General features: G+C 40.3%; 3 protein-coding genes across 4 annotated transcripts in view; 1 reads left to right on the forward strand and 2 right to left on the reverse strand.

The window, feature by feature from the left end:
- The window catches only part of LOC149311390 (uncharacterized), a 156,076-nt gene extending 47,264 nt beyond the window's left edge, over positions 1 to 108,812 (forward strand). The window contains exons 2-38 of one of the 2 annotated variants that reach the window (XM_089528558.1): positions 184 to 257; positions 3,169 to 3,246; positions 3,618 to 3,750; positions 12,921 to 13,317; positions 27,367 to 27,450; positions 28,037 to 28,057; positions 34,246 to 34,320; positions 34,827 to 34,862; positions 35,506 to 35,568; positions 37,591 to 37,644; positions 37,849 to 37,884; positions 42,687 to 42,710; positions 42,941 to 42,994; positions 44,495 to 44,548; positions 45,910 to 45,942; positions 46,048 to 46,104; positions 47,408 to 47,461; positions 47,833 to 47,886; positions 49,264 to 49,317; positions 55,697 to 55,750; positions 56,680 to 56,733; positions 57,173 to 57,226; positions 57,407 to 57,460; positions 59,697 to 59,750; positions 60,966 to 61,010; positions 63,282 to 63,335; positions 63,460 to 63,513; positions 75,452 to 75,505; positions 76,570 to 76,641; positions 84,797 to 84,832; positions 84,933 to 84,977; positions 86,892 to 86,924; positions 93,049 to 93,195; positions 96,269 to 96,323; positions 99,246 to 99,434; positions 104,802 to 104,879; positions 107,823 to 108,812. In XM_089528558.1, coding sequence (XP_089384684.1) covers positions 184 to 257; positions 3,169 to 3,246; positions 3,618 to 3,750; positions 12,921 to 13,317; positions 27,367 to 27,450; positions 28,037 to 28,057; positions 34,246 to 34,320; positions 34,827 to 34,862; positions 35,506 to 35,568; positions 37,591 to 37,644; positions 37,849 to 37,884; positions 42,687 to 42,710; positions 42,941 to 42,994; positions 44,495 to 44,548; positions 45,910 to 45,942; positions 46,048 to 46,104; positions 47,408 to 47,461; positions 47,833 to 47,886; positions 49,264 to 49,317; positions 55,697 to 55,750; positions 56,680 to 56,733; positions 57,173 to 57,226; positions 57,407 to 57,460; positions 59,697 to 59,750; positions 60,966 to 61,010; positions 63,282 to 63,335; positions 63,460 to 63,513; positions 75,452 to 75,505; positions 76,570 to 76,641; positions 84,797 to 84,832; positions 84,933 to 84,977; positions 86,892 to 86,924; positions 93,049 to 93,195; positions 96,269 to 96,323; positions 99,246 to 99,434; positions 104,802 to 104,879; positions 107,823 to 108,007 — 2,752 coding nt within the window. In that variant the 3' untranslated portion in view covers positions 108,008 to 108,812. Of the gene's footprint in view, positions 1 to 183; positions 258 to 3,168; positions 3,247 to 3,617; positions 3,751 to 12,920; positions 13,318 to 27,366; positions 27,451 to 27,804; positions 27,995 to 28,036; positions 28,058 to 34,245; positions 34,321 to 34,826; positions 34,863 to 35,505; positions 35,569 to 37,590; positions 37,645 to 37,848; positions 37,885 to 42,686; positions 42,711 to 42,940; positions 42,995 to 44,494; positions 44,549 to 45,909; positions 45,943 to 46,047; positions 46,105 to 47,407; positions 47,462 to 47,832; positions 47,887 to 49,263; positions 49,318 to 55,696; positions 55,751 to 56,679; positions 56,734 to 57,172; positions 57,227 to 57,406; positions 57,461 to 59,696; positions 59,751 to 60,965; positions 61,011 to 63,281; positions 63,336 to 63,459; positions 63,514 to 75,451; positions 75,506 to 76,569; positions 76,642 to 84,796; positions 84,833 to 84,932; positions 84,978 to 86,891; positions 86,925 to 93,048; positions 93,196 to 96,268; positions 96,324 to 99,245; positions 99,435 to 104,801; positions 104,880 to 107,822 lie in introns of those variants that run through there. The other variant, XM_089528559.1, reaches the window with a different exon arrangement.
- An 11,769-nt stretch (positions 108,813 to 120,581) lies between these two features.
- On the reverse strand, positions 120,582 to 415,008 carry COL19A1 (collagen type XIX alpha 1 chain). The gene is made up of 48 exons (XM_089530985.1): positions 414,982 to 415,008; positions 401,447 to 401,573; positions 380,628 to 380,702; positions 380,034 to 380,133; positions 333,006 to 333,129; positions 331,490 to 331,765; positions 327,731 to 327,811; positions 325,759 to 325,884; positions 322,807 to 322,860; positions 301,424 to 301,477; positions 297,063 to 297,116; positions 294,296 to 294,340; positions 276,610 to 276,663; positions 268,411 to 268,464; positions 266,825 to 266,860; positions 261,177 to 261,230; positions 242,411 to 242,464; positions 221,694 to 221,747; positions 214,998 to 215,042; positions 213,928 to 213,963; positions 200,496 to 200,549; positions 189,584 to 189,637; positions 187,873 to 187,962; positions 187,008 to 187,052; positions 186,841 to 186,918; positions 182,494 to 182,529; positions 182,339 to 182,392; positions 182,207 to 182,260; positions 180,339 to 180,380; positions 176,178 to 176,231; positions 174,546 to 174,599; positions 170,472 to 170,525; positions 166,802 to 166,855; positions 162,254 to 162,298; positions 161,616 to 161,666; positions 161,485 to 161,529; positions 158,893 to 158,919; positions 152,027 to 152,080; positions 146,497 to 146,541; positions 142,596 to 142,640; positions 142,442 to 142,504; positions 140,682 to 140,717; positions 140,497 to 140,541; positions 135,922 to 136,092; positions 134,514 to 134,580; positions 132,792 to 132,920; positions 121,622 to 121,699; positions 120,582 to 120,902 (listed from the first exon to the last, which is right to left on the reverse strand). The coding sequence occupies exons 2-48, from the start codon at positions 401,535 to 401,537 to the stop codon at positions 120,784 to 120,786; spliced, it is 3,210 nt and encodes a 1,069-aa protein (XP_089387111.1). The 5' UTR covers positions 401,538 to 401,573; positions 414,982 to 415,008; the 3' UTR covers positions 120,582 to 120,783.
- Positions 211,864 to 213,134, reverse strand: LOC149311392 (uncharacterized). The gene is made up of 3 exons (XM_089528560.1): positions 212,802 to 213,134; positions 212,579 to 212,689; positions 211,864 to 212,488 (listed from the first exon to the last, which is right to left on the reverse strand). Exons 1-3 carry the CDS (start codon positions 213,093 to 213,095, stop codon positions 211,946 to 211,948), a joined length of 948 nt encoding a protein of 315 aa, XP_089384686.1. The 5' UTR covers positions 213,096 to 213,134; the 3' UTR covers positions 211,864 to 211,945.
- Positions 415,009 to 418,599: the final 3,591 nt, after the last annotated feature.

The raw sequence follows: 418,599 nt of genomic DNA on the forward strand, positions 1-418,599 counted from the left end.
TGGTTGCACTTGGGCTGAAAAATGCAAACTTGAAATTTTAAAGAGCTTTGCTTGCCAACTGCACTAGTAAAGCCTTAAGTCACACATTTATGTATTTAATATGCATTACTCCGAGATGAAAGTGGATGACATTGTAATTAGGTGGTATACGTTCATGTTTCAGCTGCCTTTCTTTCCTTACAGGCAATATCGATTTTTCTGTCACCTGTGCTGTTTTCTGGGGTTTCTGACATCAACTACTATTCAACAGCAGACAAGTAAGAGTCGTCTTTGTCACACTTAGTAAAGACTTTGAAAGTCAGAACAGTTCTGCCATATTTAACTATATGTAAAAGCCCAAAGCCATGGGATTAGGTTACTGTGTGTGCATGATGAATGAGGATATGAGAAGGAGACAGAAAAAGAAGTGATGCTTCAGAAAAACTGGGCCATCTGATGACTAGCATTCTTAAATTACCTCTTATATTTGGAACTTTGTTTTAGTTTATAAGCTGTCTAAGAGGGAAGGAGAGGACAAAGAAGTATTACATTTCTGAAAGTGGAGATTATGGAACAGATGTGGTCGTGTGCTTTATTAGTCTAATAAACCTGAGTTCCTGGGAACCTTAGGATTCTGTGAGACGTCACTAGAAGTTCTACAAGAGATTTAAAAATTAACTTGTTTTATGCTGTAGATATAATAATTTTTATGTAGCGGTTCTCTGAGACCTGAAAATTATTTCAAGAGTTCTTTCAGGGTAAAAAGGCTGAGAAAGTTGGTCTACTATTTTCAGAATATGCTCTTTGGTTACATAGAGCAGCCTAGGGAAGACTTCTGAATATCCTAAGGGAAAAAAAAGAAAGAAAAGAGATAACCCTAACTCAAAGCAGGAATGTTTATTAATCTCATTATTAATATGATTGTGCCATCAATGTTATATGTTAAATCATAACCCTAGGACAATGAGTTGTCAGCTGTGTAGAAGAAACTGTACAGGACATAGACAATAAATACTAACCTGTAACAGAAAATTAAATTCCCCAAACTTAGAGCAAGCTTAGCTCTTGGGATAGGAGAGACAATAGACGCATTTCACCATTAAGGCTTAGGAAATGCAAATCTGTAAAATGTCAGTTCTTCAAATAGACAAGAAGCTCTGTGTAGACTGGAGAAGTGTCTCCTTTCGAACTGTGAAAGTCTTTCTTCCAGCCACTTGAGACATTTTCTAGCTTGACTAGAAACGTTGCTCAGTGGAGCCCCAAAGCTAACTCAAACCAATATTTAATTTTCCTTTTTGGTTCTTTAAGGAGTGGTTTTGATGGTACGTAAATGGGTGGAGGTCCCCCCCTCCCTAGTGCTCACAGTGGGAATTTAGTAGAAAGAGTGGCTATTTCAGAGAGTGAAATGGCTGTTTGTTCATGCAAGAAGCTCTCTTTCATGTTGGAATGCCTCCCCACACTTACCCTCACCTTAGAGGCCTTGTGGTGTGATCAAACATGGGGCCGGAAGGAGTGGGAACATCTGAAATACGAAAGGAAAGGGGAATGAAGCCAAGGGCATGGGTTCTCAACTTCTGGTTGAGCTTGAGCAGACTTGATGCTTGTTTGTTTTGAATTAAGTGTAGGTGCACTGTTGACTTAGCTAACTAGCTAGCTGGAAATTTTTTTGGGCTGCCCAAACCACAGCCAGCTCTGCACTGTAGCAGCCTTTATACTGCAAACCCATGTCAGGGGAAGACAGCTGATCTATAGAAAATTTGGGGATGTAAACGTTCAAGTAGTTTCCAATTTATGGCAACCCTAAGGCAAACCTGTCATGAGGTTTTCTTAGGGGGATTTGTTCAGAGAGGGTTCGCTATTGCCTTCCCCTGAGGCTGAGAGAGTGTTACTTGCCCAAGGTCACCCAGTGGGTTTCATGGCTGAGTGGGGAATTGAATCCTGGTCTCCAGAATTATAGTCCAACATTCAAACCACTACACTATGAACAATTTTACAGAAATTAATGTTTTACTCAAAGAACCAGGGATATCAGAGTGGGGGAATTATTCCACTATTTGAAGCCCTCCCTTCAGCCACCATCTTGGGGGGAGAGAGGCAGGCGAGCTCCAACTGCCTGCCTGAAGAAGACAAGCCCTCCCTTCAGCCACCATCTTGGGGAGAGAGAGGCAGGCTGGCCCAACTGCCTGCCTGAAGAAGACAAGCCCTCCCTTCAGCCACCATCTTGGGGAGAGAGAGGCAGGCTGACCCAACTGCCTGCCTGAAGAAGACAAGCCCTCCCTTCAGCCACCATCTTGGGGAGAGAGAGGCAGGCTGGCTCCAACTGCCTGCCTGAAGAAGACAAGCCCTCCCTTGTATTGTTTTTAAATTGTATGGGTGGGTTTTTGTATTGTTGGGCTATGTATTGGTTTTGATGGTGTTTTTGTAAACCGCTGTGATCTACAAGGAATAGCGGTCTAGAAATAAAATTTCATTCATTCATTCATTTGGCATACAGAATCAATGAGCTGGATCCAAATGTAATAATAATTAAGAGCAGAATCACTGGAATTACCAGGACTGCCATCCTGCAATTATATGCAGAAAAAAACAACCCAATTACAGTTTTTTCAGCAAGAAAACAGCATTTTTTGTGCAGAAATTAACATATCTCCATTGGAATATTATTTTTTGCACAGAAAATGCTTTTACTTGCACAGAAAATGCTGTTTTCTGCATGAAACAACCACATACAAATTTTGCACAGAAGAAGTCCTGAATTGTGAAGATTCTTATTAGTCTAGGCTTCTTCTCATTAGGGTTTCTTGACACTTAAACAAAATGTTTTTCAGCCATTTTTTAAAAAAAGTATTTTCAAATATTCTTTCCAACTCTATTAGAAATAGAAATGGGGAGAACAGATGTCCTTAACTGCCTTCTGTTTCTCAAGAAAGTTAACAGCATACCTACCCCAGCTGGCCATGATGGATAAGATGCAGAGCTGCCTTTGAATTTTGTCTTGATTTTCCTTCTTGTAGCTTTTAAAATCCATTTGTGCTCCTGATCCTTTTTGCACCCTGATCCTATACACATTTACTTGAAATTAAATGCCATTGATTTTTGGGATGCACACCTCCAAGGAGGTGGCTCAAAGTTCACACACCATCCAAGAACATAGTGGACAGAGATAACTGTGTGTACTGTTCTATATAGGATTTCCAGTAACATTCAGTTCCAGCCCGAATGCTGATCTCTGCCCTGCATCTAGAATTGGCCAAGATGATTTACCAGGCAAGTATATGTTTCTTTCAAACAAACAATTTCAGAGCGTCTTTTAAGATGCCTGCCTCTTTCCTTCTTTCTTTTGGTAGACATCAGATCTCCTTGAAAAAAGACATTACACATAACATTTGTTTGTTTATTAAAATGATTCTGTCCCTTTTGCAATGATGACCTGCATGATAATTCAAAGTATATCCTCCCCCCACCCAAAAGCAAGAAGACAAGTTATTTAAAAATAAAATAAAACAGCAGACAAAATGAATTTAAAGACAACAAAGTTAATGCTGAAAGAGAGGACTAAGAGGAAATATGTAGTTGTTTGACTTGGTTACCTGTTTTTCTGTTTTAAAAAATTGAAATGCGTTTATTTGTTTTTACAGGCTATGATCTGATTTCACAGTTCCAGCTTGATAAAGCTGCTTCCAGAGGCATTATCCAGCGTGTGGTGGGTTCCACAACTTTACAAGTGGCTTACAAATTAGGCACAAATGTAGACTTCAGGATTCCTACTAGGTAATAAGTGCTGTTGTTTTTGTTGTATTATTTCTTTCAAACATATGTCTAAATGGACAACTGTCTTCTTAGTTTCCTGGACAGCCATTTTGAATGAGGTAAACTGTGCTCTCCATTCCAAGAATCCCTTCTTTGGCCTCTAGCCTATGAAGTCACCTAGGTTATGTTTATACCAACTCTTTTTCATTTGATTTAATCACCATCTATAGTATTCAGTTAAGAGGTTATGCTTTGGGGTTTGCCCTTTTTCAGTTAGCCCTCTTGTCTATCATTTCATCATTGTGTCGAGGGTGAGGCTGCCATTTTGTTGGCTAGTCCCAACTAAGATAGACTCATTCAATCAACTGCTGAATGGTGAGTCAACATATACATAAATCTAACAGATGGATTGGGTTTGTTGAATGCTGAGTCAACATATAGACAACTCTAACTGATTCCATTGAATCTATTTTGTCCTGTATTGGTTTCAGCAAATGACCAGAGCCTCAAGAAGGGACTTCAGGAAAATATAGATCCAAGACACACACATAGAGAAGTGTGGGTCACCAACATGGAGGTTGAGACAACAAAGTTGGTTCAGTCTAGGTCATACACAGTCAAATGATAAATGCAGGCAACAGTCAAAAGGCGATCCAAGAGTGTAGTCAGCAAACAGAATATGGTCAAAAGCATGAACAGGAGCAGAGAATGTTGCTTCTACTAGGAATTCATTTGTCAGCAACAATTTCCTAAGGGAGGTACCAGGATATTTATGGACTAGAAGCTTCCTGCAGATGCTGTTTGATTGCTGAGCATTTTAAATATAAATGCTCAGAGTATTTCCACCCCTCTTTCCCTCGATGATGCTCTGCTGGGCCCTATACCATCAGGTTTGTATCTCCATCCATGTCTTTGTCACACTATGGCTGCTGAGGGGCCTCACCATTGGTCTCTGGAATTGGCATACCTCCCTGTTGCTCTGTCTCTCTATACACGTATTCACTGTCAGTGCCAGAGTCTGCACTAGGGTCCTGGAGGCAGGGCATTACATGTTTTAGTCAGGACTAAAAGAGAATTTATGCCTGAGTTCATATATTTGTGCCAGTCACTGAAAGGCTGTTGTGTCAGTTGTCCATATCCATATATGAAATAGCTCAGACAAGTTAAGCACAAGAGACAAAAGTCATATCACTCCATGATGCCTCTTTCATAATACCTTCCTGTGAAAGAAATCCATGCATTCATAGGTGAAGAACTGCGTGACCATTCACTGAGAGATAAAGTATCTGGAATGTCAAAGAGATTCTCACTGTGATCTCACTCAGAGATTAGGTGAGTGGATCTTAGAAACTCAGACAGCAGGTAGTACCCATCATATGGGCTATCTTAGGCTTGTCTGGACTGACATCACATGGCAGCATTTTCCAGGTGAATCATAGAATCATAGAATAATAGAGTTGGAAAAGACTGCAAGGGCCATCCAGTCCAACCCCCTGCCATGCAGGAAATCCAAATCAAAGCATCAGACAGCCTCTAGTGATATCATTTAGCAGTATGATTTAAGTACCAATTGTAGTTGCTCTCTATTGTTCACATAATAATTAATTTGTTTTAATCGTGTTTGTTTTAATCGTGTTTTAATCGTTGTCCAACCCCCTGCCATGCAGGAAATCCAAATCAAAGCATCAGACAGCCTCTAGTGATATCATTTAGCAGTATGATTTAAGTACCAATTGTAGTTGCTCTCTATTGTTCACATAATAATTAATTTGTTTTAATCGTGTTTGGAAATCTTAGCTGAAGGAAATGTTCCCTTAACAAGGTGAAATGGGGGGATTATTCCATCTCACGTAGGGTGACAAGGAACATTTGATCTAGTGTTCTTGCTTCTAACCAGAAGGCAGAGCAAAGGGTGACCACAGGTGCTACCATGACTCTGAGGGAAGGAGGAAACTAACTAACAGTCTCAATCAGACTGGCATCAAAGGCTGGGACAGGGGTGGAGTGGGGGTGTGGCATCCGCATGACACATGCCCTGACTCTGCCCCCATGCCAATGTGAGGCTGCGTGCCCCACCACATGGTGGGTGGCATCATGGTGCTCCTCTGGTGCTGTGTCCAGATGATGCAGTGCCAAAGGAGCACCAAAAAGCCATGGTGCCAGCAGCTATGGTGCCCTTTCCATGGTGTAAAAAAGAGCCACTTTTTGCAGCTCTTTTTTGTGCTGTGGAAAGGCCAAATCAGGGCTGCGGCATGTAGTTGCTGCAGCCCCAATCCAGCAAAGATAGAGGCAGTCTGTTCAGCCCCTAGGTCAATATATAAACCTCCTGGAGAGCCTTTGCAAGTTGGAGCACCCAATAGATTAAGTCTTGTAAATTACAGCACACTTTAATGGCTAAAACTGGAGATTTGCACACAGTCCTTTCCTCTTGCTTGGTGCCCGCCAAAACTGGAGAACATGCACCCTCGTCTCTCACCTGGAGATGGTCATAGCCCTGAAATCTGGCAACCCTAACAAGGAAGGACATATTGCTATAGAATATTTTCTCGTTCAATACATGTAAAATGTTTTGGAATTTTAAAACCTTTCTGTCACAGTGAGAAAACTGTGTTGGCTGGGAATAGGCTGAGGTATAGCAGCTCAGTGAAGCAAAGCAAACTATATGTTTATAGACAAGCACACAAAACAGAAGTGGGTGTTGAGTCTGCTAGCAAATAGCTCACCCTAGATGATACTGGAGCATATTTTATACACCTTGCTGAGCCAGATTGTGAGTAATACAGCTCTCCCAGAATCCTGCTAATAAAGCCCGTTATACCTCACTGCCCTACATTATCATTCATTCATATATGAAGCATGTAATTATCTTTTAATATTAGTCTGGAGCACAACAGCAGCCAGCTATTATGCAGGAAATGGGGCTAGCTTTCCTGTAATTTGTCTGGGTATGCATGAAAAGACTCTGTCTCTCTTCTTAAAGCTAATGCTTAAAAGCAATGGTTGTACCACCTGCCACCTAGTGGCTCCAGGGAGTCACAGTGGTGCTGTTCACCAAAGCTGGTGCTGAAAGAACCATTTAGTTATTCCCCTGCAGAGCTATCTGTCTGTATGGGGTTATTTGGATGGTGAAATAATCATGGTAGAATGTGGGTTGAACCTTTGTTGCTCACACGCATTTCAAATGCACTTGAGTACAGCCCACCCTTCACTATCGTGAGCTTGCCATCCGTGGATTTAAACATCTGCGGATGGCAAGCCCCTTTGCTCCTAATGGCTGTGCATGCATGCAGCTCTGCTGCCTTTGAAAACCTCAGGACTTGAGGTCCTGTGTTTGTTTTTTAAAGCTGTGTGTGTGTGTGTGTGTGTGTCTGGAATGGAACCCCTGCAGATACTACGGGCCAACTGTACATGTTTTTTTGGGGAGGCAGCTATCAAAAAACCCACTTAGCCCAGGATAATTGATCTCAAGTTTTTTCCCCTGAGTTTTCCTAAAAGATTCACATTGTTGGCTGTGTGAATAACTGGTGCAAATAGACCCGGGATAAACCAGGATACAACTCTGCATGCCTTGAACATGTTTTGAATACATCTGCATCATCAACTCCATCTTTATTCGCAGTGCTGGCAGGTGTGAGCAACAGAACATGCATAGATGAGCATAGATGTGGTTCCGATAAAAACAAATAGTGTGAAAAACAAAACTGGAATGTGTGAGATTATTTGCGTAGTTGCACTAAAAACAACAACACTTGAATAACCCTGGTATGTGCCGTCAAGTTGCTTATGGTGTTACAGCAATTCCCCATAGTTATTCCTGTAGGGCTTTCTCAAACAAGGAATACTAAGAGGTGATTTTTGCCAGTTCCTCTTTCTGAAATATGTCCTTCAGCACCTGGTATTTATTGGTGGTCTCCCATCTAAGTACTAATCAGGGCTGATCCTGCTTAGCTTCCAAGATCAGACAGGGTCTGGTGCTATCAGAATATTTAGGCTCCTAACAGAGCTATATGCAAACTTTCTGTCTCCATCAATCTTTTTTTTTTGTTCCATAAAAGGATCGTGGTGTTTCAGTAGTGCTGATGTTTTAAAAGTGGCAGCCTTATGCTAATGCAGGTGTCTTAATTTCACTGGCCTAAGTATTGAAGGATGGGCCCAATACTCTAAAGACATCAGATCCTGGCTGATCTTGAAAACTAAGCAGGGTCCCTTTTGCTTAAGACTTGTATGGGAGACCACCAATGAATACCACTGTCTTCCACTGTGTCCAAAAGAATTGTTCACCATGATCTGGGTTTTTAAAAATCATATTAAACATGAAGAGACATGAATTATTGTATCCTGTCCAAATTGTTGCTGTTGTTGCTCTTGCTGGGTTAGGACTTTGCTAGGGATTTTTGCAAGGGTGTGTGTGTGTATGTGTAATTATACAGGAACCTTTAATTTTTTCCCAGTGTTGCCAAAAACAATACAAAATAGCAATAAGAAAAGATATAAATCTCATTCCTTTCCATTTTGGAGATTATTGGATGCCTCCTTTCTTTGTACTTATTAGCATGATAAAAAGCATTTGATTAAAAATGTTCCATAAGATCAAAAGATAGATGATTATCTTGTGCAGACTTACATGTTGAACACACATTTCGTAAATATGTGTAGGGCTACACTGCAAAGGGATGGAGTCACTCTATTGCACTGAAATGATTGAGACTCTGTATGTCCTCATATGCTCTTCTTTTTGATAGTGGAATGTTTGCTGCTATGGACTTAGTTTCAGAACACTAGATGGCCATTGCATCCTTGGATGCCCAGTCAGTAAGAGCAGAGTCATGTTATCCAAATAATTTAGTAGTCTGGCTCTTGATTGTTGCTAGATTTTCCCTTTCAGAGTAGAAAGGAAATGTCCAATGTTGAAAAAAAATGCTTTGCTTGTTAATGCTTAATTTGGCTGGATGTGTCTGCTCATGCCAAAGCAAAAGGGATGCCCCAATTGAGCTGTACCTTGTTGGGGCCTAAGTAGTTTTGCAAGCAATTTATTTTTGTTCAGGAATACAGATTTCCTAGTAGGAAAAAAGTGCTGAAAGATGACTGGGTTTAGTTTTTAAAACTGCATATTTTTGTCAGTAAAAAGTAAAACCACCCTGCTTTAACTGTGGATATACTTATCTGTGTCTTTTGCTCTTCAAGCAGTACTAAAATGAAGTAAAACCCAACTATGGAGTTTATCACACTGGGACTAATTTTGGCATTAAAGAGCAATTAAAAAGCATTTAAAGCATCCCACAAATAAAGCGAAAAAGGCAAGTAATTGCGCAAATGATTATCACATGCAATTTTGCAAATACAGTGATATCGGAAATGCATTGTCACTGAAATCCCGAAAGTAAGAAGATGCGCATTAATGCTTCTTTGTGACCACTCAAATGGCAGATTTTGTGTGACATCATGTGAAATTGTTTCACATAATTACGTGATTTTTCCAGGATATTCATGGGATAAACTCTTCATCTCCTTTGTGCAATAAACTCCATTGTGTGAATGCATTTTAACTGGTGCAAGAGAACTTTCTCCTCCTGTCTTCCTCCTCTAGCCCTCTGTAACCCTTCTCCCATCTGTTCTGAAGGGCCTTTCAGTCCACTAAAGCAGATGTACACAAGTAGGGACATTTAGAGGAACTAAGGAAAATATAAGTGTAGTCCAGGATGATTCCAGAGCTAGAAGGGAGACCTTGTATTATTTAAGCATAACCTTTAGTTTCCTCATGTATTACTAAGGTTAATGAACTGTATTTTATGTCTGATCACTTACTATGATATTTTATGATGTTGATACTGTTGTAAATTGTACGATGTTTTGTACCCTTGTTGTAACCCGCTTTGATCTCTTTTTGGAAAAGCGGGCTATAAATAAACAGTATTATTATTATTATTATTATTATTATTACTTTGCTACTACATAATAGAAAAATTCTAGTGAGTAACAAAGATGTGTCCTAAGGTAGAAACATGCTAGCCTGCATATATTCTTCTTCTTCTTTTTGGCAAGGTTTTTTAATGAGTTGCAGTAAATTTCAATTATTCATCAGTGACTTCAATTTGCATATCTCCAAGGAAACCCTAGAAACTAATAAAAACCTGGAGATTATCTGTTTTGTTTCAGCAATTCTCCCTGTTTCCAATAAATAACACAAGGCAGGCTCTTTATCACTTTTTTCAGCAAGAACATGCATACAGCATGAATGATGTTTCATTAATCAAAAGAATGAAGCGTGATTTCTCAGGAAATGAAAATAAGAGCTTTTTCACACAACTTGTTCAGTGTATGAAGCCTGCCAGGATTAGCTTCCAGTTGAGTCCTGTGTGGAAAGGCCACAGGGTTCATACCAGAATGACTTGTGGCATAGCTTGAAAAAAACCCAAACACTTTCTTATTGTAGCAGCAGAAAAGACACTGTTCTGATTTAGGGATACAAGCTTTAGGAAGGTGCACATGGTAATGTAACCATATATTGACACAGCTACAAGTCTGCAGAGCTGAGGAAGGGAGTTACTACTGCCATGCGGTGAAAAGGGTATATGAAGATGCTCCAAAGTAGGGGCAGGAATTGGTCTGGTTTCCCACCCCTCCCAGCCTACATGATAGCAGGGTATGATCATGCTCCTGACCTCACAGCTATAATTAGGTTTGCCATATTCCAGTCCCTCATATCTGGGCATCTAATTTACATATTATGTAAATTATTATAATTATACATGTTATTAATTTGTATTATGCAGATTCAACACATTAATTATAGCACTTTCCCCACCATTATGTTTCAACTTAAGTACCAGTACCAGCTAAGAGCTCTTTTTTTCTTCTTTCCCCCCTCTAGCTGGTAAAGGGACTCTCTTTACTCTCTTGAGGCTGTTTGGAAGTGAAGTTCTACCATGTTGCCCAAGCTACCATTACAATCACTACACAACAGAAGGTTATCTCTGCTTGCCTCCTTTCCTTTCCTGCCTTCTGGCTCTGCTGGTAAAGGGGAGAGAGGATTGAAGAATAAGGTGGCAGTGCTATGACTGTGCAGTAGCAACTGGAGCCTGCATGGTGGGATAAGGCTCCTACCAATGCCAGTCTTCTTACTTCTTCCTTCTTCATTGCCACTGCCACATTTTAACCTACCAATCAGCCTGAGATGAAAGAAAAATCTGAGATTTACTGCTTCAATTGGCTCAGCCAGCTGGGACATTTTTAGCCCCTTCAACCTGGGACTGTCCAGGTTTTCCTGAACAAATGGCAACCCTAGCTGTGATGTTTCCTTCCACCCCACAATTTTCCTGACTGCACTGCAAGCTGGAGCTTTTCACCAGACTGCAATCAGGGCTCCGGCTTTGCTCTGTCCATGTCTTCCTTATGTGGGTAAAGCAAAGCAAAGCAAAGCTGTGTACAGACCCAAGGGCTTGCTGCAGGAGCATTCCTATAATTTCTGTTTGTGTTGGAAAGGAAAGCCTGTCCTGTGCTTTTCCCCCATGGAGGAAGATGCTCCTGGTTGTTTCTACTTACTGAAGGTCAGAGGTGACCTCAGGGATTTCCCCACATGTCTTTTAAGAAGATAGAGAGTGTATGGGGTGTCTTTATGTGTATCTGATGGATACTTCATGCTATTCACCCTGGTCTCTGCTAAGAGATAATAGAGAGAATTCCCCTGTTCCTGCTCTGTTCCCAGTCCGGAGGATGATCTTGTGGGGAATTCACAAGGAGGTGGGAGTTAGGAGAGGGGAGGGATTTGAGGAGGGGATATCCTCTTGATCCTTCATGGGCCGAATGTTTGGTGTGCAAGGTCTAATTAATATAAATAAATAAAACTGAGTTATTTATTTTTATCAGAGGGATTTGTACACCACTTTTTAGGTCCATGCACTCCCACGTGGCATGCATTAAAAAAAGATGCAATATCTAGACAATACCAGAGGAAGAAAGCTGACATACATAGTTTTCCATGTGCATAAGCCTCATTTTTAAAGAAAAAACCCTCTTTAAACCTTGCTTAAATGATTGAGTAGACCAGGAATATGGTTAGAATGCATCTTCAGAACTACCTTATTAGTTAAAGCTTTGATCATTTCAGATCCTTAGCCTATATGTTTCACCCTTTTCCACAACTCACTTTCAGCAGCTTCCTGAAAGCTTTATTGTTACACTCATGGCTTAGCCTTACTGAAAGGATGAAGTACTAAGGCAGAAAATTAACCAAAGTAACCACTAGTCACTCTCAGCCCGGTGAACATCAAAGCAGTACTGAGTTTGGTCCATGGCTTAACAGGCAGCAATTCTACAGAATACAGGACAGCTCTAAATGAAATCCCAGTCCCACCATCGCGAGAGGCATATTGGGAGAGACATAAGAGGCAGGCTCTCTCAATGGATTTTCCCAGGCTCACTACCCAGCTGGGCTAGGCTGGCCCCCTCTCTTTTGTTCTTCTGTCAGCAGACGAAGACTTTTTTCATGGTGTAGTGGTTTGAACATTGGACTACAGCTCTGGAGAACAGGGTTCGAATTCCCACTGGGGTTAATCACATGGAAACCCACTGGGTGACTTTGGGCAAGTAATACTCTCAGCCCCAGAGGATGGCAAAGGCAAACCCACTCTGAACAAGTCTTGTCTAGAAAATGCTTTGATAGGTTCACCTTAGAATTGCCATAAGTTGGAAGTGACTTGAAGGCATACAACAATAGCAACAAAAGCTTTGGCAATTAAACTGGTTTGTTGCTGAAGAAAAAATTGATTTGGTAGGTTCTATTCTTTTATTGACATCTTCCCCATTATGTTTTTTAATTATTTAAATTTATTTAAATTTATTTTATTTTATCATTGTTAGCCATTTTGAATGCCATTCTCTGGTAGGAAGGCAGTATTGATCAACACTGTTTTAGTATTGCTTTGGTTCAGGGCACTGTTATTGGTCAAAATGGAGGCCTTCCTGTGGGTTGTTTGTGATATAGGAAGACATAATATAGAATAATAATTACTCTAACTGGCAAGAAAGCTGAGCTGATGTCTCAGATGGGGACAAGCCTACTAGCAGGCTGACAGTGCTTTGAGAGAGTGGACATCCATGTTCTCTCCAAGTGAGGATTTGTGCCAGTGCTAAATCAAACCAGCTGGTAAACACTAACAACAGGAAATCTCCTTTATTTCCATCCTGTACAGATCTTTGTACCCAAATGGATTACCTGGTGAATATTCCATTTTAACTACTTTTCGGATGACCGGAAATACACTTCAGAAATACTGGAGCATTTGGCAGGTTCTGGACTCTTCTGGAAATGAACAAGTTGGAGTGAGGTTTAATGGGCCGGCCAAATCTGTTGAGTACTCATATAAAGGAACTGATGGAAGTCTCCAGACTGCAACATTTTTGGATTTGCCATATCTATTTGATTCCCAATGGCATAAAGTTATGGTTGGCATAGAAAGGAGCTCTGTTGCTCTTTATATTGATTGCACTTTGATCCAGACTTTGCCCATCACACCAAGAGGAAAGATCAGCGTTGATGGCTTTACCACACTTGGAAAACTGAAAAGTAATCCTCAGATTTCAGTTCCGGTAAGTTTAAACATTTAGCTTTATCAAGAAAGAGTTCTTTGTCTAATTTGGGGCGGAGACATCACAATATATTTTGTTCCAAACAAAGAAATAAATATTGCACCTGCGATTTGGATGCTGTAGGGAAAAATATTACTACTTAGCAAGCTTTAAGTGCCTAAATCTCATTAAAACTAGAAATCTGTCTTTAGTGAACTTCATACGAACTCAGCACATACCGAGAGGAAGGAGGAAAACAATTTGGAAAGCAAGAGATTATTTAATAAATCAGACTAAAATGGATGCTGGATCTCATGAAAATTTAAACACGAGTCTTACCTCAACCCTTTACAAGTCCCAATTAAAAATCATCAAACCATTACACATTAGAGGGGAACATGACCATTTTTGAACTGCATTATTGTTAAGCAGCATATCAAAATTAATTGTGTTGTCAGTGGAATAAAAAAATCTTGCTGATTTATACAAGTTGGTCACCAAGAACAGTATTCTATTCTATTCTGTTTTATTTTGGCCTGTTAGCCTAATTCACCCCAGTATTTGAAAGTGGAAATAGCATTTCTCTGGTATAAAAGGTACAGTCTTCCTTCTAGAAAGCTTCAGTTTATTCTTAGGCCCTTGCTTCTTTGTCTCTATAAAAAGGAAACTTTTGAAGAATAAAAACACTGTTTGTTTAAAATACATGCTGTGGTAGACCAAGAGATTTGGAGTCTTTGGGCATAGTCCAGATGCCTTGCTTATGACATCCTAACTCATTTGTAATAACTCCTTTCTATGAGAAAATGGTTCTGTTTGTGGTAATGTCTAAAAACCTTTCCTCTGTGCCTTTCTGCCAACAAGACTGGGTTTCAGGAATCTGTGACACTGTGTGATGAGCTTCATTATTTTTGGAAACCAATTGTATTTGGTGTGAAGTAGCTAAAGGAAGTGTGAAGTACCATCTATGATGGACAGGAAATCATTTGTAGCTATCACACTTTGGCGAGCCTAGATATACTTGTGTAATCCATCTTACTGCTTTCTGATAATGTAATGCAATAGGGCTTTGTTCCAGAGAAATAGATTGAAGGTATTAGAATCATAGAGTTGTAAGAGACCACGAGGGCCATCCAAGCCAACCCCCTGCCATGCAGGAAATCACAATCAAAGCATCCCCAACAGATGGCCATCCAGCCTCTGTTTAAAGACCTCCAAGGAAGGAGACTCCACCACTCTCCGAGGGAGTGTGTTCCATGGTGGAATCTCTTTTCCTGGAGCTTGCATCCATTGTTCTGTGTTCTAGTCTCTGTTAGGAAAAGTGCGGAGACATGGTTAGGTGGTGCTTTTGAAAGGTCTGTTCTTTAATTGTTAATGATTAGTTTACCTCATGCTCACTACACTTGCAAGGTAGTTCATTTGGATGACCAGGTTTTATATGTTCTGGAAGTCAGAAACAGGTTATTGTTTTTCTCCCTGAAGCACCATCATCTGTCTCCATGAGAGGTACAATAAGGCCTTATGAAGAATTAGCTGAAACCATCAGGGGCTAACTACATATGCTGTGCAGCTGTGTATTCCCCCACACTCCATATTTGGGTTGATGGTTGTTTTTCTTTCATGAAAAGTAAAAACAGGAGGAAGAATAAGAACGGGGGAGGGGGAGTGGTCTGACTACCACAGCAATCACCTATCACATCTCCTGCAGCTGGTCATTGAGAAATACACACTTTTGTCTGCAGGTCGAATTGCTCAGAGATGAGGCTCTAAATCCATCTCTGAATCACTACTGTGATTTCAGCTTCTAGTGATGTATTGTGGGCAATGTACTGTCAGACCTTTAATTCTCTACCCAGTGGTGGCTGATGGCTTCATAGAATCACAGAATCTTAGAGTTGGAAGGGGTGAAGAATGTCATTTATTCCATCGCCTGCCATGTTAGAATACACAACTGAAGCTCCTTTGAAAAATATCCATCCAACTCCTGTTTAAGACCCCCAAAGAAGGAGACTCCATCACCCTATGAGATAGAAAGATACATCGTTATTGAATAAGTCTCCAGACCATTTCAAATAAAACAAACAAATACACACACACAATGATAAAAAGAAAAAAAATACAGTTTAAACATACATTAAAAATAAAATTTGAATATGCTTACCCCTCCTGTAATTTGCACAACAGTCTATCTTTTCTACTTCTTGCTTCCATAAAATAATTGTTTTCACTGCAAACAAGGCAACCCTAATAGTTATAAAAGGATCATGTCCTTGCAATAGCAGAGACAGCTTGCTTTCATCATCCCTTTCCCTTAAATTTCTGATGATGGGAGCTAGATATTGTTCTCTAATACCATTATATAATGGACAATGCAGCAGATAATGTGAAAGATCTTCAACTTTAGGTGCCGCACATATACAGTCTATCAAGAAAAGGGATACCCTGGTTTCTTCCTTGAATCACCCTTGAATCCATTTGTTCAAAGCAGAGGTTGACAAAAGCCTTCCAGTGTTCTCTTTTCATAGGGAAAAACAGATATTATTCTTCCTGGAAAAGTGTTTTGGCCCTTGATAGCCATTTCAAGGATTTTACTGATGCCAGAGTTGCTAGATCCAATTGAACTCTAATGTTGAGCACTCTTTGTTTAAATGTGCTGCAGGCATTTGTATTGATCTTTCTAATAGCTGTTACACTGAAGCCCACACTGGAGAGCCTTTTTGAAAAGTTGAAAAACTAGGAGTTTGATGTAAGATTATTCTCCTGTTCAGTTAAACATAACTTGTGTAGCCTATCATCACACATTTGTATTAACTTGATCCACCCTATGAGGTAGTCTGTTTCATTGTGGAATGCTTCTCAAGTAAAGATGTTCTTCCTAGTGTTCCAGTGGAATCTCCTTTCTTATAATTTGAATCCATTGGTTTGTGTTCTGGTCTCTGGAAAAGCAAAAAACAAGCTGACACCATCTTCAACATGACATTCCTCAGAGACTTAAAGATGACTTTCATATCACCTGCCAGTCTTCTCTTCTCCAAGCTAAAGGTACTCCAAGTCATTCCCAATTAAGGCTTGGTTTCCAGACCTTTGATTATCTTGGTTGTCCTTCTCTGGACATGTTCTGGCTTGTCAGTGTATGTAGAGTGGTAAATCCATGTGAATTACTGAACCTAATTTGAAAATAAGTTTCAGCATTGTTGGCTGCATCCGCACTGCAGAAATAATCCAGTTTGACACACCTTTAACTGCCAAGACACAGTGCTATGGAATCCTGGGAATTGTTGTTTGTTGTAGCACCAGAGCTCTCTGACAGAGAAGACTAAATGTCTCACAAAACTACAGATCCCAGAATTCCATAACATTGAGCCAGTTGAAGCGATATCAGACTGGATTATTTCTGCAGTGGCGTTGCAGCCTTTGATAGCTCCTTTAGAGTTTGGACTAAAACCTGGTGCAGACCAACCATCCCGTTGACTTTGGAAACAAACTGCCACTGCTTCTGTCCCAACTGTGCTGTCTAGTGCATGTGTGTGTATGCATGTGTAAATATGGAGTCCTTAACTGGTTTCATGAATGCACATGACTTTACATTCATTTGTCTGAAACACAGATATGCACCTCCAGCATCATATGACAAATTCCTTCATTTTTTTTAAAAAAAGAAACCAAAGCAGTTTGCAGTACCATCTCAATGTAGAGGAAGGGATCCATTGGGCTAATGCAAACACCAGCCACTGAATTAAATTAGCCTGTATTAGCATATGATGTGGTAAATTCCCTAAGATCCATGTAGCACATATGCGTAAACCTGATTACAGAGGTCATAAAAGGAGACAGTTTAGTCTGGGAGTCTGAGTGTTAGACTAAGAGGATTATCACACGGAGGCACTTATGTGGGTGAAACATTGCTGAACTGTTGCAAAAGCACAAAGGTGGGATCGCCCATCGTGCTTCTAAAATGTAATTGAGGCTTCCTGCTTTCCTTCCATTGATGAAGCATTCGCGGAGAAGCCATTTTTTTAATAACGGGATAGCTTGTTAGTAAAAAAATGGCTTCTCCTGGCTTCACAAACACTTTGTCGATGGAAGGAAAGCGGGAAGCCTCAATTACATTTTAGAAGCGCTATGGATAATCCCACCTTTGCGCTTCTGAAACAGTTCTGCAATGGTTCACCCATGTAAATGCCTCCAAATGATAATCCCCAGGCCTAAGACTTCTGGAGACTAGATTTTGAATCATTGCTCAGCTATGGAAATTTAGTGGCTGATCTTGAACAAATCACACTCTCTCGGTTGCCAAGAAAGGCAAAGGCAATCCTCCTGTGCACAAACCTTTTCAAGAAAGCCCTTGTGATAGGTTCACCTTAGGGTCGCCATAAGTCAGAAATGACGTGAAGGGACACAACAACAATAACAACATAGGTAATCAATGCTGTTCACCAGAAGCCAGATAATGAATTGACTGAGAGGTATTAGCAACAGATGAATCTTATTATTGAAAGCAGGAAAGACAATACAACTTGAACGAACTGGGGTCTGGCAAAAAGGCAATATAAATGCAAGAATGTTCAAGTATGAACCAGACAGTTAACAGCGAAAAATGTTTTAAAGTAAGCCTATTTGGATATTCATAAGAAAGGGTATATTTCATAAATTACATTAGGTGTGTGGCTTAAAATATACTCCTGCTACTAGTGTGCTCTGTATGTTTGTTTAGTCATGGAATAGTGAGCTAGTGTTTATTAGTGAACACAGACAGAAGCCAGTTTCAGCCATTGGTCCTACTTCTGCCATATCTCCCTTTTAGCTTTGGACCTGACATTTTGCAGAGAGAAGGATTGTCTATAACAGAATTTGGAAAAGTTATTTTTAGGACTACAGCTCTCAGAAACCCCTAGCTAGCATTGCTCATGGCACAGGGCAATGAACTTAATGGTTTCTGCTGAACCCTTTTTTTTTTTTTTAAAAAAGCATCAGGATTAATTTATTTTAGCTGAATTAGAATCCTTCATCAAGTAAAGGAAAAAGGCAATTCTTACTATGCACATAGAATAGCCCCACGTCTGCAGTTCATACATGACTTAGGCACTTCACAGAGCGCCCAAAAAGGGCGCTCTGCTGGCACCACTGGTTGCTGCGTCCGGGAACCGCAGTGGACAAACCGTGCGATTCCCAGATGCAGCAAAAAGAATGGGCACTGCCATTTTGTAGGCGCTCAGCACGTACTAGGGTTAGGGGCGTCCAGAAAGGATGCCCCTTTCTAACCCTAGTATGCGCCGAGCGCATACTTTCTGCCCGTGCGGAACGGGCCTTAGTTGAAGCAATTGACTACACCTCATTGAATGGGATTTTAAAAATGTCCTGACTCTTATCGCTCTGATATTTAAGAGTGTGCTTTTAAATCTTCTTTAACAGTGGTCTAGTAGCAAATTTTAAAGTTTGTTCTTGTTATTTGACATCAAGTTGATTTTGATTTATGGTGACTCTATGAATGAGAGACCTACAAGAGCCCCTATCATCAACTGCCTTGCTGAGGTCTTGCAAACCCAAATCGGTGGCTTCTTTGATTGAATTTGATTTAATCCACCTGTAGAACAGTCTCCTTCTTTTGCTACTGTCTTCTGTCTTACCAAATATTACTGTCTTTTCCAGTGAATCACGTCATCTCATGATGTGTCCAAAGTCGAGCAGCCTCAGCTTAATCATCTTGGCTTTTAGTGAGAGTTCAGGCTTGATTTGCTCTAGGACTCATTCATTTTTCTTTTTAGCAATCCATGGTAGAACTCTTCTCCAACACCACATTTCAAATGAGTTGATTTTCTTCCTGTCAGTTTTCTTCACTGTTCACTCAATCTGCCGTCAACATAGCTACACATACAAGAAAAGCCCCAAAACACAAACAGCTACCTTCTTGACCCATATCAACAATCTGCTTTTCTCAGTTTGCTTCACCATTGGAGCATCTCTTTCGTTAGACGAATGGAATTTTGTTGCTATGCAACACCAAACCACCTCAAGTATTTTGCCTTATAACAGGGATAATGTATATTGTCCCCATCACCTTAAAACAAAAATACAATGAGGATCACAGAAATGTTCAAAGGGGGCAGGGAATTTTGAGAAGCTGGCAAATGACATCTTTGTTCTTTGCTAATTAAAAGGGATAGGTTTAAAGAAAGCCCTAGTCCTTGACTTCACTACATTACTGTTAGTACCTATTGGAAGAAACTATGAGTAGTACACCTCTGTCTCAGTTGTTTTCCACTTAGATGTACCAGGGCACAGCTCTCCCTGTAATGTCATTGAAACAATCACTTAGGACTGGTGCAAGGAGTGTGACCCTTGTTGTCAAGGGAATGTGTCATCAGTACTTGTGCAGAACTCAGTTACCAAACATGGAAAGAGTTACTTCCTGCTTAGTACACAATACTAGCTAGACCTGTTATTCACTCTTGGCATAGCATTCCAGGAGATAGGAACATGAGATCGCAAGGTTTTCTATGAGAATCTGTTAGCATCCTCACCACTCAGTCTACTTGAGTGATATGGTGGAGTAAGCTTTCTGTGCTTAAAGCTTATAGAAGTGGGAGAGAAGCTTGCTTTTATAATAATAATAATAATAATAATAATAATAATATGATGTTTTATTTATAAACCGCTATTCCAAATAGATCATAGCGGTGTACAAGAAAATTATAAAACAGTACAAGAAAAATCTACAATTAAGATACACTGTATCTTCAGGCCAGCCCCTGATGACGCTGGGCCAGCCTGTTCTCTCCCTCAACGGCCGAAAGATGACAGTTATGGAGGGAGGGCACTCTGTCTTCAGGCCAGCCCCTTTTATTTTATGCTTTTATTCAATATAGATTCCTTTGTTTAAATGTTCACCATATAAATCTTGTGTCTGGGACTCCAACATTGGGCCTCAACCTAGGGCAGAGGGGAATCATATACCAGCTGGGGTGGCTTTGCCAGTCTGTGAAGTAACATCTTGATACTGTACATCTCAGGGACTTCAGTGTATTATCTATCAGCTGTGAGTAATTCTAGCTTCCACCAACCATGAACATGTGTATGCTTTTCTCCACATCAAAACAGATGCTGCCTCCATTAATCACCAATTTATCTTCATTTACAGCACTGACATTGTCTCATCTTCATCACCCTTGATCAGACTCCAGTCCCCAGTCCTATACAGTTGGGCTGTCCATCTTGTCTTAAGCTTTGCTGCTCCATTAATATTTGTCTTGTCTGTCTGCAGATCAAGGAAATTGCTCATGCGTTATTACATTTTGATTAATCTTATACACGGAATGATATTAATAGAAATAAACTGGAATGCAGCCAAGTACTTTGGCTTAAATGATTTGTTGACCATAGCAATTACTTGCCACAGGCTTCTGAGGACTTTGCTCACAGATATTGGCTGGCAGCCTTTTTGTTATATCTACTCTGCCTTTTTTTAAAAAAGCATTCTCTTATAGAGAATCCTTCTTATTCATTCTTTCAGGTTAATCAAACAACATACTATCTCTTGCAGAATAAATAGACTGGTACTTTCAAATGCTGCTTCCCGTTCATGAAATGTACTGACTAGCTCACTTGTAAACATGGGCCTCCATCACAGAGATCACAAATCTCTTTACATAAATGAAGGAAACTGATTACAAGAGCATCATTCATAGAAATAGAAGATGAACTCATCAGAATTACCCACCAGGTGGCAATATAATCAATAAAGCCCACAAGCTCTCTGAAGAGGAAATGTAAAAGGTGGGGGAAAGTATTTAATATTCCTATGGTAAGCATTTGGGGAAGAGGAGCAGGGACGTATTTGCATTCTGCATATGGTACTTTCCTGTGAGGGACAAACTTGGCCTTTTGGTTTGAGTGTTGGACTGGGACTCTGGAGACCAGGGTTTGATTCCCAGTTCAACCATGAAACCCACTGGGCGACCTTGAACAAGTCACATGCTCTCAGCCTCAGAGGATGGGAATGGAAAACCTCCTCTGAACCAATCTTGCCAAGAAAACCCCATGACAGGTTCACCTTAGGGTCACCCTAAGTCAGAAATGACTTGAAGGTACACAACAATAACAACAGTAGCAACAACAATGAAAACTGCAGGCATTGTGAGGAACTGAAATTAGTCCTGATGCCCAGTGGTATCCATGTGCTGTGAAAAGAAGAAGAAGAAGAAGAAGAAGAAGAGAGAGAGAGAGAGAGAGACTCATGCTTTTCAGGTGGTCCTTCTTTGGGAACACATTTCATTCATATCTAAGAAATGGCAAAGTGGTTGCGTACATTTTGCATTCAGAGCCAACGGTTTTTGATATTATGAGGAAGCAGCAAAGGAATAATGAACAAACTTTGGAAACTAGCAAATTTTCCTCCCTTTGGGTTTGATGAGCTGTCTCCTCATCCCTAGTCTGCAGATCTTGCTGTAGAGAAGACAGGCATATGTCCCCTTGTCATGTTGCCCAGAAGTACAAAAAAGTAGTTTTTGTGGGGGTTTTGGGCTATGTGACCATGTTCTAGAAGAATTTGTTTCTGACATTCACCAGCATCTGTGACTGGCATCTTCAGAGAATGCTGGCATGGAAGTGAGTGGGGTATACTATGTGACCCTGGGTTGGGAGGAGTGATTTCCATGTTAATCTGTGTATTGTTTTGTTGTTGAATAGCAAGGCTTCAGGGTGGGAGGATATGCAGGGTCACACAGTGTGTGTGTGTGTGTGTGTGTGTGTGTGTGTGTGTATCCCACTCGCTTCCATGCCAGCATTCTCTGAAGATGCCAGCCACAGATGCTGGCAAAACATCAGAAACAAGCTCTTCTAGAATATGACCACATAGCCCGAAAAACCCACAAAAAAACTATGGATGTCAGCCATGAAAGCCTTCAACTTCACATTAAAAAAGAAGTACATTCAGTACTGCATAATGGTAGGGCATATATAAGAATTCCTGTCCTTTTCCTATGGGGAGATTGTGGTGATCCATTGAATTGATACTTCCATTCCCATTAACCTTCCATTACCTGGCATTAATACCCATGCTCCTCTTCTTTTAAAACATATGGCAGTATAACCATGATTTAAATTAACCAAGACTGGTTGTTAAACAGGACTGGAAAGGTAACACAGCTTTTGAAGTTGCTTTCAAAATGTTAGTTAAAAGCAAAAGCAAATTATAGCCTAATTACAGGCACTAGATCTTGTCTGAACTTGGAAGCTAAGTAGGCTCCACTCTGGTTAATACTTGGATGGGAGACCTCCAATGAGTACCAGGTGTTGTAGACTAAGGTGCGATCCAGACCAGTGCTTTGCGCCGGCCTGGCCATGTACTAGGGTTGCCTGGGGGCAGAGCGTCTGCCCACCCTGCAACCCTACTACGTGGCGGCACCATAATCGTAGTGGCCTCCCATCTACATGGGGGCCACCCTGATTACGTCACACACGCGCCAAATCCAAAGGGTGTGGTGCGTGTGTGATGTCTCTGCGCCGCTCCAGGCCACTTATGGTGGCCTGGTTGCAGCACAAGAAGGAGCTCTGAAACAGAGCTCCTTATGGGCTTCTCTGTGGTCCGGAAAAACTCCAGATTGGGGCTGCAGGGCTGCCAGTGAGGCTGCCCTGCCCCCAACCCGGAGCTAAAAGGGGCGGGTGCAAGCCGCCCCAAAGGGGTGGTATGTACCGTGCCTAAATGAAGGAACTGGCAAAATCACCTCAGATTATCCCTTGCCTAATAAAACCTTGGGAAAAATTCATGAGGTTGCCATAACTTGACAGGTGATATGAAGGCACACAGAGTTAATAATAGCCTCATTGAAAGCAAGCAGAGGGGCTGATGCCTGAGTTAGACATTGCTGATGAGCATAGAAAGGGAGCACCAATCTCACTAATTTGATCCTTCAACAAACAATAGTCAGGAGTAGGTTGAAATGTGTTTACATGTTGTAGGGTCCACCATACTGTGGCTGGTTTGGCCAACAAGTGAAAAGACATTAATAGAATTAAGACAGTGATAGGCATAATAAACTAATATATGCTAAATTGCTTATACCACATAATTATAATCTGACAGTACAGTCGTGGAAAACAAAGATGTGCATTGGTTTGGCTGCTTGTCAGTCTGAAGATTTTTAAGAATAGAACCGAGAATTTCAAATGAGATATGATGCTATAAAAGAAAATTAGATGCAATGTATATTCCTGATCCTAAATACACAAATAAATTGAAATAAAATCTGTCCATTTCAATGGCAGTTGAAAATAATTGGAAATCAGATCATATATGTGTAAAATGCAATCAGAATGTGAAGGGAATATAATACTGGAGAAGCAAATAAAGACAAAAGCCTTGAAATTTGGAAAGTCCAGAACATGGAGAGAAAATGAAAACAGAATCAAATTAACTATAAGATGCAGCAGACAAAAATTTCTGAACTGTTTCTGAGACAGGTAAATATATGTTGGAGAATGAAGGCAATTTTTCATATCCATTTAAAGGAGTTCAGACTTCAAAGTCTGATTGATTATATGAATAATGTAGATATAAATGTGCCAGTACTATTTAGGAACCAAGACAAAATATGACAGTTCTCACAATGACTCAAAAGAAACAATATAGGCCTAGTACACACAGACAGCAAAACACTGCCCCCTTTGCTGTGCAGCTGTGCAGCAGCATCCACATGTGGTTGCACAGATGCACAATCAAAAAGGAGCTGCTGTAGGCGGCTATTTTTTTTGCGCTGCTTCTACTGACAGGTATCTGTGGACAGGTGCGTGCACCTGTGACGTCACTAGGGCTGGGCGTGTCCGGACGCCCAGCCCTATCAAGTCCTAATATAGCTGCAACGTGCCCATCTGTACCGGGCCATAGTATTCCCAGAAATAGCACTGTGATCTGGTAGAAAGAGGAGGATGGATAATTTAGTAACCTAAATTAGCCTTTCTTTCAAAAGAAAGAATATGGATTTTCAATGGCGTATTTTACTGATCAGATAATATGTACTACAGTAAAGTACTGATGTACCATGCAGAAAAGTATGTTAATGACAGAAACTGGAAATCTCATTTTTTGAACTACCATTCCCAGAAGCTTTCAACAGACATCCAAATAAAACATTTGTAGACCTCCAGGTGGAGGGAAGCAGAAAGAGAGGAAGGCCTCTATTAAGGAGGTCACAGGTATGAGCTTACAGGAACTAAGCAGAGCAGTGAAGGACAGGGAGTCTTGGAGATGTTTCATCTACAGGGTTGTCATGGGTCAAGATTGACTCTATGGCAGTTAACAACATGATTTTATAGGAACATTTGTGTGTGCATGTGTGCATGCGCGCACACACACACATAAACATATTGGGGAGAGGTGTTACAAAAGTAACTCTCTTTCTCAGAATATTTCTAGTGTACACAGGAGCCAATACTGTGGAATTCTCTGTGGCATTCCATTCTTTCACCTGCTTCTTTTTATTTGATCTGGGAGACAAAGAATGAATGTGTAGATTTTTCTTATTGTGAGCTGCATATGATAACTTGAATTTGACTGAAAACCAGTAAGGGCCTGTTGATAAAGACTTTATGAGTTATGGGTTCAAATCCAAATTCTTCTTCACTGAAGATTTCTGTACAGAAGTTGGATGGCTATCTGTCAGGGATGATTTAGTTGTGGATTTACCACATCAGTAAGAATAGAATCATAAAATTATATAGTTGGAAAAGACCACAAGGGCCATCCAGTCCAACTCCCTTCTTTGCATCTAGATTACCATTAAGGTACCTTCCAATGCTGCAAATCTATGACAATTTGATACCATTTTAAGTGCTGTAACTCCATCCTATGGAAACCTGAGTTGTTTTGAAAGAACTTTAGTTTTCTTTCCAAAGAGTGCTGGTGCCTAGAAAACTACAAATCCCAGGATTCTGTGGGATGGAGCCATGGCAGTTAAAGTGGTGTCAAACTGCATTATTTCTATAGTGCTGATGCACCCTATCATTCTGTGAACCAGTAGCTTTTAGAAAGATCTTTTCAGAAGGAAATATGTTGTCTCTGTACAGCTGTCACACTCTATACAGCTGCCTATGGTTTGTCAAATGAATAAAGTTATGAATTGCCTTTGATGTTATATGTCTACATTTTGTCCTTTCATTAGATATTCCAACAGAAAAAGACTAGCTGTTAGGCATTTTCTTTAAAGATTATGGTGCGTTACAGACGCGCCGAAGGGGTATATTAGGGTTAGGAAGGGGCGTGTTAGGGTTGAGAAGGGGCCTCCCTTCCGGACTCCCCTCAACCCTAATACGGACCGAGTCCGTACAAAATGGCAGTGCCCGTCCACACGGGGGCTGCCATTTTGACATTGCAGATGCGTAGCATCCAGACGTCGTGTGGCGGAAGTGACGCCGCGAGTGCGCGACTAGCGCTTCATGGCGCTACTTCCAGGTCGCAGAAAGAAGTGCCATTTCGGCACTTCTTTCTTGCTGTGCCCGGGAACCGCGCGGTTTGGCCACTATGGTTCCTGGACGTAGCAAACGGCGGCGGCGGCAGAGCACCCTTCTTGGGCGCTCTGTAATACGCCTTAGCTTCTCCAGTTTTTCTCCCCATTAAACATGATACGTGGCTCACATAGGTCAGTTTTCTCTCAGGATTTTTTCAGAGGTTATATTCCTACTTCTTTTGTCCATTTTATGATATGCTCCTCTGCATGTTCATATAATCAGGAAGAGTGATACTATAATTTTCTGTTTTCCTAAAACCCACTATGACCTGCAGGGGTACAGATTGTTCATCCTTCCAGGTGTTGTTGGACTGCAAATCACAGCTGCCCTAGCAGCATAGCTAATGGTGGGGAATGCTGAGTGTTGCAGTCCAGAAAACTGGAGCATGATTCCCACCCCTGATATAAGCAAACACTCTTTTGGTCTTTTAGATATTCAACATATCCCTCTAGTCTTCTAGAAGGTATACATTTCTAATGGCCTCATTACATTTAGGAGGGCTAGACATAGACAGTAAATTTGATCTTTGTACTAGCTGATCTTTGTATTTTGGTAGCAGCAGCATGGCATAGTGGTTTGAGTGGACCATGACTCTGGAGACCAGAATTCAATTTCCAGCTTGGCCATAAAACCCACTGGGTGACCATGGGCAAATCACCTCAAGGGAAAGCAAAAAGAAGCTTCCTCTAAACAAAGCATGCCAAGAAAACACCATGATAGGCTCACTTGAGCATTACCCTAAGTCAGAAATGGCTTGAAGTTCCAAGCTTGTGCACGCGTATGCATGCACACACACACACACACTATATGGTATAGTCTAGAGTTTGTTTAAATTTAGAGTTTTTGTTATTAATTGCTGTTCAATAAGTTTCAACTAACAGCAACGTTATGAACTCAAGATCTCCAAGGCACCCTGTAACTAACAGTCCTGTTAAAATCTAGCAAACCTGGGGCTGTGGCTTCCTTGAGTGTGCCCACCAGCAATGCAGTCACCCTCTTGCCCAACTGCTTTCCACTTTGCCAAGCTTTAGTATCTTTGCTAATGAGTCATGTCGTTGCATGATATGTCCAAACTACGATAACTTCAGTTTAGCATTTTGGTTTCTAGGGAGAGTTCAGGTTTGATTTGCTCATGTATGTCTTTTTGGCCATCTATATTGTCTGTAGAACTGTCTTCTCATGTCACATTTCAAATGATTCTCTTCCTGTCAGCTTTCATCACTGTCCAGTTTGCACAAATATATATAAAAACTGGATATACTATGACATATGCTCAGAGGTCTGGATGCAATTTCTGGCTTATCCATGGAATCACCACATGGCCTTTTGCTCTCTTGCTAATCTCAGCTTTCTGTCCACAGTATGGGAACAAAGATCACCTCCCCCCAAAATCTGTGAGGTTTGGTGAGACAAAGAACTGCTGTTATCCTAAAGAAAGGGACAAACTTAAAACAAATACGCAGAGATTATAAAGATGACATGGTTATTTTAGCATGATTCTATTGCCAAAGTGCTACTAGAAGGTGGCTATCTACCAGTTAAACAAGTGTCTTCTGTCTCTTTTGTCCTTAGTTTGAGATCCAGTGGATGCTGATTCATTGTGATCCTCAACGACCTCAGAGAGAAACATGCGGTGAACTTACAGCCAGGAGCTCGGTAAGAAAATAACTGAAGATCAGTGTTTAACACTTTCAATTTCTGTGGGGTAAAAATCCAAAATTTCTTAATGTATTTCCTTCCCAAAGCTATCAATAGAGGGTCTGGAAAGAAAACATATACAGAGTGGAATAAGAGCTTTCCTTGTCTGCGTGTTCTAGCCTTAGTACAGTATATGTGTGAATATAGATAGTACTTGGAGGTGCATAGTACTATCTGCAGGGCAAAGGGTTAAAAAATAGCTGGTGTTATTCAATCCCTCCTTTTCCAGCCATCAGGTTTCCTCCAATCTCTGCTACCCTCCTCCACAGCCATTCATTAGCAAAATAACTGTGTGCCTATGCCAGGCACTGATTTTCCTAAGGCTTTTTGGCAGAGTCCTGGGGTGTATGTGTGGATTTTTGCATCCTAAAATTCATCTGTGACAATCCTTCTATCCATTGATCAATCTAGAGAAGGGTCTATGGCTAGCTCTGCTCCAGGCAAGAAGTTTTCCTGCCTCCTAGGGTTTTTCCTGCAAGCCATTTGCCTTTGCCTAGCTCAAGTAAGTTTTGCCTGACTTTTCTCTTGTGTTTTTTTTTTCCAGATAAGCCAGACAATCATCAAGGTAAGTCTGAATGTCAGGGTTACTCAATGAGTGTTAGAGAGGGGTCAAAGTGGTTCTGTATCCTTCTCACTGTTTTTTTTTTTACTCTTTTCTTACCTATTTTGTTGATAGTGTGCACACTTATAATGTGGAAGATTGTGTCAGAAAACATATCAGAAGCTGCTGTTGAACTTCTCAGGACCATCCAGCCATGACTACTGTTGGAAATGAAATGCTTAACTTAAGGTGTATCTGCACTGCTCAGTTATAGCAGTCTCATACCATTTTAATTGGCATAGCTCAGTATTAAGGACTCCTGAGATGTGTAGTTTGGAGATGTCTTTAGAATTTGTAACTAAAGAGCTCTAGTACTGTCTACAGAGAATTCTAAGGACCTCACCAGACTACAGATCCAAGGATTCCATAAGATGTAACCGTGGTAGCTGACATCAAACTGATATAACTATGTAGTGCAGATACACCCTTAAATGGATATTTGGTAGTTCTCATGTTCTTTATTTTGGTTAAGCCTAGTTTGCAAGGATGCCATTTTGTCAGATCAGAGGTGGAAGGTGGATATGATCCACATTGTTGAAGTGACCTCATTTCAGGGGTGTATGTATCTCTGATCTATGTGGTGGGGTGGACCCAGACTTAGCTGATCTTGAGAGTAAATAAATTGAAATCATTTAAATTAGTCTTGGTAGTTTCATCAAGTCTGCTCTTAAATATGATTATATCTGGATCCATCCCATTGATTCTGTATGCCAAATATTGGAATAGTTCCCCAACTCTAAATCTGATATCCCTGGTTCTTTGAGAAAAACTTTTAGTTTTGTAAAATTTTTCAAAGTGTAGTGATTTGAGTGCTAGACTAGGGCTCTCTGAGACCAGGGTTCAAATCCCTGCTCGTCCATGGAAACCCAATTGATCTTGGGCAAGTTTTTCATCTCTCTGCCTCAGAGGAAGGCAATGACAACCCCTTCCTGAACAAATCTTGCCAATAAAAACCCTTCTTTAGGAGCCTAAGGGCTTTCCTTAGGGCTGCCATAATTCAGAAACAATGTGGAGGCAAAGAACAACAACAAAAATTATTCTAATCAACTCAAAGCCCTCTTTTATTGTGGTCACATACTTAAAAGATTAATTAACACACTTTAACTATCTCTTAAGTAATCCTGTTGTTATAACTGTTGGGGTGGCAAAAGCTGGACTTTTAAATATATTTTATGCGTGCAGTGGGGATTCTTGTACACATTAGTGATTTTGTATCACCAAGAGTATAACCAACTATCACCAAGAGGTGATAGTTATTTTCTGTTAACTAATAGCCAATATGGCATAGTGGTTTGAGTGTTGGACTATGATTCTGGAGACCAGGGTTTGATTACCACTTTGGCCATGGAAACCACTGGGTGATCTTGGACAAATCGCATGCTTTCAAAAGTCTCAGGAAAAGGCAATAGCAAACCTCCTCTACAAATCATACCAAGAAAACCTCATGATAGGTTCACTTTAGGGCTGCCATAAGTCCAAAAAGACTTGAAGGCACACAACACAACATACAGTGTGCATCTACACTGTAAAAATAATGCCGGTTGACACTACTATGGAATCCTGTGATTTGTAATTTAACGAGGTCTACAGGCCATGGTAGTTAAAGTGATGTCAAACTACAGTCTAGATGTACTCACAGTGGTCCATAGTGTATGATATTAAGATAAGTGAGTGGAAGGAAATTCATAGGAGAGTGAATTTATATAGCCTTTCCAGAGGGACATCTGAATAATGTGGAATGGAGAGTGGAGGCTATTATAGGGAAAAAGGAACAGGAAACCTCTCTCTGATTAATTTCATTCCACTTGCTACTTATCTTGGGATCCCAGCCCACTAGGCTGAGGTGCAGAGCCCTATGAAGGTGCTGTGCTTCACTATAATGCACATCTAGTGTTTGGTGGAATTATTCTATATGGCTGGGTGTGAGTGTGTTGCAGTATAAAGCAGCCTCACACATACTCATGCACTGTAATAAGCAGATAAAATGGAAAACTTTTGGGGATTCAACCCCCCAAAATGTCCAGAAAAATAAAGTCCAAATCATAAACCATGCTAATCTGTTGCTATGCTCCTAACCAAGTGTTCCACAGAACCCTAATTTTTGGTGTGACTTGAACTTCTATAATATGGAGCCTTCTCTACCACATACAAGGGGAGGAAAAAGAATTATTCATGGTTTTTACACAGAAAATAAAAAATGTACTGTGATGCCCTGGAGACAAACATTTATTTTGGCGAGCAACAGCTTTTGCTACACACTATGATTGCTACACTTCTTCAATCTGAAGAAAAAACCATCTTTTAAAATGCTGGCTGTGTGAATTGTGACTAAGAGTAGAGTTCCCACACCCTGAAACTGACTGGCAAATAGGTGCCACTGAAAATGCTTTCAGTGTCTGTGTAGTTCACCTTCTCTGTGAGGTGTGAGGCTAGAGAAAGGGGCCTCATGGAGGCTGACTTCACACAAAGCACCTATTGTGAAGCTAACTTTGCTTGGCGGTTGGAATTTAGTCATAAAAAAAGAGAAAACAGTAGATTGTGTTGTAGAATTTGAGTGCCCGCCTCAAAATTATTTCTGAAAAATGTAATTTGTATGGCTTGCAAAAATGTAGTGTATTTGGATGGAGTTCACAGTGGCTTTTTTAAAAAGAAAATTCTTAGTGCAAAAAGGGTCATAGTGGGTTGTTTTTAAATATTTCACTGTATATGTCTCTCACAAGACACATCTGGATATAATGATGGTCCCAATTGGTTGGTGCTATGGAATCCTGCCATTTGTAGTTTTGTGAGATATTTAGCCTTCTCTTTCAGAGAGTGCTGGTGCCACAACAAACTACAAATCCCAGGATGCCAAAGGATGGAACCCTGATAGTTAAGGTGGTGTCAAACTACATTAATTTTGCAGCACTGCAGCAGCTATAGATGGGGTGAAATGGCCTCCTTCTCCCAAAGATGTGGGGATATTTAACTCTGTCCTTCTCAGCTGCACCACTAAGGTTGGACTAAAGCTGGTTGCAAGTCCAGAGCTCTGTAATGCAGAGAGAACTTACAGAACAGCTTTTGTGCCTGCAGAGCAAAACTTCAGTTGTGCTTAGCACCTTCATTTCTACAGAGGGTTTATAAGTCTTCATGTGGTTCCTGGAGCCCCTCAAGGGGGCCAGTCACACTTACATTTTTTTACACTGAGAGATTCACATCTGTGAATCGATTCAAAATTGATTCACCATTCCCACTACATTTTAAGGCAACAAATCTCTCCATGGCATTTAAATCTGGTCTGATGTTCCCATTCACCACCATTCTGGATCAAAATGGTGGTGCCCCCATTTCTGAATGGTGGCTGCATGATCTTAATTGATCCAATAGCTTACTCACACTATCAGAGATATGGATCATTGCAGTTATTAAACAAAGAACAGCTAAAGGATCTGGTGCCAAATGCACCAGTTTAAATGGCCTTTTTGGTTGCCCCCTGCAAACTGCACCAAGTAGAATCAGTGCAATAACCCGGTTTCTAGACTGGGTTATTTCTTAATGTGAATGGGCCCAAGGGAAATCAAGATGCCTGGTGCAAAAGAAGCCACATCGTTTGCAGGATGCCAGAACTGTTCTGCAAGTTTAAAATGGAAGAGAAGCATAACTGGCTCTGCCAGTGCCTGGTGAAATGTGAATGGAAGGGAGAGAAAGAGGAGAGAGAGAGAATATTGAGAAAGAGAGAAGAGGAGAGAGAGAAAAAGAGAGATACTGGGAAGCAAAACTGGGTGGAAGACTGAAGAAAGAGAAAAAAGGATGTCATGGACAGAGGCAGAAAGGTTCTTACCACAGCACACTGTTACAGCTCTATATTTTACTTTAACTGCAATGGCAACATCTTGTGAAATCCTGGTTTTTGTAGTTTGTTAAGAGAAAGAGAGCAAGAGAGCCCATCAGCAGAGAGCAAAACTAGGGCTTGAATCCAATTACTAGTTTCAACTACAGTTGATGCAGCAAATCGGTAAAGATTTGGTATAGTAGTTTGAATGTTGGTGTATGATTCCAAGAGGCCAAGCTTTGAATTCCCAGTCAGTGATGGAAACCCTCTGGGTGTTGTTATTTGTTGTTGCTGCTGTGATGTGCCTTCAGATCAACTCCAGTGGGCAGTAACCCTATCCAGGGTTTTCTTGGCAAGATTTATTTAGGGCAGTTTTGCCTTTGGCTTTCCCTGAGACTGAGAAAGTATGACTTGCCCAAGGTCATCCAATGACTTTCTATTGCTGAGTGAGGATTCAAACCCTGGTGTTCCAGAGTCCTACTCCAATACTCCAAACACTGCACCATGCTTACTCCTTGCTGTTCTTACCCACCCAGAGTAAGCAGCGAAGGAAAGAGAGCAGACTTCTCCATTCACTACAGCTGTAAGTATGCTGCTGGAGAGTTAACAAAAGATTCCTGATCTAAGGTTGCTGCCAGAATTAATTCATTTTGACACTCCTATTCATTTTTACATGGTCCTCTCAATCACTTTGCTCAGAAATGGCAACTTATGTTGCTTGTTAACTGTTCTTGTTCTCCTCCTTGATCGATGGGAAGAGGAGTGTAAAAAATAGGATGCGTCAACTGCGTCCTTTCCTGGAAGTGAGGGATCTAGATACTGTGGTACATGTGATGGTAACCTCCCGACTCGATTTCTGCAATGCACTCTACATCGGGCTACCCTTGTGCTTAGTTCAGAAACTTCAATTAGTGCAGAACATGGCAGCCAGCTTGGTTTTTGGTAAAGGTAGAAACGATCACGTAACATTTATTTTAAAATTGCTCCACTGGCTGCCTATTAGTTTCCGGGCGCAGTACAAGGTGTTGGTTATGACCTTTAAAGTCCTAAATGGCTTGGGTCCAACCTATCTTTGGGACTGCCTCATTCTGTATAATCCACCCCGCACACTCAGGTCCTCTGGGAAGAATTTATTACAACCTATAAAAACTAGGCTGTCTGCAACTACCCAGAGGACCTTCTCGGCAACCACTCTCGGATTATGGAATTGCCTGCTGGAGGAGATCTGTCATATTATCAGATTAAACAACTTTAAAAAGGCTGTTAAGAAAGATCTCTTCCGGCAGGCCTTTCCCAAATAGATAACCGACTACCAAATTGGAACCCTCTGAATCCGCTATAGCCACTGTCTGATTTGTTTATTTTAAGGTATGTGTTAAAATTGTTAATTGTTTAATTGTTATTTTAAGGGAGGGTGGGATATGGGGATTCAGGATTGTACAATTTTAACTTGTAAGCCGCCCCAGTTGTCTCTGACAGAGAGGGGGGTATAAATTAAAAAAATATATATTTTATTTGTTAGTTAAAACACGTCAGTTAAAATACACATCAATTTTAAAAGACAAATAAGATATATACAACATATTAAAACAATCCACATTTAAAATTAATTATTTAAAATTCACAATTTAAAAATCATCTGGGTAGACCTCCTGGAAGAGATTAGTTTTCAATGCTGTTTTAAATTCAGACATTGTATTCAGCTGACAAATCTCTTCCGGCAGGTCATTTCACAGTCCAGGGGCGGCTGCAGAGGAATTCCTCTGGCTGTTAGTTGCCAACCTAGTCCTGGCTGACCAGAGTAAATATCTGCCAGTGGACCTGAGCATATAGGGTGGATTATATGGGAGGAGGTGATGTTGTAGGTAAACTGGATCCAAACTATGTAGGGCGTTAAAGGAAATAACCAACACTTTGTACCTGGCCCAGAAACTAGTTGGCAGCCAGTGAAGTGATTTTAATACTGGTGCAATGTGACCACTCTTGGATGTCCCAGTAATCAAATCTGGGCTGAACTAGCTGAAGTTTCTAAACTTGATACAGAGGTTGCCCAATATACAGTGCATTGAAGAAGTTCAGTCTTGAGGTTTCCAGCATGTGCACTACCATCCTTAGGTCTTCCAACTCTTAGTGGCGGCATAGTTGGTGCATCAGCCGAAGATGGTAATAACCAAGTTGTTTTTGAGGACAACAATCCTATGCTGGCTGGAAGATTCTGAGAGTTGCCTTGCCAAAATGTAATTTGCTTGGCTCCCAACCTTTTCCCTTTCCTCTGCATGACATGATTTCTGCGCTCACTGCCTTCATTCTTTAAAGTGTTATTTTTTTATTTCCCTGCCAGAGAGGCCCCCCAGGAGCACAAGGCCCCCCCGGCCCCCCAGGCCCACCTGGAGTTCCTGGCATTGATGGCATAGATGTAAGTATACCTTGCACATGGCCTCGACTGTACAGCAAAGCCTAGCCAGCCAGTGAGGAATTCTTCCCCATGATCATACAATGGCATTGCTGTCCTTTCTGAGTATATTTAACATGAGACACTTGGGTTTGGCAGCTCTCTATGATGCCCTGTTAAATGGCAGTAAAATTATTTACTGCCCTTCTGTGCCAAGAATCCTAGCTGTGCATTCCAAGTCACATCTTTCAGGGGCTACTAGGGGCATGGATCATACTTTATTTTCAGCATAAATGGCACGACATATAATATGATTCTTCTCATTTGCAATAAAGTCTTATGTGAGATTAGCATTTGTAATCTGCAAATTAAATTACTGTAATTTAGGAATAATCCTATCTACTAGAGATCCCAGCAATTAGGATTTCTTCTGTTAATATATGTGTTAATCCTTTCTATGTGGAATTGTGAATGTCATCGCAAGACTTAAAATGTATTCTATTTTACTATTTCTTGCTCCATTCCACTAGGGAGACAGAGGACCTAATGGACCACCAGGCCCTCCGGTAAGTAGCTGATACTGCTTTGCATGTTTTGTTTTGTTTTAGTTTAGGGCTTTATCACACCATGATGTATAGTACGAACAAACTTTGCTAATTCCATTATTGCTTTGTTTCTATCTTATGACAGTGTGTTTCTCTCATGGGCATATTGCTGGACTCCTGTTATCAAAACAGCATATTCAATTCACAGCACGAAACTGAATTCCCGTGATGCCGCTTCCCATCAACCATTTTTTGAGTGTGCAATAATTCAGTTCTCCACAATAGCAATATCTCAATCATTCCATGATGCCAGTAGTTGTGTTTTTCCATTTTTCCCTTGCAAAATGAGAAAGCTGCTTAACATGTGTGCACATGTGTGAAATGATGTGGAAGACATTGGGTGGGGCTATGGTCAGTTGTGTGGCAATTTGAGAAAGCCTTATTATGCCACTTTTATTCCAGAGCTTTTGCAAGTGTGTGATATCACCCAGTCTTAAAACAGTACGTTTCAGTCTACTGGAACAGTGCTATTTCAACAGGTTTTTTTGTGCTATATATCATCATGTGATAACACCCTTAGTTCAATGAAATGCATAGCTACAACTGCATCTTCCCTGCATACATCCACAGTCTCCATTTGTCTGTGTTCAATTCATCCCTGCAGGGTCCAGATGGTGAGCCAGGTAAAACAGGGGTCCCTGGATTGCCAGGAGTACCAGGAGCTGATGTGAGTAGACTTTTACTTCTCCTAAATGAAACAGAATCTCTGTCCATGAGGTGTGCCTCTGGTATGACTGCAGTGTAGGCAACTTGTCATCATAACATGATCCCCAGACGGATATTTCCAAATCATGAAAACCCTCCCAAGAGAGGCCTCATTCCTCCCAGAACTCCTTGCAGCAAACATATATGTATTTTACTGAGTGCTGAAACTTTCTTGCTTGCTTGGGGAGGGGCATAAGAAAAGGAAAAGAAATGTCAAAATGGAAAGGAAACATCTGTCAAAGAAAGGTTACAGAAACTGGCCCATGCCATGCTGGAAGGCAATGACTGGACATTGGTTTGGGATAATTCAGCAGCTGGCACTGGCTCTGATCTACACTTGCAGAATGAACAGCGATGTTGGAATGGATTCTCCATCTCCTTGCAGCTCCAGATCTTTTCTGGTGAGATCAGGAACTCTCCAGAGCAGATTTGGGGAGCACATCAGCAGTGCTGAGCAGAGGAGATGGAGGGCAAGCGGAGGTGTTAAAATCTCTTCATCGGCTGCTGATTAGCTTCTGGGCACAATACAAGGTGTTGGTTATTACCTTTAAAGCACTACATGGCTCAGGCCCAAGTTATGCCTCTCCATACATAATCCGCCCCGCACTCTTAGAACCTCTGGAAAGAATACATTAGAACACCATAGGACTAGATTGATAACAACTTCCTATAACAACTTCGCAGCTCCTCAGTTGTGTAACAGCATGCCGGAAGAGATCCATCTCATTACTACCCTAGATGCCTTTAAAAAGGCACTCAAGACGGATCTCTTCCAGTGAGTGTACCCACCCGATCTTATATAAGGATTATCAGATTGAAATGCTCCACCCCTGACTATGACAGTATGAAGTTTATCGCATGGGGGAAAAAACGTTCCCCGATGCGTTCTAACGAGCACGAGCGCGGGCGCGCACGGAGCGTGATGGGAACCCGATGGGTCCCAGAACACTAGTTTACCGCACGGCGGAACGCCGCCACCACCGCCGCCGGGTGTTCCCATTGAGTTCCCAATGTGTTCCAGGAGGCGCCATTCTGGGAACGCTTTTGAAACTGTTCCCAGAAATGGCACCCTCTGGAACACATTGGGAACCCGATGGAAACGCCCGGCAGCGACGGTGGCGTTCCGCCGTGCGGTAAACTAGCGTTCTGGGACCCATTGGGTTCCCATCACGCTCCATGTGCGCCCGCACCCATGCTTGTTAGAACGCATCGGGGAACGTTTTTTCCCCCATGCGATAAACTTCTCTGACTATTGGATGATTAGATGATGATTTGTTATTTTATTGAGTGTATCTATGTTTTGTACTGTATTTTACTGATGTAATTCCGCCTCAATCTGCAGGGAGAGGCGGGAAATATAAATAAATAATTTATTTATTATTTATTTATTAAATATGACTTTAAAATAAACAGATTTTAAGTGATCATTTATCAAATCACTACCTTTCAGACTAATTAAAAGCAAGAAAATTGAACTGCTGTACCATTTATTATTAAAACTAAGCCAGTTCTGAGAAGTGGTGTGTTGTTTTATTCTCTTTTTAAAAGCCATTCAATTAATTCCTGTGTGTCTTTAGCGATGACTGTGACCACAGTCCAGAGTCCTGAATGTTTAAGTTGGTATTCATTTGTGGTCTGGTCTCTGGTTCAAAGAGGCACAACAGAAAATCCAGATATTAGACAAATGTTGGTTTCAGATAAGTTTGAATCTAGAAAGTATTTTACAACTTGTTTTTCCCAATATTATTCATGAACCTCCCTTAGGGTTGGATTCAAAGTATTACATTTGATTGAACAACTGGTGGAATCATTCTATTAGATTAAGGAAAGCTTTGGATCCAACTCTAGGAATAATTTTGTTCTCTTTTGCTTTAGTATTACTGTAACATTTGACTGATCTAGTTTTAGCATTTTAGAAGCAGTTATTTCCAATGAACTAAATGCCATTTTTATCGCACTAAAATGTTTTACTGTATTTCTCAAGGGATTGACAGGCCCTAATGGATCACCAGGGTCAGCTGGCCCAAAGGGACAAAAGGTAAAAGTCTTATATCCATTCTTAGACCTCCCTCCCTCTGTTCCTCATCCTCAGGGCTGTTTGCTACCTCAAATAAGATAAAATGCTAGTCATTGATTCAGGATTCTATTCAAAAGTCTCTCCTCATCCCCAACAAAAGTTTATATTGTTCACGCATTAGTGTTTTTTGAGTCTGTAAAATAATATAAAATTTATATCTTGCAGGGTGAACCAGGGTTGCCTGGAGGTCGTGGACTTCCTGTAAGTGAGAGATTTTTCTTCAGTATCTATGTAAAAATCAATACCATGGACTGCTGTTTGTTACAACTGTAAAAAATGGGGGGGGGGGGGAGACACCTTTCTTTTATAATTGCTCAAAGAGTTAATCAGTTTGAAAGAGCCGAAGAGCAAAATAAATAAATAAATAAAATAGGACTCAAATCTTCAAATCAACAGGGAACAGATTTAATTTTTCATAGTTTTCCTACACTTTGTAACTCAATATTAAGGGTTGGCCTTTAAAAGCAAATCTTTTTAATGGTTTTAAAAATGTTGCTTAGACTGACTAAGGCAAAAATCCAAAGGGCCATGGATGGAGTTGGGAGCTGCAGTGGACGATTTCTCTTCCTTTTAGGCGGGATACAGACGGGCAAAAAGGGGTGTGTTCATGACGACATGAAGGTAGAGCCTTCAGACGGCCCTTACCTGAATGCTGCCATGAACACGCTGCCCGCACGCCCCAAGCGGGAAGAAGCGGCATTAAAAAGGTGCTGCTTTTCCCCGCTTCTTTTCTGTATGATGCGCAGCTGCGCAGCTCCGTCTGTAAGCTGCTGCACCGGTACGCCAGAATTGTTACGCTGCTAATTTAAGTTGCCCATTTAAAAGCTCCGTGTCTGCTGCGTCACATAATGAGTCGGGGTCCTGGAACATGCGCAGTTTGCAGTCAGGCTTTAATTGCAGCATCAGCTGCCATGCAGGTGTGGAAGCTGCAGCATAGCTGCAGCGCATTTTAAGACTCGTAACCCTAACCCTAACCCTAGAGCAACATGTACGCATGCGCTGCTAGAATCGGGGAAAGTTTGGAATTTAAAGTGAACCCCTACACACATTCCTGTGCCATTTTCTCCTAACAATAAAACCCCTAAAACTTTAAATATTTACATATGTACAAGGGAGGTGATGGGGGATGGCAGGGGGACAGCGGTGGCAGCGGCGACAGCTGTGGCTGTGCATTGCAGATTCAGCAAGAGCGCGGGGACCAAAGGAGAGGAGGCATCCATGATGCTGGTGACATTGGCAACGTGCAAGCGGACAAGGATGCCAACACCAGCTGATCACCAGCTGGCAGGAGACCACTATTGTTCTTGGGCAGGGCGAGGGAAAAAGTTTTAAAGGGGCCTGGGCACTTTAAATGTGCACATAAGCTTTCTGCCGCCGCTGCTGAGTGCCGCAGCTGCGCAGCTGTGCATCCGCCAGCCGGCAAAAGGAAAAAAAAAAGCCCCGTTTTTGGCCGCCCGTGCAGAAGCTGCCTCTCTCTTTGCAGCGTCCTCCGAGGTGGCGGTTTGGAAACTGCGGGTCAGAAACGGCCCCAGGTGAGGCGTCTTCACTACCCCCCATGTGGAAGCCCCATCACCTGAGCCACGCCCCCGGGGCGGGCGGTCTGGAGGCTCCGTATTCAGCAGAATACACTTCCAAGACGTCTTCCCCTGCCCGTCTGTATCCCGCCTTACTTTCTTTTCTTGCCACAGACTCTCATGTTCGTCATAAAAGTTGCTCCCACAGGTTTCTTCCAAGGGGACATTCAACTCAGTGTCGAAGGCTGCACCATACCATCCTACATTTCACAGATGCAAACGGGGACACACATGGCCGGGGAACTTTAGAGGGTGGTTAAGATGGCAAATATTATTGGAGGCTGCATCCACACTGCAGAAATAATCCATTTTGACACACTTTAAGTACCTTGGTTCTATGCTATGGAATTCTGGTATTTGTAGATTTGTGGGAATTTAGTCTTTTCTATCAGAGCACACTGGTGCCACAACAAGTTACAATTCCCAGAATTCCATACCATTGAGCCATGACAATTAAAGTGGTGTCAAACTGGATTATTTCCACAGTGCAGATGAAGTCAATGGGGAAGAATAAACATGTCAGGAAAGACTGCGGCAGTTTGCTTTTGCCTGAGTCTACAGGGAAGAGCAATGTTCCACCCCTCCTCTCCTCTCCCCAAGTTAATGGGTGGCAACTAAGAGCCTGTACACTTTGTGCCGGCCTGCAGGTGAACTAGGGCTGAGCGTCCACACGCTCCAAGCCTTAGTTTTGCTGCCTGGATGCCATCTTGGGGTGCACCATGATGACGTCTCTTGGGTGCAGTGCCAATGGCACCCCTTTGGGGACACAAAAAGAACCCACCAAGAAGCGGGTTCTGTTTGGTCCTTCCAGAGACAACAGAGTCTGGTTGCCATGGCCTCCTTATGAGGCAAAAACAGGTGTCGTGGAGCCACTCGTCTGCACAGCCCCTAAGAGTACTGTTTTGAACTCAGTTTGCAGCAGTTGAAGTAAGCTGAGGACAAAGGAAGGGAGTGAAAAGAGAGAGAGAGGAAGAGAGAGAAAATGAGACATTTTGAAAGCAGCTGAACAAGGAGAATGACAGGATCAATCAGGACTGTCCTTACCAAACTGGAACAGTTTGGGGTTATGCTGCACTTCACGATTAAAATTGGCAAACCCTTCCCCTGCATGTGGAAACATTGTGCACATACAGGGAGAGAGAGAGAATGGGAGAGAGAGGGAAGGAGAAGGAAAAAGAATTCTTGGGGCACTACCTCTATATTCCTTTATTAATATGGAATATTATTGACCAGGTTGAATTCTGGCAAGGGGGAACAATGTGAAAGCTAGTGGTTGCAGAAGTAGGGAAACTCAGATCTAAATCCCTAACTGGTCATTCAGTAGCTCTCAGATTGCCATACTTCACAAGATTCTGATGATTATTTTTATTGCTGTTGTCACCACCACAACCAGTATTGTTATTATTACTATTAAAAGGTAAAGGTAGTCCCTTGACATGAATGTCTAGTTGTAACCGACCGTAGGGGCCGGTGCTCATCTCTGTTTCTAAGCCGAAGAGCCAGTGTTGTCTGAAGACTGCTCTGGTGGTCAGGTGGCCAGCATGACTGCACCGAACACTGTTACCTTCCCTATGTATCTGCTTGCATTTGCATGGTTTCAAATTGCTAGGTTGGCAGAAGCTGGGACTAGTGACAGGAGCTCACCCCATCATGGCCTTGAACTGCCTACCTGCCGATCATGCAATCAACAGAGTCAGCATCTTAACCATTTGAGCCACTGCATCCCCATTATTACTATTACTATTATTTAACAAAATAATACTTTCAAGATGGTTTGCAAGAAATGATTCAAACCATGAGATATTAGAAGAGAACAAACATTTATTTTTTTTAAAGGAGACAGAAACAACCTAGATAACTACAGGCAAGTCTTAGCTTACTTGGGCATAACTTTTCCAAGTGGTACAGCAACATTTCATTTCTAGATCACTGTTTGCCTTCAAATATTAGGGATATGTGAAGCTAAACTCAAATAGGAAAGCATGTAATTGCTGTGACGCAAATGTTAAAGAAAGCCGTTAACAGTAGTACTTACATACAGTGTTCTTTATCCATAATGACAGGAAATTGCTATAGTCTTGAGAAGCTGCAAAGCTAAGATGACTGATAAGAAGGTTCTTGCAGATGCTGGTTTCCCAGTGGAGTGATTTAGCTGAGCATGTGGTGAATGATTGCTCAGAATAACTTGCAATAGCTGGCAATTTTAGCCAACTGAATAGGGAAAAGTCACCTTGATGTTTTCTTTTCTCTCACAACAATGTTAAATACACATAGAAAAAAGATGCAGCATAACTCTGAGGCATTTAAAAGATTGCTGAGTCTATAAACTATTTCACCTGCAATATTTTAGGACAAGGCAAGATAACTCCTCTCAAAGCACAGCATGCTGCCCCCTTTCATGGTGTTGGTAGGTAGCTCAAGCCACCCTGGATATGATAAGAAAACATGACAGAAATGATAGCTATTTGCAAAGAGCCACAGTGGTTACATAGTGGCAGCGCTTACAAGGGACAAATTGGTATTGCAGATGGGAGGAAAAACCCATGGTGTGATGAAACTAGGACTGACTCTCAACATGATCTTGATGGTAGCTTGTCCATCAAGCATTCTTTTGGGCTGACACAAATCTACACCTCTGATATATGAAATCAGCCTGTTAGAGGGACGTGTACAGAACTGAGATGTATGTAGCAGAGCCCAGCCAATTGGCCATCCAACCTCTGTTTAACAATGGTGGGGTACAGACCACCCAGAAGAGGCGCTGCAGCATACATATTGCGTGGTGCAGCTGTGCAGCAGAAAAAGAGCTCAAAAAAGTGGCTCCTTTTTGCTGTGCCGCAAAGTACCTTATACGTCGCAGCTGCGCAGCTGCACATATGGAAGCTGCGCAGCTGTGACATAATGGTTACACGCGCCGTGTGTAAAGCGCTGCGTAACGGCGGTGCGTGCACGACATGCTAGGGTTGCGGGGCATGTGCATGCACCGCCCCAAGGCAACCCTAGCACGTCGTGGACGCACCGCAAAGGGCCCGTCTGGAGAAGGCCAATTTGAGTCCTGATGAAGGTGAGTTCACCACCTTTCAAGGGACTTTATTCTCATGCTAAACAGTTCTTAATGTCAAAAATTTTTTTCTAATATTTAGAGGGAAAAAATGCTTGAATTCTTATACTCTCACTATAAATTGCTCCATGACATACATCATCTGTTAGAAAGGTAATCAGTTAAAGCTGCTTGAAGTACTCAGCTTTTTCAAATATCCAGAAAATTGAAAACAATACTTTTATATTCCACAGGGTTTTTTTTAAAATTAATCATTTTGATACTTGTTCCTGCATTTTAAATGCTCTTGTTGGTATGCAATGCAGTCTGAAAAAGAAAAATATAGTAAACAAAAATAAATAAATAAAACATTTATTTTCCCCCCTCAGGGAAAAGGGATTCCTGGATCTCGAGTAAGTAGAATTAACTCAAATATCAATAATTAATTGCACAACGAATCAGTGTTCCAGTGAAATGTGATGTGTTTAATCTTGTTATTATGTGTCTAATTGTTTGCGTATTTAAAGTAAAGTGTCAGTAGACCAAATAGCTTTATGGGACAGCTCTTCTGTTTAATAAAGCATTGATCCCTTGGACCAGCGCACTTTGCCCAATAAGATGACATGTCATTTTTTCAATGTAGGGGCCTCCTGGTATAGCAGGACTTCCTGGAGAAGTGGGCAGAGTCGGGCCTCCTGTGAGTAACTTGTTGCCTATTCCAATAAACCACTAAGCTATATTTACCTACCACACTGTTTAACAAATGTTTTGTGTGCCTAAGCCTGGATGTTTGGAAGATGCTATAGGAAGGGCACAGTTTGATGGCCTCCACAGTCAGAGGCCAGATTTGATTGGACTGGTGCAAAGGGCACAAGGCTATATCTTGTGAAGGGTCAGAAACAGAGGTTTCTTGTGATTCTGCCCCCCCTTTACAAGCCCTCTTTGAAAGTTTGCAGTCTTGCACGAAACACACACATGGGTTCATGAAAGCAGTCCTTTCTATACCAAGAGCTGCATGGTTTTCAGGAAAGGCTGAACAGGAGGAGCTGTGTAGCTTCTGGAAAATGGTGCAGTTTTCTGGGGAAGATGCATGACCTTTGTGGAAAAGTTGCAGTTTTTCATTATTGTGGGGGGTGGAGGGGATGAATTCCTAAGTGTCTTGAAGTAATGGGATGAAAAACTACTTCAGTGTTCTCAACATCTGTAAAGACCTGGAGAAATTGAGATTTAATGTTTCTACTACCCCAAAGGCACCAGATCTAGGAAGCTAAGCAGGGTCAGCCCTGGGTAGTACCTAGCTGAGAGATCACCAAAGAATACCAGTTACTGTAGGCTATATTTCAGAAGAAGTAACTGATAAAACCATCCCTGAGGATTCCTTTCGTAAAAAAAAATGCTCTGAGGTCACCATAAACTGACACGCAACTTGAAGGACATATATGCACTACACTACAATCCTGAATGTCTGCTGAGTAGTAAATTCCACTGAATTCATTGGCACTTATTCACATGAAGTTTGTACAGAATTGCAATGTGTGACTGGCAATGCCAGTAATTCTCTTTAGTAAATGATTTCCACTTTAAATGGCTTCTATCTTATCTAAGCAACTTTTGTTCTAGGAATAAAGCTCCTTATTTTGAAGTGATTTTTTTAAATGAAAGAAACAAAGGAAACAAAAGGATATAGCTTTTTTTCTATCATTCACAGCTTTTTCATATTATACACAATCCTAAATTTCTTTAACTTTGACTGTAACCTACAGAGTTATTAGTCATTGTTATGATTACTTTGCCCTTAGGTACAAGAGGCTAGTACATATTTATTGTTCATTAGTCTTTGTATTGGTTTTTGTTTATTCATAAGTCTTTGTTTATTCATCCTCATATGCATAAACACAAAATGCGAAAAAATGTGTGTAGAAACCCTTTGCAAAAAGATCCTCGAATGCTAAAAAAAATTAAATATAAAATAAAAATTTTAAATTTAAAAATTTAGAAAGTTCACAGCAATTGGCAGTTTTTGTTTTTTTGGATGGGCTGTCTTGGGTGTCTAACTGGTGAAGACAAGAAGCATGGCTGAATGTTCTTTATATCCTTAGTTCAGTCATATGCACTAATCCCATTCTGGGAGAAAGGTGGGATATAAATCCTTGAAATAAATAAAATAAATAAGTAACAACACCTTTAAACTGTTTAGGGTGATCCTGGAAGAAGAGGCCCTCCAGGAGTACCAGGACCTCCAGGACCTAGGGTAAGTTTGCTAGGTTAATTCCAGTTTTAGTAAAATAATGGCTGTTTTAAAGTTTTTTTTCTCTTCTCCCAGCTATTTTAAACTGTCTTTAGCTGTGAAGTGGTGGTACAGTAGATACTTATTGCTGGACATTTTCTCTAGTCCGTATCAGTTATCTTGGTACAGAACTAATTCTTTAAGCCTTTTAATAAACGGGTACCTATTTCAAGTTGACTATGGTGTCCTTTTTGCTTGAACCAATAGCAAAATCTGAGATAGCTCACAGATGTCAAGCATGAAAAAATACACTCCAATATTGCGGAGCCATTTCCAAGGATTCTCAACAAATGGCATGATTTAACATGGGAAGATTCTTCAACATCTTCTTCCCCCTGCCCACCTCAAATATTGGCTGGCATCCTGTTCAGTGATTATGATGCTTTAAGTCTGACTTACAACATCACAATTCACTTTTACAGTTGGTGGGCCATTTCTGTGTTGCTGGAGTGTGTTTTTGTGTGCGGGAGTGATGAACTTTGAAATGACAATTTTTTCAGTGAGGGTACACACCTCAAAAAGTATTTTTTTTGCAAGGAGGGGGGAGACATAGCTATGAATGAATGAATTTATTACAGCACATGGCCAGCACCACCATAGCTATGTCTCTCATTTTCCTGCATGGCATGGGGTTGGACTGGATGGCCCTTGTGGTCTCTTCCAATTCTACGATTCTATGATTGTAGGATCTCAGCTATCATTTTTTCCTCCAACACTCTTGAAGGATGCTTTCTCTATGCTTTCTGTAAAGCTGGAACATAAAGATCTTCTCACTGTCTCAGTAGAGTAACAGTCCATATAAACTCCAAATTAATAATAAGTTCACTTCATACTTGGTTGTCCTCTTTTTAATGCCACAGCTTAAAAAAATTGTCCAAACTGTTTTAGACGGCCATATTCTAGGTGCATACTTGTTTGTGAGGTTTGTGCACGATATCACTTCATTGTGAGAAAGAAACACCATTATGAAGACCTGGCTTCATTTAAATAATGTGCATTTGACAAAGATATTATTGCATGTGAAAAGATGATAACTTTGTGCGTAAATATGTATTATCCAGGAGAGAGAGAGAGAGAGAGAGAGAGAGAGAGAGAGAGAGAGAGGATGTGGTTTGGAGGGATGAGAGAGAACTGGACCATCATGACACTGAGGTCCAAATAGAACAAGTTTTTTAGTCCTCTCCCCTTCTTCAGAAGAAAATAGAGATATTTTCCTGGGGCAGGTAAAACAGTGTAGATGGGTAAAAAGAGCATGGTTATGGGCTCTACGGGACTGTTCTGATCTTGCTTTTTGTTCTTTTTCCTGTCATGTTAATTGACCTTAGGGAACAGTTGGGCTTCATGATGGAGATCCACTGGTAAGATATTTTACTACTACTACTCTTCTTCTTCTTCTTGGAGAAAAAATATTTTGCTTTAGAAGTTTGTCATCTTATTAACTTAGCTGATGGCTTCTTTTTCAGTGTCCCAATGCTTGTCTACCAGGCCGACCAGGACACGCTGGGCTAATGGGCATGAAGGTAGGAGAAAACAGGCCTGCTTAAATATGTTGTAAGTTGACTGGCTATCACACCACTTGGAAGTTTTCCACACTTGCTGTGTGGCTTGTATACCTCTGTGAACCCATATTGTGCAAAGATGTAGCTTGTGAAACTATGAAAAGATTTTCTCTCTGTGTGTGTGTGGTATTTCCCTTTCCTTCTATAATAACAGAATTAAGAATTTGTACTAGTGCAGGTTGTGGCTCAGATAGTAGGGTCTTGGAAAAGGAGTTTGAACATCAAAAGGCATTAGAGAAACAAAACAAAACAAAACGTGGTATTAGCAAGCTATATTTTTTGTGCAGAAAGTTAAGAAATTTATGAATTTCCTCAGGTTAAATTAGTGTTAAACTGGAGAATAACTGAAAAGAGACTGCTCAATGACTTCTAAGTCTTTGCTAACCCTTAAGATATCTATTCTAATCCTTGCAATGAGGCAAGGTGGGCAGCTTAGGAGGATCCAGGAGCCATTTTTTCTTCTGGAACCATCATGAGCTACAGCAGTCCTGGAAATGCACAAAAACATTGAAAAATCCAGATTGGAAGTGTCTGGAATGCCATCTGGATTTTAAAAAAAACCTTTAACTAATCAGCCCCCCCCCCCAAGTTTTCTATTAATTATGAAACCTTTGCTACTAGAAGCCTCCAGGTATGGAAAAAAACCATTTTATGATTATAAAAAAATCACTTGAGGGGACTGAGGGGCAATGGTAAGGGGCGCGAAAGCTGTCCTTTGTCCACTCCTGTAGTAGAGTGATGTCACCATTTCCTTCTAGTTCTGTAAGAAACACTAAGCATGCACAACTGGAAGAACACCCTGCATATTACTTCTGTGTTTATCTCCACTTTCCTCCTTTTCCTGGTTGTTTCTCTTGTGTTGATTTTTATATGGTAAATTCCTCAGGGCAGGAGTCTCTCCTATTTTACTCTGTAAAGCTGCATGGTCCTGTATGAACAAATCAACAAACAACCTCAGTAGTTTCTTGTTTGGCTTGAAAAGAATCATGGGAGGCGGGAGGCTCTGGAAGGGGATTATAATTCAAGAGTTGTAAACTGTGTTTTTCACAGCACCCTCCAAGTTACAAACATGTATATTTTCACAGCACTTCTTTGTCCAATACATGCCATAATGTAAAGTAATTATGTCTGTTTGACGCCTTGGTTTGGACAGTAGCCAAGTTAGCCAAGCAGATATCTTTATACAGAATTAATCAGTAGGCAGTCTTGGCTGTGTACTTCATTTTCAAATAATTATGCTCTGGGATTTGGTCTTATGTTTTAGGGTCACAAGGGAGTAAAAGGAGAATCTGGTGAACCAGGAAAACAAGGCCACAGGGTAAGAAGAAACTGACAGCTAAAGTTATAATTATTTTGAAAGCAAATGGTTGGTAGAGAAGTAATGCTCAATGTTGTTAATGCTTTTAAAAAAGAAATAATAGCTCCCCTGTTAAAGTTAATTTCCATTATTTCCATAGTTGCTCAGCCCAGCTCCCAATATCTCTCTGAATTGTAGTCTTCTACTTGAGTCCTTCACAGCTCATTTGAAAGTAAAGGCTGCTCCAAACAAGATAGTTCATTACATCTGTGCCTGTGCAAATGTGAAGTGGCAAATACATACAGAATAATAGGAGTTTACCAATAAATACTTCATGTTACCTCTTCCAGATTTTGAATTGTTATTAACTGTTTTGCTTTATGCTTATTTAGGGAGAAGAAGGTGATCAAGGAGGAATTGGTGATGTTGGCACTCAAGGCCCTCCAGTAAAGTATTTCTTCTGAATTAATTTGTTAGTTGTTTTCCATTCATTATAGTCAGTGAACGTGTCCAGGTATAAGAAATTGTATGTCCATCCATCTGTTCAAGGTCCCGGTCTGGCTATAGATGGTCATGGCTAACATGCCACTGAAACAAATGTGAGCTATCATTCATGACCTACCTTAAGCCCAGCCACTTTCTATGGAGCTTATTTACAATTCACCCCCTTCTTCCTCACCCCCATGAGTCGCATATTCACCTTGCTGGCAGTGATTTCAAGAGAGTAAACTACAACTTTCTCCTCCTCCTCCTCTTAAAAATCCTTTTGAAAGATATAACTTTGAAGCAGAGCCAGCATAATCTAGTAGTTTGAGTGTTGTACTAGCACAGTGGATTTGAATCCCTGCTCACCCATGGAAAACCACTGTTTGGCTTTAGGCAGGTCACACTCTCTCAGCCTCAGAGGGCAGCCTCAACCCTGAACTATTGTTGCCAAGAAGCCCTGTGATAGGTTCGCTTTAGAGTCACCATAAATCAGAAATGACTTGAACTCACACAACAAGAAGTAGATGATCGAGCAGCTAACACAGAGACCATAGAGTGGTCTGATAAAATCCCATACATTTTGCCCTCCAGATGGGAGAAGAAAGAACATGATTGTCATTCATAATAGGAATGGAGTGTCTGAAGAATGGATTGAAGGGGAAGGGAGATTATAGGAACACTGGTCTTGTGCAGTCTGTTTTCTGATTCCATCCATAGAATCATAGAATCATAGAGTTGGAAGAGACCACAAGGGCCATCCAGTCCAACCCCCTCCAACAACTTGATTTAGTGTTATTGTCTCCAACTGATACTTTAAAACAATATGGTATAGGTCACAACTTAATTATTTGTTACAATTTATTTTACATGCAAGATCTTACTGAAGCTTCACAGAGCTTGTAAGGCTGAATCCAGTAGTCTTCATGAACAAATGGGATGACATCCACTATCTGAATGGAGTCAGCTCTCTGTCTGCTCAAGAAGACTGAGGAACCCTCTGGGGCATATTTCATAGGGGGCGGGGAGGGCGTCTGAGGCACAGTGAGTAAGAAAAGATCCTGTTGCACAAGCAGAAGTCTGCTTGCTTAACTTTGGGTAAGACCCATAATTTTTCCTAGTTAAGGCCTTTGGATTTTATTAATAGTAAACTTTTATTAAAATTTGTTTGTCTGAAAACAGGAAACCTGTTATTTCTTAAAAAGCAAGAGCTGAAAAAGTCATGAAGACATGCATAACCCAACGAAATATTTGTTTTGAAAAATAGCAGAGAGAAAGAGAGGGAGAGAGAAGTGGTAAATTGGATGAATAAATTACATGCTTGCATTTTTGCATTTCAGGGATCTCAAGGGTTAAGAGGTATAACAGGCATAATGGGACCCCAAGGTGATAAAGTAAGTAATAACAATGGAACATTTCTCACTGAAAAACATTTATTAGTCTTTGGGTTTGAATACATTACTGTGGAGTACAGCTGTATGCTGATAAAAACCAAATATTATTGAGCTATTGGGGGAATTTTTATCTCATCATTCCAATACAGTAAAGTCAGTTTATGGTTTTCAAAACCAACACAAAATAAGAATAAATAATAACCGAAGAATAAGGAGACAACAGCAGCAGGGTTAAAATGGAGAAGACATATGCAAATGTTGGGAGTAGGCTAGCTGTTTGGCTAAACAAAACAGTCCTTGGTGACATAAATCTCACTGGCCAGCTGTTTGGGATATGGGAAGTTATAGTGGATACAGTCCATCTCCTTAATCCCTACAGTTCTGGTTATGTTAATTTTATGTTCACAAGTCTCAAGCATTTAGCCATATAAATAATATATAATGCCTGTTTACATACATAGAGTACAGCTAGGCACATGATTGTGGAAACACTCTGGCCAAGATAGGGGACAGCTGATCAATAAAAGATGTTAAAAACAGTGGAAGGAGATCACTTGCCTTGGGGACTTTTTTTTTCCTCACTTGACACTATTGTGGATTTTATTCCAAAAATCCAACTTCTTGTCCATTGACAGTGTATTGCAGATGATCATTAAATGTTCCTCTGAGAGGATGAGTCCTCACCTGTTGATTGTTAAACATAAGACGACCTGCCCCCTTATTTTTGGTCACCATACCTGTCAATTTCCCTGTTATCTTTCTGAGTCAGAGCAACAATCAGCTTGCTTTATTTCTCTCTAAACAAAGCCAGAGTCTTCTACACTCTGCCCCACAAGAAGGAAAAGAAAGCTACTCAACCAATTCACACCTTGTTGGGAAGAATGTGCAAGACACTTTACAGAAAAAATGACTCAGGTCCTTTTTCACTTGGATGCTGTAGTTGGTACAGGTTCAGTGGATGGAACCTTAACATCTGCTTTTAATAATAATAATATAATAATAAAATTTTATTTCTATACCGCCCTTCTAGAAATCAGGGCGGTGTACAACAAAGCAATCCATACAATCAAACATATTAAAATACATTAAAAACATTACAATAAAAACAAGCAAACTCATGCCAGCTCAACCAGCTGACGAAGGAGGGGTGAGAGAGTATACTGGGGGGTAGAGTCAGGGGTAGGCCCGCTCGAAAAGATATGTCTTCAACCTCTTCTTAAATTGGGCCAGGGAGGTGGCCGAGCGGAGCTCGGCGGGCAGCGAGTTCCAGAGGTTGGGAGCCGAGGTGGTAAAGGCCCTCCTGGTGGTAGTAACTAATCTGACCTCTGGAGCTCTTAATAATTGCTGCCCAGTTGATCTGAGTGTGCGGGGCAGATTGTACAGAGAGAGGTGGTCCTCCAAGTACCCTGGGCCCAAGCCATTTAGGGCTTTATAGGTAATAACCAACACCTTGTATTGCGCCCGGAAGCGAATAGGCAGCCAATGAAGGTCTTTAAGCACAGGTGTTATGTGACTGGCCCTGGATGTACCAGTGACCAGTCATGCTGCCATATTCTGCACTAATTGCAGCTTCCGGGTATGGTACAAGGGTTGCCCCATGTAGAGCGCGTTGCAGAAGTCCAATCGAGAGGTTACCAGAGCGTGTACTACAGTTTCAAGGTCCCTCTGGTCCAGGTAGGGACGCAGCTGGCGTATCAGCCGAAGCTGATAACAGGTGCTCCTGACCGTCGCATCCACCTGAGATGTAAGATGGAGCGACGAGTCAATAAGCACCCCCAGACTGCGTACTGAGTCCTGCATTATCAAATATGTTTCAATTTGTGCACATGAGGATGTGGACAGGATCCTTGGAGAAGTGAGCGCCATTATGGATGAACTGGACCCTTGCCCTTCCCAGCCTCTGAAAGCAGCCAGACTTGTATTGTATCGTTCTTGCAATTGTTGTACATTGCTGTGATCGAATGGAATAGTGGTATATAAATAAATTTTATTTATTATTATTATTATTATAAGGATTGGAGGAGTACTCTAGTTTTAATTTTTGTATTTTTAAAATTTTTATTGTTTAATGCAGTGATTCTCAAACCTTGGTCCTCCAGGTGTTCTGGACTTCAAGTCCCAGAAGCCATCACCAGATTAGTCAATAGTTAGGAATTCTGGCAGATGAAGTCCAAAACATTTGGAGGACCAAAGTTGGGGAACTATTGGTTTAATGTATGATTTTAAAAATTGTGATATTTTAATTGTGTTTTAATTTTATTAATTTTTAAAAGCTAAGTTTTTTATTGTTTGTGGGTCACCATTTTTAAAATCATACATTATTAAACCACTGGTTCCCTAATCTTGTGTCCCAAACTGGGAGAAAGTGGTCTATAAATGCAGTGATGATGACTGGCAGCCTGTATGTTAGTCCCAACTACAATAGACCAATTGTTGAATGGTAAATTAACATGTAGGTAAATCCCATTGATTCAATGGGTCTACTCTAGTCAGGACAAGCAACAAGATTTTAGCTAATATTTATTTATTTTTATTTGTTATGTTTGTATTTTTGCCTTTTCTTCTGTGAGCTCAAGACAGCATGTGGCTTATCTCCTTAAACATTCAGTGCAACTCATACCAGATCAGGGTATCTCAGGTGCACTGCTTTGCCTATGGAATCCAGTCATCCTCTCAAGTTATCAGTATTCTTTATAATACCATGCAAAATCTGACTGAAAATAAATTTTAGTCCATTACCATCATGGGTCTGTTTGGTGAGGGTATGGGAGAGACTAATTAGACTATTATATACTATATACACTACTGATACACAAGCTGAGCAACGTTGTTGTAATCACAATATATTACAAAGAGAGAAACTTTTGTTTCCTTGTCCATTCCGTTTGTGACAGATATGAGAGTGAATCAGCAAAACTGACAAGGTAACAAGGGTTTCTTTCTTGTAATATATTATGATAACAACATAGTTTTCATATGTAAGACTGCAGTTGTTCTGTTATTTACATATCATAGGCAATGGAAGTTAAGCAGTTTTAAATCCCCTTTTGTCTATTTGGAAGAATCAAGTAGAACTTGGAAAAGCTACTTTTGTAAACCACAATTTTCAGATTAAGGGTGCAAAAACATAATTTTTTCCAGGCTCAGTAGTCAATATATGTTTATATGTTCTAACTTAGCCTGGATCATAATCATAGTGAATTATTCAAAAATGAACATAAAGAAGTCAAGAAGGAGGGAATGTCCTTTCCCATTCCATCAGTTTCAACTTCTGCTTAGCATTTGAATAAACTAACAAATGAGAGTCTAGAATAAATAGAAGCTATCAAATTCTAAGGTTAATTCAGAATACAAGTATACTGTTGTCCATCTCCACACACACTAGTAGGCAGATACAGAAATTGTTAATAAGTCAAAACAGAGTAAAATCTGTATTACTGTTCTAGTTTATTGTTTATTATACCTTTCAAAAATCACTTCTGTATAGTGAATAGATATATAATAGATGTATGCTTATATTCTTGCTAAATTTTTAGAAGACTGAGTATTACAGTTTCAGAAATTTTTCCAAAAGATAACATATCTCCAATTCTACATTTTGTTGCCTAGATAGCAAAACACCAAAGAGATATAGTGTGATGAGCAAGCTATCTTTTAATGTCTGAAGATAAAAGTATATAGCTCTTATTTTATGCTATGTGTACAGGTCCTTTATTGTCTGAACTAAAGACAGTGCCTGTAATATCTTTTACATTTTTAATGTTCTTCAGTAGGTTCAGCTTCAACTCCCTGAATCTTTTATTGATCAAGAATAAAATCCTTGCCATTTATTAATGCAGTTCCATCAGATTAAATGTGCATAAGATTTCTTAGAAGCACAACTTCTTGATAGCTTTAAATTTTCTCTTGACAGTACCGATGTTTCTTTCATTACTTCTTGTAATGTACGAATTTGTGATTTTTATTTTACATCAGTTCTACAAAATACAGTATGTTTTGGATCAATTCACTGTGATTTTGTAGAACAGTGCTCTTGTGTGCTATGTGCAGGGCACAGTGAATTAGTCAAAGATAGCAGTTCTTAGCAATAAAATACATTTACATGAATGAATGTATTGCTGCCCAGTAATGAAGACATGAATGTTGAATGATAGTTTTCCAAGGGAAATATTTTGCATAATATATTAATTTGCAACTCTTATTCATATGTGCGATTCCAAAACAAGGCAAAGAGTTCAATACAGCACTTTTAATACTAAGGCATTCTGCAGACTTTACTATTGCAAGGTGATTGTTACTCTTCCCTAGCTGGCTCTTAGGGTGCATTGGTAACTTTTGACATACATCGTTATTTTCATTGTGGCAAATGTGTGTAATGGGGTTGTCCACACAGGAAAAATTAAATGTCTTCCCACTGTCCTCTTAGGGAGTCTGGATGACACAGGGACCAGTCCCTAGTCCGAACAAATCTGGCCAATTCAGCACTGAACCCACTGTATATTCCCCTTAAAATGTTTTTTAAAAACTCGTCTTTTGTTCTGGAGCTTCCCAAAAGATCTAGAATCCTCTGTTGCAACACCAGGTGGCTATTAACCATGCATCCGACTATGCTGCCTGGGTGCAAGTTGCTTGCTCTGAGGTCAGGTTGACATGCCCAGCCATATAATCAATGCTGGCAGCCTTGTTCTGCCCTCAGAGTGAGTGACTCACACCAGTGGTGGCAGCACTGGGTGGCACAGCAGGATGCACCTATGAACAGTCACTAGGTATTGCAACAGAGGGCTCCAGGTAATAGGCCGGGAACACCAAGGGAGCTTTGAGACCAGACTATTCCAGGCTGCTCCCAGAATATTCTGGCCTGTGCAGACTCAGCCTATGTCAAACAGAGCATCTTTAAATCCAGACATGGGAGAGGAAACTGTATCACCAATAGTCTTCCCTGTCTTTCCAGCAATTTTCTTCAGATGTAAAGGACTGGAGCATCTGAGTGCATAGCTGACATCTTTTCTATTTGCCTTCAATAGGCTTTAATACAGGGGTAGGCAACCTTTTTGAGCCAGGGGCCAGGTTGCTGTCCCTCAGACAACTGGGGGGCCGAAGCCGGGGGGTGGAGCTTCACCTTCCGGGGTAGAGCCGCATGCCGGGGGTGGGGCTTCCACTCTCCAGGGGCGGAGCTGCATGCTGGGGGTGGAGCTTCCACCCTCCAGGGGAGGAGCCACATGCCAGGGGTGGAGCTTCCACTCTATGGGGCGGAGCTTCCACCGAAGCATCATCATCATTATCACCACCTCCACTACTATCATTGTTACAGCAGACCTTTCAGCAATAAATGCACCAAAAATACACAGAAATGCACTTTGGAAAGTCACACTCCTCCTCCTCTTTCTCCTCTTCCTGCTCTTTCTCATTGAGAGGGGATTTTGCACAAAGAACACCCAGGGCAAGTAGTAATAATAATAAATAATACTAAGAATAAAGTTACAAGCAAGTAAATTACTACAATGCAACTGAAAATAAACTGCAGCAAGCATGCACACAATTTCAACCCAGAAAAGCCACAAGGTGCTCAGAGGGGATTTTGCAGAAAGAACACCCAGGGGAAGTAGTAGTACTACTACTACTAATAATACTAATAAACTTACAAACAAGGAAGTTACTACAATGCAACTGAAAATAAACTGCAGCGAGTATGCACACAGTTTCAACCCAGAAAAGCCACAGGGTGTTGAGAGGGAAGTTTGCAGAAAGAACACCCAGCTAACCCCCTCCCCCAATGAACCGACCTCTGGCCTTGCTGTGGCTGCAGCTGCTGCTCTGGCTCCCTTTCTCCCTCACTCTGCACTCCTTCTGCTTCCTCCTCCTCCTTTCCCTGCTCTTAGGAAGGAGGAGGAGGAGGGCAGAGAGCGAGGTGGAGCCTGCTGCAGGCCTACTGCAGCTCCTGGAGCCCTGTTGGAGTGCTCCAGCGGCTGCACCAGGCCTCCTACATGGGCGCCGCCATTTTGTTTTTCAAAATGGCGGCCGAAAACTCGTGTGACCTTTGACATCCTGAGGTCACACGAGACTTCGGCCGCCATTTTGAAAAACAAAATGGCGCTGGAGCGGCGAAAAACAGGGGAAATCAGCGGCAATCGGCGGCAGGACTGCTCGGGGGCTGCTTGGAAGGCCTTGGCGGGCCGGATCCGGCCCGCGGGCCGCAGGTTGCCTACCCCTGCTTTAATACATGTGCAGAATACTTTTAGATTATTTTTTAAAAATGTATTTTACAATATGAAGTTCAAGAAAGAATACAAACATAAAACAAAAATATTGTGCAATATTGTTGTATTGTAGTATGCTTTTAGAGCTTATGTCCTAGTCTGACTTTTCCCCTTCATTGCAGGGTACTCGGGGTCTAGATGGTGATCCTGGTCCACAAGGTCTTCCTGGGGCTCCTGTAAGTTTACCTGTTTCTCAGCAAGATGATTAGACTATAGTTAACTGCAGTGTAGAATCCCCCAGCTGCTCTGTCCCTGGTCACCATTCCAGTTTTCAACTTTTATAATCCTGGTGATTCATCCCACTTTTGTTGACTGAAGCTCATGCATACATTAAAACATCTCATATTTTGAGTTTCTTTTATCCTGTTCAATATTTGATGTAAATTTACTGGTCATTACTTGCGGTGGCTTGGAAATTTCGTAGGATTTGTATGCCAACACTGTATAGTTCTTCCTGCAAAAAACGTGTATACAGTATATTATAATATACACATACATATATGCATACACATGGATTTTGGACATTTTTGGATTTTGAAATACCTGTATTTGCATATATGTATATAATGGAATATTTTGGAGATGGGATCCAAGTCTAAACACCAAATTCATTTGTTTCATATACATCTCTCACACATAACCTGAAGGTAATTTTATACAACATTTTAAATAATTTTGTGCATGAAACCAAGTTTGTGTACATTGTGAACCATCAAAAAGCAAAGGTGCCAATACTGTCTTAGCCATCCATGAAAAAAATTTGGGGTTTTGGAGTATTTCGGATTTTAGATTTCCAGATAAGTGAGACTCAACCTGTAGCATGCAGTTAATTCCATTTTTTCTACAAAGTAGATATCTTGGCTTGTTATTTTGAAGCTGATGTCATGATATAATATGATATGATGTACAAATCTGTGATGTTACTTTGCCTTTAGTAATCACTCACATAACTTTATTTGATAGTTACAAAGAATTGGGTTGTTTTTTTTAAAAAATTAAAATTAAATGTTTATTATGTAAAGCAACAAAACACTTAAGAAAAAGAACAAAAGACTCCGGGAATTATGTTTGGATTTTGCTGATTAATGTTTCTGGTTTTTTGCAGGGTGATCAAGGACAAAGAGGTGCCCTGGGAGAGATGGGTCCCAAAGGAGAGAGAGTGAGTTTCTTTCTGAGTTCTAATAATTAAGCAAGCAATAATGTAACATCAATACCATGAGATTGCTGGCTCAAGCCTATGCATGTTTGCAAGGAAGCAAACTGTACTCTGTTCAGTGGGGCTCACTCTTAAGCAGTTCTTCAGAGCATTATAGCATGCATCATATAATGGCCTAAATCCTGTTGATGGACTCAATTAGAGTATGCCCATTAAATAAATTATATTTGCCAATGTTTGATTTACCATTTAATAATGGATTCTGTGTACTACCCTAGTTGGGACTAACAGGATTTTATCCAATGTGTATTAAAGGGTGTAGAAGTCAAACAGGAATAAATTACCTTAATTTTTATAAACTGGCTCAAGTTATTTGGGAAGGCACATGCCCCTTGCTTTTTTCAGAAGTGTATCAACTTACTTCCTCCCACTTTCATTTTAGGGTCCTCAAGGTGTTAGAGGAATTACTGGTCTCCCTGGGCCTAAAGGAGAACATGTATGTATAGTGAGATAATTGTTATTATCAATACTACTACTAATATTTTGTATTACTGTCATGTTTATTTGTCTTGCAAAGGTAGAGAAATAAATGCATTTTACTTAATACCAATGTGTTACTTAATGTTCTGAAATAAATACATTTTATTTAATACCAATGTGCTATTTCTTTTTCAAGGGTTTACCTGGTGTCAATGGCCGTGATGGGATCCCTGCCATGCCAGGATCGAAGGTACTTAAAAGTTAATATAACATGAGGTTTAATTTTTATTGTTTTAAATTAACATACTGTATATCATAGAGAAATAGCATCTGGAACAAATGCTTATTAGAGTAATGTGGATTTTCACTTGTCAGTAGCTGTATTAGATAATGCACAAGTATGTGCTTTCAAGTTGCCTGTTTACTTTATGATGACCCCATGAATTTCATACAGTTTTCTTAAGCAAGGAATGCTCAGAGGTGGTTTTGCCGGTTCCTTCCGCTGAAATATAGCCTGCAGCATCTGATATTCTTTAGCAGTCCCCAATCCAAGTACTAACCAGAGCTAATACTGCTTAGCTTCCAAGATCAGACAAGATCTAGTACCTTAGGTTGTTCAGGCTGATAATGGAACCTCCGTATTTAAAGATAGCAAGTATTTCTGGTGTCACCAAAAAGTGAGAATGGCACAAGTGCTACTGATCTCACTGAAGTCATCTTCTCTTGCCTTCTATCATCCATGATAAGTTGAGAGTTCGAACTGCCTTGTAAATGGGGGGAAGACTGGGAAAGGTTATATATATATATATATATATATATATATATATATATATAATAACTTCCAGTATATCCCAGCAGAACACCGAGTTAGGATGATTCTGGTTGGAGAGCTGTACCCCAAACTGCTCCAAGCTGTAGTTCAGAGGCTGTATTCACTTGAATTGAGACAGTATGGTGTAGTGGTTTGAGCATTGGATTAGGAATCTGCGAGACCTGGGCCTGAATACCGACTCAGCCATGGAAACCTATTGGGTGCCCTTTGGGCAAGTCACATACTCTCAGCCTCAGAGGAAGGTAAAAGTAACCCCCCTGTGAACAAACCTTGCCAAGAAACCCCCATGATAGGTTCATCCAAGGTTTGCCATAAGTCAGAAACACCTTGAAGGCACACAAAAACAACAACCTGTACCTGAATAACAGATCGCAGGGGTAAATGATGGAACTATTACCTTTGTATACTGTTTGTAAATTTCTCAGAAATATGTGGCCAGAAACATGTTGGAAACAACATGGAGGGCAAATGGGTTTGAATTGCACAAACAGTTTATGAAGCAAGAGCAAGTCTAAACCACAGCTTGTATATTTAAGTATTTAGACTAGAATTCCCAGAGCCCCTGCTGGTACTAGCCACTGAAGCAGCATGTGTGTATCTATGTTCCTGAATTCTTAGACCCTCTTGATTAAGTTTCATCTATTGTCATAAATCAAACCTTACTTAGCAGTAAGTACAGGCCAAAATTAAAATAGGCTAAACTTTTTGGCCACAGGTAGGTTTTAATCAATCAATTAATTATTAATATTATTAATATTAATTCTCCTTCTCTGCCAGGCCCTTCCCCAGGAGAAGGCTGAGCAGTGGAGGAACCTTGAAGTTGTTTCATATCCTCGCAGGCCATCTGAAATTCTTTGGTGGGCCACATGTTGTACAGGCCTGTTATAAATGCACATTATCATCATTATCACCAAAACCACAACAGCAATAACACTAACTTTATTCCAACACTGTATCTACACTGTAGCCTAATGATAGTGATGATCTGATGTTGGAGGCAAAAAAATCTTCTACTTCTTGATTTATTGCAAAGTGGGAACCACTGGTAATTGTTGAACTGTAATTTCCACCATTGGCTATGCTGTCTAGGGCTCCATTGGAATCCAACATCTGGAGGCCATATGATTCCCACTCTTAATTTATTGCATTGATATATCACCCAAAGCCAAACATCTCTGGACAGTTCACAAAATTGAGCTAAAACCAAAACAGTATACCCTACCCAACTCTCATTTTAAAAAGATTGTTACATAAAAAAAACAAAGTAATAAAATCTAAATGAATATGAACAATTAAAAAAAGAAAGAAGGGACTGAAAATCTTGAGGAAATAAATATGTCTTTATTTGGCATTGAAGAAATTACACTGTTGGTGCTAGATGAGTTTCCCTGGAGAAGGCATTTCTCAGGAAGAATGCCATCACTGAAAAGGTCCTCTACTCCATTTTTTGTTTCCATTAATATACCCCCCTTTTCTTCTCAGAACACAGTGCTTACTCCTGATCAGTCCATTTACATTTATATTCTTTAATCTCTCCATCCCTCCCCCTTTTTATGTTAAGTGTTCATGTAGCAGTTTTTTTTCCTATACGGGAAAAAAAGAAGATTGTATAACAACAATTTTCATTCAGTTAATGTAAATATTTTTCTTTCAGGGTGAACCAGGAAAACCAGGCCCTCCAGGTGATGTAGGACGTCAGGGGATTCCAGTAAGTGTCTTCTGCATTTAAAATGTACAATATAGTTAATTTTCTAGGTAATGTTGGAACCATGTGGTCACTGAGTGAGCCTACATTCTCTGTAATGAAAGAAATACAGTATGAGCTTGTGCATAATAGTGTGAGACAGGAGAAACCTTTGGGAACTTGGATATTTAGGATGATGTACTATTTCCCCATTTTAATTGTGGGCAATGCCAGCATACAGGGGCATGGTAGTTTAGAGATTAAGACACTGACTCTGATGATTGCAAGGTCAGCAGATCAGCAGTTCGAGACCCAAATGCCATGTGATGGAATGAGTTCCTGTCACTAGTTCCAGCTTTTGTCAACCTAGCAGTTCAAATGCATTTAAAAGTGCAAATAGATAAATAGGTAGCACTTTGGTGGGAAGGTAACAGTGTTCCATGGACTTCAGCATTTAGTCATTCTGGACACATGACCACGGAGTTGTCTTTGACAAGGCTGGCTCCCTCAGTTTAGCAACAGAGATGAGCACCATCCCCTAAAGTCAGCTACAACTAGACAATCTTGTCAAAGAAGAAAACTTTACCATTACCATTACTTTTAATGACAGCATGGCGTAGTGATTCAGACTGTGACTCTGGAGACTAGGGTCGAATTCCCCCTTTGGCCATAAAACCCACTGGGTGACTTGGGTAAGTCACATGCTCTCGGGGGAAGGCAATGATAAACCTTCGCTGAACAAGTCTTGCCAATAGATAGGTTCATTTTAGGGTTGCTGTAAGTTTGAAATGACTTGAAGGCACACAATGGCAACCACAAATTCCTAATTGTTCTCATAATGCTAGTGGGATCCAGTGATTTTTTAATGCATATTTGTATAGCATTCTTTTTTTTAAAAAAAATAATCCCCAAAGCTGGAAAACTAGTTTTAAACAAACAAACAAGCTTCATTTATATACCGCTTCATACCACCTAAGCAGTGTCTAAGTGGTTTACAACTGTATGCTATTTGCCCCCAACAATCTGGGTACTCATTTTAGCGACCTTGGAGGGATGCAAGCCTGAGTCAAGCTTGAGACCTTTTGCTGGTCTTGAACTTGCAACCTTGTGGTTTTAAGTGAGTGGCTGCAGTACAGGCATTTAACCACTGCGCCACCAGGGCTCATTTTAGTATTTATAATATGAAACATTTTCAAATTTAAAGTGTCTACAAATTACATTATTATTTTATTTATTTAGGGTTTGCCTGGCACTCCTGGAGCAAAAGGTGTTTCTGGTGAAAAGGTAAAAATTTCCAGGCAGTTATTGATTTTGCATTCCACCCTTTCTGCCAAAGATATCACGAAACCATTTGTGAAGTTACTGTCTTGTAGTTCGAAACATCCCAGTTACTTTTTTCTGTCTTTGGCTTGCTGCCTATGGAATTCAGGGAGCTGAAGCTCAAAAAAGTAACATTTCTTAGCTTTGTAGGTTGAGGAGCAGGAGAAGATATGGAAGCAAGAGAGTATTAGGATGCGTATTTGAGAAAACTGTATTTATTGCTGAATAGAAGTGATGACAGAATATGTAAAACAAAAATGTAGAAGTTGGCAGTTTCATTGGCCTCTTTAAGAGCAAATTCAGTAAACTGTATCATGAGTCACGGAATATGTAATAGATGTGAAAGAATGGATCATTTTGTCCTAAAACAAAGAGAGCTATGTAGGGATAACAACGATTTTTTAAAATATTGTCATTGTATGGATGTTTCCAAGGATATTGTTGGAAAGAAAGTGTGTGAATTATTACAAATGAACAGTGATGGAGGAAGGGAAGAAACAGAATAGATTCCTGTGGTTGTTCTTAGCTATTGCACATATTTATTTATTTAGAGTTTTTATCCTTCAGCCAACAAGGCCCCTAGAGTAGCTTACACATTGTTAATTTGACAGTTTCCTGTCCACAGGCTTACCATCTAAATAAGTCTGGTGGGGTAGTCATGCTGGCCATACAACAAAGTCCAACAGGATCCAAGATGCACAAAATAGTGATACCATTTTTGTCCTGCCAAAATACACAAAATATACATTGTCAGCTTTCAAAGTTCCATTGCTTCTTCATCAGGCAAACATATTTTAAAAATTGGGACTTCATTTGGCATGTTTTACTTAACAGTATCAAACATTTTCCTAGTGCAACAGGATGGAGGCTTCCTGAGAAATTCAGTGTTTTCTGCCTAATAAAGGAGGCTGGTCACCTCACAAGGACAGAAACAACCTGGATATCAACGGAAGTATCTTCTTTTGTGTTGCCTATGGGGTTTACATTATATTTCCTGGACTTTATGATTCTTTGTTTCCCAAAACCCACTTAGCCATAAGGAAGAATGGCTGCCTACATGAATATCTCTTCATACTATTGTAACTGTGGATAACAACAACATGCTTTCAGAATGTAGATCTGTGACTCTAACATCATCTCACAAACACACACATACAGTACACATTAATTATCCTGTATGATTTTAAAAACTTTTGCCTATTGAAGAAACCAGTAGAGCTTTGAAAGCTTGCAGTACGTATTTTGTGCATTTTGGTTGGCTTAAAAATTGTATCATTGTTTTCTGGATTTTTGAAGTTATTGTACATCTAAATAAGGACACACAAAGAATAGGGGATAGCGGTGGGAATAGGGGAAAAGGGATTAAGATTGGTAGATTGTGGCTGCTTCTCTCTCCTTCATAGTCCAGAGCATTGGCAGTTGGAGCACTGAGGGAAGAATTCTTACCAGCCACTGGGGTCATGGCATAATGAACCTTACTGCCTTTCTCTGAATGAGGGAACTATCAGGAGATGGCCATGTAGTGGGAGTTTCAGGAATTATTGTCTAATAAGAACTTCCAAAATGTAGGTACATATCCAGTGGCATCACTAGGGTTGGCATCACTCACTGCGGTAACTTGTGATGTCACTCTTTCATTGACCCCCTCCCATACCACACTGTATAGAATCCTTAATAATGTATTTTATACTAATGTTATTCATAAATTGTAATTCCCATATATCACTGAATGAAATTGTAATGGTTGTGACATAAAACAGCTATCAACATTAAAATTATACCTTTAAATTATAATTTCATACACACAAATTCTATTTACAGATACATAGTTCCATGTTGTTAAACTGAAAATTTGGTAAGATTTGATATTTATAAAGAAAATTTAAAAAGAATTTTTAAAATTATAAATTATCTTTTTTAAAAAAACAAAATTTTAATTAAAAAAATCCCTGTGGCCTCTCGTTTCTCTTCCCACTGAGTGTTGCTTCAGTTACACCATCTCTTCTATGTTTTAAAGGGATGCAGGTGAACATCATAAGCCAAAAGGCAGATATTTGGGGAGCAGTGGTGTCACCTCCTTTTGGGTGTCACCTGGTGTGGTCCGCACCCCCCTCCTAGTGACACCCCTCCAGAGGTCTATATATAAAAATGAAACATAGTGAGAAAAAGCATCCAAATATGTTTTAGCTTGACTGACACTTGTTTTAATTTGATTAATTCTTTTTTTCCCAACAGGGTAATGCAGGTGCTCCTGGGATACCTGGCGTGATGGGGAATTCGGGTAAACCTGTAAGATAGTTTCTGTCTCAATTTCTCTTTTTTTTAAAAAAACAACAACCAACCCTAACATGTTTAATTTTTGGAGCAGAATCAAGTTTTTGATCATGTTCTGTTCTTGTAATCCTGTCTCCAGGGAGAACAAGGACCCCAGGGTGAAGAAGGACCAATTGGACCCAGAGGTCCACCTGTAAGTTTCTTTGATGTTCATTTAGTTGCTTAACTGGATTTTCAGATACAAGCCTTGGATGGAGAAAACAATGTCTCTTCAAATAGTATTTGTGTTGCTTGTTTGTTAGGTAAATCTCTGTAGCAGTTTCTTTCAGCCTTGAATAAATTATGCATGTCTGCAAGGTATGCTTATTATAACACAAGTAATATTAATCAGTTCTGAAAACTTGCAGCTAGAACTGCATATGATGAATTGAACACAAGTCCTGAAATCTACACCAAGTAGAGTTTTCATGGTCATTAACAAGTCTATAGACTTCCCTCCCCCCACGAAGTACCATAGTTTATTGGTGAGTCAAGGCTGAATTTCAGCTACACTGCTGCAGGCCGAGTCAGTTGGTATGCCTGCTGTTTGCACCTTCATATCTCTGGAAATCAGGGTGAGTGGAGTACAGCCCACAGGCTTCATTTGAAGACCCAAGCCTCTTTTAATTTTTAAAAAGAAAAAAATTCCTCTTAAAATGCCCGTGTCCCTTTCTAGGTTTAATGGTGGGGGTTTTTTGGTCATATTTTTCTCCCTACCTTGGCTGTTTCAGGCTGGGGCAGGGTACTTTTATCAGAATAGAAAGTGACTTCCAGTTTACTCCCTGATTTACTTCCTAGGTACTATTTGTACCTACAGGATGCAGGGGATAATTTTGCATTTCAAAATGTAAGTAAAAATAAATAAGCCAACAAATAGGAGTAGTGTGCGTGTATACATGTATACGTATGTGTATGTATGTATGTCTGTGTGTGTCTTCCAACATTTAGTGAGGAACCCTTGGACTTCAGGTAGTTGCCTATCACACTATAAATATTTGTGAGTTAACTAAAATTTGCAGGATCCTTTGATAGCTCCAGCAAAAACCCCACAAATAACCCTTACTTCAGGTCAAAGATAGCCATTATTACCTGATAGGATAAATCAGGATCTAATCAGGGAGAAGAGGTTGGTTTTTTGTTATCAGCTTATTTGGCTAGAGAAATTTCCAATTGATTCTTCAGAAGCACTCTTAACCCAGGGGTTTTAGTAAAACAAAGATAAAATACTAAGAAAAAAAAGGGAGAGCTAACAAAAATGTTGACTAAGGTTTTCTTTACAGAAAATAATAGCTTCCCAGTAAATTTTAGTCCCTCAAATGTACTACTTCATGAAGTGTTAGATATTCTCTGTGGTAAAAATGGATTAGGTTGTTTGAGCTCTAATGTTTGTCAAGGTTAGAAAGAGAAAAGGATAATCTACAACCTACATTTTTCACCCAAATGGTAATTTCTTTTTTCCAGCTTTCAGGAATCACAGAGAGCTGTAGTATATATGGCCATTATAACCTCTTGATATTGCTCAGAGTAAGAGAGATAGTGTTGTGACATCTGCATATAATGCAGAGTATATCATCTAAATACTGTGATGTCATCGTGACAGCTCAGTTTTTTGGCAGCATTGCTCAAAATCATGGTCAGTTTATTAGAGGATAAAATAGAACATAAAACGGCTTCAGTTTTCAGAAACCTGCCATTTTCTGTGTTAATAAAGCTATGGAAAGATTCACTGAGTATGGAATGAACTGTATAGAACTATACTACAAAAACACAAAAGGTAAGATCCATTGCAGCACCAGTAGATTGAAAAGCCCCACAGAAATAGGGTGGAGAAAGAAAGACGAGTTGTCTAGTTGGTGCAGAGACAGGACTGGTAGCTCATAAAGGGCAGAGTTGTTCTTGGGTGTCCAACCAGTACCCAACTGGCTGATCAGCTGACCTTGCTGCACCATCTGGTTCTGTACAATGGCAGGAACTGCTTTGGCAAGGAAAATTAGGATGCCGCCTTGGGTGACTGTGGAAAATGCACATCTGCTTGAACAGCCAAGAATTGCCCAAGCATTGTACCAGTATTGGATCAAAGCCCATGTTTCTCATGAGTACACATTTCCATGATTTTTTTAAGATTTTTTTTTAGTGTTACATGAAATAGTTGCCTCATTATGTTTACAAATGATGAATTATTCTATGAAATTGAATTGTAATGCTAAATGATACATTGCTGTAACCTTTAATTGTTCCATGGCGTAGCCAAAGCCATTTGCTATAGGTAGTGGCTTTCTATAGTGGTAATGAGGATATATGGAAAGTGTGAGGCACCTGAAGTCTGTAGGCTGTGTTCAGCCCCCAGACCCTGACAGAGCAGCCAAAGCGCCTCCACTCTAAAAATCAGTAAATCACCACTTTTGCAGAGGGGATCAAATGCGCACAAAGAGTAAAGGACTAAAGCCAAAGTCAAAAGTTAATTTTGGTTCCAGTTTTCCAGTTACTGCTGGCTGATGTTTAGGAATGGTGGGTTGCTGCCTGCTATGCATGGGTGTGTGTGTCAAAATTGACTCCGACCCCCTTCATAGTTGGCCATCTCTGAGGTACAGGGATGACAGAAGCTCATGATCTCCTTCTGTCTGGGTTACCTATTTTCTCTCTTGCCATTCCTGTAACCTTCTCTAGAATCCATAAAACTAAGGGAGCAATCTTACCCTGTTAGTTGGAGGACGTTAAGATGGGTGCAAGTGCCTCATCCCCAGTGAGACAGCACATCTACTTTGAGAAAGTTCCATAGGCATGGTTTTTCCGCTGATGGTGTTTCAATTGGTGCTAGTGCCTATTGATGGTAGAGTGTTCTGGGGGAAGATTAGAGGTTGCTTGGCTTTACTAAATTGACAGCCTCCTCACTCCTTTGAATGCCCCAGGATTAGGCCCAAGGACGAAGTTATCTCAAAGGTGGCTTATTTAACACAGTTAATGTGGAAGGGAGTTTCTAAAAACTGAAGATCAGTCATATATTTACAAAATCTCTTCCCCACTCTTGTCCCAGCTCTTCCAGAGGGTGTTGGATTCTCCCTGCCCCATTAAGGGTTGCTCTCCCATCCTTTCCTCCTTCTTTTCCCATCTCTTCATAATATATACTGTATAATCAAATATATGACATTTAAACCACAACAGAAAACAATAAAGTTGGATAAGACATCAATAAAATGCCAATAAAACTGGAGCAATAAAATGTCCTAGCATACTGAGTCAGATGCTGGGGTGGATAGAAATGTTTTTTCCTCTTGTTGAAAGGTCATGAGTAAAGGTGCCAAGTATGGAAGGTATTGCATAGCTGGGGATAAAGAGTAAATAAATAAACAAAGGTCCTATTTTCCTTTAGCCCACTTGGCAGATCTTAGTAAGTGGGGGGAGAGAGACTCACCAAATGATCTTAAGACACACAAGGTTCAATTGGAATTGGGCAGTCCTTGAGGTAGACATACATTTTTCCAGTGCTTCTTCCTCATTTTTCAGGATATTTCTCCCCTCTCTATCAAATCCTAGGATTAAATGTTTTTCTAATAAATTGGCTTTATGGTTGTACTATTGAGGCTTGAATTCTAATGCAGCCACCACACGAGTACTAATAGCATAACAGCTTTACAAAAAGGCTTATATTATCTTACTTCTTGATAAGTACAGGCCTGCAGCAGGGATTCTTCTAATTTCAAATAAAGAAAAGGGTATGTGAAAGGCTATGATAAAGTTAAATCTGGCTCCAACCCATTGAGATAATGTTTTGAGGGACAGGAATTGTTGCTCCCACCCTTCTGAAAAACTCATGCAGATTTTGGTAAATATTAAATTTTGGACTAGACTTCCCAGAATCCCCAAGCAAGCATGGAGCTATTTCAGTTGGGGAATTAGGGAATTGTAATTTCCCCAAGCTTTGGCATGGAGCGATCCATAAAGAAGTAGGTATTGTAGAGAACCAATGAGCTTTGTAAGGATATATTCACTCATTTCCCCCTTTCCTCTTAAGCTCTTTCTGGTAACAAAACTGTTTAATATTTCTTCAGATATGCTCTAATTTATCTACAGGAATCACCAATTAATGGAGGCTTTGTGTGTGCAAGACTCATTTTGATATAATTGCTCTCCAGCCCTCCCCATTCTCTATTTATGTCTGCAAGTATCTTTTTTTGGAGGTTAATTAAAGTACTGAGTAGTTTTCTAACCAGATAATGCAAGATAATCTTCTAAACTATGTTTTTAATCCCATAAATGCAAGTAGGATTTTATAAAACCATCAGCCCATAGAAAACAGGTCTGTCAAACTGTGTTAATTTTCAGAACCCCAATTGCAAATGCTGGGCACAAGGTATTGAGATTAAACTCTGGTTCTTTCCCCCCACATTGTCTATTCATCCAGCAACAAATAGCCACCTAGGCATCTAATTGGAAGTTGGAAAAGTTACTGCAGTTTCCAGATTCCTCAAGCTATCTAATGGCCATACTAGGGGATGTTTTGTTCCCCAAAAGTAATTTTTCCATCTCTAATAAATATTTTTCATGTTATGTATAAGTTGATGGAAGTGCAAAACATTTCACAATTCTGTTTAAGCATACTTTTAGTGAAAAATGTTGTGGATTTTTTTTTTAAAAAAGAGGCTATCCAGCTTCCAGATCGGTCTCAGCCATTTCTGTTTGGAAGAAAGTTCTTGTTTAAATGAAATATATTCCCAAGTAAGAACAATACAACTCATGGGACCAGTATCACAGTTTCACTTACCCCCATCTGAAAAAAAAATGTTCTCTAGGCATTTTCTAGGGACTACAGTCCAATTCTATGGTATGCTTCTAGTGGAAGTTGTTGTTATTATCATCATCATTATTATTATACTTTATTTATATACCATTGTCAATTTACACAGTTGACCATAGAGTCATGCTGGTGTACCTCGTAATGCTTAGAGAGGTGTTCTCCTTAGGAATTCCTGGGTCCTCCAGCCCAATTGTGCCCAGCTTCTGCCAGAAATCATTCATTTCAATAAGGTTTACAGTTTCATTTCATTCATTTCAATTACCCACAGTTTTGCATTTCCATGGAAAGTCCAGGAATGTATCCCCCATGGATACAAGGGCCATACTGTAAATTAATGTAAGGTTGAAGTCTTGAGGCCCAATCCTTTGCAGATTTATTCAAAATTAGGTCCTATTGAGTTTGATAAATCCAGGTTAGAGTACGGAAGGTTAAAGATTTAGACTGGATGTGTTTCTTTGACAGAAATGGTAACATGATACACCTGCTCTTCATTAATTTGATGTGGCCTCATTGACTGCAATAGGTTTGTCAGGGTAATTACATGATCTGCTGTTCAAGAAGGGGAAAAGAAAATGAATAAGACTGAACCTCTGAACTAGTGCAGCATTACAAATGAGGGTGTTACAATTTACAATTGAACACAATGTACTGGTAGAGCACCTGAGGACAGCAGAATAGCCCTAGACAGTTCTGCAATTCATCGTCTTGCAGAAGGCAAGCGTGGGTTTTGAAGTTGTTGGAGATGTTGGAACAGCACCACTGGGCATAGTTCTACTTATGTTGACAAGAACATCGATCCTCATTGCTACTGCTATTGCAAATTAAGAGTTTTCTTTTGAAAACATGAGTGCCAAATTATCCTCTGATAATCATGTTCTACCAGCAAAAAGACAGCAGTCATCACTGTTGAATATTTCCATTACTTCTCATCTTGATGATCATGGATCACAGAAAGTAGAAGATAGATTAAAGATAGTGCTGGGATTTTTCATCTGTGAGTTAAACTGAGATCACTTAATAGATTGGGAACTGTTCATCACAAGTCTCGGTGACCTCTGCTCTGCATATCCGCTCACGGCTAGGGGAAATCTTTGAGCGTGCTTCAGAATATAGGGTGGGTGGAGGCTCAAGTTGATGAAAAACACACACACACCTGAAAAGATTTAAGGCCTATGCTAGTGATGGCGAATTTTTGAAGGTCTTTGTGCCAGGGGCGGGGCTTTGGTCTCCAGGGACAAGAACCGTGTGTCAGGGGGCAGGGCTTCTGTCCCTGGAGGTGGGGCTTCCGTTCTCCACAGGTGGGGCTTCTGGGGTGGGACCTCTCCCCCACCCTTTCCCCAGCTTCCAGCTGTCTCTGAGAGACAGCTAGAAGCCAGAGAAGGCTCAGAAGGGGGAACGATGGAAGCACACAGTTACTCCTCCTACTCATGCCCTTCCCCAGGCCTCCAGCTATCTCTGAAAGACAGCTGGAGGGCTGAGAAAGGCAAGTGGGGAGGAAGGGGGCTGGGCACTCTCCTTGTCCTCACGGACCTTGCCTTCCCTCCAAGTGACTCTCTGGAGATGTTTTGGGGGCAGAAAGGGTAAGGTTTTTTAAAAAGTTTTTATTAACTTTTCTTTAACATATATACAATATAACATATAACTTATATCCTTCTTCCCCTACTCCCCTTCCCCCTCCCGTACGGCTTGAAAGGTTGGTAATTTGTACGTTGTTTATATTTAATACATAACATTCCTTATGTGGGATTTAATTACATTATTAACTTCTTTGTACTCCATGTTCCCCTTAACTTTCTCCAACAAGATATCCCAACCCCTGTTCCATGCTTAGTCTTTCCTTTCCCCACTATATCTTAATCTTCTATCCCTAATAATTTCAAACAGCAGGGCAGAAAGGGTAAGTGGGGAGGAAGGGGGCTGGCTACTCATCCTCCCCTCGTCCCTATGGACCTTGCCTGCCCTCCAAGTGCCTCTCTGGAGACACTTGAAGGCCAGGAAAGGTCTTTGGGGAGTAGTAACCGGCATGCGCCGGTTGCTCCTCTTTCCCTGCCTTTTTCCTGGTCTCCAACTGTCTGGGAGAGACTTGTAGAGGGCTAGGAGGAAGAGCCAGAGGCGCATGCCTCTGGGTTCTTTTCCCCAGCACCATTTTCTGGCTTCTAGTTTCTCGGAGAGACAGCTGGAGGCCAAGAAAAGGCAGAGAGGAGGAGGAATGGGTATGTGCATGCCTGTTCGTCCTTCTCCCAGCTCGTGCCTGGCGAAATGGTGTTGTGTGACACCTATGGCACACATCCCATAGGTTCGCCATCACAGTGTGAATAGCATGCCAAGACAAGGGCCCACATGGCAAACGCCAGGCCTTCATAGACAATGGGATACCAATAATCTTGCAGTAGTACAAGTTCATCTGCAGGAGTCACCATTTGCAGGCACCTCTAACATTAGGCTGTCTATCATTTTATTTGCAAATTAAGATGAATTAGATTGTCATCTATGTAAATGTGTATTTCCTTACAGTAAAATAGGTTGATTGTCTTGGGGGAAACAAATCTCTTCTTCTGTTTTTAAAAGTAACACATCTGAAGTATGAGCCTTTCCTCTTTTTAAACTGATAATAATATTTCTTTTTCCATTTTTAAAAGGAAACGTAAAGGATATGGTTTGTTCTCCTTTATAAAAATATTACAATAGGCTTTTCATTGCATAATGCTATAACGTGTCTTACTTTAGTTCCTAATTCTTTGGCTAGTTGAGTGCAATATTTACCTTAAACACATTATGGAAATAGTTTTATATTACTATCACACTTCATTTGTGGTTTAAAACTTTTTTTAAAAAACTTGCCATTGTGTTAAATTGGTCTATGGTATCAGTTTATGAATTTCAAAGTGTCAGACATGATCAGGATAATGTAGTTTGATAGGACCTGTAGTGATCGAAAGCAGATGCTGTGTATTGAGTTGGACACAATGGCCCATTGTGCTTAGCTCTGCTGATCATGATTTGCAGCAGGTCTAAAGCAATTCTCTGATCTGCTGCTACTTACTTTTGTTCTTTTCATTTTAAACTGTGAATGCAGACAACTGAATCCATTACTTCTGTAACACATGTGAGGTCTCTCCCTAAAAAAGCAACTTGGGGCACACCCAGACTAAAGAAAAAGACCAGAAAGTCCCAGATTTTGTTTCTGTTCTTTCTCAGAATGGAAATAAGATTCAAAATTCACTATATATTAACTTTACAATCTCAAGACCAAATGTGTGAATTGTATCTTATTTTATGGCCTTCTCGGGGATTTCTGACCAGAATCCATATCTAGACTAGACCCAGTACCATGCAGCTGGTCAAACACAATGTTCAGTAGACTGAAATGATGATTCAGATCCCCAACAACATACAAAATTAACAAATCCTTGAGTTTGGTTGAGTTCACATGAGCATGGTAATGCAGCACATCTCTTTGCAAGAAAAACACATGTCTCTCTGTGTGTGTTTACTCACTGAAGCTGCATGAAAACCTTTAACACTTGGAGAACATATGTTTCAGTCAGAAATCAGTGGCTAAATTCTGATGTAATGTGAAAGCACAAATTGATGCTGCTGAATGAAACTGCTGAAACAGAGCTAGGGTTCAACGGTTGAGATCCTGGTAACTATGCCAGTGTAACTATACTGATGGGGGTGATGGGAGGACAGCAGCAAGCCAAAGGTGCAGCAGAAGGAAAGGAAAAATATTAAGTCATTTTTGGGCAGGGAAAGCTGCCAGCCTACCTTGTGGCATGGGGCAGTGAGGAGTCCTCATATTCAAGGTTCTCTGGGAAACCTGACTTCCACAGTTTTCTGGACCACAGGACAATTAATTCTTCATGCCAAATCATCTTCCTCTGAAGATACCCCCTGCCAAAGCCAGGCATTGCAGAAATAAACATTCTTGGAGCTGGAAGCCTTCCTCTGCTGCTACCATCATTGGCTACCTTGCCAGCTGCATGATCCTGGGAAAAAAAGGCAACTGTTCATGTAACTGACATTATGTGAGTAGTGCATACAACTGGAATCTGGTTGCACAATCAGTCCTCTTTATGAGGACTGTGATTTTCTCTCTGGTTTGCGTCCAACAGTCTTTTGCCATTACATCTAAACCAATATATTATGGTTTGTGCTTGCACTGGGGTAAATGCAAACCATGATCTAGGATAGTGACAAGCTATTGTTTAACGCAAAATAGGAAAGAATCACAAGTTACAAGAGAGAGAGAGAGAGAGAGAGAAGCATGCACAACTGCAGCTTGTTTCAGGTTGGTTTGGTCCATGCTAAACCAATGTATTGATAGCATAATGTAGACTGCATAATGCACAACATTACAAAAGGAGATTTCCTTCTTTATTTCAGTACTATTGAAACACCAGAAGATTTCAGAATACTGCAATTGGTTTAAAGAACCTGGTATTGTCTGAGTATCTTTATTTCCCCACACAAAATAATTTGAATGAAAATTTATTCTTTCAATTTTACACTACCCAGATATAGCCCCTCTGGGTTGTGTATCACATGGCTGTGATCCTAGAAGCACTTACTTGGTAGTAAACTTTGCTTTTTAAAAAACAAACCAACAAACCATAGTAGAACCTACTTCAAAGCAAGCACATATGGAATTAAATGGATTTCAGCGTTATTCTAATTTTGATCAGTTTCGCATGATTCTGGAGTCCAGAGATATGTGTAGTAATGTTACATGAGTTGCTAAATGCAGTTAAACTATGGAGAAGATTAATGAATTTTCCAGGTCACAATATTTTGTGTGTGTATGTCATTTGGGAAAGTCTTTTCTCATGCAAAAAGAATAATTTTCTAAAAGCAGCAATAGGAAATGTATCTCAGTTCTGAATTCTTGTCATCCTTTCCTCCAGGATATCTAATTCTTTTTCAATAAGGTTCCAAGCTATGCCTTGTATGAAAAGTGATTTCAGGCAATTTTGAGATATGGTATAAAATGTATTTTTTGGGTAGGCTTTTGTGTAGGCTCATTGTTCCATTGTGAATTCTGTTTTCTTACCAGGACATGTAGTAAAAGTGTGAACTGAGATTATCTATTGTGTTTTATGCCAATTCAGTTCTTATCCTGCCTTATTTTCATCTGATTGTGTAACTGTTCGTGTAACTGGCTGATAAATTATCTTTAAAAATGATACAATTAAGTATTAATAAGCATATTATTGGTTTGTTAAATGCTGTATGGGCTTTTTTGTTCATAAAGTTCCCAAATGCTGCAGTTAAAGTCTCAGTGTGAGGAATATTTTACTGTATTTAGAAACAAATTCAGCAAGATATCCTGGTGAGGAAATGCAGATTTTGCACTCAAAAGAGTTCTGTGATCTTCTGAAATTTTGAGAACCACAATTTATTTGCGATAGAAGAAGCAGACTGACCAACAACCATTTAAGTAAAATGAAGAGCCAGGCTACATTCAAGGATGAATAGTAAAGAAAAATGTCTTTTAATCTGTATCTCTGTTAAGGATCCCAAATAGAAACTCACTGAATAGTGTCTGTCCAGTAGCTGTTCCCAACGTCAACTAGAAAACACAGTAGTTTGACATATCAACTATCTTGATTCTTACATAGCATGTGGAGAAGTGTCGTATCCAGAGCATGGAAAAAATACTTTTTTGGTCTACAACTCCAGAATCCCAGAATGATGACCTGGGGGAAACTAGAAGTTGTGGCCTCAAAAGTAACCTTTTCAGGGTCTAGGCAGTCAGAGGTGGTAGGGATTTTTAGTGCTGTTATGGAAACTCAATGCAATGGTGTATATCCATGTTCAAATTACTATTGATGCCCAATCAGAACAACATACTGATCCCCTCCACTCATTCAGTAATTTTCAGAGTCAGGTAAAATAGCCATTAGAAAGTAGCAGAACAGGATGGTGAGACACGCATTACCACTATCTCTCCATCAGTCCCAAAGTCTCCCAAGTCTCTTGATTCTGCGTGTCTCATTTTAAGAAGCATATAGACAAGTTGGAGCAGGTTCGGAGAAGGGCACTAAGGATGATGAGGAATGAAGAACATCAGGATAGGCAGGAGGAGCTGGACTTGTTCAGCTTGGTGAAGAGAAGACTCAGAGGTGATATGATTTCACTCTGTAAATAGGCTGTGATGGAGAGGATGGGTAGACCTATTCTCTGTTGCCCTAGTGGGTAGGGTCTAATGCTCTGAAGCTACAGGAAGATGGATTTTGATTGAACATTACAAGGAATTTCTTGACAATAAGAGCAGTTTGACAGTGGAACCAATTGCCCAGAGAAGTGGTGGGGTCCCTTTCTCTGGACATCTTCAAAAAGAGGCTGAGTTGCTACTTTCTGGGGGTGCTCTAGCTTGAGATCCTGCATTGAGCAGGGCGTTAGACTCAGTGGCCCATGAGCGTCCCCTGAACTCTATGGGGATTATCACACCCAAGCTTAAACTCCAGCAAAACACTCCAGAAGTGTGAAGGTGTGATAACTGATCGTGCTTCTGAAGCGTCACTGAAGCGTACCCTCTCCTCTCCCATACTCAAAGCATTCACAGAGCAGCCATTTTTTCATAAGGGAAGTTCTTCCTATTGAAGAAATGGCTGCTCCGCAAATGCTTTGCTGATGGGAGAGACGAGGGGATGCTTCAGTGTTGCATTTTGCCGGCGTTTAACCTGTAGTAAACTTTTCATGTCATAATCCCACTGTTTTGTATGAATCCTATAAACACAAACAGTACATCAGACTAATTTGGGTTCAAAATGGTTTGGTTTATCTGTCTATCTATCTATTAGAGTGATTAACCAACCCTCCTTAATATGTTAGCAAAATATTTTGGTTTCTCCCTTTTTTTAGTTTCTGAGAACTGTATGTATGTATAGAATTAAAAGATATAGCTGTGTTAGACTATAGAATCAGTATGTAGAGAGATCTTGTAGCACCTTTGAGAATAACTGAAAGAAAGAAGTTGGCAGCATCAGCTTCCGTAGCCTTAAGTCTACTTCTTCAGATGCATGTATATGTATGTGTTTGTGTTTATTTCTTTTATAGAATAGGTGGGCTGGATTTTAATGATAAAGTCCAATTATAGTTTTAAAAGCTATGTTCTTTAATCCAGGACTTTGCTTTTAGGGTTTAGGGTTCTTACTGTGCCTTTTGCTTTTGTTTTCCTGTTAGGAGAATGTTAGAATCAACATTTAAAAGTAAAAAAATAAATAAACGGCAGTTAATACTGCTTTCAGAAAAAAAGTTCCTATATTTTTAGTAATGTCTTTTTCCTTCATAAAAGGGTAGCCGAGGTGAGCCAGGTCCATCTGGTCCTCCGGGTCCACCAGGTAAAATGGTGAGTAGCCAATCTCAATTTCTACCCAGTTTATATGTTTATTTTTCCAAGAACCTATGGCTCCTCTCCAGATGAGTAGCAGCCTATTCATTTATGCAAGATGGAAGCATGAATAGATTCATTGTTGGCTTTCCTTGTTTCATCATGTGCCACTACTAAAATTGCATTTTGTTATTTCAGTTCCATAGAGCTCCATTGGGAGCACTTTAGGCATTTTTAGGCATTACTGTTTAGAAGGGGGAAGGGGGGAGCATTACTTTGTGTACTGCCTTAAGAGATGTTAGCTGTTGTTTGTGTTATTAATCAACAAAAGTAGAAGAAGGAATGCTAAAAGCCATTTTCCTCACTTTTTTGCTAGCAGCTACCTGATGTTAATAACTAGTGAACATAAATGCCTTCTTTGAAATGAGTTGAACATCATTTGCATGGTCTGTGCTACAAAAGAAGTCTCAATATTTGGGGCCTGAAAGAGTTCTCTGTTAGGAAGGAATGAGGAATGCTCACACCACAGGGCTGATGGACTACATCTCTTACCCTGGCCTTCCCCCTGTAATCCACACTCCTTTTTAGAAGGTGGATTAGAAGTCTCAAAAATGCTGTTTCATGAGAACCAATTTTTTTTTGCACAGAAAATAATATTTACATGTATGAATATTATTTTCCAGACAAAAGATATGTTTCCTTTACAGAAAAATGCTGTTTTCTGCACAAAAATATCACACACAATTTTTTTTCTTGAATAAGTCCCAAACTGTGAAAAGTTTCTTGCAGCAGGAAGAAAACCATAAAAAAAATTGGTCATTACTTCCTTTGAGAATGAAATTAGTAAAGTACCACATACCTAAAGCTCGCCTAAGGTTACCCATTGAGTTTCCATGGCTGAATGAGGATTCAAACTGTTCCCCAGAATCTTAGTCTGACATTCAAACCACTACACCACACTGTCTCCCTGCTACTCATTATAGGAAAGGTATAACAGGAGCTGTCTGTCTTTATCAGCTATCACTTTTTTTCAGTCAAAAATAACCTTAAGATCCTGCCATGTTTGATTTTTTCCCCCTTAGGGTGCTGATGGTGACCTCGGCCTCCCAGGTTTACCTGGACCACCAGGATTGCCTGGTCCAAGAGGTGACAGGGTAAGCATCCTCTTTTTGTCAAAAGGAATTACTTTCTTATAAATATTTCCATGAAGGAGAGGTTTCCAAATACTTGCTTCACACCAAATAGTTGAATCTACCTAAGGGAAAAAAAGAAAAAAAAAAAAAAGAAAAGAAAACTAACCAAGTAACTATTGTGTGTAGCTTTCTGTTTTAGGGACCCTGAAAGTTATGTAAAAAATAAAATTCCCTCCCATACTTAATTTTTTTTAAATCTTAAAAATCTTTACTGAAAAGTTTGTAACACTTATGTAATTTACAGTATGCCCCCTTTTCCATCCTTGTACATCTGAACACCCCCCCCCAAAAAAAAAAAGAAAAGAAAAGAAAAGAAAGAAAGAAAGAAAGAAAGAAAGAAAAGGAAAGGAAAGAAAAGAAAATTAGGATGCTTGATTTAACTGTCCAGTCTAACAGGAGAATCCTTTCATCTTGTTTTTGCCCATTTTCATCTTAACAAATTAATAAATCCTTTGGACTCTAGTCCTTTTTCTTCCATACTGTATACTCCAGTCCTTTTTCGTCCATATTGCTACCATTTGGTTTGTTGTTGAGATTTTTCATGGTTATTTCTGTGCGGACACTAGCCTGTTTTCCTTTGCTTGTGTGCCACAGAAGTCTCTTCTTCCCTTATGACTCCAGCCTTCAAAAGAGATGCTTGTCTCCACCTCCTGCTCATGCCCAGATAATTTTAGATGACTGCTTTCAAAGTCACAGTAGCTGGTTGCTTAATAAGTCATGTCTGGAAGGCTCTTAGGCCTGCCTCAATAATCAAAGGAATATCTTATCTCTGGGAAGACTTCTCAGCTTGGGCTGTTGCTTTCTTAAAACTTTTTGTTAGGTCTGTCCTGGGGGTATATTTGATTCTCTGACCAGCAACATTCAGTGTTATGGCTTTGCTTTTCTGCTTTGTTGGCAAAGTGCTTTGGAATTTCAAAGGAATCATTTCCAAAGAGTTAGAACAGGTTTATTCCCAAGGGAGGACAAATAGTAAGTGGTCTTTGTCCTTTGCCTCATGCTGGTGGAGAACACTTTTGTGCAGCTGTAATATCTGCAGTACTAGTATAGGCTTATTTCTGTTTAAAGTACACTCATCCCCTTGCTGCTTTGACTTCTGAAAATTTGATTTGTCATGGATTTATTAATATGTTCTCTGTGCAAGTATCTAGGGTCTCCAGTGCAACTCTATGGTCAACTTTAACAAAAAGTCACACTGAAGGACCTAGAGATTCCTAGAGAGAACACTCCACTAGGCATTTGTAGCTCCTCCAGTGCAATTCTATGGTCAGTGTCTGGCAGATGTTCACCAAAGAGTTGCACTGGAGGACCTAGAGATTCCTAGAGAGGTGTTCTCTCAGGTAAAAACAGAGTGTTTTTGTGGTTTTTCCACATTCATGGAAATGTGAATGTTAGGGAAATTCACATTGCCCCTAGCCCCAGAAAATGTGGAGGGACGTGTATAGAAACTTATTTCTAATTTTGAGATGCTTATCTATCCATGTGCCTTCCCAAAACGAATAGAGAACATTAATGGGAATTATTCCTGCAGGATTCTGGCACTGAATCAGAGGCTTAGAATTCTTCTGGAGAACACTTGCATGCAATGTTTATTTCACTGAATGAAAATATTTCTGATTGAAATGGAAGGGCATAATCCTTTGCTCTTTTGAGCAAAGAGAACAGCATCGCTGGAGAGCTGCATGGAAAAGTGTAACTGCTGCATCAAGACCCTTTAGAAAGTTACTTTTTAGACTGCCACTCCCACAGCGCCAAAGTCAGCATGCCAGTGAGGTTCTAATCTTGCCTTTGGAAGGTCTGGAAGGTGTGATCTGAAAAAAGGAGCATTTATAAATCTGGTCCACCCCCATTTCAGCTTACTTTGTCCAAGGACTTCTTCTAGTCACTTGCACGAGAGTGAGCCACATGAGGAATCTGCTCCTATGAGTGGCTTATGCCTTATGTTATTACCACATTGTGCCTGATGCATTTTATCTGGAATACAGGAACAAGAACAGCTGGTGTGTGTGCGTACAAGGGGAGATAGCACTTTAATATACTCCTGTCTATAAGTACACTCCATACCCCTCTGTTCCTGTGGGGGTGTACTTTAATGTTTTTTCATTAGGGCCTGCTTCAGACATGACTTGTTAACGTTGAAACACTTTCAGATTGACATGGTTGCTATCACAGCCCCTTCTAAGCATCCATGAAGCTATATGAATACTTGATGCCCCCTTCCCACACAGGTCCATAAGACTGTGTGGTGGTGTCTGTGCCAGCACTCTGCTGCTCTGATCCATTGCAGCTTCAAAAATTTAGAGAACAACAAGTCTCTTCCTAAAACAACAGAGACCTGAGGAAAGGTCAGAATCCTGGTAGAGGACAAAGATGCTGATTCAGGCCTCAGTCGTTTTGTGCAGGGTTGGGTACTGTGTTACCCTCTTGAGGTCATCAGCCTCCAGCCTCCAGTGTTCCTAACTTTTGGGTACACATTGCATAATTCCCATCATGCTATTGTTAGTCCCAACTAAAGTAGAGCCACTGAATCAATGTTGACTTGGAAAGTCAACATTTATGTGATTTCCATTTCTCTTGTTGAGACTAATCATAATATTCAGTTCTCAGAGTCCATTGACTGCACATCAAGACCAACAACTGCTATTCTATAGCTGAATCTGGAACAAGGGCAGCACTGGTCTACAGAAAATGCCAGAGGTTTATCAGCACTGAAGCCTTGTAATACAATCTTCCACCCTCTACACCATTCCCATGCTCCCCCACATGCGTGTTGATGCAAACATGAGTTGATGCACAGAGTAAACTTGGAAGCCTTGTGTGAAGATAATCAACTGGCAAGCTGTTGGAGCATGCCAGGAAAACAGCTGCCAGATAAAAGGCACACCGAAGCCTGGCTTATCTCCGAAGAGGCAGTTTGTTTATTTGTTGCAAAGACACACGCGAGAACAATTACCAACACCATCCACCAACTACAAACCCCAAACAAAACTGTACAAATGGACATCTGGGTTTATATACACATTTGCCATGCTGCCACCTTGCCCAGCCCTTTCCCATACTAGTTCCTGTGCATCTTGGAATATATTACCCTTTGCAAAGATGAAACAGTATATTTACATATTGATACGTGCTCTCTGGCACACACTGTGACCTTGGACATCACCTGCTGGTTTGAGTTCCAGCTGCAGCCAATTCTAGTCTTCTGCAAAGTAAATGACCATTTCCAAGTTTGTTACATCTGAACATTTTCATACACTCTATACTTTAACATCTACCTCCATGCCATTCCCACCTCCCCCACATGCAATCCCATACAACTGCACCAGACCCCCCCACACTCCCATCCCCAGCGCTGCCCTGCACACTCCCTCCCGCACAACCTTGGATGGTGTGGCATGGGACTAGGAAGCATTGACCTTCCCTGGAAGACCTTCCTCCTGGAAGACCCAGCCCCCACCCCCGCACTGAGTAACATTCGGTGAAGGGATGCCACTGTTCTGAGAGATGGGGTTTCAAGTTGTTCTGATCTATTTAGGGGATCCTTCCCAGGATTTCCCCAATCTTTTGAGAAGTCATTGGAGTCCCGTGGCAAAGGTAGCTGTGAAAGATCAGAGGATAGGGGTGAAGAATGTTTCATCTATTACCATCATCACTACTGAGACAATACTGGGATCATTGTGCATACACAACTAATAGGCATAAAGTTGAGAATAGTGTCTGCTTTTTCTAGCAATCCTGCCTGAATTTCTTGTATTGCAGTGAAAAGGCAACCCAAGCCTCCAGGTCAGGGTAGGCAACCTGCGGCCCGCGGGCCGGATGCGGCCCGGCGAGGCCTTGGGACCGACCCCAGCCTGGTCCTGCCACCGATTGCCGCCGGGGCCTTTGGGGGGCAATTGTCTATAGAAGCCTCAGAAGCATGCATTTATATTAACATTTTTTAAAAAATCAGCAAATTTTTTCACGTGTCCTCCATTTTTTCAAAAAAAGTGTCTTCCATTTGAAAATTTTGTCCTACATTTGTCCTGGTTTATTTATATATTAATTATTTTTTTAAATTATTTAATTATTTATTTTTTGACTTCGGCCCCCCAGTTGTCTGAGGGACAGCAACCCGGCCCCCGGCTCAAAAAGATTGCCTACCTCTGCTCCAGGTGGTATGAAGTACTGAATATTTTTATTTGGCTTGCTTCTGTTGCTATTTCTGCCCTAAATTTATTACTTATTGCTGTTCAGCAGGTGTACTGCTGTGCATGAAATCAAGAGACATAGGAAGTATAGATGAAATAATACTGGAGGAGCATCTGTATCTTTAATACTCCAAAAAGCTTTGAAACACTCCTTCACTTTGTAACACAACTATGCACACATATATATAGAGAGAGGGGGGAGGGGATAGGGAATAGGTGTGTCAAAGACAAGGGAAGTAGATTAATAGAGAGAAAACTCACATATTAAACAGAAACACCTGACCGTTTCATACCAACACTCTGATTTGTAACATACTTATTCAGAATTAACTTACAGTATTTTAATCAGTAGAGTATGGCATTATGTTTAGATGTGCAGCCTTAGTTAAAATTCTAATTTAAGATTATGTTCATTGTTTGATTTAGTGTTAGCCTTTCAACACTGTTAAAATGCAAGCATTTATTGTAATACAAAAACAGAACATTAATGGAAGCCTTTCTGCTCTGCATTATAGAAACAGAACTTTCATGGATAGAAGGCCTTGCCTTTAATAATAGCAAGACAGAGTGGGACATAGTGATCTGCGGAGGAATTGATTTTGCTGGGCCCAAGGGGAGGGAGACATAGTAAGAGGGCATGGCACATAGTGCTGTGGCATTGAGCTTGAGGAGATGGAGCCACAGGTTTTATTAGGCTCTATCTGTCCCTCTGCTTCCATTTTTGATCTGGTGCAGTGTAAGTGTTGCTGTTCGCTTCTGGGCCAGGCAGGATCTTCCCCCTCTTTTCCATTGACTTTTGTCTGCTCTACACTATGTCTTAGGGAACTGCCAGTTGGCTTGATGGGTTTGAAAACAGGTGTTCACTTGGCAAGTTTTGTGTGTGTGTTGGGGGGGGGGGGGAGTACGATTACTGTTAACACCCATGGCATCCATTTTGGTGAAGGGATAGCTTCTGGAGTGGGCTCTTTAGGTCATGGGACTAAGGGGTTGAGGAAGCACACTACCCTTAGGGCTGGCACAGGAGCTGTACCTTTGCTTTAAGTTTTCTGACGTAGAGGAGGAATTCCTGGGTTTGCCTTCCATTAGGGCTGCCAGGGAATAACCCAGGTATTAGGGTTCTCCTTGGGACTCTGGTGTTCCCTTGGGGGAAGCTGAGGAGGGTGTCTAATAGAGACCTTCTGCCTCAGTTGTTCCCTCACCAGGTTGCTTATCACAGAGTTTAAATTAGTTAAATAGTTTAATAGGTCAATAAAGTGGTCCTTAGTCGACCCAGGTTCTTGTGCTTGGTCTCTTTGTGGTCATTCCCACTACCATTAGCTCAGAACCATGATTCAGGGTATATGTCCCTAGTTCCCATTGGAAATCGATTCTGATCCTCATTGGATCGATTCCAGGGAAAATAAAATGGTGCAAACTCTAAAAACCCAGGGGGGTTTTGGTAGCAGTTATTTTGAGGTTCTTTTGAAAAGAATAGGTTCTGAAGCAATTCCCAGAGTAGGAACACCAGATCAGAATCAATTCTTTTTCTGAGGGAGGGACAAATGGCAGAGTGGTGTTTGCCACCCCTCCCCAAAGATGTGACCTCCCAGTGCTGTCTTTTTGTGGTTTCCTTTTTTAATTTTTAAAAAAGTAATCAAAAAATCATCAGAATGGTTCAGCAAATGCTCACACACACACATGTGTCCCCGGTCCACCTCCTCTGCCTCCCGGGTCCCTTCTGTGAAGAGGAACCAATTAAATATTCCAGCCTCTGAGGGCTGGTAGTGGACGCTGCCGTCTCCTCCTCCTCCTCCTCCTCCTCCTCCTCCATTAGGGAGTCCCCTGGGGAGAAACAGCCCCAAAATATATATTGGGCAGGAGCAATCCAATGAGCAACATTGAGTTTCAGCAGGCAGCTTGGGCAGGGTCCCAGCAGTGGCCGGAGTGCAGGCACACTCCCAGAGGCAAGCACTGCCTTGAATGGCTCGGGTGAGCGGGGTCAGCGGAGGAGGAGGGCCACGGAGGGGCTCCAGGGCACAGGTGAAGGGCTTCAGCTTCGAAGGGGCCCCACAAGGCAGAGGAGGAGGGGGCTGCCGTGATGACAGACACAGGATTTTAATGTGGCGCAAATGGGAACGACAATTGGAAAAATCCAAAAACGTTTCCACAAAGTTTCCATAGTGAGAATGAGGGACCTTTTGGAATCGATTGACATAGTGGGGCGGAGTGGAATTGGAACGTGGGTTATTCCGCCAGTGGGAATGAGCCCTTTGTTTCCATTGTGGATCAGCAAATTTAGCAGGGAAAGCTACAGTCAATACTGAATAGGAAATGATGAGAAAGCTTTATCCACTGACTAAGGCAGGTGACATTCACAGATACCACATTTCATTAGCTGTATCTTGAGAAGTCAGGAAACCAATCCAGATGACATAAATACCATCAACCCTCCACCTCTATGGATAAATAAAAAATAAATAAAAAGAGAAACCTTGATTTTGCCACTTTATATAAGTCAATGGAGCCACAGTTGCCTGGGAAGGCTGCCCAGAACAATTGCCACATGGCATATGTGATTGTCCAAACCAGGCTCCTGTGCCGCCTTGTCTCTGTAGAGTTTGGGAATTTGGGAAACAATTAGCACTGAGCCTGCAGCCTTCTGCTCTCACTATTACTACTGATGCATTTTTGTCTGTTTCCCACCTCTGCTGCTGCCAGCTTCACCTTTATCTCTGTTGATGTAGGTTGTGGTACTACAGTACCCAATGACCTCAGCCTGCATTCTTAGTTCTGTGTGAGGTTCTTTGTGGAATCTCTTCAAATGACTTTAGAGCTAGAGATTTCCTGACTTTTCTGTCTGGATGTAATTTGAAGTCTGAAAGGGAATGTGGAATCACAGCAGGAAGCAGTTCTTCAAATCTTAGTATTGCTAAACAGAGGAGCTTGTTGTTGTTATTAGCTGCATTCGAGTCAATCTTGATTCATGGTCACCCTGTGAATGAGACATCTCCAAACTCCCTTACAAAGAAGCACAATGACATTAATCTCAAGCTTTGCTCCTTCCATGACACCACCAATGCCTTTTCTGTTTCTGTTAAATTAAAGTTGAAGTCTGTAATTCATTTATGGCAGCGATGCAAATTGAAATAGTTAGCTTAGATGTAAGCATAGAGGGCAGCAGAAGCAGCAGCGGTCACTAGGTTCACTAGCAGCCACAAGCTTCTCTGACTAAAACATGGGATTTGCTCAGGTAGCAGGGCATTTCCCCATTACTGTTAAGTTTATACTTGTTTCTTCCATTCTTGTTAAATTTATTTAACTTGTTTTTTCTTGGGTATTCTTGATGTTCTCTAAGAAAATACTGAAAACTAGTCACATTTCATAATTAGCCAAAAGAACAAGAAAATCAGTTATCCCTATAGTATGCTGTTGACATCATTATATCAGCTCAAACCAGTCATTGCGCCAAGCTTTCACCCACCCAGTAAGAGCTTCCAGTGTCATTGCAACAGAGAGAAGACAGCTGCAGATTCACAAAGGGGCCCAGAGTTAGAACTGTCTTTTCTCTTGAATTGAATGGGGATGATGTTTTCATATATGCTGCCCATCTGCATTAGAAGATAGTGAGGACATGAATCTTGGTGAAGACATTCTACATATGTGTTTCCATTAGAGATTCCAAATTGATTGATTGATTCAGAAAGCAAGAAATACATGGGCTGAAAATAAATGATGCTCTTATTCATATCATAAAGCACTGATTAAGGTTTTAATAAATTAAAATTTAAACAGTGCTGTGAGATGTGGAATGACAGCATTCTTTCTTTTGAGACCATACAGTATATTGCTTGCTTTCTGAATCTGAGCTTATGACTTGCTGTTTAGGCTGTTTTACTATTTATACCCTCATTGATGCTTAGTTTTTGAATATATTATTTTTAATTTTCACATAGGGTTCAGTTGGTGAACCAGGGCCTAAAGGAGAGCAGGTGAGTATACATATTCACATTCTCTTTTAGATGCCCAACATTGCAAATTGCTCTGAAGTGTCTGATGCCTATATATAATATGTCTCTTATTACTATACAGGGTGCTGCTGGTGGAGAAGGAGAGTCTGGACAAAGAGGCGACCTTGTAAGAACACACTCAAATTTAAAACTAAGAAACTAAATGTTGTTTCTGGTAACATGAGCAAATAGCTTATGGAAGGTTTGGCTATAAATGATGTCATTTCACATGACTGAAGTGGAGACATTTGAGTAATTTTACAAAATGTCAGATAAAATTCTAAAATTTGGTTCATGTCTTTTGCTGTTCTATAGGAAATGAATATTTACAAAACAGATGGGTCAATGTTCAGCTACTTTGCACCAGTCTTCTCCAAAGTGTGCTAATTCTTCTAGAATTTGTAGGGCTGGTGTACTTGTGAAAGTACACATTTCTGCCTTCAACTCTTTCTGCCCTCAGCAATATGATGTCACTGTACCATATCAGAAGCTGGGCATATCCACCATCAGAGTGGCCATTTATATGCAGCAGCAGATTGCTAATTAAGAACAAATGCCTTCAAATGCTGCAGTATTTTAAATCACCATCTCACTTGCTTACTGGATTTGTTAGCTGGTTTGAAAATGTTGTCAGTGAGCAAAAGTGAGTTTACCAAGTGTTTTCTTGCACTTGTGAATCGATATGCTAACCTAGAGAAATTTTTGCAGCCTTTGTGTTTTTTTTCCTGTTGTATGTTGGCTTATAAGTTATGTTTTCAGGAGGTTAGTGAAGTTCCTATGTCAACAGTTGTTCCTTAAATTCTGTGTTGACATGGTGGTTGGAATGTCACTGTGCTTTTCACATTTGGTTCCCACATTAGCAATCACAAATCTTTTTTTCTTGAAAAAAATTTCTTAGCTGAAAATTTACTTATGTTTAGCTGAAGGTTTGTATCAGTAATTTCAAAGTGGAAAATTTTACATTAGGTTTTTAGTATCCTATTTATTGTGGAAGCTGCTAAATAAGAGCACAAAAACTGTTCACATATCATGGTAAGTCATGGTTTGTATTAACTATGGTTTCTTGCTTAAGCCCCAAATTGTCAAGCAGACAAACAGACAAACTATGGCTTTTCTTGCTTATTTCTGATTTCTTTGTAGTTTGTTTCTCTCTTGCTTCTTTTGTCAAGTGCTTTTTAACAAGAGGGTACTTCTGTTCCAGAATGAACAGCAGGGTAAAAAAAGCCAGGAAAAAACACAGTTTAGATGTTACAAGCTGTGGTTTAAATGAGCCAGAGTCTATAAACTAGCAACAAACCGTGGATTCAGTTTATGATTTGTGGCTCTTAACAAACTGCAGTTTGTTAGCGTATGTGCATTTTCATGTCACAATCCAGATTTCCCCAAACCATCCAATGGCATGACACATGAATGCACTTCTTATAAGATGAAATGCTCCAGAGATTAATTTTGAATATAACAAATAAATGTTTTACTACAACAGACATGAACAAGTGTAGCAAGAGACAGTTTTTGACATCCATGCACCTGTAGTGGGCTATACAACTACATTTTGACCTTAAAAAATAGCTCGTAGCAGACATTTGCTTCTAGTTTTCACCTCTGCCTTTTCAACTAGTTTTTGTCAATTTTATGCTGTTGGGTTGGTTGAACAATGGTGAAAGCACCACACCAGGCAGCGTAATGTTGGTGTGTTTTGTGTGGGCCTTGGAAGGGCCCACAAAAATGGTCGGAGCTGCTTGCAGCTTGCATTTCCTCCACCCCTGTTCTATAGAGAGCAGCACTTTTAGGATATTCTTATCACAGACAAAATCTCTTTCAGCCTTTTAATGCTTTTAAATTGATTTTGAATTAGTGATTGCAACTTCCCATCATTTGACATTTTTTTTTCTTTTGACCTATCTTTAAATATATTGAGAGGTCATCATTCCTTGAATAGCAGTATCATTTGTAAACATTTAGAGAACAATGCAAAAGCCATTATATTTAAAACTGCACATGCAACATTATCATGCTAACATAATTCATCTTGTTTTCTTAGGGTGACATGGGTTTGCCAGGCCCTAAAGGATCTGTAAGTATGATGAACTGCGTTGTTACAGAAAATCAAAAGCATAATATATCAGCAGAACATTCAAACTAGGGGGAGGGATGTTTGGTTTCACAAATGGGGTTTAAATATTCAGTTCCTCAAGCAAGGAAGTTAGAGCAAATGTGATCCATCATTCAGGATTTTTTTATTTTAGAGCTGCAGATTACTAGAGGGGTTTTCACAGTGAGAAATGTGACCTCCTAGTGTGTAGAAAATGGAAGGTTTGTGAGTTTGGGTGAAGAAATAAATTAATGAGTTAGTGTAGGAAAGAAATGCAGACTTCACAACAGACCAATAGAGCAGACTCTGTGAACTGAATTTTTATGCAAGTTATACATTGGGCTGAGCATCTTTTATGCACATCACATAGGACAGATTCTAAGGCTGCAGACTTATCAGCACACTCATAGGGGCACATCCCATTGTATTGTCAAGGTTATTGCTCTGTAGACTTGTATAAAATTGTACTGTAAAGCTAAGTGCAAAAGGTGACCTACCTAGGATCCTATTAAACATAAAAACAGCTAGTAGTTCACCTTTCTTCCATACCCAAAAGTAAGGATGAGGGACCTGGTACAGATTGGTATCCTTACACAGTCATGATTTAAACTGGGACCTTTGCACCAACAGTTTGCATTTCCAAGAAATTATCCATTTCTTTTAATATATTGTTTTTGGTAATGTAAACTGAAGGCATGGAGGAGGGGACAGCTGGGATTGTATCGGGAGACAAAGAGTGAAATTTTCCTTTTCCTCCCATAGGGCAACCCTGATTTGGATTAGATCTCCTGCACATTTTGATAATGGATAGCTATGTCTTTAAAGTAATATGTAGTTTGACCCCTTTGGTACCTCACTTAAAAAAAAAGTATGAAGAGGAAGGAAAAGTTGTAGCTGTAGCTGCAACTGGGGTTATTTCATAGCTTTCATACATACCGAGTCATAGATCAGCAGTGGTTTTAGTTGGGTAATCCTACTTCACTAATGTCTGAAAGAGGAAGATATGGTTAACAACTTCTGAATGTGTTTATGTTGTGTTAATACCTTGGCTTGTTTGGAAGCCATTAAGCAGAGTTTTCTCTTTTGGGTCGTGCAGGAAACTGTAGTGATTGAAGACTTATCAGCTTTTATTCTCTTCCTTGCATGTTGGGAAGAGTCAAGAAGCTTTTATGCAGAAAAACAAGATTTGTACATATATTATTTAAAGTTGAGATATAATCACATGGGCAAGAGTTTCTAGGATTATTTCCTTTCTCCTATGTACTTGATTCAGTGTCCTAGTCACATTTTACTGCCTGAGACAATTCACCCCTATGTGAATTGCATGCATGCATCAAGTTCATCTGGGATTCTCGAGTGTGACCTATGGTTAATATCATGTTGCCATAGTAATAAAACACCAAGGAGGACATACTTGAAAAAGTGCAACAACCAAAAGCTACATCAACAAATTGGTTTCCAGTAGTCGGCAAAAGTGATTGTTGCTGAACTATTCCGCTGACTGCTTTTCAGAGAGAAAACTTTTGTTAACTTTATATCACATTTTTTCCACAGCTAATCATCAGTGGCATGCAGGCTTCTTTGTAGCATGCAGTGCATGGATGGGTAGTTCTTTGTATCAAATACTGTTGTTTTTTGAGGAAGAGTCCCAGCTATCTGGCTAAATGGAAATAAATATTTACAAGGTTTTATCTCTTGCCAACACCTGCAAGGCAGAGCAGAGGTGTAACACTAGTTTTGTCTTGGGTCTCCATCAGGACATAAATGCTGTGTAGTCATTTTGAAGTGGAATTTTATTTTCCTTATTTCTCAATTAGAATGTCCATACACCTGAAAGAAGAAGACATGCAGCAGCTCCATATTAACATATGTGTTAATATGTTGCTGCCCTGACCTCTATGAAAATGGAGTCTGCCAATCCATTAAATGCTGACAAGGGAGATTATCGCACTGTGTTCTGAGAACGTTCCTATCATCACGTGATGAGAACATTCCTGGAACAGATATTACTGCATTAGTAAACTAGAACGTGATCAGAACGTGATCAGAACTGCATTTTACCGCACAGCGATTCCTGAAACCGTTCCGAGAACATATTCCACCAAGGCCGCCTCCGTCTCCTGATTGGCTGAAAGAATGACAGGCAGGGAGGCAGGGAAGCAGGCAGGCGAGCGACTGCAGTGAGGGAAGGGGGGTGTGTGAGAGAGAGAGGGGGGAAAGGAGGAGGGAGGGAAGGGAGGGAAGAAGGAGGGATCGGGAGGAAGGCAGGGAGAAAGAGAAATGGGGAGAGATGAGCCTTGCAAGTTACATCCCAAACCTCCTTTGCAAGGCTGGGAAGAAGGAGGAGCTCCATGCAGGTCTCTTCAAGCCGAAGAAAAGCAAGTTGCCAGGGAGGGGACTGGGCCAAGGGCAGAGCCCCGGCAGCCATAGCAGCTCTTTAAACCGGTTAGAAAAGAAGAGTCCTCTGCTGTCATCCCAATTCCCCATTTTGGCTGCTTGTCAGCCTTTTGCCTCCTGTGTGTGTGCGCATGTAATGTGTGCCTTCATAGAATCATAGAATCATAGAGTTGGAAGAGACCACAAGGGCCATCCAGTCCAACCCCATTCTGCCATGCAGGAAATCACAATCAAAGCATCCCCAACAGATGGCCATCCAGCCTCTGCTTAAAGACCTCCAAGGAAGGAGACTCCACTACACTCTGAGGAAAGAGTGCGTTCCACTGTCGAACAGCCCTTACTCTCAGGAAGTTCCTCCTAATATTGAAGTGGGATCTCTTTTCCTGGAGCTTGCATCCATTGCTCCGGGTCCTAGTCTCTGGAGCAGCAGAAAACAAGCTTGCTCCCTCATCAATGTGACATCCCTTCAAATATTTAAACAGGGCTATCATATCACCTCTTAATCTTCTCTTCTCCAGGCTAAACATCCCCAGCTCCTTAAGTTGTTCCTTGTAGGGCATGGTTTCCAGACCTTTCACCATTTTAGTCGCCCTCCTTTGGACACGCTCCTTTTTGAATTGTGGTGCCCAGAACTGGACACAATATTCCAGGTGGGGCCTGTGAGCTTCCCTCCCCGCTTTAATTCTTGTCTGGCTCTTTGCTATGGAATTCTGGGAGTTGTTTGCTTGCTTTTGTGTGTTGCTCCAAACAGAGGAGCTTTTGTGGGTTCCTTCCTGGAGGGAAGGAGGAGAAGGTCCTGGGCATCCCTGCCATCCTTGCCTCCTGCAGGCTGCCAGCACAGGAGCCCCGCTGGACATGACACTAGAGGCCCCGCAGAAGCAGCCAGACCCTCTCCCTCTTGCTCTCTGCTCTGGCTCCCCTGTTTCCCTCTCTCTTTCTCTCTCTTTCCCTTCTTTCCTCTTCTCTCACTTGTCCCAACTTTCCTCCCTTCCCTCCCTCCTTCTTTCCCCCCTCACACACACACACCTTCCCTCACTGCAGTCGCTCGCCTGCCTGCCTCCCTCCCTGCCTGTCATTCTTTCAGCCAATCAGGAGACGGAGGAATGAGAGAACGGATTTGAGAACAGATAAGAATATCGCACACACCTCGGTTGGAACGTTCTCATCACGTTTCAGCTCTCTGGGAACACATTCATATCTGTACCCTCCTGGAACACATTTGGAACACATTTAAACGTTCTGAGAACCCGATTGGAACACATACGTGCGGTATACTCAAATGCGTTCCGTTCTCATCACGTGATGAGAACGGTCTCAGAACGCAGTGTGATAATCTCCAAGGTCTCATACAATGCAGGAAATGACGTTCCAGGAGGAGAAATAGGATAATAGGAAGATTTGCAAATAAAAGTTCATTGTTAACTTTTTTTAGCTTATAATTTTTTCATAAAATGTTTGCAACATCCTTACCATTTTAAAAAAGCATGTATATTTCAGATATAAATGTGCCATGACTAGAAACATTGGGTCCCACAGTTTTCTGTTGCACTGAGAAGAGAAATAGTTGTGATTAGTTTTTTCCCTAGTGATTTCAAGGCAGTAGTTTCCAAACTCCCATATTACCAATTTCTAGCTTATCTAATATTTATTTCCTTTGCTGTTATATTTATAGAACACAAAAACAGGAGCTTAAAAGCTCTTGCAGTTTATGGCCTTCTTGGTGTTTAAGCTGTTTTTAAATATTTAATATATTCATAAGATTTGTACAAAGGCAAAAAAATATAGAATTGCTTCAGGGACTTGTATTACTTAAGTAATGTATCACTGTGGAGGTGCCTGTGGGGATGAGGAAAAACAAAATACCATTTGCTATGCAGCAGCCTCTTCCCTACTTATTTACTCACTGTAATGCATAAATATGGTCCTCTGAGAAAAGAACTTAGCCTCCTCAACTAAAGCAAAGGAAAATCCAAGCCTCACACGAGAAGTGGAGAGTGTGATCACTGGGTCCTTCTCTCCAATAAAAATTCTCTTCATGCTATGAGGGAGAAACTCATTGGGAATGTTGTAGTGTCATGGCAGCCATTTTAGCAGAAGGCGTATTGCCAATGCCACCTTCTGGCTGCCATTCCACATCCACTTAGCTAGGGATATATTTTTGCACTGAGCTTGCAAACATTACCTGAGCAGGAGTGAGAATGAACAGTAGGAGTCAAAGGCTATTTTGTATGAAATTGTGGGAGAGACAAAACAGAATGTGGCTATTGGGTTGAAGCTGATTAGTTTTCTGAGCTGTTTGAAGGGTTGTGTATGTGTGTGTGTGTTTGCATTTTATTGGCTTGCATCTGAATGCTCAGCTTCTAACACATGGTTCTGGGTTGTGGCAACAAGATGACTGAAGAACCAAGCCACTCATGTGGTTGAGCATAAAGTTATCATCAACCACCTCTATAGATGCTCTCATAATGACCAGGAGTATGTGAACAGGAACTATGGCCCCATACAGACAGGCCAAAATTAAGCTGCTTCAAGTCACTTTGGAGATATGCTGTTTAAACGATGCATACATCTAAGAGTCTGGAAGCCATGCCAAAGCCACAATCCAGTCCTAAGGACTGGAACACAGCTTTGGCACATCTTCCTGACTCTTAGGACGCATGCATCATTTAAACAGCATACCTCCAAAGTGACGCCTATGTTGGCTGCACAAGGAGGTTTTTGATGAGTTGGGATTTAAAAGGGGCCATGCATAGGAAATGGAAAGAGGGGCATGTAGAGAATGTAGAATGAGAGAATGTAGAAAAGAATATGGTAATTATTAAGAATCAGTATGGGTTTCTAAAAAGAAAGTCATTGCAGACCAATCTTATTTCTTCTTTTGATATAGTTACAAATTTGGTAGATCATGGGAATGCTATATATTGATTTCTATTTAACAAGGTTCCCTGTGGTAATTCTATAGACAAACTGGTCAAATGTGGGATAGTCTGTGCTACTATTAAGTTGATTTGTAATTGCTTAACAGACCAACTGAAAGGTATTAACCAATGGTCCCTCTCCATACTGGAGAGAGGTGATAAATGAAAGTGTGGTATTGCTAGATTCTGTACTGGGCCTGGTGTTTTTCAAGTCCCTTTAAATGACTTAGCTTCTGGATTAGAAGGGATGGTAATCAAATTTGAAGATGACTGGGAGAGGTAGCTAATAACCTAGAAGACAAAAATCAGGATTCAAGATTATAAACAGAGTTTGGAGAACTACAGCAAAGCAATGTGAATATCAACAGGAATAAATCTGAAGTTCTACATTTTGGCAGTGAAAAAAATCACATATACAAATACATAATGGGTGACACTTGGCTTAGCAGTAGTACAGTACATGTGAAAAAGGTCTAGGGATCTTCGCTGGCCACAACATAAATTTGAGCTAACAGTGTCATGTGTTGGCAGAAAAAGCCAATGCAATTTTTGGATGTATGAATAGAAAAATAGCGTTCAGACTGAAAAAGAGTATTGCTCTTCATTGGTTCTGCAATGACCTCACCTCGATTATTGTGTTCAGTTCTGGATTGCATTTCAGACAATGTGGAAACCTGGGCATATTGTATGAAGCAGGCTATTACTATACATGGAAGACCTAGAACAATATTGGAAGAGTAGTTTGTTCTGCTCCACCCCAAGTAAATATGTTTTACTTTGTGCCATTTTAGGCTGGGAATCCTGGAGAACCTGGATCACGTGGACCTGAAGGAAGTCGTGGTTTGCCTGGCATGGAAGGATTGCGGGGCCCACCTGGTCCTCGTGGTTTACAAGGTCAACAAGGTGCTCCAGGTCTGCCTGGTAGCCAGGGTCCAGCTGTAAGTAGTAGTTTCTTTATACCTAAATATGTGTGTCATGGCCAGGTGGATTATTGTACTGGAAATGAAAATACAGATGGGAGGACACTTTTCACATTTCTTGTGCTGACACAAAGTTAAGATGCCTTTTTCTGTGGAGTGAAAGGCTCCTTTATTTATTTATCCTTTGTTCTGGATGCTTAAACGTTGATCCTACAGAGTTTTTTAGTTCAACATCTTGGAGTTAACATTTTATTTATTTAAATATTTTTATCTCTCCCCATATCCAAGGATCTCAGGGAAGCATACATACAATAAAAATCAACGTGAACACTTTAAAACAATTGAAATAATTGAGAATAACTTAGGCCTCAGTCACACTCACCTTTTTGTATTAGGGTTCTCTCGGCAATGCCCCACCATATCGATTAGGGTCATAGTTCCTACTATGTTTATCCTGATTGAATTGCTCCTTGCAATTCACACTGCAAGGGACTTAGCGGTGGCAGCAGCAATGGGAGGTGAGGAAAAGGAGGAAGAAGAGAGAAACGGCAGTGGCAGTGAGCGGCGGAGGAAAAGTCCAAAGAGGAGGGAGGTGCCGGTGGCAGCAGCAAGGGGACAAGGAGGAAGGAGGAAGATTGGGGAAGAAGAGAAGAGGAAGCAGCAGCAGTCAGGGGCCAGGAGGAAGAGGAGGAAGGAGAAAGATCGGGGGGGGGGGGAGGAGGAGGCAAGCGGTGGTGGCAGTGAGCGGGCAAGGAAGAGGAAAGAGAAGGATGAGGAGGGAGGAAGAGGAGGAAGAGGCAGCGGTGCAGCAGTGGTGTGGGAGGAGAGAGGAGGAAAAGAGAGGAGGAGGAGAGAAGAAGAGGTCGCGCTGTGGCAGCAGCCACACTCTCTCAACCTCAGAGAATGGCCATGGCAAACCTCTGAAGACATTTGCCAATGGGAAGAGAAGAAAGAGGGAGGAGGGAGGAAAGGAGTGGCAGCACGGTGGTGGCAGCAGCGGGAAGAGGAAGATGAGGAAGGATGGAGGGAGGAGCATGCAGTGGTGCGGATCTGGATCGGTAGTTCCCACTACCAAAGATCCAGATCATTGTGCTGCCTTGAAAAAACGCACGGGGTGACCTGGTCCCAATTGCACCATGTCAAATGGGGTTTTTGGCAGCCCCCTCACAAACTGAACGAAGTGCGGTCAGGGGCAGTGTGAACACCTATGAAATACCCCAGGTTACACACAACTATAAAACCATTTAACATGTAAAACAGGATACACCAGGCCTGTACAACTTGGCCGTAGGTAGGGACTAAAATTAATATAGGCTAAATTTCTTTGGGTCACAGATAGGTTTTAATTAAATAATTATTAATTAATTTTATTAATAATCTAATTATAAATAATTAATATTAATTCTGTCCTCCTCCTCCTCTGCCCAGACCTCTCCTTGGGAGAAGGCCAAGTGATGGAGGAGCCTTGACGGGTGAATGATTGCTCCTCTTCCTCCTCCACTGCCTGGCCTTTTCAGAAGAAAGCAAAGTGGAGGAGGAGCCTTGTAGGGCAAGTGTTTGCCCATCCTCCTCCTCCACCCATCCTTCTCCTTGAGAGAAAGCCAAGCAGCGGAGGAGCCTTGCAGGATGAGTCTTCAAGCTGGGCTTGAAGTTGTTCCACATATTCGTGGGCTGCCTGAAATCCTTTGGTGGGCCGCATGTGGCCCCCGGGCTGTATGTTGTGCAGGCCTAGGATACACTAAAATAGTTTAAACCACTTAAAACCACTGATGTGCAGATTTGGATGTGATCAGTCATGCCTCCAAAGCTTTAGTCAACAGCCATGTTTTTGCTTGGTTTGAGAATGACAGCAGCATTGGTGCCAGTCAGGCTTCTAAGAGGAGGTCATTTCATAATGGCGATGCCACATAGCGACTTCATCCATGTCCTTTCACAGCATATTGGTCTGACTGATGAAACCCACTGTAGCTAAAGCAGCGTCTTATAAAAAGAAAGTGGTGCCAAGAGATCGTGTGTTGTCCAAAGCCTGCTTATCCTTTTCTGTCCCAAAGCATTCTTGTACCAGAGATCTTGAGCCCTTTCACACTACACATAGTAGCACTGCATTTCATTTTCATTAGCATGGTAATATTCTCTGAAATCTGGGGGTCTGCAGTTTGATAAAGCACTAGATTCAGAAATGACTTGAATGCACATAAACTCCAAATTCCAGAATTCCATAGGACAGAACCATGTCAGTTAAAGTAGAATAATAGGACTACAATTGCCTAGTGTAAATGCCCCCCCCCCCCTACGTGTAGGGGCATTCTGATTCCCTTGAATAGTGCAACTGACAAGTCCTCTCCTTGCTAAGCACCCCCATAACTGGCTCTGAGGAAGCCCAGAAACTGTTCCAAATCAGTTTTCATAAGGACCTGGGAGTCAGCAAAACCTTATTTCGTCTAGACAGCATAGTCTGTATAAAGTTTGAGGATGGATATTGGGTTGGGAAATTTCATTTCCTATGTCCAGCCTTTGAAAAGTTACTTTTATTTAACTTTATTAAAATCAATTCATTCCTGTTGCTCATTATAGTGTTTTAATTTTTTTTAAATTAAAGCATCTTGTTGACTTACTCATTGCTTTTTGGGGTTTTCCCCCCTGCTATTTTATTAAAAACCCAAAATTTTAAGTTTAATAATAATAATAATAGATGAAATGTGAAAAAATCTGGTCAAAATCCTTCTAAACATGTCTTTTGAAAGTAACTTTAAAAGTAACTAAAATGTTAGTTGATTCAGTGAATCTAGTCTAGTTGTGACTTGCAGTTAGATTCAGGCCTAAGTTAGTTGCAGCTCATTACTTGTTACTTCCAGCCTCTGCTCTGTATATATTTAGTGGGTTGTGTTTTATTCCCAAGATCCTGTTTTGTTTGCTGCAGTCAAAATATGAACTTGGCTATTTTTGTCTTGGATTCTGATACATGTCCTGAAGAGATCAAGCTATTGTAACAGTACTGAAGATTCTACATTCTGGCCATTCTCACCTCAAGTCTGTAATTAATAATCCAATGAAATTTTGATTGAATTGTTTAATAATTTATCTGTTTCAGGGCAGAGAGCCAACTGATGCCCATATTAAGCAGGTTTGCATGAGAGTAATGCAAGGTAAATACTGATTCTACACATTAAAAAAATGTCTGAATGTGAATGTTCACATTGATAACTACAACTAAATGCTAAAGCTCTCATGAGCCATGAGCTGGCATGCATTTAGAAAGTGAACTGTACTTGGCTTGTCTACTTTTTCCTCCTTGTGTCCAATCTTGCATTTTTTTTAAAAAAACCCCTCTCTTTTAATTTTTGGTGCAAAAGAATTTGCATAATTTATTAGAGTGTTCCTTTCAGAAAAAGAGCATTTCAAAAGAATGGATCAATGCCTATTACAAGAAAGAAATTCTTGGGAGTAATGTTTGCCTCATCTCCTGGCATCAAGACTTTGGGGCACAACACTTGCTAGTAAATGGGGCAAGGAGAGATGGACATTTCTTTGTGATATTTCCCTCTTGTAATATTTAGTTTGTTTGGCCACACATAAAACCACCCAGGCTTCATGGAAGATGCAATTACATGACTAAGGATGTGTCTATATGTTGCAAATAGAACAGTCTCACCTAGTTCTCACAGAGAGCCATCAAAATGATGTACCTTTTCATCACCTCAGGGCTTTAATCCAGAAGGAAAAAGTGGGGATTAATTCCAGTTTTGAGCAGAAAATCTGGATATTTACATGTGTGTGAGTGCCCTCCATAGTGACGTAGGTGTGAGACCAGGAGGAGGAGTTCAGAAATAGATGCGTTTGCATGCATGGGTGGTGGAGAAAATAAAATCTGAAGCAGCCGTTGCTGTGTAGCTGGACATACTTGATTTATTGGTCTGGGCTGTGTTTGAAAGGGACATACGTACCTTTTCATCACCACCTACCAAACTCACCTCAATGGTGTAGACAAGTTTGTGGTTGCTGTGGAATGGGGTATCCCAAAGGTAAACTAGATTTTCCCATCAGTGTTGATGTGCCTTACATTAATTTCTGTTGTAAGGAAAATATATGGAGCTTGGAATAGAATGGTCGTTTGTTCTTTCATTTTTTGAGAGCTTTCCAGATGTCATTGTAGCTTGCGATCATAGGACTCACTAAGTATGGAAAGGCCATAGCTGAGTGGTAGTACATATGGCTTGGGTGCTACCCAAACCATATGTCCTTGGGTCCCACATTTAATTTCCAAAAGCTCCAGATAGGGCCGAGAAAACTCCTTACTGAAACTCTGAAGAGCCACTGTTAGTTATAAACAGTGGGCTAGATGGACCAAAGACATTTCCCCATGTTCTCAATAGTTTTCAATAAGCTTAGGAAGAAAGCTGCTATGCCCAGAGTTGCTCAGATGGTGTAGCTGTAGTATTCAGTTGTATGCGATCATTACCTGTTCTTAAGTGAGAGAACTCCCATTTTCAATACTATTTTAATCAACACAGGTATTGCTAATACATAGTATATATTTTAGTACATTTAGTAATATATTTAATGTACCTTGCAGAGGTGCATGAGATGCTTTACATTTAGAATCAGGTTGTAAATGTTTGTGCTTAAACGTTATAAATGCTTAGTGTCAAACTATGTCAAATGCAGAAATTCAAAGGCTAGGACTTGGCCCTAGAACAGCTGACTTGATCATAAAATACAATCAGAGCTTGAGAAAGTGACTTTCTTGGATTATTACTCTCAGAAAACCCTCATGCTAACTTTTCTAACCTCAGGATAAAAATATGCCAGTTTTGTTAGTGGGCAGCCAGTGGGAATAACGTTGCTTCATTTCTCGATACCCATAAACATTTTGGTAGCAGTGGGATTCTTCTTGCATATTTCAGTATATTTCTCATTTGGAATGTATTGTGTGGTGGAAAATATATATACCTGCTGATGGCTGCTGCTGAAATCTGTTGGGATGTTTTACTGTTGTGTTTCAGCAGTTTAAGAGGTTTTATTACTCTCTCTGATTTCATTTGAGGTCTTCTCAATGCGACCACTATTTTGTAAACTGCCCAACAGGGTGCAACTTTAGCTTTGACTTCAGATTTACCTTCACTTGCAAGATCAATCTCTCCTCCTCCCTTTATCACTTTAAAGTGCTCCTATAGGAAAATGTATTGCAAATACCTGAGTCCGATTCACACAGTAGAATTTTAGCACTGTGATTACATTTTAGCTGCCATAGTTCCATCCTATGGAATCCTGGGACTGATAGTCTGGTGAGACACTGGAGGTCTCAAGCACAAACCCTAAATGCTCGTCCCTAAAATCCCAATCTCATGATTGCATAGGACAGAATCATGACAGCTAAAGTGGAATAATAATGCTATATTTCTGTAATGTGAATGGCTCCCTGGTATTGCTGTTACATGGGTATCGGTGGCAAATGCATGCAAATTGTAGTCCTTCTCACCTTCAATCATGGAAATATTCTACTCACAGTTTGTAGGAAATCTATAAACTAGAGTAAGGCAATATCCAATTCAGTGTTTGGAACATCTATAAAGTTTGCTGAATCTCAAAATGAGAAACAAATCTTTTAAGACTGAAAATTTAAAAGTTCTCATTTAATTTGTTTTGAAAAGAGAATATCTATCATTGGTCCAAAACACACTACAGAAATAATCCAGTTTGAGACCACTTTAATTGCCCTGGCTCAATGCTAGGGAATCCTGGGAACTGTAGCTTATTGTGGCACCAGAGCTCTCTGACAGAGAAGGCTTAAATGCTCAAAAACTACATTTCCCAGAATTCCCTAGCACTGAGCCAGTTAAAGTGGTCCCAAACTGGATTATTTCTTCATTGAGTTTGGACCTTGGTCCTTATTGTTGCATAGATGGCTTGGAAAATATATTGCCAGTTGTGTGGAGGGGGAGAGTGATGAGTTTTTATAGAAGCGAAGATTAATTGCTTGGTAATTGAATGTTATAATAATTGAAAACTTAACCTGTGGTTTACTATTTCATTATTATTATTATTATTATTAATCCCCTGTTTAATAGAACAACTGGCTCAATTGGCTGCCAGCCTTCGGCGACCAGAATTTGGTGCCCCAGGTCTCCCAGGACGCCCTGGACCACCTGGTTCCCCCGGACCTCCTGGAGAAAATGGCTTCCCAGGCCAAATGGGATCCCGAGGTCTGCCTGGCCTTAAGGGGCCTCCTGGTGACATTGGACTGAAAGGCCCCAAAGGTAAGGTGTATTGAAAAACATAGCAGAATCAAAATGTTTCAGCTTCTGGATTCTTCAGTCACTAAAGATGAAACCGAGCTGCATCCAAAGTGGTAATTTAGAACATTTTATTATTGGCATTCTTTTTTTAAACTCTTATATGCTTTGAGTTGACAGCTAGTTATTTTGTCTTGTAAAAACATAGCATACTATGGATAGCTCTTAAACATGATGGTACACTTGAAAGAAGATAGCTGGCTCCAAACTTGATGCAAGTTGTTTAAGTGTGTGTGTGTTTGGCTCCAAACTTGATGCAAGTTGTTTAAGTGTGTGTGTGTGTATGTGTGTGTGTGTTTGTGTGTGTGTGATTTAAAAGCAACCTAACAGCACTTCTCTCAAGTTTGTCCTGGGTTCCCTGAAGGATGCAGTTGATCACTAATACACACACACACACACACACACACACACACACACACACTATTTGTTGAATATATTTATTTACTGATGTATATTTTAACCATTCACACACTCATACATTAGAGAGAATTGGAGCTACTTCATAAAAACTCCCATCTAAATCAATAAAACTTACTTCAGAGCAAACATTCACAGGATTGCACAGCACAGTTTTAGGCTTGTGTATGTAGCATATCAATGGCCCTCCAGATCTTGTTGGACATCAGCCCCCATTATTTTTCATCACCTTAAGCTGATTGCTGGGGCTGCTGGGTCTTGGGGTCCAACATACCTGGAGTGCTGATTGATGGGGTAATCGGGGGGTATAGAGTGATGTTCCATCAGTATCCTAATGACATTCAGCCATTTTTCTTTATCTCTTGATCCAGGTGTTGAAATTGTGCCTGGATGAGATAATGGTCCAACAAACTGAATTTAAGCCAAGATGAAGGCATTGAGCGTAGATAGTTTTGGGGTCTGGAACATTAGTATGTTTTGTACAGGGACACCAGCTCAAAAAGGAGCACATTTGCAGTTTGTGGCTTCTCCAGTAGCCAGCTCTGCATTTTCCTGACAGAGTGCAGTTTAGCATATTGCTGTAAACTGCCTTAAAGTGACTTGAGCTATGTCATGACATAGAGTGATACCTAAATCCCGATTAAACAGTTTAGATCACTGGCTCAACATGATGATAGATTGGTTTGGTTGTGAACTTGTGTTCAGTGGATTGACTCTTGCACTCTGGAGAAAAGAGATGGTTGAAAGGGGACCAGTCAAGGAAGTGGAAATTAACAAACCAGACAAAAGCAACCCACTTTCTTACAACCTAACAAGACCATTACTTTGCTGCACAGTAATCAACAACTGAGAGTACACTACATCTAAATGCAGGGCAATAGTAAATGGATGTGCAGAATGAAAAAGGATGGTATGTCAACAGCAGCCAATTAGCCTGGTAAAAATGGGAAAATGCAAAGTCTCATATCTGCAGCTCAAAGCTACAAAAAGCAGGCACCGGTGATGCAGCACAAAACCTCACTTAGCAGCCAACTTGCATTAAGATATGGCATACAAAGAGTTATGGTTTTGCAGTATCACAAAATGATGTTGTTAACAGCAGAATTACTGCCAATGACTATTCTGTCTCCCTCTGGGCAATTCTCCAAACCAGGCTGCAGGAAACAAATTCTCACAGAGGTAGGAAAGCTGCTCCAAGGAATGTGTCCAGATCCAATTAGGACAATCTTCCTCACACACACTGTGAACAAGGGAGGAAGGAGGAGGCACTGTGAATAGCATAGAGACTTCAGTTTCATTTTCTACAAAAGCAACCATGACCTGACACCTAATGGTTTGAGTGTGTGTGTTGTGTGCCTTCAAATCATTTTTGACTTATGGTGACACTAAAGTGAACCCACCATGGGGTTTTCTTGGCAAGATTTCTTCAGAGGAGGTTTGTCTTTGCCATTCTCTGAGGCTGAGAGGCTGCAATTTGCCCAAGGTCATCTAGTGGGTTTTCCTGGCCAAGCAGGTATTCAGACCCTGCTCTCCATAGTCCAATACGCAAAACACCACACCATGCTGGCTCCTCACCTATTGGTTAGGCCCAACAGAAGTAAACCCAATAAATCAATTGCTGACTAGTGAATTAACATACAGATAAATCCCACTGATTAAATGAGTCTACCATAACTTAGTCCAATATTTCCAAAAGTGAGAAGAAAATACTCTGTTTATACTATAGAAATTATCCAAATGCTTTTTCTGGCTCTGGTCATTGCAGTCTTGGTGATCTATAAAGTCAGCTGTTTTAGAACAAGCACTACTCATGTATTGCTACTGGCTATTCCTGTTATTGTGAAATGCACATAGACAGACAGTGAGCAGTAGTCAGATTTACTTTCTACCAAGACAGGTGTATGATTTACTCTGTACAGTATTGTGATGGAGAAAGCAAATAAAGAGAAAGCTCAATAAAGGGAAGAATCAATGGGATATTGAAAGCTAGCTAGTGGCATGGTACAGACTGGCCTTTTGCGCCGTGCTGGCACTGATTTTAGGGTTAGGGCACATGTTGGTGACGTTGCAGCTGTGCAGCAAAAAGGAGTTGCTTCTAAGTGCTCCTTTTTTGCTGTGCAGTGGTACCACACCATTTGGTTGCTGTGGTAACGCTGTGCAGCAAAGAGAGGCAGCCCCAGCCCCCCTTTTGCAGGTGGTATGTACCATGCCAGTGAAAGGCTATGGCTAGATTCTAGCCGCTAGAAGATAGGTCTCCATTAGTTTAATATTTTATCCATCTTTGGATAATTTCTATGGTCACATACCTCCACTTGTGGATAAACAGATATTTTATAGAGGGAAACAGTTATTATGAATGAGACTTTATATGTCTGTAATCACAGGCCCGGTACTGATTAGAAGAAAGGGGCAGCCAGAGGCTGTCCCTTTCTCCTCCGGATCGTTGCCACAGCAACCGCACGGCCGCAACAACGATCCGCTGCAAAAAGGAGCTCTGAAATGGAGTTCATTCTCACGCCGCTGCCAAGGTGCCATTTGCACTCTGGGGCGCCGTGCCGTTTGGATGCATCACACAAGACATGTCATTGGTATGCACGCTGTGTAAATGCTCATACACCAAAATGGTGTGTGTACCAGGCCTTAGTCACAAGGAAAGTATACATCTATAGGTTGAGTCTTCTTTATCTAAAATGCTTGGACCCAAAGATATTTTGTATTTCAGGGGTTTTCTTTTTAATTTTTGGAGATGGGACCCAAGTCTAAACGCAGGATTCATTTATGTTTCATATACACCTTATAATATAGCCTGAGGGTAATTTTATACACCATATTTAAAATAATTTTGTGCATGAAACAATGTTTGTGTACATTGAACCATCAAAATGCAAAGGTGTCAATATCTTAGCCTCTCATGAAACAAGTGTTGGCTTTTGGAATATCTTGGAGTTTGGAATTCTGAATAAGGGAGACTAATCCTGTATGACAATGGATATAGCTGCCAGCCTGCGGAATTTAGCAGGATGAATGACCCTTAAAAGAGATATGCACTGATTTGAATTTCTCCGTATTACCTGGGCTATATAGCTCATTCTTCATGCCAAGATTTTAAATTACAGTACTCTGAGTACAGAATGTTTCTTTTCTGCACACTGTTGCCTGGATGCAGGAATGGGCTGGATGAAGGCCAATAAGCAGAAAGTGAGCATGAGCAAGATGGAACCACTGCAGATAGATGGGTCTGGGAACCTGGATATGAAGGCGGTTCCCTTGGAAGAGTGGGTGCATTTTCTAAGAGTGGGATGTCTATATCCAGCTTTGTCACTTGAGGTCTGGGTAGTTTCAGTGCTTTTCTCTAGCTTTTGTTGGTTATCCAGCTGTAGCCATGTCAGAACAGGAATGGTCTGGTAACAATGATCCATGCTCTGGTCATCTCCTGCTTGAATTACTGTACCATGTTATATATGAGGTTGCTTTTGAAAATTATTTGGAAGTTTCAGTTGGTGCAAATAACAGCTGGCAGAATTTTGACAGACGTGGGCAGTTTTCTGCAATCACATCAATGTAAAGAAAAATTCCCTGGCCACCAGTTTTGCCTTTAGACTAATTTTTTAAGGTGCAGATGCCTCTTCCTGTTCATTTTGTTCATGCTTTAAAGTCTTCTGATGAGACCATTCTCCTTGGTTAGATGCATATAGTTTGAGAATCAAAGAAAAGGCTTTCTCAACAGTAATGCTCTAGCCAGGGCAATAGTGGGTCTGTGCAGCTGACCCACAGTGAGTGTTTAGACAGTTTCTGGAGGGTGATCCAGTTGGGTTGAGGGCTGTACAAAATGCAAAAATGACAACAAAATTGGGGGGAGGGACTTTGCTTTTGAAAAACTGTTATTTTTTTTAAAAAAAATAATGAATGTAGGAAGAGTCTGCTCCCTAATTAAAAGTTGAATTTGCCTCTTTGAAATTGATTCTTGTTTGTCAGGAAAAAGGCAGAATTTTTAAAGATGGAGCAATGGAATGGGGATGTGAGGCTTTCTAAGATCCTGAATTCTAATGATTTTTTATTTTACTGTGAATGATATATTCTTCTATATGTAAAGAGATCTTGTAGCACCTTTGAGACTAACTGAAAGAAAGAAGTTGGCAGCAACAGCTTTTGTAGATTTTCATACCAGCAAAACGCAAGTAAAACGTCAGGGAAGTGCATGTGTATGGAAGTCTGATGCACTTCCCAAACAACAGGGAATTGTCCCCTCATCTCCAGTGTTCCTGAATCATTCAGAAAGCAGCCATTTCCCATTAATGCAAAGTTTCCATTCACAGGAAATTGCTGCTCCGCGAATGATTCAAGGACTCTGGAGGCGAGGGGGCGATTCCCTGTTTGGGAAGTGCATCAGGCTTTCAAACATGGGCACTTCCCTGACGTTTTACCGGCATTTTACCAGTGCTTACCCCATAGTAAGCACTAGTATGAAAATCTTCATAGTCTACCTCCTCAGTAGACTTAGGTCTATGAAAGCTTATGCTGCCAAATTCTTTCTTTCAGTTAATCTCAAAGGTGCTAAAAGATCTCTCTACTGTATATACTGATTCTACAGACTAAAATGGCTATATCTTTTATATTCTTCTATAAACAGCTCTACAACAATTTTGTGTAGAGTGGAAAATGTTTGAGTTATTGTAAATTTAGGTTCTCTCCTTGGCACCTGCACTTGAAGCCTTTTCACAGAGGTCAAACAGGTATTATAAATTCTTGCAAAGTTAGTTGCTTTAAGGATTTCTTCCCTGCTGCTTCATTAATGTATTTGTCCAGTGACTCAGCTAGTTGTACTCAACCCCCAAATCCTAGCTTGGATGAAGGGCAGTATGTATGTGCTTTAAGTAAGCAATTGCAAAATAATGTTCTTTTGGTCTCTTTTAGGTGAAACGGGTGAAAAGGGGGAGAGAGGACTCCCAGGTCAAGGACCCAAAGGCTTACCTGGAACAACAGGACTTCCAGGTAAATGCTGTAGACATAGTCTCTAAGAAAGAAATTTGCAGTTGTGCATGAAAAACAGAAGAAAAAAAATTAATTTCAATAACAACCCTGGAAATTTAGGTGGTTGCTAGGAATGGAATATTTTGCAAATAGTAAACTTATAGTTTTACATATATACATATATAACTTGCACACTCTCTGGTTCCTTGGTTTATTTCTCCCTTCTCTTTTGCAAAGCTCAGCCTTCAAGCTTTGTGGTAGTAGCACTGCCTTCCTTTTAAGATTGCCAGCCCAGCTCCAGGATGATGGCTAGCAGCCCCATAGGTTTATAAAAACAGATTTTTCCTACTGTTTCCTTCCCTCTGCCACATCTTCAAAACATTTATGGGCACCTGAAAGTTTTCTTAAAAGTAAAAAGTCAACTTGAAAGTCAAGCAGCTGTGGAAGAAAGTTCTTAGAAGGGTTTAGACCCAAATAGGGTCTTCTTTATACACTGTGAAAGTTCTCTTGTTGGAAAGCTTAGGTGCTCCTTTCTTCCCATGTCAGAGCCACTCCCTTGCATGCCTCAGGGATGGGATGGCTGTGGGTATTCCCCTTATCTGTGTCCCAGCTAGCCTCAGAGACAGCAGTGCCAACTTACTATATACCAAAAATGGGAAATGGAGGCAATGTGGGTGAGAAAAGCTCCCATCCCATAGGTACGGGGGGATTGTTCCTCTTCCCAGGGGCATTTTGTTTTCTTAGCAGGATCTAAGTACAAGAAAGTTGTGTGTGCATGGATATATGCATGGGGACAGGAGCAAGTCCTAGCCATTGAGGGTCCCAGGGACACTCCCCAATTGATAATACAGTTTTGTATTCAACAGTCCCAGCACTGCTCTCATTTGTATGGAATGAGAAAATGGTATGAGATCAGAGTCAAGCATGGGTGTGTCACATAAGGACACAAACCCCTCTTTGTCACACCCCCTGAAATTCCATCTTGCACTACAGGTTGGAAACTCCTGCCCTAAAGTCAAGCATACAATGAGTAAATTTAAGAAAGCAAATGGTTTTCCCTCTCAACACTTGAATATATAACATGGCATAGAGTTTGCAAATTCATAAAAGTTTATTTGGGTTGCATAGTACTTTTCATTTGTAAACAAACTTACTTTATATTTATTGGTAAATCAATATGAGGCACAGCAGTCTTTACATATAAATGCAGCACAAGTGCCCTCTTGTGGTTATTGTGGCACAAACCAGTTGAAATATTTAAAGCTGGTCTGCAATTTCTAAAGCTGTGACAGGCAAAGTTTGGCCATGAGTTACTTGCATCCCCCAAGGCTGGTTCTGAGGCCCCAAGGGCCCAGTCCTCAAATGTATTTTTCTTTCAAAAATGCACTTCAAATTCCTAGGTAGTGTGTTTGTGGAAAGGGTGGGGGTTAATTTCACCATGTTTTTATTCACCTTTCTTAAAAACCAGAAAGTAAACTGGAAGTTGATGGCTGGAATCCTCTATGGGATTTATGGATGTGTAAGCTCCATAGTTATGATGCTACACAGTGAATCCCAGCCTGACATTCCGCCCCATCTCCACTTACTAGGAAGCAGCCACTGTGATGGTGTGTGTGTGTGTGTGTGTGTGTGTTATTCTCCCGATTCTTGGAGAAACAGCTGGCTGGCATTTTCACCTCCTCCCATGAGCGGTCTCTAATGTGACAGGCAGAGGCAGTGTCCCTTTCATATTTTTCTCTTATGCTGGGGTTCAGTTGCACAAGAGGGTCATGGCTACTCCACAGTAAGTAGAGTTTGGAGGACTTTCAAGGTCCCTTTGTTGTTGTTAGCTACCCTTAAGTTGATTCCAGCTCACAGTGACCCTGTGGATGAGACATCTCCAAGACTTCCTAGCCTCCACTGCTCTGCTCAGGCCCTGCAAATCCATGCCTGTGACCCCCTTGATTGAGTCCATCCATCTGGCATGCTGTCTTCCCCTCCTTCTTCTACCCTCTACCTTTCATAGCATTATTGTTTTTCCTAGTTTTCTCATTATGTGGCCAAAGTACAACAACCTCAGTTTGATCGTCTTGACTTCCAAGGAGATTTCTGGCTTCATTTGTTCCAGAATCCATTTGTTTTTCTTTTTGGCTGTCCACGCTCATCAATACATAACAGCCACAAGTGTGTAACTCTAGGTTATGCATCTGTAACTGCCATAAGAGATTTTGGCTGACAATTTTAGACATGGGAGCATTTCTAGTTTTAAAAATAAGCAAATAAGTAAATTGGGAGGAGGGTGTGTAGAGTGTTGCCTTCAAAGATCTCACAGGGGAGCCACTACAGCTTTACAAACCCTGACTGTGGCTCCCCTTGTCTAAGTAAAAGCACATTTATGTAAGGAAGGTGCATAGTACAGTATATGCTTTGCACTGGTGTTTCTAATTTAATCGGCAGCATTGGCAAAGCTCTAGGTAGCATCTTTGGCCAACAGGGCCTTGGGAGGAATTGCTGCTTTCAGTCAGTCTGGAAAGCGAACTGTATCCAACAGAGTCACTGGACCAGTGGAACATCCAGTGCACTAGTGGATATACATTATTTAAAATGTTAACAACAGGACAGACTTCAGTCCTAGTTGTTTGTTGCAACAACTGTTATGCAAGAGATAGCATAGGTAGCCTGTCTCTTGGGTTGTCACTTGCACATCTGTTAAATCCAACACAGCTATGGAAGTGATTTTTTAAAACACCATTTTGTACTAGGGCAGTTCTGAGCACAGTGGACCAATGATTTGACCAGGAACGAGGCAGCTTCCCATGTTTGTGTTAACTGCCTTCATTTATGTTGATAGCAGAGAAGGGAAAACGTGAACCATGAGTTCACAAGATCAGCTTAAGCCCATCCGATTGCAGCTCTGAAGAGTGATGAATATAGATGCACATGCTGAATTCTCATGACTGCTGTATCCCCTCTCTATCTCTGTAGGAGAGCCAGGCAAGGCCAGCTATGGCACAGACGGACGAGATGGCGACCGAGGCCCACCTGGAGCAGCTGGCCTACCTGGCGTTCCGGGTCCTCCTGGTCCTCCAGGTCCTCCTGGTTACTGTGAGCCATCAGCCTGCACTATGCAAGCTGGACTGAGAGAAGGCAAGAATGTGAAAGGGCCATGAGAAGTGCCAACATTTAGGGAATTCATGGAAACAACAGACTATCTGCACATTCATCTGGCAACAGAGAAAAAAAAGAACAGAGGAGAAGCTTCCAGTAACAACACAGAGAATCCTATCAAAGACTTGACAGACTTAAAACGCACTGGTTGTCACTTTCTTCAGCTTGTACAAACAGCACATGGCAACCAGATTTTTCTTCTTTAATGGTGCTTATAAAGTGATACCAGTTGGCTTTTTCTTATTGTGGTGAGAGACAATTGTCTATTGACTTGTTCCCAAATACTAATCTTAACCTGTCATCTATTCATATTGTACTGTAATACAGCATCCAAGAGAATGTCATAATTTGGTTATGATGTTTAATATCATTTGTAAAGTAAGTTGCATTTGTCTTTTTCCCACACAGATGTTAAAGTTAGTTGCTCTTACCTGTCAGTGTGATTTCAGTTGTACAGAAACAGCTGCCACATAAAAACAGGATGAGAAAACTGGGTAAATGGGGGGACACTAGGTAATATAACATGTAAAAGAACCTTTATATATAGGGGGTTTCTGCTCCACAATGTACTGAATTCTGTTTAACGTGTTAGCATCATCAGCATTACCTTGTGGTCCATCTACCTGAAATCAGAGGTCAAAAAGCCACTGGAAAGGGAATTTTAATCTTTGGTAACATCTAAGATTTATAGATGAGTTTATTTATTTAAAAGATCTTGTGTCATGTCTCTGGTTGTATAAAAATTGAAATAAATAACATTTTAAAACCTTTTGCTTTTTTTGGTCTAATGGTGAATAAAAAAACAAACAAATGGGGAGCTTTACTAGACTCTCTTCCTGGAATGATTCCATTACATTTTTGGTTAGAGTTTCATTTCTCATTGAAATACAAGTGCATTGTATGGAATTGTCTACTGTGTAAATTTATTTTACATATATACATATACTTTGATTTGTCATTGTGTAAGGCAAAAATAAAAGTGCCCTTATCTTAATCATCACCACTTTCCCTGATCTATGTTGCTATTAGTATAGTACCTATAGTTCTGGAAAATGTAGCTTTCGTTATATTTGGCTGAACATTTCAAGTTACTAGGGCTTTATTCCTTTCTAGGTGAGCTCCATGCCTTTCCTCGCACTGTTTTATTTATTGGAGACAAAAAAAAATAAATTCATTTTTTCCACACCTAGTATAGATGTGGAATAATTGCAGCGCCTGATTTTTTACTTTGTTGTTTTGTGACTTCATGTTGTCTCTGACTCATGGCAATGCCAAGGCAAATTTATCACAGGGGTTTCTTGGCAAGATGTTTTCAGAGACACCTTGCCTTGGTCTTCCGCTGAGTCTGAAAGAGTATGACCTGCCCAAGGTGGTTTTCATGGAAGAGCGGGGATTCAAACCCTGGTCTGCAGAGTCCCCAACCATTGCTGTTACTTTATCCCGATGCTGAGAAGTCTTCACAGCGCTTTGCTTTCAAAATTATTACTTTCCATAACTAATGGAAGATGATAATAGCAGAACAGATACAGCAGATTAATGGCAGCTACAGCAAATTTGCAAGATGAAAGATTTGTGAGAGGCTCCACTTATGGAAGGTGCAATGCCTAATCTGGGGAGATTCCCCTTCCTCCTATACCATACTCTGTCCCAGCAGCCTAGTTGTATAATCCAAAAGATGCATTCAGTGCTATGTGCTATTCCATTTTTTAAATATTCTGAACCACATCCTAGTAGTCTTGCTGCCATTTTAGTCTGTTGATACCCATCATCTCTTCCATAAATTTTCACTTGTCTATTGTCCAATACTGATGCTTATGGAACCCCATAGAGTCCCTTTTCATGCTGTGATAACCTCAAAAATCAATGAGAAAGTTATCTCATACTCAGCAGTCAATTGCCTTAGTTGTATTTCTTTCTTGCAAATGGATTGGTGTATCTGGTCAATAAACCATTCATTGCTTTCAGATTTAAATTTCAGGTTTTCATCTTGGAGTTCAAGCTGTGGAAGTTGTATCACTGAAATTTATTTATTTTTTATTATATGAAAAGCTACAATCCGCTAGCTGAATGCAACAAAATCTTACTCATTGTAATCTGATCACATTCTTAATGGTCTTCATTTTAGCAAAATGAGAAAGTGTTTGAGGAAACTAGCTTTCAAGTAGCTGCCCAGAGAGAAAAAAAATCAAGATTCCTGTTATTTCTGTTTCTCCCATCTTAAGAAATATAATTGTGAGCCTTTTTGAAAATCAAGATTTTGTTATACGGGATGTGCAAGCTAGTTCTTTCAAGACCTTTGAAGGCTTCATCTCTACTAGATGTTTCCACTCTCCCAAAATGTATTTGTACATAACTGCATTATGGCTTCATGGATGACATCCTTGGAAGGGACTTTTCTGCCATAGTCTCACAGGAAGGATGATATTTTCCTAAAGCAGTCCTAGGTTCCTTGCAGAGTTTTGCGAAGTCTAGTGAGATCTCAATAGTTTCCCATGTTTCACTACTTTTATGGCATAAGGCAAGTCACACTCTCTCAGCCTCAAGAGGATGAAAGTGGCAAATCCCCTCTGAAAAAAACTTGCCAAGTAAACTTTATAATAGTTTCACTTTAGGGTCACCATAAGTCAAAAATCTCTTGAAGGCACACAACAATAAAAATGCTTTATGACTGGAAGGAAATTTGAAGACTCCTCAGCGATTAATTCAATGCTCACAGCATTCTGTTGGCTGTATTCCAACACAATCCTAACCCATTCTGTTACTGTTACAGTACTGAGCATGGGTTTCCCAGGTTTACATTCTCTCTGCAAGAATGTGATCAGAAACTTCTGCTTATGTTTAAGATGGCCACCATTAATTAAGCACTTCCCCTGAACCCTAATTAGGGCAAACAACAAGTCAGCTTCATAAACAATGCCTTGAAGTTTGTTTGAATCCACCATTGGTCTGCAAGCTGCAGTTAATCGAGTACAGGAACAGAACTTTCTAAAGTCTTCCAGGGTGCAGGAAAAGATGGAAGGGCTGGAGTGCTTGGTTCCTCAAAACTCAAAATAGTGGTTTTGAGTGGGGATGCATTCCACTTTTTCCAGTAGCTGGATGCATAGTTACAGGTTGTCATAAGCCACCCTCTGGAAACTGAGGAATCCAACACAGAGAAGTTGGATTACAAGGAGTTTCTGACTCCAGATGTGTCCCTCCCAGAATCTGAGAAGGTGCTGGATGAAGCAAAAATTAAGCAAGACTTGACAGGCACCCTCCCACTATTTGAAATCTGGTGACGAAAGAAGGAAAACTGCATAGGAACCATTGTTTTAAGAGAAGATGTAGACTAATCAACCACCTGGAGTCCAGGGGCAGCCATCTGTGAATCCCTCAGCAGCTGCTTCAGCCATCAGTCTCTCAGATTTCGGGAGGGAGTTATCTGGAGTGAGACATTCAACTCCAATTCAGATTCCTCAGATTCCAGAGGGTGAGTTATGACACAGGCATCTCCAGGAGTTTTTCTACAGCTGCCTATTGCAGTGTGTTCAGTCACAGAGAAAGAGCTGTATATGTCCACACTCATCCCCCCCTCCCACTTTCTAGCAACATTAAAATGACTGTTGGGAGGTGGAGATGTACTGCTTAAACAGCAGGTTTTAGGGTGGCTCTTGGTCGTTGCATGTATGAAAGACACTTGCAATCTGAACAAGACCCTAAAAGTGTATTGTGATAACATGTGTCAAATATACTGCATTGTAATTTATGAACAAGTTGCCATGATGAGACTAGGACTAGGAATAAAAGCAATTTTACATGCATGCTTCCATCACTTAACTTTTATTTTATCCAGGGCAATAGCATATAAATAATAACATAATCTGACAAGAGAATGAAAACTGATTTACCAAATCTTAACAAAAAGTGTTACAAATTCCATCAGAAGTTTAAATTCCATCAGAATTTGATAAAATTTTGGAATAACCACCAATCTGTGTGGTTTTAAAGTAAAATATAACAATGTGTTAACGTTATGAATGCACAAGAAACATACCTGATATTATCAGGATCAATTCAATTCATTTCCAAATGCATTTTAAACTAAAAGAACCAAGTAGATAATAACTAGCTTAGCTTGTGCTTAGCTGAATTTCCCCTTTATAGGCAAGAAGAAAGCAAAACCTTATGAACAGGCATGGGGAGACTAGTGATACACAAATGTTATTACAAATAAAATTCAACAATAAAATAAGGTGTCATCAACTTTTCCAAACAGATGACAAAATATTAACAAAGAAAAATAAAATAAGTACATAATTTAAATGCTTTTGCTCGAACTCACATCACAAGCCAGCACAGAAGTAATGTGTACTTAAGTCCATTCAGATTAATGGACCATGCTTAACTCTGCTAGACTGTGGCATTCATAGTGGCTCTCTTTGTAAATTCTCTACACTTATTTGGTCTTTTAAAATATAGCATCTTTCCTTGCAACTTACATTTCATTCAAAGTATTTTCCAACTAATTTAAAAAACTACAAGCATCATCATGACAAACCGAAGTTCTATTAATAGTTATCAGATGTGGTAAAAATTTGCGTTGCCTACCCAAAAAAGATTTATTGTCGAAAAACAATTGCATACAACAATAAAATGGGGAAAATATTTAAGACAAGGGAAAAATCAAACTTGCTACACTAAGGCTTATAATAACCCTAAAAGCAAGTACATTTTTATACAAAAATATTGATATTTAAATGTTAATATCAAAGATAAATAGGATACAGATTTCACATCATTTAGAAACATTTTTATTAATGTCATAATGAAATAGACTTACTGCAGCCATAAAGAAATGGAGTACAAGGCGGGAAGAAAAAAGGCTCAGTAGAATCCCTATGAGGTTCCCCTCCTGTTTGCAAAAAGCTGTGTGCACAGGGAGGGCTAGATCAGGCTGATGGCTTTGTTACTTGACCTATAAGCTACATTATATACAAGCTACATTATTTGTTGTGACTAGGTCACATTTATCCTGGAAGATAAATCAACACAATGAGAATTATCCAACCAAAGTTAAACACTGTCCGGTCCCATAGATTCCATGGGGAGATGTAAGCATGTGCTTAAACATCTTCAGCTGAAAACAATGAGCCTTGACATAATACCTTGCCTGAATTGTTCCCTAGGTTAAACAAAATTTAAGACAAGAAAAGAAAAAAAGAAAAATATATTAAATTTAAGGACAAAAAATGGAAACTTGGTACAAGGCTAATTTCTATATAGCGCACTGTTTCCCGCCTTATATACATTTGTAGAATTCAACTACTATTAAATCATGCGCACAAAAAAAGTGTGCTTCATGCCACCAAGTGGACTAAAGGAGGTATAGAACAAACCCCAGAGAATTTTGCAAGATTATGACATTAACTATACTACAGTAGCTGAATTATTTCTTTTTAAAGACAAAGCAAAATAATTCTATGTATGTTATATTCATTAAAGAAAATTCTGAAATAAAATTAAATGCTCTGGACTAAGTCCAACGTAAGACCCATTTAAATTCAGTGGGATTTTAGTTTCTGACAAGTCACATTCATTTCAATGGGCCTCCTCATTTCAGTGGGCCTCCACTCTAACTTTGATTATTGTTGGGTATAGCCCTTATTTGAAATATAATGATGATATTTCATTGTATTTGATGGACTATTTTACTGGCAGAACAGAATGCTTTACAGTAGCTTCTCTTAAAAAAAAAAGCTACCTTCAAGGAGCATAAAGCGACAAGATTGTGTAAATGTGAAGCAAAAGTATGCAAGGCCATACACTCACCTATAATTCCTATTTTGGGTAATGGCCAACAGGCAACATGAGTAGGCATGAAGACATATAGATAAGAAAGAAAATATTATGGAGTTTGGAGAAAACACATTGAAGCACAATTAAAAATGTTATGAAACTTTTAGAAGTACTATCTTCATGCAATGCATCTTGACCACTGGCCATGTCCCACTAGCTGCTTTTCTGAATTTCAGTGGTACACCTGATCCATGAGATCAGGATTAGGTTGACTCTGGTACCTCCTTCCTTTTCCTTCATGGTCTAGAATTGGAATTGCCTGATTGTGACGTCTCACAGAGACAGAACTGTACAATTTGATTGTTGTCACAGACAGAAAACATGTCAGGCCAAGAGGCTTCTAAATAATATGGCCTTTGTGACAAATAGGACATGATCCTACATCACATGGGCAGAGCATAACACTCTGTCTGCACATTGCTGTTGGGCTATGCCTTCTGTCCCCTGTGAAGGACCACTTTCTAGCACTGATCAATGACACCATGAGGGAGGCAGGAGGCTTCTGGATAGTGTCCCTTTATGATTTAGCAGCCATGGTGAAAAGCAGATGCTATTCTCCTGGATCGGGAGTAAATATGCTTGTGTCTTCTGGACATCTGTTCCCTAGACCTGGCTGTGGAATTTCAAATGGATGCTACCTGGTCATACCCTGCCCTCCCGTGGCCACTAAATGGCTGCAGAGGTGAAGGGGGTATTCTATGAGGAAAAAGAAGCCATATGAGGAAATATTGAATATCTCCTTCCACAATGTTTCCAAAATTACATACATTGTCATAACCCGAGTTTATGTCCATGTATGCCACCAACAGGATTCTCTGTAATATTCCAGTCCTAATATTCAAGATAGCATGGGTATCACTAGGGTTGGTGCCACCCCCGTGTGGCAACTTGTGCCGTCACCCCAAGGCTGCCTGGCACATACCCATCACCCTCGTCCTCCGCCAGCCAGAGCACCTCTGTTGTGTTGGGGGGGGGGGAGTGCTGCTGCTGCCTGGCCACCTTTTCCAGGTCTGGGAGAGCTTGTTTTCCCGCCTGGCCAGGAGGCTTGGCAGACTTGGAAAGAGATCCTGGGGGGAGAAGCACCCCACCCCCACCAATGTCCACAGAAACACTCTGGCAATTGGAGGAGACAATCAGATGAGTATTGGGATGGACAGGATCAACACTCTGAGGTGTCACCTGGTGTGGCATGCATCCCCTGCACCTCCTTAGTGACACCTGGACAAAGGCAATCCTAACCTTACTGGGAAACAGTAGCAGCTCTTCTCCTGAAAATGAACAATTAATGGCTGAAGGGACAGAGAAAAGGCACAGGGCTGCACAGACTCTCCTTCATCACAAGAAATGTTCAGCATTGTCAGAGCTGATCAAAAATTTGGCAATGTTTACATGTGTGAGAGTCCCATGTAAGGGATTTCCCAAATGAAAGAACCATGTTCATGTCCAATAGGGTAGACCTGCACGAAGAAAACATTTGCTCTCTGCAGATCCCTTTGGTGTTATAAGGCTGCCTGTATTTTATCCTGTTTTAGTTTCTGACTGTAAGTTTCATTTCAGTTAAATCATTTCAAAAGAGACACTATCTTTGTTTTGCAGTACAGTTGTCCCTCCACATTTGCAGATTTGACTTTTGTGGATTTGATTATTCATGGATTTGATTGCTATATTTGCTCTAGGAATCTAGAGAGATTTCTCTCACATAAAAAAAGAGTAGTTTAGTATTTGCAGATTTTTCACTTTGACAGGGGTCTTGTGCCCTTAACCCCAGTGAATGTGGAGGGCCCACTGTATTCTGCACCTTCTGCACTGCAGAAATAATCCATCTTGACACTGCTTTAGCTGCTATGGCTCAATGCTATGGAATTCTGGGATTTATAGTTTTGTGAGATATTTAGCCTTCTCTGTCAGAGACTCTGGTGACATAAAAAGCTACAAATCATAGGATTCTATAGCATGGAGCTATGCAGTTAAAGTGTTGTCAAACTGCATTATTTCTGAAGTGTAGAGGCAGTCCCTGTTTATAGAACTGGTAAAGAAGAACAGCTGCTAGAACAGGAATATGAAGAGAAAAACTTCCATTTTCTTACTAAAACAATTTAACTTAAAACAACAAACCAAAGTTGCAACCTTGTGCTATTCAGCACACATTACATAAAAAGGAAAAAAGAGTGCATGTTTCAAGTCATCATGTGCCCTCAGTTAAAAGAGTACAGCTATACTATTATTCCTGATTTACTGTATTCAGATATAATAAGAAAATAGAATTATGTAAATACACCAAAAATACTATTTTGAAAGCAAAAACCAACTTTTTTTTTAAAAAAGAAAGCATTGAAAACGAGAAGAGAAATTTGGATGCAATTCCAGTTGTGCAGGACATCACACATGCTTTTGTATAAGCTCTTTCACAAAGTCACAAGAAGTGCACCAGCCTGGCACAGCATCTCAAAATGACAGCAACCACAGGGTATTTCACTGCCTTGTCTGTACAGTCCTTTGCACAAGGTCAGACAGTGTCTTCTGCAAACACTTCTTTGGATCAAACTCAAAGTGGGATGGGGACTATCTGAAATACTTTCTATATCAGTTAAAACTTTCAAAATATTGAAAAGATTTAACAAAAATTTACTACTTAGATAATAAGCACAATCAAAAACAAAAAACAATATGGATTGAAATTATCCCCCCCAATACAAAAATGTACTTTCTGAATAATTCAAGTAAAATAACCTCTAGATAATAATGTCAGGTACCTTACCAAAATGTGCTTCAATTTGCTATAACCCAAAATATACACACAGCACTAAATCATATATTATTCTATTTCCTATGCATAATTATCCACACTGGAACATTTCTGTAAAAACTATTTAAAATATATTGCTTTCTTACAGCAATGTCTAAAAGTAAATTCTAAATTAAATAATACTGAGACAAATTCTCAAAGTTGGAATCACTTGATTCCAATGATTTGGAATCAGTAGTGAAGTTCAAATAAAAAACTGTTTTTAATTCTAATGTTTTTAGACTGCTTTTAATTATTTTAATGGTACCTTTTAAAAAAGTTTTTAAATTTTTATTAGCAGTTTAATTTAATTACATTTTGATGTTATGTTTTCATATGATTTTGGCTATATTCATATTTGTTTTACTTTGTAAGCTGTCTTGAGTCCAGGTTTGGGGGGAAAGGCAGAATATAAATAAATAGGAGGAGAAAGGGAAAGAGGAAGGGAGGAAGAAGTGGAGGTACAATTGCCAATTTAAAGATGAATACCTTTTCCAGTATTTTATCTGCCCAGCAATTCAGCCAACTGTGCGTAAACTGCAGGACAGATAATGGAAACAAAGAGGAAAACATTGATTTATTCCATCAGTGCATTGGAACAACTGTGTTAGTTCAAAACAGAGAACATAATTTAAGCTAATTCAGAGCAAATTCTATTTTAAGGGATTTTTTTAAAAATAAAAAAAACCCTTAAAATAGAATTTGCTCTGAATAAATAAAAAAAAACCTTCTACACTTCAGATGCCTTAATCTCCATTTTTTTTAAGATTAGAAAATGAACACACACACACACACACACAGAGAGAGAGAGAGAGAGAGAGAGAGAGAGAGAGAGACGGAGCCTCCTTCTTTCAGGGCAATGCAGCTCAAAGGAAGTACGGACTTCCTAGAGATTTGGACAAATTTGGAGGGGGCAGACATTCTGCCTAAACTTGGTCAAAATCCATGCCAGGAGTGGCAGATACTTTCAAAATGCCCCTACCCACCCTGCCTGAAATAAAGGGAAAAAAGGCTAAAACTGGAAATATCCATTTTTGGGGGGACCATTAGGTGGGTGATTTTTTTTAGAGGAGGTAGTACATTTGGGTGTGGCACAGAGGCAAAATCAGTTCCCTGGACTTCAGTAAGTTCCTAACTGTGCACACAGGAGAATGGACCATGCCCCAAACTTCTACATGTATATTATCTGTCTCCATCCCCACATTCTGATGATATGCTCTTGACCCTCGTGGGCCAAGGCCTTAATCATAACATCATGGGCAACTTAATTTCTTTCCATAGCCAGACTATGGAGCATTACTAACAAGTCTTTAAAAAGGAAATAAAACTCACACAGTTAAGTTATGGCAGTGAAATTGCAGAATATGTTTTTTACATGTTCAGCATGTTATATCATCTGAACATTGCTGGTGACCTATGCTTGCGAAACCTCTGGTTTACACCAGCAATTGTACTTTAAAAAGCTGATATAAAAAGAGGTATCCAGTACCACCACCACTCCTTGTGCAAAATGACTCCATGAGGCACAACCTTAGGTACTAGAGGTGGGTATATTCCTGCAGCCGATCAGTGACTGATGGGGATAGTGGAAACTGGGCATCATTCTATCTGTGGTTCTGTGGCAAGAAAAAAATAGGTGCCATCACTTTCTTGGCTCTCCAGCCTCTGGCCATGTAAAATTTGTCTTTCGACCCTCAAAACAGAGCTGGGACAAAAGAGGATTTCAACAAATGTATCACTTTCTGCCACTGGGGTAGGCACTTTTTTCCCCAGCCAATGTAACAAAAACCTCCCCTTTGGTTTGTTTTTTTGTTTTGTTTTATTTTGTTTTGTTTTGTTTTTTTTTTTGGCAAATCATGATGCAGCAAGGTTTGAAGTGACATGGGTTGTTATCACTGGGTTGGTTTCACTTGGGAAGAAATTGATTTTTTTCCTCATGGGGGGATTTGACTTTTTACTGGGAACATAAATTATCTCATACTACAAGATATTTATGTTATTTTGTGTGATTTTATTTTTCGTGAGATCTAGTTCTGCCTTCTCTGCCTCTGTGTATTGGAGTAGAACACACTTCATTCTGCCAACAGAAATGCTCATTTGGACATGGGGTATTTCTATATTCTGCAAAATGCCAGAATCGGAACTGGGGTCAGCGAATAACCCCCCCCCCCCAATTTACACATTGCAAGTTTCTTTTTAATCCAGCACATGAGGGTCCCTACAGCTTTGATATTAGTTTTGGTAGCTACATCCATCCCAGGGACAACAGAGGGCAGGATGATGGTCCCCTGGAATGATTTTTATTTTAAGTCATATTTCCTTTCTGTTAGTCCTAGATGGCACAATTTTCCTTTTACTAATGCGATATCCCTGCTCAACAGTTCTCTTTCTCTTTACCGTGTGTGATCATTTTATCCTCAGGGGAAATGAAATGTCAAACTGCCCCAGCTACTGAATTTTTCAAACAGAAAGCTTGTTTGTACTGCATGCCAGGCCAGCTTATGTGCATGTTCTCCAGCTTTGAAACTTAACTGTAGCCAGTATGTTCAACTTGACCATTATTAGAGTTTGAACTCCATCTTCTGATTTTAACAGATAAGAACAACAAAGGGAGACATTCCTGATGAAATGCACACCAAGGAAGACACTTTCCTTCAATCTGAACTGACCTATACAGCTATTCAATATAGCCTTTTAAGAATTTTAACATAGAGGGTTCGGCATATTGCAACAAGAGATAAATGCCTAGGTCTCCATTAGATTGATTCAGGGTTTCTCAACCTGCTGTCCTCCAAATGTGTTAGACTACACCAATCCAGTTATTGCTGCTACTATGTGAGTTGTGTAGTCTAACATCTCTGGATCAGATCTGGTTAGAAATGTAAGAACAGAGAGCTAAATCCAACTGTTAGTCTCCAACTATAGTAGGTCCAGTACATCATCATATATAAATGTTGACTAACATGGTTTCCATTGATTCAACAGATCCAGTTTAGCTGTAAGCAATAACTGGGTTTTGGCTATACATTGCAGAGTAGTTTCACACACACACACACACACACACACACACACACACACACACACACAGAGAGAGAGAGAGAGAATTAGCTACTTCAGAACTAGATTTGATTTTGTTAATTAAGGCCACCTTCACATGTGATGTGTGTAGCAGTGCCAGAGTGAAAATTTGAGAGGGCTCCTTTACTTGTAATGATTTTGTAGAAGAGAGAAATTCAGCAAGTGTGGTTGTATGCAAAGCCACACCTGCTGAATTTCTCTTTTCTATAAAACCATTAAAGGTGCAGAAGTCCTCTTCAGTTTTTATTCTAGCAACTCTAGATATGTGCCAGATAACAAATTTTCTAACAGTAAGCCTCACTGGGACAGGTGGTTGGCTGCACTGTACATTCTGTCTGTATCATAAGAACATTCTCCTCTTAATGGGAGAGTGGTCAAAAATGTCCTTTTTTCCCTACAATTTTTCCTTGAAAAAACCTTTCAGAAGAGTGGCTCCATTTAATAAATTTCTTGCCAAGTTTGCAAGACTGCACAAGGGCATTGGGAACACGGGGAGTCTCAACTGCTAGTTGGATTTCTCAGGCAATTTAGTCAAGCCCTCATAAAAGCATCATTAATGTCCTGCTTAAATTTTGTTAGCCCTGTTTTTAAGGCGAGATGCAGAATTTCATGATCCCAATGCACTCTACCAAAAGGGAGGGGAGGAAAACAAGGGGAAGGAATGGAAAAATGAGGGAAAAGCCAAACATCGTATTTCATAGAAATTTAGGAGTTAAAGAAAGAGAACTGTGCTTCAGTACATTTTCGTTTTGAAAGCAATAAATTAAAAGCCATTAATAGGTCAATAGGCCATCATGATACAAGAAAAAAGTCCTTTTTTTAAAAAAAAGTAGGCTAAAAGTAGGCTTAAATATAAACATATGGAATGAACGCAAGAAAACAGCATCTCAGCATTGGCTTAACTCTGGAAAAGAATTCTTCCATGAGATGCTCTGTAAAATGTCTATACACAGTATCATGTATAGGGACAAAAATGCACCAAATATTTTAAAGCTTAAATTCACTATTGGGTGGGAAGAGCAAGAGGAGGTGATGGAGGAACAGGGAAACCAGTAATCAAACTGTCTTCAGAGATGAATTTCATTTCCCAGCTGTCCGTGGCTGACTCTGGGAGAGAGGAGAATAGCAGTCTGCTGGGTTGCACCTTCCTGTTGGCCCTGGGGGCCCCTGTGGTCCGGGAGGGCCTGGCATACTAGGGACTAAACAAATAATAATAATAGCCACAATTAGCTTACCAAGAATTTAACCACAATTTAACACTAATTTGGTACTTCAGAAGGAACCAACGGAGAAGAGTTTTCTTTTCATACACTAAATGGGAATTAATGTGAGGCTGGAATCTTAGCCAGATGTTGTTGCTCTCTCCTGATTGTTCTGTAACTCAGGTGCAGGCAAACTGTAGAGCTTGGGAGTACCCAACTGACCTCCCAGGCTGTTTTTGTGGTCCTCAGCACCTCGAAACCCACCCCTGATGATCATTTTCTGGTGATTTGTGTTTTCTGGAAGCCCCGAGGAGTTGCAATTCACCTTTCATATCGGTTGCACTCCTTCCACCCACATAGTTACAAAAGTATATGCCTTCCAATCATGATGACTCTATGAATTTCATAGGAAGTTCTTAGGGAAGGCATACTCAGAGGTGATTTTGTCAGTTCCTTCCTCTTAAATATAGCCCAACAGCAGCTGGTACTCCCTTGTGGTCTCCTTTCCAAGTACTAACCAAACCTGATACCTGCTTTTCAAACTTGACATCCAGGCACTAAAAGCCATCTCTTGGGGCATTTTTGGCAATTCATATGAACCTTCCTCCCCAAGGATCCCTGGAGTAGAAAACTGGATCCAGGTCCACCCCAGTCACCCAACCCTGCTGTAACTCATTGGTTTTTTCGCCTGGAGAAGTGTGAATTGGTAGTTTTACCTGAAGGACCAGGTGGGCCAGGATCACCTGGCAGGCCAATTCCAGGCTCACCTCTTTCACCTTTCTGTCCTCTGTAGCCTAGAGAAGATTAAAAAAGAAGAAGAATAAGAGTGCCCTGAAACTACCCCATTGTTTTTGTGCAACCTCTTTCCCAAAATGTAATGGTTGAGAAAACTGTAAATTTCTCCCCACTCCCTCGATGATAGTAATTCCAACAGTAATTTGTATACATTAATTCAGAAGATTAAAGAAAATCAGAAAATTGCTAGCAGATATGAACACACCCTGTGACCATAGATTCTTTGCTTCTCCCACTTTACTGGATTTACTCCCACTTCTGTTTTACATTTTACATTTCTAATCACTAGAATGGATTAGAAACCATTTAAGGAGTGAATCATGTATTAAATGATGCACCCCCACCATTTAACACTCTAAAACCAACATAAAAGTAAGACTGATTGGGAATTGCATAAAGCTTGGAGAAATGTACAGTAAGAAAAATGAATGCATAATGTATCATAATATGCATTGCAACCTAAAAAATAGGATGCAACAGGCTGAAATTTAATTTGAAATGGAAAAGGAAAAAGATCTGGAGTTACTTTAGCAGGGTTACATGGGGATTAGAATCATGCTTGGACAGAACATGAGATACACGTTCAGATCCCCCTGCTTAGTGTATTGGGCCATGCAGAACCAGATATAGAATACAGTCATTATGAGGAGGTTGCCGGAAAATACATGGTGTTTACCATATGGGATTTGCATTATGCAACCTTACTTACCAAGTCCGATCTTCCACACTGTATGGCAAATTTAATGCTAAGCCTGAAACTAGTGTAAAAAACTTCTTTGTAATGCAATGGACTATGTAATGACATCCCAAGATGCCAATAGGAATTCCACATTGCCCAAAGCTGTTTTTGGGAAAGGCTTAGAATCAACATATCAGGATTCTGCTTTGGACCAAAGCAGCACTCTCACAGAAATGGATAAGAATTTTTTAAACAGAGGCTGAAAGCCTGTTAGTGAGTAACGATGCAATGCTAACATATGGTATGGTGCAATGCCAATGTATGCTATCATAACCCATGTTTTTCTTCATTGAAGAGGCAGGAATTATTTATTAATCATGAAATGGCCAAAATCTCCCCCCAACCCACCCCCAACACAGCCATGTCTATGAGCTTTATCATACTAGGGGAGATCCTGCAGGAAAACATGAGTTAAATGCAATTTAAAGTACATTCAAATTTAAACCAAACTTGCAAAATCTGTTAGTTTATCACACTAGGGACTGCTGAAGTGAAATAATGCGAAATTAATGTGAATGCAAAGCAGAAAAAAAACTGCAGTTTTTTTTTTTTTTTACTTTTGGGTTGTTCCAAAAGTAAAAAGCTGCTGGTTTTCTCTGCTTTACGTTCGTATTAACTTCGCGTTATTTTGCATTAACTGCAAAGTTGTGTGATAAACTTTGGGCATTTCCGCATTTTCTTTGGTTTAAATCAAGTTTAACTCCCGTTTTCCCGTGGAATCTCGCTAGTGTGATAAATTCCATGGTCAGAGAATAGGAGATTTAGAGGAAACACATCTAACTCTTTTCCTATAGCTGGATGTACTGGAAGAATACCATTTGCATGGACCTCCTGACCACCTCCTGAGTTTCCTGTGGATGCCTATCACTTTATGTCAAGCCATAGGAAAACAGGTAAATGTGTCTCTGCTGATCCCCCTGTTCTCCAATGACTTGAAAATTGCCATGCTGTCTGCATAGGGACTGCATCACTTAAAGTGTGGGTTAGAGGGATAGCACTGGGAGGCATAGCTATGGAGATGCTGCTACCTGCCAGGCATATGTTTTCCACTTGGCCAAAAGTGCTGTTTAAGATAGTAGGTATGATGGTTTCTAAGGCCCTCAAAGACAGGACTTCAGTTCCATAATACTGAAGAAAGCAAATAGATCAGACCCTTTGGCTCCTCCCTAAAGTTTGGCTCCCCTACTGGAGCTTAGTATGCAAATAGGCTCCACCTGTGAAAGCTGTTGAATGCACACATCTGGAAAAGAAAAACTGAAATTTGAAAAGCAAAAATAGTCACTTTGGCCCTGTAGCAGGCACATCTTTTTGTGCCTTTTTATTTGGAATAATAATGATAGTACCACAATGCAGATTTTAAAATTGTAACCCCTGGCTCCCAAACAAACCCTCTTTCCTCCAGCTGCAGTGAAATTAGGAGATGCTACATAAGGGTGTTCTGCAGTTTTGTACTCCTACAACTTAAGAAGGTTTAACACTAACCAGATATTTGCAGAAGCCATCATTTCTCTTACACAGTCTTTTAGAGATCTACTAATAATCTAGTCAGGACCTAAATACTGTAAAGGCACCAAATCCTTAGTTTTTTGTGGGGTTTTCAGGCTATGTGGCCATGTTCTAGAAGAGTTTATTCCTGACGTTTCGACGGCATCTGTGGCTGGCATCTTCACAGAAGATGCCAGCCACAGATGCTAGTAAAACGTCAGGAATAAACTCTTCTAGAACATGGCCACATAGACCAAAAAACCTACCAAAAACTATGGATCCTGGCCATTAAAGCCTTTGACTTTGTACCAGATCCTGTTTGATCCTGGAAGCTGTCATCCCTGGTTAGCACCTGGCTGGGAGAACACCCACAAATACTAGGTGCTGTAGGCTGTATTTCAGAGGAAAGACAACCCAAAGAAATTCATGGGGTTGCTATAAGATAAGTCAACAGGTGATGAAAGCACACGCACACACACACACACACACACACACAATAAACTGGTTGGTGGAACATGTTAAAGCAATCCAAGCTAATCTAAATGATCCAGAACAGTCATCAAGTGCCTGTTAAGGAGAAGGATAATATGTTTTTCTGAAGGCGTGTGCAGTTTAAAATCAGTTTGTAAAATTCTTTCGAAGGACAAGCTCTCTAATATTACTAGGAAATGAGGAGGGTAACTCTACCAGTTGTTTGAGAGAACAGCACGCTGAACCTTTCTTACTGCCTGCATTAGACAGCTTACTGAAATCAATAAGCCAAGTCAATCATGGTCAATGTAAACTGCATTGATTTCATCAGCTGGTGGACTGAAGGGTCATAGCTTCAGCTAAAGTGAATTACATAACAACAACTCTACCACTGTACACATACAATGCAGGAGAAGTCCGGATCGAGTACATGATACCTCTGGGCTGGGTACAGAGGCGTGTGATAACATCCATTTTTAAATTGTTTAAACACATGCCCAGCTCAGGATAAAAAGGCATGTAATAATCTCCTAGGTCTCATTCTTGAGATTAAACATATGATTCCATCTGAGACGTACCTAATCAAAAGAGGAGCCCCCCCCCCCCACAGGTGTTTGTTTAGCAGCTAATTCCAAATGCCAGGTAAGACTTTTATTTTCTATGGCTACTGGAAAGAGGCGATTAGAAGAACCAGCTTCGATTAAACATGATTTTAACTAAAAAGACTATAGGGGGAGATGGGTAGAGTGTAGCCTTTCCAGATACTGACCAGCAATTCCTATAACCAATGGCATGGGATGCTGGGAGATGCAGTTCAACAGCATCAGGACAGATTAATTTTGTCTACCCTGGTATAAATCATTGACCTTTGTAGTGTTCACCCAGTAAGTACAAAAGGAGAAATGAGATCTACTTTTAATACCTTTATCACCTAACAACAGAAATGCAGCACAGTTTTGACTGACCAAAATTTGGCCATGGTACAAGTTAGTTTACTCAGTCACCTTAAGTATAAAGCAGTAAAGAATGGTACAGTGGACCCTCTACTTTCACTGGGGTTAGGGATGAAAGACCACCATGAAAGTGGAAAAAGGGCAAATGAAAAAACTATTTTTTAATCTGAAAGAAAACATCCCTAATCTCTAGATCTTCCAGTGCAACTCTGTGGTCAAGATCCACTAGATGTTGACAATAAAATTGTGCTGGAGGACCAACAAATGCCTAGAGAAGTACTCTCTCTAGGAATTTCTAGGTTCTCCAGAACAATGCTTGATGCAAGTTGGCCATACAACTACTCTGGAAAACATAGATGTTCCTAGAGATAACATATTACAGTAATAAAGTTCTGGGAAATGGGCCTAACAGCCTGATCTTGTGGTTAGAAATTAATAATAATCAAATCTGCAAAATTAAAAGGTATCAATTAAAAATAAAAATAAAAAATCAGATCTGCAAAAGTCAAAGCCACAAAAGTGGTGAGCCAACAGTATTTGCTCCACTGACCACAGTGCCTCAAGAGTCCAACCTCAAATGACTAAGAGTGGGAAAAAGAAGAAAGCATAGACTGGTAAAACACACACATGCAAGGTGAGCATGCATAGCATGACAGGACATACATGTATTAACAAATGAATGAACGAACAAACAAGCAGGCATTGAAACTGAACCTTGTAGATTAAAAAGGAAACAAAAACCATTATCTTCACATGTTAGTTATGAAAACTGTGTCTTCTTGGGTAGAACTTTTAAATGATTATCCTGTTGGCCTTCAAGGACCGTCATTCTTTATTTTTACAAATATGTGTTCCAGAAAGGTGGCACAATTTGTTTTAATTGTTACTTTTTCCACTCCATCATGAGGGCAACTACTGTATTTCTCATCTTCTATACCATCTCTGCTTCCTTAGTTTGACAATAAATACCTGTTTTACAAAATATGAGCCCAGTTAAACTAGACATTTTTTTAAAAAGGCAGTAACCCCAGAGGACATGTATCTGTTGAATTTATATATGAGTAATCCATTAAAAACAACACAACACACATACTACATCAGCTTCAGTATTCCTACCATATGTACAGAATGAAAAATCAAATAGATATGAATCAATATATTCTGGAAAAATGTAGTCATTCAAATTCAAGTCACTGTAGAAAGGTAATATCACAATAGTCTAACTGTTCACATTTTATGGATATGAATGTTAAAAATAATGCTGAGGTACATTGGTATCATAGGTGTACATATGTTTAGTATACTGTTGAGTAACAATAATTCTGCAAACATTTAATAAAACATTTCACCAATCACTTTCTAAAACTTCTGCTTTATTTTAGACATTTAATACAGTAAGAAAAAGACATTTAAATATGGCATATGAACACCATTTAAGAACAATCCAAAACAGATCTCCATCAATAGTACAATAGATTTTACATGAGGTATATTTTAATAATGATTAAACTTCTGGAGTTTAACTTCACAGTCTACCTGAGTGAGATTTTAAGTCCATCATGAAACCCCTGGTGTAAATAGAAGGGTATATACTGCAGTAAAACATACCAGACCTATAAAACCAGATTTAAAATCTGTTATTTAAAAAAAAGTAATTTGTTTTAGCACCTTTATTGAGTGATTACAGTAGGATTTCTTGTGAAGGCAGTGTTGCAATTTGTCAAATCTGAACTATTTTGTTACAATCTCTTAGGGCTGGAAGCACTTTAAGAGGGAATTAGGGTCTTGTTCAGATGATGAAACAGTGCTTGTATGTCTGGGCCTGTGACAATGTGGAGAAAACTCCCACAACATCCATAGCTATGACTGTGAAAGCTTGAAAAGAGGGACACTGAGATTAAGGAAACAGTTTTTGTTTAAAAGTTGTTCTTGCATAGCCAAACAGACAAGTGAAGAGAAAATAAGCACTGATTGTTTGTTATAACTGAACTTCTCAAGTTAAAGGTTTGGAAGACCTCAAACTGTCTCTGTTCATTTACGCTATTAAACACGTTGGACCTTTGTTTTATAAATGGAATTAAAGAGACTTCTAGCAGTTTCAGCATTCTGTATAAAGACTAGGGATGATGGGTCACTATGGCCATCCACATATTGTTGGACTGTACCTTTTATCATTCCACACTATTGGCTATATGGCTAGCCATAATGAGAGTTGTAATCTAAACAGCATCGGGAAGGCTACAGATTGCCCATCCCTGAGGATTTTTTAAGTCCCTGTATAAAACACATATGTTTAAAATAATGACCATTAATGACCTATGTGTCTGGGATTTGGGTGTGAGTGTTCCATGTCTTCTGATACATGCAAAGGCAGGGGTCTTCCCTCCTGTCAATTGCTCGTCCTACATTTGCTGCAATTTATTTTACATTCTGTTTCTTACCAAGCATGTTGTCTGTCTTTCTCATTTTCCTGAACCTGGGAAGATATCTCTATTGCCCTACAGCAAATATGGAATCTGTGCGGCCCTCTTGATGTTGTTGGGCTGCAGGCCCAAGAAGCCCTAGCCAACCTTACATAATGTTGAGGAATGCTGGGAGTTTCAGTCCAACATCTGGAAGACCATGTGCTTTCCATCTCTCCCTTACAGTGTAGCAAAATAATAATGTATTGAACTATGGAGAATTGATTCATATATGTTATATATGTATGTAAGTGTGTATAATGTTTGTAATTAAAGAGGCTCAATTTGTTCAGGACATCACTCCATTCCTGGATGAGATGGCATTTCATCTTAGATAGTTAAGTATGGGTAGAATGTAGCTTTCTACTGAAGAAATGCTATGCTCAGAGTATTTGCATGGTTCAAGACACTTTAACATGTCTTGAAGGAAATACAATACCATTATCTTGTGAGTGTTCAGATCTTTAAATTATATTTTATGTTTATTTTCTGTGTGAAGCCAGCTCAGAATGATTTCTGACATCCTATATTGCAGTTAAGGAACTGTAACCTACTGTTACGGATTCGTAACTGCTCCATATTTAGTAATACAGGTACTATTTCATCATTGCCCTGATCATTAAGGCCTGTTACAGACAGCCAAAATAAAGCTGCTTCGAGTCACAGTGGAGGTATGGTGTTTCAATGATGCAAGAGTCCAGAAGCCACACCAAAGCCACGCTCCAGTCCTTAGGGCTGGAGCGTAGCTTTGGTGCGATTTCTGGACTCTTAGGACGCATGCATCATTGAAACACCATACCTCCACTGTGACTCGAAGCAGCTTTATTTTGGCTGTCTGTAACAGGCCAAAGTCTCCCCTCCACGAATCCACTTTAGCAGCCAGCAGATGCACAAGGTGATGAAGGTCTGTTCTGCTAGTGATTTGGGCACAACAGAATGATGCTTCCAGGCCCCTCACACCAGTGAGCAAGACTCCAACATTCAGAAGCAAGACCTTTGTTACAATGCCTCATCGAAAACTCACTCACTGGCAGGAGAGGCATGGAAATACCAGCTGAACAAATCTCTATCACTTGATGCAGCAGTTAAGGTAGGTTTGGAGGGCTGAGCCACAGGATGTTACTTAGTTATTTGATTTGTAATTAGATCCACAATGTAGGATCCTGGAGAATGTCATTAAAAGGCCAGTGTCTCAAAAGAAATATTTTTAGTAAAGTACTCTTACAATCCAGTGTCATCTGACATAGTAATCTACTTCATAAACTTCATGGTTCACCACATGGGTAGCTCAGTTTTCTCAAATGGTACTAAAACCTGCCAAGTATAATTAAATTATTCCCTGCACCAAAAAAAAAAAAAACTTTGTACAGTTTAGAAGTGGAAGTTGCTTGCTTTGGGACATTTGATGTCTGATGGCTATTAGGTGTCCCATTTGCTTTGTGTGACCAGGTGAGTAGTGCAAATCTGTCTCTCTCACCTCTTTCCCTGGTATGTGTTGATGGATGGATGTGAACTAAGCAAATACTGGGGAAACTAATGTTGTCTCACAGACATCTGGCAGCTCCTCTTTCTCTGATCAACTTGTTTGTAAACAAATATAAATATATAACTTTCCCAAGTTAATCAATTTTCAAAATTACTCTGACTACACAAGGGGAGATCTTATGTATGAATCCTCCTCTGAAATGTTTTACTGAATAGATAGACAAAGAAAAATGCAACACTCAAATACATTTTTGATCAGGGTATAGTTTGCAGTCATGATCAGGGTATAGTCTGCAGTCATGAAAAAAATTCTGAAGTGTAGCAATAGAGGCAAAGACCATAATCTAGTATATACTTGACCATACACAGCCATACCACTTACTGTCTCTAACATTTACAGAGCTCCATTAATTAAACCAGCATTAACTGAACTCAGCCACAGAAAGCTCCCTATTCCCATACCTATCCCAAAAGTTCAACAATGAGAACACCTTCATGTGTTACAATCATAACAGAACAGTACCAGTAAGTAGCCTCGTTCAAAACTGGTTTTATCTTTCACACTGATTGAATTCTGAAATAATAAGGCCTGTAGTGAATCTTCCATGGAAGCAATTCCTCACCCTCTTCTCCCTAATAAATGATTTCATACAGTGATTACTTAATGATGTGTGTCTGTGTGTGTATGTGTGCAGTACGCTATATATGATCAAAACAACACTGCTACTGCTATGTATGAAATCCTAATGGGTACAAACATAAATGAAGCCATGCACCTGTTACTGACAATTTAGGGGGGGTCTGTGGGTGCTATTTTAAGGAAATAAGCTACCCAGAAAATGTTCTTCCAATTCCAAAGATCTTCACAAAAGAAGTGAATGTCGTATGCTCTCCAGTGTGCAAGAATCTCCCCTGCCATGGATAGACAATTTTAGCAGTAGTTGAGATAATGCTGACTGTGTATGTGTGTGTGTGTACCTACATGGGACTGAGTTTCTGAGTCTTCCCATAGACCATCTTTTGGCACCCAAAGGATTGCAACCTGAATGATGATTCCTCTGCAGATACTGTTTTTGCAAGTGAGTCATCTTCTTGGGGGCATATCAGATCTTTTCAAAGAATATAACCCTTGGTAACAGTTCTACTAAAATTAAGCCTATTTAAATCCTGTTGACTCCAGTGGTACAAATACCTGAGGATAAATGTTATTCAATTACTAAAATTGTTTCAAGTCAAATCCTGTTTCTTTGACACCAAGGAGTTTATTAGACAAGGGGAATTGGAAGTATAATACGATGGCAATCACTGCCAAGAAAAATGGAAATCTACAAGAGCATTTAGCGCATTTAAACCTTTATGATTTGATGTTGGGTAGCAGGAGGACGTATCCACAAGAGACCCATTTCTAATGCATATCTCCTTATCTATTTCTCAACTACAGAAGCAGGTCATAGCTTATACATGACATTCATCTGGTTCTAGAGTGGTGACAGAGTTAATGGAGAAAAAGCAACAACAGAGTCTTGTTGCAACAGCATAAGGACTAGTAGGTTTATTGCAGCAGAAAGCCTTCACAGGCAAGACACTGCCTTGCCAAATAATTGCAGCATCTGATAAAGTGAGATCTGGTGCACAAAACTTTCAGCCACAATAAATGTGTGGAATTTTTCAACTGCCACAAGATTCTTTGATATCCTTAAGCTGAAATCACAATACCTTTATAACTCCGTGGACTACATCAATGCTTCCAAGAAAAAAAATTGGTTTATGATCCCCTGATGTGTAAGGATTGTAAAAAAGAAAAGAAAAGAAGGAAAAGTGGGAATATTAAAGAACTGATTATACTTGCATACTTGAGCGACGAGAGAGAGCTAGCTGACATTTTTTTTCTGGGAAATGGGTCTAACAGTGTGATCTTGTGGTTAGAAATGTGTCCCACTGAATTCAACAGGAATCCCCATTGCAGCTTCAGCTTTATTTATTTATTTATTTATTTATTTATTTATTTATTTATGGTATTTATACCCCATGCTTCAGCCCTAAAGGCTATCAGAGCGGCTTACAATTATTATTTTTTAATTAGACGGTTCCCTGCCCTCAGGCTTACACTTCTTGTAAAGGTGCATCTACTTAAAATTATATATTATAATTAAAATTCCTCATTTTATTCTGTCAGAGTAAAACTGTGGTGATCTTGGAGGTGCAGGGTGGCATGGTATGTTATGTTCAACTATGCAACATGACAATATCCTTACAACTAAAACAGCTTTATATTGCTACCCCTACCTACCCCCAACTCCCCATCCCCCTGGCCTGGGCTTCGCAAGAAGCATCATTCCCAGCCTTCACGTTGGCAAAGATGCCAATGGGAAGGAATTCACATTATAACTTGGCTTCCTGTTTCTCACATACATCTCAGAACAATCCACTCTGTGCATCTTCATTAAACAGTCTGGCAGAGACATTCAAATTGACCATTTACAATAAACTGATATATTCAGATGATAAGCAAGCCACTTGCATTAAAAATATATATCTCTAGTCCCCTTTTAACGCTCTCCTTGATCCTTTTATTCTGATTCTTCTCATTCTGAGCCCATCACACTTTTCAACCTTCAGTCAAGGATTTGCTCTTATCAGTCTCTATAGCGTTTATTCTTCTCCTCACAGCTTTGTGTTCCGCACTTCTTCAGGCTTTACTTTCGCGTTCTTCATTCCAGTCTGACTTGCTCTGACTCCAGAGCAGACCAAACTAACAAAAGATAATAATTAAGAACTACCTATTTTCATATATACCGTACTTCATTATTTATTACCCCAATAATATTTTTACAGCATGTTCACTAACTATTCTGCCTGTAAACCTTAAATGGCAGTCTGATCTCTGATAAAGAAACAAAGAGGAAAACATTGAAAAAGTCTGATTTCTTGGCATCTGAATGAAGGACAGAGCAGCTTAAAAAAAAACCTCCAAACACACACATTTTTCAATTAATCAATGCACTGCTGTGTGTTAACTGCAAATGAATATATACCAAATATAGTGCAAAGCTAATTATAAATAAGTACAGCAATAATTAGATTCACAGCAAGAGAGGCTACTATAACATTTCAGCTTTATTAAATTTTACTACACTATAATGTGCATATTCTTGCTAACAGACACTATAGCTCAAACTATTATGTGATGATACTCTCACTGCTAACATGGCATTGAATTTGAGCCCAGTGTTTGCACTGTTGAAGATTCCGGAAAGGTGTCTAGCAGTGTTCTAGTGTTATCAATTATTAGGATTATTATGCATTGATTAGAAGTTTTTAATATACATAAACACACACCTACTAAGTGTTAATATATTGGTCTAGTCTGGAAAACACTAGTATGGATTTAAAAGTTAATCAATAGATAGCTACAAGTGTAGCTTCACTCAACTCTGAAGATGTCTGGAAACATTAAAATAAAATGCATATGAAGATAAATGTTTGGAATCCCTACCTGGGGGTCCAGGTTCTCCAGGTGGTCCAGGTAGCCCATCTTTTCCTGGAAGGCCTGGTTTTCCATGTGTCTGGGAAGCTAGCATGGCAGCTGGCAATTTGAGCTGAGATACAAACTGAGACATCCTCTCTTTATCCATTAAAAACAAAAGAAAAGGAAAGGAAAAGTAAGTAAGGTGACAAAATTCAGAGACATCCTCAGATGTAACTGAGGAAATAGACCAAGTCAATGAGAGCATATGCTACAACTTCTTTTGCAAAGTTGCTCTCAAAGGTGCTGCATGTTCCCTTTGCATATTAAAAGTAAGTAAACAAGTATGAGTAGCACTCAATATCTTTGTATACTCAAAGCAAAATGATTACAATTATTTTAAAAGTACTTGATATATAGGAGTTTATCGCATGCAGTTTTAACACCGACCCAGGCACAGGACAGGATTGGGCTGGAATGGGTTAAAATTTATTTTACCACATGGAAAATTGCTGCTGCACTGCTGCCTGACCATTGCCTGTCCTCTAGCAATGCTCTGGCAGCCAATTTTGGTACTACGGAAAACTTCTGTAGTACCCAAATTGCTCACCAGAGCACTGCTGGAGGACAGGTGATAGTTGGGCAGCAGCGCAGCAGCAATGTTATGTGCGGTAAAGTCAGTTTTAACCTGTTCCAGTCTGATCCCACCCGGGAGGGCGTTAAAATTGCATGCGATAAACTCCATAGTCTTCCAAATTATCAGTCATCTTATTGCTTTCAACAATGATGCTGCAACTTCTTAGGTAACCAATATGTTTGTGGTACTGCATATACACCTGTCTACAGAGCAGCTTCAAGAGTGATATCAGCCAGTAATGGAAGAAAAATTAACTCCCATTCCTTCAGTGTCATGCATTTGATCCATACTGGGCCTCTATACAGCTGCACTTGTCATTTGGGGATCAAATCACTCCTCATGCATATTGCCAGGAGCTGTGCCCTGAAAGTACTGAAGCTCTGCTCTCTTGCCACAATCAATGTATGCACACTCAAATACACCATCTATCTTTTCTTCTTTTCCATGCTGGAAACCATTATTCAGTGGCTGAAGTCAGTAAATGAGCAGGATGTCAGTAAATAAGTAGGCAGAACAATAATTGTAGTTCTGGTTTTCTTGATTAAAACTCCTCATCCCATAAAGTTACCATAAAGAGCGGGGGCCTTTTCAGTGAATCCACTGTAACTGTCATGGCTCCCTCCTATGGGATCTTGGGATTTGCAGTTTAGGGAGAGGTATTTCAAATCTCAACCAGAGCTTTTTAGTATGTCACCAGATGACAAATCCGAGGATCCCACAGAATCCCATACAGCCATGGCAGTTAAAGTGGAATCAGAAGTGCTATGCTTGTGTGGTATGAAAGCCCTCCCACTGGTCTAGCTGTTCCATTTTATTGTGCCTCATAGTTGTATTTTATGTCCTTTTTGATTCCAGCACTTTAAATGAATACAATTCACCCAAAAAATAATTATTTAAGAGGAGTTTATAGGCCACTCATAAATATAGTGGTTTCTCTAACTAGGATATGTCTGCCTTAACCTCTGGCTTTTATTCAATGTATTACTAACTGAAGTGGAAATTGTTTCCTATATTATGTTCATTTGTTATGTTATGAGGATCAGAACAAAAATAAAAATGAAAGCAGTCATTTACAATGGAGGTAAAAAGAGTAACACAATGTTTGTTTTCCTCACCTTCAAAAACTCTAAGAACCTCTTGTCTGATATATTTTTTCATTTCTTCAAATAAAAGTGAATCTGCCTGTTGAAGATATAAATATATATATAATTAAAAAGGTAGAAAGGTAAGGTCAGATGTTGTGGGCATCCAAATTTGTTGCTGTATACCTTCAAGTGTCATTTCTGACTTATGGTGACCCTAAGGCAAATCTATCACAGGGTTTTCTTGGCAGAATTTGTTAAGACTAGTGTTGCCTTTGCCTTCTTCTGCAGCTGAGAGAGCTTGACTTGCCCATGGTCACCCAGTGGATTTCCATGGATAAGAGGGGATTTGAACTCTAGTCTCCTAATCCAGCACTCAAAGCACTAAACCACACTGGCTCTAAAGAAATTAAAATACTAAAGGCAAATACAATTATTTTTAGTGTGTCTTTGCAGAGGATTGCAGCAATACAAATATTCATAAGTATTATGTAGTATAAAGAAGAAAAATTAAATACAGGTTGAGTATCCCTTATCTGAAATTCCAAAATCTGAAATACTCTAAAATTCAAAATTGTCAACATGGGGGCTGAGATAGTGACACCTTTGCTTTCTGATGGCTCCGTGTATGTACACTTTGGCCTGTTACAGACTGCCAAAATAAAGCTGCTTCGGGTCTCTCTCATTTAATGCTATTTAAATGATACATGGGTCCTAAGAGTCCGGAGGTCACGCCAAAGCCACACTCCATTCCTAAGCACCGGAGTGCAGCTTTGGTGCAGCTTCCGGATTCTTAGGATGCATGCATCATTTAAATAGCATACCTCCAGAGAGACCCGAAGCAGCTTTATTTTGGCAGTCTGTAACAGGCCTTTGTTTCATGCACAAAATTATTTAAAATATTGTGTATAAAATTATCCCAGGTATGTTTATAAGGTGTATATGAAATAATAATAATAATAATAATAATAATAATAATAATAATAATAATAATAGATGTATTTATATCCCACCCAACCACAGGGAATCTGGGCAGGTTACAGCAATAAAAATAGAATTAAAAATGCAAACAGATTCAAAATAATCCCTTTCCCAACCCCATGCTAAAACAGCAATATTAATAAATAATATAAAAGATTAAAATACAAATGGATCAAACTGAGGAAAAATTTGGCCGACAAAGAGAAGCACAATTAACCGTCACATGCATGTATTCATTCAATGTTCAGGTTTGGGTCCCATCCCCAAGCCTATTTTCAGATATTCAAAAATCTGAAAAAAACTGAAAAACACCAAAACCAAAACACTTCTGATCCCAAGCATTTCAGATAAAGGAGACTCAACTTGTGACAGTAAAATATGCATAATTTACTCATGCTTGGGTCTGGTGGTAGAATCTTCTAACCACAACCATGCTTCTCCAACTGTCAATTAACCTTACCGGTATGCCTGGAATTCCTGGTGAGCCTGGAGGACCCTTATGACCTGGTGATCCTGAATTTCCTTTGTTCCCTTGAGGCCCCATAGGTCCTATATCACCCTTGTCTCCTGGCAGGCCAGGTCTTCCTCTTTCACCTTGAGGGCCCTTGTCTCCTGGTATGCCTTGATCCCCCTGTTCAAAAGAGAGAGAATTTTCTGTAGCAACAGATTGTTTGACCCCTTATTCTTTCAAAACTGTTGCAGCCTCAGGAAACAGCACTGATGAGTAGTACATTAAACTACAGGACAATATACAAAGGAATGGTTCAGAGATTATCGTGACAAGTTCTGATCTGGTTAGCTGAAAAATAAAAATAACCTAAGTATGTTTTTCACCTTTGCTTGTAAGTGAATCTAAGCTCTCCAAGAGAAAGAAATGAGCTCTCAAAAAGAGATTGTAGCATAAGCTTTCATAGACCTGGAAGCAAACCAAGTTAACAGAAGCTTATGCTACAACTTCTTTTGCACAGTTAGTCTCAAAGGCGCTTCAAGATCCCTTTGCATACTCATATAGACAACTTAGCGGCTGTTTATCTATCCCTGCAAGATGCATAAACTATAAAAAGAGCCATTTACTTGTATCTTCTGACCTAGGTTATGAGCTATTCAAACAGCCAGTGTACTTGTGTCTTGCACAGTAGACACTGATTTTTGCATATCAAACTACTATTTAAAGAACAGTACAAGTAACTTTTAAAAAAATTAGTCAACAGGCAGCTACTACATTTTAAAATTCCACCAAAGGTAGAAAAAAGAATGAACAGTACAAGGAAAACAGAAGAATAGAATTAAACCTATGTTTTGATATACTCAGAAATCTACCTGGTGCTGTCTGGCTTGATATTGAAGATTTCATTTGGGATTTGAATGAAACAAAAATTTGAATGGTACCAATTACAATTCTTCAAAATTGTTGCATACCAATGTCCATTCAAGATGGACCCAAACCAGAAATTTGCCAAATAGCTGAGGTTTGCCAATTCTTTCTAAACTTGCATAAAAATGTTTGGTATGCCAGCCCAAATATCAGTGTCATGTTAGGTCAACATGTTTATAAACGTGTTTATAAACATGTTAGGTTCATACATGTTTATATAAACTAAAAATGAAGAAAAAATCCAAAGTGAATGTGTGGGATGTACCCAAAGAAGCTGACAGTTTGGGTTTGAAATCTTACTATAGGCTTCATTTGGTCTTTAGGGAGTGCAGAAAGTTTGGCAACTCTGATTAAGCATGAAGATTGGAAAGCACAACACAGAGATAAATACATTCAGAAAGGAATGAAGGTTACCATAAACATACATATACATAAAGATTATACATGGCTTGAATTAATAAGGGGATGTAGCTTGGATGTTTTCACAGAATACATATAGGAGGTACTATTCTGAAGAAATAATATTATTCAGGATCCTATTGAGTTTTGATGGTAAAGGAAAAGGGTGTTTTGTTTAACATGAAACAACCTGAAAACATTTATTTTCTTGGGGAAAAGGAAAATGGCAAAGATCTCACTAATAATGGCTTTCATAGCTGTGTCTATACAATGCATATTTGCTTAGTTGCAGTAAACTACATCCTAAAGCTAGATGGCAATGTTTTCTATTAAATCTGAACTAAATCTGTGTGACTATGAAATTGTAATTTTCATAGATGAGAAGGGTGCACCTGAAAATCTTGCCTCACCACTGTCTTAAACTGTGTAGTGAAAGGAAAAATGAAAAACTGTAAGTAACCAGATTAAAGAGCTCCTTGCTTCCAGTTGTTTTGTACATTGGGCTATTAGCCAAAAGCCACTGTGTAGCACTGTGATGGGAAAACATTGGAGTGTTATATACAGAAGACTATGTTGTCTTGTTCCTCCCATAAATATTCTCATTTGAGGCACAGCACTTGCCTGGAAGCACCTCTGAGATTTGCCTGGATGTACCTCTGCAGGCAAAACAAGAAGGAGAGACACTAAAAGAGGTCATTCTCTGCTAAAAAAGAACTGCTTCACAATGAGGTGGTATAATGGTTGCATGTGGTTAAAAAGAGCAGAGAGAAAGCAAAGGATTACAGGCAAAGGCTGAAGCCCCTCATGTCAATGAATCTGACCTCTAAATCTCTTTGATTTCCACTGGCTTAACATTTGCTAGGAACCATAATTAAGACTGCAGTTCAAAGACCCCTATGACTTATGACGAAGCTCTGGACTAATTGAATCTACAACGGAATCCTGACTAAAGTTTAAATATCCATTATTAAATAGGCAAAGAACAAAGCAAAACCTCTGCAATATGACCCTTCAAGTTCCTCTATTAACTGCTCCAAATTACTAACACATTATTTACATTCATAAAAGCTTCAAGGACACACTAGACTAGAATCATTTATACATATTTGTTTTAAAGGCTACTTGTACTTTTCAGGACAAGCAGCTTCGCTACTATGGTGCATTAGCATTAGAATCATACAATTTTGATGCTATAGCATTGGAATGGATGCCAAATGTTAATCAATGCAGCAAATCCACATGGAAAGCATTCTTGACAGGTACCCATCCAAACTTTGTTTAAAATATTTCAATGAATGAGAATCTACCAACTTCTGACAGAGTCTGTTTCACTACTGAAAACATTTATCTTCAGGAAATAAAGTTTGGTTGGAATCTGCTTTCTGATAATTTGGTTTGCATAATTCCCTTTGAAGCATAAAAAAAAAGCTTGTATCATACTTTGGTTGATGCAGCATCATATTGTTAGATTCACCTTGGAGTCTAATAAGACCTTGGAGTCTAATAAAAGTCCTAGATCCTTTTCATATACTGTTGATAAACCAAGTGTCACCCACCCTGCAATTATACTTCTGATGTTTCTTCTTCTAAATCTAGGCCTTTCATGGTCTAAATGTAGACCTTTATCCCTGCTGACATTCATTCATTTTGGTCCAGTTCTCAAATCTTTTAAGGCCATATTGAAGCCTGGTTTTGTCTTCTGATGTATCAACTATCGCTACCAGTTTGGGGTCACCTGAACATTTTATTATTATCCTCCTGGCTCCTTCATCCAAGGACTTTATGAAGATGTTGAACCATACATATGGTCCTTCAACTAACTACAAATCCATGTAATAGTAGCATTGTTTAGTTAACATTTTAACAGCTTGTTCCCAAGACTTTTATGAAGAACCTTGTCTAAAGTCTTACTGAAACCAAGGCCTCATTCCCACAGATCATGATCTGAAATGATCCAGTTTAAACCACCATGGTTCTCATTTAATTCAAATTGCTGAAGCAGTCAGCAGTTAAATACAGTCCATGGGCCCCAGAAATTGATTTAAAGTAACATTAATGTTCCCATACCATCTCTTTACCAATAGTGACCTGCAGTTTCCTCCCTATTTTCAACAAGGGGAATACTTTTTTTAATTTTGGGAGACGACAGAGGCAACGTAGGATTTGAGCAGAGGGGAAGGCTGCATGCTAGATGGATGGACTTCATTAAGGAGGTCACAGGTACAAATTAACAGACCTAAGCAGAACAGTGGAAAATATGGAGTCTGAGATGTCTCATCCACAGGGTAGCCATGAGCTGGGATCAACTTGAGGGCAGTTAACAACAACAACAACGAAAACTTCTCTCTGACACTCATCAATATTTCTCCATCCTTTCCTCAGTGGACCTACTACTTCTTTGCTCTTCCTGTTGTCTTGCTCCAAACGTAGCTTGGACTTCTTACTATTTTTAACCTCTCTTGTTCATTCTGAACTTTAGCAATTCTGACTTTCTCCCTCAAATTGCTGACTAGTTTTTGGGGTACTTAGAGATTTACCTCTTCATCCATTGCCTATATGTGACCCCTTTAAATCTCATCTAAAAGTTTCTTAGGCATCTGAAATTGTTTCTTTAGATACCTCCTTTTTTTTCTTACTGGAAATATTGTATTTGTGCCTTCAGTAACTCATGTTTATAAATCTCCTATTGGACATGAAGCCTCTTTTCTTTGAGTATTTTTGACCATGGAGTTGTATGCATTTTATATTAAGAATATGAAACCGGGTATAGGGATCCTTGACCTACACCCAGTGTCATACTACACACTATGATTGCTAGAGAGACAACATTTCAATCCCTTTCCTACCAAAGTTTTCCATATTATCCAAAAATCAGCACAGAGAGATTTTCCACCAGCCAAAAACAGTTTTTGAGGATGCAGGAGAAAGGCGGGGGGGGGGGGGGCACTCCCTCTTGATTAGAAGGATAGATGTAGAACCTCCACAGTGGAGAATGACCTTTGTTTCTTTTAAGACAGCATTTTAAAGTTTCTTAAATTCTTGAGGAAGGAAGGGACACAAGAACAGCTCATTTAGCGATGAAACAGAATTTTTACAGAAAATACATGCCAGGACTCCTTGTGGAACAAGGCCTTCATGTTGGGTAGGCAGTAGCAGCCACTGAAATAACTGCACTGCACCATGATACCAAAGTTTTCTACTGGACTACTATTATGGTAATTGTATAAAATAAGGAAACATTTAGGTAAAAGTAGAGCTTACTCTTTCTCCTTTAGGGCCTCTGTCACCATGTTTACCCATTAAACCCTGGGGAGAAAGGAAAGAGTTTTGTAAGAACACAAACAGCTTTCCAATTTTAGTTTAAATATCTATCTCCCACTGTGTTCAAAAGCAGAAGAATTATAATTTGCATATGACCCAAAATGTACAAGCTGCTGCATTCTTACCTGGGGACCAGGCAATCCATCTTTCCCATTTATGCCCTAGAAAAATAACAGTGACTCTATTATTACAAAAAGCTTCAAGTCACATTACAAGCAAGAGATATCTTAAGAGAGAAGACACTGATTGAGTTATATCTTTCTAAGCAGAACTGACAAATAAAAGATACCAGGCTTTGGGGGAAATGTATACACAATCCAAATTGATAAAATGATTAACAACAGTAGCTGCAGTTTATTAATTTATTTCCCCCATGTATTACCCAACTTTGCTCCAAAAAGTCCAAGGCAGCCTTTAAAGTGTGGAACAATTTTGTAAGGATCTGTGTTTTGCTGGGGCCAGTAAGCTTCATACAGTGCGGTAGGTTTCACCACATGCCTGGGGGTAAGGTTAAGTTAGGATTTTCTACATACACAAGCCCAACATAGAGCTCTGAAGTGTTTCCATCTATTCACATAGATCAGTGTCTTACAACAGTAAGTTTTCTATTGTTACCATTCATTAGTTTCTGATATTATAATTTAATTAATTAATCAGTGATATTTTAACATTCAGTTTATACTAGTATAGTGTATAAATAGCTAGTCTTTAGTTTGTATTTATTTTATACTATCCAGTGTGATGTAGTGATCTGAGTGCTGGACTGTGACTCTGGAGACCAGAGTTCAAATCCCCACTCACCCATGAAAACCCATTTTGGCACTCTCTGTCAGCCTCAGAGGAGGGCAAAGATTAAAAAAAAACCTCTCTGAACAAAGCTTGCCAAGAAAACACTGCAATATGTTAGCCTTAGGGTTATCATAAGTCATCAACTACTTGAAGGCACATAAGAAAAACAACAGCATAGTGTGTACCATCTTCCACTAGAGGTGGGCAAGAAACATGTTCTATCCGAATTTGTTATACACCTCTGCCAGATTCACAACTTCTGAACTAGGTTAAGGTTCTGAATTTTGTACTCTCCCACATTTTGCCATACGTTGCTGCACATTTTTAAAAGGAAAGAAAACCCACTAAAATATGTCCATTAGGAACGTGTGCACACAATAACCTATGTACTGTGGATGAGTCTGCACAGTAATGTGCACAATAGTGAAAATAACACATTATTACAGGATAGACCACTTTAAAATTGTGGAGATTGTCAAAACGAATGCACAGAAATGACTGCTTATTTTCTTAAATACATAAAATGAGTAGTTGAAAAAGACAGAAGTGTAAAAGAGATCAATCCATCCCTACTTTTCACAGATAGTGAGGTTTGAATGAACCATGAAGTGTGTGTGCTTTCAACTTGTCTGTCCATTTGTGGTGAACCCATGTATTTCATAGGGTTTTCTTAGGCAAGGAATACTCAGAGATGCTTTTGTGACTTGGTGCCCCTGAATTATAGCCTAAAGCACCTGATATTCATTGATAGACTTTCATCCAAGTACTATATCAGAGCTGATCCTGCTTATTTTCCAAGTGCAGATAGAATCTGGTGCCTTTAAGGTATGAAGAAGCTTCCTATAAATTATGTTACCTCAGCATTCAGTTCCTGTATAAAATGTCCTCTGTGTCCCATTGTAAATATAATTCAAAGTGTTGGGGCATAGTACATTTAAGTCCTAGTTAGCCTGGGACATGGGCAACTAAAAGAACAAAATTCCCACATCAACATGCCTGTACACTGAGATGATCTGCAGCACCGATCATAATATCCATTAACAGAGAGAATAAGATGTATTTGTATGTACAAAATGTTACTGGTTAAATAACTTACTGGTATACCAGGTGGTCCTTCCGGCCCAGGAAAGCCAATATCTCCAATAGGGCCCCTTTCACCCTAAAGGGAATGTAATAATAAAATATTTCTGGTTGTTGACAGACCAGAATGTAAGTACTGCAACTGAGTGGTGAAATGAAGTGGCACTTACTGGTTCCCCGGGCATCCCTGCTGGCCCTGGTGCCCCATGTTTACCCTGTAGAAATCAAGAAAAGAAATACATCACTTCCAACATGCAGTTGCCACTTGCCTCCAATTAAAATTGATTTAATGAGGTAAAAATAGATTAAGTAGCCTGAACAATGAAGGATTCCTCATTTAAAAGATCTATAGGGACATTTGAAATGAAATGATTAAAATATTCTATAGTTATCTACAGAATTATCAATATTGATCTGATATACTAGGAATATACTAGGATAGATTTGGAAATGATGTAACAGGTCCTGGCATTTCCAGGCAGGGCTGGGAATGACACTCTTCTGGTTTCTTCTGAAACCCTGGAGATATGCCTCAGATCAGAACTGAGGTTGACAACTGAATTAGATGGACAAATGTTCTGCCTCAGATGAGGGTTCAACATAGTGATGACTTGAATGTGGAAACTGCTGAGTAGACAGTCCATATCTCAATGAACTGGGAAGTGAGTTTTTTCAAAGCTGAAAAGAAGGAAGCAGGTAGTCAGTAAGGTAATGTTATCTGCATCAGTGTTCAAGTAACCAAGGGACAAGATAGGAATGTTGTCAAGCAAAAACTATAATATGTGTAAAGACCAATTTTTCATTAAAATTTTTTGACATGGGAGATGTGAATCATTAAAATCTTTCTCATTCAGACAGAATGCTTATTACTTGAGATAAGAACTTGAATGCATGCTCTGAAAAATGCATACAGTATGAACAACTGTGATTCATCTAAGTAGATGCTTTACTATCGATTGTTAATGCTTGAGACTGTAGATTGATCTTGTTTGTAAACAAACTTATATGCAAACTATCAAACTACACAGATTACAAAATCATCATCATTTTTCAGTGCATGTATTTATTTTAGGGAAGTTAGCCAAATTAAATTGTTTAATATATTTTGTTCTTTGCTAGACATTAAAATAAATGGATTTTTAAAAGTAGGCTGTTAATACCATTCTGCAAGTTTAAAAAACAAAACAAAACACTACCTACCAAACAACCCACATTAAATTTCACCTTTTAAAAATGTATTAGATCTAGCTTTCAAAAATAAATTAGTCCATAATGGATTTTTGTCCTGAGTGCTTCAAATTCTAATATTTTTCAGAAGCAGATGCCTGCATCTTTCCCCATTCACTGCATTAAATAAAAAAGTTACACTCAGAACATATATGAACACAGGACTGGTTATGTTTCCTGGTTGGATTTAATTGGGGTAAGGGATGAAGAGATGGTGGTGAATGAGGCAGACTCCTTTTTCAGAAAAGATGCAGATTGAAGAAACAGAAGATAATATAATGTTCCACCCTAATTACTTTGTGTTATAGGCTAAAATTCTTGTATACTTCACCAGAGTGGAACACTCCACTGGCCTTTCTCTACTGCATTTCCCAGTGTGCCTCCAGCCAGCATAAGTACATTCTCAAGCTACCTTTCTCATAGTGCATTGTTTCCAAGGATCTGTAAGAGTTGGGTACTCAAGTGCCAGGCTCTGGATGAAGATACATGATGTGGCTGCCTTCTGCCAGTGACATGCAAATGCAGTGGGCGGCTTGGGCCTATCTGTTGCCATTTGACTGTGCCATCACTGCTGCTCTACTATTAGGACAGGAAAGTTTTTGATACCTTCCTGCACCAGCAGTAAAACTGTCAAAAATGCTCATAAGTACTAGTCAGACTGGTTAATTATTTGCAGGAAGTGGCCAGGGAAGGATGCTGTTCTTTTACATGAGAAGCAGGAGGCTGGGAGTTCAGATAACTGAAGAAAATCTGAGCAGCTTGAATAGAATAGGGAGGAGGTTGCATAAGAGAGTGCAGGAAAGGTTGGGTGGTGTTTTGAGGAATAGGTATTGAGGGGGACAGAGAAATAGGCATCATGCTTTGACTCAGAATATCCAGCTGAATATCCAACGGCATCTCTTCGGTCAATGAGAGAGAATGAGTGCAGCAGTTAGAAAACCTGATTAAGGTGCAAAGACACCAGTGGCTTAGAGAAGCAAACTAAAGGCTTTGCTACAAGAACTCCATTCTAGGATAAGAAAGTTATTCAGGCCTTATCTGCACTGGCCAGGATACTCTGAGGAAAGCCCAGAGTATCCTGGCCCCAGAGCTGTTCCAACTTCCTCACATTACCTGGCCCTCTGTTGCCATGCTGGGGTGGCTGCTTTCACATACATCCCAGTGAGCCACCTGGCACATCTGCTGTCACTGTGGGTCCCTCACTTCTGAGGTCAGAACTGAGTGCACAGAGATGATCTCATGGCTGGGCATCTTGTTCTGACCTCAGACTGAGTGAGGCAATGTCAGACGTGCAGAGTGGCTCAACGGGACACACGTGCAGACAGTCACCCATAAGAGGTAAAGTTCTTAAAAATTTGTGTGATGCTGAATGTACCATATATCATCTGGACTGTTCACACCAGAACTGGGGTTTGGGCTATGTGTCATCTGAATAGGATGCCACCAAAATCAGAGGGGGACGGAACTTGATTTTTGGCTCATGCAGACAAGGTCTCGGGGTGCCAACTTAATCTAGCTTCCTTCTAGGGAAGTGCAGAGAGAGGATGTGTGTGAAGAGAAGAAGGAGAAAAATATCCCTAAGAATACCAGTTTACATCATAGAGGGGCCAGAAAAGGCAGAGAAGAAGGACTGACACTTTTGGTCACTTTAATTATCTAACCCTATTACTGCTGCCCTCCATGAGTCACTCTTAATTTTTGAGTGCTAAGCATTGTTGCATTTCTAGTAGTGAAGACACTGTTTCCCACAGACGAGGCATCTGTCTCTATACATCCATATGTAGTACTTTTCTAGATATAAGTGTAACTTTATTGTTTATAGCCATTGGCCATCACATCTGTATTTATACAGAATATATTAAAAGGTAGAAAATACAAAGTTGTCTTCATGTGTCATTTATATTATCAAACAACAGACATACCCTAAAGGACTAAAATCACTATGAGTAAAAATCATTACAAAACGTTCCCTTCTCATCCAAAACTCACATTAAACCCCTCATCCCCTGCCAATAAATAAAAAAGCTATAAAAGGCAAGATATTTTTGTATCCAGCCTACTAATTTTAATGCCTGGTTCTTAATTTTTTAGAAGCCATAGAAAATTTTGCAACCTGAATAGTAATGAAAATATCACTGCCTCTTAGCAGTGTATGTATCTTTTCCAATGGAGATTTTCCATTAAGAAGAGAAGATACAGGTAAGAAATTTCTGCCTTGGGGACTTACACATTGAGCAGTTTAGTAAACTTTGGAGGATATCCTTAGCCTCACTGGATTCAAAGATACAAAATCTTCAGGGAGAATGGGTATTATTTTAAATCTCCAAAAATTAGTAGACATACACTATTTCCAGCCACAGAGCTGGAAATCTTTTTCTTAAAGGGGCTATGGTGGGGAATGTAAAATATTATTCAAATGCAGTTTTATACCATGTAGAACAAGCCATTGGATTAACCAAGTACAAATCCCATCATTTCAAATAAAAATGGATTGTTTCTTTAAACAAATGTTTTACTCTGGTGGAGGAGGAAGTTGGAGGAGCCCGTTTTAATGCAAGGTACATTTGGCAGAATTTATGAAGCAGGCTTGTGATGAGGTTTGCAGTTATTCTAAAAAGATTTTTGCAAGCAGATTCATTCATACTGACTAACGTCAGTGAATATAACGCAAGAACAACAAGGGCAAAGGTTTCTGTGGAAAGCAAATCCTGTTTCAACCCTCAGGAGAGATGCAGGTATACGTTTAATTAGGATAGTCTACTAATATTCCATGTATTGTGATTAATTTCATTTCTCTCAGCACAAGAAATTTTATCCAAACAGCATCTTTAGTAATCTACTTACAGGTATCCCTGGTACTCCTGGAGGACCTGCTGGTCCCTGGTCTCCCTAAGAAAGAGATATTGTATTGTTAAGATTTAATAATCTGTCACAAGGTCAAAGTCTTGAAAAAGAAATTGAGAAAATATGGGAAACAAAGGCTCAGTGAGTATTTGACCAAATAAATTCCACTTACACCCTGTGTTCCCTCTGTGTTTTTCTTATATACAAGCAGAAGACATAATATATAAAAGTATGTATATTTTTAATTGTACTGTTTTTCAGTATTGTAAGCCACTCTGAGTCCCAGTTTTGGCAAAATGGTGGGATAAAATAATTAATAATAATAATAATAATAATAATAATGCCTTAAGCCCACTGAAACCTATGGGCTCACGCACACCCAGCTCTGTAGCCAGAAAATATTGATTTCCCCCTTCCTTCTTTTCTGTATTCTTCATAAGCTTCCTCTTATAATGAACCCTACCTCCAATGCACATACAAAACAAATTTGATTTTTATCAATGGATTTTCTTTCTGGAAGACATTCTAGGGAGAAGCCCTCAGGATGAGGTTAACATTCCCATTATCACTCAAAAACTGGGGCTGGCTCTAGATATCTCCCTGCTGAAGAACATAGTGGCATCCCCCTGTTCCATTTGGGGACAGAAATCTTTATTTATTTATTTATTTATTTATTTATTTATTGGTGAACTACTGGCGTTCCTTCCATAGGAGGAACAGGAATTCTATCAGCTCGCCAGATTGCTATATGGCTAGAGCTGGGGTTTCTGTAATTGGGGTAATTTTTCTGGATTAGTCTGTATTTTTAGGAATGACATCTTTTGCTGTCTTCCTTTGCTGTTACAGGGTTTTTTTTGTTATTATTAGAGTTGGGGGTGGGAATGGGATATGGGTGGCCAGCTATGGTGGCGGATGCATATGTGATGGGAGCCCCAATTGAGATTGTGCGAGGCATGGGGAGGTATGGCGGTAGGAATGTGGATAGGTGTATAAATGGAAGGAGAGATCGATGTGTGATACCTATCTCTCCTTCCTTCCACTTTCCTAACCAAAGAGGCCTGAGGATCAGCCCAGTCGTACCACAAACCCTGTTTCTGCTCCTATGCAACGCCAGGTCTATAAAAAATAAGACCCACATTGTGTATGACCTTTTGCAGGATAAAAACTGCAACCTGGCGTGCATTACTGAGACCTGGCTGGGGCCTGAGAGCGAGGCAGTGTGGGCCCAGGCCCTTCCAGCTGGGTACTCAGTTAAGGACCAGATCAGGTTAGGTGGGCGGGGGGGTGGTATTGCCTTGGTCCATAAAAACACCCTCTCCTTAACCAGGATCCCAGTCCGGAAAACAGATCACATCGAATGTATTTACCTGTCCCTGAAGGCTAGAGACAGTCTAGGGATTCTGTTGGTCTACCGGCCACCCCGTGTGCTAACAGACTCCCTGGCCGAGCTGACACAGCTGGTCTCGGAGCTGGTGTTGGAGTCCCCTAGGCTTCTTGTCCTGGGGGACCTCAACATCCCTTTCGAGGCCAGTGATATTCCAACAGGTGCAGCTCGGGAGTTCATGACTACCATGACAGCCATGGGCCTGTCTCAATTAGTTTCAGGGCCAACACATTGTGCTGGTAATACTCTTGATGTGATCTTTAGTACGGATATGGAGGTTCCATGGGTTGAGATCTCTAGTGTCTCTCCCTTGTCATGGACGGATCATTTCCTGGTTGAGGCTAGAATCAAGGCTTCTACCATTAACCCCCCTGGGGGTGGCAGACCTATTAGGATGGTCCACCCTCGAAGGCTGATGGAACCCATAAGGTTCCAAGAAGCCCTAGAGGGATATACGACTGGCTCTGACGGCGATTCTGTTGATGCCCTAACCGACATCTGGGATACTAATCTCTCTAGGGCTATACACAGTATCGCTCCCAAGCGTCCTTTCCGGCCTGCTTCCAATAAACAACCCTGGTATACGGAAGATCTCAGGGAAAGGAAGCGGGTCGCGCAACGACTAGAGCACAAATGGCGAAGACATCAGCGCTTGTCTGACAGGACACTCCTTCGCTCTCATTTAAGAGCCTATGGAGTGGCAATACGTGCAGCAAAGAATTCTTTCTATGCTGCACGTATTGCGTCTGCAGAGTCGCGTCCGGCAGAGCTGTTCAGGGTTGTGAGGGAGCTAACTCGGCTTCCTCCCACCCTGAGCCCTATTTTGGAGTCATCTAAAGCCTGCTGCGACGTTTTTAACAACTTCTTTGCGGATAAAATCTCTCAGATAAGGGCTGATCTCGACGCCAGTACTTATGCAGATCATACAGGAGAGGTGTCCGAAGCGTCCGTGGTCCCTGTTATACTGGATCACTTTGAGTTTGTTAGTACCGATGAAGTGGACAAGATCCTCCGAAGTGTTAGGAGGACGACTTGCTCTCTTGATCCCTGTCCCTCATGGCTGGCAGCTCAGGGGGGAGATGCGGTGCAACTTATGTTACACCGCATAATCAACACATCTCTAAGTGAGGGTCAGTTTCCAGCTAAATTAAAATCAGCAGTGGTTAAACCCCTGCTAAAGAAGCCCTCCTTAGACCCCCTGCTTCATAATAACTATAGACCCATCTCGCTGCTGCCTTTTTTGGGGAAGGTGATCGAGAGAGCAGTCGCCTTCCAGCTTCAGTCGATCTTGGATGACACCGATTTTCTGGACCCATTTCAAACCGGCTTCCGGGCTGGCTATGGAGTTGAGACTGCCATGGTCGCCTTAGTTGATGACCTCCGTCTGGGCATGGACAGGGGGAGCGTGTCCCTGTTAGTGCTTCTGGACATCTCAGCGGCCTTCGATACCATCGACCATGGTATCCTTCTGGAACGCCTGGGGGAGTTGGGAATTGGGGGCACTGCTTTGCAGTGGTTCCGTTCCTACCTCTCGGGCAGATCCCAGATGGTGGAGCTGGGGGACTTTCGCTCCGATAGGAGGGCCCTGACATCTGGTGTCCCTCAGGGAGCGATTTTGTCCCCTATGCTATTCAACATTTACATGAAGCCGCTGGGAGAGATCATCCGGAGACATGGGGTGCGGTGTTATCAGTACGCTGATGACACCCAGATAATTTTCTCTATGTCTCCGACTGATGCAGTAACTAAGGATGGCATCTCTCCTCTAGATGCCTGCTTGGCGTCGGTAATGGGCTGGATGAGGGAGAACAAACTCAGTGTGAATCCAGGGAAAACGGAAGTACTGGTGATAGGTTCCCCGGTTTCGGGTGGTGAGATCTGTCACCCCGTCCTGAATGGGGTCACGCTCCCCCTGAAGGACTCGGTGCGCAGCTTGGGAGTACTCCTTGATTCGTCGCTCCAGCTAACTTCTCAGGTGGATGCGACGGTCAGGAGTGCTTGTTATCAGCTACGGCTGATACGCCAGCTGCGTCCCTACCTGGACCGAAAGGACCTTGAATCTGTTGTACATGCTTTGGTAACCTCTCGATTAGACTTCTGCAATGCGCTCTACATGGGGCAACCCTTGTACCAAACCCGGAAGCTGCAATTGGTGTAGAACATGGCAGCCAGACTGGTCGCTGGTAGCTCCAGGTCGGACCATATAACACCTATTTTAAAAGATCTTCATTGGCTGCCTATTTGCTTCCGAGCTCAATACAAGGTGTTGGTTTTGACCTATAAAGCCCTAAATAGCTTGGGCCCAGGGTACTTGGAGGACCGCCTCTCCCCACATAATCCGCCTCGCACGCTCAGAACTTCTGGGACCAAATTGTTGGAGGTCCCTAGGTCCAACTTGATGCAGACCTCACAGAGGGCTTTTACTACTGCTGCCCCTTCTCTCTGGAATAAGCTCCCTGCAGAGCTTCGCTCCGCCGCCTCATTAGCTGTCTTTAAGACACAGCTGAAAACATATCTATTCCGGCTGGCCTTCCGACCTTAGACTGTCTGTTTATTTTCCTGCTCTGCTTTTCCCTTTCAACCCCGGACCATTGTAAACTCCTTCTCTCTTCTCCTTGCCCCTGACATGTATATTTTATTGTCTTCCTGTTCCCGTTTTTGTACTAATGTTTTTAACTGTTATATTGTATTTTTTATTTTGTATTGGAATGTTTTAATAATTTTGTAAGCCACCCTGATCATACCTATGGAAGGGCGGGGTAGAAATAAAAATTTATATTATTATTATTATTATATTATATATCAAAACTAGTGATTGGGGCACTTTCTTCCACCACATCTGAACTTAGAAAATTAGCTTAAAGAAATGCAGGGCAGGACATGTGATGTGTACAAAACCAATAGAAAGGAATGGCTATGAAGGTAAGAAAGAATAGCTTCTGCCACCTTATCCCAAACCTCTACCATCTAAAGCTATCATCTAGCAGAGGGGTTCAGTCCTGACGTCCCTCATTGTACCGCTAATTTCCTACAGGTTGAGTCTCTCTTATCCAAAATGCTTGGGACCAGAAGTATTTTGGATGTTGGAATATTTTAATATACATAAGGAGATATCTGGGAGATGAGACCCAGGTCTTAACACAAAATTCATTTATGTTTTATATACATCTTATACAGATAGTCTGAAGATATTTTCACACAATATTTTAAATAATGTTGTGCACAAAAGTCTGTGTACATTCAACCACCAGAAAGCAAATGAATCACTATCTCAGCCACCCATAAAATATTTTGAATTTTGGGATTTTGAATAAGGGTGATTCAACTTATACAACATAAGATACAGAATTTTGAGATCCCCAGATTCTCATTTTAGCACTAGCAGAGGGGTTGATCAGAGTAGCCTGTATCCTCAGATTTTTCTCATTCAACAAAAGGCATGCTTTGACAACTGTCATGTGGAGTGGCACAGAGAAAGCTGCTACTCTCCCAAATGTTTTCACCTTTCTTTTCCTGTGTGGTAAAGTCCTTTAAGTAAAAGACTTCAATACATCACTGATTATATAGTGTGAACCTTAAAGGAACTATCCCAGGTATTGAAACCTTTCCACGAAAAAAAGATTGGCATCTTGGATAGCTCTTTTAAAGTCCAAATTAAAACCTGAAACAAATCCACTACCTTAGTGATTTCGAAGCTGCCAGCTGGTATAGACTCTATAGACAGAATCATAGGCTGTAAACCAGTAGTCTGGCACATAAGAGGACACCAGTGGGATGCTGCTATATCAATGTTTTTGTCAGAGAAATAGCAGCCAGCATTTCTAGAACATCACAGTTGCTGTGTGGGTGAAGAGATGTGCCCTTCCTTCTTCCCCAAATGCCCCAGGCATAAACAATCAGAACTAGCATATTATGCCAATTACAAAACACTTCTGTGTATTCAGGTATAAATTTGCCTAAAAAATTGTATTGTGCAGATGGAAGATTAATTAGTATTGTTTCCATTAGCATGGCATTTCATTAAGGAAACACATTTTGCCAATACTAGCACATAATTTAGATTTGCAAAAGAGTGACTGAAGTCAATAAGTAATGTATTCCAATCTGTTAGGAGAAGACGGGGCAGTTTTATTATTAGAATCCTACCTTTTCTCCTTGAAGTCCTTCTAGTCCTGGTAGCCCCATTGGGCCTGGTTCTCCCTTGTAAAGTAAAAGACAATTGCATAAGAGCTTTATATTTTCAGTAAATAAAGTTAAGCATTCAATTTTAGGACACTTAATACACTGTTAAGCATGCTGTTTACTTGGAATGACTTTTTTTTTTTTTTTTTGCCTTTTGATTGTTCTAATGACTTGAGAATTTGATTCCAGATTCAGAATGTGCTTATTTTGTGAATAATTTTTTTAAAATTTTGATTAAAGCTCCTGGTCAGGGATGAATAAATCCTTTGACTAATATATCAAGGTCAGCTCTCACCTGATTTCAATCCAGCAACTGAAACCTACTTTTCACAGCTAGGTTGGCAGAAGCTGGGACTAGTAATGGGAACCCACTCTGTCCTGTGATACCTGGCCCTTGAATTGCTGACCTGCCGATCTTGCAATTGTCAGAGTCAGCATCTTAACCACTGAGCTACCATGTCACTTTAGTGGGAAGGTAAAAGCATTTTGTGCAGTCACGCTGGCCACTTGTTCACAGAGTTGTCTTTGACAATGCTGGCTCTTTGACTCAGTAATGGAGATGAGCACCCCCCCCCCACCCCACGGTTGGTCATAACTTGACCATCATGTCAAAGGAAAACCTTTATCTTTACCTTTCACTTTTCACAGAGGTTGTAAATTTGTGTATTGGCTCTGCTACCACAGACTACAGGGTATTGGTCTTTGTGGCCTATGTCTAGCTGTTCTGCCATATACAAATACAGTTGGCCCTCCATATCAATGGATTTCATATCCATTGATTCAAGCATCCACAGTGTGTGCGCGTGTGTGTCAAAAAAAGCAAACCTTGATTTTGCCATTTTATATAAGGGATACCACCTCACTATGCCATTCCATTCAATGGGACTTGAGCATCCATGGATTTTGGTATCCACAGCGTGTCCTGGAACCACACCTCAGTGGATATGAAGGGCCCATTGTAACTTCCTCCACATATAAAACCAGATGTCAAAAAGAAGATTCTAACCTTTGTTGATTGCTCAAATACTAATTTGCTATGTGTATGTTTGTTTTTAAAACGTTGGTATAGTACACTACTAAGTAATGAGCTCTCTTGTCCTGATCTAGGAGAAACAATCTCAATTAATCCTCTATTGTCTTACTTTTCAGTTGCTTTTAAAAGGCCCCAATTTCTCTATCCTCTTCCCACACTTCCATCCTTTGTCCTCAGCTTACTTCAGCTGCTGTAGACTGAGTTCAAAGTACAAAGGTATTGGCATTCAATTAGCTAGGAGTGGGGGGGACAGTATGCGGTTGGAATCTTGTACTTCCCAGCAGACACAGGCAAAAGCAAACCGCTGCAGCCTTTCCTAGCTTTTGTGTTTTTCCTCATGAATAACTTTTGCCATCTTGACTGCACTGATGTTGCTTGGCCACATATATCCCAGTTTACATCTGTGAGGATTCAACCCAAAAATCCGCTTAGTGGGAGCTAAGTCTTTGACAGGATATTCTGAAAGAGAGAACTTAGTGCAACAGAAATACTGTAATTACATTTTTAAGTCAAAACTTTTCATTACAAAGGCTTAGGTTCCTTGCTTTCACAGGCAGGCCAAAAAGTCAACAGGAGCTATATGTGTATTTTGGGGGTGGGGAGGAATTGGGCAACATAGTCTCAGTTTGTCAGTTTGTTTGCCTTTCCTTCTGGTCCAGTCTGCATAACTACCATGGGAAGGGCAAGCAGAAGAGAAGTAGAGCAACTGCTCTATTTCAGCATTCTTGTCTTGCATTGTAACCTCTGAGACATCAAGGAAGGAGGCAGCAACACAAAAGAAGAGAAGAATCCAAGCCAGGAGGCTCTGGACACCCCAGTGCCTGTTGTGGATTAGTTCTCAGGGTGCCTTAAACCAGACTCTGTCATGCTATGGAAGAATATAGGGTTGTTGTTTGTTTTTGAAAAATCCTGCTAGTCTGTCAGTGAAACATCCATCTTTCTTACTTCTTTCTTCAGTGAAGTAAGTAGTGTTGAATTCTCTTCAAGAATTTGATAACAATTTGAGTGTATGTTCAATGTTAGTTTCTAGGTCCACACAGGGCTGTTTCTAGGGAAGTACAGGGGGTGCAGGATGCACCCAGTGACGCCTTGGAGGGAAGTGTCTCCTGGTGCACTTATGGAATGGACTGTCTTCTGAAGTGTACCGCTGTACCTCTCCATGGGTAGACTGGGACTCCCAGTGACAAAAAGTCCTGGGGAAGACCTTGTTTACCTGCTCACAGGTGGCAAGGAAGACAGCTGGGATGCTGTAAACACACCATGGCAAAAACCTTAAAGTACCCCTTCACTGAGTAGTGCTTGGACCCATACAGGAGTTGCAAACAAGGCAGTTAGATTGGAATGACTCAGGACTCAAACAAAACAAAACAAACAGCTTCATTTATATACCACTCCATACTGAACTAACAGTGTCTAAGTGGTTTACAACTGTAAGCTAATTGCCCCCAACAATCTGGGTACTCATTTTGGCAACCTTGGAAGGCTGCAAGCTTGAGTCAAGCTTGAGCCCTTTTGCTTGTATTGAACTCGCAGCCTTATGGTTTTGAGTGAGTGGCTGCAGTACAGGCGTGATTGGAGAAACCCATGTTTTTCTCCTCGGTCAGTGAGACCTTGAGGAGAATTTTTTAAAAAAATATTATTTCCACAAATGCCCCTTTCAAAAGGTGATTTCTTCTCTCCCCTTCAGCAGCCAGCGAAATATTTTTCACAGATTTCTCTGAATGACAATAAAAGACAAGGCGAATAATTACGCTAATTACTTTGCATTTCAAACTCAATTACCATCTCAAAAGGAAGTTTGGCAGACGTTTAAAGCACATTTCTATGCTTAAAAACCCCTGAAGGCATACACACAAAAGGGAAAAGCCCAGTCTCAACAAATAAACTGTGATTGAAGCCCCAACAAGAAATGGTAGAGTTGAGGGGACCATCAAGGACCATCCAGTCCAACCCCCTTCTGCTATGAAGTAATACATAGGAATACATGGCATACTAGAGGACATGTATTATTATTATTATTATTATTATTATTATTATTATTATTATTTACCTTTATTTATAAAGCCCTGCAAATTTACACAGTGCAGTACATACAATCTTTTTAATCGGACGGTTCCCTGCCCTCAGGCTTACAATCTAACAAGACACAACACAAAAGGAGAAGGGAGTAGTGGTGAGGAAGGGACCTCTCTAGTAGCATGTCCTAGAGGACATGTAGTCTGACCCCTGTTCAACATCAGGATGTCACTGGAAGATGGGACAAACTGAGGGTTTTCTTGGCATAAAGAGGAGTTTTGCCATGGGATGCCCCTCAAGCTGAGACAGTGTGACCCACCAGGGACGTAGCCAGGATTTTGGGAAGGGGGGTTCAAGACTAAGTGCCACCATTTTGAGAGGCTAAGAGCCCCCCCAAGACACAAAAAGAGGGTCGAGCGTTTACCCTCGACACCTCGATGGCACCACTTTAACTTCCGTTATGGCTTCGTGCTATGGAATCTTGGGATCTGTAGTTTTGAGGACCTGTTGAGTCATCTGTCAGGTGCCACAACAAACTACAAATCCCAGCATTTCACAACATGGAGCCAAGGGCAGTTAAAGTGGCCAAACTGGATTATTTTTTCAGTGAAGATGCAAACTGAGTCCTTCCTCTGAAGGTGTTTAGATCAGATAAATTCAGCTCGATAAAGCAAAGTGCAGCTGCATGAGCAACGAGCGGCAGCCACTCTGTTCATGCTCAGAGACACTCTGCTCATGCTTTGAGACACTGTATTCCAGCTTCTGAGCTGAGCTAAGAACCCAGGCCGCATCAACACAACATTTCATTCCCACTTCCAAGAGGGATTTTTAATTTTAAGACACACACACACACACACTTTTTAATTCCAAGACTTATCTATCTATCTACCATAATTTTTAATTCCGAGCCATTATACGTTCCTTTCTTTTTATAATAAACAAACCCCTTTAAGAGAATCCTATTTTGGGAGAAAGGCAGGGTATAAAATCAATCAATAAAAATTATAGTGCAATAGTCCATCGGTGCATGGCTTGCATTATAAGACTTTATACCTTTATACATTAAAAAACAATTAAAATCACAGTAGGCTCAGAGTGCTATAGAATCATGGAATCATAGAGTTGGAAGAGACCCCAAGGGCCATCCAGTCCAACCCCATTCTGCCATGCAGGAACACCCAGTCAAAGCATCCTCAACAAATTATGTAATGGAGGTGTCCATCTACATTGTAGAAAGATATACTATAGATTAATGCTATGCAAAATCACCACCTTGAGTCCATATATTGGGAGAAAGGCGGGATATAAGAAAATAACAACAACAACAACAACAACAACATCTGGGTATTGTAGTTTTGTGAGACATTTAGCCTTCTTTGTCAGAGAGCTCTGGTGGCACAACATACTACAAATCCCAGGATTTTCCATAGCTTTAAAGTATTGTTGAACTGGATTACTTCTGCAATGTGCAGCCTTATTAGACTGCAGTTCCAAGCAGTCTGTGGTGCTGCTGGATGATGGGGCCTGCAGTCTAGCAAGCATTGCCTGGAGCAGGGCCATAGGACTCCACAGCCCCGATTCATCATCTTAGATTGATTCCATATATTAATTAATCATAAAATCATAGAGTCAGAAGAGACCCCAAGAAGGGCCATCCAGTCCAACCCCATTCTGCCATGCAGGAACTTTCCATCAAAGCACCCCCATTGACATGCTGAAAAAGGGCCAGCTAACTGTATTTTATTCTATTTGTCTTTTAAAAAAGAGAAAAAATAAGGCTGGAAGGAAGCCTCTTGCCTTTCTGCATCACAGACCCTCATCTTTTTTGTTGTTGCAAAAATCCAGAAATGACTATTTTTGAAAACATGAGTCCATTCTCAGGAGAAATGTCCATAGTAGAGTCTGAGTCTCCTTTCTCTGGACTTCTGAAACCTAAATTATTCCAAAACCCAAAACTGACCCTGAGAGCATCTGGTCTGACCCCAACTCAAGGAAACTTGGGAATCCTGAAGGTTTAGATCAATTACTGAATTATTGAATTATACAAGGAATAGTGGTCTCAGGGTTTTGCTGAAGCTCAGTGTACAGAAGCACAACATTATTTTTAAAATATTGTGCATTAAATTACCTTCAGTCTATGTCTATGAGATGCATATGAGACATACATGGATCCCATCTCCCATTATATTCCATTAGACATACTGTATAAAAATATACCAAACTCTGAAAAACTCCAAAATCCAAAATACATCTAGTCCTCAGCATTTTGGGTAAGGGGTATTATTATTATTATTATTATTATTATTATTACTATTACATGATCTTAGCATCACCATGGAAAAGGTGCAGAGAGAGTTGGTCATGTCCTGCCTCTGAGGCTGAGAGAATGTGACCCTCACAAAAGAGAATGTGGGAAAATGAGGATCTGCTGAACTTTTCCCCTGCCATTCGCTTCTCCTTTTGTCTCTTGTCCCTTTAGACTGCAAGCCTGAGGGCAGGGAAATATCTAGTAATTTGTAAGCTGCTCTGATAGCCTTTTGGCTGAAGAGCTGGGCATAACTTATTATTATTATTTGACATCACCCTTTGACATCCCCACTTCCTTCTTCTCTTTTGTGAGAATTTGAATGGCAGAGCATGATGTAAAGTGGAGAAGGCTCCCTCTTTTTGTTCTGTGAGTGAGAAAAGATGGGGGGGAAATCACACTAACAAAGGAAATAGCCCCTGGTAAAAGCCAGGATGAATGGTAGCTTTTCTTATGCAAAATACCCAAACCCTGGAGGTCGAATTTGTCAGCTCAAAGTCTCTCTCTTCCCTTCATTTTGATATTATTAAAAATAATATTCTTACTCATTGATTGAGAAGTGCTCAGAAATTTCTTCTCTCTAAAATGTTATCGAAATTGTCGAATTAGGCATATTTCTCCTAATTTTCGAATTTTGGAGAATATTCTTTACATCCCTACATTTAACCACTCCGCCTTCAGGTGCCCCATTTCACCAGCTATCTGTGGAAAGTAGACTGGAGACTTTCTCTTCCACAGTGGCCCAATCTACCCCTGTGGGACCACTGGCCTGGCTGGGAAATGCCAGGCAGCCTGGAGGTGATAGTATGAGTTATACCACGTTGAGATGACACCATCCCTAGTGACACCACTGGGTACACATCTAACTTGTAACATGCTATCACTGTTATATGCGTTAAAGGCCAAGACATTCCTCATTGACAAGATTGTCAAGTCATGTTCGACCATAATGATAACGCTGGTCACATGAACACACTAAGCTGAAGAGACAGCGTTGCCAGAGACTACTCTGTATTCATATGGTCAGCATGATTGCACAGAAGGGTGTTTACCTTCCCATCAGAGTGGTACCTATTTATCTACTTCCATTTGCATGCTTTCAAACTGCTAGGCTGGCAAAAGCTGGGACTAGTGTTGCAGCTGGTTAAATAGTGTTCAACTGAAACAGCAAAAAAATAAAAATAAAAATCTGTGATGTAAAAAAATGATTGTGTGCCCACCAACATCCAATTTTGTTCAGTCAAGATTTTGAGACATGTTAATTAAACATAGTTAGCATAGTAGTCCATCTTATTAAATAAACAAACACACACTTTACTATATCAGTAAATGAAATAAAGTTTCAGTATTTATATGCTGCCTTTTCTTCTTACTCAGAAAATGATTCTGAAACATGGTAAACTGAAATAATAATTGAGAAAGGATCATCTTCCCATGCTATTGGATGTCTAGGAGACATTTTAACTAGTTACATACCGCTGCTCCAGTGTCACCTTTTGGGCCCTGAAAGAAAAGGTGAAAAAAATTCATTCATGCATGCATTCATCTTATTAATTTGAATAGATACATTTTGGACAAAAGGATTGGTTTCTGGATTTATAGTCATCTGCTAAAGACTGGTGAAACAGAGCATTATAAACTGCTATCTTAGATGCATGAAGTTTAGTTTCATTTTTAGCACTGAAGAAAGTAGAAGATGATTTTTTTTCTCATTTTACAATTTTTTAGTTCTATTTGCTAATCACTTTGATAGATATGTTTATATTATATATGTGTGTTTGTATAATTTTATATATATAATCAATAAAATAAAATATTTTCAGTTATTTATATTTTTATCCTACTTCTTTTTCATGCAGAAATTTAAGGTAATGAACACTTAAGAGTTCACAGGAGACCTAAATCTCATTAGAAATTGTCTGGATCAAATATGCATATGAAACAAAACCAGAAAGATACCAAAGATACCAAAAAAAAAAAAAAAAAGGAAAAGAAAAGAAAAGAAAAAGAGAAAGAGAAAGAGAAAGAGAAAAGAAAGAAAGAAAGAAAAAAGAAAAGAAAAAAGAAAAGAAAAGAAAAGAAAAAGAAGTTTTCTTCCAATTTAGAGAAGGAACATAAGCACAAAAACTATTCCAGATTAGGTAAAACCCAGCTCTGTCATGGATTCATCCTCTCTGTCAGAGAGTTATGATGCCACAACAATTTCCAGAATTTCACAGCATTTAGCCATGGCAGTTAAAGTGTGTCCATTTGGATTACTGTATATATTCATGTATCAGTCTAGAATTTTTAGCCAAAAAGTGACCCAAAAAACTTGAGTTGACTTATCTACAGATCAAAGTAAGTACTGTACTTTAACTATTATCAAAAACAGAACCATCCCCTAGTAAAAGGCAAGAATATAATTTGTCCTGAAAGCACTGATCCTTCCCTCTACTTTCTCATCCATCCAGCCTTTGGTGTGACCACAAACAGTTTTAACTGCTGTTATTTTGTAAGTTCTTTGACACTGTTTTTCATTGGCCCGTTACAGACGGGCTCTTGAGGCGCCCCCATCACGTGCTAGGGGTTGGCCAGGGACTTAGCGTCTACACCGGCCTCACCCCAGCACGTGACGGGGGCGTAATAATGGCGGCGCCCTATACACAGAGGTGCCGCCATTATTACGTGTCGGATGCATAGCGTCCGCACGTCACGAGGCGCTTATGACGTTGCGAGTGTGCCATTGGCGCCTCGCAGCATCATAACCGCGGCGCGGGAAGAAGCGCCATTTTGGGGCTTCTTTTTTGCTCCGCGCGGGAGCCGCGCGGTTTGGCTGCTACGGCTCCCTCGCGGAGCAACCAGCAGCGCCGGCAGACCGCCGCTTTTAGGCGGTCTGTAACACGCCTTTGTTTCATCCTTTACATCCTTTGTTACTTACCCTAAGTTTTACCCTTGACTTACCATTTTCATGTAGGGTTAGAAAGGAGGGGTGAGAAAGGATGTAAACCAGCCTGTGGTGAAAGGCAACAGCTTAATCTGTCCTGGAAGCACTGATTCCCCTCTGTTCTCTCATCCATCCAGTCTTTAGTGTGAGCACAAAAACTTATGTCCGCCTGAATTTTATAAATTGTTTGGCATCATTTCCCTTTGCTTCATTTTTTACATCCTTTGTTACATGCCCCTAAGTTTTACCCTCAACTTATTCATGCGTCATATCAAAATCCATAATTTTGGCCCCAAAATCTGCCTTCAATTTATACATGAGGTCGATTTATAGTTGAGTATATATGGTATCTCTGCAGTGCAGATGCAGCCATTTCAGTTTATTCCATTATTCCAAGACACAACTGAATTTATAAGGAAAAATAATCTCTGTTGTAAAAAGAAAGTAAGATTGACCTACTTCATGAAATCTTTAGATGAATCACAAGGAAGCCGTTCACATTTGCCAACTCTAAGTGACATGATTTGATGTGCATGTATGAGAGCTTCAACACATGTAGGGCACTTTATATTTTGGCATGTGCCTTCCAATGAAGTGAATGTGAATCATGGGTAGGTGAGATTTGTTTTTGTTTTTTACACACATTGGTATCGTGGACCCACAATGGATCAGTAGGTTGGGCATAAGTCCTCTACAGCATGAGTATAGGTATACAGAAGCTACCTCATACTGACTTGGACAATTAGTCCATTTAGTTCAGCACTGTTAACACAGACAACTGGTCTGCAAAGTTTCAAGAATGAGTTTTTCCAACCCTACTTGAAAATGGTTGGGATTGAAACTGCAAACTTTGGCTTGAAAGCATATTATACATTTTATTACTGAGCTGTGGTCCTCTATTTTAACACAGGCATGTCAAGTACTTCTGCTTTATAAATATATAGAGTAAATAGCTCTAAATTTAGACACTGATGGTGGGATCCTGAGAAAGCTGGCCATGTTTTAGTGCCACTGAAATCTCTAGGCCAAGCTAAGCATTACTTTAATCTCCTGTTGATTTGTAGACAATAATATGTCTGGATCTGTATCTTTTAGGTTGAAGAACCACTGTAACTAAAGAAGTATAATGATGCAACACTTACAGGAGCGCCAGGTGGGCCAGCATAACTTGCAGCATTTGCACCTCCCTGTAATGAGAAAAACACTGCATCTGAATTCAGACAGAGGGATTGTAAACTACAGAACTTTGGTTAATTGGCTATTAAATAAATACCTGCAGTTTATAGAGGCTGCTCATCCCATTCCTTTCATTGTATGGCACACCCTGAAAAAAGCAAAGGGAGAGGAAGAAGAGATAACAGCAAAACAATGATAGTCAGGAAGCCAAACATTCTGATCTGAGGGATGAATCTGAGGAAGTAGACTTAAGTCTACGAAAGCTCGTGCTGCCAACTTCTTTCTTTCAGTTAGTCTCAAAGGTACTACAAGATCTCTCTACATATGTATTCTGATTTCTTATAAGGCATCTCTAGATCTAATCGTCTACAAAGTATAAGCACACACGGACACATAATGTCCACCTAGTACCTTAGCATGAAAGTAGAACCTTTCCTTTGTGTGGATCCATTGGCCGACAAGATGCTTTGGTCTGTAACACCTATCAAACAACTGCTGTGGCCAATGAGAATGGGATTGTGGGACTGTAGTCAAAATATTTGCTGTACCAAAGTTAACCAAATCCTGCTATGCACAGAAGGTCAGGCCTTAATAAATAGGTTGTGCTTAAAAAAATCTAAGCATACTTCCTTAGTTTAAAATCTATTCCACTGAAATCAATGGGACATGCTTTCAAATATGCTTAAGCCTCCTGCTCCCCCACGCCCGATTAATAATATGATGCATTTTACTTACAGGTGGTCCAGGAGGTCCAGGCTTCCCAGGAGTTCCCTGGTTCCCCTGCACCGCATTAAGAGCAACAAAATATCAATACCTCTTTCATGTGGTACTATGCGATCACATTAACTACATATACAGAATACTTGTAAACTGAATGTGTGAATGTGACAACACTATTCTATCCTAATGGTAATTTTATTCTAGCAGTTGGAAAGCAGACAAAAGAGAGAGCTGCATACTTCTGCGTACCTGTTTATAGCACACAAAAACAGAAGATAAACATTGCTACAATGATTAAAAAATTCACATAGGATCATCCACAACAGAAAAGCTACTTCCATTTGGTGAAGAACTTCTGATCCAGTAGAAGCCACAGCTCACAGGAGAGGAAGAGGTGGCTTTTTGTTCAATTCCTCCTTCACCCTACAGTTTCCTGGGGCACATCTCATAGAATCATAGAGTTGGAAGAGATCATGTTGATCCAAAGGTTTCTCCAACCCCATGAAGCAGTGGCATCACTAGAGTTGGTGTCACCTGGTGCAGTAACTCATGGTGTCACCCCCAACACTGACCTCCTCCCATACAGAATACCTAATAATGTTTTCTGTACTAATATATTCATAAATTGTAATTCCCATATATAACTGAATTTAAGGACATCAGTTGTGACATAAACAACTAGCAAAATTAAAATTATACCTTTAAATCACAATATCATATGCCCAGAAAAAATGTGTACATAGTTTCATGGGGTTAAAGTAAAAATCTGGTAAGCCTGAGGGCAGGGAACCGTCTATTATCCCCTCTGTTGTAGACCACATGGATTCCCTGTGATTGGGCGGTATATAAATAAATCCTATTATTATTATTATTATTATTATTATTATTATTATGATGATGATGATTCTGTGATGTTTTTAAAGAAAATTCTAGCAAATTAGCATTTTAATAGGTCACTGGTTAACATCATAGCCTGTTTCTCCCAAAAGGCAGATGTTTGAGAAGCAGTGGTGTCAACCCCCCTCAGGGTACCACCTTGTGTGGTTTGAACCCCCCTGTGCCCCACTGGTGATGTCATTGCCATGGAGTAAGTTTTCCACAGTCATGGGGTGAAAAAACCAACATTTGTTTTCTTTCTTTTTCCCTGAGCTGTCTTGGAACATTGTTCATAGATCCTCTGGAACTAGTCTATTAAGGATGGTTAATCATACATTGTTTGAGCATTCCAACATCTTCATAAACAATAGTTGTTGACAACTGCAAAAAACTGGAAGACATCCCAGTTCTATTTTCACCATTTTGTAGATGTGGGTGATTATGAGGCTATGGTCCTTACCTAGGACCACCTAGCGAGTGACATTTGAACTGAGAATGTATTGATATAGAGCTCAGGCTTTATACCTATGCAACACCACAAACTGTCATGACAAACATGTCCAGCTTGTTTCCCAAAATGAGTTGTTTTGAACATAATGCAGTACTGTACAGGGTAAGTAACACTTATATTTTTAGTGTCTTCTGCATTTGTTATTGTGTGCCTTCAAGGCTTTTCTGCTCTATGGGAACCCTAAGGTGAACCTATCACAGGGTTTTCTTGGCAAGAGTTGTTCAGAAGTGTTTGCCCTTGCCTTCCTCTGAGGCTGAGACAGTGTGACTTGCCCAATATCATGCAGTGGGTTTCCATCCCTGAGCAGGGATTCAAACCCTGGTTTCCCAGTGTCCTAGCCCAAAGCTCAAAGCACTACACCACACTGGCTTTTCTGCATACTCTCCAACATTTCAGAGGTTAAAACAGGGACACTTGTGGTCAAATAACCTAAGAGTATGCCAAGACAGCAAGCATTATTAGTAGCAGAGGCTGCATCATTTCATAGGGAATTGCAATACTCCACCCCTTCTGCTCCTCTCTTCCTGCTGAGTTAACTGGATGTACACTACTTCTGTGCTTTGAAATCAGTTTGCAACATATAAAGTAAGCTGTGGACAAAGGGGAAAAGTAGGAGGAGGAGAGAGAAACTGTGACATTTTAAAAGCAACTGGAAAAGTGGGATGACAGAGGATTAATCAGGACTGTCCCAGTCAAATTGGCACATTTGGAGGGTATATTTTTGTACAAATATAATTTAAAGGGCAAATTCTCATACAAACCACAATGTCCAGTAACATTTTTCTGCAATGTACTGCAATGCTGAAAGAAAATGTTCTTCTTGCAAATGGATAAGCCCATGGACCCGAGGGTTCTAAATTACTCCCGTTCCTTTCCTTTCAGTTCTTCATCAACTTCAAGGGACAGGGTTCACAATGACATTGCTTAGTGTGTGCGTAAGGTACTATCAATGACTGCTTCACAGTGGAACACAGAATTTGGCTGACAGGTTATTACAAAGAGTAATAAAGCTGGGAAAAGCTGGGAATATCCTGTTGAAGATAACATCTTAATTTAAAAAAAAAAAAAAAGAATAGCCAACATCAGTTCATGCTGACAACATTGTCTTTTCAGTATACCAGACAAAAACAGATGGTTCATTACTTTCTGAAAAACAAGTTGTGCTGATCGTGATCTATATGGAATATAGAAAAGCTTGATGTGGCCAAGGATTTCTGTTGCCTTAGACTCTGAGTTCTCTGACTCAGGCAGGCTGAGAGAGCCTTGGGTGTGCTGTTGACATCAATATAGCATACCAATTTGAGGACCCACTTTCAGCTTTTGCAGCTCGTTGATCCAATGGTTCAAATGTTATAAAGTATTGTGTGAAATTTATATATAAAAGGTATACGCTTTTAGTAAGCAAGGTTGCTGAATAATATAGGTGTGGAAATGAAAGGTACTGCACTATTCAGACTTCCTTTGGGGAACAAACAAGAGACAGAAGACATATTTACTGGAGACACATATTCATGGCATGTGGCATAAAGCAAGGATGGAAGCATTAAGCCAAATGGAATCTAAGAAGGGCAGCAGCCAATTAAATTAATCTGAACTCAATAAATGTTTACCAAAGCCACTGGCATGTGGGACTAGAGAGGCATCTCTGCTGTAAGTCTTCTTGAACATAAAGTATGTGATGCCATTATTACATCCAAGAAGGGCATAATGGAGGCAACTGCACAAGATGACTGAAATTGTCTTAGAGAAGGTAAAACCTAGGGGTGACAGAGATGGGCCAAATAAAGTGGTTTCCATCCACTTTGAAGGCAAGGCATTTAGATGACACACGTCTCCAAACTGGATGGAAACCAGACTGCAGCTGTGCTTCAGAGCCAAATACCAAAGCAAAAAGAAGCCATGATAGTCTGACTCAAGGCGGAAAATGTGCCCCTTCAACCCTATGTGGCTTGAAGCAGGAGTAGTTCTGAAGCAGTAATCCATCCTAACTCTATCCTTAAAGCTGCATATGGGTGCAGGTGCGCATTTAAAAAGCACAGGGCCAGCATATCCAGTGTTTTACTGGGCACACCGCTATTCCTATGCCCTGTACCAGTGGAGAATGACAGGTGTGACTGTGTGGCCAATCAAAGAGGCAGCGGTGGTGGTGACACCAGTGGTGTCGCTTGATGCCGTGCTATGCAGTCAGGCTATATGCAGTCAGGCCACCTTGGGAGCAGCTGATGTGGACACCAGGGGTTCGACCCACTTCTGGATAATGCAGGTTCGAGTCGCTTTTTCCTGCCCATCTGTTCCAGATCTTAATGACTGTCATAATTGTCTAAGGAACCAGTGGTTTGAACATTGGATTACAATTCTGGAGAGCAGGGTTTGAATCCCCACCTAGGCATGGAACCCCACTGGGTGACCTTGAACACTGTCAGCCTCATAAGAAGGCAAAGGAAAAACTCCAAATCTTGCCAAAAAAAGCACATGATAGGGTCACCAGAAGTCAGAAATAATCCGAGGGCACACAACAACAAACATTACCATCTGCTCTGACTGGCAGCAGCTTTCTAGGTTTTCAGTCATGATGTGAATGACTATTGAATCTAGAGTCTTCTTCATTTGTAAGTATGGGCTTTGCTATTAAGTTATGGCACCTTCGCTGTTGCAGAAGAAAACAGTGAGACAGTCTTACACAAGCTATACCCCTCAAACTAAAAAGGACCTACTTATCACTTATTGTTGTCTGTTAGGTTAGTTAACTCTCATATTTTTGCTGTTCCAAGCAAACAGCAAAAATGGGAGGTTTATCAAAACCATAGTAGTTCCATACATGGCTGGTGGTCTGCACTTCAATTCATGAGCCTACAGACCTACAGAAAGAAATAATGGATCTCAGCAATTACTATAAATTCTCAATTTACACAGTCAAATCAGTACCTTGTGAAAATAATCTGTGCTTTTTCCAGATGATATGAAAATAAAGTTCATACTTATGTATGGTATGATTAATTTAACTCTTCCGATTTGAAGCCTTGCCATTTCCAAAATGTTATAATTTGATCTAAACAAAATTAAAGACTTCACGGATCCCACACCTCCCTTTAACTATCAATGAAACAAAGGTAGCCCATTAAACTAAAAAAAATGCTTTTAGATGTTAAACAATGCCATATAATAGACTAACATACCTTTTCACCTTTTGTTCCATGTGATCCTGGATGTCCAGGCCTCCCTAATGCTCCCTAAGAAAAAGTTAAAATATTGTATAATTCAGATTTTGAAAACTTTGCTTTTTGACTATTGTTTGACCAAATTCAGTTGTTTTCCTAATACAGGCTGAATGCCCCTTATCCATAATTCCAAAATCCAAAATACTCCAAAACCAAAATCCTTTTTCATGGGTGGCTTAGAGAGTGACACCTTTGTTTTCTGATAGTTCAGTATATACAAACTTTGCTTCATGCACAACATTATTTAAAAGTATTGTTTAAAATTACCTTCAGGCTATGTTTATAAGGTGTATATGAAACGTACATGAATTTCATGTTTAGACTTGGGTCCTAGCACCAAGATATATTGTTATGTATGTATTTGGACATACAGATATTCCAAAGTAGTAATTAAAAATCCAAAATGGGCTCATGTATTTTGGATAATGGAGACTCAATCTGTACTTATCAGCTGATTGATTAAAAATTATACTATGGCACATGTATCACACAGATTAGAGTACAGTCAGAAATTAGATTGCAGATTGGATTACAGTTAAACACACAAAATCAAAGCAAAATTGACATTAGCAATAAAGCATAATCAGAGGTAAACAAAGACAAAGCCTACATTCTTCAAATGAAACTTTATCAAGGCAGATAGGCAGATCTCCGCCAAAATAAAAACATCATCAATTGGCAAAGTGTTCCACAGTAATGGTAAAATCACTGAAAAGGCCTTATCTCCCACCCAACAGTGTCTCCATCACAATGAGCCAGAGACAAGATCAAGCTTCTCCATTTGATCTTGTGAGTGAGCAGGCTAGCATTGCAAAAATTATCCCCCTTATATCTAGACTAAATCACTTAGCTACACTTAAGGTAATCATCAACAGTTTACATTAGGCCTGAAAACAAATTGTCCAGAAGAGCGGGTGCTACAGGATAGGTATAATATGATCCCAGGGACAAACACCCACCAACATCCTTGCTACCACATTCTGGACAAGCTAAAGTTTCCTTCCAAAGTAGCCCCCTGCAGAGAGCATTGCAACAATCCAGTCTAGATCTAACTAAAGCATGTGTTACCCATATACTTCTGAGATAACTGCTACATTCTACCCATATGCCTATAATGTGCAAAACATTTTAAAAATATAGTGGGTGATACTTACATGTATATTTCTGTCCTCTACCATACCCCAAATATCTGTACCAACTTGAAATCAAAACCTTCTGATATTACTGTGGCTGTTCAAATGTCAAATGCTGTGTTCAAATGTTGTACATTTGACATTGTTACATTAAGAATACCACGGATGTATCAAATGCAGCAAGAGTACAACGATCCTTCCTCAATTATAGCCCCTTATTCACACATCCTGCCTGGCCTGGCATGAGGATTTAGGGACCACTTGCTCAACATGGCTGTTTGTAGCTTTACCTGATTCTGCCTCTGAGAACCACATCTCAGGAAATTCCTGAAGGCATGTGACTCTCATATGAAGTACTTTTAAGGAATCCAGTGGCAAAAAGGGGGCAAGAAATTCATCTTCTTTAAGTGTGCATTTGTTGCCTTATATAGGAAAGTAATAACAACTACACTAGGAGGCCAAGTTGCAGGGCCCTCTGGTTGCTAAGCACTGCTGTTCAACAACCCCTGAAGGGCCATGTGATTCTCACCCTTGAAATACACTACAGGAGGGACAGAGGCACTGTTACCCTACACTTCCCACTTTCCATGAAGTCTGTATTACCCATGATCCACCAACTCCAAGTGTATTCATTATATAGGACACTGTCTGCCACAATCTGCTAGGAACTAAAACAATGCAACTTTTTTTTTTTTTGCAGTCACTGATAAAATGCAAAGATGGGAGGTAGAGTGACCCCTTGGTGATCCATAATATAAGACTGGTAGGGTGCAGTTGGCCTAATGATTATGAGCACTTCAGACATGATCTAGTCTGGGTCATGGGCCTATGGGATACATGCAGCCACTGAAGCCCATTTTTGTGGCCCCTGATTTTTGTCCCCAAATCATGCAGAATCCCCACCCCACCCCCCACAAACAATCAGAACTGCATTGTTCCCAAAGGCCTCAATTTTTTCTGTAGTTTTTCTGCCCGCTGCGGCCCCTGGAGCCCTGCCGGAGGGCTCCGGCAACCGCAGCGGGCCTCCTACATGCCTGCCGCCATTTTTTCTTCAAAAATGGCGGCAAAGTCTCACGCAACCTTTCCTATCCTGCCCCGCGACGGGAAAGGTCACACGAGACTTCGGCTGCCATTTTTAAAGAAAAACGGCACCCGGAACGGCGTGGAAGCGGGGGCGGCAATCAGCGGTAGGACTGGGCTGGGGCCGGTCCAAAGGCCTTGCCGGGTCGGATTCGGCCTGCGGGCCGGGGGTTGCCGACCCGATATAGATTGACAGACACAAGGCAAAGCATGTTTGGTCACTCAACCAAGAGAGAGAGAGGGAGCAACCATGTCTCTTTCAGCTTTTTAACCAAAAAGAATTCTCACTCCACTGCATTAATGAATATTCTGTTAGTTTTTATGAATTTGCCAACTATACACTCACATGATCAGCTCAAATAGGAAATATCTTGGACATAAAGAGACCTAAAGAAATGCTAGCATAATTTGATTGTCACCCTGCAGGCAGTCATGCTTAAGGGAAGATTTTGGAAAATCCCATTCTCTGAGCGTTTGTGTCCTTGTGGCTCAGTGGAAGTCAAATCAGTGACCACGTTCTTCTCTACTGCCTTTTACAATGCAACATTAAGAAACCTTTAATGAATCAGCCTTAATCAAAGTGCCAGGAAGTTTGGATTCTTTTTATTGTTCCTGCCTTCTCTTAGATAAAAATGCATCAGTTCTGTCAGGGTTGCAAAATTTTGTATCACTGAATGTACAAGCTTCATACAAGCCAGAACCCTCTCATAGCTGGAAGTATAATTTGTTTTATTTTTTATCTTGTCTATTCATTTTAATTAGTGTGTCATATGCACTCTCCTTTATAGAGCTGGTCATAAGTCATAATATCGACTGAAGAAATCTTATAGCACCTTTGAGACTAACTGAGATGCATCTAATTTAGTGGATCAGAATCTATAAAAACCTATCCTAGAAATTTCTTTTTCACAGTTGGTATTAAAGGTGTCAGATTATTCCTTTATATCTCTTCATGGCTGCAAAAGGCTAACACAGTCATGACTTGAAATACTATATTGGAAATAGCTCTTTACAGCCATTATTTCTTCCCTAATCTCTGCTTCTTCAGATTTCAACAATCTTAGCATGTTTCTTTAAGTGTTTGTTCAAAACTCAAGGGAAAGTCCTGGGTGGAGAGTATTCCACCAAACACTGCTGCGGGGCAATTGCCACTAATCTCACCAGGATTCATATACAAGTGAACCTTATTTTTTAAAGAAAGATAGATGTAAAGCAGGGGTGAGATCACGAAGCCCTCCAGAGGTTCATGAATTGCAAGTCTCATCATTCCTCATTGTTGGCTATGGTAGCCAGGGCTTCTGCGAGTGAAAAGTCCAACAACATTTGGAGGACCACATATTTCTTATGTCTGATCTTCTATATGCAATATTCTGTGTTAACTGAGTTCACAGATAAGGATATAATCACATACTTACAGAAGGTCCTGCAGGTCCTGCTATACCAGGAAGACCTGGAATACCTTGAAGACCCTGAAATGAATAAAATATGGATAAAATCAACATTATATATGCACACACAATACAGAAAGAGAGAAAACATGCAATCCAATAACATGTGCCAACTAGAGCAGATAAACAGAATCAATGGAATTTAAACAAATTGTTATATACCATAATGTTGGCTTCAACTAATAGCAACCCTATGAATGAGAGACCTCTAAGAAACCTTTTTATTAACAGTCTAATATAAGTCTGGTTTACTATTCAGCAGTTGGGTCTATTCTAGGTGAGATTAGCTATTGGATTTAGGCCTTTTTTTAAAAAAGGTCTTATAATTCTTTCTATATGAATGCATACTTTAATTTCTTGGATTTATTCAATTCACTAAATAGAACACTATATCTACGCAGTAAGAACTTCCTTTTGAGTAAGAAACATCAGTTAATGTCACCATAACAGTTCCTCTTCCATTTCTCCCTTGGTTGTGCTGTTATGCTGCATGTTAAGATGCCCATGTAAGGACCTGGACTTCATCACTGATAGTAAAGGTGGCAAATTTCAGTAGCAGCACTGAGTATTCTTAAAGTATGTTTTCTTTTAAAAATTTCTGACAATTCTTATATGGTTAATTTTTATGTAAGGTTTATAAGTGTTTTGATATAATATGCTACATTGTAACTGCAATATTCTCTTTGTTATTATGATGACCATTTAGGTCTTTAAACAAATAAACGTAGATTAATTTTTATTATATTTCAATACACTAATTACCCCTTTCTATTTATCATCAGCTTTTTCTGGCGGATCATTAATATATCTCTCTGCTTGTATCTAACTACAACACTACTTTGAATCTATTTGCGCACTTTCTTTAAGATGTATTAAAAAGAAAAAAGTATAGATATTTAATAAAAGATGCAATGAAATAGCATTTGACTCAGTATATTTTTTTGTTCTGAAAATTCACTTGGCCATCTGTTCTTTTGCATGAATACATTTGTTATCATGGGTGAAAATAATTGCATATCCAGTGTCATAACAAAGAACAACAGCTAAACTGTTTAATATAATTAATTGTTTATCTCTTAAACAAAGAGAAATTACACGACAAGCTAATTGAACTGTCTTTCCTTTTCCCAGAGCACTATTGAATGTTAATAATTAATTAATTTGTTTTATTTATATACCGCTATTCCAAAGATCATAGCGGTGAACAGCAAGTAAGCTAATTAGCCCCCAACAGTCTGGGTACTCATTTTAGCGACCTCGGAAGGATGCAAGCCTGAGTCGAGCTTGGGCCCTTTTGCTGGTCTTGAACTCGCAACCTTGTGGTTTTGAGTGAATGGCTGCAGTACAGGCATTTACCCACTGCGCCACCAGGGCTCCATAGGAATATGTTATTCCTATGAGGTGAGTCTGTGGATCTCTAATAGAGAATATTAAGCATCGTCATAAGATAACAATTCTCAGGAGTCTCTGGAGAAAACTACAATGGTCAAACTGCCACAAAAGCAAAATATATTGCTATTATGCCCTATGTCTGGATCAAGATACTCTGCAAATGAATGTTATTGCAGGATGCTTTGGGTTTTGCCTGTCTCTGCTCCAGTGCATTTTTAGTCTAGACATGAGATTCTAGTGCTTTGTGGGATGTATAAGGGGCCTAAGTATCCTAAAGGTACCAGATCCTGTCTGATCTTGGAGGCTAAGCAGGGCCAGCTCTGGTACTTTGATGGAAGACCACCAATGAATATCAAGTGCTGTAGGCTATATTTCAGAGGAAGGAACTGGCAAAACCACCTCTGGGTATTCTTTGCCTAAGAAAAAGGTCAACAGGCAATTTGAAGGCACATACATACACACACACACACACACACACACACTGTCTACCACTGCTATGGTACAGTAGACCTTTGTTATCCGCTGGGTTTTTGGTTCCAGGAACCGCCATGAACAATAAAATCTGTGTATGCTCAAGTCCCATTACATGCAATGGCATAGCAAAATGGAGTCCCTTATATAAAATGGGAAAATCAAGGTTTGCTACTTGAAATTTTTACTTTTTTGAATATTTTTAAGCCATGGATGCTTGAATCCATGAATAAAAAATCAGTGTATAAAGAGAGCCAACTGTATTTTCATGGATCTTTGTGTTTGGGCTATATTGTTTGTGCATACATTGCACATGGGCTGTTCGTGTGCATCTGCCTGTATTAAGTTTGTAATTCACAGATTTTTGGCACAGGACACCATTCTCCTCTAGCCTAAAAGTGTGGTGTAACTAGCATTTATTCTAATATAAAGAAAAATATATTTGCTTGATGAATGTTGGTAATGGTACAGCTCTTGTACTACCTTAGAATAAGACTTCAAATACAACAAAGAGCTATGGAAAATGGAAAGGAAGTAAGGCAAGGAGACATTTAGAAACTGTCTATCGAAAACACTACCTTTTAGGATAATTTCTCTCTTGGAAAAAAAAAGATCTCTGATAGGTTTTTTCCAAAGTCCAATGAAACCAGAGCCGTCATGATGCTGGCATGAGATTCAGCCTTCCCCTCTCTATTGCTCTTAAACTTCCTTTCAAACCCACTAATGAAATCACCATCTGAAGTGTACTGTCCTGGAAGTAACATTAATTTATCCACTTATGGTGCCACTAACCTAGAGCTACTGCTAAAATGTAAAAGCCTCTGAGAAGTGCTGGATTGCCTCAGGAGCGGAGTGTGCCTCTTGCTTAGTAACTAAATGAGCCAGTGTGGCACCCTACTGAACCAATAAAAAGTTTTTGCCCAGAATGAACTTACTCTGGAGTCTTTTAAAAGACTAAGTGCCAATTATAAACTGGCCTTTTTATTAGTGCTTGCGCTGTTGCCTCTCGGTTCTCAGCAGAGAGGTATTGTTAAGAGTTGTTTGAAGTCCGCTTTCTAGAATCTCTGCTGCTGCAGCTACATTTACCGCTATACAAAAAGGGCTCCACAAGCCTGCATGGCAAAGCAGTTCTCCTTTCTGCTACTTGACCCATTTGGCCTTGAAATATAGTGGCATTGGCTAGTTTGACTTCAAAATATAAAATAGTACCAAAGTCTTGTTTATACATGCACCATACAATATAATATATATCTCCAGTGATCCAGCCATTTTACTTTGGACATAATGGTCTTGTGCTCCCCTCCCACATTTTAGAGGATAATGTGCACTATTTCATTTACTTCAATCTGTGGGATGCCAGCCCTACTTTCTTTGATAGTCATCATCCTCATTCTGTAGATTCAGTCCCCGAAAATGTGTCCCCAAGGCTAAAACTGCACTGCAGAAATAATGCAGTTTGATACTGCTTTAACTGCCATTTAACTGCCATGGTTCCATCCTGGAATTTGCAGTTTTTTGTGGCACCAGAGCTCTCTGACAGAGAAGGCTAAATATCTCACAAAACCACAAATCCTAGAATTTCATAGTACTAAGCGATGGCAGTTAAAGTAGTGCCAAACTGCATTTCAGCACTCAGATTCAGCTCAAGTCTTCTCCTGATGGCACCATTGTATTTCTCAAATCCAAATGTACCCAGCTCTCTAGCTGCTCATCAATAAAACTAGTTCTCATGCACTCAGCTAGCATCACAATAATTCACACTATGTTTCACTTTCAGCACTCAAAGCATGAGTGGAAAAGTAAGGGAGGCTTTAAATGAAAACCACAGCATCTACAAACATGTTTATTGGTATTGTTTTAAACTGATTAAATTGATTGTACTTTCTGGCTACCCTGGGATCACATGATACAGGGAGGATATAATATTTAATAGCAATCAATAATAATAATAATAATAATAATAATAATAATAATAATAATATTTAGCAAATCTGTCACTAGTCTTATTAAAACTATTGCATCTATAGTTTTTATTAAGCCAAAGAGACAATGAGAGATATTTTGCTGACAAGTGAGCTTGGGCTCAGATTGGGAAATGAAGACAACTAATTCCTCATGTAGTAATTTATGTTTTAATAAATAGAAAACAGTTCATAATACAACAGAAGTTGTTTTTACCTCATCACCTTTCTCTCCAGGAAGTCCAGGAAATCCACGTTCACCTTTATTACCCTTGGCGAAAGGAAGAAGATCTAGATGTCATTATGTTGTCTATATTGCACAACTACTTTATGAGACTAATCATTTGGAAGGTACACAATGCTAAAGCAGTGGTTTCCCAACTTGAATCCCCAGATGTTGTTTGACTTCAACTCTCAGAAGTGCCAGCCAGTTCAGCCAGTGGCCAGGGATTCTGAGAACTGTAGTCCAACACAAGTTTGGCAATGACCATGCAAAAGGAAGAAGGCAGGGGATATTTTGCATATTCTGATCCTTAGCTAATTATGTCAAGTAATGACATGAGTTCATTTGAACACATAGGAGATTTTCACATTGGGACAGGATAGGGACAGGATTGCACCCCGTCCTTAACCCATCTGTGACTGCGATGACGCAAAGGCTTTCAAATTGTAGTGCTGATCCTGCCATTAACCTGTCATTAAAGTGGCATGCATTAATGCGAACTTCTGTTATTGCAAAATAATGGCCAATATCGCTTTAATAACAAGTTAATGGCAGGATAATAACGAGATCTGCACAACTTCATCTGAAAGCCTTTCTCACAGTCACCATCATTTGCGCTTCCCGGACGGGATAAGCGTGAATCCCGGTCGAAAGCCCTTCCCACAATTGCACAAGAAGGACGGGAACATGACAGGACTGGGATGGGACTTCCCATGTCTGATAATCCCCTTAGTTGACTACATAAAGCTGTGATCTTGTACACACCTAAATAGGAGTACATCTCATTGAATGCAACTGAATTTACTTCTGAGAAGATATCTATAGCATTATCCTGTTGTTCTGAGTGACAGAACTACAAAAGTCAAAATATTTGCATGCATATGTAAACCAGCCCTTAGAAGAACTTGAAACAAAACCACTATTTTGCTGCCAGTTTTTTTGACATGAAAAAGAATGTTTATTTAAAACATTATTATTCCTGTTATTTTTATAGCTACAGAAGAACAATGGAATTCAGAAAAGTCTGAAGGGTTATACTGTGTGGATCATGAACATGCTAATGAGAAAGCAATTAAGACTAAGATAATTCAGGAGAGTAGAGGAGCTGCAGCACTGCATTCCTGTAGTGCCACTGAGACAGTGGTTTTCTGAAGGCAAAATTAAAAGGATGCTTCCACCCAGCTGTTAATTTAGGGCAATATTATTCAGCAAAGCTCACCCTCATGGCAAAACATTTTGTGTAGCGTTTGCCAGAAGAAGAAGAAGTTCTTTTTTGTTAAGCCCCTCTACAACTGTCATTTTAATTAGAAGTATTCTTCATTTGGTTTCTGCACTATTAATCACTTTCTGTTCAGTGTGGCACAGTAATTTTTAATTGCTCAATAATTATCCGTTTGCTAGCTAGTACCTATTTCCTGTTTATTTGTTGGCAGAACTTTAGTTGTTGATATCGAGGCCAAGAGCAGACTGAAGAAGTGATCATTTTTTTTAAAAAAAAAAATAACAATTGTGGTACTGCAAGGTGGTACTGTAAGAAAAGACACATAACAAAACTGTAATTTAAAAGATCAGAGAGAAACCTTCCAAATCAAGAAGCTTCACAGTGTTCTCACTTCAGGAACTCACCTTGGGTCCTTCTCTACCTGGGATTCCTGGTGGACCTCTTGGACCAGCATCGCCCTAATAATGACAAACAAATGTTTTTTTTAAAAAATTATAAAGCAGTAATGAGGTATGTGTCACTTGTTACCACATATGGATTTTATTAAATTTTGGAGTGTGTGTGGCGTTCCTTCATGACCCTAAACTGACCTCCTAGGGGCACCACCATTTCTCCAAAGCAGAGATGTCGTGTAGGCAGCTTGCTAAGGAGAGGGCAGGAGCCCTAGATAAAAGGACTGGAAAATCCCCACAGGAAGTTTGGGAGTTGCTAGACAAGAAAAACCATCACCTCCAAAACCAGCACAATACAGGCTGTTTGTTTGTTTTCAGATCACACTTAATGGCCCCGTGATCAAATCACTGGCCATCTATTCATCTGTTTGCCTTCCTTGATTGTGTTCAGATCCAAGTGCATTGGCTTACTCTATTCTTCACCTTGGTTTAACAAAAGCCCAGGTCTTCATACCCTTTGTCTTGGCTGAAGTTAAGCCATCAAGTTCATAGCCAAAGGCTACAAATTGTATATATAAGACTCAGTCTAAGCATATACCAGTGTGCTACATTCAGAATACAGCCTGGCTTCATGTCAGACCGAACTCTGATTTTAACTCCCTTGGCCATTTCCCCCATATTTCGGCAGCCGTGTCATCTCATCATCTATATCCACATATGGTTCCTGGAGAAGTCTTCAGAAGTGAGTATCTCCAGTAGATTTGCCTCTCTCAACTCTCTCCCTCTCTCCCTCCTTTACTTTCATTGAGAATTGCGTGTGTGCGTGAGTGTGTGTGCCCCCTTTTGCTGTGTGTTTGTTTTTCCCTTTTTAATAAATATTTGGACCTAATTGGAGGAGTCTGTCTCAGCGTCATCTCTCAAGGGATTCTTGTGGACCTCTCGTAGACATCTTGGGACCCGATCTCGGAAGGGTGTTGTTAGGACCCTACCTCTCAGCAACTGAACTAAATTCAGAAATTCCCCTAATTAGATCCTTCCTAACACACTGCACAATTGTGATAGGAATCCATCATATATTTCTGGCATCACAGCCATTCCTGGCAAAGAAACCTGTTATTCCCTTTTTGGCTCAGGTCCAAGATATTTGAAGGACTGTACAGTGGGTCCTTGTTATCCACTGGAGTTTGGTTTCAGGACTCCCAGTGGATAACAAAATCTATGGATGCATGAGTCCTATTAAATATAATGGCACAGCAAAATGGTGTCCCTTATATAAAATGGAAAATCAAGGTTTGCTATTTTGAATTTATACTTTTTTGGAATATTTTCAAGCCGTGGATGCTTGAATCCATGGATAAAAAATTTGTGGAGGGCCAGCTGTATCTCCCTGTAAATGAGTCTGCCCAAGCACTAAGATCTTCAGGGGAGATCCTTTTCTCATGGCTTGTCTACACTTGTCAGAATACTCTAGGCTGCTTGCAAAGTATTCTGGTCCCCACATTTCCCCCAAATTTGCCTCCTTTACCTGCTGAAGATGACAGGTGGCTGTGGTCCGCATGAGCCTGCCAGTATCACCACTGCAGGCGTGAATCACTCTGAGGTCACAAAAAGGCACCAGCCTTGTTCTGACCTCAGAGCATCTTTTGTCTGCAGAGCAACATGGCAGGGACATTACCAGCAGCTTTCTGTGTCACCAGGTTTTGATCCAGGTTTTCTGGGAAAACCAGAGCAAAAGGGAAGTTTTTAAAATGCGGGTTGAAAGGTGGAAGCCAGAAATTCGGTCTGCCCATTGTGTAAACAGCCTGAACCCAATTCAGGGTTGAGGGGCTGCAAGGTGTAAACACCAAGTGGCCAGCCCAGAGGGAATTCGGATGTGGACAAACTTTCCATCCCACTTCTTTCCCAGGCATGTTTGGTGGATACACGGGAGACCACCTTCTTGCTGGCTACCCCCAGATTTTGGAAATCCCTCCCTCATGAGGTTAGGCTGGTTCCCCCTTCCCCACTGCCATTCCCTTCTCCTTTTGTGTCTTGTCTTTTTTTAGATTGTAAGCCTGAGGGCAGGGAAATATCTTATTAACAAATTGTAAGGCATTCTGATAGCCTTGGCTGAAGATCAGGGTATAAATAAATAAGTGGCAGTAGTAGTAGTTACATCCTTGTTCTCCTTCTGTTGACAAATGAAAACTTCTATTCAAGCAAGTTTGCAGGAATTGACTGCAATGTTGTTTTATTGGTTTTTTTCAGTGTCTTGTAATGAATTTTTCGTGGTTTTGATTTTATAGATTCAAAATTTCTTTTTAAAAGATTTTTGAATATTTTTACTTTTGTTTTTTTCATTTTTTTACTCTGTTCTGGTTTTAATATTCTATAAGGTGCCTTGTTCCCAATATTGGGGTAAAGGTGAGATATAAATGAATTAATCAACATCATAATCATCGTCATCTCTCTGGAGCCTCTATGTGAATTTGGCACAAACATTCTATTAAAAATATAGAAAGGGTAATTAGCATACCAAGAAGAATTAGATAAAACAAACTCACACTTTGAATATTTAAATATGAGAGTACGAATGTTTTTGTTATAGTGGAGAATTCACAATCAGTGTGGGTAAGTGTGTAAGTGAATTCACACATTCCATCAAGAAAGCACTAACATTGCAACTGGATTTATTACAAGTGAACTTTTCTTCCAGTTAATAGATATTGTTCACACAGAAAATGAAACAACATGTAAGAGAATGAGCACTGCCAACATCATGAATTATTTGAAAAATTTCAGTCATGTAACTCCAGCTAAAAAGCTCAGTTAGGTGTAATCATCCAATGTAAGCCAATAGGTAAATAAGTAATTTGTTTAAATTCAAGCTCATTTAATCAAGTTACAGGTTAAGATTTTTAATGAAATTTTAACACTGCAAATCAGCTGACAGTAAGAGAGTGGGATTTTTAGAGCTGGAATACAGAATACAGAGATAGTTTAGTGGCAGATCTTGTTATACCAGGCTCAAACTGCTCCTTCCTCAATATGAGGTGTGTATTATTACCTTGAATGAAAACCAGTGTTGTGTAGTGGTTTGAGTGTTGGACATGACTCTGGAGAACTGGGTTTGAATCTCCAGACAGCCACTGAAACCCATTGGGTGACATTGGACAAACCACACTGTTTCACCATCAGAGGAAGGCAAAGGCAAACTCTCTCTGAACAAATCTTGCCAAGAATATCCTGTGATAAGTTCACCTATGATTACCATAAGTCAGAAATGACTTGAAGACACAAACAACAACAACAACCTCTTGACCCACAGGCTAACAAATTGTACACACAGGAAACCACCACCTATAATTCCCCCCCCCCCCCCCCGACATTTCTATCACTGCTGTAGAGGTGAACTGGATTTTAAAGGGAAAAGCAGTTTGTCTTGTCAACACTAGAACACTTTGAAATACAGATGGGAGAAGAGAAAGAATGCGAGCCTTCTGCTGCCACTTCTGTTACCACTACCATTGTTGTGGAAAATGACTTTCTGAATAGGGCAGCTTTCCTTAATATGCATGGATACTCTCCACATGATTCAGAACACCAATTTCCCCATGTTTTGAAGCATCCAGATAGCTTCCACATGGAAAGGAAGTTCTCATCTTCAAAGGGTTGCTCTCTACAGAAGGAGATTGATGGAGACATGGCTGAATGCATGGGGCTAGCACACTCCCCCTCCTTGTGTGTTTATAACACCAGAATAGATTTATTTTGGGCTCCTTTGGTGGAAAATGTCTGACAAATGACAAAGTACTATCTTGATTGAACTAAGCAAGCATGAATGATAAAGTAAATCCATAGTATTGTGCTCACTCAAGTGGGGCTTGCAGTACATCTGTGTGGGAGCTATCCTGTAGTTCTGATTTTTTACATCAAGTGATAAGCTTGAAGTACAGACCAGACCCATTAAAATTAGCCTAAGTGCAGAATCTACAGATATTGCAAATTTCATGGGCACTAATAATTTTTCCATGTACAGGTTAGGGACAGAAAAGCAAAATTTGTCAAAACACCAGCAATGTGTATACTGTCAGATGAAGTACTGCATCCAATCCACCAAACAGTAGCCTATAACCAGAAGAAAATCCCTTTTATGACAAATGGAAGAACAGTGGCTGGAGAAAATGCCATTACCTTCAACAAAGTACCCATGTCACCAAGAAGAGGAAGAGCAACCTGTAATCAAACAAAAGAATATAACATGGTTAGAATGCTGGCTTGGTTGTACCTTGTGATCTGTTCTGGCTTTTGAGGAGACAACAAGGTAGGGAGAAAGAAAGTGTGTTTTAAAAATCAGGCTAGGTACTTTACTCACTTTTTGGGAAATGGGGAGGTAACAATTGCTATTACACCAGTAACTTGCTACCAGGGAGTGGGCCTTGTAACTAATTACTTTTAAAAATGCAACTTTTCAAGTTCTAATTTCATACAAAAATGTAAAGATATATGAAGACCTATATTGTGTTATCTGTTCCATCTACTCTATATTGCCTATCTGCTCCAATATACTGTTCATATAGTGGCCAAGTAGTCACATAAAAGTGAAGACCACAACCAGAATATGAGTACAACTGTACCTTCCCATGAAATTAATGGGGCTGCCATAGGTCAATGGAAGAGTTGAAGGCACATGCACACGCGCGCGCACGCACACACACACACACACACAGTTAGTCTGAAATTTAAAGGAGCTATTCAGGGTGCTAAGCTTTATCCTCCAAACCAGGTAAAGCACATTGAATAACTCCATTATCTGGAGTATAACCAGATCTGGAGTATAACCAGATCTGGAATATAACCAAAATCTGGAGTATAACCAAAAATGGCTTTAACACTCCAGTGACTTCAGAGTCACTCAGTTCACCTGGCCAGAAGAATAATTAATAGCAATCTCAGGTTCACCTCCAAGTATTGTATGAAATAACTCTGAGGTAGCTCATAGGATCAAGAATGCACCTGCACTATGCCTGGCAGAAAAAACACCAAGTGAAGGCTCAGCTGCACTGCCATCATTCACTTTTGAAACAAGGTCAGGAAGAAGACAGAACATCCTTCAACAGCATCTTATATATTTATTTGCTGACCATATTTAACATTAAAAAGAGGGAAATCCATAAGTTGAAAAGATGGTCTAAAGGCATACGTGCACACACACACACATACAAAACACTCCTCCCCAGACAAAAAACATGGGATGGTGTGCAGAACTTTAAATTCCACCCAAACTGCAAAAAATATTGAATTTCTTTATATATTATCAGCTGAAAATACTACAATAAGGTGTTCCAGGCCAGAACCTATTTCTGTGATGAAATGTGATATCTAGCACTGCATCTTCTAATACACTCGAGAGACCTCTAAAAGGGGAAGCTATAAAGGTACCTGCATTTTTATTTTTTTCTGTGTAGCAGCCCTTTAGGAGGATTATGGAGAGGTGACAGGTGCTGAACGCTTGGGTATGATAAGACAGGCCAACCCCATCATATCCTGCCCATGGATCCAGCCCATTCCCACCCCAGCAGTTACCTCGTCAAGCATGGCAATGAGTGGGTGTTCAGACGCCCAGTGCCATGCCATGGAGCCACCACCTCACCATCAAGTTTTTAGGAAACTCTGCTGCAAACAGCCAAGTTTTTTTTTAGATTGCGCTAAGGGCCGGTTGGGCTGGGGTTGGGCTAGATCTGCCAGAATGGCATGTGGTCTGCCCATGTGTCATCTAAACAGGACAACAGCAGACCAGCATTAAAATGGGGTTTGGGGCCAAAATGTACAGCCCCTTAGACTTTTTCAAGAGCAAGTAACTCATGTTATTGGGACTCTATCAGTACAAGTTTTTATGAAGACTTACTCTAGGAATCTATTTACAATCTTTCCTTCCTCCTCTCTCTGTTTTCTAATTTGACATATAAATGCAAACATCTAAATGCCTAGTGGTTCTTTGGTAAATTTGCAGCATTCAACCACAGTGCAACACACAGCAAAGCCTTGTTTTATATACATACTGGGTCACCTGGAGGTCCTGGGAGCCCTGGCTTTCCATCATGTCCTGGAATACCCTATACATAGATACAAAAAATTAATACTGTATTTCAAAACCTTGCTTCCACCATAATATCTGGCAAATTCATACTTACATCAAGACCTGGGGTTCCTGGGGTTCCTGGTAATCCAGGAGGTCCCCTTGGGCCCTGTGTCAGAAAAAAGTTGAGGTATTAGGCATCATGAAATAACAGTTTGATAATAAATACATGAAAAAGCATTTACCCAGATTTTTCATTATTTCTCTTACCGGGAATCCAGGTGCTCCAGGAGATCCCCTCAGACCCTACAAGAGAAGATGAGAAGGAGGTGGAGGGAGAGAAAGGAACATAGCTTTATGCACATATAACACTTATGTCAGCAGACAATTTGAAATGCAAGTCACATAAACTGAATCATAGTGTGGCAGAAGCAGGGACCTGTTTTATAATTTTGTTACAAGTCAAAAGCTCTGAAACTCTGCAAGTATACTTAGACAATATGAACTTACAATGAACTGATTTAAAGATACATTACACTGGAGTATAGATCAAATTATAGCTGAAGACAAAGGAGGTAAAGGCTTCTGTTTTGTTTTGTTTGTCTAGAGTAGGGTATATTTCAGACGAAGGAACTGGCAAAACCACCTCTGAGTATTCTTTGTCTAAGAAAACCCTATGAAATTCATAGGGTCACCATACATTGACAGGTGACTTGAAGGTATATACACACAAACACAAAATGAGCCTGTCAACCTTCATTCTGAAAGCCTAGAAAATTGCCACCCACACACAGCCATCATGATTTCACAATCTCATTTTACTAGTCCTAAATTGGATGGGGTCCCTGAAGAGGGGCTTAATATCATCCTTGAGACATTTCACATACTCCTCAAATTATTCTATTTGTTTCTTATGGAAATGGACCATTATTTTTAAAATTAATTTTTAATATAATTTTACACATACAAAACACAATATAATAGAGATAACAAACAAGTACCCACACATATAAATACTGTATCTACTTATGTTTACAATCCATTTCACATTCATTTCAATCCATTTATTTCTATTACTTTCTAGTTTAAAATGTTGTAATATTCTACAGTACTTTTAAATTTTAATTTTCAAACCATCTTCCATTCCTCATTCATTTACTTTCTTTTCTTCAGCTCTTAGATGTATTTCTCAGGCTATATAAGTAAACTATCCCAGCACTGAAAATAAATTTGTTTATCCTAAACTTCTCTATATATTGCATTCCCTGTAATCTCCATTTTGATAAATTTCAATGTAACTAGAGGCAAGAACAGACTGGCAAGAAGGGGCAGCTTGAAGCTGCCCATGCTGAATATAGATTGGGGCCACTGCAAACACATGCCATGGCTGCAATCCGCACTGAACCTGGCCCAAGTAGGAGCAGAAAAGATCCACTCCTATTTGGGCCAGGAAAGAGCTGGCTCTCCCGGCCCTGCCACAGCCCCACAGAGGATTCAAGATGCTTTGGAGGCATGCTACCAAAGCATCTTCAAGTTGCCCATATCTGTGGAGCAGGGCAGCTTCCAGGTGTCACCAGAGCATGCGGTGTGTAAATGCTACATTCCCAAGATGCCTGGAAGGCATTTTAACAGGCTGCCTGTTACAGCTCTAGATGAAAATCATTTCAAGATTTAATAATACCTCTACTAGTATTTTATTTTCCATATTTTTTCATTGTATATTTATTTATTGCTTTTTGTTTTATTTGTTTTTATTTATTATTACGGATTATTTTTAATTTTGTTTTCATTTTAGTCCCATAACTGCAATTTCCCCCATTTTTGTCATAAGTAGCCTACAGTAGGTTATGACTAGACATACATGTCAAGGGGCCACCTTTATCTTTTTAATCTAGTATTCTATCCCAGTCTTCTAAATATTTGTTGGATCTTTCATTCTGTATACTTCTAAATTCATGTAAATGAACCATAACTTGAACTGAGTGATTTTAATCCACAATTACCACATAGTTATACAGTTACAGACTTTTGCTTTTATCTTGAGAATTACACTAGGTTCCCAGATGAAATTTAGGAATGGGCTCCTGTAACTTTAATAAGAATCTGAGCAGGGGTGTCTTGTCACACAAGCTCTGTTTGCTGAAATTCTCCCTTCTGTACAACTATAGAAGTTAATATTTCACTTGCCAAACTTATTATTACAGGACGTTCATATTTCATTTTAGAAAATTAAAAACAGAATGTGATGAAGATGTTGAACATTTCTAATTTTTTTTAAAAAAATATCTTAAATAAATAAAGAACTCTAGCTTTGTTTTAAAATTTGATTGTGCATTCACAGTCATTCATTAATTTCAATTTATTCCAAGAGCTATGCCCTCTGCTTTTCATCAGCACAGGCAGGAGAAAATCAGATAGGTGGCTTCAAATCATAAGAAAATAAATATGCTGTAGTTGGAATAGTATATTTATTAAAGCCAGCATCCTTCTTTCTTGATATTTATGATGACATCTGAAGTACAAAATAATACCACTTGGATAAGAGAAGGCTTGCTGGCCTTCTCCAAAATCAGATACTTCAAATTACTGTTTTCACCACCTTTTCTGTTTATAGTATTAAAGACTACACACAATGTTGAATGGGGCAGGGGGAGTGAAATGTTATATCAGTGACACTGAGCAAGAGAAATTGTCATATGTGAAGTGTGTAGGAAGGGGAACATTTCCTAGCTATCATGTGTTAGTCACAAGACTCTGCTTGCCACAGCTATATTTCTGCCATGGTAAGGAAAGTACCTCAATTCTGTTTTAAAAATAAAACAAAACAAAACTTGGGTTTTTAAAATACATAAATTGCTTTGCTCTGAGAATTTAGAGAACCAATGAAGGGATTAAACCAATTTAAAACAATGAAGAAAACTAACTTTATAATGAAAAATACTGCAAACTGTTATATGCATAAGACAATCAAACAGTAGGTTAACCCTGGTCATTCAAATAATATGGAAACCACATGGCACTTTGAAGAGATAAGGGAGGAATCACTTTTGATGATGCATCAACAGAAATTGGAAGCAGAAATTGGAGACAGAGGCAGGGTGAGCCACATCTGGTGATGGAGGGCTTCATTGCTCCCCTATGTCTCTTCCAACTGTGTGGCTGTATATGTGACTCACTGGGGCCACACTGGTTGTTACCATGCCACTTGATTAAGGCAGCATGACAGCAGAGGCCCAGAATGCCACAGTTTCACTGTAACATGTGTTTGAAAGTGGAATTGCCAGACTTTCCACTATCCCAGTGCAGTCACAATCATTTAATGCCCCATCAGCAAATTCAGCAGTGGGAACAAAATGGGGGGAAATATGCAATAGCTTGGAGTTGTCCTAAGCCTATTACAGTGCAGCAGAAGAAGAAAAAATCTAGGGTCTAGAATTTTATGGTAATTTTAAACTAAGGATAATATTAACTGGTTTGATTTTTATGGATTTAAGACCCAAGAACCCTTCATCACGCTTATCCTGCTGTGCATGTGTTTATTTTAGTGCCCATCTCAGATACAATCTGGAAAATAACAAGTATCACTGTTGTGTTCTTTGTTATTATTCTTTTCAGATAGCAAGGCACAGTTCCTACTTTTTCCCCTTGACAACTCCAAACCCAAATCCAAAAGGCAGGTCATATAGGCATTTGAAGGTTTAATTGCACTTATAACTTTAAGATCTCTTTATTTTTATTCCCAAAGTGTGGCAAGGCCCCAGAGTTAAGCACATCGTTAAGATTTCTACCATGATACTAAAAATTCACATGTACACATACCATGTGGGGGCTTAAAAAAGAAGGAAGGAAGGAAGGAAGGAAGGAAGGAAGGAAGGGTCTCTGTTAATGCACAGTGAGTCAAAACTGAAGTAGCAAAGTTGGTAAATCATGCAGATGAATAATAACAAAAGATTGTCTCTACTACATGCTGCATGTTTAACTAATTGTGTAGTTTAGTTCTGAGGCACACCAAGAAAGTATCTCTGTCTGTGGGATCTTTCATCCACCAGAAAATTAGACTGGGTTCATAGAAGCACAGGTTTTGTAAAGGTTGAGTCTCCCTCATCTGAAATGCTTGGGACCAGTAGTGTTTTGGATTTTGCTTTTGTTTTTGTTTGTTTTTTAAATTGGAATACATTTATTTGCACAGATGTGCATGATGAGTTATTTTGGAGATGGGACTTAATTTATTTATGTTTCACATGTACCCAATACACATACCCTGAAGGTAATTTTATATAATATTTTTAACAATTTTATGCATGGAACAAAGTTTGTGTACACTGAACCATCAGAAAAGTGTCACTATTTCAGCTACCTATGAAAAGAGTTTTGGTCTTTGGAATATTTTGAATTTTGGAATTCTGGATAAGGGAGACATAACCTGTAGTTGTAAATGCATCACTTTTGGGGACAATTTTACTACTTGTGTACAGGAGAAAAGAATGACAAATCAAGCAACCATACAGAAAATGGAGAGTTGCTATTCAGACTGTATCCTCTGAGTAATTATGATAGATAAAAAAATCCATAGGGATACCTGGTATGAAAGTCATATAGAGTGGATTTTGTACTTACAGGAGGACCTTGGGTTCCATTTCCTGCTGGGCCTGTTTCTCCAGGAGGCCCTTGTACCCCAGGAAGACCTCTTTCACCCTGGTGAAGGAACATGTCTTTGTTTGAATGCTATTAGGAGTACTCATAATTCAGTTTAGAAACAGGAATGACAATAAGTTTCTCCTTACCTTGGGCCCCCGTGGACCTATTGCTCCAGGCGTGCCTGTAGGTCCCTAACAATGCAAACACAAACTGCCTTGAAGAAAAACAACCATTTTAATAGTGTTTATATGCACCATTTCCCAGTATTTCATAATTAAAACCAACCAACTACCTCTAATTGAAGCCATAATTTCACTATTGTAGAGGTGAATTTCACAAAGAATCATTTTACTATGTCAATTATTTGTTCTTACTTTGCTTTCATGCTTACACCATGTTTATGGGCAGTTTAGGAGGAAGAGAAGCAACAAAGGGAATGACAAAACTGCAGACTAAGAGGTCAGAGCAGAAATAAATGACTCAGATGTTAAGTTTTCAAAGAAGTAACCCTGTTCATCTCTTATAGCATAAAAAGGAGGAAGGGAGAGAGTAAAAAAAAACGTGGCAGAACTTTTTAAGACTAACTGGTTTTTATTTTAGTGTGAGCTTTCGTTTCTTCAGATGCAGTACAGAGTGATATGTAGTCTGCAATTCTGTCAGGTATAAATTATACTTATAGAGCATATTTATAAATATTCTTTATACCTGAGGCTTTCATATCACTCTATACTGTATCTGAAGAAGTGGATTTATATCCACAAAACCTCAGGCTAAAATAAAAACTAGTTACATGTGCTGTCAGATATTAAGAGTGATCTGGAGGTCTCTGCTATAAAGGAACTGTTTGAGTTTTTTGCTTGGTTGTTATGACTTATTTTTCCTAGTATGATACTTTTAACTTATCTGGCTTCATCTATGAAAAGTTCATGGATGAGTGGTATGGTTTTAGGGCAGGCATTTGTTTTGTTGATCTTCTTGTATCTTTTGTAATTTTAATTCTATGGTACCTACTGGTTTTCCTGGAAGACTTGATCCTGGAGTTCCTGTGTCACCTTTAGAACCTGGGGGCCCAGGAGGACCTATGATTCCACCAGCATCCCCCTAGAAATATAAATGAAAAGAATGCTGATTTCATTGAAGAAGGAAAGTTAGAAGTGCCTATTCAATATGCCTTATCTTGACTGCATGAATAGTTATATCTTTACTTTCACTTTTGGTAGAACTCCTATCCCTAAATCAGGCCTGAAACAGACAGACCAAAAGCAGCAGCTTCTGGCAGATGATGTATGCCCTCAGGATGGCTGGAAACTGCCTAAGGTAGCCTGAGAGCACTGGCAAAAGAAGAGATAAAATCTGCTCCTTGCCACTGGTTTGTTTGGGATGGCGGTGACAGTCTGCTTTCAGAGTGGGCCATCTGGTTGTTGTGGTCCTGGGCCAATCAGGGCCAGAGGCTGTTCCAAGCCACTTGTCTGTTTGACTCCTCAGACAAAGGGCCAAAGCATACAGATCAAAAGGGGCGGCCAGAAGCTGCTCTAGCACCGATCAGCCTGGGACTGTGGTGATCAGACAGCACACTCCTGAAGCATGCCACTGGCACAGTCCTGAATGGACTGCCGGAAAGAGCAGTGGCTTCACACCACCTTAGGCAACCTCGGAGTGGCTTCCAGCAGTGTCCGGGGCATATGTTATCTAAACACCACACTCTCGAAGCAGTTGGAAGCTGCTCTATTTGGCCTGTCTGTTTAAACCACATTTAAAAACATTTATTTAAAACACATTTCTTCCCAGTTATGTATTTGGTAGCCTTGATCTTCTCAATCATTTCCACTATGCGGTCACACATATGCACTATCTGAGGTGGGTGTCCACATGGAGGAAAAGGAATGTTCCTTCCCCATTTGCACAGATCTGTTCAGATGATGCACAAGGCCCAAACAAGTAGAACAGCAAGTGCCAGAAGTGGCACTCAGAGCCCTTTCTGTGGTCACACATGCCATCACCTCAGCACAGAGTTCACCAGAGTTTGTTACTAGAAAGTCAGAGGGACATGCCACTTTGCGATATTTGAGGGGGTTTTGGGTTGCAGTTTGGGCACTAAGTCTTTAAAATGTTTGCCCTCACTGAAGTAGAACATGGGCCCAATCTGCCCTCAAGGTTGATTCTCCTGTAAAAAGAGTCCTCCTTTGCACCAGATCAGGGTAGAAACTCTGGAGAATCCCCTGACTTAGCACTGGTGTGAGTATGGGAGGGAGAAGCATTGGTGGGTGGGCAGGATGCTGATTTCTTCCTTTTTATAACTGCCAACTCACTACAACACTTTAACTTTAACTTCTGAATTTATGTGGTTCTTCCAGTGCCATTCCTTTTGCAGACATGCAAATTGATTGAACAAGAGCACATTAGTACAGCAATACCATCAACTAAATTGATTGCACAAGCACAGATTGGCACAACCAAGTGAACAGGCAATGCTGTTGGTATCAGCCTGTTGTGAATGCCTGTTGTGCAGACAGCTTGTCCTCTCCATGGATCTGGAAGCCCAGACAGTAAGCCAGGTTTCCTCATCTGTGCTGACATGGCCTGAGCCAATGAGCTCATTTCTATTTACCAGAATTTCATTTATTTTTTCAAAATTAAAGATTTGACTGTGTGGAATAATGGGAAAGAAAACACCTCTTAGGGAATAAACATGAATGTACTTAATGAATATTGGAAAACTTACCTTTTCGCCTTTAATCCCTGGTTTTCCAGGTATTCCATGTTCTCCTGGTAAGCCCTAGTGAAGTAATGGGAAACTCTTAACATCTTGGGCCTTATACAATATAGTAAGTTTTTAAAACTGCTAAGTTTTGAATAGCTGCAAGACAAGGTGGCAGGGGTTGGATTTCATGGCCCTTGAAGTCTTTTCCAGAGCTATGATTCTATGATAAAGTGGAAATCATTAAGATTTTCCTCCATGAAAATGTGCAAAAAAGTTGTCCTTTTGGGAAGTTACATCATTGTAAACCCACCTATGAATGTGCAAAGTTGAATTGTGCCACTGACCAATGTCTGTCTTTTCAGGAGGGGAGTGAAGATGAAGTCATGCCTCAGGTCCATTGTACAAACAGGGCCAGAAGCATGACCACTGCACAACTGTAATGTTGTGATATTTGCAGTTCAGAGCCAACGTTGCACATTGAGTTAGCAATGTAGCTCTGTTATGGTAAAGTTGTAACTTCTGATGCAAGATCTTGGTCAAAATCTTTATCAGAACTTTATTCTTATGCATATCTTAGCAAAGATTTCCATAAAAAAAACAGAGCTTAGAAAAGTTACTTTGGGACTGCAGATCACAGAATCCCCAGCTAGCACAACTGATATTGATTCTGGGAGTTGTCCAAAAGCAAGTTTTTCAGGTTCTGAGAAAAGCACATAATTATTTACAATCCTGATCATGCAAGAGGCAAAGTTCTTCCCTTCTGGCTGGCTGGATCTCAATTTGCATGGTTCAGCTGAATTACTTCAAAGTTTGATAATAAGCTCCTGGGTTTATTACAACTGATTATAAAAGTAGCTGTTATTCACCTGGGAACCATTTCATCATTGTCTCTGCCTTCTCTCACAGCATGAAAGATCCCTTTGTTAGTTTTATATTTGCAAAGGATGGAATCGAAAAGGTCTGAAATATTTAGAATGCTATTTTTTCCTAAGCAACTTTGCTTGAACAACATAGGCTTTAACATTTCAGGTGCGAGTTTCATTACCCATTTTTTGCTTTCTTTCTTTGAGTTACTGTGAATGTAAGGGCTGAGAAATGGAAATAATCCATCTAAACAAATTGGACATTGTAGGTAAAACTCTACAGTATTAGGCTTACAATTCGCTATAGACAAAAGAACTCTAGAACATTTTTTTATTTTTTTTAAAGAAAGCACGGAAAGCAACCCTTCTAATATTTTAAATTAATTTTATTCAAGAAGATGAGATATCTGTCTTCTTTGTGCCTCTGAGGTATATTTTACAGAAAATGGCAATACTTGTCAGAAAAGAATTTTTTTGCAATCATGCCATCTATTACACATGAATTAATGAGCAAAGTTTGAATGCTTTCCATTAGAAAATACATGAAAAGGCACGTTCCATTCACTTTTGGGGGGAAATGAAACTTTCCCTTTTAGCACCTACAGAATGAGGGACTGGCATCTACATATGAATAAGACTGTTGAAGCTGCTGCTCCTGTTCTTTTGGATTTACTGGCACGTTACAGATTGCCCCTTTGAGGTGGCCTGTAGGCGCTGCTTTCCCCGGTGTATTGGGGCCTCAGCTGCCAGACTGGCAGCCTCCGAGGCCCCGATCCGCCGCTTTCCAGGCTGCGGGGAAGCGGCAAAAGGCCGCTTCCCTGCAGCCTGGAAAGGGGTGTCCTTGGGGCTTCAAGCCCCAAGGACACCCCGCGGTGGCGGGGAGGAGGAAAAAGGGGCCGCTTGGCCCCTTTCTCCCTTGCGTAGCTGGGCACAGCCGTCTGAAGGCTGCGCCCAGAGACACAAACCAGGAAGGAGCTCCGAAACGGAGCTCCTTCCTGCTCCGCGCAAAGGGTGCACTAAGCGCCCTGGCATGGAGCAACAACGTCATGTCCGCGCCGCCCCGTATAGAGGCAGTGTGGTCGTGATGTCGTCATGGCGGCTCCCATGTGGAAGGGGCGCCGCCATTTTGTACGGACTCAGTCCGTATTAGGGTTAGGGGGTGCGGAAGCACCGCATCTTCCTAACCCTAGTATGGACTGACTCCGTACTAAAAGGCCCATTTGTAATGGGCCACTATGTCCTTTTCTGAAGAATTAAGAAAAGCATCTGTATGTTTCATACAGTCATCTTTTCCTTCAGTTCTGGAGCTGTTCCCCCCCCCCCTTCAAAAATGAACCCTGTGGGTTAGAATGTGATGGCTTTGTTTCCGAAATGGAAACAAGTTACTTAGCAAATGGTAAAATGTGTGAAAATCACCCTGCAACTAGACCCTTGGTCTTATAAACTGTATTGGGAGAATTCAACAGCAGATTGCTCTCTATTGGAACTGCCAATTTCCCCCAAAGCCATCAAATCAGGGCTTCTATATGATATACAAAGAGTTAACTGATGAAATGCTCTACTACTATCCTTTCTTTTTTTTAAATAGATTTTATTAATAAAAAACAAAACAAACAAACCAGACAAACTTTTCCATACAACATCTGACAGCCACCCCCCATCCCCCCTGTCCCTGTAACTTCCTTTCTCTGCATTGGTACTGTTAATCCAGCCTTTATCATAATACATTGGGAAGGTATCATTCTCAACAATAATATTCCAACAACAAAGTTATATTCTGTCTACATTCTACAATATATAACTATAGTTTATTCATAACTTGTAATGCTCTTCAGTTATTTTACTAAATTCTATATTCTATATTTTTAAATCTATAATCTATAATTATCCACTGTTTATCATAACCTATCATGTAAATTCTATTCTTATTATTTTAGACTATTTTTAAAATTTATTGTCCTCCTTCTATTCTTTCTAAAATTTAACTATTTTATTTACTATTTTATTTATTTATTTATGGTATTTATACCCCGCCCTTCAGCCCTAAAGGTTATCAGAGCGTCTTACAATTATGATTTTTAATTAGACGGTTCCCTGCCCTTGGGCTTTTAATTTTAATTTTAATCCTGTCACAAAAATTGGACCCCAATCGAGTTTTAAATAATTTATCATTGGCTCCCAGTCTTTTCTAAAATTATTCAATGAGTTTTTTCTTAACAATTGGGTTAACTTATCTGATTCTATAAAACCATACATTTTCCATACCCACTCTTGGATTTCCGGAGTGTCTTTTTCTTTCCAATAACAGCCTCATAGGTGTTGTAATATAAAATATGAATTTCCCACATTTACTGTTTAAATTTTCATTTATGACCATGCTTAAAAGGTACATTTTTGGATCCATCTGACTTTCTAATTTGAGAATTTTCTTTGTCTGCTTGTGTATCTTTTCCCAGAAGCTTCCTGCTTTAGAACATCACCACCAAATGTGGTAACATATACCGATCTCCGAGCCACATTTCCAGCAAGTGCTTGTTGCATTTTAAAACATTTTTGCTATTTTATAAGGCAGGGGTAGGCAACCTGCGGCCCGCGGGCCAGATGCGGCCCAGCGAGGCCTTGGGACTGGCCCCAGCCTGGTCTTGCCGCCGATTGCTGCCAGGGCCTTTGGCCTCTCGCGCGCAGGGGCAAGGGGGACAATTGTCTATAGATGCCTCAGAAACACGCATTTATATTAACATTTGTTTAAAAATCGGCAAATGTTTTTGCGTGTCCTCCACTTTTTTTAAAAAAGTGTCCACCATTTGACAATTTGTCCTACATTTGTCCCAGTTTATTTATTTATTTAATTTTTTTAAAAAATTATTTAATTCTTTATTTTTTTACTTTGGCCCTCCAGTTGTCTGAGGGACAGCAACCCGGCCCCTGGCTCAAAAAGGTTGCCTACCCCTGTTATAAGGTGTCAGGTACCACTGGAACTGCATTTTATAAAAGTTTTGTTTTATCATTGTAAATTTTATATTTTTTTGTCCACATCTTTTCCCATTCTTGTAACTCCATATTTTGTCCAATATCTTTTGCCCATATTGGTGGCGCAGTGGTTAAATGCCTGTACTGCAGCCATTCACTCAAAACCACAAGGTTGCGAGTTCAAGACCAGCAAAAGGGCCCACGCTCGACTCAGGCTTGCATCCTTCCGAGGTCGCTAAAATGAGTACCCAGACTGTTGGGGGCAAATTCACTTACTTGCTAACTAGCTTACTTGCTGTTCACCGCTATGATCTTTGGAATAGCGGTATATAAATAAAAAAATAAAATTAATATTGATAGAATTTGGCTGCCTGATGTGCTTCTGAATTATGTCAAATTCTTTATCCCAATCTCCAATCCCCAATCCCATTTATTTATTATCGACAATAAACCTTTATTTCAACTCAAATCATTATTAGCACCTTTTATTAATAATTTCTACACTGCTTTTGGATAATTCAATCAATTATGGTGGATTAAATAGTACTGGAGAAGGAGCATATTGGCTTTGGGGCTGTAAAGTTCCTCTTTAGACTATTCAGGCTCTGGAAAATTCTCTCCTTGGTCTGAGCAACAAGAAAACATTGGTGGCAAAGACATTCATACACAACAAGGGCTACTTGTTCTGCGATTTTTGTACCCTTATCCGTAAGCTTAACCAATTGTTTCAGCCCAAGAACTGCATTTATAAAACTGTATTTCCAAACACAGCCAATCTCATTTTTGGATGGGAAATATAGAAATAACCCCCACAATGTAAGGATCTGCATATGTGTTATGGGAGAGATAGAGATTTCACACTATTTACATTATTGCCAGTAGTATCAAAATCCAAGGATGCCATTCCTTGGACAGATTCTGGGACAGATTTACATGTTGTGAGCTCTCATGCAAAAATATGCTGGTTACTATCCATTTGTGCTACACATAAAACAATTTTATTTGCTAAGACTGCTAAAAGTATTTGTGGTACTTATCTGAAAGATATTGCTATAAACTGTGGCACGGGACCCGTTAATTTGACTTTGTATATGTATGTACATGTATGTATTCTTTTACTGGTCATGTAATGGGTTTTATTAAAATACAATAAATAACTGACTGACTGTTCAATCCTTCCCACGCACTCAGGTCCTTTGGGAGGAATCTACTCCAGCCAATGAAAACCAGGCTGTTGGTGACATCCCAGAGGACCTTTTCAGCTGCCGCTCCTAAAATATGAAATGACCTGCCAGAAGAGATCTGCCATATTACATCTTTGGAGGCGTTTAAAAAGGTGATAAAGATGGATCTTTTCCGGCGGGCCTTTCCAGACTAACCTCCAGCTGAATTAACCAAAGTGATCCATTCACTCTTTCACCGACCTCTCCTGATGGTCTTTTGGAATAATTCAACCTGTGTCGATCCTTAGTTACAAAAATTGTAACTAAGTACACTGTGCTGGGGATATTGTATTGTATTTTGATCCCAGAAGGGAGAGGCAGGATATAAATAAATAAATAAATAAATAAATAAATAAATAAATAAAATTATTTATGACAATACTATTTATTTAATTACATTTATTTAATCGCAATTTATGGGGACCCCATGAATTTAATAAGGTTCTCTTGGGCAATGAATAATTTTGTCAGTTTTTTCTTCTGAAATAGTCTACAGCACCTGGAATTCATTGGTGCTGGCCTCTCATCCATTGGTCTCTCACCCAAATATTAACCAGGAGTGACCCTGCTTACCTTCAAATATCAGATGGGACCTGGAGCCTTTAGGGTATTTAGGCCCTAATGAAGTACACAGGATACAAGAAACTTCATTCTTAGAACATATTAGTCTATGGCAGGGGTAGGCAACCTTTTTGAGCCGGGGGCTGGGTTGCTGTCCCTCAGACAACTGGGGGGGCCGAAGCTGGGGAGGTGGAGCTTCCAGACTCTGGGGGCGGGGCCGCATGCCAGGGGTGGAGCTTCCACCCTCTGGGGCGGAGCAGCACGCCAGGGGCAGAGCTTCCACCGAAGCCCCGCGGGGAGGAGGAGGCGTGTGCCCGCCCTCTCCTCCTCGGTCCCTTCCCTCGGCTGAATGGGCTCCAAGGGGCCCTTTCGGCCGAAGGGGAGGGAGGCCAAAGGGAAGGGCTTGGGCACCCGTCCCAGGCCCTTCCCTTTGGCCGAAAGGACTCCAAGGGCCGTGGAGGAGCCCAGGAGGTGGCAGACCATTTCCGTGGGCCCCTTCTCGGCCCGTGCAGCCCCAGGCCTCCCTCCGGAAAGAGGCCTGGGGCCGCAAGGGCCGTGGGGGAGCCCGCGGAGGCGGCAGGCCGCTTTTGTGGGCCCCTTCTCTGCCCGTGCGGCCCCAAGCCTCCCTCCGGAGAGAGAGGCCTGGAGCCGCAAGGGCCATTGGGGGAGCCCGTGGAGGCAGCAGGCCGCTTCCGCGGGCTCCATTTCGGCCCGTGCGGCCCCAGGCCTCCCTCTGGAAAAAGAAGAGGAGGAAGAGGGGGAAAAGAGGAGGAAGAGAGGAAGAGGAAAAGAAGGAGGAAAAGAAGAGGAGGAGGAAGAGGAGGAAGAAGACAGGAAGGGAAGAAGAAGAGGAGGAGGAGGAGGAAGAGGGGACGAAGAAGAGGAGGAGGAAGAGAGAAAGAAGAGGAGGAGGAAGAGGGGAAGAAGAAGAGGAGGAAGAGAGGAAGAAGAAGAGGAGTAAGAGGGGAAGAAGAAGAGGAAGAGAAGAAGAAGAAGAAGAAGAAGAAGAAGAAGAAGAAGAAGAAGAGGCAGAGAGAAAGGAGGAGGAAGACAAGAGGGGAAGAAGAAGAGAAGAGAAAGAAGGGGAAGAGGGAAAGGAGGAGGAAGAAGAAGAGGAGGAGCAGGAAGACAAGAGGGGAAGAAGAGGAGGAAGAGAGGAAGGAGGAGGAAAAGGGAAAGGAGGAGCCCTGGGAGCCCAAGAGGGCAGAGAAGCCTCTCCATGGAAAGGCTTCCTTGTTCCCCCTGGGCTCCAGCCAGGGGCCCAGGCCGCCCTGGGAGCCCAAGAGGCCAGGGAAGCCTCCCCATGGAAAGGCTTCCTTGCTGCCCCTGGGCTCCAGCCAGGGGCCCAGGCCGCTCTGGGAGCCCAAGAGACCAGGGAAGCCTCTCCATGGAAAGGCTTCCTTGTGTCCCCTGGGCTCCCAAGAGGCCAGGGAAGCCTCTCCATGGGAAGGCTTCCTTGCCCCCCCCCCGGGCTCCAACCAGGGGCCCAGGCCGCCCTGGGAGCCCAAGAGGCCAGGGAAGCCTCTCCATGGGAAGGCTTCCTTGTCCCCCCGGGCTCCAGCCAGGGGCCCAGGCTGCCCTGGGAGCCCAAGAGGCCATGGTAGCCTCTCCATGGGAAGGCTTCCTTGCCCCCCCGGGCTCCAGCCAGGGGCCCAGGCCACCCTGGGAGCCCAAGAGGCCAGGGAAGCCTCTCCATGGGAAGGCTTCCTTGCCCTCTTGGAGGCGGCAGCAGGACCAGGCTGGTCCTCCTCCGCTGCTCTTCAAGGGCCAGGGGCAGCTTGGAAGCCAAGAGGGCTCCAGGATGCCCCTGGCCCTTTAAGAGCTGCGGGGAGGAGTAAGATGCAGCCAGGCCTCGTCCTCCTCGCTGCCGCTGCTCTTAAGGGCCAGGGGCAGCCTAGAGCCCTCTTGGCTTCCAAGCTGCCCCTGGCCTTTAAGAGCAGTGGGGGCGAGGAGGACGCGGCTTGCCCTCATCCTCCTCGCCCCCGCCGCCATGGAGGAAGGGCCGGGGGCAGCCTGGAGGCCTCTGGGCCTCCAAGCTGCCCTTGGCCCTTTAAAGGGCAATGGCGAGGAGAAGGATGAAGCCAGGTCTCGTCCTCCTCCTCACCGCTGCACTTAAAGGGCCAAGGGGAGCTTGGAGGCCCAGAGGAGGAGGAGGAGGAGGAGGAGGAGGCGGTGGCAGGACCGGGATGGGGCTGGTCCTGCCACCTCCGCGGGCCACATATGGCCCGCGGGCCGGGGGTTGCCGACGCCTGGTCTATGGTTTTCATATAAGGTCCTTGTGTATCTTTAGGTTGATCCATTTTTGCCTTTTATTAGAACTTAAAATTAAATTAATAGACTATGTGAGACAGATCATGTAGACACAAGCTTTCTAAATCTGCTGCCATACTGCAGAATTAATGCATTTTGACACCACTTTAACTTTCATGGCTCCAACCAATGGAATCCTGGGATTTGTAGTTTGTAGTGGCAACACAGCTCTTTGAGATAGAAGGCTAAATGGCTCGCAAAACTACAAATCTCTGAATTCCATAGCATTGAGCCAAGGCAGTCGAACAGCACTAATTCTGCAGTGTAGATGCAGCCTTTCAGGACTACATTTACAAAGGTGTTACTACACATGGGTACAAAACAAAATTTATGTTTTCTCCTTTTGCTATAGTTGTCATAATATTTCTCACGTGCTTAAAACATGCATTACTTTTAAAAACACAAGAGGGAAAGCATTGGCTTCCACTTCAAGGGAATACTGGGTTTGTTATGTATGTTCATTCTTCATAATGCATAAGGTATGCATGCATTTTATACATGGTTGCCTATAGTATACAGTGCCTTATGGGAAACTATTCTAAGTGGTTTATTTCTTATGCTCTTCAAATGTATTTAATATTTTTGACAAACAGGGAAAGTCTTTGCTCTTTTTTTTGGGGGGGGGGGGGTCTCATGTTAAACTACAATTTAGTGTTGCAAAAACTATGCTTGTTCCAACCGATTTCTAGCATGACTTGGAATACAAATAGATAGATAGATGGATGGATGGATAGATAGATAGATAGATAGATAGATAGATAGATAGATAGATAGATAACTGCAGCTTGCCATGTCATGTGAATCCTGAGAAACTGTTAATAATCTTAACTGTGATTAATGAAAGCAAGCCAATTTCCAGAGATAATTTATGAACATGGTTCCCCCCCTAATCATCTTTAAGACTTTCACTTTAGAGTTTACATGACAGACTAAACTGTAGTTAATCTAAAATGGAAGCAAAGCAGGAAGAAAGAGGAGGTGGGAGCACATGAACCAGTCTAAGGCTAAACTCATTTTCATCACAGTAATCCATGATTTAACATAATTTCTTGGTGCAGTCATTGTCTGATTTCATCTCTTATATAGGTTTCTCCATGCCAAAGGTGAAAGGGAATACATAATGTGGAGTTCTTATTTGCTAGATTACATTTTTTTTGCAGAGATATCACAAGACAGACACAGACATAACAGAACACATAGTAAATAACACGGAGGAGCAGCAATAAAGCTAATATGACTACCTCTAAATCTCATGGGGTGCACATCAATCACAACTCTTCTCATACTCCTTGTAAAAGAGCATATCAACTGTTTTCATAATGTCATTTCACTGGATAATATTTCACTCCAGTAATTTTTACAAGATGAAATAAAAAACTATGATACTTACAACTTCTCCTGGTTGTCCTCTGGGACCAACTTGCCCTGGGGAACCCTATAATGAAATTAGAACTAACTGAGTTTAAAAAAACAACAACTGCTACCTCTCTCTCTCTCTCTCTCTCTCTCTCTATATATATATATATATATATATATGCATACACACATTTGAATTCATTTCAACTGAGATAAGAAGCAAAATGTTCTTTTTCACTGACTCACAAGGACAATAAACTTTCTTTATCGTACAGGATTTAGTGGGTCCTTAAAATGCAAATCAAGATACCAAATCTGGCAACTATGTATCTCATGCCCTAATCGTATGACGTAGCCAAACTCTATGAGTATAAAATCAGCAGAGAAAGTGATGAGCTGATGTGTTAGTGCTAATTTATGCCAAAAAACATCACCTCTGATCTAATCATACAGAATGCTTGCTCCCCATAAGCCACATCATTGTGTGCAAGAATAAAATATAGGATTATTCACTGAGGTGCTGAATCAATGCAGTGTGACATTGCTTTAACTGCCACAGCCCCATCCTATGGAATCTTGGGATTTGTAGTATGTTGTGGCACCACAGCTCAGACACTAAATAGCTTTAAAAATCTACATATCCTCAAATTATATAACATTGAGCCATGGCAGTTAAAGCTTTGTAGATGCAGTCCATGTCTGAATAATAATCTGAAGAGGGGGCATGGCAGTTAGAACAGTATAGGCTGGGCATACCCTTCTAGATCAATGCTTGGAGTGTCTGAGGTTATCAACTTTTGGACCACCTTCATGAATATTGTATTCAGGTCCCATATTAAATAATGAGGGGAAAAGGTTCAGTGCCTCTATTTATTCATTGCATGGACCTACTGGAATGAGCAGTGATACTTGGTGGCCGTTTTCTGATGGGAATTCAGATGAACAATTACTAGTAAAGGAGCATTCACAGTTGTGGTTTGTAGAATTGTAACTGTATGACCAACAGTAAATCTGATCTCTTTCTTGAAGGTCACAACATACCTTTTCATTTGTACAGACATTTCAGCAAGTCATCTGGTTCTAATCTAATGGTTTGGGTTGAGTTTAGTGTTTCTGGTGCAAATCTATTTGTGCTGTTTGCTGTATTTTTAATGCATTTTGAATTTATTTATAATTCTTTAACTTTCTGTTAACCACCCTTGAAGTTTGCTAACTGAAGGTGAGCATAAACAAACGCCCTTTCTTTCTTTTGTTGAGGTGGGTCTGACATGTCAAATTCTGGACTTAGCTGAGAACTATTATTAAATTAATTATTGTTGCTACTACTGTATTATTTAACTTTTGTTGACAGTCAGCTATACACTTGGCACTGTACAAATAAGCATGGTTTGGATTAAGTTTAACTGTGACTGGGATGACTTTTAAGAAGTCAGTATGACTTATGGAAAAAAAAACTGTTAGGAAGTTGCATATACTTTTGACATTTTCTATGGGTGCAACCAGTGACTGTCAGAGCACAAATGCATATACATTCTTAAAACATCAAGAGTTATAAAAGAACTGGGAGGAAAACATAGTGCTCTGTTAATATGGTAAACGACACAATACAAAACTTAAATGAAACATTTTAAAAAACATTTACCTACTTACCTGAGGTCCTGGACTACCAATAGGCCCAGGAAGACCAGGCTCCCCTGATTCACCCTAAATAAACATTTTCCAAAAAGAGTGAAATAAGCTGGGGTGACAGAAGGTCTATAGCAAGTAGGTGATATACTAGAGAAAAGTTTATTTTAATCTTTTCAGCAAGGCATTGTAGTTCACAGTAAAACACTCAATGTAATTTTAAGGTCCTGTCAGTACAGGTTTTCTTTAGATTAATAGAAAAAAACAATTCCTTGGCTATATTTACTCTGAGTTGTTTCCAACAATGACCTAGCAGAAAGCTTATCCAAATGTGTAAGACAGGGTGCTTCCTTTTTGCCACTCCACCTCTTACTCACTATAGTGCGGGAATGCTCTGGAACATATGGCATGAGGTGCTGGAGTACCTCAGGGTGCATCTCCACTGTAGAAATTATGACACTACTTTAACTGCCATTGCTCCTTCCTACAGGATCCTGGGACTTGTAGTTTTGGGAGGCACTGGCACTTTTTGGCAGAGAAGGCTAAATACTTCGTAAAAATACAAATCCCAGGATTTTATAGAATGGAGCTAAAGCACTTCATACTGTACTATTTGTACAATTTAGATGCACCCTTAGGTACAAGAGGGCAACATCTCATGCCTTACTTTATGTGAGGGGAAATGCTCTTCACTAACACAACGCCCACTAATACATACAACCTAATAGCTTCATTGTCAACAATATGGTCACTGATGAATATCCTCCATTAATGATGGCAGCTTTCTGCCAAAGATTCATGACCAAATCAAACACTCATGGTTCTAAGCTTGCCAGCATGGACAGTATATTAGATATTAAACAGTATATTGAATATTCAATAATATTCCTTCTGGGTTGCATGCAGTAGTGGGAGCAAGATCACCAGTTTCACTCCCAAATGTCCCAGACATGCACAGATGGATGTAAGTAGTAAAGGGTGGCACCTCTCGTCAAACTCATAAGCCCCGCCCACTGACAGGTGCCCCGCCCCGGAAGTCCCGCCTTAACAGGAAGTCCCGCCTTAACCGGATATCCGGCCTCCTGCCGGAAGTCCCGCCCTCCCCGGATATCCGGCCTTCTGCCGGAAGTCCTGCCCTCCCCGGATATCCGGCCACGCCCCCCGCTTGTGGCCCCACCCCAGCATGAAACCCCGCCTGTAGGTGGAGCGTCTGAAGGGACTCATGTGACCATGATGATTTAAAAGGGCCAATCAGAAGGTGGTTTTAGCAACGCTACAGGAAGCCTTTGGGCAAGCCCAGACATGTTCAGAGAAGACAACATGGAGTCAACCACCGCTATTCCAAGCTCTGGCGGTTTTTCCAGGCCATCTGCAGCAAGAAAAAAGCAACCTGCAAGGAAGGCCGCCCCTAGATTCACCTCTTTCCCCCCGCTACTGCCAGGACCTATGGGCTTTTCCAAACCCCCGGTACCCTTGCTTAAGGAAGGCTGGGCAGAATTTACGAAGCCTCTCTCGCTAACTCCTGCAGACCTGAAAACCCGTGCTGGTAAGAAAAAGACCACCGTGAAGGATTCCCCCGTGTTTGTTTTTTCAGCAGGCCAAGAGGCTGGGACTAAAACCATGAGCTCGCCGGACGGGAGTATAGATGGCCTTGATAATGGATCTGACCTAGAGTGTGATTGCGGTTGTGATCTGAAAGCACTTTTCCCGAAGAGGGAAAGACCTCTGATTTCTGATCCAGAAGAGCTAGATGGCAGTGTGTTTAGTAAAGCAGCCCCACAGAAGATTGAGAGCTCGGTGGGAGAGCCTGACACAGCTGGATCGGCTAACCAATCACTCCTTGATGACCTGATGGAGGCTGCCTTGGGGGACAACTCTGAAAAGACAGATGCAGGTTATGACAGCTTACCGGTAAGAGTTTTTTGTATTGAGTGGCTGTTTTTTTTTAAAGAAAGAGAGAGGTGGGGGGTGCATTGCATGCAGAGGTTTTTTTACTAAAAGATGTTTTAAATGTTTTTGCCAACAGGAGGCTGGTGTGCATGAAAGTGACGTGAAGAATCTTCAGTTCGGAAACTCTCAGAATGTAAACATATCCTGTGTTTCATGTGTTTCCTTCAAGCCTGAAGATTAGATATGCTCTGTGTAATTTGCAATAAAAATGGTTTGATCTATACCTGCGTGTTCATATTTACAGCAGCTGACAAAATGTCAGAACATGAAAAAATCCTAAAGAAAATATACTACGACCCTGAAGAAGTTGGAAGCTTTGGCGGTGTTCATCCCCTCTTTCTAGAGGCCAAAAAGCAGAACAAAACCATCCGGAAGGGGGAGGTTGTTGGATGGCTTTCCAAACAGGACAGTTATACACTACATAGGCCAGCCAGGGTCCGTTTTAAAAGAAACAAGACTGTTGTATCTAAAGTGGATTCTCAATGGCAGGCTGATTTAGTTGATATGCAACAATTTTCTAAGTATAATCGGGGTTACAAGTACATTTTAACCGTGATAGATATCCTTTCAAAATATGCCTGGGCTGTGGCTCTGAAGGATAAGTCAGGTAGAGAAGTGTCAGGAGCCTTTAATACTATTTTCTCAGAAAATAACAGAAAACCTGTTAAGTTACAGACAGATCGTGGCTCCGAGTTCTTAAACAAGCCTGTAAGTAGCCTTTTAAAACAACATGGGGTATATCACTTTGTCACCAATAATGAAGTTAAAGCTGCAGTTGTGGAGCGGTTTAACAGAACTTTAAAAACAAAAATGTGGAGGTACTTCACAGCCAATAACACCTTCACCTATATTGATGCCCTCCCATTGTTTATAAAAAGTTATAATCATAGTTTTCACCGTACTATCAAAGCAAGGCCTGTTGATGTCAATGATTCCAATGACCTAGCAGTGTGGAAAACAGTTTATGGGACCCCTGTCAAAAGAAAACAGGAAGTGCCAGTGCTCAGAAAAGGAGACCACGTTAGGATTTCTAAAAGCAAGGGAATATTTGCTAAGGGCTATGAACAGAATTTTACTACAGAGGTATTCATTGTGGACCATGTCATCAGAAAAGCAGAAAGGCCTGTGTTTCTTCTGAAAGATTATGATGGTGAAACTGTGGTTGGCAGCTTTTATCCTGAAGAATTACAAAAGATTAACACTGCAGAGGACCAGGTATACAGGATTGAGAAAATTCTAGCTACAAAAGGGAAGGGTAGAAAGAAGCATTACCTAGTGAAATGGCTAGGATGGCCAAGCAAATTCAACAGTTGGGTTCTTGCTTCTGAAGTTGGCAAACCTGTGTAATAGCTGCTGGTGAAGAGGTGGAACAATGGGGGATGGTAGCTTTTATGTTGTACTTCCAAGTAATGCCTGTGCAGATGTTTTTCCAGAGAACACGATCTCAAGTTTTACTATCTCTGTCGCAAGACCTCTGGAGCTTCCTGGGGAGTGGGAGGTAGGCCTGGCCGAGATACAGTACCCTCATAGTTGGAACACTGTAACTTCTGATGTGTGGTTTGAAATTGCAAACGGGAAAAGGCGGTGGCGTTACCTTCTACAACGGGGCTATTATTCAAGTATCCCTGAACTACTTGCACACATGAATAGCCTTATAAAAACACACAATGATCCCCCAGAAGTGGTTCTGCGGTATGACCAAGTGTCCAGAAAGGTTTGGCTTGAAACAGATGGCACATACACACTGATGGTTGGTGCAGAATTATCCTACATATTAGGGCTGTTTCCCAACCATCATGTCAAAATCCTGCCTTTCGCAGCAGACATCACTGGGGGTTTCACCAGTTTATATGTTTACACAGATATTGTGGAGCACCAGATAGTTGGGGACGTCTATGTGCCTTTGCTACGCTGCGTACCTGTGCAAGGACAGAATAATGAGCGTGTCAATATTTGTTATGACAAGCCTCACTACATTCCTGTAAGCAAGCACCATGTTGACACCATCACTGTTGAGATAAAGACAGATCAGAACAAAAAAGTCCCATTTCGCTTTGGAAAGGTGATTGTGAAGCTTCACTTCCGGCCCAGGAGAACTCTGCATCTTTAAAAAAAAAAAAAAATGGTGATCGTAAAATCATATGGGGACCCAGCCCTTTACAGAAATTATTACAGAGCCCAGGCTGGAAATGGCCTTCCTGGATATCAGGGTGTCCCCCAAATGTATGGGGCAGGGCTTGGTGGGATTTTCAGAGGCCTTTTTCGAAAAGCTGTACCGCTTTTAAGAAGAGGCCTGGACATTATTAAACCTCACGCAAAAACAGCTTTTCGTAATATTGCCAAAGATGTTGCTGGCAAGGTGACTGAGGCAGTTCTAAATAGAGTGACACCTCCAAATCTGCAAGAAGGATCGGGCCTGATGTACATTAAAAGAAGGAAGGGGTTAAAAAGAAAAGCATCACAGGCGAGGCTGACAGGCCCTCCCCACCCCCTTAAAAGAAAAGTCCCACAAGAAAAGAAAACTCAGAAGCGGAGAGCTGTGCGAAAGCGACAGAGGGCTCTGGCTAAGAGGGACATCTTTTAAACCAGCATCATGGCCTTTATCCATTGTGGCTCTGAAGAGTGCACTAAATCTGAATTAGATTTATTCCACATTGGGCCTACTCAGACCAGTATTGAGAGAAGTGTGTTTATTGAGGTTCCCCCACTGACTGCTCTTACAGAATCTGCCCCACTTGACTTTTTCATTGCCGGGAATGGTGAGGACTATATGGATCTGAACAACACGCTCCTCTATTTGACCTGTAAAATAGTGAATGAAGATGGGTCAAACCTTGCAGAAGATTCCAAGGTAGGGCTGGTGAATTATCCAATAGCCTCCATTTTCAGTCAGGTTGATATTACTATAGCAGATCGTCTCGTCAGCCAGAGTAATAACTGTTATCCTTACCGATCATTCATTGAATCTGTGTTAAACTACAGCGATGACACTCTAGCAACTCAATTTTCTGCAGGCCTGTTTTATAAAGATACAGCTGGAGAGCATGAATCAGCTGAGCTGGATGGGGATAATGAAGGTTTTGTTAAAAGAGCAGCCCTGACGGCTGCAAGTAGAAAGATAGACTTGCTGGGCCATCTCCATGCTGACCTGTTTTTTCAAGAAAAGCTTTTGCTAAATGGCGTTGATGTGAAAATTAAACTCACCCGCAACAAAGATGCTTTCTGCTTAATGAGCGATGCTGCAGACAGGCAGTACAAACTGCAAATTCTATCAGCCTCCCTTTTTGTCAAAAAGGTGAGGGTGTCCCCTGGTGTCCGCCTGGGACACGCCGAAGGACTGTTGACTTCCAATGCCAAATATCCTGTGGATCGTGTGAGTATGAAAGTGTTCAGCATCCCGAGAGGCAGCCGCGTCTCTAATCAGGAGAACCTGTTTCTGGGACAATTACCTAAACAGGTGGTTATAGGCCTGGTGGACAATGATGCCTTTAGCGGTATTTACAACAAAAATCCGTTTAACTTTAAACATTATGATATTAATTTTGCGGCCCTTTACCTGGATGGAGAACAGAATCCAATGAAACCGTTTCAGCCCGATTTTCAAGAGGGAAACTGTGTGCGAGAGTATATGAGTTTGGTACAAACGGCGGGCAAGCATATGAAAGACAGGTCTCTTTTAATTAACCGTGAAGAATATGCAAGAGGTTACACACTTTTTGCATTTGACCTGACTCCAGATCAAGAAGGAGGTGACCACTACTCTTTGATTAAAACTGGAAACCTGAGGGCAGAGCTGCGTTTTGCCAGGCCCCTGCCAACCACTGTCAATATGGTTGTTTATGGAGTTTTTGACAATGTGATAGAAATAAATCAACGAAGAAATGTCTTGTTTGATTATATGTAACATGGATAGCCTGCAGTTAACCCGCATACTGACTTCTGACCCCTATACTCGGAAGAGCTTCTATGGAGTCTTCCCCTGTGACATGCTCCCCAGAAAGAAGCTGCTGCAAAGGCCCCTGAGCTTGGTCATAAACACCCATCCTCACAACCTTCCAGGAGAACATTGGCTTGCTATATACTTGACAGAAGAAAAAAATGGCGAATTTTTTGACTCCTACGGACACCCTCCAGACCACCCTCTGTTTCCTAAAACAATCATGAATTTTTTAAGAAAAAATGGCTACAAAACTGTGTTTCAGGGTCATCCAGTACAAGCCCCAGACTCTGTGGTTTGTGGATATCATTGTGTGTTTTTTCTGCAACAGCGCGGCAAGGGCCTGACATTTAAAAATATTCAAGACCTATATTCTCACAATTTGGAAAAAAACGATGAGATGGTTGTACAGTTTGTGAAAAAGAAGAAGAACTTGCCCGGGCTTGTCTCAGACATGTTCCAGACTACTCAGGGATGTGTATCCTGTAATGAATTTCACCACCGCATTTCCTAATAAACACACCCCCTCAGAGGGTTTTATTAAAACATAATCTGTGTCCTGGCTTTTATTTTCATTTTAAAAAAACACTCACAGACTATCAAATAGTTTAAAAAGAAGACTTTTATTTCTATTTCTTTTTCTAAAAAATAGCGGCGTTATAAAGTGAGCCAGGTACAAGCAGCATGCCGTTGTTTTTTAAAAGATCTGTGTGACAGTACAGGTGTAAGTGACAAAGAATCTTCAGGGTTCTTTAAACGGTTCAAAAGTTCTCTATTGGCAGTGTTACCCACCACAGAAGTTGGAGCGTTTATTTCAGCCATGGCCCTCAAAAAAACATCCCAGCCTTTGGGGAGGCGTTTGGTTGGTAAAGCATGAGGCTGTATTATACTTTTGACTAAGTCCAATATATTAGATCCAGTTACAGATTCTCCTTTATACACAAAGACGCCCTTGTCATCCCACGAAGAAACATTTTTGTTTTGACTCATTTTGTTTAGTAACAATCTTGCATTATTTTTGTACCTGACAGGCAGATTGTCCAACACTTCTTGAATCATGCCATCAGGGGAGTTCATCACAACTTCTTCAGAAGGGGATTCGGGTAGAAACAGATTTAAACTTTGTTTCTCTGCCTCCTTCTGTTTTACATGAGTTAGATATTTTTGGAGTAAAGCATCATAACGTCTGGCTTTCTCATATTCAGTTAAGTCGGTCCTACGTAGAATTGCCTGCATTTCAGTATCTAAGGAAGAGATTGCTGTAGTTCTGATGTTTTCATCTTTAGAAGCTGGGCCCTTTAATTGTTCTAGCTGATGGCTGGGGACCAAATACATTTTTTCAGCATATTCCATCACTGTTTAGTTAAAAGGCCTGTTATTAGAGGAACTGCGAAACTTAGCAGTGGCCCCAAAAAACCCCCAGACTGCTTCACAAGGTACTTCTTTTTTCTCAGGGACAATTTACTGTTACCCAGAGTTTTAATAAGGGTGCGTCTTTTTTTTAATACACGCACCTGCTGTGGGGATAAAGGAATGTTGCCTTTTAAAGTATTGAGGGCTATTTCTGAAATGGCTGCAACAAGGTCATCCGAAGCTGAACACAAAATGGCCTTTCTTTGACGAGGAGGCACTGTAATAAGCAGTTTTAAAAGTGCCAAGTTTCTCTTTACGCGACTGGACATGTTTCCCCATGGAGGAGCAGACAACAACAGAGCCCTGGATTGTTAAAACCGGGCCCTTTTGTGGTGGGAATGGTTTTTCTTCATTATATATACCACAGGCAAATCTGGAGGGAAAAGGCAAGTTCTTAGCCTGTAAGAATCAGGGGTGTTAGCATTCAGATCCAGCACTAAATACCCATGAGGTTTGTTTGTAGCATCAGCAAACACCTCCATGAAGAAATTGACATTTCCCGGATACATCTGTCGAGCCAAAGTAGCAATTTGTAATTTGTCCCGAGGATTTTTAAAGAGCACCATATATTTAGCGTTAAGGCTGATGGTCCGGCTACTTTTTCCTTTGCAAAAAATATTTTGGGTAATGAAAAATACACTCAGATTCCTATGATGTACAAATTGGGTGAAAACCCGCTCAAGATCTCTATTTTCAGAACCATGAATCATCAAATCATCTATAACCAAAAGATTTACTTTATTGGGGGGTAACAGTTCATCATCATCAAATTTATCAGGCATCCCCTGTACAAACTGAATAATAGGGTATTTACATTGGAGTTCTTTGTACAAATGTTGCCAACAACTGTAACACCAGACAATATTTTCAGGCATTTCTGAGAACACACTACCAGCATGATCCAGCATATTTTTTATAAAAAACGTCTTCCCACAGCCACTAGGTCCAGCGAGAATAGCTGAGAATGGGTGTTGCCAGCGTGTTTCCATTTTAGTAGCCATAAGGAAGTGTCCTAAATCCTTCAGTAATGACCCTTTTATCAAAAACAACTTTTTGTGTTTTTTTGAGATTTCTAGTGTGAAGTGTCCAATGCTGCTTATTTCTTACAATACCTGGCTGCTGTACCACAATTTCATGAGGTGTGGAACCTTTCTTGTCTGAGACGTAGGAGAATACCAGGTCTTTGAGACTGTCAAAATTAATTTTTTCACAGTTAGCGCTGTTCAATGTAATCCCCTTGACCTTCATGCAGGCTGTGCCGTTAGACAACTTATAACCGTAGGTCTTAGGCCCTGCTGACACAAACTCTGTAATGGTCTGATCTGCAGGAACCTCACTTGTGAGATCCCCGAGAAAATCTCCGAGAGGAGGGTCCCACTCTCCTTCCCGACTCACAAATATGACACTTTACAAAAATTGGCCAATTCAACTCAGAAGCACGTGGAAGAAAAAATGGAACCCTTAATAACACAGTTGGAAATTCCAAATATTTCTCGTGCTTGTGAAATAATCCATTTAGTTATGAGGTCTCAATTTTCTGATGGAAAAATCAACTGGGGAAGAATTGTGATGACTCTCTTATTTGGAGGTTTTATTGCCAAAAAGCTGAAGACCAGAGGTGTGCCTCTCACAACAGGAAATGTACAGCAAATTACCAATTGCATTGCCGGCTATTTGATAATTGAGAAACACATCTGGATGAAGGAAAATGGCAGCTGGGTAAGTTTAACACATATTCTTTAGGAAACCCTATGGAACCAGTGATCAATTGAGAAAAATGTGTTGCCCTAACAGTTTTTTTCTTTTCATTATTTCAGGAAAACGGCTTAATAATGACGCATGAAGTTACACCCAGAAATATGAGAACAGCTGTTTTTAACCGTCTGTACAATATTTTATATCTAAAGTGGTTGTTATTTCCGGCATAAGCTCTTGTATGCTAATGTCCTATAACAAAGCTATCCACCCAATAAAATCTTTTGAAATTACCTAGTCACCATCAATTCCTAACCCCTACACACACACAAAGCAATGCTCAAAGCAATGGTAGTTAACAGGCTTATTTAAGAAAAACTGGCAAAAAAAAAAAAAGTTTTAAACAGAATAAAAAGATTTTCCAAATGGGCACTTATTTGAGAAAAACCAAAAAAAAGAGCTTTTAAAACAGGCACATTAGACAATTTAAAACCTAAAAAAGAACTTTTTGGGGGAAAATGGCAAAAAGAAGTTTTCCAAATAGGCTTATTTAACAATTAAATGAACTTTTAGCACCAACAAGCCAAAAGTTAACAATACAAAAGGCTGTAACTCTGCTGCGTATGAGTAATCAGCTCTTGACCATAAACCCATTAACACCTCTGGAGCTTTGTTTTCTACCCCCATCAAATCTTCCCACAAAGTCTCCAGAATACTCTTAAAAAAAAGCTTATAAAGCATTTTAAACCTTGTTTCACAAAAAGAGAGCTTTTTAAAATAATATTTGACAAAAATTTTTAAAAATGTACCAAGCACATGTTTTGCATGTGGAAACAGGGGCCAGACTTTTTAATACACATCTTTCTTAATCCCATCAAACATACCCAGCAGTAAGCAAAGCAAAGTTTTTTTAAAAAGGCTTCTAAAGCATTTTAAACCTTGTTTCATAAATACCAAAAAGAGCTTTGTTAAAAATATATATTTAACAAAAAAAAAAAAATTTAAAACAGTGCTGAGCACATGTTTCCAAGTGAAACCATTTGCCAGACATTTTAAAAACCCGTATATCCTAATCCACACATTTCTACTCTCAGTAAGCTTTGAAAAGTATTTTTTAAAAAGGCTTCTAAAACATTTGTAGCACATGTAAAATTTCTTTCTAACAGAACTACATGCTAACAATTAAAAACATTTAACAGGAAAATGCATAAATACCAATGTTTTTATGGCCCAAAGCCCCAGATTTTAGATGAAGTCCATGGAAAAAGAGAAAGCCGCATGTTATGCTTGTAATTTTAAAGCTGCTCAGTTTTCCCCCCCAAATTAATGGACATTCATCAAATATTTATTCTTTAGTGAGGGAAAAGGCCCACAACAGCCCATTTTGAATAAAGTTTAAAAATGGGGAAAAGGCAATAGTTATAAAGGCCTTCTTTTAAAAAACAATGCTATGGAATATACAGGAAAAAACTTACCAAGAACCACAGAGTCTCATAGGTATGGCAGCCAGAAAAGGACAGACCCCCTTCTCTGCAGAACTTTTATACGTCAGGTAACCAGTCTGTGATTGGCTCTTGAGACCTGCCCCCACCCACCCCTAAGAAAAAGGGTAGGTTGGATCTATCCCCCCTCCCCCAAAAGGTGGTCCTTGGAGGTGGATCTATGACCCAAAGGTGGTCCTTGGGGGTGGATCTATGTCCCTCCACCCCCCCTAAGGTGGTCCTTGGGGGTGGATCTATGACCCAAAGGTGGTCCTTGGGGGTGGATCTATGTCCCTCCATCCCCCTAAGGTGGCCCCCCACCCCTAAGGTGTACATGTTGCAGGGCACATAGCCATGTGGTAAGCCACCCCCCTCCCCTTTTCTCTTTTTAAAAAACTTTTTGCAGAGGGCCCCACCAGGGAAATATAGTGTCTGTTTAAAACTTCAACCATGCTTTTTGTTTCTGTGTTTAGGAGACATTGGGAGGGGGCCTTGGGGGGTTGCAAAAAATGATTTTCAACCCTCTACATTATTTAAGAGCCACCCTGATTTCTGCTTTTTGTTTGAAGTGGGGGGGGGGGGTTGGAGAGGTAGCTGTACAGCTTAATTGTAAGAATCTCTCCTTTGCTTTATTTCTGTTTTTAGGCTAAGGAGGGTCAGGAAGTTTGGAGGGTTTCTGTAAGAAGGCTTCCCCCCACCCCCTCTTCATTGTTTAATTTAAAGAGCCATCTCCACCCTCCACCCCTCCATTTTGTATCCCCCACACCACCAAAGCCTCATGTTTTCTAGGGAGATTGAGTGGTGCATGAATACTGATACCCCCCCCCCCCATTGTAAATACTCATTATGAGCCAGCTCTAGAGTAGTCACTTTTTTGAAAAGAAAATCACAAACACCTTTTTAAAATAAACTCTTTTTTATTTTATAACCTTTTAACAAACATTTTTAAAAAAATATCAAAGCAGCCAACAGTTTTCAAACAAACTTCTAGTCAGTCTTTATGGATCAGATGGTCTGTTAATAGTTGTTAGAAATGTTTTATAAGATCTATTTTTAATCACTTTTAACACATGCTCCAAAATAGGCTTATCCCTGGGTTTCAAAATGTTATTTAATTCCTTCAGTGAATTTTCAGATCTCTCTACTTTAGTTACAAGTTGCAAGATTTGGTCTACAGTCTCATTTGTTATCAATAGGCCATTGAAACTGTAAGCTACAAGAATATATACGTGTAACACGTTTTTAAAATCTATTTGCCCACATAACCAGCTCAGTTTTCTACACAGATAACGTTTTGACCACAACAGACAGTCATGGGAATTTTGAGCAGGGGCAGAGATTACACAGCCAACACAGGATTCATAGCGATATTGCTGCAAACAATGGGTGATGATTCCATAACACACAGCTCTGATTGTTGACCGCATGAGAACTTTCAATTCTCTGGGAGAAAAATTTAATGGTTCTTTTGGAACATCTAGTCCAAGAATTTTAGCCATGACCACAGGGCTAGGTTGAGCTGTAGACATCTCGACGAAATCCTAAAAAAGAAAAAAGATAGATTACCTTTAAAATGCATTTTTAAAACACACACACTTAATACCAAAATCCCCTTCTAAAAGATGACTTACTGGAATATCATTCCAGCCAATGCTTGCAAACCTCCACAGAGCTATAGGTAATGTGTTGCCTCCACATGCTTCAGCACACTTCTCTGCAGAACTGCTACTGGCCTGAGGTTGCTAAAATATAAAGAAAATAGTCTTTTTTTTGTTTTTTTAGAGGAGAGGTGGGGAGCCGACTTTGTAAGGCTAGTCAAAACCCTTTAAAAATAAAAAAAACCCACTTTTTTACCTGCATTACAGCTGGTTCTGCTGAAACGGCATCCACCAGGCGGTTCCATGCTTTGCAAATCTCATCAGCTTCTTCGCTAGCCAGGTCAGCATAGGTAGAAAGCCCATCATCTGAACTATTGCTAGGATAACGCTTTCTGCTTTTTGGCTTCACATCCCCTGTTTCTTGCTCTGTAGAGTTTGCAGAAGTAGTGGGGGCCTCCATGTTGTCTTCTCTGAACATGTCTGGGCTTGCCCAAAGGCTTCCTGTAGCGTTGCTAAAACCGTCTTCTGATTGGCCCTTTTGAATCATCATGGTCACATGAGTCCCTTCAGACGCTCCACCTACAGGCGGGGTTTCATGCTGGGGTGGGGCCACAAGCGGGGGGCGTGGCCGGATATCCGGGGAGGGCAGGACTTCCGGCAGAAGGCCGGATATCCGGGGAGGGCGGGACTTCCGGCAGGAGGCCGGATATCTGGTTAAGGCGGGACTTCCTGTTAAGGCGGGACTTCCGGGGCGGGGCACCTGTCAGTGGGCGGGGCTTATGAGTTTGACGAGAGGTGCCACCCTTTACTACTGATGTAACATTTACCAGTGATCTGTACACTAAAATGCAATGCACATAGCCTGAAATCATGGGAACAAGAGCCTACATAAAATTTGTGAATAAACTTCATGACTGAAATACATATGCATAGGGTCTATACAATTGTTTCATATATCTCTATGGAAGATCAGGAAGTAGAGCAGATGGGAAGATACCCCCCCCCCGCAAGTAACTTTTCACTGAAAGAAGACTGTTTTAACTATATTCTACCATAATGCTACTTGCAATCAAGGATGGAGAATGTGTAGCCCTCCACATATGGTTGGATTGCAGCTCCCATTTTCCTTCACTATTGGTCATGCTGGCTAAGGTTTATGACAGAGTAGTCCAACAATAAATGGAAGGCCACACATTCTCCTCCCTTGCTGTAAATCAATCACCTCAATATGGAAGTAAAATACTGCTAATGATCCAAAATGCATATTTTAAAGGGAAACATGACTGAATTTATTCAGACCTATTTAAAGTAACCAACATATGTAGAAAAATGAGAATATTCAATGGAATAAGATAATAATTACAGATTTCAGATGTACTTACTGGATCCCCTTTTTCGCCTTTCTCAAAATGCTCTCCCTAGGACAGAGTTTTAAAAATCTTAGTTTTTATGTGGATATTCAAAATCAAGTGTTGGCAAGTGTAAAATGCTGCAACTGGCAAGGTATGAGCTAATAGTCAAAGCATGTTTAAACATTATGTTGGCTTCATGAAACGTAATTGAGCGCAGAACAAAATGCTGTAATCCAAAGCAGCAGCAGACAAAGAATTCTGAAGATACAATACTATCCATGCATAAACTATACCTGTAGAATACATGATACACTTAAACAATATGATAGGATTTAGCTGAGCTATACCTTACAGTATTTAATTATTTCAGTGTTTCAGTAGAAGAATTCAGGACACAGAAGTGTTCCATCAATGGTATATAAAGTCAGCCCATGAATTTATTGGTGGCAACTTTAAACTTTCCTGATTTGGGAACAAGGCCCACTGATTCAGTGAGACTTACTTTTGACTAATCATGTTTTCAACTATGTTTAGCTTGTGTGATTAATGGTATAAACCAAATGGTGCCTTTCTGGAGCTATGCAGCTTTGTCTTCAACATACTTATTCAGTTTAATTCACTGCAACCCATTTTGAATGTGTGAGACAGGTTTAGGCCTTCAATTTTAAATTTTACTATTGAACAGACTGCTAGAAGTCCCATTCTGAGGTTACCTCAGTAGCTCTCAAGACATTTTGGAAACTCAAACTCATGTACAAGACTATCAGTGCAACGATTTGCTCTGCAGGCATCTCTCCTATTCCTGTGAGGGCCAATTTCATGGGGAAAGCATGTCCTCAGCATTTTTCTCCTTGAATCAGCACTCTGTTCTATGGAACACTCAGTCTTTCAGGTCAGTAAGAACAACACCACAAAAGCTGTTACAAGTCGTGGGCCTGAAGCCAAGGAGTATATTCTTCCATGTCTGTCTTCCTTTTATTTGAACTTCAACTTTAAAGATTTGGATCAGTCAGTGCAAATCATGTTTAATTCGTATTAATTACATCCAATCAACCAAATACCAACCATGTTCAAACCCCTGGGCAAAGGTCATTACTTACCTTTCCACCTTTTCCACCTTTTGAGCCAATTTCTTCATGATGACTCTTTTGAGAAAAATAAATTTGACATTCAGTTGTCTCTCCTTTGTTATTATGACAGGTAATGAAATACTTATGCAGTCATTGTGACTACTTATTACTTTTCTTTCTATAACAACAACAGTGAAAGGTCTGGAAACCATGAGGAGCAGCTTAGAGAGCCGAGTGTGTTTAAACTGGAGAAGAGAAGATTAAGGGGTGACGTGATAGCTATGTTAAAATATTTGAAAGGATGTCATATGGAAGAAGGTGCTAACTTGCTTTTTTCTTCCCTAGAGGATAGGACACGGAACAATGGATTCAAGCTACAGGAAAAGAGATTCCACCTAAACATTAGAAAGAACTTCATGATGGTAAAAACTTTTCAACAGTGGAACATGCTGCCTCAAAGAGTGGCGAAGTCTGGAGGTTTTTAAACATAAGTGGATGGCCATCTGTCAGAAGTGCTTTGACTGTGTATTCCTGCATGGCAGCCGGTTGGATTGGATGGGCCTTGTGGTGTCCTACAACTCTATGAGTCTATATAGCATGGACTTGCCAGATCAGACCCTCCCAGCCACTGTCCTAGGGATGACCCTCTGGCAGTGTCATTTTTGTTATTTATATTTATATCCAGCCTTTCCTCTAATGAGATCAGAATGGTGTCTAGGGTCCCCAGGTCTCAGAGACTGGCACCTCTTATCTATTCATCAGGGTGACATGGAAGAATCTCAGGGTAAGAACACTGTTTTGGAAAGTGTGTGTATCTATATTTTCCTTATTACTTATACTTGGTGGGTTTTCTTATTTGGACTGAATACTCGGTTCAAGTGTGGTTGATCCTCAATATATAGTGTTTCCGCATTTCTTCTTTACAACAACCCTCTGAGGAAGGCTAAGCAGAGACAGTGACCAGCCCAAGCTCACTCAGTGGATTTTATAACTGAAATCCCTGCTGCTTTTAGAACTGAATAAAGATTTGGACCTACAAACTTTATTTTAAATGCAATAGAGAACAACTGTATTAGAATATATGTATGCACATGACTGAAACACATGGAGAGTATTTACAGTACAACTCCAATGATTTCTTTTGAAGGGTATGTATAATTTTAATTTGGGACATTGTGGCTTAGTGGTTAAGTTGCTGACGCTGACCATTTCAAGATCAGCAGGTCGGCAGTTCAAGGCCCAAGTGCTGAGTGATGCCGTAAGCTCTGGTCATTAATTCCAGGTTCTGCCAACCTAGCAGTCTGAAAGCACACAAAAGCACAAGTAGATAAATAGGTACCACTTTGGTTGGAAGGTAACAGCATTCTGTGCAGTCATGCTGGCCACATGATGGCAGAGTCGTCTTTGACAATGCTGGCTCTTTGGCTTAATAACGGAGATGAGAACCATCCCCTACAGTCAAACATGACTTGACAACCTTGTCAAAGGGGAAATCTTAACCTTCTATCTTTATAATTCTGATATGAAAAATAAGGTATTTCTATGTTATCATTAATTAAGTGTTGTCTTGTCTTTTAAATACTTATAATATATGTATATTTGTATTTGTTTCTAGCCCCTGAACAAGGCTTTTTCTCACTAAGGCTGAAACGCATCAGACTTTTTCAAATAAATATGGAATAAACAGTTGACCTTACTCAGCGTATGAGGAACTTCTGTCCTCACTGTTTTCTCCAGTAAATTCAAAGTAGTAATAATAATAGTATAGTTTATTTATATCTCCTGCCTCTCCCATGGATCGAGGCGGGATTACAACCTTAAAAGACATTTAGTACAATTTACAATCAATACAACAATAAAATACTAACACTGAATTTATCAAGAATTCCTATTAGTTCTCTAAAAATTACAATTCGTCCATTAGCCAACAATCAGAGTCAAGGAAGAGCAGTCGTCATAACCTTTTTATATGGAATTCAGTGGATAAGCCCGCCGGAAGAGATCCGTTTTGAGTGCCTTTTTAAAGGCCTCTAAGGTAGTAATGAAACGGATCTCTTCTGGTAGGTCATTCCATAGCATTTATAGTTCCTGTCTCCACATTTCATCCTCACAACAACCCTCTGGAGAAGGATAAGCAAGGAGTATGACTAGCCCAAGCTCCTTCAGTGAGTTTCAAAGCTCAGTGCAGTCACTTGAAAATGAGTTCCTTGTCCAACACCCTCACCACTACATTATACTAACTCTTGTTTGAAACACCCTCTTGTATTTGCTGTACTGCAGGGAAAAAACAACTCTTGCTTCAGTGTGAACTTTAAGCAGGAAGGGAATAAGACATATTTGAGTTTGTGATAACTACACCCTGCCCTCACTACCTTATTGCTTTGGCCCAGAGAGCCCAAACAAATGTATCAGGCAGACAAAGAATCAAAGACACTGCTACTGAGGAGGAAAAAGAGACAACAGTAGCAATAAGAGGAGGGTCAGTTGCCCTGACCTTTGGCTCAAGCCAAGAGGGAAGGAAAAGTAGGAGAGCACAGCCCACACACCTCTTCCTGAGCAATGTATACTGTCAACTTCAGATGAGAAGGGGAGAATACAAGAGATTTAAGGTGTCTCTAAGGTGGCCACCTACCATTCAGGCTTTGAAGCAGGCTGGCTTGTACACTGTAGCATGTACAAATAAAAGGGACATTAAAAAAAACCCAGGTTTTTTTTTAAAAAAAAGAGTTCTACTTTGCATATGATAGCAGAACTAGAAGAAATAATTGATTCCTCTTAATGTTACATAGATAGACTTCCATTTGCTCATTTGTCTTCTTCTCCCTGCCTCATTTATAGCCTTCAGCTGAACTGCAGAAGCTGCTCTAATCCTCTGGAGAAGATCTGAACTGGATGCTGCATGAGGAAAAGGAAATCTATTCGATCAGCAGTGTATTGTCCTCTGGAGGATGGACACAGCTAAATAGAATTCAGTGTGACTTGGAGATTGTTTACACTATTATTTAAAAATCTCACTCACTTCAAATTGTTGGCAATCTGGACACATGATGTTCTGACCAATTTGTGATGAGTGAGGGTCTTTTAGGCACTGAGGGCTTTAATCTACAGAAAAAATAGCTCAATTTTCTCTGGATTTTCCTGGAAAATTCAGATGAATAGATGTGTGACTGGCAGATTCAAATGCGCGTTGGAGGGAAGATTTTGTACTGGTTGGGATGGAACAGACAGGGTTCAGCAGTCCCATGATAATTCCTACCAGAAGTGACAATTCTCTAGACAGGAAGTTTGAGCATCTTGTTCACCATTTTTAAAGGATGCTGAATTTGGGCAGATAACTGGGTATCAGTATAGCTGTTTGGTAGATTTTTATACAGTGGGCCATTGGTATGTGCTGGGGTTTGGTTCCAGGACCCCCTTGTGGATACTAAAATCTGTGAATGCCCAAGCCCATTAAATACAATGGTATAGAAATATGGTGTCTCTAATATAAAATGGCAAAATCAAGGTTTGCTTTTGGGAATGTATATATTTTTAAAAAATATTTTCAAGGCTATGGAGGGCTGACTGTACTTGTATCTGCACACTTCCGATTAACTGCTTGGCTTAGCTTTAGTTTCAGCCAAAGGCCAGTCCTCCTGTGGTAAAAAAGGAGACAAATGAGTGTCCTGGACCAGGGTGGAAATGTATGCATTTGCAAGCTTGACAGACAAGAGAAAATAATTAGACAGACTGGCCATGGACATGTGCCTGAAAAGAATTTGGACAAACTAGCTTGTGGGCTGCCATTTTACAAGAAAACCTCAGAATAGGGGAATGTGTGTCCACTTAAGCCAGATTTGGCACAATTTGTCTTGATGCCTTAGTAAACCCAGTAAACAGTAAACCCAGGCTTGCTGAGAATCTGGAAAACCCAGAGTCCACCTGGATTTTACAGTAAGTCTAAACTTGCTCTTCCTCATATTTCTTCCATCCTCACTACTTTTAAACTACTTTGAGAAGTCTGGCCTTCATATTGGGAATAGTTCTCACTTTAGCATTTAGATGTATGTATGTCTGGGCCCTGGTTCTTTTATTGTTTTTAAATGAACAGCTGGGGAAGCTGTAAACATAATTATTTTCTTAAAGTGCTACCCAGTATTTTGACATTCTTCAAAGATCTTCAACACATAGCATTGATTATGAGTGAATTTACAGAAGAGTTTGTACATTCTATTTCCTCATTAAATGAACAATTGGAAAATCATTCCTTTACATCAGACTGATAAAACAGAATTGGGAGGGAGGGGATAACATTTTTAGAATGTATATAAATTTTAAATATTGGAAATGTGCTCTAATTGAAACGATCCAGTTCACTGACTCCCTTTAAATCACACAACTGACTCTGCATATAGAAGAGAAAATGCCCAGTGTGAATATATTCAAAGTAGCAATTGTGTTTCAAATGGTACAGATGTGTGCTTCAAACAATATGCTTTGGGGAGGCACCTATATATGCAACCAAAATGGCTAATTCACTAAACATGCCAAATTGGCTGTGAGAAGTGATAACAAAGTAGGTATATCATTTGTTCTTTCCAAACAGAGATGAGCTAGTCTTGCACCCAAAGTACTGAAGATAAGAAGAGAGAAAGGGGATGATAGTTGCATAAATAGCAACATAAAATAAGTAAAATAAACATCAGGAAGTGAATCTGTATCCCCTTAAGCTTTGGTTTTCCTCTGTCTATAAGAGAGATAACTATCTATGGCAGGGCAGGGAAAGCTAACCTTAAAACAAAACAAAACAAAAATTGCCTGAGCCATAACTTTATATAAATGGAATATATGAATCCCTATCACACCTGATTCAAATAAATCTGGCAAGTTCAAAAATGATGGAATCTAAGATTACAACTGGGCAAGAATCTGAGAAAAAGGACATTGGTTCCTTCCTCATGAAGGCTGTAAGATTGGAAATTAGATGCTAGGTAGGAAGTTGAGGTTTTGAGAAAGAGAATTGCAAATGAAATATGAATGCAAGTGATCAAGACTGACCTCTGTGATTTTATGTGCTTAATAATAAATAAATATAAATAAAAATAGGTATTGTTTTGCTTTTTCTTTAGTTTTTTGGGTTTAAAATTTTATTGAACCTATACTATATTTATATTTATTATCCACACACAGACACACATCTTTTATTGTAAACAAATGAAGTGACCATTAAGGTTAATGATGGGAAATCTCCTAGACACAAATAGTAAGTGGTGATTCTTGGGTCAAACATATAAACATTTATTTATTTTAAGAGTTCCTTAATATCCAGACAAAGCAAATAGTTCCCCTGAGCCCTCCAAATGTAATATATAGATCTGAATATACTGCATCCATCTTAGGACTTGAGGCATCAGCCCTGCTGCAAGCTGAAACTTTGGTTCCAGAGAGTCTAAGTATTTAAATCTGAAATTTAGATCAGTGAGCCATCATCCTAAAAACTAAACTTAGCACTTGTTTTCTTGCATGTTTCTTGCTTGAGAATAAGTCATTAAATGATTTTCACTGGACAGCTGAAAGGAGAAGTGTGTTGGTGTATCATAAGAGGATTTAAAAGATGATTAATTTCTTGCCGGCAAAACAGCTGGCCCACATTTTGCCAGAAGATATTAACTGGGAAACATGATAGGAGTTAAGAATTTGTAGAGTCCCATGGGAGCAAGAAATATGAATCTTGCAGACAGATACATATCAAACCCTGAGGACCTCCACTGTGGTTCATGTCACCTGCTATACAGTTAATCTTAAATTATGTGGAAGTAGGAAGCTAGTAAAACTGATGCCAAGTGTACCGAGAGTAGTTATAGCAAGCGAACTGTACATAATAAAGAGCAGTGAGAGTGCCACTATAATTAGTTTTTCATATACATAATGGATTAGAGAACATCCAGAAAGTAGCCCTAAGAGTAACTCAAAACTAGTGGGAAAAGATTTTGAACCAGTAAAATCTATAGCATACGTAGATATACATAACAAAGGCTGCAATCAGTTACTGAATGTATGTAATAACATGCTCAAAAACTGGCATATATACAAGTGTGCCTGATGAACAGAAAAGACAGGGGTTTTTTTGAAGAGGGATGGTGCACACAGCAAGTCAACAGAATTAACAGTACCTTATTTACGGTACCCTAGTTTTTACATATAGAAGGAAAATAAGATTGGTTATCAATCCTCTTGCATTAAACTAGTAGATTAGGCTGACTTGAAATCATAGAGATGGAGAGAGAGTGTTTGCCAAATAAGAATTAGAGGATGAAAGGGAAATGATCAAGTCAGGCTTACAAGGGACGGAATGAATAGATTCAGGCTGATTTTAGTAGGAAGCAATTGAGTCCAACCAGATATATTCATCTTGGTTCAAGATAAGTCACCCCAGCTGCTCAGGCCACCTTGACCTCCAAAATGCCCTAAAATAGTCTCAGGCTCAAAGGAAATAATAATCCAAGAATTGGCTAAAACAGTATTAGGGACCTTGTAACCAAATAATTTGTCTTAGGATGCTGATCCTCCAGAATTGGATCATGTTCCCCACCAATGCCCTAAACTGGCCATTCCCCATTTCTTTCAGTCATCCTATTCTTTATGTGGAAAAGAAATACAAGCACCTGGGGGAAGAAAAAGCAGGAAACAGAAAAAGCATACATATGATATCTTCTATCTTTTCTCAAGTAAATTAAGTACCCATACCTGGTAATATGGACCTTTAAAGAAATCTTGAAATCCTGGCACCCCTGGGGGACCCTAGAATAGTGAAAATATCAACAGTTAAACTTAATACTCTAATAAATGCATTTTAATAATTAAAATATTTCAAACTGCATAAAAATAGGTTACTAGACATTACTCACTTGTTATAACTTCTGAAAGTGCATCTAAACAATCGGAATATATGAAGGCAAATGTGTACACATGTCTGTTTGCATAGGGGAAATAGGTAATGAGAAGAACAGTAATACAACTGTGGGTTATTTAAAGTAGAAGACACTTACCTACTGTTCATTTCAACAACAAAAATGTGATTAGCATCCATCATACTCAATCATTTCTGTCTTTCAAGAGACACAAGATATTTCCTAAAGCCTTATTCAAGTTTTATGCACAACTTTAGTATCTGTATTACTTTCTTAGAGAGAAAGTCAGCTTCTTTAAGACAGGTTTCCAAACGTTCTGTTCTTGACAACAATGAAACATTTACTTAGCTGTCAATTACCTCACATTTTCAAATTAATAGTCCATCTGGCCCAGTATTTTTTTGATTGACAGCAGCTCTTTAAATAGGCATTGACCTAAAGGCCTTATGAATTAAAAGTATGTGGTCTGCTGTTAAACTATGATCACTCCCCTTAATGTAGTAACTCCACCTTAAGGGAAACTGTACAATATACATGCACCCTACAGGAAACAAATATGTGTCTGGGGACTATAGACTGCTTGGAAAGAACTTCCAACTCAGCCAATTGGAAAACATTCATTATTAATATTATCCTTTCCCCCAAGGCTGGTTTATCATAGATTATAAAGATTTTACAGATTAAGAGAATTGACAAATGGTGGGAGGAGGAGAGTAGACTGTCAAAGAACTACAAAAAACTCTCAGCAAAAGTAACACATTTCAGCAAATGACTGCTCCAAGTTCCTAGGAAGCCCTTCCACCCCAAAAAAGGTTGAAGCAAGACATTCCAAACAGGATAAATTGGAGTGGCAGATTACTAGTTCCAGATATCAAAAATTATAAATATCTATACTATAATTTACAGTGTTTGTCTTTTTTTCTGTTGATTCCACTATACCATAAGCCTGACTAGAGCCACCAAACCTGATGTATTATTTAATCGGACTGAAACAAAGACTGTATTAAGATTTTCCAACCAGTCCAATTACTTTGGACATGTTGCAAATGAACATTTTGGATTTCTATAATTGTTTTGTACCAGAATACACATTTATGAACCCTCTCCTTATCATTTCCAGTCAGAATAAACAACATTGGACCAGGCAGACAAATAGTGTGACTGGTTATGAAACAGTTTCCTTTGCACTACCACTCTTTAAATAATTCTTCCTTGAATGAATCTGTCATCCTTTCATATTTTTTCTTTAGTTCTTCAGTGTATTATTTCCATCAGTTTTTTAGTTGTACTTGATCAAGTAATGTGTTTCCCTGAAGCTTGAATAGCATTCCCACTTTGCTTTAAATTTCCCTTAAATTTCTTGGATCTTGTGGAACAGGTCTCTTGTTCTACCTTTTTAAAAATTACCTTCTATTTCTCTGCATTGATTATTATAGTAGTTTACTTGCCCCTGCACACAAGTCACTGAATAGATGCATTCAGAGTTCTGACTATTTCTGTCACCTTTTACTTTTGCTTCTCATCTGTCTTTAATTGCTTGAAAAGTTTCATCTGTCACCAATTGAGACTTCTCTTTCTTTTTGGCTGCAGATAGTGTCATTTTGCATTCCTTTCTGGCAATGTCCCTGGATTCTGTCCAGAGTTCTTCAGGCTCCCCATCAATTAGGCCTAATAGTCAAATCTATTTTTACATTATATTAAAGTTCTACAGGGATGTTCTTTGGGTTGTATTTGACACGTTGGGTGGCTTGCTGTTCTTCTTTAGCGTTAATTTTTAATGTTAGCAGTTTATGATCTTTGCCACAATCTGTTCCTGATCTTATTTTTGGTAGAGAGAAGGGCACTTCTCCATCCTCTACTTCCAATTATGTAGTCCCTTTTATTTCTATAGGCCATTAGGTGATGTCCAAGTATACAGTCACCTCTTTGGCTGCCTAAAGAATGTGTTTGTGATGAGCAAACTGTTAGCCTTGCAAAATCCAGTCACTTGATCTCCTGCTTAATTTCTTCAAGAGAACTCTTCTAGAACATGGCCACATAGCCCGAAAACCCCACAAAAAGCTATGGATGCCGACCATGAAAGCCTTCAACTCTATATTTTTTTACCTTGTTGGAAGAAAAGAACTGATACCAGGTAACATATTTCAATTTTTATTTCATAATATTTTCAGAGAAATCCATTACTGGAGCAGAATATTATTCTTCAAACGGCATAGTGCATGAATGTTATTTTTCATGAACAGCATAAGCTTCTAATGAACAAAATACCTATTCTGGACCTATCAATACAAGATTGTGTCCAAGTATATGGACTATCACAAAAAGTATAAATCTTCAAAATAGTGATCATACTTAAAAAAAAAATCTTAATCCTTTTCTTCTTTTCACATTTTCAAGATACAGCGACCAGGGATGGCATCTCTCCTCTAGATGCCTGTCTGGACTCAGTAATGGGCTGGATGAGGGAAAACAGACTCAGTTTGAATCCAGAGAAAACGGAAGTGCTTGTGATAGGCTCCCCCGGCCCGGGACTGGATGTTTGTCCACCTGTCCTGAACGGGGTCACACTCCCCTTGAAGGACACTGTTCGCAGTTTGGGGGTGCTTCTGGACTCGTCACTCCACCTTACATCTCAGGTGGATGCGACAGTCAGGAGCACCTGTTATCAACTTTGGTTGATACACCAGCTGCGACCCTTCCTGGGCAGGGGGGACCTTGAAACAGTGGTACATGCTCCGGTAACCTCTCGTTTGGATTTCTGTAATGCGCTCTACATGGGGCAACCCTTGTACCAAACTCAGAAGCTGCAATTGGTCCAGAATATGGCAGCTAGACTGGTCACTGGAGCTTCCAGGGCCAGCCATATAACACCAGTACTTAAAGATCTTCATTGGCTGCCTATCCGCTTCCGGGCCCAATACAAGGTGTTGGTTATTACCTATAAAGCCCTAAATGGCTTGGGCCCAGGGTACTTGGAGGACCATCTCTCTCCATATAATCCGCCCCGCGCTCTCAGATCGGCCGGGAAGCAACTCTTGAGAGTTCCAGACTCAAAATATGCCATAACAATGCAGAGGGCCTTCTCTATCTCGGCCCCAAAGCTCTGGAACTCGCTTCCCGGTGAGCTCCGCTCGGCCACCTCTCTTGACCAGTTCAAGAAGGAGTTAAAAACTTACCTGTTTCAACAGGCTTTTCCCCAGCCTTCCCCGATGTAGCCCTTCCCTCTCTTACTGTATGTGTTGAAGTATCTTGAGCTAGCTAGATTTTGTAATTTGTAATTTGTAATTGCTATTGCAATTTTTAATGTAATGTACTTGTTGTTTTTATTGTGTTTTATATTGTATTGCTATGCTGTATTGGCATGTGTATGTAACCCGCCTTGATCACAGGAAAGGCGGATTAGAAATACATATTTTATTTATTATTATTAAGAGAAAGCAAGGGACTGTTATCATACTAGGGAAACACGTAGAAATAAAAACATGTTATTCTGGTTCCAGTATCCATCCCAGATTGAAAGCCTAAGCATATGTACTCGGACACAATTTTATTACAAGGGTGGGGAAATGTTTTCTTTCAAGTTCCACACTAGCTTGGTCAAAACCTAGTGGATTGATGCTTATTCCAATGGGATTGGCTAGATGCTTCATAGCAACCTTCTTAAACCAGGAAATTATTTCCATGTGTGCAGGCATAAGACTATGCTGTTATTCCTTTAATTCATGTGTGCATGAGCCTTAAAATCAACACTGGCCCCATATAGACAGACCAAAATAAAGCTGCTTCAGGTCACTTTGGAGGTATGCTGTTTCAATGATGCATGCATACTAAGAGTCTGGATGCTGTGCCAAAGCTGCGCTCTAGTCATCATTTAAACAGCATACCTCCAAAGTGACCTGAAGCAGCTTTATTTTGGCCTGTCTGCATGGGGCCTATAGTTCATCACAGGGGTTTCTTGGCAAGAATTATTCATAGGAGATTTGACATTGCCTTCCTCTAAGGTGCAGAGAGTGTGACTTGCTAAGGCCACATATTAGGTTTCCATAGCTGAGATTCAGGCCCTGTATCCCAGCCCATCACTCAAATAGCTATATAATTCTTCACTAATTTTCTTCTCAAAGCAAGCAGCAAGTAATTTTAAGCAGTTTTTGCCAGTGCAAGAAAGCCTCCAAAAACTACTGTAGTTTTCAAAGCCTATTTTGCTATTCAGGACTTATTCAGCAAAACATTCGTAGGTGGTTGCTTTGCACAGAACACATCATTTTTTGTTACAGAAAATAATTTTTCTGAGCAGGAATATCGTTTCTTACACAGAGAAAACCTTTTTTCTATGTTGTTTCCTGTGCAACCTCACCCCCTAATCACATGTGAATTTTGTGAAAAATAAGCCTAGTTGCAAAGATTCTTGTTAGTTCAGGATGCTTCTCATCATGGTTTCTTGACACTTGAAAAGCATGTTTTCCAACGTTTTTCAAATATATTCAAATATTCTTTCCATACCTACACTCAAACCACTATATCATCTTGGCCCTCAGTCTTGTAATATTAATGCTCACATTGTGCACTGTACCATGCTATCCAGCTACAGTAAATATAATTTGAAGGAAGATTAAGGATTATGGTTGTCACATGGTTTATGTTGCTTCCCAACTTGACAGCAGTACACATGAAAAAGATCTATAGTTCGCAAGCTATGCATGAGTCAACAGTGTAATGTGGCATCCAAAAAGAGAGGGGTCTATTATCCTGATCAAGGAAAACAAGAGTCTATTCTGCTCCAGTCAACCTCACGTGGAATATTGTGCCCTGTTCGCAGCACCATAGTTCCAAAATGATATTGAAAACATGGAAGGGGTCCAGAGGACTAAGATGTAAAAAGTCTGGAAATCAAGCCCAGTTTAGAGATCTGGGTATATTTAGCTTGGAGAAGAGAAGAGTGAGAGGTGATATGATAGCCATCTTGAAATATCTGCAGAGATGTCATGTAGAAAATGGAGCAAGCTTATTTTCTGGTTCTGTAAAAATAGGACATGAACCAATCAATGGATTCAAACTGAAAGAAAAGAGATCCCAGCTAAACATTAGAAAGAACTTTACTATAAGGGCTGATCTAAACTGGAATGGACTGCCTCAGAGGATGGTGGACCTTCCTTCACCAGAGGTGAAGATTAGTTAAAAAGAGGTTGGATGGCCTTCTCTCAGGAGCATCTTACCTTCCTGTATGGCAGGGGGTTGGCCTAGCTGGTCCTTGGGGCCTCTTCCAACTCTATGGGCTCATTCTCACTATGATTTAAACCAATCTGCTGATTGGTTTATATGTGCCTTGTTCACACTGGAAACAATTTCAGACCCGACTGCTTTCGATTTGAATCGTGGAGAACTGAGGCAAAGTGTGGCAAATGCAAAAGAACAGCTTTTTTTTTGAAGATTGATCTTTTGGTGGTCCTTTTGAACAGAATCGCTTTGAAAGTGTGTTTAACAAATGTATACAATGTTTGGATCTCAATCACAACACACTGGAGGGGAGGGACTATGGCAGAGGATTGGCAGAGGAGTGTAACCCATCCTGCCCCAAGTTTTGGGGGGAATCCACAATTTTTCCTCCTCTCAGCACTGTTTCCTTGCTGTCTTTTGGCTACTATGGGGGCTTTCCATTTTCAGCTTGAAAGACTACCAAGTGGTATCTGTAAATCTCACTGGTTCTGACCCAGTTGTTTTTGCATTTTGCCTCGCCCTCTCTCCAAGGAGGTGTATCTATAGCAGGAGCCCACTGGTGGGTCCCACCTCACCCCCTCCTTATTCGGGCTGGGAGGAAGCTGAGATGATGATGCCCAACACACACACACACACACACACACACACACACACACACACACACCAAAATTCTCTATTCCAGCTACACCATGCAGCCTGCCCCCATAAGAGTAAGTGTTAAAAATGATGTCTGTGGTCCAAAACACACTGCAGTGCGAGGGAATGACGAGTGCAGAAAGAGAGGACAGAAAGAGAGAGTCTCCTAAGATTTTTCAGATCCAAGCTGCTAGGGAGCTGGGAGCCAGGAGTGGGGTAGATAGATGGATAAGAAGGGGGAAGGAAAGATAATTGAACCCTCAAAACTTGAACCCCACATTTTAGCCCAGGTTTGCGTTGTTGTTGTTGGAGGGAAGGGCAGAGCAGTGGACTCAAGAACAAGCCCCCACCAGATTCTGTGCATCATCCTCATCTCACACCACTTCTTCTCAACACCATACCTATTTGTAAATTGGGAGACTCTTCCCTCTTTCCACGGATGAGGAGCCCAGGAAAGGGACAAGTCTTGGCATCCCCCTGAGGAAATCCAGGGCAGGGGGTAGGGGGTGATAGGAAGGAGGGGAGATGATAGAGGGAGGGGGCAGTAAGTCACGTGGGAGTGGTAGGAAGGAAGAAAGGTAAGTGGCTGGAAGAGTTGTTTTTGCATTTATTTTCCTGGTTGTGCCAGAATATTTTCAACTGGTAGGACAACTTTGGGGGTGCTTTTCTTGGGGAGGGCGGTGTAGTGTGGGTTTTTTTCAATTGACAGATTTTGCAACCACTTGCAATTCTGTAGCATCTCTATAGCAAGTAATGGGTCTCTTGATGGGAATTCCTCACTGTGTGGTTGTGTCACTGATGACACATAGATGCACATTATATAATTAACATTTAAAAAACAGGACAGATCGATTGCAATCGATAGGGAGCAAGCATTTTGTAGTGGTGCAAATCTAGCAGGAACGACAATTGTGTCAAAAAAGACACAAATTCATGGAATAATGAAATAATTTGCTTCCATACTGGGAACTGCGTATCGGCCAGAATCGATTCAGTGACCCGGAGTCAATGCATCTCACAAACTGGATTAAAAGCAAATGGGAATGGGTCCTATGATTATATAGTAGTTGAAGCAACTGTATGAAAAATATCGCAGTAATACAATTATTTCCCTTTGCCAGGTAGAGTCAGATAGCTATCCTGAAGACACATTGCCTAAAGTTGGCATAGCTTGGATCCCATATAATCATGTTGCAAAACATCTTAACAAAGTTATATAAGTGAGGCAAATGTAAAATGACAAGGGAGCATGATTTGCATTTTGACACAGGCTTCTCCAACAAGCTCCATCTGTTCTAAAGGAGTACACTGAATGGGCACACATGAAAAACATATTCCCACCCTTCCTGTTGAAAAAGAAAGTAATAAAGTAATACAACTCCCACCTACGCTTCTTTTATGAGTTCTTAATTTTCTTAAAATTAAGAAAAACCAAATAATACAATTATGTAATCCCTCTTGGTCTTACACATAAGAAGATGTGTATATACCTCACCATAATGCCACTGATCTCTTCTAGTAAAAACATCTCTGTAATGTACCCCGCAAAGGGATTTGTAAACCATGCCTCTGCACAGACATCCTCTTCATGGTGCTGTACAAAATAAGTCACTTATGGGCAAATTTGTTCAGGGTTCCAAAGCTCCCTAAAAGCAACATGATACTTATTTACCATAGTCCAAACTAAAGGACTGTAGGTTCCATAAGCAAGCTGTTCCTCTCATGCTCTCTCTCTCTCTCTCTCTCTCTGCATATGTACAGGTACAATGAGACTACCATATTGGTGGCATAGCCATCTGTGGAGTGGAGTTTACATGGATTGTTTCACCTACTATTAGCCAGTGATGGGTGCACTGACATGTCTGCACGGACCTCATCACCCATGGACTAATGTGGGCTTCATCTGCCACTATCTGCAAGGGAGGGAGTGTCATGAGCCAGGAGTTGCAGGAGTAGGAGAGTCTGATGAGGAGACTGAAGAAGTGACCCAGGCAAGTCTTCCATATGGAGAACAGCCTGCAGTTCTCAATGTTGCAAAGTAACCTCAGCCAGCTCTTCTTGCTGAAGTGAAGCCTTGACCAGCAGGACAAAGGCAAGACTCTCCAGCTGATAAGTCAGAAGACATATCTGGGGTCCCAAGCTCACAATCAAGGAGGAGGTAGAACCATATGGAGCAAAGATGCTCAGCCAGGCTGCAGGACAAGCAGCAACCTGGAAGCTCTGATTAGGACCAGCTGGTGTCAGACCATTTAAGAGTTGAGTCAACCTAAGGCTACTGCTGGAAGTAACTTGTCTGTTTCTTGGCCAGTATTCCTGTCCTGATATCTGTTTCCAGACTACTGAAATTCATACTTTGGTCTTCCTGGGTTCTTCAACCCTTAGACTGTGCTGATCTTGATTCTTGTTGCCTCCCTTGAATCAGACTGCTTGACAAACCCGTATCCATGGGACTGAAGAATCTGTGGTTTCACTTAATCATGTCAAAAATAGGTTCTCTCTAGGCATTTTCTAGGCCCTCTAGTGTGATTCTATGGTACACTTCCAGCAGCAGAAGGTGAGCTATTTAATAGAACTTCCATTTAAATCATAATTTTGCACATTTTGCCATTTTTCAGACTTGCTTTTTTATGGATGTCATACCAATGAAAAGCTAACACACTTTTGGAGTGTGTATGGAGCAGTGGGTTGAGAAATCCAAATTAAATTATTTGCATTTAGTAATGACTTAATGGAAACCAGTTTAGATTATGAGTACCAAAGGGCAGATCCAATATAGTGTTGGCTCAGTGGAAAATTTTGTTTGTATTCTGAATATTTTTGTAAATCACACACAGATTGGGTTCAGTGCATGGAACAAGAAAACAAGAGGACTTGAGAACATATTTTGAAGAGTACAATTGAGATGTTAAAAGAGACATAGGTAAAATATATCAAATAGAAAAAATAAAAATATAATTAAACTATCCAATAAATTAAAAGCAGTTAAAAACACAACTCTTAAAAATGACAGATAAATAAAACATAGACAATACACCACAATTCTGCAGGACCCAGTCTCCTTGAGAAGCTAACCTTCAAGGGCCTGATGAAAATAAAAATAGCCCTAACTTGTTTGCAGAAAGATAGCAGGGGATGCTAGTATAACCTATCTTGAAAGGGATTTCCAGAGCATGGGGCAAGCCAATGAGAAGGCCACCTCTCATGTTCCCACCATCTCTGTACATGTGATGGTGGTGGAACAGAGAGAAGGCTCTCCCCAGAAGATCTCAAAGCATGGGCAGATTTGTAATTACAGTGGGTCCACCACATTCACTGGGTTTAGGGATGCAGGACCCAGTGAAAGTGGGGAAAATGCACATAAAGAGGGCATTCACATTTACTTTTTTTGTACCAAGAAAATCTGTATCTCCGTGGTGATGCAATCCTGGATTGCTGGATTGATGTTCCCATTACATTTGCCGCGATCAAATCTTTCCAAGGCATTTAAACCCGGTCAGTTCCCCTTCTCTTTTTCACACTGGTGCTGCTTTGCATCACCATGGATGTGCCTCATGGCTGGGAACGATCCCAGCGATCCAGATCAATTTGGTAGCACACTCACCCTACTGAAGATCTGGATCTCTCTGCCTCCCCCCCCCCCCCCCCAAAGACGTGGCTAGGTACTCGGTGCCAAATGCACCAGGTTACGTTTTTCACTGCCCCCAGAAACCACGCCAGGTGCATTCAGGGCCAGTGTGAATGGGGCCAAAAAACTTTTTTTTTCCCAACCTGAGAAAACACCTCTCTAGGGATCCCTAGGTCCCCCAGCACAACTATATGATCAAAATCCACAGGAAGTTGACCATAGTGCTGTAAGATCTACAAATACCTAAAGTGTTATCTCCAAAAAATCACTAGTTCCTACTTTGTAACCTCTGGCAAATGCTGGCCACAGAATCATGCTGGAGGAACTAGAGATTTCTAGAGAGAACTTATTAACCAAATCTGTGAATAATCAAATCTGCAAAAGTCAAAGCCACAAATGTAGAGGGCCAATTGGTAAGTCACTATAATTTAAGTGATTAAGTGAACTATAATTTATTGCAAATGTGTAACATTGCTGACATGGTAGTCATGGGGGAGAAGCTTTTTCATAACAGAAGAAAATAGAAACAGAAATATTCAAAGGCAGACAATTGATCTACCCATCTAAATCAAGGAGACCTCTTCCCGCGCAAGTAATCTCTTCCATCCACCTGATTATTCCTCCCTTTCTTTCTGCACTAAAATGAGCCATGGAACTGGAAGTCTTTAGTGCAGTTTGTTGAACAGGGCAGCAGAATTAAAGATAAGTTGGGCAGAGCAACAGACATTTGACATCTATAATAATAAGGCGAAAGAGAAGAAAAACATGCCCTTTCTATTTTTTTTAAAAAAGAAAGAACCAGTAAGACCCAATGCTGTCTGATAATTCTTCTTGAACAAAATGAACGTTTAAAATCAAATAGCAAAAGACCTTCAATATGAATATCCTCAAGACCTGAGCTCATCATGACTCTGATTTTCTTGTTTATGATAATTAACCGATAGCATTCCTTCAATTTCAAATGCTATTTAGCATGATAATATTTCCAGAAGCACTGGAAATAATTTCCAAAGCAGACTGCTAGTTACCTAAGAACCATTCTGCTGGCACCAAAATGCTTACACTGAATTACTACAGGATAAATATCCTAAAGGCAGCAGTTCCTGTGTGACCATGGAAGCTAAGTCCTGGTTAGTACCTGAATGGGAGACTGCCAAGGAATACCAGGTGTTGTGTCCTATATTTCAGAAGAAGGAACAAGCAAAACCACCTCTGATATTCTTTTCTCAAGAAAACCATATGAAATTCATGGGCTCACCATAAGTTGACAGGTGACTTGAATACATACACACATATACAGAGGGAGCAATACTCCCAAGCTATCTGATGTGAGGGGTAGGCAATTACTTCCACTCTCAATATGCAAAGGACCAGGACCATATTTGTGCCCACTGGATAAAATTATTTCTTTCATTTTGGAAACTAACCAGGAACTGACAGCCAAGGGTTCATGGACCATCACCAATCCACAGGCCACTACTGTTGAGTAGTACTGAATTAGAATACAAAAAACTCATCCTCATTCAGAGAAATGGCTTGGGATGCAAATAATATCCCTGGTGAATTACTTCAACTAGTTTCATATCCATAGTTGATGATGTTGACTGGCCCAGTCACTGTCTCCCAACTTACAGCACAAGAGAGTATAAATATGGCAAATGACATACATTGTCTTGAAGGCACTTGGGAGTAATTAAAAACCAGAAACAGATGGCATACCAATAGAGCTGTTTCAAGCTACAGAGACAGAATCTACTCTAGTTCTAACTAAAGTCTGTCAACAAATACGAAAAACAAAATGTTGGATATTGGAGTGCACCAAATAATCTCAGAAGAAAATAAGTCTGTGCTTTCAGGATTATAGCAAAGCCTTTGATTGTGTAGATCATAAAAAGCTTTGGACTGCTCTTAAGAAAATGAGTGCACCAAAACATTTGTCCTGATACCTATATTCAGGATAAGAGACTACCCTCTGGAAAGAGTAAGCGGAAAAATAATGGTTTTCAATTGGTAAGTGGATCAGGAAAGGCTATATATATACATATATATATTTATCCTATCTGTTTAACTTGTATGCAGAACAAATAATATGTAAAGCATGCATACATACATGACAGGTATACATACATATATTTATGTGTATAACCATATATATAGTTGTGGAGAGTGGAGTCAGCTGATGGGGGGGGGGATCAACTCATTTGAAACATTGTGCTGGAAAAGAGTTTTATGGATTCTGTAGCCTACTAAAAAGACCAGTAAATGCATCCAAGAGAAAATGAAGCTTGAACTCTCCCAAGAAGCCAAAATGACTACATTGAGATTGTTGTATTTAGGGCATATCATGTGAAGACACGACTCATTAGAAAAGACAATAATGCTTGGCAAAGGAGAAAGCAGTAGGAAAAGAGGAAAAGCACATTACAGAAGAAGACTCAATCAAGGAAGCCCCAGTCCTGAGTCTGCAAGAGCTGAGCAGTTCATTGATTATTTCTGTCTGAGGAAGCAGATTGAAGTCTACAAAAGCTCATGCTGCCAACTTCTTTCTTTCAGTTAGTCTTAAAGGTGCTACAAGACCTTTTTACATACTGGGCAGGGCTGTTGAGGATAGGGTGACATGGAGATATGTCATAAATAGGGCCACCAGAAGTTAAAGTCAACGTGACAGCAGCTAACAACAAAATTATCTGCGGAAATGTAGGCTTGATATCAGTCACTGAAAGTCTTAAAATATTAGCCTTCACTGTTCTCCCTGATAACCATTGCCATACAAAAATCTGTTACTCTTTCATCTTTGTCTTGGCTTTCTTAATATTCACTTTGTCAGTGTATTAATAATGCAATTCTCCTAAAATTGACATGTTCTGCTCCTTAGCTGTCTATGCCTTGAAAGATCATCAGACCTCCTCTCTCCCTCAGCATCATCCGGGTCCTAGATGGGCCGTGAATGCTCAGAAACTATCCACTTTGTTATTTGCTCACCCAAGAGTATCTGTGGCCTTTCAAATATTACAACATGTTGTGGGAAGTTTAGGGTGTTATTTCTTATTGTTTTTATTTTAAAAAATAGATCTTAGCTTCATAGCAATAGTCTGGTGATGAATTCCACAAAAAATGAGGAGATACTGGTGGCAAAAGGGCACTTTATTGTAAATGTGTATAAACGTTTCTCTTGGTGAGAAATGTATGTGATCAAAAATATACCTTTCAAAGGTTGGTGTGATATTTTAACCCATGAATTATTCCAGTAAAAGGGGCCTTTTCACTTATTCTTTGGTGGAATATGTATCAGAGAACAGTGGTGTTCTAGAGGATGGGGTTGTGAACAGTTTCTCACACGTCCTTATTCTCAGTTCATGATCAATCAAGGCTTTGTACTCACCATAACCAGAAGTATTTTCATTCTAGAAAACTTTGGAAATCAGAAGTCACTTTCCACATCTTCTTTCACCAGTTCTACCTGGCAAAACTTAGCTGAATGATGCTGATCTGCTCTCCTACCTTCCCTTCCTCATCTTCCTCCTCTCACCACCTCTGCTTCTTCAAGAGGCCTTAGCTGTATACATGTCAGCTCAGATCAAGACACTACTTCCTCTAAAAGACACACAGGCCATTTCTATTTCTTCCTTGTCCTTTTGATGGATTTTCAATGCTCACTACTGGGCAGAACAGGACTGTATATACAGCAGAGAGGATGATGAAAGAGAATATTTCATTGCTCTTTCAGTGTGCAAAAAAACTGAAGCAGAACATACGAAGAACAAAACACAAGACACAGTGATGTTTTCTAATTTAGAAGTTCCCTTATATCAATGAATGGAAAGTGACTGTTGCCCCTGCAGGTATGGCAATGGGAGGGTGACAGAGGCATGGATTTGTACAGACTGATGATGGGGCACATGGAAAGGAGGTAGGGCTGTTGATGTTGGCAAAGGTCTGACCCCAACCAAAAAAAAGTCCTTTTAAAGATGAACAATTGGTGGAGGATTTGAATCATAGATAGAGGTACATTGCAGAAGCAAGTGGAAAATTTGGAGAAGGTAGTCATTTCATAATAAAAAAAATATGAAATTGAATGAAGTGGTAGGAATGTGAAATAATACATATGAACAATGCAGATAATGATTGTTTGAAGTAACCTAACTGGATTCCCTCTATTTCTTATTTTGTGGAACCAACTCTTAGGGTGCATCTGCACTGTAGAAATAATGCAGCTTGGCACCACTTTAAATGTCATGGCTCCATCCTACAGAATCCTGGGATTTGTAGTTTTGTGAGGCACCAGCACTCTTTGGCAGAGAAGGCTGAGGACCTTGTACAACTACAAATCTCAGGATTTCATAGGATGATGCAAAAGCACTTAAAGTGGTATCAAACTGTGTTATTTCTACAGTGTAGATGCACCCTTAGTAAGCCCAAGCACTACAAAGAATTTAAATACTGTTTCACAGAGACTATGAAAAGAAAAGCACTAGAGGGAGCTGCTGATCCATTTAAAAAAGAGCTTCTTCGGTAGTTTTCAGCTTGAATGACCACACAGTGAACTGAATACTGATGAAATCCCTAGCACTGAAATAATGGGCCAATGCGCTAAAACAAGGTAAGAATCCAAGCATTTTTCACAAGAAGTGAGTCACAGCTCTTGTTGAAGATAAAATTGTACATAATCCAAGATAAAAGTATAAAGTAATCAGAAAAATAATATGATTTTTAACATAATCACTTAATATTCCTCATGGGATATTAAATATAGAATATGGATTTTGTCCATTGTAAAGAATATTCTTAGGCATCACAGCATAAATGCAGGTGACTAGCCCTCTTTATTAAACCACTGATTTGCTCCGAGCTAACCAAGTTCATGATAAGTTGGAAAAAACTTGAACGCACACAACAACAACCAAGCAGAGCATGAAACCACATGCTCTTTGACAAACATGGACATGGCTCTGAAATCATCTAATACTTGCTTCAGCCAGAGCCTGGAGCTGATACAGTCCTAAGGGAAACTTGGTGAATAAGAGGCAATCTGGAGTTTACTACAAAACAGAGCACTTGAATGTCGAATCACCATAAATAACTTCAGGTATATTTTTGCAGTGTGAAATGGATTTTTGATTTGTTACATATGAATACATCTTTTCTGCAACATAATGCAGTCATTCTTTTAATCAAGATTGCATTGACTGCTGGCTGAAGATTGTGCAGGCTGGCTGGACCATTCATGAAGAATCATTATTGTTATATTAGTCCATATACAAAAACATGCTATACAATTTTATTTCTCTGTCCCATGCAACAGGATGCTGTAACCCACCCCCAGCAGACATACATACAAAAAAAATGTGTATTTTATGTGCATTTTATATTTGTATTCAGAAAGATTATAGAAAAGTCTGCACACTGGAGATGAGAGGCAATGGAGGCAAGGACAGGGGCAAATATATGTACTTGCTATGTAATTGTGTTCATCTGACCTGTGACTGAAGCAGTATTCTTTTGTAAGTATTACATGATTGCTACAATGTACATTCTTATATACTTCATGCATCCTTACCCACAGACTCTTATCCATTCTGATTGTTCCATATTTGGTCAAAGAAAATTATGTTTTTTGCACTGCTTTCATTTTGCTGGCATGCCTTTTCTTTTTTTTTAAAAAAAAGTAATTTAAAGCCTAAACGAAACCCTGCTTATTTCAAAATGGTTTCACAACAAAAATCTTTTAGAGATGACCAACAAAAGCACTTGAACTCAAATGCATACATGCATATGAGTTGTAAAAAATAATAATACTTGAAGGTCCAACCTGAAACAGAATTCTATACACCAAACTTTCCTGTAAAATCTGCCAATGTGAAGATGGTAACCTGTAGAATTATGAATATTATCTGCTCAAAGGATAAAGGAAGAAGAATGGAGATGAAAGCAAGAACTGACATTTACATTATGCCAGAGAAAGAAATGGGCAATTATGAATTCTATACAACTCATCATTAAAGGAGGACAGAGTTTAGAGATGTTTGTAGCTGATTACTTTTACCTTAATTTGTTTAATATATTTGGTGTTGTGTGCATAAGCAGTGCTGTGTTAATACAATTTAGCAAGCACGAAATACAGTTCCAAAAGAAGTGGCAATGGAAACTGCCTTCTGAACCAATGAGCAAGCCCTTGAGTGACTTTCATGTTTATGGTTTAGGAATGCAGTCATCAAATCATGTGCCTTCAACTGGCCATCAGGAGTGAACAGGAGGAATGCACAGGCTCACAAGAGGTAAGTGCTGAGGGGTGGGAAACAGTCACTTGCTGGTGAATGACTGTGACTAACTTGCATTGATTTTTTCCCCTCTAACAACTACAGAAGTAGAATTCACAGCCATGTTAGTCTGGAAAATCATTATGCAAAGGGATCTTGTAGCACTTTCTAGTCACCAAATCATGAAAAAAAGTAGATAGCATGAGCTTTCGTAGACTTGGGTCTGCTTACATGCCTGGCCAATCTGAGGAACCAATGGAACTGTTTTTTTCATACCAGCTGAAAGAAAGGAGTTGGTAGCATGAGCTTTTGTATACCTAAGCCTACTTCCTCAGATCTGAAAAAGTAGAATCAAGTCTACGAAAACTCATGCTACCAACATCTTTCTTTCAGTTAGGGCCGAAACAGATGGCCCCTTTGTGGCACCTCCCTGGCAGCTTGGGAGTGTGTCATTTAGATGACGCACACCCTCAAGTCAACAGGAAGCTGCCATGAAGCCGCCTGCCCATACAGCAGGCAGCTTTGCAGTGCTCCAGCGGTGCAGCATTCATACAAGAGCACCACAAAGCTGCAGTGGAAGTGGAAAAGCTGGCTTTTTGCCGGCTCAAAAAGGAGCGGCTTTTTATTGGCGGGATACATACCGCCATTTAGTACGTATAGAATACGTACTAGGGTTAGGAAGGGGCGGTGCTTCCGCACCCCCCTAACCCTAGTACGTATTCTATACGTACAAGATGGCGGCGCCCCTTCCACATGGGCGCCGCCATCTTTGCGTATCGGACGCTGAGCGTCCGTACGCGTCGCGCCGCTTGTGACGTAGCGAGTGCGCCCCTGGCGCCTCGCTACGTCGCAAACGCGACGGTAAAAGAAGCTCCATTTTGGAGCTTCTTTTTCGGTCCGCGCGGGAGTCGGGCCGTCTGAAGGCTCCGGCTCCCCCGCGGACCTACTGGCGGTGGCGGCAGACCACCGCAAAGCGGCGGTATGTACCCCGCCATTGTTTCTTTTTGGGCTGGAAAAAAGCTGGATTGAGGCCATGGCATGTGGTTGCCACAGTCCCAATCTGGCTTTCTCAGGGGCAGCTTGAAGCCACCCCTTCAGGGCCATCTGTTTCGGCTGATAGTCTCAAAGGTGCTACAAGATCCCTTTGAACTCTGGAAGTGCTACCTAAAGCCTTTGCTAATAGGAATCTTTTGCCTTATGGATCCAGTATGTCCTTATTCTTCAGTAATCCAATCCCCTTCTTCTAACGTTCAGTGCTGCTGCACCACATACTTTTTGCTACTATTTTACATCCTGCTTTATTTGTCACATGTGAAATCTACACTGTTGGTTCCAATAACAGCAAATACAATTTAGGTCATCATGCCTTTTCCCCCTTGTGACAAACCTGACTGTGGCAAGAAAAACTGATCCATGTGGATTAGTCTGATATATTAGTCTAATCAAGTAATAGGTATAACAATTACATAGCAAATATATCATGTTTTTGCACTCAGGTTCCTGGTGTTTTTCAGCCTCATCATGTCTACTGCCAGGGAAACCAAGGTATGTCTATCTTTGCTGATTATGCAAATAAGCAAATTTTTGATATTGTGGTTTCATTTTTTAATTTTTATCCTAATAAACAGGGCATTTTAGTGCCTGAGATCCATGTTCTGTTGCAGAATTGACACACGTCAATAGACCAACCTATGTCATTTACAGCATTGCCATTTGAAGAGAACTCAACAATATTGCTGAGTTCAACCACCTATGTATGTACATTTTTTAAAAATAAAAAAGATCAATACCAGTTAGGACTAAATAAATGTCCAAACAAATCTAATGGTTTTTACTGTTGGAGTACTTTCATGTCCCGCACAATGTGATGCATTGATACAAAAAAACAAAACAAAGCAAAAACGAAACCCCTCCCATGACATTTTGTGGATGAAACATGATGCAGATAAACTGGTGAGAGTATTTCAATGAGAAACAACCCTAGGATATGGAGACTGTGTTGGTTACAGTCTGAGGGGGGGGGAAAGGAGGTGTGTCATTTCCTCATAACAATTGCATCACCACATGTGAACATGTGTTTTCTGGCTCTGATTATTTGGGTATTGTAGAATGTCCTTGTAGAATGCCCTTCATTCTACAGCCACAAATGTAAGCGGGGCATTTTTATCTCCTGGAAGACACTGGAATTCCCATGCGGGTCAGTTAATACTCCAAAGGTCACTCAGTGCAGATTTCTTTCTTCTGTTCATGTGGATGAAACTTAAGGCTACAGTTATCTTGCCCCATCAACAGGAGTTCCAGATACATCCCCACCTGACACAAAACCCCCCATTACTTTCAATGGACACTGACATGCATATCCACACTGGCAAATCTGTGTGAACACAACATGGTTGACAATAATGGTGCAAGATGGCTAATACGTGAATGGGATGGTCTTAGTGTATTTATAAACACTAATTTGCTATTGCTTTCCCCATTCTGCTACATTTTTGGTCCTCAACAGAGGTATATTTTGTTTTTGGTTTTTGTCTTTAACTTATAACTGTATTCCTAGAAGATTCTCAATATGTCTGTGTCAGGTAGACCTATTATCTGCCTGTTTCTGCAGGTGATAAATGGGGGCACTCTGTGGGTCACTATCTTAGTTTTCCTTTGTTGAGATGTATTGTTATGTTGTTTATTCTTTTTGTCTGTAGCTAAGCCAAGGCACTGTGGATTCCAATTTATTAACTTTTCCCTCCAGAGCAGTATTTGTTGTTTTTGCTTCACTGTGTGCACCAGTAATCCTGTTGTAAAAATTGTAATGGTCAAGAATCCTTGAACCTCTAAAAGAAATATACTATAGACCCCACCACTTCCCCCCCAAAAAAAATAGGAAAAAAGGAAAGAAAAGGGGGGAAAAGAATGCATATGTAACAGCAAAATAAAAAGTGATTTTACAGATTGCCTTGGATGATGGTACACTTTGCATGCTTGAAGGGGGGTTGGATTAGAAGATCTTTGTGGCCCTTTTCAACATTAAGATTCTATGGTTCCATGACTGGACATAACAGAATGTTACAAGCTTTCTAACATCACTCTTGGAGCTTAGTGCACAGCAGAAGAAAGCGATTTACCACTCCCGATTTCAAGCCAAATTCAGGCTGCCCCCTGGTTTTATTGCATGGTTTTTGTTCCCAAAACCATGATCCGTGTACAGCTTGGCTTCCAAACTGGTCCCTGAAATCACTTTGGCGGCCATTTTTCAAAGTTGGGAGCTTTCCGACTTTGAGAAATGGCCGACTTTGAGAACTGGATCGCGGTTTTGGGGGAAAAAGCCGTGTGATGAGACCAGGGGACAGCCTGAATTTGGCTTGAAATCAGAAGTGGTAAGTCACTTAATTTTGCTGTACCCTAAGCATGATCAGGTGTCCCATCGATGGGTGTGCTGAACAGCAAAACGGAGAAAAGAACAAGGGAAAGGGTATTTTATACTGAGCAGAGGGAAACCACTGTGTAAAGTGTGTGTGTGTGTGTGTGTGTTTTAAGATCTGGTCCTTGCAAATTGGGAGGGACACATGGCTGTGAATGCATATTATTCTCATATTGGCAGCAATCACTCATAGGGGAAAACTGTGAAGAAGCCTGAACTACTTCCAGTTTTTAACAGAAGCAGGCAAAGCACCTTCTGATATGTCTAACAGTATCCACCACTCCAAACCATTACAAAGAATGGGAGTCTGAGGCATCACCTAGGTCCCTAGCAATCCTTTGTCAAGTGTGCAAGATTCATGTGAGCTGTTTAGGTCACCATGCACATCAATGCATGCAGATGGTGGTGGGCTGGGGGAAAGCACAGTTCTGTTATAACCTATGGAGATCTTCTTGTGTGTGGCTGCTGTATCCACTTGCATAAAGGCAATCGCTTGACAATTTAATATCTGAGTAGTGAAATCCAGTTAAAGTGTCAAGAAAACCTTCAAATGGGTATCAGTGAATTGGTCCATCACATTCTATAATACATACATGCACACGGATAAAATATTCCCAAGATAAATGTTGTTCTAAAAAAATAACCAATAATACTTTGAATATATGTGTACACTCAAAAAGTATACATGCAGCCTTTGGCACATTTTCTGTGTATTTGGGTACTTTCAGAAATCACAGAATCAAGGTATAGATAGTGAAAAGTGCAGGAGTCCACTAAAGCTTTTCTATAAAAGCACCTTGATAGACAGATATGTGAACAGTCAGATATATGGAGAAGCTCAAGATTTAAAAACTACAGAAAACTAGCAACTTCAAAATGCTCAGATCTGAATTAAAACCTTTTTTTACAATCCGTTTCATACACTTTATGTATGACTTAATCTTCTTTCATTCTTCAGTAAACTCATTTGATCTACAGCTGAATGCTCTTTCCAGCACTGGGTATAATCCTCTCCACCATTCAGACAATTGGCAAGCTCATCGTGCAGCCCTTCATCTTTGAAATTGCCCCACTGAGACAGAAATTATCCCATTTTAAACACACAGCATCATCGGTTTTGGTAAACTGAATTAGCAATATCCCTTGGATAATGTACACAATCCATTCTTTGAAATGCTAACCAGTTTCTTCTGTTTGCACTAGAGTTTCAGAAGTTACATTCCTTATTGGTCCCTCACCTCTTATATGTATCTTCTCTGCCAATCTCATAGTTTTTCTATATTTGTAAAATGACTTCACACATATAAATATGAATATGTGCTGTTTTCATTTAAGGCTATCCATAGACCATCTGCTATGAAGTATTGACTGGAATTAGTTTTACACCATCCCTGGTGAATACTCACAGGTGGCCCTGGTGGTCCTACTTTTCCAGGGGCTCCTGGCTTCCCTCGGCGTCCCTGGAGAAAAAGACACATAGAAACAAACAGTAACTAGAGAAATCAATACACATTATCCCCAGGGCTAGCCATGTTGGCCATGTAGCAAAGTACAATAACATCCAAAATTCACAAAACAGTGATATATTTATTGGACCAACCAACATACACAAAATACATGTTGCAAGCTTTTGAAGCTCCACTGGCCTCTTTGTCAGGCAAAGATGTTAAAAATCATAAAGGATAAAAGATATGACAAGGTTAGTCACAAGCCTGCATTTTGTCAAGATGTAGCTTTTCTCAGTTCAGATATTATTGGAGGGTCATTCAGGCAAGCAGGGCCCCTCCTCCTTTTGGCCATGTGGGTACTCCAGGAAATAAAATGTAAGTTCCATTAATAAGACAAAAAGAGATGTTCATTTTGGGATCCAAGTTGCTTCCATCCTTTGTGAAGCTACAAGCTTCTCTGTTAGGCATAATATACATTATGACAGCAGGACTTATATGGACTAAAGAAGACATTTATTGTTTAAGAGCAAGATGGTCTTAAACTGTGAAATTTATTCACAGTAAAAATAGCATCCAGTAGTGTGATCTGATACAACAGGTTTATTCCCTGCAGTGCTAAGAACAGTTCCTTAATTTCATGGATCACAGTGGTGAGTTTGCACCTCTTCCATGTCACATCTGGACCTATGGAGAGATGCTTTAATTGAATGGTATAGAGCTCCTTATTTAGTAATTTACAGTTTTGTTCTCATGCTGTGAACTCATGAACCAAAGTTCTCACATTAGTACTGAACATCTTATTTAGGTGGAAAACAATATTCAAGGCCTGGGAAGTTTCTTATTTGTTTTGTTAAGCAAACAAACAGATAATATTATGTCACTATGTCATACTGTAGATAACCCAATTATTTACACACATGCATACACATTTTAAAAGAAAGTCCCTGCCATGACTCATAGTGACTTCCTGAACAAGAGACTTCCAGGACCCCTGTTCTCAAGATGTTTGCTCTGGTCCTGCAGTTTCAGATTGATAGCGATTATCCTGACAACTCAACTTTAATAATCTCTAAGGATCTATTCACAGATCTTTCTGAATCATTTATTTTTTTCTGCAAACAAGGCCAACTATAGTTCTGGTGGCTGTGAAAAAAAAAAAGGGTATGCTCAATGCACATTCCCCATACATTCTCCATTTCCTCTGATAGGCTTTGCTATACCTGACTAGTCTTGTTTCTACTCGTAGTTGCAATGGCTGCCTGTTAGATTATGTTTAAACACTGCTTGGATTCAGCACATGTTATCAACACACCTCATCCCTTATGAAACCTCTCACCTTGGAGACTGAGAGCAGAACCAATGCTACAGGTTGTTTGCAAATATTTTAATGTTCTTCCATGCAGATGGGACACTAGTCTCCCAGAGCCGTTCTTTGTTGTTAGAGAATTAGACTTACATACAAGGTTAACTGAAGAGTGACCTTGTACATGACAGATGGCTGAAACTTTAGGACACTGTTAACATCACCTGCCATGCACATTTTTTTAACCAGACAAAAATTTATAGTTAAAAATTGTTCCAACACATCTATTGCATTTGTCTTGGTTATATGTTTTTGCTAAGTGGGAGGTCTGACAGCTGCTCAGAATATGCCACTTCATGTTAACATGTGTTTTCTGGCTCTCATGTTTGAGTATTGTGGAATATACTACTTTGATTCTTTACACAAACACTCCTGTAGACCTAATATCAGTGGAAGTTTTTTAAAATCTGCCTCAGTAAGGATTACATAAATATTACATCTATTAAAGCAGGTTGGGCAAATACAATAAAGCCAGGATTCAATTTCCAGAGCTCAAGGTGTATAACTTCTTTTTTGTGGGTTTTTAATTTTTTTTAACTTAAAATTACATTAGCATTAGATATAAACCGTGCGATACTTTTGCCTTAGGTTCACCATAAATTGGAAATACATACGTTTTCAAATATCACTGTATCAGATGTACCTATAAAGAGCTTGAGCAGAAGTTGGAAAAGGGAGTGCCATAGATGCTCTGAATAATGATTAAAATGAACCACAGCAAAGCTTTCTGGGTTACTCCCCCACAAGTACTTGGATGTGAGCACCTTCACCTTTTACAGAAATGTTGACTGTCACTGTTTTTCTCTTTCTGCTGATTATGTCTTCTTTTTTTCAAGACAAGTTGTCACTTTGTTACATACTGCTACATAGCCAAAGAGATGTGGCTATATTATGATGCCGCTGAAAGGAGACACAGTCTATTCAGAGGAAATGTTCCCTAGACTGGCATATGGAATAGTGTAGTCAATCAGGGATCATGTAGTGAAGTAAACATAAAAGCATAGAAAACAGATTACTCAGAGCAGTAAGGTAAAGGTAAGGGTTCCCCCTTTGAAGTGATTGTCTAGTTGTGTCCAACTGTAGGGGGAGATGTTCATTTCCGTTACTAAGCCAAAGAGCCAGCGTGGTCAAAGACGACTTTGTGATCATGTGGCCAACATGACTGCATAGAACCCTGTTACCTTCCCACCATTAATACCAGCACCAGACACCATAGTAAGGAATGCTGGGAGCTGCAGTCCCACAACATTTGGAGTGTTGCTCAGTCTCTGCTGTTGATCTAAACCTAGGCTTTCTTTGCCAACCATAATGAAATGCTACACATATGTGCTGAAGTGTTATAATTGAATCGTAAATAATTTAAAATAAATTATACTTAAAATAGACCGTCTGGATTTTTAAAATCGAACATTGTTAACAATTTTAGAAACACTTTGGTGTTCCTGTCTGTTACTTAGTGTGCACTGGGTTTAGAGTGACACTTCAAACCAGTGCAGTCTAAACAAAGTAGCAGGGAAGTGTTAAGCCACCAAAGATGGGATTTTGACTGACAGGCGCAACTGCGACTCGGGTGCTAATTACTACAGGAAAACATTATAGAAGACCCTGCAAGCTTTTAAGAAAAATCTTTTCTAATAAGGTTTGTGAAGGATATTGCAAAGTTAAAGTATTATTATTATTATTATTCCCTAAATTGGGACCCAATCCGATTTACAACTATTAAAAAAAATTGTTAAAAATGCACAAGATACAAAAGTTAAAACACAATTTTTAAAAAGCCAGTTTAGAACATAGGTTATTAAACAATCTAGAACAACAATTAGCAATACCCAGCACCTTGTGCAGGATGGGTCTTTTATAAATAAATGCCTATTGGAATAGAAAAAATATTGTACAGTAGACATAATAAATAGTCCACCCAAACCATTGTGTAGTTCAGTCATTAGTCATGTGTCTACTGGAACATACTGGGTTTTTTTAGTCTTTTTCTGAATAATCACTGTTATAATAAATATTTTTATGATTATTATTATGATTGTAATAGCTTTATTGTTTAGCTTGTTTTGAGTGATGTTTTGAGAGATGCCTCAAATCAGGAGAGAACTGAACAAATAAAATAAGTCTATCAGTGGTTATACATATACACAGGCACAATGGTAAAATAAATATGGTTAAGGAGGTAAAGGTTCCTATGCCAGAAATAGCACAACAGGACATATATCATAAGGAAAATCCTATCTGTAACCATTTTTCTTCTCTGTTTATAATTTACTTAGTATTTTAGAGTCTTTCTAGACTTCACAGAGTTGAATGTTATAAAGAATAAGGACTGGTTACATATAATCCATTGATTATCTTTCTGTCTATGGAGTGTATGGATAACATAAACCCTGTGAAGATATTTCTGTGCATATCCCCAACTCTCATTAAATGAGTAGTGTTGATACGGCCAGGGTTAAGATATTTTGCTACCTGGAGCAAAACAGCAAATGGCATCTTCTCCCATCTCAAGGTGTATAATAGCCAAAGTCCAGCAAGTTATTTTTGCATATGAGACATAAAATAATTGAAATGTCTCACCACATGACTGGCAGTCAAAATACAACCCCCCCCCCCCACACACACACATAGAAAATTTTCCTACTCCTTCAATATCTGCTGCCTGAGGCATCTGCCTCACTCCGCTAATAGTAGACCCTGCTTGCCCTGTGTTTTCTTCTCCCCAGAAATTCCTGTATTTGTTCTAACAGTAGGGGACAAATTAGCTGGAGGAGACAGAGAAACCAAACGTTTCTCCTATGCTGCCACTAAAATTTAAACATCCAGGTAGTATACAGTTAATCTCTCAGTAATACAGAATGAAGAATTCTGCAGTATCGATCAAATAGGCTTATTGTTATATTTTGACACTTATACAAAATAGCTTCAGTTCATAATTGTATTTTCGGCAATATGTGATGAAAATTCACAAAAGATCATTTTTTCTGGCTGATGTTGTTTGTTCAGCATAAAAGACCAGACACTTTACTATATGTAGTTTTATGCTTTATCATCTAAAAGAAAAATTCACTCATCCCAGTCAAACAGAGCATGAGTACAGCAGGCAAGGATAAGGGCAAGTTGCCCTGTATGGATGGAACTGTCTACCACTAGTGATCAGTGGGATGCCAGCATACAATGCTCCAACTATTGACATATCATACACAGAACATATACTTACACACATAGCTCCCCATAGAGAAATGAATAACTGAACTAGTCAGGATAAGGCCAGGCTTTTTTAAAACCATCTTGACTTTTTCCCCATAAAGGGCAATATAGAAATTTTATTAATAAAAAGGGTAAGCTGATTGCAATATGTGCATGCCTATGGTGATAAAGTTATAAAAACCTATTGCAGTTAAATGAAAGACCTGAACATTTGTGAAAAGGAAATATTACTTTTCCCATCTTATTCTAATTAATCTGCACCAGGGAAAGGCAGGGTTAACAGCAAGATGCATGAATCAGCTTATTTCTCCTCACAGTTACTGCTAGATGGAGAGCTCCTAGTGTTGCCAGTCAAAGGAAGAGTTGCAGCTGTTCCCTCTTTTCTTCCTTAACTTATATTTTCTGGAAAGCAAAGCAAAGAACAGAGGGATCAAGAAAATACAGATGGGTTACATATAGAAGGTAATGTTGTCTGGATGCCCTGTCCAATTCTGTGAATGAGGTAGGCTGAGTGCACCATAAACAAGGCTAACTTGGAGGCAGTCTGTGACCTGTCTGCATGGACCAAATACAATGGCGTCCCTCCATCCTCTTGCCAGGGAGTCTGGACAATACAGGACCCAATCCCTGAGTCTGGTACCAATAGTCCAGGGCTGTTCAGCACCAAACCCGGGGCATGCTCCCCTTATCACTAAATGCATCTGAGGAAGTAGATTGAAGTCTACGAAAACTCATGCTGCCAACTTCTTTCAGTTAGTCTCAAAGGTGCTACAAGATCACACTACATACTGATTCTACAGACTAACATGGCTATATCTTTGAATTCCCCCCTTATCATTTTTTTTTAATGTCACTGATTGTTCCAGATCTTCCCATAAGGTCCAGAGCCCTTTGTTGTGATGCCAGGCTGTTGTTTAAAACATATCCTGCTGTGTCACCTGGTGCCACTGTGGTGAACCACTCATTCTGAGGTCAGAATGAGGTGCCCAGCCATGTGATTGATGGGCACCTTGTTTTGACTTCAGAATGACTTGCTGTACCACCAGCCATGCCAGGTGGCACAATGGGATGTACAGGCGAACAGCTGCCTAGCATCACAACAGAGGGCCTCAGATAACAGGGGGAAGCTGGGGAAACTCTAGGCCCAGGATAGTCCAGACTGCTCCCAAAATATCCCAGCCCATGCTGATACCACCCTAGAGAGCAAATATAAGAGGTATTTGTTTTTAGACTGGCAAGCAAATCTTATAATCCCAAAGCACTTCAGTTCAATTTGAGATAAATGAGCTAGGCCTGGAAAGATACTAAAAGTCATCATTAGTCGATGTGAACAATGAATCAAAGACTTATCCAGGGAATGAACAGCCTTTTAATATATGCCATAACATTCAAAATCTGCATCCAGATGGTATGTGTACCTTCCTGTATTCTGTTTCCTTTCCAAATAGCTGCTGTTTTTCACACTGTAAAACGTTTGCATATGGGCAACATACTTGGAAATGTAAGTGATTGAAGACTGCAAATTCTTAAACTTGAGGAAATGTTTCTAAACTCTCTTTCCAGTGAAAAGTTGCACTGAATTCTGTGTGTAGGATTCATAGCAAAAATATAAATGTCTTGCCCTCCATCTAGCCCTGTTCCCAGAAACCAGCCAGATGGCTGAGCAACATTTGTACAAATGTTAGGACATTAGTACTACAATTTTAAGTAATTGCATGAAGGTTTTTTTTAAAAGCCACTTTAGAACTGTGACATCACTATCTCAGGGCCAAACTAGGCATGGTGATAACTCAGGGATCATAATTAATATTTGATTATTATTATTATTATTATTATTATATAAGCAGCAGCTTTTGCAAAGCCTGAGTGGTTTGCAGATGGGTTGGGAGACTTTTATTCCTTCTCTGCCACTCTGTCCTTCCACATGTTCTTAATCTATCTGCATCTCAAGGGAATGTCTTACTGGTGCCAATGGAAGTTTCCTATGAAATCCAAAAGTGGCTTTGAAGAAAAGATTTGGAATGGGAGGATCATGATGGGGAAAGTAAAATAACTCCTTCTTGCCAGCCCAAAGTTCAAAAGCTGCCAGGCTTGTGTGTGTGGATGGGTGCATTTGCTGGCCTATGGCAACCCCATGAATTTCAAAGGCTTGAGATAATTTATGTTTAGCCTAGAGTGTACACGGCTTGTTAGTGCTCAATCAATGGTTTCCACGCTGGGATTTCTAGAAGATGTTAGACTACAAACTCTCATAATCCTTGGCTACTGGTCATGCTGGAAAAACTTATAGATGTGGGGGTTATTATAACCAGCATGGTATAGTGGTTTGAGTGTTGGACTATGACTCTGGAAACCAGAGTTTGAATCCTGGCTCAGCCATATAAACCCACTGGGCAAGCCACACTCTCTCAGCCGCAGAGGATGGCAATGGCAAAACCCCTGTGAAAAACACTTGCCTAGAAAACCCTATGACAGGTTTGCCTTAGGGTCACCATAAATGGGAAACAATTTGAAGGCACACAACAACAAAAACATAGTTATTATAGATTTGGGGGTTATTACAGTTGTTATAGATTTGGAGTGGGCCTGGAGAAATTATCATCTAGTTCAGGAAGAAACTTGGGGGATTTGCTTATCTCTAAACACAAATAATTATGTTAAAAGTTGCACTTAACAGTTTAATTTTACTTGATTACAGAACTTTGTCAACAAATATTGCTTATAGTGCATTATTATACTCAGAGTCTGAAATGCCCATTTTAAAACTTTTCCATCTGTCCTTTCCACACATGGCTGTGACTGTGCAACTGTGTTCATGTCAGGAACTGCTGGTGACTGCTATGTGGCAAGCCATGTTACTACAGATTTTCGTGGAAGACCCTTCAGAGTAAGATTGGAAATAATATTCCAAAATATGCAATAATAGTAAAAAAGGGAGTTTCCTGGGCGTTGGGAATTTCAGTGTAGAGGGTTCCGATGCATTGAGAATCTTCACAATTCAGGGCTTTTCTGCACAAGAAATCTCCCATGTGGGTTTGTTGCACAGAAAGGTCCTGTACTAGAAACAGTCTGAGAACTGTGCAGCTTTTGAGGATTTTCTTGAATTTCTTTCTTGAAGAAAAAGGCTAAGATTATGGATTGATATTTTCAGGAATTGAATTCATGAAGATTTACATCCATGTCCTAAGCTGACTCTTCCCTAGGGTGGTTAATTCCAGGGCATAAAAGAGTACAAGAGGGCTGGTTTCCTAGCTCAGTGGCACTTCTCTTCAATAGTAAAAGCTCTCTGAGCTCTGGTGTGTCATTTATTTTTATCCTGCCTTCCTCTTGCCCTCTGATCCACTGTGTTTCAGTCCTGAATCCAGATTTTAGGTTCTTGGCTCACTCCAGATTGCTCCCATGGCCCAGACCTGACATTCAGGCTGAATCTAGAAAAATGAACTCATTACTGTTCTGGTATTTTACCACTGCAAAATGCATATTTTTATGCTTCTGATGAAAAGAAGACTCTCATTCTCTACAAAAGAAAAATAAAATCTAATGGAAAACTACACATTTAAACTGTATGTTTCACCTGCAATTTATACAGTTCTGAACTAGCGATGGGACATTAGCACATTTGCAAACCCCACACTAGTATCCCCATATGCTTAGACAATGTTAAGAAATCTTTGCATATTTAGCACCCAAAAAACCTGGAAGGGTGGGGAAATGCATTTGAATGAATGCTCTTAGAACCTCAAATTGCAGTCAGATACACACATGGGGCTGTTGTTTGTTTGTAGATAGTTTTGGGAGAATAACGGTTCCCAACAATGCATTCCCAGATGTTTTTGTCACAGGCTCCATCCAGTATAGGTCATGGTGAAGGTTTTTGGGAGTTGTAGCCCAGCAAATTCTGAGATCCTTTCACACAACACAATTATAGCAATATGATTCCACTTTACCTATAGCTGCAATATCCTCTGGAATCCATGTGGGCATGTACTGTAGTTTTGTCTGAGAAACTAAAGCTCTCTGGCTGGGACTTTTAAATAACCTACTGTGAATTGCCAGTTCCAGGATGCCATCAGGTGGACCATGGCAGTTAAAGTGGAATTACAGCACTATAACTGTGCCATGTGAAAGGGCCTCTGAGAAATCATAGGTTAAGAACTGCTGATAAAGAGAATAATTTTCTTGTGCTTGCTGAAGCAACAGATTCCTGGAACAATTTTACAACCTTGTTAGCTGTTTTCTAGACAAAGCTTTGAACTTTCCTTAAACAAAGCAGGGAGGGAGGGAGGGAGGGACTGAGAGAGAGATCTGTCCAAGATTTCCCATGGGAAATAACTGTTCCACATCTTTGGCTGATTACACACATTACTGAGCCAGTATGAAAGTTCATTTTGAAGAAGAGTGGGTGCATCCTCTTCTCTAGCTCATGAAAATCATCACATGTAATATGGTTGCCTCATCTGAATTATTCTTTCTGCTGTGTCATTAGACACAACAAGTGGACATCTCAGGTAAAAAAATCAGCTGGGAGTTTGCCTTTCCAGAAAGTATTTCAAATTGTGCAATTCAGATCACCTAGGTTTTGCTGATTTCCTCTCTCACCTACATCTGATTCTACCCTGGCATGCACCTCAATCCTGACACAGTTTCAAGGAGGCATAAATGGGTAGGAGGGATCAGGAAAAAATGAGCGCCTCCCAAAACAAGAGGAAGTGTTTTCTGCTATTATTATAAATGGGGTCTGTTTACGTGGATTCAAAACAAAAACCCAATACCGCCCCCTCAAAGCCTTGTCTCCCAGAAACACTAACACTTGAGAAAATGTTTAAATCATTTCTGGTTGATTTAGGTAAGTAGATTCTGAGCTTCATTTCAGCTGTGTCAAAATGAATCTGAACAACTGTAATGTGGTTTGAAAGGTCCATGCAATAACATTTTCACATGGCTTGGAGTTCAAATTAATGGGAATGCCTTTTCGTGTGGTTTGGTTTTCACTAAAAATGCAAAGGAGGAGTTGTTCCACTATTCCTTTACACCTCTAAATGAGTTTGCATGTTCATTTTGTCCATGAAATTAGCTCTAAATGGGGAGGTGGAAATTAATTGGAAAAGTGTAGCAAAAATGAAAGAGGTGCAGATACTATCTTTCTTCAGCATAGAAACTGATTATAATTAGATATGAAGTCACATTTAAATGTATTAACAGATATGAGCTAATGCAGAGATGATGGGGTATCATTTTTAAATGAACTGGTCTTTGTTGAAGAGTGCCTTTTCAAATCCTAAGATGATTTACTATCGTTTCCAGGCACTGTGGAAAGAAAATGCTGGGCAACCTTCTTCTTTTCTGTAGCTCAACCATGGCCAGAACATTAAATTGCCAGCTGGACTGTCTTAGTTCAGTGATTGACTCTCATGTGACCAGGATAAAACCAGAAAACATGCAGGATATCTACATACTCTTAATGTTCTTACTTCCTCTTTCAAAAAAGTCACATCTTTTTCCCACACACATATTGCACTGAACATGGTAGGAGATTTAATGTTTCCATCCAATCCTGAGATCCAGAACTCCTGGGTTTGCTGTATAGGATTCCCCACTTCACTTGTGAGCTTCTCCCCTGTCTCTTCTCCTTCCAGTATGGCATAGGGAAAGTCACTCTTATCTATGATCAGTGACTGGAGATAAGAGGGAACTTGATCACATTTAAGCTTTGGATACTGTATATAGTCACTCATCCCTCAGGATGAGATGGTGTGAAAATTTGAGTTCATGTTTTCAAAGTTAATTTCTATGGTTTACTTTTGAGCAAGTAAACATAGAATTAAACTGCATTTTCTGTATTTGGTAGGAAAATGTTTACACTATTACAAATTACCCTTGGCCTCATCTTCTAATGATCTTTAGACACCCACCCAGCTTTGGATTCACCTACTCTAGTCCTAACCCTGCTCCTGCATTCTTAAGCCATACACACATCTGGAATGTAGACCTTTCCTGAAATAGAATTGCACTACTAGATCCAAAAAGATTGCCATCCAATCCTGTTGTTACTTCTGTTGTTGTTGTTGTTGTTGTTGTGTGCCTTCAAGTCTTCCCCACTGCCATTCCCTTCTCCTTTGGTGTTATGTCTTTTCAGATTGTAATCCTAAAGGCAGGGGACTATCAAATTACATATCTGTAAGGAGCTCTGAGAGCCTTCTTGGCTGAAAAGTAGGGTATAAATACTCTAAATAAATGAATAAGAAATTCCCTAAGGCATATCATAGGGTTTTCTTGGCAAGATTTGTTCAGAGAGGGTTTGCCTTCCTGTGCAATTCAGAGAATGTGATTTGCCCAAGGTTGCCCAGGTGGTTTCCATGGCTGAGCGGGGATTTGAGCCCTGGTCTCCAGAATCCTTGTCCAATGCTCAGACTACAACACCATGTGGGCTCTCATCCAACTCTGTTGTGGTTGTTATCCTCCACTGCACTGCTTAGGTCCTGCAAATTCAGGCCTTGTAACCTTCTTGATTGAGTCTGTCCATCTGGTTTGTGGTCTTACTCTCTTTCTACTGCTGCCTATTTTTCCTAGCACTATTGTCTTTTCTACGGAGTCATGCTTTCTCCTATGTGGCCAAAGCATGACAGCCTCAATTTAGTCATTGTGGATTCCAGGGAGATTTCAGGCTTGATTTGTTCTATGTCTCAATTATTTGTCCTTATGGACATCCACAATATCCTCATTATTCTTCTCCAGCACCACATCTCGGATGAATTCATTTTCTTCTTATCTGCTTTCTTCACTTTTCAACTCTCACATTCATACATGATAATAGGGAATACAGTGTATTTGGCGATTCTGATTTTAGTGCTCAGTTGTACATCTTTGCACTTAATAATAATAATAATAATAATACATTTTATTTATATTTCCCTGTGGATCGAGGCAGGATTACAACCAAAATAAAATCAACAATATAAGATGCAAAATATAATTATCTAAAATACAATCAATAAAACAGACAGCAATACTGCTACCAATAATTAAAAATGACCAAATCGTTGTCTGTTTTCCATGCTATCTAGTCAGAAGTGGGAGTATGCTTTGAAATCAGCTATAGAAGATCAGATGGATAGACCTGCTGGAAGAGATCCATCTTAAGTGCCTTCTTAAAGGCTTCAAAGGTGGTAATAATACAGCTCTCTTCCGGTGAGTTGCTCCATAGTTTAGGGGCCGCGGCTGTGAACACTTTATGGGAAGTTGTAGCTAGTCTAGTTTTCATATATTCTAATAATTTCTTCCCTGATGTTCTGAGAGTGCGGGGCGGACTGTGTAGGGAGAGGCGTTCCCTTAAGTAACTCAGGCCCAAGCCATGTAGGGCTTTAAAGGTAATAACCAACACTTTGTATTCCGCCCAGAAGCTGATCAGCAGCCAATGTAGAGATTTTAATATTGGAGTAATATGATCTGATCTAGATGTTCCCATGATCAGTCTGGCTGCAGCATTTTGGATCAATTGAAGCTTCTGAACTTGGTACAAAGGTAGCCCCATGTAGAGCGCATTACAGAAATCAAAGTGAGAGGTTGCCAGTGCATGTACCACTGCATCAAGGTCCCTCTAAGAGGGGCCAGATAGGGGCACAGTTGGCATCTCAACCAAAGTTGGTACCAAGCACTCCTGGCCACCGCCTCCACGTGAGATGATTACTTTAGGACCGTGATGGCGAACCCGTGGCACGGTTTCACCAGGCACGGGGGCGAGGGAGAAGGTGGAACGGGCGCGTGCCCATTCTGCCTCCTCCCTGCCATTTTCGGGCCTCCCTCTGTCTCTCTGAGAGAGCGGGAAGCCAGAAAATGGCGCCTGGGAGGAGGAGACAGAGGTGCATGCACGTCTGTCTCCTCCTCCCAGCCCTCTTCCCTCCCGGCTTGCCTTGGCTCGCTGGGAAAGGGCTCCGCGGAGCCCTTTCCCGGCTAGCGAAGGCCGAGGAGGAGGCAGCTGGGACGCGTGCCCAGCCGCCTCCTCCTCCTCCCGGCTTGGGAGGAAGCCTTGGCCTCCTCTCAGGCCGGGAAAGAGCACGGAGGCCCCCTGGCATCGCGGCGATTGCCGCGGTGCCAAGGGGCCTCCCCCTCCTCTCTGCTTGGGAGGAAGCCTTGGCCTCCTCTCAGGCCGGGAAAGAGCACGGGGGCCCCCTGGCATCGTGGCGATCGCCGCGGTGCCAAGGGGCCTCCTCTTCCTACCAGCTTGGGAGGAAGCCTCGGCCTCCTCTCAGGCCGGGAAAGAGCACGGGGGCCGCCTGGCATCGCGGCGCTCCTCCTTCACCCGGCTTGGGAGGAAGCCTCGGCCTCCTCTCAGGCCGGGAAAGAGCGCGGGGGCCGCCTGGCATCGCGGCAATCGCCGCGGTGCCAAGGGGCCTCCTTCTCCTCCCGGCTTGGGAGGAAGCCTCGGCCTCCTCTCAGGCCGGGAAAGAACGCGGGGGCCGCCTGGCATCGCGGCGATCGCCACGGTGCCACGCGGCCTCCTCCTCCTCCCAGCTTGCCTTGGCTCGCCAGGAAAGGGCTCCGCAGGGCCCTTTCCCGGCAAGCTAAGGCCGAGAAGGAGGCGGCTGGGATGCGTCCCAGCCACCTCCTCCTCCTCCCAGCTTGCCTTCCCTTGCCAGGAAAGGGCTCTGCGGAGGCCTTTCCCAGCGAGTGACAGAAGGGCGAGGGCCCTTTTGCTGGCCTCTGACAGCCCCAGGAGGGACCCTCAGGGGCCGGCAAACACCAGGGGAGGAGCCAGAGGCTCCCTCCCTCTGAAAAGGGGGCAGAAGCCCCACCCCCTGGAGGGCGGAAGCCCCGCCCCAGCACCCACCCACCCCATCCTGGGGGTAGAAGCCCCGCCCCCGGCACGCGACCTCATAAAGGTTAGCCATCACTGCTTTAGGATCTTATTGAGGTCTTTCACAGCTGCCCTTCCCATTCCTAGTCTTCTTCTGATTTCTTGACTGCAGTCTTCATTCTGATCAATGTTTGATTCTAGGTATGGGAATTCTTTGAATTTGACTGCATTGTCTAGGTTCAATTTATGTAGCTCCTCCATGGTCATTATTATTTTTTCTTTATGTTCAGCAATAAGCCTGCCTTTGCACTTTCTTCTTTAACCTTCCTTACTAATTGTTCCAACTCTATGAAATTTTCCACTAACATTATGGTATCATCTGTATATCTTAGATTGTTGATGTTTCTTCCTCCTATCTTCACTCCTCCTTCTTGTAGTTCTAAACCTGCTCTTCGTATGATCTAAACTCAGGACTGAATGCACTTTTCTAAAAGAATCAGCTAGCCAAAAAGTTCGATATAAAATAAAAAATCTGATCAGTGGTTAAAAGAAGATATTCAGTATCTCTAATGTAAAACCTAAAAGATGATACAGAAATATTCCCATCCTTTTTTTCATGTATAGAATCTATGCATAGTTGAGGAATTTTTGACAATGCTTGATGCTATCAGCACAGAGAAACCTCAGATGGACTATCTGCAACTAAACAATACATCTTTTCAAGTCAAAACAGCCTATTCTTTGTAATGGAGTCAAGGTGCATGCATGATGATCCTACAAAGCAAAGGATCGTTTCTCATCTTTTTTTTTTTTTCTGTAAAGGATAAATTCATTTCCATCTCCACAGCAAACGTTCATTCCATCTGCAAGTCAAAGGGTGACTGGCTTAAACTATGAACCAAATGTAAGATGCCTGCTACTGTGGTGGAAATTCCTTGTTGAAATAAAAAGGTATAGAAAGATGGAGTCACCTTTGTCAGCCAGAGAGATGGTTTTTGAAATAAAGGCTTGGAGTTTAGAAAAACTAGAGCAAAGGAATAATGAGTGCATCTTGACCTGGATGGAAGCTGGCACCAGTAAAAAAGACATAACATAAACTACTGAGATAAGGACATTCAGAAGCAAGGTTAGGAGGAAAGCTACTAAATTCCTACAGGAGGGGGTAAGGAGTGATGATGCAGTTTTAATGTATGCATGTATTTCTGTTCTGATTGTAAGAATTCTGTATGTTTAAATTCTAATTAGCCAATCAGGTGTATTGAAGAAGCTTCTTTGTCTTGAATAATATAAAAAGAGCCATTTTGTCTTGTTCGGGGCCTCAGCTTTTTGGAACTTGAATTCCACTGAGTTCAATGTTTTCCTTTGTCGACAATTGGAAATAAACTTATGGATTTTCAATTACTAGGTCCTCTTGCGAATTCCTTGCTCTGCCAATCCTAGATTTTTAAGTTTCCTGAAATTTCTGTTACAAATGAAGGAGGAAATTCTGACTTCAATTTCTTTTCAATTACTTCATTACATTCTTCTGTGCACATTGCATTCAGTCACCAAGATATAAATCAGAAGACCACAAAGAGAAATACAATTAACAGGTCTCTTCATTGAAAGATTTTTAAAATTAGAGTCAACAGTGTTATACCAAGGAAATAAAATCTCTTTAAAATTTGGTACTGAATTTAAGTTAAATAATTTTTATTACTTTTTTGTGTATACCTATTAATAAAGACATTTTATTAATAAAGGCTTGAGGAAAAGGGGTGTCACCTAGTGGACTTTATCACAGCAGCCAGATGTCCCACCATATTTACACTAGTTTAAGAATGGAAGAATACCTTTTTGGCATCATTTCTTATCACTCTTTTCCCCACGATAAGAGCTTTGGCAATCCATGGTTGTATGATCTTTTTCTGCACTGTCAAATGCCAACTGTCTTAATGTGCTGCTCCTTCCCCCTGTGCATGCACTCATATAGCAGCCCTTCTCTTTGGGAGAAAGCAGAGGACAAATGAACCTGGCTGCCAACCATCTGAAGTCAGCTGCTGTGTGAATGTTCACACAGCAGCCAGCTTAAGGAAGGTGTTGGCAGCTGTGGTTGCTGCTGCTCCCCTCTCCTGAAACATGATGCTATTATGTGCACATTCACATAGCAACCCTGCGCTTCAGGAGGAAGAGGGAGGCAAATGATCCTGGCTGCCAACCGCCTCCTGAAGCCACCTGCTGTGTGAATGCAGTGCAGTCACTGTGAGGGGGAGGAGGGAGAAGAGCAGAATCACACCCATTCACACCCTGTCACTGCCTGAGAAATGGAACTGCTGTGGAAGGGACCCATTGAACGAAGGCAGTGATACAGTAGCAGCAAAATTGAGAGCATATTGATGGGTTTTGCCCATCAATGAAAAGGTGCACAACAGTAATGAATGGAATGCAGGGCAAAAGCAAATATGCTTTTATTCTGTAAAAAGTCTGCTTTTTAGCCTCCTGTAGTAAAGTCCAGTGACAGAAAAACTGTTTCATTCCCTGGATTTTCAGGATGGGTCTGGAAAAACCCAACCTGGCACCCCAAACAGCCACCAACAGTCAAAGTTGAACTGAACTTGGTGGACCAATGATATCTCTTGGTACTGAACTAGGTGAACCAACAGAATAAGACAGCTTCCTATACACCTCATTAATAGAGAGACAAATGAAAAATAATAGGAAAACCAGAAGCTTAATACTTTTACCCCATCAGGCTCCTGGCTTATTCACACTAAACATGAAGTAAAGGCATCATTTGAAGGCTGTGTTGTATCCCAGAGGCTGGGCATTTGGACAAATTTTAAGAAGAAACACATAAGCATCAATTACACCACATTCTCCATTTGGGCATCTCGGCACATGAGATGCTGCTTCATTTAATATACCTCCATATATCAAAATCGTCCTCCAAACAGAATGCATGTACATTTGCATGGACTCTAAAACACAATGTTTGTATAGTTCAGTCACCTTAGAACAGAAACACATGTTTTCAGACACAAAGTAGTAGTCTTGGGTGAAGTTTTACATATCCAATTTGTTCATATATCAGAATCACTATAGATAAAGGAGAGGTTATGATCACAAAGCCATCCAATATGCTCCAAGAGCTAGACACCAATGTCCAAGTATTCAAGTGTCATATTTGTTCTTGTTCTTCTTCTTTAAATTTAATGTTTTCATTTCATTCCATTAAGTAAATTATCATATGGCTTTATAATTTAAACTTTTTTGATTCTTGGTTGCACATCCCTGAGATTTATAACTTATATTTGCCTTACCTTACAAATATTTGTATTTTAAAAGAAAGTATCAAAAATATACAGAGAGCTAAAGACTGACTGTGAAAATATATGAATGATCCACTCCCACAGTTTTTGATTCTGTGCATGAATCTTCAGTCAGAATATGGCAGGATAAATTAGATTATAATTAAAACCAGTTCCTTAATTGACTCTTGCTTCATTTCTTTTTTCTTTTCCCATAACACCCTGCTGCGAAAACTATTCATAAAGTAATGTTTGTTTAATGTATTTTTATTACTTGCATTTGGTCAGGATTTTTAAATTAGTTTTTTTTTTTAATTTAAAAACAACCCTAATTTGAAAAAAGTAGCTTATTCTTGATTAGGATTATCATGGCATATTAACTTGTGAAAAGTATTTCAGCTGTCTTCAACTTCTGCAAAACATATATACATAAGCCAGTTGTTCTTGGGTACAACTGCTACTGTAGCAAAGGATTTTTACCTTACATGTGCCCCAAATGAGCATGAGCACATGAGACATCCCTGACTGAGCTACAAACACCAATACAGCTTGAACCATATGACTAGGGAATATCTATACTACAAATCTACATCAATTTTATATCACTTTTACCATGACATTTTACATGCCAAATGTTCCTGTGATGGTGGTAAGAATTCTATGCTATAGATTGCTAGACCTCTTCATGTTCACTGAGTTTCCTTGGGAAGATGAATAACAAATAAATAGTTTTTCAGGTTTGTGGCCTGTGATCTTCATCTCCACTGTACAAATATTAATTAGACTTTTTGCCAAGGAATTCCAGAGGTTCTAATAAACATGAATAGAATGAGGATGGGATCTGTTGTGAAGATGCTACAGCCCACCTTGCATGCTTGTATGTGGAATAAATACCTGCAAAAGAAGTTTCATGCTGTCATGAGGATTCAGAATGGAAGATGGTCATCAGGGATGCAGCATTTCTGCTTAAGTTCCCCTGCTCAAATCAGAGTGGCTTCAATCTGAGATGTACTCAGTTACACCCAAATCAAGACATTCCCTAAATAGAGGCATTCACAACACGCATAAGATTCTGTTTTGGAATTGTGAAAAAGACAGGATATAAATCAAATCAGTCTGTCTGTCTGTCTGTCTGTCTGTCTGTCTGTCTGTCTTGTATTTACTACAGATCCTGTTTGCATTCCCCATACCAGAAAACATTTAATTACAAGGAGAGTGAGGGAATAGTTTATAGCTGGGCATTCCCTCAACTCTGAAGAGCTTTATATCTGTGTCTCTTTTTCATTATCTAATTTGTTTCTCTTTTAGTTCTTGAACATAATCCTCTCAAGCCTTCCTCCTATTGGGGAATATCTATCAGGAGTGGGGAACTGTGAACCTCCCAATGTTGCTGAACTACAATCCCCATCACCCCTCACCACTGGCCAGGCTAGCTGAGGCTGACAGAAACGGGAGGCCAACATCTGAAAAGCTCTTAAACATGGTTAGGATAACTGGGCACAGCAGTAATTGTATGAAATTACTGTTCAGGCAATGATACCAAACAACAACACCAATCACCTCAATGGAAGAGCAGTGCTGGGAAGTAACTGAATGAAGAATGAGGTGTAAATAAGTTGCACTTGCATACATTCCCACTGCAATAGGAGCCATGTGGTAACCATGTGATAAAGCTCACTGGCAGAGTACATAAATTAGATCTTAGAGGTATGCAACAAAGAAATTCCACAAAATGTGTTTCTGGTGGATACTTACCCCAACTATTTTCAAAAAAACAGACAACAGGATTATTACTTTCCCCTTGAGACTGCTATTGCCACTGCATAAAGGAGAAGCATGACTCTTAGTTCTGACAAGGGTCACAACTTGCAAATGGACACAAGTAGCTAGCAGTTAGTGAACAATACCAACATCTGTTAGAATGTCTGAATGACCCAAAACAGGCTTTTGCAGGCAAAGTTCACTTAAACAAAAGTTGGCTTCTTGCTCAGTGGCAGTGAAGCAAATTTACTGTGCAGAAAAAAGTATCTTGAAGTAAGCTGTGCACCTACTGTTCATGTACTTACTTACCCTTTGACCTTCTTTCCCAGGTGGGCCTTGAGGACCTTCTATTCCTGGCATACCCTGTAGATACAAATGGTTCAGAACTCCCATTAACATTATGGAGTTGTCCTGTAGTATTCAAAAAGTGAACAACTCTTTACTCAATTTTTAATTTAACCTTTCTATGCCCATTATCTATTTATTGCCCATACCTACTTATAATCATGGAGAAAATGTTTCAATGTGAGAGAAAATAAGTAGAAACACAAGGTCATGATAACAAAGGCTTCTGGTTCAGAAGTGCTAAACTTTCAATCCAGCGTTGCTCACATGAAAAAAGAAAATGATGTACTAAATAGGCTTTTTGAAATGATTTTATACTTCTTAAAATAAATGTTGTTCTAACATGATGGCTTGCTTAATTGTGTTTTAACCTTTTATCCATTTTTAACATGCTGTGAACCATCTTACAGGCTGAAAATAAAATAAAATATAAAGTCAATATTACTGACAATTAATAAAAATGATATTTATTTACTAACAAATGACAATCTGTATATTTAAGGACTATATATCTGTGTATTTGTCTTCAAGTCCCCTGTCAACTTATGGTGACCCCATGAATTTCATAGGGTTTTCTTAGGCAAGGAATACTTAAAAGAGGCATTGCCAGTTCTGTCTTCTGAAATATAACCTACAGTACTTGGTATTACTGGTAGTCCCCACTCAAATACTAACCAGGGCTGACCCTGCTTAGGGCTGAAATAATGTAAACGCCACACCATCAGAGCATTATGAAACCATCAAGCTGCCCCTTCCAAAGCCAGATTGGGGCTGTGGCAACCGCACGTCACAGCCCTAATCCATCTTTTTGTTGACCAAAAAAGGAGCGGCGAAGAGCTGCTTTTGGGGCTGGCAAAATCCTGGATTTTCCGCCCCGCTGTGACTGGAAGCTGGCTTTAAGGCACTCTGACAGCATGTGACATATAAACACTACTCTGCCAAAGTGCCTAGAAACCGGCCTCTGTGAAAATGGCCAGGTGGCTTCTGGGTGGCTTGGGATCATGCGGCATGTAAATGTCATGCTCCAAAGCCACCTGGAAGGCAGTGGAAAAGGGCCATCTGTTTCAGCCCTAAGTCTAGTTTATGTCCTTGTAACTACTAGACAGAATACCAAATGTTACAAGATCATAAACTGGACTTAGATATTGTCACTGCTGGGGATTCATATTATGGTTGTTAACCACTGGATGTGATTCCACCCCAACTACTTTTTCAGCCTGGCAGTGCTTCAGCCAAAGGGCTGAATAGGTGCTGCAGACTGGCGTTTTGGGCAATGACATCTACAGTGCTTCCCTGGTTGTATGGTGCCTTGAGACAAGCAGTTGAAACAAAACCCCAAGGGGTCTCTCCAGCTGCCTGTTCTCAGTTTGCCTCACAACTGGAAGATCACTTCAGATGTCACTTCCAAGGACCTCAGAAACTCTTTGGTTGAGGTACTGCTAGGATGAAACAGTAGGTTGTTGGAGGGTGGCATTATCAGACATAACTACAGTGATGCAAGTCTGCCATTATAGTTATGTCTGACAGTGCAAGATCTCAATTGTGGCATTTTGTGCAGCTTCTATACTGTAAACCAGTGATTCCCAAACTCTGGTCCCCCTGGTGTTTTGGATTTCATCCCCCAGAAGTCCCAGCCAGCTTGCTCAATAGTCAGGGATTCTGAGAGATGAAGTCCAAAACAACTGGAGGATCAAGGTTTGGGAACCACTGCTGTAGACAACATACTGGACAAATGTAAGTTGGGTGTAGGGAACCCTTGTTTTTCCCCCCCAGTCCTAGCCTTCATTCTCATCAACGTACCATTCACACTAAAGACAGAAAATTCTTTGCTTCCATGTCCAAACTCTGATTGATACAATATTCTGAAGGCAAGATCCATCAAGAACTTTAAGGGTGCTTCAAACAAATTCTGGATCTATCCTGTTCATCAGGCTATTGTCAGATATTGAAAGCTATCAAAAAGAGACTCTGTTTTGTAGCAGAGCAGGTGACCTGGTGTCACAATAATGAGGGGAAACACAAGGAAACAGGCAATCCATGCACTTTGAAAAAGTGAGAACCTCAAAGTAAGTCAAATTTAGTATTTAGTCAATTTTTTTCTGTGAATGTTAATTCTTACATTTGCTGACTGCAATGATATTTGACATCTTTTTTATTCTGAATAGGGGTATTGTTTCATTGTTTTTCAGAGTCTGAAAGCTTTCTCTATTAAGATATGAGAATTTAGTACACAAAAATAACCTGAACTATATCATTTACTGTGGTGAGGTGGTGGTGATATTTCAAGTACTGTTGTAGTGCATTAGCTACAGAAGGGACCAGGGAATTATTTTACATCATTTTTCTAATTAAAAACACAAATAATCTGTGTGAATAGTAAAGATGAAGAATTAAAAAAAAACAACCCAGAGTACAGAACTAAAACAAAGCATAAATCCTCAGAGGCCAAAACATAAATCTTTTGATCTTTCCTACATTACTGCCACAGAAGAGATAAAAACAACCTAACATGACAGCAATATATATTGGTCTTCTAGAGAGCTTTACCTTGACAGCATACTCCCACTGCATGCAAATAAAATTAGACAAGATTAAAAATCCAAAAGCACTGCCTTGCTGACAGGGTTAAAATGTCAACCCTGTGATCATTTCTATGAAATTCTATATGAATAAATACAGCAATACAGTACCAAATAAAATAACTTATTTACAATTTAGCCCCCTCCTCATGTTTGACAGTATATATGTAAGTTTATACCTTTTTTCTAACAATAAATGATAAGCCAATTTGTTCTTCCAAGCAGGTTTTGATTGAAGCTGACAATTGGGACTAGGCATGCTTCAAAGGAAGGCTCTTATGGTAAAATTGCCCTGCCTAATTCATAGAGTTTCATGGAGGGGCGAAGTTAGATGAAAAACATTTTTCACCTGTAACCATTCTGTATTTTCCCACTCCTTCTTTCATCTTCTCACTAGAGAAAATCCATTAAGGAAGTAAAGATGAAATAAGTGCACAATATCTTTTGAATGGCAGCACTAGGAGCCACCCATCTGCGAGCAGCTGAAGTATGAAAATTGTGGACACTAAAGCCATCCTACTGAATATAAGTTAATGATTTAAAACAGGTGAAAAAATATTGAACTGAGTGGGATTTGTACTCTGCCTCTTCTTTAAGGACTGAAGTATCATGTTGTGATAACAAGTTCTATAGTCTTGCACTCAGAATAAAGTTTTATAGTTTATACACTGAAATTCATGTCCAATTAATCTTGATTAGGATCACATTCCTAAATAGAGAACCTACTAAATCCAGATTTTCTTTTTAACAAAAAGAGTAATATCATTCTTTGGCCTAACAGTGTTTTCTTGACAATATCAGTTGGTACAGAACAAAGAATATGGATGCCGGCCATGAAAGCCTTCAACTTCACAAATTACTAGTGTAATTTTTTAAAACCAATAAAGTAATATATTTTTATACAGTTTCAAGATATATTGCCTTTTCTCACAAAAAAAGTTCCTTACTTGCACTGAAGAGATTCATTAATTACAATTTTTGTATCCTTCTCTATATTATATGATCTTTGGGCAGCTTACAGTCTCAGTTCAAACAATGTAAAATTATAAAAGTATTTAATTTTTTCAAATCATATTAACATGATTTCTAAATTTTGAATAATTTCTCAAATTTGTAAATATAAAAGGGTCCTCGAAAAAGTACTTTGCATTCAATTAACTCAGTGAAGGAGGGAAAGGAGGGCTCAGAATCCCGGCCTTCCCAGTAGGCTTAGGCAAAAGCAAACTGCTGCAGCTCCTCCTAACTTGTCTTCCTCATTAATAGCTTTGCTATCTTGATCACATTTGGCTGCTGCTTGGATACATATGTTTTGACTTCATTTGTGAAATATTGGAGAGTATGTTGCTCGGCTTTGCAACACTGTTGGGTGCAGAGAAGCTTTCACCATGTCACAGTCAGCTACTCTCAGGAGAGTGGGGGGAGCTCTTGGCACTCTCCTATCTTTGTTCCAATGATATAACTGGGGCCAGAGACTCAGGGTGCATCTACACTGTAGAAATAATGCAGTTGGCCACCACTTTACCTGCTATGGCTCCATTCTACTGAATCCTGGGATTTGTAGTTTTGTGAGACACCAGCATGCTTTGATAATGAAGGCTCAAGACTTCATTGAAGTACAAATCCCAGGATTCCACTTAAAGTGGTGTCAAACTGCATCATGTCTACAATGTAGATGCACCCTCAGAGATGGTGATCACAACACACGACCCACCTCTTTATTCACTGCACAGCTGTGAAATGAGGATGAGTTGAGTGGTAAACGCTACCAACCCATTGACAATCCAGACTTGCTCACTTGTTTCTTGAATTTGTATATTCAATTGACTACAGAATGCGTCTAGGTCTGAGTCACCAAATTTCCTCCTTCTGTTTGCTTTGCCACGAACAAGTTATCTGACACTTCCTTTGACTAGGCCCCAAGGAGCACAGCAGCAGCATTCCAAGTATCTGTGTAGTAAGCAAATCGTAGGTGCCTCTGCTTGTGACAGACTTAACCCTTGGCTTCTGTGTAAACATTTGGTGCCATCTGGATGAGTATTTTATAACTCATAACTCCCCAAAGGGATAGGCCCACAAGAACGTAGAGACGGACACTCATTTTCCTCGGGAACTAAAAGCTGTGGATCGAGTGTCAAGAGGAATAGTTTTGATATACTTTACAAGAGAGATCACTGTACCACCTTCCTTCACCTGTCACTCTTGTGACATGACATGCAAGGGCTTAAGCTCAGGATGCCAGAAAGGAGAGAAGAGCTTAGCCAACTGTGTCATTTCAGAGAAAAGTCCCCGACTTCTTTTGGCTTAATTCAGCACCTTGACAAAACTGTGAAGATAATGCTGTCATCCCTGCTGCTCAGTCACTGGATGGCCCTAGTGATACTCATTAAGAATATCCTGACTTTCAAAACAATACACGTGCCATCTTTAGAATATTAAATACATTTAATGGTGAGGAAATAATCTACCTCCTCTGAGGAGATTAAAATTCATCTTTAAGTTTAACACTAAAAATAGGAAAACATATTCTACAAGATAGTCATTTACTAGCAGAGCATGACATTTTTTAGACTGATTTGAAATTCCTTTCCCTTCAAGTAAATTCCATTAAAACATATTTTTCCAGTAGTCCTCTGTATGCAAAGTGGCTATAATTTATATTTTTCTTAAATATATAGTGGGTCTGATCCATAAATGCTCACTGTTATTTTTTGGGGGGGAGGGGTTGGTTTATTGGTGTTCTTTTCTAGCCAAACAGATATTTCACATGCTTGCAATGACCTTATTTCACACAATAAGAAGACAATTTGTAGAAATGCAGAGTGTCCAACTAATGTCAGCTGTATCAAATTTCCTTACTATGTCAAGGTTAATCATGTCACAAGCAGTTTTGTTGAATATGAAAAGGTTTATTTAAATATCTTATTGATTATCTAGTAACAATGTAACATTAAGGGATAAAAATAAATGAATTGGGGGTGGACCCCAAACCACCCATGGAAATATTCCTTGCTTATTCCTGACTAGTGTACTTACACTAAGAGCAGCTGGTCCTGGCGGTCCCATGTCACCCTACAACATTAGGGGGGAAAAATAAAAATCACAAATTTCCTCATGTCACTATTCAAATATCACACGGGTGCTCTTTTTTGAAAAAAAACAAAAAACAAAACACACAATTCATTTAGAATTTTTTAAAAATTCACACACTGACATTCCTCTGAGAAGCTCAGCGAAATATATGTGCTCTCCCCTTAATTTATTCTCACAAAAATCCTGTAAGGTATAGTAGGATGGAAGATGGAGAGTACTGAAAGGTCCTACAGGGAATGAGATTGCTTAGTTAGGATTTCAACCAGGTAAAGATTAGGGTAGGTGGGTGGGTGTGAAGAAACAATTCATATTATGTCTTCTCTGTGTAGGAAGATGTGGGAGAGCTTTCCTGGTGGTCATAACTTCCATGGCAAGAGGGAAGATGTAGGATCACAGAACATGAAGAAGAATCATTCAGCTATCAAGAACTGAGTAATAACCAATACAGAGGTGAGGATGTGTGAGGCCACTGGAATCACAAGGGTTAAGCATAACTAAGGAGATTATTAGATGCCTGAAAGTGATGGGAGCAAAGCGGGATGCTCCCATCGCAATCATGCAATTGGGGCAAGAATATCAGATGATGTTGCACAACATCACCATTATCCTGTCCTTGTCCCATCCGTGGGGTGGAATTCTTCTGTCACTTTTCATTAATGGGACAAAGATGGGATAATGGCTACGTCACGCGATGTTGTCTGACATTCTTGCTCCAATCACATGATTGTGACAGGAGTGTCTTGTTTTGCTCTTGTCACTTTCAGGCGTTTGATAATCTCCTATATCTGCATGGATTTGGGGCCAAATATTGTGGCATAAGAGTTTTATGAATTGAGACTCTATTGGGGAGCAAAACATCCATCTACATCTGGGAAGACATTGTCATAGAGTGGGGAATGGAGAGGAAAATATTTTATACCATGAGGATAACATATTAAGCAAGGTGAGAGGCAGAGGTATGTTCCATTACTATACAGAACACATACACGTAGATACAAGATTCAGTCAGGCATGTGGAGATGAGCAGGACTAGTACTGTGATTAATTAGAGGAGGTGCATGTAACTTGTACCACTCAGAATTGCAATGCATTTGCTTATTTGTCAAGAAGGATGTGGGAGTAACAGTAAGAGGGTAGGTTGGGGTTTTGTGTATGTGGCGTTTCCTTTTTGTTTTAGAGTGGTAGAGTGTTTGGGTTTTTGTTTTTGCATTTCCTTAAAAAAACACCCTTGCAAAATCTCAAACAAATTATAGTTTGAACAGTAGGAGAAGGAGATTTGCCACCACAGTTTTATGCAGAGGAAATGCTATTTAGATCATGCATAATAAATGAGTAGCAATTAGTGATACAGGAACAACCGCACCAAGGACATGAACAAGGCAATTATATGAATGTTATTTTTATGAACAGAGATCTTTCCTAAGTAATTTTAAAAATATTTTTACTGTTTAATTTATTAAATAAGACATGATCTTCTGGGAAATCTTTAAGATTTAGTTATTTGAATAGCCATATCCACATATAAATACCTTCTCTCCCTTTTCACCAGTCATTCCATGATCACCAGGGTCCCCTTTCAAACCCTGCCAAAAGAGAGAAATATGTAATAGAGATAGAAGGGAGATAGGAAACATACCAGTACTTTACCAAAAATAAAACCTCAAAGGCATCTTTCAAATTGCAACTAGGGCAATGAAAGTGCTGTAGCAGGTTGTATGGACTACCTGACATAAATTATTAAACAAATGTGAGAATTTTGCCACACTGAAAGATTGACTGTGTTATGTAACATTTCACTTACGTAACATGAAGACAGACTTCTATTATCAAATTTGTTATGAAGTACTAAACGTCATGTTGAGGGACCAGATGGCAAATGTAAGGACAATATACACTAAAATTTGTGACCTTTTGTAAAACAAAGAAAGTAATTATTGTTTGTCGCATTAGTTTATACAATAGGGCAAAATAACTAGTTCTTGAATTTCAAAACAACAAAATCCATACAAAAATAAATGGACACTCCACTATTGTATTATGAGAATTTAGGACCATAAATCCTCCCTTTCTCACTTTCAAGCTTTCCTAATATCATTGCCTGGTTTTCAATAACAGGAGAGAGAAGTTTGGCACTAGATGTATAAGCAACATCTGTGCTATAATGGGCACAGAAACATTAAATCAGCAAGTGTTCAAAATATGAATATTTGTTCAACTTAACTTCCTGAAAAAAGTATTAATTTGCCATCTGGAAAAAGCATCATTGAGAGCTATATGAGAGTCTAAATATCCACTTTGGATTAAATGGTAGCTTCTGATTTAGCTTTGATCTAGTCTTTATTTGGTTTGCCAGTATCAGAAGGGTTAAATGTTTGCTCTGCCAAAAGAAGACAGACCAAGCAAAGGAGAACCAAAGTGAAGGACAAGGTTTTCTATAGCTTATTAATATCAATGGATTAAACGGTATAAATGTAAATCATAATATTCTAATTTCTGAATAGATGTTTATGGCAGTTGAATTGCTATGGACTGTAAGCAGGATTGGTTAGTAGATAAATTTAGAAACTATGTGGAATCATTTATTTTACCATAGAAATCAGTCCTGTGGCTTAATTTTCTATCTCTTGAGAAAAGGGCACAACAGACTTTTAACATAATATCATATATGAAAAAAAGCATAAGCCCACAAAACAAAATCAACCCATAAACTACACCCATTCGGAAGATGAAGATTTATAGCATTTTGTTGTTTGGAACTTCCTTGCTTTATTGCTAAGAGGGATTAATTTACCAAATGAGTGTGGCCCTCTCAGATTATCGCACGGCACTTGGAGAACGGGAAGGAAATGGAAGGGAATGGAACGGGGGGGGGGGGGGCTATGTGTTATCGCATAGGAGAACGCCACCGATGCCGCCAGGAGTCCCCAATCCATTCTCCAGCTGTTCCTGGCAGCTGATTTTGAAGGACGATTTTGAACCGTTCTTCAAAATCGGCTGCTGTGGAATGGCTGGGGAATGGATTGGGGACTCCTGGCGGCATCAGTGGGGTTCTCTTGTGTGATAACACACATTCCCCCCATTCCATTCCGTTCTGTTCCATTCCTGTTCCTCAGAGTGCCGTGTGATAAGCTTATTAGTTGACCATGATTATTTTTTACTGAAGGACAGTTATTCTACACTTCTTCAGAATTTATTGTTTTAGAGGTATTTAATAATATTGTTATTTTATCATCTTTGCTGCTTTTGATTGTAGATTGTAAGCCGCAGGCAGGTTTTAACTGTAGTCTTGTATTGATGATCATGTAAAGCGCTGTGCAAAACTTATGGAACTATATAAATAAACTTTAATCAACATCATCATCATCATCATCATCATCTACCCCACTCTGGTTCTGTCCGGGATTGCTGCCAGCAATCTCTGACTTATGCTGATACGTGTAGGCAAAACAAACCTTGTGGAGAAGCAGTCAAAGAGCAAGCCGAGGAAACAAGCCGGTGTCGGGGTTGCAGAAAGTCAAGCGTGCCGAAAGACGAGCCGAGGTCAGGAAGCCAGAAAGCAGCGTGGTCAAAACAGTCCGAGGTCACAATAGCCAAGAGATAACAAAGGTCCGGTCCGAGGTCAAGGTAGCAAGGAAGCAAGGTAACAAGATGTCTGGAGCTAGAGCGACAGCAATCACACCAAGGGCTCATGCAATAAACTCTAGCAACAAACTCAAGCCTCTCTTCCACTTAAATCAGGGAAGCTCTCCCTCGAGCCACCTGAGGCTGATTTGCTAACTGTCTTTCTGCAATCCTCCTGGATCTGCGCCTGCAAGCACTCTCGGCCCTTCTCTCTTGATAGGAAGGCACCTGCAGGCAAGCTTCGTCTCCAGACTCACCACTAGGCTGTGGTACCGAAGGAAGCCTCTCTGTGGCACTAGGACCTGGTTGAATCTCCTCCTCTGGGACTGGAGGATCACAGCTGGGACCTGGCAGGGCAGGAACAGCACCTGGCGTTGCCTCAATCAGCCCTTGCTCTGGAGGAGGCTCATCCTCCTCCTCATCCTCCGAGAGCTGATCTTGGCTGGCCATGACATCATTCCCCCTCCCATAATGCTCTCCCTCCAACTGTGGAGGACGAGGTCTGTCGGAGCAGCGGCGGTGGAAAGCCCGAACGAGCCGTGGAGCATGAACGTCCGAGGCGTTCTCCCAAGAACGCTCCTCTGGCCCATAGCCGACCCAGTCGACCAGGTACTGGAGGCGCCCCCGACGGCGACGAGAGTCCAGGATCTGGGCCACTTCAAACTCTTGCTCCCCATCCACCAAGACTGGATCAGGCGGTGGCGTCGTACCAGCATCAGGCCGAACATCAGAGGCTGGGAGCAGCAGGGAGCGATGGAACACCGGATGGATCCGCCAAGTCTGAGGAAGTTGGAGCCGAAACGCCACCGGATTCACCTGGGCCATGATCTTGTATGGCCCCACAAACCGGGCGTCCAGCTTCCGGCAGGGCCTCTGTAGTGGCAGATGACGTGTGGACAGCCAAACCGAATCCCCCACCTTCAAAGGAGGACCCTCCTGGCGATGCCGATCTGCACCTCTCTTATAGGCCTCCTTAGCCACCTCGAGCTGCTCTTGCAACAGGGACTGCGCTGCCTGAAGCTCCTGGAGCCACTCGTCCGCCGCAGGCACCTTGGAGACTGGAGCCACCGCTGGGAACCCTCGTGGATGGAAACCTCCCGTGGCGAAGAATGGCGTCTGCTGAGTGGACGCATGCACAGAGTTGTTATACGCGAACTCCGCCAGTGGGAGCAACTCCACCCAATTGTCCTGCCTGTAGCTGGCATAGCAGCGGAGGTACTGCTCCAAGGTCCCATTGGTCCTCTCCGTCTGCCCGTCTGACTCCGGATGATGCGCAGAAGACAGGTGGGGCGCGACATCCAGGAGTCGGAGCAAACTGGTCCAGAATCGAGCGGTGAACTGGCTGCCGCGATCCGAAATTACCCCTTCGGGCAATCCATGGAGCCTGAACACATGCTGCACAAATAGTCGGGCCGTCTCCTTTGCAGTGGGCAGACCAGCGCATGGGATGAAGTGCGCCATCTTCGAAAAAAGATCCACCACTACCCAAATGGTGGTGCAGCCAGCAGAGAGGGGCAGGTCAGTAATGAAGTCCATGGACACCATCTTCCAGGGCCCCGACGGCGTCGGCAGCGGCATTAACAACCCCGCCGGCCGACCCGGATGGTCCTTTGCCCGATGGCATACTGGGCATGTGTCCACATACTTGGCCACCTCCGCCCGAACTCGAGGCCACCAAAACTCTCGGGTGAGGAGGTGCAAAGTCTTACAAAAGCCAAAGTGACCTGCTGGCTTGGAGTCGTGGCACAGCCGCAACACCGCCTCCCGACACGGTCCTGCTGGTACATACAGGCGGCCCCGGTGGTAGAGCAGGCCGTCCCGCATGGTGAAGGGCGAAGCATCCCCTTCCCCTGAATGCTGTGCCACCAATGGGTCCTGGCCCTGGAGTTCCCGGATCTGGTCCACCAGCGCGGCCTCCCTCGGCGCCGCAGCAAAATTCTCTGGACGCAGGATGGTGGACTGTAATTCCCTCTCTGGGTTCGTGGCGTACTCCGGCTTGCGGGAAAGCGCATCCGCCTGTCGGTTCCGGGACTGGGGAATGTACTTCAGTTGGAAGCGGAAGCGGGCGAAAAAAGATGACCAGCGCTGTTGCCTCTGAGACAGCTTCCTGGCCGTCTGCAGGTGCTCCAAATTCCTGTGGTCAGTGTGGACCACCACCGGGTGTGCCGCCCCCTCCAGCAGGTGTCGCCAGGTCTCGAAGGCCGCCTTGATCGCCAACAGCTCCTTTTCCCAGATAGTATAGTTCAACTCCGGAGGAGAGAGTTGCCGGGAGTAAAAGGCACAAGGCAGCAGATGCCCCTGGGGACCCACGGGCTGGAGCAGCACCGCCCCGATGGCCACGTCTGAGGCGTCTGCCTCCACAACAAAGGGTGTGCGAGGGTCTGGGTGCTGCAGAATCGGGGCCGACGTGAAGCGCACCTTCAAGGCCTCGAACGACGCCTGTGCCGCCGCCGTCCACAGGAACTGTCCCTTCCCCCGCAACAGTTGGGAGATGGGGCTGGCGAGGGCCGCATAGTCCTCAATAAACTTCCTATAGAAGTTGGCGAACCCCAAGAACCGCTGCACATCCTTCCTGTTGCGAGGAGGCTGCCAAGACAACACCGCCTTGACCTTGGCTGGGTCCATAGCCACGCCCTGTGCTGAGACAGTGTACCCCAGAAAGTCCACCTCCCGGAGGTCAAAAGCACACTTCTCCAGCTTGGCATACAAGCGGTATTCCCTCAGGCGCTGGAGCACAGCACGCACATGGGAATCATGGGCTTCTTGATTGGGGGAATAAATCAAAAAATCGTCCAGGTAGATAATCACGAACCGGTCCAAATAGTCCCTGAACACATCATTCACAAAATGCTGGAATACGGCAGGGGCATTGCAGAGACCAAAGGGCATGACCGTATACTCATAATGCCCATACCGAGTCTGGAAGGCCGTCTTCCACTCATCCCCTGCCCGAATCCTCACCAAGTTGTAGGCCCCACGAAGATCCAGCTTGGTGAAGACCTTGGCATGACGAAGCCTCTCCAACAGCTCTGGAATCAAGGGCAAGGGGTAGCGGTTGCGGACAGTGATCTTATTCAAGGCCCGATAGTCATTGCAAAGGCGCAACTCCCCACACTTTTTGCGGACAAAGAGCACCGGGGCACCCGCAGGAGACTTGGAGGGACGGATGAAGCCCCGCTGCAGGTTTTTCTCCAAAAAATCCCTCAGAGCCGCCAGCTCAGGCTCTGAGAGAGAATAGAGACGCCCCGCCGGAATAGGGGCCCCCGGCACCAGATCAATGGCACAGTCATAGGGCCGGTGCGGGGGAAGCCGGTCCGCCTCCTTTTTGTCGAAAACATCCGCAAAGTCCCGGTATTTCTCCGGCAGCGTCACCTTGCCATCCTGAGCCTCTGCCACCACTGCCGCTGGGATCCGCTCCGGCCAGCAGTGCTCCTGACAGTACTCAGAGCCGAAAAGCACCTCCCGCCGGGACCAGGAAATATGCGGGTCATGCCGCGAGAGCCACGACATGCCCAACACCAACGGGAAGTGCGGGACCGCTGCCAACAAAAAACGAAGCTCCTCAACATGGCCCTGGATCTCCAGATGAAGCAACGGCGTCTGATGAGTCACCGGGCCTGAGCGAAGGAGCCGTCCATCAATGGTCTCCACCGGCCGGGGCTCGAGCAGTGCTTCCATGGGAATCCCATGCTGACGAGCAAACGCCAAGTCCATGAAGCAGCTAGAGGCTCCTGAATCCAGCATGGCCCCTACCGGCAAAAGTTCCATGGATGGGAGCCGCAGGGTGGCAGCCACTAGCAGGGGGTCCCTCCGAGAGACCAGAGTAGCAGGAGCGGGTTTTGAACAGGCCCCCAGGTGGCAAACCCTCTCTACACCTGGGGTGCGCCGTTTCCCGGCGGCTTGGCACGACGTCCTTTGGCCGGGCAGACCCTGGCAAAATGTCCAGCGAGGCCACAATACAGGCAAAGGCCCTCCCGCCTCCTCCGGTCCTTCTCTGTCCCTGAGAGCCGGGGCCGAGCTCCTCCCAGTTGCATTGGTTCCTCGGTGGTTCCAGGAGCAACAGTCTCAGAAGCAACTGCAGGAGGTGACGACACAGGAAGCGGAGGCAGTGAGAGGCCAGCTTGTCGAGCCTCTTTCCGAGCCGTAAGGCGGCAGTCCAGTCGGATGGCCTGGGTAATTAAGGCCGACAGGGTTGCTGGGGGTTCAGAGCGGGCCAGTTCGTCCAGGATCCCAGCCGACAGTCCCTGCCGAAACACAGCCTGCAAAGCACTATCACTCCAGGTAACATCCTGGGCAAGAAGGCGGAAAGCCACTGAGTAATCCGCCACCGAACCCTGGCCCTGCTTCAAAGTCAACAGCCGGTGCTCAGCAGTCTCAGTCCTAACTGGGTCTCCCCAAGTGTCTTTAAACTCCTTAACAAAGGATTCCCAGTTATCAAGCACCGGGCTGTTTGCATTCAAATAAGGCGTTGCCCATTTACTAGCTGGGCCAGACAACAGACTGATAACAAAGGCCACCTTATATGAGTCTGTGGGAAAATCTGCCTTCCTGATTCTAAAATGCAAACTGCAGCTGGCCAAGAAGCTCTCCAGCATAGCCCGGTCTCCAGAGAATTTCTCAGGCAAAGCAGTGAGACACTTGGTTCTTGGTTTAGGCTGAGGTGGCTGCGGAGCTGGAGCTTGGTTTTGCAGCTCTGCCATAGCCTGAGTGAGCATAGCAACCTGAGTTGTCAGCTTTTGGTTCTGCTCCAACAGTTCTTTAACGAGCACTGCTTCTGCCATTCTGTTATCAGCAATGATTAAGGCTAGAGTTTATTATGTCCGGGATTGCTGCCAGCAATCTCTGACTTATGCTGATACGTGTAGGCAAAACAAACCTTGTGGAGAAGCAGTCAAAGAGCAAGCCGAGGAAACAAGCCGGTGTCGGGGTTGCAGAAAGTCAAGCGTGCCGAAAGACGAGCCGAGGTCAGGAAGCCAGAAAGCAGCGTGGTCAAAACAGTCCGAGGTCACAATAGCCAAGAGATAACAAAGGTCCGGTCCGAGGTCAAGGTAGCAAGGAAGCAAGGTAACAAGATGTCTGGAGCTAGAGCGACAGCAATCACACCAAGGGCTCATGCAATAAACTCTAGCAACAAACTCAAGCCTCTCTTCCACTTAAATCAGGGAAGCTCTCCCTCGAGCCACCTGAGGCTGATTTGCTAACTGTCTTTCTGCAATCCTCCTGGATCTGCGCCTGCAAGCACTCTCGGCCCTTCTCTCTTGATAGGAAGGCACCTGCAGGCAAGCTTCGTCTCCAGACTCACCACTAGGCTGTGGTACCGAAGGAAGCCTCTCTGTGGCACTAGGACCTGGTTGAATCTCCTCCTCTGGGACTGGAGGATCACAGCTGGGACCTGGCAGGGCAGGAACAGCACCTGGCGTTGCCTCAATCAGCCCTTGCTCTGGAGGAGGCTCATCCTCCTCCTCATCCTCCGAGAGCTGATCTTGGCTGGCCATGACAGGTTCGGAATGGATTTTGTCTATTTTTGTTTTTGTTTCAGCATCAGTTAATTCCTATTCTCATTGAAGTCACAATGACATTATACCCCTGAGCATCATATAGAGCTCCTGGGAGTGCTTTGACACACTGCTGAAAAGAATTTCCCATTTATACTATATGTGAATATAGTATATCAGGTACAGATCTTTTAAAAGCAGCTAGGAAATATAACCTCAATTAGACATTACCTAAACAAGAAAAACAATGTGAGTAGTATTTGTAATAAATATTTATGCTCTTTCTTGAGTTCAATCTGTAGCTCTTGACTCATTTTCAGGAGCCACAGGGCTGTGGTGGTGAGATAATTGAATATGGCATTCCTCTTTCAATTGACAGAAGAAGCTGGTGAATAAAAAACATTTCTGCAAACAGAAACTTTTGATAACAACTAAAAACCATTATTTACAACTTTAACTTTGCTTTGTTATATTGTTTTTAAAATCTAACTGTGTAATATCTTCATTACCCAAATTGGAATTTGTTACAGTAACAATACTTTGTTATTTCGATGCTCTCACAGAGAGTAATTACAATATAAACAATAGATAATAAATAATCCATCAACTCACATCTATTCCAGGTGTTCCATTTGATCCTTGCTCTCCTCTGTCTCCTTTTTCACCCTAGACAAAAATTATTTTGTTTTAATTTTCTCAGACCAAAACAACTTATTTAGATGGAGAACTATTATGGACAAATCTCAAAAACAATGACAGTGTTCAGTATAAATAGATATTTCCTAGAAAACAAGCTCCATCGTTTATGTTTTCATCAAGTATAAATTCAGTCTTATACTGGAGGTGGGGGGAGGCATTTGCAATTCAGAGAACTTAATAAGGTTAGTAATACTCCTCATTTCATCCATGGATCAGGAATGAAAATGCTACATCTACATTTGGTCATTATTATCAAGAAGGTTTTGCCCATACTTATACTGGTTATTTTGTTTTCTTATTATTTTATTTTTAAAGCTTTCCTTTCATGTTACTGCAGTAGCTTCTGCCTGTAATATACACTGGAGATTATCGCACTGCGTTCTGAGACCGTTCTCATCACGTGATGAGAACGGAACGCATTTGAGTATACCGCACGTATGTGTTCCAATCGGGTTCTCAGAACGCTTAAATGTGTTCCAAATGTGTTCCAGGAGGGTACAGATATGAATGTGTTCCCAGAGAGCTGAAACGTGATGAGAACGTTTCAACAGAGGTGTGTGCGATATTCTTATCTGTTCTCAAATCCGTTCTCTCATTCCTCCGTCTCCTGATTGGCTGAAAGAATGACAGGCAGGGAGGGAGGCAGGCAGGCGAGCGACTGCAGTGAGGGAAGGTGTGTGTGTGTGAGGGGGGAAAGAAGGAGGGAGGGAAGGGAGGAAAGTTGGGACAAGTGAGAGAAGAGGAAAGAAGGGAAAGAGAGAGAAAGAGAGAGGGAAACAGGGGAGCCAGAGCAGAGAGCAAGAGGGAGAGGGTCTGGCTGCTTCTGCGGGGCCTCTAGTGTCATGTCCAGCGGGGCTCCTGTGCTGGCAGCCTGCAGGAGGCAAGGATGGCAGGGATGCCCAGGACCTTCTCCTCCTTCCCTCCAGGAAGGAACCCACAAAAGCTCCTCTGTTTGGAGCAACACACAAAAGCAAGCAAACAACTCCCAGAATTCCATAGCAAAGAGCCAGACAAGAATTAAAGCGGGGAGGGAAGCTCACAGGCCCCACCTGGAATATTGTGTCCAGTTCTGGGCACCACAATTCAAAAAGGAGCGTGTCCAAAGGAGGGCGACTAAAATGGTGAAAGGTCTGGAAACCATGCCCTACAAGGAACGACTTAAGGAGCTGGGGATGTTTAGCCTGGAGAAGAGAAGATTAAGAGGTGATATGATAGCCCTGTTTAAATATTTGAAGGGATGTCACATTGATGAGGGAGCAAGCTTGTTTTCTGCTGCTCCAGAGACTAGGACCCGGAGCAATGGATGCAAGCTCCAGGAAAAGAGATTCCACCTCAACATTAGGAGGAACTTCCTGACAGTAAGGGCTGTTCGACAGTGGAACAAACTCCCCCGGAGTGTAGTGGAGTCTCCTTCCTTGGAGGTCTTTAAGCAGAGGCTGGATGGCCATCTGTTGGGGATGCTTTGATTGTGATTTCCTGAATGGCAGAATGGGGTTGGACTGGATGGCCCTTGTGGTCTCTTCCAACTCTATGATTCTATGATTCTATGAAGGCACACATTACATGCGCACACACACAGGAGGCAAAAGGCTGACAAGCAGCCAAAATGGGGAATTGGGATGACAGCAGAGGACTCTTCTTTTCTAACCGGTTTAAAGAGCTGCTATGGCTGCCGGGGCTCTGCCCTTGGCCCAGTCCCCTCCCTGGCAACTTGCTTTTCTTCGGCTTGAAGAGACCTGCATGGAGCTCCTCCTTCTTCCCAGCCTTGCAAAGGAGGTTTGGGATGTAACTTGCAAGGCTCATCTCTCCTCATTTCTCTTTCTCCCTGCCTTCCTCCCGATCCCTCCTTCTTCCCTCCCTTCCCTCCCTCCTCCTTTCCCCCCTCTCTCTCTCACACACCCCCCTTCCCTCACTGCAGTCGCTCGCCTGCCTGCTTCCCTGCCTCCCTGCCTGTCATTCTTTCAGCCAATCAGGAGACGGAGGCGGCCTTGGTGGAATATGTTCTCGGAACGGTTTCAGGAATCGCTGTGCGGTAAAATGCAGTTCTGATCACATTCTGATCACGTTCTAGTTTACTAATGCAGTAATATCTGTTCCAGGAACGTTCTCATCACGTGATGATAGGAACGTTCTCAGAACGCAGTGCGATAATCTCCACTGTCTCAACTGCTGTGTTCACCATATCATCAGAAGGACCCTGAACTCTCAAACTAGGAGCAGATTGATAGAGGATTTGGGCTTTTCTTGCATGATCAATGTTCCTCCTAGTATTCAGCCTTTATGTACAATTCAGAAAATCCCCATTCAAAGCTAACAAGGCAGTAAGCAACCCAGATATAACAGATGCAAGGACAGTAGAGAAGTGTTTTTCATCTATTTTTGAATCTACAAAAAACATATTAAAGGGGAGGAAGAAAGATGAAGAAAAGGGAAAAAGAATTTACTAACGAGGAAAAAATATATGGAAAAGAAATATACAACAGTGACAACCAATTTATGCAACACTTACAAAATGACAGCCAACTGTCTGTATGCCACAATGTTTTAATTCTGAAAGAGTTCTAAGGTTCTTTAAATAAGTAGAACTCAGTCTTTTGAATCAGATAGAATTTAGAGTTATCACCATGTTTGTCTGGAATATTTGCATACTGAAAAGGGAAGTTGTAGCACCCATGATACCAATTGTGCCAAAGAAGTTGTAGCCTAACCATGTGTAGTCAATGTTCTTGGTTTACTGAGGAAGTAGACCAAGTCTACAAAAGCTTATGCTACAATGTCTTTCACACAGTCTCAAAAGTGCTACAAGACCCCTTTGCATTTTGAGTGAGATGTGCATTTTCCCTTCCAGTGCTACAATACAAGTCTTTTCACCCAAAAATGACTCAGAGAGTCCATTTCCACTGAGCCTTGTTTTCCAAGAACTGGTTAAAATATTTAAAAGCATGTGTTCATATGTACATTTCAAAGCTTTCTCCACTGTTACATTGATATGGACAGTAACCCCCACTCTAAACTAATGCTACAACTATACATGTGCCCAGTTTTCTTTTGGAGAATACAGTCCTCAGTTTGACCTAGGATAACAAACACACTCAATTGCCTCAATAGCTGCAACAAAGCAAAAGGTGCCAGCACAAAACACAGCTGGAAACAGCACTCAGACCATATGATATTCCACTATTTAGTGATGGCATATTGTCTCCCATAACTAAGAGTGTAACTAGAAGTTATTGTTACACTGGAAAATGGGTAAACCTATCAGTTATTAAGCTATAATAGTAACATAATACGTATAGCTAAGACTTTAATATCGGGAAATGCCATTACTTACACATAATTCTTTGCAACGTTTATTTCCCAGTTCTGTAACTGATTAGACACATACGAAAACCTACTAGACCACAGATACTTCATCTATGATTCTACCCAGAGTGTTATGTCATCACCATCTTGCAATATATTCTGAATTCTTAAGTTCAGGAGATCAGCCTACATTTTTCTAGGTGGCAATGCAACTTTCCTTCACATTTTATATTCTCCACTAAATTGCAGTTTTCCCTTTATATGTGAGTTGGTAAATATAAACTATAGTGGGCACTTGGTATTTGCTTGGGCTTGGTTCCAGGACCCCTGTGGATACCAAAATCCACAGATGCTTAAGTCCCATTAAATACAGTGGCATAGTGAAATGGTGTCCCTTATATAAAATGGCAAAAACAAGGTTTGCTTTTGGAATTTATATTATTTTTGAATATTTTAAAGCTGTGGATGGTTGAATCCATCAATAAAAAAAATCTGTGGATACAGAGGGCTAACTGTATTGCTAACAATAGGGAACATTAGAACTGATGTAGATTTAAACTAATATTTGGGACTATCTGGCAAGCATAACTTTGGCAGTAGAGTCACTAGGTTTGGTGTCATCCAATGTGGTAACTCATTGTATCACCTCCCCACATTGACCTCCTCCCATGCCACACCACACAGAATCCTTAGCAATGTTTTTGTACTAATACTATTAATTAATTCAAAATTCCCACATATCATTGGATGTAATGGTAATATTTGTGACATAAACAACTAGCAAAATTAAAATTATGCCTTTAAATTACAATACCAAATCCACAGCCTAAAAGTATTTACATATATATAATGTCATGTGGTTAAAGTGAAAATTTGGTAAGATGTGATATTTTTAAAGAATTAAAAAGAATATTTTTTAAAGTTTAAATTTATTTAAATTTAAATTTAAAATAATTATTAATTTTTTTATTATTGAAATTATTTTTTAAAAAACCTGGAGCCTCTCATTTCTCCTCCCGTAGAGCCTTGCCCCACTCACACCATCTCTTTAGTGTTTTAAAGGGCTGCAGGCAAACGCCACAGTCCATTTCTGCCAAATGGGGAGCAGTGATGTCACATACTCCTGCAGTGGTCCCCAAACTGTGCTCTTCAAGGGATTTTGGACTTCAGATCCCAGAATCCCAGACTATTGGCCAACATGACTGAGGCTTCTGGTATCTGAAGTCAAAAATCTCTTAAAGGGCACGATTTGGGGATCACTGGCTTAGGGTGTCACCTGGTATGCACCCCCACATTACCCTAGAGATGCCCCTAAATTTAGGAATCCAAAATTAAATAACATCCATGTGCTGGGAGATAAAGGGCTGTAAATGAAAGGAAGAGAGAAAGGAAAGGCAGAGAACAAAGAACAAGAGTTGGTAAAAGCCTTGTGTCTTCTGTGAATACTTTTCATTCCTCTTCCCTTGAAGTCTTTATTATTTCCTTAACACTGCAAACAAGCCAGCATGTCCTTTACTTTATCCATACTACCCTTCATACTTCTAAGAGCAGTGTGCCTTTTTATTATTTGCTACTGAATTCCAATATTACCACAAACAATTTCCGGTAATGGCTGGCACAAACCATTATCTTACTCATAGAAGTTGTCTCTTTTCCTTTCCTTTCCTTTCCTTTCCTTTCCTTTCCTTTCCTTCTCTCTCTTTCCCCACCGTGGCTCTGTTCTTATTATTCCTATAGTCCTATGATTTATCCATTCTGAACATTTGTCACTAAACTGCTCAACCTGCCTTTGTTGCACATCAAGTGTTGTTCAAAAGGCAGGCATAAAGGAAGAGAGGCAGGTGTGCAGCTACAACAATCAGAAAAGTTGTGATAAGTCAAGGCCAATTACCAAATTGTTGTGAATAGAGGATGCACTAACTAGGTCAATGAAGGTTTCAGCATACTGTAACACTATAGATTTGGTTTGCCATGTATTAAGCTTGTGATTTAAGCCATATTTTCACTGTGATGTAAAATCGCTTAGCTTGGGATGTCAAAATAAATCTGGGTCTGTTGCTGTATGGTTGGTAGAAAATGGCATGAGCATCTTGCCACAGTTGGAATGCTGTATGGATCTACTCCATTCATATTCTGGATATAATTATATGAAGTGAATTGGCCCTTGGCAGATAACGGATACTTAAAGGCAGACAGGCACACAGGGGTGTATATATGTTATGGAAATGCCAGCCTTAGAGTACATAAACATCTGGAAAGTCATAGGTTCCCCATATCTGTAATAAGCCATTATGACATGAAAGAAATTGTGGCTGTGATCAGTCACTGAAGAAACCAAAGGAACATCTCACATTCTGCAATCTCCCATAAAATGCACCCCAGATTTTATCCTGAGTGAGACTTGAGATGAACCTAATTTTCAACTTTCCCCCTATTGTGAAGGAGACATCTGGATTTTGGGGTTTTAAAAATTATTTCAGGCACATGGAATCCCTTATTAAATTTTTATTTATGTATAAATAATGCATTTTTCATAGTCATTATAAAAGATATATTTATTTATTTTTAGTATATGAGGTGAATGTTATAATATTTAAATATTTATTGCCTTTCTTTATAGATAAAAGCCTTTTTTAAACAGCCAGTTTATCTACACTGCCAACTTAAAATATTATTTTGGCTTGATGAGAAATTAGTTAGTTATTGCAATAAGCAACAACCAATCTGCACGTCCTATACAGCAGAGGCAGAGACTCTTTTTTTTGACTCAGGAGCCAAATTTCAAATTTGAAAGTGTCTTGAGGTTTGTGTTCCAGCAGTGGGTAGGCCTAAAAGCATGTAACAGGGTCATATCTAAATCTTTCTCATTTGCATACAAAGAACAGCTTCCTGTGATAGAACTCCCATTCCATGCAGTGTTGAGCAGAAATAATGTTAACTGAATATTAGAGCAGTACCTGCACTATAATGAGTTGCAAGGGAAGAGATACAACTGGGGCTGCATCTGCACTGCAGAAACAATTCAGTTTGAAACCACTTTAACTGCCTTGGTTCAATGCTATGGAATTCTGGGATTTGTAGTATGCTGTGGCACCAGAAATCTCTGACAAAGCAGGCTAAATATTGCACAAACCACTGAGCCATGGCAGTTAAAGTGGTGTCATACTGGATTATTTCTGCAGTGCGGATGCAACCTGAGTCAATGGAATAGTTGAAAAACAGATTAGAGAAGCACAGTCTAAGATCTGATTATGACAAGTGGATGGACTACATGGCATTTAGGGTCACTTCCAGGCCTAAATTCTATAATTAGCCTCATGTTTTCATGGCTGCCAGTTTACAGCTTCATATAAACTGGGTCCAGATAGCAGTAATGCACTGTCATTTCCCCTCCAGATGTCGGAATTTAGCAAATTAGAACACTGAGCTGAAGATAGAGGCCTTTGGGCCTTTGTTCTGGTTTGCAGACAGATATCTGGTATGAAAGCTCTCCAGCTTGGAGGCATTCCCTGGTTGCCTTCATGCTGATTGAACCAGAGTGCTTCCAGAGTTACTGGAAGCATACTTTTGCAGTAAGTTAGAATAAATATTGAAAACAAGACAAGGACCGCATTCTCTTTCCCTGCTGGACAACTGAAATATTTGGGAAGGGTCAAAAGCAGTTACCTTCAGAATGGGGAAATAGAATCAGTCCCCGTGGATACTAGCCAGAGAAACATAAAACAAGAAACTGTTTATGCAACAGTCAATATTTAATCACATCTGAAGTTTGATTTCCCATTTGATGTTTCTCTCTAGCCAGAAAACCTTTGAGAGCTTACAAGACAGAGAAACTAGCTATTTTGTTTTCTGTTTAAAGGTAAGTGAAGAACCAAACCTTTCTTGTCAGCAGTTGACAACTGGCATTACTTTCACAGAATGCATTTTTAAGACATCATCATTTTTGGTGGCTTAAGCGGACTCATGCTTTTGTTATTTGGAGACTGGTAGATGCTGTCCAGTTAGTGGTGACAACAATGTCAAATGTGTGATGGACTGGTATAAAGTCTAAATTACACTTGATTCTGTTCCATTCCATATCTGCTAACACTGTGAATCTAATTAATATTTTTCACATAGACTATTGGATTTTTATCCCAACCTTCCTCTACAAATCTCATGGCAGGATGTGTTTCCTCCCCTACACCCAATATTTTGTTTAGAGACAGGAAACTTAGTAGCAAAAGGCCAATGCATTATTAATTGTTAGTTAGTTTAAAAACCCAAGTCAGTTACATTTACTTGGATCAGGGGAGATGAACTATTAAGTTAACATTAAATTGCAATGTTAGTTTAAATTAAATGCTTGCACCTACGTTTTAGCAGAATAAAGATGAAAATACTTTCCGTAATTTCACTCCTTCTTATCCATTGTCCCCGTTTTGGGTTTTGAAAACCACATTGCTCATTCATCTCACCAAAACACTTCTCTTGCTTTTTGTATATCCTATCATTTTATCTGCTAACACTCCTTATTTCTTTAGCTTATTAACTTCCTTTTGAAATCCAGCAAAATTACCAGGTTTAAGAGTTTCAAAATTGAGATGAGAATCCTTTGTGTTTAAAACATTAACAGACCATCTAGATGCAACAAAGACCTTCTTCCAAACTGCCCTTGCTACTTGTTGGATTTTTTAAAAAAATTAACCTCAGAATTATCTAAATACTATACAATACTATACTATACTATACAACATAGACTGATTTTGTTCTATGTTTTTTTTTAAAAAATTGTCAATACTGCCAATGCTGATGCATTAGTAACTATGAATGGGTAATATAAATAGTTATGAAAGAAAAAGTAAAAGGATAGGAGTCAAGATATATCTCTCAGGTCTCTTTAAACATTTGTCTTCAAATTGGCAAAGGCCAGCTGCATTCATGAGCCACAAAACCCAGCTCTGTTACAAAGGTAACTACAGCCAACTAAACTACTGATCCATGGAACTAGCCATTTTCTATGTATGGGTACCAAAAAGAGTGTATAGTAAATCTCACATTTTGATTTGTTCTAAATACCTGTGCATCAGAGCAGTCCATGACAAAACCAAACAACTAATTTTGGTTTAAATAGTTTGTACAACTGCATGGAAATGCGTGTGCAGCAAAACAGCGTGAACACATTGATGATCTCTGCGATCTCTGAAATTTAAAACTTAACAGTTCTGCTGGAAGGAAGATGCAAATATATATTGTTTTTTCATGATAAGAAAATTGGCTGTCTGAGCAATAATGTAATGTTATTTGTAGAAGCTGTTAGTACAGATACCCAGATTGCTATATGTATTATCTGATTAGATTTTACTATTTTCTCTTTTTAGGGAACTTAGTTCTCGCAGTTAAATATCTGTTCAATCTATTATATACTTTTTATAGACTGGAATCTTATGCATACTTACTAGAGAATAAATTCCACTGAGTACTGACTAAGCGACATGATTTTCTCAGCTAGAAAACAACTTTTTAAATTCAAACTTTTCATTTAGAAATGGATCTTCCTTTCTGAAATATCATGCATAGCACATACAACTCTTACATCTGTAGAGCTGACTGAGACCAAAATGCCATCTTTCCTTTTACATTTTGTTTCAATTTTTATTTTCTGATGTTGTTACATATACCATTATTAAACAGTGGAAAATCAATATTCCACTTTAAAACAGCCACATTCTTTGCTAGAGGCCACATTCTTTGCTAGAAATACTTCATTGATTTTATATAAGTATGATCCTCCCCTTCGCTAGATGACTTGAACCTTTACATTTGCTGTTGCAAACAGAAATCAATCCCTGCAATCTGATTTTTTTTAAAAAACAAACAAACTTTTACCATTCTCAGAATGAGCATGAAGTGTTGCAAGTTAATACTTGTACTCTCATTTTCAAGAAGTATATTGATCACATACAAATAATAACATGTACACTCTGCCAAAATTCTAGTCTTGCTTGGCTGTAAGAAAAAAAGCCATTTCTTTATTTCCTTCTTCTGTAGAACAGTCTTTTACCACAAATGATACACTAACTTGTCCATTGTCCATTGCAAAGTATTTCAGGCTTCCATAGTTCCAAAGTCAAAATTACTTGCTTTCATGGAAGAAAAATAAACCCTTGGCCAGTGAATATTTGTGCTCTGATATGTTGAATCAACATGGGACAATTGCTGGTATGTTGCCCTGCTCCTGTATTTTGGTCATTCCAGAATGTTCTTAGTGTACTTAAAGAACTAGTCTTCACACAAAACTAAACTGTACCCCCCCCCCGCCCTTTTTGGACTACACCTTGAAAAATGACTTAACTAGTGTGGTCACTAGCCATGCTGACTAAAGAATTCTGTGATATGTAGTCAAAAAATTAATTTTCCAAGCTCCAGTTTAGTATCACATAATAATATCAATGAGCTGAAAAGTTCCTGGGGATCCCTTCTACTCACCCTTCTGCAATATGACTACAACTAGTTTGGAACCTTTTGCTTCCACTCCTAACTGAAGTATGCTGTGTGGTTGGAAGATGACTTGCTGCAACTAATTTAAATTTGTTTGTTTGTTTTTAAATCCAGCCCACCTTTCCACAAAGCATGGCACCTAAAGCAAGTAACAACAATAAAGTACAGTCCAAAATACAATTTTAATTAAAGCATGAAATAAAAAACAAACACATTAGGAAAAATAAAAACATAGCAATGAAGAACATAACCTGCACCCAGACATCTGAATAACAGCTAACCTTCCAACAGAAGACCAAAGGTCTGTTGAAACGCCAAAGGTCTGTTGAAATAAAAATGCCTTTTGCAGCCCTTGGTTGGAAGTTCCAGTTTGGAACTAGACAGCCCTCTCTCACATCCCCACCAAATTTATTGCCATTGGACCAAAAGACTGTTATGTTGCTGTGTGCCTTCAAGTCACTTCTGATTTATGCCGACCCTAAATCAACCCTATCACTGGCTGAGAATATGTGACTTGCCCAAGGTCACCCAGTGGTGTGAAGTAAGTGAAGCTTTACAACCTTACATCAAAATCATTGCAACAAAGTAATAACCAGCACAAATCTAATTCTTATGACAACTTGAGTACACCTTTAGAGCAGAATTACTGGGAATTTGCTAATCCAACAGTTATCTAAATTTTACCAATTCAATTATTGTATTCAAGTTGCAAGTAAAACTGGATTTAGGCCTCATACTTCCTGTAACTGGCTACTGTCAATAGTTTGACTGTAGCATTCTGGACCAGCTGAAGCTTCTGAATGATATTCAGAAATAGCTTTATGTTTACAATAACAGATGCAAATACAGTATGCATCATTACGGCCAGACCTGTCATCAGATTATGGATTATGAAGCTACCTTGTTTGAACAAGCACTGTGAAGTTTAAATACAGTTTAGGATTCAGGCAACATGCTAAACTGTGGTCAGTCTAGGAATAAGTTTCTGATCTTCTTAACTGCCATGCTGGAATGAGGGTATGTGATTCCACAGTTCACTGCAGCTCACTCTCATCATGCTAGTCCATGGTTTTCTCTTTTGAGCACAATCTACCCAAATGTTCAGTCTATCTGAGATACCTTAATAGCCACTTTACCCTTTGCCTGTATTCATACCATTAACAACTGAAACACTGAACTCCAAGAGACTCATTTTGTTTGATATGCCTGCACTTAAAAAATAGACAAGATTTCCCTCCTTATCTCATTTATAACCATTCAGAGCCTGTCAACAACTGCTACCTGGAAGGCACCATTTTTTTTATTTCCAGAATATCTTGGATACCAGAGTGGATAATGGCATGTGCCAATAGCTGTTGCCATTTTTCTTCACCTAGAATATCAAACAACATGTCTGGTGCAAACTGGGAAAATAAAATGGAAGCTGCTATGAAAAGGTGATCAAACATATCCCTACTGCTGTCAACCTTGACAGGTGTAGTAGCGTGTGTGTGTGTGTGTAAAAGAGATAATATTTTTACAAGCAAGTGAATAAAGGAAACAGATCTGAGTTTAACAAACAACAGAATAAATGAAGTTTTCAATTTTTTTTTAAAAAACCCTGAGGAATCTATGTTTCAGATGATACATTTTATTTACTGATTCAAACTAAGTATATCCTGAATTTGTACTGTTTTCCAATGCTCAGGTAGCATACAACAGCCAAGGATATAATAAAATCCAACAGAAATCAACAACAAAAATAGGTTAGCAATAAAGAAAGGTTCAGACAAAACAGGTGCAGTGCTGTTACATTATTCTTTGCTGCCATAAACACAAACTGTGAAGGGAGATATACATCTCTGAACACTGCAGAGATGTATAGTATATACTTCCTGGCAAGCCATGACTGGATATGGCCCCTGGTGTGTGTGAGTCCACTGCATGTATTTTCCTTGTGTTCTTACTACAGCAAAGGAGTTAATAAATCTACACGCAGTTGTTAGAACTAGTATGTCTTACTAGATATTGAATAGGGCAGCAATGATGAAAGTGGATTTATTATGTACATTAAATGAGCTATGAAGCAGAAATTGTACATATATATATAAGAACCCTCAATTCATCACTGTTTACAACAACCCCTCTGTTGATGTGGCTTCTATGAAAAGCTGTAGTCTGCTGCTTTTGTCTAGAAATGATAAACAGACACAGAGCTTTTGCACTCCTGAACAGTTGTCGGTAGCAACTCAGGCTTTTGTTCAATATTTTTATTTTGGATGCTTCTGTTTTCCATTTCTATATATTCTCAAGGTTACTACCATGCTGACCACCTTATACTAATTGATAGATCCCTGCCTTCCAGATATGTTTTTGTCTTCATAAAGAACAACCATCTTCCCTACAACCATCCCAGTAAGCAGGAACATGTGCAGCCTGAAACCTACACAAAGATCTTAGAGTTCTGGCAGAGTCATATGGAGAGATAGTCTTTCAGACAGTTTGAAACTAAGCCATATAGGGCTTTATAGATCATGACCAACATTTTGAATTGTGCCCAGAAATGAATCAGTAGCCAATGATGTTGTTTTAACAAGGGAGTTATATGTTCCCTATAACTGGCCCCGATCAGCATTCTAGCAGTGGCATTTTGAACCTGCTGAAGTTTCCAAACAATTTCCAAAGGCATCCCCACGTAGAGTGTCTTACCGTAGTCCAAACCGGATGTAATCACGACATGTGTCACCGTAGCCAGCTGGCACACTAGTTTTAACTGTCCAAATGCCCTCCTAGCCACTGCTGAGACTTGGGCATCCAGGCTCAATACTGAGACCAGGAGAACACTTAACCTGAGATTTCAGGGGGAAGGTAACCCCATCCAGCACAATCAGAGTACGTATTCCCTGATCTACCTTTTGAATGACCAGGAACACCTCTGTCTTGTCTGGGTTAAGTTTCAATTTGCTTTCCCTCATCTAGTCCATTACTGACAGCAAACAAAGGTTTAATACAAAGATAATTTCCTTGAAATTGGATGGGAAGCAGAGATAGAGTTATGTGTCATCTGCATACTGGACACAGCCCAAAACTCTAGATAACTTCTCCCACATCATGGGTGACAAAACAGAACCCTGCCTCATTAACTCCTCAGCATTGCCAGCAGCTTGCTGAGCCACTTCCACATCATGGTATCCCCCGACTGAAGCTCCATATCTGGAATCACTATAGTATTGCCCTCTGCAACTCCTTAAGTCACTGTCTGCTACCACCTTCTATATTATTAGTTCTTGGATGTATGTGAAAGAGAGTGTACTGTATATACTCATGTATAAGTCTAGAAATTTTGGTCAAAAAATTGACCCCAAAAACCTAGGTCGACTTATCCATGGGTCAATGTAAATACTATACTTTAACTCTTATTAAGAATGGAACCATCTTATTACGAAAGGCAAGAGGGCAATCTGTCCTGGAAGCACTGACCTCCCTCTACTCTCTCTTTCATCCAGCCTTGTAAGCCAAAACAGTTATGCCTACCATAATTTTGTAGGTTCTTTGGCATTGTTTTCCTTTGCTTCATCATTCAGATTCTTTTTTGTGTGTCCCTAAGTTTTACCCTCGATTTATCCATGGGTCATATCAAAAATCCATAATTTTGCCCTTAAAACTTGCCCTCGACTTATACATGAGGTCGATTTATAGTCGAGTATATATGGTATTTGTGACAATTGTGGTTCCCTTTGATTCATAAATGAAAACAGTGGAGTTCTGTTTCTCAGAATCAGTATAAACCATCTTGATCCCCGCCTTAAGTTGCCTAAGCCTTCCCAGCTGCTTTCATTTGAACTAATAAAATTCTCCTATTTGAAAAGTAATTGTGAATGCTTTCCTGGGACCCTGGCATTTGGGATAACGATAGTGAAAACCACTGAGAGGTCCAGCAGGACGAACAGAGACACACTCCCCCTATCCATTTGCATGCATAGATCTTCCACCAAGGCAACCAAAACCATCTCCATCCCATAACAAGGCCTGAAGCCAAGTTGAAGACAATCCATTTCACCCAGAAACCTCTGGAGCTGGGAGGCCACCAGGACCTTGCTTAAGAATGGAATATTAGGGACTGCCCAGTAATTATTCTGAGTTGTGGGATCCAAGGAGGCCTTTTTTAAAATAACAGCCTCACCACAGCCTCCTTAAGGCAGGATGGAAACCTTTGTTGCTGCAGTGAGGCATTCACCACTCCCCTTAACCACTCAGCCAATCTCCTTCTAGCTACTTTCAGGAGCCAGGAAGGGCAAGAATCCAAAATATATGTGGTGGTTCTCACTTATCCAATGATCCTGTCCGCATCCTCAGTCTGCACAAGCTGAAACTTAATAATACAGGACAAGCAGGTGCTGAGATGACATCCACTGGACCTGTCTCAGTTACAGTATCCAAGTCAGAGTGGTTCCAAGTATTCTTGAAACTTGAGTTTAGCTGTAGACTTCATGGGCATGATAATAAATATACTTCTGGAACTTTTCTGTTTCCTCTCCATCCTCTATTTTTTATTTACCTGAAAAAAATTCTATAAAATATTTAAGGGTTCTGGGAAACTCAAAAGTGAACAGACTTTTGCTGTGTTTTGGTTGTTCCAAATGAAGATCTAACCCAACTGTAGAATTTGTTCCTGTTCATGAGCCAAGATGAATAAAGTCATTTTCTCGCCCCTTTTCACTCTGTTGCTAGAGGAGCTCTAGGTAGTAACTGTTTCCCAGTGTCCACCATGCCCTGCCCACACAACCAGAATACCTATTGAAATAATGCTGTACCTTAGCAGGAAAAAAAATCTGAGAATGAGAGAGGATGAAAAACCTAGAGAGATGGTTTCTCCAGGAACTCTGCCTTTAGTGGTGGCAAAACAGTGGGGAGATAGAATTTAAAAATCCTCTCTGGTACAGAAGGGCAAATATGTTCCCCAATACATTTAGATTCTTTTATTCTGCAATGATGTCATCCTTCCTCATTTTTGGAAGAAACCCTCTCAGGCATGTCTCCATGGTCCTTATCGTGGAACAAAAAGAACTACCAATGATCTGGTGGCCAAATGGCACTGAATTAACTCAGGCAAAAATAAGAGGATGCGATTTTGGGGCTGATCTTGTGAAATTCATGTAAATGATGATTCTCAAATCCATCAGAGATGTGAGTGTCTGCTAGGTTTTCATCCTGAAGGCACTATCAGTTTTTTTAACCATTTAAAATATTCAGCTGTGTCTATCTGAGACAATATAACAACAGCAGTAACTTTTATAGAATCCATCCTTATAATCATGCATTTACTCCAAAATATAAAATCAGTGGATATTAATTATTTTAAAATGTTATTCTTATAATATTTGGGGGGGGGGGACATGAAAAGACATCTTGGGACCAAGACCAACACCAGAAAACTTTCATAATTAGAGGCTGCACATTTTTCAAAGTCTATCTCTGCCTGAAGAAAAATTGAACACAAATAGTTCATGCAGAGTGGCAGAAGCAGCTGGAGTCATGACCTTCTGTCCAAATAAAACATAATTGTAAAACACACGAATGCTTTGGCACAGCTGCTGAGGAACTACTTAAAATCATTAAAAGTGTCATAATTTAAAAATAAAAATATACTTTACAGATTTCCCAGATTCTTTTGCCCAACCCACAAGTGTTTGGAGAATATATCACTTGTATTCTTACATAATAATAATAATAATAATAATAATAATAATAATAATAATAATTTATAGCCCGCCCAATCACAAGGAATCTGAGTGGGTTACAAGAATAATCCGATACTCCCTAATCTTATTGTATGTTCTGTTCTATAGACATAAATCTTTCATTTTAAAGAGATGCACTGATCGGACATGTTTATAGTCTATCACAGAAAAGCTTTTACTAGATCTCAAGCTACTTTGGAAATGTGTGTGAGTGTATGTGTGTGTGAATGTGGGGATACCTTCAAGTCACCTGTCAACTTGTGGCAACCCCATTAATTTTCATGGGGTTTTATTAGGAAAGGAATATGCACAAGTGGTTTTACCAGCTTCTTCCTCTGACGTATAACCTCCAGCACTTGGTATTGGTTGATGATCTCCCATCCAAATACTAAAGAGAGCTGACCCTGCTTAGCTTCCAAGATCAGACAGGATGTGGTGCCTTTAAGGTATTTGGGATTTTAGGGAGCTATAAATTCTTCTTCTAATGGACTGCAAATGACTGCTACTGATGAAGAACAAACACAGACAAAAGCCGCATATGGTGCACAGAAATGTCAGTTTAGGTTCTTTGAAGCAATCCTCTCAGATGCACAGCTGATTATTATAACATAAACGGACTGCTATGTATATTTTAAAAAACATCAGTAGCTAAGCTTTGAGGTATTACATTGGCCCATCTCAAAAGAGACTTCACTAAAGAGACAGTATACACTCCTGTTTCTGGCTGCCCTACCACAAGGAATGGAAATCTTCGTTTATTTCATTCTGCAACATGAGAACAATTCCTCCAAAATATAATAAGTTGGCCTGTCATCTACTGAAGTCCAGTTCAGATACTCAGTTCAGTTGGCCTGTTTGACTACAAAAAGTTCCTGGTAAATTTGCAACCCAGTAGCCATAGCTTAGGGGCAACAATCACAATTAGAAATACAAGGTGGCTCCCATTGTTTGTTCCACTTTGGAGGTCCCTTTCCAAACTGATGCTGGAGATCACATACAGCCCACCACACATCTCATGATGGCCTCTGAACAAGTAACTCTAGCAGTCATTGACACAGCAATACTGGCCCATACTGATGTATGGTATAGGCTTGTCAATCTAGTCCAGTTTATAACAATTCTCTGTCAAGCTACACACTCAATTTGACAGTGTTTCAACTAATGAGATGAGACATTAAGTATAATCTTTATACCATTTTGTTTATATTGTGTATAAAGGTTTGCAAGCTTCTAACATACCAGAATGTTATATAATTATTTAAACATTGGGCTAGTGTTAGGCAAACGAGTTCAAATCCTGTCTTAGAATGCATCTACACTGTAGAAATAATGCAGTTTGACACCACTGTAAGTGTTCAGTTTCATCTTATGTAAACCTAGGATTTGTAGCTTTGTGACGTCTTCAGCCTTCTTTTCCAAAGAGTGCTGGTGTCTCACAAATCTTATGATTCTGTAAGATGGAGCCATAGCAGTTAAAGTGGTGTCAAATTGCATTATTTCTACAGTGTAGGTTCACTCTCAGTCATAAAGCTCAGTTTATGGCCTTGGTCTGATCACTGTTGTTTTCCCTGACATATTTCACAGGGCTTTTGTGAGGGTAAAATGATGGGAGAACATGAATATAATATGCAAAAATTAAATTAAATTCCAGTAAAGTCATCAAAATAAGGTTTCTGAATATGATGCTCCCCTTCCATACTAGACTTCTTATCTGGCAGATGGCATGAATCCTCAAAAACCAGCCAGACATTTAAGAAAGGCTACTCAAGAGCCCTCTGTGTAAACAAGCAGCAAAATACTATCAGCAAAATTTTAAAATAATTATTTTTCTAGACTAGGCTTTAAATGAAATATTATCACTACAGACAAAGCTAATCAAAACAAGAATTATAACATTTGTGAAAGAGCCCCCATTTTATTCCTAAATTGAACACCACATGCTTTGCAATAAAATGCTATACACTATCTTTCCAGGGAACAGACGTACAGGTAATATAAATGAAAGAACACCTGGTTCTCTAATGAAATTGGAAATGATCACGCCAAGATTCAGTTGTATTAAACAAAATCAGTCTGCAAAATTTGGTATTGTTTACCTTTTCACCCACATCACCTTTGTCACCTTTCAAGCCATGTTCACCCTGTATTGGAGAGAAATGTGAGGAGACACTGGTCACATCAACATTCAAACAACAGCCACAAATTTTAGATATGTATTCCTTTACATTTGTATGTGTGAGGCAGAAATCTGCTTAAAGGGTTTTTTAAAAACAATATTAATTATCCATAATGTGGGACATATAAGTACACACATATAAGGAGCTCATAGGGACTTCGACAAAGATTGGCTCTATCAGTATAGTCACACTAATGGCAGAAGTGAAGATAATGATGGTGCAGAAAAAGAAATCAGTGGTGGTGACGGTGAGGAAGAGCTGGAAAATATGGGAGTAATAACAGGAAATGGAAGGTGTCCTGTCCCCTATTTCTCAAATGCTTGGCCTGGGGAAAGGAATGCAGCATGAGAGACTGACTTGGAGGAGGGTCTCTCGAATTATGGCACATCTGATTGTCCAAACCACCCCTGCTATATTGTTTTGGATCTGTGAACCCTCCCTCTCTTGATGGAAAGCCAGGCATTTAAGGTATGGATGGCGTGAAGTTGCTGGTCTCTTTCCACCATCACTGCTTTCTCCCCACTCTTGCTGAGTGAGTGTGGAGAGAGAAGAACTGCTTGTGTAACATAGGAGTAGGTGTGCCCCAAAATGATCCCCCTCTTTATTGCTATTTTAGTCCTCTTTACTAATAACAATTCTGACATTCTAAAGTGTTTTTGTCTTTTTAAAACAGAGCAGCAAGATGAATACATTCATGGAAATTCTCTTAGAAGCATGAAACTTAATAGAAAAATCTTCCATTTCACAGAAGAAGAAAATCCTCTGCATATGTGAGAATTGGAAGCTAAAGCTGTTTAGCTTGAAACACCTTGGTATTTCACAATCTAGAATGAGGTCTGCATTAATACCTTCTTATAACCACGTACATTTGAGATGAGAACAGACTGTACCACCTTATGCCCTATTAAAGTAATTTGGGTTGCTGATAATCTTCAATAGTTCACTTTACATATTCTGTTTTGTCATATTGCTAAGAGTCGCATGAATACCAAACAGGGACAACCTGACTTAATAGCTAAGATCACTACTGTAGTATTCATGGTAGATAAAACACTGAGTGCTATTTCTAGCAGCAGGCTTTTTATTAGCAATAGAGCCACTGTGAAGCAGGAGTTTTATTGCCTTTGTGTTTGAAGATGGGCATTCAAAGTGGTCACCCAAGCTCTATTCCCTGTAAAATAATGCTTCATTGACTGCTCATGAAAAAAAAGGTTAAAACAAAAGTTATTATTTAACTTAAAGTGACATGCAAAAGTTAATACATATACCCTAGTCAAAGAAAGCTGAAAACATGGATATAACTATTATCAGCGCAGAAGAAAAAGTATCTACAGTTTGAATTAACAAATATGGTGTAAGCTATTACAGTTGTCCCTCCCGATTCATGGGGGACCCGTTCCGGACCCCTACACACAAAGAGGAAAAACCACAAATATCCTTTCGATATAATGGCCACACACTCTGACACACACCATTTTGTTTCTCCTGGCTTCTGGCCACAGAAATTCAAGACCACGAACGGAAAGTCCGCAAACTAGGAGGGACGACTGTACATATAACAGTAAGTAGAATCAAGGAAAACCAGCATCGCCTTCATTATCACCCCTCAGAAAGGAGAGAGGCCTTGCATCTGCTTGCCTGCTGCTGGTCTGCCTGTTTGTGGCCCTGTTCCTGTAAGGAGCAAATGTGAGGCAGTAGTCCACAGGGGGAGAAAGGCAGAAACAGGCAGACCAGCAGATGCAAGGCCTCTCTCCTTTCAGAGGCTGGATGGCCATCTGTCGGGGATGCTTTGATTGTGAGTTCCTGCATGGCAGGGGGTTTGACTGGATGGCCCTTGTGGTCTCTTCCAACTTTATGATTCTTAGGTGCGTTACAGACATGCCTATAGTACCTCCCCAGGACGTACTAGGGTTAGGAAGGGGCGTCACCACCGCGTTGCCTCCAAACAAGACGACGCGGAAGTGACGTACTCACGCCACGTGAGAGTGTCTGGGGCACTCTTTCGGCAGTGCAGGAAGGAGCTCCGTTTCAGAGCTCCTTCCAGGATTTGCATCGCTGGAGCAGCTTCTACAAGAAGAGTCTGCATGAAGCCCCAAGGACACCCCTTTCCAGGCCGCGGGGAAGCGGCTTTTTGCTGCTTCCCCGCAGCCTGGAAAGCGGTGGATCGGGGCCTCAGAGGCTGCCGCTGTGGCAGCTGAGGCCCCAATCCGGCGGGGAAAGGGCCGGATACAGGCCGCCCCAAACGGGCGGTCTGTAATGCACCTAAGTCACCTTGGGTCTCATCTAGGGAGAAATATGGGACATTAAATAAATAAATAAATAAATAAATAAATAAATATCAAATATCATATGCACAAGACATACTTGATCATATTCAGTACACACCCATGATGCTTAGAAATAAGAATGTTATTGATTTCCATCCCATTTTCAGAAAACAGGTCCTGTGTTTTCAATTGAATGTTAAACTCTACTTCTCATATTGTCATTACAACCACTCTACAAAGTTAGGCAGAAATCTATGGACTCTAGCAAGGCTGATGTGTAAATTTAATAGTTAAAGGGAAACTTGAATTTTTGCAAACAAATCCAGCAATGCACTCTGGGTTCTACAAAACCCCAAAGGACACATGAAAGGAGAAACAAGGTATTTTAATGATACTAAATATATATAAATTGGATATACCTTATCACCAGAAATACCAGGAATACCAGAGGCACCAATCAGACCATCTTCACCCTGAAACAAATTATATGTAATCTGGATTATCTTTCATTCAATAACCAAAACAATGTGATTAAAAATATTGAATGCAAAATTATAAAGAAATAACCATAGGATAGTTTAAACTACTCTCCATTGTATCACATTCCTATTTGGATAGAACAATTTGAGCTTTTTCAAAACTATCACATTAAGTGTTAAAATAATCTGAATATAAAACAATCTGAATAAGAGCATATTTGGCTGTTGAGTAATATACAGTATGGTGCTTGTACAGCATTTAGGTCATACACTTGTTTTTGATTAGAGTGACAAACTTTAACATGAATTTTACTCATCAAGTAAAAAACAGGTACAGATTTGGAAAATACAATTAAGTTCTTGACTGGTCTTTGTTGGGGAGTTAAGACTTTTTGTGCATTTTCCAGTAGTGTTTTTTTCACATTTCACTAATTGTACCCTGTACATGAGTTGGAAATTACTTGAAGACGCACAATGATAACAACAACAACAAATAAAAAAACTTTTGGCAGTTGACAGTTTTTCAAAGGGATGTCTCAGTGTGGCAACTGTGGTTGTGTTGAGACAAATTTTCAATGTTACAGCAAGACGGCTGTGTTAAGTCACTTTTCCCAATGTTGTATGGAAATAACTGTGTTGAGACAACTTTTCAGTGGGTGCCTTACCAATGGATGCTTTCCACTAGGTCTGCCAGGTGAAATGAAGGACAGAGCTCCTATGCCTTTAATAGTTTTGGAAAACCGGGAAATTCCCTCTTTTACACAAGCATTAAAGGTACAGGAACCCTGTTCCTTATTTCAACTGGCAACCTTACCCTTGCAGAATGAGAAAATTTATGAATATTCTTAATATTCTTATCTCATAGCTCCTGGTGTGCCACCACTCCCCGTCACCAGCTATTTCAGATGTACGTCCTTCTTCCCTTTCAGAGAAGCAACAGTAGGAGTGTCAGCAGAAGTAAACAGAGAATTTAAAATGGGGATCCTCCCCCTCACACAAACATATTGAGCAAAACCCAGTAGTATCAAACAATACAGAGAAATTGAATGTAATCCCTAGGAAGATTTTTTTCTATGGTTTTTATTCTGAAATCACTCTGTCTTATTGAAAAAACTTTATTAGTTTGAAGCAGAAATCATTAACCTCCAGCTGTAAATCTCCTATGTTTTTCCTACTGTTTCTTCATCTTTGTCTTACCATAAAAAATCATTAAGGAAGGGATGATGAACTAGCTCCTTAATACATTTTGATTGGTCATGCTAGAAACTATCCATCTGAACCCACCCAACTCCTCATCAAGCAATCTACTTATCCTGACAACACACTGCTCTTTTGGGTACAATGTTGTGCTTGATGGGAGGTGAAGTTCTTTTGAGGGCTCTTGAGAGTGGGGTTGAGTCTCTCCTGCACTGTTAAGAAGTTGCTTAAGTCTGATTTTCAGATATATTATTCAGATCAATTCTAATGGCATAATGTTTAGGGAAAGCCATCCACCCAGTAGGAATTACAGTTCTCTTGCTAAAGGACTTCTTAGTGTTGGTCATTCTGTGATATATAGAACTGCATGTTTTTAACCAAAGTGCCCACTAAGCTGAATATACTGTAAAAAATTGTTTCAATATCATGCCATAAGCAGCGCATGGAAGAAAAGAGAGGAAATGTTTTAGGATTATATCATCCTATATCATTTGACACTCAAGAGGCAATGCAAAAGACAAGTCAGAGAGGGTAGTAACAGAATGTTCCTTTGTTTTCTGCATGACCCCATAGACCTTTTTTTTTGTGTGACTAAACCAAAAATATAGCAGAAGCTATTAGCAATTTTTGTTCCAGGAATTTGGAACAGGCAAAATGAGAACACAGACATTTCTTCAATATGGTAACAACTGCTAATCTCACTTTTTCATTTATGGTGCTTTACTGGGCAACAGGAGATTCTGATACAGTAGTAAATTGTGATTTTTGTTGTTGTTATTAATCATAGAAAAATAGAAACATAGAATCGTAGACCACAAGGGCCATCCAGTCCAAACTCCTGCTATGCAGGAAATCTCAATCAAAGTATCCCTGACAAATGGCCATCCAGCCTCTGCTTAAAGAACTCCAAGGAAGGAGACTCCACAACACGCCAAGGAAGGAGTGTGTTCCACTGTCAAACAGCCCTTACTGTCAGGAAGTTCCTTCTAATGTTGAGGTGGAATCTCTTTTCCTGTACTTTGCATCCATTGTTCTGGGTCCTGTCCTCTGGAGCAGCAGAAAACAAGCTTGCTCCCTCCTCAATATGGCATCCCTTCAAATATTTAAACAGGGCTATCATATCTTTTCTCCAGGCTAAACATCCCCAGCTCCCTGAGTCGTTCCTCATAGGTCATGGTTCCCAGACCCTTCACCATTTTAGTCGCCCTCCTTTGGACACGCTCCAGTTTCTCAATGTCCTTTTCAAATTGTGGTGCCCAGAACTGGACACAATATTTCAGGTGGGGCCTGACCAGAGCAGAATACAGTGGCACTATTACTTCTCTTGATCTAGACACTATACTTTTATTGATGCAGTCTAAAATTGCATTGGCCTTTTTAGCTGCCGCATCGCACTGTTGACTCATGTTCAACTTATGGTCTACTTGGACTCCTAGATTCCTTTCACATGTCGTCTCGTTCAGCCAGGTTTCCCCATCCTATATCTGTGCATTTTATTTTTCCACTCTAAGTGCAGTATCTTACATTTCTCTATGTTGAATTTCATTTTGTTAGCTTTGGCCCAGCTTTCTAGTCTATTCAGGTCATTTTGAATTTTGATCCTGTCCTCTGAAGTATTAGCTATTCCTCCTAATTTGGTGTCATTTAACCATGTAAAAATAAGTAAGAACAGAATAATTTAAACAGAATGTCTAAAAGGAGACTCAGTTTCAGATTGTAAGTTGTTTGTATGTGCTTTTGAAAAACTGAAAAGCCTATTTTGTTCCTGATTGCTTCCAAATTTTAGAAATTCACTTTTAAAAAATTATTTGAAGCTGTGCAGAAGTACCTTGGAATTATTTGATATACATCTACTGTCTTCCTAACAATTTCACCACAAATTTATTATTAATTCATATAGGCTAAAGAAATAAAAATATTTCCCCCAAAGCAATATGGAAGAGAAGATCAATGTTAGAGTAAATGCTGAATATTATAATGAGGCTGCAGCCCCAAATGTCTCACTGAGGGAGTTCCATGGATACAAAGGGTGACCGAAGTCCCAAGAAGAGGTTAAAAAGGGGGGCAAGGAGAAGAGGGAAGGCTTTGCATTCTGGCATCAGCCTCTGGAGTCATTCTTCCCTCATTTGATTGCTATTTATAGTATGGACCAATTTCAATGGCATAAAAAATTCAAGGTGTGATTAACTGTATTTTGTGATTTACTCAACCTGGGTAGCACTTGGCTTCTTTAAAAACTTCATAATCCCTTTCAGGTTCCTCAGATATTAGGCACCACTGCTCTCAATCTAATGGGATACTTGATATCATAACCATCTTGTTATAAAGAAAGCAGTTCATCTATTTTGTTCTGAGTCTTGGGAGCACATCAGTAACAGCTGTTCAAAACTGAGAAATAGTCTTTCCCATTGATAAAAGTAATTAAGATACCTCATTCAGCTGTGGGTCAATTTGGATAACATTCCTCCCCTCCACTTCATGTATCATGAGACTGAGGACACTTTAAGACTTGTGCTGTTTATAAATATACACACATGTTGTTTCCCACAGGTAGAATGTTATGTATCCACTGGATCTTATGGTACATCATTATGTGAGGGCAAAGGGACTCAAGTGTGAGTGAGTCCAAATCCCATTCTGAATCTCATCTTGCACAGAAGATAAAGGAAAACACCTAATACTGTATATACAAATAGAGATTTTAAAATATATTGAAGTCTATTTGAAAGCCTTTATTTTGCAAATGGAATGAAGGATCAGAGTTGGATGATACACATTGCAGAAATAATCCAGTTTGACACCACTTTAACTGCCCTGGCTCAATTCTATGGAATTCTGGGATTTATAGTTTTGTGAAACATTTAACCTATTCTGTCAGGGCACTCTGCAGTAAACTACAGAAATTATGAGTGTAAAACTGGATTATTTTTGTATTATGGATGCAGCCACACTTAAATTTTGCTGTTCTCAAGTTGTCAACAATGTACAGTTTTTTCTTTGTTCAACTCCCCTCATTTTTTTAAGTTTAAGAACAGCAGTTTTAATTTTATCATGTTGTAACTCCATGCAATTCACTGAGTTAGAAACAACAATAAAAATCACACCTTTTCTCCAGGGAAACCAGGAATGCCGTTTTCTCCTTTAGCTCCTTCTTCACCCTACGAAATAAATTGTAAATAAATTTGGTTTGATGTAAATATTTTAAGTTATTGTTTAAAAACCCCACTTAAAACTTCCCAAATATTCTGCATCATATATAAAATCATATATACACCATCATATGTAATAATATATTTGTATATTCTGCATCATATATTTTGCAAAATCATATATTTTTAGTTTGCTATCTATGCTAAAAATGAACAGCAAAATAATATCAAAAGTGCAATAAGATATACAGTGGCATCACACCACTGAATAAACTGAAAATACAATTTTAAAAATTGTGGCACATTTAAATTATAGAATAAATTAAAGTTTGAATCCTAGATTAACTTTTCTACCAAGATAAGGAAGGCATAAAACCACTCGTGTACTTAGCACATGACAGGATTCATGGTTTCTTTGATTAAGAGTGGTGCGAGAAATGTTCAACTTGAAAAAAATAATTTGCAAAACCCAAAGCTATAACTTGCCAACTAGTTGCCAAGTATAGTAAAAATGTTGGTTATTACCTTTAAAGCCTATTACCTGTATGGTTTGGGTCCAGGTTACCTACAGGATCTCCTCTTTCCATATAATCCAACCTGTTAACACTGTCCTCGTTCATCACCCACCACCATTGCTGAGGTCAAAACAAGGTACCCAGCCATGCTTTCAATGATGGGTGCTTCGTTCTGACTCAGAGTGACTCACACCCACAACAGTGACACCAGGTGATGAATGCAGACCATAAATGAAAATGTAGCTGCCTGACATTGCTGATCTCCCCAAAAAACTGCAGCAAAAAGTAATTTATTTAAATGCAAGTTAGGGGGAAGAAGCCTCAAATCAGGTGAAGGAGTCATGAAGATCGTCTAGACTTGATTTGGGGTTTTGGCCCAGTATCTTGTAAGCAGGATGCAGCAAACCCAGGGGGAACTTGTGGTAAATCACTCATGTAGACAAAGCTCCAGAGAACTTTTTCTTCGGCTAGTCCTAGACTATGGAATGACACTGTCTGAATTTAAAACAGCATTAATGACCAGTCTCTTCCGGCAGGACTATCCAGATGATTTTTGAATCATAAATTATAAATTTTAAACTATGTATTGATCATTTTAAAATGTATTGGTCTTACATATTATTTTAAACAGATGTTATCTGTTTTAATAGGTTTATGTGCTTTTAACTAATGTTATGTGTTGCATTTTAACAACAGTAACCAAAACCACCTAAAAGTTAGTTCCTGTTACAGTAGACTAACTGAATCAATGGTAATCTGGTTGGTCACTCAATAAACTGGATCTTGTTAGACTAATAGTGGGATTTCAACCCAAGAATTCCAGTACTGTACTGCTCTACATTTCCAGCAGGACACATGTTAAATACAAAATGCCAGTATGCTCCTGGCTCAGCATTTAATGCTGATATCACAAAACATTGCTGTTGAAATAGTAGGTTAAACCCACAGTCCTTTTCTAATTGCCATTTCTAAAACCAAACTCTGCTTTGGAAATTGGGGATGAGGTCCATATATAAGGGTATTTTTCAGCAACAAGCCCTCTGATCTAATAATTTCAAATGATGCATGTGTAAAGAACAGATCCCCAACTGGATCTTAGTAATCCAAACTCCATTGACTTCAGGAATCATAGGCCTGTTACAGACAGCCAAAATAAAGCTGCTTCGAGTCACTTTGGAGGTATGGTATTTCAATGATACATGCGTCCTAAGAGTCCAAAGGCCTCACCAAAGCCACACTCCAGTCCTAAGGACTGGAGTGCAGCTTTGGTGAAGCTTCCAGACTCTTAGGACTCATGCATCATTGAAATACCATACCATCAAAGTGACTCGAAGCAGCTTTATTTTGGCTGTCTGTGACAGGCCATAGAGTCTAGGGATCTGGACCATTAGCACTAATGAACTAGTAATATTATGTACTCCAGTTGATGAAACATTATCTGTAATTAAAGCCAAGCAGGAGAACTGTAATCTAGTACCTCGTAATAATGATGAACCACATATGTCTGTCTCCGAGTGCATAAATAAATGAATATGTTTTGCAACCATTATAAAACTAATCAGATTTTCCAGGCCTGTTTTCTGTAATGTGCAATATCTCTCCTCTTTATTGATTGATAATTATTGAGAAGATTATGTGTTTTATTATTTTTTAAAACTGGCTATTATCTTCAGAATGTATGTTTAAATTGCAATTTTAGGAGACTGATTTAAGTTTGAATGCTCAATTGTATTACAGTAGAATAGTCCTTATAGCATGGCTGGGAAACTTTTGGGGGTTGGAGGTAACCTGGCCTCCCATGGGACCTTGGATGGCCAGCCTGCATCACAACCTGCTTTTAAAAATCATTGTAATTTACTGTTTCTAATAGTATTGTTTATTTAATTGTCTTTTTAACTTTTGCATCAAATAGGTTTTATTTGCATTTTGTTATGAACTTTATGTGAGCCACCTTGGATTACATACCAGGACAAAGGTAGTATATAAATTTAATTTAATTTTAAAATGTGTTCATTATATGTAGTGTTGATGTGCAGTTGAACCTTGCCATCATTGTGCATCTAAAGCCCATTCTGTACGGGCACCCTAGTACATGCTCGGCACGTACTAGGGTTAGGAAGAGGCATCCTTTACAGACGCCCCTAACCCTAGTAAACGCCAAGCAAGTACAAAATGGCAGCCCCCATTCTACATGGGCGCCGCCATCTTGACGTAGCAGACACTTAGCGTCCACATGTCTCGGTGCGGTAATGATGCTGCAAGTGCGCCATTAGCACCTTGCGGCATCATTAGCGTGCTGCAAAAAGAAGCCGCTTTTTGCGGCTTCTTTTTGCGGCTCAGAGGAGTCACGCAGTTTGGCCACTGAGGCTCCTCCGCGCAGCAAATGAGGGCGCTTTGCAGACTGCCCTTTTGGGCGGTCTGTAAAGCACCTAAAAGAGGCTAGTAGGATGGATCTAGCTCACATGGCAGTGATTCTTCATTACTACACTGAACCATAGTTTAGTACAATAACAACAAATTGAGCTTCCTTCTGGACTAGCGCATTCTACACTTTCCTCTCCTTCTTCAGTATAGAAATAAGCTTCTGCTTCCATTTAGATGAACCACAGTTTAGCATGTCTTCTCTCCTCTTGCCTGTGGTTGAACTTAGCTACGGTTAGCAGAAATAATTCAGCTTTATAAAATGTGGTCTTTCCACAGACCATAATTAAGATTAACCAAAGTTTGTATATGTTCAAACAACACAGCAAGCCAAGGTGTGGCAAATCTAAAACAAAAGATTCTGAACTTCTCTGCAGAAGCAACATGCATGCCTGTTGCCAGGCTGTTTGTCCTTGTAATGTCTGGCTATGGTTGAATTAGCCCATGGATCAAATATTTCATTAGAAACTGGTTCTCAGAAGTGAGAAATCTGCTTTTCTGAAATGTCAACTTCTTTTAAATAGACACACCATGCTATAACTACTGTTATGTTGCTTCCAGCCCTAAAGTCCATGTTTCATTAGAAAATATCTCAATGCAGAAAAAACTTACATTGCTATGTATTCAGGGGAGAGATGAAATATTAGATAAAGGCCCCATACAGACAGGCCAAAATAAAGCTGCTTCGGGTCACTTTGGAGGTATGCTGTTTAAATGTTGCATGCGTCCTATGAGTCCAGAAGCCGCACCAAAGCCACAATCTAGTCCTAAAGACTGGAGCACAACTTTGGTGCAGCTTTCAGACTCTTAGGACACATTCATCATTTAAACAGCATACCTCCAAAGTGACCCCGAAGCAGCTTTATTTTGGCAGTCTGTAAGGGGCCAAAGTATCCTAGATTTCATTAGGGTGTGTGTGTGTGTGAGAGAGAGAGAGAGAGAGAGAGAGAGAGTGAGTGTAGTAATATTTAATAAAATAGGTGAGAAGACTTGCTGGTTGTATGATGGAGAAGGAAGATACATCCTAGTAAATAACATGAGATAAGCAATTGCCCGTGCTGGAGTACCATAGGGCATGGTTTCAAATCATTACTCCAAGCAACATAAAACAAGAAAAGCAATTACAGGAAGGACAAGGTTCCTAAAAACACAACATTTCTGCAAGTCACTACTCTTATATGTGCTGACTTGCCTCCACAGGCAATATCTTGCAGTGTTTTTACCTGCTTTCCAATCACAGCAGTGATTCACAGAAACTCGAAAGGCTGCACCTGTAAAATCCAGCTGGCAACACTTATTTATTGGCATGGGCACAAGGGGATGAGCAAATCAGAGAAAATGAGCTGCACGTGCTGTACTTCAGCCAGAAATTCAGATCCAATGAATTGAAGTAATGATGTTTAGTATATCCCATTGAAATGATTTTGAATGCAGGCATGTAAAGCTAGTTCAGTCACCACCAGCAGGATGAAATCCTGACTATTTTATTACCATGTGCCACCAGTGCTTGAGAGTAAGAAGACAGCATGAACAGAAGTGACTCATGTCAGCTTCTGTGAGTGTCCATGGAATGAACGTTACATCATATTTCACTTCCTGCGCTGCTTCTAGCTATTTTAAGATCACTCCAAAGCATTTTGTTGTCTCCCATGGTGTGTTTTTACATGCCTCATATTTTGAATAACTGCAGTTCTGTGCTGTTTATAGCTTTAAAAAGTCTTAAGTACATCTAATTTATTAACTAGAAATAATTAATATACACAGCTGTATATTAATAATAGCAATAAATTTAAATGGCCTTTCCTCAAGCCTTTATGATAATGTGCTATAACAAATTAGCTTATGAAGGTATGATTGCATCATTCAATCTCACTTTCAGAGGTAAAGGATCAAATCTAAAAAACTCACTGGCAGTTGATCTATGTTTGGCTTGAGGAGAGAAATAAGCAACAAAGCCCTACTGCATTACATTTACTCTCAAAAGTGAAAAAGTTTACTTTAATTATGTGAAGTTGAAGGCTTTCACGGCTGGCATCCATAGTTTTTTGTGGATTTTTCAGGCTATGTGGCTGTGTTCTGGAAGAGTTTATTCCTGACATTTTGCCAGCATCTGTGGCTGGCGTCTTCAGAGAATGCTGGCATGAAAGTGAATGGGATATATCTATTATACTGTGTGACCTTTGGTTGAGAGGAAGTGATTTACATGTTAATCTGTGTGTTGGTCTGTTGTTGAATGGCAAGGCCTCGGGGTGTCTATTTAATTAGTGATCCATTGTCTACTGGGGAAAATACTGACCCTGGGTGGGTTTCATTTACACTTTCTGGGTCTTGATTTTGGTGTTTTTCAGGACTGGTAGCCAAACTTTGTTTACCTTCAGGATTTCTTCTTTCCTGTTGAAATTGTCTATGTGTTTGTGGATTTCAATGGTTTCCCTGTGCATTCTGAGCTGATAGTTGTTGGCATGGTCTAGAATTTCAGTATTTTCAAACAGTATTTTATGCCCAATGTAGCTTATAACATGTTCTGCAGATTAACACAGATTAACATGTATATCACTTCCTCTCAACAAGGGTCACACAGTATATATACCGCACTCACTTCCTTCCCAGCATTTTCTGAAGATTCCAGCCACAGATGCTGGACAAACATCAGGAGTAAACTTTTGTAAAACACTGCCACATAGCCCAACCCCCCCTCAAAAAAACCCTATTACTGTTTATTACACACATTAATGTGTTCATATTTTAAATTTATGTTATATTACTGTATCAAACCTTGCAAGAATGAAAATGAATGAAAATCCCATTCATAATTTTATTCCTACCCACTCCCCCTTCTCCCTGTTTTGAGTTTGAAAGAAGGAATGAGCTGCATGGATTTTTGAAAATCCAATTTCTCACCCATCCACTAAAAGGGAATGACTGAGATCAAGAACAAATATGTGCCTACTGGAAGGATGCAGGAAGTAAAAAGGTTTATCAGGTGGCATAATACAGAAGGAGGCCTTCCAATCTCTTTGACATTAGAAGGCCGAATGTGTGCAAGAATAAATTGAATGTATTACTCATTTATATGATAGTAAGTACGTTTTTGTTACTGTAAATATGTAGCATATGTTTTGCTTTGCGTATATGCGATTGTAAATGTTGAAAATATGAATGTATGAATGTGAATGTTTTTAATTGAAAATAAAGATTTTATTTAAAAAAATAGGGGAGGAGGAGAGGGGAGCAAGAAAGCAGAACTGATAGAGAAACTGGATTATATAGCAGTCTAGCACTCCAACCACCAACACGGCCATAAACCAGACAGCTGTATGTCAAATCAAGCTCCCAACAACATCAAAATACATTTCTATAAAACTAGAAGAATATCCAGCACCCCTGAACACAATGATTAATTTCTCTCCTCAATATAGCACTGGCAGAACCTAAGGGCCTGAACAGACAGGCCAAAATAAAGCTGCTTTGGGTCACTTTGGAGGTATGTTGTTTAAATGACACATGCATCTTAAGGGGGCAGAAACTGCGCCAAAGCTGTGCTCCACTCCTTAGGACTGGAGCACGGCTTTGGCACAGCTTCCGGCCTCTTGGGAAGCCAAAGTGACCCGAAGCAGCTTTATTTTGGCCTATCTGTTCAGGCCCTAAGTTTCTCTGGGTTATAGTTTACTGCAGTATAGCTAAATGGGCAAACAAAAGGCTATCCATAATTAGCATCTATCCACAAGTTTTTGCAAACAATTTGTTTGTTCATAAAGTGTTGTCCAATGCCTAGCTAGATCTTCTGCCCCTGGCTCAACCTAGAAAGGAAGGAAAGTATCTAATTCCTTTGATGTGACCCTTGAGCTCATCATTCAATTTCAGTTTTCAACATGACAAGGTTAAGTTGTTTCCCTTGGATAAACATTAGTTACAGTACTAATTATTATCCAACAAAACAAATAAATTGGAAAATTAAAATAATAGTTTGATTTATTACTGCATAATAACTTAATATGAGTTTAACAAGTCATATTTATGGTCTCTTGATCCTCAGATCTGAGTTTTATAAAAATAACTTGTATGGCTCCAATCTAACCGCCCTTTCCCCCCATAACAAAGGTTCTTAACAAAGGAATGTTAGAGTCAACAACCTTACAAGCATATATTTAAAATGTCTAGTTTGCTGATTTTCTGAATGTTTGTTTTTCCAGACCTAATATCTTCCCGTATCATCACTCCAACCTCCAGCCATTTATCTCCTTTCTCTCATGATTTCATTTGATTACGTTATGGATCTTAAAAAACTAAACCAGTCTACTTGTATATGTTTGATAAGGAATGCTAGGCTTGTCTCTTTATCCACTAGAGCCTGTGTGTGTTGAGAGAGAGAATGTGTGTGTGTAATTGGTTCTTCTTTTGTTCTGCAATGTTCATCTCTATGCTTGTGACATGCAGTAGTATCTCTTACATTCCCAACAAAGACCTACTCTTTGATAACACACACACACGCACGCACGCACACACACACACACACACACACACACACACAATTGCCCATGACTTATTCTTATGTTAAATCTATAGTAGAGAAAGCACTGGAGATACATGGCTAGGTGCTCCAAAGCTATTGACTGGACAGTTGAGTCTGCTTCCCTAAGAGTTGTCCTGCCTTTAGTGGAATTTTTTTTTCTGTGAAAGAGACTTCCCTGTCTTTACCTGAATAGGCAACATCAGTCAAGATGTTATGTCAGGAAGCCTCAGGGGTCTCCTTCTTCTGAAAGTAACCTTTGTGAATCTTTACGTTTTGTTAGCAACTAAAGTTTAGTTACATGTGAACTCCCTTGATAAAGGTATTGAGCTGGAAACTGGAGGTGATTTATTCTCTTGCCTAATCTGGAGGTGAATTATTTTCTTGTGTTCATCCACATGGTGGTAATACTAAACCAGTTTATAAGAAGCGTAAAGGAGCTTGCCCAGCTCTGTATGTAAACTTGTTTCTAACACATCCAGGATGTAAGAATTATTAAAAATTCAACTGGTGGCTATACTCTTAGTAGAATAGACAAAGATGTCTCGCAGTCTGTTTAACCTTTCAGGGCTGGAAATACATATCAGTTTGCCACATCTCGCTATTGAAACATTATGATACAACCCTGATCTAGCAAGGGAAAATGCACTCACAATGTGGAATAAATCCACCCCCTCCAACATTTCACAGATGAAAACTGGGACACATATGACAAGGCAAGATTGGAGTGTGCCCAAGATGGCAAAAGTAATGAGGAAAAACACACAAGCTAGAAGAGTCTACATCAACTTGCTTTTGCCTGAAAGGAAAGACTTTATTTCTTCTGACCGATCCTGCCCAATTAAGTTAATTGATTATAAACTACTTTGGCATGTTTTGCTTGGTAACTGAAACAAACCGAGGACAAAGGGGGAAAGTGGGAGAAAGAGTGAGAAACTGGGACATTTTAAAAGCTGCTAGATAAAAAGTGGGATGGCAGATAATCAGGAAAGTATGTGACAAATCAGTTGGAGGGTATATGACTGCAGAGGTGGATATTTAATTGATCACAGTTAGACTGGGATTGTTACAGAACAAATTAATTGCACTACTGAGCAGTGCAGTCACTCATTGGGGGCAGGACCTCCGGGTGGGCCTTCCAACAGACTTCCAGGTCATGCGGGAGCATGCGTGCATGGCCAAAGATGCCCCTGCATGGCCTTGGGAAGGACTGGGGAGCAGCCATGCAGCCTCGGGAAGGGGCAGGAACCGGCCAGGTGTCACCCCTCTCTTCTGGGGTGTCACCTGATGCATCTCAACACACACACACACACACAATGACAGGCTCACCTTAGGGTCACCGTAAGTCAGAAACAACTTGAAGGCACACAACAAGTGTGAGTACCTCCACAGGTTAGCTATTATACAACTTAGGTAAGTTATTTTGCAACTTCAGGTATAATATCAAATCCATCTAGCTGGATTCTTGCAAGATTGCTTATGCGTTGTGTTTTGGTCAGAATGCAAACTTATTTAGAAATCTAAAAACTGCAGGGGAAGCAATTATAGCCCTTAAAATTTAATGAGTTTTCCCCAAAAAATTCACAAGGAATAATTCCCTTATAATATCATTCTTTTCTAACTTTTCCCCCACTCCTTTCTAGCTTTCCCTGACCCAAAGTATAACATATAGTTGACTTTTGCTTGCTTTGTTCTCTGGGGACCCAAAGCAGGTCTTAAGTGCTTTTCTCTTTTCCCCTGCTATCCTAGAGACAAACTGCCACTTCCTTTCAGACACTGGGGAGTTTACTTTCGAATGCTCCAAGGATTACCAGGCAAAGCCATTATTCTTTACACATCAAAGGTCCTTTCAGGCAGTGTGATCCCCAGTGTACTTTTAGACACAATGAAAAAGACAAAATTAAATCCCAGGGTGAGATGTCTATAATTCCATGCCTCTGTATTCTAACAAACACTTGCTGAAAAAATCTTGGATAAAAAAAGTGAATTGTATTAGCAGTACAAGAAGACATAACCTTTTTTTTTATTTTACTTGGCATTGTATTTCCTATAAAGTGTACTCAAAAGCAAATTCTTCTAAATTCAGAAAAGCTCTCTTAACAAAATATGACACTCTTTCTACATTGTCTGCACATTCTCAAGCCTTGCAGACATGTAGTATGGCTTCCTTGTTGCTGTGGGTCTTCAGGTCATTTCTGACTTGCGGTGACCCTAAGGCAAAATTATCATGAGGTTTTCTTGCCAAGATTTGTCTTTTCCTCCAATGCTGAAAGAGTGTGATTTGCCCAAGGTTACCTAATGGGTTTCCACGATTGAGTGTGGATTCAAACCCTGGTCTCCAGAATCATAGTCCAAATACTGAAACCATTACACCACAGTGGTTCTCTGACCGGCCTTAGGTTAAGAAAGTTAATTGCATTCTCAGTAGAAGACGACAACACTTGCCTTCCTGCTGTTGTTATTTCCAAGGCATTTCTGACTTGTGGCAATCCTAAGGTTAACTGATTCATTGAGTTTTCTTGGCAAGATTTGTTCAGAGGGGGTTTGCCTTCTTTCAAAGCTGAGAGAATGTGACTTACCCAAGGTCACTTAGTGGGTTACCTTAGCCAAATAGGAATTTGAACCTTGGTCTCCAGAGTCATAGTCTAATGATCAAGCCACTACACCATGTTGTCTCTCCTTAATGCTGAGGGGCAGATGTGTCCTAGTCTTCCTATTTGTCATAGATCAAGAAAGCCCACCAAAGAAGCAACTATTGACTCCTGAATTTGTTTAGATGCAAAATTTTAAAAAGTATATTACCTATCGTGCCCTCATCCTCAGTCTCAATGAAGGCTTAGCTGCTCAGTTTTGTGAACACTGACCTGGAAATAATCAAACTGATGTCTTGATGGATTTTATCTATGGGTATGGGAATACCACAAGCCTTATGGGACATTTTCCTCTAGTCGTTCACAGAAAACAAATTCTACTGTACATGCACTTTCCCTGCCTTCTTTGGTCATTTGGAACCTTACACAATCTATCTTCCAAGTCTCAGGGATAGCAGATGGATTCTCAAGAGGTTTGCCTTTACAGACATGTCCCCAATACATAATTCATGAGGTTGGCATGGGGTAATCTGGCAGAGATAAAGTCAGTTGGTAAAGTCTTCTCTCCCACATGATTACAACTCCATGGAAAATGCTCCCAGTGCACCCAAAGCACAACTGCATTATGTGCTGATTAGAAGACTTTGGGTTGCACAAAAATAATATTATGTTTTCATGATTATGAATATGTCATGGCCATCTCTGTCAGAATGATTTCATTTTAGGAATTATACATAAAATACACATTCCTATGAGATCAAGTAATTCTTGAATGAACGTAACATGCAAGAAGCAGCAGAAAATGTGATAGCTGGGGATTGACTCTGCAACAAATTTGCATATTTTTATGAATAAAACAATGTTATCCTTCCTGCATTGAAAATGTTGTTTTCTTTCTTTTTTATTTATTTATTTGAGTATTCCAGAAAAGTTTTCTACACATATACCCCATACAGATACCGATATACAGTATTTCAAAACAATAGAAGCACAGAAAGGACAAATATATATATAAATAATGAAAAGTATAAGTATAAAAAAGAGAGAAGTTAATATTATTTTATCCAGTTTTCTTACTATGATTTTCCCATAATACTGAAACCTTATGCCATTTCTCTTCGTGGTGTTGCTGGGTTCTGTTACTTTTAGACATAGAAATCATATCTAAAGTGGCCAACTCATTTAACTTTAGTACCCATTCTCCTACTGTTGGGGTCTTATTGGATTTCCAATACTGAGCCCATTTCAACCGCGCGGAAGTAATCATGTATAATAAAACACTCTGCTCATCTTGTATCAAGTTATCCTGAATACCATCTGTTATATTTAACAAAAATAATTCTGGGCTCAAAGGTATGTTCTTCTTTAAAGTACCAACTATTTGTCTATGGATCTGCTTCCAGAATTTTTGAGCATCCTTACACGTCCACCATAAGTGATAAAAGGAACCTCCTTTTTCGCCGCATTTCCAACAATTGGAGTTTCCGTGTTTGGCAATTCTAGCGAGTCTAGTTGGAGACAAATACCACCTATAAAATAACTTGTAATAGTTTTCTTTCAAATTATTACAAGTAGTGAAACGCAAATTTCTTTTCCATACGTTTTCCCAACTGGTCATAGATATGTCTCTTTGAATATTCTGTGCCCATCTTACCATGTTGGTTTTCACTGTTTCATCCCACATTTCAATACTTAAAAGAAATATATAAATTTTTTTAATTAATTTAATTCTAGTACCTCTAATAATCTTATCAAAATCAGGCTGTGTATCTTGTTTATCTAATGCCTCTTTATCTCTCTTCCATTCTTCTCTAATTTGCAAGTATTTTAACCACGTAAGGTGGAAGTCTAATTTTAATATATCCTCTTCAGATTTCAGAACCTCTAAACTTCCCATTCTCGTTAGTAAATTCTCGTATCTCAACCAATTAGTTGTTGCGTTACTTTCTTTCTTGTGGTATGCCTCCTCTGGGGAGGTCCATTTTGGTAATCCTCTATAAAATAATTTTTTATACTTATTCCAAATAACTAGCAGAGAGTTCCTGATATAATGTTGTATAAATTGCATTTTATCCTTATTTGTTCCATAACAAATATATGCATGCCAGCCTAACTTTAAACCATAACCTTCAATAAAATCCATCTTGTCGTCCTCCAGCGAAATCCAATCTCTAATCCAACTTAGGGCACATGCATTATGGTACAGTTCCAAATTGGGTAATCCCAATCCTCCTCTACTCTTAGTGTCCTGCAGTACCTTACGTTTAACCCTAGGTTTCTTTTCCTGCCACAAAAATCTCACAATATCTTTTTCCCAGATCTTGAAAGGTAACTTATTTGTTATAAATGGCAATGTTTGAAACAGAAAAAGCATTTTTGGGAGAACCTTCATTTGAATTGTTGCAATCTTCCCTAACAAAGATAATCTTTGTTTTCCCCATCTTTTTCGGTCTAACTTTATATTCTCCCAAATCGGAACATAATTGTTTTTGTACAAATCTTGATTGTTCTCTGTCAGAGTTATACCTAGATATTTCACTTTATCAATCAACTGCAACTGTGTAAAGGATCCAAATTCCTCTTTTTCTCTTTTAGACAAATTTTTGGTTAGGATCCCAGTTTTCTTTTTATTCACCCTAAGACCTGATAATTTACTAAATTCCTCTAAAACTTCTTCTAGTATTCGAATTGATTTTTTTGGGTTCTCCAGAATAATCACCACATCATCCGCAAAGGCACGAAGTTTGAATTTATATTTTGGAAATTCCAACCCTTGTATTCTGACATCTTTCCTTATTTTATTATTGAGAATTTCAATTACTAGTAAAAAAAGCAAGGGTGACAGTGGACAACCTTGGCGGGTCCCTTTCTCAATGTTAATTAAATCCGTCTTCTCCCCATTTACTATAACCCTTGTACTCTGTTTACTATATATGTTCATTATCCAATTCTTATATCTACCCTTTATACCCCACTGATCCAATGCAATCTCTAAAAAATCCCAATTCACACTATCGAATGCTTTTTCGATGTCCAAAAATACTAACCCCAATTTTCTACTTCTATGCATCTGAAAGAACTCTATCACGTTAACAATTAATCTAATATTATCTTTCAAATGCCTTTTTGGTAGAAATCCTGCTTGTTCTGAGTTAATTATAGATGTTAGTATCTTTTTCAATCTCTCTGAGAGGATAGTAGTAAAGATCTTATAATTGCTATTCAAAAGCGATATAGGACGGTAATTCTCTATTAACTCAGGGTCTTTACCCTCTTTTTGAATTAACGTTGTTACAGATTGACGCCAAGATTCCGGGTAAAATCCCCAATCTATACCATTTATGGTCTTTAGTAGGGGGGGTATTAGTTCTTCTTTAAAGGTCTTATAAAATTTTCCTGACAGCCCATCAGGGCCGGGAGCTTTCTCCTCATTGAGCTTTTTGATTGCATTTTCTAGTTCTTCCACAGAAACTGGTTCATTTAAGTTATTAAGTTGAGATTCAGATATACCGATACCAATTTTATCTTTTATGTACTCTCTTATATTAACCCTCGATTCTTGAGATGGTTCCTTTTCCCTATAAAGATTCTCATAATAATTCCTAATCGCTTCCTTTAAATTATCCTGATGAGTAATCAGAACTTCTCCTTTTCTCAATTTCGATATTAATCTCTTCTCTTTTCTCTTTTTCAATTTAAAGGCAAGCCATCTTCCAACTTTATTAGCGTTTTCAAATTCATTATATTTACTAAATTTAATTTTATCTACGATTTCCTGAATTATATTTTCATTAATCTTATTTTGAATCAACTGCAATTCATTAATCACTTCCTCATCTCCTAGTTTACTTTTAGCCTCTTGCTCCTTAATTTTCAATCTTTCAAACAGATCTTTGTCTTTTTCCCGCTTTTCTCTCTTCTTCCTTTTTTCCTGTTGTATTAACAATCCCCTAAAGACCGCTTTGCCCGCGTCCCAAACAACTTGCATAGGCGTTCCTTTTTCCATATTCTCGTGAAAATATAATTTAATTTCTTGTCTTATTTTACTTACTATTTTTTCATCAGATAATAGGAAATTGCTCATCTTCCAAAATAATTCCTTAGATCTTTGTTTTAACAGAAGTCTTACCAGGCAGTGGTCTGACATCACCATTGGGAGGATTTCTATATTAAATATATCTGTATTAATTAATTTAGATGTTAATATTAAATCTATCCTAGACCAAGTTTTGTATCTATTAGAATAGAATGTAAAATCTTTCTTATTTCCATGTAAGATTCTCCACATATCTTCCAATTCTAAATCTTCTATCATTTCAAAAGCAGTAAGTGGTAATTTACCCTGGCCTTCCTTGTGTTTTTGTCTTGCTCTATCCTTTCTAGCGTCCAATACTCCATTCCAATCCCCAGCTAATATAATTTTCTCATAATCCAATTCTTTAAGTTTCACATGCAATTCTCTATAAAAATTTGCTTTATTTTCCTGCGGGGCATATAAATTAATCAACAAAATCTTTTCCCTTTGAAATAAAATTTCTACAGCTATATACTGGCCTTCTCTATCTTTAAACACCTCTTTTGCCTCTACATTATTGCTTACGTACATCGCTACTCCTCTTTTTTTCTCTGTTTCACTTGATGCTGCAAACAATCTACCTAACTTTGGATTTTCCAATAATTTAACATCCGCCGATTTTATATGTGTTTCTTGTAAACAATAAATTTGCGCTTTATGTTTGATTAAATAATGAAAAATTTTATTCCGTTTATTCTTCAAATTAAGACCATTAACATTCCAGGAGAATATTGACTGCATCGTCATCCTGTTATCACCTCTTTTTTTTTTATCTCTTCTTTGTCGATTGTTTCTTGCCTTTCCTCTTCTTAGTGTTTATACCTTGTTTATTACCTGTATATTTTCCCCTAATTTCTCTACTTAGTTCTAATTGTTTTTTGCTCTCTGACAATAGTTGATCTGAATTTTCATCTGATTCTTCTCCCGATTTTAGATCTCTTTCATCCTCGGATTCTATCGAGACCTCCGAACCCATTTCTTTGTCCTCTTTATGTTTAGCCAAATCTTTTTTGAAAATGTTGTTTTCTGTGCAAAAAATATGTGAGAATTTTGTTCAGAATTGTGAAAACTCTTGTCAGTCTAGCACTGAACATGTCATGGTTTCCAGACACCTGACAAACATGTTTTTCAACCATTTTCCAATATTTTCAAATATTCTATCTATCCTTACTAGTAAGCTTTTTCTGATTTCCTCCAAAAAGGTTGCAAAGGCCCCAGTAGCACGTTGCCAAATTTAATCATGAGTATAATTTAAAAAAGGTATGTAGAAATATGAATTAAGTTACTGTATGGTGTCACACTGCCTGAATCCTATAAGATTATAAGCAGCAGCCTTACTGAAAGAAATATTGTTAGGCGGGGAAGAAAACCATAAAAAATAATGACAAACAAATGAGGAAAGAATTTATGGGGTAAGATAAAACAAAAGCATATTCTGTGAAACATGTTTGTGTATATGTCAGCTTCAGAAGAGTGGAGATACATGTATAGCTTGGCTACTTTTTATTATTATTATTAGAAGAGAAACAATCCAAATGTTTGAAGTTTCAATAGAACATATTAAGATGCCTGACCTTTTCCTACTGCTCTTGGCATTTGAGATTCCTACATCTCTGTTCCTGATAGCAAACCAGTATGTTATCTTATTTCTTTGAGGGGTTATAACTTCAGCTTTGTGGGGAAATAGATACAGTATGTATCTTTCAGCAGGAGAATGAGGGTGTACATACACTGTAGAAATAATGTGGAATGACTGCTTTAACTGCCATTGCTCAATCTCAGAGAATCCAGGTGTTTGTAGAACTGTGAGATATCAGCACTCTTTGGCAGAGAAAGCTGAAGTTCTTGTAAAACTACAAACTCCAGGATTCCAAAGGATGGAGCTACAACACTTAAAGTGGTGTCAAATTGCATTATTTATATAGTGTAGATGCACCTCTGTTGATGCTAAATAAGAGACATTGGGGAAAACTTAGGCCTGTTACAGACTGCCAAAATAAAGCTGCTTCGGGTCTCTTTGGAGGTATGCTGTTTAAATGATGCATGCATCCTAAGAATCTGGAAGCTGCACCAAAGCTGCACTCCAGTGGTTAGGAATGGAGTGTGGCTTTGGCGCGACCTCTGGACTCTTAGGACCCATGCATCATTTAAATAGCATGACTCCAAAGAGACCCAAAGCAGCTTTATTTTGGCAGTCTGTAACAGGCCTTAGTCTTTTATGCACACATGTCTGCCCCATTTATCCATAAAACAGTGGGGAGTGTCTATCTTTTAACTAAGAGGGGTTCAAGGAGTAGAAACCCATACTCTCCTGCCTTCTCCTGAGGCATAATGCCTTATGCTCCATCACTGCAAGCACTTTTATCCTAAGCTCAATTAACTTCTTATACAGAGGATTCATGATGCAACAGAGATATATATTAGGATAGTAATGTTGGTAAGAGTGTTCAGGGCTTTTCGCATAGGCACCCTTTTACTGAAAAAAAGTCAGCTAGTCACTTTACAAGGGGCATTGGCATACAAATAAGAAGCACTACTGCTTCAGCCCTCACCAGATATTCTGATTCTTAATACAGTGAATGCAAGAGGAGGGCTATGTCTCTTCACACATGGAAAGCGACTTTATGGAGAGAAAAAGAAAATTCCTATATTCATGCACTCTCTCACAGAATCAAAGAGTTGGAAGAGACCACAACGGCCATCAACTCCAACCCCCTGCAATGCAGGAATACACATATCATAGCACTCCTTACAAATGACCATCCAGCCTCTTCTTAAAAACCTTCAAAGAAGGAGACTCCACCACACTCTGAGGGAGTGTGTTCTACTCTCAGGAAGTTCTTCCTAATGTTGAGACAGAATCTCTTTTCTTGTAGTTTGAATCTGTTGATCCATTTTCTAGTCTCTGGAGAAGTAGAAAACAAAGTTGCTCCATCTTCAGTATGACATCTCTTCAAATTTTAAAACAGGGCTGTCATATCACCGCTTAACCTTCTCTTCTCTAAGCGAAACATACACAGCTCCCTACATTGCTCCTCATTAGGCATGGTTTCTCAATCTGAATGACGCTGCAGGTTCTGGGGTGGTAGCAATGGAGGAGAAGAGACTAGCCTGCCCATCCTTCTTGTGTGTAGTGTATTTAGAATCAGAAGGCTTTCCCATGCCCTCCAGCATTTCACAGATGAAAATTGGGACACATGTGTCCAAGTAACACCAGAGTGTGGTCAAGATGGCAAAAATTGTTCATGAGGAAGAACACACAAGTTAGGAGAGGCTGCAGAGGTTTGGTTTTACCTGAGGGAAAGGCAAGATGTCACCTTCTCCTTTCTTTTCCCCCTGCTAAGCTACCGTACCTGCATGCAGACTACTTTTGCACTTTCAATTCAGTTTGCAACACTTGATGTAAGCTGAATGCAAAGGGGAAAGAGAGAGAAACTAGGACATTTTAAAAATAGCTGAATAGAGGGTAATTAATTGGGGTTGTCCCTGCCCTATTGGTGCAGTTGGTGTCTATGCTTTCATGAGGACACCAGTATTATCTCGTCTGCCCCTCAGTCTTAGGTTCAATGTCATGTCTGAGCTACCTATTTATCTAAATATATCCACTGTTTGTAAATATTTAAATATATATATAAATTCCAAAAAGCAAACCTTGATTTTGGCATTTTATATACAGGATAGAATTTTACAATTCCATCACATTTAATGAGATTTGAGCATCCATGGATTTTGGTATCCACTGGGAGTCCTGGAACCAATCCCTAAGGCCCACTTTAAGGTGTCATTCAGATAGGAAAGTCCCCAGAGAACATAATGAACTTCGCTTATGCCAAGATGGATATGTGGAGGGGAGCACATCTACATCCCCAACCATGTAATATAAAATTAGCCTATCAAGGTGAAGTATTGTTTCCCAGTAATTTGCCTTCTGAACTGGTTTTCTATTCCTAGGGACTGTTAAACAAGACATGATTATTCAAAAATGATCCCCTACCTACAATGGTAAGTGATGCAGTGCATTCTGTCGCCTCATTCTGTTGCAAGTACAGACGAAGTCTCTGGTGTCTTATCTGTTAAATGATGCTAAGTTTCATACAAAGCAACTGGGCTGCTTTCCAAGTGAATGCGTTTCACTTCTTGAGGTCAGAGTGCTATGTTAACTGCAATGTTTTTTGCTTTGTTTTACTTGCTCACATCAATGAAACTTATACTCCCAAAGGAAATACTGAAGGAAAGAATGATGCAAGAAGGAAGGGTCAAACAATAAGGATTGTAGCATAGGTCCTTGAAAGGTAGAATATGTCAAACTAATCTGGAGAAGATAATTGGTTTTCTGGACAAGGGAAATACTGTCAGTTTAGTCTGTGCACATTTTAGCAAAGCACATAGCATAGTGCCATATGGGAGATTATAACTTAAATTGGAAATCATGGACTGTATGGTGGTAGTGTAGTTAGATAAGAAACTGGTTAAAGCAAAACACAAAGGGCAACATGAAAAGGCCTATTAGAGTTTTTAGACATGTCAAATATCATTTCTGGAAAACTGATCTTCAGTCATAGCTTTGGTACTGGGTGCAGGAAGATACTGATAAAATCTGAAACACAGCTGGAAAAAGCTAGGAAAAGTAGGAGTCATAATTCACAAAAATGAGGTCTGTAGATAGGAGCATTTGAAAAGGGAGATAGCGTTAGCTGTGTTATTATGATAGTACTAACAAGTACTTTATTCTGTGTTTAGAAATCTTAAGTGGGAAATGGAGAAGAGGAAAGCATAGCTAACTCTTGGTAGATAACACTACCAACAAGATTAATATCAGTTCAACTGATAATGCACATGTTTGCAGTACTGATAAAACTTTCATAACAGATGATCAAATTAACACTGATTTTTAAAAAAAATATCAACAAACCAGAGGCTAATAGCAAATGCTACACTACCCAACTATAGAGAAAGAGAAGAGGGTTCACATATAAGACATGAATCTTCAATTTTAAGCAAAGATAAGAATTAGACTAGAGACAGTGCTTCAAACTGGGTCAAAAGAGGCAGAAAACAAGGACAAATGGGTGCAGAGGGCACACGGAAGGGCACTAAGAAGAGCAGTTATGTAACGCATGGATTTCTGTCCACACCTCTCCCAGATACACTAATACTATACATGTTCTTTGTGAATTCAGTATATTTTTACCAAGTGAGCCTGTGTGGTGCAGTAGTTTCAGCACTGAACTACAGACAATATCAAACTACACTGTTACAGCACTATTATTCTACTTTAACTGCTATGGCTGCCTCCTATGGAATCCTGGGATTTGCAGTTTAGGGAAGGCATTTACAATTCTCAGCAAAAGAGCTTTTGGGCCTCACTCAACTACAAACCCCAGAATTGCACAGGAGTAGGAATTCACAGCTAAAGAAGTTAAAGTATAATAATAGTTCTATTATAATTATAGTATGATAGTGATCTACGACTCTGAAGACCAGTGTTTGAATCCCTGCTCAGTCATGGAATCCCACTCCAAGGTCAACATTGGTGCAAGACACACTGCCCAAAAGTGGCATGCTGGCACCTAAACTAGGGTTCCAGAGCATGCGGCAACCTCACGCTCCGGAACTCTAGTCCGTATGGGAGTCGTCATCATGGCAGCGTCCTCTCCACATGGGTACCGCCATGATGACGATGATGACGTGCAGTGTCTGCGCGTTGCTGCGCATTGCATACATCACAAGTTCGCCAATGGTGCATTCGTGATGTACACAATGTGCCACAAAAAGAACCGGGTTCTTTTCACTATGGAGGGACGCTGCACGGTTTGCCGGCTGAGGCGTCCTTCTACAATTAAAATGGGCAAGTGCAGACCATGATTTCGGGGTGGTCTTTACTGCCCCATGTCTCAGAGGACAGCAAAAGCAAGATTCCCCCTGCCCCCATCCGCTGATCAGATCTTGCCCATGAGAGGTTTGTCTTAAAGTCACTATAAGTCAGAAATGACTTGAAGGCACACAACAGCAACAAAACCAAACAAAGTTCTCCCTGTCTCCAGTTAGAATTTGTAAAACAGACTACATGAGAAAGGTAAACAAGACACTTAGGACTTAAGACTTTATCGCATGGGGGGAAATCGGGGGTTTAAACTAACATCCTGTATAGATCGCACAACCGCGGTGAACATTTTCACACACATAATGTTTAAAGAGGACTTATCCCGGCAATAACCACTTAATAACCAGCAACAAATCTTTCCTACCAGAAGACTCCCAGAAGCCACCCAGTTGCCCAGACATGGCTTCAAGATGCTCAGGTGGTGTGGCATTTACATGCTTCTGGAGCATCATGCAGCCACCGTGGGGCTGTGCTGAGACCGGAAAAGGCAGCCCTTTGCCAACCCAAATAGGAGTGGATCTTTTCTACTCCTATTTGGGCCAGGTTCAGGATGGACTGGGGCCATGGCATGTGTTTGCTGCTGCCCCAATGAATCTTCGGCAGGGGCGGCTTCAAGCTGCCCCTTCCTGGCTATCTGTTCCAGCCCTAACTAAAGAAAATTAGAAGTAGAACCCCCTCTAAAATCCAAATCAAATAGTAGTGCTACTAGATGCAGCAGCTTTCAGAATTACAATCATCAAAAAGTTTACTGACCAAAACAGTTTTCAGCAGGTGACAAAAACATATTAAGAGTTAGTGCCAAGCAAATATATTTAGAGAGAGCATTTCATAGTCAAAGAGGCAAAATGAAGAAAGCCCTGATCCTCCTAGAGATCTATTTTAAATAGGGAGAAGCAGGATTGCCAAGTGTCTGCGGGTGAGAATGCACAGGATTGGGAACTCAGCAATAAGATCAACAAGTATATGATCATTCATATTAAAAATGTTTTTAAAGAGGTATAGAGTAAGGTGGGAGAACTAGTATGGAGTAATGGTTTGAGCATTGGAGTACGACTCTGGAAATCAGGGAGTGATTCCTCATTCAGTCGTGGAAACCCACTTCGTGACATTAGGCAAGTGACATACTCTCAGCTCTAGAAAACCCATAGGTTTGCCTTAGCTTAATATAAGGCAGAAACAACATGAAGGCACACAACAACAAAAAGAAGAACAAGATAATAAGATGGATAAATTCTTTTTGTCCCAGATATTCTAAAATGCTCTGCAACTGGAGAACCAAAGAGCAAAACACAAGGGCTGTATAACATTGGTAGTGAAGTTTTATATGATTTTAATGTCTTACCTTTTCTCCTTTCTGACCTGGCAAACCTGCTACACCGGGCAATCCTGCTTCTCCCTATTTAAAATAAAATTAGAATTTAGAAAAAATTAGGTACAAGAAGTAACAAAGAGGTGTTTTACAAGTAAGGATTAGAGAATATCTTCTAATGTAGGGATGTGATTCACGTCTCCCTCCAGATATTGGACTGGAACTAATGTCACATCTCACTATTGGCTATGCTGGCTAAAGCTGATAGGAATTTGAAATCCAAAAAATAGCTGGAAGGCCACATGTTCCCCTCCCCTACAAGGTCAGCACAATATGCCTGAGTTATTTTTGAGGAAATTTACAGAAGAAAGGAAAAAAAACCGATTTGATCTGTTATTAAAAAAGGTCCCTCTTTCTAACAATTACAAGAATGCTTCCATGATGAAAACGGAAGCGTTCCCCTTTAAAAGCACCATCCACGATACCACCAGGAGGCTCCCATCGCAGATTGGTGACACTGGGACGACGAGAGCATGGCAGTAGGTAAGGAGTGTGATAAACTCCTATGTCATAAAACAGTCATTAGAACATGTTATTCAATATTTTTGTATATTTTTAATTATTTTTTTAGTGATGGGATTTTAACATATAATACAATAATATATATTACAGAGTATTACACAGCATCTTTTACAATTGTGGTTTTATATTCTTCACACATGTTTATCTTCATAAATTTTCACACATCAGCTAAATTCTAACTTTCCCCCCTTTATTTTAACTTACCCCCATGCCAGTTCTGCTACACATGTAGAACTTAACCCTGTTTACTCTGTTCTTACACAGTGATCGATTTATATTCACATCTTTGCTCCATATAACAGTGAGCCAAGAAGCATCACACACTGTGCCAGTTTTCAAACTAGCTATTTCAGGATACAGTCATTCATACTGTTCAGAAGATTCATCTCTGCAGCATACCTCGGAGCAACATTTCTCTGGTCAACATGAAGCAGGTGAAACAATCCTTTATTATAGTATTTGTCTCTTTGGTAGAATCCTCTAATCTTCCTTAATGCTGAATATCCATGCTGACATAGGGGTTTGATAGCATGAGTTTCTAAATGGTAAAATTTGTTTCATCAAGGCTATGTATCTGGTATGGCTCTGTGCCATCTTTAACTCACAACTACCATGGCCTTTGCAAGGTAATGAATGACCTGATATGACCACTGGTCCTTTCTGTGCCTTTAGAATATATAAATCTGACAAATTTATAGAAAGGACATAATGTTCTCTAATGCAGGTTGAAGGACTAGATAACTTTAACAAATGAATGTATGTCACAGAGTTCAGACTTGAATTTTGGGCTTCATGGTTATCTTTGGAAGGATAAAGGGAAAACTGGTTAAAGTTTTAATAATCATTATGTGAGACAATCACTATTACATACGTGGAATATATATAAAGCTAGATTTCATTCAAGATTACCTCTTTGGTTTTCAGTTATGTAAGTGTTTTATAAGAGAGAAGTATATACTAAGGTCAAATGGGTAACTTACAAAGATTTGTTAATACTAGAAGATAAGCAATCTAGGCTTTGTCTGCACTGCAGAAATAATCCAGGTTGACACCACTTTAACTGCCTGGGAATTGTAGTTTGTTAGGGCACCAGGGCTCCCTGACAGAGAAGGCTAATTGTCTCACAAAATGACAATTTCCAGAATTCCATAGCATTGAACCATGGCAGGTAAAGTGGTGCCAACCTGGATTATTTCTGCAATGCAAACATAGCCTTTGATTAAAACCAAGAGAAGAATTAGAATCTGAAGGATGTGTGACTGGTTTTGTTGTAGTTATTTGAAAGATTTAAAATGGACAAAAACATTCAAGGGTTTGAAACAATGAAATCTGAGTTTAAGCTTCAATTAAGTACTGATGATAAACATTTGGTTACTAAAATGTATAAATTGTTACTGAGATTTGAAAAAGAAAGGGAACAGGTAAAAGATTGTACTGTATAGTGAAAAGGGCTCAAAATATTGTTTCCTCAATTCAAATGGGAAAAGCTGTGGACTCAACCTTTGAAATTTACTTTCAATTATGATTTGAGAGAAAACTTTTATAAGATGATGTCTAGATGGTATCTAGTCCCAGACAGATTATCAAAACATGTTCAAAAATAGTTCAAATAAATGTTGGAAATGTAAAAAGAAGATTGGGATTTTTTACCACATGTGGTGGATGGACTTGTGATGAAGCCTGGAAATATTGAACTCAAATTCAATTAATGTTGGAAGACATTTTAAAATTTAAAATACAGTTGAAACCAGAGCTTTTCTTGCTGGGAATGTTAAATGAACAAACTGATCAGAAATTTGGAAGGATTTTACAGTATAGGATTACTGTAGCTAGAATTGTGTGTGCCAAAAGATGGAAAGATGTCATTATCCCAACAAAAGAAGACTGGCTGAAGATAATTGAACTTGCTAAAATAGATAAATTAACAATATTGATTAAGGATAAATCTCTGAAAATTTCTAAGAAAGATTGGGAATTATTTATTACCTTTTTACAATTTAATTGCAGACATACCTTTGTTTTAGGTTTTGTAAATTTAACATAGTTTCTATGTAGCAGAAGCGTAAATATAATAATAGTAATATTACTATTAATAGTAATAGTGGAATATAGCCATCAGTTTGGGGGTGGGGAATCAGTAGGTATTGTTTGTTTTTGTGTTGTTCTCTAGTTTTGTTGTTATATATGTTCTTTTAGATATATATTTAAAAAGTGTATGTAGTTGTGTTTATGTTTAATTTTTAAAAAAGGAAGGGCAAAAAATTCTCATCTCTGTTTGAATTTTAATTCTTAGCTGACATTTTTTTAAAGCAATATTACATGTAACAAAAAGCAACCAGCTATTCAAACGAGCACCAGCTTTACAGGTCACAAAGCTTGGATACAAACAAAAGATTCATATACCTTGTTTGGATAGCAAAAACATTTTTCTTCAGGGTTTTTTTCCATCAGGGGAAGTGCAAGTATTTCACCAACATGAATGGTTGATGGTGGTACTGTAGTTGTTTTCGAGCTTTCTTCCAAAGGACACTGAAATTATATATTATTCTGATATAAGTCAACTTTATCAACAGTGACAAAAATGTATAAATAATTCTGTGTTCATATAAACATAAATAAAATATTGAACTGAATTAAAAGTCAGGCAATGAGTGATTTATTTATTTTTAAAAAGCTGCTTGAGAATATAGAGCAAACCTGTGGTAATTTACTGTTAAGTTATTCCTACGCTCATTGGCACGTATGACTGAGTGTATTTTACTCTGTAGCTAGAAATCTTCTTGTCTCTTTATTTAAAAGTGGTGGTCACATAAATATTGGAGCCTTGAAGAGTATCATGAAGCTCTCAGCAGCTCCTTGAAATCTGTATGCTTACAATACTTTACTTCTTAATACTGGAGAAATGCAAACCTCTGATCCTACCTATGGTCACAATCTTGTGCACATTTACATGGGAGTATGTTCCACTAAGTTCAGTAGGGTTTCAATAGGATATTGAAATATATAGGATTATGGTGTTAGACACATCATTCTTTTGAGTTCATTTTCCAAGTGTAAGCTATCATCTATTTTCCATGCAAATAAAATGTGAGCATTTTTTTTAAAAATAGCCTTGGTCCAGCAAAGATCATCACAACTTTTTATTTTGAAGAATAATATCACCACCCTCACAAAATGCTGTTCTGTACCATGTCTTATTAAAGATTTTTAAAAGGTGTTTCTGTCTGATATTTTGTTTTATAGCCGTGACCTGGCTCATCACAGAGGACTCTTTCTGGATGCAGAGTTCAGCTGACTTTCAGTCAAATCAAAGGCAAAAGAGAATACATAGGGCAAAGGCCATAATGGAAAGTGATCATCAAAAGTTATACCGATCATGCTAAATAATGTACTGATATCATCATTGTAATATGCCTATGCATCTACAAGAGCCATCCATAATGATCATCTAAACTGATGTGAAGCAAACTTTTCACCTTTTTGTTGTTGAAAGTTTGGAGCTTATCAGACAGACTTTAAAACTGGACCAAGCGTCCCGGGCTGCAGCCAGGACGCAGGATGGAGGTGGGGATTATCGTATGCTAAATCGCCACCTAATCGCCACCCGCCATCAGCCTAGGTCTAAGCTGAGTCCCAGCCATGATTGTCACCATTTTTTTGAAGCCTGAAAGCTTCCGACTTCAAAAAAAATGCTGGCAGAACGCGACTGGGACCCAGTTTGGACCCAAGCTGATGGTGGGCGGCATTAGTGGCAATTTAGCATGCGATAATCCCCGCCTCCATCCCGCGTCCTGGCTGCAGCCCAGGACGCTTGATCTGGTTTTAAAGTTCATCTGATAAGCTCCATTGTTTCTCCAGTTTTAATACCTTTTCATTCCATACTTTCTAGCATGAAAAACAAATCTAATGTAAGCTTCTGTTTCAAAGAACAGACCATTCCAATGATGTTGTATGATTTATTTACATTTCTATAAGGGTGAAGAAGCAGAACTGGGAATTTATTCCAAGATATAGCCGAGTTAGTGTGGAAAATCAGTAAACCAAGGGGTCTTTTAGCACCTTTGAGATTGACTGAAAGAATGACGCTTGAAGCATGAGCTTTCACAGACTTGAGTCTGAGGAAGTAGAGTCAAGTCTGTGAAAGCTCATGCTGCCAGCTTCTTTTCATTGGGAATTTATATGTAAGAAGAATGAATGCAATGGCATGCTGAGGCCATCTGCATCCAAACAATGGTAGGATGATACCTTGGGCCCCTCCCACTGCTTAGTTATGGAAGGTATCAGTACATCATTAGATTCATTCTTTTTAAATCTAACTTTCATAACTCAGAACTAGTGAAAACATATTAGATGCATTGTTAATTTTATAACTTACCATATCCTCAGATATTTCACAGCAAGTCTCCTGAGCAGCAAGTCTGGGATTGCAATACAAGATCATGTGACCAAGTTCAATCTGTTTAGTAAACACAGGGATATTTATCAGCTGTATAAGGCAAGCAATACTGACGCACGTGAACCCTCCCTGGCCACAGTCCAACATAGTTTAATAGCTTTGGCCAATTGAAATAAACATGGTTAAGTCTGCCTAACTGGTCTGAATTGTGGGCATAAACTTTTAAAGCACAATTTTTTTCAATAATTCCTCGGCAATGCCTGTGAAAAATTATGTTATCTTTTTGTTATTTTCTTTTTCTTTCTCTTTTTCAATTTGCTTTGTTCCTAATAATGTCATCACCTAGGGGGATTTAACTTGCTATACAGGATTTTGGTGTACAATACTTTGCTAAATGGCCAGGATATATTATCTTAAGTGATATACCTGTAAAGCAAAATCTGATTGACTATAGCATTGTGATGCCATTCTGTTTAGTACTTCGATTTCTACTATCCAGTATCACTTATGACATTAATCTCAAAAAGAAGGAAGTAAGAACAGAGTGTAAGGGTGAAGCAGGGGAATAAATGACAATAAACAGGTTTTTTTGTTTTTGTTTTTGTTTTGTTTATTTTTTGTTTTTTGTTTTTTTGTAAAAGTAAATATTTTCTTGAAGGGTTTGAGGAGGTGAATATTTTTATCCTAACAGCTCTTTTTCCAGATTGAAACAGGAAAATAGTCAGTGCAGAGCTAATCCTATATGAACAGATGTTTGGCATTTGAACTGTATCACTCTTTGCAGCAAGAGGTATATAGTTTATTTTGCGTTTGTGATTGGCTTACTGGAGAGATATTAAGGAGTTTATTATATTGCCCTTTCCCATCCTTTCCTCCCAAGCTAGGCGCAGGCTGAAAACTTTTAAATGCAGATTTTATTCCACGCCTTCGTGCCCAGATAGGAGGCATCCCATACCCGATCATGATATTCTGTACCCGATCTGTACTTCTCCTGCAATTTTTGAAAGAATGGGAAAGGGCAGTGCAATAAATTCCCATGCTAGGTCTGAAGCTCTTTTATCCTTTTGGGGGTGTGGGAATAATTGGCAATCAAATTCTTTTTTTCACCCAAGTGACATATTCTGCAAGTGTTTGTCTGCTGAAGAAGAGAGTTTTATAAATGCTAATTGTTTTGTGAAACATTTATTAGCTCAAGAGAAAGAAACCAGATGGAAGGGAGTCACTGATGATGTGTGGACAGAGGAAAAGAACTTATAAAGGGAATGTGACAATGGCAAGAAGCCCTGGGTGGGAATACTTTCCCTCCCATGGAACAGTTAGAATGAAACCTGTACATATGGAAAAGATTGGCCAATACATAGGAAATGCATGTTTTCTGTGTGTGTGGCATAAGAGTCTGAGTGCATTATTAAACTAAAATGGTGGAAACACACACCATATATGAAAAGCGTTTCAGCTGTGTGTGTACTAAGCTATCTTTACAGAGGAGGGGAAAAATCTTATTTTGAAAAGTCTCTTACAACGTGTTAAATGTACTTATTATATGTTTTGTATTCACTGAACAAATGTAAGAATGTATAGCAGCTATTCTCAACCTGGAAGAACCCTTTTAATATTTTTTTGGTTTCAGGGAACCTCTGAATAAAAATTATTATATCTACAACTCAAAAAGGGTTTTAATCAAATCTGTCTCAGAACCCCTAGTGACCTCTTGCAGAACCCTAGGTTTCTCTGCTTGGGAACCTGTGATGTATAGGTTAAATGCCACCTCCTTATGACATCTTTTCTTTTTCTTTTGCCTCCTGTTTCCCACTTATGCCATATACATTAGATTGTAAAATTGTGGGCAGAGAGTGTCTGGTAGGTTGGCCTCAAATCCTGAAGAAGAAGTTGCTCAAAAGGTTGTAAGACTGCTTACACAAGCAGTGGCACAACTGCTTAGAAACCTCTTGCACAATTTTGTTTTTGTTTTTTATTTATATACTGCTATTCCAAAGATCATAGCGGTGAACAGCAAGTAAGCTAATTAGCAAGTAAGCTAATTTGCCCCCAACAGTCTGGGTACTCATTTTAGCGACCTCGGAAGGATGCAAGCCTGAGTCGAGCTTGGGCCCTTTTGCTGGCCTTGAACTCGCAACCTTGTGGTTTTGAGTGAATGGCTGCAGTACAGGCATTTAACCACTGCGCCACCAATCATCTAACAATAAAAAATATATATATTGTGTACGGCCTTTGCACTAACTCTGAATATACAGTGCAACAAGTTCAAGCAGCCTTATGCTACTACAATAACATTGCTGGATAAATTGTCTTGTGTACGAATATTTTGTATACTTTCCATTTAAAATATGACTTTTTTTTTTTTTTTTTTTTTGCAACATCAGAATACAGCCAGGATGGCAAACATATGACTTTTAAGTGGGGAAAATAATGGCAGTGTAAGGACTGCTTAAAACAGAAATATTATCTGACCCTTATCTCTTAAAAGCAGATTAATTATATAGAATGGGTACACAAAACAATTATTTCAAAACACGTTCTTATATGACACATTAATGACAAGGAGTTCTTCCTAGCCAAGAACACAAAAATAAAGAAAATATAAAAAACAGTTTAGCTCATTTCCAACCATAGGATGCAACAGAACTTAAGACCTAATTTAAAAGATAATTTCTAAAACTTGCAATGTCTAGCAAAGTTCTGAGGTAGACCATAGAAATATACAGATTTAAGTATCTGTTTCATAACATTCATTGCCGTGTGAATCCTGCCCCACTGGGTATTCACCCCCTTTGAGGTGTCACCCAGTGCGGTCCTACCCCCTGCACCCCCCTAGTAACACTCGTGGCTGTAGGTTGCAGCAATCATAAAACCCTCCAGATGAAAAAAAATATGCTTGATTGCAATTCTCAGCATTCTCCACCACCGGCCATTCTAGCTAGGGCTCCTAGGATTTGCATCTGGAGGAGTCTATGATTTCCACTGCTGTCCTACAGTCTGCAGAACCGATTTAAGAATCAGTCCTCTTATTTCTAAGACCTTTGTACATCAGGACATAACAATATTTTGCAAATTCTTGCTATGTGGCCACAAATACATTTTAAACACATTGACGAGGATCCAGTAACTCCATTTGTAAAAACAATTCTAATCCAGTGGGGGTTCATATTGGAGGGAGGCAATTTTAACTAAGGACCCTATCACACGGGGTTAAAAGAGCAGCTTACCTTTCCCGAATTCAGTGCTAATTTGGGTGGCAGTCAGTTCCTATCACACATAAATTGCCACCAAATCGCTGCCCAGGTCCATCCCAGATGCAGCCCAGGTCCTCAAAGCCGCTTCCGTGCCCCTTTTAAAAAACAAACACTTGCAACTTCTAAAAATGGCTGCGGAAGCAGCTTAGATGACGCGGGCTGCATCCGGGACAGACCTGGGCGGTGATTTGGTGGCAATTTACATGTGATAGGAAGTGGCTGCCTCCCAAATTAGCACTGAATTTGGGAAAGATAAGCCACTGTTTTAATCCCATGCCATAGGGTCCTAAATCTCCCTTTGTATTACTTCCCACACTTTTTGGGATGTTCTTCCATAGCAGCTCTATAATATCTTCTTTGCGGGTACAGGTGACTGTGAGCGGCAGGGAAGAAACTTTGGAAGAAATTGCCCATTCAGAAGCACTCCACTCATAGACCCAATCCATATTTGTGTTGTTGAAAAATGCTTTCATATGCCACTTACATCTACAGGCTTGCCATCTAAATAGCGGGTAGCAATAAGAATCTTCCCTTGGAAATCCGCAATAGCTTTTTCATCAGTCTCCCTGTGCTCAATTAAACTGCAGTCCACATACAGGGAAATCATTCTTGATTGTACACTAATGCTGAGTTTATGCCACTGTCGATCAAAGACTGAATGTATTTCATGGCTTTTGAAGGTGTAGCGCAAGGACTGCCCCTGCGTAGATTGTGCAATGTACTCTAGAGTCTTCTTTGAACCATCAACTGTGATGTAAACCTGAAAGAAAATTTAAAGAACAAATTTTTAAAATCACAGTAATACTTACAAAGCAAATTAAATACAGGAAGTGGGGGGAAACAAACAGAAGCATACACTTCATTGCATACTGAGTGAGATTAAAGGAATCACAATTCTATTTGGTCAATGGAACTTTTATGCATTTCTTTTCCCATTGCAGTCTCATGTGTGTACACACATCTACCAAAGCCACTCCAGGAGGTCAGGAGACTCTCCAGCATGACATGGGATGTACGCTGAGAAACATTAATGGAATTTAAAACTTCCCTTTGCACTATGAAAGGAAATCAGAATTTCTGTATTTTGAGCTTCTTGAATGATAGTGGGATATAGAGATAATGAATGAAAGTTACTGAAGCAGTAACTGTTCCATTAATTAATTTATTGACACCTACGGCTGAGTTGCTGGAATGAGTATCAAGGGGTGGGATCCAGCAAGCCCCACAAATAAAAAGCAAAGATAACTAAGGATATTCACTAATTTTAATCCTCAACAAGAAAGGGTGTCTTGATACATCATGACACTTTGGTGACAAAACTGTAAACCACTGAGACCCCCCACCCCCTCATATATATATATATATATATATATATATATATATATATATATGAGTGAAAGCAAAAGACTGTTTCCCTCCTGTGTGAAGTCAAAGGCTTTCATGGCCGGCATCCATGGTTTTTTGTGGGTTTTTCGGACTACGTTGCCATGTTCTAGAAGAGTTTCTTTCTGATATTTCGCCAGCATCTGTGGCTGGCATTTTCTGAGAATGCTTGACTGGAAAAAGTGGGTCTATATATACTGTGTGAGCCTGGGCATGCAGGAGTGATTTGCAACCATCCATTATGAAGCCAAGCCCTCCCTCCAGTCCATCTGCCTTGGTCTAGGCCTCGGAGGTAGAGAGGAACTGCTGGACCTCTTACTTTTTCCCTCCACCACTCCCTTCTCCTTTTGTGTCATGTCTTTTTAGATTGTAAGCCCGAGGGCAGGGAACCGTCTAATTAAAAAGATTGTATGTACAGCGCTGTGTAAATTTACAGCGCTTCATAAATAAAGGTTAATAATAATAATAAATAATAATTTTTCCCCACAGATTTTGTGTGTGAATCTCTCTCTCTCTCTCTCTCTCTCTCTCTCACACACACACACACACACACAGGGTTGGGGTGGAGAAACAAATGAAGAAAGCAAAACAAAATTGGAAAGACCATTTGTTCTAACCTGTGGCAAGTTGCGCTGATCTAAAATTTGCAGCAAATACCACCGCTCCTTTTTGCTGCTTCTTCTAACACGGAATGTGGCAGTTAAGAAGTATTCCTCTGGAAGTCCATTTGGAAACACTTGCCTAAATAAATATGTGTAGATGAATGTTCTCATTAATCTGAATGTGATCATTAATGCAAAAGAAGAAAAGAAGCATATGCTGAAATGCATGATACTCAAGTATGGGCTTTCAGATGCTCTTGCAAGTGTACTATCTTCAAGAGGCAATTTCATATCTGTCAAATGCCTAGGCTTAACAAGCATTACAAACCATTATAAACAGCTAAGTCAAAGGCTTTCATGGCCAGCATACATAGTTTTGTGTGGGTTTTTCAGGCTGTGTGGCCATGTTCTGGAAGAGTCCATTCTTAACATTTGGTCAGCATCTGTGACTGGCATCTTCAGAAAAGATGCCAGCCACAAAAAACCATTACAAATAGCATTTGGATCCTCAAATATTCATATACAGTTGAATGTCAGCATAAAACTGCTGATATCTTTTATTCTTCAGTGCAAATAATAATTTAAAAATACTGTAACTCACTGCATAGTTCAAATTTAGACACACATCCTCAATTGTCAATAGTGAGCAAGGCACAGCTATGGCTATATCCTGAGAAATAGACTACAATGAATTTAACGGATCTTATTCCATTATGGGTATATGAGGAATTTCATTCACACACAGGTAGGGTATAAATCAAATAAATGAATATAATGAATATAATAACTATAATAGATAAAATCATTATAATGTGTACCATAGCATTATATAGGACTTTTTAAAAACTAGAGAAAGGAGCCAGCTTTGTGTTGGTTCAAAGCCGGTTTGTCCCCTAGTGCTATTTCTCTTTTTTTCTTCTCATTTAATATGTGTGTGTGTGTGTGTGTGTGTGTGTGTGTGCTGTTTTAATTTTTCCACTCCAGAACTCATCCAGCCTGCCCCAGCTTTCCATGGTTTAGAAATCCTTAGTTTGACTCTATCCATATTTGTTTTCTTCTTTCCCCTGCTCCTTTTGCTTGTCACTCACTGCCCAAATCTTTTTCTTTTTCTCTGATCTTTCCCCGTCTCCACCTGTGTGCTTATTCAACCTTCCCTTACTTTTAATTCTTATGCACCCTGCACCTCATGCCTATAGCTTACCTACAAAATGAGAACAATAATACTGAGCTGAATGGGGGTAGCTAAAAAGAACTAATATAGGAAAAGTGCTTTGTGTTTTCAAAAGCCCTTTTGATGAAATATTGGCCTTAGGACAAATAGCTGCTTTGTTTTTAAGACAGTTAGCAATACAATTCTACAGTGTCCATCCAGAGGAGGACTGAGTGCACTGGGGCTTATTACGAGATGAATTAGACATCACCATGGATTGTTGCAGCCTACTGAAGCTTTCTGTACCATAAATGACCAGTGATAGATTTATTTTCTAGGATCCAGACATAGGTCAGTTATGCATGGCTCCAGCATGTCATCACATTATTATTAAAAGGAATTATTCAAGCACTGGTTCTCTGGCTCATAGTGCCCCAGTGGTAGACTTAAAATGGGGACTGTAGCTACTGCTTTCTTCTCTGACAACAGTCACTGGTCAACAGAAGAGCTGTTTTCAGAAGATCTCAGAAACCTAATTATAAATGCAGAACCTACTGTTCCTGTTATCTGACACTGAAGGCAGTTTCATGGTTCTGGTTGTAAGCCCTTTCCACCTCATACTTACTTTCCGGCTTTCCTTGCCAACAGGAAGCTTTGATTTTTATTAACCCATTCCCACACAAAAACTACCTAGTTTAAATGAATAGAATGAGGGGATCTGTCTGAAAACTGATAGCTATGCCTACTTCCTCACCTTCAAAAACTGAAATCCCAGCAACTTCATTATCCATGCTTGCTAGGTGTCCTAATTTATTACATAAAAGTTGTGTTGAGCCAACATTTGGAAACAAATATATAGAGGGCCAAGTGGCTTTATGTTATGACTTCCGTACATTTAAGAGTCACATTTGCACTCAGCCTCAGTGTGTGTATATATACACAGACACATACATGAATATATCATATCCTCCAACATTTTACAGATAGAAACTGGGGCACATGTAGCCAAGCAACAACAGAATTTCATCAAGATAGTAAATGTTATTAGTGAGGGGAGCTACTAATGAGCTAGGGGAGGCTACAGCAGTTTCCTTTTCCTACTGTGAAAACCAAGATCCTGTCCCTTCACATCTCCTCTTCCCTGTCTTAGTTGACCGCAAAATATTTTTGGACTTTGAATTCAGTTTTCAGCAAGTGAAGTGAGTTGAGGACAAAGGGGGAAAATAGGAACAGGAGAGAGAAGCTTGGACATTTTGAAAACAGCTGAAAAAATGGGACAAGAAAGGATTAATCAGGACTTTCCCCATCAAATTGGGACATTTGGCTGAATGATGAATGCAGGCTGCCATACATGTGGTCTGCAAATGAGTTACAGATCACATGCATGGGAGCCTACATTTCCATCTCCATAAAATGTGAAGAGGCCAGTATATGCAGGCCAGATCACACACACATGCGCACGCACACACACACACAATACATGTCCCATGAAATGCAAATCTTATCACCCTCCTATAAGAAATCTAGGGAGTTTATCCCATTAACAGATAAGCCGGCTTACCTCTTCTGGCTTGAATTCATGATCCGGGATGCCCCCAGATGTTATCATACCTAAATCACCACCTATCTAGCCAGCATGCTGCTGCCTGGATGTATCCCAGGTCAAAGCATCACAATGCCTCACTCAACCAGCCAATTTTTGAAGTTGGAAGCTCCTTGACTTCAAAAAAGTGCTGGCTGAGCGAGGCTTCGACCTGGGATACATCCGGGTGGCAGCATCCCAGCTAGATAGGTGGCGATTTAGGTATGATAACATCTGGGGGCATCATGGATCCTGACTTCAAGCCAGAAGAGGTAAGATGTCTTATTTGTTAATGGGATAAGCTCCCTATTCTGTGTTCCCTCTAACTACCTAAAGGTTTTGAAAGCTATCTGTATAAAGAGAAGGCACCCACTGGGTGACCTTGGGCAAGTCACAGTCTCTGAGCCTCAGAGGATGGCAATGACAAACCCCCTCTGAGGAAGCTTGCCAAGAAAACCCTGTGATAAGTTTGCCTTAGAGTTGCCATAAGTCCAAAATAACTTGAAGGCAAACAACACACACATTTTCCAGGTGTGACAAAATGATGTATGAATCTGCCCCTTTCCTCATTCACTTTAGAGAAGGACTTGCTAAATGTTCACTGAAGGCCAAAAACAGGAAGCTCACATTCTCAGTCATGTCTGCTGGCAGCAGCTCCTGCCTGTTATTTCTTTACCACACCCTGCAGAGAGGGGCTCTTATCTTTCACTGGGCAAATAACTGGGCAAGCTGCCCATACGCACAGCACATTTATGAGGAGGCAGTAATGTCAGATTAGTGCAGCAGCCCAAGTGCTATGGGCACTGCTTAAGCACCATCTGATATTCTGGTCTTCTGCTGGCCCTCTGCCCAGGGACAAATTTCACCCCAAGTGATCTCTGAATGCAAACTGGGAAGAATTGCTGCTTTTAATTCAATATAGCAAGGCATGTTTTCTAACCAATTGTTTACAAAAAGCAGATCAATATTAAATGGCAAGAAATAACTCCTCATCTTCTTCCTACATGTCTTGGCAAACCAACAATGTATAATATTGAGGGATTCTTAGGTGAATCATCTCAGTAACTTCTTTAAGGTTCTAGTCCAGTAAGCATCTTCTTCTCATGCTGCTCAAATGTCCATCAACACATATACCCACAACTGAAGTGCAAAGGAAGGCAAGAATTATTTTGAATTAATTTTGGCTGATCATCTAAACAACACTTATGGGGCAAGAAAGAAGTTGGATCCAGATGCCCTTCCTCAAACAAAAATGCTACTTCCCTAACTCAAAGGCACTGTAGTCTAACCCAGTATTTTCATTTAAGACTTCTGAGGTCAAATGTATTTTAACCAAAAGATTTCTCAAAAAGGAACCAGTGAATTAAAACATCAAATCAGATAGGAACAATTATGAGAAAGGAAAATTGGAAAATGCCAACATTATCAACACGAGATGACTGGGTGAGAAATGGGTGGAAAAATTGTTAACTCATTCTAAACAGTCATAAAGGAATAGACTTTCAACATTTTAAGATGTGTGGAAGCATTTTTATCATACTGGAATATTTTTTTAAAAAAATGAAAATGTTTCATGAAATAATATTGCACTTGTTAAAAATCTTAGACCATACTTTTGGAAATGATTGTATATTTTGCCATTGTTCTCTTCTGTTTCTAGAAATGTATTTTTCTTCTCTTTTCTTGCATGGCTGAACATTCTCTGAACTTAAGGTGCTCAAGCCACCTCAGTGGATGCCTTGAGCACCTTAAGGTTTCTGACATGATAACTGACATGGCTCCATCCTATGGATTCCAGAGGATGGAGCCATGGCAGTTACAGCAGTGTCAAATTCCATTAATTTTGCAGTGTAGATGAAGCCAAAGAGACACCCTTAATACTTAAAATATGTGAGGTAGAGGGATGAGTTTGGAAATGATCATCCCTTAAGGTACAGCAAGAAAGATAAGGGAAGCCAAAGTATGGAGATTTATAGAGCCTCTTTGTTCCATATGTGCCTGACACTTTTCTTAGCTTCTGGATATATTGCTTTTAATTATTTATCCCTGCCTCTCCACAAGCTCCTGAAAGTTCACAAAAATAATAGACACACATATTTATTTCTCTACATCAGATTCCCTGATCTGCAGATACCTCTCTCATGATGCACTTTGTTTTGTTTTATGTACTTTTCTAGATACTGCACAGAGGTATCGCTATGGAGGCAAGGCAGTCAGCAACTCTTTTGATATAAATGAGCTAATCATCCTCAAGCATGCCTCTTTTCCAATTAACCATGAAATAACTGCTAGTTCTATAGCAGTCACCATCTGGCTTGGAAGATGAAATACAAAGCACATCCTGAGGGACAGTTGTAAATGATTTGTGCTTACCTAGGCACCAATTAATAGGCTGGAAATTTACTTTTGCCTTGGCATATGCCCTCTGTTTAGAGCCCAAACAGATCACTTACACTGATTAGGTTTCTGGCACTCAGCAGTTATATCCTACAAAATCTCATCAAACTCTAAGATTTTAAACATATTTTTCCAATGAGCTGGCCCTTCATTTAGAAAATTAGCACTGAATAAGGTTTTGGTTTTATGGTTTCAAAAAATCAACAAATCTATTTATACTTTCAGGTCTGCTGATTCTCTAAGCCACACTATGTATTTGGTCACTCTTATTTTTCTAGAGGAGGTAGGGGAATCTCCCTTTCACTGGCATAACAATGACTAAAGCATACTACTAACTTTGATTCTGACATGTAATCAGAACACCTGTCATTTTATAAAACTCCAGTTCAGCAAGACTGAACCACAGAACTAAGGCAATGGTATGCAAAAGCATACAGGAAGAAAGCAAAAACTGGGAAACAAAAGGAAGAGAAGAAGAAGTTGATACCAGTTAAGGGGGGGGAAGCAAAAAAAAAAAAAAAAAAAAGCAGGGTAGTTGTTAATTCCTGTGGGGCTAAAAAAGCATAGAAATATCCTGTTGCATAAGTTCCTTTTGAAGAACCGGATTCAAATATTTTTACTGGTGCACTATAATTTAAAAATCCTTTGTATATTCCTTAGACCAGGGCCCAAGAGAGATGGGCCAAAAGTGCCACCTTCGGGCCACATTGGGGGGTATGGCATTTAAAAGTCGCACACCCTGAACGCAGCCGGATACTGTGCCAACGCCACACCAGGCAAGAAGAACCAGGACAAAAAGGAATAAGTATAATCTGCTCCTTCTGGTGACCTGGTTCAGGACTGTGGCAGAGGTCCAGATTGGGATTGGGACCATGCGGTTGCTGTGGTCCCGCCGTGATCAGGGCAAGAGTGGCCTCTGCCTGCTTTTCCCCCATCTGCATCACTCCCAAGACATGGTAATGTGTGTCAAAAATTCTTGGATTCAGACTCGGGCCAAGGTGGCTGACTTTTAGTAGCATGGTTTGAGTCCTGCTCCTAGCTTTATTATAGGAATTATTATTATCTTGAAGTATATGGAACGATTCCACAGGGGCAGAAATGTAGTCTCCAGAATAACCCTCCAGCTCAGGAGTGGCCTGGGGAGCTGTCTGGTAGAGACATCAGTCCTGGAAACTACAACATTCCACAGTGTAAAGATGAAGAATCACAAGGATTTATTAAGGTCAGCTACACAGAAGCTTCTTCAAACAAAGATTTCCTATATTATATTAATTCATTCCACATATAAAAACATCACATATAAAATATTGAGAGCATACTTTAATAACAAGGCTTAAAATATATTGGAATGAAATAATTATGTTTAAACAAATTCCCTGAAGAATGCTGAAAAAATATAGACTGTAAATTCTTGGTGGAAGTAGTTGGGAAAAAATAAAATAGCCTTTCACTGGATTATTCCTACAGGTAAAAAAAGTATGATTCACTCTTTGGAAAGAGTGAGAGACCTGTTCAAAATGTTGAAGGAAAAGGTCCCAGAAGGGGACATTTAGACTGTTGAGAAGTTGTTAAGAAGAAATAATAATAACAATATAAATTAAGATATGTTAATAAACCTGCTTCAAAATGAATTTGAAAATAAATTCATGGAATAGAAATAATTAAATTCACCTCAGAAAAGGATGGGAGAGATATTATTTTAAAAATCCCAAATAAATGATTTGTCTTCAAGAGACTCATACAAGAAAAAGAGACTGTACATTTTTGCAGAATAGAAATATGGAACTAGAATTTGTGTCTGCAAAAAAGAATAAGCAAGAATAAAAGTAGTGTTTATATAGGTTAAACATTTGAAGATGGAGAAGGCAGATGTGTAATTGTGGAAATCAACTAGAACGGCAAGATAATGCATTTAATGGGTATTTATTGCCCCAATAATGAGAAATCAACTTCCTATGAATTTTTTTAAAAAACAGCCTCTAAACTTGACCTACAAAATTGGGTGTGCATGGCAGTTGGAGTGGGGTTGTTGATCCTAAAAAAGACAAATGTTCCAGTAAAGGTATTAAGAAACATCAAGAGAGTTTGCCTAGAATTTTTTATTTAAAAAAACACATGGAGAACTTTGGACTAATAGACAGTTGGAGATATTTACAGTCAAACTCTAGAGACAATATTTTTTTTCTTCCAGAGTGTCATAAATCATTTTCTAGAATAGATATGCTTTGAATTTTAAAGAATATGGCTAACTTATTCCCCTTCCCACTGTCATCCCTTTCTCCTTTTGTTTCATGTCTTTTCTGGCTGAAGAACGGGATATAAACAGAGTAAATAAATAAATAAATAAAATCTTAGTAAAGAGTATGGACAGTCTACCAAAAAATGATTCTGATCATAATCCCACCATGAGGTGCCTGAAAACAGAACAAATACAGTTTGGAGGGAAATGTAATGAATATTTATTTTTGAAGATGGAAATATGGCAACAATGTAGAAAAGAGCTGAGGATGTTTTTTGAACTGAACCTAAATAAGAGTATAATCTTTGATTGTATAATATTTTGATTGTAAATTAGGCTGTTCCTACTAAAAACTACTGTATATACTCATGTATAAGTCTAGAAATTTTAGTCAAAAAATTGGCCCCAAAACCCAGAATTGACTTATCCACAGTTCAGTTTAAGTACTGTACTTTAATTCTAATTATAAAAAGGGAAACATCCTCTGGTGAAAGGCAAGAATATAATCTGTCCCCTCATTCATACAGCCGTTAGTGTAAATACAAACAGTTATGCCTGCTAAAATTTTGTACGTTCTTTGGCACTAGTTTTTTTTCTTCATCCTTTAGTACTTTTGTTACATCGCCTTATGTTTTACCCTCAACTTATCCACGGGTCATATCAAAGTCCATTATTTTGGCCCCAAAATCCGCTTTTGACTTATACATGAGGTCAACTTATAGTCGAGAATATACGATAATAAAAATACTGTAAAAAAGAAGTTGTTTGGGGGCTCTAACTGCCATCAGTTATGCATGGCCAATGATCAGGAATGATGGAAGCAACAGTTCAACAACATCTGGAGGATGTTATAGGCCATAACTACAACATAACTCCAAGTTCTCATGAAGTACAGACTTCCAAGTAAATGATATATGTTTGCAATGGAAGTGTCTAGTCTGGCTCTCCAAATTATAATACAGTGGAGCCTCCTCATAAGCTGCCTTTTTATAGGCGGCTTTGAGCACAGGCGCTCAAAGCCGCCGGCGCGCGTGGGGCGGAAGGGGTGGCGCGTCCCATTCAACTGAATGGGCGCGCGCACCCGTTGCGCCTCGCGCACCGTCGCACCGCCGCGCCACCGCGCACGAGCCCCATTGGAAACAATGGGGCTGAAGCATAGGCGGATTTTTTTATACGCGGAGGGATCCAGAACGTATCCCTCGCGTATAATAAGGTTCCACTGTACAGGCATACCCACGTTTTGGTCGTCTGCTCTTTGATGATCTATTCTTTCGACAATAATCAGAATGGATACATTCCTCCACTTCATCTATCCCACCCATCTCAAAAGCTCACCTAATCAAAACTGCCCTCACAGAAAAGGAGATGGATCATTGTTGTGAGCTTCATGCAGGCAGAAGCCCCCCACCACACATTTATCCTGTCTCCCCACCACCCATCCTTCATACCTCCTCTTCTGCCATCCCATGTATTCTAACCATATACACCAGTTTCTCATGCTAATAGCAGCCTCGCTGCCATCCTGGCCATCTTGAGGACTGGGTTCTGCACTTCAACAATTTCCCATTTTCAACAGTGATCTGGTCCCAGGAGAAACCTGTACTTAGGGGAAACTTTGCACAGGAATTGATTCTGGTATAATTTCCCCCAAAAGACAGAGTCCTTTATTAGTTCTGAGGGCATAAAAACATCAGGGCAGCCATTGCATGACATCCTCTTCCTTGCCTTGGAATTGCCAATGAGATGGCAACAGTAAAGGCACAAGCAAGGCAAGATGGTATTAAATTTTTTTTTGCTCTCTGTTCCCAGTATCTAGTTGTGTTCCATGGTCAAAGCACCTGTAGGAGCTTTGGTGGGGCCTCTCTGGAACCCTCCCAAAAGCTAGAGGCATTGTGGGGATTCTTTCCCTTATCATCACTGGATCCCTGGAAAGAAGTATCACTTGGAAGTCCTGTTGGAAGATTTTTCCATTCTCTTTCCCCCTCCTTAGATAGATAGGGATTTCTTCCATGCAAACTCATCTCTCTCATTCAAAATAACCATGTGATTTAGGTCACTCCCCTCTCCTCTCTCTCAAAAATTGTAATAAAACTGTTGCTTTTCCATCTTCATCCTCTCTCAATTTTCTTTGGAAAGATGGTGAGATGAAGATTACTTTTTTTTACTTGAACTCTTCACTAACTAGATTAGGATACAGCTTTTATGTATATATAGAGTAAAGCCATTAGTAAACTTTTGTTTGAACTACAAGCTACTTGTTTTTTGTTTTGTTTTTTGAGTTAGTCCCAGTTTTTAGGGAAGCATAGTTAGACAAAGGCACATTTCTGCTACTCTGCTCATTTAAAGCTAGACCTTAACAGTCTTGGTTTTGATATTTCAGTATTTTTGTTTCCTTACTAAAGGCTTAGAAAACATAAATTACCCTACAGTTCCTCCAACCAAAGCCTCAGCCAGGGGAGCTTCACCCTTCCTGCAAGGCAGGAGGAAAAAAAGAATGAAGTTCACACTGTGTTGGCACTTTGAGAAATCAGCTGAATTGCTTCCCAGGGAGTTAGTTTTCTCCCTGAAACTCTGGCTGAGTGCTTAACTGGTTTCACTCATCCTTCACCCTCTTCTCATTGGGAAAGCAAAAGAGGAGTATGGTTTGAGGTGCTGGTTGAGTGCCTAACTGGTTCCTCCCCTCTCGCAACTTTCCTATCAACCAGTGCTTTGAAAAAAAATTCATAAGTCCTGCCTGTTTTGGGGACTCAGCTGGCACCTCAAAGTATTTTCTGAGAGGGCAGCCAGTTTCTCCCCAGTTTTGATTTCTCAGTTCGGGGAAAACAAAGTGATTAAGGTGCAGCTTTCAGATTGTAAATCAGCCTATCTCCCTACTTTTTGTGGGGGCAGGACTTCAGAGAAGGCCATCTGAGACCCTGCCTCAGCCTGGGTCAGGTGTTACCTGTTGTACTTAATAAATATGAATATTAGACTTTGATGCAAAAGACAGGAAAGCTGTTGTCAATATCTGCACAAATTGTTAATGATTCATAATGGACAACGTAGGACTGTGGCTTGGACCCTTTGTCCATTTTGGGGAAAAACAAGCCAAACTAGAAACTCAAAATTCCCTCACTCCCTGCTCCTGCTGAAGAGCAAATGGTTTTTTGATTGAGGGCAATCAGTGTTGAACAACCTTGTTTAGCTCCATGGAACACAGACCTTCTGAACTGGTTTGGACTGGTACACCCCTGGTGTGAGGTATTATGCAGTTTGAAGAGAGCTCCAACAAACTTATCTGAATTTCAAAGTGGGTAAATATCTACATATACTGTTTGGCTTTTTGTCTGGTGTACACAACCCATTGCCTCTTACTGCTCATACCACTTAGGCATTATCAGAAATAGAAGGGCACTTCACCTCTGCCTTTTTGCAAGCACATGTTTAGATCATATTTTGCCTCACCAGAGGTGTTCCCGCCACTCTTAGGAAACTGCTTAGCAAGTTAGGAAAGCCTTTAAAATACAGAGACAGAGGAGATTACTACACATGGACGGGGTAGGGATGGGATTGCTCCCTGTTCTTATCCCATCATTAACCTATCTGTGACTTCAATAGCTCGAAAGGCTTTCAAATCGTAGTGCCGATCCTGCCATTAACCCATCATTAAAACGACATTGCAATAACGCGAACTTCCATTAATGCAAAATGCTGGCCAATGTCACTTTAATGACGGTGTGGGCGGGGCTGGTTGCATGTTGGGGCTGACATGTGACTTTGGCACACAGAAGTCCCACGTGCGCAACAAACGTACACTACAGGTGCAGCAGTAACAATAACTTTAATGAAAACTTCCAACAGAGTTGTCCAAACACAACAACTCAAATTCCAAGTCCCCACCCTTTGCCTTCTGTCCAGGAAAGCTTCTTCAGGGCTGGGGTGCCTCTGGGAAGAGGGGCCCTTGTCCTTCTTGTAGAGCCCGTCTGCCTCCCAAGTGCTTTTCCAGGGGCTCTACTTCCGCCTTCTCTCGTTCCCGAGGAATAGGGCCTGCTTCCCACTTTTCTCCTTTCGAATCCCACCACTGACCCTCTAGGGCTCCTTCCCTTGGCTGCCTCCACTCCTCAGCCTCTGGGTACGTAAAGTCCCCTTCCTCCTGGGGATTCCTTAAGCGTACCTTCTCGTGTGGTCCTCGCCCTCGGCCCCCTGACCTCCTTTGAAGTGAGGCTGGAGTCCCTTCCCTCTGAGGGCTTCTCCTTATGGTCTCTCTCCCTCTTGCGGCCGCCACTCCCCGACCTCCTCTTCCGCGTCAGCCCTCTCTCCCCGCGCAACTCTGCCCCTCTCCTTTTATCCCCCCTGAGACTGCCCCTCACTCCTCCTCCTGTACCACCTCTTGCTCCGCCTCTTTCCCCTTCTCCACCTGTTTCTCCACCTGGTCCCCATTAGCCTTTCTAGCTCTCTCTCCTTCCATATCTACCTCACTACAGACGGGTTAATGACCAGTTAATGATGGGATCTGCGCAACATCATCTGAAAATCTTTTGCATGATCACGGTTAAACACGCCTCCCGGACAGATTTATGACGGGATCTGCACGACAAGCAGGAAGGATGGGACAGAAATGGGACAAGGATGGGATAACCCTCGTGTGATGATTTCCACAGAAGAACCTCTATCTTTGACCTCCATCTCTCTTGGATCCCTCTCTCTCTGACCTCCCCCCGGGTCTGTCTCCCTGCTGCTATCTCAGTCATGTCAGAGGATGAGAAGGTCCATGGGCATATTTTAGCCTCTAGTACCTTAAGCTTGGCTCAGGTCCCCTTAGACTGGTGAGGAGAAGGGGTTTTAGCTTCCATGCTGTCAGTCCTTCTTTTACTTTAAGAAACAGCTCACATTGAGTATATAGTGTTCTGTTGGTTTCAGCTGCTGTTTTTTGTCTTTTTAATAAATAAATAATTCTTTTTGCTGCAAAACCAGCTTGTCCTTCTGCTTCATTTCTGCTTAAGAGTCACTTTGGTTAATTATCTGGTTTTAAAACCTGTAGCCTACAAGGGTCTGCCTAGAAGAGCTTTTCCTCCCCCCCCCAAAAAAAGGTGCACTGCTCTTAACACATTCTAGTAGGCTAAAATAGACTATGGTTTAACATTTCTTTTTCCCTGGGCTAAAGAGACAGTGCTAGAAATCAGAAAGTTCTTGAAGTGAACCTCATCTATGTCATGAACTCTCTAAGTGGCCTTAGACAAGACACTCTCTCTCAGCCTTCCACCATATCTACAATATATGGTGATAACAATACAGACTCATGTTGGCTTACTTTAGTTATCCTTTCATTTAGTAAAAAAATTTAAGACACATTTCATCCTTACAGATACGAAGGCAGTGTGGAAGTATATCTAAAATAATAAAAACACCAGAAATATGTAATCACAATTAAAAAAAGAAACAAATAAAGGCAACAGATACAATAGAAAAGACAAAAAGTCAAAAATGCCTTGGCTGAGGGCACCTAAACAACTAGTTTTAGAATCAGTTACACCTTGACAGGGAGAGTATTATTTCCAAGTTGGGCTGCCACAACCAAGAATGTCTTGTTCTTTATTGATACAGTACCTGAGATATTTGGAGAAGAGTTTTCCCTGAGAATTTTAAACCTCAGGCAGGCGGATTAGGGAGAGAAGCACCGGAATATTCTTGACTGGAGGTCCTACTGCAGCATAATGATAGGTGGATTTAACTTTCTCACACTTGTAAAGAAAGGCAGTGGAGGCAATGAGAGGAGAAGGCTGCCTACTGTATGCCACCTTTTTCTAATATGCCTGGGTCAGTGGACAAAGTCAAGCCAGTGTGGGAGGACTGGCTTGGACAATTACTTGCACCATGGGACTGACAATTGTTCAAACCTCACCTCCCACTTCATTTAACTGGGATGTTACAAAGTGCTTGGGGGCAGTTGTGAGTAGAACTAGATAATACCACTGATGTTGTAGGAACTCAGAAGTGCTACTCAAATCGTTATAGGAATTCTCCATGAATTTACTACAGTGGGAGCGAGAACTTTTTTAAAAAATCAGGGTCACAGTCCCAAAAGAATTTTGAACAGCCACTTTCCTCTAAAACAAATATGTATTAAACTTTAAAATATATTAGAAGCTGCTGAGCACGCACCACAGTTGCACTGGTGCTTAAAAGAGCAAATCTGAGTACATTTCTCTTAGATGTATTATTAGATTTGTCATGTTGTGCTCAGTACCAAGAGAAACAGAGTTTTGTTACAGATAGCAATAACAATGAGCAGATTCTTTACCTCAAGAATGGAATGAACTACAATTTTCATTGTGAAGTCTGCCACTATATATTGCCCTCAAGCAAGGAAAAATGTAATGAAAGATCAAAACTCAAGTATCCAAAAAGAACACAAGATAAAAATTATGTTGGAGCATTTAGAAAAGAATGGTGTGGGTGGAACATCACTTTCTACCCACAGTTTCTACTTAATTTGGACCTGCATAATTTCCAGAGAGAAGAATCCTAGATCCACTCCAGAAGACCCATCTTTTGGAGTAGGGAGTACTGCCACTTGATCCAAGGACACCCCTAATCCGCTACATAGCTTCTGCACCTCCTGGAATCACTGAACCCAGTATCAAGAGGAAATGGCTGCCCCATCTCCCCATTCCTCTATCCCACACAGCATGAAAAACACACTGTCCAAAAAGTGAGGATCCAGGTTTTGTTGTTGTTAATTGCCATCAGGTTGACATCAATTTATAGCAATTCCACGAATGAGAGACCTCCAAGTCACCCTATCATCAACAGTACTGCTCAGGTCTTGCAAACTCAGGATTGTGGCTTTCTTGATTGAGTCTAATACATCTGGAATGTGATCTTCCTTTTTTTTCCTACTGCTATCTTACTAAACATTATTGTCTTTTTTAGTGAGCCATGCTGTCCCATGATATGGTCAAAGTACAAAAGTCTCAGTTTACTCAGCTTGGCTTCCAGGGAGAGTTCAGGCTTGATTTGCTCTAGAACCTTTCATTTGTTTTCTGAGCAGTCCACGTTATCTGTAGAACTCTTTTCCAGCACCACATTTCAAATGAGTTGATTTCCTTTTTATCAACTTTCTTCAGCTTTCTGGGATTGCGGAGCGACCACATGGTCCCAAGCCCTAGTGTATGGTGGCGGCACCATCATAGCGGTATCCCATCCACATGGGGGCCGCCATGAAGCATCCGCACATCAAGGCACCGCACTTGCATCATCAACGCACACCAGTGCACCAGTGGCGCACTCATGGCACCCACCACGCGCAGCAAAAAGAACCCGCTTTCAGCCGGTTCTTTTTGCTGCGGAGGGAGGTCATGCATTTTGGCTGCTGCAGCCTCCCTCAGGAGGAAAAACGGGCGGCTCCACCCTGCCCTTTTGGGGCAGTCTGTCGAGCCCCTATGTGAAAGAAACTAAAGCATAAGCTTTCATAGACTTGGTCTAGTTTCTCAGATGCATGCAGCAAACTAGTGCTCAGGAAGGACCTTTGTAATTGGACTGTATGAATAGCCATAAAAATACAAAACTTGTAGATATGGTGATGATATATCATCAACAATATATTTCAATCATATATCTTTACAATTCTGGATCTTGTCTAATTCCTTCATAGCTGCCTTTCCAAGTCCTAGTCTTCTAATTTCTTGACTGCAGACTGCATTCTGCTTAATGACTTAGCCAAGATACAGAAAATATTTCACTATTTCAATGTCTTCATCATCTTTTTTAAAGTTATGTAAATCATTTCTGGTGATTATTTTTGTTTCCTTAATGTTCAATTGTAAATCTGTCTTTGAACTTTCTTCCTTGTTCTTCTTCAGTAAGCTTTCCAAGTCTTTGCTATATTCTGCTAGCAGTATGCTGTCATCTATGTATCTTAAATTGTTAGGTTTGCACTATAATAAAACAATGCTTGGCTGTACTGGTTATAACTCAGGTCAACACATTCTGAACCAAGTGAGGCTTCCATGTTGTGTTCAAGGGAAGTTCCACATACACCATGAAGCTTACCGCACTGGTCTTCAGGGATGTTTTCAGAACAGCCCGGCAGGGAACGGAACGAGTGGGAGATGTATTTTACCGCACACACTAGTCCCTCACTCATTCCATTACCCCTCTCTTCCGTGCCCATTCCGTTCCAGAAGGGAATGGTTTGTGAGAACTGTTTTGAACAGTTCTCAAAAATTGCCCCCTCTGGAACGGATTAAGAACAGAAGAGAGGGGGAACGGAACGAGTGAGGGACTGGTGTGTACGATAAAATCCACCCCCCACTCGTTCCACACTCATTCCTGCTCCTTCCATTCTGTTCTGAGGACGGACCGCACAGGAACAGTGCGGTAAACTCTCATATGACAGAAATCCAAGCAGAAAGTTACCAGAATCAGGAGGCTGTTGTAACTCAACAATTCCTGTGAATTGTATTTTTTGAACACTCGAAAGTACTGCAGAAAGGCAAAGTATTATTGTTGCAGGCATCCTTGATGAAGAGGAATCACTGAGGAGCAGAGAACAAGTGTTCTTATTAGGGTCATACTCCAAAAGAATTTAGAGCAGTCACTTTACTTTAGAACAAATATGTATTTAAAATACAATAGTATGTGCTGTGCCTGGTACAAGTACAAAAGAGCAGATTCAAGTACATTTCTCTTAGGTGTATTATTAGATTTGTCTTTCCATGCTTGGTGCTAAGAGAATCAGACCTTTGTTACAGCTACCAATAATAGAGAACAGATATTTTGCTGCAAGACTTGAGTGAACTACATTTTTCATTATGGAGATTGCCAGTGGGAGCCCCAGTGCTGGCCTATATATTACCCTCAAGCAGGAAGAAATGAAATGAAAGGCTGAACCTTATGTGAGGATTTCTGAAAAAGAACACAATATGGATGTTTCAGATATGGACTCACTGTCACCTTAGAAATAGAATAATACAAGGGGCATACTACAGATCTGAATCAGTATAGTACACAATGTAAGCAGAGTAACAGAGGTGGAATGAAATACAGATAGGAACATAATTTTGGGTATGGTTGATTTGTAGCACAATGAACAAATCCTTTGAGAAGTATAGCAAGATGGCTTGCTATATAAAAAGGAGCAGAAACACCACAGCCCCACACAATAACTTGACTCATATGAATTAAGGAGTGCCCTGACAAAGGACAGAGTTAATGAAAAACTGGTACCATAAGCATACTGTATTTCAGAGGAATTAACTGACAAAACCAAAGAACCACCTATTCTTTGCCTAGGAAAATCCAATGAAATTCATCTGATTGCCATAAGTCAGCAGGCAGCTTGAAGGCACACACACACACACACACACACTGACCTGTGATGTCTTTCCAGGCCTACAGTTCTAGCTTTCTTATGAATTCTGTGCCTTCACGCCTAACTATCAATGACTTTGGTATAGTAATCATTGAAGTCGTGTTTGCAGTGCTATTTTTGTGAAGCAGTAGTAAGTGCTACCCATATCAAATTTAGTAAGGCAATCTTTATTTACCTTTTCAGTTTTGCTTTAAAAAGCACTGATGGAAAAAAGCTGCTATTTTTAAATCTTATGAACACTAATTCTTCCACATTGAGTGAGACCAAATTAGAGTTTGTGATTAACTTCCGTATTTACAAGTATCAATGGGGCCTCTAGCTTGCTGAATATCTTCCAGGAAGAGAAAGATGATCCAAGTCGCATTTCCTGAGAGTGAAGTGAGAGATGTTTGGGATTTATGGCAAGGCATTTCTTTTTCCAGCTGACACCTACCATCACCTGTCACATTACAAATAATTTGATGATCAGTGGCTCCGAGGCTGGTGTGATCAAACTCTGTCCTAGGACGGGTGGTGATATATTTAATGCCACCTTAAAACAAGACTCTGTAATCTTAGCCTTTTGTGTTGGAAGAGAAGATTGAACAGAGGCAGGTTACCCATGAAAAGCCAAAAGCCACAGGTCCCGAAGAATAAGTCTTCTTGCCAGCAGCAATGAATTAGACATAATATGTACAATTGGAAAAAAATTCAGACAACAATTGAGTGTCCTAGAGAAAAACAACAAAGGAGCAATTAATAAGACTCAGCTGTGAATTGGTGCCAGGAAGGGACATATGAATGCTTATTTGAATTATGAGTCAAGATCAGCTGACTCCTATTCAAAATATGGATAGATGAATATGAAAGAATTGTGCCATGCAAATGCAACCACGTGTTATTCATTTTCTTACTTTATTCTTTATTTCAAAAGAATGAAATGTCATTCCACAACAAAACCCTTAAGGCAACATTCAACATATAAAAATACATTGGACTGGATCAAGAATAGGCTAGTTGCACTAATGCCCCAAAGAAAATATTGTGAAAATATAATCTTGACTGACATTAAATCCCCTTTATTTCAGTAGGGCCCAAGCACAACTAAGGATTACAGCCAGACAATTTAAAAGAAAACTTCATCAATACCTAAAATCTTTAGTGAAAGAATAAAAATGGATCATCATTAAAAGTGGCAGCAGAACTAATTTGTGTATTATGTACAAATTCCTGATGGGATAATTGAATTTTCACCACTCTGCTAAAATGGAGTAGTCAAGAAGCAACACAGAGTCATAAGAAGGACATTCAACATCTGCATCACCACTGCAGAGGTGACACTGAATAATCTTTCTGAAAATGATAGTGATGATTAATCTGTTTAGCACTTTATTGTGTATGGTACTTTACCCTCACAGAAAAGGATGGATCCCATTTTCAAGAAGCTTACAGTGAATGATTCAGCACATGGGAAACAATGGAGGAAAGGGAAGAGAAGCACAGAAATACAGTTTAAGAAGTATGTCTTTCATTTACTCTAGAATTAATATAAATTAATTTAAATTATTCTATAAGTTTAGATAGAGAATGCAGGGCCAAGTGATGCTGCCACATGGGTCCTGTAGCTGCATTCAGAGGCAACAGTAAGCCAAAACTCAACAGAATCCTTGTTTACTATGAATAAGCCTGTTTCTCATGCTTCACTCATCCTGCCCACAAGAGACACTGAAAGGAGAAACATAGTGTGTACTTCAGATAAGGAATCTTAGTTTGCTGCTCCCTCTTCTAAGCCTGCCCCCAAAAAACTGGAATTGTAAATTAGGGGCCCATGCCTACTACACAATTATAGCACTATGATCCCAATGCAATTGCAATGGCTGCTTCTGATGGTATCCTGGGGTTTGTAGTTTGGTGAATCACTTGAGCTGTCTGGCTGAGAATTTTAAATGCCCCTCCCTAAGCTGCCAAGAGAAAGCCAGTGTGGTGTAGTGCTTTGAGCGCTGGCCTACAACTCTGGAGATCAGGGTTCAATTTCTAGCTTGGCCATGAAACCCAATGGGTGACCTTAGGCAAGTCACACTCTCTCGGCCTCAGGAAAGGCAATGGCAAGCCTCCTCTGAACAAATCTTGCCATGATAGGTTCACCTTAGTGTCACCATAAGTTGGAACAACATAAAGGCACACAACAACCACAAACCGCCAATCCTAGGATTCCTTAGAATGGAAGCATGGCAGTTAAAGTGGAAACGCATTGCTATAACTATATAGTGTGAATGGGACCCAGGTGTTCTGCTTGGTTTACAGTTTCTGTCTTCTTTGAGCAGCACATACCAAGCGTCCCAATTCAGAAAATATGTTTTTTTTTTCCTCCCTGGTATTTTAGATTTTTCCACTAATGGGACCTAGGGATGAAAAGCACGTGCTAATACTCAAAGTAAAGTAAATGAGAAGAAGATGTTTAAAGTGTCTTAAAACTCTGGTAAGGAGATTCTTCCTCATGCATATTTCTCATTGCCTCACAACATATTCAAATAGGGTTGAATACTACTCGCCCCCCCCCCCCAAACTCACTTATTTCTTGTCCCTCCTAAATCTGGGAGGATGGTGGCAATCCAGCAAGGAGGATTCTCAGAGCAACATGTGTTTCAAGACAACTAGCTAACAAGTGACATGGCTATAGTCTCCTGATCCTCACCTGGCTTTCTCCCAATGCCATACCAGTGATCAGGGGGGAAGCAACAGAGGATCATGGAAGGCTATAACCTCTTCACATTCCCCTGACTCCCCCACTTCTGACATTATGTAATGCCCCCTGCTCCACTACCACAGACTTTCTTCCCCACAAGACCTCTTCAAAACTGCATAGTTTTCAAAGAGATCTGGCACTAGGGAGAACATTGATTAAATGGTTCATTCTCCCTTGCGAGAATTGATAATTGAACACAGCATGTCCCTAATAGGAGCAGACCAACAGGAATGAATGGGCTAGAGGAACTGACTCATGGCTCAGTCAGGATTAGCCAGAATTCCCAGTTGTTCTAGTTTAGCACTGCAAATCCATCCAGCCTATTTACAAGGAAAGGAGGAGATGCCCCAGAGCATTCATGGTTTGAAATCTATTTGAGGACTGGGAGAAATCTTGAAAACTAAGCCTTAATTCCAAAAGTTATTCAATACCTAATATTGAAGGTCACAGCTAGGTTTAATTTTTAATAACAATTTGCAAACAGCTACATTTCTGCCTATTATATCCTTGAAAGTCTCTCTGTTGGTTTATTCTGCTTTCTGCTTGAGACTGCAGTACTAAGGTTATCTGACTGGAAGTAAGTTTGAACAAAGAGTGACAGATCACTATGTGTCTGTTTCAGGGACGTAGCCACAGGGGAGGGGTCCGTGGGGTCTGGACCCCCCTCTTCCGTTAGATACAATGAATAATGTGTGCCACCGCACTGTTGAGGCCAAGCCCCATTATAATGGTGGCACTTAGTCTGGACCCCCCCCTTCCCAAAATCCTGGCTACGCCCCTGTCTGTTTCAGACTTTGGAAGTAATGTTGTTACCTGTAACTTGTTATCTTTTGGGTAGCAAAGGTGTAAAAATGCATTATAAAAACAATATAAAAAGTTAAGTGTTATTTTCATAAGTTTCTTTTAAGGGCACTTCAAGAGTCATTTTAACAGATTTTTTCAAGTTTTATTCCATTTTGTTATGAAGCCTAAGGTTTTTCTTTCTCAAAAGAGGTTTCCTCCTCAAATTAGTAAAAGAAAAAAACTGAAGAATCACAAGCAGCTATCTTTTTTTCATCACCATAATGAATAGGAATGACTAGTTACTGGATACTTTTACTCACTGAAATTAATAATAGACTATATTAATTCTTATGTGAGTTATTTGTAATTTTGCATTTTTGTTTAGTACTACAGCTATCAGGAAGGCAGCACTGGAGTTAAGATGTAGGTTATTGTAGTCCCATGCCTATAAAAGTACCACTACAATTTACTACTATAATTTTTTTTAAATTTTATTACAAAACAAAACAAATTACATTTACCAAAACCACATAACATAAAACATATAACATATATAACATATAACAGAAGCATCTTATCAAAATACACAGTTATTTATGTTGGGTTGGGGGGGGGGGAGGGAGGGATGGTGGATGACTACTACAATTTTTTAAAAGTAAAACCTCTCCCTTTTATTTTAGTGACAAAAAAAATAATACTATAGGCTACTCGTAAAATCTCCCCCTCCTCCCCTTTTCATCACTTCAGTGCCCAAAACAGGGAATGAGCCAGTACTTGAACCATATAATCATTCTCCTTTGTCTTTACTGACACTCTCTTATAACTATAAGTGATCCAAAAGTTACATGTGTATTGTATTGTGTGTTAACTGCCCTTGAGCAGGCCCCAACTCATGGTGACTCTGTGGATGAGACATCTCCAAGACTCCTTCTCCCCCTGCTCTGCTTAGTTCCTGCAACTTCATAACCGTGACCTCCTTAACTGAGTCCATCCATCTGCAGTGCGGTTTTCCTCTCTTTCTGCTACCTTTCCCCATCCCTAGCATTATCATCTTTTCTAATGAGTCATGCCTTCTCATGATGTGGCCAAAATACTATAGCCTCAGTTTTGTCACCTTGGCTTCCAAGGAGAGTTCAGGCTTGGTCTAATCAAGGACATATTTGTCTTTTTTGCTGTCCGTGGTATCCTCAGCACTCTTTTCCAGCACCACATGACTCTTTCTTTCTTTCTTTCTTTCTTTCTTTCTTTCTTTCTTTCTTTCTTTCTGCTCTTGTATCCATATATACCCATGAGGAATATAATGGCTTGGATGATTCTGACTTTACTGCTCAGTTCTATGTCTTTGCACTTTAGCAATAGCAAGTACATTTCTATACCGCTTATCAGTGCACTTAAGCACTCCCTAAGCAGTTTACAATATGTAAGCTAATTGCCCCCAACAAGCTGGGTACTAATTTTAATGACCTCAGAAGAATGCAAGCCTGAGTTGAGCCTGGGCCCCTGGCTAGAATTGAACTCACACCCTTAAGGTTTGTAGTGAGTGGCTGCAGTACAGGCATTTAACCACTGCTCTACCAGGGCTCTTGTCTAGTTCTTTTAGAATCCTGTCTAATTATTTTACAGCTGCCCTTTCCTGGTCTTCTTCTTACTTCTTAACTACAATCTTAATTCTGATCAATGTTTGATCCTAGGTACAGGAAATTTTTAACTATTTTGATTTCCTCATTATCTAGGGAGTTTATCACACTAGCAAGATCCTGCAGGAAAAAGGGAGTTAAATGTGATATAACACGAAGATAACCCGGAAATGCCCAAAGTTTATCACACGACGTCGCAGTTAACGTGAAATAACGCTGTTAATCCAAACGCAAAGCGGAGAAAAGCAGAAGCTTTTTAAATTTGGAACAAACCGAATTTTAAAAGTCTCTGGTTTTCTCCGCTTTGTGTTCAGATTAATTATTTCATTTTAGCAGCAATTCAGTGTGATAAACTTCCCGAATTTGCAAGTTCTGTTTAAATTCGAATTTAATTTAAATCGCGTTTAACTCCTGTTTTCACGCGGGATCTTGCTAGTGTGATAAAGCTCTAGGTTGAATTTATGTAGACCCTCTATAATCATTATTTTTGGGTTCTTTTATGGTCAGCCATAAGCCTACCTTTGCACTTTCTTCTTTAACCTTCCTTAGTAATTGTTCCAAGTCCATGAGGTTTTCTACTAGTAATGTGTGCCATCTGTATATTTTAGATGGTTTGTGTTTCTTCCGCCTACAGTATCTTCACTCTTCCTTCTTCTGAGTTTAGACCTGCTCTTCATATGATGTTTTCTGTGTATACATTCAACAGGTGGGGTGGACAGATGGAGCCTTGCCTGACTCCTTTGCCTATAGAATTATATAACTCTATAGAATTATAGAGTTGGAAGAGACAACAATGGCCATCCAGTCCAAATCCCTGTCATGCAGGAACTCTCAGTCAAATCTGAAAGCTTTCACAGCCAGTATCCATAGGTTTTTTTTGGAAGGGGGGTTGGGGCTATGATGCCATGTTCTAGAAGAGTTTTTTCCTGACGTTTTTGAACTGTGTTTTTGAACCATGTGAACAACTTCCACTCAAACATCCAATTCACAGTAGAAAAAGAAAAAGAAGGAACATTGCAATTCTTGGATGTCCTGGTCATCCGCAAACTGAACCAACCGTTGGGCCGCACAGTACAGTGGTACCCCGGGATACGAATTGATCGCGTTACGAAATTTCCGGGGTACGAAAAAGTTAGATTGGAAAAAACTGTTCCGGGTAACGAAAGATTTTTCGGGTTACGAAATTCATTTCGGCGCGAAATTCAAATCCGAAGCGCGGCTAGCGGCTTTCCAGCGCTAACGGAAAGCCTTTTCGGGTTGCGAAATGTATCGGGTTACGAACGGCGCCGCGGAACGAATTAATTTCGTAACCCGAGGTAGCACTGTATTCAGAAAACCTATACACAGAGAGAGATAGTTACACAAGAACTCCAACTAACACTCAAAAAAGAACCACAATAAAAACACTGGCAGACCGGGCAAAAAGGATCTGTGAACCCCACTTCCTGGAAGATGAATTGAAGCGCCTAGACTGGCCTCTAAATGCTAATGGTTATTCCAGCTCAGCTTTCTTCCTCATTGGAAAAGTTTGAGATTGTGCCTTCAGTATCTCCCTTTTGAGAAACTCCCATCTGTCCTGAACTCCTTTCTCTTTTACTATTCCTGACCACGGGATCACCCCCAATATTTTCCCAAGTTTACTGAAATCAGCTTTCCTAAAGTCTAGAATGTGTGTTTGACTATGCCTGGCTTCTCCTTCCCACTGTATAACAAACTCCAGGAGAACATGATCACTCCCACCTAAGGATCCCACCACTTGCACCCCATTGATCAGTTCATTATTCTTGGTTGGGATCAGATCTAAAACAGCTGATTCTCTTGTTCCCTCTTCCATCTTTTGGACAATGAAACTGGCTTTGAGGCAAATGAGGAATTTGCTAGACCTTAAAGTTTTGGCTGAGTTTGGCTTCCAGCAAATATCAGGATAGCTGAAGTCACCCATCACTACTACTTCTCTCCTTTCTGACTGTGTAGTCATCTGTTCTAGAAAGGCATCATCCAATTCCTCCATCTGACTTGGGGGTCTGTAGTAGATTCCCACAATAACATTCCTGTTGTTTCCCTCCCTTTTAATTTTTATCCAGATGCTCTCCACCTGGCTTCCAGGATTTAAGTCCTGGATGTCTTCACAGGTGTTAACATCCTTGACGTATAATGCTATTCTCCCTCCTTTCTTGTTTGGCCTATTTCTCTTTAAAAGGTTATACCCCTCTATTCCTACATTCCAAGTATGAAACTCATCCCACCAGGTTTCAGTGATGCCTATTATATCGTATTTGCTTTATTGTGCTAGGGTGCATCTACACAGTATAAATAATCAAGTTAGACACCACTTTTAATACTATAGCTCTATCCTATGGAATCCTGGGATTTGTAGTTTTACAAGGTCTTTAGTCTTCAATGCCTGTGAGTGCTGGTGTCTCAACAAACTACAAATCCCAGGATTCTGTAGGATGGAGCCATGGCAGTTGGTGTCAAACTGCATTATTTTATACAATGCAGATGCAGAGAGGAGGGAGACGAATAGTATTTTAAAGGAAAATATACTAAGGAAAATCTAAAATGATTTCACTGTTTACATCTAATTTGCAATGCAAAAATAATGCAATTTAACACTGCTTTAACTGCCATGGCTCAATGCTATGGAATTCTGGAAGCTGTAGTTTTGTGAGATATTTAGCCTTCTCTGTCAGAGAGCTCTGGTGCTACAACAAACTACAGATCCCATGATTTCATAGGACAGAGCCATGACAATTAAAGGGGTGTAGTGCGGTGCAGTTTTGCGGTGCAGATTAGACCTCAGTTTACCAACAGTAATTACAAATGCTATCAGCTGCACTCTCCTCAGTGTTTATAAACTCAGTGAAGATTCCAATGTTGTTTTCAGATGATTTACAAACACTCAGTCTTGCACAAGCAGGGTGGTACTATATACCAAAAATAATAGGAGGCATGAGTTCCACTGGTTTAGCCTTCAGAATCTGTAACTGAGCTGAGCTCCACATTTTAAGCCCCACTAACGTGATAAGCTTCAGAACATAGCCTCTGGCGTTTGGAGAGGTTGAAAACCCTTCTGCAACAGTGCTAATGGATATTAGCTTCCAGGCATGACCCAAGTTTTAAAGAACTTTTAAAAATACTTGGCATGATTCAAAAATCTGGAACCTCCACCACCTTCTGTCCCAGGGAAATACAATTAAGGAGATCAGATGCCATGCATCGTATTATCCTTCAGAGAGTGGCTGGAATGGATTAAATGCTTCCTATATGACCTAGAAAACTGCTTTGAAAACCTTCTCACCCAAATCTAATTTTATGACAAGCATGGCAGTGTGACAGAACAACCATACGAAAAAAGAAATACTTCTTCCCTCTCTCTCTCTCTCTCTCTCTCTCTCTCTGTGTGTGTGTGTGTATACAGAATGTGCCTTCAAGTTGTCTATCTTATATTTCCCAGCATGAATATGCCAGGGTAAATTATGGGAAACTACTGTTGACCTCTGTTCTAACCTCACTCCTGAATACAGATGATTTAACAGCTTATTATTTGGCTAGTAGGAAGCATTCAGGCACCAAATCAGTACAAAATGAATGAATGTACTGCAAGCAGTAGAGAAATAATAATAATAATAATAATAATAATAATAATAATAAAATTTTATTTCTATACCGCTATTCCAGCGATCACAGCGGTGTACATCAAAGAGTAAGACAATTGAAACATTAGCATGAAATAATACAAATTTAATAATTAAGAACAGTAAAAACTAACAACACCCTATACAAGTGGCTGTGTAGAATGGAATACACAAAAACATTGCCACGGGGAAAAGAATGACCACAAGGCTCACGGGGGGAAAGCCTGGCGGAACAAAAAAGTCTTCAAGTTCTTCTTGAAAGCATCAAGGGAGGTGGAAGTACGGAGCTCATTGGGGAGGGAGTTCCAGAGCTGAGGGGCTGAAATAGAGAAAGCCCTCTGAGCTGATACATATCGAGCGTCTGAAACTCTTAAAAGATGTCTTTCACCCAACCTGAGAGTGCGGGGCGGATTGTATGGGGAGAGGCGGTCCTCCAAGTACCCTGGGCCCAAGCCATTTAGGGCTTTATAGGTGATAACCAACACCTTGTATTCGGCCCGGAAGCGAATAGGCAGCCAATGGAGATCTTTTAGGACTGATGTTATATGGTTGGCCCTGGAACATCCAGTAACCAGCCGAGCAGCCATATTCTGCACTAATTGAAGCTTCCGGGTTTGGTACAAGGGTTGCCCCATGTAAAGCGCATTACAGAAATCTAATCGAGAGGTTACCAGAGCATGTATAACGGTTTCAAGGTCCCCCCGGCCAAGGAAGGGTCGCAGTTGGCGTATCAGCCGAAGCTGATAACAGGTGCTCCTGACCGCCGCATCCACCTGAGCAGTAAGGTGAAGCGATGAGTCCAGAAGCACCCCCAAACTGCGAACAGAGTCCTTCACAGGGAGCGTGACCCCATTTAGGACAGGTGGAAAAATTTCCTTACCCAGACCAGGAGAGCCAATCACCAGTACTTCCGTTTTCTCTGGATTCAGGCTGAGTCTGTTTTCCCTCATCCAGCCCATTACCGACTCCAAGCAAGCATTAAGAGGAGAGATGCCATCCTTAGTTACTGCATCAGACGGAGACATAGAGAAAACTATTTGGGTGTCATCAGCGTACTGATAACACCGTGCCCCGTGTCTCCGGATGATCTCTCCCAGCGGCTTCATGTAAATGTTAAAAAGCATAGGGGACAAAATCGCTCCCTGAGGGACCCCAGATGTCAGGGCCTTCCTATCGGAGCAACAGTCCCCCAGCTCCACCATCTGGAATCTGCCCGAGAGGTAGGAACGGAACCACTGCAAAGCAGAGCCCCCGATACCCAACTCCCTCAGGCGACCCAGAAGGATACCATGGTCGATGGTATCGAAGGCCGCTGAAATGTCCAAGAGCACCAACAGGGACACGCTCCCCCTGTCCATGCCCAGACGGAGATCATCAACTAAGGCGACCATAGCAATCTCAACTCCATAGCCCGCCTGGAAGCCGGTTTGAAATGGGTCCAGATAATCCGTCTCATCCGAGATCCCTTGAAGCTGAAAGGCAACTGCCCTCTCGATCACCTTCCCTAAAAATGGCAGCAGCGAGACAGGCCGAAAATTGTTCCAAATTAGGGGGTCAAGGGAGGGCTTTTTCAACAAAGGTTTAACAATGGCCATCTTCAAAGTTGATGGAAACTGCCCATCCCTGAAGGATGTATTGATAATACGGCGCAACATATTAGTCACAACCGTTCCCCCTTGAGCTGTCAGCCATGAAGGACAGGGATCGAGAGAGCAAGTCGTCTTCCTAACACTTCGAAGAATCTTGTCCACATCCTCAGTACAGACAGACTCAAAGTGATCCAGTTTAACCAAGTCCACGGAGGCTCTGGACACCTCTACTCTAGATTCTGAACTAATAATGGAGTCAAGATCAACCCTTATCCGAGAGATTTTATCCGCAAAGAAGTTGTTAAACTCGTCGCAGCAGGCTTTCGATGATTCCAAAATAGGGTTCAGGGGAGGAGGGAGTTGAGTAAGCTCCCTCACTACCCTGAACAGCTCTGCCGGACGCGACTCCGCGGATGCGATACGCGCAGAAAAGAAAGAGTTCTTCGCTGTGATTATCGCCATTCCGTAGTCCTTCAAAAGAGAGTCCAGGGGTATCTTGTCTGCTAAGGCCTTATGTTTCCGCCATTTGCGCTCTAGTCGTTGCAAAACCTGCTTCCTGGCCCGAAGATCTTCCGTATACCAAGGCCGTTTTTTGGAAGCAGGTCTGAGAGGACGCTTGGGGGCGATACTGTATATAGCCCTGGAGAGATCAATATCCCGGATGTTAGTTAGGGCATCAACAGAATGACCGTCAGTTCCAACCATAAGCCCCTCTAGGGCTTCTTGGAACCTTTTGGGTTTCATCAGCCTTCAAGGGTGGACCATCCGAATAGGTCCGCCACCCCCAGGAGGGATCCGGGTAGAAGCCTTGATATTAGCCTCGACCAGGAAATGGTCCGTCCATGACAAGGGAGAGACATTAGAAACCTCTGCTCACGGCGTCTCCATATCCGTACAGAAGAGAACATCAAGTGTATTACCAGCCGAATGCGTAGGTCCTGAGACTAATTGGGACAGGCCCATGGCTGTCATGGTAGCCATGAACTCCCGAGCTGCACCAGTTGGATCACGACTGGTCTCGAAAGGGATGTTGAGGTCCCCCAAGACTAAAAGTATATACTATTCATAAACCTATTATCCTTGAATGAGAAAAAGGAACACCGGACAACTTACTGGGGAAAAAAATGTCAAGGAACATAAGATTATTTGCCCTGTGTGACAAAGGCACCACTTCTTTATTTTTATTTTTTTAAAAACAGGCATTGTCTTTGCACAAAAATGCTGCATTTTATACAAAAAAAGTGTGGTGTGGGTTTTTGTTTTTTAAAATACCATTTCAAAATTACTATTTTTTTCAAAAAAAAGTCCTAACATTTGAAAAAATGATCAAAATGCACCAAAACTCTTATTAATCTCACTCAGTTGGAAGAAAACATTAGAATTTTGTTGTCACATGTGAGGTCAAAATAAAAATATTTATGATTACTAGCAAGCAACAGAAGCCAGTCATATAGGTGGCATAATAACCAATGAAAGCACTACTCCAGGGGTAGGCAACCTGCGGCCCGCGGGCCGGATGCGGCCCGGGGAGGCCTTGGGACCGGCCCCAGCCCGGTCCTGCCGCTGATTGCCGCCAGGGCCTTTGGTGTCTCGCGCGAGAGGCATGGTGGGGCAATTGTCTATAGAAGCCTCAGAAACATGCATGTATCTTAATATTTTTTAAAAAATCAGCAACTTTTTTCACGTGTCCTCCGTTTTTTATTTAAAAAGTGCCCTCCATTTGAAAATTTTGTCCTACATTTGTCCCAGTTTATTCATTTATTTAATTTTTTAAAAATTATTTAATTATTTATTTTTTGGCTTCGGCCCCCCAGTTGTCTGAGGGACAGCAACCCGGCCCCCGGCTCAAAAGGGTTGCCTACCCCTGCACTACTCAGACTCCAAAATTCTCAGAACAAGCTTTGAACTGTAGGACAACAAAGAGTTTGAAGCAATTAGACAGTGATTATGTGGGCAGACAGTTTTCTCTTTGTTGTTGCTTGTTCTGGACATTGTCATATTCCCTTTGAAAGAACAAGAAAACAATTTGGGGGTGATCCTGGATAGTTTTGCCACTGTGATTTCTGATTGCTATAATGTGGTCTGTGAGGGCCTCCCCTTGCTTTGGAAATTGCAGATACTGCACAGTGTAGCAGCTAGGATGTCCAGTGAGGAACATCAAGCTAGTCTGAAAGAATGGCATTGTTCTGGGTTGGATTGTCACCACCAAACAAGGGAACTGAAGATAGAGCAAAAGTGTATCACCCTAAAGTGGTGAGATAAGGAACCCTCCCTGTTTGGAACAAAGGCTATTGGTATGTATGAGCCTTAAAAACCTTGAGGCCAGGATATCTCGCAAGCTGTCTTTCCCTATACATGTCCAGTCAATCCTTTATTGATTATCCCACAACTAGTAAGACTGTTCATTAACATGACAAAGCCATATATTTTCAGTTGTTACATTCTCCATTAAGAACACCCTCTCACAGTAATCACAGATATGCACTGATTATCAATTATGGAATAATGAGACCAGACCCAGAATTTGGGTTAATCCCATCCAGAAACTGGATTTAAATTCTCAGGATATCCCACAAAATCAGGATCGTTTTTAGACATATCAGGTGCATTTTATTTGATCTATAACCTATTTAAGTTGTGTTCAATTTGGGAATTTATCACACGGGAGGGAATCAGCCAAATCCCATGCAGAAACGAGATTTAAATCATTTTCAGACACATTGAGCATTAATCCGAAATTAACCCGCACAGAAAGTGGACAATTCCTGCAAAAGCGGGATTGTTTTCAGACACATTGGAGGGGATAGAACATTAATCTGACATTCACCCACACAGAAAGTGGACAAAATTGGTTGCTTTTTACTTTCCGGATTTTCCTGAAAGTAAAAAGTGGCTGATTTTGTCCACTTTCTATGCTGGTTAATGTTGGATTAATGCTCAATGCCCCTGATATTATTATTATTTATGTTATTTATACCCCACCCTTCAGCCCTAATGGCTCTCAGAGCGGCTTACAATTATTATTTTTAATAAGACGGTTCCCTGCCCTCAGGCTTACAATCTAAAAGACACGACACAAAAGGAGAAGGGAATGGTGGTGGGGAAGGGGATGAAGTCCAGTGGTTCTTCTCTCCCTCTGATGCCTGGACCAAGGCAGATGGACTAGAGGGAGGGCTCTTCTTCTTCAGACATTATGTCTAAAATGTCCTGATTTTGTGGGATAGTCTTGGAATTTAAATCCAGTTTCTGGATGGGATTTGGGCACTTAGCCTCCTGTGTAATAAACTCCCTGGAAAGGATCAAGAGAGGGGAACAACCTGATGCTGTCCAGCTGAGGCCAGGTATCAGCCTGTGACCACCTTCTCAGTCTCTCCTTCGGTGAAACACCTGAGCCCTAAGGGCAATGCAATAACTGGGTTGCTTTCCAGTTGATCAGGCAAAGCCAGGCACTCCTCCCCAAGTAATAGGATTTTATAAGTGAGAGCAAAATCCACAAGTCCACCTCGAGGGTAGACTCCTTCACTCACTACCGAGGTCACAGGGTGAATTGGATTCCCCCCCCCCCCAGTAAGTTGCCCATGGTACTATTTCTCAACTGAAGATAAGAAATGTGTGAATTATTCTTTAGAGCCCTACTGTCACATATCTTCTCAGTGACACATACAGCTGGGTGGTGAAACTGTAACTATATGTTGCTGAATCCAAATTCCTATTGGCCCTGGACAGTCTAGCCATGATGAGGTATGATGGGAACAGAAGTTCATCTACCTTTGGAGGTCTGCAGGCTCCCCATCTCTGATCTTGAGCAACAACAGTACAGGGTAAGGGGGAGGAGAGAATTCCTTCTTGTCTAGGGGAAATGTGGGCTCTGTTTTTCTGGCAGCAATGCTGGAGAAGTTGATTTGAACACTGGTGCTGGAGCACTGCTGTTGCTGTTGCTGTTGCTACTGCTGGTGTGTGTGTGTATGTTTTAAGGAGTAGGAGTTGGAAAGCTACCGCTCATTAAACTAGGCTAGCTGTGAAGGGCAACGAAGTGCTCAGGAGGGTTGCTGCCTGAGGTGAGAAGGTGAAGTCACAGTGGAAATTATCAACTGCTCCTGCAAGCTAGTTACATCTTTTTAAAACATGCTCCTTTTAAGAGCTCATGTTTTCTATTAAACTTTTGGCTATTCTGAATTATTTACCTCATGGCTGTTTGAACTGGCAGCTGATGTTAACAGTTCAGTTGCACCAGCATTATAGTGCTGAATTGAGCATGCTTTTTCACTTTCTTAATTGATTTATAGTCTGTGTGTGAAGCCTGCAAAAGAATGTAAAGAATGAAGTCCTGGGCACAAATATCCAGGAAGGGAAGACAGACCTAACCTATACAAAAAGTCACAGCAGGTTCTTTGGACGTGAATAACATGGGGCGCATCTACAATGACAAAAGGAAATGGCCTCACCTTGCATTTTTCTGGTCTGCAGTGATTCTACGAGCACACATCAACCTATCAGCCAATAGCCCTTACTGTTTGCCTGTCAATCCATTGGATCCACTCTAGTTGGATGCCTCCCCATCCAATCCCCTTTCCCCCTTTCCCACCCCAGTAAGTGAGTAAATTTTATGTGTACACACACTTACACACAATGGAGAAAGAAAAAACAAAATTATATTTTATTCATCTTTTATTTATGAAAATGTTCAGCCATGAGATCAGAGGTGAGGGTTTAGATCAGGATATTCCCTTCCTCGTCTTCTCCCTATCCGACTGTTGTGGTTGTTATTACTCTTTTTTACTCTTCCTCCCTCCAATTGTCCCTCCTCTATTCACTTGCTCACGTGCAGAGATTTCATGTTTTCCCTCCCCCAACCCCCCATATATACATTGCAGATCTCCACATGTGAATAAATGATCAGGGTGTGTGTGAGAGAGATCTGCACATGATTGACTTACCAAGAGAATGATGGGGGGTTGATGTGCCTACTCCATTCATTGAAGTGAAAATAAAGATGACACAATGCTAATTAGATGGAGGAAGGATTGGAGTGGGGTAAAAGTAAAACAGTAAAAACAAGCTCAACACTTGAATGAGGAAAAGGGAGAGGGTAGCCCAATCTAACCCCTCACAACTGATCTCATGGCTGAACATACACTGAAGCAGAAAAACATGGCAACATATACCAGCTATGCTGGACCAAACTATTCTCACACCTAATTCCACACTGACATTGCTGTGGAGAGCACTACACACGTACACACATATTTCCAGATTTTTCACAGTAATGTGGAATAAATTCCCACTTTTTTCTCTTCAGATTAAAGCCCTGAGGCACTGAAGAGGCTCGGATTTGGCCTGAATCATCCCACGTGTCATCTGGACTTCTTGCTGTGAAAATAAGGTGAGATTGTGAAGTCGAAGGCTTTCATGGCTGGCGTCCATAGTTTTCTGTGTGTTTTCCTGGGTATGTAGTTGCGGCCTGGAAGAGTCTATTCCTGACATTTCTCCTGCATCTGTGGCTGGCATCTTCAGAGGGTGGTGGCATGAAAGTATGTGGGGTATATATACTTGTGTGACTCTTGGTTGGGAGGAAGCCTCAGAGTGGGAGGATATGCAAGAGGATATGTGCGAGTATTTAATTAGCAATCAATTGTCTGCAGAGAAACTCCCTGACCCTGGATGATGTTCTTTTGCATGTACTGAGTCTTAATTTTGGTGTTCTTCAGAACTGGTAGCCAAACTTTGCTTTGAAATCCACAAGCACCTGGACATCTTCAACAGGAAAGAAGAAACACTGAAAATAAACAAAATTTGACTACCAGTCCTGAAGAACACCAGAATTAAGACATACAAATGAGCACCACCCAAGGTCAGGGGATTCCCCCACAGAGTTTGGATTGCTAATTAAATAGACACACATTCACCTTACCTATCCTCCCACACTGAGGCCTTTCCATTCAAAAATGACCAACATACATAATCATTTCCTCCCAACCATGGGTCACACAAGTGTGTGTGTGTGTGTGTGTGTGTGTGTGTGTGTACACATACATACACACCCCACAAACTTCCCTGCCACCACCCTCTGAAGATGCCAGCCATAGATGCAGGCAAAACGTCAAGAATAAACTCTTCCAAAACGTGGCCACATAGCCCGAAAAACCCACAGAAAACTATGATGTGAGATTGTTTTATTTGGCCCATACAGACATATTCTAGGTCCCTGCTCTCTATGAGCTCAATGCAACCCTCTTTCTTCTCAAAATCTAATTTTTACCTCCCTTTCCATCACAGTTTCAGTTTGGCTCCTTTTTAAACCTGCTTCCTTCCCTAGGTTGGAAAGAATCGGTGCTACAACTACAGGGTTATATGTGCACTTTTTATCTCTTCTTATGCATCTCTGATTATTATGCAGAACTGTATGTACTTCATCAATTATTTGTTATATCTGTTCAGTTGCACAGAGCTTGGAAAAATATTTGTTTAAATTAGTGCATTAGACATTAGCCATGATGGCCCCTTTCAAAAGTAACTTGGTAGTAATTATTTTCTATGGTCCAAAACACACTGCAGAAATAATCCAGTCTGAGACTGCTTTAACTGCCCTAGGTCAGTGCTAGGGAATGCTGGGAATTATAGTTTATTGTGGCACCAGAGCTCTCTGATGAGAAGGCTAAATGTTTCACATAACTACAGTTTCCAGAATTCTCTACCATTGAGTCAGGGCAGTTAAAGCGGTCTCAAACTGGATTATTTCTGCAGTGCGTTTTGGACCTATATGTTCCTTTATGGGAAATAGGTTGCTGCTATCATCATCATCATCATCATCATCATCATCATCATCATCTAACATTGATTTGTAAAACAAGTGAAGGACAAAAATTGCAAACTTCTCCTCCAAACCATTCATCATTATGTTTTAAAAACAAAGACAAAATGACATTACCAATCGTTATGTTATTTTATTTAAATAATGTTGCCCACTCACTGTCCCAAAACGGATTACAGATAACATAATTCCTTGTGATCCATTAGAAATTGAGGCCCGTTCCGCACGGGCATATAGTACGCGCAGAGCGCGTACTAGAGTTAGGAAGGGGTGTGACCTTTTCACGCCTCAACCCTAGTACGTGCTCTGCGCGTACAAAATGGCGGTGCCCTATACAGCCGGGCCCCACCATGTTGACGTTGCGGACGTGTAGCGTCCAGACATCGCACTGCGTAAATGATGCGGTGAGTGAGCCATTGGCACCTCGCCGTATCATTTCCGCAACGCAAGAAGAAGCGCCATTTTAGCGCTTCTTCTTGGTGGCGGGAAGCCTCGTGGTTTGGCCGCTGGGGCTTCTCGACGCTGTTAATGATGGTGCAGGCAGACCGCCACTTTCCAGCGGTCTGTAACACGCCTGAGTCTCCCTCATCTGGAATTCTGAAATCCAAAATATTTGCCCCCCCCCCAAAAAAAGGTTTTTACCCCCACAGGTGGCTGAGATAGTGATACCTTTGCTTTCTGATCATTCAATAGACACACACTTTGTTTCATACACAGCTATTATTAAGTATAAAATTAGCATCAGGCTATGTGCATAAAGTGCATAAGAAACATAAATCAATTTGGTGTTTAGACTTGGTCCCAGCTCCCATTATGTACGTATCTACAATACAAGTATTCCAAAATCCGCCCCCAAAACACCTCTGGTTCCAAGCATTTTAGATAAGGGGGACTGAACCTGTGTTCCTAAGCACTGTATGTACTGTAGTCTACTGTCCACTGATTTCTCAAAAAGTTAATTAAAATCATAACAGTTTTCTTGTACTTGTACAATACACATGGATTATGGAGATCTTAGCTGAAGCTAAAAGAATGAGAATTAGTTCATGTATGCACGTCCAAGAGACCATTTGAAAAGATAGCCTCCTTATCATCTCTCCCAAAGAAAAAAAGGTGTAAAGAATTATCAAAGACTGATTTGAACAAACAGGAATATTCCCTGGTCAACAGGACAGCCGGAGTCCATGTATTTTTATGCATTTATTTGTAAAATAATTGCATAGCACTGACACAGTGAAATTTTACTTTTTGAAATTCCCGAAGTTTGAATATAAAGAGTCAGATCTTATGCTGAGTGCTCTAAATTCTTAACTGACGCAATGAGACTTCAGTGTGCTGAGCCTATAAAAGATTCAAGAAGCAGTAGAGACTGGCGGTCTATGATTGGTAAGCATAGTGGCAGAAATCTCTCACCTAGTTTATACAGTACAGCCTTCTAAATTTCCCTGTTAGAACACTGCATTAAATCCAATGACTTATTTATTTAAAACTTCAATAAAAATTCATCAGACGTCAAAAAGCTGAGATGGATAATTCTGTTTAAATCAAATGCTCAGCTGAATAGAAACAGACAAAGATGGCACAAACCATTCTGCACACATCCTGACAGCATTTGATTCAAAATAAATATAGTTCCTTCTATTCTTGTCGGCAGGGCCAAACTGCACATAACATTAACTACGTGACTAGCAACCACTTCATGTGTTTTTAGAAATTAAATACCAAGTTTGTAGAGAGGTTGTTACCAACCTGGGATGCAGTGGTATTTAAACATTCCACAGTTTCAGTCTCAGGAACACACAGGAATTAAATATGCACACACATGCACACACAAAAAGGAAGTAACACTGCGGGAAAGCTCATACTTTACTTAATGGTAGAGTGCTAATTGTCATAGAGGGGAGATTACAGAAATTGTGATAAATACCATAGTGCAATTTTAAAAAATCTATAACGTGGTTGTTAATCATGCCTTTATCATCTCTTGTAGTTACTAAATCCTTGGGTATGAAAGACTTTCATTCATATATTCATGAATATTCATTCAGATAGCAGAGTTCTCTTTGTTTGTTTTTTTGCTTTGTGGCAAAGAGAACAGGATTTATGAAAATGCCAAAATTATACCTATGTTCTAAGCCATTTTGGACTCTAGAAAATCTGGGTAGAAAAAGTAAAGCATAAAACCACTTTTGGTTATACAAAATTAAAGAAACTGGTTTCCAAAGTTGTGCTCATACATTCATCTCCTTCAACCATGAAAAATACTTTGTGGCAGAGTGATAAAAATTGCAAACAGCTAACCACCAAGATGTTGTTTGTACAGTCAAGAAGCTTTACTAATTGACCAAGCCTTAATGAATATCAGGATGTTTAGAATAAATTAAGTGCTTAATTATCTTTGCTTTTAAAAGTTGCCAGCTTTCACACTCCTGGTAAGTTACTGCGTTTAAATAACTCCAAATCACAATTCTTCCAATGTCACGATCTGTTTTTGAACATTTTCAGCTAACCATAGAATTTAGTGTTCCAGTGGTGTAATCATAAGCTCTATTAATACATTCTCAACCTTATTTACACTGATACACAGGGAATGACAACAAAAACAGGCAGGCTACCTCTGGCCTCATTTGTTACCATTCTCATTGCCCCCATGTTATCATGAGCATTGCCAGTGGGAGGTTCTGTGTCTGTCAAGACTCTTTATGAAATGCTCAGCCCTGGGAAATCAGATTTCTATGTTACCCTGGAGGAACTTTCCCTGACAATGCTCCACAATATTACACCCCAGGCACTTGCTACTCTTTAGTATAGAAATTTGTCTGGAACAGGAGGAAGATGACAAGACCAACAACTGGGAAGAGGTGGTGGTGAAATCAGCATGCTCATTTTACTTCTTTGTACAGTACCTTGCAGAAGTATTCTCCCTCCCTTTAATTTTTCCACATTATGTTATGTTATAAATTGAAACTGAAACAAATAAATACTTAATTTCTATGCCTCAAGAAAATTATTTTGTACTTGCACAGTATAGATCCACTTCAATTTCAGATTGTAAAACAACAAAATGAGGAAAAGTCAAGGCCAGGAAAATGTATGTTAGTGTAAGTGACATTTACTACAGATACCCTGAATAAGCCTACACATAATTACTTTACTGGGGAAGGAGAAGAAAACTCTCTCTAAAACCACTGGGAAAAGAGACCAGGATTTTGTGAATCAAAATCAGATTAATTTCAGACTGGATGAAGGATCTGGAGGCATTCATGCACATGCAGCGAGCAGATTCCAAGAATGTGGTGTAGGAACATGCTTATATTTGTATCCCATCACCAACACAACCAAGCAATTTCAACTATGTATTTAATTTGTTTTGTTTAGCCAAATGTCAACATCCACAATGGTTGTAATGTTAACAAAATATTTATTTTTGAATTTTTCATCAAAAAGGTGAGGGATGCAAAAATATACAGACAAACAGACAGACAGATAGATATGGCTGAGTCTCCTTTCACAAATTTTTGTTGTTGTGTGCCTTCAAGTCATTTCCAACTTATGGCAGGCCTTAAGTGAAGCTACCACAGGGTTTACTTGGCAAGATTTGTTCAGAAGAGGTTTGCCATTGCCTTCCCCTGAGGATGAGAACATGTGACTTGCCCAAGATCACCCAATGGGTTTCATGGTCAAGCTGGGAATTGAACCCTGGTCTCCAGAGCTATAGTCCAACACTCAAAGCATACACCATTTATATATGCAATAGGTATTTGGATATGTGCTTCACAAGCAACCCTTCTCCTACTCCATGTGGGAAACCTGGTGGCACAGTGGTTAAATGCCTGTACTGCAGTCACTCACTCACAAACCACAAGGTTGTGAGTTCAATACCAGCCAGGGGCTCTGGGTCAACTCAGCCTTGCATCCTTCCATAGGTTGCTAAAATGAGTACCCAGTTTGTTGGGGGCAATTAGCTTTCACTTTGTAAACCGCTTAGTACATCGGTAAGCTGTATAGAAATGTACCTGCTGTTGCTAAACTGCTTTTTATATCCAGGAAAGATTCAAAACTACCTTTTCACACAGCATTAGATATCTGTTTTGTTTTGCTTTGTTTTGTTTCGTTTTTGGGGGGCAGGATTCCCTTTGCATCCATGCAGGTTCTTGGCAATGTGTAAAGCAACTATTCAGATTCACAGAATTTTCATATCTGGTCATGTAAGACTTGTACCCATAAAGGTTCTTACACTTTGCATAAGACATATGCCAAGCAGTCTCCAAACAAGCTCTACCACGCATATTTTTGAAAATGTAATTCTCCACATTCATTCCTTTGTTGACAGAAACATCCATTGAAATTCTATCCTCTTATTAAGGGGGGAATTTTCTGATGTGGAAAATTGAGAGAAACAAGAAATTTTCATATGCTTATTGTTATGCTTCATGGGCTTAATTAAAGGAACATACATTGATCCAAGAAGAAGAAGAAGACAAAGAAGAAGAAGAAACTAAAAAAAAAGCTTATATTACCTTGTGGTTATAGCTCTATTAAAAACAATGTAAGAATTAGTGTTACTTATTCTTGGTCATCGGTACTATGCTGATTATTTAGCTTTTAGCTTTTCAGTATTTTGCCAAGCTCAATTCATGCAAATAGGCTGACTTTGCGAGACTCTTCCTTTCCTCCCTCAACCTACAAATACGCCATGTCCTTTTAGAAGTCTGGAAAGGAATTTAGGGACTAAAGAGTACTTCCTCCAGACCTATGTCCAAATTTGGTTCTAAACCACCATTTTTGTGGTTATGGAAGATTAATGTAGCATACTCCTATAGTACAATGATACAGATATTTACTTTGCCCACGACGCTGGGAGTTTGGCTTCCTAATAAATGTGCTTAAGATTACAACTGAATGCTGTACTCTCATTTCCTCCAATATTTCACAGATGAAAACTGGGACATGTGTAGTCAAGCAACATCAGACTATGGTCAAGTTGGCAAAAAGGTATTAATCAGAAAGAACACATGTCCTAGGAGAGAGTGCAGCAGTGTGCTTTTGCATGAGTCTACTGTAAAGAGCAAGATTTCCCCCTCTGCTCCCTGCCGAGTCAACTAAGTGCAATTAGACTTCTCTGTTAGAGAGCATTGGTGCCACAACAAACTACAATTCCAGAATCCCCAATGTATGTCTGTGTTGGCTGACGAATTAGGGTAGGATTGTAATCCAAAAAAGTAACCTTTCCAAGTTTGTTCTCAATGCTGCCCTCTTCAGGAATACAGAGAGGACATGAATACATCAACAGCACTATCCTATACATTTGTATTCAGAAGTATATCTTACAGATTTCAGTGGGATACTGTTCCAAGTGCATTTCTAGCAGTTCCCAGAATTCAAAAGCACTGAACCATGAGAGTTAAAGTGATGTCAAACTGGATTCTTTCTGCAGTGCAGTGCCGCCTGGGACATTTTAAAAGCATCTGAAAAGTGGGGTGACATTGGGCCTGTCCATTATAAATCAAGACAGTGGACAGAAATGCAGTCTTGGGCTGCACATGGGACAGAATCTCACTGAAATCTGTAAAATATACTTCTAAATACAAATGTAAAGGATAGTGCTATTAATATGTATTCATGTCCTCTCTGTGTGTCCTGAAAAGAGCAGCATTGAGAACAAAACTTGGAAAAGTTACTTTTTTGGATTACAAATCCCCCCCATCCCTCAGCCTGCACAGACATTCATTGAGGATTCTGGAAAATATAAGGTTTTCTTTTTTAAAGGGCTTTTAAAATTCTGATGGGAACATGCTGGTTATACCACACTGTAGATTTATTTTTTAAGAAAACTGTTTTCATGTAAAATATCGTTCTGAGGCTTTGCCTCCCACCCCAGCCCCATTTTTGGTCAGTCATAAAGAGGCTTACCAAAAATGTAGGACCACCTACAATTTTAAATTCAGCATACTTATAAACAAAGATTAATACCCTGTTAATCTATTTAGTGTGGGAACTGAAAACCATAGTGTTGACAGTGGAATGAGGACAAATAGTTTTCAAGCATCTATTGAGAGAAGGCATGCAGGCTATTGTATAACTCTGAATGATAGAAGTGGATTTCTTTAATATTCTATGAAGATTCTGAAAACCCCTGGTACAGACACGAAACCAATAATTTTCTAATATTTTTTTTAAAGGGAATCATATCGTTAAACAATATTTCAACCAACATTTTGTATTATTAATTTAACTATTTAATTTAGTTATATTCTGACTTTCAGAATTACAAACATTCCCCAACCACATGCAAGGTTCCCAGTCAGAATTAGTGTAATACATGCTTATGTAGCCTCTAACATTTTACAGATGAAAGCCAGGCCACATGTGAACATGCGACATCCAAGTGCGATTAAACTGGCAAGATGCATTAATGGGGAAGCACATTACCTAGGAGATACTACAACATAGAATCATAGAATCATAGAATCATAGAGTTGGAAGAGACCACTAGGGCCATCCAGTCCAACCCCCTGCCATGCAGGAAATCCAATTCAAAGCATCCCCGACAGATGGCCATCCAGCCTCTGTTTAAAGACCTCCAAGGAAGGAGACTCTATCAGCCTCCGAGGGAGTGCATTCCACTGTCGAACAGCCCTTACTGTCAGGAAGTTCCTCCTAATGTTCAGGTGGAATCTCTTTTCCTGTAGCTTGCATCCATTGTTCCGGGTCCTGTTCTCTGGAGCAGCAGAGAACAAGCTTGCTCCCTCTTCAATATAACATCCTTTCAAATATTTAAACAGGGCTATCATATCACCTCTTAACCTTCTTTTCTCCAGGCTAAACATCCCCAGCTCCCTAAGTCGTTCCTCATAGGGCAAGGTTTCCAGACCCTTCACCATTTTTGTCGCCCTCCTTTGGACACGCTCCAGTTTCTCAATGTCCTTTCTGAATTGTGGTGCCCAGAACTGGACACAATATTCTAGGTGGGGCCTGACCAAAGCAGAATACAGTGGCACTATTACTTCTCTTGATCTAGACACTATACTTCTATTGATGCAGCCTAAAATAGCATTGGCCTTTTTAGCTGCCGCATCACACTGTTCACTCATGTTCAACTTGTGGTCTACTTGGACTCCTAGATCTCTTTCACATGTACTTTCATTCAGCCAGGTGTCACCCATCCTATATCTGTGCATTTTATTTTTCCGCCCTAAGTGCAATACCTTACATTTCTCTGTGTTGAATTTCATTTTGTTAGCTTTGGCCCAGCTTTCTAGTCTATTCAGGTCGTTTTGAATCTTGATCCTGTCCTCTGGGGTATTAGCTATTCCCCCTAATTTGGTGTCATCTGCAAATTTGATAAGTATGCTCCCAATTCTGTCATCCAGGTCATTGATAAAGATGTTGAATAGCACTGGGCCCAGGACAGAGCCCTGTGGGACCCCACTGGTCACTTCTCTCCAGGATGAAAAGGAGCCATTGTTGAGCACCCTTTGGGTTCGGCCGGTCAACCAATTACAGATCCATTTAACAGTTCCTTTGTCTAGCCCACATTTTACAAGCTTGTTTGCAAGAATGTCATGGGAAACCTTGTCAAAGGCCTTACTGAAATCAAGATATACTATATCCACAGCATTCCCTTCATCTACCAAGCTGGTAATTTTATCAAAGAAAGAGATTAGGTTTGTCTGGCATGACTTGTTTCTCTGAAACCCATGTTGACTTTTTGTGATTATGGCATTGCCTTCTAGATGTTCACAGACTGTCTGTTTAATGATCTGCTCCAGAATCTTTCCTGGTATTGATGTCAGACTAACTGGACGATAATTGTTGGGATCCTCTTTTTTCCCCTTTTTGAAGATGGGGACAACGTTTGCCCTCCTCCAGTCAGCTGGGATCTCTCCTGTTCTCCAGGAGTTTTCAAAGATTATTGCCAATGGCTCCGATATTACATTTGCCAGTTGTTTTAATACCCTTGGATGGAGTTCATCTGGTCCCGGAGACTTAAATTCATTTAGATTAATAAGGTGTTCCTCTACTATCTCTTTACTTATTCTGTGCTGAAATTCCCCTATTCTGTCCTCTGCTCCATTATCCTCAGGTTGAGCACCCTTTGCCTTTTCTGAGAAGACTGAGGCAAAGAAGGTGTTGAGTAATTCTGCCTTTTCTCTGTCTTCTGTTAGCATTTTGCCATCTTCTCCACGCAGTGACCCTACCGTTTCCTTCTTCTTCCTTTTGCTGCGGACATATCCAAAAAAGCCCTTTTTATTGTTCTTAACCTCTCTAGCAAGCCTGAGTTCATTCTGCGCTTTAGCTTTTCTGACTTTACCCCTACACATGCCTGCTATTTCTTTGAATTCCTTTTTCGTGATTTCCCCCTTTTTCCATTTCTTATACATGTTCCGTTTCAAACTTAGCTCAGTTGAAAGTTCCTTAGTCATCCATCCTGGTTTCTTGAGACACCTCCCGTTTTTCTTTCTCACTGGAACTGTTTGAAATTGTGCCTTCAGTATCTCTCTTTTGAGAAACTCCCATCCATCCTGAACTCCTTTATCTTTTAGTATTTCTGACCATGGAATCGCCCTCAATACTTCTCTAAGTTTACTGAAATTCGCTCTCCTAAAGTCTAGGATGCGTGTCTGACTATGCCTGGCTTCTCCTTTCCACTGTATTACAAACTCCAGGAGAACATGGTCACTTCCACCTAATGATCCCACCGCTTGCACCCCATTAACCAAGTCATCCTTGTTGGTTAGGATCAGATCTAAAATAGCTGACCCCCTTGTTGCCTCTTCCACCTTTTGGACCATGAAATTGTCTTCCAGGCAAGTGAGGAATTTGCTAGACCTTGAGGATTTTGCTGAGTTTGACTTCCAGCAAATATCAGGGTAGTTGAAGTCGCCCATCACTACTACATCTCTCCTTTCTGAGTGTGTGGTCATCTGTTCTAGAAAGGCATCATCCAATTCCTCAGTCTGACTTGGGGGTCTGTAGTAGACTCCCATCATAACAGTTTGCTTTTGCCTGAGTCTACTGGGAAGATGCTACCCTCCTCTCTGTCTCTTCTCTCCTGTCTGCTCTGCTGGGTTAACTAAGTGTAAACTACTTTGTAATCTGAATTCAGTTTGCAGTAATGAACATAAGCGGATGACAAAGGGGCAAAATGGGAAGAGGAGTGAGAAACCGGGGCATTTGGAAAACAGCTGAACAGTAGAATAGCAGAGGATTAATTAGAGATGTCCCTGCGAAATGGGGACAGTTGGAGGGTAAGTGCCTTGTTGTGTGCCTTCAAGTCATTTCTGACCCTAAACTGAACTTATCATGGAGTTTTCTGGGGCTGAGAGCATGTGATTTGCTCAAGGTCACCCAGTGGGTTTCCATAGCCAACTGGGGAATCAAACCAAGTCTCCAAAGGTCACAGTCTGATGCTCAAACCACTACACCACACTAGCTGAGTAAGTGCTTACTGGTGTAGGGAAAATTATCCTAAACTGCATGAAATTATTCAAAACAACATGTGCATTAGCTTTTAACCTAAAAGCTAAACAGTGGGGCAGCATTATCAAAATACAACAATGTTCCACACTTAAATAGTTAAAGATGTTTTAGAGAGAGCAGCAGTAATAGGGTTAAGTAGTTTTCAGTAACCTCTTCATCTTATATCCATCTACCTTAAACCGTCTGAGATATAAACTGTTACTCTTGGGATATTTGCCCATCTTCTCTTCCTGCATCTCTGTTCTCTTACTTCTACCAAAAGTGACAATAGCTTATTTCAATGATTGTTCAGAATCCTTAGGGAGCTTTTCTTTCCTCTGCAAAACTCCTTGTGAAATAGCTTGTGCAACGTCTCATGGAATGTCTATGAAATGACTTGCCTATGTGGAATTAAAGTACTCGATTTGATACTTGTACAAGGACAAAAATGGAACTTCCACAAGAGGGGGAAGTTTTGTGCAAGTGTTAATCATTATTTTCTTTACTCCTTAACCAGAATCACTAGCTGTTGTACACACATACTTGCTCTCCATCAAGTGTTTTATTCAAAGTTAAGACCAAGGTTCATAACTTAAGGGCCAGGTTCTCCCATACAAAGCTACTCATATGTTACACTTGTCCTTAGAGGAGTTGTGCACATGGTCCAAATAAAACATTCCCATCTTCTTGGCGGGGAGTCTGGACAGCACATGACCAAATCCCTGGTTATGGTGCAAATTGTCTGAATGATGTCCAGCCACTTCAGCACCAAACCTGCCATTGTTGTTGTTCTATGCCTTCAAATGGTTTCCAACTTATGGCGACCCTGAGGTGACCTTATCATGGGGTTTTCTTGGAAAGATTTGTTCAGAGGAAGTTTGCCATTGCCTTTCCCTGAGGCTGAGAGCATGTGACTTGTCCAAGATCACCTAGGCGCTTTACAGACCACCCAAAAACAGCGGTCTGCCAGCACCATCATTTGCTGCACGGAGGAGCCCCAGCAGCCAAACCGCACGACTCTTCTGTGCAACAAAAAGAAGCTGCAAAATGCAGCTTCTTCTTGCGGCGCCCTTATGACGCCACAAGGCGCCAATGGCGCCCTTGTGGCATCATAATGACGCCGAGACGTGTGGACGCTAAGCGTCCACTACGTCAAAATGGCAGTGCCCATGTAGAACGGGCGCCGCCATTTTGTACGCACTCGGCGCGTACTAGGGTTAGGGGCATCCGGAAAGGACGCCCCTTTCTAACCCTAGTACATGCCGTGTACGTACTTTCCGCTCGTGCGGAACGGGCCCTAGTGAGTTTCATGGCTGAGTGGGGAATTGAACCCTGGTCTCCAGAATCAAAATCCAACTCTCAAACCATGCCGACTCTCTCCAACCCACCATACACCCACTTAAAATGTTTTTTCTAAACTTATATTTTGCTCTGGATCTTCCAAGATGTTGAGCAGCTCTTTACAATGCACCTCACTATGGTGCCCAGTGTTGCCACCACCACAGCATGTCACTCATGCTGAGACCAGAACAAGGCATTCTGACCCCAGAATGAGCAACTTGCTATGGTGGTGCCTGGCGCCACAGTGGAACACATGTGTAAACACTGCCCTGTATTTCAAAGGAATGCTCCAGGTAATGGGGTAATGCAAGGTAAATTCCATAGCTAGAGTACTCCAGGCTGCTCCCAGAGTATTCTGGCCCATGTGGACCCAGCCAAAAGGCTTCACACCCTACACGATTCTCATATGAGGTATAATATAGAGGCATTCTCAGAATCAGGGGACTCCCACATGAAAGAAGTTTCTCTCTTTTATATAGCATTCACCTGGCAAAAGTAATAGACCTCTGGGGCTACATAACTGTCAATTTTAAATTGCACAATACGGTCAATATTGCTTTCCTTTTTTTTTTCCTATGCCCATTTTGCTATTTTTCATTATGTTTTTAATATATATATATATTTACTTAAGATTGTTGTTTTGTTTTGTTTCTGCAAAAATATAATTTCCTTTCCTAAACCAGGAAAGCCCCTTTAAGCAAGTGAAATTCCACTCAAACTTTTCTGGATCGTACCCCTTCTATTCTTTAAATACAACACATTACCAAAGCTGTGCAGCCAATTAGCAATCTAACAATGAAGAGAGTGGGAATAACATCTCCTAGAAACCACACACACACACACATACACACACTCATATATATATATTTAAAAAACTTACTTTCCAAAATTCACGTTGGACAAGGACTCATATTTATATCAATAGCTACTAGTCTCATTGAAAAATAAAATGGCATCACACAACAGAAGTGGCATGGCATAGTTTACAAGAACTTCTGCTATAACTGAATGAGTGAAGTGTAAGGGGATACTTTCCAAGCTACTTGACACTTTAAAGTCAGCTTAATCAGATACCCTTTCGTTTCCTGTAGTGGGGAGACTGATGTTCTCTACTCCCTGTATATTAAGAGTCTATTTACATATTCTAAGTGAACATACAAGTCATGTTACATCTGGCTAGACTGCTGCACTTTTTAAAACGACATAATCTGACAAGGTAGAAAAAGATTAAGGCAGCAAAAAAGATTTATTAAACACAGAGAACCTGAGCAAGTGAGATAAATATGTTCTAATGGCAAATATTTGAATTCCTTGGTTCATTTCTTTATTATCTATACTTAAGAAATTACTGTGGCAGCAATTCAGTGCTAACAGTAAGGTGTACCCATAAGAGGTAGGCACAACTACTTTTGGAGATGTTCTTTTCAGCCCCACACCACATCCCACAAGCTCCACAAGAAGGCTCCAAAAAGTGGTTTGGGAATTAAAAGTAAGTCCTTGTGAAGAGAGAACAAGAAGGGCAATGAAAAGATAGTGTAAGCAAGCCAGATTCCTTTAAAATGTGCACTCATAACCCCAAACCAGTAGTAAGGGATTTTAAAAGAGGAGTTCTGAGGTTTGGAAGATGGGGGAGAATATTTGGATGTGTGTATGAACATCCACAAGGATCAGAGCTACAGGGTTCTATTGGTGTTCTATATTCAAGTATAAAACAAAGGGAAGGAAGACTGGGTAGGGAATTAAACAGGTATATACAATCTCAACTGAAAACATTTGGTAAATATTCCAATTTCTTTTTTTCCTTCTGGTATAAACAATAACCTGAAGAACACTGGTCAACCAACTCTGAATGAACAGTGGAGAAACAAACTCTGAAACTCATATTTTTAATTAAATCATAGGAATTTTCTGCAGATATGAAATAATCCTCTTTTTCACATGTGGATCCTTCTACCTGGCATTAAAGAATTTAAAAAAATAAAAGATTCTTTCAAAGATTGTCTTTAAAATGTGGTTGAATTTTAAGATACTGCAGCCACTTTGCAGATAAAGCCATTTCACTTCCATCACAATTTAATTTTGATTTTTTCTTGGCATCTTTCAGTTCTTTGATCTAATTACCTTTATTTCATGAATCAGATGACACCCATATGACTGTTTGGAGAAAAAAATTCTTTGAAGATTGCAAATGAAACAAATGAAAATCTGCAGAAAAGTAAACTGATCAACACACACACAAAGAGACAGAGAAATATCAAATAATGAGGATAGTGGGGAAAGGAATGAGTATTAAAAAGCATTCCAGATAGTCTTAACAAGAAATTATATATTACTTACTGAGAGTCTCTGATAAGAGGTGCATTTCCCAACTTAAAACAGGTTTTTCCAGATCCACATGAAATCTGCCTCAAAGAAAAGCTTTCTGCTAAATCAAAACCTGAAAAACATGACAGAAAGATATCATTTATTGTTCATTTAATGCAGTTTAACAAGGATGGATGAAATCATTGATTTGTGCCATAAGCTTGCTTGTTTTGCTAGACTAACAACTGAAAAGCTATTTCAGATCCCTTGGTTTTGGTCACAGAAATGTCCAGATCTCATTTTCCTTGTATTATCAAATTCTCTCAGCTCTTGACTTGGCAACCTCTGAAGAATGCACACCCTACTTCCTTTTGCAATCTGAATGAATGAGAATGAAAGTGCTCCTCTCTAGAAATGAATGCTAATTTTATGTTAATTATGATAAGCATGAATGGAAAATTAAAAGATGGATGCAAGTGTATTAGCTATGCCACTCTGAAATAAAATGTTCTGCATTACTGACAGGGGCTTTCTAAAAAAAAGAAGGGCACTGGTTCATTTTCAAAATCTCAACTACATGTCCAGTTCATTTTGGATTCTATGCCATTTTATATATGGAAAACCTACCTGATGCATCCAATTTCTCATTGTAGACATGGCCAGACTGAGGTCCATCTGTTTTCAATATAGGGCATGTAGTAGCTACAAAAGAATATAAAATATTCTAAACTTGTAAAATAAATTAACAGGCTATGCCACAAGTTCTAGGCTTGCCAGTTCATAAGTGTCCCAAAGATCCTGAAGTTTCCAGGCCAAAAACTGTGACCTAGACATGGGCCTTGGTGTTATCGTTATGTGTTAGGCATTACTAATCATAGCTTGTCAATCAAACACATACTCATACAGAAAGAGAGAGAGAGAGAGAGAATATTGTAAATTCAGAAGGAGAATTTTGCTAAATGGGCTGTTACCTTTAGGGGATTATTTTCAGAGTCTGATTCCCCAGTCATAGAATCATAGAGTTGCATAGAAACCCATTGGGTGACCTTGGTTAAGTCACACACGCTCAGGCTCAGAGGATGGCAATGGTAAACCCCTTCTACAGAAACTTGCCACGAAAACCTCATAATAGGTTCGCCTTAGGGTGGCCATAAGTCAAAAATGACTTGAAGGCACACAACAACAATATAGAACATTTAATCCACCCTAGCCTACACTAGCCAGAAGATGGATGCAGAGTGGTACCCCAATAACAGGGAGGGAAGGAGGAAGCTAACTATAGGCTCATCTACACTTGCCAAAATACTCCGGGCTGCCTCCAGAATATTCTGGCATTAAATTACTCCCCAAATTCACCCTATACCTTGCTCTCTTCCCCCAGCAATGATGGATGGCTACCTTCCCATGCAGCCCCTGTTTATCACCCACTGCCACTGCTGAGATCAGTGAGGCATCCAGCCATGGTATCGATGCTGAGTGCCTTGTTCCGACCTCAGAGCAACTCACACTTACAGCAGTGGCACCAAGTGATGAATGGGGATGGCAAGTGAAAAGGTAACTGCCTGTTATCACTAACCCCCTTCCCCCCCACCCCCAATCCCATAGCAAAAGGTGAGTTTTTAAAATGCTGGTTAGAGGGAGGAAACCCTGAATTGGGTGCGGGCGTCAAGAAGACAGACTGGACTGATTGGGGTTTTGGCTATGCATCATGTAAATAGGCTGTAAAGAGCCCAGGTGGAACTTGGGGTAAAACACTCATGTACACAAGGCCTAAGTAAATATTTAGACCTCTTGGAGAGCCTTTGCAAGGAGCAACAAGAAATCATCTGTACTTTGCAAACTGTAGCAACATGCTGCTCTGTTACTTGAAATGGAGATTTCCATGGCCCTTTCCTCCTGCCAAGAGCTGAGCCCACCAAACCTAGAGAATTTGCACCTCATCTTATGCCTGCAGATGACCAATGAAAACTGGAAACTCGGGGCCAGGCACTGAGATTTGGCAACCTCATGATGATTTACAACAACAAAACTAATATTAGTATTAGTATCTGTTCGAAAAAATTATACACTCATCCCTCCATATTTGCAGCTTTGTATTTTGCGGATTTGTTTATTCATTGATTTTATTAATATGTTCTTTCTAGGAATATCTAGGTCCTCCAGCACAAGTTTATGGTCAACTTTAATCAAGAGTCACACTGAAAGACCTAAGGATTCCTAGAGAGAACAGTCCATTAGGCATTTCTAGCTCTCCAGGGCAATTCTATGGTTAATGTCTGGCAGATGTTGACCACAGAGTTGCACTGGAGGACTTAGAGATTCCTAGAGAGGTGTCCTCTCAGGTAAAAATATAGTGTTCTTGTTATTTGGAGGGGGGGTTCACCTTCACAGGAATCCTGTGCCCCTAACCCCAGCAAATGCAGAGGGACGAGTACATATTCAAATGCAATGCTGCTGTTCTTTAGAGTATCATTAATAGGTTTTGTTAATTTAGAGACTAATAAACAGACAATAGAATTCTGCCCTGGAGAGTTTACAGTTTAACCCTTAAAATAAGGGGAGGATCACAGTAAATGGAAGAAGATGTAATAAATTCAATTCAGTTCCATGAATGTAGGATTAGTTTTAATGGGAGATGACAACCAAGCGTTGTGCTAAAGGCTTCTCAGAAAAAGTGGGATTGGAGGAAAGATATGAAGGAAAAGGTAGAACTATGAAGCTTCTCCAGAAGGTCGGGAGCAAGGAGCAACAAGAGAGAAGAGGGAGAATTCTTTGAAAGAGGTTTTTTGAAAGTGAGTGTAGAGCTGGAAATCTTAGGCAGTGATCTATCCATGTCTGAGAGCAAAGAGACAGGAGGATCATGGCAATGCTGAGAGGTAGGGGTCTTTGAAGGTTAGGATAAACCATGTTAGTTGGAATATGGTTGTTAACTGACATAAAAATAAATAAGAATGGGGAGTTTGTCCAGGAACAGAGAAGAGGTCAGTATAGGGATTTACAACCTTTTAATTTGGAAATATGTTTGGCAACCTGTGAGGTGGATCTTTGTGTTTCCAATTCTACAAAAGTAAAAACAACAGCAAAACAAAACAAAATAAAACAAAAACTGGTTTGGTTTGCTGAAACTTCAAATGGGATGCTTGTTCATATCCCCCCCCCCCGCTTTCCTCATCTGGACCTCCTTTTGTTATCTGTTCATTTTTTTTCTTTAACAAATGTTGTATTGATACCATAGTTCAGGCAAGTTCTCAGTTCCTTCATCCTTTTGTTTTAAAAATTTTGCTAGGCAGAGAACAATACTAAGCATTTCCCAATAATGCACTGGGAATTCAAAGTGCGAAGTGAGGAAAATAGTATATTGGGAAAACCTATGGTGATGGCCACAAGACTTCCAGTGGTGCCAATGGAATATCCTCCCTCACACCAACAAGGAAATTACTATACAGTATTCAGAGGAGGGATTCCCCCCCCCCCGGCACATGGATCACAGCAAGGGAGGAATGAGTAAAACTCTCCTTCTATACAGTCAGCCTTCCATATCCACGGGTTCAAGCATCCATGGCTTGAAAATATATTTTAAAATAATATACAGTCGGCCCTCCCTATAGGCAGGCTTGCCTTCTGCGGCTTTGGACTTATGCAGAAGGCAAGCTCCAGCAGAAGTAATGAAGCACATACCCGCGCCCCGTGCCGCACCACAAGCATGCGCCCCATTATTTTCTATGGGGCTTGAGCATACGCTCTTTTCCCCATACATGGAGGGGTTCCAGAACGGATCCCCCACGTATGGAGTGGGTGGACTGTAAATTCCAAAAAGTAAACCTTGATTTTTCCATTTTATATAAAGAACACTATTTTACTATGTAAAGAGATCTTGTAGCACCTTTGAAACTAATTGAAATAAAAAATTATACAAAGGATTTTGAATTTGAATTGACATTCCTACATACCAATGGCATATATATGTCTGTCCCTGGTTTTGACTCCACCATATGCATCCGATGAAGTAGACTGAAGTCTACAAAAGCTCATGCTGCCAACATCTTTATTTCAGTTAGTCTCAAAGGTGCTACAAGATCTCTCTACATACTGATTATACAGACTAACACAGCTATATCTTTGCATTTTACCAGTATTTTACAATGTCATTGTATTTCATGGGACTTGAACATCCACGGATTTGGGTATCCTTTGGGGGGAGGGGTCTTGGAACCAAACCCCAGTGGATACCAAGGGCCCACTGTATATATTCTGATTCTACTCATTAGTAGCTCCCCCAGTTGATGTAATTTGCATTTTAAAGACCTACACACTTGAGGCAAATACATATTTATCATCATGTGCACTTTGACTCTAAGGCCCCATTCCCACTGGCTTATAACGGGCATCAAGAATCGAATTATGGGTGCATCGTTCCCATTTGAGTGTTCATTTGATCCTCATTGCACTGATTTCGTTCCCACTGGAATTCAGATCTGATCCCCATGTATTCGATTTTTCCTTGGAAAACCTGAAACAGTGGTGAATAAACCGGTTTTAAAAGGGTGCACATTTTTAGAGGTTTTCCCTGTGCCTCCTGAGTCTGATTTGGGGCAAATGAATGAGAACAACAAGGGTGTCTGATTCGGGAACTTGGGAATGGGAGGAGCAGTGATCAAGGGGCTGGCCTGGGGGTGTCACCCGCTTGTTCTCTTTCCTGCATTGCTGGCACCATTTTCTCCCGTTTGCGTAGCCTTTCCCCCGGTGGAATGGGAAGCAGGGTAAGGCAATCACATGTGTAGACAAATTTATTTTTTTAAAAATTAAGCTGCCGATTGCTTAGGCGCTCTGTCGGGTGTCCAAACATAGCAAATTGCTACACTGACCTCCAAATACGGTAAACACATTACGCCCCCCTGCAACCTCCCCTGTGCTCCACATGCATAGATCGACGTATGAGGAGACCTATTGAACACCATTTTAAACTATTATTTTTCTTTTTTTTTTAACATGCCTGCTCGATTGCCCCCCAACAGCCCAGGGAGCAATGGGGGAAGCAAAGGAACTTGGGGGATGGAGGCTCCCTTTCCCCTTTCCCAGAGAGAGTCTGGGAAGACACAAGACAGCCAGGGAGGCAAAGGGACATGGGGGGAAGAGAAGCTCCCTTTTCCCTTTCCCAGAAGGGAAAAGCGCCTAAGAGCTTGATTGGCTGTGACGTCAAGCACTTAGACGCTTGATTGACAGCTGCTTTTAAAAAAAAGAGGTTCCGGAAGGGCAATGGGAACAAGGAGCAAAAATGTCCGCTTCAAATTACAACCGAGAAAATTTCAGTGGGAACGAGAACATGGGTAAAACAAAACCGAGTCCGTTTGCCCCCTTTCGTAATGGGAACGAGGGGCCCATGTAGGTCCTGCAGTATAAGAGACAAGTGCAATGGGAATCTGGAGAGTAGAAACTGGATAAATTTTCTTTGTTTTTCCTGCTCCCTCTCCTGAAACCACCTCATGCAGCCTGGGGATGACAGAATTTAAGTTCTCAAGACACTTCTTCCAGACCCCTATCTCTACACCAGTATACTATAAAGGGAACAAGCTTGTTTTCTGCTGCTCCAGAGAACAGGACCCAGAACAATGAATGTACACAAAGAGATTCCACCTCAACATTAGGAGGAACTTCTGACAGTAAGGGCTGTTCGATAGTGTAACACACTCTCAGAGTGTGGTGGAGTCTCCCTCCTTGGAAGTCTTTAAACAGAGGATGGGTGGTCATCTGTGGATATGTTTTGATTGAGAGTTCCTGCATGACTGGGTGACCCTTGTGGTCTCTATGATTCTATGGACCTAACCGCATAGGCTCCCCAGAATGGAATGAGAACGGAACAGAAGGGGCTGGGAAGGGAACGGAACGAGTGAGGGACTTCTGTGTGCAGTAAAATAAATCCCCCACTCGTTCCTGGCCCCTTCCGTTCCATTCTCATTCCATTCAAGGGAACCCCTGTGCAGTAAGGTCCTATGACTCTATGAAACAGCTATGGATTCAAGAAGGGCAAATCCCCCAGTTTTGCCTTTTCTTTCTTCCAGTTTGCAGTTTCAGCTATATTCTCTGTGGCTCATCTACTCACAACATGTCATAGGTCCCGGGAATCACTTGATAGTTAGGTGTTTGGAGTTTCTTTCTTCCTTTTTAATGTATTTTTCCCAAATTACAAATTTGAGTCCTCCTCCATGCTTCAAAAGTCACAAAAGGATACAGAAGCTACTGCACTGGGGACACCCTAGTAAAAATATGAGAGGTAACAATAAGTGGGGTTTGAGTACACCTGGAACAGGAGCCTTGTACTGTGAAGGGTCTGAAGAAGGATACTTTAGGATACGAGTGAAGCATTTTTAATTTTTAAATTTTTAATCAGTTTTGCAGCTATGCAGATAATGTTTATATATTATTAAGTTTAATTAAAAGAAAAATCCTGAAAGCAAATCAAAAGAAATAAAAATAGAACAGTGCAGCCCTTAAGCATTTGGCCAACCTAAAGAGTGGCTTCCAGTCCAGTGACAGTGGCTCACCTCTGGATTAAATGATAATATCTGGGGTGTTTTCTTAATATTGCAATGAGAAGTTGAACTACAACATGAGTCAATTAGAGAAAGTGAGAAAGTGGGGCCACACCCAATGCTGGCCATCTTCCTGTGGCTTAGAAACCACTGAAATATTGGTTTTCCCATTCCTGTAGTCCCTGTCTGTACGTGCCAGGATACTCCATGGGCAGCCTGGTGTATCCTGGTCTCATAGCTGTCCCAATCTCTACCCATTACCTGGCCCTCTGTTGCTGCACTGCCAAGGGGTGTGTATGGGCATGCTGCTTGGTGTCTCCACTGCCACCATGGGTCACTCACTTCTGAGATCAGACCGAGGTGCCAGGGGCAATCACATGCTGGAAACCTCATTCTGACTTCAGAACGGGTCAGTGATGTACTTTACCAGGACTAGAATTTCACAGGATATAATATAGCAGGTGGTTGAGGAGGTTGGATGAAGCAACACCTGGAAAGGTTGCACCATAGTGACTGATGTGAGTGTCATTGTCCTGCCACTTGGAAAACACACCCAGGATGACTGAACAGTCATGATGCAAGAGGCTGATGCCAGTGGACAACTGCAGACACCTGTGTGAAGAGATCATGCCATGGACAATACGTATAAATATTGGTGTGACCTATGGACAGTGTTTGTCCCAAGAGCGATGCTATGGGCTTTGGGTGTAGTAAGGCCTCTGGCTCTTGGGAACACAGCCAGAACTTGTCCACAAATTGCTTAAGTTTTCAAAAGCTTTACTGGTTATAAACACAAAACATAAAACTGATCTCCTTTTTCTCAATAGTCCTTCCTAAATACCTTGTTCTCTCTTCTTGGTGGGTTCTAGCTTTCTTCTTCTGTGGACTTTCTTTCTTCTTCTGAGGACTATCTTTCTTCTTTTGTGGACTTATCTTTGTCAAAGGAAAATACTGTCTCCAGGTCTGACTTGGGTGAAATCTTACTACACAACTGAAACTAGCTAGAGGGAGACAGTTTAAGACCCTGGGATTTCCCATAATCCTTGTCTTTCTTAAAGCTATAGATCTCCATTTCCCCTTCTAAACTAATACATAGAAAAGCTAATGGCGGGTTACAGATCGCCATTAGGGACGTCCTGAGGATGTCCCAGTTTGAAAAAGGGGCATCTCTTCCAGACGCCCCTAACCCTATCACGGACAGAGTCCATGACAAATGGCGGCGGCCATTCCACACGGCCACCGCCATATTGACGTAGCGGACACTGTGCGTCGCACGTCGCACCCCAGAAGTGATGCCGCGAGTGCGTTACTAGCGCCTCACAGCGTCTCTTCCAGGGCCCAGGAAGGAGCGCGATTTCCGCGTTCCTTCCTCGGAGCATCCGGGAGCCGCGCAGTTTGGCTACTGCGGCTCCCAGATGTTGAAAGCGGAGGCAGAGCCAGACCGTCGCAATCCGGAGGTCTGTAACGCGCCAATATAATCTTAACTAAATATATGTCTCAAGAGCATCAAAGATGCTCTGGAGGCATGACAGACAGTATGTGTTATTGTTATTAGTGGATGGTAGATTGGAGAACTGTTGTCACGTATATAGTGCTGTATGTAGTAAAACTCTGTATTTGGAGTCTCTGAGTATTTCTTCAGCACCTTACACAGTTATAGGTGCTGGCAGCACCGTAGAGCCCAGCAGAGAAGGGTCACAAGTAGTGCGTTGCTCTGACAGAATGAGTTATCTGTGGTGTTGGTGGATGCACCAGGCAGCTCAGCGGGATGCCCATGCAAACAGTCACTGTGATGCAAGAATGGAGGACTCTGGATCTTCCTAGAAGATCCGGAGCAAAAGGTAAGTTTTTAAAATGTGGTTTAAGGCTTTTTACCCCAGCTCTGGTGCAGAATATGCCAGTCATTGTCCAGGTTGCTTGCACAAGGACCAAGGTTTGGGATATACATTATCCAAATAGGATAACACCAGAATGGGGGAAGGGGAAATGAGCTTTTGGGCCTGTGCAGACAAGACCCTAGAGCCCCCATGCTCCTTCAAATCTGTTCTGGATGGTTGGTGTGGCGTACCAGAGAAGTGGTAAGAGGCACATGGAGGTGAAGGATGGAAGAAAGCATGGGGAAGTCCCATTACATGAGTGGAAGTTCATTCATGAAAAATTGGTTGTAATTCACATAATTTACCTGCACAAATAATAACATCATGAACCAAACAAATGTTGAAACTTTTTGTTCTAGTAGAGGATAGTTAAGTAGAGATTTTACTTTCCTACTAAAATCAAAAGGATTAGGAGGCATTTAATTCTGTGTGAAAAAAATTTAATATTTTTCCATTTAAAATATAATAAAAGATTGTATTGTAGCTTTTGTTTGTGACCATGTTTATATTTGTGTTAAATGTACATTTTATTATTAAAATTGTAATTTGCCAAAATGTTAAACTTATGCAAAAGCATGAAGATAATCCTATGATTACCAAGTCAAAGGACAAATGTTATTTGCTCTGAGGACAGTGATTTTGGAACAAAGTTAAATAATGAGATCATAAATGTTATTCTTCAAAGACTTCTGCAAGTTAATCAGCTTTACTGAAGTGATTGCTTAAAAAATATGTTACCACTTCCCCATCAAATAAGCTATGTTCCTTCATTTGTTATATGATGCCCAGAGTCCAGTATGAACTGACTTTGTTAAATGATTAACTGAATAAAATATGATACTGTACATGGAAGGATTTCATGAATCTAATTATCAAAGTTCTACCAGAATAAAACATTCCTATCTAAATCCTCTACATACTAATCTTCAAAGACCTTAATTCTAATATTCTATTTGAACGAGAACACAAGTCCAAGCTGGGGACACTTATCCTGAATACCTACCCAAATCTTTAGGGGGTCAGACTCATAAGCACATTTTATGGAAGCACAGAAAGCCTGATTGAACAGAGGATTCATCTGCACTGCAGAAATAATTAAATTTGGCATCACTTTAACTGCCATAGCTCCATACTATGAAATTCTGGGAACTGTAGTTTTGTGAAAGATTTAATCTTCTCTGTCAGAGAGCTCCCACAACAAACTACAATTCCCCAAAATCCATAGCATTAAGTAATGGCAGTTAAAGTAGTGTGAAACTGCAGTGCAGATGCAACCAGAGTAAATTTGCTTCCAAGTAAAGATGTACAACACCTGCCTATATATTTCTTTTTAGTGTTAGTTCATGCTTCTGTTTCCCTCAAGGCTGCACAACAGCATTCCCGCTCTCCCCATTTTCAACACATTGTTGCATCACATATGCAACTTTGATGTAACAGCCACAGTCTCAGTGATTGTGATTTCCAAAACTACAAATGCATTTGGGGGATAATGAAATGTCTTCAGCTGCATCATCTTTGCTTTCACATATAATTCTGTTCCTGTGAGAAAAATAAGAGGCTCAAGGCATAGGAAGAAATGCTTAAGAAGCCATGGATTGGATTCAGGTTTCGTCATATTTAGACCCATTGATTTCAATAGGTTTAGTGTGACTTACGGCTGGAATTACACTAACCCAATATATTTTAATTCAGCAGACAAATTCCTTGTTTTGTCTGAACATGGGCCAACCCATACTGGCTGAAATTACATACAGGCAGCAATTTTCAGTGCCCAAGATATTGCTTGAAGGAGTGACCATGTGTTAGGCATTTGAGTCAACTACTAGCCTACTCATTTAGTGCAGATGGAACCTGTATTGAATTTAAAATGTGAAACCTCTAAGACAGATTTCCAGAAACAAGTAAGCAGGGGCTTTCCAAAGTGTCATAAGCTGCAAAGGGAGAAGGCATACCATGAAAGTAGGCTGGGAATGCATTTAAGGAGTTTCAAACCCACGGAACTGCACAGAAAATACTGTATCACATGCTCCTTGTTCATTACGTATTGCTGAAACAGTGCAAGTTATTTCAGTGCAATATTTCTCCCCATAAATGTATCGCTTTTTTGGCAACCATGCAAAACAGTCCACCCAGTAAAACAGTAATATACATTACTAATTGCAAGTAATCACTAATTTTTACAGCTAAAAGGAGTCACTTAAATAAAGCATTCATTACTTATGAACAGGTTTAATGCAGACTGCTACACCTAAAAATATGCAAAACTGAGCAAAATTACTATGATTTATACAGTTACATTATAGCCCATATTAAGTAATAAAGTAATGTCAAACCAAAGCGTATCCCAGATATTGACTATAGGCTCAGGGTGAAAATAAATATTCATACTTCTTCTAATAGTGTTCACACAATAATAAGAAGCACTTTTCAGACATGACCCAATCTTTATGAAGAGGAAATGCAGAATTAGAAAAGTCTTTTCACTGTTCCAGGGATGTATTTAAGTTTCTTTTTAAAAAGCTGCCAGTCCCTTAGGCCATTCTTTCTTCTTGTTATCGAGCAAAAAAAGTATGTGATTCTATTTATTTAAGGAATTTCCTCTTAATGCTCTATGTAAACCCCTTCTAAGACCAGGATGAGGAAGTTTTGCTCATCCTTGTTGGACTCAAGTTGCATCAATCCTGGCTACGATGGATTGGAGTTGTATTCCAATAGCATCTGAAGCAGTGAAAAACCTTCTTTGTTAAAGATCAAATATCCTTGCACTGACAATTAAAACTGCCAGTGAACTAGAGAGATAATGCAACTATCACTTCTTTTATCCATGTATCAGTTCAGCTGTTGTTAAATATCCATCAGATAACTCTCTGCCTTCTGCATCATGGCCTTCTTTGAGGCTGATTTTTAAATTTATTTATTTATTAAAATTATAACCCACTTTTCTTCCCTAAAATGGCACCCAAAGCAGCTAACAATAAAATTAAAACAAATCCAATTAAAAAATAGCAATGGGTTAAAAGAGCAATTGAGGTTCAGTGTGGCATAGTGTTCTGAGTATTGGACTCTGACTCTGGAGGTCAGGGTTTGGTTTCCCACTTGGTCATGAAACCCACTGGGTGAGTCACATGCTCTCAGCCTAAAGGGAAGGCAGTGGCAAACCGCCTTTCAACAAATCAAGCCAGCAAAAACTCATGATAGGTTTGCTTTAGAAACAACCTGAAAGCACACAACAACAACAAAAGAGCAATTAAAAGCACAGTGCTAATGAGAGAATCAGCTATTTGAAACCTTATTCAGAAACAATTTAGCTTAAAAGGTAAAGCCAATAACAAATGTCTTTGCCTGGCAGTGGAAGGGCAACAGAAGGGTCTGACTTGGAGCTCATTTACACTACACAGTTATAGCACTATTATTCCACTTTACTTGTTATGGTTCCATCCTATGTTATCCTGGGACTGGCAGCTTAGGGAAGGGCATAAAGGATTGTCAGATAGCTCCTCTAGTGCCTCTGACCAAACATCAAAGCACCAGGATTCCTTAGCATTAAAACATGGCAGTTAAAGTAGAATAATGATGCTATACACTTGTGTAGTAAGAATGTCACCAAGCCTTCCTTGTATTGATAACAAACATGCCGGCAATCATGCCTAGATCAAGAGAAGAACCTCCCACAAAGATCTTAACACCCAGGCTGTTACATATGGATGATAAGGATGTAAAGAAAAGTTGTGAATATTCTTATACTCAATGAAAGCAGGCAAAGTAACACAAAGACACCCCTTTAAACAGTAGTCGGCCACCACAAGATTTAACACGTGTGAACTTTTCATTTATGCACAAAATAGTGTTTTGTGCAACGAAATTTCCTCTTTAAAGTCCTAAAATGTGAAGACTCACAGGGAAATGTGCAAAACTTACCATCATCCCCAGTAGGAAGAAAATCCTCTCCCTTGGGAGAATCTAAAGAGAGCTGTCTTGAAAGGAAAATTACAGTAAGCTGCTATACCTCACTGCCACTATACCACACAGAGACTATCTAGGGGCCTATCTGGTAACCTCTGCACTTCCTCCTTCCCCTTTAAAGTTTCTGAAACCACAGACAAGACCACGGTCAGAGGGAGTTTACGGTCAGCATAGGAAAATACTGGGCTACTTCAGAAGTTGCTGAATTCACAACCAAGATTCATGTTTGGTGGTTTTTCATATGTGATTAACTTTCCCTTTGCTGTGCTTATCTTTTTCACCTTACCCTACATGGTTGTAGCTGTGGCACAGTTGTCCTTCCGGGTTAGAGATTTGTGTGGGCTGCATCACTAAGCACTGAATGAATGTCTCTCTTCTTCATCTCTATTAAGATACGGGAATAAATTCTTGATTTCACTTCTTTTTGCCTGTTCTCTTTCTCCTGCCCCTGCCAGATCCCGGTTAAATGGCTCTTCCTTCCTTTCTCTCACATCCATCCTCTTCCTCCTTCTCCCCCACTCCACCTCAACCTACTCCACAACTCCTGCTACACTCAAGTCCAAAACACACTGCAGAAACAATCCAGTTTGAGACCACTTTAACTGCTCTGGCTCAGTGCTAGGGAATCCTGGGAGTTGTAGTTTATTGTGGCACCAGAGCTCTCTGACAGAGAAGGCTAATTGTCTCACAAAACTACAGTTCCCATGGTACCCTAGCATTGAGCCAGGGCACTTTTTCAGACTCAAACTGCATTGTTTCTGCAGTGTGTTTTGGACCTCTCTTTCTCCTCTTCTTCTCACTCACACAACTCTTATTTATGTATTCATTCATTTGATTTGTATCTCACCTCTCTCCCAAAGTGGGGCCCAAGGTGGCTCACAAAAACCTAACAATAACATTTTAACACCAAACAATAACATTTTAAAAAACATCACATTAAAGTAGAATAACATAATTTAAAAGCCATGAAAAAGTTAAAAAATAAAGGGCATTGCCTAAAAAAGCAGCCTCTCTGTGAGCAATTACATATTAAAAGTCTACTTAACAAAAAGGCCTTTGCCTGGTGGCAAAAGGAGAGCAAGAAAGGAAGCACCTTAGCCTCCCATGGAAGGGATTCCATTTGATGGAACTGCCATTAAGAAGGCTCTGTCTGAGGCCCCTCTATCTCTTTCTTTCTTTTTCTCCCCTTCTCCAATCTGTTCCTTCTCTATGGGGCAAAACACATGAGCAGAAAGAGGCAGCTTCTGGTCACTTTGGAAGCATGCCTCCAAAGTGGCTGGAAGATGTGCCGAGACCGTGCTTTGGTCCTTTGGACTAGACTCAGAGCAAAAAAGGAGCTGTGACAATCTGGCTCCTGAAAGCGCTGGTCAGCCCTAATAATAATAATAATAATAATAATAATAGGATTTATTTATATGCCTCCCAATCACTGGGAATCCAGACGGCTTACAACAGAGGGGATAATAGACAGTTCCCTGCCCTCAGGCTTACAATCTAAAAAGACACGACACAAAAGGAGAAGGGAATGGTGAGGGGGGAGGGGATCAGGTCCAGCATTCTTCGCTCCCTCTGAGGCCTGGACCAAGGCAGATGGACTGGAGGGAGGGCTCTTCTTCTTCAGGCATAACCCACATTGGGAGCAGGCTGTGCATTCGGTAGAGTTTAGACCCACTTCTGGCCGGAGCACACACTCTGTCCTGCCCATCTGCTCCGGTCCAACTTCTCTTTTTTCTTGGTCCTACTCCACCATCTCCTGCTTGCACTAATCCTCCCCATCCTCCCCTAATCCATCTCCCTTTTGTTCCTCTTTCTCCGTTTCTCTAATTCTCCTGGCTGCATTTATCTTCTTCCTTCTCTCTCTCTCTCTCTCTCTCTCTCTCTCTCCTCACACACACACTTTCTTTTTCTATTCTACTTCTTCCAGCTACAGTCCTCCTTTTTCTCCTTCTTCCTACCCTCTCTTTCTCTCCAAGGCCTCATTCACACCATTTTGAATCATTTTGAAAACTGGTTTAAAATGGGGTGGTTCGCACTTGCTCCAGTTTTTCCTGATCCAAATTTCAGGGGGAATGGCACAAATCATATATAAGAGTTCCTGTTCATCACTCTATTGTCCTGCTATTTTTGCTCTTATCTCGCCCTACCCAAAGGAACTGGTGGTTATTAGCTGCATTATTACAATAAGGATGGGGATGATTTGGGAATGAGGAAAAATCCTAGCAACTCTAGGTCTATCCCAAACAAGACTGTAGCCAACATGGAGCTCTTTTTAAAATAATCTGTTAGAACATTCAACATTCCAGAAAAGGAGTAAGTGCTCCTTTTACATGTTTTAAATATACATATTTCTAAGCTTCAGCAATCAGAGGCCTTAAGGAAAGAAAAAAAAAATTCTTAACCCCCCCATACACACACACTTATTCCACTTGCTGAAAAATGGCTACAGAGGAAGGCTAACTCAACTCTCTGTCTCTTTTTGATAGAAAAATTCGCTATATGCATATCTTCCCTGGACATGAAGCACCAAATAGAGAGAAAGAAAGTACAACTTAATAAATGTAATGCAGGGGCATCACTAGGAGATGTGGGGATGTGGCCTACACTAGGTGCCCTTTTGGCAGAAACACGCTATGGTGTTTGCCTGTGTCGCTTTATAATGCTGAAGCTCAGCAGAAGAGATGGTGTGATGGTGGGGTGAGGCTCAGTGGGATGAGAAAGGAGAGGCTCCAGTTTAAAAAAAAGGGGAAAAATTAAAAATATATATTATTTTAAAATTTGCTTTAAAAACATCTATCTTAACAAATTTTCATTTTAACCACATGAACCTATGTACCTGTAAATACATTTAGGCTGTGTGTATGATATTGTAATTTAAAGGTATGATTTTAATTTTGCTAGTTGTTTATGTCACAACAATTGCCATTATATTCAGTGATATATGGGAATTATGATTTATGAGTAATATCAATACAAAAAACATTATTAAAGATTCGGTATGGTGAGATATGGGAGGAGATCGATGTGGGGAGTCACACCACACTGGGTGACGCCAATCCTAGTGACACCACTAACGCAATGCACTTTTTCTTTGCTTTCTAACGCCAAGAAAATCAGAGCATGGGCAGCTCCCTCAGTTGGAAAGAGCAACATGGCCATGCCATCTCTCTTAATGCATCCTGGCTTTAAAGGACATCAGTAGTTCCATCTCTGCTTCATAGCTTGGAAGGGAGAAACAGCATATTAAATTTTGGTATTCCATTAATTAAGTTGGTATTGCAAGCAAAATATTTCAGATTACAACCTCACAGGCTAGACTTTACATCCATGCAAGTGATCAATGTCTGACACGGAACCATAAATAGAGTGTAAGTTGTAATTGAAAGTCCTGGGAACATTAACTTTTAAATGATATAGAATGTGCAGACTTCAACTTGTGTACAGTCAGCGTCTGAGTATACTACTGAGTAATTCTCAGTTTAAGTGACTACATCTTTATAAATAGCTCTGCTGAAGTAACTGGAGAAATTATTCATTGTGCTCTTCTAGGAATGCAGATGGATTTAAATATTGCATGATAATTACTACAGTATAGATTGTAGTATTTTATGAAATGTTAGTAGAGTGAGATTTCTAGTGTATAATATTTTTAAATAAAAAATAAAATAATAGCATTGTCATCCTAGACATTCTAATGGCTTGATTGGAATAATAATCTTCCATCTTTTCAGAACTGGAACCCACCTTTACCTCAACACGGAGAAATTTTTAACCATCTTTTCATAATATATACATGCTGTTTAAAAGAAAAAACTGACAGATGTGGCTTGTAATGCAGGGTTTAGAATCTGCATCTATTAATATTCCCTCCTTCTCCGTCTCCTCCTCCCTCTCCTTCTGTTTTTCTCTGCCTTTCTGCTACTTTCAAAAAGAACAGCTCTAAGAAAAATGAGAACAGAAGTGGAGATACTACTGATGAAGTCCATCTTTGGTCATGGCAAGGCTCACTTATAGGTCTAGTTGAACTATTAACCAATTAACTAGTTGAAGATCACTTGTTTAGCAAACTTCTGTAGAAATTGGGGGGGGGGGGGGATCCTTCAAATAAATTTAAACTCATATATTAAGAACATGATTTGCATCAAATGAAAGGAGCCCCTGATGGTGCAGTGGTTAAATGCCAGTACTGTGGCCAATATTGTAGCCACAAGTTTGTGAGTTTGATTCCAGGGCTCCAGGGTTGACTCAGCCTTGCATCCTTCTATTGGTCACTAAAATGAGTTCCCAGCTTGTTGGGGGCAATTAGCTTACATGTTGTAAACCGCTTAGAGACTATTGAATTCTGTATTAAGCGGTATAGAAATGTAAAATGCTGTCAAATGACATTACTCTGGGATCTCTTGTCTTTGCTCCTGAAAACTTCTGAATTCTCATAGTTAAAATAAAATTAATCAATGCAGTTAATGTCCATGAACCAGTTAAAGTTAGTCATGAAAAATATCACAATCTTATGCATGGTTTAAGATTAAGTCAATCCTACAATATTCAGTTGGGTAGTATGCATAGGGCTGCAATCTAAGGCTTGAGCAGATGCAGGGAGAAAGCCAGCTTACCTCCAGGGTTTCCTGATTCATACAGAGAACCCACTGACTGCACCACTGACTCCTACAATTGACCAAGCACCCATGGAAAGTCTGCATCAATCCCTTTGTCTAAAAGGATGGACCCACCAATCACAGGGCATTTGTAGGTACAAGTTGTGCACTGCCATATTTTTCTCTTCTACCCCAAACACATTAGCACAAATGCACGGAAACACTGCTAACAGCCATCTATTGCCTTCCAGGTGTCAGCTCATTAGACACCCTGAACAATGGCGATGTGATCATCCACGCGATTGCACAAGCAAGCAATTTCCCGTATGGCACATCATTGTTCCCAGTGACACATTTGTACAGCAAGATCATGGAGTCCCCACGTACATGCCTTCTTCTCCCATGCCCCCCTATTAGACTGGCCAGATTATTAATGTTATGGTTAAATCCATTGTATTGTTGGTGACACCCCATGTTGGTCATCATTTTGCTTCATGGGGTGTGTGATGGGTCAATGGTACAGGTAACCACTCATGCCCGTGTTCAATCAATTCATGGATGGGTGACAAAAGGTAAAACACCTATAGAAAGCACTTCCCTCCCCTGTCTCCAAATCAGTGCACAGTCTGCATGCTTGCATTTTCCTGCTCCAACTGGAGCAAAACAGGGGTTATTTTTCTCCAGTGTTTAGGTTCAGAGCATGGCTTCATCCTGGATTCCTCAGGCAGGTTTCAAAATGGAGCATAACTGAATTTTATTGCTGGTGCGTACATCCTCTTTTTCTCAACAAAAGAATAATATGGGCTTAACATATGATGCTCTTTCCAGTCCAGTCTTATGTATGTTTTCTTGGTACTAAGTCCCAATGGGATTTACTCTGTTAAATGCATATAAGACTGCAGCCGTATATGTTTGAGACTGTAAAATGATGCTGATGTGGGTAGCAAAAATCACTATTTTTTTTTTAAAAAAACTATTTGTTGTCACCTAAAATGACTAAATTATCACTTATACTTGTTATGGACCTTTCAAAAAAGAGCCTTTCAGTGCTGTGAAAACATTGTGTTCCCAAACAAGCATAATCCCTTAAATGTTAAGGAATAAAACAATTACAAGAAACAAGTTATCTTTAGCCTATTTAGACATTAACACATGGCTGTTGAGAACTCCTTGAGCTTCAGTCTTGTAATTCAGTCCTCTCTTTATTTGCTGTATTTTATTTTTAGAAATAAACACGTTCCCTCCAGTAAATGGCTTTAATACCAGCAGTTCTGCACCAGTGGAAACTGAGGAACATTGCTGTGAACCAAAGGGCTGTTGGCATAAGCCTAGGCATTAAATCAGGCCGATGCAAACACAACCAGCATAATTTGCCACTCTACAACATTTTCCCAGCCATGCCATTTCCTTAATTAATACAATATTGGCTAATTAAATGAAACCATTCCCCAGGCTTATTCAAGACACTGAGCAGAAAGTGAACCTTACTTCTGTCTTCATAATAGCTGGTGCATGTAATCTCTCTTTTCCCTTTGCATGAATAATTGCTTGCGTACTTCACTATCTGTCACTTTAAATAATCAAGGTTAATTGGGAGCTTTCTATGAAATTCCACATCTTCCTAAAGTCATTCAATACAGTTAGATGACAATGTGCAATTTGTAAGGGTCTCAAGCCTTAGACTTCAACAGAGTAGCAAACTCAGCTATACAGAATCATATTCAAGTTGTAATTCCCTACACAGGAGTCCTCCAGATCGATTCATCTCCTATCTTCTCCAGCCAGCACAGACTCTGGGGATGTTCATTTTGATTCGAAGTAGAAAATTCAAATGAAATGCTGTTCAGTGAACAATGGTATAGAAGAGTATTTAGAAAGGTGTTTATAGATTTAGCTCTACATTGATATGTCCAGCTCAGTTTTTTAAAAAAACTTCTGTCATTGTTTTCTGCTGAACTAAAATGTATTGTCTTTCAAAGCTGAATGCTCTCCAATTTGTATTTCCTTGATTATAAATGTTTGAAGGCATACATTGCCAATAAAAACCAGAATTGAGAAGACTGGTTTCATTCCTCCCCCTCCCCCCCCCCCCACACAACAGGTGAATGCTGACTACCGCTAATGGCAAAATTGTCAGAATAAGCTAATGAATGTTGGCAGTATTCCTTCTGATATGTACAATAATATGTACTTGAACAGTTGTGGATGACCTAGGATCCTTAACAGAGACTATTCTGTGACTGTTATTTCCAACTCTAATGAAGCATACTATGAAGACTATGTTTCCGTCAGAATTTTGTAACTTCATACTTTAAAAAGACAAGAGAAGACTGGTTGGTTCATTTGGCAGCTTACTTTCCCCTGCCCCAAGGAATTGAAATCAGCAATTATGCTGATGCTTGTGCTGCCTTATGAGTTAAGGAAAAAATACAAAATGCAAAGTTTGTTTAGTACCATTCAGCACATTTGCTATCACCTAATACTTATTATTGGCATTCCACTATTACTTAGAGGTACTGTTTAAGATTTCACTTCTATTGGTTTCAAAATAATCCTTAATACTGAGGCATGATGACCCATCTGTCTCACATATTTTCATAGGAATGTGAGACATGTAGCAGAATGTGTAAATCTATACCATTTTATTTTACCTTCAAAAATTAATCTACTGTCCATATGTAAATCAATATGCTGCTCTTCTACACTTCTAGTAGGCAGTCAATCAACATGACACAGCCTATTATAGGGCTCACTGCAGAATATTTCAGGAAGGCTAAGTAGGATGTTAGGAAAGTGGACCTCCACTTGAGCAATAAGGTTTTTTCTTTTCTTCTACTCTGGAGGGTTGGGGGAGCCCTTTCAAGAAATCAGGGACATGCACATGGGAATGAGGGACAACTTTTTTTTCCTCTAGAAGTGTCTGTTTTGCTAACAGAATGACACCCTCAGGTACAACTTAGTGAGTGCTATCTAGGACCAATCTTAGGAAAATTTTAGGTCTATAGGATGGAATTCTACCAAGGAAAACATTCTACTGATTTCTGAAGAGATAATAATAATAATAATAATAAATTTTATTTATACCCCGCCTTTCCAAAAAAATGATCAAGGCGGCTTACAAATGTTAAAAACAGTTACAATAGGATTTACAATACAAATTAAATTACAATATAAAAGTTAAAACATTACTACAAAGAATAGGAACAGGAGTCAAAAAAATACACATATCAGGGTACAAACAATCAATCACAAATATTTCGGAGTCAAAGGAAGAAAACAAGGGCAGAGAAAAATCAATTAAACTAAAGAGGGAAGGCCAATCTAAATAAGTATGTTTTTAAATTCTTCTTAAAAGAATCTAATGAGGCGGCAGAGCGAAGCTCTAAGGGGAGCTTATTCCAGGAAGATGGGGCCAGGAAGATGACAGATGATATCAGCTATCATAAGTCTGTTCTCAAAAGTGAGGGACTTTTCTGGATAAGAGGGAGAAATCAACACAAACAACTCTTTTTCATTTACCCCTACCTGCATAGGAATCACATTTTATCTTATCCACGGTATTAAGATGCTTATCCAGGTATCCACATTCCAATGTAGAGAAAAACTAACAATAGCCCTAAGCATATTTGCTTACCTGAAGCTCAGCCTCATTCATTCCATTTGAATGTACTTAGTGTGCTTATCACATCTTAAAGTTTCACTCTTACAAACACAGGACTACAGAGGCTGGCTGGTTGTCTATCATGCCCAACACAGGCAACTCTAACTGGCAGTGCTTCAAGCAGGATCCTTTCTTAGAGATCCCTGGTATTCCCTGTTGATATCCCATCAAAGAACTAAGTCACCCTGCTTTGCTTTTGAAATCTGGGGAAATTCAGATGGTGTGGTGGCTCATGATCTTATGTTGGCTCATGTGAAAACAATGTGATGGTGTATGATTCTGCAGTACGTATTTGGGGGAAAATCCTATTCATTTGAGTATGATTTATTCCTACGCATACATTGTTAGGATCATGATGCAGGGCACACAGAACCAAATAAATAAAACTGTACTGATAACTCCACTCAGTTTTCAAGCCCAGGGATGGGTTCTTTTTGGATATGTAACTTAAGAAAATGAGGAAGTATCAGTGGCAGCACAACATAACTGCAGATGATTACAAGCTCATTCCAAATGTAGACGCCTGTGAGTGGACAGGAAATGGAAACAGTGCTCTTAGATACCTCGGGTGGAAACATCTTTTAATAGAGAAGTTTAATTAAATGCTCCTCAGATTAGAAACCTTAGTTAGCTTCTTCAGCTTCATTAGACTCATGACAACACACTTCAGAAAATGTGTTGAACTCACACAGAGTACATACAGCTAAAGAAGACTTCCATGCCTCTATACTCCTTGCCTAATTGTAGCATTCTGGAACGTCTTTACCACACTTCCAGTATTTGATTTAGAAAAGTGGGGAAGGAAAATAATGAAATACTGTACCTGTTTTGTCAGTGACGGCCATAGAATAAGAGACAGGAAAAAGGAGGATTACAAGCCAAAGCTGAATTATGCAAGATCTGGTAGCCTTCATCTCCTCTCGGACACATGTGAACAAATGTCCCAAAATCTGAAATAAATATTAAAAAGATTCATGAGTAAAAACACTGATACAATCATTAGGCAACATGCCTGTTGTAGCTGTGTGACAATGTGCAACAATGTATTCCTATTAGGAGTTAGGCATCAATGTTTAAATTACCAGGAGCTGTGCCATGCCAAAGAATCATTGAAAAACCACTGCCACAGCAAGGACACCTTTTTGCCAGCACTAAAAGGAGCGGCCTTTTGCCATTCTTTTTAGCACTGGCAAAGTGCCGGATCGGAGCCACAGCATGCAGTTGTCACAGCCCCAATCCGGAGAGGAAAGGCGTGGTCTGTTTTGCCCTTAGATACTTGAAAAGCCCAAAGGACATGAAGCCCTCATCAACCCGGTTGAACATTGGGAAGCTCCGCACATAGCTGCAGCATGAACAACACACCATCCTCTAATAAGTCCACAGTTCCTCAAGCCAGAACAATGATGAAAGCAGCATATCAGACATGAGGTTTGGAGAGACCCAGAAATTGTAGTCAAAAGATCTGTCCCTTTGAGTGGGAGAAAGAGTGGAGACTGAGAATGTTAGTATGATCCAAGAGGCCTCAGCTGAGCTTGTTGGAGCAAGTTGCTCACATGAAGCTTTCTCAAGTGGTGCAACATCTGTCCTCTCTTGTGTCCTGTCAAATCCTGTTACTGACCTATAGATAACATCTCTCTCCCTACTAAACAACTGATTTATGTCACAGCCAAATAATATAAAATCTATATATTTACAAGCAATCTAAATCAGGGAGGGGGTGAAAGCAGTGGCACTCCATATTGTTAAACTCCAGTTTTCATCAACCGTAGACATCCTGGCCAATGGTGAATAATATGGAGGGAATAATATTCCACTAACATCTAGTAATTTAAAGATACTCCGCCCTGATCAAAATTATCCTTTCACATATATACTGACATATTGTTGAACTCCAGTTTTCATCCACCGTAGACATCCTGGCCAATGGTGAATCATATGGAGGGAATAATATTCCACCAACATCTAGTAAATTAAAGATACTCTGCCCTGATCAAAATTATTTTTTCACATATATACTGACAGGCATCTCATTATAAATACATCCAGCAAGATACGCATGAGAAAAAAGAACATAAAAGATAGGGGTGGAGGGGAATGAAGCATTAACAACTGGTTAAATAATTTTCCACTACAATTACAACCAAATGTTTGTATACTGTCCAAGAATATCCTGATGACCATTCCCTTTCATTGAAAGATTTGATCACTAATCCTTGATCCATTCCTCTGCATAGCAAAGAATGAAAGATTTAAATATTATTTTTTAAAAAATATGTTTTACTATAACTGCTTTGCAGATGATTGTTAGTTCTTATCCCTTCAAATCATATAATAATATTTATTTATTTATTTATTTATTTATTTATATTCCCTGCTTCTCCCAGGTGGATCGAGGCGAGATTACAATCCAATAAAATACATATAAACACATCAGTAGAATACTAAAGCAACAGTACTTCAATTAAAAACTAACCCTATCATAACATAATGAAAACAATAAATTTATCCAGTAGTCAAAGAGATGGAAACAATATCTCTTATACAGTCGGCCCTTCTTATACACAGATTTTTTATACACGGATTCAAGCATACACGGTTTGAAAATGTTCCAAAAAAGTATAAATTTACCTTGATGTTCCATTTTTTATTAGGGACACCATTTTGCTCTGTCATTATACTTAATGGGACTTGAGCATACACGGATTTTGTTATACACGGGGGATCTTGGAACCAAACCCCAGCGTATAACAAGGATCCACTGTAGAAGGTCAGGTGGATAAGCTCACTGGAAGAGATCCATCTTAATTGCCTTCTTCAATCCCTCCAAGGAGGTAATGAGACAGATCTCTTCTGGAAGACCATTCCACAATTTTGGAGCAGCTATAGTGAAAGCTCATTGGGAAGTCGATACAAGTCTGGTTGTTTGTTGTTCTAACAAATGCTTCCCAGTAGTTCTGAGAGTGCAGGGCGGATTGTGTAGGGAGAGGCGTTCCTGCAAATAATTCAGGCCCAAGCCATGTAGGTCTTTAAAGGTAATAATCAACACCTTGTACTGCGCCCGGAAGCTGATCAGCAGGCAGTGAAGAGATTTTAAAACAGTGTTATGTGGTCAAACCTGGAAGAACCAGTGACCAATCTGGCTGCCATATTTTGAATCAATTGAAGCTTCCGAACTTGGTACAAGGGTAGCCCCATGCAGAGCGCATTGCAGAAATCAAGACGAGAGATTACCAGTCCGTGTACCACTGCTTCAAGGTCCTTTCGGTTCAGGTAGGATGCAGTTGGCATATCAACCGAAGTTGATACTAAGCACTCCTGGTCGTCGCATCTACTTGAGATGACAACTGTAGGGACGAGTCCAAGAGTACTCACAAACTGCGGACTTGGTCCTTTAGGGGAAGTGGGACCCCGTCTAGGACAGGTTGACAAATTTCCTTCTCTGGACTTGGAGTTCCTATCGCGAGTACCTCTGTTTTCTCTGGATTCAGCTTGAGTTTGTTTTCCCTCATCCAGCCCATTACCAACTCAACACAGGCATCCAGGGGGAGATTCCATCCTTAGTCACTGCAGCAGTCAGAGACTGCTTTTGGATGTTTCACAAAGATTCTGTTTTTCCTCTCTGAAAGAGCAATATAGCAGGATATAGGTGCCATGTTGTCAAATGCCTGGTATGAACATTTTTAAAATAAGCTTTTAAAATATACAGTGTGTGCGCGCACACATGCATACACATTTCTAAGAGATAGTAGTGATAGTCGGTTTCAACATACTGTAAAATGGAAAGAAGTGAAGCGAGATGAAAGAATAGAACTGCAGACTAAAAGGTTAATTTTAGCATTAGCTTTCATGGACATCAGTCCATGTCTTCAGATGAACTGACACAGTTGGCAATACAACCACAGGTATGTTGGATTTGCAAAGCTGGAGTTGCAATTTTTGCAACTCTACTATATCTGTGGCTATGTACTGTCAACTCTGTCAGTGCAGCTGCATATGCAAAAGTTCATTTTCAAGTAAATGAGTTAGTCTCAAAGCAGCTGGATCCCTGCATTTCCTACTGTCCCCTCCTTTCCATAACTTACATAAATTTTATATTATGTATCCTTACAGTAGTTGCTAATTGAAATGATCTATGACTGACACCAATACAACTGACTGGAACTGATCTTTACTTTTCCTGCCCCCTATCCCCAACTACCACTTCTTCAGAAAGAGAGCTACAGCAGAAAGAGTCATCAGTCAAATACAATTTATATCATTTATCAGTGTGTCATAAATAAGAAAGAGTGAGAGTTAAGAAGCTAATTTTAAACTTACAAGGAGTCTGTGAAAAGTGCTCTACTTTTTTGAGATTGATGAATAACAGGTTTTCAAGCAGCTGTGCTAAGGTCACAAATATTAGTCAAAAAGCCACTCAGTGATAAATTGTTAGTAATAGCTGATTTACTTACTTTTTTGTTTTAGCTTTTGAGACTTTAAGTTGCACTAGATACACTCATTGTCAGCAGAATGACTGAGGCAGTCATCATATTATACTGAGATGTATCATTTCTATATCTAGACTTTTAAAAGAAGAACAACCTTTTATGTCTCTCAAAATATGCAGATAAGTGAGACAGACTATTCCCTTCTGGACTGCATATATTAAAGAGGTTTAATATACCCAACAAAGTATCTTTGTTCTCAGTGATTTCTTCTGAATGTATAAAGAACAGAGAAGCACAACTTTAGTGAAACTTCGTAATATTTAAAAATAAAATATTTTCCTAATAAGGATGATATAACACCATAAATCTTAAAATGGCCTTAGTGGGGGAGGAATACACTGCTGCTATTTCTGATCCATTCATGCCATCTGCATTTGTGTTCTCATTAATTCATACGGTCAACAGTAATAAGAGACTTTTGTTTCCTCTAATTTTGGAGTATTGAATAACTACAGATGAACAAGAGTACAAGTAAGAAAAAAGAAAAGAAAAAGATAATGCTTGAGTCCTGCTAGAATAAGAGGATTTTAACAGCGCATGCCTTAGTTTCATTGCTTTTCTTTGGACAGGCTTAATACTTTGGAAAACATTTTACACACAGAACACAAATCACACTTTTGTCATTCTTGTACACTATAAGGACAGTCTTCTATGTGAAGGGCTGTTTACAGGACACTCTATTTCAGACCATCCTCTATCTGAAGGCATGACAAAACCAGTCTCTTCTTTCCATGCTTCTTCAACATGTCAGGCCAGGAAACATGACCAGATATAACCAGGACATCAATAGGTACTAAAATATGCATTAATGTGCAACCAAGGCTAATGTTTTTCTCTTCTTCTCCCATGGCGCATCCTTCTACCAGTTTCATGCAACACTAATTTAAAGAAGGGATGACAACTCATAGACCTGTTACAGACTGCCAAAATAAAGCTGCTTCGGGTCTCTTTGGCAGTATGCTGTTTAAATGATGGATGGGTCCAAAGCCACACTCCATTCCTAAGCACTGGAGTGCAGCTTTGGTGCAGCTTCTGGATTCTTAGGATGCATGCATCATTTAAACAGCATACCTCCAAAGAGACCTGAAGCAGCTTTATTTTGGCAGTCTGTAACAACACGCTGCGGCCTCAATCCGGCTGTTTGCTGGTGCAAAAAGAAATGGCAGAAAGCTCCTATAGTGTGCAGCGAATAAATGCCCCATGCCACCAGCAAGCCGCCGCAAAGGGGCCATCTGTTTTGTCCCTTAGTCAGTGTAGCCAAGATGGAGTCCCAAATATCTGGATCACAGGTTCCCACTACATCTCAACCTAGAGAGTGCACAATCAGGTAATCTCTGACAACTGAATGGCCAGTCTGGCTTCCCACCCTCTCTATAGAAGTTCCCACTCTCCACAAAAAGTCCATTGCTTGGATTTGGAGTAGCTGATGAAGATTCAAGACTAGTGTCTTCCACGCTGTAGTGTCCCACCTGCATACTTCTGTAGTCACTTTGGATTAAGATTCTCAGTACATGCAATCTTTATTAGTTAATTTCATGTTTTGATTCATTTAAGAACAACTGATTATTTTGATCTTCACTGTGCTTCATTCATGACTAAATATACTCACTTGGAAACTGGAGCTGAGTTAGTTCTTTCGCAAGCCTAAGATTTGCTTTACCCAACCTGTTTAGATCACATATTACATCCTACCACACGTCCTAGGACATTGAAGAACGTTTTGGAAAGGGGGCTGATCCTTCACTGTAGGTACATGCCTGGATTTTCACATTTTCAGGCTCAGATTTATCCATTTCATACACATGGAAGCAGCTCTCCCTCTGAAACAGGCAGCAAAAGAGATCTTGGAGCAAATCCTATCTCTCATGGTTGGAAATGCACATTTGTCACAGAAATTATGTCATACTCAATTCTGTTTTGAAGATAACAGAACTATTAAGAAAGGGCAGAAAAAGACCTGAAGTTCAGCATCAAAGATTAGCAGCTAGACTGAGGACTTTACCACATGAGACTAAAAGTGGAATTTTAACAGGATAAAAGCATCTTGGACAGGTACTTTTCATACGAAGTCATTGCTACTGTCTTGCATTCCATTCATTACTATAGTGCACCTTTTCATTGACACGCAAAACTTGTCAGCAGGCTATCAATGTCATTGCTATTACCTTACTACCTTACTACTTACTACTACCTGTAATATCTCCCTTTCATGGATTTCCTGCTTCTCAGGCGGTCATGTGGTGCAAATGTGTATGATTCTGCTTCTCTCTCCTCTCTCTCTTGCAGTGATCACATTGCCAACAGCTTCCAGAAGCTGGCTACTATGTGCAGATTCACACAGTAACTGGCTTTGGGAAGTAGTTGGCAGCTGGGATCACTCGTCCCCGCTTCCTCCCAAAGGCAGCATTTGGCAATTTGGAAAACTGATCACATGGCCATGGATCACCAAAGAGCTATTGTGGGGAAAACTGTGATAAGAAATTATGCCAGACTGCTATGCTTCCATTCTTAAACTAGTGTGACTGTGGCAGGATAGCAGGCTGGTATAATAAAGTCCTGAGTATTAAAACAGGGCACAGTCTCTCGAATCATGAGGAGATGTACTATTCACTTTCTATTGAAACTGCGGTATTTCTTTTGAACTCCATGTGCATATGCATTTTGCAAAGAGCTATCCTCCTTTGCCTTCTTTTTTAGTGTTAGCATTTCCTCTTTTTCAGCGCTCCATAAGTGCCACCCCAACTTCAGTACAAATGTAAATGTGAACAATTAAGTACTAGAAATGTAATTCTTTGCTAATTTTGTTCTCAGTTGAAGCAGCAGTAATTTCCTACTATGAGAAGGTCTTCAAAAACTGCATGATTTTTAATGTTTGGGGCTTATTCTGTGGAAAAATAGCATTTTCTGTGCAGAAAATACTATTTCTTGGGAAAACAAACCCTGTGGGAACTTTGCTCAGAATAAGTCCTGCACTACAAAAATTCTCTTTTATCTAGGATTCTCCTTGACAGGGTGTCCTGACACTTGAGAAATAGGCTTTTCATCCATTTTAAAAAAAATTAAAAATATTCTTTCCATCCCTACTAAACACAAGGAATGGAAAAAAGCCATTTTCAGTCAAACATACATTCTAGCCAAAGTATTACATGGGCATTGCAGGGGAAATACAGATGTAGAAATACAGATGTGGAAAGGACAACATAAATAAATAAATAGAAGATGACTTAAACTTCTTTCCATTTTTTTATTTCAATTTCTGTTGAAGTACAAGAACTAAATCTGCTATAATTTTAGCCAGATGACTGAATTTGTACAGAGGAAGACCTTGCTCTAACTTTCTCTATAGCTATCTTAGAAGAAGATGAGTGTTTATGTGTTATGCCCTCACTGTGTTTGGTTTTGCTAAATAGTGTATGATTTAATAATGCAATAAAACATCACTTTTGAAAGGTTTTATTGGGATCCATTCCAGAGGGCCAAAGAGGGCACATAAGACACAGAGAAGAACTGTGGTTGGTTGCTTCACTTTTATTTACGCAAGTAAGTAGGGCTCTGTTTAGTTGCCAACCCACTGGAGAAGAGTTTGGTGATGATTTAGAAATAGCAGATATACAAAATATTAAATATGCCCTGCCCAATTCTACTGCTGTGAGCAAACTGACAGCCACTTCTGGCTATATATCAGGTTTTTTGTGTGTGAGAGACTTTTTAACATGTTGGGAGATCAATTAAATTCTCCAAACACAATCTTTAGCTTAGACTCAGGATACAATCAATCTGTTTTTGAAACCTTTTGAATCTGCAAATCTTAGTTTTCTGTGCTAATTTGCATCAGATAATTAGATCTTTCTTTTTTTAAAAAAAGAAATTTGAAGTAGAAATATTATAAAGCATTGGTTCTCTTTTTCCTCTCCTCACTCTCCCTCTCTGCATGCATAGTTTTACACACTATGGATGGCAAAGAAATTGTGTCATTTCCCTTTTAGAGAAAACTCCCCCACTTTTGTACTTTCTAACCAATATACAAGATGAAATTCATTTATTCTTCAAAACTCATACATTTTCCAATGGTCTTCTCCAATTAAAAAATGTGTGCAAAGAAACATATCATAGAAAAAAACCCACAAAATTGGGGATATTGGTGAAAGCAGCATTCAGCATCAATTGTATTAGGCAAGCTGCTTCCCAAAATGTGTACATTATACACATTGTTCAGGATTTCAGATGAAAAATTCACAAAATTCAGGATGAACTGAATTTAGGATGAACGAAATTTAGGGACAGAAAAAGGAAAAACTGTGAAAAACTGAAAATTTCCACATATACACATTCCAAACTAGAATTACATTTTCATTATCTTAGTGCCTTGGTTAACATCATCTTCTTCAACTTCCAATGTACTGTAGTCCTCAGGAAATTAACCAGGATTTGAATCCCTGCTTGGCCATGAAAACCAAATGAGTGACCTTGGGCAAGTTACACTCTCTTGGCAAAAGCAAACCCTCTCTGATTAAAGCTTGCCAAGAAAACCCCATAATACATTTGCCATTGGGTCATCATAGCTGGAAACCAGTTCAAGGTACACAACAACAACAAATTGGTTCAATCCATCCACGTCAACAATGCAGGCAGAACCCAACACTGTACTTCCACTGATGGAACTGCTTCGGCAAGCAAAACTATGGTCTCTTGTATGTCCTTACCACACACTCTGGATCATTAAGAAATACTCTGGAGCATTGGGGAATCCTCTAGAGCATTTCTGAGGTGGGATAGAGGGCTGTGGCAAGGAAGCAGCTCCTGTCACACATACACATGTCTTGTAGCATGACATTGGATTCAAGCCCTAGGCTCAAGTAAACTTTAATTTTTCAGCACTGCTAACCTTTTGCAGATATTGGCAGGACTGGCAAAGGAATGCTAAAGCCGCTGACAACACTGAGTTGTATGTAAATATTTGCATATTGGAAGGAGAGGAAAGTGGAAATCCAATCTGTGTTCAAAATTAACTTCTCAGAGTTGAAAATGACAGTAAAATCTGTCCACTACTTTGCCTGGGAAAACTACCTGCAAGAGATTATTACCTTTATTAGTTTAAGAGATTGAGCAAAGTTTATTTGTATGATTTAATTGTTTGACCATATTTTTATTTGTGTAGACTAATTTGCTATTTTTAAAGGAAACCAAAATAAAAGTAAGTATATAAACTGCACTGATTGGCATCTGGGTGGGAAGGAGGTATATATTAAAATGATGGTCTATTCACCACCCAAGAGAGCTATATGGTCCTCCATATCGATAGACTGTCCACTGGTTTAACCATCCACAGTTTGAAAATATTCCAAAAAGAAATAAACTCCAAAAAGTAAAGCTTGACTTTTCCCTTTAATATAAGGAACACAATTTTTTATGCCATTATATTTAATAAGATCTGATCATCCACGGATTTGGATATCCATGGTGGGGGGGGGGGGGGTCCCTGGAAACAAACCCAAAAGGATACCAAGGGCCCACTGTACATATAACTCACAGTGCACTGGCCACTGGATACTTATTTCTAACACTGAAAATTCCAAAATTTATATTTGATCCATAGTTATGGAATACAGCCCCAATATTTCTCCCCCCCCCCCCAGTGGAATCAGTTGTGTGTTCAATTACTTGAGAGAGAGAGAAGAAAGCAAATCTGCCTATGCACAGAGGTATTCTTTGGCGGGGATGTCACCTTTTCCCCAGGCTGGAGAATGAATGTGCATTCAGCAGCTGCATATCAAGTAATAGCTCATGTCAGCAGGTAAAGCTTTTCATATTACCACATCTCTGGGTAGGGAAGTCAAGAAGCTCACCTGCTGAATTTCTTCTTCAGTGTCCTTCTCCACCCCACTTTTAATTAAAGGAATTGCGCAGTGGACTGGAGTGGGGCAGGAAGCAATCTAGTAACCCTGTTCTTGAGGGTTACTTGTCATTTTTGAAGCCTGCTATTGGAAAGAAATTTCAAAGCTCTGCTCTGACGGGTTCAAAAGAAATGCATGATGTGTATCTACTGCCTTAGCTGGTCTGGAATCTGCAGGCAGGTGCTTGATGATTTCCCGCCTTCCTTTTATGTCTAGCCCAGCATCACGCTCCAACACATGTCACTGTTTGCTCCTCTTTGAGTGCCCTTTCCTCCTCCCCTCCAGGCTCTCAGGCACCCAATGACCAAAGTTGGATAGGAAAAATGCTCTACCAGCCAGCCTCTCTCTCTCTTTACAACCCTTGTGCCAGCATTGGCATTCATTTCACAATTGCATGCAAAGAGGGAGGATCTCGTTTATGTACTTGACCACCTCCCCAGGGCGCTCAGAAGAGCCACAGAGTCTAGCAAGTTAGAAGTTGGATGGCCAGTCCTAAACAAAGCTAATTTAGGTTGATAATTTCCATCAAGTTGACTGAATCTGTCAAGCCGTAAAGTAACGGGGCTATAGTTAGGATGGGCCATGTGCCTCCTTCCACCACACCCTTCTCTTCCTTCCTTTCACACGCATCCTGGTAAGGACCTTTATTTGTGCTATACCACAGTCTTCACAAGAACCTCATCCATTCCAAAGCCACTTTATATACATAGTCCAGACCTATATCACATCCACATGAATAACAATCTCTACTCAGAAACATTTGCCCTGGGAAGAAGAAGAAAGAATTACCTCAGAGTTGGTGACATGACCTACTCTGAGTGTACAAATGAGAGAAATTCTCAACTTCCTCTGGTCTACACAGGTTGCAGGCTGAGGCAGAAAAGAGGTAGCAGAATGTGGAGCTAGATGAAATGTCTGTTTTCAAACTACAAGGGCAGGGAGGTCTCATGTTTTAACAATGTTCTATGTTTAACATCCGCCCACACCCTGCAAAATATTCATTGCATATAAACAACTGGAAAATGAGAAACTCTTGTTATGCTGGGCTAGAAATTCTCCCTGATGTGCTAATTTTTTTTTTCATTTTTAGAGAAGTCATCCAGAAAAGACAATCCTCATGTGAAGTAATAAAGTCCACATTATCCCTATATACTTTGTTTTATAGCAGGTTACTAAGAATAAATCTAGGTAGGAGAGCCAGTGTGGCATAGTGGTTTGAGTGTTGGAGACCAGGGTTCAATTCCCCTCAGCCATGAAAGCCACTTAGGCAAGTCATGTGCTCTCAGCCTCAGAGGAAGGCAATGGCAGACCTCCTCTGAACAAAACCTGCGAACAAAACCCCATGAAAGGTTTGCCTGAGAGTCACCATAAGTTGGAACTGACTTGTAGGCATACCACCACCACCACAACAACAACAAATGTAGGCAAAGTCTTAAATGTGTAAATATGCGCCAACAGAAAGTGTGACTGAGTCAGCTGAATAAGATTGCTGTGATCCTTCAGTGTGTGTAATATTTTGGCTGGCCCAGTCCTGTTCTTTAATAGCAGCCTGACTATTGCTCTGCCATTTCTTTCCATGATAGAAAGTTTTTACCTACTAAATATCCGTGTGTCAGGCTGTTGCTAAAGACCTGTAAAGAGATAGCAAAGCTAACAAAAAAAGATGGCAACCCTATTTGCAGGTCATGTGAGAGCCCATAGCTAGTGCAGCTTGTTGTGGTTGCTGATCTGCTTACAAATCGTATAGGACTTTGGCATTTCTATTTTAAGCCTTTCACATCCTGATTAGCAACACCCAACACCTTTTCCATTGGGAAACTGCATCCTGTAATGCTCTCACCAGAGGCATTTGAATGTTACAAAGTAACCCTACGGTCAAAATGCAGGAGGGCTGCAGTCATGCAAGGTATACCATTTGAAGGAACATAATGGAGCTATGGATTAAGAATCCTCTTGAAATGTACAATTCACATGTTTGTATTTAGCCATAGCGGGAAGGAAACAAAACACAGGCTCATGCTGTAGGAAAATGCAAAGGGGTTATACCACTGACAAAACCTCTCCGGTTGCTGGAACCTTGAAGAGGCCAATTCCTCATCCTGGAAAAGGCTTTGAGGGTGGACGAAATGGTTATAATGGGAAAGGGAAGAAAAGGACATACTTGAGGATATCAGCTAGCACAACAGTGGATTTACGCCCCCCTAAGTCTATGTCCAAAACCATATTTATTTAAAACCTAAGCCACTTTTGAGAAAATGCCTGAAAACATAAGAAGGAAGACAATGCAGGAAGAGAAGGGGGCTAATGCTTCTTACCTCTTCTCCTATTGGGTCTGATATATCCTTGCAATTAATAGAGGCAGACAGTAAAATGAGAAGAAACTTGGCTAGAGCAGGTGTGGGCTATTACACTGGATAAGGGGCCAATATTCTGCTTCTGAGATCCTGCAACTACACAAAACTGTGCCAAACAACAATGGCATAAAATGTGGCCAAAGTTCACTTCTAGTTTTGAAAAACAGGTGGGATTTTTGTGCTTATGCTAAACACAATTCTGGGTCACTCCAGGATATGGAATTCACCTTCTGTCTGTATGTCATTTTCAAAAAGAGTAGACCAGGTTCTCTGGAAGGATTGAGGGCCACAAAAACAGTCTTTAAGCATTGTATGAAGTCTCAGGCCACACTTAGCTCATTCTTGGATAAGAGTCATGATACCATCAAAAGAGCATATACAATGGAGTCTTCAGATAGGCTTGCACCTTGCAAATGCTGGCGAGAGAAACACTATCACAAGGGCACTCACTTTTCTTTTTTCTACTACTTCTCCTACTGGCCAAACAAGAAATTGACCAACATTCACTTCACCAACAGTTGACACCCATTAGCTTTAACCACTTCACACACTACCCACAAGAGAGAAATGTTTAGATGGCCATTTTAGAAGTTCTGAGATGTGGTAGAAAGTAAAACTGTGATGAAGCCACACCTTAAAATATTCTTAGTCAAGTCGTCTAACACATCTTATTTTTCTTTAAAAAGAATCCAACCAGACATCAGCAACTTCAAAGAATTTTAATTGTGTTTAAAAATCTCTCTTGTTGCACGTTAATGTGACTTTCAAAACCCATTAAATTTGGTTAGAATATGTATGTGATTATGCACAACTGCAATATAACAAAACATATAAGCATTCAGAAAAAATATAGATGTGGAAATAATTTCCACTCAGAATTAACCTAAACAAGGCATTTAATGGCACATGCGTTCTGAGTGTGTTTGTCATTCATTTACAAGAGGTAAAACACTTTGTTGCTTAGGTGTGTACCTGGAAGGGGAAATCATTCTCTCGGCCCAAAAGATACGAACTCCATTTAAAATATCCCTGACAGCAAAGGGAGAAGCAAAGAAGAGGGTGTTTTTATTTTTAATCTTAGAACACAGCAGCACTATAGTCTCTTATGGAAACCCCAACCCTTTAGAATTTAAGCATCCCAATAAGACTTTCTTTTCTTTCCCTCTGTACCCATACCTATTATTCACATACACATTTCAAGGTAATGGCCTCTATCTGGATAGAGCAACACACACATCAACACTCACTCAGGAATATTTCATTTTGTATATTTAAACCCTGAACAAAAACTATTCACAAGCTTCCTTTTCACTGTTATCAATCTGTACATGTCTAACCTTGATTGCATAAAGAACAAAAGATTGCTTTAAAGCTAGTGGATTCATACAAACATGTACCTGTTCTCCAATCCTGACACTAAAAATGCTGTACAGCAGAATAAGCACAGAACGCCTTCTATCTATACATCAGCATACAATCGATAGCACAATTTATAGAGGGCTCAGTTAACACTAAGAAACACAGGGGGAAAAACCCGATCAAGCAGCAGACCACATCATACTTGTGGGATAGACTGGGTGTAGATCACTGGATGACAAAAATAAAAAAGAGACAGGCTCTTACCTTCAATTTTTATTTATTAAGTTCCCCCAGAAGCACAGCAAATGCCTGTACAAATCTGCTGTAGTTGCTGAGGAGTTGCTGGAGTCTCTTAAGAGAGGGAGAAGGGGATGCAGCTCTGTCCTTATTAGTCTCACACAGCATGGCCCTCCCACTCAGCAAGCAGAATACAACTGTAAGACAGGGCAGCCCCCAGTTTTGGCACTCTTTTTTTCTTTTTTGTGAAAAAAACATATGCTAATAGGTTGCAAATCTGGTAATAATATTAAAAGGGTTAGGTATGGATTGTCTAAAGCTGTGTCACAGATAAGAGTGCCTGAGTTTGACTGCATGAATGAAAGGGTGTCTGGTTTCAACGTGCTGACTCTGAAGTACAGTACATGATACTAGCACAACAGCAGGGGAGCAGATTCTCTCATCTCCCCCCTCCCCAACAACACACAGACACCCTACCCTGCGTGTTAAACGTAGCCACATCTCATTAATTTTATATACTTTATCATACATTTAAAATCAACCAACCATGGGAATGCACTTATTTATGGCACAGATGCTGCGGAGAACAGTGGATAGCTGGTATTTGGCTTGCCTTTTTAAAGCTCATCACATAGAGCCAGGGTGTTCTTACCCTGCAACATCAGCTGTCTGTGATAAAATTGTGTGACACTCAGCCTTCCTGCTAATTCTCCCTTGAATATGCTAAACTGCACTGTCTGGCTGGTTTGCTTGGGCCCTCAAGAGTGATCTCGTGACAGCTTCCAGTGTTGCCTTTGCACATTTAACTACAGGATAAAAGAAGAGCAAGGAAAATAAAAAGAGTGCAACACATACTTTGGAAGAAGAGAGGGCAAAATCTTCGTGCACATCATTTATATGTATTTAAATAATAGTTTATGTCAGGTCCCACACTGCGCTCCACTTTCACCCAAGGAAAATGATACACAGCAGGTTCAGTTCAGTGTGCCATAGTAGCGGGAATGTTGGACTATGACTGGACACCAGGGTTCAATTCTTTGCTTGGCCATGAAACCCATTGGGTGAGCTTGGGCAAGTCATACTCTTGCAGCCTCAGGAGAAGACAATGGGAAATCTCTTCTGAATACTGTATATGCTCTTCTATACGTCAGCTTCATGTATAAGTTGAGGACAGATTTTGTGGCCAAAATTATGGGTTTTGATATGACCCATGGATAGGTTGAGGATAAAACTTAGGGGCATGAAACAAAGGATCTAAAAGATGAAGCAAGGAGAAATTATGCCAAAGAACTTACAAAATTCCAGCAGACATTAACTGTTTGTGCTCACACTAAAGGCTAGATGGATGAGAGAATAGAAGGGTGTCAGTGCTTCCAGGACAGATTGCACTCTTTACTTTCACCAGCAGATGGTTGCTTTTTAAACAAGAGTTAAAGTACAGTACCTACATTAACCCTTGGATAAGTCAACTCAGTTTTTTCAGTCAATTTTTGACTAAAATTTCTAGACTTATACATGAGTATATACAGTAAATCTTGCCAAGAAAACCCCATGATAAGTTCTTGAAGGCTTGAAGGCACATAACAATAACAAGGTTCAAGCCAGTACATTTTTAAAACTTATTTCTACAGCAGTGGTGGCTGGTAGCACAGTGTATGTGAGATGTTGCCTCTGTTATGGGTTCTAGTCCAAACTTTAAAGGAGCTATCAAGAGTGCTGACTGTAATGTAGGAGTTGGGTTCAGAGGTTAGACAGCTCCCTTAAAGTTTGTACTGCAACTCAGAGCAGATTCACACTTCCTAGACATGGCTGCCACTGCTCCAAGCAGTGTGAATTTGTGGAATTCAGTGTCACAATATGCAGTGACAGTCGTTACTGCAGACAGCTTTAAAGAAGGATTAAATGAAGTTATGGAAAATAGCACAATCAATAACTGTCAGTTTTGCTGAATGGCACACGCTTTCTGAATGCCAGATGTTGGGAGCATGTAATGGAGGAGGGCTTTCAACAGCATGCTCTGTACAGTTCTCTATGGCATCTTGCTGGTCACTGTATGAAAAGGGATGCTGGCCTAGATGAAATGGCTAGCTGATCCAGGACTCTAATGCCCCATTTTTATATATACGCACATGAGTGTAAGAAGGGAGACAGACAAAATGTATATGCCAGTATGGCGTAGTTTGACTACTAGATTGAGAGACCACGATTTGAATCCCCACTCAGTTATAGAAACTCACTGGGTGACCTTGGGCCTGTCACAATCTTCCAGCCTTATAGGCTCCTTGAATGACATTATCTGAAGGCACATAACAACAAGAAATAAAAGAGGCTAAACTGATTGGCCAGTGTCTTGGAGACCATCAATTAATTAGTTAATTTTATTTAATGCATACTCCGCTCTTCAACTGAAAAGTCTTCCAGAGCAGCTTGCATAAGAACACTTTTAAAAAGAAAATAAAGCAGGTTTATGATCTGGATTATGATAGAAAACAAAGAGGAGATGGTGAAGGAAGAGAAACATAAGCAAGCTGAGATAACAGATCAAAAAGGTACAGAGAAGGAACCAAAAACACTGGTCTCTCAATCTAGCTGACAGAGTGGTGTGGGCTATAGCCTGAGGATATGGTTACTACTTGATAAGAATTCAGGGAGGCAGGGAAGTATTTGTAGGAACTGGATTCTGAGCAGAGTTGATGGAGTCAACTAAACAGAGGCTAGGTGGCCATCTGTCAGGGATGCTTTGATTAAGAGTTCCTGCATGGCAAGGGGTTGGACTGGATAGCCCTTGTGGTCTCTTCTAACTCTACGATTCTATGATTCTATGAGTTTGCACTTCCATCTCTTCTGCCTCAGGAAGAGGAAGGTATATAGGAGCTGGGGCAGCATGTCCTTTTCTTAGAAGCACATTTCATGCTTGCAAGCAATGGGGTTTTCTCCACTTTGCCTCCAGACTGTAGAACTCCATGGCAAGAGTTACCTCCCTTCTTCTTTTAGCAGGCCTTTGGTGGTTACGACGGACTGCTGCAGGAGGATGCTTTTAATTCCAGAGGGTACCTTTTTCCATTTGTTTTTAATTGCTTTTGAATATTTTTTAAAAAATTTAAACTAATGTAGTTAATATTTTCTCCTGTCCTTATTTCATTCATTTGCTTCTTACCTTCCTTGAGTCCTACTCATTAGCCATCAAACCAAATCAAATAGATCCATAAATATATCTGGGTAACGGATGAGCAGGGACGTAGCCAAGGGGGGGGGTTCTTGGGGTCCGGACCCCCCCTTCCATTAGAAAAATGAATGGTGTGTGCTGCTGCGCCGCCACACCCAAGCCCCATTATAATGGTGGCACTTAGTCTGGACTCCCCCCCCCCCCTCCTAAAATCCTAGCTACGTCCCTGGGATGAGGGAAGTGGCAAAACACGGTGATAATGAAAGTAGGAGTGGAAAGAAACAATTTGCCATGTTTCTGAGTGTTTAAGTTCACTTGTACCCTCATTAGCTCCCTGTACTGCCAATTCCACCCCTACCACTGAAATACATTTGTGGATTGTTAAAAATTTGAGAGCCAGCATGATGTATAGGATTGAGAGTTAGACTACAGGTCTGGAGATCAAGGTTTGAATCTCTCTGTTCAGTCATGGAAATCCA

The sequence above is a fragment of the Sceloporus occidentalis genome, unplaced genomic scaffold (assembly GCF_023333645.1).
Source record: "Sceloporus occidentalis isolate IW3139 unplaced genomic scaffold, rSceOcc1.0.p SCAF_6, whole genome shotgun sequence".
Taxonomy (NCBI): domain Eukaryota; kingdom Metazoa; phylum Chordata; class Lepidosauria; order Squamata; family Phrynosomatidae; genus Sceloporus; species Sceloporus occidentalis.

Bases quoted from the DNA above. Each gene is read 5' to 3' on its own strand.
- LOC149311392 (XM_089528560.1), bottom strand. From the start codon at position 213,095: ATGATGATTCAAAAGGGCCAATCAGAAGACGGTTTTAGCAACGCTACA. The intron at 212,690-212,801 runs GTAAAAAAGTGG...TTTATATTTTAG, and splicing joins CAGAACCAGCTGTAATGCAG to CAACCTCAGGCCAGTAGCAG. The intron at 212,489-212,578 runs GTAAGTCATCTT...TTTCTTTTTTAG, and splicing joins TTGGCTGGAATGATATTCCA to GATTTCGTCGAGATGTCTAC.
- COL19A1 (XM_089530985.1), bottom strand. From the start codon at position 401,537: ATGAAGGCTACCAGATCTTGCATAATTCAGCTTTGGCTTGTAATCCTC. The intron at 182,530-186,840 runs GTAAGTACAAAA...CTTCTCTTGTAG, and splicing joins ATGGAACCCAAGGTCCTCCT to GGTCTGAGGGGATCTCCTGG. The intron at 120,903-121,621 runs GTAAAACTACCA...TTATTTGTTTAG, and splicing joins TGGCCCACCTGGTCCTTCAG to TCCCTAGTATGCCAGGCCCT.